The sequence below is a fragment of the Anas platyrhynchos genome, chromosome 34, assembly GCF_047663525.1.
Source record: "Anas platyrhynchos isolate ZD024472 breed Pekin duck chromosome 34, IASCAAS_PekinDuck_T2T, whole genome shotgun sequence".
Taxonomy (NCBI): domain Eukaryota; kingdom Metazoa; phylum Chordata; class Aves; order Anseriformes; family Anatidae; genus Anas; species Anas platyrhynchos.
The window spans coordinates 2,319,032-2,798,390 of NC_092622.1; the positions used below are offsets into that span (position 1 = coordinate 2,319,032).

The window sequence follows — 479,359 nt, forward strand, 5'->3', positions numbered from 1 at the left end:
CATATAGATGTAAAAATTGCAAGCCCTAACTGCCAAAACAGGAAACTAAGGCACAGATGGGTAAAGCCATTCTTGGCCAAAGGACCTGAGCTGGCATCCTGCTCTTCCCTGCTCATGGGTCCCTGCCATATCTGCAGGTTACACCCAGCCCTGCCTTGCCAGCGGGTCCACACCCTGCCTGCAGGTCAAAACCCTGCCCTGTCCCACCCACGTATCCCACCCCTGCCTACAGGGCTCAGCCCAGCCCACTATTGCATCCCTGCTTGTGGGTCTCCCTGCCTGGTGCCCAGGTCTCATTTCCACCTGCCTCCCCGCCTGGCCCTGCCGGCAGTCAGACCTCCACCCATGGCCTCGGCCTCTACACCCTGATCCCAGCCCAAAGCTCCATCCCTAACCATGGTCCCCGTCCTGCCCCAAGACCCCCGTGGGCTTGCATGAAGGACAGAAGCTCTGGAAGGAAGAGGCACTCGTGGGTGGCACCGGGAACAAGGCTTCCTGCATCCTCAGCCTCCCCCTTTGAGAGACCAAGGGAATTGCCCCAAACAAGGGGTCTGGGGGAGTGGGAGCCCCTCACCCTGCTGGGAAAGTGCTGGGTTGCATTTGGAGCATGCGGGGGGTGAGGGGGGCAGCAATTCTTCCGCATGAGTTGCCCCTTTGAAAGCTTGTCTCGGGGCTTTGTGAGAGTGTCAGCCAGGAAGAATGGAGGGGGGGGGGAGCAGCGGGGCAGGCATAGAGGGCGGGAGTACCCAGGAAGGTGGTGGTGGTGCTGGGGGCAGGAAAGGGAAAGAGATGAGTAGGAAAGGAAGGTGAGGTGGAAAGAGGGAGGGCCTCTCACCTGCCTGCTGGACCCAGGCCTTGCAGCAAAGACTGGGGGATTAGCTCTAGGGGACACCCCCCATGCTGCCCCTACCCCAGCCACAGCATTAAACAAAGGGAGGGCTCACAGGTCCCTCATTAAAATTTGACTCCCAGATGCCCCCAGCACTTTGTGCATGCACGCAGATAGTCACAGGTGCACAAACACACGTTTACATGTATCCGTGTATAAGCATACATACTATGTATGCTTACACACATGATACCTGCACACATGAGTGTGTTCACACATAACTGCAAACACATATGCATATAAGTATATACACATACATACACATGCAGACCTGTGCTACCTTTGTCTCTGGACTTCTGCCTGCATGGAAGAACACTCGGGTCTCATATGGGATACAACTGTCCTGGATCCCTCCTGGCACCTCTGGGAGCTCCTGAGGCTGGGGAGACAAGCTGAAGTGCTGGGGACCACTTTGCCTCCTTCTGGTACAATTTAGAGCAGTGGGGACTCAAGAGACCTCCTCAAGCCAGCCCCTGTGTGGAGCTGGGAGCTGATGTGGGTCTGGTGCCAATATTTCCTGCCTCCACCTCCCAAGAACCATCACCTGGGCTACCCCAGGTTGCCCCAGATCCATAGTCTTACCCCACCAGCTCCTTGCTCTGGATGAGAACAGGCAGGTTGCCACCGTATAGCACAGTAACTCCAGCCCAAAGGGGAGAAGGGCGATGGCTGTCCAGATGGGCACAGCCACCTGCTGCAGCAGCAATGGAATGGTGGGCTCTGCCCTGGGCCATGAGCCTACAGCCCCCTCCCCACTCACCTGGGCTGGGGATGCAGCCTGACGTGACCTATAGTGCTCCTCCCTTCCTGAGGCCCGGCAGGATGGGGCACTATCTGTGGAGCATCTTCCAGGAAAGCAGTTTAATTCACCCATAGCCTCTGTGATATGGTATCTACCTTGTGCACTGTCAGCCTCGTCCAGCCTGCTGTACCCTGCTGCGCCAGCCCCTGCCAGGCTCAGCACCCGCATGCACACACGTGCACACACACACACACGTATGTACGCACATGTGCAGAGTGACTGCAACACACACAAACTTCATGCGCACAGCATCTGAGCAATACACAGCGCGCACGTACTTATGCACACACAGAGCTAGAGAACACGTGTCCAATGGAACACACACAAAGCTGCATGTGCACACATACAGCACACACAGACAACACGCGTGTGTGCACAGGTTTGCATAAGCATGCGCAGAACGTGTGGGCACACAGAGCACATGCATACAAAGCATACTGCCACACATGGGGAACATGCAGGCGAGCAGCACAAGCCACATTGCTCCCACCCTCTCTGCTCCATCCTCTCTGCTCCCCTGCAGCACCCACCATGCAGAACTAGGAGCGGCTCGGTGGGGTTCTGGTCCCTATCACCCCCGTTCCCTAAGTACAGAAGGAGGCTGATGGTCCTGCCATGCCAGGACAGCCTCTCCTTCCTGAGCCTGGACAACAGGGAGGGCTTTGGAGAGCAGACCCTGCCTGGCAAGGGCTGGGGTCTCCCCACTGGGGGCAACCTAAGGCAGGCGGGTGCCAGGCGGGCACAACGGCAGCGGCACAGCTCTCTCCAATCCCCCCCGTTCACCCTGCTAAGCACCAGCATGGGACAGGGGGAGGTACGCAAGGAAGAAAGTGCTCGGGGCCCGTGGGTCCCAGCTGCAGGATGCTCCCCACAGCCCGTCTGCAGGGGCTCCCTGCGTCCTGGTGGCCCCCAAGCTGGGGAAGCTGGAGGGGGCCGGGGGCGCGGGGAGCCAATAGGCGCCGGTCTGCGGCTCCCCCACCACCGCGCTCGCCTCCCCCGCCTGCCGCACACCGCCACGGCCCACCCAAGTTGCAGCCTATGGGCATAAATTTGAGAGCCAGGCGCAGCCGGGATTGAGGGGAATCTTCCCTCGGTCTCCTCCTGCCAAGAAACTCAAACTGAAACACATTCCTCCTCCTCTCTGCCAAGAAAACAAGGAGCACAGCCAGCAGCAGGAGCAGTTGAAGCAAGGCTGGCTCCAGATGCAGAAACGCCGCGCAGGAGGGGGTCGGACTGGCCACCACCACCCACCCCCCCTCTTTATTTCCTGCAAACACGTCTGATATCTGTCATCTGGCTCCAGTTTGCTGAGGACACTGGGGAATGGGGGTGGGAAGGAGACAGAGAAGGGGGGAAAAAAGCAAAGAGGGAGGGGAGACGTGGTGAGCTTGCACCGCAGGATGACAGTCGGGATGCCTGCACCGATGGGTGGTGGAGCAGACGCAGACCCGGGGGAAGGAGGGAGAGACACAGGCAGGGCAACCACACACCCTTAGGAAACCTGGCGGCAAGAGGAGGGGAGGAAGAGGAGGAGGAGGAGGGTTGTGTGTCCCACCGTAGCCCCACAGCAGGGCAGACCCCCCCTAGCTCTCACCTCGCAGGGCGCCAAGGCTCAGAAGGCGCCCAGCCTGCACCGCTCGCCACAGCGGGGGGCTCCCACCCGACCCGGCACACGAGGGTGGTGGGCATCCCTCTGCGCCCCAGCACCGACCCCAGCATCTCCTGTCCCAGGCCCAGCCCTGGCAGGGTTAACAGCCCCGGAGTCCCACTGTGGAGGAATGTGATGTCAGGGCTGGATTAGCCCATGCAGCCGAGATCCCAGCCGATAGACCAGCAGCAGCGCAGCGCTGAGCTGTGTGTGGCACAATCCATCAACCCTCCCAGCACAGCCCCCAGCGTGGGGGGCCTGGGGGAGGGCTCTGTGTGTGTATGAGTGGGGGCATCTGTGCTCCTGGAAGTGTGGCTGCCTGTGTGAACGCACAGGTTCGGCCATCTGCATTTGCACATGTGGGGAGGGATTTTTGGTTTCTGTGTATGGTTGAGGGAGGTGCTTGTGTGCAAGCACTCGCACACGGATGTGTTTGCACGCACATTTGCACACGTGCTTGTGCATGTCTGTCCACGCGTGTTGGGAGCCACAATGCTACTGAGCTGAGCTACCACTCAGCTGCTGAAGGGGAGCCGCCACGTGTTTGCAGGCCCAGTCACCCCAAACTTTCACTGGGTGAGAGAACAAGGGAGGGCCGGAGCAGAGAGAGGCAGACAGAGGGTTCCAGCAGAGCAGCAGGGCCTCAGGCACGGAGATGCCCCAGGAGAGGGGGGAGACGTCCCACCCCGCCGAGGTTGGCTCCAGCCCTGGGACAGGGTGGGCACAGAGCCTTTGCCTGCACGCTGCAGCCCTCCTCTCCGCTGTCTTGTGACCCCAAGGTCAGCCACATGCCCAATTGGTTTAACCCTAGAGGGTTTTATGAAAAACATTGATCTGCCCTAAGATCTGCCCTCCCACGCTGGGGCAGCAGTTCAGACGGAGCCACCACCAGAGCAGTTCTGCAGACACAGAAGGGGAACGCGGCAGAGGGCCAGGCCGAGCTGCGGCACACACAAGCCAGCAGCAAGGCTGGGAGAGAGAGGGCTGCCAGGGAACCAACGCTCCCTCATGCCAGTGGCAGTCCAGGACCAAGGGGACGTCCCAGATGCCTCCCAGGGCAGCATCTGGCAGGGTTAACACACTCCTCCCCAGCTACTGCATCTCCTCCATGCCACACAGCCTTTTCATGTGCCACTGCGCTGCTGGGAATGGGCAAATGCCATCGACAGTGGGGCAAAAGGGGCGAAATTCCCTTCTGGAAGAAGCCCCCTTTCCCTGCTCTGGGACTGAACTGGGGCCAGGCTTGTCTGCACTGGGGGAGCTGCATCCCCTGGCCCCACATGCTTTCTCATCTCTGTCTCCAGCAAAACTGACGTGCGGACCTCCCGCTCAGCTGCCTTGCTCTGCATCCGACCCCGCGGTTAGGCCAGGCCTTTAGGGAGAGCCCAGACACCCCTGCAAGGGGCAGCTAATCTGCCCAGGACCGCAGCTGCCACAAAGCACATTGCTTCAGGTTCAGGGGGTCTGAAAGGGGACGATGCAGGGTCGCGATCCCATGCTGGTGTGGGCTGCCAAGCTCATTCCAAGGTGGTCCTTTGCCTGGAGAAGATGAGGCAGAGAAGGAACCAGCTCTGGGGAAAGGCCACGCATGTGTGGAGGGAAAGGGGCAGAGACATCTGTGCCAGGACAGACGTGGGACATCCTCGGCTCATTTCTCCCTCTTTCCCTCTCTAGCCTTCAGAAAACGTAACACATCCCCACTCCCCAGCCCATGCCAAAATTCTTCTCTGCCCTTTGCACCACTTCCAGAAAGGGCCAGAGGTCCCTCCCCAGCCCACCCATCCCTCCAGCAGCACAGCCTTATGCAAGCCTCAGTACACCACCACCCCTACGCCACGTCTCAGCGGGGGGTGCAGGGGGCAAGGGGGGGGGGTGGGGGCAAAAAATCCAGCCCCTCACTCCTACATGCATCCACACCCATTCCTGATCATGCTCCGACGTGCCTCCAGACACATTAACACATGCTAACACATGTGTGCTCTGGGAGGAGAGGCCAGCTGGGGTACAGCCCTGGCTGCCCAGTCTCTGGGTACAGGCAGGCAGCAGAGGAAGGCTGCAGGTGGGAGCTCTGAGCTCTGCATTCCCCTATAACACAGGGGCTACCGGCCCTCAACCACAAGCCGAGCAAGTCAGGAAGCCACAGCAAGCTGGGCAGGAGCAGTGACGCTTGATAGGTGGTCCTGGGGCAGGCAGGCAATTGTCATGGGCTCGTATGTTGTTTGCTTTGGCCCCCAGTGCACACTACCCCTGCAAATTGCTCCCATAAAGCCACTTCCCTGGCCCCTGCCTTCATTGGGCTGGGGTCTGGGTGGGGCCAAGGTTTTGGGGTGAGGGTGAGGAGGGTGCAGACATGGCAGCAGCTGCTGTAAGGAATTTTTATACTTCCCCCTTCCCTTCCCAGTGCTGGAGGGAAACAGCAAAATTGAACATGTGGGACCCATAAAAGCCCAGCTCTGAGTCATAGCTGTAAGAGACCCTGCCAGGCACAACTCCTTCCCATAGCATCAGGGCATCACCCCACAGCCCACAACGCTTGTCCGTTGCACTAAGGGACACACCTAGAAGAGGGGCAGCAGCACAGGAAACCTTGCCTTCCCAAGGTGAGGTAGGACAGGGCAGATACTCAGACACGCTGTCATCTGTCCTCCTGCTGCAGCCAGTGAAGTTCACATCGAGCTTGTTCCCATCCCAACAATTCCATCCTGCAGGATTCCTCAGAATGGGGCAGGAGGATGTCCAGGACATCTTCAGCAGTCATTAAAGCATTAAATACACAACAGTAGTGCCCTTTAAGCTGTAAGCTGCTTGCTGAGCGGTGGAGTAAAGTAAGCTCAGCACTTGGGCATTTAAGAAGCAGAAGTTACTCCTTCTTTGGAGCAGGAGACCCCCCCAGGATCAGGGGCAGGAATTCGAGAAGGGGTGGGAAATGGATGTGTGCTTGCACTACATCTGGAAGCACACACACACACACACCAGCCTCAGACCCGGATGCAGCAAAGCTGAAACCTGACTCTGTGTTTTTGCTGCTTGTTCCCAATCTGTGGCAGCTATTTTATCAGCTGTTCGCCTTGTTATTCTGCAGCTTCTGAAGGGTTCTGATGTGCCATAAGGACAGGGGACAGGAGGGGTACAGTTGCCGTGCTCCTGTAAGGATTTCTGTAGGATGGGGTTTTTCTCAGTCCTTACCAAGAACCCACCCAGTGCATCCTTGGTAGTTACCACATCACTGGGATTGATATCAAGAGAAACTGAGGCATACAGACAAAGAGACTCCAGTCCCAGGGATACAAGAGCCTGACCAGGCAGATAAATGTGCACACACGTACAGGTATATACATACACAAATAGGCCCCTTGATACATGCACCCGTAGGTGTGCGTGCAGACACAGATTCACACATGCTGCAGGGAATGCTCTGGGTGCAGGAACCCTCATTCTCACCAGCTACTGGGCATTAGAGGATTCCCTCTTCCAGTATGGATGTGCAAGGCTGTACACGCTTGTACAGCACACTGAAGTAGTGGGGAGAATCGCATTGGCCAGGGAACACGAGCTGGCCAGCCACCCCAGCCCTGCGGCTGGTGTCCCGAGACGTAGTGTGTCCCTGACAGCATCCCTCCTTTGCACGGGAAGGGTCCTCGTGGCTCCCGCCCACCCACCCACCCACCCACTCTCCGCACGCTCCAGAAGTGAACTGCAAATCCCCTCCGAGCCTGAGCTCAACACCCACCTCCCAGGCTGCAGCGACGCGACAACGCACGTCACAAGGTGTCCACGCTGACTCACACCCCCAGACAAAAACTTCCCTGCTCCGGGGAGATTTCAGCCAGCTCCAGCACCGCCAAACACAGCTCACTGCCCCCCCTCCAACTATACCATCCACGGGGATCTGGTGGCCTTCTACTCCAAACCTGCTCCCGATTTTCTGCTCACCTTTTTGACAGAAAAGACCCTGGTACGGGGAGGGGAGACACAACCCTCCCCGCAGAGCAACCAGGGAGATGGAGACAAGCAAATGCCCCGAGGGCCTCCGGAGCCCACTTGTGAGCATTGCTGGGAGCTCAAGAGCACGGTGCACACAGCGGGAGCTGGGCTGGCACACGCACGAGGGTGTGCAAGGGGTCCTGCTAGGGATGTGCCACCTCTTCAGAGGTGCTAGGATCCTCAGGAGCTCCAGAGCTGGTGGGTCCTGCCAGGCACAGGGAGATCTGGAGTGGATCCTTCCCTGGGTCTGAACCTCCAGCTGACCCCCTCGCCTTGATGAGTGACATCGATGCTATGTGCACTGGAAAAGGCTCAAGGGAGGGCATGGGCCAACCCAGCTAGCGTAACGCAGGGACACACGCATCAATAAACCAGCTTCAGACACCCACAACAGCACAGAAAGGACAGTAGGTGCCTTTGCCATCATCCCCTGTCCACCACAGAAGCAGCTCCTGCCTCGGCTGGAGACAGCAGACTGAGCCGTACAGGGAAAAGTTTTCCCAGGTCTGAGTTTCCAAAGGAGAAACTTCCATCTGCTCCCTTCTCCCTTTCCCCCCCCAGTCTGCCCCTGCACCAAAACCCTGTGCTCTCCTCCCTCAGGAAGCTGCATCCATCAGCTCAGGTTTGGGCACACATCCTACAAAGCGGGGCGGGGGATAACTCCGGTGTCTGGGCGTCCAGCTGCTTCTGCGGGGCCCCCACAACTGGGCACAGGATCCTGGCTGTGGCTGGAATATCTTCTAGTTTTCCAGACTCCAAACATGGCATTGCAAACGCCCCAGACATCCAGTCCCACTCAGGCCCAGCCGCCTGCCTCTCCATCCTCGTAGGAGAGGTGCCACCCTCAGACTGTCGCTGTGGCGCTGAGTCCCCCCCATTCTGCTTAGGGACCATCTGTGTGTGCAGGGCCTGACCCAGGGCACCACAACACAGTTCTCTGGAGAAACATTTCCTCTGCCTTCAGCATCCCTGAACCCTCGGCTCACCGAGGGCTTGGAGAAACGTGGGCAGCCTTGCAGGGAATTCTGTTTAAACCCCAGAAAGGTGGCCCTATGCCCAAACACGTTCAGTTTGCTCACACTCAGCTGCAGGCTGGGCTGATCAAGTCTCACGATGTCCTGCTCAGGTGCCTCTCACGCAGGCGAGGAGGTTGGTTCCCTCCCACCCCTCTGCACCATGCCCAGCCCTGGGCAGCTTCCTCTGCCAGCCCTGGACTCCTGATCCCAGCCAGGGGTTGGCACGGAGCCGACGCCTGAACCCAGTGGTCCCGGAGCCTTTAGCAGGGGGGCGAAAGGGCTGGCAACCAGTGAGGCACCAGAGATGCCTGGAGCCACCCGCCGGAGCTCAGGCCTGTCCTTAGCTGCAGGGGGACTTGGGGCTGAGGTCCCCCACCCAAGACACCTGCCCCCAGTCCCATCTCTCTGGGTACCGAAGCCACCAGTGGTCCATGCTCAGGAGGACTGACGGACATTACGAACGTGCACAGACAAGGACCCCAGGTGCTCCACAAGTGATGTGAAAAAGCAGCTCTGCCCTCCCCGCAGAACCAGAGGGGCTTCCCTGGGCACAGGACACTTCTTTGGCCACTTCTGTGGGCCACACAGGGAGGGCAAAAGCGATGCTCCAGGGTCTGCGGGACAAGGGCTCCGAAGGCCAAGTGTGCCGGGGCCTGGGTGTTCTGCTGCAAGTTCTGGGAGGCTCCTTCGGTGTCCCCAGGCCTCACCCCAGCAAGATGCTGCCCACACAGCCCGGCAGGCTGCCAGGGGAGCCCCTGCGCCCCCTTGGCTCAGCACCAGACAATTCTCCCCTTGGAGCCTTGCCCGAGGCGCCCAGAACACCCCGCGCTGCGTGGGCCAGGCCAGCCAACTCCTTCCTTGCCATGCCGGGGCTGCAGAGGCCCAAAAGGTGTCCGGAGGAACCCCCCGCTTACACCACCACACCCGGGGCAAGAAGGCTGTGTCTGGCCGGGAGCTCTCGGCAGCGATGCGGGTGGCCCCGCTCGTGGTTCCTGCGCGTCCTGGAACCTTCCCGCAGCTGCTGCGTCACTCGGGCTGGGGCAGAAACTTCCACCCGGCCGCTGCTCCCAGCCCAAAACCCTCGACCGGGCAGCAGCGGAGCACCCACAGCCAGGGCTGCGGGAACCCCGCGTCCCCTCCTCGGGCCACCCAGAGCTTGGGTGGCCGGGCAGAGCGGGCCCTCCCAGCCGGTGCACGAAGCCTGGCGGGGCCGTGAGGGCGTGGGAGCGGGCGCAAGCTCCCCTGGACGTGTTGGGGAGCACGGCGAGCCCGGGGAGCTCCGCTGGCCGCACGGTACCGCCCGGCCCGGCTCGGCCCCGGCCGCTTCCCAGCACGGTGCGACCCCCCCGGCTCGCCCCCGGTGTACCCCGTGCGGGGAGCCCGGCGGGGGTCCCCCCGGGGGATCTCCGGCGCCGTCCGGTCCCGCGGCACCTCCAGCGAACCGAGCCCACGGCCCCAGCACCCCCGACGGCCCCGGCGGCTCCTACCTCCGAGCGGCCCCCGCCGGTCCACGCTCCCCCTTCTCCCGGCTGCGGCTCGGGGCCGGCGAGCAGCGGCACATCCAGGGGGGGTCCCGGGCTCGGGACGGGACGGGGCGGCCCCCCCTTACCCCCTTCCTTCCCCAGCACTTCCCCGGCCGCGCTCCCGCTCCTCCCGGGGCTGGCCGGAGCAAGTTGCCGGAGCCCCGCGGGGGCGGCGCGTCCCGGTAAAAGTCGCGGGGCTCCGGGGAGCCGCTCCGCCAAGTCGGGCGGCGGCGGCGCCGAGCCCGCTCGGGACGGAGACCCCGGCCGGGAGTGCCGCCGGTCCCAGCCACTCCGAAAACCCGGGCTGGATCGTGCACACGCGCGCACGCGGGGCACGCGCGCCCGCCACGGGGCTTGCACACGCGCGGGGCCCCGGCGCGCCCCGCAGGAGCACAGCCTCGCGGGGCGGCCCTGCGCGTGCACGGCCGTGCACCCCGGGAAGCCGGGACCCTGCATGCACACGAGTGCGTGCACACGAGTCCGTGCACACACGAATCTGTGCACGAACAAGTCCGTGCTCACACAAATCCATGCACGCACAAGTTGGTGCACACGCAAATTTGTGCACACGCAAGTTGGTGTGCACATGAGTCTGCGCACGCAAGTTGGTGCAGACACACACACACGCACCAGTGCAAACACACAGTTGCAGGCGTGTACACGCGGCGGCGTGCACGCGCAGCAATGCACACGAGTCCATGCACACGCGAGTTCATGCACACACACGTGCGCCAGTGCAAACGCACAGTTGCAGGTGTGCGTGTGTGGCTGAGCACACGCATGGCTCACACGCACAGGGCATGTGCACCCACGTGCCTTCATGTGCGCCTCAAGTTGCACCAGGGGAGGTCCAGGTTGGGAATTAGGAGACATTTCTTCTCAGAAAGAGCAGTCAGGCGTTGGGATGGGTTGCCCGGGGAGGCGGTGGAGTCACTGTCTCTGGGGGTGTTCACGGAGAAGTTGGAGGTGGTGCTTAGGGACATGGTTTAGTGGGTAACGTTGGTGGTAGGGGGATGGTTGGACCAGATGACCTTGGAGGGCTTTTCCAACCTTAATTATTCAATGATTCTACACAAGTTCAACCTGCACGCATCTGTGCAGGCACTTTGCGATGTGCACACTGGGGACAAGCAGAGGGTCACGTGCATGGACACCATTGTGCACAGAAGCACACCCCCATGCTTTTGCATGTATAAACACACGCTTGCACGCGCAGCACACACCTGCACACAGAGCACATGCACATGCAGGACGTGGCACCAGCAGCCAACACGCCTAACGCCCAACCTGGCCCTGGTGAGGCGGCGTGTCGGGGTGCCAACACCTATCAGCCCGGCCAGGAGAGGTCAACCCTCCAAGGAAGGGAGCAGACAGAAGGGTGACACCTCAAAGCGACACCTTCCAGCGGGACAGCGAGGGCTCAGCATTGCACCTCGCCCAGGCACTGCTGGGTGCATGGGTGCAGCAGCAGCCACGCGGACGCTGCCACCCCCAGCACCGGAGCTGCAGCCCCACAGGAGCAGCCCCATTCACCCCAGGGGAGCCTCAGCAGGCCAAAAGGCAGCTGTGACTGCAGCAAGCTCCTCTGCTGCCGGGGACACCCCGAATTGCGTGGTTTTGGGGGGACTGCGCTTGGCAGTCTCCGTGTCCTCTGCAGTCTGGGGGGGCTGCAGTGGTGTGGCAGGGACACCGCAGGGCATGAGGCTGAGCAGGGAAGCAGCACTTGTGGCCCTGCGTCCTCTGGGGTCACCGCTGTGGCCGGGGGGGTGGCACGGCTGGGCACCCCCCCGGGCATGCCGAGCACCTGGGGCCGGGGGGGGGGCGCGGGGCAGCGACCCCTGGTGGCATTTCCAGAGGTGGCCCTCTGGAGGGAAAGGGGCTGCGTGCCCGGACCATCACGGGGCTGCGGAGGACGGGGGGGCTGGGGGCTCCTCTGACCCCTACCTGGAGGTGCAGGGAGTCCAACGAGGGGGGCTCTTTTTCCAGCCGAGGAGCCTCGTCCGCCTTTGCCCAGTGACCCCACTACACTCCTGGGCACGTGCCTTGGAGGGCTGCTGGCTCCAGCAGAGCCCAGAGACTTTGTAATCCCCCCCCCTTTATTTTATTTTTTTTTTTAATCCGTATCCAAATTTCCCCACTCTTCCCCTTTTTTTGCAGCCTCACATAATATGTGAGGCTGCAGCTGGGGCGCTCCTGGCCTGCAGAGCCCCCCCGCGTTACCCTCCCCACCAGGGTCCCACTGTGGAGGAGCAGCTGGGCAGAGCTGGAAACCCAGCCTTTCTCCCCAGGGGTTGCAGTGCCCGGTGTCTCTGCCCAAAGACCCAGAGATGCTGGGTGCAGGCTGCGTCCTGGCATCACCTCACCTCCAGCAACGATGCTCCGTGACCTCTTTCATCCCTCCAAGCCATTGCAGTGGGCATTGTTCAGCTGCTTCAGAGAATACACCCCTCATTCCCACCTGGAAATCTGCCTGCCTCCCCATCCTGGGAGCTGCCAAGGTGGCCAGCAATCCCCCCCAGGGCTGCCGTGATGTCTCCCCCCCCTCATCTGGCCACAACGTCTGTGGCTCACCCCCCAGCCTTCTCCCAGCCCAGAAGCTTCCCTGGCCACCTGGTTGCATGGCCCGTAGCCTGGCTGCCCCATCGCAGCAGTTCAGGCAGCACCAGTGCCTGCAGGTGAGCCTCCCGTTCATCACCCAGAAGTTTTCCCACTGCATTGACTGTTCCTGGGGTAGCGGTGGTGGAGGGGTGAGGGTGACATACACCGGTGGGGGCAGAGATCACCTTGATGGTGCCCAGTTGGTGATTTTCATTTGCAGACACCCCCCAGTCACCATCACGGCTGCACATCCTTGCAGGGGCAAAGTCAAGTCTCACGCCACGGAGCAAAAGATGCAAGCAGAGAGTCAGGGCTGTTGCAGCTCGGGGGGCTGCGAAGCATTCTGCCCCCTACCTCAGATGGCTCCCATGTCCCAAAAGAGGTCTGTGCAGCTGGCCCTTTCCCCAGCACGGCGCAGCCCAGCTCAGCCTCATCCAGCACACGGGGTCTGCACGTAGCCAGGTCCGGATGCACACCAGGGAAGCGTTGCACAGCGGTGGTGCCTGCACTGAGGAGGGGATGAGGGTGCTTGAGCGAGAGCTAGAAACAGGACCCAGGGGCTGCTGGGGTTGCAGAGGGGTGGGGGCAATGAGACGGAAGTGAATTTCTCACCTGGCAGCTCTGCTTTCCCTTGCTATTTGTTTTTACACCGAAGGTCAGTCCCCACCGTGCCGGCGGGTTGCCACAGTGATTCAACGCTGACCCTAGGTGCAAGAGGCTATTTCAGGGAAAGTGGCCTTTGCCCACCTGCTCCCAGCCAGAACGTGACAGCGTGTGTAAATGCCAGCAGGGCACAGGGGGGGACACAGGTTGATCCCTCCCACCCCCCAGCCATGCTTGTGCCTGGGGTCCCTGCTCCCTCCTGCAGCTCTGCCCCTGTCCCGTTTCCCCTAGTCCTGCTGGGAAGGTGCAAAGCTGTGGAGCCCCTGCCTGGAGAGCCCATTCAGGAGCTCCAGACCCAAGGCATCCTGCAGGGAGGACGGCATGCTCAGAGCACCCACGTGTACTCATTTTCCTGAAATGAGACCTAGGCATGTCGTCGGGTGGGCACATCCTCACTCCTACTCTGCGCTGGGTCTCAGCTGTCCCCAGCTGCAGCCAGCTCTGTCCCACTCTCCAGGACAATGCTGCCCATGTCCAGTGCAAGCCTCGAAGGTGACGGGAGCTCTGCCATGCTCCCAGCCTGACCTCAGAGCCTCTTAGCAGGATTACCCCAACTGTGGGCACTCTGTGTTCCTTGGCATTAGCCCGTCCTCCCAGTGCCCCCGCATGTCATCACGCACTGGTATCCAGCATGTCACAGGAGCAGCTTTCCGGCACAACATGTGGCCACAGCTCTGGAAGATGCTCTCCGCACTGACTGCATGGGACCCCCAGAGCAGAGGAACAACGTGGGGAGGACAGCACGAAAGAGAGACTTCAAGAGACACATCAGTTCCCAGCCATGCTCATAAAAGGACCACTCCTTGCATCAGTTTCCCTCTCCACTGCCCACGCATGGCCCCAAACCTTTTCCTGCCCACTGCCCCCAGCCCAGTGAGGGGGGAGCGGTGGTGGCACTGCTGCCCAGGGAGGTCCCAGCATGAAGGGAAGGTGGCAGTGCCTGGACACCGCTCTTGCCCCCCAGCCCCCTTGCCACCATCTGGGTCTTCGGGTGCCCTTGGACTGCTGTGGAGCGTTGAGTCCCAGAGCAGCAGCCCTGAGATAGGGCCAAGGTGGTGGGTGCAGGTGAGAGGCGCTGCCTGCCTGCCAGTTTTGTAATATGCGTAAGCCGCTCAGCAGCTTTGCTTCTGAGCTGAGTGACCCTGGCTAAGCTGTCAGGAAAGACCTACCCTGGCCTGGGCACTGCGTGGGGCCAGCCCTGCCCGCCCACACTTCCATGGCCCTACACATCCTTCCTCCTCAGGACTTGCCCAAAGCCACCCACCCCTTCCCCAGGGGTGACTCGTGTGGCCACGCAAGCCCTGGTCGGTTTTGCCACCAGCGCTGAGCCCCCTTGGTGAAAGGGACGGGTACCTGGGTGCCCCCTGCAGCTCTCGGCCACCAGATCTCAACCCTGCCGTGTCCCCCACCCCACAGTTAATCTTGGCCTCCTGCTTAGGAAAGTTAAAGCGGCTCAGAGCAGGGCCAGATGATCAGCAGGATTAAAGCCTTAATGGTACCCCTGCAGCCAGCTCAGCACCTTGCCTCTGGGCTGGCGGGTCAGCGTGTCAGTGTGTCAGTGAGTCAGCATCCACACCCCCCCCCAAGGGATGCATGCGTTCAGGGCTGCGAGGAGGGCACCGTGCTGCTGGCAAAGCAAAACCGGACACCTGGCATCCCTGAGGGACAGCGTCCCCCATCAACTGTGCTAGCTAAAGCCACAGCACTGGTACAAGGAGGGAGCAGGGAGACCTCAAAATCTTCACGTGTGTCCCCGTGCGCTTACCTGGAGCCCACATCTGCTTCTCCTGGCATCTGTATGGCAGCATGTGCTCCTGGGGAAGCACAGACACTACTGGGGGGCACCCCCTTGTGAGCAGCAAGCCCATTGGGGCTGGTGGAGAGCCTGCAGGGTTGAAGCATCCCGCAGGGGTTGTCGGCTCTTTCCCACGGGTGAGGATATTTTGAGGAGCGTTGGCCATGGCCATGCTGCCCCACAGCCTGGGGGGCTGCCCACTGCGGCTGGCTGATGAAAGCTGCCCTTTGTCCACTTGCAGGGCACAGCACAGGGCCAACCTGGGAGATCAAGTGGGTTTGTTCCCAGATAAAACAGCCCCAAACTGAGCTTTGAGCAGGTGCTTGCACAACAAGGACCCAGGCTAGCCATGTGAGATCCTGGGGGGATGAGCAGGGGGCGCTGCCTTCCACTCCAGGAGCCCCCCCATCCCGAATTGCACAGGAGACCTCCCATCAGCCACCAACTTGTGCATCACCAGCCCCTGTGAGTGGGTGCTATGGGTTGAGAGCAGGGTCACTGGCTAGCATTTAGGGTGGCTACGAGAGGGGAACTGGGCTGGGTGCAATTGCAGGGGGGCAGTGAGAGGTGATTATGGTGGGGGTTTCTGGTATTTGCAGTGGGGGTCACAGGATTTTTGGGGGGAGGCTGTGGCTTGCCATCTGAGGTCATCCTCCAGAGCAGAGCTCCCAGAGCTGTGCTATGCTGAGCTCCTCTCAGGTTTGATCTGTGTGGAAAACAGCATCTTTGGGGGGGTATGGCCCCTCAACTCTACCTACTCTGCTGGGAAATTGTTCCTCTGATGCTCACGCTACAGGCCACCCTCCTTTAGTCCCCACAGTGAGATGCTAAATGGTTCCCAGCCCCTGCCCTGCTCCTGGGTCCCCCTGCCACAGGCACTCGTGGGGGAAGAGCCCCCTGCACAGCCCTGCTCACAGTCTGTGTCCAACACCCCATAGCACTCCGGGAGCCCCAGAAGCAACAAAGGCCCCCTTGCCTCCCAAAACATTGATGCTGCCCCCAGTTGCAGCATTTTACAGCCCATGCACTGCTCCAGCACCCCCAGCACCCAACACGCTCCCAGCCAGAGCCAGAGCAGGGCTGAGCAAGCCCAGGGCCAGGGGTTGGACCTTCTGGCCAAATAGGACCGTTTCCCTCACCCTGGTGGTGCCAGGAGAAAGCAGTCAGAGCCTGGACATTGTGTTTCCACCCATTTATTTGGGAAAGCTGCACCAAAGTATTGAAATAAATTAAAAGCACAGAGCACGTGGGTGCATTGCATACATGAGCACCAGGAAGACAAAGGCAGAGTAGGATCTTCAATAGAGATGTGGGTAGACAGGACAGAGCACCAGGGAGTCCCAATTGCTGCAGAACCCTCTATGATAAAGTAGTATTAGCTGCAAAACTAGAGGTACAAAAAAAAAAAAAATCTGCACCTTTAATACAGCCTTAAAGGCAAAGTCTGACTCAGACCTCCCTGTAAGGAGGCACAGGGCTGGAAGAAACCTGAGTGGTGGGGTGGGCAGCAGGGAAGAAAAGTTCAAAGCCCAGAGGAATGAGGGGGGAAGTGCATGGGACCTGGCCAGGAAGCAAGGCCATCCTTCACAGCTTCACATCCTCCTGGGAGCAGAGGACTGCATCTTTCCGTTGTGGTTTCGGGGTCCTTCGCAAAGCCATACCCTTCATCCTCCGCTTTCCGGCCTCTTAATTGTGCCTCACTCCCCTGTCCCCAACAATAGCACAGATTTGATGCATGATTTGCTATAGTGGGGGAAAAAAAGCAGGACTGCCTCCTGTCCCCCCAAGTTTCTCTGCTTTGAGGGAACAGACCCATTCCCCATCCCACACCATGCTCCCCACTGCGCGGCAGTCAGCCCGCAGCCCGAGGGAGCTTCTCCCCACGCAGTCCCCACCAGAAAGACAGTCCTGGAGGAGGGGGAACCCAGAAGTGCTCCCCTAGCCCTAGCTACAGCCACAGGCATCAACAATCATGTCAGGAATGTCAGTCTTGACAATGTTGCTGTTGCGATCAAAGTAGAGGACAGAGAGAGGCCGGCGTCGCGTGGGCACGCAGCAGGAGTGCCCCGATGCCTGGATGTTGTTGGCTTTGACGAGGTTGAAGACGGCTGTATGGAAGGAAGATGCCATCCCGGGGCTGCCTGCCACGTGCAGAGGGCACTGACCCACACAGTAGTTTATCTGGTAGCCCTCAGGCTTAATGATCCAGTCGTTCCAACCAATGTCGCGGAAATCCACGTAGTAGTCTTTGCGGCAGCAGAGGTTGGAATTCTGGCTGCAGCGGAGGCTGCGCTTGGCCACCCGGTGTCCCGGCTCCCGCACCTTTGCCTCGGCCACCAAGAAGGGCTGGTGGGAATGGGTGGCATTGACTACGGCCACCACATCACCCCTGTCCCCACGGCTTTCCACTTCCAGCCGCAGGGTCCTGCGTTCTCCCCTAAAGAAACTCCGCAGGGCAGGCATGAGGGAGAAGGTGCGCCAGCCGCTGCCTTTGGCGCTCAGTCGACGCTCACTCAGCAACACGCGATCTCCCCCCACCGTGTCACCATCCCCACCAGCCAGGAAGATGCTCAGGGTAAGGTTGGCTACCAAGTCTCGGGGAACTTGCAGATAGAGCCAAAGCTGAGCTTGCAGGATGTGAATGTCCTGGTCTTGCGTGTGAGTGAACTGGAACTGCAGCCCCATGCCAGAGGGAGACGTGGGCTCTGAAGGGAGAGAGGAGAGAGAAGGTGAATGCTGAAGGAGGATGCTGGGGCAGGTGAGGCTGCAGCAGCATCATCAGGGCTGATCTTCTGGCTTCTTTTGGGGGAAGACCTATAAAACTCCTTCCCTCCACACAGGGGCTGTCCCTCCCTTCCCTGGGGATGCTGCGTGGTAAGGCTGCATGTGTGTGTGTGCAATGAGGGACTGTCCCACCCTGCCTGGCAGAAAGGACACAGAAGGAGGCAACAGGGACCTGCTCTCACCTGGCCCTTCGTTTGCCACGCAGGGCCAGGCTGGAGGGTCCCTGCAGCCCCCCCAGTCCCCCTACCTGGGCACCCTGGGCTGCCCCTGGTCGTCAGGAAGGGACCTGAGCAGCCAACGCATCACCAGCAGCTCCAGGAGCCCTCCTGCACACAGCAGGTGCCCGAAGGAACAATCCCGTTCCCATTGCCTCTGGGACCCCCATCTCGCCGCAAGTGGGTGGCCAGCAGCGGCTCCGCAGCCCCCCCGAGGGTCGCAGGCTGCGCACCCTCCCGGGGCTCCCCCGGACAGGGACCAGCCCCAGGGCTGGGGACTCCGTGCCCCGGGGGGGTTGCGCCGAGCCGGGGACCTCCCGCGGGCCGCCACCGGGTGCAGCCCAGCCGGGATGCCTGCTCCTCGGTGGCCGGGCTGAACCCCCCGGGGATCGCTACGGTTCCCCGGAAAGCTCTGGCACCCACCTGGCTCGGCGAAGCTGATGATCTCGTAGCCCCGCTCCTCGGCGTCGGGGCCCCGGCGAGCACCGGCCGCTTGCAGGCGCCGCACGGCGCGGGCAACGGCGGCTCGGGGCACGGCGTGGGAGAGCCTCGGCCGTTCCCGGAGCCGCAGCTTCTCCAGGAGCTGCCGCTTGGCCGCCTCCTCCAGCAGCCGCCGCTCCGCACCGGCACCGCACGACGGGCACCGGGGCTCCGCCGCCGCGCACAGCACCGCCGCCAGCAGCAGCCACGGACCCGCGCCCCGCGTCGCCATCGGCACCGATGGGACCGGGACCGGGACCGGGACCGGGATGGGACGGGACGGGACCACGAGTGGTGCGGAGCCGCCCGCCCGCTTTGGGCACCTGCAGCCGGGGGCGGGCCCGGTGTCCCCCCGCCATTGGCCGGCTCACCTGCCCGTCCCGTCGGGCTGTGGCCGGGGCGGGGGATTACCGGGATTAGCCCCCCCCCGCGGAAGGGGTAAGGGGGGGGGACGATGCCTTGTGGTGCAAGGGAAGGGGCTTCGAGAGCACCGGGACGCCCCCGTCCCGTCCCGTCCCGTCCCGTCGAGAGGGGTCCCCGGGTCGGCCTCGGGGCTCCCGGGGGGGGCGGCTCCAGCCCCCGACCCACGGAGGGCACCGCGGGGGCCAGACACGAGCGGCTGCATGCAGGGGGGGGGTGTGCACGGGGGTCTTGAGTGTGCACATGGGGGTTGCACACCCTGTAGGAACTTGGGATCTGCACATCTGCAGCTCACCCTACTGTCTGCCCGGGGTGCCAAGGGATCCGGCCAGCCCCCCCCCCCCCCCACCACCACCACCAGGGGTCCAGGGTGCTGAGCTCCTCTGCATGGCCCAAAATCTGCAAGTGAGGGCTGGGGTGAATCCTGCCCAGGTGGAGGAGTGGTGTTTCTGCAGGACAGATCCCAGCGCCACCTGCCTGCTCCCAGAGCCCACAGACCTGTCCCCACGCCCTGGGCATTGTTCCCCACACACCCTGCAGCCCCCCCAGCAGGGCCAGGGTGGTTCATTGCTGACCGAGCACCCTGCAGGGTGCCCAGAACAACTCCTGCAGCTCCTGGGCACTGCTCACATCTCTGGGCTTTTGCATCCTCACCATGTGATGAGCTGGGGTCGGGGGGGGGGGTCTCAGCCTTTTCACAGAATGCCTGAGGTTGGAAGGGACCTCTGAAGATCATCTAGTCTACTGCAAGACACAACCCCTTCTTTTCTTCAGACTCACCCCAGGACAGAGTGGGCAGAGCCAGCCTCAGGGCAGGGCAGGTGCATGATGTGCACCCCCCTCCACAAAAATCTAAATGAATGTTTGTATGTACTGCAGCTAAACGAGGTGGCAGAGAGTGTCACAGCAACTTGACAATGGTCTTCAGATTCCCAGCCCCAGGTGCTGTGCTCAGAGCAGGGCGCACAGCCTGAGTGCAGGGCACAGTCTTGTAGAAACCACTCAAAACTGGTTCAAGGTGAGATGTTGCGGGGGCAGCAAGAGAGCTCAGCACCCTTCTGCCAGAGCAGGGAACCCACAGGGTGCACTGGGAACCTGAAACCCAGCCAGGCCTTCAGCCATGTCCTGCACCCACTGTGCCATGCAGCACTGACTCCAAGGTCTTGACCACACAGAGCCCCTGCCTCTGGCCAAGCACAGAGGTGACGTGTAAACAGAGTGGGCTGTCTGGGAAAAAGCACCCACCGGAGATGATGCAACCACAGTGCAAGGGGCAAAGTTCTCAGCTGGCTGAGCCTGCTGGCAGCTCCCAGAATAGCCCAGGAATGTCAACAAGGAGGAAAGAGTGGGCACAGCGTGGCCTGGGAGCACGGCTCCCACAGGGGCTGTGAGCCACGGCCACAGGCAGCAGGCAGCCAGCACTGCCTGGGTACCAGCAGGGCTGTGTGTGTGCTGCTTCCATCCAGGCTCTGACACAGGGGCACTGGTGAAGCACAGGCTCTCATACATGTGATGCTGTCACTCCTGCTTGCACACAAAGCACACGCCAGCAAGTTCCCCTGTCTGCACACATGCATATGCCCACAACCATGCCTGCTTTGTTGCACGCGCTCGCTTACACAGATTGCTCTGCAGTACACAACCAGCTGCATGCTGCCTTGCACACATGCGCTCAGTCTGCCTCCCACATGCTAGGGCGCACGCTCAGTTCATGGACATGCTCTCACGTGCTCCTCGTGTACCTTGCTGGAAGTGGAGCAGTTCCTTTGGGGCTTAATTCCCTGCAGGGTCGGGCTGCTGCTGCCTTCAGCTCATGTTGGGAACCGGGTCCCTGTGGCTGACAGTCCCCACATGCAGACATCCCCACTGTCCCACTGGCAGACGCTGGCTCAGGTACTAGGCAGGTGGCCACAGACCAGGGGATCATTGAAGCCTCTGTGCCACCACCACCTTCCAGCCACCACACCACTTCTTCACACACACAGGAAAGGGAAACTGAGGCACAATGCCTTCCTGAATTCCTCCTTCCCTGCCAGATCCACAGAGCCACAGTCAGGGCTGTGGCACAGCATGGAACAGGGGAGGCAAAGAGTTGGGCAAAGAGAGTGAATTGCTTTCTAACCCACCTTCCTTTCCATGCTGAGGAGCAAGATGTCCCCAAAGGGATGAACCCCTTCGAACCTACTAGGATCTTTCAGGACTAGCCAACACCATGCAGCTGCCCCCATAAGCACCCATTTCCCTCTAGTTTAGCAAGAGCATCCGATCTGCCCAGATCCCTCGCACTGCAGCCACGTGCCCCCTCCCACACTCTGCACGGCCAGATCTAGGCCAGGGGTCAGCACAGAGCTGTGAGCGGTTCTTGCACCCATTGCGTAAGTGTCTTGTTGATTAAGCAGTTCCCAGAAAGCAAAGACAAGGGACCAGCCTGACCAAAATACCTGCCCAGGTCCCCCCGGGCCCAGCACTCGCTGCACACATGGCTTCTGGGCCTCTGACCTCGTGTCCGGTGGGGCAAGGGTGGCACCTGCCAACCTGACCTACAGGTGCCAAATGGCTGCGGTGAGCAGGGACACCCCAGGAGCTCACGCACAGGTGCCTGATCATGGCTCCTGCGGTTGTGCCTGTTTCTGCACGGCTCTGCCCACTGATCCCAGCCGAGGAATTGCCAAATCGAGCCAGGACCGTGGGTCTGGGACCGTGGCTCCATCACAGAGAAGCTTTCTCCCCACAGGCTGCAAGTCAGCGCCCAGGCTGGGGGCTCGGGGCAGCACCAGCAGGGCTGGTGGCTCAAGGCATTGCAGCGAGTCCTGAAAGGGGTTCCCAAGGCATCTGCTGTAACAGGGCGAGGGGACAGCCTCAACTTGCACCAAGGGAGGTTTAGGTTAGGAATTAGGAGACATTTCTTCTCAGAAACAGCAGTCGCGCTGTGGAACAGGCTGCCCAGGGAGGTGGTGGCGTCACCATCCCTGGGAGTGTTTAAGGAAAGGTTGGAGCCGGTGCTTGGGGACATGGTTAGTGGGTGATATCGGTGGTAGGGGGACGGCTGGACCAGATGATCTGGGAGGCCTTTTCCAACCTTAATGACCTTAATGATTGTATGGCAGTGCCCCGGGCTTGAGGGCCTGCACCAGACTGGCACCCCGGGGCTGCGGCCCTGCCAGCGGGGCCGGGAAGAGCCGGGCCCAGCAACACCAGGGCCCGGGGCCGGGGCTCGGCGGCCCCCGTTCCCTCACTGCCGGGTCCCCCCTGGGCCGAGGGGCGAGCGGGCGGACCGGACCCGGACCCCCGGTAACGGCTTCGCCTCTCGCGGCCCGCGGGCGCCTCCCGGCGGCGGCCGGGGTCCGATCGCTGGGGAAGGGGCTCCCGGGGGCTCCCGGGGGCTCGGCGCGGGCCCCAACAGCACCCGAGAGGCCCCGGCGAGGCTCGAGGCTCCCCCGATGCCTCCGAGCCAGCGCCGCGGGCTGGCAAGTGCCCGTGTGAGACGGCAAATTAAAGATTAAACCTTTTCAAGGCAACGCCGGAGGCTTTCAGGAATTCCCACCCCTCCCCTGCCAGCCGGGCGCTGCCAAGAGCCACCCAGCTGGCGTGGCGCGCCCGGCCCTTTGCTTCAGGGTCTGTTGATAGTGGCAAAGGCTCCTTGCAGGAGCCACCGGCCGCAGCCACGCATCCCCTCAGCAGAGCGGAGACCCCAGGGGACAGCACCTCTGCACAGGGCTTGGCACAGCCCAAGGGCACAGCGCCCGTGCTGGGTTGAGGCCGGCTGCACGGCCTTTGTGGTGCTGGGCCAGCTTTGGGGGGGCTGCAGGGAAGGGGCTCCTGCTGGGTTTGTGCCCCCAGGAAGCAGCAGGACGGGCACAGCAGTGCCTCGAGGCACCTGGGCTTTGCCTGTTGAAGATACCTCCTCCAGAGACCCACCTGTGGACGGGGAGCCCCGGCAGGAGCTCAGTGTCAGAGCATGGGGCGAGGGGCCCCAGCAGTGTGAGCGTCCCCCTCGTGCCCCTCGTCTCTCCTAGCAGCCTGGGAAGCTGCACCCTGCTGCCCTTGGGGTTTCTGTTCTGCTCCCTGGCTGGACACTACTCTGCGACCATGCTCACACCAAGGTTTCTTTCGCAGAGGAGGAATAGACTTGCAAAATGTCGGGGCTGTGGTGAGGCCCAGTCAGTGCTGCCAGGACCACCGGCCTCAGGGGTGGGTGGGGGGATCCTCGTGTGCTGGGATCCCTGGGGCCTGGCTGCAGAGAGAGACAGGGATGGGGATTTCTGTCCTCTGCCACCCCCCAGCTGCTGGGAGAGCTCACCCCATGGTGCTGCCACCGGGGGATCCCCCAGCCTTGGTCACCCTCAAATCGGGACAGGGCTGTGGGCTGCACCCGGGCATCCTGTGTGCCCAGAGAGGGGGGCAGCCTGCATGCGTGGAAAGGAGAGCATGGGGTGCGGGCCCCAAGCCCTGCTCAGCCGGGGAATCTCTGACTAGAAGAGGTTGGGGAAAATGCGGTCAGGTGGCTGGCAAACCCCTAGAACAATGCATTCTGCCCTGGGCTCAAACTGTCAGGGGCAGGGAAGGGCTTCGGGGGCCAGGGACCCTCTCGGGGGAGCTGCCAGGGGTTACCCAGGCCCCCCCCAACCAGCAGGACCCCACTGTCACCATGGGGCACCACTCCCCAGCAGCAGGAGTTGGCACGGGGACAACTTTTGGACCCAGGGGGTAGGCAGCAGTCCCACAGGGCTGGCAGGCAGACCCCACCGCGGGTCCTGCCATGTCCAAAGCACACGTGCAGCCCAGCAAAGGGCAGAGCTGGGGAACAGGAGCTGAGCTGGAGAGGGGGCTACTGCATGGCAATGCATGCCAGCCCTCTCTGCTCTGAGCCCCATGGGGAGCATGTTGCTGGGTCAAGGAGGGGAACCAAGGGCACCCCAATCCCACAAGAGGCTCGTGGTACCTCAGAGCTTGGCCGAGGGTCTTTGGCTCACGCATCTCTGAGCCCAGGCAGCTGCAGGGCCACAGGGCTGCAGCCAACATCTCCTCTTGCCCTGCAGCTCAGCCCCTTTCTGCCCCAGCCTGCTGCAGCCTAGAGAGCTCAGCACTGGCCCCAGGAAAGCTGTTTGTTAAATAAATACAGGCAGTGAAAAGAGGCATTGAAAAAGGAGGGAAAAAAAAATCAGAAAACAAAAAAACAAACATCAAATCCTCTTTGGGTTTGCGCAACTGGCCTTGGGTCCCAGACAGTATTGATCCCCGAGTCTTCCACCCTGCCCGTGCGGCAGCTGGGTCAGCAAGAACCCTTCAGGGCTGAACCCCAGAGACTCTGGGGCCTGAGAACCTTGCCCTCAGCACCGTGCTCCTGCGACCTGATGGGGAGATGCGGGTCCCTGCCCCAGCAGCTCAGTGAGAGGACGTGAGTCCCACAGGCAAGCACCGTTTCCTGCTCGTTTCTGTTCCATCTCTGCTTGCAGCACCACAGGTGCTCTCCAACAGCCTGCAGCCCAACTCTGGCTCCAGACAGGGCCACTCACAGCCCTGACCACCTCAGCCTGGTCTCCCCTCCCTCCACTGCTCCTCTTCCCCCTTGGTTCGGTTGTCTCCAGCCGCTGGGGTGGTGGGGTCCGTGCCTGCGTGGCTGATCACAGGGCTGCGGTGGCTCTGCTCTGTCCCAGCTGGCTGCGCACACCTCCCCGGGGTCTGCCCCCACGAGCTGCCCTCTCCCACCACAGCACCTTCTCCCTGTCCTCTCGGCCCTCGCACATGGGGGACACGTGTGGAGCAGTGGAGAAACCCGAACGCAAGATTACGTAACGGGGCCAATGTGTCAAAGCCGCCCTTTGCCCCCGGCTCTCACGGCACCAACGTGTCCCACGGCGCTGCCAGCCAGGTTGGCACGGGGCAGGGCGGGCAGCCACGAGGCCAGAGGCCAGAGATGTGCCAAGAGGCTGCTCCCAGGAAGGGAACTGTTGTGGGGCTGCAGGCAAGGCTGGGCTTCGTGGGCATCATGGCTCTGGCCATCTCCATGCACTTTAAGAGAGAAGTGTTGCTCCGTTTCATCCTGAATTGGGACAATAATGGCCAAATGCAGATGGTTTTGGTGGAATGGGACGTTCAGCCAAATGGTGCCTTCCCTGGTGGGAATCACAAACACCCCATAGGTGGGGTCCCACCCCATGCTCTGGATCTGGTTGAGATAGGACAGGGATTCTGCACCCCCCAGGAAAGGCAGCCAAGGGAGCCTGAGAGCTGTGGGGGCTGGCATGATTACAGCCTCTGGGCATGGCGAGTCCCAGCAGCAGGTGCCCAGCCCCACTGCCTGGTTTTTATGGCCAGGCAGGTGTTCAGAAGGGGACTGTGCATGGCAGCATGGGTCGGTTTTGTGCCATCGTGGGTCTGTCTGCACTAGGGCATATCCATCACCTTGCGGCCTGGGGGCAGAGGGAAGATGAGCTGGCTGATGGCAGGGCACAGGGACGTGCACCCATGGACATGCACACGCTATGGCTGGGAGTCATTTATTGACACTTTCCTCCCAATAGCACCAGTTCCCCCTCCCTCACCCCTAACAACCTCACGTCCAGCTGCTGCATGGGGCTCTGCAGCATCTCTCTCCTCTCTCTCCTTGCCAGCTCCCAGCTTATTCTCAGCTCCTCAGCTCCCCCAGTAGCAGGAGGTGGCCTGGCTGATGCCCATGACCAGAGGACCGCACGTTCAAGTTGCAGCACCACAACATGGCCTGGGTTGGGGGAGCAGCGGTGGGGAGGCTGGGCTGCCCTGAGCCACCCCAGATCAGGGTGCTCAGCAAGGGAGTTGGGCAGGAAGGTCTGGATTCCAGCAGGAGCAGGGCTGAGAGGCCATGGCACAGGGGTTGAGAGGAATCCATGGGCAGATCTGAAAGGGGAAAGAGGTGTGCAGGAGGCCAGGGCAGAGAGGACTTGCGGATTCAGCACCGCCCTGATGCTTCAGCCTCGGGAGGAGAAAATGCCTTGGCAGGGCTCACGCCTGGCAGCAGCTCTCCAGCTCTTGCGCTGCCAAGGAGGAGCTGGGAGGAGGAGGAGTCCCGCACAGCACCCATCTTGCCCCCAGGCCTCCTCCAGTGGCAGGTTAGGTACAGCCACAGGCATCAACGATCATGTCGGGGATGTCGGTCTTGACGATGTTGCTGTCCCGGTCATAATAGAGCAGAGAGAGGGGGCGACGCTGTGTGGGCACGCAGCAGGAGTCCACGGCTGCATCTGCGTTGTTGGCTTTGATGAGGTTGAGGACGGCTGTGTGGAAGGAGGCAGCAAGGCCAGGGATCCCAGCCATGTGCAAGGGGCAGAGCCCTGCGCAGTAGTTCATGTGGTATCCCTCTGGCTGGATGATCCAGTCCTCCCAGCCGATCTCCTTGAAGTCCACGAAGAATTCCTTGCGGCAGCACATCCGCGAGTCCCCGCTGCAGTCAATGCCGCGCCGCTGGACCCGATGGGGCGTCCTGTCCCGGGCCTGGGCTGCCACAAACGGCCAGTGGGAATCGCTGTGGCCAGCCAGAAGGGGAGGCCCGGAGTCCTCAACCATTTCTAGCTCCACCGTCAGCCTCCTGCTCCCTTGGCTGAAGAGGCTCTGGACAGCTTGGCCCACATCCAGCGTGGCCCAGCCAGCCCTCTGCACCTCCAGCAACGTCTTGCTGACCACGGTCATGTTCAGCCCCGTCAGGTCTGGCTGCAAAAGCTTCACCGTGACCTGGTGCGTCCCAGGGCCAGGGGATGCCCAGAACAGGTAGAGGTTGGCTTGCAGGATCTCGGTGCCCTCACCCAGCTCCTGGGCGAAGTGGAAATGCAGGAGGGTTCTGAGGGAAGTGGAGGACCCTGCGCACAGGACCAAAAGCAGAGTCAGGAGGTGGCGGGGAGGAGGGACCCCCAGCCTGGGAGCACCAAAGCAGAGCAGATGGGAGGCACGTCTAAACCAGGGAGCGGGAAGCAGGACACGGGGGGTGTCAAGGGGCCCCCACTTTCCAGCACTGCTCTGCTTCTCCTTCTGCCGCTGCTCTGAAGCAGCAGCACCTGGGCCTGGTGCTTAATGCAGCAACCTGGCCTGGCTCCACCTTCTCTGCCCCGAAATCCCCCTTGTCAGGGAAGCTGCTGAGAATTTTGGAGGTTATCTGGCTGTGTAAACCAGCCCCGGATTTAAGGCGGTCACACCAACTCGCACCGCCGGCACCACCTCTACTTTCCATGGCTGGAACCCACCGCCTGCTCCTGCACGTCCCACTCAGCAGCAGCAGCATTTTGGGGTTGCCAGGCTTCCTCACCAAGGAGGGGGAGCGACGAATGCCCTCCTCTGCGGTCTGGCACAGCACAGCAGGGCAAGAGGTTGGACCCGTGGCTCACGCCTGCTCCTTCGTTTCCAGGAGCTGGGAGACATCTCCACTTTGCCCTCATGTGCAGGAACACCATGTGCCATGGAGGAGCGTTGTTCCCAGAGGTATTCAAGGACAAAGCAAGCCCCCGATATCCCACAGCAGCCATGCAAAACACACAAAGGCCTGCAAGGGGTGCACGTTCCCCCCAGCACCTCGCTGAGCAGCAGCTTGGTCTGGGCAGTGACAGCTCGGGAGGATGGTCTGCAGTGTGCGGGGCCTATTCTGCCTCTTTCCAAAGGCTGCGTTTGCCTGGGAGTGGGGGCACGGGACCCTGCTTTTCCAGGGATGCCTGTAAAGGACCCCTGAGCACGTTTTGTGGAGCTCTCTCTACCCAGGAAGGCCGATTCCGGAGCGCCACGTGGCAGCCCACCACTTCGGTTAGGAAAAACACTGCGGGGAGCAGATGGGCTTTGGAATCAACTCCACGGATGATGAACTTCTGGGGAACCGGGGCCTGAAATCACACTTGGATTAACCTGCCCACCTGACCCACCCACCTCTAGCACAAGCGGGGAAGGTCCAAGAGAAACGGACAACTTAACGAGACCCCGCAGCCTGTCCTTGCTCCCACCCATCCTCTCACCCCCACAAATCACTGAGAGGGGCCCCGGGGTCTCCACGGTGCTTCCCCTCCCCGTGATGAGGGGTGGCTGCTCAAGGCAAGCTCGGGACATGGGTGCAAAGGTTCTGGCCATGGAGCGTCCCGGTGCCAGCCCCTTCGTGCAGGCGCTCTCGAGGTACCTGTGCCCAGGAGGAAACCTCTCAGCACCTTCCCCGCACCCCACCATGCCCCCCACCCTTGGGGTCCCGTCCCACCACACCCACAGGGTCCGGGGGTTCTGCACACACCTGACTCGGCAAAGCTCAGGATCTCGTAGTGCTGCACGCCCGGCACAGGGGGTGGCTGAGGGACGCCGCCAGCACGGAGCACCCCCGGGGCGCCAGGCACATCGGTGCTCTGCACCCGCATCCTTCGCAGGGCGGTCAGCAGAGCCCCCCGGGACGTGGGCTGGGTGATGTTGGGCCTGTCCGGCAAGCGGAGCTTGGAGAGGATGCTCTGCTTCGCCAGCGCGATGAGGACGTCCCGCTGCGTGGCGGGGGCCAGGGCCGCCAGCCCGCAGGCCGGGCACCACAGTCCCTTGGCGGCTGCCACCCTCAGAAGGCTCAGGAGCAGGAAAGCCACCGCGGCCGTCATCCCCGGTGCCCACAGCTGACAATTCGGGGGTCCCGGCACAGCAGGTTCCTCGAACCGTCCCGATAAACCCGAGTCAAAGCGGGACAGCAGAGCTGGTGCCGGGAGAGCGGCGGTAAGGGCAGTGGTGCTGGAGCCGGCAGGAAGGGTTTGTTTTCCCGATGTGACCACAAATATTGGCTGATCCCGGGCGAGATAAACGCCCCTCTGATCCCACAGGAGCCTTTCCTGGGCACGGGGCAGCCGCGGGTGCTGCTGATCCCCGGGGTTAAGGTGGACCCGAGCAGTGGGGGCTCGCCCACGCACCCGGGGCGCCAGCGCCCGCTCGGAGCTGGGGTTTGGGGCTGGGAATGGGGGGCACCATTCACACCCTGGGGGACTGCTGGGGGGGTCCCCAAGTGAGTGGGGGTCTCCACGTGTGCTGAGGGCAGATAGGGGGTCCCTGTGGTGTGGGGCTGCTGGGCAGCTGGGGGGTGGGGGGCGTCTCTGGGCAGACAGGGGGGCCCTCGTTAGGCAGCGGGGGGGTGCTCATGGAATGTGGGGGAGATCCTGGGCAGCCAGGGGGCATCCGTGGATGGGGGGGGGGCTCAGGGCAGATGTGGGGGGGGCTCTTGGGCAGCTGGGGGGGGTCGTGGGCAGCCAGGGGGGGGTCGTGGGCAGCCGGGGGGACCCTGAGCAATGGGGGGGGCTCCTGGGAAGCCGCGGGGAGCCCTCGCTGGGCAGCCAGGGGGGGCTGTGGGCAGAGGAGGGGGACTCCTGGGCAGCTGAAGGGGGGGTCCTGGGCAGCCAGGGGGGGCTCTGGGCAACGCGGAGACCCCCGGGTACACCGTGGGGGGGGGGGGGCGGGGGGGTCTGCCCTCGCGTGGGGCCCGCCCCCAGCCCGGAGTGGGGCGGGGCCTCCGGGCGCGAGGGGGCGGAGCCCGGTAGAGCAGCCCCGCCCCCCCCGCTCCGAGCCCCGCCCCCTCCTCATCTGGGGCCCCGCCCCCTCCGGGCCTCCCCCGCACCAGGGGGCGCCTCCAGCCCCCGGTTGCCATGACAACGGCGGGCGCGCCGCGGTGACGCAATACGCACGGAGCGGTGACGCAGCACGCCGGGGGCCCGCCCCCTTTCCCTTCCCTTCCCTGCCCTGCCCTGCCCCTCCCCTCCCCTCCCCTCCCTCCTCCCCTCCCCTCCTCCCGCCCCTCCCCCTCCCTTCCCGTTCCGGTCCCTCCCCGCCTCCCCCGCGCCGCTCTCCCCGCGCCCCCCCTCCCGCTCCGCCGCCCCGCCCGGGCGGCCCGCGCTGGCCCAGGCCCGGCCCCGGGGTGGCGGCGGCGGCGGCGGCGGCAGCAGCCCCGGCCCCGGCCCCGGCCCCGGCCTCGGCCCCGGCCTCGGCCCGGCGGCGCAGGGCCCGGCCCGGCCCGGTGAGTGCGGAGGGGACGAGGGGGGGGAGGCGGGAGGCCGGAGGCCGGGAACGGAACCGGGAGCGAGACCGGGGCAGGGGCTGGGAGCGGAGCGAGGCAGGGAGCGGGGCCGGGACCGACAGCGGCACCGCCACCGGGCTGGGAGCCGTTGGGGCAGCCGGGCCGCTTCCCCGCACGCTGCTCCCCCCCCCCGGGACCGGCCCGGCCGCGGGTCTCCGGCCTCCAGGGCGAGCCCCGGCCTCGCCCTCCCGGTCCCCGCCACCGGGAGCAGCCGGCGGAGCACCCGGCCCGGTGCCCCGGTGAGGCGGAGCAGCAACAGGTGAGCGGGGCCCGGCGCCGCCATGGGAGCCCCGGGAGCTCGGGGAGGGGACCCGGGCCCTCAGCGGCGGAGCCTTCGCCTCCACACGCGGCCCTGGAACCCCCGCCCCCCCCCTTCCACCGCTGCCAGGGCCGGGCCACGGGGAGCTGGGGGGGCTCCGGGGGTGCTCGGGGGGGGGGGGGTTCTGTGGCCCCCTGTTCTCCGTCAGTCCTCGCCGTGCTTTTGACTGGGAAGCGTTGGAGCTCGGTGCTTGGGGCCGGGCGCTGCTCTGGCACCGAGGCTCCCAGGTAAGTTGCTGTTGTTCCCGGGGGGGCCCCTTCAGCTATTTGGAGCTGGCTCTCGGTGGGGTCCCCCCGAGCTCCTCGTGTGCTGTGGAAATGGATGTGACGGGGGCTGGGGGGTTGCTACCTCTCTTCTGTCCCCCATTTTGTGAACGGCTTTTTCATCCCTTTCCTCCCATCCTTTAGTTCCTCACATTCTGTGTTATATCTTCAGCTGATGGCAACCTTTTTCCAGTTATTGTTCTTTCCGGCCTCTCTCTTCTTGTTTTAAGAAGCTGAGCCTGGGTCTACGCTGCTGCACTGGTCTCTGGTTTTATAAGGGGCTTGATAACGTCTCTTTCAGAAGCCCCAGGAGGGGTGCGTGCCTTTCAGAAGAGAATCCAACCCGTGCCAACACCTTGTCGATAGGCAAGGCTCTAGCCAGTTGATGACTGGTTTATTGAGGGAGGTCTGCAAGCCCTAATGGGTTTCTGCTTCACTTTTATTATGGATCGCTCTGTTACTGACCAGCTGTTAGGCTGCGGAGAGTCTGAACTGGCCTGAGCTCAACTGCTTCTGCCCTGCCTGCTCTCTGTATACTTTTCTGTCTTTTATGAGGCTTCAGTGCTGTCAAAAGAGGTCTGGGGGGAAAAAAAACAAGGAAAAAAAAAACATTTCTAATCATTTATGCTGATATCTTAAATAGATGTGCCTTAGTACTAGGGTTTGTAAGGGAATGAGCTCCAGTGTCAGGAACACGGAGCCAGCCTCTGGCAGAAGCTGCTCAAGTGCAGAGCCTCCAACTGTCCAGGATAAGGCTTTATTTTCCCTAGAGCTCAAGGATGCGGCTGGAATTGTGAATAGAAAGAAACCTTGAGTTTATTATTGCTTCTGCTGCTTTTGCAGCCTCTGTTTGTTCAAAGTGATCCATTAGAATCTGAACCACAGCTGAAGAGGATTCAGATGTGACGGGAGCTGGAAACACAAAGCTAGCCTTAATCCTGCACGTGTTGCTGAGTAGATGCAGATTCCTGTCTGTCTTCAGTTTTGGAGTAAAGTCAAAGTTTAAAAAGCGGGAGAAGAGTACCGAAAAGAAGTGTTGGTAAAGGAAGATAACGTGCTTGGGGAGCTGGAAACATTGCCAAACTTTGGTGTCTGTTTATCACCAAACAAAGGATAGGCTGAAGAATTATATCCTAACGGTAGCAAAAGGGAGGGAAACCCTTTGGCAGAGTTCTGTGGCCGCTGCTTCAATACCTGGGGAATACCAGCAGCAGAGCTGCCCTTACCTGCCAGCTGTGCTGGGGACACTGGCTGGTGTTACAAAGAAAATACTTGAGAGGAGAGCAGGACATAGTCCACAGATATCCCGTGCCATTGCCCTGTACAAGAATTATTTTCTTCCATCTGCATGAGGAGCAATGGGAGTGTGTTGTAGGACCTCATCTGCTCGTCAAAAGCAAACGCCTGCCCGTGTACAGATCAAAATGCTCTGTGCCCTTGCTGATTCCAAGTCTCTGTCTCGGTGTTCCTTTTCCCGCTGACAGCATGCAAAGAAATTCCATGTGTGGCTGGTCTCGGTTTGGTTTTCTCTCACTGGTACTTGCTGAGAATCTCACCTTATCTCTTGCTTCGACCTGTTCTCCATCTCCCTTTGAGACCTGGGGGTCTGGTTCCCTGTAGTAGCTTCAGGTAGTTCCGATTCCTTACGCTCCATTCTTCTGTCCTGTTTGATTCCTGTAGGCTGTTAAGGCTGACTGGCATAACCTCTGTGTCCTTCTCCTTGAATTCAAGCTAGAAATTCTCCATTAAATCGTACCAAGGATACCTGTAGTAATCTTCCTGCCTTACTGAATGACAATTCAGTAGCTTGCAGTTGGCTTGCTGAATTTTTTTCCCCAGCAGATGTTCTCTTAGGGTCTGGCTTCTCCCATCCACAGCTCTTTGTATTTTCAGTGCGCTATTAAACATTTATTTCTCAAGACTTCCCCCTGTTCATTCCTGTTTCTTTGGAATATAAGGATGGATTCTATGTACACAGAAACTTCAGAAGCTTATTCCAGTGTGTGTGTATGTGTATATTTACAAATATGAGGGTATTTTTGACAGTCTGGATGATGAGGAAAGACATCAGACTGATTATTTTTTTCTCTGTCCACCAAGCTGGCACAGTGTGATGTTTGATGGCAGCTTCACTGGATAGTAAACCATTACTTCAGACTCCAGGGATTGCACAAGTGAGGATGGATCTCAACAGGTTGCTTGCAGTGATGATGCTTTGCTGGAGACAGCCACCTGGCTTTTGAGGAGCTGGATTAAGACTCCCAACTCAACTCATGCCAGTTGTGAAGGAGAAACATCACTTGGATATGGTCCGTTCTCTGATCTCTCCCCCTGCTCAGGAGTGGGGACTGACTGGGGACTGGTGCCCTAGAGGTGAGTAGGATCTGGAGCCACCTGACCCCCTAGCCATCAGGCTTTGTAGTTTTGCCCCAGTGGTTCCTGAGGGCCAGTTCGAGCATGAGCGTGATGAAACCTGGAGTGATTTAACGATATCAGACTTTGGTTTGTGGCACCATCTTCCTCTTTGGTGGATCTTAATGGCCTTGATTGCTCACACCTTCCTCAGACCAAAACTGAGAAGCTGTATTCTGTGGTGTAGCTGTAGCTGGGCTTCTCTCCATCCAGAGATGGAGTTAGTCGAGTGCTGCATTGAGATTCGGCTGCCTGACCTGTGAGCGTCAGGTCTCTAGGTTGGTAGGATGTTCGGTGGAGTGGAATTAAAGGAACTAATTTCCTTTGATTTCTCACTAGGCATCTTCATCGTGGCTTGCTGTTTTGGGACGAGATCTGCAGTCCCCAAGGGTACTAGATGTTGAGCTAGAAGAAGCAGGTGCTGCTTGCCAGGACATAATGCATCTTGCAGCACCCTGTGTCCTCTCACATCTGTGAGCTGCAGCTGTAGAATTACATACCTGTGGATTGTCTCTTGATGAGGTGGTAAAGGAAGCCAGTCTGTCCATGCCCTCATTTGGAGGGGTCTCTTGGGGTCTCAGCCACAATCTGACTTACCCAGGCATGGTGCTTGCATTAAGTGAGCTCAGATTTTCTGGGCCCAGCATTACCTAGGGGCTTTTTCAGCAGCCTGCTCTGTGGCGTGCGGGGCTATATGCTATGCTGACGATTAAAGTTAATCCATTCTTGGTGCAAATACTGCATTTCTCGAACAGTTGCTCCAGGCTTCCTGCAGACTCACTGCTAGGTGAGTGCTTTACAGTTGTTTACATTGGGCTTAAGTTTTCGAGGTCGTCTTGTGGCCAAGAGCAGTCCCAGGGTATTTTGACTGCACTGTGCCACACCGAACTAGAAACGTGATGCAGCTGGTTTGAACAGCACAGTGTTTTGTGTGGTTTTGGGGCTTGTGTGACGAGGAGGGGCTAAACCCAGCAAACGAGGCTTGGAGGGGGCCACTGCACGTGTCCGAAACTGCGCTGATGTGGCTAACATCAGGTGTTATGTCACCTGTTGAGTTAAACTCGCGTGACTTTGCATGTCTTTGTTTTAGTTGAGTAAAAGCTGAGGGCTGTGAGTAAAGGAACACTTCCTAATGTGGATTTGTACAGAAAGCGAGCGAAGTCCCAGAGAACTTACAAAATGACGTGCAGTCACTTCCTCTGTGGCTGGGAAACGCTTGCATAAGGACCTGGGATTCTGCCACTGCTTGGAGGAGGCAGTGCCAGGAGAAGGGGCAGCAGCATCGCTCGGTCTCATGGCAGCTGAAGGAGTACTCATCGCTTCTGCCTGTCCCAGTTGTAGTTGTCTCAGGTTGTCTGCAACAAGCCTGGAAAAAAGCCTGGAGAGAATAGAGGGGTCAGCTGAATTAGAGGGGAAGGAGAACTGCCAGGAGTTGGTCAGGGGACGGGCAGGCTCACTTGTTGAGGGATGCCTGAGGAGCAGAGCAGGGCGGCGTGCCCACACCAGAGCCCTAAACCCCTTCCTCCAGGCATTCTGCAGCGCCTCTTGTTCTGCCCCTGATATCCTATCCTCTTGTCGGAGTGCAGATGCATCAAGTTCCCCTTATAGTAGTGATGCCATTTGTGTTGCTAAATTTAAGATTGTGTCAGTGTTTCTATTCTAAAGCTCTGTTTTCAGGGGGAAGGTGTATAAATCACCCACTTAATGAAATAATAATAATAAGCTGAAGGATTGGTTCCAGACTTACCTTCCGTTCAGTGCTTAAACATTTTTCTGTTGTCTTCAGCTACACTACCCTGCTCTCCAGTTATTTGTAAAGGCGATGTATGAGCCAAAGCTTTCTCTGATTAAAGTGGAGTTCGGATTTCACCTGCTGTGTTCCAGCATTCCCATCTATCTACTTTAAATTTTATTTCTTGTCTTTCTTTCTGTGGTAGATGGTGACAGATAAAGAAAGGAATTAGTGTGCTGGAGAAATGTTAACTCCAAGTCATCTTGTCATGGCGTAATTCCCGTGTAGAATCAGGTGGGGGAACAGAGAATGCTTTCATGCCTAAACGGGTTGTTTGAGAAGTGTGAATCTGTCATGCAAAGAGTTGTGTGAAAAGTGTGAAGAATGCATCAAGGTAATCCCAGCACAGATATTTGCTGGTATCTATATGCACATACACAGTGTATTTCACCTCATTATGTATCACTTAATGGTAAGCTTCAACTATATCAATGCTAATTGAAGAACTTGATTTATTTTTTTTCTTTTTTGAGAAGAGGCAGCTGCAGGGTCAGAACTTACAACTTGTTTTTCAGCCCCTAAACCTAATAAAAGGCAGAAGGCATCTGTGTCTCTTTGCTGTTGACATAGCCCTGGCAGGGAAGTGTAATCCTGGGAGGAAGTAAGTGCTGTAACCCAAATGACTCTTACCTTTGGTCTGGATCTTTTTCGTTTTCGTTTTTTTTCTTTAATTACGTGTTTTGGTAGTATATCTTAAAGACTTGGAGAGGTCAGAGAAATAAGTGGCAGTGATGATTGATGCTCCTGGGTCCATGGCGAGTGAGAGGGGTGCTTCAGCTGACGCTGTGCTTGAGGCTTGCTAACTGAGGCTGAAGTTTCGATTAGGTTCGAATGGTTAGTTTGGGGTTTGGATTCTGTTTCCAGCTTGTGTCGATACCAATCTAATAATAACATGCTGTCCTTCTCCTGGTTTCTTTCGCCTGAGGATTCCAGTTCCTTAGGAACAGCAGTTGCCCTGGGAGATGAGGTGAGTGAGTGGTGCAGCCGTACTGTTCAGGAGCTCGTAGCGTGGCACTGAAGCGACTGTACTTGAGAAGAGCCCAGAGTCCTGCTCTTCAATCACCACCTGTGCCTGAGTGAGCTGTTATCACGGCTTCCTCTTCCTGGGGCCAGATATGACCCAACGGCTGCATTTGCTGGTAGCTTTTCCACATGCCCCATGCAGTTTTTTTGAAGTATACATTTCTGGAAGTTCATGTGAGTGAAATAGGTTCTTTTAGGGCGATACGCTTATTTTGACGCTCTGTATTTTTGGTAGCATACCATAGTTTCTTTCTTGCAGAGGCGCTGACAGCCCTGGATATCTGGGTGCCCTGTGTTGGGTGCCACTGGTTTCGATGGACCTCACGGGTGGGTGCAGCACCTCCGCACCTCCAGCTGGCAGAGCCATGTCTGCACTGTTGCTGGAGGTCGGGCTGTAGGAGGACATTTAGAGCTGCTGTAATTTGTAGGTTCCCTTCCTCTCTGCAATGGAGTACAAAGAGTTGGTGTTTGGATAGTCTCTGTCCCCAGCAAGCAGCTGGTTTTGCCTGGTTTACAACAGCGTAGATGTTCATTTGAGCTGATCCTTTCTAGTACTTCAGATAAGGTAGAAAGGGTGTTTGCAATGCTTTTTTTTTTTTTTTTTTTTCCCCAACAACTGAAGGCTAGCTCTCTGGCTTACCTGTGGGTTGTGAATTAGAGGTAACTAATGCCACTCTGTACCTTCTGGTAGCAAAGAAGTTTTGCTTTGTATCTCTGTTGAGGTACTCCAGCTCTGAGGACCAAGCACGGTGACTATGGACAACAAGCAGCAGAGACTTCCTACCACTCTTACGTTCAGCAGTCGTAAGGCATTCAAAATACTTTTTGACTTGTTTAACAAGCAAAAGTGCTGGCAAAAGAGATGTTGCTGCTCAGCGTTGTTCCATAACATAGCAATGGATTATTACAACATCCAAACACTGTTGTGTTCCACGCCTGCTTTGGCACCATTGTAGAGACTTGGCCAATTCAAGCTCCTGGCGGTCTTGTAATGTGGATCATCAGCTCCTAGATCCACTGATAGCCCAGTGCGTGTCCTGATGTTTACTGGGATGTCCTTTCTTTCCGGATACTTTGGGGTCATGCAGGGACAAGCTGCCTGGCAGCATTAAAGTGCAGATACCTAAATCAATTGCGTACCTCCCGACGACTTCCATTATTCCGCTAAATTTAGCCCAAGTAGAGCTGTGGCAAAACAGATCTCTGGGGACTTCAGCGAGTATCCAGGTAGACAATATGCAGTCTCCCCAAGCAGTAGAGGAGGGAGGTAACCTCATAGAAGCTCTAGTCTGCTGCCCAACTGGTTTTATTAAATCGAAATTCAACACACAAGCAGAACAATGTACATGCCTGTTCCCAGTGCCAGCTGCCCAACAGCTTGGCTTCAGGCGAGAGGTTGTACTGATGACTCGGACTCGATGTCATGTCTTCCTTCTGAATCATATCAAGGAATTTTGCAGCTCGGACCCTCCTGTCCGAAAAGCAGCTGTGGAGCCATGCTGCTGTCAGACCTGGGCGATCTCGATGGGCTGCCAGTGTGCAAGGCTCTCCGTGTGTTTTGACTTGGGCACTTCAGCTTTTTGTCTGTCTTCTTACTGTCTGGATTATTATTGTCCCTTTGTAAAAAGGGGAACTATGGCTGCTGTTTAGAAAGGAAGCAGGAGGCAGAGTATCAGGGCTTGTTGGCTGTGTGGGTACAGCTGCGCATGGCCTCCTGGTGGAATGAGCAGTGGCTGCAACACAACACTTCTCTAGGGGAAATCTAGGGGCAATCCTGGACACGTGGATAGACTGGGTGAAGAACTCAGTAAGAGCAGCCCTGCAGAGAAGGACTTGGGGGTTCTGATGGATGAAAAGCTCCATATGAGCTGGCCGTGCATGCTTGCAGCCCAGAAGGCCAACTGCATCCTGGGCTGCATCAAGAGAGGGGTGGCCAGCAGGGGAAGGAGTTCATTGTCCCCCTCTACCCTGCTCTTGGAGGCCTCATTTGGAGTGCTGTACCCAGGTCTGGAGCCCCCAGCACAAGAAGGATGTGGGGCTATTAGAGTGGGTCCAGAGGAGGGCCACAAAGATGATCTGGGGGTGGAGCACCTCTCCTGTAAAGAAAGGCTGAGAGAGCTGGGGATGTTCAGCTTCCAGAAGAGGCTCTGGGGGACCTCATTGCAACCTTTCAGTACCTAAAGGAGGCTCATCAAAGCGATGGAGAGCAACTCTTTGCTCAGTTAGATACTGACAGGACAAGGGGGAATGGCTTTGAACTAAATGAGGGGAGATTTAGATCAGAGGTACCGAGGAAATTCTTCACTCAGAGGTGGTGAGGTGCTGGAACAGGTTGCCCAGAGAGATTGTGGGTGCCCCATCCCTGGAGGTGTTTAAGGACAGCTTAGATGAGGCCCTGGGCAACCTGATCTAGAGGATGGCATCTCTGCCCATGGCAGGGGGGCTGGAATAAGATAATCTTTGAGGTCCTTTCTAACACAAGCCATTTTGTGATTCTATGAAATCCATCTCCTAGTGTGGGAGGAGGTGGAGGAAAGCTTTGAGATCATCTATTAGGATAGCAGCAAGAGGAAGGGCTGATAATTCCAAGCCCATGTCTGTCAGTGCTGGGATTCCCTTGCATGTGTGTTGTCAATGGGGCGCATGCAGATTTATGGTCGTCTATAAAGCCCAGTTTCATTATGTATTGCGAGCACAAGCTGTCTTTGTGTAGTGCAGACTGAGTCACTGCTGCCTCCCAGTGAATTTCTGTGATGATTATTGAGTGTGGGCAGATGCAGCCTACTCTTTATGCCAGCTCTCTTAGATTTTTTTTTAATGAAGTTATAAAATTCTTATATTGCTTTGACATCCTTTTCTTTGAGAAACTAATTTCTTCTGAGCTGAGTTTAGACACAAGAGCTGCTTTATTATGGAAGGTGTTCCCTGTATCTCAGAGACTGACCTCTTTGGGGAAGCTTCAGGTATGCTGCCTATTAGAAAATAGGATCCTGCCCTGTCTCTTTCCCCATGGCCAAACCAAGACAAGCAGGTGCTTCGGAGCCCACTCCTCCTGTCGTGGCTTCTCACTAGGAAAGAAAAGAAGGAAGCAGAATGAAGATCTAGAACATGGGGAAAATGCAGAGGGGTGGTCTAGATCCTGTGCCTGCAGCTGGGTGAGGTTGTTCAAACCTTAAAGCTTCTTTCCACCTTTAAAGTTACAGAAGCCCAAAAGCTGAGCGTCTGCTCTGTGCTGTGTTGTTCCCCCGTGTCAGGTTTGGACCTGGGACTGAGATGGTTTGGGCTCCTTTGAGCAGCACATAGCTCCCTGAATTTGGGAAAGTGGCAGATATTTCAGCTTTCAGCCGCAATGTTTGTGCGGGCTTTTAGCAGCCTGAGCAGTCTGGCTTTGCTCTGCTGGTAGAGTGAAAGCAACTCTGCTCTGATGCTGTGCTCATCTTGGTACAAATGGGCTTCATCTGATACAGCTGCTGCTTGTGGTAGGAGCTCTTCTTAGAGCTGCTCCGAAAATGAAACCTCTGACCTATCGCTGACTCTGTGTTCGGGGTTGTGCCAACATAATTGTAAGAACAAATGAACTGTTTGGTCGGCAGCAGAACTGGTCAGCCTGGCTCCTTAGCGATCAGTGTTCTGCGGAGGGATTCTGTGCTGGGGATTGATCTCATGAGTCTGTCTGGCCACTAGTGGGAGCATTAATAGGCTCTCTCTGGCTGGTCAACTATCAGAAGGCTTTTTTTTTTTTTGAGGTTTTAACTGTTCTGTCAGAGTACCTTCACTGGATCCAGTGTGTTCAAACGTGAGTTGGACAAATAAGATACGAACGCAAATACTGTTGGCGTAATTGTGTAAGCTTTAACTACCCTCCCTCCCTCAAAAGCATTCTGATAACAGCAAGTTATGATCGAGTTGATCTTGGCAAGCCTTATGGCTCGTGGCTGGGAGGTGTTGCAAAGCCTTTTGGCTTGGCCCAGCAAAGAACAACATCTCCCAACCCTGCTAGTTGTGGACAGAGAGCTTCAACCTGGGAATCTTTACGATTCATCCTGCTGGAACTGCAGGGCACCGTGAGCAGGGTACCTGGCTCTGCTGAAGGTGAAAATGCTGTTCTGCTGTTTTGCTGTTTTTTTTGGTGCTTTTGTGTGTGTGTGTGGTTTTTTTTTTTTTTTAATTGACTGAGCTTATTTTTCTTGGCTCCAGTTTCATGTGCTTTTGAGGACATGGCTTTTGAGTTTTGTGGCTGCCTGGGAAATGCCCATTGCTGCTATTGATGTGATACAATACTTGCTTCATTACTTGTGTAGAAAAATAGGATAACATGAGGCTTCTTCTGAACTCATTTTGAAGAATGATTACTGCCTGCTTTTATTTTCTTTTCTCCATCAAACACATCCTTAATTTAAAATATAACCTCAAAGTTACATGTGAGATTCACACTTTAACGACAGGCACAAAGCTGTAGACTGGACAGTTACCAAATTCTAAATATATTTTTGGGGAGCGGTTCGGGAGGAGAAGCTCTGCTAGAAAAGCATCTCCTCCGTCTGCCTGCTTTAGGAAGCCGTGGTCATCCTCACGGGGAAGGGCGATGAGAAGGGATTTGCAGCTTCCACTCTCGAGTTGCGTGCTTGTGTCCCCTCAGGTTGGTTTCCTGCTTAGAAGAGGAGCCTTTGCTCTGGGCCTGGCATCTGCCAGAGTTACAAACTTCCCAGAATTTAAACCTATTTAAGCTCCCATGCCCTTGGTAGGCCATGGTCTGTTGCTTCCTCCTCGAGGAATTGTGTGGTGGTATGCTGCAGAAAGAAACCCCACAGCAGTGTTGGTGGCTAAAAAGAACCCAGGAAAATGATGGAAATAGGGTTATGAAAGCCTCCTCTCTGACTGAGGTGGGGCAGGGAGTTTGGTTTGATGTCAGACCCCACGTGCCAGCGGTGAATGCGGGTCCCTGGTGCCCAGCCTTGGCTGGGGCCTGCTGGAAGTGGCGGCGCGTGGTTTTGTCAAGTGTGGGGGAGCTTCAGTGGCCTGCTGAAGGATATCCCAGCTCTTCGGGGTCTTATAAAAAGGATTAAGAAGGACTCTACTCATGTAGATCCTGATGGGATAAGGGGGAAGGGTTTTGGGTTAAAAGAGGGGAGTTTAGATTAGGGGTTAGGAGGAAATTTGTCATTCAGAGGTGGTGAGGTGCTGGAAGAAATGGCGGGTGCCCCATCCCTGGAGGTATTCAAGGCCAGGTTAGATGAGGCCTTGGGCAACCTGATGTCACCTGTGGGTGACATCCCTGTCTGTAGCAGGGGGGGGTGGAACCGTGTGGTGCATGAGGCCCCTTCCAACCCGAGCCATTCTGTGAGGGCACTGGGGTTGTTTAGTCTGGAGAAGAGTAGGCTCAGGGGAGACCTCGTTGCTCTCTACCACTACCCAAAGGGAAGGTGTGGGGAGCTGGGGTCCAGCCTCTTCTCGCAGGTAAACATCAATAGGACGTGAGGGAATGGCCTCGAGTTGTGCCAGGGGAGGTTTAGGTTAGAAATCAGGAGATGTTTCTGCTCGGAAAGAGCAGTCAGGAGTTGGAACAGGCTGCCCGGGGAGGCGGTGGTGTCACCGTCCCTGGGGGTGTTCACGGAAAAGTCGGAGGTGGTGCCTGGGGACGTGGTTTAGTGGGTGATGTTGGTAGCAGCAGGGTTATGGTTGGACCAGATGATCTTAAAGATGATCTTGATTTCCAGCCTTAATGATTCAATAATTCTTCAGCTGCGATGAGCTCGTGGCTGTTTCCCTCCCCTTAAAGCCCCTTTCCAGCTTTATGGCTCAAGCAAAACGCGATTGTGGAACTTGTGGTAAGGTGAAGGGGCCAGGAAGGCAGCGTGCTTAGTTTTAGGCAGGATTTCCATGAATATTGCATTCCAGAGAAGCAGGTGAACTCTGCTTTGCAGTGCTCCATTGATTAAGGCTGAGCAATATGGCTTTGTTCACTTCAGCTCAAATTCAGGGCAAAATACATTTTGGGAGATCTTTGCTTGAACCTAAGGGGCCGTTTGTTTATGACTTCCTGTTTAAGACTGAGGTTTTTTACAAGTAGTCTTCTGGATCTGTCTTTTGAACTTCCTCTCAGTGGCCTTTTAACTTTTTTTTTCACTCATTTTTTATGCTTTCAGTTTTTTGGATATTCGGGGGGGGGGGAAGAACTGAAATATTTACAGTAAGGCTGCTTCTGCCTACAGATTTATTAGGTTTTGAATTAGCTGTACATGATAGCATATTATTTTTTCCCTATAAAAATCTGCTTTTTCTTGTTAATGGCAGCTTCCTGCTTTATAAATACTTGGGAAACCGATGATGTTCGCCTTCGCGAGGAGGCAGGGAGAGATGGGTGTCTTTTTGGTGTTATTTTTTGAAACTCTGAGGAGAGAAAAAAGCAGCCATCTGTCAGAGTATTTCACAGGTTCTGCAGAGCCTGGAGTGGCCCCTCTTTTCTGGAGAGCCGCCTGTGGCAAAGCGGGATAAAGGGACCCTGTCTGTGACCAAGGCTTCTTCATAGCTGACAGTAAATGGGAAACGTGTTTGGGTCTGCAGCTGGAAGGGGAAATTCTTTAATCTGATAATGATGTTTCTGGTATGACTTAAATCGCTTCTGTTGTGAAAAAAGGAAAACGCAGGTGGCACCTAAATTACAGATGTGCTGGGACAGGTGAATGCGCTAAGTCAGAGCAAAGGGGCGTTTTACTGTGCAGTTATCAGTGCGGGAAGGACGGTGGAGTTTGGGGGCAAGGTAGGGGCTTCTTGAGCTCTTTCACCCAAAAAAAAGGGTGAAAAAGGGTGGCGGTGGTGGTGGTGATGCTGCGCAGTGTGTCACAAAAAAGTGCGTCAAACACGGGACAGTTGGCTCGTGATGGATGGTACGTAGGATGAGTGGAAGCATCTGAACGCAAGGCGGCTGAATTTAGGAGACTGGCTGCTTGGAGAAAAGCCTCCAGCATCTGCCTGCACCCCGCAGAGAGCGCCGGACCCCATAAAGCTGAGCATCGCTGGTGTCCGCCAGGCACGCCTCAGCCCTGTCCTCGCCGCGGGCTTTCCAGCGTGAAGGCTTTTTTCTCTTTTTCTTGGGTACGTGCATCGCTGCAGGGCTGCGATCCAGAAGGGGTAGCCCTGCTTGCTGTTGCCATGTGAATAATAGTTTGGGATTCCTAATTGAAAGGGTGAGCAAATAAACATCTGCTGGGATCAGCGTATTGAGCTAGGGGGCTGCGGCGCCCGCCAGCCCCCGGCTTGTTGCCACGCAGGCTTTAGTTCATGCCACCTCTCTGCTTTTCTCTCCCTCCGTTCCTCTGGCATCAGCACATGTTCTATTTTTAAACCGTGCTCTGCTCTGTATTGCGGCATTTCTCTTCCTGAATTATTTATCAGTGTTTGGAGCTGAATGGAGTGCGCTACGTCTTTTCCACTGCTCATGATTGCCCACGTGTCTGTCTTTGGGCCATTGACAGATCTGGTTCATGTCAAATCACGCTGGCCTCGGCTTGGAGGGGCTGCGCGGGGTATTTGGGCTTGGCTGCAGTCCGTGTGCTAGCGCAGGATCGTTCAGAGCTGTGTGCTTAATGCTCTCCTCGCTGGGGTAGACAGGGAGGGGATGGTTGCCATGATAACACATCCTCAGCTGAGCCGGATTTGAATGGAAGGTCCTTTTTTTAAAAACATAAAAAAATAAAATCATATAACAATTTTCCTTTTTAATGCCTGGAGACTGGCTTCAGCCTGGGAAGAAAACTCCTCTGGGCACACAAGGGCAGAGGAGAAAACAGCATCAGAGACTGGGCATGGCTGAGGCCGGCTTAAAGCTGCTTGGTGGTAGGGTGGTTTTTTTATTATTTTTCTTTCTTAGGGAAAATCGTGGTTTTTGTTTTTTAATTTAAGACTTCTGTTTTCTCTGCCATGCATGGTACAGGGACCGTTTTCCAGCAGAGATGGCAGTACTGGCTTTAAGAGGAGCTGGAGGGCAGGATGTTTCATCTCAGAAGGATTTTTCCAGCTACTCACTAAACTGAACTCTTCCTCTGACTTTCCTTGAGGGTCTCTCAGCATTGGTATTTTCTCCTGCTATCATTTTTCTCCCCCTTCCTCCATCTCTGATACCCCTTTGACTTTTTGTCCATCAGAGCCAATGGGTTTAGCTGCTTTCCATACCTGCTGCTTCTGAACTTTCTTCCAAAAGGAGCTGGGGAGGAGGAGGATGCCCTCCTTGAAGTCAGGCACCTGGAGGGAAGTGGATTTCCAGCAGTGGGGTGAGCTGAGGATAGGGGAGGCCTTGCCTCTTGCATCCTTATTCTTTGGCCCTAATTTGGATTTGTTTCCCATTCGAATACATACAGAAGCCATTCGAAGTTTCTAAAAGCCTGGGTTTCCCTGCCCCTCTCAGAAGTGTCAACTGCTCATGATTCTGACTTGAGGGGAATTTGGAGGGTGGCCTCTCCTCTGCTCTGCAGGGACTTCTTTATTTTTTTTCCACTCTACCACTCGCTCCCTTATTGTGGTCTCTTCTGCAGAAACCTTGGGCCCTATAAGAAATATGTGCCGGTTGTCGGACTTCAGTTAGGAATTCTGGCTGTTCTCTTTCCCTTCTGTTCATGAGCCCCCTGAAAAAGGCTAAGAGCATCCTTCAGTCCCAGCTGCAGGGATTCTGCTGGCCTCCACTTCCAATTTTTCTGTGACTCTGCTTCTGGCTGCCCATGGAGCTATTTTCTTGGGGCGTGTTAGAGGAGGTGACTGCTATCAGCAGTGCGCTGCAGTTCTCATCCTTCCCACTTCCTGGCTCCAAACACCAAGAAATCTTTTTTTGCTGCATGCACGCTCCTGCACTAAAAAAAAAAAAAAGGAAAAAGGCAAGCCCGTGGCCTGGAGGACTCATGGAAGATTTTTTTCCTTGTCACGCGTAGTTGTTGGTGTTGTCTGCCTGCTCGAGCTGGTCCCCTAGCTCAGATGCTTGGTGTGTACCTGGCAGCACTTGGTTCATGTTAGGCACCCAGGTGTGGAAACCTCTCCTCTTGCAGCCTGCTGCAGCAACCGAGCTGGGTTCCGACCCGAAGAGCAGTCGGTGATGCAGCCCTGCAGCCTCCCAAGCACTGCCTTCCTCCCCCACCACCACGCAGCGCTGCTCCCCCTCTCCGGGAAGGTTCTGCTCCAGGTGGGTACAGGATGAGCCCAGGCCATCGGCGATGCTCTTCTCCCCTTGCAGCTGCTGTCAGTTCCCGATGCTGCCTGGAGCATCTCTGTCACAGGGGGGAGCCCTGTCCAGGGCCGCCGCTGTGGGTTTGCAGCGATGCCATCCCACCGGTTCCGTGTCACAAGTCTGGAGGTGTTTTTTTCCCCCCCTCCCTACCTCGTGATGAGATGATATCCGCTACCTAATCGACGAGTCTTCTCTCAGCAGAAGCTGGCCTGGGAAAAGTGGAGCGTAGGCTCACTTGGTACATGTCTGCCAGAGAGGGAGGTAACGTGTCGAGCCGTTGTTCTGCGCTCGTGTTGCTGCCGTTTGCTCCGCGACGTTACCGCGTTCGGCATCAGCAGCTTCCCTGCAAGCTGCGAGCGCAGGCAACACCCAGAGCTGCGGCATCTTTTCTGTGCCCCGCTTTCCCTGACCTACTTTCGCTGCATGCAAACGCGGTACCTGAGCAAACGACTCTCAGGTGCGGAAGGCAGAAGGCAGCAAAGTCTCAGTAGGGCTTTATCCAGTCTGCGGCAGCCGAGGCTGCTGGTGGGGCTGACTCACACTTCCTTCTCCTCATCCTCCCACCCAGGATATGCTGTCTCCCCATCTGAGGAGAAAAGATACAGCTTAGGAAATCCTCTCACATGCTTGCTTCTTGAAGGCAAAATGCTGCCAACCCACATTAATAACGGGCTGTGATTTCTGGAAGGGCTGGCTGAGCCCCCAGGAGGCTGTGTCTGCTGTCTGGGGCAGGTGCTTGTGTCCTAGAGCTGGAAGGCTTTTCTTTTTTCTTGCTCTGGAATCTGTTCTTGCTTAGCCATCTGCCAGGCCTCTAAGTGCTAGAGACCAGGTTTTCAGACTCAGATTATAGAGCTTCTTTTCATGCTGCTTTAACAGCGCTGTTAAGAGCTGACAACAGGGTTGAAGCAGGAGGCTGGGGTATTTGGAAAATAGGAAGAGCTGATAGGGAAGAACAGCATCGGGAGACCTGATAGGGAAGAACAGCATCTAAAGCTGCCTCCTTTTACAGTGCTGATCTTGCGACTGCAGACTTCCAGAGCAGAGGGCATCTGCCTGTCCTTAACAACCCTGAGTCAGTATGCATCAGACCAGAGACACGCCTTAGCAAAAATAGAGCTTTTGGTTTGCTTTCACGAGGTTCAGTGGAGATTTTAAGGTTCTCTCTGTGGAGCCAAGACCCTTGGCCTGAGCAAGGCATGCTGGAGCACTGCTTGCAGACCTGAGCTCCTCTGTTGCTTCTTCATTTGCAGAGTAGCTGCTGGAGCTTTTTTAGGGCTATGGACTTCAGGTCTGAAACTGCAGGGGACTGGTTGAGTGCTGGGAGACAGGAAGAAACAACCCCAAAATAGACAAGTTAAACGTGGGGAAAATCCCCTGATGTCAAGTTGCTCATCTGATCTCCAAGTCTTACAGCTTTGCTGGGTTCAGGTGCTGCAGAGTCCCTCCAAGCACAGGCTTTCTGCCAGGGAGATGGGAACATCCAGCCTGGCTTCTGCTGAGCAGTCGTGGAGCGGGTGCAGAGACGGCCACGCGCTACCTCTCGGTGCTGGCTGTGCAGGAGTTGCACTCCTAGCAGAGCCCATGAGCTCAGTTGAAGGCCCTCCTGTAAGCTTGCACAGCTCAGACAGCAGTGGGTATTTCCCAAAGAGCTTGGGAGATCAAGGTTCAGTTTCCTTGGATGGATGCCTTCATTTTAAAAGATCAGAGCTGGGAGAAAAGAAATCTTGAAGTGGCCAGGAACAGAAGGCATCAACTTCAGTTCTTTGTTTCACACCTGATGGGGAGATCTCATAATATCCGGGAAGCCTTTGTGTTTCCCCAGTGCAGGGACAGGGTAATTGTGGCTGTTCTCTTGAAAACAGAGCATCACAAGTGACTGTTGTCTCATTACCTCCTCTTTGTCTTGCCTCTCTGTCATTGCGCAGGCAGCATCACAGTAACTTCAGCACGAAGAAGGCGTCTGCTCTGTGCCCAGGCATGGCAGGCTTGGCTCAAGAGGCTTTGAAACGGCGAAGACAATCTCATGTATACACTGAAATTTAGGTGCTGTGCAGGCTAGAAACTTAGTTTACCATGGAGCTGCAATGTGTTGGGTTTCTGCTGTCTGTTACTGTTCTTTTTTAAAAAGCATTGGACTGTTTTGAGTTTTTTTGCCTGTGGCGGGGCATCATTTAGAAGAAACTGTATGAACTTAGGAAAAAGCGGTAGAGACAAGTCCTCTTCAGGACTTGTCAGGACTCACACATGCTCATCATTCAAGTCCTCTTCAGGACTTGTCTCTACCACTGAGGACACCACTGATGTGAAGGAGGAGAGCTTGAGGCGGGCGGCTGCTGCTAGACCGGTGTTCAGAGCTGTAGTCAGGTCTCCATAACCCAAGAGGTGACTCGGCAGCCTGGTGAGGGTCAGGGTGTTGCAGGGACTGTCCCCGTCCCCGCTGGGCTGCCCCAGGTGCTTGAGAGCAAGCTGTGAGCTGTGGCGAGGGGACCTGACTGCAGCCTGCGTGTCTGCGCGGTCTTCGGGTCTGGGATGGAAAACCCCTTTCTGGGGAAAGTTTAAGCGAGTCGTTTACAACCTCTCTCGGGTCATTTGCATTTCCCATTTCCTGTCTTATTAGCGATTAAATACTGACTAAACGAGCAAGAGAGAATAACTGCGTTGAAATGGAAGCATTAAAAAAGCTGACCCCTTGGAAATGTTCCTGGCACCAACGGTAGCAGTGAAGCAAGGCCGCCTGTAACCTACCTGGGTATGTGTCAGGGGATCCCCAAAGTGTCCTCGGTGCACTTGAATCCTGCTGGAAGATGGTTAGGCTTCCTGTGCTATCCCCTCTCTGCTCCTGCACGTACATTTGTGTTGCTCCGGTGCCTGGCAGAACAAGGCTGCTGTGTCTTTAAAGCCTTCTCAGGGCTTTGCGGAGGCAGTTCCATTGAAGTATTTGAATGAGAGCAGGAGGGGGGTGTGCATGTGGCTATTGGCAGAGCTCTCTATGACATCCCTCTGAACAGCTGGGCTCTGCTTTGCTTCAGAGCTGCTTGTCAGAGCAATTAGCTTGCTGTAGCAGCAGCAAAGATTGCTAGCATTTCATTCAGGGGTGAGAGCTGGCGGGGTCTTCTAAGAAGCAAAATTACCTTGGCAAAATTCCTCTCAAATGGGTTGTGGCAATGAAGTCTCCATCGAGATTAGGAAATAGATGACCTGCTGAGAGTACAAAACCACCAGGGTGAGTTTATTTTTGGAATTAAGGTCTCCAATGATTTTGGGCTTGAGAAAGATTGACCAGAGACTTTTCTTTTCCTCCCCCCCTCACCCCCACCGTGCAAAATACAGCATAGGTATAAATGCAAGCGTTTCAGGGATGGGGACCTGACATCATTCATCTCTGGTAAGTGACTGCATTTCTGCTGCTTGATGGGGTTAATTTAAAAAGATGCAGTACTAAAATGAGTATGTGGCTCTCTGAGCCGTTCAGGACTTGCTAACGTATGCTGAACTTTCTCCTTCCTCTTTTTGTGATGCTGAGAAGGCACCTCCAGGAGCTGGGGGAATCCCTGATAAGCACACTGTGCTCTTCCATGTCATTAAGGAGTTCCCCGTGACGGTCTCATGGGTACTCCCTGAGTCTCGGCTTGGTGGTTATGCAGCTTGCTCCTGGGTAGTTTCTGGTCATTTTACACAGACAAAATATTCCCTGCTCTTCTGCCAGGTTATATTTTAAAGGCTTTACTTGCTTGAAGCTGGCTAGTTGATAACACAAGTGGACTACTTGTTAATTGGCTATGTGCCACGTGAAATTTTTAGCTTAGTTCATGCAATTTAGTGTTCTGTGGGACTACATATGCTGTATCTATATTCATGTGTAGATATTAACCCCATCTTTTATTTGAAAACCTCTCAATAAATTGGATTTGGCTTTAGTGGAATCAGGAATTTGGATTCCCTTTCCCTCCTTCTCACACATGCTCATCATGCAGTCTTGCTTAAAAAACAAAAGACTAGAAATAACGTGTCCTTTGTCTGATATTTAGTGCTAGGAACTGGTTTTCTTGGTTGTGGTGTGTTAGCCAGTTACAGCACTGCAAGATCTTTATTTTGGTGCATTGGACCTGTTTCATTTCCCTTCGTCTCTTGAAAATGCTTTTTTTTTTTTTAATAATTGGAAGCATCACCTGTAGCTTGAGGACCTGCAAGCAGCAGCAACACTTGAGTTCCTTTTGCTGAAGGCTTGGGCTGTAGGTAAGTGGGAAGGTGAATACCTCACCTGCCCTTCAGACTCCTGCTTCGCTGTCAAGTCCAACTCTCACAGCTGGCAGCCAAAACACGGTGTCGACTTGTAACATCATTCCCCGCCCTTGACTGATGATCATATCAATTTGGATCTAACATGGAAAGCAGCCACAGCGTCTGTATTTGCTCCATACCTGTTGGCTGTTTAGTGTCTCAGGTGCCTCAGGATCTGCATGCTAATAACCAGGAGCATCAGCCTTGAAAACAGAGAGAGAAACCCTCCTTCCAGGGAGGTTTGCGAGGAGCTGGAATGATTGAGGTCTGGTTGGAAAGTTCCAGGATCTGCTTTTTCAGCCCAGGTCAGCTCGAGGATGGCAAGCTGCACGGGGGAATACCTTGCTCTCAGCCAGCTTCCTAATGTTTAGGCTTCTGCTTCTGATTGGCACGGGCAAGGCACGTGAGGAGTGTGCAGGCAAGAGGGTGAGGGGTTTCTTTCTCACGTCACACATCTCTCCTGAGCCTGGGTGCCACCTCCTGCAGCTGCAGCTGATAGCTCACCGCGAGCGTGTGTTTGGCAGGAATTCCATCAGGGGCTCTCCAAAAGATTTGTGACGTGTGGCAGTGGGAACTGAGCCAGAGTCCTGCTTCTGTGCCCCGGCAGGGTTAACAGAAATTCCTGTTCTCTGCTGTCCTGTTGCATCTTGATGCTGTAGAAAGTAGGTGGATAATTCCTTGCTAGCTTTTCAGGAAACCCCTGTGGTGGACAGCCCTCATTAATTGTTGCTGGGAAACTGCTTTGACGTCATGGGAGCAGTTCCCTGGTCTTTGGATGAATACAGGAATAGCTCGTGATGGGGAAGGGAAGACCGGTGTGAAATGGAGAAGGGAACTCTCTGACAGGGGATTCTTGTCTCAGATTTCCTGTCTTTTTCTCACCATCCTACCTAGGGACCCTCAGCGAGCCCACAAACATTTCCAGCACTGTAAATGTACATTTGGATTGAATTTGATCCCTGCCTTCTCAAGAAATGTTTATACTGATGGCTTCTGTGATCCTTTCACTCTTATAACTATCAGCTTTTTTTTTTTCTCCCCCAGATTTTATAAACAAAGGGGTGAGAGGGTTCTCACATGGCTTCACTGCAGCTCCCAAAATAAACTGAAAAGGAAAAGAAGAACAGCATCACTGTTGTTTTCTTTTTTTGTTTGTTTCTTTTTTACTCATTAAATAAACAGTATTTCCTTAGACTAACAGAGGGGAGAGCAGAAAGATTGAAGATGGCTGCCATTGCTATCAACTTTGGGCTAAGACAACTTTTAAGCCTCTGAGACTGTTTAAACCCCCCACTTTCTTCAGTATCATTTGAATTCATTTCTTTGCAAACTCTCCCAAGGTGTTTGTGCAATAGGTTCCTTTCTCCTCTGTCCAACCTGTCATGGGATGATGCCCCCTAGGGATACGGGCAGCTAAGAACTGCAGCAGGAATTCTCTGCGTCGCCTCTTCCACACCTGTAAATTAGGCGTAAGCAAATTTTACCCATTGAGTTCAAGTGCTTAAGAAATTTTTGCACCCCAAAGTGCTGTAGAGCAGCCGGGAATGTACCGGTTTGGTGATGGATGGAGTCTGGCATTTCCATCTAGGGCTCTTGAGGGTCTGAAAACTTGTCTCGATTGCCTGGTTGCATCTTCATGAGATCCCTCCCCAACACCACCATTTTTTGGTGCATGTTTCCTTTTTAAAGCAAAAAAGTTGAGCAGTAAGCACAGGGTAGGGGGAGGCTTTGGGAGTGATCTGGGGATCTTTACAGCCTCTGGCTTCAGCTCTGAACTGAATTATCTTCCCCAGGATGTCTGCAGAGTGCATGAATCCATTGATTGCCATCTTTGTGTCATCAGCTTTTTACAGCAGAAATTAGAGGGGAGCTCTGATCTTGTGTAGCAGATAGGCTGCTTTGGGAGTGAAAAGAAAGGGCCTGAATATTGCTGAATATTGCAGGTAATCGAGCTGGATTCTCTGAATGCATCCCTCAGCTCGACGTTGGAGTTACCCATCAAGCGCGTGACAACTCTTCCTGCTGCTCCTGCACCCCGTCAGCAGTTTTTGTGTTTGGGGGAGGTTGGGGGGTGGAGGAGAATCCTTCCCTGCTGCTTTTCTTTGGCTGTGAGCCCCCTCATCCCTCAGCTGGCTGGGTGGGGCAGTAGGCATTGCCACCTTCGTATTCCTGGCAAACGAAGCGAATCTGTTAATGAACTGATATTTTTCTCCCCTCCGTGCTGGTTCATGTGGTCTGGGTGTTTCCAAGCCTTGCACCTGGTGTGGCCGGACACGCTGGGTCCCTCTTCTCCCCTCCTGAAGGAGCTCAAAGCTACAAATGGTATTTACCATTTACCAAAAGCAGATTGTTCTGCCTTTAATTCTTCTTTCCTGAGACAAGCGCAAAGTGTTCAACCGTGAGTTTTCCGTTCCACGAGGAGCCGGATCTCAACGTGGCAGGTGCCAGATGAAAAACCGCAGAGTCCCCTGTGGAGTGCGGGGAGGCACTGGGTAGGTGGCTGGGCTTATTCATGTTTCAGAACACAGCTCAATAGCATCTTCTGTTTCCTTCCCTCACGGGGAAGAGAAAACCTCTCTTCCGCTCCCAGGGCTCTGCCTTCCTTCCGTGTGCTGCCTGCCCAGGGCACTGCGCTGCTCCCCTTAAATGATCCGATGAACTTTCAGTCTCAGCCCCTGGTGCTGTTCTTCCTGTGGAGGTTGTGAGATGAGAAGCAGCCGGGCCTTCAGTCAAACTGGCTTTTTTTTTTTCCCCTCATTGTTGGTAGCGGCAGAAGTTGCGTGGTGGAGCCCTCTTCCTGCCTGGAGCTCAGCTGCATGGCAGGCAATTGCCTTCGCTGCTGCTGGCCTGCCTTGTGCTTTCATTTGAGTGGTGGGTTTTGTTCAATCTTTTGCAAAGGAGTATTTTTGAAATACTCCTTTTCAGTGAAAACTATTCCATTGCATCTTTAGGAAGGAAGCATTTCAGTAGCAGCTCCTGAGTGCAGTGGGGTAGGTGTCCGCCCTGCCCAGGGTGGCGCAGTCCCAAGGGCTGCAGCACTCAGGTGCCAGAGGGGCTTAAGTGGACTCTGGGGTCTTCCCAGGGCTCTGGTCCATGGGACAGCCTCGACCACCACGGACCTGCAGAGGTGCGGGCACAGGTCCCCACGGGACAATTCTCCTCTGGCAGCCGGGTTCTCCTGCCACCAGAAGAGCCAGGAGGGTCCCACGGTACGTTAAGCTGCTGCTGGCGTTTGCTCAGCAGCCAAGTTTTCTCCTGGTCTGGGGTTGAAAGCCCCTCAGCTGGCATCTTCTAACCCACCTTGGAGTTAGTTGGGATGTGCTGATATCCTGCAGAATAACCCCGAGGGTTTTGTCTCACCTGCATTTCCTGCCTCCTGGTTCACATGAGGCTATTTCCCCCCCCCCCCTACTTTCCACCTGAAGTCCAAACCTTCCATCTGCATCACAGTTTCACCTCTTTGATGTAATGTGGGGGTGGAGATTAAGACTTGAAGCGGTGACTAAGCACAGGGAGCCTGTGCGCTGTGCAGCCAAATACAGCTGGCCCTCCTGCATTTCGGTGTGCGCGTCTTGCTTTGTTTTAGGGGGAGCTGTAAGGGGGTGAAGACCAAAGCCCCACACTGCAGCTGGTGGAGAAAGCTCTGGAGCGGCTGCTCCCTCGGCTGAGGCGGTCGCAGCTTCTGCTTGTTCCTGGTTAAGGCTTCGGGACCTTCTCCCGAAGCAAGTCTCCTCCTGGGGGGAGTGGGGGGTGGAAGCCCCTTCACCATTTTGCTTTTGAACTGAGACTCCTGCCTCTTGGGGGGCTGCTGGGCATCCCCCTTCACCGATAAAAAGAAAAAGCTGGGGGGCTTTGGTTTGGCCAAGCAGCCCTGGCAGGTGATGTTTCAGCAGCTGCACAGCCTTTGCAGGTCCTGCTTTTTTTTTTTTCTTTTTTTTTCCTTTTTTTCTTTTTCCTAACAGCCTCCTGCCGCAGCTAGGGGCACACCTCGATACTACGGAAACTTCCCTGGCTGCCTAGGGAAGGAGGAGGAGGACGGAGACCTCCCTGCAGAGGCTTGGGGGGGGGGGAATATTCAACGCCCTGAAGGCGCAGCCCCCTCCTAGGGCAGCCGCTGCGCTGGGGGGCCCCGGCTCCCCCCCCCCGGTGCTGGCTGGTTGCTCTTGGTGACAGCGCTGGTTGCCACGGAGCCGCGCTTCTCATCGGGTTACCTGGAGCCAATGAACGAACCCAGCAGGAGAGCGGCCTCAGTTTACCCTGCGGGAGGTTCTTGGTGCTCAGCGGCAGCCCGGGGTGGGTGCTGGGGAGGGTCCTTGCTCCCCCCCCCCCCCCTTCCCCCAGGTTCTCTGCCTTCGGTTTCCAGCAGCACCTTGGCCAGCCCTTCCTGCCCAGCTCCCCGGGGCTGAGAATGACTCGGGCCATCCATCCGCGCTGGCGGGGACTGTCATGCCCACCAGTGAGTCACCAGCCTCGGGGTGTTTATTTCGGAGTCCTCGGAGTGCTTCAGCTCCGCTCAGCATTGCTGATTGGATCCGGTTTGTTTCTAAGCGTGCCGCCTTCGTGTTTAGAACCAGCACAAGGATGCGGAGAGCTGAGCCTCTGGGGGCTGCGGCGGGGTTTCTTGCCGGCAGCGAGCAACCTTCCTTCCCCAGCGTGGGAGCTCCGTGTCGCCTTCATATGGCCCGTGGAGATGGCTTGGGCTGGACCTATTCCCTAAGGCTCCCTATTCCCTATGGGATGAGCCTCAGAAAACAAAGATGAACCCCCCCCAGGGAAGAGGTGGGGGGATATGAGTCAAACCTCTCATCTCTGAAGCACATGGCGAAGCCTGTAAGCGTGCAGGCTTGACCCTGCGCCCGTGGGTTGGGCAAGAACTGAGAGAATGGGGCTCACTTTTGCTTATTTTCCTTTTTTCCAAGACCAGAGGTAGCTTAACCCTCTCGTGGGGCGGGAGAAGCTCCCTTGGGTGCCTCTGTCCTGCAGTGCCGGCCTGCAGTCAAGCACCCGTGTGCCGCCTTTACGCTCCCATTTAGCTTGCAGCAACGTCTGTGCTCAGAGAAGCAAGGCCAGGAAGAGGGTTAGCTGGCCGTAGGCTTTCTGCCCTTCACAGCTCTGCTTCTGGACCCATTCCACCATCAATGCCGAAGTCTCTTGCTTCCATTCCTGCCTAACCAGGACCAGCTGCTGCTTTTGTTGTCGTGGCTTGGCAGCTGCAGCCTGCGCGTAGCCAGGAGGCAGTGGAGGTAGAGTTCAGCGTTTCCCCTTTCGGGGTGGAGGTGAGGATGGAAATCCCTCGTGGCTGCCCTCGGGTTGGCCTTGGCACGTGGTGCTCGGCACCGCAACTCACCTGCTGGCTCTGCCAGCAGCCAGACCCCAAGCAAAACCCAGCGGCAGCTCCCTCGCTTTCTGTGGCTCTGTTGGTCTCTGCTCTGACCCAGATTTTGTGGCTTCCCTGATGCTGCATCTACGTCATCTTTTCATCTCCCTGGCGAAGCTCGGCTCCGTCCCGCCCACCCCACCGAGCCCTCTGAACTTCCCCTTCCCCTGCAAGCTGCTGTCTGTCACTGCAGCTCGTGTCTGCCGCCCCCTCGCTGCATCCCACGGCTGTCCTGGGGGAGCAGGGCTGATTCATTCACACAGAAAGGAAACCTCTTCTTGCAGGCATTGCAATTGAGAAGCACTAGCAGCACACAACACCCCTTCCTTGAATTTTTGGAGCGCTGCTGTCAGGGACAGAAGGTTTCTCGGGAGGGGGCAGTGTACAAATATCTATTCAGTGTCTCCGAGTCTTCTTTTGGGGTGAGGAAAAATGATGATTTTTTTTCCCTTGTGATGCTGAAGTTGCATTGCAGTATGATGAGAAAAGATCCCATTGCCCTGCTTGAATTCTGAGCGCCTTCTGAGGTGCCTGATGTGGGGGTAGAAATTACGGAAGCACAGAATTGTAGGGATTGGAAGGGACTTCAAGAAGTCATCGGAACCAACCCCCCTGCCAAAGCAGGTTCCCTACAGCAGGCTGCCCAGGTGGGCATCCAGATTGAGGGGAACTCCAGGATCCAGGAGTCCTGGGAGGAAGTCTTTGAAGCAAAGACCGAAGGAAAGAAGGCATTCAGTATCTCCACCTTTTCAGCGTCCCCCATTACCTGGACACCCCCCTCATTCAGCAGGGGACTCACATTATCCCTAGTCTTCCTTTTACTGTTTACATACTTTAAAAAAAAATCTTTGTATCATCCTTTCTCTCTTTTGCAAGCTTCATCTCTAGGTGGGCTTTAGCCTTCCTTGTCGCATCCCTGCAGGTCCTGACAACGTTCCTACACTCCTCCCAAGAGGACAGGCCCTTTTTCCACATTTAATAGACTTTCCTTTTCCTTTTGATCTTGTCGATGAGCTCCTTGTTCATCCACGCAGGTTTCCTGCCCCCCTTCCCCGATTTCCTACTCTTAGGGATGCACCGATCCTGAGCATGGAAGAAGTGCCCATGAGATACCCCCAAGTAGGTCCTGGAAGAGGTCAAAGTTGGCTCTCTGAAAGTCCAGGGTAGCAATTCTCCTTTTTGCCCTGCACGAGGAGCCTGACGTGCCCGTCAAGCAAGCACTCCTTTTCCTCTTCTGCCCCAATTTTTTGTCAGAGGCATGGCAGCAGAGAGCAGTGCCCTCAGGCACAGGGTGACTCCAGAGGGAAGCCTCTTCCTGAAGGGTTGCTCCAGGAACATCTGCTAACGGGATCGGCGGTGGTGCCATACCGTGTGCCACGGGGCCGTGCCAGGAAGGAGCAGGGAGCAACAAACGATCCATGCAGCACAAGAACCTACAGCGGGGTGGCCATGCCAGGCTAAAATCAGCAGCCTGTCCCTATGGTTTCTTCTCTGCACCAGCCATGGGTGGCTGCTGGTTTCCGTCAGGAGGCTTCAGCTTGAATTGGGCACTCCAGGCAGCGATGCGACACGGGGCTGAAGCAGCCGGGCTCAGCGCCGCAGCGGGCACGTGGGGGTCTCGCCCAGTTATTTGTGCTTCCTCGTGTCACGCAGGTGAAGAGGGAGCTGTCTGGCCGCTGGTGTCCTCAGCACTTTCAGATGTTCGACACGGAAAGGTGTTTGTGGAATTAACGGTGCGCTTCTCGTCAGCTTTCTGCTCTGAAATGGGTGCACGTGAATTTCCATGCTAGTGAGAAATAGCTCGTTTTATTAGAGTGTTCATTTTATTACAGGGTGGGGATGTGTCCCCTTGCTGTAATCGTGCTCGTGGTCTCCCCAATCAGCCTCCTGCAGTTCGGTGTCTGCCTTGAAATGCACGAGCCCTGTCCATAAAGCAGACAGTGCGACCTCGTCAGCTTCAGCCCTGCGGCATTCCTTGCTTTCTCTGCACCCTTTTCCATCCATCTTTTGGGGTCACCAGGGTTTCCTCCCACACACCCTGAAGGTGCTGCCGACTCATCACAGCCTTGGGTTAAGTAACTTTTTCCTTTCCCCGTTCTCCCACCTGCCACTCTGAGCTGACAGCAGCGAGTCTTGCTGCTGGAGCAGCTCTGAGCCTTTAGCTCATCGTAAGCCTGACGTCAGAGATGGTAGATGTGAAAGAAGGCTCAGGCACCTACAGCTTCCTCCATTTCTCCGTGTCCTGTCCCATCTCCTCGCTTAGATCGAGCACGGGATCCAGGGCCGAGGATTCCCAGGCGCTCTCACTGGATGATGCTGTGGTTTCTGCTTGCACTCCAGCTTTCAGGGGCTGGAACTGGAAATTATTCCAGTAGCTGCACTAAAAGTAAAACACATTTTATGTTCAGCGTTCCCGCAAATTAAAAGGGAGTGAGGTTGAATTAGTTAATGAATATTAGCAGTTCCCGTGCGGAGCCAGGAGTTAATAAATCTTTGTGAAATCTGATGCTCTTTCAGCCTTGTTCTGCCAAAGCAATTAATAAAACAAGTTGATAAACATCAGCCGTGTTCTCCAGTGCTCAGGCCTTTTGTTCGAGCCTCTCTGAAATTCAGGCTTCTACTTTCCTTTCTGGAGTCCTGTCTCGGGGGGCCTGCCTTCATCTTTCCCTTTCCCAGCCCCTTCATCTGTCACCCCACGGTGTCACCATCTCCACAAGCGTGGTTCTCGGTGCTGGAGTTGATGTGAGCAGCGGGGATGTGTCGTGTCCGTTCCTCCTGATAACGCTGCCATCAGGCAGGGGCACCTGCTTCATCTGCTTCTGCTCACTCCTTGCAGGGGCTGGCTGTGTTCCTGCTAATCAAAGGGATGCAATTAACCATAACTTCGTAAGGAAGCATTGTGTTTTCCTCTTAACGTTGGCTCCCACTTTGACTGAAGTAGCTAACCGTAGGCAGAAGACATCAGGTGGCACTTTGTTCCCCAGGAAGAACCAGAGTTATGTCTTTGGTACAAGGCTGTTTTCTCGCTGAAGATGGGACCAATTGCAAGATGGACTGGGCTGGGATTTGGAAAAAAAATGCCGATTTGTTGTTGGTGTTGTTTGTCCCGGGACAGAGCACCCATCCTCCTGTTGCTTGAGTTTATTTCACCTTCTGGATTCTCTGCTTCTGTGTGTTTGTTAGCAGGAGCTCTACCCTTAGCCTCTCCCTCACATCAAAGAACTTAAAGGGCAGGGTAGTGACCTCTGCATATCTCAGGGTCTTTGCTCAGCCCTGCTGATGTCTTCAGAGTCTTGGGAAATAGAGTGGAGCTCCTGCAAGGTCTCCTCGAAGCAGGGGCTGCCTCCCAGGGGATGAGGGGGGGGGCTGTCATTAGGATGCTCGGTTTGGAGTACACCAGATGAGTTACAAGAAAGTCACAAGCTCTATGTGCAAGAGTTTGTGCTCTGATGGAAACCTCTCCACCGCCTGACCCCCTTCTACCCCTTCTGTCACCTCTTCTGGCAGGTGCCCACTGCTCCGTTGTAGGGCTCTGAAGATGTCAAATAGCAACACAACGCAGGAGTCTCTGGAAATAATGAAGGAGTCTGAAAAAAAAGTGGTCGAGGAATCTGTGAACAAAACCAAATGTGTATCCAGGTCACTGAGCAAGGAGGAGGTGGAAAAGGATGGGGAGGAGATCAGCGTGCGTCAGGAATCTCAGGTAAGCATGCAGACCGGGGGCGATCTCTGACAGCTTGTGGAGCTGCGACCCCTTTAGTGGCAAACACGAGCCAGTTTCCATGGAATGGAATAATCTAAATATTCATGGAGCCAGGGAGAAAATGAGACCGGTCTGCTCCTGAGGGCACTGTACTCAGTCCCCAGATTCCAGCCCCTTGTCTATAACCTCCTTTCTTTGACCTAAAGATGATTTAATGACTTAACGTGAAGTGGAGGCATCCCAGTGAGAGCTCAGTTTCAGGAATGCTGCTTGGCCATTGCTTTGCTGCTGCTAAAAAATGCCCAAAAAGGAAATGAATGTTTTGGGGTTTCATTTCAGCAAGGGGGAAAAAAAAAATGTGCAAGCATTATTTGGAGAGTGCTGGCACTCTTCCCTGCTGCTTTGCTGTCCTGTCACGTGTTCTTTCAGCTTAGTGTGGAGCTTGAAGAAATGCCCAACCTGCTGAATGCTTCTGCATTTAAAGGTGGTGGCTGCTGCCGGGTTTGGTGCACCAGTGAGGCTCAGAAAGAGCCGACTTTGGTCGCTTTGTGGTAGCGGGGAAAGGTTCCTAAGAAGGCAGCAATAACCAATGACTCCATCTGAATCAGAGCAGCAGCATCTCCATCATGATCCATCATGCTAAAGTCTCCTTCCCGTCTCAGGACTGGTAGAAGACTCCTAATTTTTCCACTTAGAATTGCGTTGTGCACCTTCACACGCCTGTCCTGTGATCGTTCTGCTGTGCTGGTTCTTCCAGAAACAGATCCACGTGGGGCTGATCCACGTGAAGTTTCTAAGGCAGGTTTAGCTCACCTGGAGGCTGACGGGACAGCTCAGCTCTCCAGGTCTTCCCGTTTGCACAACCTTTCGCTGCTGCCGGGTCGAGATTTCCTTCAGTCATTTTACACGCTCAGCGTTGTGCTGCCTCAAACAACAAATACCTTTTCTGTCTACATTCATATTAAGCTTCTTGCCTTCTCTGTTCTTTCTCTACAGAGGCGGACATCAAGTCATGGACATGCCAGAAAAAGAGCCAAGGTATGGGATATGCTGCCATCCCTTTCTTGCTCTGTCCATTCTGAGCCAAGCCACGATCCCAGCCCTAAAACAGTTCCCTCAAGTCTTCTCTGTTTCCGTAATCAACACACAGCATGTCTATTTTAATCAGCATGGTTCAGGATGGTGCCTTTCCACCCACTGGAGCATGAATGTTCCTATTTAACACACACTTGCCCGTGGAGGAACTATTTGCTGCTCCTAACGACCACACTGGTGCCCTCCTCAGACTCTGAAATGCCAGAAAGGAAATCCGGAGATTTCATCGGAGGGACAGGGCAGCAAGCTTTCCTGTTACACCCTCCTGTTAAAAAAAGAGTTAAAGTGTAACTGTCTGGTTTCACCTAGAGCCCTGTTTCTTCAGGGAATGCTGCATTTGCTCTTACAGTGATGCCATATGCAAGTTAGCATATCTGAAACTTTTGCTAGTAACAAGCACCAGGACACCATTGTTCTAGAATGTTTTTTAAGGCAAAATCTGAGGGTAAAATGCAGCCATTGGGTTCTTTATATTCTTTAACTTTCCTAGTGTTAACCTCAGTTTTTATTTGCAAAATTTGAATTCAACAATAACTACTGAGCCAGGTTACCAAAAGTGGCTGTGAATTTTCCAGAACTGGCAATTATAAAACACATAATTCAGGCATCCATCTAGTCCAGCTAGGATTCATTTAGAGCAACCTCCAAGACAAAACAGGGTCAGCTATGAGGTTGTTCAGGGCTTGATTTTAAAACTGTGATTGGGAGGGTGAAGGTCTCTCTTTTTCCTCTTTCTCCTTTTTTTCCCCCTCTTTCCCAAAATTCAAACCCAAATGAAGACATGTTATGCACTGAGGCACGGGAGAGAGGGGAGACCGGTTAAATTTGTAGTAATGGGTATGTCTGGTTTTAATTAAGGTAATGTATGAAAACAATGTGCTGCTTTTATGACCTACAGGGTGTGCAGAAAAAGTATTCTAGTGGTTCTGTTTGCTCTTAGAAGCCAGGACTCTGTGCAGCACACAAACAGGCTGCGATTCCAATTCCTGCCCTTTCCATGCAGAAGGCAGAATGTGTCTGTGCACCTCAGGCACCCCATATTGCCAATCCTGCCTGGGTTCCCATGTGACTGAACGATAATGTTTTTTCCCGTTTGTCACCCAAGTGAGTCAGCTTGCCAACAGTCCAGCAAGTGCAGGTTTAATTTTAAACTTTTTCTCAAAGCACTACTATATCACCCAAAATAACCGAAGGCAGCAGGTCAGACAGGCAAGATGTAAATGGGATGACAGCCTTGTAATTAAGAACAGTAACAATTCTCACTTCACATCTTAGAAAAGAAGATAGTTGGTTTCAGCTGTATCCTTTCTGAATGGTTTTGATTCTTATCTGGCAAGGAGGGGAGGAGCTAGGATTGCCCTGGCTGAAGAGGCCAATGAATGCATGAATTAAGGCTTTCCCACCTATAAGTTGCTTGGTTCAAATCCTAATCACAGACCAAAGGAACAAAATAACTGGTTCACTCTAGGGCTCCAAGCATGTGCACGTTCCTGTTTGTTGCAAGGACCTGGTTTAGTACTCCTCCTTTTCAGCAGTTTAATCAACACTGACTGCAGGAGTGGCTTTGTAATGCAGCAGCATGAACTTTTAAGTGTGCTTTCTGACTTAGATGTCTTAACTGCACTCTTTCTTTTCCTTTTCCAGTCTAATTCAAAGCTTAAGCTGGTCAGAAGTTTGGCTGTATGTGAAGAATCATCTAGCCCCTTTGTAGATGGCCTGCTGGAGTCCCAGGTAGGCCCAAAATCAGACAAACTGGATTGTAGAAGACGAGAAAATCCCCTTCATGCTGGAGGTGATGTCTTACACTGTGCTTGTACCTCTGAGAGCCAATAAGTTCCCAGGTTTTGAAGGAAGCGGTCGTGCTCATGAGCACTGCTTGTATGCATACAGTCACAATCCTTGTCTGACAAGGAATCACTTGTAATGGTGCAAGACCTAACTCACCTCGGGTAATCAAAGTGTAATGGAGTTTTATCAGCCTCGAGCAGAGAAGCATGTGACTTAGATCCTGAGCTGATCCAGGCAAGTCAGGTTTTCAGCAGTGGGAAATGCTGTTGAGTCCCATCAGATCCTGCTGAAAGCTTCTCGTTGGGAGGAGGATGGGGAGAGAGAGACTACTTTGTCTGCTCTCAGAACTGGGATAATTATGAAATACCTTGGATCTGCTACCTGAAACTCCTGCCTTTCCCTAATGCCTTTCTCAGCTGCCAACATCTCTAACCATGGCAGTGATTCTGGGGAGGGTCCAAGTGACTCAGACCAGCCTGGTTTGTTTTGTTCCAGGACATCATTCAGTTGCACGTTAGCTGCCCTTCTGACAAGGAAGAGGAAAAGTCCACGAAAGATGGGGCTGAGAAAGAAGAAAAAGACAAGAATAAAGACAAGGCACCAAGGAAAATGCTGTCTCGAGGTCAGGTGCTCTTATGGACAGAGCGAGTCTGGTCTTAACCCACTTTGGGGATTCTGCTGGCCAGGGGTGCAGTTGCTGGAAGCAGAGGGGTTATCTCTGCTGATGACTGTACAGGAATGTGTTATCTTTATCACATCCTTTCTGGAGCAAAGCATGGTGAGGGAGGGCAAGGGTTTCTCTAGATTGTCATGTGCCCCAACAGACTTGCAGGCTTCCTGTGCCTTTAGAGTGGTGTTGGTGGCTTTTTAGATGTGCAGGTGCAAAACTAGGAAGAGCCACTGCATAGGCTCCTGGTTTCAGTTTAGTTTTGATTCTCTGAAAACCTGCCACTGGTGCCAAGATGTGAGGTTGCAAGGAGGTGAGCTCAGTTCGTGCTGTATGATCCCGTGTGTTTGATTTTGGGGCACAGAAATGGCTAAAAGATGCACATTTGATCTGTTGAGCAAATTGCACCTTAAATCTTTACACAGAGGGCGTGCCTGCACCAGTGCAGATACAGTTACTGATTTACTGTTTTTTTCTGCAGTTACTTCTAAAATTAAAAAGGGTGTGAGGAAAGGGGAAGAACCGAGCCAGCGGGGCTCTCCAGTTAAGTAGCTTGCAGAATCAAAGGTGCGGAAGTTGCTTATTTCTACAAAAGCACGATACATTACACTTGCAGGGGCCTCCTGTAACTGTCTGGACTATCCCTCAATGTGCTCTGAGTGGTTGGAATGTGCTCTGAACAGGCTTCAGGGGCAAGGTTTCCCTTTGTGAACTGTGTTCTCCATCTCTTTGGCATCCTCCTTATGGGGTCTTGTGCTCATAGTGCCCTGTACATAGCTTTCTGGTCCTCCTGCTGCCCGCAGAGGCAAGGAATGCAGTCCCCATTTCTCAGATCAAGAGACTTGACCTCAAGGTCGCGTTCAGATTCTGTGCTAGAAGCTGGACTTTAGCCAAGGTGATGCAGGTCCCAACCCAATCAGTGCGGTAACAGGATGGGCCTTTCTTCCTCACTGCCTGCTGTGAATGGTCAGTGCTGGTAATGAGGCTGAATTTCCTGCAGCAGCTGTGTGGGGACATCATCCTCATGCATGTAGTGAGTCATTGCTGAGACACGTACCTCTTCCCTTCAACCTATTCTTCTATTGCAGTGTTTTGTTAATTTGTTCTGCTGCTATTGTTGTTTCAGATTCCAGCCAGGAATATACAGACTCCACTGGAATAGATTTACATGAATTTTTAGTAAATACACTGAAAAAAAACCCGAGGTAGGTCCCTAGTCAGTAAAAGAACTTGCTGATGGAATGAAGGGAGGGAGTACCTGGTGACCAGTGCTTCTCTAATTGACCCTAAACTCATGGTGTTTGTGTGTATGTCTGCATGTATCTTGGGAGGAGAGGGAAGCAGCGACTATGGAAAGTACCTGAAAGTGTGTTTTACTTTTTGGAATTCAGAGAGTCTTGCTGGAGCAGTGTGGAAACAAAAAACACAACTGCAACTTCATGTACTGCAGTCAATCAAAACGTGCCCATATATTATGGAGACAGAGAAAGAGGAAGAGGAATTTGTTTGAATGCAAGCAGGAAGTAATCTGGATTGCCTTAAAACCCTTTACAAAAATGACTGCCAAATATTAGCCTGCAAAGGAACTGCTCCCATGTCAGTAATAAACATCATGAAGCTGAATGCTGGCATAAGAATAGCAAAGCTGGAGTCTCTACCACTGGAGCTTCCAGCAGAGCAGAGATTCGGTATTACCAAAAGCCAAGCACAAAAAAATTATTATGAAAACAAGAACTCTAAACTGGAAAAAAAAAATCTGGCAATTAATTTACTATATAGGCAAAAATACAGAGCTTTTTAGTTCATTGCTGTGGAGGATGTGTGAAGCTCAGTTAATACTGTTGATTGCTCCTGGCGGGTACCACGCAGAGGAAGCTGTGCTTCACTATCTCTAAAGGTGACTTTTTGCTTTTTCTTTTTTTGACAGGGATAGAATGATGCTGCTAAAGTTAGAACAGGAGATTCTGGAATTTATTAGTGATAACAAGTAAGTGATCTTCAAGTTTGTGTTAAGCAAAAGAGGTTTGTAACTTGCAGTTTAGGAGCTTGGTCACCCAGGAGAGAAGAGTCTGTCTTTTGGACACGCTGTTCTCTCAGACATCTTCCACCTTCCCTTGCCCATGAAAGTGGAATAGAATAGAATTATGGAGTCATCTAAGTTGCAAAAGATCTTTGAGATAACAAGTCCAACCATCAGACAGACCTGTCGAGTCCCATCACTAATCATGTCCCTTACTGCCCTATCCACACACCTCTTAAATGCCCCCAAGAATGAAGTCTCCACCACTTCCCTGGACAGCCCATTCCAATGCTTGATGACCCTCTCCATGAAGAAATTCTTCTTAATATCCAATCTGAACCTTCCCTGGTGCAACTCAAGACTGTTTCCTCTCATCCTATCACTTGTCACCTTAGAAAAGAGACCAATACCCTCCTCGCTGCAACCTCCTTTCAGGTGGTTGTAGAGAGCAATAAGGTCTTCTCTCAGCCTCCTCTTCTCCAGACTAAACACCTTCAGTTCCCTCAGTCAGTCCTTGTAAATCTTATTTTCTAGTCCCTGCACCAGCTTCATTGTTGTTCTGTGCACATACTTGAGTAACTCAGTATTTTTCTTTTGCTGAGGGGTCCAAAACTGAACATAATATTCAAGCTACAATAGAATAGGTGTCTGCAGCAGGGCTTGCAGAATTCTTTGTCTAATAGGATCAGAAAAGTCACTGTACATACTAATTCTGGCTCCTGTTTCTGCTTAGAAATAAGCATGTGCATTTTTGCAAAAGTTGATCTGGTTTCAGAAACGGCCTGTTCAGCTTGAGACCTTGAATCAGCCCAGTTCTGTCTGGCAGAGAGCTGTAAGCCCACGTTGATGCTCAGTGTAAGAAGCAGTGCTCGAGTGCTGACTGCTTCAAATGGGTGGTGTGATCTGATCTGGGATCTGCTCAAGGCCTCCGTGGCCTCTCCTTTGCCTCTCTGTTTTGGTGTCTGATTATCATTGTCTGTTTCGAAGCCTTCTAAATTGCAATGCTTTCTTCCCTGTTCTCAGCAATCAGTTTAAGAAGTTTCCTCAGATGACCTCGTACCACAGGATGCTGCTGCACCGGGTAGCTGCCTACTTCGGCATGGACCATAACGTTGACCAAACCGGGAAGGCGGTCATTATCAACAAGACGAGTAACACACGCATGTAAGGGGGAGGGAGAGAGGACAAGTGGGCTAGCACTCCTTGCCCTTGCCCTTGCCCTTCCATTCGCTACAAGAGCCCTGGCATGGTCCAGAGCAGAATGAATTTTGCACCACATTTAATGCCTCCATAAGAAGGGCTTTTTCCTTCTCTGGAAGGGCCCAAAGAATCCTGCACTTCCAGTCCCCAGTGTTTGTATCTGCAAGCCCTTTCCAGCTCTCTTTAGTTCCCAGAGAAGGGATAGGGGCTCTCATTGCTGTTAGACAGAGGAGATTTAACACAACAAACATCTGTTCCCCGCTCCCTACAAGGCAGTGGTTTTATGGAGACAGTTCTACACCCATTTTCACCCTTCTAATAAGAGCTGGTTCTTCCTGCAGCCCTGAGCAGAGGTTCTCTGAGCACATCAAAGATGAGAAGAATGCAGAGTTCCCGCAGAGGTTTATCCTAAAACGAGATGATACCAGCATGGACCGAGATGATAATCAGGTAAGAGATGGCAATGAGTTACCCGCACACTTGTGAAAGTCAGATTAGACTTTTCTAAGATGAGGATGACTGTAAACTCCTCTTGGGTGTCCTGCAGAAACCTTTGATAGAAGCTTCCCTACCCAAACAGCAGCAGAACCCTACACAAACAACAGCATCTAGATATATTCTGAAAACTTGACAAAATACTGTAGAAAACCAGAAAGAATTTGTGGGGATTCTATGCGGGGTACCTTTCTATATCCTGAATATTGACTGGTGGCTGGGCCAGACTTTAAGGTGAAAGCCTTTACTAAGGTTTCCTTGGAAAAGTCCCAGAGCTGAGCATTGCCAAGTGTCTTTCCCATCTCTCACTGGGGCTTGCAGCAAGTCAAGCTGTGAAGTCATCAGGACCTCGCAGTGCTGCTGGAAGGAAACCATCAGCAAAGTGAAACGTTCTAGTTTTTGCGCTCAGCAGCACTGCCAGTCCTCTGCATCAGGAGGAAGGTTGTGATACAGGAGGTGGAGTGCACTGAGTCTTCCAGGACGTTCATCCCTAGACGTAGGTGTCCAGGTGGTATGTTCAAAGGCTAGGGCTGTGTCATTGCATCCAGGCGTCATGCACGTACTCCACAATCCACATCCACTTACACTGTTATGTAGAAATATCAGCAGCTGACTACACCCTCTGCTGCCATTGGCAACTGCTGACCCGCTGAGCTGTGTTTGTCCCTTCAGATCAGACTCCCCTTGCAGGATGGGAGAAGGAGCAAATCTATAGAAGAACGAGAGGAAGAGTATCAGCGGGTCAGGGAGCGGATATTTGCACGAGAGGTAAGCATGGGTGACTCACTTGCCAGGTACCTTCCTGGAACTTTGTATCAGAAGGTGTCCTTGAATATTCTAAGAGGTCAGATCTCAGCGTTGCCTTTTCTACAAATTTCACACTGTTCTGGTACCTACCAGTGAATTCCAGCTCCTAACAAAGATACCTAGGACACTCAATTTTCTCCTTACAAAATGTCCAGCTTGGTTATTGTTTGCTTGAGAAGTCTGGTCCCTATGTCGAATTCCTCTAAGGCAGAGCTGTGTTCCTCACTCACATCTGGCTCAGAGAAGCTGCTGTGCTCCACCTGCTATGCTGAGTGCTGTCTGCCAGCTGGAGGCAGCTCTCTGTGCTGTGCCAAGTGGCAAATGCATGGACGTGGGACAATTCCAAGTACTGATCTGCCGTGGGTCAAGTTTAAAGTCCAGCTCCTTGCCTGCTGCTCTGAGTTTCTGGGGGACAATTCTTTCCTTTGTCCTAAAGGGAATTGCCATGTGCCAGGCCAAGGAGGATGTTCAAGCAGCCACTGTGCTGAGTTCCTCCTCAAGTCATCAGGTTTCAGCTATACTCTCTAGCCGATGGTAGTCACAGAGTTGTCTTGCAGATGGACTCAAAGCCATCCAGACACGCCAGTAAGCAGCTCTGCTGATAGTCCTGGAGTAGAGCAGGTGCTGTCCCATATTGACACAACACTGGGTGGGTATATACCTACCTTTTCTCCATGTTCATGGGCAGAGCCAGAGTTTTGCATCTGACTCGCAGAGGCAGGGCTGGCTCTCACCTTGTGGACTGGGCTGAGTCCTCTGACTGTTTTTCATGGCTCTGATAACTGCCTGCAAGTAAGCACCCTTGTATGTCTGGCCTTCCTTGATTGTTCCACTGACAAAGCAACCATCGGCACTGCCTTTGAGCAGTGAGGTAGAGATTTGAGGACTCAGATTTGGATATTCCTGAGAGATCTCGGGGTCAGATATTGGGAAAGGCTCCTAGTGGGCCTGGATGGAGAGCCAGATGGGGTCTGAAGTGCAGAAGGCTCAGCAAGACTCCTGGGTGACCATGCAACTAGTGCCCAACCCCAATTGTGTCTGAGTCCCATACCATTAGTGCTTTGCTCCTCTTTGCTTTGAAATTGCCTGGGTTTGTTGCTTTCAAAGTTATTAAGTCTCCCTTTTCTTTCCTTCCCATCTCCATGTCTTTTCCGTGCTTCCAGACTGGCCAGAATGGATATCTCACTGACAGCAGGTTAGTACTATTTAACAGATGCCTTCTGTATCTCTGGCTTTCTCTGTGGAGGACTGCATGACTCTATAATGATGCTTTTTTCTGATGTTAACCGACAGAATCTCCAAAGAAGGCTTTTCTTCTAGTTCTCACAAACAGAGGCAGATTTTTAGGTATCTCTGTGATTTATTTTGTACATTGTCCTGCTGAGTAAGTTTGCCCCATGCACGGCTGCTTGTGAAGTTACTGAAGTTGTATTTTTTGCAACATCAATTTCCAAGTCCTTTTTTGCCAACTGATCAATTAAAATGGAGCAGTGCAAGGTGGGAATGGCAGGCAGGAAGGGAAAGCCACAGGATTTCAATAGTTTTCAAACCATTCAGCCTCTTCTTTCCCAGAGGTGTAGGAGAGCTCCTGCCCTTATAGTGACAGGGTCAGCAACCAGATATGGTGGAGCTGTCCCCAGTCCCCTGATCATAACAGCTGGATGACTTAATGGTGGCAGTGAAGCATCTCAGGCATCCATTTCAACTAGAGTATGTTGCAGAGGGCAATGGGAACACGTTTGAGCAGCATTTCCCTATTAAGTAGTTTTTCTGTGGCTGAGAAGGCTGGAAGGATGGAATTAGCCTGAAGAGCCACCTTGCACAGCCCTCTGCTTGGCAGTGGAGGCTGTCAATGCTACATGGATAAAAGAATGGAATGAAAATGGAGAGATCCTTGTGCCCACTGCCCTCTTGTTTAATAGTCAGAGCTCTGGAGATGAAGCATCTCCACGAACAGGACAGAAGGATATAAGCAAGGAGCAGCTTTGCTTCTCTCAGCCTTCCTGTGGCTCCGGCTGCCTTTGGAGGAATGCTGCAGTGGAAAATGAAGTGTCCTCAGCACAGTTACAGGGATGCTGTGCTGGAGCCTGCTGGTGGCAGTAGTGCTGAAGGCAGGACACCGTTTTCAGGTCAGACATGGGGCTGTAGAAAAAGGCACCCAGCAAGTGGCAGGATGACAATTGCTGATGTGATTGCAGCTGGAGGAGAAGCCAAGGTGCAGTCAGGGCTCTGCTAAGAACTGGGTTTCAAAAGTCAGCCCTGACATGCCCCTTCTCCCCCCAAACCTCTCTGAACATCCTCAGAAGCAGCCTTCAGGGTTTAAGTTGAAGAGAGTCCAAGCTCAAGTGTGATGCTTGTTAGGTCACCTGTGATTTGGGCTGTGAAGCTGCATGGTCCAATTCCTTCACCTGTTTAGTGATAATAAACATTGCACTGGTTGCTTTTCCAGGCCAGGTGTTCCCTTTTGTTCTCACACATTCCCAGCAGCCTTACAAGGACTGGTGCAGAAATGCAGAAAGTGGTCTTGCAAGATCATCCTTGTCTCTAAAGCTCTGTGTTCTGAGACAAGGAGGGCTTTAGCAAGGGATCATGCTCTGACCCTTGCTGGCATCTCTTCCAGGCTGGCATCTGGTTAGGAAAAAGAGGCAGCAGCCAGCTCTCAGCACACACCAAGGAAGATCAGCAGTGTCTGGGTCCTCACGGTGCATGCCCAAGACGGGCTGTTTGTTTGCTGTCAGATTTCTGTGCGCGGTGCCCGTGTGCTGTCTCACAGAGCCAGCTGCTGGCTGGGGTCACCGCCCTGGTGTGAGAGCTCAGATGCAGCACCGGTGGGTCCTGCTCCTGCCCCTTTCCCCTGGAGGTGTTGTCTAACTCTGCTGGTCTCTGCAGGGGCAACCGGGACAGTTTGAACCGGGCCTCGGGCAGCCGCCAGAGCAGCACAGAGAGCGAGATAAAGTCGCTGGAGCCTCGGCCGTGGAGCAGCACAGACTCAGATGGTTCCATCCGCAACCTGCGACCGCCCGTCACCAAAGCCAGCAGCTTCAGTGGCATCTCCATCCTGACGCGGGGGGACAGCATCGGGAGTACCAAAGGCAGCACTGCCAGCAGAACATCCCGGGCAGGTACTGGGTTGGTTTCCCCGTCTGCCTGCTGCCAAAGGGCACCTAGCAGACATGGGTTGGATGGATGGGGCTCATGATGCTATTGTGGTCAGTGACTGGTTCAAATGGGACATGGTTGACATCATCTGAACATGTTTGGTACCCAGGATATGCCAATTGGCTCACCGTCTGCTTTTTCAATACTCACCGTTAGATTACTTACTTCCCTTTAGCAGAGTTATCCAAGGCAAAAGTTGTGCAGTCCCACACCCTGGGACTCAAGCTACCAATCTTCTGTTATTTTCTCTCCCCTGCTGAGCTGCAAGTTATGTTCCCATTTCTTTCTCCTCCCCACAATCCCTCACAGCCCTAAGACTTACTCAGGATGAACCATCTGGCACTTTTCCTTGCTTTCCAGCAAAGGAGGTCCAGGGAATGGCATTACCAATTAGCTTGTCTCATCAGACATACAGTCTCATCACGTAAAGGCTGTGTTCAGTGGTATCTGCCTACAATGTTCCCCCCAAATGATTCACCCTGCTCCTGAGAGCAAACATAACAGCAGGGTGCTGGGTCTGCAGCTCTTGAAGAGCTCTTGAATACAGCTCAAGGTTTCAGGAACACCAAAGGGAGTTAGGGTCAGACATCTCTTTGCCTGCTTCAGATCAGTTCTTTTCCATCCAGATAGCACAAAGCACAGCCCGTGTAGAGAAAGGTGTGGTGGGACTTCACCAGTAACCTGTAACTGGCAACAGCTCTTTGAGAGGACGTGCGGTGCTCTTGGCACTGACAGCGGGGAGCAGAGTCCTTTATTTACAACCAACTGCTTGTGAAGGTCACTTGTGGCAGAGGCCTCGCAGGTCTTTGCTCTCATTTGGATGATCTGGTGATAAGCAAGGTAGCTGGTTGCACTTGCTGTGCAGTATCAGTGAGCAGAACCCAGTTCTCACTGGTAGGCAACGGGTCCCCAAACGCTCGAGAACTGTCCAGCATTTTCTGGGGAGAGGAAGCAAATTGGTGCTTGTGGGTGATGAGACTGTTTCATAAGGATCTGCCCAAATAAAGGGGTGGATCTAAAAGGCAGCCAGGCTGCTCTTCTAGCACCCAGGCTGGCTTTGAAAACCAGACATTCATCTTGCAGTTTGAAGGTAGCTGCATCATCTCCTGGGACTCTGTTTCCATTGTGCTCAGGGCTGCGCTTACTCTGATTATTGCAACCACCTCCAAGACTGATTCATCAGCTGACGGGAGCAGTTATTTGAAGATTTGTCCCAGCCACGTGCAAAGCAAAGCAGAAAAAGATCTGGGTTTTCACTCTTTCTATATTTTTCTTCCAGGTCTCCCTTGAGAACAGAAGCCAATTGCTCTTCAGGCTTAATATAATGGCGAGTGATTAGAAATGCCTGGGGAGGGGGGAGCTGAATTTTCACTAGAAAGAAAAAAAACAACACCATATCCTCTGTGTTTGTTCTGTGCAGGAGGAAGCGCCTCAGGCTCTGGGGCTCTTTTCCCATGTCAGCATTCAGCCCCTGGGCAACTGTGAGCAAAATGTTTCCTTCTTCGCCCCATGTGGCTGATGATACCGGCTTCCTTAGCAGAATGCCTGAAGATTAGCTGTTGCAATGCAGTAGATCAGAGGCAGAATTAGTTAAATAACAGCTACGGGGCTTCGAGCAGTAGTTTCAAAGACCTTTTATTTCTGGAAGTAACACTGAAACAGTGAGGAGAGCACTTCCCAGCTGGGTGCCTTGCAGCGTGTGTCACGATCCTTCCTAACAATTTTTCCTACCAAGGGAAGGAATTGCTTTCAAACACCGCCGCCACCCCCCTTTCCTTTGCTCAAAGGGTGTGCACGTGCTAGGTCTGTATCGCCATTTAATGGATTCCTTCAATCCCCTCTGCACTGGGTGAACACTTGGACAAATCTCAACAGGGGCCTTGCCTGGCTGCAGAACTGAGCTGTGACTGAGAACAGCTCTCCAGCTTCTTTCCACAGACTGGTCTATGCCACTGAGTTGAAATGAGTATTGTCCAGCAGCTCCCTCATTTAGTAACCTCTCATCTCTACCAGCCAGGTTTCTCTTCCCAGCAGAAGTCCCATGGCATTTCTAGAGTCTGTCTTCTTTACAGACAAAACAGGACATCCTTCTGGACAAAGTGTCCAGCATACAACTAGATAAATATATAATAATAATATATATATAAATATATTATATAAATATATTATATAAACTATACAATAATTAAATATATTATACAAATATAATATAATACGATGGGTGTGCAGTTGGCTGACGGATCAGGCTCAAAGAGTATCAGCAAATGGAATTATGTCAGGCTGGCAGAAAGTCACTAGTGGGGTTCCCCAGGGCTCCATTTTAGGGCCAGTTCTCTTTAATGTTTTCTAAAATTAATTGAATGCAGGACTTGAAGGTATACAAAGTAAGTATGCATACGACACTAAATTGGGAGGAGCTGTTGACTTCCTCAGGGGTAGAGAGAGGTCTTGCAGAGAGATCTTGACAAATTAGAGGACTGGACAGTTACCAACCGCATGAGTTTTAACAAGAACCAGTGCCAGAGTCTGCACCTGGGACAGGGCAACCCTGGCTGTGTGTACAGACTGGGGGACAAGAGGCTGGAGGGCAGCCCTGCAGAAAGGGATCTGGGGGTTCTGGTAGACATCCAGTTGAATACAAGTCAACAGTGTGCCCAGGCAGCCAAAAGGGCAAACCATACCCTGGGGTGCCTCAAGCTCAGCACTGCAAGGTGCCCAAAGGAGGGGATTGTCCCACTCTGCTCTGCACTGATGCGGCCTTATCTTGAGTACTGTGTGCAGTTTCATATAAAAAAGACTGAAAACTCTTAGAGAGTGTCCAAAGGAGGGTTATGAAGATAGCGAAGGGTCTAGAGCGGAAGATCTGTGAGGAGTGGGATCACAGGCTGTTCCTGTGCAGTGAGGGTGCTAGGTTGGGGTCAGGGAAGAGGACACCTGAGGATCCCCCAAGGTTCAAAACACCTTGGTTTGCTGTGAGGCAAACTAGTGACTTAGACTGCAGCCCGTTTACCCCGTTCTTTTTGGAAGGAAGCTCCCTTTTGCACAGCAGCCAACACAATCTGGATGCAGTACAGGAGGGAGTGCCAGGATCCATCCCCCCCGCCACTTCCTACCCCTACCCCAGGCAATGAATCGTGACTTCTCTCTCACAGGTACCAACCCTGCTTTGCCTTTCTCTCTTCAAGGTCTGGTACTAGGTGCCCCTGAAGCATGCAGCCAACCCCCTTCTTCACAGCCCAGCCGTGGCCTCCTTCCCTGCACATCCCAGCAGTCTCAACCGCCACCACCCCAACAGCCACCACCGCAGCCACAAGGACTACCACCAGCACCCCAGCAGCAGCCAGCCATGAGCAACCACATGATATCGCAGGTGAGTTGCTGCACCATACCCAGGGCTCAGTGGACTCCTTAGGCACGCCAGCACCAGCAGAGCCGATACATATCCAGGATGCTCTGGACTCATATTTGCCCAGCGGGGTTTTTGGGAGCACTCACACTTGCTCCCTGTTAGGGAGCGACAGCCCCCCTGAGCTGGAGGCAGAGTAGGGGAAGTTCAGGGAGCCTTGCTGAGTCTGAAAATGATGCATGACATCTCAACTTGACAACAGCGCTCCTAGCAAGGCATCTGTAGCCCTTTGGTGAGCGGCCCTTTGCACTCCGGGACTGGCTGCTCTCCTAGTAGGGAATGGCACAAACTGCAGCTGGGTTTGAGCTCCCCAGTGCTGAGACCCCATGGCTAGCCACCTGATGTCCTGCAGAGAGTCAGACCTGGGCCTGGGCCTGGGTGTATTCTCCAGACCCTCCCCAGGTCAAACCCAAGTGATGTTCCAGTGCCTTTTGGGGCTATTTATGAAGATGGAGCCCTAGAGAAAGCAGTTGTGGCTGTCGTCCTTACACACTCAGTTCCAAAGGCTGTAAGAAACCACAGCACAAGAGCTGGCACATTGGGATAGCAAAGCTGCCTTGTGCTGAATAGGTGCAGAGCTGGGTAATATGTGTGGGAAGTGTCCTCAGTGCCCTCAGCTGAGGTGCTGGACCTCAACCTGCCTGTGAGTTTTATAAATGATGCCCCAGAAAGGATCCCTCATGCTTAGAGTGGTGCGTACAGTAAAGTACAAATGTTTTCAGTGGGATTTGGTGTGAGGAAGCAAGCCTCTTCAGGTACCTTTAACTGCAGATGATGCTAACAGATCTGTTTTTCTCCATGTCCTTTGCTGTCATTTGCCAACTGAGTGAGGATGGAGGGAGGCTGTAGTTCTTCGGATACTGAGACTCAAAGGCAACATCTCTGTTCTGTAGATAAGGTGACTCCCTGAGGTGTAGCCAGAGTCCAGTGCTAAAGCTAGCAGAGCACAGTGCCCTGAGAGGGTGATTTGAACATACAGTGGTTTTCTGGAACTTGTGCAGGACCACTCCATCTTGCTGGGGCATTATTTTCTGTCTTCTGCTGTTTGGCTGTTCTCCTAATTGTTTAGCTCCTGGAAACACAGTTTTTTTGTGTATTTGACTGTTGGTGAAAAGCGTGCAGATGCACTGTTCCCCATGTGCACGCACCTTCTGTTTCACCATGCTCAAAAAGCAGCCCAGTGCTGGCCATCACAGGTCCATTGCCCAAAGCACATCGTGAACAGGCATCAGCAGGTCCTCCCAGCAATAAGGTGAGAGGGGCCCCTGCAGAAGGCAAGAGTGAAGCACAGGGGTCCTGGTAGGGGAGGCCAAGAAGCACGGCAGAGAAAGCTGGCAGGCAGTGCCATACATAAGTGGGCAGTGGAGTGGGAGAGGCACAAAGGTTGTGCTGGGGGGAAATGACTCTCCTGCTGCTGTTGGCCGTAGCTGACCTTTGTAAACTCGTGTCATGTTCATGCCAGGCAAGACCTGCTTTGTGAACACAGTCGGCTGTCACGGCTTCCACAAAGCAACTGGCCAGGCTGTGTGTCTTCACAGAGAGATGAATGCTCTCCCATTCTGCTCTCCGTGCTTTCCAACCCTCTGCAATGCCCACTTCTGTGCATTGGCAATTGGCTCAGTTGACTAACCTTGTTGTTCCTTCTTTCTCTCCTTCCTCCTATCCTTCCTCCCCCCCCCCCACCTTCTCCAACCCAAATCTCTCTCCTCTGCTCCCTTCTCTGCTGGTCTCAGCCGGTCCCAGCGCTGCAGCCTGTTCAGTATTCTCCAAGCTCCTGCCCCCAAGTCCTCTTGCCAGTCTCTCCACCCCAGCAGTACAACCTGGTATAAATCCCATTTCCTCTTCTGCACTGCCTCTGTTGTACTCGTGTGCTGTGTTTGTGTTGTATGAGCTTTTGCTAATCAGGTATGTCACAGACACTGCACCCAGTGGGTTTGGGATTCAGGGAGGCCCTGCGCTGCAGTGGGATGCCTGAGGCTGTGGGACCCACCAGTGCCGGGCACTGCTGGAGTGTCTGGTCTTAGAAAGAGGCTGGGGAAGAGCAAGTGCCAAGCCCAGAGTTCCACTGGGAAGAGCTGCTTGTGCCCAGCACTGGGGTCCAGGGGCCGCAGCTGCCCTGCAGTTCATGGTCAGCCCCTGTGTTGTCTTGTTGGGAATGACGCGTTCTGTGTGGCATGGTGTGCCCTGCAGGACACAGCATCCTGCCTGTGTGGGGCCATGTATGGCACCAGTGTCTGCTGAGCTTCTGGGCTCCCCAGCAGCCCACATAACCCTGTCCCCGTCCTGCCATACGCTCGTGGTCTGTGGCTCAGTTCTGGGGATTTTTTCTGGGAGAGTCCCTGCACACAGAGTTGGGAGAAGGCGTCTGCCACCTACTTGGTAGAGCCATGTCCTACTTGCTGTCGTCCTACATGCTGTCCTCCTCCATCCTTCCCGCTTATCCCCAATGCAGGCTGACGAACTCAGCAACCCCTTCGGGCAGATCAGCCTCAGCCGGCAGGGCTCTACAGAAGCACCGGATCCTTCCTCTGCTATGTTCCAGTCATCCCTCATCTCCCAGCACCCGCAGCAGACTGGGTTCATCATGGCAACTCCTGGGCAGCCCATTCCCACCTCCAACTACTCCGCCTCAGGGCACACGGCCCCCACGCAGCAGGTGCTGCAGCCCCAGGGCTACATGCAGCCTCCCCAGCAAGTAAGGAGACGTGCGAACCCGGAGGGGACGTGCCCCTCAGCCCAAATCCGTCAGACAAGGGGCTGCTGGGGAGCAGGCAAGAGAATAAATAGTTTCTTGGGAGCAGGCCCCCTCTTTTTCTGCTGCTTCTTTGTGTTGGATCAATACAGAGAGGTCAGAGCACTTGGCCACATGCTCCCTTGCTAGGCACAGTATGATTTCTGCCCCCTTGTCACTCTGAGCTCACAAGGCACTTGCCTGGGGAGCCCTCTGTCCGTTCCTGCCTCAGACTGGGGGAGGGACAGTGACCAGATTCAGGACTGACACCTCTAAGCTCTCTTTGGGGTCTCGCAGGGCATTATGGCTCTAGGATTGTTCCCCTGAGCTATGGTGAGAATTGTGCCTACTGTGCTCTTGCACTGCTGGGAAAAGCTTGGAAGTGCAGGCTTGGGAGGAGGGGCAGGGGCTGCAGTTCCCTGAGGAGCCATCATCTGGCCAGAGCCAAAGCCCTGGTTGGTATTTTTTTCAGCAGAAGTCAGGCCAGGTGAGAGGGAAAACTGGTCCTGAGGGTCCAGCTTTCTTGATCCCACTTCTTATGTTCTCATCACCATGTTTTTTTTTTTGTTTGTTTTTGTTTGTTTGTTGGTGGTTTTTTTTATATAGATTCAGGTTTCTTACTACCCTCCTGGGCAGTACCCAAACTCCAGCCAGCAATACCGATCTCTCAGTCACCCAGTGGCCTACAGCTCCCAGCGCACGCAGCAGCTCCCCCAGCAAACCCAGCAACCTGGTAAGGAATGGGGGTGGAAGGGGGGAGGGAGCAGCACGTTTCCCTTCCCTGGCACTCCCTTGGCTCTTAAGGATCTCCCTTGCACTGTCTGGGTTCTGGTACTCTTCCTTGTCCTAAGGTGCTCTTCTGCCACTCTTTGCTGGATTTGCTGGCTAGAGAGTGCCTCTTGACAGTGCAAAGCAAAGCTGAAACTTGGCCTGGCTGCAGGGGCTTTCTTTTCTCTCCCTCTCAGCACGTAGCCTACACTGAGGTGCTGCAGGGTGCTGCCAGGAGCTTCCTTCAGCTCTTTTAACATCTTCCAGGAGGGAAGCCCTTTTCTCACTGTTTAGTAAGAGAAGGGGCCGAAGCAGGATTTCACCTCTCATACGCCAAGTCACAGGCTGCCTACCTTGGCCAGCTGCAAAACTGCTCCATTTAAATGTTCTTCTGACAGGTTTACAGCCAATGATGTCCAACCAGCAGCAAACGTACCAAGGTGTAATGGGAGTGCAGCAGGCACAGCCCCCCGGGGGGCTCCTCAACAGCCAGAGGAACAGTATGGGGGGCCAGATGCAGAATATGATGGGAGTGCAGCAGGCACAGCCCCCGAGCCTCCTCAGCAGCCAGAGGAACAGTATGGGGAGCCAGATGCAAGGTCTGATGGTCCAGTACACTCCACTGCCTTCGTACCAGGTAGGCATCGTTTTTTTTTCAGTGAGGGGCTGCTGGGGAGGGGACCTCAGCTCTGCAGGCCTTGCAGCACCCTGTTCCTGTGCATGAGGGACGGAGCCAAAGTCAGGCATTGAGAAGATCATGTATGTTTGCCAGCTAGGGTGGGGGACACGTTCACATTTGAACCAGTGTAGGGCAGCTCTTGAGAAGGACTGCGTGCCGCTGCTCCCTTAGCCACTGTGTTCCACGAAGAGCTGAGAGGGGCTGCCCTTTCCTGGGCAAGATTGCTCCGGACAGCAGTAGACAACTGCCTGGTATCTCTTGTACCTTGTATGGACCTCACTGGCGTCTCTTTGGGGTCAATTCTCCCTGCTACATTCCAGACAGCTGCTTCTCTCCTCCCTGCACAGGTTCCCGTGGCCAACGAGTCCCAGAGTGTGGTCCAGCAGCCCTTCCAGCAGCCAGTGCTCGTACCGGCCAGCCAGTCCGTTCAGGGGGGGCTTCAGGCTGGGGGTGTACCCATCTACTACAGCGTCATCCCGACCGCCCAGCAGAATGGCACCAGGTAGAGCTTCTGTATCTCTGGCCTGCCGTGGGGAGGGAGACCCTGCAGCCAAAAGGGTCTCACGTCCTACTCCTGCAGCTAGGGGAGGTGGTAGGGCACCATAAATGTCTCTTCAGCTTGCCCTGTCCTAAATCCCCTAGCCAGTGGTTCCTGGGCACAGCTGCCCTGCAGGATGCAGTGCTGCTCCCCCAGAGGCAGCTGTCTTTCCATGTACCGAGGGGGCTGCTTCCACATACAGTCCTGCTGGCTCTTCCCCATCCCCTGCAGTTTCTCAGAGCACTTTCTGCTTCACAGCCCTTCGGTGGGGTTCCTTCAGCCGCCCGGCTCTGAACAGTACCAGATGCCACAGTCCCCCTCGCCCTGCAGCCCCCCACAGATGCAGCAGCAGTATTCAGGTAAGAGGGGTCCCCAGTCAGGGCTGGCATCAATTCTGCCTGGGTTGGATCAGGTTTCAGGGGCAAAAGGGGTATAGGGTATAGGGGCTGCCGATTCATAGACCGGTCTCTCTTACTGCTCCCCATCCCATGGCTCACTGTGAGTCCTCAGGATGTGGCAAAGTGATTTGGCTTCACAGGCTGATGCTGGCCTGTGCCTGGTGTCCCCAAACCTTGGCAGGTGGGGTAGGAGCCACAGCGAGTTGCTGTGGGCTGCAGACTCCCTCTGCTGGCAGCAGGGCTTAGTGTGTCACCGGGGCAGCTCCTGGGGTGAGAGAGCTGGATCCCTGCGTCCTGTCCCAGCTGCAGGGGTGTGAGGTGGGGACCTGGTGAATTACTGCAAGAGCTGGAGCTGGAACCAGAACACTTGGGCTCTGTGCCCAGCTCTGGGGTCAGATCCTTTGCCTGGGGTTGTGTTGTGATGCTCAGAGAGGTCACACAAGTTGTCTTCGGCTTGTCCCCTCTTCTTGCATTTTTCCTGGATAAAAAGTCATCACTCTGATGTAAGGCATGATATCAGAGATCTTGGCAGGGTTTTAGTAGGGCCCCTCTTCACCCACCTGGACAGGCAGGAACGGTGAAGGACAGAGTAAGGTGGAGGTGTTCTTGGGAAGAGTGCAAGGCTGCAGTTGCTGCCTCTTCTTCCACAGCGAGCAGCAGCAGTGTGCAGAGCCTGGGCAATACTGCTGCTGTCCTCTCTCCCCAGGGGTGTCTCCATCAGGCCCTGGCGTGGTTGTGATGCAGCTGAATGTACCCAATGGCCCCCAGCCCCCCCAGAACGCCCCTGTGGTGCAGTGGAGCCACTGTAAGTACTACAGCCTGGACCAGCGGGGGCAGAAGCCAGGAGACCTGTACAACCCAGACACCAGTGCTCAGGTATTGAGAGGACTGGGAGGAAGGCAGCTCATCTTTTGGGAGCAGCCTGGTGGGAGAAAAAAGGACGCCGGCATCCATGCTGTGTGCGTGGGCTGGGAGAAGGGGGTGGGCTCATCCCACGGTGGTGAGACAGGATCGGGACTGGTCCCAAGCACTGGGAGTGTCTGACCCTCTGCCTCCCGCAGGCCAGCACCCAGCTGAACAGCCCCATCACGTCGCCCACGCAGTCCCCGACGCCGTCTCCTGTCACCAACCTCAACAGCGTCTGCACGGGGCTGAGCTCCCTCCCGGTCCTCACACAGTTCCCCCGCCCCATGGGCCCAGCACAAGGTAAGGGAAAAGAGTGGGAACAGCACAGGGGTGGGTCCTTCCTGTGATTTCTTTAGACACCTACCAATATTTGCTTCAAATTTTGTAGGTGATGGGCGTTACTCGTTGCTGGGCCAGCCGCTGCAGTATAATTTGTCTATCTGTCCCCCACCACTGCTCCACAACCAGCCCAACTACAACACACACCAGGTAAAACGGGGGCTGACCCCCATCCATCCTTTTCACTGCTGTGGGAGCAGAGCAAGACCCCCCCCACACAGACCACACTGGGCTTAGAATTTCACCTTGTCCCTGGCTTTGCCTAGAAGCATTGTCAGCACCAGGTCCTTGGGAGTGTCCTGGAACCAAGGCTGTGTCCTGGGCTCCTCCAACCTCAGAAGCACGGTGCCACTAAAAGGTGCCAGGGGTGCAGGTTTCACCCAGGTGTCTCCATTCCCCCTTGTCACATTTGGTCTTGCCCACCCGCTGCCCCGGGACGCACTGTGAGGCCACCATTTCTCCTCGGGTGACGTGCTGCTGTTTTTATTCTTTAAGGGACAGACTGGAATGAAACACGGAAACCGGAGCAAGAGGCATGCCCTCAAGTCAGCATCCACTGACCTTGGGACAAGTGATGTAGGCAAGTGACCTTCCTCGAGCAATTCCCCCTTTGCCCCCTGCCTGGGTCCCTCCTGCATGGGTGTAGGTGGCATTGGCAGCGATCCCAGATGCTCCCTCTGCCCACACAAGCATCCCACAGACCAGTTCCTGCCCCCACCACCTCCCCACACACACCCCACAGCCCATGTGAGGCCTGACTGGGGCGTGTGGGGATGCTCAGTCCCTCTCAGCTGTGTCCAGAGGGAGGTGAGGGGACAGGGGTTGCTCAGGTTGCAGTGAACGCTGCCTACACCAATCAAAGCTTTTGCAGAAGAGAGGTGAAAAACTATTTGAAAGGCAGGGATGGGCACCAGGTCACCTGGGCCCTGTTGATGTCCCCCATGAGGGTTGAAATGATGGAGCAGGTGGGGCTGGCAGGCAGAACTCAGGGTTTTTTCCTCTGTCAGCAGACAGTGACTGCCCAGACCTCCGATACCTTGTTCCCACCGTTATCCTCCCAAGCACCCCTTCCCTCTAATGTGCCAGTTTCCCAGTGGGGCCAGGAGCTGCAAAGCCCTCATCTCTGTGAAGATCTTTGGGATCTTCCAGGAGCGGCTGCCAAGGACCGTTTCCCTCCTGTTTCCCTCCCGGGAGTCCCCAATTGCTTGTGTCAGGCCAGAAGGAGTCTGGTTTCTCCCCCCAGTTGTGCAAGCCTTGCTGGCTGGGCAGTTTGCATGGGCTCTCTGGAGGCTCCGGATGTGTCCCCCACATCCCCTCCTCGTCACCAGCAAGCACAGCCGGTCACAGGGGGCCCTTTAAGAGCAGCTTGCCTGGGGAGCTGTCCCCCCTCCCTGCAGCTGGCATGGTCATTACATGCCATGTTAATATTAGCAAAGAATCCATTCAGCCAGCCCTCCGCTAAGCCCAAAAGCCAGGGCTGGAGCCAGGAGGCAGCAGAAGTGTTTGGGTACCACAGGACAGAGGCAGAGAGTTTGGCACGACGCTGGCCTGGGCACACGAGGGGATCCTGCTCCCTGTGGGGGGAGCACAGCGGGCAAAGGCACATTCAGGGTCTGTGTATGTCAAGGTGCAACAGTCGTCTGTCTGTGGGTCCTCCCTGCCACGGCAGAGGGTGGGAAGGTGGGGCAGGACACCTGGGAAAGCCCAAACTGAAAAGCCAAGCCCAGACAAAGGAAGCGAGGAGGACTCGGTGTTGCTGGAGCCCTTGGGACCAGCAAGGGTCAGGATGGGGCAGTGCAGGGACCAGGCTGGTAGGGGCGGCTTGAGGGGGGAGAAGTGTCCGGCTTCAAAAAATACATTCCTATTGTGGGGGCAGCTTAGCAAAGCTCTGCTTTCATGGGAGAGGTAGAGACTGACCACTCCAACCCCAGAGCTGGTGAGGCAGCAGACCCCTCCAAGCTGTCGCCACCCCAGAACCGCAGCTGCTGACATGTGCTTGTCTTTCCATCGCAGTGCTGGGCCGAGTGCTGGAGGTGACGGACCTGCCTGAGGGCATCACACGGACAGAGGCTGACAAGCTCTTTACCCAGCTTGCGATGGCTGGTGCCAAAATCCAGTGGCTCAAAGAGACTCAGGGGCGTCGCGGAGATGGGGTTGGCGGGGACAGCAACGGGACTCCAGAGAACAGCAGACACACTGACCTTGCTGCCTTATACACCATCGTGGCCGTGTTCCCCAGCCCGCTGGCTGCCCAGAATGCCTCCCTCCGCCTCAACAACTCCCTCAGCCGCTTCAAGCTGCGTGTGGCCAAAAAGAACTACGACTTGCGAGTGCTGGAACGTGCCAGCTCACAGTAGGGCTCATGCATGGGCACAGAGCACACTGGACTGCAGGCACTTCCCTCTGCCTTCTCTCCTCCTTTCTGCCCTCCCTTCTTCTCGCCCTCCTTCCTGGATATATTTATATGGACTTAATTAAGAGACAAGAAATTGATTTTTTTTTTTTTTTTGGAGTGACGCCCATGCCCACCCACCTTACCCTGTGTATATTGTTTTGTTAAGCACTGTGTTGAACTGCACATACAGGTGTTGATTGGTATGTTCACTGCACATTTTATTTAATCTGGTTATTATTTTGGGGGGGTATTTTTGTTTTTGTTTGGGGGGAGGTTGTTTTTAAATATAAAAAGAAAACTTGTCCATCACTTTAATGCTGCTTTACCATTCTCTGTCAGTACCAGAGCTAGGGGTTTTCTGTTTGCTTCTTTGAGGTAAGATGACAGCCAGAGAGCTGAATGAGCTCCCTGGCTTTCAGGAGGGTGTGCTCCTGCCCCGGTCCTGCCCCATGCTTGATGTGTGCAAGGGCTCGTGGCCTTGCCAAGGCTGGGAGCTGAGACTGGGAGAGGAGCGCTGCACCCTTTGACCTGGGTCTGGGTCCCCCTTTCAGATGTTCATAGCCTCTTTTCCCAGCAGCTGGGCCCCACGCAGCTGTGTGGGATGGGATTTGGGGTGTCCCCGGCTGTATTCCCTGCCAGGGGGCACCAGGATTAAATGGGAGCAGCCCTTGAGCTGCTAGATGCAACCCTCCTGCCCTGCAGGTACAGGAGTTGGGCTGGTTCCAACCTCACCGTGGCACTGCACGCAGCAGCTGGAGCCTCTTGCCACACTTGGACGCTACCTTCACGAGCAGGTGGAGAGGTAAAAGCTACCTGGAAGGGCTGGGCTCTAACCCCTGCTCCAGGGCCACCTACAGCCTCTCCGGGACAGAGGTCCAGGACCTCTGGCACTGGGGTTCAGCTCCAGGACCACAGCACCCAGCACAGGCAGCACTGGGTTCCCTGTGCACGTTTCTGTCCCAGCGGAGAGCAGACCAGCAGGGTTTTCTGCCCGGGACAGCCACCAGAGCCTGGTACCCGCTGCTGCCCCGCATTTCCTTTCCCTCTCCCAGCTGCAGGGGCATTGAATGCAGCAACAAATGAGGCAGTGGGGCTGGTGGAGTACTTGACGTGCCCTGGCTCTGTGGCTGCCCCGTGCCAGGGGGTGGGTGGGCCGCTGTGACGCCCAGCAACCCACCAACGCAAATAGCCAACGGCTCCTCCACCCCGCTCCCCTCCCGGCTCGCGCATGGGCTCCAATTTCTCGGCGTCAGCCTCCGCCAGCGCTCAGCTGTCGGCTCCCCTCTGGCCTGTCACTCCCGCTCTCCACGGGACTGGGGCGGCTGCCCCCCTCCCTGCACACCCAGCGCATTGGGCTGGGGGCTCCGCAGCCAGCAAAGGCTCTGACACCGGCCACCCACCCCTTGCAGGGTTTTTCGTCGCGGGACGTGAGCTCCAGACACGGCGTAAGTGCACAGCTCCCCTTCCTCATGGCCACTGACCCCCCCCGAGCCCTCCCCCGCCCCACACACGTCGCTGCAAGGCCCCGGGGCCCCTTGGCTCCTGCAGCACCCCTTGCCCCAGGACTCCCCAGCTCCCATCGCTGTCTCCTGGGGCAAGGAGTCATCCTGGGGGGTTTCCATGGGGGTATGTGGGAGCCTGGGGTTAGGTAGCACCAAACATGGTGATGTCTGGGTGGAGGGGCTGTGCAGATGGTGGGCTGGCTGGCAGAGGGGGAATTGGGAATGTTTTGGGGGATGCAGGAGAGATCCCATCCCCTTGGTAGCGCTGGGCTTCTGGGGAGGAGAAAGCGGGGCTGTGCCGTGATGTCGGACAGTGAAACATGCACGCCTGTCACAGGGGGCCAAGAGTGGCACCGTTTGCAGTTTAATTGTGAGATGGAGATGTCTGGGCAGAGGTGACGCATGCAGGTAGCCCAGGGTCTGGCTCACAGCACTTGGCACCGTGTGTCTGAGCCTGCGAGCAGCAGTGCTGCGTGCGCTGGGCTGGGAGCAGCGCCTGCTGCTCTCCAGTCTCTGCAGCAGGGCCCCCAGAGGTGCTGGGCCCTGGGACTTGTCCCCAGCAAAGGTGGCCCCTTCCTGGGGCAGGAGACGACACTGCCTCGGGGGATGCTCCCCATCCAGCAAGGTCTGGGTGTTCCTGCACCCTCCAGGGACCTGCAGTGGGGCCAGCCCTAGCCAACACCGTGTCTCTGTTTTCCCCTGGTAGTATGACAGAGAAGGAAGTGCCAGAGCCGCCAGCTTCACCCGCTTCAGGTGGGAAACCCAAGAGCCGGGTAAGTGGGTGCCTGCAGGACAGCTTGGGCAGGTGGGGGAAGCACAGTCCCTGCAGCAGCTGCAGGAGCCTTTGTGGGATCGGGAAGGCCTACCAGGCCCCAAGGCAAGTGGGGCTCTAGATGGCCGTTTGCCAGCTTGCAGCGCTGCATCCCCACGGACTCACAGCTGCTCCTTTTGTGGGGACCTCACTGGGCTGGGAGAAGGACCCCATCCTCCCAGCATTTCTGCCCCAGGGTGCCTGGGATCTACCCCCACCTAGGGGGGAAGAAGGGGTCTCTAGGTCAGAGCGTGGAGCAGAGAGCTGGGCACCAGGTTTTCTGCCTGCCTTCCTCGCCGCTGCACCCGCAGTGCACGATGCATCCTCTCCTGTCCCAGCAGCTACAGAAGCTGAAGCAACTTTTCCAGCGAAAACCCAAGGAGGAGGTGGCGCCGGAGCCGCAGCCCAACGGGGAGCTTGTCAGCCCCTCAGGGGGACCCATCTACTACATCTACGAGGAGGAGGAAGAGGAGGAAGAGGAGGAGGAGCCTGAGCCCCCTCCTGAGCCCCAGAAACTTGTCAATGACAAACCCCACAAGTTCAAGGATCATTACTTCAAAAAGCCCAAGTTCTGTGACGTTTGTGCCCGCATGATCGTCCGTGAGTCCCGCGGGTGCTCGGGCTGGGGGCCGCGGGCAGGGCGAGGGCTGGGGGCCAAGGCTGGCGAGGGCCCGAGCCCAGCCGTTCCCACAGCTGCAGTGTCACGTTGCCTCTCCTTTCCCCCCCACCACCCCCCCCACGGCCAGTCAACAACAAGTTCGGCCTGAGGTGCAAGAACTGCAAAACCAACATCCACCACCACTGCCAGTCCTACGTGGAGATGCAACGCTGCTTCGGTAAAATCGTGAGTGCTCCCCCCCAGCCCCGGGCTCACGGCGCCTCCCCGCAGGGAAAACCCCGGCACCGCAGCGGGGAGAGCGAGCGGCTGGGTCCCCGCGGCCGTAGCCCGGGTGCCGTCACCCCGTCACCCCCCCCTGCCCTCCTGGTTCTGAGGGGTTGCCCAGCACCCTGAGCTATCTCCAGGCACCACGTCCACCACCGAGCCCCCATGGGTCTGGGTCTGGGTGGTGGCGATGCTCTGACCCCCCCATCCACTCCTAGCCCCCAGGGTTTCGCCGGGCGTACAGCTCGCCCCTGTACAGTGACCAGCAGTACGCCTGCGTCAAGGAGCTGCTCTGTAAGTAGCGTCCCCGTGCCGGGGCTGCCCCCCTTCTCCTCACATCCTGTGGCCAAACCCCTCTCACAGTGTCCGTGCCCCAGCAGCAGCCAACAGGAGCGACCCCGTGTTCGAGACCCTCCGGACAGGCGTCATTATGGCCAACAAGGAGCGCAAGAAAGGGCAGGATGACAAGAAAAATGTGAGTGCGGGGCTGAGCTGTCACCCCAAAGGCACGAGGGGCCTGTGCCCCAGTGCCACCCGGAGCTCCCTGCCCGCTGACTGCTCTCTGCTTTGCAGCCTTTGGCTGCGATGATGGATGAGGAACCCGAGGCCACAAAGCCAGAAGGGGGCAAAACGGAGGGCGGTGAGTTCATGGGATAGGGAAGGAGCTGCGGGGAGGACTGTACAGAAGGCCCCCCCCCCCCCCAGGGTGGGATCTGCCCTGCAGACAGGGGGTCTCCAGTTCAGGTCTTGGATCTCCTGAGCGTAAGAGGTCCCGGAGATGAGGCTGGTGCCATGGGTGGGGTGGCAGCAGCAGGAGAGATGTCACCACCACCACTCCCCTCCCATTTCCAGGCACTTCTGAAGGGGACAAGAAGGCTGAGAAGAGCACGACAGATGATAAGGTATGCATCATCCTCACCCTACACCCCAAAGGCTCTGAGCCCTCCCTGCTGAGCTCCCTGGGGCTGTGCCCAGTCTCCCTGTAGCCGTGAACCCCCCTTTCTTGCTCTCCAAGAACAAGAAGCCCCAGCCGGGGATGCGTGGTGGCTATCTGCAGTCTCACTATTTCGTGGCGCTTTATCGCTTCAAAGCCTTGGAGAAAGACGACCTGGATTTCCCGTGAGTTTGCAGCCACACAGTGGGCACGGGGGTGATGGGGGGAAGGAATTGGGGTGTCCAGCAGGGATGGGGAGATGTCGTCACCTCAACAGTGAGGTTCTTGGAGCCCGGAGGGTTCAGCCACTTAATGAGGGCAGAATTTAGAGCCATGCTGGCTCTGGGGTAGGTTTTGTGGATTTTCTGCCCCTATGGGTAAAGCATCGAGGGGGAGCCCTGGCTCTCACTGAGCCAGCTCTCCCAGCTCCCAGGTTTTGAGCACAAGCCTCATTTCTAAGGTTGCTGGTGTTTGTCTTTTATGGTTCCGCTGATTTATTGCACCCCAGACTTGAGGCTGAGCTGCTCACGTACAGGACCTGTCCATGAGTCCGTGAGCTGTATGCATCCTCCACATGGAGCCCTAAGAGTCTGTGCCATGGGAAGAGCAATTTTCCTTTTCTCCCATAGCAGGGTGGTCCCAGCCCCCCTCACACCAAGCCCTTCCTTCCCTTTGCAGGCCAGGGGAGAAGATCACGGTGGTTGATGACTCCAATGAGGAGTGGTGGCGGGTAAGGCTGATATCCTGCAGACACAGAGGGAAGACATGCAGGGCTTAAAGAAAAGGGAGAGCTCGACTGGAGGTGCAAATTGCACTCCAAGGGAGGCACAGCCCCCTAAATTTGCTGTGTTTTAATCAACGCACAATCTGCAGGCTGAGGGTATCTGGGGGTCTTATAGATTGACTCCAACCCCTGCCTGACATCCATCCATGGACTTATTTCAGGGGAAGATTGGTGAAAAAATTGGCTACTTCCCCCCGAACTTCATCATCCGGGTGCGGGCTGGGGAGCGGGTGCACAAGGTGACTCGCTCCTTCGTGGGCAACCGGGAAATTGGGCAGATAACGCTCAAGAAGGATCAGGTGAGGCAGGACCATGTGGTCACAACCAGTGCTTTTTGAGCCCCCCCCCATCTCTGCCCCAGCCCCCTTTCATTAACTGCCCCCCTCCCCCTATGTCTATCTCCCCCAGCCCCCTGTACTGGACCCTCTCTGTTGTCCCCCTCTTCCTGGGGGTCACCCCCTTCCCCTGCTGACCGGGGCCCACGCACCTCACCCACACCCCTTTCCCCCCCCCAGATCGTGGTGCAGAAAGGTGAGGAGGTGAACGGTTACGTGAAAGTCTACACCGGCCGCAAAGTGGGGCTCTTCCCCGTGGACTTCCTGCAGGAGATCTGAGCAGGGCAGCATCCCGGGGCCCCCCAGCAGGGGGGACGGATGGACCCTGGCTGCAGGGAGCTGCGGAGCCAGGCAGGGATGGCTGGCACCCTGTCCCTGATGCCTGTGGTGATGGGGCCTTCAGTGGGGACCGTCTCCACCAGGACCGGGCAGGCCAGGGGCACGGGAGGTGCCTCTCTGGGGCTGTTCCCATCTGGGGCTTTTGGTGCCCGCAGAGACCCTGGGTGTGAGGAGGGGGCTGCTTGGATGCCACCCAGCTCCTGCGCCTTGGGTGGTGGATGACTCGGGGGTGTCAGTGGGGTCCTGTCCCAGTGCTCTGGGCTGTGTAATTCTGTGTTTTGGCAATACATGTCTGCTCCGGAGCCCTCCCCGCTTTGAACGTCCTTGAGAGGGGGGGGGGGTCACCACAGTGCTGCTGTGGAAGGGGCTGCAGTGATGCTTTCCTGCGTGGCCCACGTGTGACACCCTGTGCGGCACGTTCCTGCCTCGCGTGTGTGCCTGGAGCTTCGGCCCAGCCTCCCCCAGGCCTCGCCCACACAGGCCCCCTCTGCCCCCAGCTCCTCTGGTGGAGCCCTGGCACCCAAGGGTGCTCCACGCGTGCACCGAGCTGGCCCAGTCTCGGCAGGGGCCCCATTTTCCCCCGGCCTGTACAGGGCTGGGGCCGAGTGCTGGCAGTGGGCCCAGCAGGGCCCGAATAGGGGCCGTGGGTGACAGGTGACAGTGCCAGGGACGGGTCAAGTCCTTGGAACCATGGGGCGAGCACCGAGCCAGGAACAGGTGCCCGCCCAGGACGGCAGACAGGGGGGCTCCGTCCAGGCCCCCGCAGCCTCGGCCCCTCGCGGGGGCAGCACTCGGGGGTCCACTGCGAGGACTGGGGCAGGGCCCACCAAGGTCACAGTACCCATGGGGACAGGGATGGGGACAGGGCCACTGGGGCCCCTTGGCAGGGCTCCCAGCACCAGCCTCAGCAGGCCCCATGCAGCTGCCCCGGCCTTGCCTCTGGGCTGGGGGGGGGGGGCGCTGCTGCTGCACGACGTTCCTCCATGCATATGAATGCAAATTTATGCAAATCTATGCAAAAAAAGCTCAGCTGCAGTGGTGCCGCCTCGTGGTGTCTCGTGAGGTAGCCCCAGCCCAGTGCTGCAGGGAGCATTCATGCAAGGGTCCAAGGGCAAAGCAGCCCCCGTGCTGCCCCCCAAGGGGCTCCCCAAGACCCCACCGCTGCCCCCCACTCCTATGTCTGCAGGGGTCCCGGGTCACACAACAAGGCCCTCGCTGCCTTCAGCTGCACCACCACTGCTGGAAGCAGCCCCAAAGCAAGGCACCACCATCCCTCAATTCCTGCACCTTAGTACTCAGTGTCAGACCCCCAGGAGGGGGTGACAGCCCCCAGCCCCAGGGGATTTGTTCCTTGTTACTCAGCAGGCTGGGGCCAGGTTGGTATCGGGTACAGACACCCTGTCCCCCAGTACAAGTGTCTCAGGAGCCAGCTGGGAGGTGTACTGGGTATACTGGAGGCCCATAGGCAGAAGGGAACGATGAAAAGGGAGGGGGGGGGGTGCGGGGTGCCACACACCACAGCATGCCTGGGGGCAGCACATAGCCTCCAGGACTGCTTCCTCCCTGCTCATCTCGTCTCTGCCAGGCAGCTTTTAAATGCGGAACCATTAAAATTTTCCACCTCATTTGCAGCTTCTCATATGGTTAATTTTACTGGGACTGTCTATTTATTTATTTGCAGGGCCCCGCAGGGGGGTGCTGAGGAGGGCTGGAAGCTGATTTGCTGCATCTGGGAAGTAGGGAGGAGAAGGGGGGAACCACCCAGGGAAGGGGTAGGGCTCCAGCTAATTTAACAGCTGAAGAGAACAACTTAATTAGAGTCATCTGGAAAATTGGGTAAAACCCTTTCATCGCCCCCCCAACCTACCCCCAGGCCCCTTCCCTGCCAGCAGCCATGGACTTCCCGGGAGGCTGCGCACGTTTTGGGGTGGGGAGGCAGAGCTGGGGCCCCACCTCCCAAGCAGATGGCCTTCATTACATGCAGGCTCTAATTGGATTGATCAGCAGTTAATATGAAATTAAAAGGTGATTCCCCCCCCCAGCACCACATGTGCATCCTGGCTGTCCAGGTGCTCCCTGCAGCCACTCCGGGCTCAGGGGTGTGGGTCCCTGGCAAGAGTGATGCAGGCAGAGGAGGGGAGGGCTGGGGGGCTGCTGGCACCTAACGGGGCAAGGGGCTGAGTGCCACGGCCATCCCGCGTAGGAGGGAAGGATGCTGCCAGGTGGCCATGCTCACCCACTGGCTGCACGCACCAGTCTGCGTGCTCGTGACACGCTGTGGCTGCAAGGCACAAGGTCAGGGTGTGCTCGTGCTCCCCATTAGCTTGCAGCCTGGTCATGACCCAGCTGTGACACACAGGGGCAGTGACTCTGCTGGTGGGGGGACAGCCAGTGTCCCACTGCTAAACCCTCTGCAGCTGGGTTATAGGAAGGGGTCTGCTCCCCACCCCACCCCATGCATCACGTGGGGAATGTCAGAGTGGAGGAGCCACCCTGACCTGCTAGATTAATCACCTCAATTTCTCTGTACGTCTCACAAAAGGTCAGGAGTCCTTGCGAGGCTCAAAATTAATTGAGGTACCGCTGCTCTCGTGCTGGATCCATACATCATCCCAGGAGAGCACCCCCGGCAGGGAGGGGATGGGGCCCCAACGCACCATCCTGCAGGCAGCGAGCCCCAGGCAGCACAGCTGGAAGCGGGGGTCCCAGGGCTGCGTGGGCACCCCACAGCCTGTCCACTGCTTGTCCCCAACCAGGAGGCCTGGCCCCCAGTGCCCCTCACCTGTGTGGCTCTGCCTGAACCTTCTCCTCCAGCTGGGCTGATGCGATGATCAGAGGATTGTTCTCAATCCTAAGGCAGAAAAAAAAAAAAAAAGCATTAAACTAAACCAAACTGTCTCATCTCCCCTCCCCAACTGCCCTCCCCCCCCCCCCCACCTGCCACACACGCACCCTGCCATAAATCAGCATAAATGCAATTTACATATTTATGGTATTTATCCAGTAACTGTCCTGTCCCAGATTAAATGTGCCCCAGGGATCACCCCGGGCTCCTTATCTGTGCCAGGGTGCTCCCAGGAAGGAGCAGCTCCGCTGTGGGATTCGAGCGGGGCTCAGCAGCTGCCTGCATCTCCCCCACTCCCAGTGAGTCCAGGGAGAGGAGGATGGAGAGGAAAATCCAGTGGCGAGCAGCAGCCCTGCCCCACAGCCTTGCTCTCCTGCCCAAAACCCCTTTCTGCTTGGGGTCGGAGCCCAGACCCTGCTGTCTCCCACCCAGCCCAACACCTCTCCTTGGGGTTTTCTCCTGTCCCTGCTTTCCTGGTGTCTGTCCCCCAAGCCCAACTGTGCTGTTGGGGCTGAACCAGCCACCTCCCCCCCCACAGGCCCTCTGCTACCTGAGTGCCCCGACCCACGCAGGACCTGTGTCATTGAGGGCTGTGGGGACCCTCCAAAGGGAGGGGTGTCTCTGGCTCCGGGGTGCTCCCTGCCCTGGGGTGTCCCCTGGCTGTGCTCCTGTGCAGGGGGGAGGCTGGGGGCCGCAGCTCCACTCTGACAGCTCCTTGTCAGCAGTAATGACCGGCTCTGAGTCCAGCCAGGCCCCAGGGCTTGGTGCTGAGCTCGTTAGGGGGGATTTAATGAGGGCAGGAGGCAGGCGCTGCCTCTGGCTGTTTGTCGCAGCCGCTCTGGCCTCAGCCTGCCTAGACTGCTCGGGTGTTTGCACGGGGCCCCTGGCAGGGCTCATTCTGCTGCCCCCCTCACCCCCACCTCTGCCCCATGCTGTGCCCCCCAGCTCAGCCCCCAGTCACCCACCACAGGTTCCTACTCTGCCACCCATGTCCACCATGCCGGAGCTGATAGGACTGGGGCATCCTGATGCTGTTTTCCCCCAGCCCAGGGGGTGAGGTTGCACCCCCTGGAGACAGGAAACCACGGAGGGGCCACTTGCGCTGCTTTTCCTCACCTGGGGTCTGGCAAAAAGGCTGCTAGGGCTGAGAACGCCCCGCTGAGGGGCAGATGGAGTAAAGCCGGGGCTGCGGGATGCAGCCGGGAGGTGCCTCCCCCCTGCCCTGTGCGCAGGGTGCCGGCGGGGGCTGCTCCAGGCAGTGCGGGGGCTCTCCAAGGTGGGGAGAGCCCAGGTGAGAGGGCTGGAGGCTGAGCCTCACGCCCGTGGTCCTGGCTGCAGTTTGCACCCTCCGTGCTCTGAGGCATCCGGGAGTCCTCCTCGGCTCAACAACAAGCTGCGTAAACAGGAGCCTGCAGGCAGTGTTAATTAGTTAAATATTTGGCAAGGCAGAAGGCACAGGAAGAATCTGAACAAGCTGGAGGGGACAACGCGCTGCCCCCTGCCCCACTGCCTGCAGCAGAGCAGACCCCAGGCATCCAGGGACGATCTGGTCCTGCTGGGAGCAGCTCACGCCTGCTGCAGGCCCCGCAGCCCACCAAGGAGCCCTGGGTCTGCATGGGAAAGGATGCTGGTGAGGAGGGGTCCCCAGAGACCCCCAGCCACCCCACTTTGCTGCCTAACTCAGAGTCATGCAAGCTGGCGGCTCCTTGTTCACAGCCCCTGGTGGGCCCAATCCAGAGGTCCCAAACTCGTGTTTGCCCCATCAGTTTTGTTCATGACCTCAGTGGCGCAGTAAAATCCACCTGGGCGTTAACCAAGGGCAGCGCTGAGTTGCAGGGGGGCACAGATTTGCCTCCAGCTGGGGGATGTCCCTGACAAGGGCTGTCAGAAGGATTCTGGCTGGTGTGGGGGTGCTGAGCACCATCAGTGGGACCTGGCATTTCAGAGCAGCCCCTGCCCCCCCCCGGCTGCCCCCAGCCCTGACCTCCAGACCGTGGGGTCTGTCCTCCCCAGTCCTCAGATGAGGCTGAAACACCCCAAAGCCCAGCTGGGGAGCGACGACCGTATGCAGCTTCCGTCCCCACAGCCCCTGTGATGTGAACTAAATCCATCCTAATTAGCACTGATTTGCATGGGGAAATTAAAATTAATCTAGCCTGGGTTCATCGGAATTAGTGATTCTAGTTGGGCACATCAGAAAGTGGCAGACAGACAGGCAGGGCAGGGCTTGGTATGGTAGAAAGCCGTCTGCCCCCCCCCCCCCCGACCTCGTGCCCTCCCTGGGGCTCTGCCCCACGCCCCTGTCCTGGCCCCGCAAGACCCCAGCACAGGGCTCAGATGCCTGGGGTCAGTCCCGCACCCTTCCTGGGTGCAGGGGGGGGTTGGTGCATTCCCCCCCCCACCCCACCCCGATCCCATGGCTGTTCCTGGCTGCAGGACAGGGAGAGCAGCGCTCGGCTGACCCCACTGCCCCATCCCACGCCTGGTTTCTGGCAACGAGGGCGAAGGGCACGAAGGGGTCGGTTCCTGCATCTCCAGGGTGGGAGATGCTGCAAGACCCCCGGGGGGGGGGGGAGGTGGGGGACGACAGACAGGTGTGTGATGTACACACACATGCACTCACATCGACATGCTCCCGTGCACACATGGCCGTGCATGGCTCCGTGTGAGTCCTCGCACACCTCCTTCTGTGCATGGTTCCTTACACAGCTGCGTGCGTGTGGCCCCTGTGCTTGCCGTGCAGGAGTGAATTCTCGTGGAGCCCCCCCGGCCTGGCAGGGAGTGGGCACAGCGGGGGGAGCCCAGGCCATGCCCCCGTCAGCAAATTCCTGTCCCAGCCGTCCCCAATTCTGGCACTGCTAAGCCTGGGGGAGCACCGCGGCTCATTGGTATGGGGTCCGTGGCAGCGCAATGAGCAGAATGATCAGCACGCTCATGAAAAATTAACCAGGCAAAAACAGCTGGGCAGGAGCTTTGTCTGCTGGGGCTGGGGGGGGCGGCACGGCGTGGGCAGGCTGGCGTCGTCCAGGCAGCTGCAGGATGGGAGCTGGTGTCTGCCTGTGCTCCACAGGTCATCCCCGCCTGCCGCACGCCTTCCAGCCCAAAAAGCAGGGCCGTCAATCTGGGATTGTCCCAGCCCCGTGGCAGCTGCGTCCCCTGCCCCGTCCCTGTCTGCTGGGGCACGTCTGGTCGTGGTGACCCCATTGCTGGCCCACGGGATTTCAGTCTGGCTGACAGGAGCGAGACCTCCATCTCCTGCGGCCGCATTTGCAAGTCAACCACGAGCTCTGCAGCAGTGGTGGGGGCTACCGGGGGACAGGGACGGGGGCACCCTGGGGAGGGGAGCAGGAACAGAGCAGCCTTTCGTCGCTGCCCCCCCCCCCCCCCCTCCCTGGACATCTATGGCTGGTTTGGGGAGGGGGTGCAGCTTTTCTATAGAGCTGTTATTGCCACCACCACCACCCCCCCGCCCATCCACAGGGCTGTAAACACTCAATTAAGCACGAGCGCCTGGTCCTGCCTTCCCTGTCGCTGCTGGTAATTATGTAGGTTTTTCGGTGTCAGGCACCGCGGGGAAGCGCGATTACAGCTAATTGGAGCGGCTCTCCCCAGCCCAGGCCCTTCTGCAGCTGCTGGAGCTGCCATGTGACAGCAGCTCTGCACCCCCCCACCCTCAGTCTCCCCCCCCCCAGTTCTGCACCACCACCACCCCCAATTTACACCCACAGGGTGCTTCCCACCTGCCTGGCTGGAGATGTGGGGATGGGTGAGGATCCCGGTGGGTGTCTGTGTGCCAGGCAGACCCTGAAGGTGGGGGGTTTGCCCCCCCCCTCCCCCCAAGATATTTCAGGGACCCAGAGGCGCCCTAAAGGCTGCAGCAGGATGGGGTGCACCTGCCCGAAGCACTGCCCAGGGCTCTGCTCTGCTGGCAGGAGCTGGCTCAGCCCCGTGTATTGCTCGCAGCACCGAATGCACCCAGGGCGCATGGGTGCAAGGAGCCCTGAGGCAGCCAGGGGAAGGGTGGGGGGGTCCTGGAAAGGACGGGGCGCCTGCTCTGTGCCCCGCCAGATCTTGGGGTTGGCGGGGGGACCTGAGAACTGGGGGGGGAGGGTGGAGAAGGACCCAACGCCACCCGTCCCGGCGGAGACGCATCAGGAGCACAGCGTCTGCCATTGATTTCTTATTATGGAGTTCAACAAGAAAAATGAGGTGCTGGGGCTGCGGAGCAGCAGCCGTGATTTGTCGCCTTCGTGCCGTGTCCTGGCGGGGATGGGAATTGATTTGGGCGTCGCTGGCATCGCTCAGTGGGGCTGGGGGGGGACCAAAGGGGGGACCGGGGGGGGTCGGGTCCTTGGAGCTGTGCGCCACGAGAGGGCGCCGCAGGACTCCCGACGGGCCCGGGACGCCCCACGGTGGGCAGGGGGGGGCGCGGACATGCGTGGGCTGCTCGTGCAAGAACACGAGGCCCCGGGGCGCACGCCTGGGGGGTGCAGGGGTTGGGGTCGTGGCACGGTCCCGCATCTCGGGTTGGGCACACGCGTGTCCCCGTGCATCGGCCGGGCACGCTCAGCACCGTCGTGCACACCTCGGCCACGTGCTCCACTGCTGGGCACAGCTCTGTCCCCACCAGTGTCTTTGTCACGATGAAGGAAGAGGCTGCGATGCTTATTAAATCGCATCAAGGCGGCGTTACAGCAATCGGCAGCTGGCGACCCCGGTTATTTATAAAAACAGGCTTTGGAAATCGCAGCTCTGGGCTTGGGCTTTTCTTCAGAGAATTACGGAAAAAAAAAAAAAAAAAAAAGAATAAAAAAATAAATAAATAAAAAGAAAATAAAAATCGATGTTGCAGGACAAGGCCAAGGCGGTGGTTAATTGCAGGGTCGGTTCTAGGAAACGCCTCCAGCAGCCACGGAAGCGGCAACCTCCCCGCTGCCATCCTGGAGCCCCCGCCTGCGGTGCTGGATGCCCCTCAGCGCCCCAGCTGCACCCTGCAGGCCCATGGCTGGGTCTCTGGGGACAAGGAGGGGGGTTCGTCTCAGCTGTCGCTTGCAGTATCTTGGGGGATTTGGGGTCCCAAGTTATGAGGGTGGTGCCCCCAATCCTGCAGCAGTTGTGGGTCAGGAATCGGCTTTCCTGGTGCTCATCACGCAGTGCCCTGTGATTAATGGGGGGAATTAGGATGATAATAGCCCTGTAAATGAAGGTGCCAGCTATAAATGATGTGTGCCTGTGTTGGGTGATGGATGGCACCGGGGCCAGCCCTGGGTGCTGGCAGACAAGCGTGCTCAGAGGCATGCTGCAGCCAGGGCAAGCACGTGGGGGAGCAAGAAAGGGGGGGGGGGGGGGGGGCATGATGTCATAGCGATCAGTGACATCACGGCATGGCCATGACATCACACTCAACAGGAGGAGACGTGGGACAATCCCAGCATGGCAGGGAGGAAGGGGTGAGGTTGCCCCACCGTTATCTGGCTGTGCAATCCATCGTGACATGTCTCAGCAGTGCTGGTGGTGATGCCCTTTGTGGAGCTGCTCCTTCAGCCACTGCCCCCCCCCCCCCAAAAAAAAAAAACCACCCCCTTGCCAATCCCCTCAACCTGTCCCTGTCCCTGTCCCCCTGGCTACCTCCTCTCCCTGCGAAGGTCTGGAAGACCCCCAGCACCCAGCCCCTTCTGCCTGTGCTGAGGCTTGTCCTACAGCACGCCTCTGTGGGGCTATGAAATATATCCCGTTAATTCACCATTTAATTATTGGCTGTTTGTTTATTGTTTGTTTGCTTTAGATGATATGAATTTTTTATGATGGTTTCCATTGCGCCCCGGCCAAAAGCCAGGGAGATTTACAGCTTTGGCACGAGCAGCACCGTGTGGCTCCATCCAGCCCCCTAAAAAGGGGACAGGCCTAATTATCAGAGGGGTACGACTCTATTCTTGGAGGGGGTGCAACTCTGTGTCACCCCCACAGGAGGTCTGGGGTCTGCTCCTTGCAGGGTCTGGGGGTCTGCCTGGGGAGCAACAAATGGGGGCCAGGTGTGGGGCCAGGGGGGCAGTGAGGAGGCTGTGGGGTGGGGAGGGGGGGTGTGGAGCCGGCTGGGTGCTGGGGGAGGCATGCGGGGACAGGGGGGGGCTGAGTGCCAAGGCTGGGAGCTGGAGGAAACAGCACGCTCAGGTGCAGGCACGTTCAGCCCCGAGCTGCAGCATCTCCCATTAATGAAGCACTTCATCACCGCGGCGTTGCAGGGGGGGCACCCAATTCGGGATGATAAATTCCCCGCGACGGCCCTGCGCTCGCTCGCAGCAGCCGTGATTCTCCTTCATCTTGAATAATATTTTTGGAGTGGCTGTAAAATACCCGCCGCAGCAGCTGCGAGCAGCAGCACCAAGGCCTGGCAGCTCCCCCCGTTCCCCCCACTGTGTTTGTCTCTCAGCTGCTTACCCTGACCGGGGGGGCCCTTATATAGGGTCTGGGACTGCACTGGCACACGTGGGATTGTGTGTTGAGTGTGCAAGCCTACGTCTTGCCCATAAAGGTGTGTAAGTGTCCCTGTGGCCATGCACATCTGTTGGGATCGGAGCAGGGGTTGTGCATGTGTCTGTGCACAAACTTGTGCACACAGACGGGTGCAGCAGCACAGGCTGGGGGGGGGATCTGTGCGCAGGCCAGAAGCAGCCATGAAGAGCTCGAAAGGTTTCTATCTGCTTGGATTGATGGTGTCTCCCTCCTGGGGGGGGCAGGGGGGTTGTGCTGGCATCCTCCCAGCACTCGGCAGGGCTGAGCCCCTTGAGATGGCCGCTGTCACAGGGGTGGGCTCGCGGTGCCCAGGAGAGCGCCTGAGCAGCAGGGCACGAGCTCTAATCACCATAGAAGAGGGAAGTGCGGCACAGAATTAAATGCTCTCTTAATTATAATCATTAATGAGCATGGAGGCAGCTGGGCTTTGCAGGCAGGGAATCCCACTGCTTCTCCAGGGGAAGTCCTGGGCTTGTCTGCAGGGAGCTTGGAGCTTGCGGGGTGCTCCAGAGCAGTCCTGGCTCTGATGGGGCCGAGTGCCTCCCCCCCTGCCAAGGGGATCCTGGCGGTGCCTGTGGGGTCACCCTTGCACCATGTGGGCACTTGCCCCATCACAAACCCTCCTGCACAGCTCTGCCCCGACCCTGCCCACGCACGCACCCCACGCCACCGTCCCTGCACCGCGGCAGTCGCTGGCAGAGGGAGGCAGCGAAGGACGCGAGCCGAGGGCAGGATGCACTCTGTCTTGGGGAGTGGCACTTAATCAATCCCATTTCAAAACTCTAATTATATCAACAAAGGCCTCAACACGGCGCTGCTGGCTGCGATTCAGGTCTTGTTTATTTATTTCCACACGCTCCAGAGAAGTTTCTCCCCTTTGTCCTCTTAGACTTTGCTGAGAGAAAGGAGGTGAGGATGAAGTGGCCGCAGCGGAGCTGGGCTGTGTGGAGGGGTGGCAGCAGAGCTCTGTGCGTGTGCCAGCCAAGGCTGGGCTGGGGCGATATGGGGGTGCTGGCCCCCCGCAGAAGGGGGTGCATTTCGGGTATCAGCCCATACCCATCACATGCAGAAGGGGCACTGCCACGTGCTCTGTGCCCCGAGGAGCCGTGGGGCTCGGCTGCTGCAGGGCAGGATGCGGCCAGCGGCCGTGGGGATGGATGCCACGTCCCTGCCTGCTGCGCCGGGCTGCCGGCTCCGCCAATCTCCCCAGTCTTTTGTTAAGAGCCAATGGGTACAAATAGCTGGTTTCCATATGCACGGCAGCATCTGTTACTGCCAGGGAGATTTGCATTGCTAAATGTAAATTGGGTGTTATGTCATTTATCATAAAGGGGAGGGTGGCGGGGGGTGCTGAGGGGAGGCCGCAAACATCGGAGAAGTTGTCATAACAAATCACACAACTCATCTTTCGCCCTAGCAGGAAGGTGCCGAGCAACCTGGGAGGGCTTCGCGTGTGGAGGAGAGGGGCTGGCCCCTCATCCAGACAGGGAAACTGAGGCACGAGTGCTGGGGGAGGGCATCCAGGGGGTGTCGTGGAGAACCCAGCCCCACAGCTGGTCGCCAACCCAGTGGTGGCAGCTCGGGACAGGAGTTGTTGGAAGGGGCAGAGCGTGGCTGGGGCTCCGCGGTGGATGCTCAGCTGCCCGCTTCCAGCTTGCTGCCCCTGGGCCGGGATCCCCGTCCCGCCCCGTCCCTCCCAGCCCTGCTGCAGACGCCTCCCCGTGTGTCCTGCCCTCCTCCAGCCTCGGCCAGCGCTCGGAGCCTCGCACCACAGCCAGACCTCCGGCCCCGCTCCCTTGCCATGAAGGGCCCCCTGCTCGGAGCAATGTTCTCCCGGCACGTCAAGCGGCACCCCGGAGTGAGTCCCCCATCGCCCCTCTGGCCGGATTCCCTGCATCCTTCTGCCCCTCGCCCCCTCCCAGACCCTTTGGCCCTTACCCCTCCATCTCCCTTCCCTCCCCTGGGACGTGTGCCCTGTGCCCACCCTCACCCTTCTCCCCTTATCCCTTATTCCTCCTCCACCCACTGCTCCCTCCTCCAGCTCCGCTTCCACCCCAAGCCTCTTCTCAGCCCCCTCTGCCCTCCCCGTGCCATCCCAGGGCTGCCCCCCCCTGCTCGCTTGCTGTCCCCTTGCACTTGGCCCGCCTGGCTCCTGCAGCACCCCACAGGTGCTGGGGGGTCCTGCCCGTGCCCCCAAGGTGAGCCACCCGCGTCCAGCGCTGTTGGGGTGCAGCAGGGCTGGGCTTTGTGTGCATGGAGGGGTTTGTACCCAGCCTCACTCACAGGCAGTTGCATGGGTGGATGGAGGGCACTGCTCCCTGCTCGGGGGGGGTCTTTGGAAGAGGGTGGGAATGGAAGCTCAGCGTGCTGCTGGCCAGCCCCCACACAGCCACTTTGATCCCGGTTTGATGTGCCAGCTCCTGTCCTTCCAGCCTTCCCCATTCCCTGCCACCGAAACCTTCCAGACCCTCCAAGAGGACCACAGTTGTGTGTCCCCACCCTGCCAGGAAGGTTCCCCCCCCATGGCAGGGCTCTTGCCCCTACCAGAGGGTCCCCGGTGTCCTCCCTGCATCCTGCCAGGGGCTGGTGACCCGCGCAGGGTTGATGAGCTGCCGGTGCCGGGCTGAAAGTCACGTAAGCGCTTGGCAGCTGGGTTTGTGGGGAGGCAGAGCTGCCAGGCTGGAAAGGATGATGAGCCGTGGCCGAGCACCAGGCCGGCTCCGGTGCTGGGAGGCAGGAGGCCAGGCAGGAGGCGCGGGAGGCTGGGGCCTCTCCCGTGCTGGAGGACGCCCGGCTGATTCTGCAACTGCCGGGAGAGCACGGGTGTGCAGCAAGGGCCGGGGCTCTCGTGCCGACTTCGCAGCGCAGCTGCAGGACAGGGATTTGGGGCTTTTCTGCTCATGCCCCGCTGCGGTGCCTGCAGCTGTCGGGCAGAGATTTGTGCATGGTTTGAGGGTCCCCGAGCAGCGTGTGTGAGGGGCGCTTGGCCTGGATGCCCGTGCCTGAAGCGCCTGCAGCCGTCCCGCAGGGCTGGTGCCAGCAGAAGTTGCTGTGGCGGTTTCTGAGACGTCGTTCTTCACACGCGACCACCCGGGCAGGGATATCGGGGCTCCCACCTTGCAGCAGAGCCCCCCCACTGCCCACCTGCCTGGCGGTGACCCACGGCCGTGCCGAGCCCAAGGAGCCTGGTGCCGGTGAGGTGCAGGAGCCCTGGCAGGACGGTGCCCTCGCCTCACCTGGCACCCGCACACATTTTCTTTCTCCTTCCCGCTGCTTTTGCAGCCAGTGCGGTGGGATGAGGGCCAGGTCCCTGCTATGTCAGTGCTGGCTCTGGCTCTCCACAAGCTCACGGCGAGGTGCGGGTGGTGGCTGTGGCACAGCTGAGGGGTGCCCGAGGCCCTGGGGCACACGTGCCTCACTCTGGACATGGCCATCTGCAGCTGCCACCATTAGGGTTAAGGGGCAAACATTCCTGGGCAGCTCAGCCCCACAAATAAATGCCCACAAGCAGCACTTTAATGCTCTGTATTAAGGTCAGACTCGTAACGTCTTATTTATTTCTGGAGGAGGCTGTTCCCAGAACTCTGTAGCCCCCTTGCCTGCTGCATGCCTGGTCCCGCTGCTCCCCCTACCTTTAATTCTTCCCAGGCATTAATTACCCAGAAGGTGTCAGCAGCAGATGGTGAGACGGATCCGTCGCCCCGAATCTCCTCCAACAGACACTGCAATTCCCGGCGCTGTGGAGTTCTTCTTGATTAGCCGGCGCGGCTGGGTAGTGGCTACTGCCAGATCCTCTTGGCACCTGGCCGCACACAGCGCAAAAGATCATTATCTGCTGATGCCTCTAACCTCCCGAATCGGCACTGGCATCTGCCGGGCGAGAGCACGGCGTGCTGCTTGGCTTGGGTTTTGGCGCTGCAGAGCAGGGTGTGGGCCATGCAGGGGCACTGGGAAGGATGCGGGGTGGCCAGCGAGGACTGAGGGGCAGCGAGGGAGCCCGTGGGGAGCGGGAGATATTTTATGTCAAGGTGCCTTCCCCACAAGACACCTTCCCTGTGGGGGTGCTTGGTGGAGAACAGCTCAGCGAGGTTCAGCTGGATCCTGTTTTTTGTGTTTTGGAATCCCCCCCCTGCTACCCACCAACCCCCCAGCCTCATCCAGGTGGGGAAACTGAGTCACCGCACAGCGGGTGGGCGGGTGGGGGGTTCGGAGACACTTGCTGAGAGCTCGAGCTGCCAAACAGCACTGCGGATATAACCCAAGAGCTCAGGTGCTGGCAATGCAAACCGCGCTGAGCGCGAGGCGCTCGCTGTGCACCACCGGCCCCCGCTCCCGCGCTGCCACTAATGGGCACGGCGAGGCGCCGGCCGTGTTTGCCTTCCCAGGGGCACAGGTTGGCGGGAGGTTCATTACACTCCGACCGTCTTCCCTGGCGCGGGGGCCACAGCAATTTGGGGGAGGTCAGAGCTGCTGCGTCTCAGCTCCGATTGAGGCCGCGTCCCCCTGGGCACCGGGGATTGGCAGCGCGAGGAGGGGGGAGTGGAGATGAGGAGATGGAGCTGCTCACCCTGCAGTGGTGAGATGAAAGCCCTGCCTTGAGGGGGGGGGACTGCTCGCAGGGACCCCCACCATGGTGGCCAAGGCAGCACCAAGGGGGTAGCTGAGTGCCCCCCCCGTGCTGTTACCGCTTCTCGGAGCCCTGCCTTGCACCCAGCAGCACAGCGCAGTGAATGCAGCACCTCAGCAGCAGCAGGGGATGCAGCCCCAGCTGTCCTGTGCTTGGCAGGGACGTGGGACAGGAGGACAGCGAGTGCTGGACCTGCAGGGGGGGGGTAGCTTGCTGGGGTGGGGGTCCATGCTCTGCCTGCAGACCAAAGGGACCCCATGTCCTGGGGGGCACCACCAGCTAGGTGCGGGTACCCTCAGCTATGCCGGTGAGCACGGGGCCGGGCCGGCAGTGGGGAAGTGATTTCTCATTCTAAACCCAATTCCTCTCCAACATGAGCCGATTTTTCTCTCCCTCTTTTAATTCAGTCACTCAAGCTGACAGCTACACTGTGTACTGCAGCCCAGCTACAGGATTGCTCTGCCATATTTCCCCTGTAAATCTCCCAGTGTGTCAGCTCTCCCTTTCACTCTCCAGTCGGCCTGATAAATATTCATTTTATTGGGGTATTTTTCATTTTTCTCTCTCTCTCTGCAGCTCGTTCCCCTCATTGGCTTCATCAGCGTTGGACTGGGCAGCGCTGTGCTGTACTTGCTCAGGCTGGCCCTATACAGCCCGGACGTCAGGTATGGGGGTGCCGGCACGCAGCCCACACGCACCATGCACCCAGCACAGCGCTGGGGGCTGCAAGGTGCTCCCCCCTGCTCAAAAACCTCTGTGGGGGGCTCCGAGGGGTGGGCACGGACCAGCAGCACTGGGGAACGAGGGAAGCTGATGCCCTGCCTGCCCTGCCCCTGCTTTGGGGTGCCTCAAGGCCCCCTCCAGCCCTGCGGCTCCAGGAACAGCTGGGGGGTGCAGGGAGGGGAGTGGGAGATGGGCACGCTCCGAGGAAGGGCAGAGGAAGAGCAGGGTGGGCGCAGGAGTGACGAGGCAGATAACAGCAGCGTGCGACTGATGGATGGACAGACGGACAGCCAGACAGCCGGCGTGGGGCTGGCTGGATTGACAGAGGGCCAGAGAGGGCTGCGAAAACAGCGGGACAGCTGGCTGCTGAAGGGCTGGGGCGCGAGGTTGGAGGGGTGGCTAGGCAGATAAAAAACCGCGCAAGGACGAATGGCGAAGGGGAGGAAGACGAGGTGTAAGGATAGATTGATGAGGAACAGAGGCTGGATGGATTGGCACAGGGAAAGGCAGGCACGCCGCAGCGTGCGAGGCATTTTTTTTTTTTTTTTTCCCCTTATAACTGAGTGGCCCACGGTCCCTGCAGCCCCACGCTGTCTAATGCCTATCTAATATTTGTTTGCTCCGGGTAAAACGCTCATTGATTTAATTTGATGCCAGCTGCCCAGGGTACTTAGCTCAGCAATTAGCAGATCCAGGCACCTTGTCTTTGATGGTGGAAGCGCAGGGGTGTGCGCCTGTTTGTCAAGGGGGGGGGGGATAAAACAACAGCAGCCCGCCTAGCACATTAATGCCACTAAACAGCTCCAGGGGTCTGCAATCACAGCGCAGCTCCCCCCTCCCTGCCCCAGCACACGCATCTTCCGAGATGGAAAATTCTGCTCTTGGCCAACACCAGCGGATTGCAGGGGGAGGGAGGGAGGGAGAGGACAGGAGCTGCTTTCTCCAGGGTCTCATCCCACGGCTCTGCTGGCCTTCTGCAACCCCCCCGGGACAGGACAGAACGTTTCCTCCTTGGTCAGAAGCCAGCCGGAGCCCCCGACCCGCCGGCACAGCGGATGCAACGATGGTGTCCAGGATTAGCCCTGCACGGAGATAGGGCTGGGGGCACCTATGGGGGTAAAATGGGGAGGGGGTGTCTGTGGGGCCCTACCCCTCCCCTTACAGGTGCTGACAGCCCCATCGCTTCTTGCAGCTGGGACCGAAAAAATAACCCCGAACCCTGGAATAAGCTGGGCCCTACGGACCAGTATAAAGTGAGCACTGGGGTGAACTGGGGGGGCCTGGCTCTCTGGGGAGGGGGCACGGGCACCTTTCAGGGACCAGCACCACGCTGTGCTTGGGGAAGAGGGGGGAACAGCATCAACCCTGGGACGGAGGCAGGGGGGCACAAGCCCTTGAATGCCCCCACCCCTGCTCATACCCCTCCCCTTTCCAGTTCATGGCAGTTTCCACCGACTACAAGAGCCTCAAGAAGGACCGGCCCAGCTTCTGAGCTGCTGCCCTGTGCCAGCCCCCCCAGCACCTCCTGCAGCCCCCCCCCCAGCACCGCTGCCCTGCTCCACAACAGCCCCAGCACCAGGCTGGACCCCCCGCACCAAGCCCCCTCACTCCAGGCCTTCCCCCCCTGTCCTGCCCTGCAGCAGCTGCTGCTTGTACCACCTCTCCCACCAGCCCCATCTGCATCAAACACGGAGACCGGTAATAAAACAAATGGCTGAGGGGAGCGAGGAGGATGGCTCGTGGCTTCCCAGGCCCACCAAACACAGGAGCAGCCCCAACACCCCCCGCCCTGCGAGGGCCGGGGGCTTGCGGCCTGCTTGAAGCCGCGGTTCCCAGCCCTGACCCCGCAGCGCCGCGCTTCCTCTCTCCCACGCTCCAGGGGTGCCCCCGGAGCTCCCCCGCGAGGGTCCTGGCCCAGGGGAGGCCACAGGAAGCCAGATCTGGGGAGGAAAAAAGAGGAGGGCTGGAGGGGGGAGTCGAACACAACCAGATGCACTGCATGCACGCGCCTGTTCCCCGCCCCGCGGCCTACGTGCCACATGGCACGGCCTGGCCTTTGCCACGGGCAGGGGGGGGCTGCCTGGTGCTGTTTGGTTTGGCCAAGAAGGAGAATGAAAGGCCAGGATTTTAGGAAGCGACGAGCGGGACGTGCCTAGGGCTGGCAGCAGGGGGGCTGTCGAGGCTCCGCCACCTCCAGCCAGGCCGGGACCGCGGATGCTGCCACTGTCCTCATGCCCCGTGGCAGGACAGGCACAGGGAGGGGTACTGGGGGGGCACTGGGGTAGGGGAGAGGGACACAGGGGACAACTGGGGGCACTGGGACCATGTCTGGTGCTGATGGGGGCCTGGGGATGCCATCGGCCGCGTCCTCCCCCCATCTTCAGCCCCAGCTCAGCGCAGCCCACACACCTCCAGGCAGGCAGGCTCTGCCCCCACTTTTATTAGCGTACCCCCCAAGGAAAATTGCAAGACTTCCTCGGGCAGAAGGGAGGAGGCTGGAGCCAGGATTGGTCCCGTCCCACCCCACGGGGGTTGGTTGGTCTCTATACCCTAATACTGAGCAAGATTGGGGGGGCACCCAGGGAGAGGAGGTGCCCAGCCCCAGAGGTGCTGGTGGGGACGAAGGAGAGCAGGGAATGCATGGGATGGGTTCAGCTCCCCCTCGCCCCAGAGTCCAGGCCTGGCAGGAGAGGCAAGAGCCCTCCCTCAGCGGTCACTGAAGCCAGGCATGGGGAAGGCACGAGCAAAGGTCTCCACGCGCTGGCGCAGCTCTGCCAAGCGCCGCTGCGTCTCCGCATCCTGCAGCAAGAAGGTCTTGAACTCCTGGAGCTTGCCTGGGTGCAGAAGGGAGAGGGAGAAGCAGGTGAGAGGGGCATGGGGGGGCACGGCAGCCCCATCCTGCCCCAAACAGAGGTGCCCACTCGCAGCCACAGCCCAGGGCCCTGCTAACTCACTGGTTTTGCTCTTGACATCCAGGGCCAGCGCTATGCCTTCATCGATGAATCCCACCACTTTCTGGAAATCCTCCTCGCGGAAGTGGCGGGAGGTCAGCGCGGGGGCCCCTAGGGACACGGACACGTCAGGGCTGTGAGCTGCACCGGGGGGGTACACCCAGCAGGAGCCAAACCCACCAAGCTGCTCCTAAGGTCCCTGAAGTGCTCCCAGACCCCTTCCCATAAGGGGTCCTCAAAGAGGGGTGAAGGGGAAGGGAGACGTCCTGGAGAGACAACAACCTGGGGACCCCTCCCCAGGGAAGGGGCTGGGTGGGGGCAGGAACCTCCTTCCCAGAACAAGACCTGTCCCTCACCCAGGCGCAGCCCTCCCGGCGTGAGCGCGCTCTTGTCCCCCGGGCACGTGTTCTTGTTGGCCGTGATGGAAACGAGCTCCAGGACCCGCTCAGCCCGGGCACCATCGATGCCCTTGGGCCGCAGGTCCACCAGCACCAGGTGGTTGTCGGTGCCACCTGGGGAGCAAGGGACACAAGGTGAGTGGTGACAGCCCCTGTCCCCTGCAGCCCCCCTGCAGCCCCGCTCCCTCTGTGCCACCTCCAGAGCCCTGCCCCACACCCTCAGCCCCCTTCCCCTTGTCCCCTGCGGCCAGGACGGAGGCACTACCTGACACCAGGGTGTACCCGCGCTGCAGCAGCGCCTGTGCCATGGCTTTGGCGTTCTTCAGCACCTGCTGGCAGTACTGGCGGAATGCAGGAGAGCTGGCCTGGGGGGGGACACACCACATCCATCAGCATGGGGCCTGGCACAGCCCAGCCCAGCCCTGGATCCTCCCCCCGCACACCTGCTTGAGGGCCACAGCTACAGCAGCGATGGCGTGGTTGTGAGGCCCCCCTTGCAGGGAGGGGAAGACGGCGAAGTTGATCCTGTCCTCCAGATCATAGAGCGTCTCCTTGCCCGTCTTCTTATCCACCGAGCGCACGCCCTTGCGATAGAAGATGAGGCCTGACCTGTGGGCAAGAAAGCACGGCGCTGCTCCTCCCAGCACAGCCTGGCCCCTCTGCACCAGTGCAGCACCAGTACCATCACCACGCTGCTCTGGGCCTGCCGGGTGTCCTCCCTCCTGCCCCAGGTCTGGGGGCTGCCCCCAGACAGAGCATGAAAATCCAACTGCTTTGCACCCCCACGGGGCGCTGGAGCCTTCCCCAGGGGTGGCAGCGGGATGCGGCCTCACCTGGCGCCACGCAGGGTCTTGTGCGTGGTGCTGGTCACCAGGTCCGCGTGCTCGAAGGGCGACGGGATGGCCTTGGCAGCCACCAGCCCGCTGATGTGTGCCATGTCCGCCAGCAGGTACGCCTTCACCTCCTCGCACACCTGGGGACGTGGCAGTCAGGGGCTGGCCCCGTCCCCGCGGTGCGCCCGCACCCAGGCGGCGAGGGCTCCTGTCCCCGTGGCACCGCGTCGCCTCCCCGCACCTTCTTCATGCGAGCGTAGTCGATGAGGCGGGCGTAGGCGCTGGTGCCAGCGATGACAAGGCGAGGACGGAAGAGCCGCGCCGTCACCTCCAGCTGGTCGTAGTCGATCAGCCCCGTGGCTGGCTGCAAGGGATGGACAGACAGCGAGATGACAGACGCACACCTCCCCTTGCAGCTCGGAGCCCGCAGAGCATCGCGCAGCACGAGGACGCAGCACACGGGGGCAGTGGGACAGGGGACGGCAGGGTGCTAGGGCACCCCAGGGGCACTGCTGGGGCTCAGCCAGCCACCCCCTGACTCACATCGAGCTTGTAGGGCATCGACTCAAAGAAGATGGACGTGGCTGAGATCCTCTTGACATCTGACATGTACCCGTGTGTGAGGCTGTGGGGGAAAGCAGAGGTGCAGGATGAGGCTGGGACCCCCCCCCCAAGGGGTGCAGACTCCCAGCTGCCTCACCCCGGCACCTACTGGCCCCCGTCAGGCAGGTCCAGCCCCATCAGGCGGTCGTGGGGCTGCAGCAGGGCTGTGTAGGCTGCAAAGTTGGCCGGAGACCCTGAGTAGGGTTGAACATTCACGCCCCAGCGGGCAGGGTCCAGGTCAAACGCCTCCAGAGCCCGCTGCTCGCACAGCAGCTCGATTTGGTCCACCACCTCAGCTCCCCCGTAGTACCTGGGGGGGGGGGGAAAAGGAGGTGGTTATAGGGTATCCCCCTCTGCGAACCCCACTGGGGACCTTGGGGGAGAGGAGAGCTTCCCTTCTGTACACCCCTGCTGGCCCTGGGGTCCCTGCGACCCTTCCTGCAGCTGAAGACCGACTGCAGGAGGACCCCTGAAGCTGCCAGCACCCCCCGGCCAAGCCCAGAGCCCGTGACCCCCCCTTTACCTCTTGCCTGGGTACCCCTCCGAGTACTTGTTGTTGAGGCAGGAGCCCAGGGCCTCCAGAGCCGCCCGGCTGCAGAAATTCTGGGGACGAAGAGGCTCAGAGTTGGGGTGCCACAGCTTGTGGGAGACGGACCACTGCCGTCCCCGCTCCCAGCGCCCCCTATTCCCACCTCGGACCCCCCTACTCCACCTCAGAGGCGATGAGCTCCAGCCCTCGGCACTGCCGATCCTTCTCCTTCTGGACCAGGGACCACATCTCGGGGTCGCTCTCGGCAAGGCTCTCCTGCCCCGTCCAGCCAGGCAGGTGCCCGACGGCTGCTGCCGCGGCCGTGCCATGCTGCGCTCGCCAGCTGCCAGCACCCAGCTGGGCGCATCGCTGCAGAGCCTGGGTGGGACGGGGGGGGGCTCAGAGGTTGCCACCCCTCACGGGCAGCTGATACCCTGATACCCCCGAAGCACCCCTGGAGCTGTGAGCAGCAGCACGAGGAGCAGGACCCCGGTGCTTTGGCTCCCGCTGGCACCCCACAGGGTGGGTGTGGGCAAGTGGGACCCCCCCCCCGGGGCTACCCCAGCCCATAGCCAGAGCTTGAGCAGGGTACACCAGGGCGTGTGCAGGGGAGCCGCACGTGGGCACCTGGTGGGATGGGGGGGCCACCAGGACAGACAGCCCCCCGGACAGATGGATGCTAGGACAGATGGACCCCCACCCCTGGGGCTGGGGGGGGCCGGGACCCCAGCACCCCTCAGTGCACAACGCCAACCGGCAGAGCCACGGGGTCAGCCGGGGGGGGGGACCCCACGGATCCTGGGGGAGCCCGGCACGTGTGCTGGAGGGGGGGGACCCCGAGCACCCCCAGCCCCATTCCCCACCGCCGGCTTCATGCCCGGGGGGGTCCCCACGCACGTGTGCGGCCCCGTCCCGGTGCCGGGTGATGTAACCGCTGCCGCCCCATTGCATCACCCGCCGGGCCGCTGCCCCCCCCCCGGCACGGGCTACAGCGCGGAGCCGCCCCCGGCCCGCCCCGTCGGGCAGGGGGCCAAGGCCGGCGGCTGCCCCCGGGGTCGGCACCGAGACCGGGGACTTTGGGACGGACGCGAAGGTCGCGGGGGGGGGGGGGGGGGCACGGGGCAGGGGGGTGGAGTAGGGGGAGTGTGGGGGGGGGGGTAAAGGGCACGGCTGAGAGGGACGAGAGGAAAATGGGGGGCGGAGAGGGGGGGGGGCGGGGCGTACCGGGACCCCCTGCGGGCAGCGGGACCCCCACAAGCAGCGGGACCCCCAACGAGCACCGGGAGCCCCCCCACCCCCCCCCTCCGTGGGCACCGCAACTCCCCTGCAGGCATCGGGACCCCCCCCGAGCACCGGGACCTCCACGTGCACCGGGACCCCCCCCCGAGCACCGGGACCCCCCCGAGCACCGGGAGCCCCCGCAGGCACCGGGAGCCCCGTGAACATCCCCCCCCCACCCCCACCTCACCGCCCCCCCACCGACATCGCCCCCTCATCCCCCCCCAGACACCGGGACCCCCCCCACCGACACCTGCACCCCCCCCCCCCCAACCTGTACCGGGCCCGGCCATCAGGACCCCCCGCACCCCCCCCCCGAGCACCGGGACCTCCCGTCTCACCGGGACCCCCGAGGGCACCGTGCCCCCCCCCCGGTCTCACCGTGCCCAGGCGCAGAGGCCACATCGCGGCCGGCTGCAGGCGGGTCCCGGCCGGGTCCCGGTGCCGTCCCCGGTCCCTGCCCCGCCTCCCGGGGGGGCGGGGCGCGGGGCTGCCGGTACCGCGGGGCACGCCGGGACCCGGGGGCTGGGGGCCCCCTCCCACCGTAGAGGGAGGGGGGGGTGGTCCCGGGACCGGAGCCCCCCCCCCTGTTCCCCCCCATCGGCCGCTCGGCACGCCGCACGGAGCCTTTTCCATTTTTTTTTTCCTTTTTATTTTTGTCATTTTACTTTTATATATATATTTTTTTAACTTTTTTTTTTTTTTTCTCCGTTTTCATTTTTCTTTAAAAAAAAAAAAAAAAATTCCCAAGAAGCCCCCTCCGGAGCCGGGACGGGGGCACGGGGACCCCCCCCCCCTACCCCCCTCGAACCCTCTCCCCCCCGTGGCCCCCGGGGGACTGCGGGTGCGGGCAGGGCGCTCCCGGCGGGTGGGGTCCCGGGGGGGTGTCTCGGGGTGCTGCCCACCCCCCCTCCACAGCTCGGGGACCCCCCCGGGGGTGTCACCGTGTACGCACAGCCCGGCTGCCCCCAGACGTGGGCACCGAGCCCGGGACCTGCCGGGACAGAGCCCACGCGTGGGGGCTGAGCCCGGCCACAATGGGGTGGCAGGGGGGAGGCAGCCCCCAGATTCCCTTGGGGGGGGGAGGAGGGGTGCAGGAGCCCCCTCCCCACCCGCCTCGGTGCTCCCCGGCCGTCAGCCGAAGTAGGGCTTCTCGTGCTGGAAGTTGGAGTCGGGGCAGACCTTCTGCACCAGCTTGTAGTCGATGCTGAGGAAGGAGATGAAGATGCAGATGACCTTGAAGGGCTTGGCGCACAGCCAGGCGGCGTGGCTCTGCGTGTGCTCGGTGAAGCACACCTTGGAGGGGTCGTAGAGGCAGGGTTTGTTCTTCCGTGCCCTGTTGGTCTTCTCGTACTCCACGTGGCAATTGAGGGCCTTGGCCGGGCGCCCCTCGGGTAGGGTGCTTTGCTGGGGGGGTAGGCGAGGGGGCGGCGGGGGCGCCGGCACCAGTACCTCGAAGCCCACCGCCTTGGAGGGGGGCACGATGCTGACCGAGACGTTGCCCAGGCTGGAGGAGTTGTGGCGAAAATAGACGCTGAAGGTGCCGTTGATGTGGTCCACGATCTTCCCCGTCACCAGCAGGCTGAACTTGAGCGTCTTGATGTTGAAGTAGAAGTCGCCCCAGCCGAAAATCTTCTTGGTGCGGCTGGACTTGAGCGAGGGCTTGCGCCGGGCACGGGGGCTCAGCAGCTCCCCGGCCGTCCCGTTCTTCTGCCAGTCCCAGGGGCTCTGCGCTGCACCGAGGGGCTGCCCGGCGCCCCGGGGGAGCTCAGCCGGCATCAGCCGCCCGGGGTCGAGCATCGGGGGCTTTAGGGTGCCATAGGGGACATCCTTGAGGAGGCCAGAGGTGCCCAGCTCCAGGTACCCGAGGGTCTTGGCGATGTGGCCCTCAGCGCACACAGTCTGGGGAAAGAGGGCAGAGGCTGCACGACTGCGTGCTGCCACCCCTCCAAAATCCTCCTGCCTGGCCCCACGCGTGCATCCCTCCTGCACCGTGCATCCCTCCTCTGCACCATGCATCACTCCTGCACTGTGCTCTCCTCGTGCACCCTGCATCCCTCCTGCGCGATGCCCTCCTGAACCGTGCATCCCTCCTGGGCTGTGTCCTCGTGCATCCTTCCTGCACCATGTCCTCCTGCACCGTGCATCCCTCCTGCACCGTGCATCTCTCCTGCACCATGCTCTCCTCCTGCACCCTGCATCCCTCCTGCACCCATCCTGCTCCCAGGGCCCCTCCTGTCCACCATGCCCCAGCCAAGCCCAGGTCCAAGCAGGGCTTCACGCTGCCCGCATCCCCCTGCACCAGCCTTCACCAGACACACAGCAGCAGCCAGGACCGATTCCCCAGCATCACCCATGTCCCCGTGATGGGAAGAAGCAGGGCGCTGGGCAATTTGTTATTGCCTGCCCCGCTTTATCTGAGCCTATTAAAACAGGGGGATGAGGGGCAGCAGCATGCACAGAGAGGGGGAGGCAGCGGAGCCCCGCACCGCCTGCCAGGGAAGCCTAATTGCATTACCCAGCGCCTCTGATCTGCAGCTGAAATTACAGAGACTCCCGCCAGGCTGCTCAGTGGCTGCTCCGCCCTCCAGGATAATTGCACCGGGGCGGACGCAGATGAAGAGTGGGGTGCATTGTTTGCAGAGGGGCACACGTAAGGAACAAGCAGGTCCCCCTCGCCCTGCTGGGAGGGCACTTTCTGTATTCTGCCAGGGGAGGGAACCTGCATCTAAAGCAGAAAAGATGGGCAGTGGAGGAGGGGGGGGAGCAAAAGCTAGAGCTAAAACATCCCTGCACCAGCACCACCACGGGACCAGGGCCCCAGGCACAGGCTCCCAGCAGGGTGAGGAGGGGCAGCACCTCTCCTGTCATGGCAAAGCAAGGCAGCAACCCGGCAACTCCTTACCCTGGGCCCCCATCTCCAATGTCCCATGTCTGAGCATTTCCCATGTCCGAGCATCTCCCGTGTCCAAACATCCCCCCTGTCTGAGCCCACCTGCCTCCTCCCCGTCCCTCTTTCTGGCTGCTCCTGGCTTGGCACCTGGCGTGCCCCTCGCGCCCTGCCAGCTGCTCCCGGTGCGCACAACGCTGCTCCTGCCGCCCCGGCCTCGTCAATCACTGTCGCTGCGAGCTGGCAGGTGCTGGGCTGTGCTGGCAGGTTTTGATCTGGACACTGACCTGTTTCCCGAAGGGGATGTGGGGAGGAGGAGGAGGAGGACAGCGAGTGGAAGTGCCAGCTGGAAGGGCTAAGGTGTGTGTGGGGGAGGCTGCTGGGGTCTCATCCTGGCACCGCAGTCCTGCAACACCACCAGCACGGCTCAGCACTGCTGCACGCCTTGTGGGCACCTCCCGTGGGCCCCCACCAGGGAGGGACAAACCCCAGTGTCCCCACACTCCCTGCAGCCACCTGGGGCTGTGCATGCGGTCATGTCTCTGCTGGCCACCGTGAAGGATGGCACAGGCTGGGCGCTGCCACCTCTTGGCTCCGCTGCCTGATCCCCTTCCTGCTGCTTGTGCTGGGCTGAGCCCATAAATCTGCCCTGACGTGCCGGGTCTCGCCTGCGCCACGCTGCCAGGAGTGCACAGGACCGGCTGATGGACGAGCCCCTGCGTGGGGAGCCGGGTGAGGGGAGCCCCGGGCGGGGGGCGCTGAGCCCTGGGTCCGTGGGCAGGGCAGGAGATGAGTCTGCGAGGTCTGAGCCCGGGCGGACAGGGGTTGCGCTGTGGTGTGAGGCTGCGCCGAGCATCCCCGTAGGCCCCCGCTTGGCCCGGCCATCCCCCTGGCTCCCTCTCCAATCTCTCTTTGAGCACGGCTGCCGCGTTCGCCCTTATCTATATTTCAACGCAGCTTCAAAGCCGGGTGCCGTTACCAGCCAGGGAGAGAGGGAGGGAGCGCGGCAGGACCGTGAGATGGAGAGGGAACTGGGGGAGGGGGGAGAAGGGCAGCCCCCAGCCCCCTCCAGCTGGCAGAGAGCCATTTCGGGGTGGGCACGGCCTCCCCAGCAGGACCCCGCTTCCCCTCCACCCCAGCTGCCCTCCCACCATTAATCCCCTGCTAGCACATATCCAACAGCCCTGGGAGCCCCCGTGTCACCCCGTGGGGACAGTGGCCTCCTCCTTGTGCCATGCAGAAAATCAGTCACCATGGAATGAGCACGGGGGGAGGGGGGGTGGCAGCACCTGATCTATGGCCCCAAACCCACCTGAACCATCAGAGAGGGGCCAGGGACAGTGCAGGGGCTGCACCTGTGGGGGTCTGCACGTAGCCACGCATCATCCACGCCCCACAAACCTTTCTGGAGGTTTCTCAGCTCTGCACTCCCCTTCCATTTAGAGCTGAGAGGCAGGATGCCTGGGTTCTCTCCACCAAGACCTCCTCCCCCTGCCTCAGTTTCCCTTTCCAATTCACCTCCTCAATGAGAGGGGTCAGATGGGGCTGGCATAATGAGGATGGGGGCGTGATGGCGATGCGCTGGGGACGGGGAAGTGATGGGATGCAGTGGGGAAATTCTGGGCCCCCCAGCTCATCCCACAGCCTCTCTAGGTGGGGACCAGGCTGCCACACACCCCCCCCCCCCACCCCCAAGCCCCCATTCCCTCCCCAGGAACTTGGGATGTTGGGGGAGCCAGGGATGAAAGGGAATAGCAGAGCAGGGCTGCCACTGCCGACGCAGCCAGGGCTATCGATTGCGGCACAAGCGCGGCGCAGACCCCTTCTGCCCGCAGTCCCTCTGGTGCAGCTCCCCTGGCCGGGGGGGCAAAGTGGGCTGGGGGGGGGGCTCGGAGCCTGGCCATAGCGAGCATCTTCCACAGCAGCGGCCGAGGGGAGCCAAGGTCACCCCTCTGCACCCTGCCGGTGCTGTCAGCATTCAGGGCAGGTCCCACGCACACCTCGCTTTAAATATTAATGTTTCTGCTTGTTAGTGGTGGGGTGCAGCATGCGCACACGTGCACATGAGCCTTTGGGATGGATGTAGGCGGTGGGGGGGGGGGGGAAGGGGAAAGGTCCTCGTCCCGCCGCGGTCGCCCCAGCTGCGGCACGCCACGCGTGCACGTGGCTCGGGGTCGCTTGGGTTTCGCTGTTATTCACGCGTGTGCTCCTGCGTCTGCTCGTTACCCTCCGACGGCGTTACACGCTGCTGCTGCTCCCGAGCTCCCCGTGCACTTTTCTGTGCATTCGCCACGTGTCTGCAGGCCCCCGTGTTAGGTTCTACATGTGCAAAAGCAACCGGGCAAGGATGCGGGAAGGGCTGGGGGCGGCTGCGGAGGGACTGGGAAGGCTCCCGGTGCCGGCATCAATTTGGCTTGTCAGGGCCGGCCGTGATGGCCGCTCACATCCCATTTGCTGGCAAAGCCAAGCGCCGTCAGCAGCTCCCCTGAGACACGCGGTCACCTTGGCGGAGGGGAGCAGAGCAATGCAGGGGGGACTGCTGGGGACAGGGGGGGAATTAGCTCCAGTGCCCATGCAGCAGCATCCCAAGATTGGGGCCCTGTCTAATGGGGTACAGCCTCGAGGCACAAGCTCCCACCCCAGTGGTCCTGGACCCCTCTGCCATCCCTGCGGCCATCCTGACCCCAGTCTCGGAGGGACGTCAGCTGAGCAGGCACTGCTCCGTGGGTCGGGCTCCCCAGCTCTCCCTGTGGGCCCGGGGTCAAGCCGGTCTCCCCCCCTGTCACCCTACTGCCTTCGTTAGTGCAAAGAGATTAATTGGAGGTGGTGAGCGACAATCCCTGCGGGCCCGCTCCCCCCCGCGCGGCGCAGCCTGGGGCGGTGTGGCATTTCCAAAGGTTAGCAGCAAACAAGGTGCTTCTGACAGCTCCCATTTATCTCGCGGGCGCTGCGCGGGTGCTAATGCGGTGGCAGGGTGCCGCGGTGCCGCGGCAGGCTCTGCCGGGCTGCGGAGAGGCACCCGAGCATGCACCTGTGCGTGCCAGGGCGTGCAACGCACACCCAGCGGCTGCGGGTGGGGAGGGAGCAGAGGAGGCGTGCGGGTGCCCGTGTCTGTGCGCGCTGCGCACGTCTGCGGGTGCCAACAGGTGTGCGTCAAAGACGTCTCCCAGCGCCAGCACATCCCAGCACACACCTGCACCGAGGGTGTAGACGAGCGCAACAAATGCCTGCGGCTGCTGGCGTGCACGCATCCTGCTGAGTGTGCACGAATGGCTTCACGTGCCCTGCACACCCTTAGGTGCAGCTCCGTGCGCACGCGTGCACGGTTACACGCGCACACACGAAGCGAGGCTCTGCGGCGGTGCTTTGCCGGTGAGCCACCGCCCCTCGGTGCGTGTGTTCGTGTGCCCCCCCCCAGGGTGAGGACGGTCACGTTGCTGCACGCTGAGTGCCCCAGAGCGTGGCCGTGGCTCACCCCAAGCCTCGTGGGTGCGCAGAAGGCAGCCAACGAGCACCCACGCGCAGCAGCAGCTCCTCGGTGTGAGCGCAAGGAGTCAGCCTGCTGCTGGCACCCCCGGGCTAGGGCCAGGGGTGTGGGCAGGAGCTGGGGGGCTGCCCCCGCAAGCTGAGCCCCAGCCCAGCTCTGTGTCCCTGCTGGTGAGGAAGAAGGAGCCTGTGCTGGAGGCTGCTGCTCTGCCAGCGGTGAGAGCTCAAGGGCACAGGGACAGCGCGAGGGGAGCCAGGGGGCTGCAGGGGTGTGCAGCCGAGCAGGGTGTGCATGGGGAGGGGACAGCGGTGAGGGCTGCAGGGCACTGGGCAGGTTGGGGGGGGGACATCTCAGCACACGCCTGCAAAGAAAAGCAATGGTAGACGAGCTGTCCTGGACATGAGCTCGGCGCATGCAGCTGATGGCCACACCGATCCCCCGGCCTCTGCCTCATTTCTGGCTGGGAGGGGCGCAGGGCGCAGGACCCGCAGGCAGCAGGAAGGCCGGTGGGCTCGGCGATGGGCTCACCGCCAGGGAAAGAGCCCAGAGCAGCTCCCAGAGCCAAAACCACCGCTGACACCCCCCGCCCTGGCTGCAGCTGCAGGTACCCGCGAGGCAGCGCCCAGCTCCCGCTACGTGGCCCGCGGTGGCCTCACCCCTGCAGCCGGTGACGAAGGTGCCCGACGCCCCGCGGGGCCGGCAGCGTGCCCGATGCCTCGCGGGGCCGGGAGAGGGCTGCCACCCACCACCACCTCTCCACTCACCCCCAAGCAGACACCTCTCTGCTCACAGACGGAACACATATGCAAATGCTGCGGCTTTATTAACGCGCTCGGCACGCGCTGGCTAATAAATATTTCATAGCCCGAGTAGGACTTTTTTTTTTTTTTTTTTTTTTCTCCCTCTTCTTCTTCTTTCTTTCGTTTTGGTTCCTTTTCCCTGTCATTCGTTTCCTGCCTTTTCTTTTCTCAGCTGCTGTTTTATTTATTTATTATTTTTAAGGGCTTCTTGGTGAGACAGGAGCTGGTATGTGGCTGGGGGGGGGGAAGAAGGGAAAAATGTACACCCCCATCCTCCCCCCCCCACCCCCCCCCGGGTGGAAAAGAAAAGTGCTGTTAAGAGCAAAGGAAAATATATAATAGAAGGGAGGAGACAGCACAAGGCAAAGGATTCAGGGCTTGTGTGACTCATTGGACTCAAGGAAGAAAAGAGAATGAATGAGAAAATGAGGAGATAAACGGAGCAGGAAGGGGGAGAGGGGGGCGCAGGCGGCCGCGCACCAAGGAGCTGGCGAGAGGGTGGCGGGGAGGGACAGAGCTGCAGTGCCGAGGGGCTCAGAGGCGATGGAGATGGCACCCAGCAGGGGTTCAGTGCTGGGGGGGGGGGATGGCATCACTGGGGGGCACAAGGAGAGGGGGGGCCACACAGCACTGGGGGCTCAGGACAAGCTTCCAAGGCTCAGGAGGGGGGAACAAGGCGCCGGGGCATGTTACAGGGGCGCGGTCAGCCGGTCAGGATGGCACGCAGGGAAACTGAGGCAGGCATCTGAGCATCCCCGGTGAGCCAGCGAGGCCCGGCCAGGATGCCCAAGTGCCCCCTCGTGGCTCTCCCTCATTTTCCCTGGCTCCTGCCCTGCCTGACCCCTCCGGAGCTGCCCTGGCTCTTCAGCGGGAGAGGATTTTCAGGGGGCTGCAAAGAGGGGGCGGCTCCCCCCATGTCCCCCCAAAGCAGAGGGCTCCCAGGCCCACAGGGACTCAGCCCCCCGGTTCTGCCCAGCTGCCTCCCCCCCTGGCCTGTTTCCCCCCCCCCCCTTGCCTCACCATTTCACTTTATTATTGCAATAAATGTAGCCATAAAAGTGGCAGGTATCGGCGTGCGAGGAGATCGCTTCTCCTGAGCTATGGAAATGTAATTTCGAGTGTGCCCGGGAAATTTTATAAGATCTTATCAGGCGGGATCATAAATTGCATTTCCAGCCCCTTCCCCCCGCTGCTCCGCACCCCCCTCCCCACGAGACGGGTCCTGCGCGAAGGTCAGCGTGGAGGGGGGGGCAAACTCCAGGTCCCCTCGGTGGGGATGCAGACACGGCAGGGGGCTCGGTGCCCCCCTGTCCACCACCCACTGCTTTCCCAGGGCCACCCAGGATTTATTCTCCTTGGGAGGAGCAGCAGCAGGGCACGGCCGCCCACCCCTCCACACCCTCCTCGGTATCAGTGCTCGATGCCAACCCGCTGGGAGACCCTCGGGCAGTCCCACCCAAAGCAGCGGGGCAGCCCCCTGTCCTCCGAGAGCCCCTCTGCGCCCCTTGGGGCTGGATTCAGATTGATTTCCACCCCCCGACCTGCCCAGGCTGCCGGCCTCAAGCAGGTGTAAGGCGAAGGGATGCGGAGCATCGCTGCGCCCCACGAGGAGCCGAGGCTGGAGGTGCCTCCGCTGGTGCCAGAATTGGCGGAGGAGAATTCGGAGGCTCCTTGCCCCCGTGCTGCCAGCCACGGCAAAAGCAGCGAGCGGGGGCTGCTGCACGCCGGGCTGCAGCAGCAGGCAGCCCCCGTCCAAGGAACAAGGGCTGGGGAGGGAGGGGGGGGGGGGGATTAATTTGGGGAGGGGAAAATTAATCCCACTCCAAGTGCAGGTCCCCGCAGGCTCTTTGCAGCCGATCATTTCTGCAGGCTGGGCGCTCATTTCCACAATGACTTTCCTTTTGCAACAGTGATCAGGAAAAAAAAAAAAAAAAAAAAAAGAAAGAAAGAAAGAAAAAAAAAAAAAAGCAGGGAGGGCGGGGGGAACACGGGCACAGGGACGTGATTATTTCTTCAGTAGCAATCCAAGCGGCTGGAGAGGAAGCTTCATCTTTCCTGGGCCATTTACCTTCAGCGCCCGAGCACGAAGGCTGAGCCAGGCAGCTCTTCAAAGATGCTGGAGCTCGGCCAGGGCAGGCGGGGGGGCAGGAGGATGGCGCTGCCAGGGTCTCGGCACACCGGGGTCTTGGCACACCATTGCCCCCCCACCCCGGGTTGTGCCAGCGCCCGTGAGGGCTTCGGTGCCCTGGGATGAGCTCCCAGGGAGGTGTTGATGCTGGAGGGTGGGGGTATAAATCATTAATCTGGGAGTGTTAATTGGTCCGGGTGTGATTAGTGGCAGGCCAGCGGTGTTCGGGGAGGGATGCTGTGGCAGGAAGCGCCCGTGGGTGCCTCGGTTTGGGTCCCCTGCTCCCGCGCCAGCACCCTGCAGACAAGTGGCAATTAGAAACAAGGCGGGGAGGGGGGGGGGGGGGAAGCAATAAAGCAGACCCCTCAACCAAAACAAGGCAGCTGAACAGGAATGGGTCTGGCTGGGGGGCACCCAAGGGTGCTGCCCCCCCCCACAACTCCTACCAGCCCCCCCTCAGCAGGAGGCTGAGCAGCGCCACGCTCCAGGCTCCAGCCTTATTGAATCTCCCAGCTCAGGGTGCAAAGGGCACCACTGGGAAGAGTTATTAAAAAAAGGGAAATGAGTCGCTTGGAAACCTTCTTTCGGAATAACAGCGCGTGTTTGTTTGGCGATAGATTAGCTCAGCCATGCTGAGCACACAACACCCGCTGCAAAGCCAGGCGGCTCGGGGGAGCCGCGGGAGCTGCACGGAGCCGTGCGGCACCGACCCCTGCAGCTCTCAGGGCCCCCCCCCCCGGCACCGTCCCCCTGCCCCGTCCCCATTTCTGTCCTCCAGCCTCACCCGGGGCTGCGGAGGCTGCAGGGAGAGGGGGAGGCAGCAGCAGGGCAGGAGGCTCCTGGACCTGACCCCGGGGAAAGGGGGGGGGGGGCGCAAAGGGGGTGTCCCAGTGCTGGCTGTCCCCAAGCAGCCATGGTGAGGGGCTCTCAAAGCCTTGGAGCTGGGGGTGAGTTGAGTTTGCTGGGTCTCAGCCAAGCCCCTGACCCAGTCCTAAGCCAAGACACACGGGACGGCACTTTGGGTGGGAAAATGCCCCTGCCGGGTGCAAACAGGACCTTGCCAGCCAAAAGCACTCGTGGCCGATACTCCTGGCACGGGGGGGACTACGGCACCTTCCCCCCCTTTGCCAGCACCTGATGGGAACGGTGCCATCCCACCCCCCACCCCCCCACCCCCAGCTGCTGGCAGCCCCATGCCCGGCCCCATTGGGACAGGAGGGTCCCGCATCCCACTCCCCACAATTTGCAGCCACCTCTCCAGCAAAGCGCCCTGGGGGGCTCAGGTTCACGTCCCCAGAGCTGTCTCACGCCCTCCCCAAAATTCCCTCTTCCCTCCCCTTGATGCTGCGGCTGCTGGGGACGGGGTGAGTCACCCAGCAAGCGAGGGGACCGCGAGCACAGGCTGCTCGACGCCAACGGCAACACCTGCATCAGCTCTTCCCTACACAGCCCCAAAATTAAAGGGGGGGGGGGGGGGGAATGCCTCACGCTTACCCCACTTGGAAAGGTGCTCTCTGAAGCCTGCTATCCGGCTGGTTTTGGCTTAAGAAACAAACTGGAGGGAGGAAATTGGGGGGGGGGGGGGGAGGAGTGAGCCACAGAAGGGTGAAATTCTCCCCGTTAATAAGAGCTGGGGGAAGGGGTTTGGGGGGGGGGGGGAGTTGGGGGTGTCCTTGCACCAAAAGGGCTGTCAGCAGCTGCTTATTGCCAAGGCCATCTGTCAGCCCGCAGCCCCGCGGCCGTGTGACAGCTCTCGGGTGACAGCAAAGGGGAAGGGACCGCAACGGGGTGAGTTTCCCAGAGCACCCCCTGCACCGGCCTTGCTGCCAGCACGGCCACAAGGCAGGATTTTCGTGGGAAGGGTTAATTCGGGAAGGAAAAACCTGGTGGCAGCGCTCCAGGTGCCTCGCGGGGTGCACGCAGCCGGGCAGGGACATGGGGACCCCACAGCCAGAGCGGGGACCCGGGCGTCCCAACTGTCCCCAACATTCCCGTTCCTGCCCACGGCTCGGTTTGGAGCTGGGGTTGGCACCCCAAAAAGCTGCCGGACGGGCACTTTTCCTCTGCAAAATGACGGCCGCTCCTTTCCGGAGCCCAAGGACGGCCGCAGGAAGCACCCGAGAGCTCTGCCCAGCCCATCCCGCACGCTTTCTCCCACTGCCAAGGGCCCCCCCAAATTTAACACCCGATGCCCAGAAAAAAAAATCAATGCACGGACATGAAGGAGCTTCCCACAAAAGGTGGAAGGAGGATGATGACCGGGGGGGGGGTTTGGGGTGGCAGCGCTCCCACCTGCCCCGTCCTGCACCCGGGCAGGGGGAAGGAGAAGGCGAATCCCGGAGGGAAGCAGCCCCAAAGGGCCATGGCTTGGGGGGGGGACGACACAGGGACAACCCACAGAGACAGGCCCACACCTGGCTGGGCGAGCACGGCCACCACCCCAGTGGGTAGATGCAGACAGACAGACCCCTGGCAGGGACACACAGGCACATTGGGGGGGGGGGGGGACACACAGGGGGGCACCCCAGGGGTCCGGCTCCGTCCTTTCTGCACCAGGAGTGCCCACGAAGACCCAAAGTGGGGCTGGGGTGCCCCAGGTATGCAGTGAGCACACCCCACCACACGCCACGTGCCCCCCCCATGGGGGGCTGCAGCTGCTTTTGCCCCCCCCCCAGTGCAGATGTCCAGGGTGGCAGCCAGGGGGGGGCCACAAGCAGGGCCCCCACTCCCCAGGCTGCTGGCTGCGCCCAGCGAGGGCTGAAAACTTTCTCCCCAGTGGGCCCAGAGGGCAGCAGGGGTGTGTGGGGGGGGCACCTCCTTGCCTTGTGCCCCTCGGGGTGGGGACGCACCCCGCAGCCCCCAGCCCCTTTTTGCAACCCACCCCATGCAACACTGAGGGTCCGGGGGCTCGTGCGCCTCCCAGGTTATTCCGCATGCAGCGAGAGGCTCCCACACCTGCGCACCCACCCCATAAGACGGGCCCCACACCTCATCCCCCCCCCACCTAAATCCTCCCCCTCAGCCCCATTCTGGTGTTTGCAGGCAGGGAGGGGGGGGGACAGGGGCAGCGCCCTGCTCCTGATTTCATCAAAACAAAACCATTTGTCTTGAAGCAGCTCCAGCACCGACAGATGCTCTGCGTTAGATGGACACGGGGAGGGGGGGGGTCACACAGAGCCACCCCCACACGCAGACACACACACGGCTCTCTCTATACATTTATATATATGGACGTGCAGGGAAAGAGCACACCAGCGAGAGACAAGTTGCGGGAGCCTTTGCCTGGGGGGGGGGTAGGGTTATGCGTGTGTGTGGGGGGGGGGGGTCCCTGATGTGCATCCAATTCCCGGGAGGGAATTGACTCGTTTGATTTTATTCATGAAACACGGAAAGTAAAAATGGAGTGTCAGGAAATCAGAGCCGCTGGGCACTCAGCCTGCACCCCCCCCCTCCTCACGGCAGGGCTGGGGGGGGCACAAATCACCCTCCCCTCTTCATGACCACCGGATCCAGAGGTGGCTTCGAGCCCCAAGCCCTGCGGTGGGGGGAGAGCACGGCCGGGTGCAGAGGGGGGGTGCCGGGGGGGGGGCACCCAGGGGTGAGCAGCTTTGGGGGGGGGGGAGCTCCCAGTTCTCAGGACAGGGGATATTGCTGCAAGCATCACAGTGCTGGGGGGGGGGGCGCTGAATTTGCAGCCCCTCCTCAGGCAGGAAAAGGGGCAGAGTCTGAGGTAGATGCCCCAGCTGGGGGGGGTAGGAGGAATAGGCCCCCCCCCCTCCCCCCCAGTACAGGTGGGGGCTGAGATGCAGCTGGAGCTGGACAGGACCGAGGTGTCCCCGCTGCGGGTGCTGTCACCGCTCGCCCCCCCCTACACCCCCTATGCCTGCTGGGGGGGGGACCCCTGCACCCCCTGTCCCCGGGGGGGGGGGGTCTTCATCCCTCCCCCTGCTCCAAGATCGTGCCCCACTGCCCCCATGAGCACCCCACGGCGTGCTGGTGGGGAGGGGGGTGCGGACACGACCCCCCCCCACGCGTGGCCGCCCCCACGCTTACACCCGGCTCCGTCTCGCGTGTCTCGCTGCCCCCCCCCGCACCTGCCAGACGGCGCCTTCCGCGTTTTGCAGCGGGGTGGGGGGGGCCCGGGGGGGTGAATTCACGGCGGCGGGACCGACCGCTGCCCCCCCCCGGCCCCAACTCCGCCCGGGGTCCGAGCGCGGAGCCCGGGACAGCCCCGAGCCCTCTCCAACTTGGGGCGAGCCGGACCCCCCCGATGTGCAATCCCTGCCCGGTGCCCCCCCCGCCGCACAACTCTCTTATTCCCCTCCTTGCAACACCCCCCCGCCGTGATCGCCCCCCCCCAACCCCCCCGTAACTATCCCAAATCCCGGTGACCGCCCGACCCCTCCCGTGACCGCACGGCCCCCCCGGGGCCCGAATTGCACCCCGGGCGCCAGGATTCCCCCTCCCCAAAATTTCAATTTCACCCCCCCCTCCCCAGAATTCCTCACCCCCCCCCCTCCCCAAAATTCCCTTCCTGCCCAGAATTTTCTCCCTCTCCCCCAAATTTCCCCCCCCCTCCCGAGCATCACGCGTCACCCTCCCCGGTTAAAGCCCCCCCACCCCGCTCCCCACCGGCAATATCTCCCCCCCCCCCCCACCTTACCCCCACCCCCCCGGGTGGAGGCAGCAACTTTACCGCCCGGTACCTGCAGCAGCAGCCAGGGCCCGAGCAGGGGCAGGCGGCACCGGAGCATCGCGGGGCTCGCCGGGGCTCCGGGGCTCCGGGAGGGCGGCGGCGGCGGCGAGGGGCGGCGGGAAGAAAGTTGGAGACTTGCTGGGGCCGGGCGGCGCCTCCGCGGCGCAGCGCCAATCCCGGCCCCCCCCCCCACCCCCCCTCCCCAAGCCCCCCCCTCCCCTCCCGCCCCGGGAGAGGGGGGGGGGGGCACCGGCACCGGCACCGGCACCGGCACCGGGGAGCGGCAGCAGCAGCCCCAGGGAGGGGGGAGCAGCTCCGGTGCCCCCCAACCCACCCAAGAGGCTCTCCCGGGGGGGGTCACCGCATGGGGTGGTGCGGGGGGGGGTCGTGCGTACCCCCCCTCTCCACCTCTCCCCTGCTCACCTTCCTTCTGCCTACCTCCCCCCTGCCCTTCTCGCCCCCCCCCCACAGCTCCCAGCGGGGATGGGGACCCCCCTACGGGAGGGAGTGTTTTGGGGGGGGGGGGGGACAGCCCCCAGGTGCCCCCCTGCACCCCCAGGGTGCCGTGCACACCCTGGAGCGTGCAAAGCCCCCCTCCCAGCCTTTGCAACCCCCCCCCCCAGCGTTGCAGGCTGGCCACAGGCCCCGTGTTGCACGCGTGTGCGTGCAGCTGGGCACACGCAGATTTGCACACACGTGCACGCAGGTGCACACGCATGCACACGCGTGTCCGTACAGATGTGCATGCGTGTGCACGCACGCACGCAGACGCACACGCATGTGCTCGTGGTTCTGGGGGGCTCGAGGCTCACAGAGGGTCCCCCAGTCCCCCAGGTGTTCTCGCCCCCCCCCCACCAGCTCTGCAGGGACCCCCCCCCAGCACTCCCCGTTATTGCTGCGCTCACTGCGAGCACCGTTATTATCTCCTTGTCTTCCCCGGGAAGCCACCGGCAGGGGTTTTGGTACCAGCAGGGCTGGGGGGCAAGTGCAGGCTGTAAGGGGGGGGGACACGGAGGGGGACATTGCAGGAACGCGTGTACGTGTGGAGACAAAATGAATAAAAGGTAAAGGGGAAACGAGGAACAGGGAGAGGGAGCGGAATGAAGGCGAGCGCCGGAGAAAGGCGAGGGCAGCGCTGGTGCATGCCCCATGCAGCCCCCCCCCGCCCAATGCAGCCCCCCCGCCAGCCCCATACGTTCCCTTTAGCAGCCCCCCAGCCTTGCCAGCCCCCCCCCCCCAGCAGCCCTGGGCAGGGGGCACCCAGCACCCTACTGGGGCTCCCAGGCCCTCGCCCTGCCTCGGGTCCATCCTCAGACCCCCCCAGCACCATCTCCTGCTATGACCCCACAGCAGACCCCCCCCCGCCGGGCACCCCCTGTGCTGTCCCCTGGATGCTGCCTTCGCCCCCTGCCTCACCCCCCTGGCCAAGGGGGGGTTTGGGGTGGCTGGGGGCTGCGTGGGGCCGACCCCAGCCCCTGCCCTGCTCCTGGGAGCCTCGCCTGGGCCCCCCCCGGGAGTCTCACCAGGGGTCTCAGGCAGGGCTCTAGCCCCCCCCCCGCCCCCCCACCCCCAGTCCCTCTCCCACCCAAGTAACAGCCCTAAGAGCTGTGGAAGGGCAGGGGCAAGGCGAGGGGAGACGAGCGAAGGGCTAAAAAATATATATATGCATTGAATTGGAAGAAAAAGAAGAAAAAAAAAAAGGGGGGGGGGAACGGGGGAGGAAAAAAAAAAAAAAAAAAAAAAAAAAAAAAAAAACCTCTGGAGGAGATACAAGAAACCGATAAGTGAACAAAGAGCCGGGATGGAAATAGATCTGAGGGTCGGGCCGCGCCGGATCCTGTAGCGGGGCTCGGGGCCTTCAAAGGCAGCTGCGGAGCCGGGGGGGGGGCCGGGGGGGGCCGCGGCCGCCTCTGTCCTGCTCCGCTCCCCACGCGTGGGGGGGTGAAAGATCCGCGAGGATAGGGGTGGGAGGGGGGGGGGATAAGGTGGGGTAGGGGGGAAGGTCTGCACAGGGGTCTGCAAACGCTGGGGGGGGGGGGGGGGCACGCAGCCCCCCCCAATTTCTCCCCCCCCCCCCCAGCTTCGTTCCCGAGGGCGGCGGCGCCACCTGGCGGTAGGAGGGGGGCGCAGCGCCCCGCCGGGGGGCTCGGGGAGCTGGGACCCCCCCTGCAGCGGGGACCCCCCCCCCCAAAGCAGCGGGGGGCACACACGAGCCCCCTTCCCTCTCCCTCCCTCCCCCCCCCCAGCAGCCACAGCCCCGGCAGGATGTGCCCGCAGCCCCCCCGAACCCCCCCCCCCCCCCATTGCCACCAAGCAGGAGCCTGCGCGTCAGTTTTTACAAATTTTATTTATAACAATATCTGTTTTGTTTAGTTGTAAAGTAATCCAGCAAAAATTATTAAAACATTTCCCCCCAATAAAAGGATGGGGTCGCCCCCTGCCCTCCCCCCACATGCGTTTATTTATTTCTACTATAAAAGCTAGGTCATTTCCATGGTTTGTTTGTGTTTTTTTTTTTTATGTTTTTGTTTTTTTTTTTTTTTTCTTTTTCCTGTTAAAAAATGTGCATGTCGGAGAGCAGGCGAGGTGGGGGGTGGTGCCAGAGCGAGGTGGGGGACCCTGCGCCGCAGCGGGGCTGGGGGGGCTTCGTCCCCGTCCCCCTGTAACAGTCGGGCAGAGCCAGAAGGGGCCGAGATGCTGGGGAGCAGCGGAGAGAAAGGGGGGAAAGGGGAGCAGCGTGGTGGGGGGGGGGGTGGGCAAAAGAGGGGGTCTCAGGGGGGGCTGCGGGTGGGGGGGGGACTGGAGCCGAGAGCCGGGGTGGGCGCGGGCCCCGCTCTGCCCTCGCCGCCTGCGGCGGTTGCCCCATCCGCCGGTGGCCCCGCGAGCTCGTCCTCGGCCGTCCTCGTCCCGGCACCTTCGTGCCAAGCCCGTGCGGGGAAGGGGTGGGGGGGGGACACAGGGGGGTAGCGGGGGAAGGGAGGGGGGGGGCCCCCGATGTCGAGAAATTTCAACTAAACCAAAGCCGGATCTGGCAACGAAGAGGCGCTGAGGCCAGGTGCTGGGGAATATACAGGTAATAATACTGCTCACATAGAAAAGTAATAATCCTTCATTTGTACATTTATACAGTGGCTCTCGGCTCCCCCCCGCCCCCTGCCCGCCCCCCCCCCCCCCCACCCCATCCCCTCCGCCATGGGTGTCTGTGCCAGGCCAGCAGCGGCCCCTCGCCCCCGCGCCGTCCCTACGCCAGGGGGTCCGCCAGGTCATCGTCTGCGCCCCGCGACAGCAGCTCCCGCTTCTCGTCCGTGCTGGCCAGCGAGTTGCGGCTGTTGTGGGCACCCATGTACAGCGTGGCGTAGACGGGGTTGGTGAAGTTGGTGGGCTGCGGAGAGGAGGGGGGCGCAGGTCAGGAGGGGGCACAGACACCCCCTCCCCAGCACAGCTGGTCCCGGAGGGGACCCTCGCCCCAGGGTGCCAGGCACAACGGCCTCGGTGCAAGCCTGAACTGGCAGCAGTGCTGTCAAGGCTGTGGCTGTCACCATCCGTCCCCAAACTGTCCCTGAGCCCCCCAACCTCCTCTGCACAGAGGGCAGCCCCCTCTCAGGCTGGTCTCGCACACCCAAGGGCCCTCCTGAGCCACGCAGACCCTGCTCCGCACCTTGTCAGGGTCCAGGGCAAAGTCAGCGTCCAGCAGCTCCCCCACGTCGTCGTCGGGCTCCCCCTCGTACATCTTGTAGGTGGGGTTCCCGATCTCCACGTTCATGGCACCGTTCGTCATCCGCTGGTGCTGGAAGCCCTTGGCGCTGGGGAGGGCACAAAACACGGGGTCAGGGCGCAAGGTGCAGCAAAGGGGCCTAGATCCCCCCAGCAGCCCCTCCTGCTTGTTTGAACCACGCAGCCAAGGCGTTTTCAAGCCCGTCTCGGCTCAGTAACAATCCATCAGGACCCCTGGAGTGCCCCCACTCACCCCTTAATCCTCCACTTGTACCAGACAAAAGCCACCACGGTGAGGAGGATCAGCAGCAGCAGGATGGGGATGATGATGGAGGCCGTTCCTGCAGGACAAGGGAATTTGTGCAGGTGCTGGTCAAGGTGTGTGGCAGCTGACACCGTCCCCATGGGTCAGAGCTGGAGCAGGAGCACCCCATCCCCACCCGGAGAATGGGGCTCAGGAGCACCCCCCAAGCTGGGAGGGGGGTACAGGCTTCTCGTCCCGACCCCCACCCTGGGGCTGAGCCTCCCAGGGCAGGGCGTGCTGTACGTACGGTTGCTCTGCTGCTCGCTGACGATGAAATCCTCGCAACGCGTCCCAGTCATCCCCACCGGGCACCTGAGAGCACGGGGAGAGCAGCGGGGTTAGCGGGGGGCAGGACATCATGCGGGGGGGTGGGGGCGAGAGGTGGGGCACAGACCTGTGGGTCAGGGGGTGGTTGGATGGAAAGGGGGGGGGGGGGGGGGGCACAGATTGGGGTCTGTCAGTCATGTGCTCCCTGTGCTTAGGGGGCAAGAAAATAATCCTTCACCCTCCCTGGAGACCTTGGGGCCCACCCATAGCCCCCCATAAGCACTGTGGCCAGCCCCCAGCTCTGCTTACAGGCACTCGGGCAGCTGCGTTTTGTCGCTGATGGAGCAGGTCCCGCCGTGCATGCAGTAGTCATCACAGGTCAGGCAGCTGGGAGCTATCTTGCCATCGGGGCAGCTGTGGGGCAGAGCGGATCAGGACGCAGGCACCCACGAGCTCCCCTCTGCCCTGCACCTGCCCCACAGTGCCCCAGACTCTGCTGGCACCGCACAGGGCCGTGCTGTGCCATGCCCGTGGCTGCTGGGTCACCAGGATGGGCCCGGGCAGACCCCTCCACCACTGCGCCCCATCACCCTGAGGGCTCCCACCGATCTGAGCTGCCCTTCAACAGCCAGACCCCAATTACTGAACCAGCACCTCGCAGCCGTGGCCGTGCCCGGATGATCCGGCCACAGGATACAAGTTCCTTCTTGGGTCTCCGTGCCCACCCAACCCCTCTCCCTCCTTTTGAGTTCACCAGCCCTGGCACGTACATGCAGGACACTTCTCCGTTCTGCTTGTTGATGCTGCACTTGCCCTCCTGGCACCGGGAGCATTTGTTCTCCTGGCACTGGGCGCCCTCGAACTGCGGGGGGCAGCGGCACTGCTTGACGCCGCTGGCCGTCATCTGGCACACCCCCTCGTTCTCACAGTAGTCGAAGCACTGCCCTGCAGGGGATAGCAGAGCCAGGGTGGGTGGGGGGCAGCCCCACGCTGGCCCCCTTGAGACCGACCGCAAGGCTGCTCACCACCCTGCTCACCCACAGAGCACCCCACCGCCCCGCAACCCCTGGAGAGCATCCCCCAGGAGAGCGGTGCCGCCCAGCGGTCCCCAATTCCCGGGTGCTGTCCCCAGCCGCCCTCGCGAGCAGCACTCACGGTACTGGCAGCGGTCCCCGATGAAGGAGGGCAGGCAGCGGCAGTTGGGCTGGTTGCCCTGGTTGACCGTGCAGCTGCCGTTGTTGAGGCAGTAGTCGGTGCACACTTGCTGGTTGCACCGGGGCCCCGTGAAGCCGGTGGGGCAGCGACAGGTTGGCATGCCTGAGAAAAGAGCTGTCAGGGCGCCGCTCCGCTGGCCCGTCCACCCAGGACCAGCCCGGCCCCCGCAGCAGCCCTCACCTGATGGGGAGGCAGCGCACATGCCCCCGTTCTGGCAGTAGTCCCAGCACTGGTTGATCTGGCACTTCTCGCCGTTGTAGCGCGGCTGGCACCGGCACTTGGCCTGCTTGCGGGCGTTGAGGAAGCAGCTGCCCCCGTTCAGGCACACCAGGTCGCAGGTGTCGGTGGTGGGCACTGGGGGCGAGGGGGGGAGGTGAGTGGGGCCATGCCGTGCCGCCCTGGGGCAGCCCCCAGCCTCCTCCTGGCCCCTGGGACCACTCACCGACGGCAGAGGCGGTGGGCGAGGGGATGACCACGCAGGTGCCGTTGTCCAGGCGCTTGCCGTTGGGGCAGGTGCAGACGGGGCCGCTGGGGCTCAGCAGGCAGAGCCACTCGCACTTCTTACGGTCGCAAGGGTTGGTCACTGTGGGGGGGACAGAAGGGATGACGTGGGGTGAGGCACGGCAAGCTGTCCTGGCACCCTCCTGGCAAACAGCCCCCAAACAACCCCATCTCCCAGTGCCTTCAGGCCACCAACCGATAGCTTTCCAGTGCGCCTGGGTAGGCCCTGTCCCACGTGAACCCCCTGCTTTGCCAACCAAGGGGCCCCCACTCTCCCACCCTGGCCATATAAACTGCTCAAGAAATGCTGAGTCCTCTGCCAGCGCTCCCCTCGTCCTTTCTGTGCCTGAAAGGACGCATCCTGCCCCAGACCAAGGGCCTGAGGCCCGACACGCACCCTCCGGCTGCTTGTACTGGTGGTAGAGCACAACGTCGGTGGCGTGATTGAGGCCCGACGTCAGGTTGGTGACAGACTTGTGCCCGAACTTGTGGATCTTGAAGATGCGGTTGTTGATGTAGGTGACACCATAGATGTAGTCCTCAAAGATGTCAATGCTGAAGGGATGGCTCAGCCCTGGGGAAGTGAAGAGAGGACACGAGCAGTCAGAGGTGGCTCAGGAGCTGACAGCACAGCTGGCCAGTCGCTGCCTTGGACAGGGATGATGGATTTTGGATGGATTTTGGGCTAGGGCCTCCCACCCTGTACAAGGCAGGCAGCAGGGAGGACAGCAGTGTCAGCAGGCTCTGGTCCTGCTGTGGAACATTTAACGAGTAAGATCTGTGCTCACTACTGTTTGCTGAGCATCCCTGATCAGTGCTAGGGGATTGTCCTGCTCCCAAGCCAGGTCACAAGCCAGGTCATGGGCCCCCAGGGAGCCTCGTGGGACTCCCAACCCAGGGACATCGACCTTGGCCAGATCAGCCTCTTCCCTGCTGCTCCAGGGGCTCTCGGGGTGCTGCTCACCTTTCTTGTTGTCAATGGCCACAACGGGGTCAGTGCCGTTGAGCCGGATGCTGCCGATGACGGAGAGCTTGGCGTCAGCCCAGTACAGCCGCTCGTTGTGGTAGTCCACGGCCAGGCCTGGTGCAAACACACCCCAGTGAGGGACAAGCCCGTAGCCCACCCAAAGCCCCTGCTGGCCAGCAGAGCCATCCGCCACCCTGCCATGCCTTCATGCCCTGTCCACGCCGGTCACAGGGCTCAGCTGTGTCCCCCTGCTGTATGCCAAGGCCTTTACCACCCCTTTTGCCCCTCCTGGCACCCATTTTTATTCACCTGTTGGCCACTGGATGTTGTCTTGCACCAGGGTCTCGCGCAGTGTCCCATCCATAGCGGCCGTCTCAATCTTGGGGTGATTGCCCCAGTCTGACCAGTACATGGTCCTGTGAAGGACACAGGCCGGTCATTCTCATTGGGGGAGTAAGGAGGGAAAGAGTAAAACAGTCCAACAGCCCATCAGAGAAACCCTCAGCCTTCTCTCAATGCCATCCTTGAGGGGCTAGCTGACTCCAGATACAACTCACGCTCCCAATGGGGCACAGGAAGCTTCTACCACGGAGGGCTTATTGGTAAGGGACTGGGGTGAGGACAGAGTAGAGAGGAAGTGAGAAAGGGCTGGAGTCTCACCCCCTAAGCGGGTCAACTACGATGGCGTGCGGCTCATCGATCATGCCTGAAATCAGCGTCTTGCGATTCTCGCCTTTCATCTGTGCCACTTCAATGACATCCCGCCCGGAGTCCGTCCAGTAGATGTTCCCAGCAACCCAGTCGATGGCGATACCCCGCGGCATCTTCAGCCCAGAGATCTGGGAAGGGCAGAAAGGAGGGAAGGGGTCAGGGCCGGACCCCAGCAGCCTGGCCACGTGCCTCCTGCCACGCGGGGACAGAGCTCACATTCAGGTGGGTGACGCCACCGTCGATCTGGCGCCGGTTGCGGTTGGAAGCGGTGGAGGCGGCAGAGGAGGCCGGCAGCTCGCAGTACGAGATCCTGCCCGTGTGCCAGTTGGTCCAGTAGATTTTGTTGCCCTTGACGTAGATGTCCATGGCATCGATGCGCACGTTCTCGTCACCCTGGAAGGCCGGCTCGTAGGCAGAGTTGGGGTTGAAGGGGTACATGCTCCGGATCTTGTTGTCATCCGCGATGTAGAGGATTTGGTGCTCTGAGCCTGCGGAGGAGGAGCTGTTAGTGCAGGACCGGGAGCCTGGGGCCAGCCCAGCTCTATGGTGGGGCATGGGACTGGGTCTCTCAGCACCCCTTTGGGCAAAAACAGACGGATAGGAGACCCCTGACAGGGCCAGGCTGAGCATCCCAGGAGGAAGGATGGGATGGATTCTCCCCAAGAGGCAGAGAATACAGGGGGAGGAGGAGAAGGAACGGGGGCTGGAAGACATAAAGACATGCTCAGGATTTGTGCAAGCCCCAACCTTCTGCCTTGCACATGTTGTCCGTCTTCATGAAGTTCTTGGCGCAGCTGCAGACATGGGAGCCTTTGGTGTTGTTGCAGAGCTGGGAGCAGGTCCCGAAGTGCAGGCACTCGTTGACATCTGGGCAGAGGGAAGATAGGGGTCACGGGGGGACCAGGAGGGTGTTTCCAAGCAAGGCCAGGTTCAGGCCCTCTCTGGGGGCTGTGCTGTGCTAGCAGGGCTCAGAGACCCCATCTCTGAGACCCCAGTGCCCCAAGGACACCGTTGGTGACACCCCCGCCACTCCAGGGATAGAAAGGGGCATCTTAGGGGTGAAAGCCAGCCGTAAACCCAACGGCCAGACCTCAAGTGCTCCCCAGCCGTGGTGGAAGTACCTTGACAGGAATTCTTGTCTGGCACCTTCTGAAAGCCTCTGCGGCACGTGCAGTACGAGGTGGGCTGCGACTGGATGCACTGGGCCTCATCTCCACACATGGTGGTGTTGGTCATGCAGTCGTACGACTTGTGGTCTGCGGTGGGAGACGCTGTCAGCACCCACCACCCCACAGCTCCCCACACATTCCCCCTCGGCACCCCCCCAGCTACCCACGCACCGTGGGAGCAGGACTTCTCATCAGAGCCATCTCCGCAGTCATCAAAGAAGTTGCAGCGGAGGTTGGCGCTGATGCACTTTTTGTTCTCACACAGGAACTCGTTCTTGTCCTGGCTGCAGCTCTTGGGCTTGGCCGTGGGGGACTCTGTGGGAGCACGGGCAGCAGCTGTGACGCTCTGCGGCCCTGGGCACCCGGCCCCACGGGTGCGACAGGGTGAGAGTGGCCAGGGCAGGGTCCCAGGATACTAGCGCTCGCCTCCCGATTTTTGGAAGAAGGAGGGGGGTGAAGCAAACACTATCGCCTGGGTTGAAGCCAGGGCCCTGCGAGGCCCAGCCCGAGGACAGCAGCCAACCCAGTCCGCACTCACCACAGTCCTTCTCATCCGTGTTGTCTCCACAGTTGTCGATGCCGTCGCACTGTCGACCGATCCACAGACATACCCGGTCGTTCTTGCAGCGGAACGGTCTGTTGGGGGGACACTGGAATTTCACTGCACCAGCAAACAGAAACAAACGGTGACGGTGAAAGGAGACGCCATAGCCAGGCTGTCACACTTGTCACAAGCTGCCGCTCGGCCTCTGCCCGATCCCAGAGTGGCCTGTCCCACAGGTGCGAGCAGGCTCCGGAGACTAAAGCAAAGAGACTGAAGCAAAGACAACCATCCGTCGCCGGCCCGCGCCGCGGGAAGGCTCAGCCTCTCTGCCCTGTCCTCCCCCAGCCCCAGCTCTCTGCAAGGCAGCTCTGGAGCAGAGCCTCCCCCCAACCCTGTCCTCCTGGCACAGCTGGAGGTGCCAAGGAGAGGTGCCCAAGCCCCTCGGGGTGCCAGCTCCGGCAATGCCTCCCTTCACTGGCTGGCGGGTGCCAGGGCGACTGCACACCAGGAGCGGGGAAAGGCAAGGCAACGTCACTCACAGCACTCCTCGGGGTTTTCGTCTGAGTTATCCCCACAGTCGTCCTCCCCATCACACTTCCAGGCCAGGGGCTTGCACAGCGTGTTGTTGCACTGGAACTCGTCCAGGGGGCAGGTGCGAACTGCAGGACAGCACGGGGCAGGAAGGAAGCCACACATGAGCCGGCAGTGTCCGGGTGCTGCCCCTCCTGCTTCCAGCACAGCTGGGGACCCTGAGGGGGCTGCGTACATGTCTGACCCCCCCACCCCACTGGAACTGGGCTTAGTGGTGCTGGCACCAGCACTGAGGGGAGATCTGGTGTTTGACAGGACCCTGCTGCGATGGCCAACCTGCACTGCTGCTGCCAACCCCACAGCCACAGCACGGGCAGACAGCAGCCCCATCACAAGCCTTGCGACCACCCCACAGGGATATGGGGCACAGGGCGGGGGGCACGACCAGCAAAGGGGGCAGGAGGAGCGGCACAGCACCACCCTTACCTCCAGTGCCGCAGTCTTCCTCGTCAGTGCCGTCCATGCAGTCGGCGTCAGCATCACAGCGCCAGCGCATGGGGATGCAGTGCCCGTTCTTGCACTGGAACTGGTCGAACTCGCAGCGGGGCGTGCAGTCTTTCTGCAGCGGAAAGGTTGGGGACAGAGGTCAGCAGGGACAGCCCCCACCGTGGCAGGCTCCTGCCCCGTGGCTGCAGCCAGGAGCAGGCCCTCAGACCCCGGCTCTCCAGGTACTGGGGCTGCCTCGCAACGTGAGGGGGACCAGTGGCAGATCCGGGGGATGTGGCCCCGCTCCCACATGCAGGCAGGGAGGTGGGGGTGCTGGCAGAGACCCCCCCCCCCCCAGCACCGTACCTCATCGGAGCCATCCGCGCAGTCGTGGTCCCCGTCGCACTTCCACCTGCCTGCGATGCAGCGGCCATTGGCACACGAGAACTCGCTCTCCGAGCAGGGCCGAGGTGCTGGGGACAGACAGGAGGGGGGAGACCCCTGAGCACAGGCTGCGGGGGTGGCAGGGCACCCTGGCTGACTGTCGGAGGGGGAACAGGACGATAGGGAAACTCTTTGGTGCTGTGGCACTGGGGAGAGGGTGGGTGCGCAGTCGGCGGGCAGAGCCAAGACCCCTGCCCAGCTCCAGCCCAGGACTCCCTGCAGGGAATGGGGTCCACGGGGGGAACGCCACAGCCACACAGACCCGGTTGTGGCAGCTCCCTGCCGTGCCTGGTCCTCACACCATTCCCCCCAGGGCGCTGCTGCAGGAGGGGACACAGCGGAGCCCTGGCCAGGCCTGGCAGAGCCCCCATGCCTGCGCAGCCACTTTGCAGGGCGGTGGGGACAGAGCCCCCCGCTGGGCCAGCAGCTGGCACCGAGCTGATCTGCAGGACCACGGCACAGCGTGGTGTCCTGCCAGGGATGGCTCTTGGGACCTGTCCCCTCCCCAGTGGTGCAGGACGTGTCAGGGCAAACATCCCAGCTGGCTGGGAGAGCAGAAGCCGATAGGAGTGGATTTAGGGGCAGGGGGTGTACAGGCAGAGTAGAGGGGGCAGATGGGCACAGGTTTTGGGGCCAAGAACAAGCCATGCGTGGGTCCCAGTGGTGCCAGGGAGCAGGACTGGACCCATTCTGCCCACAGAACCAGTGGAGGGATGTGCTGGTGCTGCTGCTCTGTAAATCCACCTGGATTGGTCCAGTCCCAACCCCTCTGCCCTCACCTGGAACTTACTGTCTTCATTTTATTTGAAAGAGGCTGCACATGGAATTAAAAGATTTTGGCAGGAACCTACCTCTGAGCGCCCCATAACGACAGTGTGAAAATGGAGAAAAACATAAGATGAAGTGAAATGGCACAAACTCAAAAACACGACGTGAAAGCAACAAAAAAGAAAAAAAAAATTTACACCCTAGAGGCTTCAGGGAGACAGGGGCATGTGGGTGGCCTGGGGTGGCAGAAGAGGGGGCTGGGTCTGCCAGGACCCCCGGGGCCATCTGCAGACCCCAGTGCTGTCCCGCTGGGCTCTGGAGGGAAGGGATGGGGTTCCTGGCTGCCCGCAGCACCCCAAGGACTGTGTCACCCCCACAGACAGTCATGGTCCCCTGCTGCTCAACAGGACAGCGCTGGCACAGCTCTGCTAACAAGTGGCTGCTCATTAAGGGGCAGCCACAGCTTCTCCAAACCAGCTGTCTTCCTGCACCCCTAGACCAGGTTTGTGGTTTGGGTCCAGCTCATTCCAGACAGATCACATCTCCCCTCCAGAGGGCTGGGTGTTCGCACACCCGTGGGCAAACCACCTCAATGGGCACTGCCTGCCAAGCTGGAGCCAAGGCACAAGGTGATGGCATAAAGCTGAGCTGCTCCACGGCCAGCCCTGCTCCACCACGGGGATGTCCAGCAGGTGAGCGTGACCACACGATGGGCAGGACACTGCCACCCAAGAGGGTGCTGAGCTTCACCCCATGCCTTTCACCTGCTGCCACTTCTGGCCTCTCCCCAGTGCGGCCAGGAGCACCCGGGACCAAATTATCCAGACCTGTGGGGCCAGGAGGCTTCTACCCAAGGGCAGAAGGCTGCTCCCAGGGCTCCCCAGGTACCAGCCCCCAGCCAGGCCATGGCTCCCTCCCCATGTGGCAGCTGGGTCACTAGCAGATAGAGGGGCTGGGGGGACCTGCACTGCCCCCTCTGCACCGCGCTCCAGGGCTAGCGAAAGCTGGTGAGTGGCACGTACTGCAGCTCTCCTCATCCGAGTTGTCCCCGCAGTCGTTGTCATAGTCGCACTGCCAGCGCCCCGGCACGCAGCGGTTGTTCTTGCAGCGGAACTGGTAGGGCTCACAGGTGCGTTCATCTGGGGGGGGACAGGGACAGGCATCAGCATCACCCACGTGCACAAACGGGAGCAGGCGTGCCTGTTAGCAGGGCAGGCAGCGCTGCTCGCTGCTGGGCAGCTGCACCAGAAGCCTCCCTCCGACCCAGCCTCGCCCACACAATTTAGGAAAACGAATAGATCAAATGTCCCCAACACCCAGGGCAATCAGGAATCAGGACACGAGGCACCCTAAGGGTTGGTCTCCCCGGCCCTTGCTCACCGCATTCCTCCTTAGGCTCATCGGACCCATCCCCGCAGTCATCCTCTCCGTCACACTTCCAGCGCGCTGGGATGCACCTGCCCGAGTCCTTGCACCGGAATTCATCCACACCACAAGTCATTTGTGCTGGGGGCAGAAACAAGATGACACGCATATGGGGAGGGGAGATGGCATCGGCACTGCCCAGTCACATCTCCTTCCCGAACGCCTCGTCCCCGCAGCCCGGAGCTGCGCGCAGCACCCCTGCATGGTACAGACGGGGCAGGATGCCACCCGTTCGTGCAGTCCTCCGAGAGGAACATCTCGATGGGACAGATCCAGGCAGAGCCACATCACCCGCTGCCCACAGCACCTGCAGCTCTGCTGGGACTGAGCAGGGACCCAGCTCCCGCAGGCAGATGCACGCAGGCAACTGGCCACAGCGGAGCTCCTGGTGCCTGGAGCCACCCAGCCCTCTGCCCGCAGGCTGCTTACTGCAGTTGGCGGGTTCATCGGAGCCATCCACACAGTCGTTGTCCCGGTCACACACCCAGACGCGGGGGATGCAGCGCTTGGTGATGGCACACTGGAACTGGTTGGGGGCACAGGTCACCTCCGCTGCAGGGGGAGAGGCAGAATCAGGAGAGGCAGCGAGCAGGCAGGGCTCTGCCAGCCACTACCCCACAAAAACCACCCCGCAGTGCAGAGAGGCACACAGATGCTCTAGGAATCAAAGCAAAGCACCCAGACCTCCTTGGTGACCACGTGCACAGGAGGGATGGGGAAAAATGCCTTCTGATGGCCCCAAAGGGCTCCACTGCTCCTCGGGACAGAGCAGCTGCACGGAGATAAGGCAGGGAAGCAACAAGATCCCTCGGCCGTGCAGAAGGCTCGGTGCAAAGACATTGCAAATACTGAACTTGACACTCTGAGGGAGGTAAGGATTTGGTTTCTACTAGTAAATAGCAGCATCAGTAGGGGCTGCAGGGTGACAGTGGTCAGAAACTCTAAGCAGAGCAGGGTAAGGACAAAGCTCCATGCCCAGGGGTAGGATCACCCAGAAAGCCACTCTGCTGGTAAGGACAATACCCCAAGACACAGATCTGATGCAGCACTCCTCCCCCATGTAGGTTCCCCATCCTAAAGGCTAAACAGCTCCCCACTCACGGCAGTCCTTCTCGTCCTCGCCGTCACCACAGTTATCCTGACCGTTGCAGCGGAAAATGCCGGGGATGCAGCGGTTGGTGTTGGTGCATTTGAACTGGCTGGGCAGACACACGTGGATATCTGGGAAGAGAGGTCGCACCATCAGAAGCCGAGACAGCATCTCTGCTCTAATGGGGTGCCGCAGCCCTGCTGGGGTTTGAGGACCACGAGGTGGGGTGGGGAAACCTACCACAGTTGGCCTCGTCCGAGTTGTCCTGGCAGTCGTTGTCTCCATCACAGATGAAGGCTGGGTTGGTGCAGATCCCAGTAGAGCACTGGAACTGCCCTGGTCTGCACTTGAACTCAGCTGTGGGGAGAGGAGGATGGGGTGAAACATCTCTGGGGAACATTTTCAAGGCAAACCTTAACCTCCCCCTCTTCCCCCTTTGGGGCCCTTTGCAGGAACTCAGCAACCAGCATGCGGAACACTGGGCCCTGACGGCTGCAGAGCGAGCAGCAGCTGGCTGCTGCCTCCCATCGGGCTACACCTTGGGCAGGGAAAGTGAATTATTATGCTCCAGGCTCCATGAACAGGGTAACTTTCCCCTTTGCCAGCGCTGTCCCTCAGCCAGGACAGCAGCAGGGTTTTCAAGGACCAGTTGTGGGAGCAGAGCCCGGCTGCTCTGGCTGGCACGGAGGTGCTGTGGGGCTGTTGGTGCCCTCAAAGGGGCAGGTGGCACAGCCAGGGAGCTGGGACGTGGTGGGCTGCCTGCAGTCCCCTCAGCACTCACGGCAGTCCTCAGGCTCATCCGAACGGTCCCCGCAGTCGTCCTCGGTGTCGCATTTCCACCAGAAAGGGATGCATTTGTCATTCTTGCAGACAAACTGTGAAAGAGGGACAAGTTTGTGAAAGCAGCCCAGATGGTGACCCCAGATGGGAATGGAGGCCCCAGGTGGCATTGTCCCCAGGGCACCCCCTCTGCCAAGTGCCCTGACCTCTGTGCCATCCCTTCCCAGACACTCCTGTACCTCGGTGCCCCAACCTGTCCTAAGCCCTCCACCCCGAGTCCACCCTCCACAGCCTCTGGGGTTTGGGGAGGACAGCGGATGGGCAGCGTCCTTCCAGAGCTGCCTCCCTCCCTCGGACACCCCAGGAGCTGCAGTCTGTATGTGCTGGGAAGTGCCACAGGAGGGAGGTGTTGCCCACGCCAGGAGAAGACATGTGCAATGCCACCACCCGATGCACGGAGCCTGCACCAGTGCTCGCACAGAGCCGCAGCAGCTGCCACTGCTGGAGCAGGATTGAACCTCGCAAGAGCAATGTGTGTGCAAGCCCAGGCACACGCTTGCCATGGAGACGTCTCCACAGGCAGGCTGGTTGTTACCTGGCTGGCTGTGCAGTTGGAGACGCAGGTCTTGCCATCGCTGCCCAAGTAGAAGTTGGTGGGACAAGCACATTTGTGCCCCCCGCCCGGCGAGAGGAGGCAGAGGTTGCTGCAGCCTGCATTGTTGGTCTTGCAGGGGTGGTTGGGAACTGGGGAGACGGCAGGGAAAGAACTGCAGGTCAGACCAAGGGGGAGGACCCGAATGGTGCACAACACCCCAGCTCTGAGCCCCTCCCCACCATGCACATCCCTTTTTTGCACCCCGTCTCCTAGCTTGACAGCCCCTGGTCTCCATTTGCACCCTGTGCCCTGCCCTGGCCCTCCTGCGCTGCTGCCCTGGGCTCCTCTGCAGAGCCAGGGCCCCCCCGCACCCCCTCATGCCTGCGGCTCACCGTCGGGCTGGCGGTACGGGTGGTAGATGTGGATGTCCATGGGGCGGTGCAGCGTGCTGATCAGCAGGGTCTTGTTGGCACCCGTAGTCTTGTGGGCTCGGTTGATGGACTTGGTCTCCCAATCAGTCCAGTAAATGAAATCCTCAAAGAGGGTGAGGGCGAAGATGTGCGGGATGTCCTGGCTCAGCACTGTAAGGGGGAGAGGGGGGGCTCAGCGAGGGGCTGCCCCCAGCCCTCCCACCGTGCCCGCAGCCCCACACAGCACAGCCTCTCCTGCTAGGGAGCAAACGCTTTCACTTGCTCAAATGCACGGAGGAGCTGCTGGAAGTGGGGACCCCAGCCCAAAATCCTGGCTCCACACCCCCAGGACCAATCCTAAGATCCCCCGAGGGACCGGCGGAGCCCCAGCTCTCACCCGTGTGCCTGTTGGAGCCGTCGAGGCTGGCAAACTCGATGTAGTCCTCCCGAGCATCAGCCCAATAGATCCGACTGTTGATGTAGTCGAGGGTGAGGCCGTTGGGCCATGTTATCTTGGTGTCAACAATGACGCTGCGGTTGGTGCCGTCCATGCCAATCTTCCCGATCAGGGAGTGGTCACCCCAGTCTGTCCAGTATAGGTAACTGGGAGGGAAAGAGAAGAGCAGAGCGAGGTTGAGTCCTGCACAAGCCAGAGCAGTGGTCACGCTCTGCCTGTCGCATGGGCACGGGGGTGCTGGGGAGGGAGAAGCCGCCAGGTGTCCCAGAGGACAGGAGAGAAGGCCCTGGCCCCAGCAACAAGGTGGCAGAGAGGCCCCCAGCCCCAGCCCTAGGTAGAGGGGAAGGTCCTGGAGGCTCTCACCCGTTCTGCACGTCCACCACCAGCGCCCGGGGCTCGCGCAGGCCCGAGTTCACCAGCACCGTGCGGTAGGCGCCGTTGAGCTTGGACACTTCGATGGTGTCCCGACCTTTGTCACACCAGTACAGGTTGCCTCCCACCCAGTCCACTGCCAGCCCATCGGGGTTACTGAGGCCAGTGCGGTGAAGAACCTGTCGAGAGAAAATGGAGAAGTAGGGCCTGGACAGGCAGAACCAGGTCCTTCCCTGGGCCAGGAATGGCCACAACATCCCCATTCCCCCCAGCGCACGGCTCCTGCTCAGTTCCCTTTCCTCGTTCCTTTCTTCCCCAAACCCCTCCCTGCTCACTGCTTTGGGGCAGCACGGAGCCCATCTGATTGGGATGGTGCTGCAAAACATCCTGTGGAGGTCTTGTAAGAACATGTGTGAACCTTGTAGGAACCCGTGGTGACCCTATGACAGGGCTTGTGTCCCCTTCCCTGGTGACACTGCGGCCAACCTGGGCCCCTGCAAGGAGCAGGGAGGGAGCTGCAGCCTGGGGGCTGCCTCTGTCCCCCACCTGAACGTTGCTGCCATTGATGTGCATGCGGCGGATCATGCTGCCCTGCGTGGTGACGTCTGTCCAGTAGATCATCTGCTCCCGATAGTCAAAATCCAGAGCCACGGCATTGTTCAGGCCCTGGGAGGGAGGGAGAAGCACTGAAACCATTCCGCCTGCTAGCACAGGGTGGCAGGGGCTTTAGGAAGACTAGCGAGCCCCCAGCCACAGCTCCCAGCCCCTGAGCAAAGTTAAAAGCACCCACAGACTTGTGGAGACCCTGCCTTATAAAGGTCTGCTGCTGAAGAGCTGCTGTTTACACAGGACCCCGTGTATATTCACAGCAAGAGCCGTTGTTTATACAGGGCCCGTTATCAGTGCAGGAAGGCAAGAGCCCAGACTCGCGGGCTGCGAGGTTTTGTGTGTGCTGGACCCCCTCCAAGCCCCAGCTGCAGACCCCAGCCCCGCAGGCTGGTGCCCCCCTCCTGCTCCGCACCTGCTTGAGCAGCGTGTAGTTGGAGCCGTCCAGGTTGAGCTTCCGAAGGTAGTAGCGGTTGGCAAAGATGAGGAAGGGCTCTTCATCTGCACGGGGGATCAGGAGATGCATCAGGGGTGAGCCAGTGGCACAAGGGCAGGCACACGGAGCCGCTTCCCCCTGTGCCCTGTGTGTCCTGGCTCTCCTCCACGAGCCAGGTGCAGCTGCTTCACCTCCAGAGCACCGCGACCAACTCCAGCGCTCGCAGCATCCCGCTGCTGCCACAACAGCATCCCTGCCTCTAAACCCCGCTCACCTGTGACAGCTTTACAGCTGGTGGGGTTGTCAGGTTTGAGCTTGTAGCCCTCTATGCATAGGCACTTGAAGCTGCCCAGAGTGTTGATGCACTTCTGGCTGCAGGGGTAGGTGGTGGAGCACTCGTCGATGTCAATGCACGTCTTCCCGTCATCCTTCAGCCGGAACCCAGGACGGCATCTGCACTGCAGGAGGCAACCAGGAGCTGTTAGCCACAGCCAGGGCCTGCACGCTGGGAGGCGAGGAGCACCCCACGGGACAAATGGGCACAGGCACGGGCAGAACAGCACGCACAGACGCAGGCTGGAAGTGCCCACGTGCGCACGGGCAGAAGCAACGCTCATGCTACAAGGGCCATGGAGGAGGCAGGGAGCATGGGAGCATCACTCCAGCTCCAGCTGCCCAATCCAACTGCGGGCCCCTACCTTGTACCCGATCTTGAGGTCCTCACACTCCTGGGAACAGCCGCTCATCTTCTTGTTGAGGCACTCGTTGATGAAGCAGTTGAGCTCATCCGAGCCGTCCGCGCAGTCATTGTTGTTGTCGCAAAGCAGCGCCTCTGGGATGCATTTTCCGTTCTTGCACAGGAAGAAGGAGTCGTTGCACTTGTTCTCTGCAGCGGGCAGAGAGGCAAAAGCAGTCGTAAGCACAAGAAGCTGGGCAGCCCCACTCCCCCAGCCCCGGCCCCTGCAGGTACCTGGGCTGCTGCAGCGTGGGTTCTTGGGTGCCTCATCCGAGTGGTCGTGGCAGTCGAACTCGCCATCGCACTCCCACTGGCTGTTGCTGAGGCAGCGGCCGTTGGCACAGCGAAACTCATGGGGGCCACAGGTCGGGTACTCTGCGGGTGACAGTGGGCTCAGGAGGTGCCCCCCCCCACACTGAGCCAGCTGGCAGCGAGCAGGGCACTGCACAGCCGCAGCATGGGTGCCCAAACCCTCCTCAGCCTGCCTGGGGACAGGGGAGCAGCACTGGGACAAGGAGGAGGCCAAGAGGGTGGCTTTGGACACCTCCAAAAAACATGCAGCACCAGGACGGGTGCATTGCAGGGCAGCTGGGGAGAAGGCAGCTCTCGTGCAGCTGTCTGGCACTGCATCTGCCCGCTCCCTCTGCTCACATCCCCCCACCCCACTCTGTGACACCTACCACACTCTGGAGACTCATCCGAGCCATCGCCGCAGTCGTCATCGTGGTCGCAGACAAAATGCTTGGGAATGCACTGGCGGTTCCCGCACATGAACTCCCGCTCGTCACACGTGTTGTTGTACACTGCAACGAGGCACCGCTGTCAGCCCCTGCTCCCCACACCCCTTGCAGCCCTAGGGGCAGGCCATGCTGCTCCCTGAGCCCCAGGCGGTGGGGTTGAGCCCCCAAGGCAGCTGTGCTCCTCCCCAGCTCCATCCCTGGCCCCACCACGCACGCAGCCCTCTGAGGACTCACAGCAGCCAGCAGCGAGGGTCTCGTCAGCTCCATCTGCACAGTCCTTGTCTCCATCACAGAGCCAGCGCTCTGGCACGCAGACATAGCTGCCTGGGCACTGGAAGGATCCTGTGCTGCAGGTTGTCAGCCCTGGAGAAGGGACAAGTGGGAAGAAAGCTGCTGGAGGGCCCGCGCTCTTGGGCTATGTGTCCTCGTGTTCCAGGGTGCCCCAAATCAGGGAATCCAGGAGAGCAGCGAGGATCATGGAGCGGGAGGGCAGGTGTGGGAGAAGAAACGGCAGAGGTGGGAGTGCTCAGGGATGGGGCAGCATCGTGGGCAGGGACGGGGAGGTCAGAGCAGGGGTTGGAGAGACTCACGGCAGCGGCTGTCCTCATCAGAGCCATCCCCACAGTCGTCTGCCCCATCACACACCCAGAGCTTGGAGATGCAGCGGTGGTTGTTGCACTCGAACTGCACGGGGTAGCAGAACTTGTCTGGGAGAGGAGAGGAGAGGCTCAGAGCTGGGGCAATGCAGCAGGATGGACACAGCAGCAGCACGTGGCCAGGCTGAGCCAGCTGGGTGCTAGAGCTGGTGCTGGCAATCCTGCTGCCCAGACCTGTCAGTGCCCCCACACCACGCTGGGGCAGGACTTTTGTGGGATTCCCTGCTCTGGAGCTGGAGGTGGGGGGGGTTCCCAGTTCCTGGGTATTGTTGGAGGTTTGTTTAGGGAGGTTGGAACAAAAAACATCACTCAAATGAGCTGTAAGTGGGCACCCTTAAAGTCACTACGGATACATGCATCTGCTGAGCAAAGAAACATGCAAGGACATTTGTTTTGGTCACGGTTAAGTCTGTGCTTGTGGAATAAGACCACAAAGAGGAAGAATCTGGAATCTGGCTCTTGGCCAAGGGATCTTGGAGAGAGGAGAGGTTCCTGCTTCCCCCTCTGCTGTGCCTGCTCTTGCCACCCCATGCAACAGCCCCCGAGACCCTTGCTCTCCCCACCCTGCCGCTCACTGCAGTGAGTCTCGTCTTCTCCATTCTCGCAGTCGTCCTCTTTGTCACAGGTCCAAGTCATGGGGATGCACCTCCCGCTTGGGCAGGCAAAGTAATTGGCTGGACATTTGGGTTCCCTCCCACCTGGTTTGGGAAGAAAACGTCCATAAGCATGGTGGCACAGGCCCCTGCTGCCTGGTGAGACCCCAAAGAGAGCACCTAGCCCACATCTGGGGCCAGAGCCCATCCTGCACTCCCCACTCCTTGCCCCACTGCTCTCACCGGGGCAGTTGCGCTCGTCTGAGTAGTCTCCGCAGTCGTTTGCTCCGTCACACACCCAGCTCGGTGCATAGCACAGGGAGGTGTGTTCGCACTTCTGGAACGTGGTCCCCTTCACCCCCAGCTTGAAGTAGCCACTGCAGTCAGTGGCGGCTGCAAGAAAGCACAGCACAAGCTCCGCTGACGGCCCTCAGCTCCGGCTCCTGCTGCCAGCACAAGCCCTGTGCACCCCACATTGGCACTGGGTATCCTCTGACCCACGGGTCAGAGCCCCGAGCTGCTGGAACAATGCTGGCTCTTGGCACCTCGCAAGGCTCTTCTGATGGCTGTGGGGTGGTGAGAGGCTGAGCAGCATGCAGGTGGGCTGAAGTGATGGACTAGGGTGGCTAGGGGATAGCCTCTGCTGGTGGGTGGGAATCAGGAGCTCGCTCCTGTCCTGAATCAGCACCTTTCCCGTAGACCACAAAGCAATACAGAGCCTACAGGGCCCTGGCACCCCAGCCCACAGACCCAGAGAGTGGAAGCATCTCCAAAGAAGCGACAGCAGGTCAGAGCTGAAGAGGCAGCAGGAAGAACAGGGTACAGTCACGGCACTCACTGCAGTTCATTTCATCCGAAGCGTCCTCACAGTCGATGAACTGGTTGCAGCGGCTTGAATTCCCAATGCAGGTCCCATCCCGGCAGCGGAACTCGGTAGCAGCACAGCTGGTTTCTGCAATGAGGGGGAAGCCCCCACAGAGGATGAGGCTGGGCTGAGGACCCAGCGTGCACAGCCACCCCACCCCACGCTCACTGCAGGCGTGCATGCGCACACACTGCCCAGCACAGCCAGAACATTGATCCTGCACTCCCGGGTCTATGTCCCCTCTGGATGGAGACCTGGCTCCCTTCTGGCTCACAAACTCCACCTGCCACATCTGAACTCGTCTGCTGAGCTGGCCTTTCGCTAGCAGGCCTGGGCAGGCTCAGAGATGAGCAGAACCTCTGCAGGCAGTTCTAAAGCAAGCATAGGCTCCTACAAAGCTGCAGCTCCAAACGGATGTTGCCCTTGGGGTGCTTGTGTGCCCTTTTCTCAGGAGTGCAGAAGTGGTGAGCAGTGGTGCTGCACCTTGCCTCTGCCTCGTGTTCTCCGCAGATCTCAAACCACTATTTTCACATAGCTCTGGGCGTTGCGCTGCCGTTTATGGGAGTTCTTCCTCCCAGCTATCAGGGACTGAATCTGACAAAGCGGTGCAGTGGAAGTATGTCTTAGACCTTGACTCTCCATCAAGCCCCAGCTCTGCTCTGATCCTGTCAAGCTGAAGGTAACCCTTTCCCCACGCCTCTGTCCCTGTCCCAGACAGCTGACGGAGCCCTGGCAGGGAGCCAGGCAGCCTGCTTACTGTTGCAGGGCACTTCGTCCGAGTTGTCCCCGCAGTCATCCACGCCGTTGCACCAGTAGCGGCTGGCGATGCAGCGCCCGTTCATGCAGTGCAGGTAGCCCTTCTTGCATTTGCGGCTGCCTGTGAGAGAGAAAGGATGGTGAGCACCAAGGGAGAGCCAGAGCCGGGCTTGTCAGTGACTTGGGACCTTCAGCAGAGGAGAAACTGCACAAGCATGATTAGGAAACAGATTCCCTTGCGCTGTCCTGGCAGCATCACTGGGTTAAGCTTGGCCTTTGCCCAGCAGAGATCCTCCGGCTGCAGCGCAAGGGTTGCTGTCAGAATAAGGGTGCTGTAAACCCCACCAGGATGGCTCCAGGTGTCCCCCTCTCCACCTGTCCCCCCTGCCCCCAGAAGAAAGTTCTGGAGCCCTTAAAGCCTGGCTGGTCCCAGCCTTGGGAGGGCAAAAGGGATGAAGAGCACCAAGAGGGACACGAGAGGACGCCCATCCACGGCACCCAGGAGCCCCAGCACCCTTTGCCTGGTGGAGCTGACAGCTCGAGCAGGGTGCCTGTGCGCATGCGTGTGTACGAGCAAAGCAGCAAGAGGAGGAACCTTACTGCAGTAGGACTGCTTCTCGTCTGACTTGTCCTTGCAGTGGACCACGCCATCGCAGGTCCGGCTGAAGTCGATGCAGTCGCCGTTGCCACACTCGAACTCATCGTGCATGTTGCAGGTGGAGTTCAGAGCTGAGGAGAGTGCGAGGAGAATCAGCTCCGCCAGGAGGAGCAGGGCCCCTCTTCCTCTACCCCTTCCCATCCCACCAGCTGCTGGCTTCCACCTCCCCTCCACCTTTGCAGGTGAAATCCTCCTGCAGGACGCGCTCGCCACGGCAGGAGCAGTTGACGTGTCCTTTGGGCGTCAGCAGGCAGAGGTCCTGACAGCCACTGTTGTTCACCCTGCACGGGGACAGCTCACCTAGGAGAGACAGAGCAGTCACACCGGGGACAGCCCCAGCAGTCCCTTCCCTTTGTCCTTCCTGCTGGGGGATAGGAAAGGTGCGGGCTCCTCCCTGGGCCCTTCAAATGGGGCTACGGGGGGGATGCACGTGTTTGGGGGCAGCCAGTCTCCCCGGAGCTTGCAAGGAGGATGTTCTGGGAAGGGCACACGTGGGGAAAATTCCCTCTCCAGCCTGCATTGGGCTTGGAGACAGATGTGCCTCGGGCTTGAGGGTCAACAAGTGACAGTAATGGGACAGAAGGGGTGGAGATGCAGAGCTGTTTGGCAGGGGGATGAGAAACGCAGGGGAGGGGGACAGAGGCCTGAGGCTTCCAGGGGCAGAGGCAGCAAACAGGGGCACACAGTGGCGAGGCCAGGGGGTGGCGGGTGGGGTGTGGGGTGTCCTTACAGCTGTCGGTGTCGTTGGCCACGGCGATGATGCCCATGGGCTGCTGGGGGATGTCGACGCGCAGAAGTTTCATGTCAGTGCCCACGTACTTGTTAGCTCGCTGCACAGCCCTGCGCACCCAGTCTGTCCAGAAGATGTAATCGCCATAGACAGCCAAGCCAAAGGGGTGCACGGGCTCCGATTTCAGGATCACCTGCCAGACATCAGCAAAATATGAGCACGAAGGAACCTGGCTACAGGACTGCCCTGACTGCAGCCTGTCCCCGACTGTTTGCACTGGGGGAAGCCCAATGCCCCTGTGCCATGGGAACAGCCCTGCTCCGGCACCCTTCACCCTCATCCCTGATCCCTGGCAGGTCTGGACTCACGTGGCGATGGGAGCCATCATATTCACAGCGCTCGATTTTATCCAGAGTGGCGTCAGAGAAGTAAATCTTCTCAGCCCTGTGGTCAATGGCCAGCCCATTGGGTGTCCGTATGTCCTGGTCAATGATTATGAGGACGTTGGAACCAGACAGGGTGGCACGCATGATGCTGGGGTGCTGCTCGTTCCAGTTGGTCCAGAACATCAGGCTGGAAGGGAAGGGACACAGAACACCTTTGCAAACCTCAGCTCTCTGCCACACGTTCGGCTCAACCCGCCCCTCTGCTGCCCAGGGGTTTCCAGAGGCTTTGGGATAGATGGGGACATTGTCCCCACATAGAGGGGGTAGGAGGGGGGTGAACAAGAACACGATTGCCAGCTGGACAGTGTGGTACTCCCTATACTGGGATGTGCAGGGAGGGACAGGACCCTTCCTTCCTGGGGTCTGATGTGCCCTGCTGGGAGCCAGCGCCTGTCCTGCAGGAGGGGTCTGGGTCCCTGGACCTGCAGGGGGGTCCTCGGGGCCACACGGACCCTGGGGGCTGACAGACCCAGCTGGGGTGATGCCACCACTCACTTCTGGCACTCATCCAGCACGAAGGCACGGGGGTGATCGTCTCCTGACATGGTGATCACCGTCTCCCTCTCAAAAGCCCCCAGGCGGCTCTGATCCACGGTGTGGCGGGTGATGGTGGAGGTGGTGTAGCTCGTCCAGTACAGGGTGTCCCAGCCGCGGTGGTACGCCAGCCCCTCCACCGAGCCCACATCTGCAGGGGGAGAGGATGGGCAAGGGTGAGCCTCTGGCCCAGGACTGCCTCCAGCCCCTTGCTCCTGCAAGGCTCCTTCCACGCAGCCAGTGCCAACCACGATGCTCAGATGTGGCAGCCTGGGCTTACTGCTTTTAATTACACCCCAAAAATCCCTGAAGCACTGGCTGCTGGTTAGCACTGCACCAGTGCAACAGCGCAGGGCAATAAAGAGGGAAATCAGCAGGACTGGGCTGGTGGTTGGACATGCAAGTGAACCAAGGTCCCAGAAGGCTTCAGGAGACTCCTGAGCAGAGTTTTGCTACATCTCCTTGTCAGAAGGCTGAGGAACATTCACCTATGTTGAAACAAAGACTTCAGCCTGGCTTTCAAGCCAGGGCTCTACTCATCTTGCCCACAGGGGCTGGCCTTGCTTCTGGTCTCCTTCTCCTTGCAATCCGATGCTGTGGTGCTCAGAAACTCACTCACAGTGTCTGCTCCCACTGCTAGGGACGGGAGAACCGAGGCCCAGAGGTGATGAGATAAACTTGAACTGCACACCCATCCTTCCTCCCCATTAATGATCAACAAAAGGCTTAATGAACCGGCTACAAAAGACGGGACCTGCTCTCCTGATCTCAGTAATAAAAGCTATCTCGAGTGCCAAATGTAAATACAGTCATTAGTGAGCACATTTATAACCCTTGCTGGAGGTTTTCCCTAGCGATGCAGAGCAACAGACACGGTCTTTTCAACAGCTGTAGGAGCCAATAAAACTAATCAAGTGCAAACCAAGGGCTTTGAGGTGAAGACAGGGCCAGGCTGTGGCAAGGTTTGCTCAGCCTTGATGGGTCTGTCTTGGAAGTGAAGTGCAAACATAGAGCAGATCCCAGATTTGCTGCAGTGTCTTGTTTCTAGAGCAAAGCACACCCACATGCACGCCTAAGCCTCGTGATATGCTTTCCTTGCCAGAACAAGCTCTGCAACTGCTCCTTGCATCCACGTCCTCTACCACAGAAGAGGCTGCTGCCGCTTCTAGAGGCTCCGGTAGAAAATTTCCCATCTGAACTCTTAACAACCGTCACTCAAAATGCCTCTCAAAAGCACCAAGGAACATTAACAGGAAAACAAACGCTTGGGTGAAGTAAGAGGGTGTTCAGGAGAAAGCAGAAAAGGGGTCTGAGGGCAGATCAGATGCCCTGGGACACTCACTCTCCACAATGGTCTTGCGTCCCGTGCCGTCATCATTGATCTGCTGGATGTTGCCGAAGTGGATGTCGCTGTAGAAGATGCGGTTGCTGCCCTTGGAGCCGTAACGGTAGTCGAAGGCCAGGGCGATGACGTTCTTCATGTGCTCTGCATCCTCGAAGGGCTTGATGGGCGCGTTGAGGTTGTTCTCATCCGACAGGTGGATGCTCTTGAGGATGGTGCGCTCCGAGTACAGCAGGTAGCCGTCATAGTCCCGGCAGCTCACGCCGTCCTCAGACAGCATGCCATGGGCGCAGGCACACGTCCGCTGCCCCCCGCCCCGGAAAAGGCAGAGCTGCTGGCAGCCCCCGTTGTTCTGGGCACAGATGTTGGTGCCTGGGTAGAAGAGAGGGGAGCTCAGAGGACTGTGAGGGAGATCCCAGAATCACAGAATGGCCTGGGTTGAAAAGGACCTTCAAGACCATCTAGTTTCAACCCCGCTGCTCTGGACAGGGTTGCCAACCACTAGAGCAGGCTGCCCAGAGCCACATCCAGCCTGGTCTTGAATGCCTCCAGGGATGGGGCATCCACAAGCTCCCTGGACAACCTGTTCCAGTGCCTCACCACCCTCTGAGCAAAAAACTTCCTCCTGATATCTAAACTCAATTTCCCCTGTCTCAGTTTAAAACCATTCCCCCGTGTCCTATCACTATTAACACATACAGACAGGTGTTCCTTGTCCTGTTTAAATGTTCCCTTCAAGTCCTGGAAGGCCGCAATGAGGTCTCCCTGGAGCCTTCTCTTCTCCAAGCTAAACAAGCCCAGTTCCCTCAACCTTTCTGCAGAGGAGAGGTGCTCCAGCCCTCTGATCATCTTAGTGGCCCTCCTCTGGACCTGTTCCAGGAGCTCCACATCCTTTTTGTGCTGGGGGCCCCAGGCCTGCACGCAGTGCTCCAGGTGGGGTCTCACAAGAGCAGAGTAAAGGGGAACAATCACTTCCCTCTCCCTGCTGCCCTTCCCTCTGTTGATGCAGCCTTCCGGGCTGCAAGCGCACGCTGCCAGCTCATGTCCAGCTTCTCGTCCATCAGGACCCCCAAGTCCTTCTCCGCAGGACTTCCCACTCCACCCAAGTACCCACTCGGCAGCTTTGCACCTCTGCCCCTGCTCCCAGAGGAAGCAGGTGAAGAGGGCTCAGCCCACTGCATTTTTCTTCCACATGCTCCTTCTCCAGGACACAGCAGCCTGTTTGTTTCCTTCCCCCACCTCGCATCCGCCTGCTGCACCCAGCCGAGCCAGCAGCGGGTGCTGAGCGGTGCCGCAGCAGGGTGCTCAGCTCCCCGACCTACCCTTCTGCCTGGCCCGGTTGAAGACTTTGATGTCCTTGAGCTGCACGCCGATCCCCGTCCGCAGGGACACCGATTCAGTAGCATTGTCCTTGCTGCCTCTTTTAATGGAGCCGTTTGCATGAGTCCTAAAAAAGGAGAGAGTCGCTGAGCAAGTGATATTGGGGCTCTGCTCCGAACCTGCCCCCCAGCACCCCCAGCTCCCCTTTTCTGCCTCGTGAAGCCAGCACCCAGAGCACCCCCAGCACCACAGGGCCTGCCGGGAGCCATACCTGTCACTCCAGTAAATGTAGTCCTCAAAGACAGACACCGAGAACATGTCCATGTTGTTGCTGGACAGGACGACCTCACGGTTTTCTCCCGTCTCCAGGTCAATTCGCTCAATCTTGTCGGTCCGGGCATCGCACCAGTACAGCTTCCCGTCCTGAGGAACCAGCCCAGTCAGCAACACAAGAGCACAGACCCTAAGACACGCTCCACACCTCCCACCGCACCCGGCAGAAGGCCCTAGGGTTTGGAAGACCACCCTGGACCATTTCCCTTATGCTAGAGAGGAGCCTCCAGCACCCTGGGGAGGGCAGCCAGGTCCCCCAGAGGCCCAGCTGCTGAGACCCTTCCTGCAGGCCCTCGCCAGGCCCTGGGTAGGCCCTGGATGGCTGCTGTACCTCATAGTCGACGGATATCCCATTGGGCCAGCTGATGCTGACGTTGACCAGCACCATGCGCTCAGTCCCGTCCAGGCGGGACCGCTCGATGCGGGGGTACTGCCCCCACTCTGTCCAGAACAGGTACCTGTGGGAGGGCGACAGAGACATGACCATAGGGCCGGCCAGCAGCGGCAGCCTTGGACAAACACCTCTCTCCCTCCCTCCTCCATGCCAGGGCCTAAATGCAGTCCCCTGGTGACCAGCCAGCCTCCTGGACACCAAGGACTCACCGCCCGCACTGTGCCAGGGAAGGATCCAGCATTATGGGCTGGATGCAGCCCAGGAACCAGCCCCACGTACCAGGCGCTTAAGACACCGTTCTCTGTCCTTCCCCTTCCCTCTCCTCTCTCAGTGACACTGCCCAAAGCCAGAGCCATCCCGGGGAGGCTCCACTCAGGTTTTCTGAGGTGCCTGGCACCCACGAGGTCAAGGGGTGCTGCTGGGAAGCAAGCTCAGCATGTTGCTGAAGGGGCAGGGAGACCTGAAGGATTTGTATCTCCTTGGTGCGGCGCAAGGCAGGAGACCCATGAGTCCCGCTTCTCTGCTGCATGTAAACCCCCAAGGTGTCTCAGGAGGGGTGGCAGGGGTCCCAGCACATGCCCAACCCTCCCCAGCAGCCCCCTCCAGGCGGCTTTGTGCGGTCCCTCACCCCTTCTCTGGGTGGACCGTGATGGCCCGCGGCTTGTCCAGCCCCTGGGAGATCACCACGTAGCGGAAGGACCCGTTCAGCCTGGCCACCTCAATGACATCGAAACCCTGGTCTGTCCAGTAGATGTTTCCTGCAGAGAGGGTCAGTGAGCACCTCGTGCCTCCCGCTCCCCCGCCGCTCCCCCCCTGCCTGCCCACCCCCCTCACCTGCGATCCAGTCCACGGCGATGCCCTCGACGCGGCCGATGCCGTTGGTGACTACGTCCTCCCGCCACGTCTGGTCCCTCTTGGCTCGGCTGATGGTGCTCAGCCCCATGTCCACCCAGTATATGGTGTCGTTTTCTGAGGGGGGCCAGGTGGGAGGGCTCCTATCAGCGACCGCCTTGGGACTGCCCAAGGACAGCACAGACCTGGGCTGAGCTGCACCCCACAGCCCCAGCATGGGGACCTGAGCCCCCCCCAGGACATGCTCTGGGGCAGGTGCTGCCATACTGGTGCCTGGCGACCCCCCTCCTGCCCTGTTCTCCCCTGCCCCAACCTCTCCAGCCCTTGGTTGGCCCCCACAGCAGAGGCAAGCCCCGGTGTCCCACTTTCAGATCGCACGTCACCTGCGTGGAAGTCAATCCCCACAGCCAGCGAGGTCCCCGACACAGGCACGAGGGCATCCGACTTGTCGTTGGGGTCCAGGGGAATGCCACGGATCCCCTCATGGACCGAATACAGGAGGAAGGAGCCAACACCTGTGACAGAGACAGGGACAGTGAACGTCCCACCAACAGACACAGCCCTTCAAGGGGCAGCCACAGCTCATGGAAAACCACACGACTGCAGCACCACGGAGGAACAAACACCCAGCAGGGCCGGTGCAAGAGCTCCACCCCGGTGCTACGGCAGCGCCCGGCATCCCCATCCCGGGCAGATGGCCCAGGACAGCAGACGGACCAGCGGAGCAGCACTCCCGGACACCAAGCACCTGCCCACGTTGCTGCAGCTCGGGCGTGCTACAAGAGCTTTGCAGCGCCCTGGTTACGCGTGATGGAGGGATGCTTGGGTCTCTGCCTGAGAGGGGACTAAGCAGGATGAACTTATGGAGGAAAAGCCTATCCTCCCCTGACCGGGATGGGATGGTTTTCACCAACACAACAGGCAGGGGAAGGGATGGAAAATACCGCAGGAAAGAACCGAGAATTGATGTAGCCAGAAATGAGGCTCAGGACTGCTGGGCAGGAGAAGGGAAACAGCAGCAAAGCCCTTCCCGGCTTCACTCTGAGCAGGGCTCTGACCCAGCGAGGTCCTGCCTAGCAGCTACTTGGAGGCTGCGAGTTCAGGAGGGGCCTGTTTAAGGGTTGCTGATCCCCACCAAAGCCTCTTTATGGGGTGCTGACCCGTTGAGGGACAGGGTTGGCACAAGTGCAGCCAGGACTCCTCCCAGAGCCGCCTCCAGCTGAGCGCTGGCAAAGGCTCTGTGCCGCATTTGGGTCAGGGCAGCGTTTGTTATGCAGTCCCTGCCCTGACCCAGATGGTGCGGCAACTTCGCCAGCCCCGTTCAAAAAGACCAAGAACATTTTGCACACAAACAGCCTTTGAGAGGCCCTGGCAGCAAACAGGGCGCAGGGGGGGCTCTTTCCTCCTGAAAGTGACAGTGGCAAATTGGGCAGAGATTCGGGAACTGCGGGGCAAACGCTGCAGGAAGCAACTGGGAGAAGCTGTTTGCTCCCATCGGGGCAGGGGGACTGCACCGGGGGGGGACTGCAGTGGGGCCGAGGATTGGGACTGGGCAGCCCCGTGACTTCAGTGACCCAACCCCAGCACCAACAGCAAGCATTTCATCTCCCCTTTGAGAGCTTCTGCTTCAGCTCCCACCTCGCAGCTGGTGCTGGATGAGGTGTTTATCACCCCTCATGCAGCACACGAGCCTCAGTGCCTGTCCTGTGAGCAGCTCGGCCCCATGGTGTGCTGGTACAGCCACGGGGGCTCTGCTCCAAGGAGGGGCACATGGACACGGGGATGGGACGGGTGTGCTCACCTTCGCAGGACTGCTGTCCACTTTTCAGACTATAGCCAGCAGTGCACATGCAGGACCGGGAGGTCTCCGAAGTGGGGAGGCAAAGCTGCGAGCAGTCGCCGTTATTCATGCTGCAGGGGTTGGTCCCAGCTGGCACGGAGAGAAGGAAGGGTAAGGGCTGGTGTGGGGCTGGGTGCAGTGGCCAGTGCTGAGACACGGGGGCTCTGAGCCTATCCCCAGCACTGTGGGCTCTCCACCAGGAACATGCACTCACCCTGCTGGATGCTCTCGTCGTACACCTTCATGTGCATCACCAACGTGGTGCTGTTGCGCAGCACGGTCACCTCCGTCCCATCCTTCTTGTTGCAGGTGCCCATCCTCTCCGAGGCCTGGTCAGCCCACCACAGCTTGTCCCCTGGGAGGAAGGGAGGCAGGAAGATGCAGCAGCTGTCCTCGTCCCCTCCTTCCCCAGCAGAAGAGCTCTTCCCCTAGCAGGGCAGAGCCGTGACTCTACGCAGATTTACATGTGATGGCATGGAAGGAGGGGGCTGAGCCCAGCCTTTAATGGAGCTGCAGCCCCTCCGCAGCTGCTGGAGGTGGCAGCACGCAGCCTGTGCTCGGGCAGGGCCAGGAGAAAGGGCAAGGGCTTCGTGAACCACCCCATCATGCTGCCAGCTCTCACCCATGATGGCCAGCGCGGTCGCCTTGCTCAGCTGACTCTTCACAGACTCGATCACCTCCAGGTTGCTGCCATCCAGGTTGCATCTGTTGATGGTGCCGTTGCCAGAGCTGATCCAATACAGCTTGCTCTCTGGGTAGTCAATGGCCAGACCTGGAAAGCAAGGGAGCCTCGGCGTCAAAAAGACACGAAGGGACTGTGGGGGTCTGGGAGGACGATGCAGAGCAGAGGGGGTGCCTGCAGGGCAGTGAGACATCCGTACCAACAGGCCCCTTCTGGTTGGTGAAGAGCAGCGTGCGGTTGCTGCCATCCATGTTGGCCACGCTGATGTTGTCCCCATCTGTCCAGTAGAGTTTCCTACAGCAGGGAGGGAACAGTGAGCGTGCTGGGTCAAGCCCAAAGAGATGGCCCACACCTCTGTCCACTAGGAACTCCGCTCTCCCAGCCTCTCCAACCCAGCCCCACCGGCACCCACCACCCCAGCGTGCTCGCCGGGCTCCCAGGAGCTTGGGCAGGCTGATGGCCTCGTCCCTGGTGCCGTGCCTGGGACGGAGCTGGGTCACGCACACTGCCCAGCCCTGCAAAGCCTGGCACGGAGCACAGTGCTGCAACCTGTGCTCTCCCTTGCACACCCAGCCTAGCACACACACACACAGGTGCACGCGTATCCACTGCCTGTTCCTCACGTCGGCTCTCCTACACACGCTTGTGTGTACTGGAGTGCAGCCCGCTCCTTCCCACATGCCGGCAGACGCACACCTCCTAAGCTGCAGCCCCATCTCCTCCTCTCACACCTCCTACACGCGCTGACACACACGAAGCACAACCTGTTCTCTCCTCCGCACCATGCACGTGCGCTGTCAGGCGCGCTCACACGTGTGCCTGCACGCACACCTTGTCCTTTGACGTTCTCAGCTCAAACCCCGGGCTGCTGACGCCGCGTGCCACCACCCAGTGCTCCCCACCACCGCTGTGCGATGAGACCTACCCTCTGAGGGGGTGAACCACCAGGCAGTGGGGCTTGTCCAGCCCCTGGATCACTGCGTTCTTGAAGGAGCCATCCAGGCGGGCGACGTTGATTTGCTTTTTGTTGGCATCGTAGCTGGTCCAGAAGAGGTTTCTGGAAACCCAATCCACAGAGAGGCCATGAGCGTTGGGCAGGTCTGAAAGGCAACAGGAAGGGAGACAGGTTAGTTGTGAGAATGGGGATGGGACAGTGCTCAGGCCAAAGAGGAAGGCCAGTTTCATGGACCCGAAACCTCCAGAGCAGCCGCGCAGGGCAGCGATCTCCAGTGCCCACCTGCCGAGACAACAGTCTCCACGCCAGTGCCGTTGATGAAGGCTCTCTTGATGGTCTGGGTGCGCACATCAGACCAGTAAATGCGCTGCTCCAGGGCATCATAGTCCACCACCGTGACGTTATCGATGTCGGGCACCGTGAAGGAGATGATGTAGTTGTAGTAGGGGTTATCAATGTCCACACCCCGGATCTCCATCTGCCGCGCGTACAGCAGGAACTTCTTAAACTCTGGGGAAAGGAGCGAGATGGGGCTGTGGTGGGACCTCAGCCTGCTCTGCACAGCTGGTCCAAAGCACTGGCATGTCCTGCTCCCACCCGGACCCCGCTGGGAGCCCCGGGCACATCCCTACCGTAGCAGGTCACGTTGTCCTTGTCCAGCTTCATGAGGTGAGGGCAGGCACAGGACAGCGTACGGTTGTAGTTGATGAGGCAGAGGTGGGAGCAGGGCCCTTTGCCCCCGTTGGCTTCACAGGGGTTAGGAGCTGCGAAAGGGACAAAAAATCAGCGGTGTCCGTGCCACCGGGGCTGCTGCCCGCGAGGGTCTCCCCGCAGAGCTCCTTGGCCATAGAACCGCTGCCGTTCCCCTGCCAGGCCTCACCCAGGGGCTGCCGGGAGGGGTGGTACACCTGCAGGTCGAACGGCTGCGTGTTGGTCCTCTGCACCACCGTGACGTTGTGCCCCGTCCATTTGTTGGCCTTGGCCAGCGTGTTGGTGCGCCAGTCGGTCCAGTAGACCTCGCCCCCGTAGAGGGTGACGGCAAAGGGGTGCGACAGGTACTCGTGTCCCCGCAGCACCTCGATGTGCCCTGTCCCATCGTACAGGGCTGAGTAGATGGCGTCTGACCTGTGCCCAGCAGAGACAGGGAGAGGGGGACAAGGCGTGAGACCTGGCAGACAGCTGGGCGAGGGCCACCAGGCCCAGGTTTTTAAGGGAACAGCCACAATCCACAGAATCTAAGCAGCCTCCTCCTCTGCTCTGCATAATGCTAAAAAGGAGGACGACCACGGAGTTACACCAGGGACTGCAGCCCATGCAGTGCAGGAAACACAGAGCAAAGGCTGGAAAATGTCACAGCCATGAGCAGACCCCACAGAGCAAAGGCTTTTGCTCCGAGCCCAGAAGCCAAATGGCAGAACAACACAGAAGCCATTGGGAAGCTGCCAGAGCCGGGAGGGACGTGAAGGGGACAGGGACACGGAGGGGACAGAGGCAGAGAAGCCTTTGGGAGCCAGGGCAGAGCTGTGGCGGCTGGACACGAGTGTCCTGGTCTGACCTGGCATCTATCCAGAGGATGCGCTTCTCCAGGTAGTCCACGGTGAGCCCGTTGGGCCAGCCCCCCGAGCCCGTCTCCTTGTGGATGGTGCGCCGGCCCGCACCGCTCATGGAGGCAGCCTCGATGCGGGGCAGGCTGGCGTCCCAGTCTGTCCAGAAGAGGATCCTGGGGGGACACCGAGTGGGGACGGTCAGCGTGGGGATGTGGGAGCACCGAGCTCTGCCTCCCCAGCGAGAGGTTGGGTGAACTGCCCAATGTCCCCTCCTGCCTTACCCATAGCGGGGGTCCAGAGCGATGGCACGAGGATGCTCGATGTCCCCAGCCAGCAGCGTGGTCCGCATGGTGCCGTCCAGCTTGGCCACCTCAATCTGGTCCAGGTTGCTCTCCACCCAGTAGATATTGCCAGCGATCCAGTCCACAGCCAGGCCCTCGGGGGTGGCCAGCCCGTACTGGATCACCACCTCGAAGCTGGTCAGCGCTGCAGGGCACAGCACCAGGAGGGCTGAGGCTGGGGGCCTCCTCCCCAGCCCTCTCTCGTCCTGAGCAGGTCCCTCTCAGCTCGACTGGGGCTGATAGTGGGGGACACAGCTGACATCTACATCTTCACCCAGCTGGCCCTGAAGCCCCGGGGCTCAGCTCCACACCCATGGTCCATAGGCTGGGCTCTGGCTGCCCCCCCACCAGGAATCCTCACAGCACCATCAGAAAGCACGAACAGGGTGGGGGCCTGGGCTTTGTGCTGGGCTGTAATTACTGCTAGGGAAGCGTTGGGAATGCTAATTGACTCCTACATAATGAGTGGCTTTGGAGAGCAGAAAGGGATTGTTACAAGGGCTGGGGGCTCCCACAGCTGCACCACTGGGAGCCTACCCCAGAAACACACGCCTGCTTCTCCTTCCACCCACCCGGCCCATGCAACCATGCTGTACGCCCCCCCCAAGGGCTACACACCCCCATTCTCGAGCAGCTTTCCCCTGTAGATCTTGTCCTCCACCACATCAGTCCAGTACAGTGAGCTCTGGTTGAGGTGGAAGTCCAGGGCGATGGTGTTGCGCAGCCCAGGGACCAGCACGCTGTAGTCACCCCGGTGCAGGTCAATGCGGCGGATCTCGTGGCGGTTGGAGAATATAATGAATGGCTTGAAGGGGTCTGGGGAGAACAGGGCAGGCTCAGAACGGGACGTGGACAAGTCAGGAACCGAGTGGGACCAACGGCCCCCACACCTGCAGGCAGAAGCTGTCCCCAGCCCCGGTGCCTGCTGTGGGACCACCCGCAGCCCCTGGCTGACCCAGCCAAAGGTGCCCCCACGCACTCCTCCCCACAGCCCTGTTCAGCCCACCACAAACCAGAGCCACCATGTGCTGACCCCAGCCTCACACAGGCTCTCACCCCCCTTTTCCCTCGCTTCCTCGAGCTTGGGATGATCTCCCCACGCCCCCCCCTTGCTGTGCTGACCTCCCCAGGCACCACAACAGAGCTGCTTCCATGTGCCACTAACCCCTCCTATCCCCCCAGCTCCTGGGTGAGCGCTGCACGAACAAGGCCAGCAAGGGCACACATAAATTCCCTACTTAAAATCCCCTGGGCACACAGCCAGAGCTGCGCAGATCCCCCAGGACCAGCCCCGCGTGAGCAGGGCTGGGGGGGACAAGGCTGTGAGCCCCTGCAGCCCACCTCTCCCTGATCCCACCAACACCCACCGAGGCTGCGGCAGCTCTCGCCGTCAGGCTCCAGCATCCAGCCCTCGTAGCAGGAGCACTTGACATTGTACTTGTCCTGCTCGCACTTCTGGCTGCACTTGAGGTGCTTGGCGCAGTAACTCTGGATCTGGCAGGTCTTGTTGTCTGCGCCCAGCTCCATCCCCAGGGGACAGGAGCACACAATGCCCTCGCCAGGGGCCACGGTGCAGTTGTGGCTGCAGCCACCGTTGTTCAAGGAGCACTGGTCTGTGGGGAGAGGACACGCTTGTCAGGTCCTTGTCCCCACTCCCAGCTGGGGAAGCCCCCACATCCCGGCCCCAGCTCACCGCAGAGCTCGCCCTCGTCGGAGCCATCTCCGCAGTCGTCGGACCCGTCGCAGAGCTTCTCGGGGGGCAGGCAGATGGAGGTGTTGTTGGCACAGGTGTGCGAGGGAGGTTTGCACACCAGCGACTCGCAGTTTTCCTCGTCGGAGTTGTCCTCACAGTCGCTGTCCCCATCACACACCCAGGCCTTGCTGATGCAGCGGGCTGGCAAAGCAAGAAAAGAAATGATCAGACATGGGGCAGGCAGCATTTCAAAGTGCCCACGGTCCCTACGGTTGGCACCACTCCGTCTCCCCTGTCCTCAGTGTCACCAAGCCCAGAGGTAGCCCCAGCCCCTGCTGCGGTCAGCAGAAGCTCCGCAGTTGCCCTCTCACCTGAATCCTTGCAGCCAAATTTTACGTTGGGGTCGCAGACGTGGGTGACCCCCTCGCAGTTCTTCTCGTCGCTGGAGTCCATGCAGTCCGTGTCGCCGTCGCAGCGCCAGCGCATGGGGATGCAGAGCCCGTCCAGCCGGCACTGGAACTCGTCGGTGTGGCAGCCCCCGGGCGGGCGCGTGGCTGGTGGGAGGCGATGCCCCAATCACTGCCTTCGCCCAGAGGAATTGGGAACCAGGAGGGCTTGGGGGGCAGGAGCGGGGCCAACCACTCGGCAGCAATGGGGGCACCCAGGGGTGCGGGAGGGGTATGTGGGCACCCAGCGGGGGGCAGAAGCTGCAGGGTTCCCTACTGGGGAGCAGGGGGCTGTGCCCAGGGCTCTCCAGGCACAAAGCCAGCAGAGCCGGTGCCGTGGGACATCTTTCCCCACCTCCCCTTTCCCCAGGTACAGCCTGGAAAGGGGCAGCCCTGCCTGCATCCACCAAAGCAGGGACACGGGGCCGCAGCAGGCCAACAGCAAAGGTGCAGCCCAGCCCCATCGTGGCCCGGGGGAGGCTCACCCTGGTTGGTGCAGTTGGCATGAGTTTCATCACTGTAGTCCCCACAATCATTGTCCCCGTCGCACGTCCAGTGCACGGGGATGCAGCGCCCGCTGTTGCACTTGAACTGGTTGCTGGAGCAGGAGTGGCTGCAGCCTGCCTCGTCGCTGTTGTCCCCGCAGTCGTTGTCTGCAGAGAGAAGGGAGGGGAAGGGGGCTCAGCGAGCACCCGGACCCCCGGGGGAGGGCTGGCGGAGGCACAGCGAGGGGAGAAAGGCAGAGACCCCCGCTAGAGGAGGCGGTTGGGGGAAGCGGGGAACAGCAGGGCTCAGACAGAGCACACCGACAGACAGACAGACAGACAGACAGACAGACGCAGGGCGATGGGCAGAACCTTCCGGCACTGGTTGCAGGATCTGAATGGAGAGCCCCCGGCGCCCACCCGTCCTCCAGCCACCCCCTGGCCCCCCCCCAACATGCTCACCAGGCGCAGCCACAGCACCAGCAGCTCACAAAGAAAATGAAACACAGAAACTGCATAGATCAGCCATGTACCTGGGGAGGCTGGGAGGGAACCCAGCGCCAACGGGGGCCGCTCCGCTCCGGAGTGGGGAGCGGAGCTTGGGGGCAATGTGGGGAGTGGAGCACCCCCATACGGGGTGCACCCGTGGGGAAACGGGGCTGGTATGGCCAATTGTGGGGTGTCAGCTTGCCTGCAAGGAATCCCAGCTGAGGATGGGAGATTTATCCTGACACTGCTGTCACACTGGTAATGTGGCCCCGATGCCCTGCCCTGCACCCCCTGGGCTGCCAGGGCCACCAGCGCTGACCCAGCTTGTTGGAAGTACTGGGGGGCTCTGGAAGTACCAGGGGGCTCTGCTTTGCGGCAGATGCCCACCTGAGCTCAGCGGAGGGTCTTTGCCTCCCCCTGGACAGGGTGCTCAGCCCGTGCTGCCCCACGTGGGGACGATGGCCCTGGGGGCTGCGTTGTGGCCTTGCCAGGCAGCCCAGCTCCTGCAGCTCCAGACCCTGACCTCTCCGGGCTCCCTCTAGCAGGAGTTCCCAACCCACTGAGCGGGGTGAGCCGGGAGGCACCCTGCCCACCATCCACTTTCCCTCTCCTGCTGCTGGAGTGCAAGGGCCGCTGCCACCGTCTGCAGAAGCAGCCCCAGGGGGCTGGCAGCACTCCGGAGGGGGCAGGTTTGGGGGGCTGCATGGGACCAGGTTGGGGTCTGGTGCATGTTGATCTATGCACTAACCGGTAGGCTTTGGACAGTTCTTTTCGTCAGAGCCATCCCCACAATCTTTTTCTGAAACACAGAACCAACCAAGACAGGAGAGTGGGCACAATGACAAACAAAACAACACGACACAGCACACGCACAGAGAGCAGCACAGAGACGCCGGACGGGAACACCGACACGGAAAGGGACACACAGACGCTGCGCAGGCACGCCGGGCTGCTGGGGAGGGCAGATCAGAAGCAGCAGAGGATGCAGGGGGCCTGTGGGCAGCCCCCTTGTCACTGCAGCTCCTGCCCTGTGGGTGCATGGCACCTGGCCGAGGCCGGCTCTCAGCTCTGCTGCCCAGCGGTGCTCCGTGCCAAGGCCGTCGCTTTTGCAAGCTGCTGACTGCAAGCACTTGTGGATTCCGGGAAACCTGTGGCCCCTTCGTGGGGGTGGCTGACCCGGGGGACGAGGCCACCTGCTCATGAGGACCCAGGGAGAGGCTTGCTCGCATCCTGCAGCTCCCCGCTAACCCCCTGCACACCAGTAGTGCACTCCGCAGTTCTAAACATGCCTCTCTGAAGCCACTAATTAAACCTAACAATGCAGAGCTGTTAGGAAGATCAAACTAAACCTGTGGGGAAGGAGGGCGGCCTTGGGGCAAACCCTTTCTCCTAGCCCTGGCCCCAGAAGCAAGGGCAGACCTGAGCTTCCTGGGAGACCTCTTGTGCCTTCCTGGGGCTGTGGGACCCGGCTCAGCCCTGCCGCCAGCACAGGCCTGGAGCAGCGGGGCACAGAGTTTAGGGCACCCCACAAAGAGTGCCAAGGCCTGCTGAAGTGATCCCTGCCAGGCTGCTCCTGCAACACCCGTTCCCCCAGTAGCAGCCAAGGAGACGCGGGTGCTGGTGCTGTGGGACACCCTTACAGCTGCAGCTAACACCTCCTCCCTCCGCAGCCAGGGCTCTGGTGGGTAGCAGCAGGCTGGGGAGCAGCCCCTGCAGTCAGAGGCTAGCCGAACAGAGCCACAGCCAGGTTGGCACCCCTGCGTCTGATCTCGCCCCTTTCCCAGCTCGGGTGCCCGGTCCTTACCATTGTCACAGCGCCAGTTGATGTTTATGCAGCGCCCGTTGTTGCAGGTGAACTGCGTCAAGGGGAAGCAGGTCGGGTAGGCTGCGGAGGAGGGAGAGGCATGATGAGCATGATCAGACGCCCTTGCTCGCACCCAGCCCTGTGGCCTTCTCAGAGGGACCTGTGCTTCCTCCCCCAGCTCACCACACGAAGCAGACTCATCGGAGCGGTCCCCACAGTCATCGTCCAGGTCACAGGTCCAGGAGATGGGAATGCAGCGCCCGCTGGCACAGGAGAACTGGTTGGGAGAGCAGGTCCGAGCTGGTGCAGGGCGAGATGGACAGAGCTATAACAGCTGGCAGTGCCTTGGGGTGCTGGGCGAAAGGTGGGGAACAAACTCCAGAGGGTCTCCCGCAAGGCACAGCCGCCAAACCCTCTGCAAGGTGGGCAGCAGAGACCCCCGCATGTGGCCCTAAAACCTCAGCCCCACTGTGCAAGGGGAACAGCAAAGGCTTGTCTCTCCCCCTGCTCCTTGAGGATCTGCCAGGCTCCTCACCCGAGCAGGTGGAGTTGGACTCGTCCTCATTGTTCCCACAGTCGTTGTCACCGTCGCAGAGCCAGCGGTTGGGGATGCAGCGGTTGTTCTTGCACTTGAAGCGGTCCGAGGGGCACGTGTGCTGATCTGCAAGGGAGACACGTGCTCAGGACCTGCCCTGCTCCCTCCCAGCCCCGCTCCTCCTCCACGTCTTGCGGAGGAAAAAATCTGGGACAGACTGCGCTCTCCCAGCACGCAGGAGGCAGCTACGCACGGCAGAGCTCGGGGGCTTCATCGCTGTTGTCCAGGCAGTCGTTGTCCCCATCGCATTTCCAGCGCTCCTGGATGCAGCGGTTGTTCTTGCAGGCAAATTCCCCGGGCTGGCACTGCGGAGGGGGGATGTAGGATGGGTTGGCTGGAAGGGAAAAGCAAAGGGGGAGAGGATTTTAATCAAGTGACTGGCTGAAGTGTAGGGGGACGGGGCAGTGGGGACAGTCCTGCATCCCCATGCTGCCTACGTGACTGCCCCACAGCCCCAGGAGCTTCCAGAAACACTTGTGCCCACGAGCACTGGCCCCGGAGCACACAACAACAGGACGCAGCCCCCACCGCACGGAGCTGCAGACCCCGCATTCCCGTCCACCCCTCCGGGAAGGGGGTGCCCCAGCAGGAGCCAGGCCCTCGGGCAGCCCTACCCTGGCAGGTGACAGAGTCCACTCCCAGGATCTGGTCCTCGGCACAGGCACACTGACGGCCCCGGGGGGTGGCCAGGCACAAGCTGCTGCAGCCTCCGTTGTTGACGCGGCACTTGTTGGAGCCCACTGCGGAGGCAAGGCTGGGGTGAGCCGCAGCCTGGGCCAGCAGAAAGGGACTTCATTCAGGTGACTCTGCTGACCCAGATCCCCAGGACCCACCCCCCACGGCTGGAACCCAGCTGGACACCCCAATTCATCCGGCCACACAAGGCACTGGGGACCCTCACGGGATGCAAAGCCTGGCTGAGCCAGACAGGAGGCCTGGGAGGGAGGGAGGGAGGGAGGGAAGAGAGGAAAGGAGGGAAAGGCATGAGAAGAGCAATCACTGTGTTTAAAGAAAGGCAGGGTGCCAGGGACATGACCATGAGGAAGCAAAAGGAGGTGGGAGGCAATTTGGATGGGGCACTTGCTCAGGCCCTGTTCCAGTCCCATTTCTCTTCCAGACCCCTCGTTCACCGCAGGGCCCCCCGGAGCCAGGCAGAGGCGGCTCCAGCACCTTGCTGCTGCTGCGCATCGTACATCCGGATCTCAAAGATGGGTGGGCGCTCGTTCCGGAGCAGGCTGACCACTTTGGAGGCCTGGTCCAGCCGGTAGATGCTGCCGCTGCGGTACTCGGTCCAGAAGAGGAAGCTGCTGTAGTGGCACAGCCCGAAGGCATGGTTCAGCTCAGGTCCCTCATACACGATCTGCAGTGCAGGGAGGCAGAGGCTTGTCGTCAGCTGGGAGGGTGCTCGGGGCAGCCCCGCAGGGTGGGACAGAAGGGACAGGGTAGAGAAAGGGCAGAGGATGGGACAGACAGCAGGCGAACACGGCTGAATGCAGCCAGCCTCCTGCTGAGCAGACCTGCAGCAAACACAGCCAGACGCAGCAGGACTGCCCACATCCCCTGACCCGAGGAAATTAGCGACCAAGAGCCTGTGGGGCCTCCACTTGCCTTCCGCTCCGTGCCATTGAGGTAGACCATCTCGATGCGGTCGTAGAAAGCATCCACCCAGTAGAGGATCTTGGCTGGGATGTCCAGGCTGAGCCCGTTGGGCCACAGGACGGTCTTGGAGGTGATGAAGATGTTGCGGTTAGAACCGTCCATCCAGGCTCGCTCGATCTTGCCCCTCTTGCTGTCCTTGGGATCCTCCTCCCAGTCTGTCCAGTACATCCACCTGCAACAGATGCTAAGCTGTCACCGATGCCAAAGACCTTCCCCATGCTTACAGCCACACAGACCCCAGCCCAACGCAGCAGCTCAGTGGCCTCCCACCCACAGCAATGCTGCTGCTACTGCCAGCGCACCAGAGGAGACCCAGTTGTGAAAGAGATGGCAGGAGAAGGGATGGGAGATGGGGAAGAAGGAATGGGGCAGCTGGGAGAGGTGGGTGAGCAGGAAAGTTCCTGGTCCCCTGTGGCCAGAGGAGCCTCTGGGCTGGAGGAGCTGTTGCCATCGCTGCTCCAGGAGCTCCTGCCCTGCGTGGCCCCATTGGCACAGCTTGGGAGCAACCACAAGCGCCCGTGGGCTCAGGGACACACCGCGAGTGTGCAGAGCTGCAGATCCAGGGGGGTCCTCCCCGCCGTGGCCATGTGCCCCCCTCGAGCCCTGCCTGCCCACGCACCCATTCAGGGGGTCCACCACGATCGCTCGGGGGTGCGTCATCTTCCCCTCTATCAGCGTCTTCCGCGTCTGGGCGGCTTTCTCCAGCCGAGCCACGCTGATGGTCTTCTTGGGGCCATCATCAGTCCAGTACAGGTTGTTCCCCATCCAGTCCACAGCGATCCCTTCCACATTGTGGATACCTTTGGGGAAAAGCAGGAGCATGAATTAGGCAACAGCAGGAAGACGAGGAGTGGAAGCGATGGCCCCATAAAATGAACGGTGCACTCATCACCGCCCAACTCCAGCTCAGACCAACAGGGGACAACACAGCCCCCTGCCCAGGGCACGCAGCTCCTCCAGAGGTGCTGGAGCCAAGGGAACCGGGCTGAGGAAAGATGAATTCAGGAGCATCCTTGGTCTGTTTGCCAAAAAAGGAATTCATTGGGCAAAGTGGGAGGGATCAGCCACCTTGTATCCCCAGGAGCCTGGGCTGAGGATCCCCGACCCCTTCCTCATCTTTGCCTTGGAAGGGGTGAGGGTGGGTCTGGGGGCAGGGGATGTCTGTGCCTGGCACGAGCCACAGCCCAGGAGTCCCTCACACGCTGCTGCTGGAGCCCATGCTCTCAATATCAGCCTGCGGACAAACCCAAACAGCTCCAAACCTTAGTTTTAAGGCTCAAATACGCAAGGGAGCAGACAAAAGCACTGCCATTGTGTGAGAAGATGCTGCTGCCAGCTCCCAGAGCCTGGCCACACACCGGTGAGGGCGCAGGCTTGTGCCCCTCGGCCACGCACCGTCCTTCAGGATGGTTTCTCGCTCCGTGCCATCGATCTTCTGGCGCCCGATGAGGTAGCTGGTGGTGTCAGCGAAATAGATGAAACCGGTCTCAGCGTGGAAGTCCAGTGCTCGGGGGTTCATGAGGTTCTCGATGGGGATCATGTGCTCATCCGGCACCTTGGCCCCCATGTCCATCCCGCGGATGATGCCTGGACGCCCCTTCCCGTACACCAGGAACAACTCGTGCTCGGGCTCTGCAGAGAGAAGGGGGCAGCACCATCACCACCAGCCCGATCTGGCAGGGCAGGGGCGAGCAGCCAGGGGGGAAGGAATCAAAAACCTCTGCTCGCTCTGGGCCCTGCGTGCCCCCTGCCCAGCCCCCTGTCTTCCCCCAAGCAGCACAGGGCAGCCGCTTGCCCTCCTCTCCCCCTTCCTTCGCGGCTCTCCGGCGCAGGGCAGGACTCACTTTTGCAGGACTTCCCGTCACTTCCCAGGCTGAACCCAGAGCGGCACCGGCAGGTGCGAGTCTTGTGGCTGTTCCCCAGCAGGCAGATATCCGAGCAGCCCCCCGGCTTGCCGAACTGGTCCGGCTCACAGGCATGGCTCCTCACTACACGGAGAGAGAGCAGTGGATGGGGTCAGGGGTGCATTTACCATCTCTGGAGACCATCGAAGGAACACAAGGACAGCCTTGTCCTTGTCTGGTGGCTCTGGGCTTGGGGAGCCCCCTTGCAGCCAGGAGCCGAGCATGGCACAGGGCAGAGATGGAAAGGGGCCTGCCCCAGAATCTGGATCAGGGAGGAGCAGAAAGCAGCACCCCGTGTCCCAGCACACTGCTGTAACTGTTGGACCACACTGCCTCTGTGCTGCCCCTGCAAGCAGCGAGCCCTCCAGCTGCATGGGCTGCTGGTGGGACACGTCCCCGTGGGGCCCCAGGGCCAGGGACAGCATGCGCCTGGCCCAGAACCTCCCAAAGCACGCCCATTCCCCGTGCAGAAATCTCCTGATTAGTTTTATATTCTGGAAAATGCCAAGCAGGCTGCAGACACTAAGAGGGTTTTAAACATGTAAATTGATTTAACTACAGGAAGGTGCTGGGGGTGGAGCAGACAAATGGGGAAGGATGTGAGCAGGGGAGGGGGTGATGTCTGCGGCACCAAAGCCTTTTAACTCTCCTGCAGTCTCCTGGTGTCCAGGAGCACAGTGCCCCGTCAAAGGGTGAATGCACCCGCGGGGACAGAAAGCACGCAGCACTGGAGAAGGCAGCCATTAATATTTCAAGATGCTGCATCTGCTCTCATTTCCCTTTGCTCTCTAGCGCGACATGATCGATCAATCACACCGCGCCGCCCGGCCGGCCCTTGGGGACAGCTCTCATTTCTAGCTCGGGGAGGAAACGATGGTGGCGGGGGACACCCCAGGGCGGGAGGCAGCCCAGAGGCACTCGGCCCAGCGCTGCTGCCTGCAGAGCAGGAGCCCCAGGCTCTGCCCTCGCCCAGGAGGTTGCTGCAGGCGGCAGCTTCGCACATCTCCGCAGACCACGGCCGTGCCCGGCAGCCGCTGCCTCCGCCCCTGCGGAGCTGCTGACTGTGAGCTCCCTGTCCCCATCCTGGTGCGCCGCAGCCTGCCCAGTGCTCTGCCCATGCAGGCAGCTCCAGCAGCCTCCCCAGCAGTGCCGGAGCCCAGCCCAGCCTGCAGGGCTGATGCAGCCCCTGAGCCCGGGTTCCCAGGAAGGTGCAAGCCTGGAGGAAGAGCCGCCCCGCCAACCTGTGCGGCAAGGAAATGCGGTCAAGTGAACGAGGCACAAGTGGGAGCGCAGCTCCCGGGCTCCCCTCAGATGTGGGAAGGGGACGGGCTTACAGCGGGTTGCGAGCCAGGACACCTGCTCTGTGGCAAGGCTTTGCTCCTGGAGAGGGCAGCAGGAAGAGCGGGGGCTGCTCCGAGCCAGCCCCTCTCCACCCTGCTGTCTCCCCTAGGCAGCGAGGCGTGGGCTGCTCACAGAGCAGCAGCACCCATAAGGGCCAGGCGTGTCCAGGGTTCACAGCAGGGGATTTTGATCCAGCATGGGCATGGGAGCTGGGCATCAAGCTAACCGGGCGCAGCAGAAGTGAGTCTCTAGCTTGGGGAAGTGAATCTGTCCCATCGGAAATTCAGGAGGTGCAGCTTGTCCCCAGAACCCCAGAACACCCCCACAGCCTCACACCAGCCCCCAGCACAGCAGCTACACACAGAGGCAGCGCTGTGCCATGGGAAACTGCCCCAACGCAGCCACCGCTGACACCTGAACACCCCTTCTGCCCAGGGAGAGGGATGGTGACCCCGCTTGTTGTACCAGACAGGCCACGGCTCAACCAGGGGCCTCTGCATCCCATTCCTCCCCCTTTGGTGCCTTTCAGGGTCCAAGAAGCTGCTTTTCCCAGGTCGGGGCTCTCACCTGTGGGCTGCCGCCGCTGGTGGTAGATGTGCAGTGCTCCTCCCTTGTCCACCCTCGTCACCACCTGGTACTCGGTGCTGTTGAAGCGGTTGACCCGGATGACGCTGGTTTTCTGCTGGGCGTTGGCGTTGTCCGAGTTGGTGGCATAGAGGTAGTTCTCAAAGACCGTCAGCCCGTAGAGGTGTTCAATCTGGAAGGCACCATTCAGACACCCATGAGGAATTTAGGAGATGCAAGAACCTGGCTCTGAGGTATTTGAAGCCCCTGAATTCCTGCCCTATGGCTCTCACTCCCCGCCGCCTTTAGGGCAGGGGATGGGGCTTGGCAGTCAGGTAGTGCAGGACCTGCTGCTCACGGCTTTTATTTGCTGAAACCAGCAGGCAAAGCTCACGAACCACTGCTCCCCGCAGGCTAAGCTCAGGTGTCCCTCCAGCACACTCTGCAGTGAAGCCCCCAGTCCCGACCTGCCTCTGGCCCCACTCACCAGGATGCCCTGGATGATGGTATGTCTGTTCTTGCCTTCGTAGTCCACCACCTCGATGTAGTCCAGGTAGGCGTCAGCCCAGTACACGAGCCGGTTCACCAAGTCCAAGGTGATGCCGTGGGGGAAGACAATCTTGCTGTCCACCAGCTTGGTGCGGTTCTGCCCGTCCATGTCGCAGCGCTCCACCTTGGGGATCTGCCCGTAGTCCGTGAAGAACACCTTGCTGCGTGAGGAAGGCAGAGAGGGGAGCTCAGAGCCTGGATGCCACCTCCAGTCCAGAAAAAGAGAGGCTGCAGACATGCAGACAGCACACGTCCACACTTGCAGACATGGGCTTGCATTTGAACACAGGTTTGCACGCTCACAGGACCATGCACACAGGCTCCCAGCCATCCACACGTGCAAGCTCGCCTCCCCAAGCACGCGTGCTATCCACAGCTGCACCTTTGTGTTCATGCAGGCAACATTCGGGCACAGGCAAGCACTGGGGCAATGTGGGCGAGCCTGTGCCTGGCTCAGCAAACACCGAGCACCCCTCACATGGCTGCTGCCAACAGCTCCCAGGCGTGGCAGCCCTGGGAGCTCCGAGGAGCTGCAGCAACCCGGGCAGAGATGCTGAGACAGGCAGCCAGCACTTGAACTGAGACCTGCTGGTGTCACCAGGATGAAGTCCAGGGCCCTCCACCAGCTGACGTGTTAAAACACAACCCAGCTCATCTACTTGGGCGTCGTGCACCCGAGAGCTGCATTTCAGCAGCTGCCATGCACACCCTGAGCCTCTCCAGTGATTCGGCATCGCAGCCTCCCCACGCAGATTTTGCAAAGGCAGCTGTGAGTGATGCTCCCTGACTGCAGCACCCCGCATAAAGAGACCCAAGGGAGCCGCTCAGTCCAGGCAAGCATCTGACACAGCTCGGTTCCCGAAAGCCAGGAACAGCTGGGATCACTCAGCCACGAGCTGGAAGTGGTGGCTCGTCCTGAGCGTGGCCAGCAGGCACATCCCTACCGGGGACGTCCTGTTGGAGGGATCACTGCCAAGCCCACGGCCCTGGGCAGGTGGAGCAGAGGTGCCCTGCAGAGGGGCTTCCAGACGCAGGCATGGTGACAGGAGATGCCAGCAGCCCCAGAGGCAAGGACAACACACTTGCTCACCAAGGACAGTTAATTACAAGACTCAGGTTAGATGCTGACATCCCCCAGCGCTGCACCGGTCCAGCACTGTCCCCTGTGCAGTGTCAGCCGAGCAGACAGGCTTGGGCTGCTCTGAGCCCTTCTAAGGACTAAACCCTCTCCAAATCTAGCTGCTACTAGCGGGCTGCTTAAAGCTGCTGTCACAGCCATCCTACAGCACACGGCCCTGATCTCAGCCAAGGGAGAGAAAATGCTGAATTCAGGCAGAGCTAAAGCCCAGAGGGACCCTCATGGGGGTGAGCTGCTTCTTCAGCGGCATCCCTGCTGCCCACTGGACGGCTTGGGAGCTCGTCCCCCCCAGCTTGCTCCACCTCTGCAGGGCTGCAGCAACACAGACCCTCCCAGCCGGCAAGCAGCTCTTACCCCATGGCTGGGTCTAGCGCTATCCCTTTGGGGTTGTACAGCTCCAGGTCCAGCAGCGTGACGCAAGTGACTCCGTTCTTGTTGCAGACAAAGATCCTGTCGTCGATGTCATCCACAAAGTAGAAGTTGCCCGTGAGCCAGTCGATAGCCATCTGCTCCACATCTGGGCCATGGGAGAAGAGAGGCAAAGAGAGGTTAGGGAGACAGGGAGGGAGAAGAAGCCCAGGGAAGAGCCCTGGCAGGCTCCCTGGTCACCTCCCAGCCCAGCAGGCATCTCAAGCATGGATATAGCTGAAGAGTGAGCACACCAGGGTCCTGGCTCTGCTCCCCCTGCATGGCAGCAGCAGAGCCGAGAGCAGCCCCCTCGGGCTCGCTGTTGCCCAGGCTGTGCCCACTGGCCCAGGCTGCACCTGGTAGGGGAAGGGTCTGCTCCACCGTGAAGTCTTGGATCAGTGCAGCAATCTGTCCCCTCCTCTGCACCCGCTGTCCCTCCTGGGGACCTGCCACCACGGGGCAGCACTGCTGCTGCCAGCGTCCACACCAGCAGCGATGCAGCACGCGGCTGCACGGGGATCCCTGCAGGGATGCTGGCCAGGCAGCAGGGAAAGGGACTCTCGAGGATGAAGGCAGCAGAAGCAACAAGCACAGCAGGAAGAAGAGCACAAACTGCAGCATCAAGACCAAGAGCAGCAGTAGGCAAAGCACTGCTCAGGTGAGGAGCAGGCAGCGGTAATCCAGCATTGCAAAGTCGCCCCGAGCCCTGGAGCAGGTGAGCGATGGCATTTGGCACGCCGAGTTTAAGTATTTAATGAAACCAGCAAAAGCCTGTTAAATCGGATAAACCTGATGCACCCAAATTCTTTGCCTGTAAGCAGGGTGCTGCTGCGCGCTGCTCGGCTCCCCTTCCCTGCTGGCCCTGGCCCACAGACAGAGCGAGAGCCGCAGCTCCCAGGTACTCTGGGGAAAGTGGGGGCTTTGTCCCCCAGTGCTTTTGGCTGGAGAGGACCCCAGGGCCACTCTCCCCGACCAGCGACACCGTGCTGCTGTCCCTGGCCACCTGCAAGGCAGAGCAGGGCCAGGGCTGAGGTGTCCGCAGCCCCGCGCCGCGACTGCCCCGCGGCGCTGGGACCCAGACAGCCCCAGAGGAGCAGGGCCAGACACTGCTGAATTATTAACTAGTGCAGAAGCTCCAGAGCGCAGAGGGAGGGAAAACATGAATCAAGCCAGGACGTTTTGCAATGCCCCCAACTCCCCCTGCTTGCACGATTCAGCCTGATTACATCAAGCCCTTCCCTGCTTTAGCACCACGAGGCGCTGCCCAGCTGCTGACGAGCGCCGAGCTCATCAACACCCAGTGGTTTTGTGGGTGCCCTGTCAACCCCAACCCCAAGCCCTGAGCTACCCGGGCCAGCTCCCACTGCTGCACACCCCATTCAGCTCTTCAGGCCGAGCCCTGGCCCTGGGGACAGGGATGTCTCTCTGGCAATCACGCACCCCGGGGCCAGGGCTGTGCACTGATGACCGAGCGGAAAGGCGGAGGCTCGCCATGTCCCGCCGCTATCACCCAGCCTGATTTATCTCATAAAAATAAGTGGAAACAGTCAGAGCTCAGGAATTAGCACCGAAGCAGCTACGCCAAAGGCACGCGGAGAGCCCAATGTGCAGCGAGTGATGAGTGGGGCCGGGGTGGAGGTGATGCCCCCCGGGGCCACAGGGAGCCCAGGGCAGCAGGAGCCGCTGCCCCAAGGGCTGGAGCTGGGCTGGGGACATGGTGCAGGGTGGGCAAGGGCTGCATTCTGCCCTCCCGGGTGCCAGGGCCCCCCTCGTCTTCCCCACACCAACCGGCCCCCTCCTCCTCCACCCCCGGCCCTGATTCACCGGCCTCTGATGAGAGGAGGGGGCGGCAGCAACACGCACGCAGCGCTGCCAGGGCCAGGAACGTTTCACCGACGGGACTCGCAAAAATTCCCCAAAAATCAGCTGCTGGCTGGAGCTCGCGCAGAGCTGAGTCAGAGTCACAGGACAGCCGGGGGGGGGGGGCGGTGAGGACCCCGTGGGACGGCGCAGTCCTGGCCCCAGTCCCGGCACCTGCGGGCGCCCGGCCCGGCCCACCAGAAGCCCTCCTCCCTCAGGTTCTGCCATGGGCTGGCTTCATGGCCCGTTCGATGGCAAATCCTTCCAAAATGGGGATTTGGCCTCTCCTCGCCACCCTCCTCGCCCCCCCCGGCCAGGAGCTGCCGTCTGGCAGAACCCAGCGCACTCAGACCCCGTTTTTGTTCTCCCTCCAGAACGGGGCCGCTGCCACCTCACCGAGCGCTCCCAGCCGAGCTCGAGCTCGTCTCCAGCTCCTCCAGCTGGGAGGAAGCTCACGAGCATGGCATCCAAAGGCTGAACACAACTCGGGAACACGTCCAGAACCAGCTGCAGACTGCAAACCGCTCGTTCCTCAGGGCCCGCAGCCCCTTTCACGTTCCCGGGACGCTCTGGCAATGCCCGTCCCCAGCACGGCTGCCACCCTGGGGACCAAGGGGACACCGGGAGCAGCAATGCCTGGCTCCAGCACAGCGCTGCCAGCCTGGCTGGGGGGGTGTGGGGGGGTTCTTGCTCAGCTCCCAGCCTGGCCCCTGCTTGGAGCTGGGCATCGCCGGGGCAGGCAGCGGGGCCGGGCCGTGGGCTCGGAGCTGGAGGTGACGCAAGCACTTGCTCTTCTCCCAGGCTGTATTTTTGCAGCTGGAAAGCATTACGCTCCTCAAAGGCTTTTGTTTTTCAAATTGCTCCCTCTCCCTGCTCTCTATCCCTCCCTCCCCCCCCCCCCCTTTTGCAGGAATCAGTTGTTGCTATTATTATTATTATTATTATTATCCTCATCATCATTTCTTTCTTGTAGCCTCAGATAAACCTGGTTTTCCTCTTGAACTTTCAGTGGAAGTGAATTTAACAAATGTCAATTTTTACCCCCCAGCGTTAATGTGCAGAGAGCTCTCCCCAGTTCACTACAGCTTGGGGGGGGGGGGGGGCTGAGAAGGTCGGGGCTTTCTCCTCACCCCCGCCACCCCCTGCCAGACAGGGGGGTCCAGGAGCTGCCCCAGCCAAAGCCCTCTCAGTGACCCAGCTCAGGGACCACAGGAGGAACAAGGTGGGGGCAGCCCCCCCGTCCCCTCCTGCCTGCAGCTCCCAGTGGCAGAGGGATGCTGCCTACGAGGGCATCTCCCGGCCCCCGGCCGAGCCTCCAGTCTCCCTCCTTGCTCAATCGGCGCTGGGTGTTGCAAACAATTGCAACATGCAAAAATCATTTGCTAAGATTTATTTATTTGCTAGCGTTTGAAAAGGAGCTTGGGGGACAGAGAAGAAGGGACGTGAACTTTAAAGGCTTTTCCTGGAAGAAGCTAACTAACCTCATTAGGGCCGGATCGCTGCGGCCCATGCCAGCTGGCCCCACTCAGAAGCGCTGGCCACAAACGCGGCTGGTGCGGGGCCGGATGCCGGAGGGGACTCTGCCCGCTGGGCTCCTTTTAGGGAGGGGGCACGGAGAGGGAGGACAGAGGGAAGGCAGCCCCAAGAAGTTCGTCAGCGGCACATTGCTCAACGATGGTGGGCTGGCAACTTCAGCAAGCTCCAAAACCAACCCTGCGCAGATGTTTCCTGGTTTCACGCTGACCCTGACCAAGCACTTGCTGAAGTCCCTGCCACAAAATAATCTGCGTGGCACTGGGCTCAGATTTGACTTCTTTTCCTTCCCATGGTCAGTGGAAGAAGAAAGCTGAAGCAACCTCTGCAGCCATCACGGCACGGGGGTACGTGAGGCTGAAGGGCAACGCTGCTCCCAGCCAGGGAAGGGACATGCTGAAGAGGAGTTTTTAGGACTTCTGTCCTTGGCCCCACCAACCCTTACAAGTCTTCCCAGCAAAACCCTTCTCCTGCCCCCAATCCCAACCTCATCCTGTGCTCAGTGGGGCTGGGAGCATCCTGTCCTGCACAAAGAGCTCCTTGGCACACGCGGTTCACTGCCAGAGCAGCCATCCCAGGAGCTCCTGCCGGAGGCTCTCCCTTCCTTAACCCAAGCCCTGGAATATCTGAATTACCCCACAGCAAGTCAAGCACTGTAAGACTGTGGGTTTTTTGGGGAACTAGCTTTGCTGACCCAGCACATAACTTTCCTCTGCATGAATCAGTTGTTGTGCACTCTGCAAATACATCAATTATGGTCTGACACAAGGAGGAAGGAAACATGCAATCTTGTCTCAGACTAAAACATGGATTTCGACACAATTCTGGAACAGCTGCAATTAAGATGCGTGCAAGTCAAGCTCACCCTAACTCTTGCACTTTTAAGCGTGTAAGAGGCAAAGTGCTGCAGCGCTCTGGAAGAAATCCTGCTTCTTGACTACTGCTGGAGCAGGACACGGCAGGAATTGCTCAGGAAAGGTCCCAGTTCTGCTGGGGAGCTCTCCCTTGCCAGTCTCCCCCTTTGGGGCAGCTGAAAGCATCGCCACCCTCCAACAAAAGTTAAATCAAACAAGCCCCTCGCTCCCCTGTCTGATGAGGTCCATTTCTGCTTTACTCCAGCACACATCGAGGAGCTCAACCGAGCTCTGCTGCTGCTACTCGCATGTTGTTTTTAGGTCCAAATTCATCTCCTGAAAACAACCTACATATTTTGCTTTCAATGCTTTGGTGGTGGTGGTGCCCCAGGAGATGGGACGGGGCTGCCTCCAGCACCCAGCCGTGCCGGCGCGGCTGCCACCGCACACAGGGAGCCCCCGGCACACTGCTGCCGAGGAAAAAGCTTGGAAAAGTCGCCAAATGTTTCAGTTCAAAAACGCCTCCAGAAGAGGAACGAAGGCTCGTCAGGAATGCAGTCCCCAGGGCTGCTCAAATACGTTGGTTTCCTACTTTCTTTTTTATAGGGAATGATCCGTTTGATACATTTACATAATACCATAATCTGAAGGAATTTCTGTCTCTTCCCTCCACACACATCCTCTGCCCCGGAGAACAAGACGCTCTCTGTAATGGCAAACTGCTCTGTGGATAAACACTGCTCCTGGGGACAATTTTCCTTAATTAAAGTGTGCTAACAGGACAGGCACAAAGACAAACTCCGGCCCCTCAGGGCATCCGCCTCCCCCGGCCAGCAGGGATGGGGACGGCTGGGTCCCACCACACATCCCCAGGGGGCTGGGGTCCCTCCGTGCCCCTGTACCAATGCCGGGCAGCTGGTTTTTGGCCTGGGGTCAGCTAAACACCCCCCCCCCCCTCGGGCTGCAGGGTCTGGCTCAGCCCCTGCAGCAGAAGCTGCCATCGGCTGCCAGCCTGTGAGCGAGGAGGAGGCGCTGCGGACAGGACAGACACCGGCGGGTACAGCCAGCACCATCACGTCAGCCTGGTCTCCTTAGAAAACCAAGCTAAAAAAATAAATATATTAAAAAAAAAGAAAAAAAAAGAACTCCGTTAAGCTGTTTAGCTCAGAGGAGAAACTGCTGGGTGGGAGCCTGTGGCCCACGGCCAGGATGTCTGACTCGGCGTGCAGAGGGATGCTCGCGGCCTCCATGCATGCGCCGTGTGCCTGCGTGAGCCTCTCGCGCCCCACGAGCTGCACTGTCCCCCCCCAGGGGTGGCGGCCCCCTCCTGCCTCCTCCGTTGCCTTCCCCAGCTCCAGGGCTCTTCCCCAGACCCCAGCCTGCTCCCCCCTTTCCCAGCTGCAGCGCTGGAAGTTGGGAAGAGCGAGAACAGAGCTGGGGCAAGCTCTGTCTCAGCTGCAGAGGACAGCCAAGGGACTTTAATTACTGTTCCTTAATGAGGCGGTTCCACCACCAGCAGCATTCAGCAGAGGCCGGCCGAGGGACAGGCTGCTCGGCCTGCTTCTGGCTGCAAGGAGAGGGCAGCGAGAACCCGTGGGTGCTTTATTTGGGGTGCTTTGGGGAGGGCAAGGGGACAAGGGACGAGAAAGCTGAGACGGGGCCGGCTGCAGGCGGGGCGGCCCCAGCAGAGCGCAGCAGCGGCAGCACAGGACAGACAGACAGAGGTTTGCAGGAGGAAACATGCCCCCCGCCACTTCGACTCAAACACGTCTCCGTGCACAAGAGGATCCCAATTACCGGGGGAATTAATTTCGCCCTTTAATCTTCAGTAACGTGGAAACAGGGCTCGGCCCGTGCTGAGCGGCACCTCGCCGCTGCCGGAGGGGGGGACAGGAGGGCAGCGGCTGCCGCGTGGGGAGCGGAGAGGGATGGGAGCGGGGTGGGCAGCTGCTGCCCCCAGCATGGTCAGACCCCGGCTCTTCTCCAGCAGCAGCAGCCGTGCACGATGCACGCAGGAGGTGGCACAGGCTGGAGCCTTCCTCCCGCAGCTGCCCCGCACGAGGCTTTGACAGCCGCCTAACAAGGCAGTGCCCCTCGAGACCAGGCTCTTGCGTAACCTGAAGCACTTTTGCTTCCTCTTCCTCCTCCCCTTTTTTTTTTTTTCTTTCTCTTTTTTTCTTTTTTTTCCTTTGCATAATGAAAACTTAATGCGGCCCGTTTAACCAGAACTCACAGCAGGCTCCCCGCCAGGAAAAGGACCTCACTTGGCAGAGCACACGGCCGCTGCCCGAGGATGGGGGGAGCGCAGGGAGCCCCTCTCCACAGCTCTGCGAGGCAGGGAGCCAGCAGCAGAGCCCAACCCCCCCGAACTGCCCCCTGCACCCCCCCCGTGGTGCCACCGTGGCACGGGGCTGCTGCCTGCAGCCCTCGGGGACCCAGCACAGCCAAAGATCTGCCCCTTCCCCAGAGTGGGGGCACACTGAGCCCCTCTGCTGGGGGCTCTGCCGGCAGCCCCGTACTGCCCCCAGCCCCACGCTGCTTTTGGGCATCGCTGAGGCCCTGCTCAGCCCTCTCCAAGCCTCAGTTCCCGTCTCTCATGCAGGAAGCACAAAGAGGAATTGAACTGCAAAGAGCAGAGTCCTGCTCGGCCCCAGGGAGCTGTCGGTGCCTCTGCAGCAACCCCATGGCGGGGGACCCGTCTCCCCCAGCTCCTGCACCCTGCCCACCCCACATCTGCATCCACGCTGAACAAATCCGGGCAGGCACCAAGCGAAGGGGCTGCCTGAAACCACCGCAGCCTTCATCCCCCCCCAGCACAACGAGCCGACGGGTGGGCGCAAGCACCCTGGCCCAAGAACCCACATCAGGTAAAGCAGGAGAAGGTGATCACGTCCCTGGCTCTCGTGAGTTGCTGCTATGAGAGCAGTCATCAACAGTTAAAAAGCAAGCAAGCAAGGAATCAGCAGATGAAATTACCAATCATCCCTCTTTCTTGCCAAAGAAGTTCACATCAGAGCCTCTTTCTTGGCTAGAACGAGGCAGCAAGGAAGAAAAATAGCTTTCCATGCAAAGCGGGGAAAGAAACGTACTTGGACTTCTCTGTAGACCAACATCTCCCTGAAATCAATTTGTCCCAAACCCTACAGCTTTTCTGCTTATTGGCAACAGAACAGGTCATTACGAGTAACAGGGCTGAAATGGAGTCAATGAAAACAACCTCCTAGACATGCTTGTTTAGATAGATGCTGCCCAGGAAGGTATTTTAATAATGGCCAGATTGTTATCATTTAAGGTTTATAATGCACTCGGGATCAAATGTCCCACTATTTCAAACCCCTTCCTGGGGGCTTGTTTTATAAAAGACAAAGAAAACAACAAACTTTAAAACGAGAAATAATAAATCAAGAAAAGGCTCCGCAGCCTTTTCCCAGCAACCCTGGCCGCGTCCCGCCAGGCAGCCGACATTCCTGGACGCCAGCCCGCAGACCCCAGCGGCGCAGCCGCGGGCACGGCTGGCCCGGACCCATCCTGGCTTCTGCGGGGACGCCGGCAAAGCCACCGCCACCTCCCCTGCACTCCGAGGGGAGCAAGGCTCAGGCACCTCCAGCTCCAGAGCCACAAATTGAGCTGTACTGGCACCAGGGATCTCGCAGCACAATAAATGCATTCAGGGCAAGGAGCCCTGGCACTGCGGAGCTACCGGTACCATGCAAAAAGTCAGGAGTTGTTTGAGAAGCGGGGAAAAAAAAGAAAGGGAGAGAACAAGGAAGGGAGGAACCACCAGGAGATCCATTGAGAAACTCTGCTTTCGGTCTCCTGACACGTGTTTGCTAGTATTTTTCCATAGTAGAAGCAACGAACTCTTTCCTTTCTTGAAAGCCGAGTATCACTTGATCGCACCACTCCGGGAACTGAGGCTTTAACGCGGCAATCGCAGCGCTCACAATAAAAGCCTGGGATGCTGAAAGGCTGGGTCAAGCTGCTGCCAATTAACGGTGTCCTTTACACACCCTGAAGGACTGCTCCTTGCAGGACCACGCGCCTCGACCCCCAGCTCTCTGCGGGGACAGATTTTGCCTTTCTCATTCACCTACAAAGAACCGAGGCACGGATCTGATTTAAGGGCACCCCAACCCGACCTCAAGCCCGAGCACACCGCTTCCCTCACCCCTTTGGTGACCCCGCAGCGAGCCCCCAGGAGGTCTGAAGGACTCAGGGACTGGTGCAAGCAGCTGCGAACGCACCGGGCACTTTCCAAAAAGCAGCCCCAGGATGGGAGCACAGGTGGCAGGACCAGCAGCAAGGGGGGGGGGCGGTGGGAGAGGTCCCACAGCAAACCTCCACGGGCCTCTGCAACAGCCGAGGATGGAGCGAGAAGCGGCTGGGGAAGGGGAAGAGGGCGGCTGGAGCGCAGCGCGGCTCCCTGTGGCCAGCCTGCCGCTCACCCAGCGGGGGTTTAGCAACGTGAAAGCCTGAAAGCAGATTTTGTTTTGTTTTGTTTTGCTTTGAAATTCCTTGGAAGGCCAACTCCAAACAAATGAGAACATTGTCTCAGGAAACACGTGGAGGCTGAAATCTGGTTGAGAAAACGCACGGGACCAGCGGGTCCCCGGAGGGTCGGGGATTAGCTGCCAACCGAGGTGGGTCTGCAGGAGACCCGCGGCACCCGAGCCTCCTCAGCAGGGCAGCCGGGGAGGACAGGGCCTAACTGGGGTCAAGTCTTGCTCTGAAATGAACCCTACAAGCCTGCAGCCGCAGAGGGAACCGAGCCCCATGTGGCCGGCAGGAGCTGGGGACGAAGCCTGGGAGCGCTGCAGAGCCCGGTGCCAGCGGCCAGACAGGCGCAGCACCGGGGGCACGGGTGGTGGCAGGGGATGGCCAGGAGCAGACCCGTGCCCCAGCAAGGGGAACCCCAAAGCATAACAGGGCCAGGACAGGGCTGGAAGTACCGGTGGAGGGAACTGCCCCCAGGGCTCCCTGGGGACTGAGGGGGCTCCGCTGGGGAGCAGCCCCCTCAAGGGGTCCCAGCTCCCCGCAGCTCCGCTCCCAGCAGCCGGCTCGGCTCGGGGAAGGCCAGCAGAGCAGACACTGGGCTGACTGTCTGAGCAGCAGGGGAAAACCTCTGCAAGCTGCAGAGAGGAGCTCTTCCCCTGCACACACCAACACACACTCCTTTTTGTCCTTGAATGTGAGCATATATTCGGTGCCTGCCAGGATTTTCCCTGATTAGAAACAGGACTGGAATTTTCACACAGAGCGGAGGAGAGAGAGAAAGAGAGAAAGCGGAAAGGGAGGAAAGAAGAAACAAGTTCCCCTTTTTGCGATTCAGCATTGGCAGGAAGGACGAGGCCCTTCTCGCGCAGCTCAGAGGAGAGCTCATTCCCCATTCTCAGCCCCGCGGTCCTACAGACCCAAGGGCTAAGGAGGACCAAGGGCAGGGGCTGCACGTGCCCAGGGGTGCTGACTGCAGACCCCAGACCCCGGCAGTCCCACGGTGTCTGGATGCGAAGGTGCTGCCTCTGAGCTCCCTGCAGAGAGGGGGGGCAGGGAACAGAGCCAACCAAATTCCTGCCGCGATAAGGGAGCTTGAGTCCCCCACCCCTTCCCCACCGTGGGTTTTGCGGCTTTGCAACACAAGCCAGGGATCGCCTCCCACTTGCAGCGCTGCCTCCGGTGCCGGCACTGCCACCGAGCCCACTGCATCCTGCAGCTCGTGCACACAGAGGTGCCCGGGGCTCTGCATCACGGACTGATGCAAAGAGAAATAACTCAGTTCCAAAATGAGTTTTTTTTTGTTACTTTTTTTTTTTTTTATTATTTCTCTTAGAGAAAGGGGTGGAAGACTTCACCAGCCTCTGATTTTTAGCATGCTCCTGCAAGAGATGTGGGGGCAGGGAACAGGACGCCTCAAATCAACTGAGAAAATCACTGCCTGTGAGAAACGTCCCTGGGCTGCACGTCTTTGGGAACCAAGGGACAGCCACCATGAAAAAGTGCATCAATACTCAAGGTTTGTGACAGAAGAAAGGGTTTAGCAGTGCAAGGAACTGGGGAAAAGCAAAGCTTCAGCATTCAGTGGGTCTTGCCAAGCCCTGTTAATAGTACTCATTTAACACATCTCCCACAACACAAGTGACACTAATCTCTCCGCAGGAATGGAGAGGGGACAAAAAGGCATGGAAGCACAGCTCCTATCAGAACTGGGCTGTGACATTTCACCATCCCAGACTTACCGGTGACAGCTGGGGGCTGCTCATTTTCAGCCCTTTAGCATCAGTCTTTCCCCATCAGATGCCAACTCAAGCCACATAAGCAGCAGGCACCAGGGAAGTCTGGCTCCCGCTGTTAGTAGATAAATGTCATAAAGCAGCAAATAAAGAGAGAATCCACTAATTGGATTGATAGATCTCTTCAGTGTCCCAACAGGGAGAAGCAGGAGAGTGACGTTATCTCCTCATCAGAACCCCCCAAAATCCAACCCAGGCTTGGGACCCGGGGCAGGGAGGATGGCCAACAGTTGTCTGAAAATCAGTACCAACAAAATCGGAGCCAAACGGTTCAGCAACCCAAACCCGAGGTGGTTTCACACCTGCACGCTGGAGGAGTGACCCTATTGCCGTGTAACCCCACAGAGAGCCTCCGCAGCTCATGTGCAGGCACCCACCACGCACCAGCAGTGGGGACAGCGTGCAGGAGCTGCTGCCGCCCTCCTTCCTGCAAAGGGGACTCTTCCCTTCAATCCAGGGCAAAAGCAGGAGTTTTCTCATCCAGGCGAGCTGAATTCCCCTCTTCCTACTCTAAACAGTAACAACATCAGGAGGACAAGCAAAGCAAAGCACCTTTTCTTGTTTGGACTTGAACACGGTCTTATTATGAGCTACCTTCCCCTCTTGTCCACAATTAAAAGGCTGTCTGCAGAAGGTTAATAACCTCCTGGAGCCACAGCAGCCAGGACAACTGCCCCCAAAGCCCCCACTCAGGCACGGCAGAGGGGCAGCAGAGCAGGCGTCGGGGCTCCGGTCCTGCCCCGCTGCCTGCCTCTTGGTCTAGAAGTTCTCTCTCCACCCTCGGCTCCCTCGATTTGAGCCCAATCCCAGCCCTCTTCTGCTGCCCACACCGTTAATCTCCTGCAGTCCAAAGCCAAGCGAGAGCACCTCAGGGGCTTCAGGATGAGCCAGGGAGGCTGCTCGCTGTCGGGGATGGTGAGCCTGCCTTCCAGACACAGCCTCTGCCCCAGCAGCATGGCTGGGGCACCCGGCTCCCCCTTGCCAGATCATTCGATCAAGGCTGCGGGCCATGGCAAGCCTTCATGCTGGTGATGTGCACTCCTCCAAGGGACCCGACCCGGATCACGCAGGGAGACTGCAGCAACCCAGACCGAGGCAATAAACTGGAGGACAGGGCCACAGTCGCTGTCCCCTGCACCCGTGGTTCCTGGCCACCAGCCACAGCTGCGGGAAATGAAAACCCTAACGCCCTGGAAGAAACCCCACAGGACCCTCCTGGGAACCAAGGGGAGAGACCAATCTCATCTTGAGGACGCCTTAAGAGAAGCAGGAGGAGCACACGAAAGCAGACCTCAAACCACTGGGGGGGGGAACAGAAAGCAAAGCCCAGCCCTGTCCTGCCTAATTTCAGGCTATCGCCTGTAAGAGCAAAGGGTGAGGCCGCTCCCTAAAAATACACACTGCCCTAAAAATACACAGCACAAGCCTAAATGCACCGTGCCACGCACACCCTCCGTGCGGCACAGCGGCCGGAGCACGCTGAGCCCCAGCTCAGCCGGGGCTCAAGGGTGGCACGGGCCGGTCCCCAGCAGCCCCGTGCACCCCAAGCACAGCCAGGATTTGGCCCCTTCTCCCCGTCCTGGCTGGGCCACCGTGACGCTGCCGGGGGCAGAGCAACGCCCTCGCCCATGGACCCGCCGGAGACTTCTGTTGGTTTGCAGAGACCCGTCCATACATGTTCATCTAATTTGCTACGCTCGCTATTGCTCATCAGGTGAAAGCGCCCTCGTTTCGAAGGATGGGGATCCTTATTGCATCAGGCAGCCGCCGTCTGAAAGCACTCCTGGTTTCAAGAGGTAAAATACAATGGGAGGATTACACCAGGGAAGCCAAGGGCTGCAGAACCAGATGGTGATGCCCTGAAAACACCAAAATCCCACCCTAGCTGCCTCAGTCTGTGGTTTCAGAGGATGAAATCGGTGACAGGAAAACAGCAAGGGGCCGTTTCCACATCCTGGCTGCACAGCTACGACACTCAGCCACCTCCACAGCTTCTGTTCCGATCCCACCTGCCCTGCACCAGGCGCACACGAGGGCACACAAAGGAAGGGCCTGGGAAGCCCGCAGCTTTCTGCCACGATGCCCACAGGGCTCTCGGGAGAGCAGACGGGGGCACGCACCCACATAGTCCTCTCCCCTCCATTTTCTAGAGGGCCTGAGTCAAAGAGCACCGAAATCCCCTGTCTGACTGCTGAACTGGGACCAGCAAGCCCAAACAGGAGGCTGTGCTGTGACCGCACTCATCACGACTCACCCGGCTGCGTGACTGGTCTGGATTTGGCACTTCTGGGTCAGGATTTTGGTCTCAATCCCTGCTGAGGGACAGGAGACCAGAGCCCACTTTGGCAAGAACAACACAGGGACAAAACCAAAAGAGGAAGCAGGGAGAACTGCTGGCCCCATCCCCCCTATGCAGGTATCACCTCCACTCCTCACCACGTCATTTTTTGTTATATACTTGCACAAAGAAGCCCTGAGACTTGCTAGGAATAATAAGAGGGAAGGAAAAGGAAAGCGGAAGGTAAAAGGAGAATAAAGAGGAAAAGTCTGTGCCAAAGCCTAAGTGCCTGGCCCTGCAGGAGGCTACCTCCCACTGAAACACCCCCTTTGGGACTCTCAGGTCACAAGGAGCAGGAGCAAGCTTTGGAGGGGATCGGGCACTCACGGTGCAGGCTGAGGGAGATGTTGATGGAGCGCTCTTCCACAAAGCCTTTCAGGTTGGGGATCTTGGCACACTTGAGGATGGTCTGGGAGGCACTGTCGCCCACGTGCACCCAGCACACCGTGTCTTCCACGTAGTTGAAGTCCATGGCCGTGGTCTGCTTGGCACTGGTGGGGGTGATGTTGGGCACGGGGGCCCCGCTCAGGTAGGTGGCCAGGATGTTCTGGGAGTTGGCGATGAGCAGCACAGGAGGGCGGTCGACAGGCTCTGGAGAGGAGAAAGGGGGTCATGGCCAGGCACCACAGCTTATGGCTGCAGCACCACATCAAGCCACACCTTAAGTACTGTGTTCAGTTTTGGGCCCCTCGCTACAAGAAGGACATCGAGGTGCTTGAGCAGGTCCAGAGAAGGGCAATGAAGCTGGTGAGGGGTCTGGAGAACAAGGCCTACGGGGAGCGGCTGAGCTGGGAGCTGGGATTGTTCAGCCTGGAGAAGAGGAGGCTCAGGGGCGACCTTATCGCTCTCTACAGATACCTTAAAGGAGGCTGTAGAGAGGTGGGGGTTGGCCTGTTCTCCCACGTGCCTGGTGACAGGACGAGGGGGAATGGGCTAAAGTTGCGCCAGGGGAGGTTTAGGTTGGATGTTAGGAAAAACTTCTTTACCAAAAGGGTTGTGAGGTATTGGAATGGGCTGCCCAGGGAAGTGGTGGAGTCACCATCCCTGGAGGTCTTTAAAAGACGTTTAGATGGAGAGCTCAGTGATATGGTTTAGTGGAGGACTGGTTACTGTTAGGTCAGAGGTTGGACTGGGTGATCTTGGAGGTCTCCTTCAACCGAAATGATTCTGTGATGGTGTGATCAGCACACAGCCCGGCCCTTCTGCTCCCGCAGAAGCAGGGCTGTGGCACACAGCCCAACATGTGCAAGAGGGAAGGTGGCAGCACCGGTTGTACTCAGGGAAGAGCGGCTTAAAGCAAAGAAGGGCGGCAGGGGCACACCTACAGCAGGAGGCAATGCTTTTCAGAGCTGTCCAAAGACAACACACTTCTCTCGTCCAGGATCTTACCATTCTTGGCTTTGCAGGATCTGTTATCAGGCTGCAAGAGGTATCCTTCAACACAGCTGCACGTGTAGGAACCCTCTGTGTTGGTGCAGGTCTGGCTGCAGGTCCCATAGACGGTGCACTCATCGAAGTCTGGAAAAGAAGACAAAAAAACAAGGTTTGGACCAGCATCTTTCCTTAGCTGCCATGCAAGGGAAAGATACGTTCTGCAAGGAAGTCCAGCAACATGCAGAAAGCAGAAGGACCGTCACAGCGAATTTCTAGTCTGAATTTCTCTCATCTTCAGCTTCCAAACCCCCAGCTCGCACGCTGCTCTTTCTTCTGCTAGATGAAAGAGCTCTCTCCACCAGAAAGCTCTTACCCCTAGAGGTGCATGCAGGAGCTGTTAAAAGTCCCCTTTTCACCCCTGCTCAGATAAACGAACGATGGAACAGCAGAAACCTCTCATTTCAAGACTTGTTTCTAGGCATTGCGTGGATCTGATCACTCCCTTTGACCTCCTGCTATTTTCCAGCATCCTTCCCGAGGCACGGACAGCAGCGTGCATCAGTGCAGCGACGGCCTCTCTGACCACACAAAGCCACGTCCTCACTCCCTTCCAATATTTCTCAGGATTCACTGAACAGCCCCGCAGCTGAAGGGAGACGATCAGAGCCCTGTCCTATTGACCTCTACAGATCAGAGCCTGCTGAACCCCCCGGCGAACCCCAGATCCCTTTGGCCACTTTGCCAAGCCCCCTGCTGCTGAGACAGCAACCGCAGCCCCAGGAGCGCGGCACCGGCACCCACCTTTGCAGCTCCTCCTGTCCTCAGCCAGCTGGAAGGAGTTGTTGCAGTAGCAGGCCGGACCGCTCAGCGTCGGCACGCAGTGGTGCTGGCAGGCCAGGGCCGTGCAATTTGCTAATTGCTCTGAGGAGAGAGGGGATGGAGAGGAGAGAGGAGGGTCAGAGGTGCAAGCGGCCACGCGTGCCAGAGCCCTGCACCCGGCCCAGCCTCGCCGCAGGCGGTGACACCTTGGAGTGCCCAGAGGCCTGCAGAGGCTGGAGGACAGACACGGCTGCCCGGCTCGCTGCTCCCCGTGGCGTAATTTCTGTTTAAAAGCACCCACGAAGCCTTCACATCTCCCAGTGCTCCCAACACACGAAGCAGGCCAGGGCTGCTGGGCGGCCTTGGCAGCTTCTGCCTTGCTCCACCAACACACGGCAGCCTCCAATGTCTCAAGGTTATTTAGCGCCAGGCCTCGTTAGCCTGCTGGGGGTCTCTGGGGAGGGGATGTGCAGTGCTAGCTGGCTCCTTTGCCACCAGGCCTGAGGGGGGACAAGCAGGGTGCCCAGCCCTTCTGTGTCACAGTGGGGCAAGAGCACAGCCGCCCCAGCTCGCCCCTTAATGCCAGCAGCAGTGCGAGGCTACCGCAGCCCAACCAACACAGGGCCAGGGCAAGCTTTCCCAGCAGAAGGGATGCTCGCCGTGCCAGACAAGAGTGCATCAGCCCACAAAGGCCTCTTTGTCTGGGGGGACGGCTTGCACTGGGTTTTATTTTCTCCGCTCACCCTGCCTAACCCAGTCATTTTGGTGCTCAGAGGGCGCTGAACTTGGGTCCCAGCAAATCTGCTCGCAGAGGGGAAAAAACAGAGTGCGCCTGCAGCCGCCCAACCACGCGCCTCTGCAGACCGGGACAATTCGGCCCTTTCCACGTCCCCATTAGCAGGAGGAGCAGAGCTCGGGTGCTGCGCTCGCAGGCCAAGGGACGTCCCGTGGCTTCTCCACATTCAGCAACTCTGCTCTGCCTTTCCGTGGCCCCCATCACCTCCCAGCCTGCCCAAACGCTGCTGTCCGGAGGCTGTCCCGAGGTGCAGGAATTCAGATCCCAAGCCCCGCTCCTCCCCAGCCCTTGCGGTATTTGCAGACAAGGTCCCACAGCTGGGTGACCGTACCTGTCCTGCCCCGGCCCCTTCAGCTGTGAAGCTTCCACACCCGGACCCCTGCCCAGCCTTGCCAGGACCAGCTCCCCACCGAGCCCTCCGAATCCCAGCAGCCTGCCCCTGCAGATCCCCCTCCTTTCTTCTCTCTCACCCCCCTGCATCTCCTCCTCCTCCCGGGGCCACATCCAGATGGGAAGTTTCACGAGCAGCCACCCTCAGCCAGAGTCCCCGACACGCAGCGCTGGGAGCCCTCAGGCTGCTGGGGTTGAAGTGGCCGTGCTGCGGGGGGCTTGGCGGGGCGGGGGGGACACACAACCCTACAAGGCTACAGCCGCAGAGGCTCCTCTCTGTGCTTGGGGCCGGGGGGGGCTTTGCTGGCTGCAGGAGAGATCTTCCTCCTCTGCTAGCACCGAGGGCCAAAATGACTGACTGGAAATGTTGCCCCTTGCATGTGTAATAGTTTAATAGGGCAGGCAGGGCCCAGCTGACTTGTTTACAAGGTTTATCAGCTTTGGCAAGCCCGGCTATTCATTTCAGATTCTTATCTCCTCACTAAAGCACCACACGCATCCAACAAAAAAAAGAAAAAAAAGACTCAAGAATGCAGGGTCTTAAGCGGAGAGGGCAGGGAAGACAATGGAGGGAGTTTCAGCACAAAGGCTCTAATTGCATTTCCATCTCCTACGGGTTTTTGCAAGGGCAGCAGAGGCTCCCCAGTTCTGCAGATGGGGCTCCGCGGGACAAACCTCCTGAGCGCAGAGGAAGCTCACGTTTATCAGCAAAAGACCTCAGGGCAGAGAGGCCAGGTGCAAAGGGCAGTGAAGGGAGCAGGATGAGCCGTGATTATCCAGCAGGCCGGAGCATGAACCAGCAGCAGCAGGGCCTGGGGCTCCTCGTTCAGGCCTGACAAGCTCCACGCCCTGCTATCGGATGCAGGATGAACGCATTTGCCAGGGCCCAGCCAGCCTCGGCTCCACCCCGACCTCTGGAGAGGCTCCGCAGCCTCCTTCCCGCAGAGACTGCTCCCCGTGCGCCCGGCTGGGCAGCACTCGTTGGCAGGCAGCATTGCAGCAGAGGCATCACGGGTTCAGCAGCTGCCCCCCCGAGTGCCCCATGTCCCGTGGGTACACGGGGCCCCCAGCCCACAGCGAGGAGCGGGGCTGGAGGGTCTGCAGCACGGCCACCGGAGCAGCAGGACACGGGTGACGCCTTGGGACGTGCTCCGAGGCCTTGCGCAGCAGCAAGGCTGAGCTCTTCACTGCCCCCTCGGGTGCCAGCCCCGGCTGCCTCCAGCCCCTTCCCCACACATTTGCCCTTCCAGACCCTTCCAGGAATGGCCTTGGCTGGACACAGGCGGCATTTGGGGCCGTGCCTCGCACCGCAGCAGCACTCGCTTCTCACTTCACGCCTGCTCCAATTGCTGCCTTCATCTCCTGGATAATCATCCTCGGGGCCAGATTAGCAGCACCTCTCCCTAAACCTGGAGCAAAGGCTGCGGGGGCTGGTACGGGGTTTGGGATCAGCGGCAAAGAAATGCCTCCCTGCCAGCCGCGGGCACTGCCAGTATCAGGCTGGGAGTGATGGAAGCTCAGCCCAGCCAAAGCCCTCTGCCTGGGGAAGGGACGAGGCTGGGCAGAAGGCACGCTGCTCGCCCAGAGACCCAGCTCTGGGGTCAGCCCGGGACACGTGTTTCTGTGCGGCTAAGCTGTGCACCAGGCAGCCAACGCACATTGATTTTGGGAGAGTTTCCCAACAGGATTAGCAACCAGGGACTGGCCAGGAGGTAGAACAAAGCTCCTGGAAAGAAGGAAAAAAACATACCAGTATCTTTTATCTGAACCAGAATCCGAACTCTCCAAGCTTTTAAACCCAGGAGACAATGCAGCTATTTAATGGCCTGCAGGCTCAGGAATGATGGGCATTTACTTGCAAGCGGCTCTGGATAATCTCCGACCCTGCTAGCTGCCAGCAAGCGCTCAGCTACCCCTACACTGGCTGCCTGGAGCTGGGAGAGGGGAGCACGCGAGTGCGTTGGCACCGGAGCAAAGCAGTTACACAAAGCACCAAGGCAACACACCTGAGGCTCACCCCAAACAAAAAAACGCAGACCCTGTGACTCTCACCACGGTGGAGAAGGAAAGGAGGCCAGGGAGGTGTCTCGTGACACAGCCCACCTTCCAGCAAGTCCTGTGTGTCCACAGAGGGTAGCTGGGGAGCGGACCCTCGCCATCCCCCAGACACCTACCCCGACAGTGCGGCCCCTCGTCCGAGCCATCGAAGCAGTCGTGGAGTCCGTTGCACAGTTTGCTCATGTGTATGCACAGCTCCGTGCCCAGGCAGTTGTGTTCGTTGGGCTGGCATCGCGACACCTTGCTCTGAGGACCTGCAAGACAGCAAAACGCGCAACTGTCACCACGCAGAGCAAAAGCAGCACCCAAAGTTGCCAACCGGCCCCAAATCATTCCAGCTCCCATGACTGTCCGGGACAAAAACAGCCCCATTTGCCCACGCCAGGCTCTGCTCTGCTCCGACACCCCCAGCTCTTGCCTAGAGGAAGCTCGTGGACAAGCACTGCGTTTCCCTTTCAAAGCAAGCAGTACTGCTGCAGGCACAGCTGTTCAGGAGGAAAAGCACGACCCCTCTGGGGTAAGCCTTCCCTTGTCCATCACAGCACGCAGCCTGCCAAAGAGCAGAGCCCCAAGCAGCCAGAGTGGAAGGGGAGCCCTCACCCAGCCCCAGCGAGCCCAGCCAAGGAGATGAGCACCCTGCAAGCTCCCACAGCCAGTCCTTGGGCACCCACAGGTGCTGGGACGTGCCGGGCCAGCGAGGCACCCCCGAGGCACTCGCGAGCTCCCCGTTTTGAACCCTGGGAGGTCACCCCCACCTCCCCAGGGTCCCACTCCCTGCCGGAGCACCGGGAGCACCTGGGGCCAGGTGGTGCCCAGACAACACCGAGCACAGCGGGTCCCCGTCCCCCGGGTGCCCAAAGCACGCCCACGGATGCCAACAGACTTTGTCTCAAAAGGCGACTGTGCCGGCAAGCACGCAGGGGGCCATTAAGAACCGGGGTTACACGATACAAGGAGACTTAATCTCCGTTATTAACTAGAAAAATTACAAAGGAAGCAAGGCTTTATTTTTAAGCTTCTCAGAAAAGAAGCACGGCATTAAGACAAACAACAAAACACACCATAAAACAAGTAATATCCCAAAGCCCTGCTAAAAGCTCCCCCAGTGTCTCGGTTCCAGCCCCACTTCACCCCAGGCAGGGAGGCAGCTGCCTCAGGGAGCAGCGCGTGGCTGTGCCCCAAAACACCGTGGGCTTGTGACACGTGGACTGGAGAGCTCTGAAAGCCTGACCCCTTGCAAGGGCTCTCCTAGCGTCCCTGTCCCCAAACCTCTCTGGGTTTTAGGGCTGAACAAGGAAATCTTCAACAGCTCTTACCAGAGCCAAGAGCACAGCTCGACTGGGTCAACAGCAGCACGCAAGAAAAATAGTGAAATCCCATTTTACAGGGAGACAGCAGCTATTTCTGCCGTGCCTTCCCAGCAGCAGGACTCACAGCACTCCAGCCTCACAGGCAGCAGGGACAGTGCCGTGAGCGGCTCCCCACGGGGCACCACGTCCTCCCGCAGCAGGCGAGGAGCCAGGCTGACCCAGCAAGGGCACCTGAGCACGTGCTGAGCTTCCCGTCCAAGCCTGGTCCCGTTTTAGACAACTATTTAGACCAGCAGCCACCTTCATCTGAGCCTCAGGTAGCCCTGCTGGTGCAGCGTGTCCTAAATAACGCTGGAGCTCTCCCTCGCCAGGAACAGTGCCGGGGTCCGGCCGTGCAGCTGCGGATCCCCACCACGCGCTGCCAGCCGCTCGGTTTTACTTCCTGCAAGCTGCTGGGTGATGCCGAGTGTGCTTTTAACCCCAGCCCTGGGGTTACCAACACATGCTGGAAAGCGAGGACCACACGCGCTCTCCTGTGCTTGTGGAGAGCCCACAGGGCACCGCCAGCCCCTGGCACCAGGAGCGACCCTGCCCCTTCCCCTCTGCCCCGCCAACTACAGGGGCTGTGGCCGAGCTTCTCCTCCGAGCCCCGTTTCTACCATCTCTGCCACCACAAGCTGTGTTTTCAGCACTGCCTAACTGGAGACCAAAGTGCAGAACACGGCAGAGGGCCCCAGCCTCCCCGTGCTGCAGAGCGCGAGGAAGCCTCTGCACAGCCCTCCAGCCTCCCCAGCGAAGAATCAGCAAGTGGTTCCTTGCCAAGCAGACAGAGCGGGCTGGGTTTTTCCCCCCCCCCTCTGCCTTCCCAAATGAACCGAATTCTTTGCAGAAATAAAGTCCAGCAGGAAAAGCACCGCGGCTTCTGCTCCCGTGGAGGCAGGCAGGGCACTGCTCCCACACCGGGAGGAGCCCACGAAAGCCTCTCGCCGTGAGCACACCGCCACGGCTCCTCATGGAAAGTTCCCAACTCGCCGTGCTGAAAAACTTCATCCTGCTTTTGTCCATTTCGTGCAAAGTGACTAACTCTGGGCGTATTGAATAACATGCCCTTTTTTTTATTGAATAACATGCCTTTTCTTGCACAAGAGGTGCCCAAAGAATGGAAACACGGAGAGCTCCAGCTGCCAGATGGCTCCCCACGCACGTGGACTGCTTTCCCGACACAGCGCGGTACGATTCCTGTTAGCCGACTCACTCTGCACCGGGGAGGTGGGCTCCTCGGGATGGGGATCCGAGGTGCTTGAGATGGGAAAAGGGGTCTGAGGCTCACCGCAGCCACCGGCACAGCGCTTCTCCCTGTCCCAGGGCACAGCAGCACCCAGCAGACCCCTTCCAGGAAGAACCCTCCCGAGATGCTGCTGCGGGGCTTTCACTTCTCCAACGGGGCTGAACCGCAGCGCTATCTAGGCACCAAGTAATTGCAAATTAAGGGTTAATTGAGTAGTGTCAATAAGCGGGCCAAAAGAATGAAGGCACTGAAATAAAGTGCACAGTTCATCAGTCAAAACTGATCTGCCGTGTCCATTATTCGCCAGCAAAGAGCCTGAATCAAACTACTTATCACAAACAGGGCAGGATTAATCTACAAGCCACTTTGTTTGCTTTTGACTGTGTTGGCTCACTAATAAATGAGCCAATTTATTACATGTGACAAGCTTGTGGTACACCCCAAGGAGCTGAATTAGACAGGAATTTTTAACCTCTAAAAGCCACTTGGAAAGAAAAAAAAAAAAAAAGGAAGAAAAAAAAAAAAAAGAAAGAAAAGAAAAGCAATTCTTTCCCCTGTAAATACAAGCTGTAATTGACTTGGCAATGGCCCAAAGAAACGTGAAGTGGGGAAAGCTGCAAGGGAGCAGATGGGAGCATGACCCAGTGCGGGCAGGTCCTGCTCGTGCCACCTGGATGGAGGGCAGCTCCCTTGGGTCCTCTCCCTTGGTTTTATTTCAGAAGACCATGCCAGAAGCACCTAGATAAAGCGCTGCTGCATCCTCATCGCTCGGTATTTCCTCCCTGCTGCAAGTTCTCTTGCCCGATGTCCTTGCAGCCACACAAACCATTGTGGACCAGCATGAAATCGCGCAGCTCAGCACCAACCCCGCTGCCTCAGGACCTCATCACAGCGGGGCAGGTGGGAAATGAGCCCTCTGACTGGGGATTACACTTTCACAGTGATAGGATGGGGTTCTCAAGACATCCACACCGACCACTCCCTGGACCCAGGCAGGAAAGGAGGAGGTGAGAGCATCTCCAAGGGCCGGCAGCCACCGGGCAGCGACCGCAAAGGGCTCCCAGCAAGGGCTCCACATGGGGCATCTGCGCCAGCACCACACCGAGCACCGGGCAAGAGCGGGGAGCCGAGTGCCTTAAAGACCTCCTCGATACCCAAACTGATGAGCCGTGAGATGCCGGATCCTCGTGAACATCCAGGTGGCTTTGAAGACTGTGGGTCCTGATGTGTCTGCAGGAAGAGCGCTGCTGCCAAGCCGGAGAGGAGAAGCACGCCTGCAGCTCGGTGGTGGCAGCGCGCGGGCAAACGCAGCCAGGCTGCCCCAGGACATCCCGCGGGGGCTGAGAGAGGCCCAGGCACGAGGCCAAGTGGGGATGAAGCAGCCAGATGACAGTCATAGCTCAGCCACCACAAATTCATTTCTCAAAGCTCTTCATCTCCTTTGATTTTCAACTGGACGGAGGCTCTTGTCCGAGTTTTTTTCCCAAGAAAGCATCGTGGAATAAAAAAACAACGGGGTAAGCGTCAGCTCAAGCCACTTGCATGGACACAAGCGCAGCCACTGAGCTTAGAAAGGGAACTCTTCCTATGCTCAGCTAGCACGTGAGCAAAGCCAGCAAATACTTGAAAGGATTCCCCAGAGAGGAAAACCTTTCACATAATAGACAGCATTTCAAGAGACTCTGACATGAGTACATTACTGCAATGTAAATAACCCTGCCTCACTGCCAGGGTACGAAAGGGTATGCCAAGCAGTGTGTAAAAGCAGTGTTTGCAGCCTGGGTTAAAAAAAAAAAGAGGGAGATTAAATAATAGTAATAAAAGTCATTCTCTCCCTGCCAAAAAGATAAGGAGGATGAGAGCCTTCTGGAAGCCCTGGTGCCAAAGCAGCGTGAGAAAAGCTTGCCTGGCAATCCCAGAGATACCGGGCCCTCCGCCCTGCATGTGCCGGCAGGTCGGGCTGCGCTTGCACGAGCCCAGGCAGGAGCCTCCCTTCATGCCCCTGCCCATGGGAAAGGGGCAGACGGGCACAGGCTCCGGGCCAGACGTGGAAGCTCAGCGCCAAGCAGTACCCAGCCAGCACCAAACAGCAGCCCGGGACTGCCCCAACCTCCCCGAGTCCTGCCGGGTGCAGGGAGAAGCCAACGCACCTCGCCGAGCCTCAGCAGCGTGTCGCACAGTCAGTGCAGAGGCAGCAGGGCATGGCTACGGATTCAGTTTCTGAACTGAATTTTCTGCTGCAAAATCAGGTTTTGCAGCCTAGTGTGCTAAGACAGACACGGAGGAGACTCCTGGACCATCCCGAGAGGAGAGGACACGTTGGTCCTTGATGTGCTCCTGGCACGATGCCCCCACCCATGCGGCGTGGAGCCAGCAGGCAGCAACATCCCGTGCTCCGTCCCTGCAAGCAGCCGCTGCAGTGCTCCTGCCGAGGGGTCTGCACAGCCCGGAGAGCCCAGGAGTGGGGGTCCCACGGGGCACCAGCACCTGGGGCTTCAAAGCCTGGTGGTGGAGGAGGACAGCAAACAGGGAGGAGGCTCCACCAGCACTCACCGGTGCCGCTCTTGCGGTAAAGAAAGAGGGAAAAAAGGTAAGAGCTGGAAAAAAGCATCCAGGCTGTCCATCTACCTATCCAGATGGATAAAGAGAGCACGGTTAAACAGGGCACAGGGCATGCACAGCTAGCGGAATACATCAACCAGGACGGATTTCTTCCAGCGCTGGGAAAGGCCTCCAAGTCTTCCTGCAGTAATTTTCCAGGGCTGCTGATTGACTGGAGCCAGACAGCCCATCCCAGCCCCCTCATCCCTCCCACGGAGGGGACGGTTGCATCATTTCGCCTTAAGAAACAAATAACTCCAGCGCCGAACCAGAGCCTGCTTCGGAAGAAACCTTTACACCAAGCGCAGCGGCAGCCGGGGGAGGACAAGGCGCCTTCACTCGCCATCGAGAGGCAGCTCCTGGCTTCCTCCAACGCCGGACGCCAGCACCTGGGCTTCGGCCTCAGCTGGAGCGAGCGGCAGCATCTGCTGAAGCCACCGCTGCCCAGCGGGCACAGACAGGTCCCGCTCCCCCATCCTGGGGTCCCAAGCCCCCTCCCCGTGCTCACCACCACCACCACAAGGCAAGGGGAAACACAGGGCGCCGCCGCCACCTCGCCCCTCACAGCGAAGTGCTCGCAGCACCCCTGCCTTCGGGGCTTTCCTCACTCAAACCCATTTGGATGGAAACCGAACCCAGCGGTGCCCAGGTCCCAGGAAACCATTGCAATGCGATGGGTTGCAGCCCCCAGAGCAAGAGGCACCAGGGAGCAGCGGCTAGGGAGATGAATGGCAGACAGACAGACAGATGGACGGATTGAATTCCAGCGGTAAGCAGCACCCGCTGTCCCACCCCCAGGGCACTGGGAACTCGTGCGCTACTGGAAAGCGTGAGCGGAGGTAGAGCAGCGGTGCGATGACGCCTGTTCAGGACCCTCCAACGACCGTGCAGTGAAAGAGCGAATGGAGCAAAACGCAAAGAAAATTATTAGGAAGGAAAGTCATACATACATATATCAGGTGATTCATCCGAGCCATCGGGACAATCCTTTTCCCCGTCACAGCGCCAGCCCTTAGATATGCACGTAATCTGATCTTTGCATGCAAACTGTTTAGGGCTACATGTCTTCGGTGCTGGATGAGAAAAGAAATAACGATAATAAACATGATCAGTTTCTTCCCAAAGACAAGTTATTTAAAAAAAATAAAAATTTAAATTAAGGACTAGATTGCTTTTAGTTTGATTTCTTTCTAATGGCTCAGTGAAAGTTTTAGCCTGGCATCAGATCCATCAACCTCGCCCCTAAGGAAAGGAGAAAATTTAAACTGAAACATTAATTACACTGCGAGAAAACAGGAACTGAGATCCATGATGCGCTAACAGATTTTAAAGATCATTTAACTTGGATGAATTAGCTCCTGGGAGCCAAAGGCGCTTTATTTTCTATGCTAGACAGTAAAAAAAAGAAAGGGAAAAAAATGAGAAAACCCAAACGAGAGCAAATTAAAAAGGAATGTTTTCAAATCGAGCAGCAGCAGCACAGGTGCTGCCTGTTCGTGCGGGTGCAAGGGCCGCAGGCACCCATCGCCTCCTCGCCTGCACCCCAGCCACCAGCCACACACCGGGACAGGGACGACGACTGCCCCAACCCACCCCTGCCTGCAGAGACCCGTTCCTCTGCGCGCAGACCACGATCAGAAGAGAAAGAAACCAGAGGGGATCTTCCTTCCCCCCAGCCCTGCCGGGCTTCGTTTCTCTGGGCAGCAGAGGCTGAAAGTTCTTTCTTGGCTAATCCACAGCTGGCTGTGACAGCACCAAACTTTAAGAAGAAAAACGCGTATGTATTTGTACAAATAAAACACACGCACGCAGCACGAGCGGAGCCAGGCAGCTTGGAAAGCATTACAAGGCAAGGCGGGCAGCAAAAGTTCAGGTGGTTGCTGCAGGCGAGAAGGTCAAAGCGCAAAGCCCCAGCTCCATCCCCGAGCCCCCCGCAGAGCCGCACCGTGGCAGGGACGTGCGCCCGCAGCGCCAGCCCTCCCCGCCTCCTCGCCAGTCTCTTGGCATGTGGTGTTCTCCCGAGAGACTCAGCTCTTTGCAGCAAACACCTCCACGCTGATTGCAGCTTTTGTTATAAAACAGCAAGCCCGAGCCCCTCGGGGAGGGAGGAAATCTTGAAAACCCGACCAAACGCAACCCTGGATGTTTGTTAAAGGAGAAGGCAGCACCGCAGGCGTAATTCCCACAACAGGTATCTGGTGTCGTCCCCTGTCTTCTGCTCAGCTCCCCTCTCCGTGGACCCCTGTCACTTCACGCATGGTGAGGGGGGGTCTCCGCATGCTTCCAGGCGGCTGCAGCAGGCAGCAGCACGGCCACGCACCCAGCAGTGCTACTGCTCATTTCATGCATTTCATGACCCAGCTCGCTCTCAGGCTCCTGATGGACCAGAGGAGGTGCAGAGATTCCTCGCCGACCTGTGTTAGGAGCAGGAGATGCCTCCCTCCTTCCTGCTCAGCAGCTTTTTGCTCCATCTGTGCTGCTGGGGAGGAAGAAGGGCCGGGGAGGGATGGGGAGGATGAGCCCCATCCCCTGCCCAAACCCCGGTTCCTAAAGGAGAGGAAACTCTCCCACCTGCCCTTCCACCCTGTGATTACTCCGGTTATTGCCTAGACCCACAAAGGGGGCTCTGTTTGCCCCAAAACTTGTCTGCTTTCTCCAGAAATGCCTGATGGGTTTGATTGAGAGGTATTGCCTCCTGCAAACCTGCCTTCGCTCAGGTCTCAACAGCATCAGAAGCGTTGAAGCTGCTGTTAGACGGAGACGCTCGATACCATGACACAGAGTTCAGTGCAATCAAGATGGAGACTGGATATATCAAAATGGATGAAACACCCACAGCTCTGAGCCGATGCCAAGCCCTCCGATCCCAACACCATTCCGAAGAGGACCAGCTTAAAGCCAAGTCCCTCCTGTTCCTCCTGCAGGACCCAGCAGTGTGGGACAGGACAGCAGGACATCCCATGGAGCCGTTTGTCCCAGGTGCTCGGGCTGACAGATATGAAACACGGAACCGCTGGCTGCAGGAGCCACCCCTCCTGCCGGGCACAGCCAGTGCCAGCCCCACTGCGGAGCCCATGGTCACCAAGGGGCCATTTCCTCTCGGCCCCAGGGACAGGTCAGACCCAAAGCAGAAGGGGCTGCACCCTGCCGGGCACCCACTGCTCGCTCAGGGTCCCCACGAGCACCCCGAGCCTGGCACCCGCACCTCAGCCCCGGGGGCTGCGTCCCCACCAGGGCCAGCTCTGCCACCCCCTCTTCCTGGAGGAGCTGAGCTTCCTCCCCCATCTCCAAGCCACAAGTTTACCCAATGCAAGATTCATTAAGAAAACCACAGCAAAGAACCGACACTCCCTTGGATTTCCTGCTCTCCCTCATCCCCCGAGGTTTCCAGCAGCCACAACGTGACCTACCGCCGCACGCACGCACCGCGACGGCCCTCGGCCGAGCCCAGCTCCAGCTCTCGTCTTCCTCCTCCCTCCGAGGAGAGCAGGAGCTGGTTTACGAGGGCAGGCCCCTGGCAAGCGGCTCCAAGCCTCCTGCCCAGCACCCACACTCCTGCTGCCCCCCAAAGTCCCCCAGGTTTGTGTCTACACAGGAGATGAAGCCAGGCCCAGGGCAGGATCTTGACGCAGCTGGTTTATTTTGCACTAGAGACACCCGTCCTGGAACAGAGATGCTCACCAGCAGCACGGAACATGAGCCCCTCTTCCGAAGACGTCATCCCTAGCTACCAGCACCTAAATCTTCCAGACCAGCTCCGTCTCACGGACTGGCTGTGGTTAGACAGACTGAAGGAGAGCAAGTTCTCCTGCTGCTTGCAACAGCTCCCCTACGCAGGAGCAGAACATGTGGGATTTCTTCCAAGCACTAAAACAGTGCTCATACGCTTTTTTTTTTTTTTTTGTCAGGCTTCACATGTGTCATGGTTTGCCGTCAGGAATGCCACCCCTGTAGACACGTACTTGGCTCGCACCTGCCTCTTCCCTGCACGTGCAGGTCTCCAGCTAAGTCAGCTACAGGGGAAAAAAAAGGTGCTTCCCCAGCACAGGCGAGCCCCAGGGAACGGTCTCACTGCACCTTGCCGCCACGGGTGGCGTTAACCTGCCACAAAGATGTGCCTGAACTGGGCTCGGAGCTCAGACTGTCCCCGCCGTCACTCACAGAAGCAAGGATCGCCTTGGCAGCACAAGACTGCACCACTGCTGGTGGCTCTACACAAGGAGAAGAAAGAAGATTGCTTCCCTTTTCAGCCGCTAGCCCTCCAAGCTTCTTGGTAACAAAACGCACTTTCTGTTCTTGCACAGCATGTTCCTAGTGAGTTAAATAGCCTCCAAAATGAGTGTCAAGATGCCTAAATGCCAGGTGGACAATTAGAGAAGGTGTCTGTTAATGCAGCGTTCACAATGAGCCAAGTTTCTTTTTGAAAGCCAGGCGGCTGCATCAGCAGAAGCGGCAATCTCAGCGGAGAGAGGAGCTCCAACTTTGGGGAGGAGAATAAAGAAGCCTTCATGCAGTGTACAATGGCCAGCTCAGACTGCAGGGCCAGGACAGCTGCAAAAGCCTTCCACGGAAAACATTTGCCTCTTTAGCAGTCAGAGGAGAGATTCTCGCTTAAAAATAATTCAAAAGGGACAGAAGGGGAAAAAAAAAATTGTACTCAAAACAGCAAATGGTTATTTTGGTACAAAAAAGGGCTCCCTTCTTCTCTAGGGAGGGCTGGGGGCGGCCGTCCCAGCAGGGAAGCGGAGCGGCAGCAGGGTCTGTTGGGGCAGGTGAGGACCTGGACCCCAGCGGCACCTCTCACTGCCTCAATGATGAGGGCAGATGAAGTCAGCACCACAACGTAGGCAGACAGAGGACTTCATGTAGACGTGCAGTGGGTTTAGAAAAAAAATTTTTTTTAAGTGTTAGCAAAAAAACGCACAGCAAAACACGTCTCATCTTTGCCTAAAGCAAGAAATCAACACTTCTGCTTTAAATGGACTATTCTGAGAGGCTGGTGAACAGAAGGTCCTCACCTTGAGTAGAAGCCAAATTACCTTCAGCGCACAGATGACTATGGCATAAAAACCTAGATAAACTGGAAGTAAACCACAAAAAAAAGTTAAAGAACTTCCTCCTTAAGCAAGCCATACTTTTCTACTCAACCCAATTCCTGCTCCTCTCCTTGGAGGAGGTGGCTGGCTGTTACTTCGCAAAGGAAACAGCACTGGCAATAAATATGGAGTGGAATGAGCATGATTTGCAAAACAGATGTTCTTGGGGGGGGGAGAATAAATCCACTCCACATTCCTCATAGGTCTCTGTTCCCCAGCTACTCCCCTCCCCTCCACGCTAGCATATACGGTCTCGCGCAATGTCCAAGCCTGCCAAAACACACATCTCCTGCGCTGCGCACGCAGAGCTGCGCTCGCTCTGAACCCTGCTCCAGGACGCACGTCAGGCTTGCAAACTCCATCCGGGTACCGAGCCCCAGCAGCTCGGGACCAAAAAGCGGTGACATAAACCAGCTGAGCCTTCAAATCTCCCTGCCAGACCCCCTGCTCACTCAGGGCTGGCTACAGCTGCCACCAAAACTACCACTGGGATGCTTCAAGATCCCCGAACGTCGCCCTTGGGAGTTTTGTCACAGCGACACAAAAACCTGCAAGGTTGTTCTGGAGGGCAGAAGTCTGGCACAAAATTATTGAACCTCTGGAGAAGGGAGGGATGGAAAAGCCCCAGCATCCTGGTGCATGTGGGATGAAAGGTGGCATCGTTTGTGCTTCAGTCCAGCCCCGGTCCTCACCAGCACCAGCACTGAGGCTTTGCCGAGGGGGCACTGGAGCACAGTTTACAATCCCATCTCCATCCCCGCAGAGTCCCTCCCTCTCAGTTTAACTCTCCAGATGTCGCTTGGCCAGAGGACAGCGCAGTTTAGAGGCTGCTTTCCCAAAACAATGATTGGGCGCATGCACCTCGCATGACTCCTCCAGGGCCCCAGCACGCAAAGCCACGATGCCAAACTGAAAGCCTTTCCAAGTTGTCCTATTAACTGAACATAAAAATCAGTTATTCTATGCTTTCATTTTTCTCTACAATCTCCCCCACGTCATCCATTCTTGTTCTCAAGTTTCGGGGTGAGGGGAGAGTGATTTATTCATTTTTTGTGTTGTCAGGACTCTTACAGAATTTCTCTGTAGCCTGAAGACAGACAGGCACGGAGAGAAAAGGTAAAACACTGAGGCACGCGCACACCTTGATCCCTTCACAATGCCTTGAATGCAGGGACCGAAGCTTTGTTACAAAGCCATAAGGCCAATGACAAAAAAAATATAAAATAAAATAAAATAAAATAAAATAAAATCACAAACAGGGAGAGCAGAGCCCAGAAGGGCTGTGATATTCCCCAGCCACTTGGGCATTTCTGCACACAGCATGCAGAATTTGCAAGCTCATGGCTAAAGTAAATTTGTCAGGTCCTTTGGCTCTGAAAAACTAGACAGGATAATAGAGACATTTAAAATAACAAAACTTAGATCTTGCAGTCACATTTTTTCAAGGGGGGGGGAGGCTTATTTGTTTGGTTTGCATTTAAATACAAGATCTCTAAACAGTTCAAATGCATTTTTGCAATTCTTCCATCTGGCCCCCTCGTATGAGAAGATTCAAACCAGACCCGCTGCTCCATCAGAGCTGCTATTTCCATGAATGACGTTGCTGTTCGCACTCCGAGCTATTCCCATTTGGAGAAGCCGCAGGTATGCGCTGTTTGGAACTTATTTGGGTTGGAGGGGGAGGGGCTGGTTCAATTGCTAAGTAAATATTGACTTTAAAATACGCATTTTTTCCCTTTTCCTTTCAAGTCTGCCTATTGCGTCTAAATCACAAGGCATTAACTCTGTTTTTTTTTTTGTTTTTTTTTTTTGGGGGGGTGCTTTTTTTTGTTGTTGCTTTTTATAAAAGGACAATTTTGAAAAGAAAAGCCTGCCTCAGCTTTGCAAGAGAGGTTTGAACGGAAGCAAAACACCATTCATAAGAAACACGCGCATCTGTCGCTGGGAAAGAGCTGGCTGAGGGCGAAGAACGTCGGAAGGCATCTTTGAGCCAGCCTCCTCAGACCCGGCCAGCTTTTAGATACAGCAAGGAGCTGAAAACCACCCCGAAAATCCCATCCAAGCAGAGCACTGGTGGACCATCATCTTCAGGCACGTGCCTTGAGCATCCCCCGAAGCGTGCTGCGAGCTTTTTGTGGATTTTTTGCCTCTGGCTTGTGCCTGCTGACTGCCTCGAGGCAACACGGGGGATGCTCATGTACCGAGGGTGCTTCAAGGCCTCGCAGCAGCCCTCGGACACAGAGCGCCAGGCCCATGTCCCGGCTGCTCCCAGAGGCTGGCCTGGACCCTTCGCACAGAGACCATGCTCTGTGCACGCTCCCATCACCCACAGGAGGGCACAGAGGGAGCAGCCCAAGGGTGCCGGGACCCCAGCTGCCCCCACCACCCACCTCCAGGCCCCAGCTCCCAGCCAGGCCTCGGCCCCATCGCCATCGCTGGGGCAAGAGGCCGAGGAGCGGCCAAGGGATGAGCCAGAGTGGGCCCATGGCAGCCACCACCCCATCCCCTGCCCGTTATTCCTTTATCGATTCAGACAAAGGATGAGAGGGGAATGTGGAGCAGGAGAAGGAACAATGAGGGGTGGCAGCAGGGGCCGGGCTGGCTCCCCGTTAGGGAGGACAGAAACGGAGATGGCCAAAAGCGGCCATCCCCAGCAGGGAGAGGGGGAAGGGGAATAAAATCATATTGCGACTTCCAAGGGCTCCTTTCATCTCTGCGCACCACGGTCACCTGACTTCAAACAGATCCAGGGGGAGACGATTTAAATGCTAACACGCATCAGGAAATCTGGACGCGCTGGGAGGAATGCGCTCCCCCCGCCAGCCCAGCCCCTTCCCCTCCTGCTCCTGCTCCCCAGGCTCCGGGCAGCTCAGCTGCCTTCAGACAAAATGCATTAAAAAAAAAGGGGGGGGGGGTGGAATTTGCATTTTAAACCAAATTCAGAAGCAGAGAGATCTGTGCTGGAGTGAGACTCCCCCCCCCGCCCCCCCCCCTTCTGCCTCCAGACCCACAGATTGATCCTTAGAAGAATGAGCTAAAAAATGGCAGGAGATGAAACCAGATGAAATGAATCCATGGCATTTTCAGAATTGGAGGGAAAAAAAAAAAAAAAGCTTGATCATACAAAATGTGGTGGGGAGGGGCAGAAGGGGCAGGCTCCAGCCACGCAGCAGAGGGTGTTTCAAGAAAGAATCATGCTTTTTTTTTTTTCCTCCTTTTTTCCTCTTTTTGCAGCTTATCTGCAATTTAAATGAAAACAAGAAAAAGAAAAAAGGAAAAAAAAAAAAAAAGCATTTGCAGCCAAGAGAAAGGGGCTTAATTCCTCTTGGTTCGGTTGGAGGGGCTGCAGCCGTGCCTGGCTGGCAGCCACCCCTTCTGGGGGGGAGGGCTGCCCCTTCCCCTCCCCACACGAGGCAGAGGGGTGAGGGAGGGGCATTGATCTGGGGCAGAAGACCCAGCCAGATACTATGGATGCCGTGCACGATGTCCGTCCCCCCCAGATCCAGAACATCCCCTGCCTCCTCTACCTGCTCGGAAGGTTTTATTCCCTTTATTTATTCTAGCAATAAGAAGTAGGATGTTTATACCATTGGCAGTTTGGAACCCAAACAGAATATAGTGTTCTGCACCGGAGGCAGTTATTTATGGCTTGTGGCTAAAGCTGATAACGCTTCCCCCAGAGACCTGCCTGCATTGTGCAATAAAGCAATTGCACATTATAGATTAATAGGCATTTCATCTGGATAGCTGAATCACAGGGCAGGACTCTGCAAGGAGCTAACTGACAGAGCCCAGGGCTGTGTGAGGCAAAGGGGCCGGCAGCAGGCGGGGGGCTGCGCTGGGCAGCAGGGTGCTCAACTGCATTCGGCCTGGGACGGGCATCAGCCAGCCAAGGCTCTAAAAGCGCTGGAGCCAGGCCAAAACCATTGGCCTTAATTCATTAGTCAACTCAATTTCGCTGGCTTTGCAAATAAGGACTTTGTCTAAAATGGGGAAACGGACCAGAATAGCTATTGTGAACCGGGAGCGGGCAGAAAGGGCCCTTTGAGAGGACACTCTGCCGGAATAAAAGTCACTTTTATCCCAGAATAATTAGCGTGCTCTGAGTACACTAATTATTCCAGCATAAAGGGACTTTTATTCCCAAGAGGAGAGTGCCGCTCAGGGAGCTACTCTGAATTCAGGTCCACCTGTCCATGTGAACGCCGTCTCCCGGTCCTGCTGCTCCGGGGGCGACTCAGCCCGCCCAGACTTGTGACACCCACGGGTCCGGGGATGGACGGACCCGCAAGCACCCCCGGGGTGGTCACCAGTACAAGTCCAGACCAGGCTGTGCCATGCAAACAGGGACTCCCACCCCAGCCAGCGCTGGGAAACGCCAGCCCCCTGCCCCACGCATGTCCCCTGCACTAGGAGGAATAGGGTGAACAGACCCAGCTCCATCATCTGCACAAGCTGCCGGGTGGCTTCCATGAGCCCCGTTGTTTTGGGGAGCAAATACCTCCTGCAGCTCAGGGGGACAAGGTCATGAAGCCACCGTGGCACCAGCTGCTATTTCAAGGTCTCCCCAGGAAAACCTCAGGCTCCTGCTGAAGGAAACAGCATAGGGAAGCACAGCAATACTGTAACCCCTCCTGCTCCACGCGGACAGCATCTCCAGCTGCTCTGCCCAAGCTGGGATTTGGCTGTGACCTGCTCAAAACGTGGCCGTACCTACAGGGAGGCTGGGAAAAACTCCCCCGACCCATCCCCTCCTTGCCTCACGGGAGCTGGAGCCTGTCTAGGAGGAACACACCCCAAAAGCAAACCCGACCTGCTTGCCCAGTGATAGCAGACTTGGAACAAAAACGCGGCCTCCGAAGCGGGGTGGGGAAGCATCCCCTGGCTCAGACCTCCCCGGAGCAGCACCTTTCGGGCACGGGGTGCTGAACGGGCCACAAGGGCACACCTCAGAGGCGGTGGTGCAGGATCAGGGAACACTTGGGGTTTCCTCAAGAGCATGCTAACAGGATGCCACATCGCACCGTGGCTTTGCTGAGCGCTGCCTCATCCCCCTCCGCACCACCAAGTGCCCACGGCCCTGTGCCGCACACAGCCAGCAGCCTCCACGGGCCGATGCCACTTCCCTGCGTGCCTGGAGAAGGATTTCCCCGGGCCAGGCCCCAGAGGAGCCGAGTCAGCCGTGCCAACCAAGTGCTTCGCACATCCAAACGCCAGCAAGGCGAGGGCAGGCAGCACCTCTACCTGAGACGGAGGGGACACGGCCAGCAGCAGGGCTCCAGGCCCGTCGCCTCCCCACAGCGCAGCCCCCGCCTGCACAGGAGCTGGCCCCGCTCCCGCTCCTCGCCACCGCCGTGCCGGCCGGGCGCCGCCGTTCCCCCACCGCAGCGCTGCAGCCCAGACACCCGGGCCGGGCCACGGCCGAGCCACCGTGCCAAGAGCGCTGCACGGCCCCACGAGCCGCAGCTACCACCCAAACAGCGAGCTCCGAGCTCGAGCAGGGAGGGGAGGGGAAAAAAAAAATAAAATCCAACAACAACAAAGAACCCCGACGCTGTGTCCCAGGGTCGCCGCACAATAGCCGGGCTTGTTGCTTCTGCTGGCAAAAGGCAGCTCCGATCAGCTGTGCAAATTGCAGAGTAACCCGGCCGCGTCCCCGCACGCAGCTCGGGCCAAGGACAAGGGCAGCGTGGGGCGGGCAGAGTCCCCGTGCCCCCCCCCAGGGGCACCCCCGGGGATGCAGCCACTGGGCTGGGTCTTGAGAGGTGGAGGGAAAAAACAAAATCTTTGGCATGGTGGAGTGTCCCATCTGTTTATAACTGGCAAAAATGATTAAAGAGGAATCTGGTACAGTTATGTCTGGTCTGATTTTGTGTCCCAGACATTACCCTGCCCCCTTGGCATCTCTACCAGCGCAGCTATGACCAACTAACTGCTTGCCTGCAGCAGCCTGGACACTCCACGGTGCTTGGACCTGGTGTGCCCGTTCCTACCTTCTGCAAGCTGCAGAAAAAGGAGCTTTGAAATTTCAGAGAAGCTGAAAGAACACGGGGCAGGGCAGGTTTGGGAGGGATGCTGGCATCAGGCAGCCGCAGAAGAGAAAACCAAACTCACGAGCGCAGTGCTGGGCTCCAAATTCCGCAGGGAAAACCCGCTCCAGGCCACAAGAGGAGACACTTGAGTGAACCCATCTGGACAGGCTCCGGCAGGAAGCGGAACCTTGCTGCGGCCACGCGGGGTGACACGGAGCGGAGCAGGATCTCGCCCACCTCCCGGCCAGCCCCACAGCCGCAACCGGGGCCGCGTGTCCCCACGGCACAGATGAAGGCAGCACCACGGATCCCTCCATTCTTGCTTTCGGGAGGCAGGGAAGAAACTCCCCTGCTTGGAAATAACCTCAGACGCCCCGGTGCCCTGCTCTGGGGAAAAAGCCGGAGCTGGCCCCAAGGACGGGCAGACAGACACAGCTCAGCCCCCCCGCTGCTGCCCTGGGAGGTCATGGATGGCGCCTGCCCTCCGCTGCCTGGGCAGGAAGGTGTCTGAGCCCCTACGCCCCGCAGCTTCCGTGCAGGCCTTTGGAAGCGCTGTCGCTGTAGGAAGTATTAAAGCCAACTGCTTCCTTTTCCAAACAATAAAAAAAGCACTACAACAGAAGGCAGCAGGCCGGGGGAGGAAGCCATTCACAGCCCGGCTCCTTCCCCAGCCTGCTCCTGGAGCCGGAGCTGCTCGGCTGCTGTACACGAGGGCTCCGGCTCCCTCCTGGCCGCACACCCAGGATCCAGGCCCGGTGCTCGGCCCCCGGTGCGGCTGCTCCGAGCAGCCCCACGTGCCGGGTGCCCAGCGGCAACCCCACAACAAGCAGGCCAGGTCCAGGCTCTGCAGAGCAGCGTTACAGGACAGGAGCAAGGTGCGTGGTCACTATTCCTTCCCAGCGTCACAGCTTTACCCTCACAGCAAAAGCCTTTGAACCTTCTTCCATTTTTATTTATTTATTTGTTAAGGTCAAGATACTCAAAGCCTTCACCAAATCCTGAGCACGGCACGAACAGAAACTCGCAGAACCCCGTGGGCCCCAACCAAGATGCCAAAAGGGTCCCGACCTGGGTGCAGAAAAGCAGAGACGAAGGAAACCAAGTCACAATTAGCCCCAAGGAGACTGATTAACCGCTATAGCACCATGACTACTCCAGCGTGGCCTGTCGTGCCAGCAAACTGAGGGAGGCAGAGGTACACTTGACTGTTCATCAGATACAATGAGCTGCTGTGATCCAATGAGCGCCGGGTCCCTGCGCGCAGACGTCTGTAGCGGCGCCTGCAAACAAAGAGCTGCACCATATTAAGTAAATGGACTAGATTGATGCGTTTCAAAGCTCCAGGCAGATTAAAATAACAATTTGCCTGGCAGCCCGCAGAAAACAAAACCTAGCCACATCTCAGCAAGGCTGAGGCAGAGGAGCAGCAATGCGAGGGCTCGGAAGGCACTTGATTCACCCTTGGTAAAAAACCTCGGTTCATTCACTAAGGGATGGAAATCACGGCCCTGAATCCAGCAGCAGCTCCAAAAGGAAAGCAAGCAGTCCGTCTCCCTCCGCAGCCCACGTTACTGAAGCTAATTGTCTGCCGCGGATTTCTTTGCCCTTCACCTGCCAGTCACGGCCCCATGTGCCCAGCCACGACCCAGAAACGCGCGCTCACCCTCGCCGCTTGCAGTGCTGCCTTTTCATTTAGAGAAACGGCATCTTGCAGGAGGCTAATTAGTCCAGACAATTAAATGAAACTTCCAACTCAATTAGACACTTCCCTAGTCACCTGCAACTCACATTCAGATGCCTCAGTCCACAATTCAGAAGAAATCACAGACCTGCTCTCCCCCTCCCACAGCAGATGAGGCCACCCATCACCCCCAGGGCAAGGTTCCCCCAGGATCCCTCACCACCAGGGTCCTGCCCAGCCCCACAGTGCCCACCCCGTGAGCCTGAGCTTCAGGCTTGCTGGGACTGTCTCTAACCCTGCAAAGCATCCGCGTGATTGTAGCTTTCGTCTGCTCGGCTTCCTTGGCTAAGAAAGGACACAGTAAGCCTATATTTAGCACCAGAGATGGATGGACTGCACTGGGGAAAGCAACCTCACACAACGGAATAAGATCCAGCAAAACAGTCCTCGCAACCCACCCAGCATTTTTCCTTCTTAAAATAAGAGGCGCGGAGCGAAGAAAACAAGAAGTTCGAGCTGAATTAGAAAAGGCTGAAAATATTTGCTGCTGCTGCTTGCCGCTGGCAGGACGGGCTGCCAAGGTACATTAAATGTAAGTGACTGAAAAGTTAAGTCAACAGCAAAAACTGGTCTGTAAATAACTGCAAGTTGGTCTCGCACTGGCTTGCGAAATATGAAGGAGAGGAAAGCGCATCTCTGTGCAGACAGCGTTGACGCTCGCTTGGGAATGCCACCAAAGATGGCACAGACATGAGACCTCCGCAGGCGCCAGGCACGGTCCTGGCCCCCAACCCAGCATCTCCTGCAGCCCTGGGACCCCACCAAGGAGAGGAGAAGACGGTGGCCACGCGCACAGCACTGCCAGTGGGCAACCGGCACAGCATCGCCAGGCTGGCACTGGACGTGCCCCCAGAACACAATGCCGCTCGCTGACCTTCACTGGCTTTGGGCACGTGGCTTTGATGCCAATGGGGTTCAGAAACACACATCTCCTCCCCCTCGGGGATAGCGGCTTCTTAATTTACAGCGCCCAGCAGGACTCCGGGCACACAGCGTGCGCAGCGGCAGCAGAGGGGAACGGGCCATGAAGCGGGGACCTACGCCCCATCTCCTGGCAGCCACGCGCGGAGAGGACATCAACAGGGATGGAGCCAGAATGCCCAATCCAGAAGGCAGCGGAGATAAAAATTCAATCCCAGCACAACGAGAGCCTTGTCTGCTTGGCAAATCGTAGAGCCCACAGGAAGGAAACGGGTTAGATGCGTTCACCGCTCGCAGGCTGAGTCAGCCGCGCACCGCCGCGACGAGGAGCAGGCGCAATCTCCGAGGAGCCCATTTCCCAATCCTGGGATTGCTGGATTCTTCCTGACTTCTCCGTGGGGCTTCAGACAGCTCTCCTACACACCCAGGCATTTCAGCCAAGCTCTGCGACTTGCTGGGGAAAACCGGGAGCACGATGACTTTGCACTGTGCCGAGGCTCACGGCACAGACAGAGCAGTGGGCTCTGGGAGCGCAGCCAGGACTCGCCTGTGCGTTAGCGGTTAAACGAGGTGCTCGACACGCATCAAGGAATCGAAATCTTTTCAGCACGTGGAAGAGGAACCTCCTGCCCCATGACAAGGCCACGGTCTTGCCCGCTGGTTGCTGTCACATCGATAGTGCCGACTCAGCCCAGCTCACAGTGACCACAGCGTTCTGGGCTGTGCCGCCCTCCCCGGAGCTGTTGTTACGGGAAGCATCCCCTTGCACCCTCTTCCCAGGGCCAAGGGGGCGTGTGGATGCGCATGTGCCCTGCACGGGATGGCAGCGGGCAGCCCGACCTGGCCAAAGCCCTGCTGAACGATCACCAGGCTCAGGAACTTACCCCAAAGGTGCAACCAAAATCCCCGCGAGTCAGTTGCAGACCCGGGTCCAGCACCTGCACAAGGGGCCACAGCATCGTGCACGCTGGCGTTCATCTCCCGGAGGAAGGCACCAGGCAGGGTCCTCGCTCAGGATCCCCCCAGCAGCACCACACGAGGAAGCCAACATCAAAGGCTGCTTTGCAGATGTCCCGCGTGCCCAGCACCCCTCTGAGGCTGGCACATTCACCTCCAAAACTCACAGGGATGTTCCCTCTTTCTCCAAGAGCCAGGATCCCTTCTGTCCAAGGGCTCTGCCCCTCGTTCCCTCCCAGCCCTGTCTCTCCCTGCTCAGCTCAGCCACAGGAAACACCAGGAGCTAACTGGGATGTTATTGCAGCCCTCCGGTGGCTGGGGTCTCCTCCGTCCTCCCCAACAAGGAGGCAGCCGAGCACAGCCCCCAAACAGCCCCACAGGAAAGTGAGCAGCCTCACTTGGACCACACCACCACCAGCACCACATCCCGGTGTCCTCCTGCCCTCCAAGGGCCCCACGGTGGAACGGCTCCATCCGTGGGCACCTCCTGACCCCTGGGCAAGCTGCCAGCTCCTGCCTCCACCCTGTCCCCCAGCCCTGAGCTCCAGAGAAGGACCGTGGTTCTGGGGACACCATGGAGCAGCTGCTTTGCACTGTTTTGTTTTGTTTTTTTTTCCCCTTGGCTTGCCCCTGCTTATCAGCCATTGTTTCTGCGAGGGGAAGTCCCCACATCCCAGGACGGGTGCTGCGCTGCTGCCACTGCTTGCTGGCTCTGCCAAGGAGCACGGTGCCCACAGCTGGCCAGTGACGGACCCGTGCCAAACGCTGGCACCCTCTGGGCACATCAAGGAGCACGGTGCCCACAGCTGGCTGGTGACAGACCCGTGCCGGACCCCAGCACCCCCCATGCACATTGTGGCCATAGGCACGGGCGGCTCCAGGCTCGTAAGGAGCCTGCTCCTACCAGGGTGGTGCCAGGCAGGCAGGACGAGGACAGCGCTGGGGTGGAGGCATCGCCCCACCCTGCCTTGCAGCCAGCCCCAAAACCAGCGCTGGGTCGCTAAGACCACCCCCCCCCCCCCAGACGAGCCTCCCTCGCTAAGTGAGAAAGCATCTGTGCTTCTCTCCCCAGCCCTTCTCTCTGCCAGGTTCCTGGGGAGTGAGTCACTCCTGCAAAGCTATATCGAGACAGTTTGGCTTCTCCCCACATCCACACCTTGCCAATCACACAGGACTGCAAGGCTCATCCTACTCCGGCTGCAAGAGCCAGAGACACAAAAGCTGTCCCAGCTCGAAGCCGTCCCTTCACCAGCAGTCCCGTGCCCCCGCCACCCACAGCCACGCCACCCGCACCTCCCTCCTGCCCCAGGGATGCCGAAAAGATGAGGCTGTGCCCATCCTGTGCCAGGCAGGAGGCAGCCAGCAGCTGCGGATCAAGTACGGGCTGGTGGCAAAGAGGAACCAATTAACTCGAAAGCCTCGCCAGCTCTCCTCCAGGAAGAGGCGGCCCTGGGTGCCAAAGCCTTTGAGGAACGGGGAAGACTTGGGTGGTTTGCCCTCCGTTGGCCCAACCCGTTCTTGATGCAGGAGGAAGTGCACCAAGAGCCGACAGGAGCAGCCCCGGCACCTTCCCGCACCGCACTCAGAAGCGGAGCACAAACCGGGGCCGGGATGCCGAGGATGCAACGAGGAGGCAGCGCCTTGGTTTTACCCCAAAAACGCCCAGAGCTGCCGAGGATGCTCTGCACCCCCTCAGCACCAGCACACGGCAGCGGAGAAGGAGAAGGCAGGACAGGAGCCACGGTTGTGCTGCTCCCACAGGGACTGCAGCGATACGTGGGCACACAGTTTGCAGGAACACGGAGATGACACAAGAGCCCGTATTGCGCCTGGGCACAATACGGGCAGCACCCTGCCCTCTGCACCCCACAGACACCCCCTGCCCACATCTGCGTGGAGCTGAGCAGGCTCCCCTTGTTAGCACCATTCCCTTGCGTGGCAAAGGCAGCGCCAGCCCCGACAGCCACCCCCCAACAGTCCCCAGACCCAGCCTGGCTCCTGGAAAACCCGTCCCTGCCCGGGGAGATGGCACCTGCGTGCACAAAACCCGGACCCCTGAGGGGGAAGGGCTGCACCGAAACACCTCGGCCGCCCCCAACCACAGGTATGCCCAAAGCAGCATCGGGACCCGGGGAGCGCACCGCCGCCCCGCCAGATGGGAAGAGCGCTCCGGCAGATCAGAGCCGTGCGCCGCTGCCCTTTGTCCCGCTGGAAGAGCTCCTCCACCATCCCCGCCGGCTGGACTTTGTCTCCCCTCTCTTCTGCAGCCAAAGACAGGAACAAATTAACATTTTCAGCGTCACAACCCGAGGCGGTGGCTTTGGGGGTCGCAAGCCAAGGCAGCCCCCGCCGCTGCACTGCCAAGGGGGAGGGGGACCGGGGTTTTGAAGCCTCCTCCCCAAGCCCCATCCCCGGACCGGGGCAGCTCCTGCCCACAGAGCTCCGAAAGACGCCGTGCCAGCTGCATGTGGCTTTGTGGGGTCGGCAAGGCACAGCATCCCCCCCACAGCAGGAGCCCACCGCCAGCCACCCGGTGAGGGGGCGTTCCCGTGCTGGCTTTCGCCCCGTTCCAAGTCATCGGGGTGGAGGAGAGGATGGAGGAACTTCCCTCGAGCTCATCATCGCTGCTGCAGCCTCGTTTCCAAAGGCAACGCAGCTTATGCAATGACTGATGCCTGTCCCTCCCGCCCCCACCAACTTCGGGATCCGCCGGCTGCTTCGAACCCCAACCCAGGGGGGACGATGCCTCCACGGTGCCGGGTGCCCCCAAAAAGGGGAGATGCTGAGCAGCAAACCCCGGTGCACTCCCTGCCTACGGGGAGAGGGCAGCTCAGTGCCAGTGGCTGCAGCAACCCCGCACGGGTGTCAGCAGAGCCAGGGACACAAGCGGCATCGCTGCCTCCCTCCCAGGGACGTGATTTGGGTGCCTGGAGCTCCAGCAGGGCGGGGGGAGGTCAGGGGCTCCAGCCCCCCCCCCCCTGCAGCACTGGCCATGGGTTGGACGCTGCTGTCTCCGCCACGGCACCGAGCGCCAGCAGCTTGGTGCCGAGGTGGGTGCTAAAAGGGGACAGCGAAACCTTCCCCCAGATCCCCCCCCCAATCGATAAAACGCTCCAGGCTGCCGCCTTCGCCAGGCCCTTCCCATCTGGGCTAGAGGGAACCCGTCAGCGGAAAGCTGCGCAAGCCAACTCAAAACCCCAAATCTCCAGGCTTTTAAGGGAAAAAAAAAATAATAATAAAAAAAAATCAGCCTCCCACCACCCCAAACATTAAAACATCTCCAGGAACTTCTCCACCGGTGGCTCCCCGCTGGCCGAGCTGCCGGCCCCAAGCCCCCGGTACGGGGAGGCTGCAGAGGAATGGGGCGAGCAGATGGAGCCCGGTAGGGGCGAGACGTGCGCAGCTTGAAAAGGAGCCGCTCGGTGCGGGGCTGGACGGCCCCGGGGCCAGCGGCCGGCCCCGTTACCGGCCCCGTTACGCAAGGGCCGGGGGGGGGCCGCGCTGTCACCGCAGGGCAGCCCCTGCCGCTCGCAGAGGGAAAATGGGGGGGGGGGGTGGGGGGGTGGAGGGGGCGTCAGGGGAATAGAAGCGGGGGGAGCTGAGGGAAGTTCCCGGGGGGGGGGATCGGGAAGGGGAGGAGGACGCCTGCTGTAGGATGGGGGGGTTGGGGGGGGATGGGGGGGGGTCCCTTTATTTTCTCCGCAGAAGCGGGGACCCGCGGGGCCGCTCCGCTTTGTCGCAGCGGGGCCGCCGGGGGAAGCGCCGCGACTGCAGCGGCCGGGACCGGCCCCAGCCCCGCTTCGACCCCGGTCCCGGTCCCGGTCCCGGTCCCGACCCCAGCCCCAGCCCCGGCCCCGCTCTGGTCCCGGCCCCCCGCGCCCCCCGCCCCGAGCCCCCCTGGTCCTGAGGGCGCCGTCAGCGGCCCGGGCCCGAGCGCAGCCCCCACGGCGGAGCCCCCCCGGCCCCGGCCCCAGCCCCAGCCCCGGTCCCGGTCCCGGTCCCGGTGCCGGCCCCAGCCCCGCGCCCCCAATCCCTGCGGGCGGCCCCGCTCCGCAGCGCGGCGGCGGCGAGGGCCGGGGCCCGCGGTGGGAGCGCTCCGCAGCCCCCGGGGGGAGCCGTGGCGGGGCCGAACCGAGCCCCACCGGGCCGAACCGAGCCCCACCGGAGCACACCGGGCCGTGCCGCCCCCCCGGCGGCCCCGCACTCACCTTCGAGGGCGCGGGCGGCGGGGGGGGGGGCCAGCAGGGCCAGCAGGCACCCAGCGAGGGGCAGCAGCAGCGGCCCCATGCCGGCGGCTCCCGGCGGCTCCCGGTTCCTCACGCCGTGCTGCCCGCGGGGCGGCGCGTCCCGGGCCCGCGCACCGACATCCGCGGAGGGCGGGGGCGGGCAGGGGAGGGGAGGGCCGGGCCGGGCGGGGCGGGGGGGGGGGGGCCGGGCCGGGACCAGGAGGGGAGGGGGCTGGGGTTTGGGGGGGGGGGGGGGGGGAACCGGGACCCTCCGGTCCTGGGCGGCGGCGGCGGCGCCGGGGGCTGCGGGGCGGGGGCGGGGGTGGGGGGGGGGCTGCGCGCGCCGCCGCCGCCGCCGGGGGATGGAGCGCGCGCCGCCGCCCGCCTGACGTCACCGGGCTCGAGCCGCCGCGGGGGGGGGGGGAATTGGGGGGAAGGGGGGAGGGAGGGGGGAGGGGGGACACGGGGGGGGGGGGGGGGGGGGGTCCGACGCGGCGGGCACGCATGCGCGGGAGGTGCCCGGGCTGCGCCCCCCCGGGGGGGGGCGGGGATGGAGGGGGGCAGGTACCGGGTGGGGATGGGGGGGGGATGGGGATGGGATGGGGGGGGGGATGGGGATGGGCTCGGGGGGGGGGGGGGGGATGGGGATGGGCTCGGGGGGGGGAATAGGGATGGGTATAGTATGGGAATGGGAATGGGAATGGGGATGGGCATCGTACGGGTGCGGGTATGGCGTGGTGTGGGATGGGAATAGGAATGGGCATGGTACGGGTACGGGTACGGGTACGGGTACGGGTATGGGTACGGGTATGGGTATGGGTATGGCTGTGGGTATGGCTGTGGGTATGGGTATGGGTATGGGTATGGGTATGGGTATGGGTATGGCTGTGGGTATGGGTATGGGTATGGGTATGGATATGGGTATGGGTATGGGTATGGCTGTGGTATGGCATGGGAATAGGTATGGGCTTAGGTATGGGTATGGTATCAGTATAGGTAGGGGCATGGTGTAGGTATGGGAATGGGTATGGGCATGGTACAGGTATGGGTATGGTATGGTGTACATGTAGTATGGTATGGTATGGGAATAGGTATGGGTGTACTATGGGAATAGGTATGGGCATGGTACGGGTGTGGGTATGGTATGGTATGGGAATGGGTATGGATAGAGGTACGGTCATGGTGTGGGGATGGGTACGGACATGGTGTAGGTATGGTATAGGAACGGTATGGGTGCGGTGTAGGTATGGACATGGGTATGGGATCAGCAGGGCCATGGGTATGGGGGACAGGGATGTGGCGTAGGGATGGACATGGTATGGACACGGCACAAGTGCTGCCCGCCACCCCCACCCCACAGCATGAGGCCGTGCCCCCCAGCCCAGGGTCCTGGCAGCGGGGTCCCAGCAGCAGGGTCCCGCTGGGGCCAGGCCATATTTTGCTCATCCAGTGTTGGGTCCTGTGCGTGTGGCTCATGCTTGGAGCCGTGCTTGGGCTCAACGCACTGCCAAGATCTGCAACGCTGCCGGGGCCCCGGGGACCCACCCAGGCTGGGGGGCTGGGGGGCAGCGTGGACCCCCCCAACCCCAATGAGAGCGGGGCTGCCCCAACCCCGTCCCTCCTTCCCCGGCTGCAGGTGTTTGGGAGGAAGATGTTCTCCCTCCCCAAAATGTTCCTGGGACCCCGTCCCCACAGAGGGGCCAGCGGTGCCCGGGGTGGGGGGGGGCACGGCACAAAGCAGCCAAACCCCTACAAGCGGAGGTGGCCGGGACAGCGAGGCCACGGCCATGCTCTTACCGGGATTCCTCCCACGCACCCAGCCCCGGGTCCCATGTGCTCAGCACCGGTGGGTTCGTTCAGGGCCCCCCCCCCGGCCCCCAGCCAGGTAAGGGAAGCCCGGTGCCCCCCCGACACCCCCAGAGCCCTGCGGGTGCTGCCACCGGTGCCCGGGGCACGGCCGGGCCTTAGGGGTCCCCCGGGGGGACCCGAAGCACGGCGTGTCCCGGGGGGTCCCGTCCCAGCAGTGGGGGGGCAGCCCCCCAGGTCCCCCCCCCCACCCCGGCCACCCCGGGGCCGGTACCGGGGCCCTGCGGCGGGACCCCGGTGCGGCAGCGCCCCCTGGCGGCCCCGGGGCGGCTCCGCACCCACCGGGGGGGGGGGAGGAACCGAGCGGCCCCCGGGGCACAAACAGCCCCCGGTGCACCGGGACCCCCCCGGGCGGGGACAGCCCCCGGGCCTCGCTCACGGCTCCGGGCAGCTCCCGGGCCCGGCCGCGGGCCTCAAGCCCCGGGACGCGGCTGCAAACCGGGGCCGGGCCCCGGGCGCGTTCAGCCACCGAACGGGTGCGCGGCTCGGGGGGGGGGGGGGGGCAGGTTCCCGGTTCCCGGTTTGGGAGGGGGGGTGCGGGGGGGCTGCACGGTGGCGGAGCCCCGGTATGGGGCAGGCTGGGGGGGGCAGCGCGATGTGGGGCAGGTGCGGGGCGGCCCTTTGGGGGGGGGGGGGCACAGAAACGGCTCCGCAACGGGACCGGGAAGGGTGGGGGGGAACGGCGGGGACCGGGGGGGGGACCGTAGGGACCCAGGGGGGGGAGGACGGCGGGGACCCGGGGGGGAGCGGGGCCGGGGCCGGGGCCGGCGGGGCCCCCCCCGCGCACCCCCGCGCGTCTCCTCCCTCTTCCTGGCGCTCGGCGCTTTCCGCCGGAGCGGGGCCAGCCCCGGGAGCCCGGCCCGGCCGCGCCCGCAGCCGCAGCGCCATGGACTGAGGGCCCCGCGGCCCGGCCCGGCCCGGCCCGGAGCGGCGGCTCCGCGAGGTAACGGCACCGGGACGGGACGGGACTTGGGGGGGGGGGGGGAGGCACCGGGGAGACCCCCGGGGGAGGGCGCGGGGGCCGCCGGCTCCGCGGGCCCGGGGGCACCGGGCGGGGCCGGGCCCGAACGGGAAGGGGCGAGCGCGGCTCGGGGCCTCCCCCCCCCCGGGGCTGGCGGCGGGAGCGGGGCCGTGGAAGCCCCGGGCCGGAAGGAGGCGGCGGGGGCCGGGCCCGGGGAAGGGGGAAGTCGGCGGCTGCCGGCGGGGCCTGCGCCCGGTAACGGGGCCTTCCCCGGGCCGGTAACGGGGGCAGGGAGGCAGCGCCCTCCGGTAAGTCCCCGTTCCTTGAGGGGGGGGGGGGGGGTCTGGGGGGGTAACGGGGCTGTCGGGGGTTGCCCCGGTGCCCGCACGCCGTGCAGCCCCGCGGGCTCCCGGTGCACACCCCGGGGCCTGCGGGACGGCACCGTCCGGAGCGGGGCCTGGCTCCCGGAGCGGGGCTCCCCGCAGGAAAACCCGGCGGATTTTCAGCCCCCGGTGCCAGCAGAGGCGGCCGGGGCGGCTGCTGGGCGCTGCAGGGGGCTGCCTGCTCCGGGGGGGTGCAGGACGGGGAACCGGGAGCCTGCAGAGCCCCCCCACACACCCGGGGTGAGCCCCACCGGAGCCCAGCCCGCTGCTCCTGCAGGTGGGGCCGGGGCCGGGCAGCGGCACCGGGGTCCCTGCGGGTGTTTGGCAGCCCCAAGGCAGCGGGAGGCCCGGCCCGTGCTTGGCGGGGCTGCCAGGCCCAAAGTCCAACGTGGGAGGCTGCCAACAGCGCGTACGGACCGGGCCGCTGGCACCCCGTCTGGGGGCGAAGGGTGCGTGAGGCAAAGCGAAAGCGCCCAAACACGGCCCCAGGGCGCCTGGCAGGGACCTCCGGGGGCACGGGCTGTGGCTTGTCCCCAGGGGTGGGAGCTGAGGGCCTGATCCTGCCCGGATTCCCCACGCCGTGAGTCACACCGGGGCCGGGTCAGCTGGGGAAAGCCCTGCTCTTCTCTCTCTGAACCAGGAGGGCTTTCGCTGGGGGAGGGCAGAAGGCTCCGGCCGGGCCGTGCCACCCCATTGCCTCCTCAGCATCCTCTGCGCTGCGTCCCGTCCGTGCTGCGAGGTTCTGCATCCTCACCTTGGACAGCGAACGCCGGCAGCGTTTGCCTCCCCGGCAGCACGGGGAAACTGAGGCGTGACAAAGGCGGTGACAGCAGCAGGCTGCGTCCCCGTGGGGACGTGGGAGGGAGGCTGGTGGCAGAGCCAGGTGTCCCGAGCTTCAAGCACTGGAAAATCTGAGCGTCTGTCCCTGAGAAAGTCCCAGGGAAATCTCTGCTGCACCTTGCGGAGGGCAGGGGACTGCGTGTGTCCGCCGGCCACCAGCTCTGTCCCCACTTGGCCCCTGGCAGGGCCTGGCCCCATGGGGGACGTGTGCTGAGGGATCGGGGGGTCCCTTGCAGAGTCCCTCCCAGCCCCGTTTCCCCTCACACAGCAAAGAGGTTGCTGCAAGAGGTGGGTGCTGCTCTCGTGAGGTGCCAGTGGTGGACGGGTGACAGTGGTGGGACACTGGCTGCTCTCCCTTCTGGGACGTGGACGTGGCTTCCCACTGCCCACAGAGCGAGCAGAAAGCCCATGCTGGCGAGCGGGGAGGTCAGCGATCCCCCCCTTGGGTGCCACGGTCCGTCCTGCCTGACCTGGCACCGCGTCCCTGCCGCCACCGAGGACGAAGCCCGGCGGGGTGGGGAGGTAGGAAGAGGGGGCTCGGGGCGGAGCTGCCCCCCTGCGCCATATCCTGCCCCGCCATTGAGCCGGAGGCGCCTCGCGGCCGTGGGGTTTTCCCAGGCAGCAGCTCCCAGCCCCGCACGCAAACGGCGCAGCCCCACGGGAGGGGGCCCTGTCCGGGGCTGCCTCCACCCGCTGCCTTTTTGGGGGCACGGAGCCCCGCTAGAGAGGGATTTGTGCATCTGCGGCGGCGTGGGCACGTTGCCCGCGGAGCTGGGAGCTGCGCCTGCCGTCCGGGCAAGTTGCAGGGCTGCTGGCTCGGTGCTAGGAGCTGCGGCGGTGGCTGCTTTGCGCAGGGGACAAGGCAGCGTCCCCGACCCGCAGGAGGGGTGGCCTCGTCCTGAGGCCTGGGTCTGCGTCCTGGGGCCTGCCGCAGTGCTTCCTCTTCTCGGCGCTGCAGATCTGTTGATAGGGCAAACACCACGTGGCCCACCAAGCGCCAGCTGGTACCGTGAAGTGCAGGAAACCGGGGCGCTGGGCACGCCGGCCCCTCTCAAGGAAACCTCAGCCCCAGCCAGGGTATTGTTCCAGGAGCACGGGCTTGGCAGGGAAAGGCTGTTGTGCAGGAGGAGCTGAGGAGGAAAACACGGAGTTATGGAAACTGCAGCGAGGACGGGAAGGAAGCGCGGCGCGGCTGGGCTTGAGGAGCCGCAGCGATTGACGCCAGGAGGGGACGGGGCCGTCCCCTGCCGCGAGCTCCTCCAAGCCGGCCCTGGGCTGGTGGGGACGAGGAGGAGCACGGTGCCTCCTGCAGCCTGGCAGCAAATTCAGGCATGCCCAGCTCACGCTCCAGGTTGCTGCGTACAAGCCAGCAGCTGCCTCCCGGCGCTAAGCAGAAATACAGGTTTTAACGAGGGAGGGGGACGGGGACGGGGCCTCCGAGGATCACAGGGACTGCTCTTTCCTCCTGCCTCCATTCCCTGCGCACCAACAGCTCCGACCTCTCCTGGTCTCTGCCTTGCAGGGTCTGTGGGGGGTGGTGAGGGGAAGCAGCAGCCGCTGGTGGGTTTCCCCGGCAGAACAAGCGGTGGAAAGGCCCCGGCCCCAGCTGCAGCAGGTGCCCTGAGCGGGGCTGAGCTGCCTGGTGAGCGCTGGGTAGGTTTCCCCGGCCGTTGATCCCTGCAGGATCCATCAATCCCCGCAGTAAATCATCGGGGTGGGTTTGTGCCAGCAGAGTCAGGAGCAAATTCACTGCTGGGAGACCCAGGCACGGCACGCAACAGGGTTGCTTCTCCGATTAGTGTGGGATCCTGGGGGCTTGAGCACCTCGGGGGCTCCCCTTGCCCGGCCCCAGTGCGTCGCGGCCCTGGGATCGAAGGCGGGGGCGAGCGGCCTCGCTTGGCGGCCGGCAGCAGGCCACGGTTGTTTTGCACTCTGCAATGTTGCCCTAGTGACGTTGGCTCCCTTCCCTCCGCATGGTTTCTCAGAGGCTCCGGCGGCTCCACCTCCTCCCTGCGCCTTGGCTCTTGCCGCGCGGAAAGGACCCGCTGGGGAGAGCAGCCGGCCGCGGGCGCACGTGACGCCTCCCCCTCGCTCGGCTGTTTGCTCTCGGCCCCGGCAAGACGCGCTGGCCCGCGGCCCGCAGGCTCCCGGTCCTCCGAGGGCCGCAGCCTCGCGTCCTGCTGCAGGATCCGGCCTCCACCCCGGCCGGGTGAGGGGCAGCCAAGGAGTGAGGTGCGTCTGGGCCGGGTGACGCAGCGGCTCCTCAGCCCGGCGAGGGGAGCGGGCTCTGCGGCGGGGCCGTGGGATGGAGGCCGCGAGGGTGGCGGGGAGGACGGGAGCAGGATCTTGGGAAGCAGCCCGGGAGGCTGGGCTACGGAGGCGGGGTGAAGTCCGCAGGCTTCAGGCGCTGCTGGAGGGCGCAGGGCGCGTCCGTGCCAAGGAGGCGCCGTTGGGGTTGCGAAGCCCAGCTTGGGGGCGGTGGGAGCCCCCAGGTCTTCCCCGTTTTGTTTCCTGTCCCCAGTCATCGAGCCCTCTCCTTGCTTTCCATGGAATCTGGAGACCGGTTTGTGGGGTGGCTGAGGCATGCCCTGGGAAGGTGTTTTCCTTGGCGGGGTGGCTGGGGAGGTTTTGGGGAGCAGCTTGGCCACCTCGCTTCTGCAGGGCTGGGGGTCAGGGCTGCGTCTTGTTCCTGAAAGCACCGCGGCAGAGCCATTTCAGCAGGCACTGGGGCTTCGCGCTCTTCTTGCTCCTGGCAGCTTTGCCATCTCTCCTGCGCCGAGCTCGGTAGCTCTGCATGCCACCCCGTGCGTCCCTGTGCCCATGGAGGAGGAGCAGGGATTCCCCAGAATTGCAGGAAACTGAGGCACGAGTGGGCTGCCAGCCTGCCAGGATTGCCCAAGAGGGATGATCAGGGATGGGTGCTTCCTGCTCCTCCTCTCCGCAGAGCCCTGGCCGTGCCAAGCAGCAGGTTCAGACGGCGGAGGGACGGGGCAGCGGTGCTCAAAGGAGCCTTCGGGACTGGGGGATAGCCCAGCCCTGCCGTGCGGAGGACAGGGTTGTGGGGTGCCCACAGTGCCCCCCTTCTCCCCATTCACCTCCCATTTCCCTGCAGGTAACAGTTCCCAAGATGTCCCTCTGGAACATCGTCTCCCACATGCCGCCGGAGGAGTTCAGCAGCCTCTTCGCAGAGTTTCCCCGCAGCCTGCGCTGCCTTCTGGCCGACTGGCTGGAGAACCAGCCCTGGTGAGTCCCCGGCTGCCCTGTGGGGCCCTGCCCTACCCCTCACCGCTCCCACGTGCCCGGGATATGGCAGGGGAGCATCCAGCTGCCCGCAGGGAGGGCTGAGCCCCCAGCCAAGGGGGTCCCGGCCTGGCCAGTGCCTGAACGTGTGGGTGCTGGTGCCGGGCTCCGTCCACGGCCCCAGGTGAGGTAAGTGAGGGCACCCTGTGCATCCGTGCGGGAGCAAGAGGAGATGGGGCCGGAGATGGATGCGCTGGTGGCGCAGCTCGTGGTGGGGCTGAGCACCCCAATCTGGGTGGGAGGGGAGCTCCTGGGCCTGGGCAGAGGGTGCAATGCCAGGTGAGGCTGGTCGGGGTCTGTTGGTGCCCTCAGCGCCCTAGCAGGGTCTGGACTGACTCAGTGCTGCATTTGCAGTGGCAATAACGGGCACAGCCTGGCCAGCACCCCTGCTTTGTGCCTAGAACATGGAAATAGCAGTGGGTTAATTAGCAGTGTCATGGTCTCACCCAGGCGTCCCCAGGAGTGGCCTCAGGAACTGTTTCTCCTCTGCACAGCACCATGACCGGGTTGCAAAAGGGCAGGAAATTTGACACAAGGGGGCTTGGCCACATGGGACTGCGCCACAGGAGCGGGTGAGGGGCTGCTCCAGGCCCCATGGTGGGGGAGCACAGCAGAGGGTGGGTGGCAGCTGGGTGTGTGTGTGGGAGAGGTTTCAGGAGGTGACGTCCTCTCTGATGAACCTCGTGATCTCTCTGAGTGCCGTTCAGCCTCGCTCACAGCTGTAAGGTGGCAAATTTCCCCCAGAAGTCCAGCCGGCGCTGGGTGACGTGCCAGGACAGCGGAAGCACCGGTGTCCCCTTCCTCCCCGGTGCGTGCTCGCAGGGAGGGCAGAAGCTTCGTGCCCACCCGACCTTCTCCCCCTTCTCCCCAGGGAGTTCATCAATGGCTCCGACGCCTTCTGCACCAGCGTGGCCAGCGGGATGCTCTCGGCCATGCTGGAGAAGCTCCGCAGCGCCGCCAGCAGCGATGGGCAGCAGTGCCAGATCCTCCAGCAAGTCAGCAACATTGAGGTGCGTGGGGGGCCGGGCGCGGGGCCCCGAGGGCCGTGTCCCGCCGGGATGGCAGCCACGGGAGGCAGGGTTGTTGTCATGCCTTGGGTTTTCTGCATCAAACACCACCGAAGGGGCTGATGGTCCGAGCCAGTCCCCTCTCGAGGCCGGAGCCGTCCGTGACTCGTGCGGACTTGGTGCCGGCGGTGGGGTTTTGCGGGCGCTTTGGCAGGACGGGGGAGCTCATCCGTGTGCCGGGGCCAGCCCCCAGCTCGTCACAGCACTCAGGCCCTTCATGGCCACGGTTCCCCCCTGCCCGCCAGCCGCCGCAGCTTCCCCTCGCGGGGTGCATCCCTGCAAGCCCCTTGGTGCCCAGGAGCTGCCCCTGCGGGGACCCCCCGAGCACGTTGGCACTCGTGCAGCCTCCTCGCCACATGTTCCCCATTTTCTGCTCGAGCGTTTGATTTCTCCTTCCTCCATGCGGTGTTTTGTGCCGTGTTTCCTCCTGCCGCATGTGCATGTGTACACTGGGTTTCTTTTTCTGGGCTCTTTCTCTGTTTACTGAGACCTCTGTGAATTGCTTTCTGTCTCTCTTCCTCCCTCTGTGATTGCAGATTAACCCTTCCACTCTCTCTCCTGCCAGTGGAGCTCTTAGAGTAAGGGCTGAACGGTGCTCGTGCCCAGAGCCCGGTTGAAAACCCTGCTTTTTTGGTAATATACAACATTTGGGAAGGGGTCAGTTTTAGTCATAACTTCTGGGGAACTGGGTGACTTTCATGAACAATGTTGCTGCTGGCTTTTGAAAATATGCAGATGTTTCAGCTCTTTTTTTTTTTTTTCCCCAATTTAAGTTACTCAAGAAGAGCCTCCCTCCTCCCATTGTTCCTCATCCCGTAACAGCGAACCCTTTTCCCTTCCGAGCCCTTTGTTGTGGGAGCATGGGCTGCGGGCGGTGGGAGCTGGGTGCTCTTGCTCAAGACGAACGTGGCCGAGGAAGCAGCCGGGGCAGGCACGGCCCCTCTCCGGGGGGGTGCTTCGGGATGGGGCTGTGACGCAGCGAGGGTACAGCTCCGGGCTGCCACAGCGTCTCGGGACACCAAACCCAGGGCTTTGGTCCCCTAAACCCCGGTGCCGGCAGAGCTGGCGCTGCTGCGGGGCCGCCGGGTGGGCGCAGGGGGCCAGGGGCGTGCCGCGGAGCTGCCGCCCGGCCCGCGGGGGAAGCCGCCCAGCGCGCCGTCCAGCGGTTCGCCGTTGCTGTTTAGGGAAGTAGCTAATTTGGGAAATGTGCGAAGGCCAGAGGAGCTGGCGCAGGGTGCGGGGAGCTGGAGCCAGCCGGGAAATTCCTCTCCCTGGGCTTGGTGGAAAGCGCTGATTCACCCGGGCCAGGGGTGGCTGGGAACGTCTTCGCCAGGTGTAGGGCTGGTGCCTCTTGAGGGGATGCTCGCAGAAATAAGGAGTGGGGGTTTGGGTTTCATTTAAAGTTGCTTCGTATTTTTCATGCACGGTTTAAAACTGGAAAAGTTTTAAAACTGGAAAAGTTTTTGAAGGTTTCAAATTTTCAAGTTTTTAAAGTTGTAAAGCTGGAAATTGGTTATGTCACAAAAGAGTGCCAGCCACAGCCTCTTCCACGTGGCTGGCCATGAAACCACAGAGACTGGCTCAGCGCCCGTCGTGTTGGGCTGGGGGCCCGAAACACGTGAACGGGACGGGCTGGGGGCGGCGGGGCGCGCGTCCTGCCCTGCTAACACCCAGGGCCTTGCTCCCTGCAGAGCACGTACCGGCGGGACCCGCTGCGGCTGGTGGCTGTCCTGAAGGCGATCCTGGAGGGCGAGAAGGCCGCCGTGCTCAAGAGGGTGCGTGGCTCCTGCCCCCCCAGCGGGGCAACCCATGGCCGGGCCGTCCCCACACCCCGCTCACCCCACTCTCCTCACCCCAGGACCGCCACCTGCCCCTCAGCTTCCACCGGCGGCAGGAGGAGCTCAAGTTCAGCCTGGGCCTGCAGCGGCTGCAGCACCGCATCCACGAGATCCAGGCGCTGCGGGAGCGCAGCTCGCAGCTGCGGGACGGCTCCGCAGGTGAGGGGCCGGGGCGGGATGGATCTGACCGTGGGGCGCGGCGGAGAACGGCAGCGCCGTGCGGGTGCAGTCCCGTGCTAATGGGGCCGCCCCGCTCCGTCCTCCCCAGCCTCTCTGCCGCTGAACCCACAGCTGAAGACAGAACCGAAAGCTCCGGAGAGCGTGAGTGGGGCTGGGGCAGCGGGGCAAGGCGGCAACCCTGCCGGGGGGGGACAGGGCTGAGGAGCACGAAGCAGCTCGGGGGGGCACGGGGCCAGTGCAGGGCCACGGGCTCTGCCAGGGGCATGGTGCCATGCAGAGCCCCGTGGCTGGTGCTGCCCCCCAGGAGCTGCCCACCCTGATCCTGGAGGCCACGAAAGAGCTGGAGGTGGCCAAGCAGCAGGTCCTGAAGAGGATCCAGATTTGGAAGAGGCAGCAGCAGCTGGCTGGAAACGGGGCGGTCTTCGAGGAGAACCTAGCACCGCTGCAGAAGAGGTGGGGTGGCAATGGGGGACCCGCAGCAACCCTCCTGCCCCGTCTTCTCCCCAGGGAACGGAGACCCTGCTGGCCTGAGGGGCTCCAGGATTGCTGTGGCCCTGTTTTGGCTCAGGGCGCCCTTTTCCTGCAATTTCCTTGCAGGTGTGAGAGCCTGGTCGAGGTTTATTTCCAGCTGCACCAGCAGGTGATGGCAGCGAGCACAGAGCTGGGGCCCGAGCTGCTGCCCCGGCTCCTGGAGCGCTTCAACGAGGTTTTATCCAGCCTGGTCAAGAGGTAACGGACAGGGCAGGCGCTGCGGGGGCAGAAGGTGGATCTGCAGAGGCCGGTGGCAGAGGTAGCTGCCCTCGTCACCATTGTCACCCCTTGTTCCCCCAGCTCCTTCTTGGTGGAGAAACAGCCCCCGCAGGTGCTGAAGACCCAGACCAAGTTCCAGGCGAGCGTCCGGTTCCTGCTGGGCCCCCAGCTGCTGAAGGCATCCACCAAGCCCTACATGGTGCGGGCCGACATGGTGACGGAGAAGCAGGCGCGGGAGTTGGCGCTCAGCGCCTACGGCAACACCCTGAGGTGAGCGGCTGGCCAGCGCGGGGGGCGAGGGGGCTGCGCCCCCACTGCGCTGCCCTGACCCCCGCCTCTGCCCAGCGAGAGCACGGGGGAGATCATGCACAACGTGGTGGCCCTGGAGACCAACCCCACCAGCGGCACCTGCTGCGCCAACTTCAAGAACGTGGTGAGTGCTGCTGCCAGGGGCTGTACAGCGGCCCTGGGACAGGTTCGGGGCTGCGCTGGGATGTTGGGAGGACCCCAGGAGGGCTTTGTGGGGGGGGTCTCAGGGCTGTTGGTTGCCTGGGAGTGATGCTTGGCTCTCCCCTCCCTAGCTGCTGAAGAAGATAAAGCGCTGCGAGCGGAAGGGGTCCGAGTCGGTGACGGAGGAGAAATGCGCCGTCCTGTTCAGCACCACCGTGGCCCTGAGCCCCAGCAACCTCACTGTGCACCTCCAGGTACCGGCCCCTCTCCTTGGCAGCACCGAGCCTCCCTCAGGCACCCGGGTCCTGCCACCCCTCGCAGCCCTGGTCCAGGCTGGGATGGCCCTGGGGCGGCCTTGGGGCTGTGGGAGGCTGAGCCCGGGCTGAGAGGAGGGCGCCCCGTGCCCAGGTCCTGTCTCTGCCCATCGTGGTCATCGTCCACGGGAACCAGGACAACAACGCCAAAGCCACCGTGCTGTGGGACAACGCCTTCTCGGAGATCGTGAGTGCCGCGAGGGAGGGCTGTGGGGAGGGGGTGGGGTGAGGGAGGACCTGCTGGGGTGCCAGGGCTGGGTCCGGCTCCAGAACGAGGAGACTCCAGGGCTGGGCCGGGGCAGTCCCAAAAGCTGTCCCAAAGCGATGTCCCAAAGCTGTCCCGATGCTGTCCTGATGCTGTCTGGCCCCGCCGTAGGACCGTGTGCCCTTCGTGGTGGCCGAGCGGGTGCCGTGGGAGAAGATGTGCGATACCCTGAACCTGAAGTTCATGGCAGAGGTGCAGACCACCAAGGGGCTTCTCAAGGAGCACTACTTCTTCCTGGCCCAGAAGATCTTCAATGACCACAGTGCCAGCCTAGAGGACTTCCAGAGCCGCAGTGTCTCCTGGGCCCAGTTCAACAAGGTTACTGGGAGGGCTGGCCAGGGTGGGCAGGGGCCAGCATGGCCCTGGGGAGCCTCACACCCATCTCGTTCCCCAGGAGATCCTGCCCGGCCGGGGATTCACCTTCTGGCAGTGGTTTGACGGAGTCCTCGACCTCACCAAGAGATGCCTCAAAAGTTACTGGTCGGACAGGTGGGTGCCGGAGAGGCCGAGCGGGGTGTTCACAGCTCCTCCAGGACCAGTCAGGGAGTGCTGGGTCCCGTCCTGGCACTGGCACGCTGTCCGTCTGCCCTTTCCTCCAGGCTCATCATCGGCTTCATCAGCAAGCAGTACGTCTGCAAGCTCCTGAGCACGGAGCCCGACGGGACCTTCCTGCTCCGCTTCAGCGACTCGGAGATCGGGGGCGTCACCATCGCTCACGTCATTCGGGGCAAGGACGGTGAGACGGGGGCACGGGGGCTGCTGCCAGCACCACCGAGGGGAGAGCGAGGTCACCGCGGCGCGGGGACGCTGGGCGTTACGGGGGGGGCAGGCAGTGCAGCCCCGTGCCGTGTCACCCCCAGGCTCCAGCCAGGTGGAGAACATCCAGCCCTTCTCCGCCAAGGACCTGTCCATCCGATCCCTTGGCGACCGCATCCGGGACCTGGGGCAGCTCCGCAACCTCTACCCCAACACCCCCAAGGACCAGGCGTTTGGCAGCCACTACAACAGTGAGTTGGGGGGAGCAGAGGGGGCTGCGAGGGGGGCAGAGGGATTTGGGTCCAGGGTCCTGCTGCCAAGGCTGGCGCTGAATCGTCCCACGCGGGGCGGTGGCTCACGGCTGCTTCTCCTCTCCCCGCAGAAGAGCAGACGGGCAAGGACGGCCGCGGCTACGTCTCCACCGCCATCAAGATGACAGTGGAAAGCGAGAGGTGGGTGGGGGCAGGAGGCTGTCGGCGAGCCCCCATGGAGGTGTGTGCACGGGCAGGTGATAGCGGCCAGCCTGAGCATCGCTGCTGGGCCAGGGGGGCTTCTGTCTGGGGGAAATGGGGAAACGGGGAGATGGGGAGGTGCTCGTGAGTGAGGAATCCCCCCCCCGGGGAGCCCGAGCCGCAGCGGAGCCCAGCTCCACGTGAATCCCACCCTGATGGCAGCGCCCCCGGCAAGGGCTGGCTTGCACACACGCCTCCTTCTAGACTGGACCCTGCAGTGCAGGAGTCCTGCCTGTGCTGAGGGGGTCGGTGTGCCTCTACAGGGACCAGCAGCCCCAGAGCACTGCAGGGGGGGGCCCCGAGCCCCCCCAGGCTCAGATGTTCAGCCTGCCCGTGCTGCAGCAAGAGCTGCGCCCCGAGAACCTGCAGTCGGTGCTCAGCCCCATCTGGTGAGTGCCCGCCCAGGGGCAGGGGCAGCTCTCTGGGTGCGTGCTGGGAGGGGAGGGGGCTGCCCTGGAGGATGCCCTCACCTGCTGCCCCCCCCCATCTGCACTCGCAGCCCCCCTGCTCCCTTCTGCTCCCAGCCCATGCCCAGCTACCCCGCGGGTGAGAGCAACATGAACATGATGGTCCCCGAGGGCATGGGGTCCTCCTTCCCCAGGTAGGAGCAGTGCCACGATGGGGGTGGGGACACGTTGGACCCCCCCACTTCCCCCCAGCATGGCTGGGCCATGTTTCCTCCTCCTCCCCCCCCAAAAAATGCTCCTGCTCCTCCCCACAGCACCTCACCGATGCTCTCATCGTCCATGGTCATGGACCCTGCGCTGCCGCCCCGCTGCCAAGACCTTGCCTTCAGGAACCCTATGTAAGAGCGTGGCTGGAGGGGGGCACCCTGCCCTGCCCCCCCTTCCCCTGGTCCCAGGGCATGCACATGGGGGGTGGGGGGGACCAGTGCTGACCAGTGCTCCCAGTGCTCTGCCCAACTGGTGCTGCCCACGAGGAGATGCGCTCCAGCCTCCAAACCAAGCGCTTCTCTCCTGCGTCCTGGGGCTGCCAAGCACCCCAGGGGAGGGAGGTGCCCCCTCCATCGGCCCCCTTTCCCCCTTTTGCCCCCCCCAGGAGCTTTATGACCAACCAGTACATGCCCGGGGAGGCCTCCCAGCTGCTGCCCGGAGGCCCCTCGCCAGAGCCGCGGGATGAGGAGATGCCCGAGCTGGCCCCGTTCACGCCGATGGACGCGCCGCTGCAGAGCTCCCCAAGGTGGTAAGCACCGGGGGGCTGGGGGGGGGCCTGGGGGGGCTGCCCTGGGTCACGCTGCTCCCGCTCTCCCCCAGGATGGCGCCCAGCATGGACCTGCCGCCCAGCTCGGAGTTCGACCAGTTCCTCCAGGAGATGTCCCTGGAGAGCCCCGCGCTCTGCCCCCCCTTCACGCCCCCCCTGCAGCGCAGCGGATACCCCAGCCCCAACGCTTCGTGCTGGGGGCTGGGGGAGTCCCGGTGGGATGACAGCGTGCGGCCGGGGCACGCGTGAGGGGGCCGCGGGGGCCGTGGGACTTTGAGCCCGGACGCAGCCTCGTCTGGGCTCCTGGACTTGACACGATTTGCGCCGGGGTTGCAAACTCTGGCAGGGGAGGGGAGGGAATTTTCCGGGGGGAGGCAGCACTTCGGGTGACACCCTGCCCCCCCCCAACCTGTGTATACGCTGCACTTTGGAGCACGGAGCCGCTGCCTGCCCTTGCCGCTGCCAGCGGGGGGGCCCCGACCCGCGTGGGGGTGCCCCCGGCCTCGCCGCCAAGCTCGGTGCCCCCAGCCCACGCTGCCGGGCTCAGCCCCCCTGCGGGGGCCGGGATGAGTCAGCTGCGGGGGCGAGAGGCGGCAGCGGGAACCGGGGGGGCTGAACGCGCCTGCCCAGCACTCCGCGGGGCCTCCAGCTCCCCGAGGGATGGGGGGGGGGGCAAAGGGACCCCCCCCCTGCACCAGCCTGGCTGGGGGCACGAGTCCCTCGTCCACCCGGGCCTGGCACCTGCTGTGGGGTTTGTGAGCTGCCCTGCGACCCCCCCCCCAGCCTGGAGGAGGGTCAAGGCAGGGAGAGGGGAGCCTGGGGGAGTGGGGGCAGGAAGATAAGCCATAAAATAAAGTTTTATTCCAAAATAACAAAATAAATAATCTACTGTACACGTTACAAAGGAAGAGTCGCTAATGCTCTAAAAAGACACCACACAGTCCTAACGGGGGGGGGGGGGGACCCGGGGGCTGGGCATGGCTCGCAGAAAAGGAGGGGGGGGGGGTGGCAGCAAGACCCCAGCACCCATCAAACACCTTCTGCTTGGTGCTGGAGGGGGGGGGGGCTCCTGTGTGACCCCCCCGGCACTCAGACCACGCACAGACAAATGTTGGGGAGGGGGGAGCATACGGGGGGGGCGCGCGTGTGCTTGGGCATGTGCAGGGAGGGGGGCACCATCGGGGGGGGGGGGCTGTGGGGAGTGTATTTACAGCAGAGATGCGTGCATGCAGGGGGGGCAAGGGGGGGGTTTGCAGTGCGTGCACACAGAGCGCTCGCACGTGCTTGCTGCGGGGGCGCCGGCGGCTGGAGCGTGGGGGCGTTGCGGGGGCGCTGCGGGGGTGCTGCGGGGGTGCTGCGGGGGCGCGTGGAGCTGCGCGCGCCGGCACCGCCGTGGGCGGCCGGGCTGACGTGGGCGCACGCGGCGGCGGTGGCACAGCGCCTGTCCCCACGCAGTGCCGGGGACAGGGGGGGGGAACGCGATGTGGCTGCCCCCGGGTCAGGGTGGGGGGGGAGCCGGCGGCAGGCGGGTGCTGGGGGGGCCCTGTGTGGGGTCTGTACAGCGGGCTCGAGTCCATCGCGGGCTGCCCCAGCCCCTGGGGGGGGGCGGCGGGGGGCGAGGGTATTGCTGCTGCGGGGAGCGTCCCGCTGCGGCTGAGGTAACCAGAGCGTCCGTGCGGGAGGGGATGGGAAATGAGGGGGGGGGGGCTGCGGCCGAGCCCCCTCCGGCACCTTGCGCTCACAGCACTGCTGGCACCCAGCCCCCTGCCCGTTATTGCTTCGTTAGTGGTGGCGGGGGGGCTGCGGGGCTCCCGCCGGGCGCCTCACTGCCGGCTGGTCTCCTGCTCCACCTTGATGGTGCCACGGGGGGGCTCGGGGGGAGGCGGGGGGCCCCGCTCTGCCAGCCCGTCCTCGAACTCTGCAGGGAGAGGGCGAGAGTCAGGGTACCATAAAAAAGGGGGGGACAGCTCCCTCCACCCCACACCGGCCGCCCCCCTCCCCTGAGCCCCCCAAGACCCCCTTCCCACAGCCCCCAGGGGCTCACCTGGTCCCGGGGGCTTCCCGGGGAGGCAGGGGCTGAGCCGCCCCACGCGCTCGTGCGAGACCAAGCGGGCCAAGCGCAGCCCCTCGTCCATCAGCGTCTGCTGGAGGATGTGGCGGCTCCAGAGCCCGTGCGGGGGGAGGCCGAGGGGCACGTCAGGGGCCACGCTGGGCGGGGGCGTCAGCCGGGGACAAGCCCCCGCTGCTGCAAGGAGAGGGACGAGGGTCAGCACCGGGGGCTGGGGGGGTTCCGCCCGCCAGCTGCCCCCCGGGGTGTGCCAGTTGGAGCCCCCACTCACCCTGCAAGTGGCTGTCGAGGCTCTCCCCGGAGAGGCTGGCCGCGTCCTCCTCCAGGCTGGCACGGTACGGGGCCGTGTGGGGCTCCACGGGCAGCTGTAGGGGCTCCGGGCGGCTCTGCTCGCCCACCTGCCGGGAAGGTGCAGCTGAGCACAGGGCACCGCAGCCAGGCCCCGTCCCTCTTGGGGGGGGGTTAAGGGAGGGGGGGGGGCTCCACAGCACCACCAGCCCTTGCCCCTCGGCGCCTGCCCGAGCTGGCGCAGGCAGCCCCGAGCACGCCGCGCGGTCACACCCACGTGTGGGCGATCTCCAACCCACGCTCGCAGGTGTGCACGCACGCACATGCACAAACACCCCCGTGCATGCGCGTGCACCCCCCCCACCCCCCTTCCCCATTGCCTGCACCCCACCCCATGCACGAGGGCGTTCGCCCCGGGCACGCACCCACCTCCTGCTTGAGCCGCTTGGCCACGGAGGCTCCGCTCTCCTCGGGCTGCGTCCTGCGTGGGAGGGAGCAGAAAGGGCTGCGTCAGGCGCGGGGGCGGCCGCGCAGGGGCCCCGCGCTGTGCATGCCCGCCCGGCCCCCTGCCACGCTCTGTGGGCAGCGCCAGCCGTGACGGCGGGCGTAGGAGGCTGCCCGGGCAGGGCGGTGCCGCGGGACGGCGCAGAGCAGAGCGGGGCCTCGGAGCAGATGGAGCCGGGGGGGGGCGGAAAATGCGAGGAGTGACCCGAGAGCGAAGGGAAAGCGGCAGCGCGGCCACAGCAGCCAGCACGGCACCGGCAGCAGCCTCTTGGGGGAAGGGTGCAAGGGATGAGGTGCCCCCCCCTTAACCCCCAGCTGTATCCCCATCCCCACCCCAAGTGCTGTGCTTTCTGCTTTCTGTCCCCCCCGTCCACCCCCAGCACCTCCGAGGTCAGGCAGAACCAGCCTGAGCAAGGGAAAGGGGAACTCGCGGCCACGTGGCTGCGGGGGCTGCAGGCTCCCACCCCCGTCCGGAAGCACCGGTGGTGGTGCAGCTCCCACGAGGGCACTCGGGGGCTCGGGATGAAACCCCATGTGTGGGCAGGGGGGGTGACAGCTGCCCCCCCCCCCCCCCCCAAGCTCCCCTGAGGACACTGGGCTCACCTGGCCACCTTGAGCGAGGACAGGTAGGTGCTCTCCCGCGCGACCTGCCGCGAGAGCGAGAAGAGCTCGACGCGCCGCAGCAGCAGCGAGTTGTCCCGCAGGCAGAACTGGGCGGCCGCCTCGTTGATGATCAGCTGTGGGCAGAGGCCCGGGTGTCAGCAGGAACGGAGCCAGTGGCACCAGCAGGACCCCCAGCAAATGGCACCGCGGGCTCCGGGCAGGCAGAGACCGCCCGGACAGGAGCCGACCTCGGCTTCCTGCACCCCTGCGTGGTGGAGCCCCCACCCCAGCCTCCTACAGGGACACCGCCAGCCCCAGAGCCACCCCAGCCCCCTCCCCATGCACCGGGGCCGGTGTTCTCCCGGTGCATTTGAGCCCGGACCCTCACCTCATGCAGGGTGAGCTGCTTGCCTTCACGGCGCCGGGCCTCGCCACGACCGTAGATCGCGCTGTGCCGACGGATCTCCTCCTCCTTGTGCCGGTCGCCATCCTCCAGCTGGAAGATGTGCCCCACGGCTTTGGCCAGCTTCTTGTTGAGCTTCATGAGCGCCCGCAGCTCGGCGTCGCCGCCCCGGGGGCAGCTCTGCAGGAGCCTCTCCACGCTCTCCGCCACCGTCTGCACCAGCTCCGGCTCCAACGCCTCGGCGCCCACCGGCTGCTCGCCGCTGCTCCCGCCTGGGGAGAAGGGGGGGCCCCCCGGCTCTTCATCCCCGCCACCCTCCGACTCCGGGGTGCTCCTCCCCGGCCATGGTGGTGCCGCCGAGGGTGACAGCTTCTCCCCCGGATCCGTGGGGCTGCGGGCCGGGGGCGTCCCTGTGCTGCTGCCCCCCTTGCCCGTGGCCTCGCTGGGGCTGGCGTGCCCGTTGCTGAGCGATTTGCGCCCGCCGGCCTCGGAGAGCTTGAAGAGGGGGATGCTGCTGACGGGCACGGCCGAGACGGGCTGGCTGAAGAGCCCCGGGTTGGAGGCCCACTCCCGCAGGGCCTTCTGGAGGCGGCGGACGTGCAGGGGCTTGGTGGCCATGCCCACCAGCGCCATGATCTCCAGGAACTCCTCCTCGCCCGCCTCGCAGAGCTGCTGCACGTCGTCCCCCCCTTGCTGGATGAAGGTCTCGTAGTAGCCCAGCAGGTTGGCGCGTTGCAGCACCCGGTACAGCTGCAGCTCCCCCAGCGTGCGGGGCACGGCCATGGCGAGCCTGCGGGACGGACAGCGTCACGCCGGGGCCAGGAGGGACAGACGGACACCCACAGCCCCCAGGTCAAGCTCGCAGGAGAAGCGCACCCCACACCCTTTGACCTGGGTGCCTGGGGGTCCCCGGGCTGGGGGCACACCCCAGAGGGAGGGGGCGCAGTGGGGCACTCCACAGACCCCACCAGGCCCCCCCTGCCCCTTGGGCCAGGTCAGACCCCGTGGCCACAGCTCCCCAGACACGACACGGACACAAGTGGGGCAGGGGCCAGGCCGGGGGGCACCCTCCCACCCCCATTTTCCCTCCCGGGGCCCTGCCCCGCACCCCACGGACCCCCCCTCCTGCCGCCAGCAGCCCCCCCCAGGACCCCCGCGTGGGGCAGGACACGTACCCGGGGCTGTCCCAGCCCTCCCCATCCCCAGACCCCAGCGACCCCTCCCTCCTCTACCGCTCCCCAACCCCCCCACTCGCTCCGACCCTCCCGGTGCCCCGAGCCCCCCCCGGTGCCCTGAGCCCCCCCCGCCGCCCCCACCTCCCCCCCACCGCCCCCCGGTCGCTCACCGCGGGCTGGAGCCGGTTCCAGCCGCTACGCCCGTGCGTCCCGGGGAGAACCGCAGGGCATGGGCAGGGGGCCGCGCTCCGCTACGGGCCGGGGATACCGGGGGTGCTGGGAGCTCGGGGACCCGGGAGGGGGGGGCTCGGGGGTCCCGCGGCCGGGCCGTGCGCGCTCACTCCGCCGCGCCGCGCCGCTTCTGCGCGCCGCCCACACGGGCGGTACCGTGAAATAGCAGCGGCCCCGGCTGCGCCGCGGCGTGGGAGGCCCCGGGGGCGGATCCCGCGGCTGCCGCCCCCGCTGAGCGCTGCGAGGGCGGCCGCGGCGGGGGGGCCGCGGGAGGGAGCCGCGGAACCGGCACCGGCACCCCCCAGGGACCGGGGGGACCGAGGGGACCGGCTGCGCCCAGGGCGCACGGTGGCACCGAGGGGGACCGGGGGACGAGGCTGCGCCCAGGGCGCACGGTGGCACCGAGGGGGACCGGGGATCGGCTGCGCCCAGGGCGCACGGCTGGTCCGGGGGTCCCGCACCCCACGGAGAGCAGCGCGGGGACCCCCGGTAGCTCCTCGCCGGGGCCGGGGAGAGCCGGTGGCGGCGGAGCAGCGGGGAACCGGGGCCGGTTTCCCGAGCGGGCGCTGCTCGAGGCAGCCGGTGCTCGCGGGGCGCACCCCGCACCCGGTGCCTGCCGCGCCCGGGGGACCCCCGCTGTGCCCGGAGGATGCGGGGGGTCCCCCCCTTCAGTCCCCCGGCCATGGGGTCCCGCAGGGCCGGCAGCAAGGGGGGGCTGCGCTCGCAGCATCTCCGGTTCCTGCGGCAACCGGGCGCGCCCCGGGGATGCTCCGGGGCGCTGCTGCCCCGTCCCGGCAGCCCCGCACCCACCCGGCGCGGGGGGGGACTCGGCCCCCGGGGCAGCGGGAGGCCCCCGGTGCCGTCGGTGGGCTCCGGGGTGAACCCCCCCGCGGGTCCCCTCCCGGGGGGGGTTGGGGAGATGGGGAGCAGAGGGACAGGATTTTGGGGACGGGGGGGGGGGAAATCCAGCAGCCCCCCGCCGCCTGCACCCCGAGGGAGGGTCGCGGCCCCCCCGGCCCCCCCCACCTCGCCGCTATTTATTTACAGCGCGGCTGGCGCCAGCCGCCCCCGCTGCCTCCTTCCCCGGGGGGGGGGGGGTACCGGGACCGGCGGGGGGCAGCGGGGGGGCTCAGCGCCCCTCCCGGGGGGTCCCGCTCCGGACCCTCAGGGCCCCCCCAAAGCTCCCCCACCCCCGGGCCCGGGCGTCCGGAGCGGGGGGGCCGTTCCCAGGCCCGCCGCTGCCCCCGGCTGACGCACATCCTCCGCCCACGGCCCCGCCGCTTCCCGGCTCCGCCGCCCACGGCCCGGGGGGGGCCCCCGGAGCCCGCTCCCCGCCCCCGGCCCCCGCCGCCCCCTCCCCTGCCTGGGGGGGGGCGGGGGGGAGGGGAACGGAGCCGAGCACCGGGCGCCCCCTCGGGGAATGGGGGGGGGGGGGGGGGGGGGGGGTCCCGGCACCCCCGTAGGGGCCCGGTACCGACGCCCTCCGGTCCTGGGGGGGCACCGCGGGGGGGTCCCGGGGATGGGGGGGGTGGGAAGGTTCCCCCCCCCCCACCCCCACTCGGAGGCAGCCACTGGGGGAGGGGGAGGGAACCGGGGGGCGGCGGGGGCCGGGCACGGGGGGACCGGGGGGGTCCCGGGGGTCTCGGGGGGGGGGATGGGGGTGGGGGGGTCCCCGGGGGGGCGGCTCCGGGGAAGCTCCGGGACCCCCGACCCAGCCAACGCGGTGTCGCCCCCTGATAGGCGGAGCCGGTTGTCAATCAAAAGAGAGGGGCGGGAGCACGCCGCCGGGCCGTTCTGCGCGCTGATTGGCTGCAGCGAGTGTCTGTCAGCGCCGTTGCTAAGGCGGGGCTCGCCTCTAGGCTGGACCCCGCCCACCCGCTCTGGCTGCTGGTGGCGGCCTTAGCAACGGGAAGGCGGGGCTAAACCCACGCTGCGCTGATAGGCTGAGAGCCCCGTCAGTCATCCCCGCGGGAGGCAGGGGGCAGGGCGAGGCCGGAGCGGCCTTCCTATAGGCCCGGACAGCTGTCAGTATGCTGTGACGTCAGGGCAGGGGGGCGGGACGTGGGGGCGGAAGCGGAAGTCGGTGGCGCGGCCGGGCCATGGCGGGACGGACGAACGCGGCCTGGGCCCGGCGGCGGCTCCTGGCGGCGCTGCTGCTGCTGGGGGCGGCGGCACCGGGCGGGGGGCGGGGTCAGCGCCAGGACCAGGGGGCCGCGACCGGTGAGGGGGGGGTCACGGGGGTGGGGGGCGGCCTTCGGAGGGCCCCGGGGCCTGGCGGGGCGGGGGGGGGGCTGGGGGTGTCTGGGAGGGGGTCCCGGGGGGGTCCCGGGGGCCTGGGGGAGTCCCCGGGGGTGTTGAGGGGCCCGGGGGGGGGGCTCGGGGAGCTGGGGGAGGTTTGTGGGGGGTTCCTTGGGGAATGGGGGATCCCTGGGGTCGGGGGGGGTCTCCAGGTGGCTCTCAGGGGGTCGGGGGGGGTCTTGGAGGGACTCGGGGGGGTCCTGCTGCGGGCGGGGGTCGATGCCCGGCGCCGTGTCCGTGCTGCTGAGCGCCCGTTGCTCTGCCCCTCGTCCTGAAGGCGCGGTGGAGAGCGTGATCGAGCTGCACGATGCCCACGCCTGCTACTGGTCTGCCTCCCACCGCTTCTGCTACGCCAACACGCGCGCCCCGCAGTGGCACGACATCTGGACACGGGTGCAGGTGAGAGGGGAGGGGGGGGGCAGGGGGGCAGGTCCTCGCCCCCACCTGGCAGAGCCTGGCCCAGCCCCAGCGGTGCCCACATGTGCTTCCCCCCCTCCCCGTGTGCAGATCCGCATCAACAGCAGCCGGGGCGTCCGAGTCACCCAGGTGGACAGCGAGGAGGAGCTGAGGGAGCTGGAGAAGTTCAGGGTGTGGAATTTCCTCTTCTCCTTCCTGAAGGAGAAGCTGAACGACACCAGCATCGACGTGGATCTCTACGGCAACAAAACCTGCCTGAAGGTCGAGGTGCTGGAGGCCGGCACCACGTACTGCGTCGTGCTGTCCCGGCGTACGTTTGCTCTGCTGCAGGGCAGCACAGGGCCGGTCCCCGCAGCAAAGGGAAGGGGGCCCGCAGGGGAGGGGGCAGAATGGGGGGGCACAGAGTCACAGACACAGGGCGCTTGTTGGAGGCTTGCCTCAGGCACCGCCTCTCCCCACTCGTTGTTGGTGTGTTGGGATGGAGCTCACGCCAAGGGTGCCCTGCCAGGGTTTCTCCCAGCCTGTTCTTTTTCTCTTCCCAGGATTTGACCCTAAACTGTTCCTGGTTTTCTTCCTGGGCCTGTTGTTGTTCTTCTGTGGGGATGTGCTGAGCCGGTGAGTCCCCTCCTCTGCCCTGCGAGCTGGGGGCTGAGATGTGCTGGATTCGCGGAGCAGCTCTTGTCTGTGTGCTGTGGAAGGCAGAGGATCCCCGTCTGCCTCCCTCCGCTTGCCCAGGGGATGCCAGGCCTGCCCCAGGGGCTCTGTGGGGCTGTGTACCATTCCCCTCACCCTTCCCAGGATGTGCGGTGCCTTTCTCTTGGCACCAGGCGCTGGGGTGTGCGGTGCCTGGCTGGCCTCGCAGCCTGCAGGTTCCTGGGGGTCGCTCCTGGCGGGTGTTTGCGCACGGGCATCCCAAAAGCTGTTAAACACTTTGTGCACGTGTGATCTCCGCAGGAGCCAGCTCTTCTACTACTCAGCCGGGATAAGCGTTGGCTTGCTGGCCTCGCTGCTCATCGTCTTCTACGTCATGTCCAAGGCCATGCCCAAGGTGAGAGCATGAGGCTGGCTGGGGGCGAGGTTGCTCGCAGCAGCCCTTTCTACACCTGCACGCCCCTTCTGGTGAGCGTGTGGGGTTTTTGTGGTCTCGGGGTGTTGGGCTGTGGGTCTGGCTCTGCCTGGAGCAAGGCTCGGTAGTCAGGGGGAGGTAGGCATGGGTATCCTCTGCCAACAGCTCCTCTTGATTCTCCCGTCTCCTTTCCTAGAGAAGTCCTGTGTACTTCCTTCTGGTAGGAGGCTGGTCCTTTTCCCTGTACCTGCTTCAGCTCGTCTTCAAGAACCTACAGGAGATCTGCAAGTCCTACTGGCAGTACCTGCTCTGTAAGCGTGGGCCCCTCAGACCTGCCAGCTCTCCAGTTCTTGCGGCTCCTACCAGAGCCTCGGCTCGTTGCTGGGGAGCGCTGGGGCTTCCTGCCCCCCGTGTTGCTGCAGACGTTGTGCTTCTGCTCCTGAGAGGCAAATCCCAGCGCCGGGGCAGTGCCCCAGCTCCCCATCCCTCTGCTCCCCTGCAGGTTACATGCTGCTGGTGGGCTTGGTGAGCTTCGGTGTGTGCTACCGGTACGGCCCGCTGGAGAACGAGCGCAGCATCAACCTGCTCTCCTGGACCCTGCAGCTCCTGGGCCTGCTGCTGATGTACTCGGGCATCCAGATCCGCCCCGTGGCCTTGGCCTTGGTGCTCATAGCCATCTGCACCAAGCACCTCGACCACCCCCTTCAGTGGGCCTACGCTGCCTACAGGTGAGCGCTTGCACCCCAGCCCTTGCTTGGGCCAGGTGAGCTGCTGGCTGGAGCCCGTGCTGCAGAACTGGGGCATTTTTGGTGGTTTTTGGGGCTGGGGTGGGTACGCTGGGGGGCTGTGACCCTCCTCCCCGGGTTGGTGTGGGGCAGCGCCGTGCTCCTCGTGTGTGGGAGCCTCCCTTGGGAGTGGGGAGCCACGAGCTCTGCTCCAGCCCAACGCTGCCTCTTGGCCCAGCTCCCTGGGGTCTGGATTGCACTGGGTGCCCTGTGCAGGCTGGGAGGGCAGTGACTGGTGCTGTGCTGCTGGCAGGAGAGCGCAGAGCGCCCGGCTGGGGCCCAGCCCCCCCCGCCTGCTGACCGAGGAGGAGTACCACATCCAGGGCGAGGTGGAGACACGCAAGGCCCTTGAGGAGCTTCGAAACTATTGCAGAAGCCCGGATTTCTCTGCCTGGACAGCAGTCTCCCGCATCCAGTCTCCTAAGAGGTAACGTCCCGCGACCCTGCGGTCAGGAGACCTCATCTGGGTGCTTCCGAAAGCCCTGAGCCGCTCTGTGCTGCCACCTCTGGCTGCGGAGGCGCAGAAGATCCCCGCTGCGTGTAAGCGGGGCACTGTGTGGAAGCAGGGCGTGCGGCTCCAGCCCTGGCCCAGCCTCTGTGCTGTGGCTCTGCCCGTGGTGTGGCGTCCCAGAGCACTGAAACCCCGCACCCCCAGCTCCCTGCATGCCAGGGCCTCGCAGGCCACTCGTGATGGCACAGCCGTGTCTCGGTGGCTTCTTCCCAGGTTTGCTGACTTCGTGGGCGGCGCCTCTCACCTCACCTCCAGAGAGATTTCTTTCCACGAGCAGGAGTATGGCCTGGGTGGCAGCTTATTTGAGGAGCAGCTGTTTGAGGAGGAGGAGGAGGAGGAGGAAGATGACTCCTTTGATGCGGACTACAGGAATTGCTCCCTGTCCTACAGCCGCCTGGATGCTGATTGAGGTCAGCTGCCCCGGACCCAGGAGGGCCAGGGGCAGAACTGCTGGAGTCACCCTGCTTCCCTGACACCTGTGGTGCCCAAAGCTGTGTTTACAGGGGACAGCCGGTGTTGTCTGTGCCCAGCACCTCTGATCCCACCCCAAGCGGGGCTCCTGTGAGCCCTGCAGCAGAGCCAGGCTGGTAGGAGGATACGGGGAGCTGGCACTTTTCGTTTTCCCCAGGCAGTTCCAGCACCAAAGCTCTTGTCATCGCAGCTCTCATTGGCAGAGGGTTGCAGGGGGCCTGTCCTTGACCATGGGGTCTGTGCTGCTGCCGAGGTGTAGGACACTGGGCTGGAGTTGAGCTGGACTGGAGCCACCCTGGCTTTTGGGGTGTGTGCTTGCGTGCCTCCTGGTGCGCACCTCGGAGGGGCAGGGACCTTCCCAGGCCTTGGTACTGAGCTGCCTCCCGTGTGCGCTGAGCCCCCGCGCTGTGGCTGGCAGGGGGGAGCCCCTCTCCCCCCCCCTCTGCCAGGGCGTCTCCACCTTTCAGGGTGGGGATGGAACAAAAGGTCCAGCTCGCGTGCGGATGCCTGCAGGAGACACGTTCATAAAAGAACTTTGGACCCATCCTGCCTCTACCTGCGTGCTCAGCACCTGCCCGCTGCAAGGCTGCGGTGTGGGGCGAGCACACCCGGGGGCAGCTGCTCCTCCTCCTCGTGCTTACCAAAGGTGCCCGAGGGCTGCAGCTGCTCAGCCTGTGCCTCTAACTTGTCATAATCCCCTGCAGCTACCAAAAATCCCCCAGTGCTTCCCGGGCAGAGCCCCAGCTCCATGGGCAGGGGGCTCCACGTGCGTGTCGTAGAGCTGGGTGTGAGACCCGGTGCCCTGCGGGTCGCCCCCAGCACCTCGCGGGTGCTGGCTCAGCCTCCCCTTCTCCCGGTGTGGCCGTGCCTCCTGCACCCTGCCCAGTGGGGTGCCAGTGTTCCTGTGCCCTTCCCTCCTGGTGCCAGGCAGCACCGGGCACCTGCGTGCTCCTGCAGCAGCACCTGGGAATGCACCCACAAGGGGCCTGTACTGGGGGCTGCTTTCAGCCCCGTCCCCTCCACGCTTCTCTCACGGCCAGCGCAGGGCAGGAGGGCTGGTAAAGAAGCCTGGATGAAGCAGAGATCTGGGGGGGGAGGGGGGGTGCCCAAATCTATGCAACTTCTTGTGGGAGTGTGGCCATGGGGGTCGACGAGCTCCACAGTTGGTGATAACGTTGGACTCAACGATGAGGCCAGGAGGAATGTAAAGAGTCTAGAAGGAACTTCTAGAAGGGTGGTTCAGGAGATGCCTTGCTGTTACATGGACGTTGCTGGGTGTTTGCTGCTTCCAGGCAAAGTTTTTGACCAAAGAATAGTGAAAAAGTACTGCTGCAGAGCAAAGGGTGCAAGAAGGGAGCCTCTCAACAAGGGGACGTTGAAGTTATGTCATCAATAATGTCATCAGTTATTGATCCTAAGAAAGCCCCGGTGTCTGCGTGGTCTTTATGCCAAAATTTCTTTGCAATAAGCCTGCCCTCCCGTAGCCTTGCTGCCCAGGGCTGCTGCCCCCGCTGATGCTGTTGATTTATTTCTGGTTCGCTCTGCTTCAGCACTGAGCTCTACCCCTGTGTGAGCAGCCTCTGCTGCTGCCTCCCTCTGTCCCCTTGGCGTGCTTAATGCAGGTTGACGACTGACTATATTTTTTAATAAAGGTATGTTTTCTAAATAACGGGCCTCTATTTATCCCCCAGCACCCCTCCTGCACCCATGGGAGCTGGCTTGGCCCCAGGACATTGCCCAGTGCCTGGGGACGAGGAGTGGGGACCGGAGGCAGCACCCCCTGCACTGCTGGCTCCGTTCGGGTGCCTTCACCCCAGGAGAAGCCGGGTTCCTGCCAGCTCCGTACCTTGCCCCCGTTTCCCGGAGCCCCGGGAGGAAGCTCCTTTTGTTTCCCTGACCACAATTAAATTTCTCTCCCTGTTCTGCCGCGAGCACAGCAGCGGGCTGGGACCCTGAGAGAGGGGCCCGGTGGTTTTGGGGTGCTGCGTGCCTCAGTTTCCCTGCCCTCGGCCGGACTCCGTGCCCGGGGGAGGGCCCTGGGCCCCCGCCCCCCCGTGGGCCGGCCGGTGCCAAGCCCCAGCACCGGGATCTGGAGCAGCCCCGGCTCGGCAGCTCCAGCAGCCGGTGCTCTGCCCGCGGGAGGTGAGTCCCCGGCCCCTGCGCATCCCCCGGGGATGGGGCTGGGGGGGCAGCACCCCGGCCCCCCACCCCACATCTCGGGGGGGCTTCGCGTCCCTAGGGGCCACCGGCGTGGGGGGGAGCCCCGGGAACCGGCACCGCGGGGCTGCCCCGGGGCTGCGGGAGGGGGTTGGTGGGGTGGGGTGGGGGCTTTGCTCTGTGTCCCCCCCCTGCAAGCCCGGTTCTCGCCCCGGGGGTCCCGCAGCCAGCAGCGCTGGGGGGGGTCCGTGCCCGGCGCCCGGTCTGGGGGGAAGCTGCGGAGCCTCGTCCCGGCCGCTCCCGTCCCCCCGGGAGGCTGCTCCCGGTTTGGGGGGGCTCCATCGCCCCCTTCGCCCCTTCCCCACCTCGCCGCCCGTGAACTTTCCCCGGGCCCCGGCAGCGGGGCTGGGTTTACAGCCCTGGAAAGGGAAAGGTAAAGCGGGGCTGAAGGTCGCCGGGGTGCGGAGCCTGGGGCTGGGTGGAGCGGGGTCGGAACAGCCCCGGGGTGCGGAGCGCCCCCAGCCCCCGGCCCGGCTCCTGCCCGCCCCCGGCTCCCCCCTGCCAGGAAGAAGGGAGGAAGCGGAGGCTGAATTCATCCCTGCCACAAGAATAGGACCCAGGTGTCCCAGTTTCCTGGCCGGGCTCCTCGCTTCCCCAGCACCAGCGGGCAGGAGCCGGGCGTCCAGCGACCCCCCCCCCCCCAGAAACCCTCCCAGACCCCACAAAGGAGCACCTGGGGCTGGGGCTGCTGAGATCCGGAGGCGTTTTTGGGGAAGGGTCCGCAGCCCCCACCTGCTCTGCCCCAGGTGCCCCGGAGCCACCCGGCCATGGAAGCCGCCACCACGCTGCTGGACGCCGAGGCCGTCGGGGACCTGGTGCTGTTGGACCCCCTGACCGAGGAGTCCCTGCTCCGCACCCTGCAGGAGCGCTTCCGCCGCAGCGAAATCTACGTGGGCATCGGGACGGGGCCGCGGGGGCTGGGTTGTGGGCCGGGGGGCTGCGGGGGGCTGTAATGGGGTGGGAGGGGGAGCGCCGGGGTCCGCGGCTGGGTGAGTGCTCACGCGCCGTCCCGCTTGCCCGCAGACCTACATCGGGGATGTGGTGATCTCGGTCAACCCCTACCGGCCCCTGCCCATCTACACCCCCGAGAAGGTGCAGGAGTACAACAACTGCAACTTCTTCGCCGTGAAGCCCCACATGTGAGCACCGGGCACCCTCCTCGGTCCCGCTAAGGGCTTCGCCCGTACGGTGGTCCCAAGGCTTCGGGGGCTGGGGGAGTCAACTCAGGGCGGCCCCACAGCCACAGCCCGGGTTCTCAGCACCCCTTGAAGGCCCCTGGGTCCCCTCCAGCCCCCTTTTGACCCCTGCTCACCCCCAGCTATGCCATCGCGGACGATGCCTACCGCTCCCTGCGGGACCGGGACCGGGACCAGTGCATCCTCATCACCGGTGAAAGCGGGGCTGGCAAGACAGGTAGGGGCTGGGCGCCCAGCGGGGCCTTTGGGGGCTGTGAGGGGGCAGCGGGACGGGCGAGCACGGTCCTGGTGCCAACGACCCCTCGCCTGCAGAGGCCAGCAAGCTGGTGATGTCCTACGTGGCGGCCGTCTGCAGCAAAGGGGAGGAGGTGGACAAGGTGAAGGAGCAGCTCCTGCAGTCCAACCCCGTGCTGGAGGGTAAGCGCCTCACACCCTGCGCCCACCCCGGGGGCTCGGCTCAGCCTCCCCGACCCCCCCCGGCCACTGCTGCATTTCCCTGTCCTCCTTCCGCAGCCTTCGGAAATGCCAAAACCATCCGCAACGACAACTCCTCCCGCTTCGTGAGTGACCTGGCAAGGGGGTGGCGGGGAGCGGGGTCTGGGGGCGCATGAGTAGGGCTGCCGCTCTCTGCGGGGTCCCCAGCCCTGACCCCAGCCCCATCCCTCAGGGCAAGTACATGGACGTGGAGTTCGACTTCAAGGGCGAGCCCCTGGGAGGGGTCATCAGCAACTGTGAGTACTGACTGACTGTCCCCCCCCCCCCAACCTGGGGTCCCGGCCCCGTGCCCTGGTGACGCTCCCCCCTCCCTGCAGACCTGCTGGAGAAATCCCGCATCGTCCGGCACACCAAGGGCGAGAGGAACTTCCACATCTTCTACCAGCTCCTGGCCGGCGGCTCACCGCAGCTGCTCCGTAGGTCTGAGCCCCCAGCATGGGGGGCTCGGGGGAAGGGGGGGTGGTCAGGGGCTTGGGGGGGGGGACTGTGGCTGAGCCCCCTCTGCCCGCCCCCCCAGAGCAGCTGAAGCTCCGCCAGGGCTCCCAGCACTACGGCTACCTGAACCGGGAGAAATCCAACCTGCCTGGCATGGACGACGCAGCCAACTTCCGTGCCATGCAGGTACTGCTGGGGAAGCACGGGGGCTGGGAAACCGTGACACCCCCCCCCCTAAATGCCCTGGGGCCGCCCCCATCATCCCCTGAGCTGCCCCTGCCCGTGCCCAGGATGCCATGGCGGTCATCGGCTTCTCGCCCGCCGAGGTGACGGCGCTGCTGGAGGTGACGGCCGTGGTGCTCAAGCTGGGCAACGTGGAGCTGAGCAGCTGCTACCAGGCCAGCGGGATGGAGGCCTGCAGCATCGCCGAGCCGCGGGGTAGGGCCTGGGGTGGGACGGGATGGGATGGGACGGGATGGGATAGGATGGGCCCCCCCCCACTCAGCCCCAGCCCCGCACAGAGCTGCACGAGATCTGCGAGCTGATCAAGCTGGACCCCGGCACGCTGGAGCAGGCGCTGTGCTCCCGCACCGTGAAGGCACGGGATGAGACCGTGCTCACCGCCCTCAGCGTCGCCCAGGTGAGCGGCACCTCTCCCCCTGCCCCGGCACCCCCCCCCTGCTGTGGGCTCACGCCCCGGGAGCCCCCCCCCGGGGATCTGTTGCGAGCCCTGCTCCCCTCGCCCCAGGGCTACCACTGCCGGGACGCGCTGGCCAAGAACATCTACAGCCGCCTCTTCGACTGGCTGGTGAACCGCATCAACACCAGCATCCAGGTGAGCACTGGGCACTGCCCCCCCCTCGGGTCCCCTCCCCTGCCCAGCCGGGGCTGGGACGTGGCTCAGCACCCCGCCGCCGTCTCCCAGGTGAAGCCGGGCAAGCAGAGGAAGGTGATGGGCGTCCTGGACATCTATGGATTCGAGATCTTCCAGGTGAGCAGCAGGACCCACCTGGGCCCCTCCTGCTGCTGGGGGGAGCGTGGGAGGGCTGAGCAGGGCTGGGGGCTCCAGCATGGACCTGCCACTCGGGGCCCTTCTCTCGCAGGACAACGGCTTCGAGCAGTTCATCATCAACTACTGCAATGAGAAGCTGCAGCAGATCTTCATCCTGATGACCCTGAAGGAGGAGCAGGAGGAATACGTCCGAGAGGTAACCCCTGGCTCATGGCACTCAGGCTGGATGTGGCCCTGAGGAGCCTCGGTGGGACGGGGATGGGGAAGTGTCGTAGACGGCTCCGCAGCACGTCCCTTCCTCACCCCGCTCCCTGCCGGGAGAGGATTCAATAGCAGGAAGGCAGGGAGGGATTCGGGATCCCTGTCCCCACAATTGGACATCCGCTTCCTGCCCCACATCAGCTGGGGGGTGTCTGTGGGGCGGGATCCATGCAGCGCGTGTCCGGGGGTCCACGTGTCTGACCCCCATCTGCTCCCAGGGCATCCAGTGGACACCGGTGGAGTTTTTTGATAACGGCATCATCTGCGACCTGATCGAGAACGTGAGTTGCTTCCCACCAACATGTGGGGGGGCCGGGTCGGGGTCCCAGCTCCCCTCCCTTGTACCTTATGCAAGCTGGGGCTGAGCCTGGTGTGGACCCCGGTTGGGGTGGTTCGATGGAGCCCCCGGTCTGTGCTGGCGGCGTTTTTTGGGGCTGGGCACAGCGTGGGCTGGGGCTGACACCGTCCACCAATGCGCAGAGCAAGTGCGGGATCCTGGCCATGCTGGACGAGGAGTGCCTGCGGCCCGGCGTGGTGAACGAGGACACCTTCGTCACCAAGCTGAACCAGCTCTTCGCCACCCACAAGCACTACGAGAGCAAGGAGACGCAGAACGCCAAGCACGTCACGGACCTCAGCCTGCCTCAGCGCTGCTTCCGCATCCACCACTACGCCGGCAAGGTCTGCGGCACCCACAGGCACCCACAGCCCCGTCCCTGGGTGCAGCCGGGGCACCCCGGTCTTCTTCCCAGTTTTGCACGGGAGCTGCCTGCGGGGCCAGGCTGGGGCAGGGGCTGCGGTGCCTTCCTCTGTTGCCCGCTCTCTCCTCCCTGAGCGCCCCCCTGCCCACAGGGGTGGCAGGATCCCTGGCGCTGACCCTGCTCCTGCACCCAGGTGACCTACAACGTGACGGGCTTCATCGAGAAGAACAACGACCTGCTGTTCCGCGACCTGTCGCAGGCCATGTGGGCCGCCCGGCACACGCTGCTGCGCTCCCTCTTCCCCGAGGGCGACCCCCAGAAAGCCTCCCTCAAGCTGCCCCCCACCGCCGGCTTCCAGTTCAAGAACTCGGTGGCGACACTGATGAAGAACCTCTACTCCAAGAACCCCAACTACATCAGGTACCGACCCTGGGGGGACCCCATGCACCAGGCACGTGGCGGGAGCCCCCCCTGTGCCCACCACCACCCTCCTGCAGGTGCATCAAGCCCAACGACACCAAAACGGCGATGCTCTTCACGCCGGAGCTGGTGCTGGCGCAGATCCGCTACCTGGGGCTGATGGAGAACGTGCGGGTGCGGCGGGCGGGCTACGCCTTCCGCCAGCTCTACAACCCCTTCCTGCAACGCTACAAGATGCTGGGCACCAAGACCTGGCCCCGCTGGTCGGGCGGCGACAGGTATCGGGGGCATCGGACTGGGGGCGCATCCCACAGCCCCACAGCTGCGGGGTGGAGAGGTCTGAGCAGCCTCGTGCCCCCGTTGTGCAGGGAGGGGACTGAGGTGCTGCTGTCGGAGCTGAAGTTCCCCCCGGAGGAGCTGGCTTTTGGCTACACCAAGATCTTCATCCGCTCGCCACGCACTGTGAGTCCAGACAGAGGGGGACCCAGTGCAGGGCAGGGTCTGATGCAGGGTGGGGACCTGCCCCACAGACCCCTCGCCCTGCTGGGAGCCCCGAGCGCATTGAGGGGGCTCCTGGGTGATGTTGCAGCCCCCAGAGGCTCCCTGCAGCTCGCCCTCACTCTCTGCAGCTCTTCGACCTGGAGAAGCGGCGCCAGGAGCGCATGAACGAGCTCGCCACCCTCATCCAGAAGATGTTTCGGGGCTGGCGGTGCCGGACCCAGTACCAGCTGATGCGCAAGAGCCAGATCATCATCTCCGCCTGGTTCCGGGGCCATGCGGTGAGGAGGGGGCAGGCAGGGGTCCTGGCTGCACTGCACCCTCCCCATCTTCATCCCGAGAAGGGGCGATATGGCAGGGGGGAGCAGTCAGCACCCCCAGGAGCCAGCCTGGAAAGCGAAGCCCAGGCTGGGCATGGGGGTACGGTCCCCAGGTGAGAGCCCCCCTGCTCACCCTGCCGCCCCCACACTCCCCCCTGCAGCAAAAGAACAGGTACAAGCAGATGAAGCGGTCGGTGCTGCTCCTCCAGGCGTACGCCCGGGGCTGGAAGGTGAGGGCTGGGCACCCTGCGGGCTCTTGGGGCCGTGCTCCGGGGCCGGCGGCTCTCCCAGCACGGGCAGGGGCAGGGGGCACGCGGTGGGGGCGTGGGGGGGCTCCGCGGCTCTGCCATGCCCTGGGGGACCAGGCTCATCCCATCTCTCTCCGTCTCTCCTTCCTCCTCTCCTGCCTTTCTCTCCCTCTCGCTCCCTATGTGTGTTGGTGTTTCTCCCTCCGCCTCTGGGCTCCTTTGGGCTCTGACTGTCCCGCTGCAGTCTCGCAGGCTCCTCCGGGAGCTGAAGGTCCAGCGCCACCGCCACCTGGCCGCCAGCACCATTTCTGCTTACTGGAAAGGGTACAAGGTAACGGGGCCAGCCCCCCCCGCGGGGCCGCGTGCCCGTGAGCTGCTCTGTCCTGCTGTCCGTCCGCTGCGCCCAGGGCTGTCTGTCTGTCTGCCCTGGCCCACCCTGTCGGGCTGGGGCGGCTGTCCTGTCCGTGCGGGGCCAAAATGGGGGTGGGGGGGGGGGCGAGGTTGGGGAGGGGGGAATGCAGGCTCATCCCAATGGGACCCGTGGGATGGGGGGGATGCGGTGGCGAGGTCCCGGTGCCCGCGCTGACGGCCGCCCCCCCGCAGGTCCGCAGGATGTACCGCCGATATTTCCGCTCCGGCGCCGGCACGCGCCTGGCCAACTTCATCTACCGGCGGCTGGTGAGCGGGGCAGGGGGAGAGGGGGCTCGGTGCCTTCCTGCCCCCCAGCAGTGGGGCTGGGCCCGGGGACCTCGCCACCCACCACCTTTTTTCCCCCCCCCCAGGTGCAGAAGTTCCTCGTGGGGCTGCAGAAGAACCTCCCACCGATGGCGGTGCAGGACCGGACCTGGCCCCCGGCGCCCTACAAATTCCTGGCGGGCGCGAACCAGGAGCTGAAGAACATCTTCTACCACTGGAAGGTGGGTGCACTGGGAACAGGGGGTGGGGGGGGCTGCGTGCTCCCCGTGTCCCTCTGCACCAGCGGCGCTGCATCGTCCCCGTCCCTTTGCAGTGCAAGAAGTACCGGGACCAGCTGACACCGCAGCGGAAAGCCCTGCTGCAGGCCAAGCTCTGCGCCAGCGAGCTCTTCAAGGACAAGAAGACGCTCTACAGCAAGAGGTGCCGCCTCGCCGGGGGGGCTCGGGGCTGGGGAAGGGGGCGCGGGGGTGGCACCGGCTGATGGCCCCTGTCCCCAGCCTGCAGCAGCCCTTCCAGGGCGAGTATTTGGGGCTGACGCAGAACCCCAAGTACCAGAAGCTCCACGCCGTGGCCAAGGACAAGCTGGTGATGGCTGAAAGCGTGCTGAAGGTGAACAGAGCCAACGGCAAGGTGAGCCCCGTCCCTGTCCCTGTCATGCTGGGGGGGCTGCAGGGCCACGCTCACCCCCGATGCCCACAGACGGTGCCGCGCCTGCTGCTGCTGACCACCGAGCACCTGGTCCTGGCCGACCCCAAGGCCGCGCAGCCCAAAACCGTGCTCAGCCTGAGCGACATCCGCGGCGTCTCCGTCACCCGCTTCTCCGACGGCCTGCTGGCCCTGCACCTCAAGGAGGTACCGTGCTGCCTGGGGGGGCCGGGTGGGGTCAGAGGGGGGGGTCCCGGCGGCACTGACACCCCCCTCCTCGCCCCGCAGACCTCCACGGCGGGGAACAAGGGCGACCTCCTGCTGGTCAGCAGCCACCTCATCGAGCTCATCACGCGCCTGCACCAGACCCTGATGGCCGCCACCTCCCAGGCCCTGGCCCTGCACATCACAGACCAGTATGGGCGGGGGTGGGGGGGGTCTGGGGGGGGGGGCTTGGGTGGGTGGGGTGGGGTGGGTGGGGTGCATGGGGTGGGGCTCTGGGTGGGGTGGATGGGAGGCAGCTGAATGGGCAAGATGGGAGGGGTGGGGCAGGGTGTGTCCCCCCCCCCCCGAGTCCCACCCCCTCGCCCCCCCCCCAGGTTCTCCACCCGCTTCCAGAAGGGCGACGTGGCCATCACCGTGGTGGAGTCGGCCAAGGGCAGCAACGACGACGTCCCCATCTGCAAGAAGCGGGGCAGCCACAAGATGGAGGTCCTGGTCCACTGAGAGCCCCCCCTGCCCACTGGGCACCTCCCCCCCCCCACATCACCCCCACCCCACTGGCCCCAGCAGCAGAACTACCACAACCCCATTAAACGCGTTTCCTGGTGTCTGCACGCGGGTGGTGTCGTGGGGACGTGGCCCTGTTTGCGGCACGGGGGGGACCCAGGCGTGGGATGGGAGCCCCCAGGATGCGGCAGCACGGTGCTGGGTGGGAGGGGGGGGGCACAGCCCAGCCCGGGGATGGAGCCCCCCCAGCCCCTCGCCTTTCCTGCTGCCTGATTGCGGCGAGCGCTCGGCTCAGCGGTGATTGGAAAGGCCCCAAATTGCGGCCACTTTTCCCATTAAGTGGGAAGGGAACTCGCTCGGCTGCAGCCGCAATTTCTGGCCGGCCGCAGGCAGCTGGCACGTGAGGTCCCTGGCGCCTTCCCGCCTGCGCTTACCACCCCCGTCTCCCACCCCCCCCCCCGTCTCCCACCCCTCCTGCGGTCAGCCTGCCCCTCTGCAGGACCCCCCACGGCACCCCCCCGTCAGTGCAGAGCCCCCGTTGCGCCCACGCTGGAGCCACCTTTGGGGACCGAGACCACGAGAGCCGTGCGGGGGGGACACCAAGGAGCCACCGCACGTCCCTGCTGCAGCCCTGCTCCCGCAGGTCCCTGTGCAGCTCCATGCCCCCCCTTTTCCCCTCACTGCCTTTTCTCTCCTGCACGCGTCAAAGCTCCGGGAGAGGGATTTTTTTCCTGTCCCCACACGTCACCCGCGTTAACTTCGAGAGCTGACAACTCCCCGTCACGGCGGCAGCAGCAGCAGCTCCCAGGTGGGCCTGGAGCTGCGCACGGGCTGCATGTGCGGGCACGCGTGCCGGGGCACTTGGGCAGTGCGTGCACATGCAGGGGGCACGTGTGTGCACGGGGGGTGCCTCTGAGGGCTCGCCACGCTCCCCATGCCCCGCAGGGGCTGTGCCACCTCCCAGCGCAGGGACCCCCCCCCCCCAAAGTGCATGGAGAGGGGCCAGAGCCGTAAACAAGCCCGGGGCACCGCTGCTTTTCGCGGCTGCTTGGCACCACACAAGTAGGTGTTATTAATTAATTAGGCTGTCTCTGGCCAGGCTCCGATTTAATTAACGTCCCCGGCACTGCAGATGCTGCCCTGCCCCGGGCTGTGGTGCCACGTGAGCCACCGCGCTCCCGCTGCCGCCTCCCCTCCCGTGGGGCTGCCACAGCCGCCTGTTGAGGGCTGGCATCCGTGGCTCGTGCTGGTTGCCAGAGCTGGGCTCCCTCCGGTCCTTCCCATCCCCTCGGCTTCCCCCCATCGCCCTCTCCATCTCGGCTCGGCTGTGGGGGGTTTGGTTTTGGGGGTTTGGTTGTGGGAGGTTGCTCCCTCCAGTGCTGGGGGGAGCAGGATGGAGCCTGGAGGCAGAGCTGGGCCATGCTTGGAGGGGCCAAGCCCCCATCATCCTGGCCACAGAGGGGCTTGGGGGAACGCGGCCACACATGGGGCTGGATCTAGGGCTGCTGGGACCCCTGGAGGTGGGCGTGCTGCTCACGGACAGCATGGGACCAGGACCGGGCAGGTGGGAGAGCCCCAGGACAGGACAGGAGGCACTGGAGGGCTGTGCAGGGAGAGAGTGCGTGCGCACCTCTGTGCATGCCATGCAGCCCGTGTCCTTGTGCACGGGTGTGCGTGCACGCACCTACGTGTGCATCCCAGGAGCTCAACCACGACCCATTGCACCGTGAGCCCTCCCGGAGCCTGCCTGCACAGCCGAAGCACTCACCGGTGGCTCTGCCAGCGTGGCAGCACTCTGGAGACAGGGGCCGGTGCGCACACACGTGCCAAGAGGCTGTGGCGTTTTTGGAAGCGTGTCCCACCGCATGCATGACGTGTGCAGGGCCGGGGGCTGCGTGGGCACGGCGCTGGCTGCGTGCTGGCCCCGTACCCCGCGGCGGCACGACGTGGCGGGGAGCCGGCGAGCCCACGTGGGCGCGCTTGGGCCGCGGTGTGACTGCGCGTGCAACGGGTGTCACGGTGCCTGCGTGGGCGTTGAGCTGCAGGGTGGGGGTGCCACCCCCCGCGGCCCCCATTGGCGGCTCTCCTCTCGCCCACCCACGCCGTGCCACGGGCAGGGCCCCTTATTTAGCTCCGCGCGGCTGACAGCGCTGGGGTGCTTCACCTCCAGGCTGAGCGTGCCCGAGAGCCATCAGCACAGCCTGCGGCCGCTGCCCGCTGCCTCTCGCCGCTCCGCAGCCACCGGAGGTGAGGGACGCGCTGCAGCTGAGGGCTGAGCAGGTCCCCGAAACCCGTGCCAGGTACTGTGGGGTCCCCCGGGGAGGCCGCTGCCTCCGCTCCTCGCCCAGCGTGGGCTGGGGGAAGGTGAAAGGGAGCTGGAAGCTGCAGCAAGAGCTGGGCTGGGAGGAGAGGGAAGAAGGAAGGTGGGGAGGGCTTGGGGGGTGGCTGGAAGCCTGGGGCTGGGACCTTCCCGGGGGGCTGTGGCTGTTGGAGGGGGTGTGCGTGTGGTGCGTGTGGGTGTCTGTGAACGTCTGCAAGGCTGAGTGGGTGTCTGTGATCCCTGCGTGTCCGTGCTCCATCCTGCGTGTTTCCACCACCCCAGCTGGCGTGTGGCGGCACAAACCCGGCACAACGGGCACGAGTCCTGGCACAGGACCCCCAGCTCCACACTGCAGCCATTCTCTCTCCTCCCCAGCCCCCCCAGCACCTCTGCAGTACATCTCTTGCACTGCAGCCCCCCACCGCGTCCCCCTTGCCCCCCTCCCGTTTTTCTTCATGCCCCCACCGTGCCGTAGCCCCCCCAGCTGGAAAGGGCTGGGGGGCGTTTGCTGCCCCCGGGCCCCCATCCCTCGTTCCGCTGCTTTCCCCTCCCAAAACCTTGCCCCGGTCCGCGCCGTCCAGGGGGTGAGGGGCGACCCCGGCCGCTGCTGACCCCTCCCGCAGGTCGCCCGCCCCGGCGAGGATGCGGAGCCGCGCGGTGCTCGCCCTGCTCGCCCTGGCTCTGCCGCTCGCCCTCGCCCGCTTCGCCGCCGCCCCGCCGCCGGGCCCCGCGCTCCGTTCCCAGGTAGGGCCGAGCCGTCGGGGCGGCCGTCGGGGAGGCACCGGGCGGTCCCCGCCCGCGCTCACCCCTCCGCATCCCCGCAGAGCGGCCCCGGCCCCGAGCCGCTGCTCCCGGTGCTGCCCTGGAGAGCCCGCGGCGGCCCCCCCGGAGCCGCCTTCGCCGCCCTGCTGCAGCTGCTGCGGGAGGAGGACGCCGGTGAGAGCCGGGGGGGCGCTCCCGGTCCCGGCCCCGGTCCCGAACCCCGCCCCGACGGCAGCGCTCAGCCTCCCGCTTCTCTTCCAGGTCCCCCGGCGCTGGCGTCTCCCCAGAAGCGTAAGTCCGCTCCGCTCCGCTCTGCTCCCGGACGGTGCCAGCCCCGCAGCGGTGGCCGAGGGGGGGCCCCGACGTGGGCACGGAGCGGGGCCGGGCCCGGTGGGAGCTGACACCGGGCTCTCTCCGCAGGGGACATGCACGACTTCTTCGTGGGGCTCATGGGGAAGCGGATGGCGGAGCCCGGTAGGGCGGCGGGGGAGGCCCGGGGGGCTGCGGAGCCGCAGCGGAGGGGCTGAGCGCAGCCCCCCTGCTCCCCAGGGCCCCCCCCGGACGCCCCCAGGGCCGCCGGGTCCCAGCGCCGGGCAGCGTGAGGAGGGACCGGGGGGCGGCAGCGCCGGGACCCCCCCCTCCGGGCTCCGTCCCGGGCATCGCGGGGGGGCTCCGGGGGCCGTGTCCTGGTGCCTCGGAGCGGGCGGCGGCTGCGGGGCCAGCAGGGGCCGGAGGCGAGCAGCGACTGCGGAGCCGTCGTGGGAGCCCGTCGGGGCCGGGACCGGGACCGGGACCGGGAGTGGGGCCGGGGCTGGGGGCGGGAGCGGGGCTGGGGGCGGGATCGGGGCCGCGCTGCCGTCCGCGCTGTACGGGCACCAGATCCCAAACATCGCCCCCAGCCCTGGCTCGCTCCGTGCCTCCGCTGCGCCTCGACGGGACCCGACGGGCCCGGGAGGGACACGGGGAGGACACGGGGCGGGGAGGAGACACGGGGGGGGGGCTGCCCATGGGCTACAACGACCCCCCCACACACCTCCCCCCCCCACATCCCCACATCTCCACCTGCCCCAGCTCCCCTCGACGTCGCCCCCCGGTTCCCTCGTCCTCCCCCCCCTCCCATCCCCGCGCCGTTCCAGCCCCGTTAACCCCCCCCCGCCCCGTGTCCCCCCCCCCTCCACTCCAGGTGCCTCCCCCCCGTCCGTGCCACCCCCCCCCCTCCCTCGCAGTTCCCCTCCGGGCCGTGGCGGCGCTGTGGCCCCGACGGGGGGGCCGGGCGGCGGAAGGCGGCTCCGGTGGCGGCCGGCGCGGGCGCTCGTCGCGGCGGCGGCCGGCGGAGGGCGGGGCGGCGCCTTTGTGTGAGCGAGCGGCGATGGTGCGGGGCGCCGGGCGGGTAAGGAGCCCCCCCCCGGGGCCGCCCCCCCCCCACCTCCCGGGGCCGCCCCCCCGGGGCCACCCCCCACTCCAACCCCCCCACTCCCCGGGGCCGCGCCGCCCCCCTCGGTCCCCGGCTCCCCTCGCCCCCCCCCCCCTTCTCGTTGCCCCCCCTCGCTTTCTACCCCCCCTCACTTTTCTGACCCCCCCCTTTCCTCCCTTTCTGACCCCCCCCTCGGTGCCCCCCCCCCACGTGGTCTCCCCCAACCTCCCCTCGCCGAAATCGTGGCCAATTCGGGGCTGCTTTGTGCCCCCCCCCGGTGTCCCCCCCCTCCCGTGTCCCCCCCCCGGTATCCCCCCCCGGTTCCCATTCCCTCGGTGGCAGATCCGTGCCCCCCTCCCCTCTCCCCCCTCCTCCTCCCCCCATTGCCCGGTCTCTTCCCCCCCCCCCCCCCCCCCAGCACCCCGGATTGTGGGGGACCCATCCTCGGCTCCCCCTGCACCCACAGCCCCCCCCCCCAGCACCCCAGGGTGGGGGGCACACTTCCCCGGCTCCTCCTGCACCCGCAGACCCCCCACCTGCCCCAGAGTGGGCAGGGGGCTCCGGGCAGGGCTCTGGGTGCACCCCAGCCGAGCACCCCCCAGCCTGCCCCCCCCCCCTTTTCCTTGCTATCGAAGCTGGCACCAGGGCTCTGGTGTGGGACCCCCCCAGCAAACCGGGCTTTTGAGACGCGTTTCGGCCGGTTCCCCTTCGTGTCCCCACATGTCGGGGGCTTTCGGTGCCCTGGGTGCTGAGGGTGGGCTGGGGGCTGCAGGATGGGCTGGGAGGTGGCCCCCAGGGGGCCCAGCGCTGCGGTGGGGGGGGGGGGCGAGACCCCACCAAAACGCCCACATGGGTGCGGGGGAGACCTGGAGCGAGGGTGGGCGGCGGGCAGGGGGCTGCGAGGCAGCAGTGTTGGAGAGGCCTGGAGGGGAGCCCCCCCCCCCCCCCAGCACTCTGTGAGCGGCGGAGCCGAGCGCGGTGCCCAGGACGCAGCGGGAGCTTTGGGGCATCGCTGGCAGAGCCGGCGGCTTTTTAATTTTATTTCCTGATACGAGAGGGGCTCTGTTCGCCCCCATCTCAGGAGCTGGTTCCCAGTTGCTTGTCAGGAGGGGGGGGGTTTGAGGTCTGCCACGACACCTCCCTGGCTGTGAAGGTGTTCAAGTTTTCACGTTTTCCTCCCCGCAGAGCCCCTTGCCCTGCCACTTTCTGGATGCCAAGCACCTCCTGCGGCTGATGAGGGCGTGAAGAAGCAGCTGAGCAGGACAGGGAGACCCCCAAGCAGCTGCTAAGATGGGCATGAGGATCAAGCTGCACAGCACCAACCACCCCAACAACCTGCTGAAGGAACTCAACAAGTGCAGGCTCTCGGAGACCATGTGCGACGTCACCATCTTGGTGGGCACCCGCTCCTTCGCCGCGCACAAAGCCGTCCTGGCCTGCGCCGCGGGCTACTTCCAGAACCTCTTTCTGAACACGGGGCTGGACGCCGCTCGCACCTACGTCGTGGACTTCATCACCCCGGCCAACTTTGAGAAGATCCTCAGCTTCGTGTACACCTCCGAGCTCTTCACAGACCTGATCAACGTGGGCGTCATTTACGAGGTGGCGGAGCGGCTGGGCATGGAGGACCTGCTGCAGGCCTGCCACTCCACCTTCCCCGACTTGGAGAGCTCGGCCATCCCCAAGCAACCCTCCCTGGCCGTGGGCGAGGGCCGGTCGGGTCCTCTGAGCAGCGCCTCCTCGGAGCAGAACCATTCGCTGGGGGAAATCCGGAGCGGCGGGGAGCATTTCGGCCCCGAGCGCGGTTACCTCCTGCACGGGGAGGCAGTGGGCGGCTACAAGGAGGACGACAGGAATAACGCGAGCGAAGGCGGCCAGGCCCTCGCCCTGATGCAGCAGCAGCAGCAGCCTCCCAAGACGGAGCAGGAACCAGATGTGGAGCAATTCGCTCCTGCCGCGAGCATGGCAGCCCAGCCCAGCCTGGGCAGCGTGAACGTCGTCGTTCAAACCACCACGAGCTCCTGCCAGCAGTATAAAGTCCAGAGCAATGGTGACTACAGCAAGGGCGGCTTCTTCACCACCGACGCTTCCCTGGACATCTCCACGGGAAGCAACTCCTGTCCCAGCAACAGCAACCACTCCAAAGAGCAGGGCTTCGTGCAGATGGATGAGCTTCAGCTGGAAGATTTGGGCGAGGACGAACTGCACTTCGAAGATGCCAGCGAGGAGCTGGGCCCGTCGGAAGAAGTCATCGAGCTGAGCGACGACAGCGAGGAAGAGCTGGCCTTTGAGAACGACAGCCGGGATAGCAAGGCCATGCCCTGCCAGGTGTGCAAGAAGGTGCTGGAGCCCAACATCCAGCTGATCCGCCAGCACGCCAGGGATCACGTTGACCTGCTGACCGGGAACTGCAAGGTCTGCGAAACCCACTTCCAGGACCGGAACTCCAGGGTCACTCACGTTTTGTCCCACATCGGCATCTTCCTCTTCTCCTGCGACATGTGTGAGACCAAGTTCTTCACCCAGTGGCAGCTCACCCTGCACCGCAGGGAAGGGGTGTTCGACAACAACGTCATCGTCCACCCCAGCGACCCGCTGCCGGGGAAGGTCGGCGCCTTTGGCGGGGGGTCCGGCTCGGAGCTGGCGTGCACCGCCTGTGGGAAGCCTTTGGCCAAAGACTTCCACACCGTCCGCAACCACATCCTGGACCACGTGAACCTGAAAAGCCAGACGTGCGGCGTGTGCGATCAGAGGCACCTGAGCCTCTGCAGCCTGATGTGGCACGCCCTGTCTCACTTGGGGATCTCGGTCTTCTCCTGCTCCGTTTGCGCCAACAGCTTTGTGGACCGGCACCTCCTGGAGAAGCACCTGGCCGTCCACCAGAACGTGGAGGAGGCTCTTTTCCGCTGCCACTTCTGCGGGCAGAGCTTCAAGCTGGAGGCGGCGTACCGCTACCACGTCAGCCAGCACAAATGCGGCGGCGGCCTGGACATCCGACCCAGCTTCGGTGACCGGCTCCAGCCGCAGGGGCTGCAGAAGAGGAAGCTGCCCGAGGAGTTCCTGAGCGAAGACCTGGCACTGCAGAGCCAGCCGGGCAACAGTAAGTACAGCTGCAAGGTCTGCGGGAAGAGGTTCGCCCACACCAGCGAGTTCAACTACCACCGGAGGATTCACACCGGGGAGAAGCCCTACCAGTGCAAGGTGTGCCACAAGTTCTTCCGCGGCCGCTCCACCATCAAGTGCCACCTGCGGACGCACTCAGGGGCCCTGATGTACCGCTGCACCGTGTGCGGCCACTACAGCTCCACGCTCAACCTCATGAGCAAGCACATAGGCGTGCACAAAGGCAGCCTCCCCCCGGACTTCACCATCGAGCAGACTTTCATGTACATTATCCATTCCAAAGATGCGGAGAAAAATGCGGACAGCTGATGGGGTGAGGCAGGGCAGGGCCAGCAAAGGAGCGAACGCTCGCGACAGAAGCTGTGGAGAAACGTCGCTTATTTTATTTAATGGTCAGGCGTCATGGATGGAATCCTCCTTTTCTGTTTTTATTATTATTATTTTTTTTTTTTTAAATTTTTGGCCTTGCTAGGGCTTTTTAGATTGGCATTGTACAAATCAACAGCACGTAAGCTACATCACTGTTTCTGAGAAGTCCGTTGTGTTTACTTACCTCTGATCCTGTTAGAGGCCAATGAGTTTTGTGTTTTTAGCATTTCTCACTAGGTTTTGAATCTAGATTATTTTTTTTTTAAACCTTTTAGCCCACTTGACTAGGCTAACCCTCAGTTTGAGCTTACCCACAAACTGATGCTGCTAAGATATTTTGACACCTGACCTCAGTAGAGAGGGACAGAGCTAGAGCAGGATGATGCTGGACTTGAAGAAAAAGAAAAAAGACAGGAAAAAAAAGACTCGTTCTAGGCATCACTGGGGTTCTGCTGCTATTGTGAGGAGAGTCTGTGTCACAGGATCGGCCTTGCCACCATGGCTCCGCTGCAGGGGAGACGAGCAGGCAGTGAGGCGGGATGCCAGGGGCAGGCGATGGAGGGTGGCCGGGGGCTCTGGGCACGTTGCTGCCGTGCCCACGATGCTGCTGCCGTCTTCAAAGACCCCGTTTTTGGACAAAGGGAAAGGAAGGAGCCGGCCACCTCGTGGCAGGGAGCAGCCCGAACAGAGGGGTGCTGCGAGCAGGGAGGTCCCGTGGAGGAATGGCCGAGCGAGGCAGGGCAGAGGCTCCGTGCTGAGGGATCGGCCGCTTCCTAGGAGGTGTTTTGCAGCCCTTCCTGGGACGATGCTTTGCTGCGTCCCAGGGCGTCGTGTTGGAAGCTGCCTGAGAGCAGCGTTGCTGAGGCTGCGTGGCCCCGGCGCACGAGCACAAGCCAAAACCGTGGCCTTATCTCCCCACCGGTGTTGTTGGGAAGGATGGAGCTCTGCCGGAGGCATGGCCCCTGCTGCTGCCACCACTGCATCCCGGACGCGTCTCCTCTCTGACGAGTGCTGCAGGACGGTGTCGGTGCCCATGTGAGTCCGTTCGCCTTCTGTCGCGACGCCGTGACCGTGGCGCGGTGCTGGGGTGGCCGCTGGGAGCCGCGTGTGCTGCAGCGTGGGCTCCCGGGGCCGGCCCGGCCCTGCCGGCAGTGTTTACACCAGGAAGGGTGGGACCGGCTGGTTCCCATGCTATCCTGCTGTGGGGCAGAGGTGGAGAGGAACAGATTTTTCCAAATACCACAGCGTGAGTTATAACTGCCCTTAGGTAACTCCTACTACCTCACAAACAGGAAGCGCTTTCAAGCTACGGTCGTCGTAAATTGGGCTCCTGTGCTTCTGCAAAGATAATGCTGTTACAAAACAAAACTAGTGATCTGCAAACCCTGCGAGATCACCCCGCTAACCCCCTCCGCTCCAAGGGGCAACCCGCAGCCCAGCGTGGTCCGGACGCGTGGTTCGTGAGCTAGGAATTCCTGGGGATTGCTCCCCCCGCTCCACTGTGGCCTTGGGCAAGTCACTTCACCTCTTTGCCTCAGTTTCCTCATCTGTAAAATGAGGGTGGTAACACTTGTGGTACCGACCTACCTCCCTGGAGTGTGCTGAAGATTACTGGCTCACATCTGCAAAGCGCGTGGAAGATGCAAAGCACCTCGTGAGTATTAACGTGTAGCATCCGAGGAGATGACGGCCTCCATCCCCTCCTGTCCTGTACCAGTTTCCTGAGGTACGGTGGCCACCCGGCTGGGTCATTTGACTTCTGTCACAGCCTTCCCCATCGAAGCAACTCTTCCTTTAGTCCCATCCAAGTGCTGTGGAAGGAGCTCTGTAGCAATAGAAGGTGAGGGGAGACTGAAACTTGTGGGTTGAGGTAAGGACAGGGAGATCTCCCCCCACTTCCCGTCATGGGCACAACAGCCTTGGCTTGGGGAAGACTAATTTCTTGCCAGTTAAGAACAATAGAACAGAGAGAACTAAACGCAGACTAAAACCACCTTCCTCCCATCCACCCTCTTCTACCTCCTCCCCCAGGCAGTGCGGTCAGCCTGCGATGCCTCCTCTCCACCTCTCCTTCATCATCACGCTCTTTCCCTGCTCCACGCGGGGTCCCTCCCTTGGGATGCCCCAAATCGATCCCGGCTCTCTGGGCTGCAGCAGCCTCCTTTGGGCCACGTTGCCTGTTCCCCCCTGGTCCCCTCCAGGGGATCTCTGCTCCCACACCTGGAGCACCGACGCGCCCTCCTTTTCCCACCTCGGTGTCTGCACAGGGCAGGGGCAGAGGAGCCGACCTCACCTGGGAGGAAAAAAGGGAAGCGGAGGCTGCTGAGGGGTTCGCGTCCTTTCCCCCGTTTGTGTTATTTTGGCCAGGTTTGGGCCAGCTGCCTGCCTGCTGGGGGTGCCTAACGGGACTTGTCCGCTTGGCATTTAGGTTCCTGCAGGATGTTTACAGAGGAGGAGAGGTACTGAGACGGTAGGTGGCTGGTGCGGGAGATGGGGAAGGTGTCTGTGAGCTGGAGCTGCTTCCCGAGTGCTGGTTGTGGGGGGCTGCCCGTGGCCTTGGTGCGGGACCCCCGGCAGCAAGGAGCCGTGCCCACCCTGCTGGCTCCAAGGGAAGGGCTCAGGAGCTGTGCTGGGGGCCGGCAGCGTGTTGCCGGGGGGGCTCGCTGGGGCACAGGGTCGCCTCCGCCTCCGTTGTCCTGATGGTGGCGAGGTGTGCTGGTGGAGGGGGCCCTGGCGTGTGGGGAACGGCCGTGGTCTGCTCTGGAGGTTGTTATGAAGGATGTGAGGGAGGCTTGGGACCACCGAGTCTTCAAAGCCTCGAGACGCTCCTGAAATGCCCCAGGAGCTGCAATGAGCTTCGGGATGCCTCGGGGCACTGGTGCATGGTAACAGCCTGCGGCCCCGTGTCTAGCTAAGCTGTGAAGCAAAAGCCTTTTGTGCACATAAACCAAAAAAGAGAAGCTTTTACACTGAAACAGTAGCGGGCAAAGCAAGCCCACCCTTCTGAGCACAGAGACAGGAAAGCAAAAGCCCACCCCATTTTCTGCCGGTTGCTTTTGGTGTGTGGGTGGGGAGAGAGCGCTCAGGTCCCTGATGTTTCTGTCTTGGGTTCTTCCCTGTGTGGTCATGAATTATTCCCACGAGAAGCTGCCTGCGATGGGCAGCGAGCTCTCGTTTATGGAGGCAGCGTGGGGACGGGGCCGTGGCTGAGAGGGGCTGAGGGAGCTCTCCTCCCCTGTGGTTGGGAGGCTGCATGGCGTGCCCCACATCGGGTTCAGCCCCACACGGCCCCTCTGCCAGCCCCCCCAGGCCTGGGATGGGGCCTCAGCAGCCCCCCCGGCGCTGTGAAGGGTGCTTGGAGCTGCCTTGCTCTGACCCCTGCAACGCATTGCGCCGTTCTGGTTTGTCCTCCCCTTTCTTGAAGGATCCGGGTCTCTTAACAAAATAATTAAACAGAAAAAATAAAAAAAAAAAAAGTTGAATTGCTGTCTAACCTTTTTGTTAAGTTAATAGTAGGTACTGACCTCCTGATATTTAAGTGTTTACTATCTATTTGCTGTAAAGTTTTGTATATTTTGTAAACTTTCCCCCCAAATAGTAGATGTTTAAAATCGTTGTACATCGGGTTCTTTTATACTCCATTGTTCAGCACAAATTGTGGTTTTTATTTAGAATAATAAAATGAAAAACGTTGATCTCTTGTGCCTTGTTTCTCTGTTAAAAAGAAAATAATAACAATTCTTTTTATAAAGTTAGCCAGTGCCAGGAGCAGGTGCTGGACAAATTCAAGCTGGGGAGGAGGCCCAGGAGCAGCGGGTATTTGGGAATGCTAAAGGAACGCGCTGCTGGGACAGCTTCCCATGAGAGGGGACAAGGGAAGGCTGGGAGGGAGTCGAGGGGAGCTGCAGGACCTGCAGGGTTTTGGAGCCAGGTCTCTGGGTGAAGCCGTGGGTGAAATAATTCTGCCTCGTGCTGTCCGGGGGGAGGTTGTGAGGCTGCTCTGGCACAAAGTTGCAGATGCATTAGGAGAGTTTTCTTTAAAACAAAACAAAAGTTTAATAGGTCGAATGCCAAGTTGTACATGTTTAGGTAACTGGAATATAGTGCTGTCCGGGTTATGTCATGCATCAGATGTCTTGCTATTGTGTGCTTATCTTCAGTTTCTTCAGTGAGAAGGAGAGGGCACGAGCAAAAGGAAGCCCCAAGAGGGGTCAGGCGCAGAGCCACGCTCAGCTGGCGGCTGCCTCCACATCCCCTAGCAAAGGGGCTGCCCTCGTGTCGGGGGGCTGACTTCTGCCCTGGCTGCTCAGCAAATATTTCTGTGACAGAGAAGGATTTGTCTTTTCCTGCCTGGGCCGGTCCCTTTCTGGAGGCGAGCAGGGACATCTCTGCGCAGCAGCCCTGGGGCGTGCAGCGGGGGAGCGGAGCGGCCCCCGGCCAGCCCCACGGTGACCGTGGGTCCGTGTCAGCCCGGCACATCCTGCCCTCCGCTGCTGGAGGCGAGCATCCTGTCCAATTTGCTTATGCCTTGCTTTTTTAAAAATGGGTTCCTTAAGCAGCTCAAGGCCTCCAGATTTATTAATTCCCTTCCAGCGGCTGCTGCTCCTTCACCTTCCCCTACCCAGGGCTTGACCCGCAGCATGTGACTGAGCAGAAGCCAGACGAGGAGGAACTTTCTCCAGATGCTCCAGTTTCTTGCAGCCTGTACTCTGAGGATGTGTGCACATGGAAGTGCCGCGGTGCACACCTTCCATGCGACTTTGATTGAGAGGGAGCGCATGTCAAGGACTGCCAGAGCCCGCCGGTACTTAGAAAGGTGCCCAGTGGCTGAGGAACCCGACACGAGATGCTTTAAAGGAGACCAGTGTTAATGAGCTGGGTGCAGTACACAAACCGGGAACCCTAACTCGATTCTCCCCAGTCATGTTTGAAGGCAGACTTGCGCGGTGAAACCCAGTTCTACTTGTCCCTAATTTACTGCTGGGTTTGAACAATCGCCCTCAATGAGTTGCCGATGTTGAGTGGTTCCTCCCCTCGTTAAAGCTCAGCTCTGTGTCATGCTCAGCACCTCTGGGTTTTGTTGCCTTCATTTCTGTAAAATCAGGCTTTCAGCTCCCTGCCAGGTGCTGCGAGGGAAGGTTTGTCTTTCAAAGGCATGAATTTCATCTCGTTCCTGCTCGGGAAAGCATCAGAGCAGAAGGGCAGCGTTCATCCCATACCTTTGCAGCAGGCTATGCCCAGAGCACACGGGTAAGTGGAAGTAGGGGCTGCAGAAAACCCTGGGCTAAAGGAAGAGGGCAGCATGTCCCCCACCCTGCGTGGCTGTGGGGAAGGCTGGGGGCTGCTGGAGTCAGGTCCCAGCACTGGGTTTGTGAGCAGGTTTCAGAGCAGACAGAGTACAAGTGTTTGGAAAACAGGAAATAATCTCTTTCTCTTATTCTTTCGTTAGCTAAACAGATCCGATAGGGCAGCACATCAGAGGCGATGTGTCTGCAGCTCCCTGCACCATCTCATTTCATGCCTGGCACTCTGCCCTTGCCTTCAGATCACAGCAGGTGGCCAGCCAAGAAGTGTTGTTTAAAAGCAAAGTGTCTGCTTAGCACCAGGGAAAATAACCTTACTGACCGCAGTGAGCCCAGGGAGCTGGCCACCCCCCTGGGGCCAGCCATGAGCGGGCAGTCCAACACCCCGCTTAATTGGGGGGGTTGTTGTCCTTCGTGATGACGATGGAGTGCTGCGTGGTGGAGGAGGAGTTGTCTGCACCTTTCTGGCCGGCGAGGTCTTTGGGGATGTATTTCACCACGGCAGAGATGAGCTTGCTGCGGAAGTTTTTGCTTAGGAAATTGTAGAGGATTGGGTTGATCACGCAGTGGAGCAGGGTGAAGCAGTCTATGATGTCGTAGAAGAAGTAGAGGAAGTGAGCGAACGTGCAGTGGAGGATGATGTGGTTGCCGTCCAGGGTGAGCAGCGTGAGCGTGACGTGGAAGGGCAGCCAGCTGACGAGGAACACGATGATGTAGGCGTAGATGAGCAGGCAGTGCTTCCTGCTCTCCGGCTTGGTGCGCTTCAGGAACCTGGCCGTCAGGACATTGAACACGGCGATGATGGGGAAGGGGATGAGGAACCCAATGGTGGTGGTGGCCAAGCTGACCGCCAGCGCCCACTCGTCGTAGGTCTCGAAGGGGGCCATGAAGATGCAGATGGGCTCTCCGGTGTTGACCAGCTGCATGTGAGCCACCTCCAGGAAGGGGATGGCTGCTGCCAGGACCCAGCTGCAGGCGCAGATGATGCGGCGTGCCCGGTGCTGGTGCTTACGCCAGAAGAGGGAGGAGCTCGTCAGGGACACGTAGCGATCCACGCTCAGGCAGGTGAGAAACAAGATGCTGGCGTACATGTTGGCGAAGTAGAAGTAGTGCGTGAAGCGGCAGAGGAAGCTGCCCCAGAGCCAGGTGTAATCCAGCATCACCTCCAGCATCCAGATGGGCAGCGAGAGCAGCACGCCGAGGTCGGCGATGGCCATGTTGATGATGTAGAGGTTCACCAAGCTCTTGTTGCCCCGTGTCTGCCAGTTGACCCAGATGACGAGGAGGTTCTCCACCAAGCCCACCACGAAGATGACCAGGTAAAGGATGAAGAGGACGACGCGCTTGACGTTCTCATCCAGGCTGAACTCGCAGAAGGTGTAGGTGTAGTTGAAGAGGTGGAACAGCTCCGACCAGTTGTGGTAGTCCCCATACTCATTTGGGAGAGTGGGCGCCTCACTGGGGGCAGCGGTCGTCTCAGCCATTCTGGTAGCTGCAAAGAAAGGGAGAGCAATGAACTGCGGAGCCCTTCGGCAGGGGCAGAGAGCTGCAGCCACGCTGGGAGCCCTGCCGGGCACTAGAGCTGGGAAGCATCCGCACGCTCAGCTTCTTGATAACTTCAATTTCTGCTCTTGGCCATCCCAAATGACGACTGAATTGCAGCACCGGGGTATGGGACACAGGGGTCTCACAAAGACCCAGCTGTGGGTGTCACACTGTGAGACTTGCTTGAATTAGGCTTGTCTGGAGACTTGCTCACCAGGTCTTGCTTTATATCCCTCTGCCTCTTTGCACTGAGGGATGCTAGAGATCCCTCCCCCCCCCCAAAATATAAATAAATAAAATAAAATAAAATAAAATAAAATAAAATAAAATAAAAATCCTATTTATAAGGAGCAGGAGTTTTCATTTAGACATAAGAAAAGATCAAAAGGGAAACTCAGATAGAAAATCTAAGTGGCTGCACAGAGTGGGGCAGCTGCAAAATAGAGAAAAATAAGCTGATCTCTCCTGGCAAAGTTCGGTCACTGGGGGAGGTTCTGGAAGTACATATGTATTTTTTTTTTAATCCTAGGGGATTTTATTCCGATGGGTAAATTCCTACATCTTCCCTCCAAAGATGCTGCATCAGCATTGAACGTTAACCTCACATTGCCAGCCGCAAGCAGCAGCCTCCCAGTCCCCCAGCTCTGTTCCCGCTTCCATCCCTGTTGGACCACAGCCAGCCGTGGCCGTACCCTGGGGACACACGGTGCTGGGGACTGGCAGGTGGCAGAGACAAGGACCCAGTCAGGGCACCTGCAAGCCCCGAGGCTCAGCAACGTCAGCGTGGGCATGGGGGCTGCAAGCCTGGGAGCCTCCCTTGCAGCTCCCTGCAGCTGCCTCCACGCCTCCCGCACTCAGGTTCCCCCGGCACAGAGCTGGTGGGATCCCCACTGCCGCTGCCCTGCCCTTACATGCAGAGGTGCACCCCGGTGCCGTGGTCAGGACCATGAAGCATGCAGGAGACCGCAGCAGCAGCCGTGCCCCCACTGTGGTGTGCAGGTGCCGTGCAGCCCAGCTCCCTCGCTCCTCCCTGCCGCGCACCGCACTGGATCCCCTCAGGGCTCCGAGTAGGTACCAAAACTACAAACTTAAGGGAAACGTAACAGCATCCTTTTATTGCCACAAGCATGAAAGCCTGTGGATCCCAGCACGGCTGCAGCCACACGGCAAAGGTGCCGTGGACCCTGTTGCAAAACTCCCAAGAGGACCCATCCCTGGGAATGCCAAGTGCATCGCTGCACTGGGGTACCCCACGGCACCACGCGGAGCTCCACGCACCACAACCAGCGCCCCCAGAGCACCAGCCCCAGCCCTGCCCGGGCACTGTCACCCTCCTGAAAGCTTTGGCAAGAAGCCCATGGGACTGGAGCCTAGCTGTGCCCGGGGCTTTTGAATCCCAAGGCAGTGGTGGGAGAGGGGCGCGAGGCGCACTGGCTCACCGGCGGGCGTGCGGAGCAGCTGCACGGGGCGATCCTCGCGGCACGGCGGCTGGCGTTTGTCTGGGAATGCAGGGATGCAGCTGCTGTAGGGCTCGGGGTGGGCTCCGGGATCCTCCCCAGCAGGAAATGACCATGGCAGCCCGATATCCTGAGAACAGCCCAGCGCGAGGGGATGTCAGATGTGGCTTCCAGCCCCCCGGCTTGGCGTGCACCTGAGGTCACGGTGTGCTGGGGAAGGGGAGCCTCAGGAAGGTGCCAGCATCAGCACCAGAGAGGCTCCGTGGGTGCTTCAGAGCCACCTCACCTGCTGCCTGCTCCATGAAGGACCTGGCGGCCACCAAGCTATGGGCCTGATCCTGCCCAGGGCTCGCTGGTGCTGTGGGCAGGGGGAAAATGAATCAGCTGGGAGCCCCAGGGGTTAGGGTGGGTTAGGGGGAATGTGCGTGCCTGTCCCTGAGGCATTGCTCAGGGGCCCTCAGGCTTTCCTTTGGGGAAAGAGCCCAAAATCAGCACACTGGGGACACAGCACACTGCTGAGGGGGCAGAGCAGCCACATCCCCCAGGGCACTGCCTCTGAGCCAGGATTTTAGGCTTGGGGGCAGCCGGAGTCGCGATTCCTCCTCAGCTGTCGGAATTCGCTGCAGATGGCTATCTCCACAGCAACACCTCTGGCCAGGCAGCAATTAATCAACCCAACATGATTGCCTGGCAGTTTTGCAGGGGAAGGGAGGGGGGCTTTAGCCTTGCCCCTATGCTGGGGAGGGGGCTGATAGGCAGAACGTTTTGCATCGAGCTGCAAGTCCTGCAAAACAATTGCAGGAAATCTCCTTTTCAAGTGCAGACAAGACATTGTGATCAACAATCGGCTCGGAAGGAAGGCACGGCTGGAACAGGGAAGCATACGGCACTGATAAGTCGGCCCTTGCACAACAACAGGCCAGTCGCCAGCGACCCCAGCGAGCAGGTACCCCGGCCCCGCAGGGTCCCAGCCTCTGTTTGCAAAGGGGAATTTGGGGTTTTGGTCTCCCCCCCAGCACTGTGGGGTTCGCTTTGCCCCACAGCTGGCACAGGGATGCCGTGCTGTGCCGTGGGCCGGGAGGCTCATCCTTCGCTGTGGCTGCACCTTCCCAGCAGGGCAGGGATGCGGTTTTGTTTCCATGAAACACATCATGAACCTGAGGCGGGAGGAGGGGAGCTGAGGGGAGTTTCTGCCCTCTGCAAACCCATGGGAAAGGCAGGAATTGGATGTAGGCCGCGCACTGCAGCCATGGCCAGCAGGGGCTGATTGTAAGAGGGGGTGAGGGGGTCCAGCCCCAACAGCCCCTGGACTCTGTCCTGCCCGGCAGGGCCAGCCACCAGCATGAAGGCCTCGGGCGCATTTATTTGTTTTCGTCTCCCTCACCTTCTAAGACTGGTGCATGTGATCCAGCTTTGATGGCACAAACACTACGCACCGTGGGCTGGCAAGCTCCTTGTCTTGGCATTTTATTTCCCAAGGGCTTAGGGAAGGACTTGTCCTCGGAACAGGACTTGTATCCCTGTACTCGGCTCTGGTGAGGCTGCACCTCGAGTACTGTGTTCAGTTTTGGGCCCCTCGCTACAAGAAGGCCATGGAGGTGCTCGAGAGGGTCCAGAGAAGGGCGACGAAGCTGGTGAGGGGCCTGGAGAACAAGTCCTACGAGGAGCGGCTGAGGGAGCTGGGATTGTTCAGCCTGGAGAAAAGGAGGCTCAGGGGCGACCTTATTGCTCTCTACAGATACCTTAAAGGAGGCTGTAGCGAGGTGGGGGTTGGCCTGTTCTCCCACATGCCTGGTGACAGGACGAGGGGGAATGGGCTAAAGTTGCACCAGGGGAGGTTTAGGTTGGATGTTAGGAAGATGTAGAGCTCAGTGATATGGTTTAGTGGGGACTGTTAGTGTTAGGTCAGAGGTTGGACTGGCTGATCTTGAGATCTCTTCCAACCTAGACAATTCTGTGTGATTCTGTGTAAGGACCAGACCTGTCTGTGAAGAACAAAAGCATTGGTACACGCAGCAGGAAGGACTGAGTGACACAGGTGACCCTGCAGCGGCTGGATCAAGAGCAACCCGAGGGACGTAAGGCTTTCCTGGGGCATTTTGGGGCTGCCCGATCCCAGCCAGGCCTTCCAGCTGCAGGAGCTGGTGGCATTTCCAAGCCAGCTGTGCTGCCAGGAGCAGGACAGGAGCTGGGGCAGGCAGCTCGGCTCCTTCTCCCGATCTCTGCTGGGATGCTCCAAGGCCACCGGCACCCAAACGTGACCGTCTGCAGCGAGCCCAAGGGGCCCCCACCCTCTCCAGGGGCCTGCTTCTCCCATTTGTTTGGAGATAAATGGGATAAGAGGCCGCTTCCTCTCCGGAAAGGCACCGCTCCAGGGCTCAGGGCAGGGCGGGAGGGGCAGCTGAGGGAGCTCAGCTTGGGGGGGGGGGGGGGGTGTCCCTGGGGCACCGGCACTCGAGAGACTTGAAGCCCCGCTGGAGCTTTTACCCCACGGAGCTGAATCTGGGCCCAAAATTCCCGTGGGATTTGTACTTCATGGTTGCCGGCTGCAGGCAGGGCTGCTCTGGGACCAGCCGTTCTCCCAGTGCTGCCCAGCATCGTCGCTGCGCTCTGCAGCCCCTGGGGATGTGCAGGGACGTGGTGCTGTGCAGGGACGTGGTGCCGTGCAGGGACGTGGTGCTCCCTGTGCAGGCTGCTCCCTGTCCGGCTTCTCGCCCCGGCGCTGTCCTGCTCTTGCACCTGAGGGAGAAGCACCGTGGGACTCGGGTGGGTGGGAGCCAGGCTGCTGGTAACTCTGCTCTTACCCCGCAGGCAAGTGCACAACCTAAGGGGCTTGTCTCCCAGCTGATCATCGCTAATCAGCCCTTAATTAGGGTTGTAAAGGATGCGAGTTGCCGCCCACGCAGCTGATGTGCCGAAACCCAGCAACAGCCACTTGGTGCCAGGGGAGCCTGCAGACGGTGGGGCTGTGCCTCTGGGGGCTTTGCATGGGGCCGGTCCCTGACTGCTCGGATGAAGCCGGGAGCTGGCGGCTGGGGATTTCTCCCCCTGTGCTAAAGGCACAGCAAAAAGGCTGCCTGGGTGCTCCCAGCCAGCTCTCAGCAGCTGAGGGAGGTAGTGAGCTAAGGATAAAGGCATCCAGAGCACTACAGAACCATGCGGCAGCTCTGGAGCCTGTGGATCTGGCATGCGGGTAAGCGTTTGGCCCTAAATACCCCCCAAAACCAAATAAAAGCCTGGAGGAAGGCTGCACGGGGGTTGTCCTCCCTGCAGGCCATGGCTGGTGGCCGGGGGACCGGTGTCTGCACCCCACACGCCAAACTGTGCGAGGTGTCCTTGGGGTCTGGGGAGGTGGGAGAGCCGAGGAAGGCTGCTGCTGCCCAAGAGAACGCTGTGGGACCCCCACAGGGCTGTCGGGGCAGAGCTGTCCCCACAGCCCTGATGCTCACAGCTGCTCTGGCCAAGGCTTGGGTGCGCCTCAAGCAGAGCGGGTGGCCCAGGACCGCGTCCCCAGCTCTGAGGATGGAGCTCGCCATGGGAAGCCCCCTTCCCACCAGCTTTATTGAGCAGCGTAACACGGAGAGAGACGCACGTCTCAGGGGCGTGCGGGTGTCCCCCCGGCTGGGATGGGCAGGAAAAAAGCGCTGATGGTGTCGGAGAGCCAGGTCGGGCAGTAGCTGAGCGGCAGGAAGATGAGCTGGGCGTCCCAGCCGGCCGTGTAGCGGCTGCGGGGGCAGCGGGCGAGCAGCGCGTGCTCCATGCAGCCGGTGACGATGCACAGGCGGGAGCTGCTCAGGCGGTGCAGCAGGGCCGTTTGCCGGGCATCTGGGGGGGACAAATGGGGGTCAGCAGCACAGCCCTGGGGGTGTGAGGGCTGGGGAGAGGGGGTACTCACAGGACTCCAGGTAGCGGGGGCCGTAGGCTGCCTGGATCTCCGCTGGGAGCCTCTCCCAGAGGTGCTGCAAGGCCTTCACCAGCCCCCCGGGGTTGGTCATCCCCGTCTGGAAGCCACCGGGTTCGATGATGGAGATCTGCACCCCGAAGGGGCGCATCTCACGCCTGGCTGGGGAGGGGGCCATCAGCACCCCAGGGACCAGGCATTGCAAGGCGATGGGGACCCCACTGACACCCCTCTGTCCCCCAGGTGGCAGCTGGGGAGCCCTCGCCTCTCCCTGGGGCTCCTCAAAACCCTTCTCTGCTTGCACAACCCCTGGCTCCAGCCTTGCCCTAGTTTCCCAACCCGCAGGGACATCTTTCACAAACCCTCCCGGTGGCTCAATGCTCATCTCAGCTGTGGGGATGGGAGGCAGCCGGGCACAACTCAAAGCCCCACATGGGGAAAGCAGGGCACAGCTGCCCAGCACACGGGAGCCCCTAGTGGGATGAGGCTGGCCTCCCCCATACCTGAGGGTGTCGGAGAAGGCCTCCACGCCGTACTTGGAGGGGCAGTACCCCCCGCCGAAGAAGGCGACCCGGCCCATCACGCTCGCCACGTTGACCACCCGGCCCCGGGCTCTGCGCACCAGGGGCAGGAAGCTCAGCGTCACCTCGATGAGGCCGACCAGGTTGACATCCAGCACCTTGACGAAGTCGTCCTTGCTCAGCCACTCGTTGGGGGCAGCGGGGATAGCGACTCCAGCGTTGTTGACCAGCCCCCAGAGCCCTGGGGAGGGGATGGGGGTGACACAGGCTCTCTGCCCCCTTGCCGTGCCCCCAGCCCCAGCCATGTCCCCCCGTCCTACCTTGGTCACCCACGCGCTCCCGCACCCAGGCAGTGGCGGCGGCGATGCTGGCGCTGGAGGTGACGTCCAGGAGGACGGTCTGCAGGCGCTGCGAGGTGGCCGCCCGCAGCTTGGCGGCCCCCGGCTCCGTCAGGCAGCCCGCCAGCACCTGCAGCCCCCGTGCGTCCAGCTGCCGTGCCAGCAGGCTGCCGAAGCCCGAGTCGCAGCCCGTGATCAGCACGAACTTCTCCGAGAGGCCGGGCACCGTCTGCCGCTCCCGGTGCCAGCGCCGCAGCCACAACAGCCCCGCCAGCACCGCCACCAGCCACAGCCACATCCTCACTGGAGCTCGGCTCTGGGGGAAGGAAGAGGCAGTGTCCCGTGCGCTGCCCTGGGGTGAAGGCTGGGTCCTGGGGAGCGCTCAGGCACTGGTGGCGTCGGGGTTGGAGCAGCTGCTGCTGCGCCCCGGGAGCTGTTAGTCTCAGCCATGGGACGGCTCTCCTGAGCACGTAGCCTTAGGGGCTTTTCCCTGGTGCTGGGTGGTCTTTGGATCTCAGCTGTGAGGCCCTGCACTTCCCGGCTGGCTGCTGCCCGTGGGAGCCCGTTGCAGCCAGGGCTCCTCGGGTGGGCACGCTCGCAGCAGGTACGGGTTCAAGGCTCTCTCTCCTACACGGCCCCTGTATTTCCCTCAGACCCCAACCACCCGTTCTGCTCAGCACTCGGTGGCTGTTTCCTTCTGGCCCTCTTACACACGAGCTTTTGTCCTCAGTGTGACTAAGAAGCACCAAGGACATGTTTTTGGTGGAGCCGTGCTGCGCTCCCCCTGAGCATGACGCCGCTCTGCCGTTGTCCCTGCAGCAGCGCGATGGGCTGGGGACCTTCAGAGCAGAGCCCACCTCCCCCTCAGAGCAAGCTCCTGCCATAGCAGCGTTTGGATGCCCCTGAGCCAGCTGTGTCCGACCCTTCCTGAACCTCCCTCCAGATGTGCCTGACCCAGCCGGAGGAGCTGCACCTTGTGAACGCTGCGGCCCCAACCCCGGGGTTACCTGGGCAGGTCCTGTGCTGCTCTGGTCCCACTCAGTGAAGGTCTGTCGCAGCCCATCCCGGTGTGGGGGCTGTATAAATAGAGGCTGGTGTGCACCAGCCCCAGCCCAGGTATTGAGCAGCAGCTGGGGGAAGAGCCAGAAACCTGAATTGCAGAAGAGGCTGGATTGCACCAGCCCCCATGATAAAACTCCATTTCTTCATTGCAATTCACTGCCTCATCTTGCACAGATCCACGTGCTGGGAGCTCTGCTTTGGCCTCTGGTTGCTGCCTGTGCTGGCAGAGCTGGTTCAGACCCTTCAGGACACGGCGCTGGGCTGAGTTTGCCCAGCTCAGAAGCCCTGGGACGGCTGCTTTGTCCCCTTTACCTGGGGCAGGCAATGGAGGGGCTGGGGTGAGCTCAGAGCAGCAAAGCGGGGCTGGGGGCTCCCCTGGCCGCCCGCTGCAGTGCTCAGTCCCCTTCCCAGCCCCTCTGCCCGTGGGGCACGGAGCCGACTGCTGCATCTCGTGGCCCCTGGGTGTCCCCAGCACCAGGGCACAGTGAGGTGAGCAGGGGCTGGTGCATGCGGAGAGGCTCACACGGCCGTGCCGACACCTCTGTCCTGTCTCTCCTGGTGCAGGCAGGGGCACGGCCTCGGTGCGCTGTCTGAGGGAGGGGGCACAGCTAAAAAGAAAAGCCCTGCCGTGAAGGGAAGAGAATATTGTCTTTATTCAGCAGCAAACCTGTTTGCTAGCAGGTGACAGCGAGTTGCAGGATGTATGCCGAGCTAGGAATTTAGGAACTTCTCCGCACGGCTTCAGCTGCGGGGCGATGCCAGATCTCAGCCCCTGGCTGCTGCTGCCTGCAGCGACCTCAGGCTTTCTGGTCAGGTTTGGGGTAGGACCAGGTCAGGATCACGTCGGCGATGGCGGAGGGCAGGTAGCTGAGGGGGATGTAGAGCAGCTTGGCATCCCAGCCGGCCGAGTAGCGGGCGCGCGGGTAGCGGCTGGTCAGCGCGTGCTCCATGCAGTCCGTGACCAGCGAGAGGTTGGAGTTGCACCTCTTGTGCATCTTCTTGGCTCCTTCCAGAACTGCAGAGGCAGAAGGGGCCAGGTGGGTGCTGAGCCTCGTGCCAAAGGCAAGTGAACGGCTCCACTGGCTCTCAGGGCGGCTGGACACCCTGCGGCCCCGGGGTGGGCTTTGGCTTCGGGGAGGGAGGACCGTGGCTTTAGCTTGGAGGTGGTGTACTTACAGCCCTTCAGGTAATTCTCCCCATAGCCTGCTTTCGTTTCATCCGAGACCTTCTCCCAGGTGCTAAGAAAACACTTCTCCAGGCTCTCGGCGCTGGTGATTGCTGTCTTGAAGTAGCCTGGCTCGATGATGCTGACCTTCACCCCGAAGTGGCGCATCTCAAGCCTGGAAGGGTCCGAGCGCCGTGGGACCAGATTCCGGCAGCCAGCACGGGGCCGCGCAGGATGCACGGCAGCCTCGTGACAGGGGACTGTGGGGGGATCCTGACCACACCAGCACACCCCGTGCCAGCCCCAGCACGCATCCGAGGCGGTTCGTGAGCAAATGTTTGCAGAGCCTGGATGGGATGGGGTCAGCACAGACCTCGGGGACGTTCCCCCGGGATCTGGAGCGGGGGCAAGGTCCAAGCAGGAGGTTTCCTGCCCAGGCAGGTGGTGTCAGCCTGCGGCCAGCAGCCTCCCCTGCAGCCAAGCAAATCCAGCATGCGGGGGACCGAAATCAAAGCCCTGCCACATCCTTCACCGTCCCCTCCCTTGGGCTGCCTCCGCATGTTCTGGGCTGAAGCCAGAGCGGAGGCTGCCAGCGGTGGGCAGCGCACCGTGTGGGTGGGCGCTGCGTCCCCAAAGGCCCTCCTCGTGCATCTGGTGGCAGCAGCTCCAACAAGCCCAGGTGTGCTCGCTGGGGGTGGCAGAGGAAAGGGACTGAGCAGATGAAGGCTCTGCCAGAGAAGCGAAGCAGCCTGAAGAACCAGCAGCGGGCTCTGCACGTGGACTTACCGGAGGCTGTCGGAGAAGGCCTCCACGCCGTACTTGGAGGGGCAGTACCCCCCGCCGAAGAAGGCGACCCGGCCCATCACGCTCGCCACGTTGACCACCCGGCCCCGGGCTCTGCGCACCAGGGGCAGGAAGCTCAGCGTCACCTCGATGAGGCCGACCAGGTTGACATCCAGCACCTTGACGAAGTCGTCCTTGCGCAGCCACTCGTTGGGGGCAGTGGGGACAGCGATCCCGGCGTTGTTCACCAGCCCCCAGAGCCCTGGGGAGGGGATGGGGTGACACCGGCTCTCTGCCCCCTTGCCGTGCCCCCAGCCCCAGCCGTGTCCCCCCTGTCCTACCTCGGTCACCCACGCGCTCCCGCACCCAGGAGGTGGCGGCGGCGATGCTGGCGCTGGAGGTGACGTCCAGGAGGACGGTCTGCAGGCGCTGCGAGGTGGCCGCCCGCAGCCTGGCAGCCCCCGGCTCCGTCAGGCAGCCCGCCAGCACCCGCAGCCCCCGCGCGTCCAGCTGCCGTGCCAGCAGGCTGCCGAAGCCCGAGTCGCAGCCCGTGATCAGCACGAACTTCTCCGAGAGGCCGGGCACCGTCTGACGCTCCCGGTGCCAGCGCCGCAGCCACAACAGCCCCGCCAGCACCGCCACCAGCCACAGCCACGGCCCCATCCCGGGCAGGAGTTCAGGGCTCAGCGAGCGGAGCGGAGACGCTCGGGGGATGAGCGGGAGTAGGCACTGCTGCAGCTGCAAGCACTGGGTCAGGCCCACACCGACCTTGGACCTGCCCAGCCCTGCAGGGCTCGGTAAATCAGTGCTGGTGGTGGGGCCGGATCTGGGGCTCACGGCGCTGTGCCAGTGGCTGAGGCTGCAGCCAAGCCTGGGGAGGCACGGGCGGGGGACTCAGCCCCACGGTGCGTCCCTTTCCAGGCTGGGTCCTGGGCAGGAGTGTGGTGGTTGCCTGCCCCGGTCCCGTGTCTCCAGCTCTGTCGGCAGCTGGGGCGTGCTGGAGGCGTCTCACTGCAGGCACTGCCCTGGGCCGCGTCTTACGGCAGCGTTACGGAAGGAGCCTGAAGGAGCAGGCGCTGCGTGTCCAAACGCTGCTCACTTCTGCTTTTATCACGGGCATCTGGTGGCTCTGGGAGGAACCAGAGCTGGAGAGCAGCAAGGAGCTGCGCTGAGCTTGTAGGCACACGCCTGCACAAACAGTGCCCACAAATCATTCCTGCGCTCCCCGCGGCACCACTGAGCCTCTCCCCTGCCCCCTTGCAAACCAGCCCAGGGACAGCCTGTTGTTGGCACGGGGCTGCAGCGCGTCCTGCCGCAGCTTTTGTCTTCGGTCCTTGGGGTTTTGGCTGGGTCTGCGCCCACACGGGCACCCCGCGGACCTGTCCTCCCCCCTGCCTGATGCAGCCCCCTGGCTGCTCCCCCTGCACACAGAGGGCATCAGAGGGGAGCGTGGGACAGCCCCTGTGGAGCCTGGGGCCAGTGAACTGAGCTGTGTTGTCCCAAGAGGGGGGCAAGCACCACACTGGGGCCTTCTGGAGCCAGGAAGGAGCTTCAGTCCCTCCCAGCCCCCGTGGTGGTTCCTCTGCCCGGCAGTGTTTGATGCCTCACCCCATCCCCAGGGACGCCCATGTCCTCCCCTTCCCTCCTGGGGAACCAGGCTGCCCCCGTTCCTTTCTGCTTTGTGCAGCGCAAAACCCCCGAGAGCAAAGAGCAGTGGGCGGGGGTGAGGCAGCGACAGTGGCTACGCAACACACGAAGACACTCGGGGCAGTGTTGCTTTCTATGAAATGGGTGCAACCGTCAACAACCGACTGGAGCCAGCGGGGCCCGGGGCACACGCCTGATACCGGGGGGGGCCACGAGCAGCACCGTGCCGGGCACTGGCTGTTCCCTTAGCGCACTGCTAGGTGCTCCTGGTGGCGAGCAGGCGGTCAGCCCAGGTGCTGGGCAGGTAGGACAGGGGGATGTAGAAGAGCCTGGCGTCCAGCCCGCACCCGTAGCGAGTGCGCGGGTACTCGGCCGTCAGCGCGTGCTCCATGGCGTTGGTGACGAGGGAGAGCTTGGGGTTGGCTGTGGTGATGAAACGCTGAAAATTGCTGTTGTCTGCAGAGGGGAAGAGAGAAGCAGGAGCTGGCTGGGTGCCCCGTGCCACGCTGAGATTTCACCCAGTGAGGGCAGCACGTTTTGTTTTCCTCCCCCCGCTGCAGGATCCCAGCCACAGCCCCCTGGGACCCCTGGCACCCGCACTCACAGGCCTGGAAGTACTGCTGCCCGTACTCCTGCTTGACCTCGCTGGGCGCGCGGTCCCACGCCCGCACGATGCTCTGCTTCGCCTCGGCAGAATCCAGGATGTTGGTCCCGAAGCAGCCAGGCTCAATGATGGACACCTTCACCCCGAAATCCAGGAGCTCGCGCCTGGAAGGCAGCAGTGAGCACAGTGCAGCGGGGATTGGGGCTGGGAGAGGGACAGGGGGCTGGGACTGGGGGTACCTGAGGCTGTCGGAGAAGGCCTCCACGCCGTACTTGGAGGGGCAGTACCCCCCTCCCACCAGGGCGATGCGCCCCACCATGCTGGCCACGTTGACCACCCGGCCCCGGGCTCTGCGCACCAGGGGCAGGAAGCTCAGCGTCACCTCGATGAGGCCGACCAGGTTGACATCCAGCACCTTGACGAAGTCGTCCTTGCTCAGCCACTCGTTGGGGCCAACCGGGTGGAAGATCCCGGCGTTGTTCACCAGCCCCCAGAGCCCTGGGGAGGGGATGGGGGTGACACAGGCTCTCTGCCCCCTTGCCGTGCCCCCAGCCCCAGCCATGTCCCCCCGTCCTACCTCGGTCACCCACGCGCTCCCGCACCCAGGCGGTGGCGGCGGCGATGCTGGCGCTGGAGGTGACGTCCAGGAGGACGGTCTGCAGGCGCTGCGAGGTGGCTGCCCGCAGCCTGGCAGCCCCCGGCTCCGTCAGGCAGCCCGCCAGCACCCGCAGCCCCCGCGCGTCCAGCTGCCGTGCCAGCAGGCTGCCGAAGCCCGAGTCGCAGCCCGTGATCAGCACGAACTTCTCCGAGAGGCCGGGCACCGTCTGACGCTCCCGGTGCCAGCGCCGCAGCCACAACAGCCCCGCCAGCACCGCCACCAGCCACAGCCACGGCCCCATCCCGGGCAGGAGTTCAGGGCCCAGCGAGCACAGCGGGGCCGCTCGGGGGGCGAGCGGGGAAGGCGCTGCTGCAGCCGCAAGCACTGGGTCAGGCCCACACCGACCTTGGACCCCCGGGACCGGGCAATGACCGCGGGCGGAGCCAGGGGCTGAGCTCCCCGGGGCGCCCCGAGCCCCCCCCGACCCTCCCCGGCCTCCGGGGCTCGCTGCAGCCCCGTGCCCTGCCCGTGCCCGTCTGGGAGGTGCCGAGCCGGGCCGGGCCGAGCCGTGCAGGACTGGGGTGGGCTTCGCAGTGCCCGGCCGTGCCGTTCCGTGCCCTTTTGGGCCATGTCAGGCTCTGCAGTGCCCGGTCCCGAACCGAGCCGAGCCGAGCCCGGCGGCAGTGCCCGGTCTGTGCCCGGTGCCGTGCCCCCCCCGAGCCCCCCCGAGCCCCCCGAGCCCCCCGAGCCGTTCCGTGCCCCCCCGCCCCATTCCGTCCCGTTCCGTCCCGTCCCGTTCCGTGCCCCCCCCCCCGCCCTGGCGGTGCCGCCCCCCAGCTCCCGGCGGCCCCCGGGCCCAGGCGGTGCCGCCGCTTCCCGCCCGCAGCCATGGCGGGCTTTGAACCGGCGGCGCTGCCCGAGCTGCTCCCGGTGTTTTACCGCCGCCTCTTCCCGCACGGCGCCTACGGCCGCTGGCTCGGTTACGGCGGCGGTGAGCGGCGGGGGGGGCGCGGGGGGAACGGGGCCGGCGGGGCTGGGCTGGGCCCGGGGGGGGGGCGGGGGGAACGGGGCGGGGGTCGCTCCGTGCCGGTCCCCCCCCCCCCGCTAACCCCATCCGTGCCCCCCCCCCCCCCCATCCTCTTCCAGCGGCCAAGAATTACTTCCAGCTGCGGGAGTTCTCCTTCACGCTGCGGGACGATGTCTACGTGCGCTTCCAGTCCTTCGGCAGCCCCCAGGAGCTGGAGCGGGAGCTGCAGAAGATGAACCCCTACAAGATCGACATCGGGGCCGTCTACTCGCACCGGGTGAGTCGCACAACCCCAAAACCCCCCCAAAACAGGGTCATTAGGGGGGGAGAAGCCCCCCCAGCATCACCCGGTCCGACCGTCCCCAGCCGCCACCGCCACCCCATAAACCACATCCCCCAGCACCGCGTCCAACCTCCCCTTCAGCACCCCAAACCCCGCTCCCACCGGGCTCCCCGACCGGCCGGGGGCACCCCCCCGTGCCCCCCGCCGGGGCTGAGCCGGTCGTGCCCCGCAGCCCAGCCAGCACAACACGGTGCACCTGGGGGCCTTCCAGCCCGTGGAGAAGGAGCTGGTCTTCGACATCGACATGACGGACTACGACGACGTCCGGACGTGCTGCAGGTTACCGGGGGCGCTGGCAGCGTGGCCCCAGCCCCAATAACGTGGAATAGTTGGGGAGGGGCACAGCACGCCTGCGGCGCCCGCCTGACCCCGCTGCGCTCTGCCCCCAGCTCGGCCGAGATCTGCTCCAAGTGCTGGACCCTGATGACCATCGCCGTTCGCATCATTGACCGCGCGCTCGTGGGTGAGGGATCCCAGGAACCCCGCAGCCCTTGGCGTGCATCGGGGACGCATCCAGACCCTGCTGCCCCTCGCGGCGATGCCCTGAAGAGGGGGCTGGGGGAGCTGCTGCGGGGCTGGAGCAGGAGTAGGCGACGTGCTGACACCCAGGGGGCTCTCCCGGTGGGTCCGTAGTGCCACCCGTGCCAGCACGCTCCCGCAGCCCGGCTGTTCCTCCCCGCAGAGGACCTGGGCATGAAGCACCGCCTGTGGGTGTACTCGGGCCGGAGAGGCGTCCACTGCTGGGTGTGCGACGACGCGGTGCGGAAATGGTCCCCGGCGCTGCGCGCGGCCGCCGTGGAGTACCTGACGCTGGTGAAGGTGGGTGCGTGGGGACCGGGCAGCCCTGCCCGCACCCACCCGGGCTGAGCACCGCTGTCCCCTCAGGGTGGAGCAGAGACCGTGAAGAAAGTGAACCTCTCGGAGCCCGTCCACCCCTTCATCAGGTCGGTGGGGACGCGCCTGCCCGGCCCCCGCAGCCGCTGGCCACGGGGCGCTGAGCCTCTCCCCGCTCCTCCTCCTCTGCAGGCGGTCGGTGAACGTGGTGGAGAAATACTTCGAGGAGTACGCGCTGGTGGGCCAGGACATCCTGGGCAGCCTGGAGCGCTGGGACAAGGTGCTGGCCCTCGTCCCGGAGGATATCCTTCCCGCAGCGGCTCGGGGGCCAGGGGAGGGTCCGCGCAGGGGAAGGGGGCTGGCGGTGGCCGTGATCAGCCTTAACCGCCGGGCACAGCACCGCGAGCAGCTGCAGGGCGACTTCCCCAAGAAGCGAGACTCGGTTCAGCGCTGGGAGCTGCTGAAGGGCAGGATGGAGCGGACGCGGGTGAGCTCCCAAGGGGCTGTAATAGGGTGAGGGGTGGGTGCTGCAGCCCCCGCGGCTGCCCCCCTGACCCCCCCCCCGTCCCCGCAGCGGGCAGCGAGCGCCGGGAAGGGCGCAGCGTGCTATGCAGACTGGGAGATCATGCTGCAGTACTGCTTCCCACGCCTCGATATCAACGTCAGCAAAGGCGTCGGGCACTTGCTGAAGAGCCCCTTCAGCGTCCACCCCAAAACAGGTCAGTGTGGCCGCCTGCGGGGCCGGGACGTGGGGCCGGCCACCTCCGGCAGCGACTCCCCTTTCTTGCAGGCCGCATCTCGGTGCCGCTGGATCTGCAGAGGCTGGACCAGTTCGACCCATTTGCCGTCCCCACCATCAGGTGGGCCAGCAGAGGGGGGGTCCCCAGGGGGGTCCCGGCTCTGCCGGCAGCCCCTGCCACGTCCCAATATCGCCCACAGCTCCCTGTGCCGTGAGCTGGACGCGGCCGGCGATGACGGGGAGCAGGAGGACGGCGCAGAGACAGAGCCAAAGCGGCGCGTGCGGGGTGAGGGGGGCCGCAGCCGGGACGTGAGGGGGGGTCCCCACCCCAGCGGGGGGCTCCTGCTCAGCCCCCTCTGCTCCTGCAGACTACAAGAGGACGAGCCTGGCGCCCTACGTGAGGGTCTTCGAGCAGTTCCTGGAGGAGATGGAGCGAGCCCGGAGGGGGGAGCGGCTCCAGCGAAGCGGTAAGCGCCGGGAGGAGAAGCAGCCAGCCTGGGGAGCTGGAGGGGCCCCGTGGCTCTGCTCTTTTCCTGTAAAACTCCCTCGTTTCTGCCCTTCCCAGACCTGCAAGGCGATTTCTGACGCTGCTGGGGAGCGCGGCGGCAGCCCCCGTCCTTGCCGTGGGGGCCAGCGAGGGACCTGCCTGCCACCCCTGGGGGCCCGGTGCCGTGGGGCAGGGCCCTGACCCCCCCCGGCTCCCTTCCGACCGCCGCTGTTTGTGCGTTTTGTACTTTTTGTACCTTTTTTTTTTTTACCCTATTTTCACCTTTTGTATTTTTTGAACCTTTTCTACCCTGGTTTCCATTAAAAAAATTCTGGTCAACCGCCTGCCTGCCTCCCTGGGCCGCCCTAACACCGCGGTGCTGGGACCCCCCCGGGACCCTCCGGGACCCCCCCCCCCGAGGCCCCGTTCCCGCTCCCCCCCCCCCCGGACCGTCCGTGCCCCGGAACCTTTGTGCGCGGCCCCGGGGCCGGGCGGGGGTGGGGGCGCTGCCCCGCGTCCCGGAAGCGCTCGGCCCTTCCGGAAGTCGCGCCGCCAGCCGCTCGGTCTCTTTCCGCCGCCATCTTGGGCCCCGCTCCCCGCACGGTGAGCGCCGCCGCCGCCATCCGCCGCCATCCGCCCCCGCGGGGCACCGGGGCCCGGGGGGAGGGCGCGGGAGGGCGATGGCGGCGGGGCTGAGGCCGCCGGGGGCACCCGGGAGGCGGTGGGGAGGGGGGCGACGGGACCGGGGGGTGACCGGGGGGGAACCGGGGGAGACCGGAGGGGGCCGGGAGGGGCCTGGGGGGGGCGGCGGAGCGGAGCGGAGCCGTCGGGACCGGGAGGCCTCAGGGGGCTGCCGGGGGGGCCGAGCGCCGGTGGTGCGGGCAGGGGGAGCTCCCGGCGGCCCACCCCCCCCGGGCAGGTCCCGGTGCCGCCGCGAGCCCGGTGCCGTTTTGCTTTCCCCGGTGGGCGCAGCGATGCCTGGAGAAGCCACAGAAACCGTCCCGGCCACGGAGCAGGAGCTGCCGCAGCCGCAGGCTGAGACAGGTGAGCGCGGCGGGGGGGCCGGGAACGGGGACCGAGGGGGGCCGGGGCCGAACCGGGACGAACGGGGGGGGGGCCGGCAGCGCTGCGGGGCCGTGCTCGGGGCCGTGCCGGTGGCTGCGGGCGCTGCCTGAACCCAGCCGGGGCCTCTCGGGGTGTTTTGGGGTCGGGAGCCCGGTGAGCACCACAGCACCGGGAGTCCCCGGCCGTGGCTACGGGAGGCTCTCGCCGCCGAGGTGGGAAACGGGAGGGGGCTGCGAGGCACCGGGGCCGGTGATGGTGACCGGGGCCCATCCCGGCAGCACGGCGTGGGGCCGTCTCGGGGATGTGCTGCGTGACACCGTGCCCCGGCCCCGGTAACCGAGGGGCAGAGGGGGCCCTGCCGCGGGGGGGGGGGAGATCTGGGGGCTGTGGGAGAAGCTGCGGGGCCCGGGGGTGCGCGCGGGGAGCCCCCGTCACCGCCTCCTGCCGCCACGAACGGGCTTGGGGGGTGGCAGTGGTCACGGGGGGGCACCGAGCTCCCCGGGGGCTCGGTGAGGCTGGGGGAAGGTGGCCGCGAGCACGGCTCAGCCGGTGGCACCGTCACCGGGGGCCCAACCCCATGCAGTGACATGGGACAGGGGCAGCGGCCTCTGTCCTGCCGCGGGGGGGTGGCGGTCACCGGGAGACCCCCGGGGGTCCGGCTGCCTTGTGGGGACCGCGCGTGGTGCCCCCGGGGGGGGACAGCAAAGGAGCAGAGCTGGGGGTGGCGTTGCCCTGCTTGTCCCCCCCCCCCGACGTGTTGCTCCCTGCAGGAGCACCCAGCCCCATGCCTGGGGGCAGAAGCGTCTGGGCCGTGTTTTGGGGGCACGGGGGGGTCCCCGCGCACGGAGGGGGCTCCCCGGAGCCTTCTCTGGGAGGGGGCAGTGGGGGGGTGAGGATTGGGACCCCCAAGTGGCCCTGGGGTAACTGGGGAAGCGTTGGCACAGCCCCAGCGCGGCTCCTTCCTGAGAGGCACCCCTGGGAGGGTGCGGGGGGGGGGGGAAATTTGGGGCTGTGTGAGCCGGGCTGGGACACCAAGTGCCAAATCCTCCTCCTGGTGGGGCCCCCCCCCCTGCGGGGCTGGTTCTGCTCCCCTGACCGGTGCTGCTGGTCCCACCGGGCCCGCCCAGCGCCGCCCGGCTCTGCCCTGCCTGCGGGGCGCGGGGTGGGGGCTGTCTGTGAGCTGGGGGGGGGGCCCTGCCCCCATTCCCCGTCCTCCCTGCTCAGCTCCCGGTGCCCGAGGCCGCCCCGTGTGAGCCACGCACGGAGCCGGGGCGTCCCCCAACCCCCCCAAGGAGCCCCAAGCCCTCAGACGTTCCTGGGCTGCCCCTGGCCCCGCAGCTCCCGGGGGGCTGGGGCTGGCGGGGGGGCCCTGTCCCCGTCCCTGCCCCATGGGGTCCCCCCCGGCCCCGTGCGGCCGCCCCACTCTGACGGCCGCGCTCTGTTTCTCTCCCTCAGCTCTTCTCCTCGCTCCTCTGCCCGCAGCCCCCGGCCCCGCTGCCCCCGGGGAGCCGGTCCCACCCCCCCTGTCCCCCCCCGTGGTCCCCGCCGCGGCGTTTCCCGTCTCCTCCGTGCCCCCCCAGCTCCCCCCCCCAGCCTTGCCCCTTCCCCTTAATTCCCCCCCTCCGGCTCCGGGCTCCCCAGGCCCTGCCGCCGCTGTCCCGCTCGGCCCCGTGGCCCCAGGACTCCCCCCCCCGGTGTCCCCCCCCGCTGTGGGGCCGTCCCCACTGAGCCCCATCCGTCCCCCGGCGGCTCTCAGCCCCCCTGCTGCCCCCCCCAGCCCCATAGGAGCCTCCATGGCCTCGGCCCCTCGCCCCTCTCTTGCCCCTACCCCTCCCCTCAGCCCTGGGGCAGCCCCGGCTGCTCTTGCCCCCACCCCCCCGTGTCCCGTGGGGGCCCCCCCGGTCTGTACCCAGAGCCCGGGCGCTCCCCCCATCTGCCCCTTCCCGGCCCCGGCGGTGCCACTGCCTCCTGCCACCCCCCAGCCCCCCCTGGCCACCCCTCCGTCCCCCCCCGTCTTCCTGGCAGCCCCCATGGCGCTGGCCCCGCTGCTACCACCTGGGGGGGCCCCTGGGAGCCCCTCTGCGGCCCCCCAGGGCCCGCTGCCCGCTGCCCCCATCCCTCTGCTGCCCCCGGCAGCTCCGGGGGCCAGCACCCAGCCTGGGGGCCCGGCCCTGGCAGCCCCCGCAGCCCCGGCACCCCCCGGGAGCCCCGACCCCGGTGCCGCCGCCCAGCCCCAAACCCCCCCAGCCACCGCCGTGCCCCCCCCAGCACCGCCGGCAGCTCCAGGGGTCGCTGCGCCCACTGCTCCTGCCGGCTTCCCACCGGCCGTGCCCGTGTCAGCAGCTCCAGCCACCCCTCCTGCGCCCCCCCCTGCTCCTCTCAGCCCTCTCGGTGCCCCCCCGGCCCCTGCTGCCCCCCCAGCTCCTTCGAGCCCACTCCCAGCCCCTGCAGCCCCCCCAGCCCCTGCCACCCCCAAATCTCCTCCCTCGAGCCCCCCTACTGCTGCACCGCCTCCTGTGCCCCCCCCTGCTCCTCTGAGCCCTATCAGTGCCCCCCCAGCCCCTGCAGCCCCCCCGGCTCCTGTGAGCCCACTCCCTGCCCCCCCAGCCCCTGCTGCCCCCAAATCTCCCTCAAGCCCCCCTCCTGCCGCCCCACCTCCTGCTGCCCCGCCAGCTCCAGCTGCCCCCCCTGCAGCCAAAGCAGCTCCCAAGGGCGCAGCCGATGCCCCCCCTGCCATGCCCCCTCCTGTCACACCACCGGGGGCTGCTCCAGCCGCCCCCCCTGCAGCCAAAAAGCCCCCAAAGGGCCCTGCTGCCACCCCCCCTGCCCCAGCTCCTGCAGCTCCCCCGGCTGCGGCTGCCCCCCCTGTGGCCGAAGCAGCTCCCAAGAGCCCGCTCCCTGCCCCTGCCCCCCCGGCAGCCAAAAATCCCCCCAAGAGCGCTGCTCCTGCCCCCCCTGCCCCTGCTGCCCCAGCTCCGGCTGCCCCCCCTGCAGCCAAAAAGCCCCCCAAGAGCCCGGCTGCTGCCCCAGCTGCCCCCAGTGCCCCAGCTCCTGCAGCTGCCCCAGCTCCGGCCGCCCCCCCTGCAGGCAAGAAGCCCCCCAAGAGCCCAGCCGCTTCCTCCTCTGCCCCTGCTGCCCCAGCTCCTGCAGCCAAAGCGCCTCCCAAGAGCCCCACGGCCCCCCCTGCCCCCCCGGCAGCCAAAGCAGCCCCTGCCAGCCCAGCTCCCAGCACTCAGCCTCCTGCTTCTGGTGCCCCCTCAAAGCCTCCGGCCGATCGCACCGCCCCCGCGCCCCCAAAACCAGAAGCCAACCCCCCTGCTGCCGCACCGGGGGGCAACCTGGCCCCCCCCGCCTCCGCTGTGCCGACTGCTGCCCCCGCCAAGAAGCAGCCCCCCCCGGCTAAGGCCAGCAAGCCGGCCCCGCGCCCCCCCCCGGCCAAAACTCCCGCAAAAGCCACCGTGGAGGACGACGACGACGACCTGCCCCCCCTGCTCCCCCCCGAGGCGCCCGCTGCCGAGCCGCCGCTGCAGCCCATCCTGGTGGACCTCTCCCCCCGAGCCCCCGCGGCCCCCGCTGCGGCCCCCCCGGCCCCCGCAGCCAAGCCGCCCGTGCTGAGGAACGACAAGGGTATCGGCCGGCCCCGGTTGTGTGTGCATGGAGTGTCACTGGCTGCCCACCAGATACTAACCCCCCCCCCTCACCCCCCCACGGGACCCCCGTGGCGCGGCGGAGGCAGGATTGAGCCCCGTGCGGCGGCACTAACGGCGTGTTGTGGGGCACGGAGCACGGTGTGGCCTGCGTGCGGGCGTGGCGGCTGCTGCCTGAGCTGGCTTCACACTCAAACCCCGTGGGGAACCGCGTGCTTGTGTGTGCTGTGTGCTGGGGGGGGTCCCGGACCGCTGGTGTCCCCCCCCCCGCAGCCTGCACAGGCCTTTGCTGCGGGCTCAGTGCAGCCCGGGATGCAGAGACTCCTCCCCAAAAAGGAAACGGGACGGAATTCAGGTAACAGCTGCATGAGAGCGTGGTGCTCAGCCTGCCCCGCGGGCTGGAGGTGCCCGGTTCTGCTCTGGGCGCTGCCACGTTGCAGACCAAAAAAATCCACGCCGTGGTGTGCGAGGGGATCGCGCGCTGCGGGAGCTGACGGCCCCCGGGGCTTCCCGGGCACTCAGCAGCTTTCAGGCCGGGCGGAGACCCCAAAAAGCTTCCGTGGTGGGGAAACTCCGGGGTCACCCCAAATCAGGAAGGGTCTCAAAGGTGCGGCAGCCCCGAGCACGTGGCGAGCTGGGGCTCGTTTGCTCTCCGCATCGTCAGCTCCCGCAGTGCCCGGAGCCCTGAGGGGTGCTGCTGCTGGGTGCTCATCCTTGAACCCAGGGCCTCGGGATCGCAGTGAGCCCCCAGGCACCCGGGAGCCCTGCGGGGCACGGCCCTGGTGCAGGTTTTTTGGCCGCTCTCGGGGAGTTTCCGTGCAGTGAGTGCCGGGAGGAGGCAGCTCGTGCCCGCTGCTGTCCTGCTGCGTTTGCAGGGAGGACGCCTCCCGCCAGGTCTTGCTCAACCCCGCTGGATGAAACGCGGCTGGGGTGGAACTTGTGGCTGTGCCAGCACCTCTCCACAGAGCTCACGCCGAGGCAGCGCGGTTCCGTGTGTCCCCAGGCCCTCCTGCTGCCCCGTGCAGGGTTCTGAGCAGGGAAGCTGACACATTTCTTTCGGTAGGGTCCGGAACAGAGTCTGACAGCGATGAATCCGTCCCAGAGCTCGAAGAGCAAGACTCCACACAGGCCACGACACAGCAGGCGCAGGTAGGGAGGAGGAGGGACACGTGCCCGGCCGGGGCAGAGCCCCCAGCACCACCACAGGGTTGTCACCGCTCTCTCTCGTTTGCTCTCCTCGCAGCTTGCAGCAGCGGCTGAAATAGATGAAGAACCCGTCAGCAAAGCAAAACAGAGCCGGAGTGAAAAGAAAGCACGGAAGGTGAGGTGGGAGGCGGACGGGCCAGAGCTGTCTGCAGCAAACAGCCCGGGCTCGGCTCGGGGTTGGGCTTGGCTCAGGTCCCTGGGTGTTGGGGTGCTCACCTCTTGAACCTGCTGGGGACAGCAGCCCCTCTCCTCCTGCCCTGGCACCACAGCAGGAGAGGTTTGTGTGATTTATCCAACCTCGTTGTGCCCCGAGGCTGGGGGATGCCCCTGGTCACAGCCACAGTCCTTGCGGCTGGAGTGGCTCCGGGTCGTGGTGTGGACCTGCGCCGGTCCTGGGGGGAGAGCGCTCCCCCCCAGGCTCCCAGCGCCGCTTCAGTCGAGAATAACGCCCGTGGGCAGTGCCAAAACGCACACTGCCTGGTGCGTGAGGGCTGCGGTTGCTGGACGGGGCCCCTGGGCAGCAGATGAGCGGGCTGAGCTGCCTCAGGAACTCCTCGCCTCATTCCCTTCCTCGCTTGTTTTTCCAGGCAATGTCGAAGCTGGGCCTTCGCCAGGTCACAGGAGTCACCAGGGTCACCATCCGGAAATCCAAGAACATCCTCTTCGTCATCACAAAGCCAGACGTGTACAAGAGCCCGGCCTCAGACACCTACATAGTCTTCGGCGAAGCGAAGGTGAGCTGGCCGCGTGGCCGGCTGCTGAGCTGCGAGGGCTGGCTCCTCCCCGCCGCGCAGGGCTGGCCTCGCTCATGCTCCTTCCCTCCTGCAGATCGAAGACCTGTCCCAGCAGGCCCAGCTGGCAGCCGCCGAGAAGTTCAAAGTGCAGGGAGAAGCTGTCTCAAACATCCAGGAGAACACACAGACCCCCACTGTGCAGGAGGAGAGCGAGGAAGAAGAGGTGAGCCCTCCCCGTGTAGCCCTGCGGGGCCGGGCACAGGCCCAGAGGTGCCCCGGGGAGCTCCGGAGGCACGGGCTGGATTTGCAGGCTCGTGGTGTTACCTGCTGCTGTTAAGACACGAGGTTTTCTTTCCTTTCCCTTGCCTCGGGGGCAAAAGGAGGTGCGGGGGCTTACCCTGGAGGGTCTGGTCCCAGTCCCTGCCAGAGGAGTGTCCGCAAGGCTGGGGCCTGCCCAAAAGCTTCTTGGGCCTGAGCGGGAGTGACCCCAGTCCACGCGATTCCATTTTCCTCCGCCAAGCACGGAGCAAACTGCGTTCAGCTCAGTCAGCCCCGGGCTCTGTCTCCTCAGGTTGACGAAACCGGTGTCGAGGTGAAAGACATTGAGCTGGTCATGTCTCAGGCGAACGTGTCCCGAGCGAAGGCAGTCCGTGCCCTGAAGAACAACAGTAATGATATTGTAAATGCTATAATGGTGAGTGTCGGCGGCCCGGAAATCTGGGGGGCTGGGGAGGGAGCGGGGTTGGAAGCGGGACTCCTTGGGTGGGAGATGCTCGTGTGCCACCAGGGCACGGCGTTCCTGTGGGGACGAGCAGAGCGAGAGGTTGGGGTTGTGCGGGGCAGGGCAGGGGGTGTGGGGGGGGGGCTGGGACCTGTCTCCTGACCCCTCTTTCTCTCCGCAGGAGTTGACGATGTAGCCATCAGCAGGGAGGAGCCTTTTTTGGTGTTTCAGAGAAAAGTAAAATGCAACTAAATTTAAAATTTGTACTATTTCTATCCATTAATAAAAGTTGTGGCTTATTGTTGGTGAAACCCTTTCCCCCTCGCTTTTGGCCTTGCTGCCGGCCCTTCCCTGCTAGCCGAGGCCCCAGGGTGGAGCCTTCCTCTCGGGGAGATCCCGGCCCCGATACCCCCGGCGTGTCCTGCCGGGGCGGAAGAGCACCTGCCCGCGCCCCGTTTCCGTTCTCACGCCTGGTCCAGAGTTTTGGGGGGAGGCCCCGGGGGTCCGGTCTTGGCCTCTCGGTGGGGACCCACGGCCTGTGTGAGGGGAGCAGGTTGGAAGCACGGGGCCGTGGCTCCGCAGGGCGCTGCCTGGGGGCCTCCCACGGCCCCGCTGACCCCTGGGCCTCCGCCGGAGGCACGGGGCCGGGCGGGGGAGCAGAACCGGCGGCTGCGGGGGGAGCCCGGCCCCGGGGGAGGCAGCGGGGCCCCGCCGGGCCTAGAGCCAGGCCTAAAGCCTAGGCCCAGGCCGCCCCCGTCGCCATGGCAACCGCCGACCTCCCCGTCTCCACGGCAACCAGGCCCCGCCCCCCTCCGTCGCCTTGGCAACCGCCGGCCCCGCCCCCTCTCGTTGCGGGGTGCAGCGCGCAATGCGCATGCGCGCCGAGAAGCTGCTAGAAGGGAGGAGGGAGCGGGAGCCCGCGCGCGCGGCGAGGGGCGGGGCGCGGGGGGGGGCCGGCGGCGGGCGGGCCGCGCGCATGCGCAGTGGCGGGAGGCGGCGCGGCGGGGTTTTTGCTGCGTCACCAGCGCTGGGCGCCGCCGCCGCCGGAGCGCGCGGGGCATTGTGGGAGCGAGGCCGCGCCGAGCCCCGACCCGCAGCGGAGCCCCCGAGCCCCGACCGGCCCCGGCCCGACCCCGGCCCCGCCCCCGCCCCCCCTCCGCCGCCGCCGCCAGCACCGGAGCCGCCCCGCTCGTCCGCCCGCCGGGCTCCCCCCGTCCCTCCGAGGAGCGCCAGCCGCCGCCGCCGCCATTCGCCATGTGAGGCCCGCGGGAGGGCGCCGGGAGGAGGCCGCGGCCTCGCCGGTGGCGGCGGGAGGGGAAGGGAGGGGACGGGAGGGGAAGGGGGGGGGGGCGGCGCCGCCGCGCAGTGACCTTGGCCGGGCCCCGCCGCGTGGCCCCGGGCTGGGCCCCACCGGAGGCGCCGTGGGGCGGGCGGGAGCTGCTCGCAGCGCTCCTCGGGGCACCGGCACCGGCGGCGGGCAATGAATGGGGCCGGGGCGGAGCCGCCCGGGGGGGGCCGTGGGGCAGGGTGGAGCCGGGGCCGGCACCGGGGGGGCCGAGCGGGGCCGGGGGAACGCGCGGGGCTCGCGGTGAGCGGCAGGGGGGCGGCGGAGGGGAGCCGCCCGCGCGGTTTCCCCGTTCCGATGTTAAAGCGGGCACCGAGGGACAGGCCCCCGGGGGTAGCGGGGCACCGGCCCGGGGCGGGATCCGCCGCTCCGGTGGCTCCGGGCAGCACCGGGGAGCGGCGGAGGAGCCGAGCAGCGCGGCGTGGCCGTGGCTCGGAGCGAAACGAAAGCAGCGAGGAGGAGGCGCGCTGCCCGCCCGGCTCCCGGCAGCTTTCCCCGCTGAATTTCCCCAAAACTCCGCCTGAATTTCCCAAGAACTCCGCGGTGATTTAAGCCACGAGAACGGCGGCGCGCTCCTGAGCTGGTTTCGCTCTGCCCGAAGCACCGAGGGAAGCGTTTGCCGCCCCGGGGAGCAGCACACGTGAGCTTTTTGCCGCCTTGTCGCTGGGGAGGCTTTTACCTCTCCGCAGCCCTTCCGAAACTCCGAGTCCGGGGCTGCTCCCCGTTAACGTGACTGAAAGCGAGAGGAAAGTAACGAAGCCGGAGCTCTTCGCGTAGCGTTTGCAGAATACATCATCCTGAAACCGTTGCTTTTTTTAGAAAAAAAAAGAGAAAAAAAAAAAGCAGCACATTTGCTGGGGTACGAAAACGAAAGCAAAACTAGTTATGTAAACCAAAATTCTTGCTGCCACCTGTAGAGCTAAATGGCTTTTCTCCTAATCCTGTCTGAGGGTGAAAATCTCGTTGGGCAGCCGAGTGCTGTAGGAGCTGTCTGGATGCTTTCCGGGATAGAAGGCTGAGCTCTGGCGGGTCGCAGCCCGCAGAACGGACGAGGAAAAGCACGTGGGCAGGTCTGGAAACTTCTCGAACGGCCTCGAGCAGCAAGCAGCAAGACTTGGGGGTCAGCCCGTGGGTACAGGACGTGAGGACCTCTGCTGCTGGGGATGGTGCGTCCAGAGCTTCTCGGCCCCAGGGAAGAGAGCGCCGGTCTGTGGTGTCGTCGTGGTGTCCCCTGGAAGTGCCAGCCGCTGGAGGTGTTAAATTCAGGCGCACGGTGGCTGCGGCTGTTTAGGAAGTGCCCCAAACCTGCGGGTAGCAGCAGGAGTAGTCGGGACAAGCCCTTACGGGGTGCGGGGCCTCGTTCTGTGGCCCTGCGCTGCGCGGTCGGGCTGCGTGCTGGAGCTGAGGCTGCTGGCACAGGGCGGAGGGAATGGGAAATTAATTTATTCCGGTCCCATGCGAGCAGCGCAGCTGAGCGGGAAGGAGGAAGTGTGGGGCTCCCCGCCTAACAAACGGCTCTGTCTGGAAGCCCGGCTGGCGTCTCTCCGTGCCGGTGAGAGAACAGAGCAGGGTTTTGTGTGGGAGTGGGGGAAGCACCTCTCCGAAGGGCGCTGAGCACGTGTGCTCCTCGCCGGTGGCCTCCCAGGAATCTCGGTGTGGGCAGCGAGGTGATCAGCTGGGTGAGACTCGTCCCATCCACCCCTCGTGGTGGCAGCTCTCACGTGGCCTGCGCCGCTCTGGATGCGAAGTCGCAATTAAAAGCACCTCGTCAGGCGGCTGGAGGCAGCGTCCGTCCTCCGTTTGGGGGGAGGGGATGGGAGGTGTGGTGGTTTTACTGGGGTGGGCAGCCAAAATCCACCAGGGTCGCTCTCTCACTCCCCCTCAAAGAGAAAGGGGCAGAAAATAAGATGCAGAGGGCTCGAGAGCTGAGGTAAGGATGGGGAGATCCATCAACAGTTATCATGACGGGCAAAACAGACTCAGAGTAGGGAGCTAGGAACTGCTCCAGGTTTGGCTCTGTACCACGGGGGCCATCCCTCAGGAGCTCTCAGCTCCAGCACGGGTCCCCCACAGGCGGCAGCTCCTGCCGGGTCACCTCGTCCTGCGTGGGCTCCTTCACGGGCTGCAGCGTGGAGATCTGCTCCATGCGGGACCCGTGGGTGCAGGGGGACAGGAGGCTGCACCAGGGGCCTCACCACAGGCTGCGGGGCACCTCTCCCCCTCCTTCTTCGCTGACCTTGGCACCTGCAAGGCTGTTTCTCATTCCTTTCACTCTCCCAGCAGTTTTTTTTTTCCCTTTCTTCACTCTACTCTCACAGAGGCACAAACAACATCGCTTATTGGCTTGGCTCTGGCCAGCAGCAGGGCCCTTCTCCATCCTGTGGCCCTTCTCCATCCACCCCTGTGGCCCCCTGCTACCAAAACCTTCCCAGTAAACCCACTGCAGGAAGGGAGAAGGACTGGATGGAAGGACTGGGCTGACTGGTTCTGTGCGTGATGCAGTCACCGCCTGCAGGGTGGGAGGCACTGCGTGCCTGGGAGGCAACCAAAGTTTGCTGTTAGAAGCACGGTTTCTGTTCAGCTAAACTCTCTGGTTTCATCCCTCTTTGTGTGGCTTCGATGCCCGCGAGCTTCCTTCAGCTCTAGGGTAACTCATAAAGGGTTTGGAAGTCGTGTGAGCGCTGCCTCGGCACGCCTGATCCTGGCAAGAAATCAAGGTCACGGCCACACCGGAGCAACACGGCTGAGGAATGCCTGCAGCTCCCCCCGGGAAGGCCGGGGACGTCTCCATTGACGCTGGGAAACACTCGACAAGTGTTGATGCCGTGCACAAAAGCCCCCGGCACCATCGCTAGCAGGGACACTGCAATTTCTGTTCTGCTAGCAGCGCGTCTGAGCAACGTACCGCGTTGTGAGCAGCGGGATTCGTCCTCCGCTGGTGCCCAGGCGCAGCAGTTTGGGTCTGGGGGGCATGAGGAGGCACAGAGCAGCCGGGGGGCTGGGCAAGTTGGACATGGCCTTGCCCTTCCTCGAAGAGCCCTGCATTCCCCAGGAGAAGAGGAAACTTGTCTCCAGTAAGGACTCAATGCCCTAGTGAGGAAACTGCTGCTGCCGTTGACCTTTATCTGAATAAATCGGTGGCTCCCGCAGTATTTCTTAAAAGTGCTGCTAAAGGGGAGAGAGGATTTCGCCCCTAGGGGCAGTGGCTTGCTGGGAGGCGAGGGCTGTGCTCAACTGCCCGCTCTGAGGGCTGGCTTCCTGGCTGGGATCAGGCGCTCATAGCTGCAGGCAGGAGCATTTCCCCGTGAGGAGGAAACCAGCGGAGTCTTACAAGTGGTGCGAGGACCGCCAGGTGGGGGGGTTTCCTCTGGTGCCGTCGTTTGATGGCCGAGGGGACTTCAGCATCTGCTTTTCTCTCTGAAAGCCCTTCCTCCTGGCGCTCCTTCTGCAGCTAAACCACAGCAGCTGTGACCCCGTCGTCTTTGTGCCCTGCTGAGGACAAGCTGCAGCTTTCAGCTGGTGTCCGTGCGGGCTGCGAGCAGCGGAGCTGCCGCTGGTCCCGGGCATCCCCGGGGAGGCGTGAGCTTAACCCAACCTGTCCCAGCGTGGCTGAGCCCCGTATCTGAGGGCTGAATCTGCTGACAGCAGGTGCGTCCAGAGCTGTTCTGGAGGCTTAGCGCTGTCACCTGGAATGTTCTGGAAAGGTAATTCTGCTCTCGGGCTGCACCGCCCCGCAGCAGGGCCGGGAGCGCTCCCAGCGTCCCGGTGCTCGGCTCCTCCAGCTCCGTGCGGCTGCGCTGAGCTCCCAGGTGAGCGCAGTCGGTCCTGGCTTGGCAACGCCTTGGCTGTGAAATTCCAGCCCGGGTCGCACAGCGCTGGAACGCAGCCGGGGTGTGAGAGCGTCCGCGATCGCTCGTGGCTTAGCAACAGCAGCTCCCGCTGGGCGCTGCTCGCTCGGCCCTGGAATGCGGACGCTGAGCTCGGGGCTGGGCTCCAGCAGCCGGGGAAGGAGGGGAAGCGGCCGGAGCCTGTGGCTGGGGCCGGGATGGCCGCGCTCGAGCGTCACCGTTTGTCTGGCGGGTGAGTGGTTGCTGCTGAGCGGTGAATGCAGCTGCTCAGGGGCGTTTCTCGTGCCGTGGATGGGCTGCGGCTCCTTCTGATGCCTGGGGGAAGCCAGGAGTGGGAGCCTCGGGTGGCAGCCAGCTCGGCGTTGGAGTCTGTGTCTGTAGGACGCAGGAGCGAGGGTCAGAGCAGCGATTCCTCCTGCTTCACAGCAGTGATCTCAGCTGGGTTTTGTTCTTGGTGAAGTTCCTGAATGTTCCATCTCCTCTCCAGCCCTTGTCCCTTAATCAAATTTTAAAAGATCGTTAATTGTAAGCTTGTGGTACTTCCAAGAACAGGTGGAAGTCCTTTAGTTAACGTTCTCTACACACGCTAAAACTCAAACTGCTCCATAGCTGTGTATCAGGAGAAACGTAAGGTAAAGTGAAGCTTACCTGGCGGCAGAAGGCTGATGCTTTAATCTCTTAAATACTGGGAAAAGATACAAATCCTAATCTGAATTTCTTCTGACTGGTCTGTTTGCAGGCAGCCCGCTTCTGCGAAGTGGTACGACCGAAGGGACTACGTCTTTATTGAATTTTGCGTTGAAGACAGTAAAGACGTTAATGTAAATTTTGAAAAATCCAAACTTACGTTCAGGTGAGTGTAACTTGGGCCCCACGAAGCTGAAAGGCACAAGGGTGCCCAAAAGCTGTGCTGATGCTGATTAGATTTTATTCTTAAAGATTCTATATTTATTCTATATTATTGAAGTATATTTGTGCTGTAAGACATTTCCTGCTAAAGATGTGTTTGTTTTCTCTTAACAGTTGTCTTGGAGGAAGTGATAACTTTAAACATTTAAATGAAATCGACCTTTTTAATAATATTGATCCAAATGTGAGTATCCTCTGCATTCTTCTCTTACTGCTGTGTCCAGAATGCTCAGCTCCTTCTGCTGCACACCACCCACCCTTCTGCAGCAAACTGTGCTGCTCAGGAGGGGTTCGTTGGTTGTTGCTTGACAGGGGGCATCTGAACGGCTTCCAGTTCTGATGATGCTCGCTGTCACCCCTTGTCTGTGTGTGCAGGCAGTAAAGGGTGCTACAAAACTGCCCGAGTTACGTTCAGGCAGTCCCAAACAGAACTGGTGCCGCTCCGCCTGGCTCCATTTTGTGATGGTTTGATGTGCAGCGGTGTTCTGACTAAAAGCATACCATTGGGTTTTGAATTTGTATAGATCTGTTCATAACGGGAGTTACTGTGACAAATACTGCATCACCTTACAGCCATCCAAAGGTGCTTCCGTGTATCTGAGTTTAAGCATGTCCTTACAGACTGAGGAACAACTTGTTTGCAGTACTGGTCATAGCTTAAAGAGCAGGCAGTATTTTTGAGTCAAAGAATAAGATGATAGCTTAAAAGAAATGAATCTAATAACAGTGTGTCACCGCAATGTGATTGTTAATACTAACAGATGCTTGCTTTTTTTCCCCCTCTCTTCTTCCAGGAATCAAAGCATAAAAGAACAGACAGATCTATCTTGTGTTGTTTACGAAAAGGAGAATCTGGTCAGGCATGGCCAAGGCTAACGAAAGAGAGGGCGAAGGTGGGTTTAGGCTCTTTGATGGCCAGAGCAGTGGCTGATGTCTCCCCTATTTTATTTTTATTTTGGGTCGTGTTTAAATTACGTAGCAGTTAACGGCTCACTTGCCATGCTCCTGATCAGATCTAAGTGACTTTGAGTAGTAACAGTTCATTTCTTGCTTCTCTTTCAATAACTTCTTGTGTTGATGTACAGCTCAACTGGCTCAGCGTGGATTTCAACAACTGGAAAGACTGGGAAGATGATTCAGATGAAGACATGTCCAATTTTGATCGCTTTTCCGAGGTATAGGAAGATGAATACCTGGAGGATTGGGTTTCCTTTTGGGTGGCATGTGGGCAAAGGGTGACAGCTACAGGGAGTCACGCTCCTTGGCCTGCTCTTCCTCCTGCTTTCTTGGCCGTTGCTCTCAGGGCAAGTTCTGCCAGTTAGCTGAGGCACGGCTCTTGGTTTCCCACTTGGTGCCACCTAGACGATGTTGCTTGGAGCAAAATTAACTTAATTTATAAAAATAATTGATGGTGTCATGGAACATAGCTGGCTGTGTGTGAGTAGCAGCCGTGCTGCACTGGCTTGCTCCAATTTTTTTAATAAGTGGAGTGTGAAGGCTGACTGTACAGGTGTAGAGAGCGCAGTGCTCGCAAACAAGAGCCCAGGACAGGAAAAAACACCTCAGCTCTGGAGCAGACTCCAGCTGCTTGAGCCCATGCTGTGTGAGCTGTTGGCACTGCACTGAGATGGTTGGTGTGTGCTCGTTACCAAATCTGAAATAAATGCTGGTCCCATTGCACGTCTCGGCACTAAATCAGTATAAAGTTTTTTGCCTCTTCACCTGGTAATTTTTGCTTAGGTGCAGCAAGATTTGTCAAAGCAGCAGGTGTCTGTTTACAGCAATTTCAAGCTATTTATAGATTGTTAGCGTTCCCCTAATGATTGGAGTTGGCTCCCCTCCTTATAACGTGGCTATTATCTTTCTTGAACAGATGATGAACAACATGGGTGGAGATGACGACGTAGACCTACCAGAAGTAGATGGGGCAGATGATGTAAGTGCTTTGCAGTAAATGTGTGTAGGGCTGGCTGAGGGCGCTGCATGCTCACTGCTACTTGCTGAGGTTGAAGTTGCATTCCCCACTTCAGCACTGTTAATAGCACAGACTGCCAAACTTTGGATAAGTGACGTAGTCTGGCAAAATCCCCTTGAGTAGCTGGATCGAGGCTTGCAGTGTCCTGGGCAGCTCGGCGTCATACTTTTCTGCAGAGATTATTGGTTATTACAAGTCTGTTTTTTTACTGGAAAAGCTTAACCAAAGCATGTCCTGTAGCCCCTTGAAATACGCTTACTGACAGCCTGCTTGCTACACCGAGCTTTGAAAGTGCCTCCGAGCTCAGTAGGCTCCACTTAACGTTGTTTTTTCTTTCCAGGACTCACCAGACAGTGATGATGAAAGTAAGTTGGCGTTCGTGTTTTTCTGCACCTGTGCAACAGTCTGGGGGCTGGGAGTTGAGGGAGCTGTGCAGAGCCAGCAGATGTGCTGTCCTGTCAGTCTTGCTAAATCCAGGCTGCCAGCTAATGCCAGTGCCTTGCTCCAGCAGCATGAGACGATATAATCTAGTGAAAGCCTTAGCGCTCCGGCACGAAATATTAGTTTGACCTTCCCAGGCTGCTGCAGTCCTGGTGAGGTGTTGGCTGTAACAGCAGCTGTCACCAACACGGAGCTTCAGCGCTCACGGCCTGGTTTGTGCAAGTTCTGCACTCGCACAGCAGGGGCTGCACAGAGATCGGATGTGCAAGGAACCAGCTCCACGCTGAGTGCCAGCAGCAGGGAGGTCAGAGACCCTAAACTGCCTGATGCCTGTCTTGTTCAAGGGCTGTATCTTCTCCTTTGTGTTCCATGTGCTATAATAGGGCTCCTGGGAGCTTTTTTTTTAAAGAAAAAACAAACAAACAAACAAAAAAAAACACCACAAACTAATCTCTTACTTTTTTTTTCTTCCCCTCTAGAAATGCCAGATCTGGAGTAAGAAAAACTGTTGTCTTCAGGGTTTGGGGAAAGAACTTCATCACATTTCATAATTGAGATAAGAATTCCTGAGTTGATAGCCCTAAAGGGAGATATTGCATCCTTTAACCCATTTTCAGTCCATTTTAAATGGCTTCACTGATGGTAGGTGTGTACCATTGTGCGGGGCAGTCTTAAGCCACGAGAGGCAATAATGTTATGCATGAACCGTTTTCCAGACTTCCAAAAACCAATTGAGGTGTAGGCAATCGATACCGAGCAGTTGCAATAAAGTTTACAGAGCCTCCTTGCCTCGTAGCAGATGTAATTCCAACGGGAGAATCCTGAATTTACGTCGAGCGGTAAATTGGCGTTTTCCCCCCCTCTGTGGCCTGCAGGTAGATCCAAAATTTAAGCTTGTACCTGGAACAAAAAACTGGCTGAACCCACCGTTAGCTAATTGGGTCACAAAATGTAACAGGTGATGCGCAATACCTCTGTGGTGTCTTCAGGTGTGTTCCACTAATGTTTTTATTAAAAAGGAAACAAAATTGGCTTTGTTGGGTATTTAATCGCTAGTTGCGTGTTCTGAGGCAGTTCCCAGCCCCCTGCTCTGAGCGCGGGGACCAAGCGGCGCCCGCTGAGGGGAAGGTGGCGGCCGCCAGTGGTTGGCGTGAGCGGCTCGTGGCAGAACGGGACAAAAACAACCTCGGTTTGTGTTCAGAGCAGCGGGGATTTTTTTATTGTCTGCATTCTTTCTAATAAACTGTTGAAGACTCCACGCCTGGCCTGGCCTCCTGCCTCACGGGGCGCTCCAAGATGGCGCCGGGGAGGGGGGGGGGTGGAGGGGGGGGTTGGGGGCGCGAGGCCGCGGTCACCGCGCCCGCCCAAGGACACGGGCGGGGCACGTGCGCTCCGCGCCCGCCTCTTCCGCCCTTCTAGCAACGCCCAATCAGCGCCGCGCCTCTGCAGAGCGATCGCCGCGCGGCCCAATGGCGAGGAAGCGGAGAGCGGGAGCGACGGCGAACTCGGCCAATAGGAGCGCGGGCACGGCCTCCGCGGTTTTGCCTCCGCCCAATGAGCGCGCGCGGCGGGCGGTGCCGCGTGGCAGACGCCCCGCCCCTCGGAGGCCTGCGCCGTGCGGGCGGGCGAAGGGGCTCAGTCGGCGCCGCCATGTTGGGGCTCGCGGGTCGCTGCGCCGCCGCCGCCGCCGCCGCCGCCCGGCCGGGGCTGAGCCGCGGGGCCGGGCCGGCCAACGGCCTCCTGCCGCTGCTCCTCAGCCGCGGGGCCGGCCCGGCCGCCGCCACCGGCAGCCGTGAGTGGGGAACCGCCGCGGGGTCACCTTGCGGCCTGCGGGGCCTGTGGGGCCTGCGGGGCGCGGGGCCGTTACCGGGGCGGGGCGGGGGGCGCGTGGGGGCTGCACTGGGCCTCGTGGCGCCGAGCGGGGCTCCGGGGCGCTGCCCCCCCGCCCCCCGGTGCGGCCCCCGCCGACCCGCGCCCCTCTCCCCGCAGGCCGCCGCTATGCGGCCCAGCCCGCCCCCGCCGCCAAGGCCGGCGCCAGCACCGGGCGCATCGTGGCCGTTATCGGTGCTGTGGTGGACGTGCAGTTCGACGAGGGGCTGCCGCCCATCCTGAACGCCCTGGAGGTGCAGGGCAGGGAGACCCGGCTGGTGCTGGAGGTGGCGCAGCACCTGGGTGAGTGGCCGCCCGTTCTGCCCCGGGGGGGGGGGGTGCGGTGTTGGGGGGGCCTCCCGTGATGATGAATTTCGGTGACTTTCGTTCTTCTGAGCTCGCTGAAGCCACGCATTGCAGTCTGAGGAGGAGGAAAATGGCTGCGGGGGGGCTGCGGCCCGCTGCAGCTGAGGGGTGGGTCCGTCCTGGGCTTTTTTTTCGGTGTTTCTTTTGCTCGTTTTGTTCCTTGGCCCCGCTCTTTGCAGTCCTCCCCCCTGCTGACCGCCGCCTTGGCAGGGCTGCGAGGAGATGGCAGCAGCTGTCCTGCAGGGTCAGCTCGAGGGCACTGCGGTAACGCTGTCCTTGGGCCTTGGCAGGGGAGAACACCGTGCGCACGATTGCCATGGACGGGACAGAAGGCCTGGTGAGGGGACAGAAGGTGCTGGACTCCGGCGCGCCCATCCGGATCCCCGTGGGCCCTGAGACCTTGGGCAGGATCATGAATGTCATCGGGGAGCCCATCGACGAGAGGGGGCCCATCACAACGAAACAGTGAGTGGTGCTGCGGGACTGCAGATCAGCGCCACGCAGGGTTTGGAGGTGGGGGGCTCTGGTCCTGGCAGCAGCCAGGCTCGTGCAGTTTTCAAGCGCTCGGAGATGCCCAGGCTGCACGCGGCTGGATCATGCACGTCCCTGCTGCGTTTGTGTTTCAGCTTCTCTCCCTTCTCGCTGCAGGTTTGCTGCTATCCACGCCGAAGCCCCCGAGTTCGTGGAGATGAGCGTCGAGCAGGAGATCCTGGTGACGGGGATCAAGGTGGTGGACCTGCTGGCCCCCTACGCCAAGGGTGGCAAAATCGGTAGGTGGCACCTGGTGGAAAGGGAGTGCCCAGAGAGGGGGGGCCCCGTGCCCACCCCAGGGCTGGGGAGCGGTCCCCGTGCAGCAGCTTCCTTCGCTGATGAGGAACAATTTGACTTTCGTTCTACTGAGCTTGCTGAAGCAACGCTTAATTATCTGAGGAGGAAAAGGGGGGAAGGGAGACCCCCGGGGTGGTTGGATGGGCTCTGGGTTGAGGAGGACCCCCTTTCCCCCCAGGTTTATTCGGAGGTGCTGGCGTCGGCAAGACTGTGCTGATCATGGAGCTGATCAACAACGTGGCCAAAGCTCACGGCGGTTACTCGGTGTTCGCCGGAGTCGGGGAGCGAACCCGGGAGGGCAACGACTTGTACCACGAGATGATCGAGTCCGGGGTCATCAACCTGAAAGACGCCACTTCCAAGGTGCGGGGGGTCTGCAGGGGGCGACGGGGGGTCCCAACGGCACGGTGCCCGTGCTGACGCTGGGTTCTGCCACCCCCCCAGGTCGCCCTGGTCTATGGGCAGATGAACGAGCCCCCGGGTGCCCGCGCCAGAGTGGCTCTGACTGGACTGACGGTGGCCGAGTACTTCAGGGACCAGGAGGGTCAGGACGTGCTGCTCTTCATCGACAACATCTTCCGCTTCACCCAGGCTGGCTCAGAGGTTGGTGCTGGAGCCCAGGCAGCCAGGGGTGGGGGGGGCCAGGCCCAGCCCTGCAGCGGGGCCGAACCCCTCGTTGTGGGCACCACCAGGGCTCTCAGCAGCTCCTTTCCCCCCCCAGGTGTCAGCCCTGCTGGGGAGAATCCCCTCCGCTGTGGGCTACCAGCCCACGCTGGCCACCGACATGGGCACCATGCAGGAGCGGATCACCACCACGCGCAAGGGCTCCATCACCTCGGTGCAGGTAGTGCTGGAGCAGCGTACACTGGGTGGGGGTCACCTCCCCCTGCCCCCAACTCCCTCCCACCGCCCCCTCTGCCCCCCCAGGCCATCTACGTGCCCGCCGATGACTTGACCGACCCCGCCCCTGCCACCACCTTCGCCCACTTGGACGCCACCACCGTACTGTCCCGCGCCATCGCCGAGCTGGGCATCTACCCAGCCGTGGACCCGCTGGATTCCACCTCCCGTATCATGGACCCCAACATCGTGGGGCCCGAGCACTACGACGTGGCCCGGGGCGTGCAGAAGATACTGCAGGTGAGGGGGACGACGGGGCAGCCCCCGCAGGGAGAGGGGGGCTGGGAGGGGGGCTGGGGGGGGGCAGGAAGCCCTGCCCTGGTCGCTCACCACCCCGCTTTGCCTCGCCCCCCAGGACTACAAGTCCCTGCAGGACATCATCGCCATCCTGGGCATGGACGAGCTGTCGGAGGAGGACAAGCTGACGGTGGCGCGGGCGCGCAAGATCCAGCGCTTCTTGTCGCAGCCCTTCCAGGTGGCCGAGGTCTTCACCGGCCACATGGGCAAGCTGGTGCCGCTGAAGGAGACCATCAAGGGCTTCAAGCAGATCCTGGCAGGTGAGGCAACCTCCCCCAGAAGCTCCTGGGGGGGGAGGAGCTGGGCTCTCTGCCTGTTCCCCCCCCCGCTAACGGCTGTGTCCCCCCCCCAGGTGAATACGACCACCTCCCCGAGCAGGCCTTCTACATGGTGGGGCCCATCGAGGAGGCGGTGGCCAAGGCGGAGAAGCTGGCCGAAGAGCACGCGTGAGCAGGGCCGCCCCCCCCCTCCGCCCCCTTCCCCGGCTCCGTGCGGGGCTGGATTCCCCCCCCCAAAAAAAAAGTATTTAAAATTTCCAATAAAACGTTGGTGAAAACAGCCCCGGGGGCCCTGCGTGCCAGGGGGCGTGGGCAGCAGCCCTGTGAGCCCCCTGCCCGGGGTGGCGGCGGGACCGGGCTGCCCTTACCACCTCCCCCCAAACCTGTGGGGGCTTTGTGCCCCCCCCCACCTCATCCTAGTGCCTGGCAGAGCCAAGCTGGGTGCAGGGGGGGCTGGATCCATTGCCCCCAGCCCCACGGGGCCTTTCTGTACCAGGGGGCCCGCAGCAGCTGGGGGTGACCCCCCCGCACCTGGGGCCTTGGAGGGGAGGGGGGGGGAGGCTGGCAGCTGCCTGCAGCGGGGGGGGCCGCCCCCTCCCCACCCCCCCTCCGGCTCCTGCAGCACAAAGAGCTCCCGGCCGGCCCTGCCAGATGGGGCTTTGTCTGTGTGGTCCCGGGGGGGCTGCCCGGGCCCTCCCCGCCGCCGCGGTCACACCCTGCTTGGGGGGGGGGGGGGGGCACCGGGACCTGGCCCGGGGAGCGCAGCTGGGTGCTGGGGGGGGGATCCCTGCGGGGAGGGGCTTACTCAGAGGGGGGGGATGCAGGCGCTGCTTGGAGGTGCTCCCAGCAGCGCCCCCCCCCCCAAGCAAAGCGCTGCGGCCCCTTTAAATGGCGGCGCGTCCCGGGGGGGCGGGGGCGGCCGCTGCCATCACGAGGGGCCGCGGGCACCGGCACCGGGAGCTGGCACCGGCACCGGGCTGGCACCGCCGGGCCCCCTTCACCCCCCCCCCCAGGTACGTGCTGGGCCCCCCCTCGGGCCGGGGCTGCGCTGGGCAGGGCCCCCCGGTGCCCCCCGGTTCCCCTCGGTGCCCCCCCGGTGCCCCCCCGGTGCCGCGTGACGTCAGCGGGAATCCCGGGGGGGGGGGGGATCCCGAGCTTGGGGGGGGCCGGGGGCTGGGGGCCCGGCTGCGGATGGGGGGGGGCGGGGGGGGAGGAGCGGGGGCGGCCCCACGTGGGGGGATTCCCCCCGCCGGGGGCGGGGATCCCCCCCCCCTCCCCACGTGGGTCCTGGCCCCGCCCCCTCCCCCCGGCTGACGCTCGGCGCCGCTCCCCGGTGACGCCACCGCGGCGGCGGTGACGTGGGCGCGGAGGGGGCGGGGCCAGGACCGCCCGGCGGCGCGCGGCGCTTCCTGCCCTGCGCCGCTCGGCTCCGCTCGGCTCGGCTCGGGGCGGCCCCGGCCCGGTCCGGCCCGCGCCATGCGGAGCCGCCTCCCCCCGCCCCGCGCAGCCTGAGCCGGGCCCGGGGCGCCCGCCGGGCCCGCACCGCCGCCTGCCAGGTCCGGGGAGGGGGGGGGGTGGAAACGGGGCCGGTTGGGAACGGGGGGACGGGGGGGGGGTGTTGGGGGGGGGAGCGCTCCGCGGCGGCCGGTAACGGCCGGTAACGGGAGGGGGGAGGGGGGAGGGGGGGGAGACGGGACCCGGCCCCGGAGCCGTTGGAGCCCCGGGGAGCCCCCGCCCGCATCCCGGCTCTGCCCAGGCCGCCGGTGCCCGGTGAGCCCCCCCCCGCCGCCCCCTCTCCCCTCTCGGTCCCCCCCTCCCGGTCCTCCGCCCCCCGAGGTGCCGGTGCCCGGTGCGGGTCCCCCCGGTGCGGGGCTCAGCAGAGAGCCCGGTACCGGTCGCGGTGCCCGGTGCGCGTCCCCGGGTGTCCCCCCCCGCGTCCCCTCCTCCCCAGAGCCCGGCCCGGTTTCCCCCCCCCCCCCAGCACTGGTTGGCAGCGGGGCCGCCCCGGGGGGCGCGGCGGGGGCAGCTCGGGGCCGGGGGTCCCGGCTCAGCGCCCGGTGCCGGCCGTTCCCCCCCCGCCCTCCCCCCCGCTGCAGGAAGCGGCCGGGAAATGGCAGCCGGGGGTTGCGTCGCCTTGTTTTTGAAACGTCCTCCCCGGCCCGGCCGCTTCGCTCCCGGTTCCTCTCCTGGGGCCTCCCGGGGCTACCGAGGATCCTCCCGGGGCGCCCCCGCTGGCAACGCCGCCTGCTCGCAGCCCTCGCTCGGGGGGGCTTCGGTCCCCCGGTGGGTTCACGGCCCCAGGCCCGGTTTGCTCGCAGCTCCACTGACCGGTGCCCACTGCGCCAGCCCCGGGGGAGAACCGGGCACGGCCCGGGCCTGGCTCTGCCCCCGGTGCCAGCGCATCCCCGCGGCCAGCCCTTCGCCCTCCTCGCCCGCACGGCTCCGGTTACGGCCTGGCCCAGTTTGCGGCAGGGCCGTGACGGGTGGCCTCTGCCCGCCGCACCCAGGGCTGGCAGCGGGCGGCCGGGTGCTGGCACCGCTCCCGGAGGTGCCGAGGGCGGCTCCGGTCGGGACAGGCCCCGGTGTCCCCGTGCCAGCTCCGGGCACGCCGTTGGTCCCCAGCGCCAGGCTCCCCTCCTGGGGACGGCGTCGCCGCTCAGCACCGCTCCCTTCCCTGCCCTTCAGCCTCCTGGTGCCCGCTGCCATCGCTTCCCCGTCCTCCCTGCTTTTATTCCGCCCTCCTGGCTCCGCTCCCCCCTCGTTGCCTCCACTCGGCCCCCTCCCGGCGCTGGCGCTGGCCCCAGCCCGCAGCAGCCACCTGTCCGGTTCTGGCACCTCCGGCCGCCTCCTCTGACCTCTCGCGGCCCCGCAGCGCCTTTCCCGGCCGGCCGGCGCATCAGATGCTGGGAGGTGCCGGAAAGGTTTTTTTTCTTCCTTCTCATCGGCCTCTGGCCGGGCTTCCCCAGGGAAGGGTCTCGCGGGCAGAGGCAGAGCTGAGCCGGGGGTGGTGGGGCTGGGATCTGATCCCGGCTGGCTTGGGGGGGGGACACCCGGGACACCCGGGAGCGCCATGCGCACGGCAGCTGCGTCACCGCCCATACGGGTTTCTCGGGCGGATGAATCAGCCCGGTCGGTGTCCCCGGCAGCCAGGGGGGCTCCATCTCCGCTGGAGCCCCGGGCGGCTCAGGCTGAGCCGTGATGAAATCCCCGGCCAGGTTTCGACACGGCTGCGCTGCGAGGCCGCGTGCTTGTGGCAGCGACGGCCCTTCCGGAGGGGATGGCGGAGCCAGCGCCGCCTCTGCCCTCGGCTGCTCTCGGGTTTGGTGTCTGTGGGGTGGGCGACCGTGGCCCCCGAGGGGTCCCGGGGGTCCCATCTCATCAGCTGGGCCCACAGAGCCACCGCGGCTCCTTGGCTTGGGGCAAGGAGCTGGGGGCAGCAGGGCACGGAGCCCCCAGCTCCCGGCTGTGAAACGAGGCCAGCCCAGATCCTGCCTGGAGCAGCTGATGCGCAGACGTCCCCGGAGCCGCGTTTCGGGAGGGGACGGGCTCCGTGCGGCGTGGCCGTGCCCCCTGCGGCATCGCGGGGCCGTGCCGCGGGCAGGGGGGACACGGGGTGCGAGGGGACACGCCGTCCCTGCGGCGCCGTCTGCTGGGAAGCGCGGCGTTCCCAGGGGAATCCCAGCCCCCCCCCCGTGTCCCCACAAGGTCACGGACCCCCCTGGGGGGGCCGGTGCCTCGTGCCATGCTCCTGCCCCGGGTCGGGAGCCCAGGGGAGGTGGGGGCTCGGCGCAGAGCTGAGTTCAGCTCGGAATGAAGCCCGTGCAGGGAGCAGGCGAGCCTGCTCGGTGACAGCCTTCCCTGGGGACACGGGAGCGCGGTGACGAGCTGCGCTCACGCAGGTGGCAGTTGGTGGCAGCTCGGCGCACGCAGCGCTGCTGGGCCTGGGGCCGGCTCGCCGCGGAGGCGGCACCGTGGGCTCGGTGAGGGGGCAGCGGGGGGGGGCTTTGGCAGCTGCCAGATGGCAGCCGGGGGCTCTCCCTGCCCCAGCCCCGTCCTGCGGGGCACGGCGCCGCTGCCGGCTCTGGGGAGCGGCTGTGCCCGGGCACGAGCGCAGGGCGTGGGGCAGAGCCTCCCGCGTGGGTGGGGGCCCCCACCCTGCCCCGCTGGGTGGCCTGGGCAGCCTGTAACCCCGTGCCTCTTGTCCCCTCCCAGACATGGACACAAACAACCATTTCAACTTCCCGGGCCTTTCCTCCGTACCTACTGCCTCAGGACTGAAACCCACGCCTTCCTCAGGGGACAGCCTGTACACCAACGGGGCTGCACTCAGCTTCCCCCCGCAAGGGAAAAGTAAGTGTCACAGCACCCCCGGGCACCCCGCGTCCCCCCGCCAGGCTGTGTCTGCCCTCGTTACGGGGCACTTGGCTCAGCGGTGAGCGTGTCCTCGGCGGGGCAGCGCCGCCCCGATGTCCCCTCGTGGTTTCGTGTCCTTGGCACGAGGAGGGAGCCTCGGCCTCGGAGCCTTCGGAGCATCCCCACCATGCTGGGGGGTCCCAGGGCAGCAGGGGTGGGGGTGAACCTCGGGGGGTTACTCCGGCCACGTGGGGGCTGGGGGCTGGAGGGGGTCTCTGCACACCCTCGGTCGCTTTGGCCTAGAAAAGAGCGGCCAGGCCGGACCGGGGGCTGTGCGTGGATTTGGCCGGCCGGCTGATCCCTGCGCAGCCCTGCCAGGCACCCGGCTAATCCCCCGCCTCCTGCTGCTCACAGCACCACGGGGCCGCTTCCTCCATGCCAGGTGGGAGCAGCCCGCTCCGTGCAGCGATGCTGCTGCTGGGGCAGAGCGGGGGACATCGTCCGGCTGTCCCCAAGCCCTCTCGTCAGGCCTGGATGTTGGGAAGTCCCTGCCGTGCTGCTATAACGCGTTCATCTCTTCCCCTCTCGCTCTCCGCAGGTCTGAACGGGGGCATGAATGTCAACGGCTTCTCTACTGTATCTCACACCAGTACTTCAGGGACCTTCACCTCCAGCACGCATTCCTCGGGCACGCCTCACCTCCGCTCCTACGACTGCCTCTGGGACTACGCTCAGTTCCAGCCGGCCGGCGCGGGCGGCCTCAAGGACGGCAGCCCCAGCGCCGCCCCGTTCCCCAGCCTCGCGCCGTTCCCGCTCAACGGCGTGGCGGGGGGGTCCCGGCCGGCCTCCCCGGGGCACGGCGCCAACCTGCGGGGCAGCGGGCAGGAGCTCTGGGGCAACGGCACCCCCGGCTCCATGGGGCTGAACTTTGACTCTCAGGAGCTCTACGACTCCTTCCACGACCAGAACTTTGAGCTGATGCCCAACGGGCCGGCCAGCTTCTACACGGCCTCGCAGCCGTCCCCCATGCTGGGCTCTGGCGAGCCTCCCTTCCCGCTGCCACCAGAGGAGCCAGGCGCCAGCGAGGGCGATGCCGAGGCCACCAAGGAGCTGTCCCCGGCCATCGCGGAGAACGGGGGCGGGCTGGTGGGCAGCATGGAGCTGGAGGACACGCAGCCAGGTAGGAGCCCTGGCTCGGGATCCGCCGCGTTGGGCGTTCTGCTCCCTGGGGAGGGCCGGCCTCACCCCCCCCACCATGCGTCTCATCGGGGTTTGGCCTCTCTCGGTGTGGAGTAGCTTTTGGGATCTTGTTAGGCTGGGCTGAGCGTCGCCTGTGGTGTCACTGCCAGCAGAGCAGCGTTCCCAGCCGCCTGCAGAGCCATGCAGCAGCCGGGGTCCTGCAGCCGCCCACCCGCCACGGGACTCCCTGGGGGCTGGCATCCCACAGAGACCCCGGGATGGGCGCTGGGAGGGACCGGGGGCAGCGTGGCCCCAGGAGGCAGTGGGGAGGGCCGGGAGGAGGCTGGGCAGCAAACAGCCGTGACGTGGGGCTGAGGGCAGGAGCAGCGGGTCGGGCAGGAGCAGCGGGTCGCGCCGCACGACGCCTTCGGGGCAGGGCTGGCTGGGCCCCGGGCTCCGTTCCTCAGAGCCTCCTGCCCCAGGGTTTGTTTTCGGACTCTTCCTCCCTTTAGACTTGAAGCTCTGCAGCTACAACGGGTCGGCCCCCGCCGTGGTGCCGCTGAGCCAGGAGGACTCGGTCCTGGCCCCCGACGTGGGCAGCGGCTGCCTGGGGGACGCGTCGCCCATCAGCGCCCCGCTGGAGGACGCGCACATCCTGAGCGAAGACCCCCTGGAGCCCTTCGAGGCCCTGGACAGAGGTAGGGAGGCCGCGGTGGCACTGGGGTCAAAGGGCTGGGCGCGTCGCTCCCAGCCAGCAGCGTGGGGCGGCCGCCTCCGCTCCCGTCCCACCTCCTCCGGACCCTCTCCCACGGGTGACGGTGACGGCGGAGGCCGATGGCGATGGTGGAGGCCGAAGCCTCCGGCGCTGCCTCCTCCAGCAGCGCCAGCCCTGGGCAGGCGAGGGGCGGGCCCGCGCCCGCGTCCCTCCCGCGCCAGCCCTCCTCCGCGCTCCCTTCCTTCCCTTCCCAGCTCCGTGACGAAGCTGTTACTCAGCGCCTGAACTTCCGCGCTGGTGAACATCCCCGCCACCGCCACCACGGCCATTTTGGGCTCCGCTTCCCAAAGGAGGGGGCGTGGCTGGGGGCTGCCGAAATCCCTTAACCCCTCTTCTGCCGGCGCCTTCTTGGCCCCGGGGGGGGGAGTGGAGAGGGGGGGGGTTTGTTTGTCCCCGAGGCCATCTCCACCCGGCGGGTCCGGCCGCCCCCCTCCCGGGAGCGGAGATGTGGGTTTGCGTGCCCCCAACGTGCTCGGACACGGGGGGCCCCCTGCGCGTGGCCCTGCCGAGGTCCTGGTGCTGATCCCCCCCCCAGACCCAGGCACTGGGGACCTCTACGCGATGGACGACTCGCAGCTGGTGAGCGACAAGTCCCCCCTGGAGGAGCCCCCCGACGTGCCCAGCCTGCGCTGCTCCGCCAGCCCCCCCCTGCACGCCGCCGGCCCCTTCAGCCTGCTGGAGGCCAGCCGGCCGGCCCCCCCGCTGCTCGCCAGCCCCGGCTCGCCACCCGCCCTGCACGGTACGTGGACGGCCCCACGAGCCCCCCCGGCTGCCACCGCCACGGGGGGAGCACGGCCACCCATCTGCCGTGCGGCACCTCTTTGTGCGGGGCCGGTGGCAGAGGGTGTGCGGGGACACCGCAGCTCCTGGTGCTGAGCCCGAGGAGCCCCAGCTCGGAGCGTGCTGGGGGGAGCTGGGGAGGGGGACGCGCAGCCCTGTCCTCGTGCTCGCCGGGTGGGGGCTGTCCGCTGCCATGGGCGGAGCAGGAAGGGAGCAGAGCTCGCGGTGACGTCCCTGACCTTGGCTCTGCAGACAGCAGCCTAGACCTGAACAGCAGCAGCCACGCGGGGCCGGAGGAGTCGGGGTCCCTGGAGCTCGACGACGCTCCGCTGGAGCCAGAATCCGCATCCCCCTCCGCAGAGGAGGAGGAAGAGGAGGAGGAGGAGGAGGAGGAGGAGGCTGCTGACAGCTGCACGGAGGCTTCAGCTGCGCCAGAAGGCGAGAGCGAGGAGGCCGCCCCGCTCAGCGTGTCGGCGGGAGGTGAGGACGGAGCCCCCCCCTTGGCTGGGCACCCAGCACACCCCCAGCGCTCGCCGAGCTCAGGTCCCCTCTGTCCCGCAGGGGATGCCCCCCGCAGGCGCATCGCCACCCCGGAGGAGGTGCGCTTCCCGCTGCAGCACGGGTACGTGGCCCCGTCCCTCCGTCCCATTGTCACAGGGCCCCCATGGCCCTGAGGCCGTGCCGGGCCCCGACTGAGGCGCTGCTGTGCCCAGGTGGAGGAGGGAGGTGCGGATCAAGAAGGGAAACCACCGCTGGCAGGGCGAGACCTGGTACTACGGGCCCTGCGGGAAGAGGATGAAGCAGTTCCCGGAGGTGATCAAGGTATGGTGAGCGGGGGAGGGCAGGCGCTGTGTGCCAGGGGGCTGCGAGCGCCGAGCCCCCTCCTCTCGTGCACCCTCACGGCCTTCATCCTCCTCTTCCTCCTCCTGCCCCCAGTACCTGAGCAGGAACGTGGTGCAGGACGTCCGCCGCGAGCACTTCAGCTTCAGCCCCCGCATGCCGGTTGGAGACTTCTACGAGGAGCGGGACACGCCGGAGGTGCGCCGGGCACCCAGGCCAGGCCGTGGGACCCCCCAGGCTGCTCCACGGGATGCGGCACCGGCAGTGGGGCCGTGGGGGTGTCCCCTCCGGGGGTGACCACCTTGTGTCCCGCAGGGCCTGCAGTGGGTGAAACTGAGCCCCGAGGAGATCCCGTCCCGCATCCAGGCCATCACGGGCAAGCGCGGGCGTCCCCGCAACGCGGAGAAAGCCAAGACCAAGGAGACGCCCGCCGTGAAGCGCGGCCGGGGCCGGCCCCCCAAGGTGAAGATGGTCGATTTGCTGAGCAAGACGGACGCTCGGCTGCTGAAGAGGCTGGAAGCCCAAGGTACCCCCTCCCCGGCCCCTCCAGCTCAGGTGCTGCCCCTCGCAGCCCACCCTGCAGGGGGGCTGCAGCCCTGGCACCTGCTCCCTGGTGCCAGCCTCCTTCTGTGCCCTCGCAGAGGTGCTCAGCGATGAGGACAAGCTGAAAATGAGCAAGATCAAGAAGAAAATGAGGAGAAAGGTACGGGTGGCTGTGGGGGGAGGGCAGGGCGAGGGCTGAGGGCGATCCTGGGTTTCCTCCACATCCCACAGCCCCGTTGGGGCAGGGGGCTGCTGCTGTGCCCCCCCCCGTCAGCTGCCATCTCCCTGAGCTGGGTCTTGTCCCTCCCAGGCCAAGAACAAGCAGAAGCAGGAAGCGAAAGCTCCCAAAGCGAAGGAAGCCAAGAAGAAGTCCAAGGTGAGTCTGCGGTGGCTGTGGGGGCCGTGGAGGGGGCGGAGGTGGAGCCCCCGTCCCCACAGATCCCGGGGCTTTGTTCTCAGGCCAAGGAGAAGAAGGGCAAACCCGAGAAGGGCAAGGAAAAAGTGCGGCCCAAGGAGAAGAAGGGCAAAGGGGCTCGCAAGGTGGACAAGGGCCTGTTGGCCCAGCGGCGCCTGGAGGAGCGGCGGCGGCAGCAGCTCATCCTGGAGGAGATGAAGAAGCCTACGGAGGACATGTGCCTGGGGGACCACCAGGTGGGCTGGGCCTTGCAGCGAGACCTGGGGGCAGCCGGCCGGGCCAAGCCCACGGGCAGAGAGCCCGGCTGGTGCCTCGCGTGCCCTGACTGCCCCCTCTCCTGCCCTGCAGCCGCTGCCGGCCTTCTCCCGCATCCCGGGCCTCGTCCTGCCCAGCCACGCTTTCTCCAACTGCCTGACCGTCGTGGAGTTCCTGCAGAGCTACGGCAAGGTCCTGGGCTTCGACCCGGCCAAGGACGTGCCCAGCCTGTGCACGCTGCAGGAGGGGCTGCTGGGGGTGGGGGACAGCGCGGGCGAGGTGCAGGACCTGCTGGTGAGGCTGCTGCAGGCTGCGCTCTACGACCCCGGGCTGCCCCCCTACTGCCAGGTGAGCGGCTGCGTCCCCGTCCCTGTCCCCGCATCCCCTGTCACACGCAGGCAGCAGGGCTCTTGGTGCCCACGAGGCTCCTGTGCTGTGCTCCGGGAGGTGCTGTCCTTGCTGCAGCCTCCCCTGCCTCTCCCCGTGCCCCTCCAGTTCCCAACCTCATCCTGGGGCACCCCTGGGCTCGCCCCCTCTCAAGCTTGGGTTTTCCCAGCTCAGCTGTTGGTGTCCCTGTTTTTTTGTTTGTTTTTTTTTCCCTTCCTGCTGACTCCCCCACGCTCCCTAACGCCCCTTCTTGCTCCCCAGTCCCTGAAGATCCTGGGGGAGAAGGTGTCAGAGATCAGCCTGAACCGTGACACCGTCTCCGAGGTGCTGCGCTGCTTCCTCACGGCGTACGGGGCGGAGGACGAGCTGTGCGAGGGGCTGCGCACGAAACCCTTCCAGGCGCTGCCCCCCGACAAGAAGGCCGCCATCCTGGCCTTCCTGGTGAACGAGCTCAACAGCAGCACCCTCATCATCAAGTGAGTGCGGGCTGGGGGCGAACGCGGGCTCTGCTGCTGTCCTCCTCGAGGAGCTGCGTGGAGCTGAGCCCCTCGTCCCCTTGCAGCGAGATCGACAAGACCCTGGAGAGCATGGCCAACTACAGGAAGAGCAAGTGGATCATCGAGGGCCGGCTGCGCAGGTGGGTGCTGCGCCTTGGGACGTGGCTGCCTCCTGCCCGCGGTCTCCAAAACCTTCCCCATCCGCGCCCCTGGGGCTCGAGCAGGGTTGGGGCGTTCTTGCAGTGCCGCCGGGTGCCTGCACGCCTCAGCTTGCCGGGGAGCGAGGCAGGGAGCAGGCGGGTGCTGGACGCTGCGCCGCGTCTCGGCAGGTTGAAGGTGGCCCTGGCCAAGAAGACGGGGCGCCCCGAGTCCGAGATCACCGGCCTGGACGACGGGCGGCGCAGGCGCAGCTCCCGCCTGACGGAGGAGCCCAGCCTGGAGCTGGAGGAGGAGGAGGAGAGCCGAGGACGCAGATCCCGCCGGGACGAGGAGGTGAGGATGTGGCCACTGGGGACGGGGAGCAGTTTGGGGTGGCCTTTGGGGATCTCTTCCCGGTCCTGCCGATGCCTCCCTGACAGATCCCTTGCCTCCCCCAGGCCGAAACGTCCGCCTCCAGCGTCCCCGAGCTCGAGCGGCAGATCGAGAAGCTGGCCAAGGTGCGCGGGTGGCGGAGGGGCTGCGGGTCCCCCAGTGCTGCAGGTCCCCCGGTGCCCGTCCCTGCCGCCCCTCACCCCGTACTCTCCCCACAGCGGCAGATGTTTTTCCGCAAGAAGCTGCTCCACTCCTCGCAGACGCTGCGGGCGGCCTCGCTGGGCCAGGACCGGTACCGGCGCCGGTACTGGGTGCTGCCCCACCTGGGAGGGATCTTCGTGGAGGGTGCAGAAGGTGAGCTGGGGCTGGGCTCCGGGGTCACGTTGCAGACCCCCCCTCACTGCTGCACACCCCCCCCTTCACCTCCCGCTGTCCTCCCAGCAGCTGATCCGGCTCCCGAGGAGCACCCCGAGGAGAAGCCGTCCTCCCACGTGGCACCGGTGAAGGAGGAGCCGATGGACGTGGAGGTGCCCGTCCCCGTCCCCGTGCCTGTCCCTGTGCCCGTGCCCAGCCGGGTGAACTGCACGGCCTCGCGTGCCCGGGGGCGGCCGCGGAAGAGCAAGGAGTTGCCGCGGAAGAGCAAGGAGGAGCCGCCCCCACCCTGCAGGCCCAAATCCCCCCCCATCAACGGGGTCCTGGAGGAGCCGATGACCCTGGGGCAGAGCCAGCACGACCTCAGCCAGTCCGCCTTCCTCTCCTGGCTGAGCCAAACTCAGTCATCCCTGCTCGAGGACTCGGTCCTCACCCCGGACAGCAGCCCCGGCAACGGGGAAGGGGGGCTCCAGCCGCTCGAGACCCTGGCCGACCCCACGGCGGAGGAGGAGAGCACCACAGAGGCCGTGGAAAAGCAGGGGCCCTGGTTCAACCTGCTGCCCCGGACCCCCTGCGACAACCGACCCCCCCTCACTACCTCCTCAGCTGAGCCCTCTCCACGCGCCACCTCGCAGCCCCGCGGCCAGCCCCGGGGCGAGCAGCCCAAGGCCTCGGCCAGGCAGGTGGGTGCCCGGGGCCGACCGCAATGGCTGGGGCACGGGGAGGGGGCCGAGGGGTGCTGGGGTAGGGGGGCGAGGAGCAGGTGCGGGGCTGTCCCGTGTCCAACGGGCTCTGTCCCCTGCAGCTGAACGGGCTCCCCGCTGATGACCCCACGTCTCCCCTGCTCGCTTCCACCCCGGTCCACGCCGGCGCCAAGGCCCACGGTGCCTGCCCCAGGAGCCGGAGCAGCCTGGAGAAGCTCCAGGATGTGCCGGGGCAGCCCAAGCGCCGAGGGCGGCCTCCGACCAAGTTCTTCAAGCAGATCGAGCAGAAGTACTTGACCCAGCTGACGGAGCAGCCCGTGCCCACTGGTGAGAGCCATGCCAGAGGTCCCGGCTCCCAGGCCGAGCCGTGGCCTTGCTTCTCCCCAGGGAAAGCCCTTGGGTTTTGGGGCCGGCTCTGCCACGCGAGGCCGTGGGGAGGGGGTGCCGGTGCCCCCACCCTGAGCTGCGTGGTGCTGCCTTGCAGAGATGCAGAGCGGCTGGTGGTGGCTGCAGGACCCCGAGCAGCTGGAGGCAGTGGCTCGAGCGCTGCACCCGCGGGGCATCCGGGAGAAGGCTCTCCACAAGCACCTCACCAAGCACAAGGAGTACCTGCGGGAGGTCTGCCTGCGCGCCACCACGGGTAAAAGCTGCCCCCTTGGGCCAGGGCGTGGGCCTGGCTCCGCGTCCCCCCCCCACCAACCTCCCCATCTGTCCCCAGACCCCATCTTCCACCTGCGCCCCGAGGCGGCCGGCGCCGCCGTGTCTCAGGAAGCCCTGGCCCAGTGGTCGGTGATGGAGAGGGCCTACGAGACCGACCTCTCCATCCTGCAGTGGGTGGAGGAGCTGGAGCAGCGCGTGCTGATGGCCGACCTGCAGATCCGGGTAGGCGCTGGGCCGGGGGGGCTGCCCACGCAGCGACCTCAAGCCGGGCGCCCTCCCTGAGCCCCTCTCTCCCACAGGGTTGGACGTGCCCCAGCCCCGACTCGACGCGGGACGACCTGCGGTACTGCGAGCACAAGGTGGAGCCCCTGGAGGACATCACGGTCCGGAGCCGGCGGGACGGGCTGCCGCTGTGCCGCGAGCGCAACAACCCCCTGGACCTGGCGGTCCTGCGGCTGGCGGCGCTGGAGCAGAACGTGGAGCGGCGCTACCTGAAGGAGCCCCTCTGGCCCCTGCACGAGGTGGTGGTGGAGAAAGCCGTGCTGAGCGGCCCCGAGGAGCTGAGCCTGGGCACCACCGAGATGTGAGCCCCTCGTCTTGTTTTTGGGGTGGGGGCTGGTAGTGGGACCCCCAAGCCTCGGCTGAGCCCCCCCCGTCCCCATCCCTCCTCCCGCAGCGCCTACGAGATCACGCCCCGGGTCCGGACGTGGCGGCAGACGCTGGAGCGGTGCCGCAGCGCGGCTCAGGTCTCCCTCTGCATCTACCAGCTGGAGAAATCCATCGCCTGGGAGAAGTCGGTCAACAAAGTGGTGAGAGCCCGCGCCCTGCCAGGGGGGGTGGTATTTGGGGGGGGAGGGGGTCCCGCACCGTGGCACCCCTGACGCCCCCGCCGGCCCCCCCAGACCTGCCTGGTGTGCCGGCGCGGGGACGACGACGAGCACCTGCTGCTGTGCGACGGCTGCGACCGCGGCTGCCACCTCTACTGCCACCGGCCCAAGATGACCGAGGTGCCCGAGGGCGACTGGTTCTGCTCTGTCTGCGTCTCCCAGGTGGGCACCGGGACCCCCTCCAGCTCACGCGGTGCCCCCCCAGCTCTGCCCCCACGGTGACCCCCCCTTCCCGGTCCCCCCACACAGGCGGAGGCGTACCGGGACCCCAGCTCTCCCCGGCGAGGCAAGAAGCGGAAGCGGGGACGCCTCCTGGGGGGGGGCTCGGCGGAGGAGGAGGAGAGCCCCCGGCGCCGGGCACCCCCCCGCCGCCGCGAGGGGCAGCCGCTGCCCCGCCATGTCACCGAGGGGCTGTCCCCGGCCAAGCGGCGCGGAGCCACGCTGCGGAGCCAGCCCAGCGACCTGACCTTCTGCGAGTGAGTGCCGGGGGGGACACGGGGTTGGGAATGGGGGGGGGACACCGCCCCCCAGGCCCCCTCCCCAGCGCCTCCTTCCCTCCCCAGGATCATCCTGATGGAGATGGAGTCGCACGAGGATGCGTGGCCCTTCCTGGAGCCGGTCAACCCGCGCCTGGTGCCCGGCTACCGCAAGATCATCAAGAACCCCATGGACTTCGCCACCATGCGCACGCGGCTGCTGCGGGGCGGGTGAGCGCGGGGGTGCCCCCTCCCCGGCCCCTATTCCTCACCCCACATCCCTGACCCCCCCTCCGTGCCCCCCTCCCGCAGGTACTCGAGCTCGGAGGAGTTTGCGGCCGACGCGCTGCTGGTGTTCGACAACTGCCAGACCTTCAACGAGGACGATTCGGACGTGGGCAAGGCCGGGCACGTCATGCGCAAGTTCTTCGAGAGCCGGTGGGAGGAATTTTATCAGGGAAAGCACGCGGCCCGGCCGTGAGCGACCCCCCCCCGGCCCGGGGAACCCCCCCCCTCGCCGCCCGGAGCCCATCTCGCTGCCTGCTGAACCCCGCGGGGGCTGGGGGGTCGCTGCCCAGGGCCCCCCCCCCCCCCCCATCACCGGTGTGCTGGGGGTTTGGGGTGGGGGCCCAGCCCAGACCCCCCCCCCTCGACCACCACCACCACCAAAATCCTTCCCTTGCCCCCCCCCCTTATCCCCCCCCCCCCCCAGCACCATCACTCACAGACTGTGTAAGCCAAAAAGAAAAAACAAAGAGGTGTTTTTTTTTCTTTCTTTCTTTTCAATTTTGAGTTCCCGATTTAAAAAAAAACAGAAGCGAAGCCCAACCTCCGCCCCCCCCACCCCACCCCGTATCCTTTCCCAACCTCACCCCCTTACACCCCGAAACAAAAAAAAAAAACACAAAAAAAAAAAGAAAAAAAAAGAAAAAAACGAGGAAAAGCGAATAATCCCCGCTGGGAATATTTAATAATAGCAATAGTTCGTAGTGAATGTGTCCGAGCGCTCCTGTGCAGCGTCTACATGCATTAACGGCCAGTAAAGTGGACTTAGCCCCCCCCCCGCGGCCCCCCCCCCTGCTCGCCGGCCCGGCCAGGACCCCCCCCCCACCTCCCCCCCCCGCGCAGACACTTTACGGGAGGGCCCCCCCAATCCCCCCCCCCACCCCGGTGCACCCCTTCTGCTGTAGGACCCCCGCCCGCTGCGCCGGGGTGGGCGCTGCCCCCCCCCCTCATCCCCCCCCCCCCACCTGGCTCCAGGGACCAAACGGGGGGGGGAGGGGGGGCGGGGGGGGCCCCTTGGCCCTTTCCCTGCCTCCACTTCTCAGGAAGACCCCGGCCCCCTGCACCCCCAACCCCTCTGCGAGGCCCCCCCCCCCCCAAAAAATTGGGACCCCTCAGGGATGCTACCGCAGCTCCAGGTGGGGAGGGGGCGCGGCCCCCCCATCCCCCCCCCCCACCCCATAAGCAGGGACTTGAAGCCTCAGGCGGGCGTTTGCTGCCCCCCCCCACCAGGAATTAGGATTTTTTTTGGGGGGGGGGGTTACAGCCACGCCGGGTGGTGACACGGGGGGGGGGCCGGGGTCCTGCGGCCACGGTGGGGGCCCCCCAGCCCCGCCGGCCAGGATTATTACGGGTACTCGCTCGGGGTTCGGCGGCCGGCGGGGCTGGGGGGCCCCGGCGCGTTCCCCCCCCCCTCCCCAATTTTTCCCCCCAACCCCACAGAGCACTGAACACAACTCACCTACCTGGGCGGAGAGGGGGGGGCCCCGGCCGCGCCCCCCACCCCCGCCTTTCCCCCCCCTCACCCCCGCGTCTTTCAAAGTAGCCTTTTTTCTATGGGAGAAACCTCAGAATCTTTTTATTTGATTTTTTTTAATTTTTTTTTTTTGCCTGGAGATCCGAGGTGGATTCGAAGTCTCTTGGAACTGACTTTCTACGCCGCAGAAATATTTATATTTTTCTCTAAAAAAAAACTGCGCTGTAACAAAAACTTGTCTTGGGGTTTGCTTTTCGGGCATGGTTCGGAGCCCTCAGCTTTTGGGTTTTTTTTTTGTCGTTGTTGGGTTTTTTTGTTGTTGTTGTTTTTTTGTTGTTTTTTGTTTTTTTCGTTTTTTTTTCGTTTTTTTTCCGTCGTGGGAAAGTTCTCGGGAGTCTCCGCAGCGTTCTCGTGTTCCTTCAGTTCAAGTTCACCCCCCCCTTTCCCCCCCCCCCTCACCTTTACCCCCCCCCTTCTGCATCGCCCCACCCCTTTGCCCCCCCCCCCCCCGGGGCAGCTCGGGGCTGGGGGGGGGGGCGTTTTTCCCTCCCCCCCCCCCCCCCGGCCGCCTTTTCTATAACCAGCCGTGTCGTTTTAGTGACTTTTTTAATTTACAGGTTTTTGGTGAATTTAAATTGATTTCTTTCTATATTTTTAGGACCAATCTCGTTTTTAGTAAGGGTTTAAAGGAGAAAAAAAGAAAAAAATTAAAAAAACACAAAAAAAATATAGAGCCCCCCCCCCACAGCCCCCCCCCCCCCCCCACCCGCTCGCCCTCCTGTCGGTTGCCTGTCGGCGTCCCCACGAGCTGTAGGACCGTGTCGCGTTACGAGAATAAAAACTCACGTTCGGGACACATCCCCTGGCGAGCTGTCTCTGGGGGGGCCCTGGTGGCGGTGACCCCCCCCCCCGCAACACATACAGAGGCAGTCGCTTTTCTCGCCTTTTTTTTTTATTATTTAAAAAGAAAAGAAAACAAAAAAAACTCCAAAAAGGGGTTGGGGGGGGGGAAGGGGCAGCTGAGGGGGGGTGCGGGGTGGTGGTGGGGGAGGGGTCCTGGGAGGGGGGGTTGGGTGTTGGGCGGGGGGCAAGGCGGCCGGAGGGAGCGGCGGAAGGGAGGAGGAAGAAATACAAAACTAGAAACCTCTCGAGATTCTTAAAAAAAGCAACTTAAAAACCTGTACAAAATGCGCTACGTATAAATTAAAGGGGGGGGGCGGGGGGGGGGGGCGCGAGGGGCTTTGGGGTGGGGGGGGGGGGCCAACAGCATCTCGGCCCCCCCAACCCCCCCCCCCTCCACCCCCCCCCCAGCAGGCGGGACCCCAGCGCCCACCCCCTCCTCCCCTGCCCCCCCCCCCCTTTCCCCAGCCCTCTTTCAGCCCCCCCCCCGTAGATTTGGGGGGGGGGGGGCTGAGCGCCAGGGCCCCCCCCGGGGGAGGTGTGGGGGGGCATCTGCAGGGCTCCCTCTTTTGGGCCCTCTTTTTCCTTGGGGGGGTCCCACCGAGGGGGCAGCGCTAGCAGCAACGAGAGCGGCGGGTGACGGCTGGAAACCGGGGGCGCTGCCAGCCTGGGCAAAGGGCCATGACCCCCCCGCCCCCCCCCCCCCGGGAAACCTGGGCTGGGCACGCGCCGAGCTGTGGGGTGAGGTAGATGTGTGCGGGGGTAAGGGGGGCCCTGCTGGCCGGGGGGGGCCCCCTCGGTCCCATGGGGGACTGGGAAGCCCACTGCCCCGGGGGGCGGGCAGGGAGCGGGTCTCGGCCCCCCCCCTGCGCTGGGTGGGGGGGGGGGGCGGCTGGAAGAACCTGGGCAGCCGGCAGAGCTGGGCACTGGGGGGCACGGCCGGCCCCAGAGCTGGAGCTAAGGGGGGCGGGGGCCTCCCCCCCCCCACGGACAGACGGACGGACCCGGGGGGGGGGGTGAATAACGTTGGGGGGGGCCCGGGGCAGCTCAGCACCCCCAATCTTTGGTTAAAAGAGACCGCCTCCCCCCCCCCCCCATAGGCCTCCCCTTCATTGTCGCTGCGCAAGCGGGGGGGGCACGGCAAGGGGGGGGGGGCTGGGGTGGCCCCCAAAGAGGCTGGGGGGGGGGGGAAATTTTGGGGGGGGGCAGGGTGAGTCTAAAGTGCCTGGCTGGCCCTTGGGGCGCCCGTCGCCAGTAGAAGCGGTGCTGGGGGGGGGGGGGGGGGGGGGTTATTGCAATCTGTTCTGCCCCCCCCCCGGGCTGGGGGCAAGGGGCGGGGGACATGCACAGCCCCCAGCCCCCGGGGACAGAAATGGCTGCGGGGGGCAGAGGAGGGGCAGCACCCCCGGCCTGCTGGGGGGCTGGGGCCCAGGGAGCCGGACCCTAGTGTGGGGGGCATTCGGGGGGGCTGTCACTGTTTTCCAGCCCCCCCTCCACCTCCCAGAGCCAAGGGCACTGAACCGGGCAGCAGAAGGCACGGGGGAAAACTTCGCAGCTCGGGGGGGGGGGGGGTGGCGGGGGCTGCGGGCCGTGGAAGCACAAGGTTGGGGGGGGGGGGGGGGGGGCCAGGGCTGCTGCAGCTGGGGAGCCCCAGCCCCCCCCCGGGGGGGGGGGATTTGTTTTTCCTTTTTTTTTTTTTTTTTTCCTTTTTTTTTTTGTGTTTTCGTTTTTTATAAAATGCAGGAGGAAAAAAAGCCCTCCGAGGGGGGGCTGCCCGGGTTACGGGGGGGGGGGCAGCAAAGACACTGCGGGAGCTGTGGGGCTGCCCCCCCCCCGAAGCACAGATCCCCTCATTTCAGGCCCCCCCTTGCAGAGGAAGAGGAGCAGAGAAGGGGCGACGTCGCCCGCAGTTGGCAGCCGGGGGGGGGGGGCTCCATCCCCGGGGGGGGGGGGCGGCAGCAGCGTGGGGGGGTCCCCTCGATGCCGCCCCCCCCCCCCCCCCTCACCCCACTGCTACTTGGGGTAGGGGTAGGGAAAGGCGCTGGGCTCGGAGGGCGACTCCACGGGGCCGTGGCCGTGGCTCGGGGCGGCGCTGCCGTCCTGCGGGGAGGCGGCGGTGGGGAGGGGCCGGGACCCCCCCCCGGCCAAAAAAAATGCCCCCCCCCGTGCCCAGCGCTTACCTCCAGGGGGATGGCGGGCGGCACCGGGGGGTATGGCGGCAGGAAGGCTCCGGGCAGGGCGGTGGCAGGCACGTACTGGGGGGGGGCGGGATGAAATGGGGGGGTCAGGGGGGTGCTGGGGGGCTGGGGGGGGGGGGCACAATGTGGGGGGGGTAGGGGAGGAGGGGGGGTCCTTACCGTGCCCGTGCTGCCCAGCGAGAGGTGGCCGAGCTGCTGGGCCAGGGGGGCCACCACGGAGGGCTGGAGGGGGACGGCGTGGTCCACGGCGGGGGCCAGCACCGCGCCCTGCACGGCTCCGTCAGGGGGGGGCACGGGGGGGGCACGGGGAGAACCGGGGGGGGGCATTTGGGGGGGGGGGGGGAGGGGGGAGGAGGGGACCCAGGGTCCTGCAGGGGGCACAGGGAGGGGCAGGGCAGGGGGAGGGGGCGTGGCCAATGATGGGGGCGTGGCCATGGGTGGGCGGGGCTGGAGTGGGGGCGTGGCCTTGTGGTATAGTGGGCGGGGCTAAGGCCACAGTGGGCGGGGCATGGGCAAAGTGGGCATGGCTTTGGAGGCAAGTGGGCGGGGCCAGCAGAGGGGCGTGGCCTGGGGCAGGTGTGGGGGCAGGGGCCCCAGTTCCCCCCCCCCCCGTCTTTCCCCCCCCCCCCGGGGGCTCACCGTGGCTGCACGAGGTAGGAGGGGGGCATCCAGGCCGGGCTGTGCACCTGAGGAGCAGCCAGTGAGGGGGGGGCCAGGGGGCACGACCCCGGGGGGGTCCGGCCCCACAGGACCCCCCCCCACACACAGACCCGTTGGGGACACCCCCATCCCGTAGGGCCCCCCCCACGCCGCCCCCACGTACCTGGTAGGAGGAGACGGGCGAGGGCAGGTAGGGGGCCAGGGCGGTGGGCGCGATCATCCTGGTGGGGGCCAGGCCGTAGGGGCGGGGTAGAAGCTGGGGGGCACGGGGAGGGTTTATTGGGGGTGTCGGGGGGTGGGGGGCGTGCAGCCCCCCCCTCCCACCGGCCCCTCCGAGCACCCACCCGTTCTGCAGCGCCGTCGTGGGGTCGTAGGCCAAGGTCACGGTGCCCTGGGGGGACACAGAAGGGTTGGGGCTGCCCCCACAGCCCCTCCGCTCCCAATATGGTGGGGGGGTCCCTGCCGGGAGGCAGACCCTACTGCGCCCCCCCCTTTAATCCCAAATTGCCCCCACTCACCGCATCGCCGTCCCGGGCCCAGGCTCTCCCGTTGGGCACGAACTTGCCCTGGCTCTGCCGCTTCTTCTGCCCCCCATCCGCGAACTTGCAGAGCAGGGGTCCGGGGGGGCTGCGGGGGGGGCAGCGTCAGTGTCACGGTGCCACCACCCACCCCCCCCAACCTCCTCTCTGCCCCCCCCTCGGCCTACTGGCACCCCCGGGGGGGTTTTGATGTACTTCCCGTTGAAGTGGGTGATGACGGCCTCGCACTTCTCCGTCGACTCCATCCTGGTGGGGGGAAGCGTGGCTGGGGCGTGGGGACAACACCCAGGACCCGCACAGCCCCCCCCCTCATTATTCTGGGTCCCCCCCACCCCTGCACCAGGCCCTGTACCGTGCGAAGCCGACCCCACGGCTGGCCCCGTGGGGGTCCCGCAGGATGCGGGTGGAGACCACCTGCCCGAAGGGCTTCAGCAGCGCCTCCAGCTCCTGCTCGTCCACCCCCAGCGGCAGGTTGGAGATGTAGAGGTTGGTGGGGTCCTGCTCCTGTTGCTGCGGTGGGGAACACGGGGGGGGGGTCAGGGGGTCGCACGGGATCGGGATGACCCAAAATGGGGTGGGCAGTGGGGAGGGGGGGCTCCGGGCCCCCGTACCTTGGCCATCTGCGCTGCACCCCGCTGGCCTTGAGCGCTGTCACCGCCTTCTGGGCCGCCGTGGGGCTGTCAAAGTCGACGAAGCCGTAGCCTGGAGGGGTTTTTTTTTGGGGGGGGGGGAAAAGCAGAGACAGGCAGTTAGGGGGGGACCCAAAAATGAGAGGGGGGACCCCAAATGAGGGGAGTGACCCCAAAACCCCCCCCAAAAACCAACCTTTGCACTTATTGGTCGTCTTATCCAGGATGGCTTTGGTGGAGACGATCTTCCCGTACCTGCGGGGGGCACACACACAAACCGGGGGGGGGGGTGGGGGGGGGTCATCCCCTGCACCTCCCCCCTCCCGGTAACCCCCCCCCCCCGCCCCCGGAGGCACGCACCCGCGGCCTGCCCGGCCCCACTCACGGCTGGCAGAGCTTCACCAGGTCCTGGTCGGTGGTGCCGGGGTGCAGCCCGCGGATGTACAGGTTGGTTTTGCTCAGCTGCTCGCCCGCCCCCCCGGGGGGGGGGCAGGGGCCGGGGCTGGGGGGGCCCATGGCTGGCGGCGGCGGCACATAGGGCTGCTGGGAACCGGGGGGGGGGGGGGGCACGGAGCCGGTTTAACCCCCCCGGTTCCTTCCCCACCGGGGGGAGGCGGGGCAGGGTTAGGCCCCTCCCGCCCCCCCCCGTCCCGGTTTTGGGGGTTTTTGGGGTTATTTTGTTGGTTTTTTTTTTTACCTTTTTGCCCCCCTTGCTGCAGGCGAACGCGGCCAGGCCGGGGCGCGGCGGCACCGAGAGCAGCATCGCCGAGCGCGCGGCGGGGCGGGGCGGGGCGGCTCCGCGTGACGTCACGCCGCTTCCGGGGCGGGCCCCGCCGCCTCACGGGTCCTAGCGCCCGCCGCGAGGCCTCCCCCCGCCGCCACCGGGGCTGGACTCGGGGCTCCGGGGGGGGGACGGAAGGGGTCGGTGCCCCCCCGTCAGGCCCGTACGGGGCCCCCCCGGTGCGGAGGGTTCGGGTTTGAGCCCGTTTGGGGGTCGCGGCCCCTTTAAGGCGGCCCGGCCCCGCCCGCCGCCATTAGGCCTCAGCGGGGCGGGCGCTCGGAGCCGTGGGCGCGGCCATTTTGGAGGGGGCGGTCACGTGCTTCCCCCCCTCAACCCCCTCCCTCCCTTCCCGCACGCCCGCCATCTTGGCGCCGCCCTCCCCCGGCACGTGACGCGGGACAGGCCCCGCCCCGCGCCTGAAGCCGCGCTGGGCGCCGCCATTTTGGCCCCGCTCTGTGCCCTGCCCCCCCCCCCTTCACCCCTCAAGGGGGCTCCTGTTGAGGGGGGGGGCAGGGAGCATGGGGGGGCCTGGGAGGCTTTTGGGGGATCCTGAGGGGTCTGGGGGGGGCAGGGCAGGCGGCGGGACCCTTCCCCACAGGCCCTGTGCCCTATGGAGGGGCTGAGGGGGGCAATGGGGGCGATGGGGCTGCCCCCCCCAGGACCCCCCCATCCCCCCCAGGCCCCCATCCGCACGGTGCCCACCGCACGTCCGCCCCCGCTGCCCCGTGTCCGTCCCCGTGTCCCCGTCCCCCCCTTTGTGCGGGGATTGTTCTGGCTCTTTCAGGCCGGGCCGTGCTGAGCCAGGCCCTCGGGCACCCACCCCGCTGACTCACGCCACGTGCGGGGCCGCGCTCTGCTGAGCTGGCAGGGACGTGGGGCCTGGCCCCCCCCGTCCCCCCCCCAGCCACCAGCACTGAGCTTTTCTGGCTGCCCCCCCAGCACAGGGGTCCCCAGCACCCCCCTGGTGCTGCTGCATGAGCGGGGCTGGCCCCATTTGCTGCTGGGGCTGCCCCCCCCCCATAAGCACCCCTCCCACCCCCCCCCCATCTCCTTTCATCCCTGCCTTTCATCTCTCCCTTGGGGACGGAGCGCCGGTCACCGTGGCAACCCCCCAAAGTGCCCCCGCTTGTTGCCATGGCACCCACAGCACCTTGGGGTGCCCCAGCCCCAGCCCAGACCCCTGCAGCCCCCCCCCCCCCCATGGCTGTGCCCCACGGGCAGCCCCCTCCTGTGCTGAGCGTGGGGTCTCCCCCCCCCTCCTAAATCAGGGGGGTGGTGGGAAGGGGGGGGTGGGAGGTGCCCCCGCCTTGGGCATCCTCTGCGCTCACCCCGCAGCTGCGCCATGGCCATCAGGGAGGTAAGGCCCCGGTGCCCCTCAGCCCCCCAGCTGCCCCCCAGCCCTGACTGTGGGGTCCTGGGGTGGGGGTGGGCAGCCCCTGCCATGCCCCACAACCCCTGCTCTGAGGTCTCAGCCCCTAACCCCATCCTGGGGGTCCCCGTGTGCCCCCAGCCGTGGCCCTGACCCTGACCCTGACCCTAGCTCAGCACCCCCACAGCTGCCAGGGCCCCCCCCTCCTGCTGGGGATGGGGGGGGGGGGGGTGTCTCCGGTTGCCATGGCAACCCAGTTGCCATATCGCCAAGGCCCCCCCATCACCACAGCTCAGGCATCCCGTTGCCATAGCGCCCTGTCACCATGGCACCCCGTCACCATGCCACCCTGTCCCCAAGGTCCCCTGTCACCGTGACACACCGTCACCATGGCAACCAGTCCCCAAAATCCCCCGTCACCAAGGCACCCTATTGCCATGGCGCCCCGTCACCGGGATCCCCCATCACCATGGCACCCCAGCACCAAGGTCCCCTGTCACCATGACACGCGGTTGCCATGGCAACCAGTCCCCAATGTCCCCTGTCACCAAGGTGCCCTATTGCCATGGTGCCCCACCACCAACATCCCCCCCGTCACCATGGCACGCCATAACTGTGTCACCCTGTCACCATGTCACCCTGTCACCCCGTCACCCCGCCACCTCCCACCCCTCTCCGTGACACCCCCAGGAGCTGCGCAGTGCCCGTTTCTGGCGGGCCGTGCTGGCGGAGGCGCTGGCGACGCTGATCTTCGTGGGGGTGGTGCTGGGCGCCTCGGTGACCCCCAGCCCCTTGGCACCGGCGCTGGCGGGGGGCTTGGTGGCCGCGGCGCTGCCCCACACCCTCGGGACCCCCCAGGCCAACCCGGCGCTGACGCTGGCGCTGCTCTGCACCCGCAAGCTGAGCGCCCTGCGCGGCGCCGCCGGGCTCCTGGCCCAGTGCACCGGGGCCGTGCTGGCCTCCGCCGCCGCGCGCTCGGCGCTGCCGGACGATGCCAGCCTGGTCACCAGGGTGAGCGTCCCCCCCCCTGACCCCGTGCACGTCCCCGTCCCCGTCCCGGTGCTGGCGGGCGCTGAGGCTGGGCCGTGGCCGCAGGTGAGCGCGGCGGGGACGGCGGGGCAGGCGTGGGGCTGGGAGACCTTCGCCACCTTCCAGCTGGCGCTCGCCGCCTTTGCCACCGCCGAGCGGGCGGCCGGCCCCGCCGGGCTGGCCCTGGGCAGCGCTGTGGCTGCCGGAGCCCTGGCTGCGGTAAGGACCCCCCCCCGTGTGCCCCCACCTCAACTGTGGGGTCCCCAGCCCCCTGCCCAGCCCTGACCCCCTGCCCCCAGGGGCCGTTCTCGGGGGGCAGCATGAACCCAGCCCGCTCACTGGGGCCCGCCATCGTCACCGGCATCTGGGACGACCACTGGGTGAGTCGGTGGCACCCCCAGGTGCTGTGTCCCGTCCCCCCCCCATTCCTCAAGACACTGCTGTGGGGTTGGGTGCCCCTGGCTGCAGCATGGAACTCCCCCACCCCGTCCTCCCCCCAGGACAAGGAGCTCTTCTCTCACCCTCTGCTGCACCCCCAGATTTGGTCCCCTTGGTCCCCCCCCGCAAAGGACAGGTCCCCCCCGTCCCCAACCTTGGTGCAGGGCCCCCTGGTGTCCCCATCCCAAACGTGGGACCCCCCCCGGGCCCTCACCCTTAGAGCAGGTCCCTCCAGTCAGCCTCCATCCCTGGTGTGCCCCCCCCGCCCCATTACCCCAGCATCCCCTGGCACCCTTAGGGCACCCCCAGACCCCCACATCCCCCCGGCAGCCCCTGAGCACGTCCCCCTGACGCGGCCCCCCCCAGGTGTACTGGCTGGGGCCGGTGGCGGGCGCGGTGCTGGCTGCCTTCTCCTACGAGTTCGTCTTCGCCCCCGGTGCCTCGCGGGAGAAGCTGGGCGCCTGCCTCGCCTGCCGGGACGTGGCGCCGGTGGAGGCCACCAGCCCGACCCCCTCCTCGCCCTCCACTGCCCCCCCCAGGGGTCCCCCTCCAGCCCAGCAGGGCCAGGACGCAGCCTGAGCCCCCGCAGCAGGGGGACGAGGTGCCCCCAGCAGAAAGAGGGGGACCGGGGGGGGGGGGGGGGGGCTCCTTGCACCCCCCCCCCCCCAAAACCTCCTTCCCCATGGGGATTAAAGGCGGCTTGGGGCCAGAGCTGGGCGCAGAGTGGTGCTGTGGGGCTAGGGGGGTCTGGAGGGTCAAGGGGTGCTGGGGGGGGGCTCCCTTCATCCCTTCACCCCCCCAGCTGTGCCCCACGGTGGGGGCCGGGGGCTGCTCCCGTCCCGTGCCGGGCGCTGAGCGCAGCAAAGTTTTTTGTCGCAGCCTCTGCAGCCCCGGCAGATTCCTGCGGGCGCCAATGGCCGGGCCCGGCCCTAATCCCCCCGCCCGGGGGCTTAGCGCCCGCTAAGCCGGGCTGAATAACCAGCGCCGGGGCGGGGGGGCCACCATGGCCCCCAGGAGGGGGGGGTGGCAGCTGCAGCCCCCGGGATGTGGGGCTGAACGGGAGGCACCCCCAGCCCCCAAGATGTGGGGTTGGGGTGGGCTGGCTCCCAGCGCTGCCCCCCTGCAGTGTCACCCAAAACCTGGCTGGGGGGGGGGGTCTCGGTGCTGCCCCCCACCCCTCAAGCCTGTTTGTGACCCCAGGACCCACAGAGGGCAGCTGTGGGTCAGAGCCAGCCCCCCAGGACAGCGGCCCCAGGGTGGGGGGCGTGCGGCTCCGGGGGGGTCCCTGCTCTCCTGGGGGCGTGGGGTTGCCCCAGGGGGGGGGGGCACTGGGGTCCCACACAGCCCCTCACCCACCCCCTATCCCGGGCAGCGAACTGGTTAAGGGGGGGTGGCGGCGGTGGGGTCCCACCCCCCGGGGCCGGCTGGGGGGGGCGTATAAAGGTGGGTGCGGGCGGCCCCCGGGAGGGGAGCGGGGCCGCGGCGGGCAGCGGGGCCAGGCCATGCGGGAGCTGCGCTCGTCCTCCTTCTGGAGGGCCGTCCTGGCCGAGTTCCTGGGCAGCTTCCTCTATGCCCTGCTGGGGCTGGGGGCTTCGCTGCGCTGGGCCCCGGGCCCCCACAGTGTCCTGGGGGCCGCCCTGGCCTTCGGGCTGGCCCAGGCCACCCTGGTGCAGGCGCTGGGGCACGTCAGCGGGGGGCACATCAACCCCGCCATCACGCTGGCCTTCCTGCTGGCCTCGCAGCTCTCCCTGCCCCGCGCCCTGGGCTACCTCCTGGCCCAGCTGCTGGGCGCCCTGGCCGGGGCCGGCGTCCTCTATGGGGTGACACCGGCCCCCGTGCGCGGCACCCTCGGCCTCAGCGCGGTGAGAGGGGTGGGAGAGGGTGGGGAGGTCCGGGGGGTGCTGGGGGTTTGGGGATAGGGGGTGAGGGAATGGGGATCCCGGGGGTGTTTGGGGTAGTGTGGGGGTAACGGGAGACCGGAGAGGTTTGGGGTGCTGCGGGGTTTGGGATGGCGTTGGGGGGGTGATGGGCATCGGGCACCGGGAGGGGGCACAGGGTTGTGGGAACAGCTCCGGGTGCCGGTGGGTGCTGAGCCCCCTCTCCCCCGCAGCTGCACCCCAGCGTGGGCCCGGGCCAGGGCACGGTGGTGGAGCTGCTGCTGACCGCCCAGTTCATCCTCTGCGTCTTCGCCAGCTTCGACGACCGCCACGACGGGCGCCCGGGCTCGGCCGCGCTGCCCGTCGGCTTCTCCCTCGCCCTCGGCCACCTCTTCGGGGTAAGGGCGGGGACCTCCCCGTTATCCCCCCCTCACACCCAGGGACCCCGGCGGTGTCACCGCGGGGCAGGGGGCAGCCAGCCGGCCCCCCACCGCCCCCTTCTTCCCCCCCCCCCCCCAGATCCACTACACGGGCGCCGGCATGAACCCCGCGCGGTCCTTTGCCCCCGCCGTCATCACCCGCAACTTCACCAACCACTGGGTAAGTGCAGGGGGGGCCCTGCCCCGGCCCGGCCCCGTGACCCCCCTCTGAGCAGGGGGGGCTGCCGGAGACCCCCTAGGGGACAGGTCCCACCCCCCCCCCCCTTGCTTAGGACACGGGGACAGCACACGGGGAGCCTCCGGGGCCATGGCTGCCCCTTGGCCACCCCACCCCAACGGGTGGGCGCCCCGGGGCCGGCACCGGAGCCCAGGGGGGGGGAACCTCGGGGCCGGGAGGGGGGCACGGGGGGGGGGGGGGGGAGGCCGGACCCGCTCCCACGCCGCCCCCCCGCAGGTGTACTGGGCCGGCCCGCTGCTGGGTGCCGTGCTGGCCGCGCTGCTCTACGAGTTCGCGCTGTGCCCGCGGCCGCGCAGCCTGGCCGAGCGCCTGGCCGTCCTCAAGGGAGAGCCGCCCGCCGCCGAGCCGCCGCCCGAGCCGCCCGCCGAGCCGCTGGAGCTGAAGACGCAGGGGCTGTAGGCCGGGCCCCGGGGGGGGCTCCGGTACCAGACCCGGTACCGGACCCCCGCGCCCACCCGCGCCTTTGCAGTGACGGGGCCGCCGCGGTGCGTGTGGTGCGTGCGTGTGTGTGCGGCGCAGCGGGCGGGCGGCGGCGGCCACCGGCACCGGGATCGGCACCAGGACCGGGACCGAACCGCCCGGTACAGCCGGGGTTGCCGGTACCGAGCCGGGGCTGCCCCGCTCTGCCCCGCCGCGGCGGGAGTTCTGTGTTCGGTGAATTAAACCTGCGCTTTATTTTGGTAACCGATCTCGGCCGGCGAGGGTGGGGGGTGGGGGGGGGAACGGGGAACCGGGGGGCACCGGGGGGCACGGAGGGAACCAAGGTGCGACGGAACCAATGCGCAGGGGAATGGGGCGCGGGGGGACTGCGGCAGCGGCGGGACCGGGCCGGGCCCGCGTCGCCACGGCAACCGCGCGGGGGCTGACGGGAGGCGGCCGTTCCCGCGCCTCGGGGGATGCCCCGCCCCTGGAGGCGGGGCCGCTTTGGGGGCGGGGCCTCTGTTAAAGGGGCAACGCCGCGCCCGTGCTGCACCCGTAGAACGCGTGGAACCCTGCGGGACCGGGGTGCCAATAGGGGCGCTGGGCCCCGCACCGCCCCGCAGCGCTCCGAAGCGCCCCGCAGCGCCCAGCACCCCCCGGGTGCTGCCACCGAGGGAGGGGCTGCCGGGGAGCCCACTCGTGGCGGGGGCAGGCAGGGCCCCACCTGTCGGCTCGGGGAGGCGTTGCCCTTTGAAGCCCGTGGGCGGGGCGGGGCTCGCACCGCGGGAACTGGGGCGGTTGTGTAACGGAGCCGCGGGGGCGGCGGGACCGGGACCGGCACCGGCACCGGGACCGGGATTGGGATTGGGATCGGGATCGGAATCGGGATTGAGATCGGGTTCGGCACCGGGACCAGCACCGGCACCGGGATCGCGATTGGGATCGGCACCGGGTTCAGCACCGGGACCGGGACCGGCACCGGGATCAGGAACAGCACCGGGATCGGGATTCAGATCGGGTTCGGCACCGGGACCGGGTCCGGCACCGGCACCGGGGGAGCCCCGAGCCCACCCGGAGGCCCGGGACCGGGACCGGGATTGGGATCGGGACCTGGATCGGGACCGGGATCAGCACCGGGACCGGCACCGGGACTGAGATCGGGTTCGGCACCAGGACCGGGACCGGCACCGGGACCGGGATCGGGACCGGGACTGGGATCGGGACCGGCACCGGGGGAGCCCCGAGCCTGCCCGGAGCCCCATTACCGGGGACGGCCACACCGGGGGTGTCCCCCGGGGCTCTCCTTCGGGGTCCCACCGAAGGCTCCCACCGCCCGGTGCCGCCCCGCGCTGCATGGACTGGTACATGATGAACTGCGAGCTGCTGGCCACATGCAGCGCCCTGGGCTACCTGGAGGGCGACGTCTACCACCGGGAGCCCGACTGCCTGGGTACGGCGGGCGGCGGGGGACGGGCGGCGGGGCCGGGGGGGGCGGCAGGGGTCTCACGGCCCCGTCCCCCGGCAGAGAGCGTCAAGGACCTGATCCGGTACCTGCGGCACGAGGACGAGACCCGCGATGTCCGGCAGCAGCTGGGGGCGGCGCAGATCCTGCAGAACGACCTCCTGCCCCTCCTGGTGCAGTACCCACAGGACAAGGCGCTCTTCGACGCCGTCGTCAGGTACCGGCAGCCCCCCCTTACCCCCCCCACGGGGGGCTCCATCCCGCGGTGCCCCCTCCCCTGGGAGCAGCGGGACCCCCACGCGCCCCCCCTGTCCTCTCGCAGGCTGATGGTGAACCTGACGCAGCCGGCTCTGCTCTGCTTCGGCAAGGTGCCGGCGGACGCCACCGCCCGGCACCACTTCCTGCAGGTGCTGTCCTACCTCCAGGCCTACAAGGAGGTGAGCACGCCGGGCACGGGGTCCCCGGGGGGTCCCCGGGGCAGCCCCAGGGCAGGGGGGCTCTGCCCAGACCCCCCCCCCTGCACTCACGCAGGGTTTTCTGCAGGCGTTCGCCAGTGAGAAAGTTTTCGGGGTGCTCAGCGAGAAGCTCTACGACGTGCTGCAGCTGGTGAGTCCCGGGCACGGTGGGGTTGGGGGGGTCCCGGGGGGGCTCCAGGAGCCCTCACGGCTGTGCCCCCGCAGGAGTGGGAGCAGCGGCAGGAGGAGGACACGCTGCTGATCGAGCGCATCCTGCTGCTGCTGCGCAACGTGCTGCACGTGCCCCCGGACCCCACGGAGGAGCAGGTACCGGGGTTGGGGGCTGCGGGGGCTCCCCCCTCAGGGCCTGGAATTCCACGTCCTGACCCCCCCTCCATATTTCGGCCACCCCCCCCCCCCAGGGTGTGGACGGCGATGCCAGCGTGCACGACCGGGTGCTGTGGGCGCTGCACATCAGCGGGATGGACGACCTGCTCAAATTCCTGGCCAGCGCCCAGTCCGAGCAGCAATGGGCCCTGCACGTCCTCGAGATCATTTCCCTCATGTTCCGTGACCAGGTGAGCTGGGCTGAACCCGGGACCCCCCCCCCAAGAGCCCCCCCGGGGCAGCACTGACGGCTCTGCCGCAGAGCCCGGAGCAGCTGGCAGCGCTGGGGCAGGGGCAGGCGGCCGCCGAGCGCGGGGAGGACACGCGGGAGCTGGAGACCCTGCGGCAGAGGGAGCTGGCGGAGAAGAGGGCCCGAGTGCTGCAGCGCCCGTCCAGGTGAGGAGGGGGCTTGGGGGGGGCTGGGACCCCATCTGTGGGGTGGCACCGCTCATCCCGTGCCCCCCAGGCACTCCCGGTTCCGCGGCTCCTACGTCATCCAGGGCCTGAAGTCCATTGGGGACAACGACGTCGTCTTCCACAAGGGGCTGCACAACGTGAGCACGGGGCGGGGGACATGGCGGGAGGTGTGGGGGGGGGGGGACACGAGTCAGGCTGTCCCCTCTTGTCCCTGCAGCTCCAGAGCTACAGCCACGACCTGGGCAAGGAGCCGCGCCGGGTGCCGCGGCGGCGCCAGGCCCCCCCCGATCTCGGCCCCTCGCGGCGCTCTGCCCGCAACGTGCGGCTCTTCCTCTGCCACTTCTGCCAGGACTTTCTGGAGGGCTGCTACAACCGCCTGATGCTGCTGGTCAAGGTGAGGGCAAGGGGGGGGGGGGCCCGGCTCCTGCCTGGGGCAGCCCCACGCTGAGCCCCCCCCTCTGTGCCCCCAGGACCAGCTGCTGCGGGAGAAGGCTCAGCAGCACGACGAGACCTACTACCTGTGGGCCACCGCCTTCTTCATGGCCTTCAACCGCAGCCGGGGCTTTCGGCCCGAGCTGGTTTCGGAGACGGTGGGAGTCCGCGCCTTCCACTTCATCGAGCAGAACCTCACCACCTACTACGAGATGGCGCTGATGGACAAGAAGGAGGCGGTGACCTGGGCCCGCAGGTGGGGGCCGTGTCCCCTCCCCGCTTCCAGGGCTCCCCCCCGGGCTGTGCCCTGACGCTGCCCGTCCTCAGGATGCACCTGGCCCTGAAGGCTTACCAGGAGCTGCTGCGGACGGTGCAGGAGATGGATCGCTCCCCCCAGCCGGCGGTGCGGGACAGCAGCCAGGTCATCAAGAGTGAGTCCGTCTGTCCGGCCGGCCCCGCAGCAGCCGCGTCCCCTCCCCGGCACCCGCTGATCCCCCTCCTCTGGAATTTTCCAGACAACATCTTCTACCTGACGGAATACCGCGAGCTCCTCCTCGCTCTTTTCCGCAAGTTTGACGAGACCAAGCAGCCGCGCGCCTTCCTGCGGGACCTGGTGGAGACGGCGCACCTCTTCCTGCGCATGCTGGAGCGCTTCTGCCGCGGCCGCACGGGGCTCGTGGTGCAGGTGGGCTGAGGCTGCACCCGGGGGGGCCAGGGGAGGGGTAGGGGCCCCTCCTGACTTCTCTCTCTCACCCCAATCCCAGAGCAAACGCGTGCGGAGGAAGAAGAAGCCGCGGACGCCCGCAGCCCTCGCCCCGCAGCCGCCCAGCGCGGCCGAGCTGGAGGAGCTGTGGGCAGGGCTGGCCCCGCAGCTCCAGGCCTGCCTGCAGGTAGGGGAAGGATCCGGGCCCTCTGCCACCCCCGGGGTGTCCGTGGGGGCACGGGGTGACTCCGAGTCCCGTCCCCAGGGCGAGGTGCCCCTCCCCGAGGACGTGGTGCCCTTCGACGCTGCCTCGGAGACGCCGGTGGAGGAGCAGCGCGCGGAGGCTCTGCTGCGGATCCAGGGCTGCCTGCGGGATGCCCAGGCCCCCGAGGCCCTGAGGCTGCTCCGCTGCGCCAGGTACCGGCCCCCACCAGACCCCCCCCTGCCCGGGCAGGGCGCAGGGCCCTGGTGCCAGCTCTGTGCCCCTCTCCCCCAGGGAGGTATGGCCCGAAGGGGACGTGTTTGGCCCCTCCGGCGCGGGGCCGTCCGAGGAGACCCAGCTGCTGCAGGAGATCTTCTTCGCTGCCCTTCCCCGTGAGTCCCGTGGCCAGATCCTGCCCCCATGGCAGCGGGGTCCTGGGCTGGAGACGCTCTGCGCCCCTTAACGCCGCTCCCCCCCTGCAGGGCAAACACCCCCTGAGGCCGAGGAGCTGGAGGAGCTCGAGGAAGAGGAGGTGGAGGAGGACGAGGAGGAGCAGGCGGTGCAGGTGGCGGAGAAGGAGTTCAACTTCATGGACTACCTCAAGCGGTGAGGGGGGCCCGGCCCCAGGGGGGTGCTGGGGGGCAGAGGGGGAGCCGCCACGGCCCCGCTCACCACCAGCTCTGGGGGGGGGGGTCCAGGTTCGCCTGCGCCCCCGTGGTCCGCGCCTGCGCCCTGCTGCTGCGGGGCTATGCCCAGAACAGCGCCCGCACCAACCACTGCGCCGTGCGCCTGCTGCACCGCCTGGCCCGCGACCTGCGCATGGAGGCCCTGCTCTTCCAGCTCTCCCTCTTCACCCTCTTCCACCGCCTCCTCAACGACCCCGGCGCTGCTGCCCACCAGGTCAGGGCCCTGCCCTCCCGACCCCGCTCCCTGCAGCCCCCCTCCCGGGACCCCCCCAACCCTTCCCTTCTTTCCCCTTCCCACCCCAGGAGCTGGTGGCCCTGGCCAAGTTCATCCTGGGCAAGTTCTTCGCGCTGGCGGCCACCAACAAGAAGGCCTTCGTGGAGCTGCTCTTCTGGAAGAACCCCACGGCCATCCGCGAGATGACCGAGGGCTACAGCTCCCTGCGGGAGGGAGAGGGGTGAGTGGGGCCGGCATGGGGGGGGTTGGGGAGGGGGTCACAGCCCTCCCTCACCTCCCCTCCCCTCCCTTTCACTCCGTCTCTGCCCAGGGCTGCCGCGCACAGGGCTCCTGCCTGGACCCCGCAGGAGGAGCAGGCGCTGCGGGAGCTGTACTGGAAGTACAAGGAGGTGGAAGGTACGGGGGGCGTCAGGGGGGCAACGGGACCCTCCCCGGGGGGGGGCTCCGTCCCTGCAGCTTCTCCCCTCCCGCAGGCCAGGACGTCATCGCTGCCATCCTGGCCGAGCTGCCGGCGCCCGGGCGGACGCGGAGGCAGGTGGTGAAGCATTTGGTGAGGCTGGGGCTGGCCAACAGCGCCAAGGACTTCCCGCAGCAGAGGTGAGCCGGGCCCCCCAGGGACGGGGGCAGCACCCCACCCGCGGGGCGAGCACCCAGGGCTGTGCCCCCCCTCCACCCCCCCCAGGAAGGGCACCCGCATCGTGCTGTGGACGGAGGAGCAGGAGCAGGAGCTGGAGCGGCTCTTTGAGGAGTTCAGGGGCTCGGACGGTGAGCGAGGAGGGGGATTCTGGGGTGGGATGGGGGGGTCCGGTCCGGTTCGGTCCCTGCTGACCCCTCCCCGCAGACGTCCTGGGGAACATCATGAAGAACCTGACGGCGCGGCGGTCGCGGGCCCGCGTGGTGGAGAAGCTGCTGGGGCTGGGGCTGGTGGCAGAGCGCAAGGAGCTGCACAAAAAGCGCCGGAGGAAGGGCCACGGCCCCGAGCTGGTACAGGGGGGGGCTGGGGAGGGCATCCCAGGGGTGCTGCCCCACCACAGGCACCCCCAAAACCTCCCCCTGGTCCCCGCAGGGTGAGGCGGACGCCCTGGCGGTGTCAGCCCAGGACAGCTCAGCTGAGGAGGGGGACAGCGAGGAGGAAGAGGAGGAGGAGGAAGAAGAGGAGGAAGCGGCGAGCGACCCCATGGAGGAGCACTGGGTGCCCGAGGAAGGGGCCGGGCAGGGCCTGGTGAATCTTCTGCATCAGGAAGGTGGGTGGGGGTGAGGGGTTTTGGGCCCCCCCCTCAGGTTTAAGCCCCCCCAGTTGGGCTTGGCTGCAGGGGCCGGATCCTGTCTGAGCCCCCCCTGTCCCCAGGCCTGGCCGGGCCCCTGCGGTGGCTGGAGAACTGCCTGAGGAGGACGGCCGGGGACCGCGAGCAGGAGGGTGAGCGGGGTCAGTGCTTGGGGTTGGGGGCTGGGGCACGGGGCCGGGCTGACAGCGCTCCCCCCACCCCGTTCCCCCAGGCCTGTCCTTCCCCGTGCCCCTGGTGCCTCTCTCGGAGGAGAACGAGGATGCCATGGAGGACCGGCGCTTCCGAGCCCTGCTACGGGAGCTGGGGCTCCGTCCCCCTGCCAGCGAGCAGGTGAGGGCCCTGTCCCTGATCCTGTCCCCCCCAGGCCTGGCCTGGCCCTGCAGCGTCTCCCTTCTCCCCCCAGGAATCCTTCTGGCGCATCCCCGCCGCCCTCACCCCGCAGCAGCTGCGCCGCGCCGCCGCCTCCCTGGCCCACCACAGCCCCAACCCCGAGGGGCTCCCCCAGCACCCCGAGGAGCTGCCGGCGCCACCAAGGCACCCCCAGGCTCCTGCTCCAGGTGAGGATTTGGGCTGGGGGCTCCGGGATCAGGCTGGGGGTGCAGGAGCTGCCTCGGAGCCCCTCTCCGTGTGCCCAGCAGCGGAGCAGCCGCCGGCCCCGCTCGGATCGGACTCAGAGAGGTGAGGCTGGGGGCTCGCGTGCTGGGCTGGGGGCACCGGGCACCTGGGTTCTCCCAGTGCCCCCCCCCCCCCAGGGCTGGGGGCCATCGGGCTCCCCTGACCCCTGTCCCCACTGCTGCAGCGAGGAGCCCGTCCCCGTCCCCCTGCAGTCGGGCAGCAAGAGGCGGCGGCAGCTCGACAGCGAGGATGAGGATGGTGGAAGCCCAGGTGGGCTCAGCCCCTCTGTCCCCATCTCCTCGGGGCTCCCCTCATGGGGTTTCTTCCCCCATCACCCCCCCTGGAGCTGGACCCGTGTCCCTGCCCCTATCTGTGCCCTGTCCCAGGGCTCAGCCCCATCCCTGACCCCTTTTCCCCCCACAGGGGCCGAGCCAGCCCCCCCAGCGTCCCCCTCAGAGGCCGACGACGCCCCCCAGCCTGCAGGGAGGCGGAAGCGTGCCCGGCGCCTGGAGGAGGAGGAGGAGGAGGAGGAGGAAGACTGAGGGCCCTGACCTTCCCCTGGTGTGGCTGGGCACCTTGCTGCGGGATTTGAAGCTGTTTTGGGTGCCGTGACAGCGGGCTGTGGATCTCCGTGTCCCACCTCTGTCCCCGTCTCCTTTCCCCCCCCCCCCAGTTCCTTTTTTCCCGTATTTTGTTCCATTTCTTTCCCCCCCTCCCTTTTATATCTGGAAAGAGACCCAATAAAGGACTGCAGCTCTGGGCCGGGCCTGGTGCGGGGCTGGGGGCCGGGCGTGCGAGCGGCCCCGTCCCCGCGGCGGCGGTGACCTGTGCCCCACTCCTGGCCCTGCGTGTTGCAACCGGCTCCTGATAACGGCGCCTATAAACGGGCCCCGGGGGGGGCTCGGCCGCAGCAGCGCCAGCAGCAGAGGGGCGAGGGGACACCGGCGGCCGCGAGGGGGTGAGCTGGGGGGGCTGGGGGGGTGTTGGGGGGCTCCAGCCGCAGGGGGCTGACGGCTCTGCCCCCTCTCCTGCCTCCACAGCCCGTCCTGGAGCTGCCGCCATGCCCCAGGCTCTGCCCTTCCTCCTCCTCCTCTTCCTCCTCCTCCTCCTGGGCCTGGGGGGCGGCAGCACCCCTGCGCCCACCCCGCTGGAGGCCGATGATGCGCGGGGGCTGCTGGCAGAGCTCGCCCCCCCCCAGGCGCTGCGGGGGCGCGGGGTCTCCTGCCGGGCCCTGCACCCCCAGGCCCTGCCCGGCTTCCAGCGGCTCCCCCCGCAGCCCCGCGCCCTGGCCCGCGCCGCCCTGGCCCTGGCGCTGAGCGGAGCCTCCTGCGGGCCCGAGGCCGAGGCCGCGGCGCTGGGGCTGCAGCGGGAGCTGGGAACGCCCGCGGCCACCGCCCTGCTGCGGGGGCTGGCGAGGCTCCGCGACACCCCCAGCCCCCGCGCCCTGCCCCTGCTCTTCAGCCTGGTGCATTTGGGGCACCCGGACGGGCCCTGCGGCCCCAGGGCTGGCACCCCCCCCCACACACCACCACCGCACAGGGTGCCAGCCCCGGGGCGCCGCGGGGTCCATCCCTGGCCCCTTCGGTGCCGCCGAGCAGCCTGGGCCCGGCGGGATGGCGAGGACGATGCCTGCAGCCCCCCGGGGGAACGGGAGGCCCACAGGGTGCTGGAGTGGGTGCCGGGCGTCAGCGTCTTCTACAACCTGGGCACCAGCATCTACTTCGCCTTCCAGGGCTGCGAGGTCCTGGCCTCCGAGCGGGCCCTGGAGATGGCCCAGGACCTGGGCTATGCCGGCCTGGCCGCCCTCACCACTGGTGCCGGCGGCCCCGTGGTCATGGGGCTGGGGCTGGGGCTGCAGCCAGGGCTCAAGGCCGGGGTGCGGGCGCTCTTCGGATACTTCATGGCGGAAGGGGAGCCCCCGACGGTCCCCGCTACCCACAGCGGCCCCGTCCTCATCGTCTGAATAAAGGCCCCGCGGGGCGCATGGCTCTGTGTCCCTGTTCCTATCCCTGTCCCCATCCCTGTCCCCATTCCCATCTCCTGTCCCCATCCCCACCCATTTCCGTGTCCCTGTCCCTATCCCTGCCCCACCCCTGTCCCTATCCCCCATCCCCTGCCCCTGTCCCCATTGCCATCCCCTGTCCCAATCCCTATCCCCACCCCTGTCCCTATCCCCATCCCTGTCCCCATTCCCATCTCCTGTCCCCATCCCCACCCATTTCCGTGTCCCTGTCCCTATCCCTGCCCCATCCCTGTCCCTATCCCCCATCCCCTGTCCTCATTGCCATCCCCTGTCCTTGTCTCTATTCCCATCCCTGCCCCTGTCCCTATCCCCATCCCTGTCCCCATCCCCATCCACTTCCGTGTCCCCGTCCCTATCCCTGCCCTATCCCTGTCCTCTGCCCTCATCTCCCATTCCCATCCCTGCCCCTGTCCCTACCCCCTTCTCTGTCCCTACCCCTGTCCCCATCCGTTTCCCCATCCCTATCCCCATCCCTGTCCCCATTCCCACCTCCTGTCCCCATCCCCACCCATTTCCATGTCCCCGGCCCTACCCCTGCCCCATCCCTGTCCCCATTCCTGACCCTGTCCCCTGTCCCCTGCCCCTGTCCCCATTGCCATCCCCTGTCCCCATCCCCACTCATGTCCATGTCCCTGTCCCCATTCCTATCCCCATTCCTGTCCCTATCCCCCGTTCCCATCCCCATTCCTATCCCCATCCCCATCCCATCCCCATCCCTACCCCATTCCCTGTCCCCTGTCCCCGTCCCGTGTCCCTGTCCCCAGCCCCGGGTCACAGCGGGGCCGCCCTGCCCTGGGGCACGGGGACTTTGGCCCCGCGGGGCGGCCCTGCCCTGGGTCACCCCGGCCCGGCCCGACCCGGCCCCGTGGGCAGCGGGACCCCGGCCCCCCCCGGGCGGCCCCACGGCGCTGCCCCCCCCCCAGGCCCCCCCTCCGGTCCCCCCCGGCCCCCCCCGGTCCCGCCATTTCCTCCCGCGCCCCGCTGGCCACGCCCACATCGTGGCCACGCCCCCCTCGCCCCCGCCCATTCACCCCCGTCCCGCCTGGCCCCGCCCCCTCGCGGCCCCGCCCTCTGACGTCATTTCGGGGAAGCCGCCCGCCCCCCAGGAACCCGCGCTGAGTTGCCGGCCGGGGGCGTGGCCTCGCCGCGGCGCTCCGCCAATCAGGGCGCGGAGCGGGGAAGGGGCGTGGCCTCGGCGCCTTCCTGCCCCGGGGGAGCCGCGGAGAGCGCCCAGGTGGGGCTGGGGGGGGGGGTCCCAATGGGAGGGGGGGTGACCCCATGGAGGGGGTCCCCTTCCGTGGGGGGGGATCCTGAAGGGCTGGGGGCTCCGATCCGGGGGTGTCCCTGTCGGGTGGGGGTCCCGGGCGGTGGTGACCCCATTGGGGGGGGTCCTTGCGGGGGGGGGGTCGCGGTCTGGGGGTGTCACCTGCGGGGGGGGCCCGATCCGGGGGTGTCCCCTGCGGGGGGGGTGGTCCCGATCGGGGGGTGACCCCACTGGGGGGTGTCTCCTGCAGGGGGGGTCCCGATCGGGGGTGTTCCCTGCCGGTTGTCCCCTGCGGGGGGGCTCTGGGCGTGCCCGGGGGGCTCCTTTGCACAGGAGAGGGTCCGGGGTGGGGGTCACTGGCACGTGCCCCATTTTAGGGAGCGGGTCCCTGCGGGGCTGCTGCTGGGGGGGGCAGCAAGGAGCCTGGGGAAGGGGCCTGGGGGGGTCTGCTGGGGGGGGGAGCAACCCAAGAGGAGGGGGACCGGGAGGGGTCGGGCAGGAGGGGGTGGGGGGAGCGGGTGATGAGTTCCCCAATCCATCCCCCATCCGGCCCTGCTGCCGTCGGGGGGTCCGTGGGGCTGCCCTGACACCCTCCCGTGTCCCCCCCCCCCCGACACCCCGGTGCCCCCCCACCCCCTGTCGCCCCCTCCCCGCAGCATGGCGCAGTGGCAGGAGGTGCAGAACCTGGCCAACACCCACCTGGAGCAGGTGCACCAGCTCTACGCCGCCGCCGCGCTGCCCATGGCGGTGCGGCAGTGCCTGGCAGCCTGGATCGAGGACCAGGACTGGTAACGGGGGGGGGGGGGCGGGGGGGGTGGAGGGGGGGGGGAGGGCGAATTGGGGCTGGGGGCGCGGGCGCTGAGCTGCGGTGCCCGCAGGCAGCAGGCGACGGAGCCGCTCTCGTCCCACGCCCGGATGCTGTTCCACTCCTTGCTGGCGCTGCTGGACGAGCGCCTGGGCAGCCTGGGGCTGGGCGACGAGGACTTCATGCTGAAGCACAACCTGCGCAAGGCGCGCCGGGACCTCCAGGTGGGCAGCAGGGTCGTGGGGGGGGGGCGGGGGGGTCAGGGTTGGGGCTCCGTGCCCGCTGACCCGCCCCATTCCCCGCAGGCTGCTTTTGAGGAGTGCCCCGAGAGCTTCGCCAACCTGGTGGCCAACCTGCTGCAGGAGGAGCGGCGGATCCTGCGCCTGGGGCAGGCGGCGGGGCAGGTAGGATGAGCCCCCCCCCCTGGGTGGCAGGGACCCCCCCCCGGGTGACAGGTTTGAGCCAAACGGTGCCCAACACCCCCTGGACCTCCGCAGGGGGAGGCCGCCCCGGTGCCCAGCACACCCCCGAAGAGTGACCGGGAGCAGGAGATCCAGCGGCGCCTGGCTGAGTTCCACACAGCCCTGCAGGTAACTGCCCCCCCCCACAGCCCCCCCACAGCCCCCCCCCCAGCCCCACGGGGGCTGCCCGGACCCTCACACCCTCTGTCCCCAGGAATTCGAGCGCGCCTTCCGGCACCTGGAGGACCTGCAGGACGCCTTCGACTTCTGCTACAAGGTGCACTACCTGCCAGGTAGGGCCCGATCCTGCCCGCCCTGGGGGGGGGGGGGGATGTTGTTGGCACCCCCCCAACCCTCCCACCCCACTGCCCGCAGGCCAGGACCAGACGAATGAAGCCGAGTACAAGCGGCAGGTCCAATCCCTCCAGGCCAAGCTGCAGAACTTGGACCGGCAGCGGCGGGTGAGAGGGGGCTGGGGCTGGACCCAGGGCTTGGGGTGGGGGGGGGGTCTGCAGCCGCTCCGTGCCCCCCCCAGCTCAGGACGTGTGTCCCCGTGTCCCCGCAGGAGGTGGTGGCGCAGATGCAGCAGCTCCTGGGGCGCAGCGAGACCCTGCGGGACTTCCTGCAGCAGGAGCTGAAGGCCTGGCAGGAGCGGCAGCAGCGCAGCTGCCTGGGGGCCCCCGTGGACACCCGCCTGCAGCAGCTGGAGGCCTGGTACCGACGGGTTTGGGGGGGTGGGGGGTAAAGCGGGGGGTGGCCGGACCCCGCTGACACCCGGGGGGCACCCTCAGGTTCACGGCGCTGGGCGAGGGGCTCTTCCAGCTGCTGCAGCTGCTGCGGGCGCTGGGGGAGCTGCAGAAGAAGGTGACCTACGAGCGGGACCCGCTGCAGGCCGAGACCCCCCTCCTGGAGACGCGGCTGCGGGAGCAGCTCACCTGCCTGCTGCAGAGGTGGGGATAGTGGGGAGGGGGGGGGAGATGGAAGCGGGGCTGGGGGCTGCTCTGACCGCCTCCTGCCCGTGCCCCCCAGCGCCTTCGTGGTGGAGCAGCAGCCCAGCATGCCCAACACGCCCAAGCGGCCGCTGGTGCTGCGCACGGCCAGCAAGTTCTGCACCCGCGCCCGCCTGCTGGTCCGCCTGCACGACCGCAACCACCGCATGGAGGCCACGATCCACATCGATAGGTGGGCACCCGCCAAGCTGGGGGGGCTCCCGTGTGGCCCGGGGGGGAGTCCCCAGTGCCCCCTGCCCCGCTGGGTGGGCTGGGGTCCCAACCCCGCTGATTCTGCGTTGTCTCTTGCAGGGACCCTCCGAAGACGCGAGGGTGAGAGCCGAGCGCCAGCTGTGGTGGGCAGGGCCGGTGCCCACCCAGGGGTCCCAGCTTCCCCGGGGGTCTCGGCGGCCTCCCCCCCCATGGCTTCTTTCCCCCCCCACCCCCAGGTTTCGCAAGTTCAACATCCTGACTTCGAGCAGCAAAACCCTCCTGGCTGGGGACAGCCCCCGGGAGGGGCTGATCTGCGACTTCCAGTACCTGGTACGGGCCCCCCACCTGGGTCCCCGTGGGGCTGGGCAGCGGGAGAGGACCCCAGCCCGAGCCCCTGCCCCAGGCCCCCGCGCTGACCCTCTCCTGCCCCACAGACGCTGAAGGAGCAGAAGATCAGCGGGTCGGGCAAGGGTGGCAAAGGCTGCAATGAGGTGGGTTATGGGGTCACGGGGCAGTGGGGGCGCGGGGTGGCCGCTGGCTCACGGTGCCCCGGCTGCGCAGGGTCCCCTAGCCGTGACGGAGGAGCTGCACCTCATCACCTTCACGCTGGCGTACGCCTACTGCGGGCTGGAGATGCAGCTGGAGGTGAGGGCAGGGGGCTGGGGGGAGGGTTGGGTGGTCAAGAACCGCCCGGCCTGACCTCCTGCTGCCCCCCCCCAGACCTCCACCCTGCCCTTCGTCATCATCTCCAACAGCAACAACCAGCTCTCCAGCGCCTGGGCCTCCATCCTGTGGTTCAACATGCTCAGCCCCAACCCCAAGGCAAGCGGGACCCGTGCGGCCCCACGCTGTCCCCCCACCGTCTCCATCCCCGGGTCTCCCTCCCAGCCCCATCTCCCTGGGGTCCTGGTGTCCTGTCTCTGCTCCAGGCCCGCTCTCTGTCCCCATGTCCCATCCTGAGCTCCTGTTCCCAGTCCCTACCCAACCCATCCTTGTCCCTGGTTCTGGTCCCGGTCCCACCCCATGCCCTGTTCCTTTATCTGTCCCCTGTCCCTGCCCCGTGCCTTGTCCCCAGCCTGGTCCCTGCCCCGTGTCCCTCATCCCCCATCCCTGCAGGACCAGCAGTTCTTTGCCACGCCGCCCCCAGCGCCCTGGCCCTTGCTGGCCGAGGTGCTGAGCTGGCAGTTCGAGAGCGTGGCCGAGCGGGGGCTGAGCCGGGAGCATCTCCAGATGCTGGCCGAGAAACTGCTCGGTAAGGTCGGGGTGTCAGCCCCCCCAGCCCCGCTGAGCACCCAGGCTGGAGCTGTGCCCCCCGCCTCATCCCATTCTCACCTCCCCAAGGCTCGAAGCCATCTCCGGAGAGCGTCCTGACCTGGTCCAAGTTCTCCAAGGTGAGCAGCTCCCGGTCCTGCACATCCCCCAGGTCCTGCACCCCCGGGTCCTGTGCCCCCCGGTTCTGTGCGCCCCCACTCACACACCCGCTCCCACAGGATGGCGCCGCCGGCTTCTCCTTCTGGGCCTGGCTGGACGGGATCCTGGGCCTGCTCCAGGAGCACCTCAAGAAGCTCTGGAAGGACGGGTAGGGCTGGGGCTGGGGGGCCGGGGGGGGCTGGGGGCCACAGGGGCTGACGCCACCTCCCCCAGCCTCATCCTGGGCTTCGTGAGCCGCAAGCAAGAGAAGAAGCTGCTGAAGGGGAAGCGGACGGGGACGTTCCTGATTCGCTTCAGCGAGAGCGTCCTGGGGGGGGTCACCTTCACCTGGGTGGAGCATCCTGAGAGCGGTGAGCGTGTCCCCCCCCGGGGTAACCCCCTCAGGCCTCCCCTCCGCTGACCCCCGGTGCCCCATCCCGCAGGGCGCCCTGCCTTCCGTGCCGTGGTTCCCTACACCACGGTGGAGCTGGCTTCCCTGGCGCTGCCCGACATCATCCGCGACTACCAGCTGCTGGCCGAGGAGAACATCCCCGAGAACCCGCTCCTGTTCCTGTACCCCGACACCCCCCGGGACGAAGCCTTCGGTCCCCACTACAGCCAGCGGCAGGAGGGTGCGGCACGGCGCGGCACGGCTCGGCGCGGTGCGGACAGAGCCCCCGCCGCCCCCTCCAAACTCTCCTCTCTGCCCCCAGGGATCCTGACAGAGAAGAAGGAATACCTGAACCAGCGCCTCATCCGCGTGTCCTCCAGGTGAGGCAGGGGGACAGCTCGGTCCCGGGGGGAGGAAGCCCCTCTCATCCCTCAATCCCAACCCTGACCTCGACCCGGACCTGCCCCGTGTCCCTGCAGGCAGGCCAACGAGGCATGGCAGACAGAAGAGGAGCTGGTGGTTGCCACAGAAAACCTGGAGACGCTGCAGCTGCAGCCCAGCAGGCTGGGATCTGTGCAGCCCACCAGCCCGGGGACGGTGCCGGTGGTGGCCGCGAGCCCAGGAACCCTGCAGCCCGTGAGCCCCGGGACGCTGCAGGTGGTGGCCGCGAGCCCAGGGGTGCAGCAGCCCCTGGGACCAGGAACCCTGCAGCCCGTGAGCCCCGGGATGCTGCAGGTGGTGGCCGCGAGCCCGGGGACGCAGCACCCCAGGGGACCAGGGACGCTGCAGCCAGGGGTCCGGGGTCCAGAGGCACCACCACAAGTGGGCCCAGGGGGCTTGGAGATGCTGCAGGCAGGGACCGGGGCGCAGGAGCCGCAGCTGGTGCTGCAGCTCATCCCCGAGGGCCAGGGGACGCTGCAGATGGGAGCAGGGAGCTTGGGGACGCTGCAGGTGGTGCCCGGGGGTACGGGGATGCTGCAGCAAGGGGGGGCTGGGGACCGAGGGATGCAGCAAGTGGCAGCCGGGGCCGTGGAGCCGCAGATGCTGTTGCAGCTCATCCCCGAGGGCCGGGGGATGCTGCAGATGGGAGCAGGGAACTTGGGGACGCTGCAGGTGGTGCCCGGGATGCTGGGGATGCTGCAATCAGCGCCCGGGGCCACGGGGGTGCTGCAACAAGTGGGAGCTGGGGACCAGGGGCTGCCGCAGCCAGGTCCTGGCGCTGCGGGGCCACTGCCAGTCGCAGACGATCAGGGGCTGCTGCCAGCGGGGCTGGAGGACCTGGGGCCGGTGCTGCAGGGCCAGGGCATGCAGGAGCTGCTGCAGCTCCTGGAGCATGACCTGGAGCCGGGCACGGGGACGCTGGAGACGCTGGAGGCAGCGGAGCTGATGCCCAACATGGACAGCGGGCTGGGGCTGATGGACGCCAGGCTGGGGGGTGAGTGCCTGGGGCTGGGGGAGCTGGGGGCCACGGGGGTCCCGCAGCACTGACCCCCCTGCGTCCCGCAGGCAACGCCGCGCTCCTGGACCCCCGCGACCCCTTCCTGCCACAGCCCGAGGACACAGCCCTGCCTGCCGCCAGCTCCCTCTTCGCCGTGGACACCGACTTTCCCCCGCTCCACATTGATGCCAGTGATTTCCAGTGACTTCCCCCCCCCCCCCATATCCCCCTGTAAATAAACCCTTTTCCCCCCCCAGCTGCCCCTGGTGCTTTGTGGGGCCGCCGTGGGTTCAGCCCCGCAGCAGACAGCAGCTCCTCATCGTTCAGCCCTTTATTAGAAACCCATAAATACCCCAGATAAATAGGGAGCACGGCACATAAATAGCCCCTCAGGGAGGAGGGGGGAATAAATAAGGGGGAGCCCAGGGCGGGCGGCGTCAGTGGGTTCTGGCGCTGTAGGTGAAGACGCGGCTCATGACGGTGGTGAAGGACTGCAGCCGCTCGAGCGCTTGGTGCCGCAGATGTGGCAGCAGCGGCTCGGCCCAGGTTGGGGTGGTGGGAGCCTGGCAGGGGCGGCCGGGTGCCTGCTAGGGGGGAGAAGGGGGTCAGCGGGCACAGGGTCCGGGGGTGCCGCTGTCCCGGGCGCAGGGCAGGGGCAGTGCCACGTCGCTCACCTGCACGACCCCCAGCAGCCGGTCCAGCGTGGCCACGAGCTGCGGCAGGCGGTTGTCTTTGAAGATTTCGGAGCCCAGCAGGTCCCGGTAGTGCTGCAGCCCCTGCAGGATCCGGCGCAGGCAGCGCTGCGGGAGCAGGAGTGGGGGTGAGGCCAGAGCTCCGGGACCCCCAGGGACCATCCTGGGCACCCTGAGACCTCCCCCCACATCCCCTGGGAACCCTCCGGATCCCCAGCGACCCCAAGACCCTCCAGGCACATTTATTCCCCGCAAGACCCCCAGGCACGCTTGTGACCCCTGGGCACATCTCTGGTGCCCCAAATATCCCCAGGCACATCCCCAGCACCCCTGGGTCCCCTGGGCACATCCCCCGGCCACCTCGGGGACCCCCCAGCATCCCTGCGTCCCCGGGTATCTCCCCACCACCCCTAGGATCCACAGGCACCTCCCCACCATCCTAGGACCCCCAGGCCCCTCTGCAAAACCCCAGGACCCCCAGACACCTCCACATCACCCCTAGGACCCCCCAAGGACCTCCCCACCACCCCAGGACCCCCAGGCACCACCCCACCACCCCTAGGACCCCCAGGCATTTCCGCATCACCCCTAGGACCCCCAGACACCTCCCCACTCCCCCAGGACCCCCAGGCACCCTGAGGCACATCCTCAGAGCATCCCCGTGTCCCATTGGGGATGAGCCCTTGTGTCCCGGCTACCCCCAGGGACACCCCGTGAGCCCCCTCAGGGTCCCCCACCGCCCTCCCAGCCCACCCCCGAGCCCCCTGCCCCCCCCCCCCATCCCGGTACCGTGTTGTTCGTGTCCAGCGTGGGGGGGTCGCAGGCGTCGCTGCAGCGGATGCGGGTGGCACAATCCCCCTCGGGGTCCTCCACAGCGATCTGCACCCGGTTCTGGCAGAGGGGCGTTAGCAGTGGCTCCGTGCCCCCCGACCCCTCCCGGGGCAGCCTGCCCTCCCCCTTCCCCGGTTGTCCTCCAGGCCCCCCGTTCCTCGAGCATCCCCCGGGACCCCCCCCCCCCCGCTTCCTCCGGTCCCCCGCGCCCCGGCCGAGCTCCGCCGCTCACCGGCTCCGAGTGCGGCTCCTTGAGCGTCCCCAGCAGCCGCGACAGCTCCCGGGAGAGGTCCTTACAGGCGGCCCAGTCGGTGCCCGGGGCCGGGACCGGGGCCGGAGCCGCAGAGACCGGCGGCGCCGGCAGCAGCAGCAGCAGCAGAGCCGGGAGGCAGAGGCAGAGGAGACGGAGCGGGGCCATGGCGAGACGGTGCCGCCACCGGAGCCGCCACCGGGCTCTTTATGGGGCGGCGGCGGCAGGTGGGGAATCCCCGGGGCAGGTGGCACCCGCCCCCCGTTACTGCGAAATCGCCGCCTCCCCCGAAAGCAGAACCGATACCGGGCCGGGGTCCCCGAGTTGCGCCCCGCCGCGCCCGGCCCCGGCCCCGCGCTGGGACGGGACGGGCAGGAAAACCCGGGGCAGTTCCTGGTGGCTCCGCGCCCGGCGGCACCGGGCACCCCGGGGCCCCGCTCCGCTCCCGCCCCGGGCTCACCTGCGGCCCCCGCCCGGGACGGGACGGGACGGGAGGGGCGCGGTGCAGCGCGGAGCGGGGTCCCGGTGTCCCCCCGGTGCTCACCCGCTGTCTCCCGGTGGCTCACTGTGTCCTCCGGTGTCCCCCGGTATCCCCCCGGTGTTCACCCGCTGTCTCCCGGTGTCCCCTGATGTCCCCACAGTGTTCACCCGGTGTCCCCCGGTATCCCCGCGGTGTTCACCCGGTGTCTCCCGGGGGCCAACGGTGTCCTCCGATGTCCCCATGGTGTCCCCTGATGTCCCCACGGTGCCCCCCGGTGTTCACCCGGTGCCCCCCAGCTCCCCCCTCCCCGTTCCTTGGCACCACCGGCCCCGCCCGGTGCCCTCCGATCGCCCGGGGAATCTGCAGGGACGGTCCCGGCGCTGCTGTGCCCCGGCGGGGCTGTCCCGGTCCCCGGTGGCCCCCGGTGACCCCCGCCCTGGCCCCCCCGCACCCCCGGTAGCCCCGGTCCCGGCGGGCGGGGCCGTGCTGCCCGCGGCTCCGCAATCGCGGCGGCCCCGACGGGGCGGCTCCGGCGCTTCCCGGTCCTTGCCCGGCGGGGCTGCCCCCGGCCTTCCCCGGGAGCGGCGCCCCCGGCCCTCGCCCCCACCGCGGACCGGCCCCGGGGCTCGGCGGGTGCCCGACCCCTCCGCGCCCCCCACCCCGGAGCCCCGAGCCCGGCCGCGGGGCTCTGGGACGGGACGGGAGGGGGTGGGAGAACAGCGGCTGTGGCACGGGCTGGGGGCAGTGGGGGGGGTGATGCTGGGGTGGGGGGCGTGGGTCCCCCGTGGGGTGGCAGGGGTCGGTGTGTGACACCGGGGGACCCTGCGGGACACTGCGGGACACCGTGTGTGGCACTGCGTGGGACCCGGTGGGACCCCATGGGACACTGCGTGGGACCCCGTGGGACCCCGTGGGGCGGTGTGGGACACGGTGGGGCCACACGAGACCCTGTAGGACCCCGTGGGACACTTGCAGGACCGTGTGGGACACTGCGGGACACTGCGTGGGACCCCGTGGGACACCGTGGGACACTGTGGGGCACCGTGGGGTGTCAGGGGTCGCTGTGTGACACCAGGGGACCCCGTGGGACCCTACAGGACCCCGTGGGACACCGCGGGACACCGCGTGGGTCCCCGTGGGACACGGAGGGGCCACGCGAGACCCTGCGGGACCCCGTGGGACTCCACGGGAGGCCGTCGGACGGGCCAGGGCTGCGACTCCTGCGGCACCCGGGGGTCCGGGGGGGTTCCGCAGGGCCCCGTGGGGACCCCGAGCCCCCCGCCCGGCGCCGTCGGGGGCCGCGTCCGCCCGCGGCTTTGTGTCCCCTCCGCCGCGCCGTCCGGCGGGCCGCCCGCCTCGTCCCGCCTCCCCCTGGCGCTGATTGGTCACCGCGCGCCTCTCCGCGCTGCCATTGGCTCGTCGGCCTCACGGGGGGGGCGGGGCGGCTTCCGGGCGGGAGAGCGGGGGGCGCGGTTGCCATAGCGACGGCGGGAGGAGGGGCGGCGGCGGCGGCCCGGTGGAGCTCCGCCGGGGGCTGCTCGGTAACGGCGGGCGGCGGCCCCCGGGCTGCGGGGGCGGGGGGGGCGTGGGGAGCGGCTCCCGGTGCGGACAGCCCCGGGAGGCCGGGCCCGGGCCCGCCGCGCCGCACCGGAGCCGCCCGGGGCCGGGGCCCGGCTCCCCGCGGGGGGCTCCCGGGGCACCGGGGCTGCTGTCGGCGGGCCCGGGGCGCCGCGGCCTCGCCCCCAGGCGGTTGCCGGCCGTGACGGGGCGCTGAGTGTGTCCCGGGAGGGGACTTCACGGGGGCGGCTGCGTGCGTGGGCTCGGTGCCGCCCGTGTCCGCGGCCGGCGGAGGCGCACCTTGCGCTCACCGGGGATTCCGGCCGCCTTTTCCACCGGCCGGAGTCACCGTGCCTGTGCGGCCGCTTCTAGGAAGCGGGCCCTCGGTGTTTCTGGCCGAGCCGCTCAGTTCCTTTTCTGCTTCGCAGGGAGCCGCCGGTTTTCACCATGAATTTTGAAGGGCTCGACCCCTCCCTCGCCGAGTATGCTCCCGCTCTCCACCCCGCGCTCGACCCCGTCCTGGACCCGCACCTGAACCCCAGCTTGCTGCAGAACGTGGAGCTGGACGCCGAGGGGGTGCCCTTGGAGGGCATCGCGGTGCCGGACTCGGTGCACATCGTGGAGGGCATGTACAGCGAGCTGCACACCGCCGTCTCCGAAGTGGGCGTCCCCGTCTCCGTCTCCCATTTTGACCTGCACGAAGAAATGCTGTGGGTTGGGAACCACGGGGTAGGTGCCTCGGGGCTGCTGTGAGGAGCGAGGCGTGCAAGGGGGCTGCCAGCAGCGCGGGTGCCTCTGTGGGTGTCGCAGCCCGAGACCCGAGCGCTGCAACAAGGTGGTTGCGAGCGGAGAGCGGCGTGGTGCTGGGTTGAGTCATAGCTGGAAAGGTCGGCTTGGAAACTGGGAGGTGTGCTGCGCAGATGCAGGGGGTTTGTGGCTGGAAGTGGCTGATGCGTCCTGGAACACGGGAAACGCTCGGGCTTATTTGTCTACCAAATTGCCTGCAGGTGTTTCCCAAGTAGCTTTACTGCCCTGACGTCTTGGGACAGTGGAGCTTTTTGGTTCTTTACTCGTGTCTGCCTACGAGGGAAAAGTCTGAACAATTTTCCGTAGTTCTGGGGACACAGAGAGGCAGGGAGTCCTCTGTGCATGTCCTGTGTCACGTCCAGCCAAAGCCAGGGCAGGTATTGATGAGCCTGTCACGGGCTGCTTTTAGGGCCATGCCACCTCGTTCTTTGGCCCCACGCTGGAGCGCTACTCCTCCTTCCAAGTGAACAGCAGTGATGACATCCGGCAGATCCAGAGCCTGGAGAACGGCATCCTCTTCCTGACCAAAACCAACCTGAAGTACATGTCACGGGGGGGCCTCATCATTTTTGACTACCTGTGAGTGCTTTGCCCTGGCGGCTGGGAACGAGGGGACAGTCCCAGCTCGGTAGAGAAGGTCCCAGCTTCTGTCCTCTCTCCTCCTCTGCAGCATGGATGACTCCGAGGACATGCACAGCCTCCTGCTCACGGACAGCAGCACTCTGCTCGTTGGTGGGCTGCAGAACCACGTGGTAGAGATAGACCTCAACACCGTCCAGGAGACGCAGAAGGTGTGGCCTGGGGCACCGCGTCCTGCGGGTGCTCTGTCCTGGTGCTCAGCCCCGCTCACCCCCTGTTCTGTGTCCCTCCCAGTACACCGTGGAGGTACCCGGCATCACCATCATGAGGCAATCAAACCGCTTCTTTTTCTGTGGGCACACCTCGGGGAAGGTAACGCCATCCCCATCCTGCCTGGCAGCCCCGCTGGTGCTCGGGTTCCCCGTGGGGTGCCCTGGTTTCGGTCTCTGGCTTTTCGCAGAGCTCAGAGGGCTCCCAGGTGGCCGGCAGCTGTGCGCCCAGCACCCCTCTCTTACCCTCCCAGGTCTCCTTGCGGGATCTACGCACGTTTGTGGTGGAACACGAATTTGATGCCTACTCAGGCAGCTTGTCTGACTTTGATGTCCACGGGAACCTGCTGGTGACCTGCGGCTTCTCCAGCCGAATGAACGGCCTGGCCTGCGACCGCTTCCTGAAGGTGTACGACCTGCGCATGATGCGGGCCACCACCCCGCTGCAGGTCCACATCGACCCCTTCTTCCTCCGCTTTATCCCCACCTACACCTCCCGCCTGGCCATCATCTCCCAGACAGGTGGGCGAAGCCGCGTCCCTCACCTCCTCTCTGCCCCTTCTCAGCATCAAACCCCCGCGGGACGGAGCTGGCGGAGTGATCTGAGCCCAGCCAGGCGCTCCCCTAAGGGAGAGCTGTGCTGGGGTCACAGCGTCCTGCTCCCTGATGCTGGCTTGCTCCTCGCAGGTCAGTGCCAGTTCTGCGAGCCCACCGGCCTCGCCAACCCGGCCGACATCTTCCACGTGAACACCGTGGGGCCTCTCATCATGACCTTCGACGTCTCGGCCAGCAAGCAGGCCCTGGCGTTCGGCGACTCGGAGGGATGCGTCCACCTCTGGGCCGACTCCCCGGAGGTCACCTTCAACGCCTACTCCCGGGAGACCGACTTCGCCCTGCCCTGCATGGTGGACACGCTGCCCCACTTGGACTGGAACCAGGACCTCGTGCCGCTCTCGCTCATCCCCGTGCCGCTCACCAGCGAGACGCTGCTCTCGGACTGGCCTGCTGCCAACTCGGCTCCCGCACCCCGGTAATCTGCCGGTCTCTCCCAGTAAAAAGTGGAGTGGGAAAGCTGGTCCCAGCAGGGATCCTCTCCTGCCTGGGGCTGGGGGCAGCTGGGCGCCCCCCGGGGGCAGAAGCTGGGCTCTGCTTCCGGTCTCGTGGCTGGCAAAACACGAGATGAACGATGAGTTCCCCCTCGCACAGCAAAGCCGATGGGCAGGGCTGAAGGGAGCAGGGAATGGTGAAACCTTCACAGTCCTGGGGGGAGATCCTGGTTCGGCCCTGGCTTCCTTCTGCACGTGTGGAAGCGCTTTTCTTTTCTTTCTGCCTGAGCCCTGTCCTAAACGCTTGTGCTCGGCACTTCTCTGCTGGAGCCCAAGCACTTTGTAGTGGCAGAAAATGAACCCTGAGGTTCTGGGGCAGTGAGCGAGGGGGAGGAACCGTTGTGTCCCACCGGTGGGTCCCTGAGTGCGTCCAGCAAGGTTCTTGTGAAGCGACGCTGCCAAACGGAGCAGCTGCTGAGTGCTGGCATGTTTTGTAGGCGAGCTCCACCAGTAGATCCTGAGATTCTGCGTACCATGAAGAAGGTGGGGTTCATTGGCTACGCCCCAAATCCGAGGACCAAGCTCCGCAACCAGGTACCTGCTCTCAGGAGGGGGCTGAGCGTCCCAGGGCCCAGCTGTGCAGGACTCGGGGGGGTTCTGCCCTGAGGTCGGGGCAGGGGTTTGCTGCCTCTGGGATTGCACCCTTTTGGTGCAGTCTGTGGAAGGACGGAGCTCCTGCTCGTGCTAAATGACCTCGGAGCTTTCTGCAGGGCTTGGGACAGGGCTGGGAGGGGCAGTTCTCTGGCTGGGGATGTGCCAGGAGGCAGAGGCGTGGTCTGGGCTCAGCAGCTCTCCTGCCGCAGTGTCAGAGGGTGAACCAGTGCTCGGCATTGGAGTCCCCCTGTCGGGCCAGAGGCCCGGTCCCTCGCTAACTCGCCCTGCGGTAGGAAGGGTTTGAGCTGTCCGGTCCGGAGGTTTAGGGCACGTCCCTCGTCCTTGGGAAAACACTGCTGTGTTTTGTCCTTGCCCGCAGCGCTGCTGTAGTTTCCCACAGTGATAAGTCCCTAGTAACAAGGAAGGTGTGGAGGCCTCGTGCAGGTTAAGGGAGGGCCCCACTCCCTTCTGGTTTATTCCTTTGCTCATTCGGGGAGGCAGGAAAGCCCAGGAGTCGCTCGTGTCAGTGCGTGGCGTGGTGCTTCACCTCAGGATTCAGCTGCTCTTCCTTCTCTTCCCCCTCGCAGATCCCCTACCGGTTAAAAGAGGCAGACAATGAGTTTGACAGCTTCAACCAAGTGCCCGAGTCCCCGATTGGGCGAGAAGAGGAGCCACACCTCTACATGGTGGCCAAGAAGTACAGGAAGGTAGCCTCCCAGGGCTCCCAGTAGCCTCCCTGGGGTCCCAGTAGCCTCCCAGGGCCACGGCGGGGAGGGGGCTGGCAAAGAACCCGTGGTGGGCCCAAGCACCAGCTTACCAGTGTGGGGAGACACAGACATTTTGCAGGTGTCCTGTGCCACGGGAGGGCGTTTGTTTGGCACGTTGCGTCTCTCCTCAGGTCACAATCAAATACTCCAAGCTGGGGCTGGAAGATTTCGATTTCAAGCATTACAACAAGACGCTGTTTGCAGGCCTGGAGCCCCACATCCCCAATGCCTACTGCAACTGCATGATCCAGGTGGGAGATGCCCGGCCCTGCCCAGGCTGCCGCAGCCCCGGGACCGCTCCTGACAGCCCCGTCTCTGCCAGGTGCTGTATTTCTTGGAGCCGGTCCGCTGCCTGGTCCAGAACCACCTGTGCCAGAAGGAGTTCTGCCTGGGCTGCGAGCTGGGCTTGCTCTTCCACATGCTGGACCTGTCCCGAGGAGACCCCTGCCAGGTCAGTGGCTGGCCCAGGCGTGCTGTGAAGCAGCAGGGAGAGAGCACGGGGGAGCAGGGTGGTGCTGGGTTCTCAGGAGATGGCATCAGCCAGCATGGAAACTCCTGTCATTTGATCTCTGTGACATGCCGCTCTTGCCCCATCCCCAGGGAAGCAACTTCCTGCGGGCTTTCCGCACAATCCCAGAGGCTTCAGCGCTGGGGCTGATCCTGGCTGACTCGGATGAAGCCACAGGGAAGGTGAACCTGGGGCGGCTGATTCAGAGCTGGAACCGTTTCATCCTCACTCAGCTGCACCAGGAAACCCAGGAGCAGGAGGGACCGCAGGCCTATCGGGGGGCTGGCAGCAGGTAACTCCCTGACCTGGGGGCGGGGAGGGGGTCTGGCTCTCAGTGTCCCTCAGGAAGGAGCTTTTTTGCCACCTACATCTGCTCCGGGTGCCGCAGGAGAGCGCACAGATCTGTGGGCTACAGCAGGATCTGAGCCCTGTCCCTCCCAGGCCCTGTGCAGGCAGGGCTGTGTGGATCCCCAGTGGTCAGCCCCCAGTACCACCCAGCCCTGCTCTGCAGGGATCACTGGGATCCTGCTAACCCAGATTTTATTTTGTTTTATTTTCCAGCAGCTTTGGGTCTTCGAGGGACTCGGTTATTGGGCAGCTGTTCAGCTGCGAGATGGAGAACTGCAGCATGTGTCGCTGCGGCAAGGAAACTGTCCGCGTGTCCTCCACGCTGCTCTTCACCCTCTCCTACCCTGAGAGCACCGGTAACGGGCAGGGCAGGGCAGGGCAGGGCTTGGCAGCTGCCACGCTGCTGCTTTTCCCCTGGGGCAGGGCAGCTGAGCAGGGCTCGTTATCTGCGTGGGTGAGATGTGATTTTTCCAGGTGAGGGACACCTGCAGTGATGACCTCCTGCAGTTGTCTGGCTGTGGGAGGCCCGGCAGCCGAGGTCGAGCGGTGGGTCTCCAACCAGCTGAGCTTTTGGCTACCGAAAGGCAGATTTGGGGGTTGACCTTCTCCCTGGTGGTTATGAGGAAAACCCCAGAGGTTTGGCTGAGCTGTATTGGTAAAGATTTGTGTGTTGGAAGGTGACGTTATTCTCCTTTCTCCCTTCAGAAAAGCCAGTCAAAGATTACGAGTTTGCCCAAATTTTAAAGCGAAGCATCTGCTTGGAGCAGAACACGCAGGCCTGGTGTGAGAACTGTGAGAAGTACCAGCCCACGGTGAGCCTGGGAGCGGAGCAGGAGCGCGGGGCGTTCCGTGAGCTGCGAGGGGGTGTGGGAGAGGGGTGTGAGTGCCCCATGCCTCGGGCGGAGCGGGGGCAGTTTCTCCATTAGTCAGTGGGGAACCTCCTGAGCGGATGCAGGAGATTCCGCTCCTAGCCTGGCCCGCAAGCCGGCGTGGCGCGGGGTATTCCCTGGGCTGCTGGGGCTGCGCGGTGCTGGAACATGGCTTGTGGGTCATGCAGATCCCAGCTGAAACCCCCGGGGCAGGGGGAAGCCCCCAGGAGCCAAGCACACCTGTTCTGAGACAGCCTCTGGGGATGCGGGAGCCTGCTCCCTGCCTCGGTTTCCCTTATTTGACCGCCAGCAGCCAGGAGCCTGTGGGGAGGCGGTGCTGTAGGCAAAGGCGAGGGGGAGGGAAGAGGATTGGGCTATCCCAAATCCTGCTGTGAGCCTCCCCAGGGCTCTCAGCGCTGCCCTGCTTCCATCTCCCGCTCTCTCTGCAGGTTCAGACCCGGAATATCCGCTGCCTGCCAGACGTCCTGGTCATTAACTGTGAGGTGAACAGCTCCAAGGAAGCAGATTTCTGGAAGACGCAGGCTGAGGTGGGGGAGACACTTTGGGGCAGAAGCAGGCTTGTTCTCCCTGGCGCACAGGGTTTGCTGCGTGTCCAGTTCTGCGGAGGTGTTTTCCCTGTGATCTCGCTGTCTCTAACAGTCTCTTGCTCTCCACCCAAGCAGCACCGTACTTTATCTGCAGAGGACATGCTGGTATTTGGTCATGCTTGTAGCACGAGCTGTGCGTTTGGAGTCGGAAAAGACGAGCTCTCCTGCCGTGGCAAAGCTGACAGGACTGCAGTAGAATCACACTTTCATTCCCCCAGCCCCCTAGGACCTAGGAGCAACGAGGCGGTGCCTGCTTCCCAGAGCATGGGCCCAGCAGAGCCGGTGGACAGTTGGGTTTCCCTTGCTGTCTTTTTCCCTGTCGCTGACTTTACAGCCCCTGTCTTTTCCCTGCTGCTGGTCTGGCTGTCACCCACGTGTTCCCGAGCCCGGCCTGTCACTCCATGCTGACACTTCCCTGTGTTTCGTTGCCAGTATGCGTTTCAGAGAGCCATGATGAGGAGAGGAGGCTTTGAGATCACCAAAGGCAAAGAAATCTCTCTCGGAGAGTGGTAGGTGACTGTTCTGGGGTGGCGGCTCTAGCTGAGCATTGCTCCTCCCAGCCTTGGGGAATTCAGGGCTGTTTCTCATTTCATAATGAGAATTTTGATGATCTACCTATCTGTAGTTCTTGTGGGCCCTAAACTGGAACAGTCTCACTGCTGCTCTGAGACCGATCCTGCAGGGGTGCTCTGCACAGCACGGCATTGAGATACCCCCGTGATCCCTCGGCCCTTGTTCCCCATCCCTTTTCGGACTGACAAAAGCCCCAGCACCACTCATAGGGCCTTTTCAGCTGACGTAGCCAGCTGCCTTTCCCAAGGCCCTGCTCTAGGCAGCTGGGAGCTGTGGTGCAGCTCTGGCTCTCCCCGTCTGTCCCGTGGAAGGTTTAGGAACAGGCTGGCTGACGGGTGGCTTGGGTGGTGTGGATCCTGCCCCCAGAGAATCTGGCCTAGGAGGCATCTCGTGACTCCCTCCCGCTCTGCCTTCCGTGATTCTCCTTGCAGGAAGGAACTGGGGAACCCCGACACGGGGCATTCGTATCCTTCTGTGGAGGAACTGAAGAACGTTTGGATCCCCCACGCCATCAAGATGAGCCTGACCAAGAACAAGGAGCTAGACGTCTGCAACTGGAGTGAAAGCGATGAGGTAAAGGCTGACAAGATCCTTCTGGGGCTGCGTGGTCACGTGCACGTGGGGCTGCGGGAGCAGAACTGCTTCACAACCGCTTTCTGCTGAGTGTCTGTGGGCGAGAGATAAAGGGGTTGACTTGGAGACACCTCGGGTGAGCTGTCAGTGGCTCACGCATGGCCAGCCTGGAAAATTCTGCACGTCTGAGCGCGGGGGTTTGGGTTGGAGGTTTGGGAGCTGCCTGGAGGACAGATCGGGCATTTCCCTCGGGGCTGGTTCCTCCTGCAGCTCAGCCCGTCCGATGACCCCGACTCAGTGTACGTCTATGACCTCATGGCCACCGTTGTCCACATCCTGGACTCCCGCACAGGGGGCAGCCTGGTGGGGCACATCAAGGTGGGAGAGACCTACCACCAGCGGAAGGAGGTGAGGAGCTGCGGGACCTGTGGGAGCAGCCCTGCACCCTGGGCACCCTGCCTTGCCCAGGAGTTCTTGCCCAGAGCTCGCTTAGGGAGTGGGTAGTTTAACTGACCCGCTCCTAGGTCTCTTAGTAAGGCTTTGAGTGCAATTTATTGAGGATATCAGGCAGTTTTCAACAGGCAAGTGCTTCTCAGACACCTTATGGGGATGAGAGGGCTGAAGAAGTGCTCTTCCACCCTTGCTTGGGCTAGTTCCTCCTCCCTCACAGGCACGTTGCCAGCCTGCCCTTGTGGTTCCAGGTAAAAGGGCTGTGACATCATCTTCCAGAGGAAAGGGGGTTGGTCGGGGCAGTTCTTTAATTTAGTGGAGATGCTCAAACCAGGAGTTCCCAGAGTATGTCAAGACTTCATCCCTCTCTGTTATCTGTTGCATCTCCATGGAGTGCCCGTCCAAGCCCGAGAGCTTCGCGTACGCTCGTCACCACCCAGGCCAGTGGGGGTTTCCCCACAGTGTCTCAGGAAGGGCGGGAGTTCCCACATGGCATTGTCACACCCCTCTTTCCCCAGTAAAGAGGTAGAGGAGTCATTGCCTTCGCCTGTGGGGGAGGGTCCCTGATGCAGTGTCTCTTGCCAGGGGGTCACGCACCAGCAGTGGTATCTCTTCAACGACTTCCTCATCGAGCCCGTGGATAAGGTGAGTGCCTGGGGCACAGCGGGGTCTGCCCTGGCCTCGAGTCGAGCTGGGGTGCGGGGGGTTTCCTGCTGGATGTAGGAGCAGGTCCCTGCACGGCCCCCCCCTCCCCACAGTGCGAGGCGGTGCAGTTCGACATGAGCTGGAAGGTGCCGGCGATCCTCTACTACGCCCGGAGGAACCTCAACGCCAAGTACAACCTCGTCAGTGAGTGTCTGGGTGGAAGTGGCCGTGCGGCCAGTGACACGGGCTCCCAGCTGATCGCCCTTCCCCTTTTCCTGCAGTCAAGAACCCCATCGAAGCCAGCGTGCTGCTGGCAGAGGCCTCGCTGGCTCGCAAGCAGCGCAAGTGTCACGCCACCTTCATCCCCCTGATGCTGAGCGAGATGCCGCAGGCGGGTGACCTGGTGGGGCTGGATGCCGAATTCGTCACGCTGAACGAGGTTGGGTCCCTCCCGGGGGCAGGGAACGGGGCGGGGGCAGCTCCTTGGGGTGCCCCTGGTCCCACGGGCACTGCAGGAGCTGCCGGTCTCTGAGCTCTCCTCCTGTCCGTCGCAGGAGGAGGCTGAGCTGCGCAGTGATGGCACCAAGTCCACCATCAAGCCCAGCCAGATGTCGGTGGCCAGGATCACGTGCGTGCGCGGCCAGGGCCCTAACGAGGGCGTCCCCTTCATTGATGACTATATCTCCACGCAGGAGCAGGTAGGGGGCTGCTGCCTGGCTTTGCACAGCTCCCCAGCCCTACAGGGCCATCGCAGCCTGGCTGCTTTGCCACTCGGTGGAGGGGCACCCAGAATGATGGCAGCATCCTCCCTGGGATGCTCTCAGGGGAAATGGGGAGGGGGCGAAGCCCTCAGTCCCCCAGCACGGGCCCTGTCTCTGCAGGTGGTGGATTACCTGACTCAGTACTCCGGGATCAAGCCCGGAGACCTGGACGCCAAGATCTCCTCCAAGCACCTCACCACGCTCAAATCCACCTACCTGAAGCTGCGCTTCCTCATCGACGTGGGCGTCAAGTTCGTGGGCCACGGGCTGCAGAAGGATTTCCGTGTCATCAACCTCATGGTGACAGCGCTCAGGCCCCCTCCCCGACCACGGGCTGGGGGAGGCTCTAGGGGCCCACGGTCACCCTGGGGGTCGCCCCCCGTGGGTGAAGCCCTTAGCAGCCCCCTCTGTGCTCCGCAGGTGCCCAAGGACCAGGTGATCGACACCGTCTACCTGTTCCACATCCCGAGGAAGAGGATGATTTCCCTGCGCTTCCTCGCCTGGTACTTCCTGGGTTAGTGGCGGCGTCCTCAGCGCGAGGAGGGGGTTGGTGGCGGTGTGGGGGGGGCTCTGCTCCCCCTGACCGAGCCGGAGCGGGCGGGTCTCTGTTCCCCCAGACCTGAAGATCCAGGGCGAGACCCACGACAGCATCGAGGACGCGCGCACGGCGCTGCAGCTCTACCGCAAGTACCTGGAGCTGAGCCAGGGCGGCAGCGAGCCCGACGACTTCCGCAAGGTGCTGAAGGCGCTGTACGAGAAGGGCCGCAAGCTGGACTGGAAGGTGCCCGAGCCCGACAGCCAGAGCAGCCCCAAGCGTAAGGCGCCCCGGGAGCCCCCGTCGCCCCCCGGCCCCCTCCCCGCGCCCCCTCACCCCGCTTTGTCTCTGGCAGACGGTGCCGTGTTCCCCCCCGTGCTGCCGCTGTGACCGGGACGCCCCCAGCGCCGCCACCGCCTCGGGACTGGGACTGGAACCAGCAGCGGGGCTGCCCCGGTGGGCCCGGGAGGGGGCAGCCCCGGGAAGCGGCCCCGCTCCCCCTCTGCCCGCTGGCCCGGGCACCCCCATAAAGCAGCCTCGGGCCCTGCCGCGCCGCCTCCTCCTTGCTGCGGGGATGGGACCGGGACCGGGACCGGGAGGGGGCGGGGCCTCCAACGCGGAGGGGGCGGGGCTAAGAGTGGAGGGGCGGGGCCAGCACGGGGAGAGGGCGGGGCTGGCAAGGAAGGGGCGTGGCCATCTAAAGGAGGGGTGTGGCCAACAGCGGGGCCGGCCAATGGAGGGGCGTGGCCAAGCAGCAGGGGGCGTGGTCATGGGGTGGGGGTGTGGCCAACAGCGTAATGGGCGTGGCCAGCACCTGGATGGGCGGGCGGCTGGAAGGGGCGGGGTCTGCACCAGAAGGGGGCGTGTCCTCCACAAGCCCCGCCCCCGGGGCCGATCGCCACGCGGGCCGGGACCTGTCCCCGCCAGGGCCCTCGGAGCTCTCCGCGGGCTGCCCCGGGCGCTGCCTGCGCGCCGAGCGGCCCCGCCGCGGCCCCACCAACCGGGCCCCGCGCCCCCAACCGGCCCCGCCGCCCCTCCCGGCTTCGCCGCTCCCCTCCCCGAGCGTCTTCCCGCTGCAGCGGCCGGGCCGAGGGGGCGCACCGGGACAGGCACCGCCGCGGGCAGCCCCGGGGGGGCAGCGCCGAACGGGCTCGGCCGGGCCCCGGCGGTGCGGGGCGGTTGGGGGGGACCGGGGGCAGCGAGGATGAGCGGCCGGGGCCCAGCCGCGCTCTGCCTCGCCGCGGCCTTGGCTGCGCTGCTGCCGGCGGTGTGTGCCCGGCGGGGACAGGACCTGCACTGCGGAGGTGGGACGGGGACCGGGACCGGGACCGGGACGGGGGGGGGGGAAGGGAGGGGAAGGAACGGGAACGGAATGGGACGGGAGGGAGGAAACGGGACGGGATGGGAGAGGAGGAACGGGAGAGAATGGAACGGGATGGGAGTAAACGGAGCAGGAGGGAACGGGACAAGAGGGATGGGACCGGAGGAACAGGAGAGAGTGGAACGGGATGGGAGGAAATGGAACGGGACGGGATGAGAGACACGGGACAGGAGGAGAGGGGGTGGGAAGGGAGAGACAGGACAGGAGGGGACGGGATGGGAAAGGAGGAACGGGAGAGAATGGAACGGGGGAGAGTGGAACGGGATGGGAGTAAACGGAACAGGAGGAAACGGGGCGGGATGGGAGGGAATGGGATGGGAGATAAAGAAAAGGAGGAGGTGGGATGGGAGAGACAGGACAGGAGGAACAGGACGGGATGGGAGAGATGGGACAGGAGGAACGGGAGAGAATAGAAAGGGATGGGAGTAAATGGAACAGGAGGGAACGGGACGGGATGGGAGGGAACAGGACAGGAGGAAACGGGATGGGAGAGATGGGACAGGAGGAACGGGAGAGAATGGGATGGGAGTGAACGGAACAGGAGGAAAGAGCACGGGATGGGAGGGAACGGGATGGGATGGGAGAGACGGGACAGGAGGGAGGGGGACAGCCCAGCAGCGTCTGGGACCTGCTCAGCGCCCAGCACGGCTGCTGCTTCCCCTCCATCACCCTGACTGGGGGCAGCTGAGTGTCCCCAGAAGGTCCCGCTCCCCGCATGGCTGCTGTCCTGCGTGGGCTGCACCGGGCCCTCCCCGACACCGGTCTGACGGGGCCGGGGCTCAGCCGGTGCTGTCGGTTCTGGGCCGTTGATGTCCGCGTTCCCGCAGCGTGCCGGGCGCTGGTGGATGAGCTGGAGTGGGAGATTGCTCAGGTGGACCCCAGGAAAACCATCCAGATGGGCTCGTTCCGGATCAACCCCGATGGCAGCCAGTCGGTTGTGGAGGTGGGAAGCGTCCCGGCGGGCAGCTGCCTCGCTGCCGGGGGGCTCTGGGTTGGGGCCACGGGGGGAGCGGAGCTGGCTGGGGTGGCAGCTGCACAGCGGGGGAGATGAGGGAAGGATTGGGGCCACGCTGAGGGCTCTGCGTGGCTTTGAGCCGTGTTTCTTGCAGGACATCCGAGCCCTTCCCAGAGCTCCCTGGCTCGCAGGGGAGGCGCTGGCCCAGCGCTCTGGCTCTGCTGTCGTGCTCAGAGGCCTGACCCCGCTGCTCTCATGCTCGTCCCGCAGGTGCCCTACGCCCGCTCCGAGGCACACCTGACCGAGCTGCTGGAGCGGGTGTGCGAGAAGATGAAGGAATACGGAGAGAAGGTGGATCCGTCTACACACCGGAAAAGTTACGTCCGCGTCATCTCCCACGATGGGACCAAGATGGACCTCTCGGGGGTCAAAATTGATGGAGATGTGGCTTCGAGTCTGAAGTTTGCGGTGCGTGTGGGAATTGGGTCCTCGGGGTGGCTGTCGCAGCTTGGTGGATGTCCCCACACGTGGTGGCTGCAGCCCTTCTAGGGATGGAGCTGGTCCCACCAGCTGCTCCCGGCTGCTTCCTTTGGCTCCTCCTGGGGCTGGGGGAGCGGAGGCTGCCCCCGGGTGGGCGCTGTCGGTGTTGTCTGACCCCCACGGTTACCATTGCAGTGTGAGAGCATTGCCGAGGAGTACGAGGACGAGCTGATTGAGTTCCTGTCCCACGAGGCTGACAACGTCAAGGACCGGCTCTGCAGCAAGCGGACGGGTAAGCTGGGCTGGGCCGTCCTGGTGCTGGGGCTCTCTGGCCGTCAGAGCGTTCTTCGGGGTGCTCAGAGCCCTCTCCAAGCTCCCCTCTCCCTGGGCAGGTTTCAGGCCTGTCCCTCTCCAAGTCCCATGCTTGGAGCCTTCTGCTCCAGCCAGGCTTCTGCAGGCTTCTTCTGGAGCAAAGCTCTGGAGGCCGAGGGTTTCCCCCATGGCTCTGATGCCTCGAGCAGCCGCTGCTGCCCCGTGAGCTCTGGGCACGCAGATTCTCCCTGAAATCCTGCCGTCCCCCAGCCCCGCGGAGCAGCGTGCCTGTCGGTCCCCGTGCTGCCGGCCCCACGCCTCAGGGAGCTGCCTGCGGCTTTTTTTGGGAGCTGTGCCTGGGCTGGCGCGCTGCCTGGGGCAGAACCAGGGCAGCTTCACCACCAGCTCCATTGGCTGCCCCGGCTCTGGGCTCCCCCCGCAGCCAATGGCCGGGCGCCCGTCCCACAGCGTCTCCCTTCCCGCAGTGCTATTTCTGGCCTGCAAACAGCGGGGTCAGGGCACGCTGCGACCTTTGTGCTTCCTTTATTAATGAACGTGGCGCGGTACCTGCCCCGTGGCACCAGGGTGGGGCCCTGCTGTGCCCCAAACACGTGGCGGTGGCAGCACCCGGTCCCGCGGGGCCACGCAGCGCTGCCGGCTGCTCCCGGGGCGCCCAGGTCACGGGGGAAGCGCCGGCGCAGCGCCTCCGTTTCTCATTAACCACAGAACCGAGGGGGAAGCGCAGGTGTCCCCGGCGTGGGTCACGGCCCAGGCGCTGGGCGCATGGCTCGCCCGGGCTAACGGCAGCAACCGGCGCCGGCGGGGGCTGCGCACGGGGCTCTGCCGTGTCCTGAGCACGCTCACCTTTGTCCCCACAGACCTGTGCGACCACGCGCTGCACATCCCGCACGACGAGCTGTGACGTGGACGGCCCCGGGCTGTGCCGACCCCTCCGCCGGTGCCGGGCTCCCTCCGGACGCCCCCGACCTCTCGGTTCACCTCGTCCCCGCTGCCCCGGGGGCCGGGCGGCCCTGCCCCGGGTGCAGCCGTCGCCTCTCCCGGTCTGGTGCTCTCTCATCCTATTTATTCGCTGCCCGTCCGCTGCGGCACGGTGGGATGGGACCCGTCCTCCTTCGTCTGGGAACATTTCGGCGGCTGAAGCGTGGCTCTGGGCAGGCCGCAGGCAGAGGCTCCTCCGCTGCTGCCGGGGGCCGCGGGGCACCACGGGGGCTTCTGGGGGTCTCAGGCATCCAGGGCCGGATCCTGGGAGCCCCCCTCCCGGTGGCAGGGCAATAAACGGGGCCGTGCGGCGGCCGAGCCACGGGGCCCAGCACGGGCAGGTCTCGCTCCCTCTGTGCCTTCGGGGGGTGGGCACGGGGTGTCCCCAGGGTGTCCCCAGGGTGTCCCCAGGGTGTCCCCGTTCACCAAGGGTGGCACTGGGGTGGCCGCCGTGTCCCTGTGGTGCCTCCCATGCCTCAGGCTCCTCTTCCTCGTGGTTCCCGCCTGCTTGGCTGTGGTGCCAGCAGCCCCTGGCCCCGTGTCACCCGGCCCGGGGTGGCTGCGGGGTCCCAGCACCCTTGGGTGCTGCCCAGGGGCTCAGCCCAGGTGGCGTCACCTCGGCCCAGGGCCGTGTCCCCTGGTGCCACCGCCCGGGGGCAATGCCCTGGGGTCACCCCCGGGGCCCAGCCCCGCCCCCTCCTTCCCCCCCCCTGATCTGTGACGTCATCGTGGAGCCTGGCACCCATTGCCTGCTGGGCGCCTCCCACTGTGATGACGTCACGGCCCCGGTGACGTCACGGCTGGCTGCCTGCTGACGTCAGAGGGCTGAGCGCTGCCGGGCCACCCGAACGGCTGTGGTGGGGGGTGTGACGTCACGCGGCGCTCGGTGACGTCACTGGGCGGGGCCCACCACCTCGCCACCCCCCCCTCCCCCCGCCCAGATCAGGCGAACGCCGCAGCCACCTATAGCCCGGCCCCCCGCCGCCTCATTTGCATGGCCCCGCCCCTCGCGGCGCGTCCCCACCAATAGCGAGCGGCCCTGCCCCGCGAGGGGGCGGGAAGGGGCGGGGCTATGCTAATAACCTGCGCCGCGCCGCGCCCCGCCCCGCCCGCGGCTCTGAGGACCCCCCGGCCGCCGCCGCCGCCGCCTTCAGCGCTCGCTCCCGGCCCCGCTCCCGGCTCCGGCCCCGCTCCCGGCCCCGCCATGACGCTCCTCGCCGCCGGCAGCCGGGCGGCCGCGCGCCTCCGCGGGCCCAAGGTGAGGGCGCCCGGCCCCGGCCCCGCCGCGCCTTAAAGGGGCGACGCCGCCTCGGGGTGGAAGCGGGGGGGGGTGGGGGGGGGAATGAGACCGTTGGGGGGGGCCCGTTCTTAAAAGGGCGATGCTGGGGGGGGGGCGCCTTAAAGAGGCCGCGGCGGCGGCGGCACGTGGCGCTGAGCGGCACCGGGAGGGGTGGGGGGGGGGCACGGGGAGGGGGCGGCTCCGTGCTCCCGGGGGGGCTCCGCAGGTAGCCGGGAGGGGAGGGGGAGGGGGGGGGGGGGGGGGCTCTGCCCGGTGCCCCCCCCCCGTGACCCCCCCGGTGCCCCCCCCCCGGCCTTGGCCTTGGCCGCGGCCCCGCCGTTTCGTAACGGGCGCCGTTATCGACCGGGCGTTATTTTGGGCCCGCCGCCGCCGTGTTGTGGTGCCCGACTTGGCCCCGGCCCCGCCCGGGGTGGTGGTGGTTGGGAGGGGGGGTTCTCAGCTCCCCGGCCTTTCCTCGGCGCTCCCTAATTAGCGCTCCCTAATTAATCAGCGGTGCCCAACGGGGGAGGCCTCCGGTGGCTTTGCACGCTAATCCCGGCCCGGCTCCTCCCGGCCTGAGCCGAGGCATCGCGGCCTTCCTCCCCCCCCCCCCCCCCCCCTCCTCCTCCTCCTCCTCCTCCTCCTCCTCCTCCTCCTCCCCCCCCCCCCGGTGTTCTCCAACCCCCCCCAACCCCCGGTGGATCCCAGCTCACCCCCCCCGGACACCCCTCAGCGCCCCGGTGCTACCGGAGAACCCCCCCCCGGTTCCCCCCCCACCCCCCCCACCCCACCCCGGGGCTGGTGTTGGGGTCCCCACGGCCGCCCCCTCCCCAGCCGGGGGGGGGCGGGGGGGGGCGATGCCGGGAGCCGCGGGCCCGTGGCCGTCAGCCCGGCCGCCCGCACGTGTGACCTTGAGCTTGTGACAGCTCGGCCCGGGCGGGGCCGGGGACGCGGCCGCAAGGGTGCCCCCACCCCTGTGCTGGGGGGGGGCAGGGGGTGCAGCGGGACCCCCCCGGAGGCACAGAGGTGGGGGGCACCGCGGCCCCCGCGCTGTGACACCGCCTGGTGACGGTGCTGGTGCTGACACCCCGATGGGGGGGCATGGAAAGGGTCTGGGGGGGGGGCAAGGAGAGTTTTGGGGGGCCCTACCCCCTGCTGCTGCAGGACACGGCCCTGCGGATTCAGCCCTAAAAGCCTGCGGGGGGGCTTCGTGGCCCATGGAGGTGCCCGGGGCTGTCCCGTGGGTCCCCCAGGCTGGGGGGGGGCTGAGGGCCGGGGGCGTTCCTCGTGGGGGGGCCGAGCGAGAGCCCCGCAGCAGCCGCCCTGACCTTGGGCTTGGTTCTGCCTCTATTGTTCCCGGCGGCATTTTCCCTTCTCGGGTGCCGCCTGTTCCTGCAGCTGCCTCGCGCAGCCGTGCTGGGGGGGCTGGCCCCCCCCCCCCCCCGTGCTGGGCTGGGGGGCTTCGGAGGGGTGTGGGGCTGCGGGACGTGGGGTTTGATGCGGTCCCGAGCCCCACCGGGTCCCCCCCAGGAGCCAGTGGAAAAAGCGAGTCATGATCTGCCTCTGCTGCAGCGGCCCCGCACCGGGGGGGGGGGCTGGCCCTGTGCCGGGGGGGGCCTGGCCCAGGCCCAGAGCTGCAAAACCTGCCCGGCCCCGCACTGCTGGGGCTGGGCCCTGGGGTTATGCAGGGCGCAGAGCCCCCCCCTCAGCCCCCGCACCCGGCCCCCCGCTCTGTACGGGGGTCCCAGCCCCGGAGCCTGGGGGCTGCGCTGGGCACCACAGCGGGTCCGAACGCCCCATCCCATCGGGAAACCCGGGGGGGGTCCTTGGGGACTCCCCAGGGCAGGGGCACCCCTGCTTGGAGGGCTGCTGCGGGCAGGGTGCCCGGGGGGACCCGGGGGCAGCCGTGGGTTGGGTGCAGTGTCCCCGGTGTCCCCAGGGTGCGGCGAGGGCGGCGCGGGGCTGCCGGGGCTGCGTCAGGGCGTCCTGCCCGGCCGGAGTCCCCGCGGTTGGGAGCGCGCGGGCAAGGAACAAAGCTTGGCTTTCCCTGGATGCCTGCCCAGCTGGCGGGGGGGGTGGGTGTGGAGAAGGGGGGGACACACCAGGACACACCATGCCGAGCCCCCGCACAGGAAACCTGCGGTAATGTCGGCCTGGCTGGGCTCTGCCGGCAGCACCGGCTCCCACGTGCCGCCGCTTCCTCTGTGCCGGGAGGAGGAAGCGAGAGGCGGCCGGTGGCGGGGCGCAGAGGGGCACGGGGGGGCGCGGAGCTCGCTCTGCAGCAGGGCCGTACGTGACGAGCATGAGCGAGGCCCCGCTCCGGCCTCCCCCCGGTGCCTGGCTGAACCTGCTGGGTCTGATCTCGGCGCGGGTGGGCGGGGAAGGCGCCGGCTGCAGGGCGCAGCGTCCTTGCGAGAGCGGAGATCTCCATCTCCCGGAGTCACGGGGCTGCTCCTGCCGCAGGAGCTGCGCCCTGGTGCCGACAGCCGGGGCCGGGGCTGTGCTCGCCTGGCTGAAACCCTGCCCGGGATGGGGCAGCCGGGGGGCGCTGGGGACCCGGGGTAACTCAGCCCCTGTGTCTGCTCTCCCGCAGAATGCGCCGTGCGTCCTCTTCGCCGCCCGTCACGCCAGCGCTGCCACGGTAAGAGCGGCCCCCGCGGCTGTCGGCCCTTCCCGGAGCTGGTTGAGGGGTGCGTGGTCGCCCCCCCCTACAGGCACCGGGGCTCACGGTTCCCTCCCCTTTCCCAGAACCTGAAAGACGTCCTTGCAAACATGATCCCCAAGGAGCAAGCGAAAATCAAGAACTTCAGGCAGCAGCACGGCAGCACGGCCATCGGGCAGATCACGGTGGACATGGTGAGCGGGGGGGGGGCCGCGTCCTGCCGCAGGGGGGCTGCGCCACCGGGGTAACCCCCTCCCTCCGCCCTTCCCCAGGTGTACGGCGGGATGAGGGGCATGAAGGGGCTGATCTACGAGACCTCGGTGCTGGATCCCGATGAGGTAGGGTTCTGCCCGGCTCAGGTGTCCGCCTCGCGTGGGTTTTGCTGCAGCGGCCGACGCTTGCTCTGGGTTCTTTCAGGGCATCCGCTTCCGCGGGTACAGCATCCCCGAGTGCCAGAAGCTGCTGCCCAAAGCAGCGGGGGGCGAGGAGCCGCTGCCCGAGGGGCTCTTCTGGCTGCTGGTGACGGGAGAGGTGCCCACCCAGGAGCAGGTAACGTGCTGGGGTCCTGGGGAGGGGGGGGGTGGGCTGGCAGCCCCCCCAGCCCGCAGGCTCAGCCTCGTTTCCCCGCAGGTGAACTGGGTGTCCCGCGAGTGGGCCAAGCGTGCCGCGCTGCCCTCCCACGTGGTGACCATGCTGGACAACTTCCCCACCAACCTGCACCCCATGTCCCAGCTCAGCGCCGCCATCACCGCCCTCAACAGCGAGAGCAAATTCGCCCGCGCCTACGCTGAGGGCATCAACCGGGTCAAGTACTGGGAGGTACGGGGGGGGGGCCGGGTGCCTCGGTGCGGGGCTGGGGGCGGGGGCTCACGGTCCCCCAGCTCCATCTCACCGCCGTCTGTCCCAGTTTGTCTACGAGGACGCCATGGACCTGATCGCCAAGCTGCCTTGCGTCGCCGCGAAGATTTACCGCAACCTGTACCGCGAGGGCAGCAGCATCGGGGCCATCGACCCCAACCTGGACTGGTCCCACAACTTCACCAACATGCTGGGCTACACCGACCCCCAGTTCATCGAGCTGATGCGGCTCTACCTCACCATCCACAGGTACCGGGGAGCGGCAGGGGAAGGGAGCAGGCGGGGACTTGGCCCTGCCCCGGGGCAAGGGATGGGGCAAGGTCCTGGGATGTGCCCGGGCTGCTCCAGGGTGGCACCGGGTGCATGGTGCAGAGCCCTGGGGCAGGGCCGTGCTGGGCTGGGAGCGTGGTGGGGAGGGGTTTTTGCCCCCCCCCCCCCCAAAAATGCTGCGGGGGCTTTCCTCTGGCTGTGGGGACCCTCGGTGGGGGGCGTGGGAGACCTAATGCAGCCCCTCGCCCCCTGCAGCGACCACGAAGGGGGAAACGTGAGCGCCCACACCAGCCACCTGGTGGGCAGCGCGCTCTCGGACCCGTACCTCGCCTTCGCCGCCGCCATGAACGGGCTGGCCGGGCCCCTGCACGGCCTCGCCAACCAGGTAGGCAGCTCTGCCTGCATCTGTCTGTCTGTCCGTCCGTCTGTCCCACCGTTCTCACCCCCTGCCCGCTGTCCGTGCCCGCAGGAGGTGCTGCTGTGGCTCACCGACCTGCAGAAGGAGCTGGGCCAGGAGGTGTCGGACGAGAAGCTGCGGGATTTCATCTGGAACACGCTCAACTCGGGCAGGGTGAGTGCGGCCCGGCCGGGGGCGAGGGGCGAGGGGCCGGGGCCGTGCCGGGCTCTGACCCCCTCCTTGCAGGTGGTGCCGGGTTACGGCCACGCCGTGCTGCGCAAGACGGATCCCCGCTACACCTGCCAGCGGGAGTTCGCCCTCAAGCACCTGCCCAAGGACCCCATGTTCAAGCTGGTGGCCCAGCTCTATAAGATCGTCCCCAACGTGCTGCTGGAGCAGGGCAAGGCCAAGAACCCCTGGCCCAACGTGGACGCCCACAGCGGGGTCCTGCTGCAGGTGAGCCTCGGGCCGGGCCTGCCCCGAAAGTTCCCCTCTCACCCCCCCGGGCCGGGCCCTAACGCCACTCTCCCCCCCGCAGTACTACGGCATGAAGGAGATGAAGTACTACACGGTGCTCTTCGGGGTGTCCCGCGCCCTGGGCGTCCTCTCGCAGCTCATCTGGAGCCGGGCTCTGGGCTTCCCCCTGGAGCGGCCCAAATCCATGAGCACCAAGGGGCTGATGCAGCTCGTGGGCTACAAATCTGGGTAAAAAAGGGACGGGAACGGGGCCGCGCTCGCTGCTCCCCCCACGACGCCTCCGGGCCCCGGGACGGACTCGGCACTGAACCCCGCTCCGGCTGCGGGGCGGCAGAGGCAGCCCCGGGGGTCCCACCCGCCCTGTGCCCCCTCCCTGCCCTGGCACAGGGCCCCCCCCCCTCCGGGCCTGGACCCCCCCCCAGCCTCCCGGCTGTCGCCCCTTTGTTGGCTCTGCCCTGGGCCAGCGCCACGCACACGGAGCCCCCGGGCTCCCCGCTGCTGGGGGGCTGGCACTGCAGGGCTGTGGGGCTGCCCCACCGCAGCCATTTAACCCCCCCCCTCCGTGCCCCCCCCCCCGAGAGGGGTTCAGTCCAGACTCCTGTCCACAACCCCCAGTGTGGGGCTCAAGCCCTCGGGGCAGCTGGTGAAGAACGAATGTCTCAGCCCCCCCCTTTCTCCCTGGAAAGGCCTCGATACACTCCTCCCCGGCCCGTGCCCCCCCCCAGTGTTTGTGTGAATCCCCGCACCCGATGCCCCCGGAGCCGGAGCTGGGCCCCCCCCCTCCCCGTGCCGGCCCAGCCCCGGCCCATCGCAGGCTTTGGGCGGTTCTGTACAAACAACAAAAAAATGCAAAATAAATGTTTTTATTAACAAAGCCCCAGCTGCTGCCCGCCAGCCGTCCTGCTGGGTGCAGGACCCTGACCCTGGGGCTGTTCTTGTAGGGCTGGGGGGGGCGTCAGGGCTGGTTCTCCCCCCACTTTGTGGATTCCTGGCCCCCATTTGTCCCTGCTGGGGCCGGGTGGTGCTTGGCCCCCCAGGAGCGCTACAAACCAGCAGCAGGGGGCTTGTGGTGCCTGCGGGTGCCAGGCAGGAGCCTGGTTCAGGGCCTGGGGGGCTCAGTGCATGCCCCCCCCCCACCCCACTGCCCCCCTCCCAGCCCTGCAGCCCCTAAATGAAGACCAGGAGGCCGGGCTCACCCTTGGAAAATGCTCTTTATTGGCATGTAGAAGTCCTTCCTCGGGCAGCAAGGCCACGATCCCCTCGGTGCTGGGGATGGAACTGGGGGGGGGGGCAAGGGGGAAGAGCCTGGGGTTGGGGGGGGCTCAGGGGGCCCCCGGTGGGCCCCCCCTCAGCGGGTGTTCGGGCCTGCTGGAGCTGGATCCTCCACACTGAAGGTAAGGGGAAGCTCGGGGGGGGGGGGGGCAGGGGGTGCCTCGGGCCGGGGCCATCCTGGTCCCTGGGGCAAGTGCTGGGGGGGCTGCGAGGGGCTGGGGGAGGAGGGGGAGGGGGGGGGCAAGTTCTGAGCAAGCCCCCCCGTCCCCCCCCGCTGTGCGTGCGACTTGTGCAAATGTGCGACGTCGGGTCTGGCGGTGGCGCGGGCGCTGCCGGGGGCTCGGCTCCGCTCCCTGCGGACCCAGGGGGGGGGCCGTGCTGGGGGCCCCCCCTGCGGCGGCTGCAGGCGAGGGGCCGGCAGCAGCTCTGCTCCAGCTGCCGCCTCCTCTCTCTGTACCCTTCTCCTTCCCTTTCGTTCCTGAAGAGTCAGGGGATGGGGCGGGGGGGCCCTGGCAGTCAGGCCCCCCCCCGGCAAGCCCTGGCCCCTGGCGTTCCCCAGCAGCATCCAGCCGGGCTCCCCCCGCCGCCAGCACCAACCTTCCTCCTCCGCAGGGCCCGGGCAGAGCTGCCCCAGGAGCATTTCCACCCCTGCAGAGGGGTTGGGACCCTCTGGCCTTGCAGAGGAGTTATGAGGAACAAAAAGAGTTTTCTTTTTTTCTTTTTAAAAAAAAAAAAAAAAAAAAAAAAAGAGCTCCCAAGAACTAAAACAAAACAAAACTTAAAACCAAAATCAGCTACACAACCAGGGGGAGGCTGGCCCTGGGCCGCAGCTCCCCTGGTGTTGAGATGGGACCGGGGGGCTCACAGCAGCCCCCGCGCTTGCAGGAGCATCACCTCTCGCCCCCGAGGCTGGGAGGGAAGTCGAGGCAACGGCAGCAAAGATGCACTCAAATAAATATTTAAGAGGGTGGGCAGGGCGAGCGGCCCCGGGGCCCTGGCGCAGTCCGCAGCAGCCGGGCTGCCCTCACGTCTGCTGGTGGACCTCGTGGAACATGAGCTCGCGGGGGATGCGGGTCTCGGGACCGAAGTTCTTGGCCGCCCGGCGCTCGAAGGCTGCCACCATCTGCTTGACCACCTCGTCGAAGAAGACGGTGGCCAGCTGGGAGTGCAGCAGGGAGCGGAACTCGAAGGAGATCTGGCGAGCAGAGAGAGCAGGCAGCGTGAGCGCCCGGTGCGGGGTGGGGGCACGGGGCCGGGGCCCCACCGCAGCGGGGTCTTACCGAGAAATCCACGGTGCTGGTGCGGGGGTAGCCGGGGATGCCAGGGCTGAAGCGCCAGTTGGTCTCCAGGTGGTTGAAGAGGCGCCCGTCCGTGCAGACGGCCTGGGGAGGGGGGGAGCAGCCGGTCAGGGGGGGCAGGGGGCCGGGCTGAGGGGAGGGGGCACCGCGGCCACGCTCACCTTGACGAGGTGGGGGCGGACGAGGGTGACGATGGAGGTGTAGCGCTCCAGCACGGGCGGGAAGCCCACCTCCAGCTGCGCCTTGACGTGGCCGGACCGCTTGGAGACCACCACCGACTTCTTGCACCAGGGCACGAAGTTCTTGTAGTCCTCCACGTTGGACACCACGTCGTACATCTCCTGCATGGAGTACCTGCGGGGGGAGCGGGGGCGCTGCAGCGGGTTTGGGGGGAGGCTTGGGTGGGTGCCCCGTGGTTTGGGGGGGGGTCCCGCAGCCACCTACCCGATGATGCGCCGCTCCGAGTACTCCTTGCGCTTGTTGGTGAAGGACCCGGCCAGGTTGAGGAAGGAGCGGCTGGGCTGGCGCCGCGGCTCCCCCTCGGTGCCGCTCACCGGCCGGCCGAGCCGGAGGCCGCACAGCGCCGCGTGCCTGGGCAGGAGGGGGGAGTCAGGGGGGGGCGCAGCACCGGGCAGGGCAGCCCCTCCTGGGGGGCCGGGCACCGTCCAGAGCTGCCCCTGCCCCTCCTGGAGTCCCCAGGTGCGCGAGGGGAGTCGGGGGCTCAGGGCCAGCCCCATCCCTGCCACCCCGGGGCAGTGGGGACAGGCCGGGGAAGTCCAAGTGCGGAGTCCGGGGCTGCTGCCAGAGCCGCTCTTGCGTAAGAGAAGGAAGGCAGGGGAAACCTGACCTCGGGGACACCTAATCCGGACCAGCGGAGCGGGGACAACTGCCCGTTACCCCCCGCTGCCCCTCCCGAGCCCTGCGCCACGGCACCGGAGGCGGCGAGGAGCCCGGCTCAGCCCGGAGCTTCTCCGTGTCCCCCCCCCTTGGCCCCGCTGCATCCCTCGGGGCGCCGCAGCCGGTGCCCGGTGCGAGGGGAGGCCACGCTCCCGGCTTCCCGGGGCGATGCCCAGCCCTAAAGCAGCGGGGTCCCGTGCCCGGCGTCTCGCTGCCGGTACGGCCGCAGGGTCCTCCCGTGGTGCCGCCCTGGGCTCCCAGCAGCCGGCCCCAGCCCCTCCGAGCACCGGGTGGGCACCGAGGCCCCGGGCACAGTGGAGCTGCGGGGTCAGCGCCGGCCACAGCTGGAAGCGCTCCAGCGGGCGCGGGGCAGCGCAGGTATTTTTAGCCAGCTCTCCCCCAGGAGCGGCGGCCCAGGGAGAGGAAAGGTCCCGGCTGCCCCCAGGAGCCGCGGGACATTCCTGCGCCAAGGAGAAGTCACCCGGGGCTCCTGGCAGCCCCCGAGCTCCCAGAATAGCCGCCAGCCCGGGGCCGTGCCCGCTGCTCGCTCTGCCCGGTGCCGCACGGGCCCAGGGCTCACCTGCACGGTGCCCCCCCACCGGGGTTGGGGCACGGGCACGGCCGGCGGTGGGGCCACCGGTGCTGCACCCGGCCGGGCTCGCAGGAGCCGCCGGTTCCTCCGGGTGCCCGGTGCCGGCGGGCCGGGTGTGGAGGTCAGCGGGGCCGGTGCGGGGTGTCCTGAGGTCAGGGCACCGGGAGCGGCCACCGGGGCGGCCCCAGGCGCTGGCACCGGCCCGGGGCTGGCACCCGCCGCCGGGACGCGGCCCCGAGGGCGGCGCTGCCCCAAGGTCGGGCCCGGCGGGGGGCTCCTGGCCCCGCCCCGGCCCCGGGAGCACCGGGGGCGGCTCCCGGTGGGCTCGGCCGAGCGGCGCCCACGGCCCCCGGTGCCCTCCCCCGCCCGGAGCGGGGCCCTCCCCCGGTGCCGATCGCCCCGTGCCGGTGGGGCCCGGTCCCTCTCCCGGTCCCGGTTCCCCCCCCGGTGCCCCCGCTCCCCCCCGGTGCCCCCCCGGCCCGCGGCTCCCGCTGCCTCCCCCCCACCCCCCTCCCGGGTCCCTCCGCGCCGCGATCGTTCCCCGCCCGCCCCCGAGGTCACCGCCGGGGCTCCCGCGGCTCCGGTGCCCGGCGCTCACCTCCCGGGCGGGGCCGCCGCGGCCCGTAGCCGGTGCCGGGCCCCGAGCTGGAGGGCGCCGCGGAGCCGCCGGGCCGCCATGACCGGGGCCGGGGCCGGGACGCGGCTCCGCTGCCCTCGCACCGGCGCCGCCGCCGCCTCCGTGACCTCTCACCCCCGCCCGTGACGTCACCGCGTCGCCATAGAGCCCGCGCGCGTCACGGCCCGGCGGGGCGGGGCGGCGGCAACGCCTCCCGCGCGGGGCACGACGGGAGTTGTAGTCCTGGAGCCGCGCGGGGGGGTGCCGGGAGATGTAGTCCAGGCCGGGACCCTTCCCCCTCCCCCCCCCACACACATCTCCCCCGAGGCCTCCCCGCGGGGCCCGGGGGCAGCGGGGGTCGGGGGCTGCGGGCACCGGGCGCCTCCCCGGCCGCTCTCAGCCCCGCCGCTGCCCGGGCTCGGTTTGGGCGGTGGGAAATGTCAGCAGCTGCTGCCCGCGGCCATTTCACCTTGCTGGGGGGCACCTGGGCGCAGCGCACACCAAAATAGCCCGGGCACCGTCAGCAGCCCCCGCGCCGCCTCCTCCTCCTCCTCCTCCTCCTCCGAGCTCGGCTCCCCAGGCCCTTGCCGAGCTGCCGCAGCTGTCACAAGACCGGGTCCCCGTGGCCGGCCACCTGATTCCGTCCCGGGGTTATTTGCAGCGCCCCGAGGTGCCCCCGCTGCTGGCACGGGCACAGCGAAAGCAGCGCCCAACAGCTGCAGAACCGCAGGGTCCGGCTCAGGGAGCAGCTCCCACATCCCCGTCCCTTAAAGCTGTGTTCGGGGTGGGTGCAGGCCACCGGCACGGCTCCGTGCTGCTCCCGGGACTGGGAGCAGGAGCTGTGCTGCCTCTGCCTGCTCCCAGGAGCTGTTCTCCTCCTGGAAGCTTCAGGGAGAGGCCCCGGGCACTCCCAGCAGAGCACCAGGGCAGGCAGGATGGAGCCCGGCCAGCACCGCAGAGCTGCGTCCCCGTGCGATGGCACAGAGCCGCCGGCTGTGCTGCACCAGGTGTGGTGCGAAAGGGGGATGTTGGACACAATCCTCACTTTAGGGTTGAGCCTTAGGCAGATCACCAAGCCCGCAGTGGGATGCGCTTTGCTTTGGCCCGGTGTTTGCAGGCACGGGGCACAAGGAGCAGCGGTGAAAATGGCAGCAGGGGAGCGGTGCCACAGCGCTGCAGGGACAGGGATGGGGAGAGCAGGCCCTGTGCGTGGCTGCTCTCCAGACACCGTGTTTTGGGAGCAAGGGCTGCACCTCAGGGTGCTCACCTGCTGCTGCAGGCAATGAGATCCCAGCGGGGTTTTAGCACTTTGTGATGGAAGAAGCAGAGCTGCCTTTGTAATGGACCGCTGTCAGTTCAGAGCATGGGGCACAGCCCAGTGATTAATGCAGCAGCAGAAAGGGTTTGCAGAGCACCTGTTGACACAATCAGCCCCTAATTGGTAATTAGGGCCCTTGCAGGCAGTGATCAAGTGGATTTGGGGGCTGCTGCCAAGGAGAGGCTGCTCCAGGTGGTTTTACCCTGGGAACTGGAGACAGAGAGAGCACAGCTCCTACCAGCAACCTGCGAGCCTTCAGTCCATTGCAGCTCACTCCAAAGGCTTTGCAACAGTGCGCTGCTTGCCTGCTGCCTGCACATCCAGCCCTCCTGATGTGGAAGCCCCAGACCAGATCTCGACCCCAGGGAAGCAGCAGTGTTTGCAGGGCAAGTCAACGTGGGAAGCCACCGTCCCGTGTGCAGGAGCCACCGGCACCTGGCTCCCCATAGCAAACCCCCCCGAGCCACCGAACTGGAGGCAGGCGGGGACCGGGGGTGTCTGCGGGCTGGCTCGGGGCCACCGGGCCTGGGAAGACGACGCTAAGACAAACCCCCCCGGCGTCCCCCGTCCTCCTCACACCGGGTCCCCTCCGTGCTGCTCACCCCCAACCCCGGGGGGCCACCGGGCTGAGCCCGTTTGCTCCGGAGGGACCCCCCCAGCCCCTTGAGGACGCACCGGGGCGGGACGCGACCCCCGGCCCGGCCTCGCCGCGGGGGGGGGCTCCGGTCCCCGTCGCCCCTCAGCCTGCCGCGGGGCCCCGTCCCGCCGCCCCCCCGGCCCCGCTGTCGGTGCTGGCGGCCGGCGGCGGCGCTGCGGCCCGGTGGCGGCCGCTCCCTGTGCTGTGGGCGGGCTCAGGCGCTCCCCGCCCCGCCAGCCGCCCGAGCGGAGCCGCCGCGGCCGGAGCCCGATGCCGGGAGCTGGGCGCTGAGGGCGGCCCCGAGATGGGGATTCTCAGCATCACGGACCAGGTACCGCCACCGCCGCCGCCCCCCGCCCGCCCTGCCCCGCGCCGCGCCCGGCAGCGCCGCTACGCGAGCCCGGGGATGCGCGGCCTAGCGCGCGCCGCACCGGGCCCGGCCGCCGCCCCAGGCCGCGGCTCCCGGTTCCCGGGGCCCGGCCCCACCGCGGAGCTCCCCCCCCCCCGAGCCCGCTCCCACCCTGCGGGGCCCGGCCCGGCCCGGTTCGGGGCCCCGCCGCGTTCCTCCCGCACCGCCGGGCCCCGCGCTCGGCAGCCCGCCCTGCGGCGCGGGGCCCCGGGAAGGAGCGGGCCGCCCGGGCTCCTGCAGCCGGGACCCGGCTCCGAGAGGCCCGGCCCGGGGTCTCGGGGCACGGAGCCGGTACCGGGGGCGCCCCCCGGGGCGCTCAGCGCCCGCACGTGGCCCTCGCCCGCGGCCCGGCCCCGGGCCCCGAGCCCCCCGCAGCCGGGTCTCGGCCCCGCTTCCCCGGGCCCGGCCGCCGGAGCCCGCCGCTCCCGCACGGTTTTGCCTCCAAGCGGCTCCGTTCGGGCTCCGGGGGGCCCCCGGTGCCTGCCCCTCGCCCCGGTGGCGGCGTTGATCCGGCGGCGCTGAGCCCGCGCCTGGCGGGTGCAGGGGGGAACGGGGCCGGGGCCCTGAGCGCGATTTGAACGGAACTGTATTTTATTTTATTATATTTGATTTTATTTTTTGTCATTTACCCAAACACTGAGCTCGCTGTACGGGGGGTGGGTGTGTCAGAGCCAGCGCTGCTGCAAACCGCGCGCTGCTGAAGTGCTCAGGGCGTAATTACCATCTGCGAATCTTTCCTCCTTTTTTTTTAAAAAAAATATATATATATTATTATTTTTGTAATGTCTAACGAGTGATGCTGAGTCTGCTGCATTCCAGGGGAATGACGCACGCGTTGCCTCTGACCCGGGATGTGTTCCCCGTGTTTAATGCTGTCGCTGTGCTGTGTGCGGCGGGCGGCGTGGGGCTGGCCGGGGCGAGCGGTGGTGGCGGTGGCGTTCCCCCGGTGGGCTGCGACCTGCGGGGCTCCTCGGTTTGGTGCTGGGGCTGCAGACAAGGGGCCAGCAGCAGCCACCGGCTGCGTGTCGCGGTGTGAGGGGCTGTGGGGAGGCGTCTGGGTGGTGCTGGTGGGTCTGGAGCGGCCGCAGCCTCTGCCCGGAGAGTTTGGGGTGTCACGATGTTGTTCTTAGGGCTGGGGAATGAGAACCAGGTGATGCTCGGGGCGCAGGCAGCACCCCTTGTGCCCGGGGATGTGGCAGGAGGCGCTGGCTGCTCGGGACGCCGGTTCTGCAGCCCACGGCGCTGCTTGGTAGGAGTTTGGCTGGAGCTTTGCCTGCCCTTTTTGCCAGGGCCTGCCAGGTGACTTCTCGGAGATGTGAGCAGCAGCAAACGGGATGAGCTTCAGGCTTGGCTCTGCCAGGCTCTTTGTGGCGTCGGAGCCAGCGTAGCATTGCAGGTGTTTCTCAAAAGATAGGAGGGAGGCAATAAATACGAGGTCTTCTGCAGGAGAGCGTGAGGCATCACGTAGCTGCATCTTGGGAAGCCTGAGTGCGGTCTGCAAAGAGCTGGCTGGCACCAGGAGGCTTCAGGCTGCTCGGAGGAAAGGTTCCCTGGCTGTGGCTGAGGCCGTGAGCGGGACTGGGGTCCCAGTGCCCGGGCGCTGCTGTGTGGTGGGTTCTGCAGCACGGGCACCGAGCTGTGCCATGGGCACGCTGCTGGGGGCTGTGGCTGGGACGCTGGCTCTGAGATCGGTGCCGCTCTTTGGGCTGTGGTAGTGGGGAGGCTTTCCTAGCAATCCCTGGGCCTGTTTCCCCAACCAACAGCCATCCGTGTCATGAAAACTACCTGTACTGGCTTGAAAACCGGTCCCTGGTGCTGGCTGAGCTGCTAAGGACTTAATCCCGCTCCTCACGTAGCCCGTGGTGTGTTTTCAGTGACCTCTGTGGTGCAGGAGCAAGCCAAGGGGCCGTGGGCCCGTGCGTGCAGGGTTCCCGGTGCTGGTGGTGCCGGTGCCGTCCTGGCTCTGGCTGCAGCCTCCCAACCCTCCGCGTTCCCCATCGACGTTAAATCCCCTTCAGTTTGTCCGAGTCATTTTTGAAGTAGCGACTTCTCGTTTGCTTAAAATGAAAGGCAGGAGGCGAGCTGTGCCCGTCGGAGCTGCCGGAGGGGTGCTGGATGCGGCCGCCGGGCCCGTCCTGGGCAGCAGCAGGCGGAGGAGCTCGTTGGCATGGCAGAGCCCGGCCAGCTCCCGGCCCGGCCGCATCCTCCAGGTGCTGCCACCTTCACCACCTGCTCGTCTTTCTCTTTGCAGCCTCCTCTGGTCCAAGCCATCTTCAACCGCGATGTAGAGGAGGTGCGGTCGCTGCTGAATCAGAAGGAGAATATCAACGTACTGGTGAGTGCCGCCCGGCCGTGCTGTCTGTGCTCCACGGCCCTCCTGCACCCCGCTGCCTCTCCCCGTCCTTCCCCCGGCGATTCGGTTCTTCAGCCAGAGGGGAGGGCGCAGGCTGCGTGAGGGAGGCTTGCGCCCCGTCGGGGTGGGCTCTTTATGCAAGGATGGGCAGAGCCGGGGCTTTGAAGCCAAGACTTCACATTTTGCTGCTCGCTCAGCTGCTGTTTGCTTTGCAGCTTCGTCCCCTTGCCTCGATCTTGCCATCTGTAAAATGGGTTGTGTGGAAGAAGGGCGCTCCCGTACCTCCCCAGGAGCTTCCTAAAGCCTTCTGCAGCGCAGAGCATTGCTGGGAAGCGGCGTGGGGCGTGTGGGAGGGCTCCGTGGAGGCTCAGCCCTGTCACGCTGCGAATTCACCTTTCTCTCCTTTGGGACAGCAGCCCCAAATTGTTTGGTGTGGATGGAGGAGGTCTGCCCCGTGATAAGGTCGCCCAGAGGGGAAAGGAGGATTTGAGCTGGTCAGCAAAGCGGACCGAGCCTCACGGGTGTGGGGAGGCGTTGTTTGTCTCGAGCCTGGTGGCTGGGGGTGGTTTCCACGCTCGTTCCCGTGGGCACAGCGCGTCCTGGGGGGGCCGGTGGCAGGACCCCATGCCCGGTGCTGCCCCTCACCATGCACCCTGCTGATTCCCCACGTGGTGGCCACCGGGACGAGTCCCACCAGGTCCTGGCCAGCGGCCGGGCTGGTACCAACCCGTGGCAGCCCCAGGCTGGTGACGATGAGCGTGGTTTATCGGAACAAGGCCAGGCTCCGGAGCAGGGAGGCCGTTCCCATCTGCCTCGTTAGCGCGCGTTCCCTCGACCTGCTTTGCAGCTCCCCGCTAACAAACAGCAGCAGAAGCAGATGAGGAGCGTGGCCGCAAGGTGGGTTCATCGGCCCCGGCCGCGCCAGGCCCCCGGTGTCTCGGTGACACGGTGGCACAGTTGGATCACTGCCGGTCAGCAGGCGCCACGCTCAGCCCAAACGCCGCGCCGAGCCGTGAGCTCCGCGTGGGAGCCATCTGTGCCGGCTCACCGGGTCCGTCCCGGTTCAGCGCCTCGCTCCTGGCCGGGCTGCTGCCTGGGTCGGTGCTCCCCGATCCGCGTGGCTCTGCCGGTGAGGTCCAGGGCTGGTGTCACGAGGAGGTAAGGGCAGCTCCGTGCTGCTGCCGCCGTGCCAGGCTGGCGATCAGATCCCTTCTGAGCTCAACACGAGATAGCGCGAGGGTTTTTTTCCGTGACTGCTCGGGTTAGGGACCGGGCAGCTCTCCATCCTCTCCTGGGAGGAGAGAGTGTGGGGATTGTTTTGCTGGGCTCTCTGCAGCTGCTGGAGGAATAAAACCGCGATTGTTAACGCGTAATTTCCTTCTTGTGTGCAGGTTTAGAGATGTTGTTGCTTGTTCGCTGACCTGCCAGCTGGGTTTCACTTTCACATCCTCCTGCCTGGCTGTGCCAGCACGACTCGCTGCAAAAAAAATATGAAACCACCACCATGTTCCAAACAGTTCGTAACTCGATGTCAAATGATTATTTTTTTTCTCCCAGCTCAAAATCTGGGACTCCAAATGAGTTGAGCTCTTCCAGCTTTCTACTTGTTTGCTTCCCGGCTTTAGGACGTGGCATGTTCCCCGAGGAAAGCCTGAACCGAATGCCTCGAGGCAGAGGTTACCCAGGGCCCAGCCCTGAGTAAACAGAAGTGAAAGGTGTTTTTTGTTCAGCTAATCCAATCTAGGATCTGAGAGGGGCTTTGGCACCTTCCTGCCCTTCAGCAGGAGCTGAAGGAGCTGTCTGTAACTCTAAGTGTTTTTTTGTTGTTGGCCTGAGGATAAAAGTGCAGGGACGGTCTGTGCGCTGTCGGAGCGCAGCCGGGCTTTCACCTCTGGTTGTGAGCGAGGACCCTTGGAGTCCTGCAGGGCAGCAGGTCCGGAGGAGGCTGCCAATTTTAAGCTGTTTTCCCCATTTTCCATGCCCCACGGTGTCTGCGTGTGCTCCCAGGGTTTGCTGGGGCAGGCTGGAGCAGGGGAGGGACTGCGCCATGAAAGCTCCCGGGCCCTCAGAGCTGATCGCAGCTTTTGTTCCTTGCTCAGGACCAAGAAAGACGAACGCCGCTGCATGCTGCTGCCTACCTAGGAGATGTTGCAATCCTCGAGCTCCTCATACTGTCAGGTAAGGGCCAGGGCTCAGGGCACTCGTCTCGAGTGCTGGGGCACCTTTGCAGCATCTTTCTGATCCCCTCCGCGTCTCGGGGTGCAGAGCCATTGTTTTTGGTCACCATCCAAGCAGCCGTGTGCTCCTCGTTAAGCCAATGGGGTTGCAGCCAGGGGAAGATTAGGAAATGTTGTTATAATCCGAGGAGGTTTGTTCAGACAGAGAAGCATCGTGGAGCTGAAATAGCAGAGGTGGGAACCCAGCCAGGAGGGAGATGTGTGCGAGGTGCCCGGTGTCAGAAGGTGCTGGAGGAGGTTGCAGCGGGGACGTGCACCCCAGAGGTGCCTGGAGCAGCAGGGTGCTCAGGGGAGACCGGGGTTTCAGTGCTCACGATGAGGGGCCAGCTCAAAACCCAGGGGCTGGGCTGAGTTTTTGCCTGTGTGAAGCTGCCCCTCGTTTCCCTCCAGCCTCGTGCTTGGGCACAGCCAGGAGCCTCCTCGTCTGCTGCCCTGCAGCGCCTCTGGGCACCGCAGCCTTCCCTGGCACGATCCTGTCTGCCCCTGAGCAGGGGAGATCTGGGGAAATGCTCTGCTGAGGTCTCCTTAAAGAGGACCGGGGATGTGGAGCTCCTCCTGCGGAGCACAGGATGCCATTCTGTGTCCTGTGCTGATTTTTGCATGCATCTGCGTTGAGCTCTCACCAGCAGGAAAAGGCAGTGGCTCCTGGGGTCACTGGACCTAAGTGCTGGGCACAAATCTGGAGCGGGGGTGGCAGTGAGCTGTCAGCTTTCCTTTCTAATACGGAGCCCACAGTGCCCACAGCTCCCAGCCTGAAATACTCTGGTTTGGGTTGTTGTTTTTGTGTGTCTCAAGTGTCTTTCATTAAAGCAACGAGCAGAACTGCGTGCCAGGTCTCTGCCAGGGTTATTTGGCTCGGTGGGAAGCGGCAGCCTGGGAGATGCAGCCTCTTTCCTCTGCCTTGCATCCCTGACCCTCTCCTTTTGTTCCTCCTCAGGTGCTAACGTTAACGCAAAGGACACTGTCTGGCTCACCCCATTACACCGCGCTGCGGCTTCTCGTAACGAGGTAGGTTCCCTCTGCTGTGCCTCTGGCTTCATCAGATCCTTGCGTGGAGGCGCTGGGCGCTGACAGGAGGAGGGGGCCGTGCTTCTCCCCTTTCCATCTTGCCTGGTTTCAGCTGGGCTGGGCGTTCTCATTGAAGCGGAGAGATGAACTCGTAATTCAGAAGCTGAAAATGAGAACTGGAGAGGACCCTCTTGGTTCCCTTCCCTCCATCTTTCAGGAGCTATGTGTGGATTTTCCGCACAGCATCCTCCTCCCTGCCTTGCCCCCTTTCCCAAGGGCTTTGTCTAATCCAGCTTTACTTTTCTTTGAGGGATGATGGGGCTCTCGCCCCGTCTCTTGGGAGCTGATTCCAACAGATCTCGTTTGAAAGATTTCCCGACGTTTAGTTTTTGTGGGCTTAACTTCATCCCACTTAACTTTGTCCTGTTTTGAGCTACTTGGGAGCGAGCAACTCTGCGGTCACGTTGGAGCCAGGCAATCAGAAACCCTGAATCTTACGAGCAGGGCAAGTCCCCACACATCGACTGCTTTCATGAATTCTCTTAATTGGCAGCAGACACGAGATGAAATACATTCGCGTAAAGCTCTGCTGAGGGCGTTTGCTGTGGGCTCTGAACGTGTGTGGACAGTTCCTGTGGGTCGCTGGAGCTCGGGAGCTCAGCAAGCTGGGACTGCTCGGCCGTCAGGCTGGAGCGGTGCCTGCCTGGGAGCTCCAGCACGCTCCTTTCTGCTCAGCCCCAGCTCAGAGGCGCTGCAGCCGCCTCTTGCTCTGTTCTTGGTGCTTGGTGGGGGTTTGGGCCCAGGGGAGGCTTTTTCAGGAGTGTCCGTGTGCTTCAGGGCTTCTCCTCCTCGCAGCCTGCTCCCTGGCTCTGCGTGCTGCTCCCAGCGGGCAGGGGAGTGGTGTGCCCTTGGGGAAGAGCCGAGCTGGGAGCCTGGGTCGCTGGAATTGGGCAGCCTGCGACCCCTCGGGAGGGAAATGGCATTAGAGCAAGCAGCCTCTGCCAGCAAAAGGGGGAAATAATTCCAAAATACAGGTCACTGGGTTATGTTGTTGTCCCCCTGGGTGCGTTACATTGCTGGACTCATGGGTGAGCACTCATTTATGGTTAAATCAAACTTCTTTTTCCTGTGCCGCTGCCCCTGTGCAGCCACGTTTCGCTGCTGTGCTGGGGTGGGACGAGTCTGGTTCGTTCGAGTCCCTCGCGCTGATCTCCAGCCTGGGGGGAGCACTGGGAGCAGCCAGAAGGGGCTGCAGCAGCCCGGGTGAGGGCTGGAGGGTTCACGCAGGAGCTGTTTGAGCTGTGCTGTTTTCCCTTCTCCCTGCTCATTGGAGTCTTTCTGCTGTCTTTTCCCCTCTCCCCCTTTCTCCGTGATAACGTGCTGAACCACAGCCGTACACGGGCTCCCCAATGTCACTGGGGACACAAAAGCAAAACCAGTCCTTTCCTTCAGGGAGAAGCCTGGTGAGCGTGCAGAGCAGTTTCAGTGCTGGCTCTCAGGGCTGGTGTGGACCCGGGCAGCTCGGCGTGTGCTGGAAGCAGGAGATGGGCCGAGCTGCAGCTCCCCCTCACCTTGCTGGGGGGCTCCTGCAGGTCCCAGGGGGCCAGGTGAGAGCTGTGCTTTCCTCTCGTCCTGCCAGAAAGCACTTCACCTCCTCCTGAAGCACTCGGCAGACGTCAATGCCCGCGACAAGTATTGGCAAACGCCTCTGCACGTCGCCGCTGCCAACCGGGCCACCAAGTGCGTGGAGGCCATCATCCCCCTGCTGAGCACTGTCAACGTCGCGGACCGCACGGGCCGCACGGCGCTGCACCACGCCGTGCACAGCGGCCACCTCGAGGTCGGTGACGTGGGCTCGGGCACCGGGGCCCCGCGTGGGTCCCCTCCTGGGTCCCCTCCTGGGTCCGGCCTTTGCCGTAGCCAGCGGGGGGGAGCGGCAGCCTTGCCCCCCTCACTGCTTTTCCTCATCCAGATGGTGAACCTGCTGTTAAACAAAGGGGCCAGCCTGAGTACTTGCGACAAGAAGGATCGCCAGCCCATCCACTGGGCAGCTTTTCTGGGTAGGTTTTCCCTGCGGGCATCGCTCCATTTTTTTTCCTCCCTTGTTGTCTGTGGCCTCGCTTCTGAGGCTGGCGGTGCTCCCCACGCCGCTGTGCCCACACCCCGGGGACCCCGGCTCTCACCCCCATCCCTCAAACAGGGCATTTGGAAGTTCTGAAGCTGCTGGTGGCCCGGGGAGCCGACGTGATGTGTAAGGACAAGAAGGGCTACACCCTGCTGCACACCGCGGCAGCCAGCGGCCAGATCGAGGTCGTGCGTCACCTGCTGAGGCTGGGCGTGGAGGTGAGACCCCGTGTGTGGGGGCTTGGGGGGCTCGGGGCAGGCTGGCCCAGAGATGGGAGAGGGTGCTGGGGGCGTTGGGAGCACGGGCTGCTTCTTGGCTGCCTTTTATTTCCCTCCTGAATCCCCAAATCCTCTGGGTTTGCTGCTCCCGCAGATCGACGAACCGAACTCCTTCGGTAACACTGCACTTCACATCGCCTGTTACATGGGCCAAGATGCCGTGGCCAACGAGCTGGTCAATTACGGCGCCAACGTCAATCAGCCTAATGAGAAGGGCTTCACCCCTCTGCACTTTGCTGCCGTCTCCACCAACGGGGCCCTGTGCCTGGAGCTCCTCGTGAACAACGGGGCCGACGTCAACTTTCAGGTCCGGTGCTGAGGGGCTGAGCCCTGGGCTGGGGGCGCGGGGCCCTGCTGCCCCAGGGCCAAGCTTGGGGTGGTGGCAGGAGCCCGATGCGACCTCGCTTCTGCTCTCTGCAGAGTAAGGAAGGGAAGAGCCCCTTGCACATGGCTGCCATCCACGGGCGGTTCACGCGTTCGCAGATCCTCATTCAGAATGGTGAGTGGCTTCTTCTTCAGCCTCGGGCTACCCCCCCCCTTATCCTGTGGTGCTCAGCACCTGCCTCCACCTGGGTGTTTGCTCAGAGGGTCTCAGAGCTCTGTAATTACCTCTCAAATTCACTTCTGTGCTCTTGGGGCTGCTGCAAAGGGCCCTGTGCTTGGTGAGGGTGGTGGAGGACGCAGGAGCTCCCAAGGGCAGTGCGGTGCAAACCAGGGCACTGAAATTCCAGCCAGGTCAGAGCTGCTGGGGCCGAAGAACGTGCCTGCTCTGCGTCCAGCCTGAAAGACAATATTCCTGTGAGAGGGCTGCGGACTTGGCAGGCACCCCAGGGGTTCCGCCAGGGACCTGGGGGGGCTACCACATCCTCTCCTTGGGGACGGGGGGAGATCTAATGCCCGTGCCGGCAGGATACACGCGGGCTCCAAGCACAGACAGCAGTTTGCAGTTCTGCACAGTGCAGAATGGCCTCAAGTTACCAGCCATGTCCCTGAGATGGGACACAGCCATCGGAGCAGGGCTGCTTGTTCATCCCTCCCTGCCGCAGCTCGAGCCCCCTTTGGAGCCGGGTCGCTGCCTGGGGCTGGAATTCAGAATCCACTCACCAGCGTTTGGCTTTCCCTTCCCAGGCAGTGAGATTGACTGTGCTGACAAATACGGCAATACCCCCCTCCACGTTGCTGCTAGATATGGCCACGAGCTGCTAATTAGTACTTTGATGACGAATGGTGCTGACACTGCAAGGTAAGAAAACAATTCCACCCTGTCCCCCCACCCCGGGCTGGAGGATGCGGAATCGATCCATGCTGACCCCGTCTCGTCCCCCGGCAGGCGTGGGATCCACGACATGTTCCCTCTGCACTTAGCTGTTCTCTTTGGATTTTCAGACTGTTGTCGTAAGCTACTTTCCTCAGGTGAGTGGCTCGGCTGCCCCCCTGTTGGGGTTGGGGGCACTGGGGAGAGCCCCCGCAGCCCCCTGACCCCCTGCCCCTCCCGCAGGTCAGTTGTACAGTATCGTCTCCTCGCTGAGCAACGAGCACGTGCTGTCCGCAGGCTTCGATATCAACACACCTGACAACCTTGGGAGGACTTGCCTCCATGCTGCTGCTTCTGGAGGGTGAGCCGTGCCCCGGGCTTCGGTCCCGCGTTGGGGCAGGAGCGTCGCTGCCTGCCCCCAGCCCAGACCCTGCTCTCTGTCCGTGTGCTGCAGCGCGTGGCACGAGCAGCCCAGCGCAGTGCTCGGCCAGGGCTGGCAGACCCCTGGGTGCTGTGTGTGGATGTGGGAGGCAGCGGAGACACGGGTGCCTAGCCAGGAACGGAGAGGAAAACCGTTTGGCCCTGTTCTGCTGCTGTGACTTGTCCCGGCCACTCCCTTCTGTGGCTGTTTACCCTTCTTTAAGACGGGGCTAAAACACTTCCTGGGCTGGCTGTTTGTGAAGGGGTCACAAGCCGTCGCCTGAAAAGCAGCGGGGATTGAGCTGGCTGTGTAAACGCCTCGTGTTGTGTGCCAGGGAGTTTGATTTCACACAGCACGTTGCAAACGAGCGCTGCCGCAGCGGCACGGCAGAGGGGCAGCGTCCTGCCAGGGACCTCGCTCCTGCTCGGCTGCGTGGAGCTGGTGACAGACCCAGCCCTCACCGTGCAGTGCTCTCACCCGGCCTTAGCAGCAGGAACAAAGCAGTGACGCAGAAGCCAGAAATCCTAGATTTTTTTATTATTTTTTTTTTTTGTAGCATAAAATCCAGTGCGTCAGCTGCGCTAATGCCACAGCAAATGTCTCTTTGTAATTGCCTGGTTGTCGGAGAGCTCCGTGCAGTGCGGGGTAGCGCTGGCGAGGCAGGAAGCCTGGAAGGGTTATTTCACTAGAGAGCAGGGAAGAGCTTTGTACGAGCAGCATCCAGCCATGGCTGTGGCTGTTTTGCTGCCTGGAGATGACAGACTGAATTGAGCTTTGGCACATCCAGGCTGCGTGCCCGAGAAGTGTAGCTTGTCTTGTCTGCAACTAGGAGGAGTCTGTGTTCTGCTGCGCTCCCTTCTCCTCCGTGTCTAACTCCCCTCCCTAACTCCTGCAGGAACGTTGAATGTCTTAATTTGCTGTTGAGCAGCGGTGCTGACTTGAGGAGGAGAGATAAATTTGGAAGGTAAGCGTGCTGGGAGCCTTGCCAAGGTGATTCCTCCAGCCTCAGAAACAGCTGGCTTTGGGCTGGGACCTTCCCAAGACCTTTGCTGCACTTGGTGTTTGAAGCCTTACAGCAAGGTGTGAGGGAGTGAGGATGCCAGCTCTGACTCTGGGCAGGCTGGTTGATTGGGCTTGTTAGCAGGCAGCACGACACCACCTCCAGGGAGCTTTTTGGATTTGGTCCCCTGCGTACGCTGCTTTCTGAACTCCCCTCACGCCCCAAGGGCTCTGGCTCTTCAGAAGGAGCAGCCGACCCAAAGCCTGGAGCCAGCACAGGGTGCAGCTCAGCAGCTGGGTGGGGGCTGGTTCCCCAGCTCCTGCCGTGGTGCCTGTAGGGTTTCTCCCCCCGTGCCAAGCAGTGCCCCTAAGCCCCGTTCTCCTTTCCCCTTCGCAGGACTCCACTGCACTACGCAGCTGCCAACGGCAGCTACCAGTGTACGGTGACACTGGTCACTGCGGGAGCCAGTATTAACGAGGCTGACTGTAAAGGCTGTACCCCCTTACACTATGCTGCTGCTTCGGACACGTACAGGAGGTGAGTGCGTCCTGGCGCTGCGCTGGATGTGCTGGTGCGAGGCGGGAGGGGATGTTCTGATGGGTAGGAGGGGATGCTCAGCAAACTGATGGCTCCTGACCTTCCAGAGCAGAGACTCATTCAGGAAACAGCCATGACACTGACGAGGAGCCGCTGAAGGAGTCCAGGCTGAAGGAGGCGTTCTTGTGAGTCGCTGCCAGCCCTGCCTGGTCCTTGTTTGTTGTTTACCCTGTCCCCAGGCCCTGCATGCGGCTGCTAGAAGTAACCTCGCTTCTCCCTGCTCTGAGCTGAGCAGTGACGTGTTGGAGGAAGCATCCGCTGGTTTCTGGAGCAAACCTGGCCATCGCTCTGGTCCTGCTGCCAGGTCCCCCGGGGGGTCTGCACGTGTTCCATGCCTTGAAGGCATTCGTACAGCATCTGCTCCTGGATCAAAGCGGGGGGGCTGCACAGCTCTCCCTCTCTGATTTCTCCCCGTTTTCTTATTCTCCCGTTCTCTTGCTTGTTGCAGTTGTTTAGAGTTCTTGCTGGATAATGGTGCTGACCCATCCCTCCGGGACAAGCAGGGCTATACTGCTGTCCACTATGCAGCTGCTTACGGCAACAGGCAGAACCTTGAGCTGGTGAGTGAGTGAGAAAACCCTCTGGGCTGGCAGGAGATGGGGGAAAGTCTCTCAGAAGGGACTCGTCCAGCCCTGCAGTGTCACTGTGTGCGTTGCAGGCAGTGCAGTGGCAGTGTTTGTCCAGGCAGAAGGGAAATGGGTTTAAAGAAAAACCTCAGGGACTCACGGGGAGCCTTTGTGCTGGGAATAGCACAGAGGAAAGACGCGGACCTGAGAGAAAGGAGCCTTGTTACCTGGCAAGGGATGTCTTGCTTAAAACCCTGGCAACACAGCAAGGCTGGGATTTTAAAAGAAAACCTGGAGGCTTGTGCCAAGGAAGAGCTCTCGCAGTACAGAAAAAGCCTTGTAGCTCTGTTTACAGCCGTGTGGGTATAGGAAATCATACGAGGAGGGGAGAGGCCTCTGGGTAGCAGGGACGTGGCTGTCTGTAAAGGGCCCAAAGCCAGGCTAAGGCAGGTGCTGACCCGAAATTCCAATCGTTCTGGAGCAGGTGAGCTGCTCCTTAATGCCTCTGCAGCCCGCTGGTGGACAGGGCGTGCGTGAAAGCCTCCAAGATTGTTTGCAGGGATCACCTGTGACCTCATGGTTTTGCCATTGCAGCTCCTGGAAATGTCTTTTAACTGCCTGGAGGATGTGGAAAGCACCATTCCAGTCAGCCCTTTGCACTTAGCTGTAAGTACAGCTGGCCCGGCCCCAGGGTAGCAGAGGGCACTTGGCTCTGGGTTGGGGTTCACGCAGTGTCCTGGAGAGGTGCCTGCTCCCTGGCAGCGTGGGCTGGGTCTGGGCATCTGTCAGAGCTGCACAGGGCGAAGGAGGAAAGGAGGCAGCAGCCTGGGACTGGGTTTCCCCACAGGCCAGCGGGCAAAATCCCTTTGATCCATATTTTAAACTCCTTGTTCTCTCCAGGACTTTCTGGTTGCTGCTGTTTGGAGCCATCTCCCTTGTCTATGTCTGGGCAAGGGCTTTGCGTGGGGTGGGAGTGCAAGCGGGGGGCATGGGCTGCAGGGACCTGGAGATCAGGATCTCATCCCGGGGGCGTGGGGGGCTCCTGTCTGCAGCCTCTCTGGGCGCTGCTTTGACGTCGCCTGCTTTGTCCTCAGGCCTATAATGGTCACTGTGAAGCCCTAAAGACACTTGCCGAAACCCTCGTGAACCTCGACGTGCGGGACCACAAGGGGCGGACGGCGCTGTACCTCGCCACGGAGAGAGGCTCCACGGAGTGCGTGGAGGTGCTCACCAGCCACGGCGCGTCCGCCCTGGTGAAGGAGAGGAAGAGGAAGTGGACCCCTCTCCACGCCGCAGGTAACGGAGGGCAGACGGGGCCGGGGGTAGTGAGGGAGCGTGGCCAGAGCCCAGGGGTGCCGGGGGTGCCCCTTCACCTGGCTGCTGTGCAGGGATGAGGCTGAGGGTGATGCTCGGGGCCGGAGCAGCCAAGGGTCCTAGCGGCCCGGCAGTGGGTAGCGAGGATGCTGGCGGCTCCTGCACGCACGTGTTTGCAGCTCAGCCGGTGCACGGTGCACGTGCTGCTCAGCGCTGTAGCTTAGCAACCCCATAACGAGCTCGCTCAGCCACGTGTGCCTGGGAGCTGAGCACGAGCCCGTTCCTTTGGTTTGCGGCGGCGGCTGGAAAGAAGGAACCCAGCCGTGTGTGTGTGTGTGTGTGTGTGTGTGTGTGTGTCTGACTCCTCTCCTCGCCTGTCTTCCCCAGCTGCCAACGGGAACACCGATTCCCTGCACCTCCTGATAGACAGCGGGGAGCGGGCGGACATCACCGACGTCATGGACATCCACGGCCAGTGAGTGCGGCCGGGGTTTCTCCGGGGATGTGCTGCGGGGTGGCAGGGGCAGCGCTGGAGCCCAGCTGATTGCCCCAGCCCACTCTCCCCCCTGTGCAGAACCCCACTGATGCTGGCGATCATGAACGGCCACGTTGACTGTGTCCACCTCCTGCTGGAGAAGGGCTCCACAGCCGACGCAGCGGACAAGAGGGGGAGAACCGCGCTGCATCGAGGGGTGAGTGCACCTCTGGGTGCCCAGAGCCCCACAGCTCCTGCTCGGGGGCCTCCTGTGCGGGGTCTGCTTGGAGGACAAGGAGGTGGTTTCTGTTTGCCGTGAGGGTCCTGAGTGAAAGAGCCCCTTTTCCCTTCCTGAAGTGCAATACTTGAGGAGGAAGCTGTGGAAGAAAGGGCTGGTTGTGTCGGTAACTGGTCGGAGGAGGAGGTCTGACCTCCTGCTCCTCTCTCCTGGCCACAGGCTGTGACAGGCTGTGAGGACTGCCTGGCTGCCCTGCTGGACCACGATGCCTTCGTTCTGTGTCGGGATTTCAAAGGCCGCACCCCGATCCACTTTGCTTCGGCGTGCGGACACTTAGAAATCCTGAGGACCCTGCTGCAGGCAGCCCTCTCTACTGACCCTCTGGACTCTGTGGTGGACTATAGCGGTTACTCACCGATGCACTGGGCTTCGTACAGCGGTAAGGACCCAGGCTGGGCCCCTTCCCAGCTCTGCTCCGCTTTGGCTACCGATGGGGAGGAGGAAATTCTCCCAAAAAGCTCTAGTGGTGTTTTGGGACACGCGCTGTAAAGAAGGATGCAGTAAAACTGTCTTTGGGTGTGGTTGGGGCAGCGTGTGGGGGTTGTTCTCTCTCCGTGGTGGCTGTGCCCTGAGCAATCCGGTGACGCTGCCAAGCTGGTAAGATGGTGGTGGCTCAGCCTTCGTGTCTGTTAACGACTGCCAGGAAGAGCCAGGGTGTCCCTCTGTCCCCCGCTGCTCTGGGGGCCATCAGCCCAGCGCTGAGTTCAGCCTGGTGAATTCAGACAGCACAAACCAGGGAGGGGCGCGGGGAGTTTTGCTCCCTCTGCCAAGCTCCTTAAAGGAATGAAGTATGCAAACAGCCATGGAATAGCTGCTGCTGCTTCCTCCAGGACCGACAGATTTATAGGATTACTGGGCCCTCGCCCTGGGGGGACTGACGCAGCAGCGTGAGGGGGTGTCGCAGCGCTTCAAGGGGAAGCCAGCCCCCTGGCCTCAGGAGAAGGCGTGGGGTTAGAAACCTCCCAAGGAGCAGCAGCTTTGCTGCTGCTTTCAGCTTTTCAGCCCCCTGTTCAGTGACCGTGTTTGGGCAGTTTCACCCCATGAACCTGGGGCCTCCCTCTGGTCATGGGGAGAGCTGGAGAGGCCTTTGGTGCCTTCTTGTTCCATCGCAGGCTGGGCACTGATGTGTTTATGTCCCTCTCTTCTCACAGGGCATGAAGATTGTCTTGAATTGTTACTTGAACACAATCCATTTGCGTACCTAGAAGGAAATCCCTTTACTCCATTGCACTGTGCAGTGTAAGTGGTGCCGGGGGCCTGCCCTGGGCTCTTCCCACCCAGGTGACGTGGGAGAGGGGTTACGGGGTCCGAGTGGGCAGGAGCCTGCAGAAGGAGGAGCTCCAAACCCTGCCCTGTGTACCAGGGGCCCTTCTCTGGGTTCCACGATGTGCTTGTCCCAGCTCCCCTGTGGCAGGGAGGTGGTCGCTGCACTGCTGGAGGGCCCCCGGGAGCTGTAAAGCAGCCATCTCATTGTCTGTGTGCGGCACGGCCGGGGCTGTCGAGTACCAGGCTCCCATGCCCGCAGGCTTTCAGCTGGAGGGAGCTGCCAGGGGCGGGAGGCTGACAGAGGGATGGGTGAGGCTGCTGCAACACGGTGCTGTTTCCTTGACCAGCACCGAGAAGGATGGAGGGTGTTTTACCCAAACAGCTCCAGACTAGCTCCTGTTTGCACTGGTGTGCCGCAGGAGCTCACTGCTCGCTCCCGCTGCAGACACGCTGGTGCTCCTCAGCCCTGATCTAACTTTCCTTCTCGTCCCCGCTGCAGAATTAACAACCAGGACGGCACTGCTGAAATGCTGGTGGAAGCATTAGGTGCCAAGATTGTTAATAGCAGAGATGCCAAAGGAAGGTGAGCACAGACTCGGCCCTCTCTTGCCCCTGTCCCTCTCCTTGGGGTTCCCACTGTGTGCGTGGCCGGCCAGGGGAGCGGCACCCCCGCTTCCCGACCTGCCTCGGGGTCTGCCTCGGGTTTGAGCCCCCGTGGGGTGGCTGCAGGAGGGAATGGCCACGTCCAGGGGAAGAAAGCAATCCCTGCTGGTCCTGCTCTTCCCGTGGCACAGGAGGACTCTGGTGTCTGTAGGCCTGGGCAGTGTTGCTGGGGTGGGTGCTGGGCCCTCTTCTTTACGCTCTCTCTTGTCTTCCCAGGACACCCCTTCACGCTGCTGCCTTTGCAGACAACATCCATGGTTTACAGCTGCTTCTGCGCCACCAAGCCGAGGTGGACACGACTGACAAGCTGGGGAGGACTCCCCTCATGATGGCTTCAGAGAACGGGCACACCGCAGCAGTCGGTACGTGGCCGGCGGGCGCTTCCCCGGGCACTTGGGGAAGCGTGCTTCTGCAGCGCAGCACCGTGCTCTGTGTCCTGCATCAGTGCCTGGCACCTCTCTGGGGAGAGGGGAGGATTTATTGTGTGGGGAATGTGGTGTTTTGGGCTGTTCCTAGGGCTGCCAGCCACCCCGATGGAGCAGCAGCTTTCCCCGGGGTGTGGTGTGAGCCCCCCGGGCCTCTTCTGTCACTGGGTCCTTTGGGAGCTGGGCACCTTCTCCATGGCAGCTGTCCATCCTTGTTTCAGAGTTCCTGCTGTATCAAGCAAAAGCAAATATAACTGTGCTGGATGTCAACAAGAACACAGCTCTTCACCTGGCCTGCAGCAAGGTAGGGAGCCGTCCGCTTACAGCCGCGATTGCCGTCACCATCACCTGCAGCTTTGAAACCACGATGGGGGGAGCCTCCTGCCCTGCTGGTGTGGAGGCGAGGGTCCTGAGCTTGCTCTGCCTGCCTGTCTTGGCCTGTACAGATGCTCCTGATGCAATTTTAAGCAGTTTAGTCTGTAGCACTGGTCTGTACTTTCTCTGCGGACCCTTCTCTGTGCTTGGTGTCATCCGTGGGGGAAGCAGGAGGTTTGTGATCAGGGTGCCCAGTGTGAAAAAGGAGGAGGTGGAGGGGACAGCAGCTCTCTTTTCAGGCCCTCAGAAGTGGTAAACTGTTCCAGAAGGACACGTTCAGGGAATGCTTCTGAATCCCAGGGGGTCGAACGTTCTGCTCAGACAGCACCTGGGTCCCATCTGCGACCCCTGCCTTCCTGATCATGCGCTGTAAACAGTTCGCTCTCCTTTCCAGGGTCATGAAAAGTGTGCCTTGTTGATCCTGGGGGAAACCCAAGACCTTGGCCTTATCAATGCAAGTAACAGTGCTCTGCAGATGTGAGTATTTGGACAGCTGGCACCAGCGAGGGAAAAACACAGGGCTGGCTGGTGGGGGTGAGGCATGGGCGAGAGGGGAAAGAGGAGAGGGGACAGTGCAAGGAGGGGTGTTATGGCTTTGTGGTGTGGTGAGAGCTGAGAGCACTCGTGCCTGGAGTTCCTGCCCTTCAGGCCCACCGTGTGTGGTGCTGGGGGTGGCCCTGCTGCTGCTCTGGCTGCTCATGTGGAGCCGGAGCCCGGCTGCTGCCCCTGCTGGGTGCCCTGACCGCTGCCTCCCCTCTCCCAGGCCGCTCCACATCGCAGCGCGGAACGGGCTGGCTGCCGTCGTCCAGGCCCTGCTCAGCAGAGGTGCCACCGTGCTGGCTGTGGATGAAGAAGGTGCGTGCCCCCCGTGGGCGGCCGGGTCTCGCGAGGTGTCTCGGGGCGCGGGGGCTGCCAGGCGAGGCGCTCGGCTGGCACGGGGAGGATTTCCCATCCCTTCTGCAGCCGAGCTCCACGTTCCCAGCCTGGAAACCTGGTTCCCGTGCCATCATCCCCGGGAAAAGTGTTTCCATGTCCCACAGGGGTTTCAGATACCACTTTTACCCCCGTGCATTCTGGTTGCTGTCGGTCTCGCCCGTCAGGTGTGGGCAGGCACAAAACCAGCCCTGGCTGAGCCGCTGATAAGCGATTGACTCACTTTGCGAGTTGGCAGGAGCTGCTTGTTGCAGCCAGAAGCTTTTTCTCCCAGCAGAGTTTTTGCTCTGCTGGAATAGCTTGAAGTTGTGAGCAATATCATTATGTCTGCCCTGCTGCCAGGGCTTCTGAGGCTTTTTTAATTCGTCTCCTGCTGATCCTGGCACGCTTCAAAGCGGCCGCTGAAATGGCGAGGATTGGCGGTGCCCAGAAGCAGCTCCTCAGAGCTAGAGGCAGACGGAAGCTGCAGCCCCTCCACGCAGGGGATAAAACCCACCCCAGCCAAAGCAAGCCAATTTGGGGTCCAGACTTTGGAAATCAGCACGGCCTAGAGCTGTCGAAGGCCCAAGCAGCGTGGGTCCATCCACACGCGGGGCAAGAGCAGGGCCGTGGGCTGGGGGTCCTGGGGGGCTCGCTCCGGCACCGCCTTCACCGCTGGCTCTGTCCTAGGTCATACCCCAGCCTTGGCATGCGCTCCCAACAAGGACGTAGCCGACTGCCTGGCACTTATCCTCTCCACCATGAAGCCTTTCCCACCTAAAGACGCCATCAGCTCTTTCAGCTTCAACCTCCTCAAGAACTGCGGCATTGCGGCCAAAACCGCGGCCTGCGGGGCCCTGCCCAACGGCAGCACCTGCCCCTACAGCAAGGACCGGCACAATGCCATCGGCTTAGACGGCTGTTACTCGGAGTAGCTTAAACTATGGGTGACCTAATATCTTATTATATTTATTTAGAAATTCTATAAATATAGGGCACTTTAAAGGAGAACAAGACTGGGCAGGCCTTCTAGCGTGGCCGGGTAGACCAAGAGTTCAGCGCTTCTTCCTCTTCTTGCCGGGGTGCCGGTGCGGTGCCGGAGCTGCTAATTGGCATAACGAGCAGTTGGTGGTGCTGCTCCGTGAGTCCCCCCCCCCTCCAAATGCACGCTCCCATCTCTGCGTGGCCTCCAGGCTGCTTCTGGCTCCTTGGCCGGAGAGAGCCGAAATGCGAAAAAAAATCAAAAATTTGAGAAAAAAAAAAAAAAAAGCAGCCGGTTGGGACCATCCGGTGGCCTGGGAAAAGGGGATTTGGCTCCCGGCTTTTGGGGTGGATCAAAATCTTCCCAGTCCCCTGCCCTCGAGGGTGGCGGTGTCCCCGCGCCGCTGCCGGCCGGGAGGGGGAAGCCTGAACTCTTGGTGGGGTCTGGGGGGGGGGATTTGGGAACTGGACGGCCTCGCAGCCGCTGGGGTGGGCGCTGGCTCCTGGCCAAGTGCCACTGTAACTGCTCCTCTCTCTGAGTCACTTTTCTCACGCTCATCCTTCGATTCCAATACAAACACTTGAATCAAGATCTACTGTACCTGGGACACTAAAATATCCTTTTGGCAGCTGTCATTTTTATGCAAAAACGGGTGCTGCTGCCCAACCCCGCGGGCTGCTCGCCGCGGATGCGCTGCTGGAACCTCCCTCCCTCCACCAGGCACTTTAGGGATTCTGTTGGTTTTTTGTTCTTTTTTTTTTTTTTTCCTCGGCAAAATGTTGAATCCTAAGAAACGATTCTTTTTTGGATTTTCGTTCTCTGTGCTGGAGTTGGGCTGACGATCCGTAGGGGTCCCTTCCAGCTCCTGATGTTCTGTTCTATGATTCTGTTGCATGGCTGTTTCCATGCGAAAGTCAGTGTTGCTTTTTTTTTTTTTTTTTTTTTTTTTAAAAAAAAGAGTTATTTATAAAGAAATGAGCATTTACCTTTAAAAATGAGCATTTACCTTTAAAAAAAAAAAACAACAAAAATCACTAAAAAAATCTGAAAGTTCTAGTTCCTTTAGTTCCTTTAAATAGGGAAAAAAATGCACTTCGAAGTCCTTATTCACAACCCTAAGTAAGTCTGTGTTTGTTTTTCTAATGCAGCATCCTGGCAGGTTTTACTAGCGTGCGTGTATGTGGGATCATTGTTTTTTTGTTTTGGGTTTTCTTTTTTAATTTTAGAAATCATATTTATAATGCAGGTTTGAAGCATTTGAGAATGTTGCACTGTTTTGGATTATTATTTTTTTTTTTCAATTTATTTTATTTTTTTTTTTCCTTCCGAATTACTGTAACAGTACCACGTGCAAAACCAATGCTCTTTCTCCATACCACGAGTCCGTTCGAAGCCAAAGACCGGGGTGCAGAGATGGAGAACGGGGCCCACAGGGCAAAAAGCCTCCCCCGGGCAGGAGGGGAGCAGGGAGGAGGCTCGGGGCGGGGGGGCTCCAGCCTCCTCTCTCCATCCCCCCGGCCCGGGGACGCGCGAGGAGAAGCGTTTTGGTCGCTGCCCCGGCTCGTGGCTCCGTCCATCCTCGGTTGTTGTGGCCCCGAGCAGGGCGTTGTGGTGCCGTTATTTTGGCAGGCCTTGGGGCCGGCGTCGCACCGCGGCTCGCTTGTACCAAAGCCAAACCCTCGGAACCAAATACGAGGCGCCGGTCTCGGCCTGGGGGGGGTGATGAGCGCGTTTTTGGTTGCGTTTTGTTCTTTGGGACTCGTGGACGGGCTGCTCCCCCCCCCTGGGGCCGGTTTGCTGGCGGCGCCTCGGGGTGCTGCCGGTGCTCCTTCACCCCCACCCAGTGCCGGGCTCGGCGGCCAACCCCTCCCCGCTCACCCCCGATCCTCCGGCTTGAAAGAAAGTGTTAACCTTTCTGCACCGAATACCTCAGTTCGGAACCAGAGCTCACGAAACTTGAATCAAAAGGTCCTTCTGGGAGACCCTTTTCAGTATTCTACAGAGGAGAACTGGAAAAAAGAGACTTGTTGTTTACATGGCCCTCGAGCCCGCGCTTGCCTCTTGCAGCTCGTTCCCGTGCCGGGAGGGATTTCGGCATCGCTTTGTCTCTCTGGCTCCTTGCTGCCGGCCCTCGCCCTCCCGCCACGGGCTGGGAAAATGGGTCCAAAGTCCTGAGCCGTCGTCTTCAAGGGCTAACGCGCTCCCCCGGGCGCACGGCGCGGCCGAGCCGCCCGCCCATGGCCGATGGTGCCGGTGGCACCGAGCCGGGCCGGGCACGGCGGCGGCAGAGCTCGGGCTGCTGCGGGCCGGGTGCCGACGTCCCCTCCGCTCGCAGCTTTTTTCCTGGAGCCAGGGTGAGAGAATTCCTCAGAGCACACGGAGTTTGCTGCTTTTCCTTCTCCCCCCTCTTCTTCTTTTTTTTCTTCTGAGCGTTATGGTGGTTTTCATTTTTTTTTTTTTTTTTACAAAACCCAACCTTTTTTTTTTTTTTTTTTCCTTTTTGCCTTCTTTCCGTGCTACAAGGCGTTACCTTTCACTCAACGCGACGACTAAAACTATGACGAGACAATCAATGTGATCTCCGTAAGGGCTTCTCCATTTCTTCTCGGCAGCACCGTGCTTTCCGTACGCGTCTTCTTTGCTCGTGGCGAGGACTTTTTTCTCCCCTCCCCTTGTGTCTTATTAATAATAATAATAATGATGATGAGGAGGGAGCGAAATGAGGTTTCAGCAGCGCATCCGGGGTCTGGGAACACACGGGAGGGACACGGGGGGGCGGGGGGGAAGTGCGGCCAGTTTCCTTGCAGGTACCAGTCTTGTTCTCCTTTAACGCTGTATTGTATACATTTGACAGCACAGCTTGACAATTTAAGTAATAATCAAAGTGTTTGGTAATAATGCATTATTTTGCTAAACGAGATTTGTGATGGTTTCCCTAGTGCATTGTAAAGAGGGATGGAGGGAAACTTCCGCTGCCCTGCCCGCCTCCCTCCCCAGCCTCGGCACTTGGTGCCCCCGTGCCCGGCGCGGCAGCGGGGGCTCCCCCAGCCCCCCCACGGACCTTTATGCCAAAGTTGGACCATTCCCGCTTCGCGTTCTTTTCGGCGCCCGGCATCCGTTTGGTGTAGCTCTCACCAAGCAGCGACTTTTTTCGGCTCCCCCCCCCCTTAAAGCTGTTCATCTTGGTTTGGAATAAGCAGGTCCCGGACCACCCGTCCCTCTGCTCCCCCCCCCCAGAAGGAAGTTTCTCTCCGCCCCCTTGGTCCAAAGCACTTGCTTCAAGTAATAAGCACTTTTGTTAAAGCATGAGTCTGGATTCCCTTTAGCATCCCACGGGATAGAGAGCAGCAAGAGCGGAAGGGATAAGAGAGTGTCTTTGGTTTTATCTTTTAATTTTTAATTTAAAAAAAAAAAAAAAAAAAGAAGTTTGTTTCTAGGGAATGAATGAACAAAGGGAAGTTGTGTTTTGAGAGAGAAAAAAAAAAAACAAACAGCACAAATACATTTCAACTCAAAAGGTGTATTTGCACTGCCATTGCTAGACAAACGGGCTGCGAGAGCTGCGGTCCGACTGAGCCATATAAACTGCTGACAAACACTGAATGTAACCTCCTCGACGAGGGCAGTCCAGGGAAGCTACGATTGGCTTTATTCTTTGACGGGCACTTCAATGAGTTCAAAAAGAACCTAACGATGGTGAGGAGAAGGTTGGTGTTTTTGTTGTTGTTGCTGTTCCCGAGCTGCAGGCGAGTTGGATTTATTTTCTTTAGGAAGATGTCACGGCCCCGTCCCTCCTGCCCCGACCCGGTCCCCGACGAAGTCAGAGCCCTTGACCAAAAGCGAGATGCAGATGCGCAGTCCCTGGCCCCACCACCCACATCCCGGGGCTGGAATCTGGCAGATCTGAAAGTAGCACTAAAAACAAAGATAAATCTCCTAAAAGAAAAAAAAAAAAAAGGAAAAAAAAAAAAGAAAAAAAAAAGGAACAAGTTCTGTTTGCTTTTTGAACACTCTGAGTGTCGTAGCGACTCCTGTGCGCACCGCGGGCCCCTCGTGGTTCCCCCGAGCACGCGAGACAAAGTATTAGAACCGAGAAACCAAAACCAAGAACAAACCGCAAAGACCCAAGAAACAACCTTTTTGTTTTATTTTGTGTTGTGTGGCGGGGCTGGGGGGCTCCCCCCGCGCCCCCCGCAGCCTGAAAACCATTCGAGTTCCACGGCGAGGGCCCCCGGGGCTGCTCCTCTCCCCCCCCCGCCACAGGGACCACAGGGAGGGGACCCCCGGGGTCCCCCCCCAGCCGTGAATGTCGGGTTCGACCCGTGCAGACTGCAAGCCCGCTCTCACCTTTGCCTTCAGTAAGAAACCAAAGGAAAAAAAAAAAACCAACCCCTTCCATTCGAAATACTGGCATGAGCACGTGGATTGTTCGGTTTGGGGTTTTTTCTTTTTTCTTTTTTTTTTTTTTTTCTCCTTTCCTCTTTTGTTCTGTTTCGTTTCGTTTGTTTCTTTGTTTCTCTCCAAGGATGCAAGGAGCTGTTCAAACCTCTTCTCCCGGCTGACTTTTTCTGGGCTCAGCAGCACCGGGCGCGTCTCGAAAGGAGCAAAAAAAAAACCCCCAGCAAGGATGAGCCCCCCCCCCCCCGGGGCGACCCGTCGGCAGGAGCAGCCGCGCAGCGCGGGGTAACGTACGCCGCTGCTGGCGCGTGAGGCTGGGGGCACGGGGGGGGCTTCGAGTCGCGCCGCTCAGCCCAAAGCCCTCGTGGTGCCGGAGCGGGGTCAGAGCCGACCCCAAATGGGGCGGGTGGGGAAGGGGGGACGTGTCCCTGAGGACTTGAAGGCATCTGTAGCAAGCTCTGTGTCTTTACAATATCCTATGTGTAAATGCTGCACCTCTGTATATTATGCACATAAACATTTCTTTGAATACGATAGGACAGACCTCATCACCAGTCAGGTATAAACGACTCTTCCTCTTCTGTGTCTTGGTGTTCTCGCGTGCGTGTGCGTGCCGGTGGGGCGCGTGCGGACCCGTGTGTCTGGGCGATGTCTGAGCTCCCTTCCGATGCAAAGGAGAAGGAGGAAAAAAAAAAAAAAAGAGGAAAATAGCCTTACTTGATCCAGTCTTATCGGTATTGTTCGTCAACTTGAAAACAATAAAGTGAACGCATGGAAACCTCTGGCCCAGCTGGCGGTGCGTGACGGTGGATTTCCCTGATGCCGGTGTGCCGCGTCCCGGGGTGGGTTCGGCTCTGCCCCGTGCTGCCGGGCTCCTTCCCTCTTCTCTTTATCTTCATTTTTTTTCCCCGAGGCCGTAAGGAGCGAGCTCCCGGTGGCCAGACCCAACCTGCGCTTTCTCTGGTGCTCCGTGCTCGGTTCCCGGGGGTCCTTGGAGCCCCGCGGTGAGGGGGGCGCAGGCTGTGCCGCGCGGGGCTGGCTGTCCGTCCGTCTGTCCGTCCGTCTGGTCCTTGCCCCAGGAGCCTGGCCCAGGACGTGGAGGCAGGCACGGACTGGGTCGGGGAGAGCCCGGTTGGTGCCTGGCTGGGGAGTGGGGCTGGGGGCACAGGGGGGCCCCCCCCGATCCCTCCCTGCTCCCCTTCTTTAGGCAGCGGGGAAGGGGCACCCGGGGGTCTCGCTGCTGATGGCCTTGTTCTGTTCCTGAATTTTGCACTATGTGAGAAGTGGCCAGTTTGGGAAGGGGGGGTGGGGGGGTGCAGAGGCACCCCAACAGCAAAGGAGAGCGGTGTCGGGGAGGGGGCTGGGGGGGGGGCTGCAGAGTTTGGAGGGCATTAAAGGAAACGGCCCTGACTGCTGGGCCTGAGAACCCTTTTTCCTACTTGAAGGTACTCACCAAAACGGCTGCTTTCGTTGGATTTACGGACCCGCACGCGCTGGGATGTGACCGGGGGCAGGCGGGGAGGTGTTTTGGAGGGGGCTGGTGCTTGGGGCCAGCTCTTGTCCTTCTTGGCCCCAAAAGGCTCTCGTGGCCCTGGTACATGCTCCTTACAGCACTTGGCTCCAGCAATGGGGCTGGAGGTGAAGCTTCGCTGCAGGGCTCGGCCGTCCCGTGAGGGTTCCTGGTTCCTTCCCTGGAGCCTGTGCTCCCCTCCCCGGATCCCCAGAGCAGCAGGGCAGCGGCTTTCCCACTTCTTCCCAAATTCTTGATGCCTGGGACTGTTCAGTGGGTGCCACTGGCACCAGGCTGGGCTCTGCCCAGGGCTGGGACCAAGCACGTGCTTGGAGCGGCGAGTGGCAAGCTGGATTTGGGGCTGGATGCTGAGAAATGGTGGTGGTGAGCAGGGAGGATCCGGTGCTGCTGCTGAGAGGGCTCCTGGCCCCGGCGCTGCCCAGCCTGGCCGGGGGATGTTGGGTGCGTGGATCCGCGGGTCTCACCGGGGGCTCTCGTAGCGTTATGGATTTGTGAGTCCTCCGAGACCCCTTTCAGAATCCTTTTAAAGGCATCCGGTCAGTTTTCCCCTTTAGTTTTTCTCCTCGACGTACGTGGAAGGGAGTTCAGAAAGATTTGCTTCATTTCTCATCTGTCCTGCGTAAGGGAAGAGCTGGAGCCCTCGCTCCCCGCTGCAGCCAGCAGAGCCTCGCGGCCCCCCCGGGCTGTGCCATGCGGCCATCGCTCCGGGCACATTTTGGGGACCTGCTGCTGCAGCACCTCGGCTCCTGCAGCACCCTGCTGTGGCTCCTCTGCCCTTGGCTCGTCCAGGGTGACCACGGTGGCATGGGGAGGTCTTGGGCGAGCTGGGCTCGCTCAGCATCTCCCTGCCAGGCTGTGGCTGTGCCAAACAGGGGGAGCGGGCGCTCGGCGGTGCCGCTCCCCAGACGTCTCCAAAGCAATAGAGCCCTGGGCAGGGGCTGAATTCTGCCTGCGGGGTGAGCAGGGCCGGGGCTGGGCGCGTGCTGTGGCACCGGTGTGACCGCACGGTTTGGTCGGCCGGGGGCTGCCCCCCACGCACAGCCCCTGGCGCTGGTTTTGGGGCTGCTTCGGAGACCTTCAGGTGTTGTTCCCGGGGAAGGGGCCTGGCTGCTCTGCGTGCCCGGGGGCACCCGCACTTTACAGATGCCCCAGAGCGAGACGAGCCTGGTGGGGGGCGCTCCCGTGTCCCCCCCGCTGGCTCCTGGCCGTGTCCCAGCACCGGCACAGTGCGCCCGGCTTGGGCTGCAGCGGGAAGAGGCAGCGCGGGGCGGGCAAAGTCTCTCCAGGCACGTTTGCGAGGTGGTTTTAGGGAACGCCGAGCTGTTTGAATTTGTGTCTTTCTGCACTGTTCACACCTACCTCTTGCAATAAGCGGGCTGGGGCGCACACCTGCAGAATCCCTTTCTTGCTCCGGGCCCCGCAGCCGGGAAGGCGCCGAGCGAGGGCGGGCGCTGCCCGCGTCCACACCGGGCAAATCGCCTGCCCCAGCCCGGCGCTGCGTGCGCCTCGCTTGTAGCAGCTGCTCCATCTCCTCGGAAGGTACTTTTTACTTTAACTCCCCGGCTTTTTTTTTCCCCTCCAGTGCACTGAAATGTGGAACCTGCTGAGCAAAAACCAGCGTGCAGCCGTGCTGCTGTTCGTCAGCAGCAGGGCCTCCGTTGGCAGTCATTCTTGCTGGGAACCCATAACGTGGATGCCTTTGTGACTTGGGCAGGGAGGGAGAGGCGAGGCCGGCAGCTCGAGGCGCCGCTGCCCTCGCTGGAGGGACGCTCCCGGTGCCCTCCAGGGTCCAGGCTTCTCCCCTCCCTCTGTAGGTGCTTCTTCCTTCAACCACTGGTTTAAAGCACAAACGCGTTGCCTGGCGGGGCCGGGCGGGCGGTGGGACCGGCTCTGCTCCCAGATGTGGCCCCGCGCGCCCGCCCCGCAGAGACCCGCCGCAAGTAGGGTAGAGTTTTGATGTGCAATTTAAAAGTAGACAAAAATAATAATAATAATAATAATAAAAAAAGTATGAAATCCCCCCGGGGCTGTCACGGTGGCCTCGAGGTGCCGGGTGCCTTGGTGGGCAAACTCTGAGCCATGTCCCCTGGAGCTTGCTGGCTGCTCGCCCTTGTCCTGAGAGCAGGCGCCCCAGAGAGCCCCGAAATCAGTCCTGAGAAACGAAGCACTTGCCTCTGGGCAGAGGAAATCAGAGCGAGCAAGCAAAATCCCTTCTACTCGTGCAAGGGAAACACGAAGCCGTTCAACCCCCCCCCCCCTCCCCGCCCCGTGGTTCTAGGGATCATTAGAGGATAGGTGGGAGATCGAGGAAATCAGCCCAAGCCATCCGTCCCCGCAGCGCAGACGCTATCCTGTCGGCCTCGTCCTTACCCACGCGTGAGCCTAGTGAGCGGTTACTTTTGTCTCGGATGTTCCATACTTGTATTTTCAGAAATCCTGCATCACCTTTGGGGAGGGAGGGAGTGGGGGGGGGGGGGAGAAAGAACTAAAAAGAAATTAAAAAAAAAATAAAAAAAAGGAAAAAAAATAAAAGAAAAAGAAAAAAGCATTCAGACTTGATCTATTTTATACAATGTAAGCTGCGACCAAGTCCTGTTATTCATATTGTGGCTTTGAATCAATTATGTTTATTAAAATGCTATTGCTTCTATTCCCCCGCTCCTGTCTTCCTTCCTCCGGTACGGGCTGGGCCAGGGAGCTCGGGGTGGGGGAACGCGCTCGGCCTCGGCCCCACAGCCGGGGGCCAAGCACTTCGGGGCTGCCCCGCACTGGGCACCCCAGTCCCCAGGAGGGGCTGTGGGGCAGGGCTGAGCCCCCCCATCTCCTCCCGGTGGGTCCGAGGGGCTGGGGGCCGGCAGCACCGTGCCTGGAGACCCCCCCAGGTCAGCTTCCAGGCGTTTCGGCTTTGCAAACTTCCAGGCTGGGGGACGCCACCGTCGGTCTCATGTGGAGGGGAGAAAGTCCAGTCCCGGGGGTGCGTTTCAGGGTCCCACCAGCTTGGCCGCGCTTCTCCAGTTGGCGGGGTGGGGGCGAGCGGGGCCAAACCCCCCCCCCCGGTCAGGGCTGTAACCAGGCACTGACGTGGCCCTCGGCCAGGGCGATGCCCAGCATGATGCCGCTGCCCAGCAGGAACCCCGCGTTCTGCAGGACGAAGTGGCCCCAGGTGCCCTCGCCAGGACCCCGCAGCACCTCGGGGAGCTGGGGGCAGAGCGGGGGGGGCTCAGCGGGGCTGGGACATGGCCTGGCCCCGCTGCCCCCCTCCCCGGCTGCCCCCTCACCATGTCGGCCAGGGCCACGTAGAGGAAGGTGCCGGCGGTGCCGGTGAGGATCCATGGGGTGAGGTGCGCCGCGCTCTGCCCCACGGCCGCCCCCGCCGCCGCCCCCAGGCAGGAGAGCAGAGCCGAGAGCAGGTTGAGGAGCAGGAGGGTGCGCGGTGCCATCCCCGCCCGCAGCAGCACCGCCAGGTCACCTGCGGCACGAGGAGGGTGGGTGGCAGGGCTGGGGAGCCGGGGAGGGGGTGCTGGGGGCCGGGGGGCAGGCACTTACCCAGCTCGTGGGGCAGCTCGTGGCAGAGCACGGCCAGCGCCGTGCTGAGGCCGCTGGAGAGGCTGTGGGAGAAGGAAGCACCTGCGGGAAGAGAGCACGTCCCCACGCGTCCTGTGTCCCTGTGCACCCCGTCACCATGCATCCCTGTCCCTATGTACCCCATGTCCCTGTGCACCCCCTGTCCTCCTTTTCCTGTGCATTCCTGGCCCCATGCACGCCATGCCCTTGTGCACCTCTGTCCCCATGCACCTGTCCCCAAGCATCTGTCCCCATGCACCCCATGTCCCTATGCACCCTGTCCCTGTGCACCCATCCCCGTGCACCCCATGTTCCTGTGTACCCCATGTCCTCCTGTCCCTGTGCACCCCATATCCCTGTGTATCCCCGTCCCTGTGCAGCCCCATGTCCCCGTGCACCTGTCCCCACGCATCCCTGTCCCCATGCATCCGTCCCCATGCACCCCATCCCCGTGCACCCCATGTCCTCATTTTCCTGTGCACCCCTGTCCCCGTGGACCCGATGTCCCTATGCATCCCTGCCTCTCCTGTGCCGGTGTACCCCATGTCCCCATGCACCTTTGTCCCTGTACACTGCTTTTGTCTCTGTGCAGTGCTTTCCCCATGCACCCCATGCCCCTGTGCACCTCTGTCCCTGTGCACCTCATCTCCATGCACCCCTGTCCCTGTGCACCCCATGTCCCCATCCCCATGCATCCCTGTCCCCATGCATCCGTCCCCATGCACCCCATGTCCCTGTGCATCCCTGTCCCTATGTACCCTGTCCCTGTGCACCCATCCCCGTGCACCCCATGTCCCTGTGTACCCCATGTCCTCCTTTCCCCGTGCACCCCATGTCCCTGTGCACCCTGTCACCGTGCATCCCTGTCCCTGTGTACCCCCGTCCCTGTGCACCCCATGTCCCCATCCCCATGCATCCCTGTCCCCATGCATCCGTCCCCAAGCACCCCCATCCCCGTGCGCCCACGCCCTGGTGCTCCAGCAGCCCCATTTATCCCCGTGCCGCTCACCGATGGCCAGCCCATCCGTCAGGTTGTGGATGCCGTCCCCCAGCACCACCATCCACACCAGGTCAGTGGCCCTGGGGCTGGGGGGCAGCGCGGGGCCGTGGGAGTGTCCGTGGGAGTGTCCGTGGGGGGGGCCGTGGGGTTTGGGCTCCAGCTCGGGGTCGGGGGCCGTGAGGCATCGCAGCTCAGCCCCTGCGGTGGGAGAAGCACGGGGTGGGTGCGGGGACCGGGTCCCTGGGTGCTGCAGAGGGTGAGGGGGGGTCCTTACCGCCGCGAGACGGGGCCAGGACCCCAGTGGCCGCGTCGGGGGTCTCTCCGGGGGGGCGTCGCTGGGGGAAGAGCGGAGGTGTCGGGAGCGAAGCCGGGACGTGGCTGCAGCCCCGTGCCCTTCTCGGCCCCCGTGGCTCTCACCGTGGCCTCGCGGCCGCGCCGCAGCATCCCCAGGAGGAGCTCCACCACGAAGAGCAGGTAGATGCCCCCCAGCACCGCCAGCCCCTGCAGCACCGCCGCGGCCCACGGCTCCCCTGGCGTCTCCTGGTGCCGCCCCTGGGCCTGGACACGGGGAGGGGGGGGGGACACCGGGCTCAGGGTACCCGCACGCCCCGGCCCGTGGCCCCGTGCCACCCCGGGGGGGTACCTACGTGGGGCCAGAGGTGGAGCAGGGCGTCCCCGCAGAGCGTGCCCACGGCCAGCGCCACCAGGAAGGCCAGCAGCGAGCGGAAGAAGCCGCGGCTCAGGAGTGGGACGAAGCCGACGGCCAGGGCGGACGGCAGGCTGACGAAGGTGACGGCCAGGAGCCCCCAGCCCAGCGCTGTGTGGGGGGGGGGGAGACGGGCACGGCCACGGCGTGGGCGTGGGGACGTGGGGACAGGGGGATGCAGGGTGGGGGGGGACCCTGGGGGGTGCAGGGTGGGGAGCCCAGGACTGGGAATGTGTAATGGGAAAATGGGGGGGTGGGGGTAGGATGGGGGGCGGCTGGGGATGCAGGGAGGGGGCTGCAGGGAATGGGGACGGGGACCAGGGGATGGGATGGGGATAGGGACTGGGACGAGGATGGGGACCAGGGGATGGGGACCAGGGGATGGGGGGAGCAGAGGTCAGGGGGAGCCAGGGCTGGGGATGCAGGAGGGGGGAACCAGGGGATGGACAACGCAGGGCTGGGGGGGGGGGGGGCAGGGAGGGGTTGGGGTTACCTGGCCACAGGCCCCCCCCCGGGGGAGGCAGCGTCACCTCGTCGCGGTGCTGGATGCAGACGCGGCTGTCGATCTGGTAGAGCAGGGCCGGGCAGAGCAGCGTGAACTGCTCGGGCGTCAGCTGCGACACCGAGGCCAGCCCAAAATTCACCAGCAGCTGGGTCACGTTGAGGCACTGCGGGGTTGGGGGGGGGGGGGGGGGGGGGGGGATGCAGAACCCAGCGGTGAGCGGCTTATGGGGGGGGGGGGGGGAAAAGAAGCATCTCGGGGAGCAGCCCCCAGCCCCACTCACGTCATCGTGCGGGTGGTCGTAGCCGGAGTGGTCCAAGCCCAGCACCCTCCCCAGCAGGCTGAGGCCGGGCTGCTCCCACCGGGGTGGGCCGGGGCCCCCGCCACCCCCAGGGACACCCCCGGGGCTGGGGGGGGGCTCGGCGGCAGGCGGCGGCTCCGTGCGGGGGGGCTCGGGGCTGCGGGGAGCGGGCAGGGGGTGAGCCCCGGGTGCGAAGAGGAGCGACGGGGATGGGGATGAAGGGGGCAAATGGGGGGGGTGTGTGGCTACCTGGGGGGGTGCCCCCCGGTCGCAGCCCCCCCGCCGTGCTCCCAGGCGGGGTGGCGGTGCCGATGCTTCTCCTCCTGCACCTCCAGCAGGTCGAGGTGGCTGACGTGGCCGTGGCCCAGCTCCTCGTGCTGGATCTGCACCACCTGCACGCGGCCCAGCCCCAGGCTGCCCAGCAGCCGCGCCAACCCGCTGGAGGGCAGGGTGCCGTTGGTGCCGTAGAGCCGGAACAGCTGCTGCAGGTAGTACCCGGCCTCCTGCGCCGTGTCCGTGTCTGCGCCCACCTCGGGCAGCGCCGACGGCCACGGCTCCCCCCGGCCCCCCCGGAGCGCCAGCAGCCACAGGCAGCCCAGCAGCACCCGGCCGGGGCCCATTGGGGACGGGGGGACGGGGATGGGGGGGGGGCAGGAGGCGGCGGGGCTGGGTCCTGGGGGGGTCCTGGAAGGTCCTGGGGGGTCCTGGGGGGGTCCTGGGGGGTCCTGGGGGGGGACAGGGCTGGAATGGGGGCGCTGCGCCACGGGGATGCGGTGCCCGCGATGCTCCGGGGAGATGCGCCCCCAAATCCCCCCCCACACACGATGCTGCCACCAGCCCTGGGACAGGCAGCACCCAGCCCTGCAGCCCCCCTGGGGGGCTCCCCCCGTGTTCTCAGGGCTCAGTTTGGTGACCCCCCCCCCTCCCGGACCCCACCTCCGCGCCCTCTGCCCGCCCGGGGGGGCGGCTGGGAAGCAACAGGAGGCACCGGGGGCACGGCTCGGGGCCACGTGTCCCCACATGGGACCCAGAGCCATGGGATGGGGAATGGGGATTTTGGGGGGGGGCAGCGAGCTGCCAGCCCTGTGCACACCCCCCCCCCACATGGGGTCAGGCACCCCGGGATGGGGGTGACGGCGCTGGGGGGGGGCCACCCGGTGCCACTTGTCCTTGAGGGAGGTTTTGCAACGGGGCAGGTTTGTGCCGGGGGTTAATGTTTCACCGCGCGGGGCGATAACGGCGGGGGGAGCACGGCCGCCCCCCAGCAGGGCACGTGCCCCCCCCCCAAAAAAAAACAACCCACCCGTGTCCCCACCAGCGCCCCCCACATGGCTCTGCCCCCTGCCCAGCTCCCACCCTGCTGCCAGGGAGGACAACCCCCCCCCCAGCCCCCCGAGGGACAATTTGGGAAGGGGGGAACCACGGCGCAGGGATGGGGACACCGGGGGGGGGGGGCACGGGGTGGGGGGGCCATGGGGCTCATCCGCCCCTTCCAGCCAGGACTCACGGATGCCATGGGGGCAGGAAACCCCCCCAAATCTGGGACCTGACACCCACCAGTCCCCCCCCCCACAGCACAGGGTCCCATGGGTGCCCCCCCCTCCCCACCACCATGGGGCGCGTGGTCCCCAACCTTCCCCCCCCCCCCTTGGCGAGGCCTCACCCCACCGGGTGCTGCATGGGCTCAGCCCGGCCCCCCCCCAGCTGCCTTGGGGGGGTCTCGTCCCCCACCCCTGGGGCTCACCTGGTGTCGTGGAGTGTTATTTTTTTGGGGGGGGGGCCGCGCTGTGCTGACTGCGGGGGCCGGGGACACGCCGCTGCCCGGCCCCCGTCCCCGTCCCCGTCCCCGTGCCGCGGTTGCGCCGTGTGCTGCACCCAAACCGGGGGGGGGGCAACGGTCACCGGGCGCCGCACAGAACCAGCCCCGGGAGGGGCCGCGGGGGGGGGGGGAGGGCCCAAACGGGCGCGGGGCCCCCCCCACACAGGGTGGGCGTCGCGGGCAGGGAGCAGGCGAGGCGCGGGCGTGAGCTCCACCTTTATTAACGCCCCCAGCAGAGCCCCCAGCCGGGTGGCAGCCGGGTGTGGGGGGGCACAGGGCCGTGCCCCCCCCCGGGGGCTGCAGGCGGGAGCCGAGCGGCTCAGCCCCTCGTGCCCGGGACCCTGCACGTGGCCAGCCCGGGGCAGGGGTCCCCCAGTGAGCGGGGGCGGCCGCGTCCTCGCCCCCGGCGGCTGCTGGGGGGGGGCAGGAGCCGGGGGGGCCGGGACCCCCGTCAGGGCCCGCGGGTGGGGGTCCGGGGGGGTCCGTGCCCGTTATCTCTTGCCGCTCCTGCGCGTCTCTTTGCCGTTGCTGACGGGGCCGCTGGCGGTGCCGGGGTGTCCGGGCTGGCTGCGGGTGATGCGGCCGCTGGGGGGGTGCGCGGGGGCGCTGGGGGGGTGCGCGGGGCCCCCCGGGCTCAGCCCGTTCCCGTTCTGGCTGTCGGGGGCTGGAAGCAGAGCACGGAGGTTGGGAGGGGGGGGACATCGGGGGGGTGGGGAGGGAATCGGGGAGGTGGGGAGGGAATTGGGGGGGTGCTGATGGCCGGGGGGGTGCACCCCCGGGGGGGTTTCGCTGCCCTACCTGGGGGGGCGGCGGGGGGGCCCTGGCTGCTCTGCGCGGCGGCCGGACTGGAGCTCTCGTTCTGGGCCTGCGGGGATGGAGATGGGGCTGTGCTGGAGCGTGGGGGGCGGCCGGGCCGGGGGGGGGGGCGGCCCCCCCAAAAACACCCCTGCCCCCCCCCCCCCAAAATCCCCAAATCCAACTCACGCCTTTGCTCTGCGACTGCTGCGCCACGTACTCGGGGTTGGGCTCACTGAAGTTGGGCACCTCGGAGTACACCATGCAGAACCTGCGGGCACGGGGGGGGGCGGTGGGACCCCCGCAACCCCCCCCATGACCCCCCCCCACCCCCCAAACCCCCTCCTTACTCTCCGATCTTCTGCAGGTCGCCGCCGCGCCCCGTGTACAGCGTCAGGCAGCCCTTGAACACCGAGGCGTAGCTGCGGGGGACGGGGCCGTGAGGGGGGTGTTTATGGGGGTGGGGGGGGGGCACAGACAGGACCCCCCCCCCCACGTCCCCCCCCAGCCCAGTCCCGTACCCCTTGGTGAGGCGGATGATGTCCCCGGGCTGGATGAGGTTCCCGACGTCGTCCCACACCGAGATGTTGATGCTGCCGGTCTTGTCGGCCACCTTACACGTCCGCACCTCGTGCCCGTCCTTCGTCTTCGTCACCCGGCCTGGGGGGGGGGGGGGGGGCACCGTCAGGCTCTGGGGGGGGGTCCCCGAGGTGGGGGTGTCCCCGTAACCCACGCCCCCCTTCCCCCCAAACCTGTCTCCAGCACGATGAAGATGAGGTTGAGGTTCTTCAGCCCCGGTTTGATGTCCTTCACAAACGTCTCGGCGCTCATGGTGCCGGCGGGGGCCCTGCGGGGATGGGGGGGGGGTCACCGGGGGGGGACACCGGGGGGGGGGGGACACAGGGAGGGGGGGGCATGGAGCGGGAGGGGGTAAATGGGGGGGGCACCGGGGGGATGGGGACGGGAGGGGGGGAGGCACCGGGGGGCACCGGGTTGGGAACACCGGGGGTGGGGGGGGGGGCACCGGGGGTGGGGGGGGGTCTGGGAGGTTGGGGGGGCACCGAGGGGGGGGCGCAGTGGGGTGAGGGGGGGCACCGGGGAGGTGGCACCGGGGATGGGGCCGTGGGGATGGCACCGGGGGGCTGGGGGGGTACCGGGAGGGCGGGGGGGGTACCGGGGATGGGCCCGGGGGGGGTACCGGGAGGACGGGGGGGGCACCGGGGATGGGCACGGGGCACCGGGGGGGCGGCAGCGGGGTGAGGGGGGGCACCGGGGGGTACCGGGGATGGGGATGGGGCCGGGGGGGTACCGGGGGGGTACCGGGGCTGGGGCCGTGGGGCCGGTCCCGCGGCCACGGGGGGGGCACCGGGAGCAGCAGCGGGACCCCGGGGCCCCTCGGGAGCCGTAACCGGGGCCGGGCCCCCCCCGGGGCGGCGCTGCCGGGATGGGACCCGGCCCCGCCCCCCCCCTCCCGCCCCCTCCTCCCCCCTCCCGCCCCGCCACCGGGGGGCGCTCGCGCCCCGCCCCCGCCCCCGCCCCCCCCGCCGGCCGCCGACCTGCCCGAGCGCCGCCGCCGCGGGCATTCCCGGAAGTGAGCGGCCGCCACCGGCGTCAGCCAATCAGCGCGCGGGAGGCGGGGGACGTCCCGCGAGGACAGCGAATGGCGAGGCGCAGGGGGCGGGACTAAGGGCGGGGCTACGCCTCAAGCCCCGCCCCCTCCCCCCCCCTCCCACCCGCGGGGTCCGCCCCGACCACCGAGTTCCGGGCCCCGGGCTCCCAGAGCGTCGCTTCCGGCGGGGCGGCCGCTTCCGGCGGGGCGGGGGCCGCGGCGCAGCGCGGCGGGGCCGGGCGGGGGCAGGAGGCGGCGGCCGCGGCCGGGCCCGAGCCCGCGGCGTCCCGGAGCCGGCCCGGTGCGGGCGGTACGTGGGGGGTGCGGGGGGTGCGGGGGGGGGGGGTGAGGCCCCGGTACCGGCACCGGGCGGGCTCCGGGGCCCGGTTGTGCCGCGGGGGGAGGGGGGGGCCGGGAGCGAGGCCGGGGCCTACCCGGGGGCTGCGATCGCTTCGCGGCCTCCTCCCGGTGCGGGGGCCCCGCGGCTCCTCGGGGGGGGGGTTCCGGGGCTCGGGGCGGACAAAGGGCGGCGGGGAGCGGCCGGGGGGCTCCGCGGAACGGGGGGGGGGGGGAGGGGAACGGCCGGGGAACGGGGGCGGCGGTGGATGGGGGGTGGGGAGTGGGGGGGGGTGAGGGGGGTGCCGGTAACGGGATGGACCGAGGCAAACGGGAACCGGCACCGGGCTGCGGGGTGCGGGGGTGCCGGGACCGGGTGCCGGTGGGGGGATGGGAGGGGGGAATGGATGCAGGGACGGGGACGGGGGGGGAGGAACGGGGGTGTCGGCACCGGGCTGAGGGCCGGGGGGCACCGGCGGCTTTGGGGCCGGCAGCCCCGTGAGCCCCGGGGCCTCCCCGTTCGTGGCCGGGTTCCCTCCGAGCACAGCCCGCGGAGAGGCCCGGCACCGGGCACCGGCACCGTGCTCCCTACGGCACCGGGAGCTGCTGGGGGGGGGCTGCTCGGCCCCCACCGGCCCCGAGGCTACGGCTCCCCCAGCCCCAGCCCCGCCGCCAGCCCTCGCACCGCTGGCAGCAGCGAATTGTGTGAAAAAAAAATAAAAAACACCAAAAAAAAAAACAAAAAAAAAAACAAAAAAAACCGTTGGATTTGTGTCAGGAGATGCGAAGGTGGCATTTGGGGAGCTATTTTTAGCAGCATTGCGTAAGGGCAGAGCAGAGCCTCTACCTCCCGGGCAGCCGTTCCCCTCCCTGCCCGGGAACGGGGGAACGGGGCGGCCCCCGGGCTGCCTCCCCCCCCCCAGCCCCATCCCCGTCCCCCCCTTCCAGCCGGGGCCGAGGCGAGCGGCGTTTTGGCCCAGGGTTGGAATTTCGGCGGCGCGGTGCCACGGGGAGGCGGTGGCGGCGCTCAGCTCGCAGCCACGAGCGAGGGCTCCCGGCCCCGTCAGGGCTCCCGGGCTTCCCCCGTGACACAGAGGGGGGAGAAATCCCTCGGGGCGCCCTCCCCGACCATCTCGGGGGGGATCCATGACTCGGCCCCCCGAGGCGCACGGGGCTCGTGGTGCAGCTTTGCATCGTTTCTGCAGAGCTTTAGGGTTATTTTAGGAGTGTTGCAGGGGTGTTTTGGGAACGCAGGTTTCCCATCGTGGGAACGGTCCCTTTGTGGGGCCAAACCTCCGACCCTCGCAGGGAGAGGGCCTCAGGGGGAGCTGGGAGGCCGGGCGCAGCCTTCCCGTTGTTCTCACCCTGCTCATTTCTCCTTTTTCTCTCTTTTTTTTTTTTCTCCCCGTCACCAGATCAGTCCCGCGTGGCCTCGCGACTCAGCGGCAGCGGCTCGTGGCCCTTGAAGGATGCCGGCTTAAGCTGTACGAGGAGGAAGGGGAAAAGATGGGCCACTGGGAGCAGCTCCCTGCAACGAGTAACCCAGCCCCGGCCCTGCCTCTGTACTGCTTAGGGAGGAATTCTGCCGCGGAAGGTAAAAATCGGGCGCTTTTCACCCATTTTTCTGCTCCCCCCGCGCGGGCGCTGAGTTTCTCCCCGGGCACGTGAGCGGTCGGTGTCCTGTCGGTGCTTTTATGGCACAGCGCCTCCTGGGCAGGGCTTCGGGCTGCCCTCCGAGGGTCTTGATCGTTGGAAAGCTTCGGCTCTGGTATCGAGAGAGGTCTCGCTGGGTCTGGAGGCTGCTCGGCCGCTGCTCGGCGCCTTCACCCAGTCACCGCTTCGAGGTCCCGGCCGTGCGAGGGTTTGAGCGGGCTCAAAGGGCGCGCCTCGAGCTCTGAGGCCGTTAAGGAGCCTTTGTTACCATCTGCGGGGAAACGGCGAAATCTTCCTTAAATTCCAGAGGGTAACAGGTTGCCGAGAGTCCTGCCAAACTGGATTAAAGAACTGCCCCTGCCTGATCTCCGCAGCCCCGCTTTCACGCGCTGCTCCCCAAGGAGCGGGGCAGACACTGGAATTTCCAGCGCGCCCTCCGCAGAGGCAGCTTCCCCGGGACTCGCAGGGAAGGCGCTTGGTTAACAAAACCTCCCGGAGCGCGCGGAGGCATCGCGAAGGCTGGCAGGGAGCTGGAGGCGATGCAAAGCGGCCTCCAAAAGGAGCTCAGCTCCAGGTGGAAGCGAGCCCCGCACCGCTCGGTGCTCCCGGCCTCCTCTGGGCTCGGTGTGGGGCCAGCTCATGGGGCACCGCGGCTCCTGGGGGGGGGCAGCAGGAGTCCTCGCTGTTCTGCTGCGAGGTGAGGTTGTTCCCAGCTGTGAGGAGACCTCTCGCATCCAAACGCTTCAGAGCGAAGCGTCAGGTCCCCGCTGTTAGCACGTGGCTGCTTCCACCCCTCCGGTGAAGGGAACCCCGCTGTGGCTGCCCCACATCTGGGGGTCTGGGGGTCCTGCTGGCAGTGGCGGCAGGCGCGGGGCCTCGCAGTGCACGTCGGGCTCCTGCCTGCGGGATTTCGGAGGTGACTTCTTCCTCTGGCCTGGAGACACGCCGTGGGCTGCAGCAGCGAGCCGCGCCGCATTCCTCGGTGACCTGTGGGGTTTGCAGGATGTGTCAGAGCTCCAGCGACAGCGGGGGAGAGCCGGCTGTGCCAGGGCGGCCGGTGGCGCGAGCAGCCTCCGGTGGGAGCCGTACCCCGAGCCTCGGGACCTGGCGCGGCTCCTGCCCCGGCTGCTGGCAGGGAGGAGCTGCTGTCGCAGGCAGCTCGGGCCGGGGGACGCGTGGGGAAGTGGGGAGGGCGTTCAGAGGGGGGTTTCTTTTCAAAGCCGTGGCCGTGGCTCAGCCAGCTGCCTGCTCTGAGGCACGGGCTCGCTGATTCCCGGTGTGTTTTATGGGGCTGGCAGGATCGGCCGGGTCGCTGGCACCTCGGTGCTGCGTCTGGCCCCATAAAACCAGCGGGGTGCTGGGCGCTGGTTTTATGGGTGTGGATGATGCCTCCCCGACAGAGCGCCCCTGGCTGCTGCTTCCCAAAGGTTTTCCTCCTGCTTTCCTTCTCTCTGGATGTGGCTTTTTGGGTTTGCAGGGTCCCGGCTCGCAGGCGCTGCCGGCTGGCTTTGCTTTTTGGGTCGTTTCATGTTATTTTTTTTTTTTTGTGGGTGCTCCAGCACCGTGCTGCTGGCCACGATCGGGAGATTCTGCAGGGTATGCGTGGCCCCAGTTCGGTGGGGACTGAGCATCAGGAGCCCCTCAGCACCTCTCCATCCTTCCACCAGCTACAAAACAAGACCCCAAGATGGGATTTTGGGGCAGGGCCTGGCGGCCGAGGCGCTTTTCTGCTATCAGACAGCCAAGGAGGACGGTCGGACCCGCTCTCTTCTGATCTCATTTGCCTGTGTGTATTTGGGCAAAAGCTTCCTTTATTTTGGGGAAAAGGGATATTTTCCTCAGATTTTTTTTGCTTTGGGATGTTTTTCTCTTTGGACACAAACCAGTGTCAGAGAAGAGCCACGCAGGAGGAGAAATCTTTATGGAAAGAGCTCTGAGATTGGTGCTCTCGACGCTTTTGGCTTTTAATTAAAAACGTTAGTCATTCCTCGCTGTGTGCTTCGCCTGTGGCCTCTCGAATCAAAACAGCAGGCGCTGAACCCGCGTGGATCGCAGCCAGCCCTCGCTGAAACCTCTGCTGAGCGGATAAAACGCTCTGAAGGAACGCCTGCACGGACAAAGGGAACACCTCCACGGATGAGAAGCTCCAGGGACGTGGACTGCTCCAGGTGTGGGTGCTGCAGCGAGCACGCCGAGCCCAGCGGGTTCTGGTCCTGCTGAAGGCCGGGGAAGCGCTGAGCTTCTGCACGAGCCCGGGGATTCCCTGGAAGCGTGGGGATAATCCTCGGAAGGATTAGGAAGCGAGAATCGGGGCGCTCGTTAGCGTTGTGTAAATCAATCACACCCAACTCCTGCTCTGTCCGTGGCCGTTCCCTCATCCCCCACATGGAGATTTTGGGGACTGGAGGATTCCTGCGTGCGGGGTGTGAGTTGCCCCAAGCTGCACGTGCCCCGGCAGCAATTAGGGGCCCCGCGTGGCAGCGAGCGCGTCACGTCACAGCTTCATCTCCGGGCAGCCGGTGGCTTTCCTGGAGCAGAGGGAGCGCGGCTGCTCCGTGCTGTCATTAGCGGGAGGTTAATTACACACGTGGCGTGCAGGCAGAGCGGGTGGCTCCTGGTGGGGGTCTCAGGTTGGGCAGGTGCTGCCCTGGCCGCAGAGCCGTGCGCTCTCCTCTCTGCCAGCTTTTATTTTATTTTATCTTATTTTATTTTGTAAGTTTGTGGCTCGTAGATGGCAGAAATTCCTGGGATAGCCACGAAGCCGCGCGGGCTCGTTCCGCACGTGCAGGCAAACCAAACGCAAACAAAAGGGGGAGCTGCGGAGATGTGGAGGCGCAGTTGGGGCAGTGCCACAAACACGGCCCCGCGCCCGCAGAGTTCCCTCCCCGGGATCCCCGGTGCTGAGCACGGGACGGTGCCTCTGCCACCGGGCTCTGCGCCCTGTTTTGGTGCCAGGACAGTCCCAGCCATAAAGCGGGTGATGAGGGAGCTGCTGGGGCCGGGAGCCCCCTGCCAGGAGCAGACGGGGCAGCCCCCGCGCTGCCACCACCTCCCAGGTCTTCCCCCGTGCCACCAGCAGCGTCCCAGCCTCGCTCCGTGCTGCGAGCAGGGGGCAGGAGCCGCCTTCACCAGCCGCAGCCGCGGGGGCTGGCAGCCAGCTGCTGCTTTCGGTGCCTCCCTGAAGCTTTCCGGAGCCTTCCCAGCCCACCTCGGAGACCCCCCAGCAGCAGCAAGGCCTCCTCGGGACCCCCACAGCCCCCGGGGGATGCGCGGCGCTTCCTCGCGGCAGGGAGACCGGGAGGACCCCGGGTGGTCCCCGGGACACCCACGGCGCCGGGACGATCGCCGGAGTGGTGGCTCCACAGAGCTGCCCCCCCACATCCTTGGGCTCTTTTCTCCCCCTCCCTGCCCCTCCCCTTCTCTCTCTGGTTCTCATTTTATTTCTTTTGCCTCCCGAAGCCGATGGGATTGGGAAGGGCGATGGAAACGCTGCTCACGGAGCAGGTTTCTCGCGAGCAATCCCGGCTGTGGAGCTGCCGTGGTGCCCGGTGGCCGTGATGTGTTGGGGGGGGGCGCTGAGAAAAGGGGCGCCGGGGACCTCCAGCACGGGCAAATCGAGGCCCATGCCCTTTGTTTGCTTTTCCTTTCTTGAGGGATTCTGGCCAACCTTTCCCAGGAAGGGCCCCCCGCAGGGAGCTGGCTGAAGCCCGGGGTGGTCTCCGGCTGTGCCCCCCCTGCGTTTTGCCCCCCAGGCGTGTTTTCCCTGCAGTGTGGTGGGAAGGGGCTGGCTCTGCTGGTGCAGCCTCGGAACACCGTTGTGGTGCAGCGGGCATGTAGGAACGGGTGCCCTGTAACCACAGCAGGGGAGTGGTGACGCCTGCCTTGCCCTGCAGCCCCCCCATTTCCCTGTGTCGGGGGGGACAGAGCAGCACGGGTCCTTCCAGCTGCCTTCTTCATCTCCTCTTCCTCCCTCAAGGGAAGGAGCGGGCCCTGAAGGACCTCCGAGGAACATCAGAGTCCTTCTGACTTGGTGATCTCCTCTCTGATCCGTTGATCTCTGGGCTGGGCAGCGTGCGGAACGGGAAGCCCCCCGGGCAGGGGGTGACGAGCTGAGAAGGCAGACTGCCAGCGGGGGAGGTGGGGAAGGTCCCTGCATTTCGCTGTAATTCGGGCCAAAGCCCTGTCCTGTCCCCAGCCTCTGCTCCCTGCCCAGCCCCGGGGAGGCCGCAGGTGCCGGGGTCGAGGAGCCGCGCGTTTGGCGAGGGCAGGAGCTCGTTCTGGAGCCAGGCGTGATCACCACCCTGTCACCGCCTTACTCTCAGGGTGGGCTCGTCTGGCTTCCCACCCAGCTTCTCTGCCGTGTCTGGTTTTGGCCGTGCTGCAGAAGCTCTGGCTCCATGGCCTGGCGCTGGCCCTTTCCGGAGAGGTGCCGAAGCTCCTTGTGCTGGTCCCTGCAGCCCGTGAATCACCCTTCGTGCTGAGCAGCTCCGCGCAAGCCGGGCTTGCTCATGGTGGTAGCCACCCGCTGCCTTCTCCGGGGCCCTCCTGCAGGTTGCTGAGCCCAGGAAGGATGAGGCCATGGCCCGGGGGGGTCAGGTCCCTGCCTCACCTCTGGGTCTAGCAGGAGCCCGGGCTTCCAGCTCCTTGCTCGAGCCTTCCCGATGCTTCCAGCTCTCCTGCGCTCCTCGCCGAGCCCACAGGAGGGGGAGCACTGGGGCAAGGCACGAGAAGAATTCGGAGGCTCCCAGGCTCGTGCAGGTGCCGCCGTCGTGCTGGAGGAAGGGTTGCTGGGGCTTCTGTCTGGCAGGTGGCAGGGCTGGATCTCAGGAGGCCGCGTTTCGCCCTCTGCTCCTCTTCCCGAGTGGATGTGAAGGCGGCCGCGTCCTGCCCAGCTGCTCAGGCTGGGCATCAGAGGCCTGGAGGCCGGAGCTGAAACAGGCTGAAAGAAGAAGGCACGGCCCTGAGGATGCTTGGGGCTGGCGGTGGCCGTGCTGGTGACCCCATGGGCACCTGGACCCTGCACGGCCCCTCGTGGAGCTCCAGGGGGTTCAGAGCCGCGGTGACCCCAGAGCGAGGAGCCTGAGCTGCAGGGGCTGGAGGCTCTCCATCGGGGGGGTTGGCTGCTTCTCCTCCCCCTCTGCTGTGCCCTGCTCAGACCACAGCTGGGATGTCCCCTCCGGCTGGGGGCCCCCGAGTTCCAGAAGGACGGGGAGCTGCTGGGAGAGCCCAGCGCAGAGCCAGGAGGACAAAACTTGTTCAGGGTGGGGGTGGCAGAGCAGGGAACGGGCTGCCCGGGGGTTCTGCAGGCATCCCAAACCCCCCTGGACGTGTTCCTGTGTGACCTGATCCCGGTGTTCCTGCTCCAGCAAGGGGATTGGGCTGGGTTCTCCAAGGTCCTTTCCAATCCCTAAAATTTGGGGTTCTGTGGAGCGACCCCAGCTGCACTGTGTGGCCCCCCCATGGGTGGTGGTGGGGTGGGGGGCAGCAGGTTGTGGGGTGCCGTGGCTCAGCGGGGAGCTGTGCTGGGCCCTCCACATCCACCTGCCCTTCCACTTGGTTTTGACCCCACGTGGATGTGTCGGAGGCACTGGGACAAGCAGTGCGAGCGGCTCGCCAAGAGAGGGGAGAAATTTGGGTCCCCCCCCGCTGGGGAGAGCAGCATCCACCCGCCCAGGGGCGTGGGAAGGTTGGGGAGCAGCCGATCCTTGATCCTCGGGGATCCGCTCTCCCTCCCGCCCGCAGCCGTTGATCCTGTTATCTGCAAACTGCCCCGGGGCTTCCCCACCCCAGCTTCTCAAAGGAGCCTTTTGTCTGTGCTCCTCTGGGGAAGGGCAAAATCCCGCACACGTGGGGCTGACTTCCCTGGGGGGGGTGATTCACCTGCCTCCCCAACTCCCTGTGAGGTGATTAAAGCCCCCGCTTTGTCACCTTATGTCTGGGGGGGGTCCCAAGGGCTGCCCATTACCTGTGGCCCCCCCTTTTTCGTGTCCCCCCTCTTCCAGTCCCCCAGCAGCTCCCCAGGGCCGTGGCATCGCCCGAGCCCCTCGGCTGGGGTCTGGAGGGAGCCCCAAAGCACCGAACTCCTGCCAGCGGCGCTGCCGTGGTGGCTGCAGAGCCTCGGAGCCTCCTCGGTCCCCTCCTCGGTCCCCTCCGTGCACCTGGCTGGCGGCTCCTTTGTGTTGGGGTGGGGACGTGGAGCTGTGGCTCTGCGCCGCCGCGACCGTTTTCTGCCGCCTTTGATGTCGGTGGGACGGGAGGGGAGCTGTGGGGCCCTGGGGACGAGCTGCAGGGGAGCTGAAACTGCCGCTGTGCGGGGCAGAGCTCAAGGTCGCTCCGTGGCAGCGCGAGGTGGCAAAGAGCAGGGCTGGGATGGGGCTGGGATGGGGCTGTGGGGCTGGGATGGGGCTGTGGGGCTGGGATGGGGCTGTGGGGCTGGTCCCATTGCTGGTCCCACTGCTGCGTGCTCCCAACAGCTCTGTGGTGGGTTGGGGGGCTCCCAGCCGAGGTCACCAGGCAGCCGGGTGCCAGCAGTGTCCCCGTCCCCACGGTTCCTCTGCCACCCGGGACAGCCCAGCGCTGTGCCCAGCCTGCAGGGCTGTCCCCGTGCTGCCTTGGTGCTGCCTTCCCCTCTACGTGCCAAGCAGGGCTGTGCAAAACGAAGCAGAAGCAGCAGGAAAAGCTGTAGCGGGCTCAGAAATAAGGGGTGGGGGGGAGACGGAGCCCCAGCAGCGTGTCGGGACGGGCGTTCAGCACAGCACAACGGGGCTGCGGGCTCCTGCCATGCCCAGGTCTGCGGTGCTGGGTGCAGAAGGCAGGGATTTGGGAACCAGCACGTTGTGAACTCCATCCAGGGGCTGTGGGACACCCGCCTGCTCCTAACCTGCTGTGTTCTCCCCCCCGCAGGTTTCTGGCGTCGGTGATGAGCAATGGGGTATGATGTAGCACGGTTCCAGGGGGATGTTGATGAAGACCTTATATGCCCCATCTGCAGCGGGGTCCTGGAGGAGCCAGTTCAGGTAGGTTCCCATCTCAGCACTGACAGTGGCTGCTTAAAAGCCTCTGGTTGCAGCCGCAGGCTTCTGGAAGTCTCGATCCACACACACACACTGACGGCACCACGCGCAGCCTCCGCTGAGCTCCGTGGGTCCTGCGCTGTCCTGGTAGCGGCACGGGTAAGGAAGCAGCAGCGGGGCCAAAAGCCTGAGGTTGTGTGAGTGCTGGGGAAACGCACCCAGTGCTGTGTTCAGGGGATGCTGAGAAGGGGAAGGAAGAGATAGCTCAGAGCCTGCACAGCCCTGGTGCTGCTGGCCGAGCGGAGCTTCTGCATGGACTCAGTGCCCCGGCCCCTGCCCTGCCCTTCAGGCTCTGTTTTCTGCCAGAGGCGTTCCTGCACCAGCAGAGCCGTGGCCGTGTCGAGCAGCTTGGCACCCTCTGCGTAAATCCAGCCTCATTTGAAATAAAAAGGATTCAAACAGGACTAATCTGATCTGAAACTCGGGCTTGCTGCAGCTTCGTGACTCACTAATGACCCCAATCGCAGAAGCTGTGACTCGTGCAGGGCTGCCCCGCGGGGATCCCGGCGAGGCCGAGGGCTGCGTGGCGAGGCTCGAGCTGTGCCCATGGGCTGGAGCGCGCAGAGCCGCGACCTGGCGGAGCTGAAGTGGTGCTGGCACCTTCCAGCCGTGGGGATCTGTGGTGTCAGAACAAGCTTGGATTTAAATAAAAATTAAAAAAAAAAAAAAAAGTGTCAGCATGTGAACACGATCACAGGCCGGCGCGCAGGAGGGAAAGTCCTGGCTCAACCAGATTTATTTAAATCTGCTTTTGAGAACGTGCTGCCTAAATCTCCCTGTTCCCAGGCTTTTCTCACACGCGCCGAGCAGCCTCTCGGTTGGGCACCGGCCTCCTGGAGCTGTGCTGGGGCTGCCTCTGTAGCTGGGCTCAGGACTCGCTCCTGAGCAGCCTTGAAGGCAGCAAATTCCTGGGCTCTGCCCCCCGTTTCTCCAGCTCTGAGTAACGCGGGGCTCTCCTCTGCTCCTCTCCCGGCAGGCTCCTCACTGCGAGCACGCCTTCTGCAATGCCTGCATCACCCAGTGGTTCTCCCAGCAGCAGACGTGCCCCGTGGACCGCAGCGTGGTGACGGTCGCCCACCTCCGCCCCGTCCCGCGGATCATGCGGAACATGCTCTCGAAGCTGCAGATCACTTGTGACAACGCTGTTTTTGGCTGCACGGCCGTGGTGCGGCTCGACAACCTGATGTCTCACCTCAACGACTGCGAGCACAATCCAAAGCGCCCGGTGACTTGCGAGCAGGGATGCGGGTGAGGATGGCCTCGAGGTGCTGGTGCGGCGCGGTGCCGCGGTCTCTTCCCTCCCTATGGCCCGTGCAGGAGGACAGGGGGAGGGCAGAGCGAAGGCGACAGCCTTGGGAAAAGGAAAGGAAAAGGAAAAAGGGGTACGGAGCCTGGGTCTGCTCTTGGCACCCCTTTGCCCTGTGCTCACTGAGCCCTGGGGGCAGCAGGGCTGCGAAGGCCGAGGCACTGCAGAAGGATTTTCAGCCAAACCCGTTTCCTTTTAAATCTGGTTCAAAGTCCTCAGCTCTTCGGCTTGTCGCCGGGGCTCGGGTGTTGGTTGGCTTCTGGAAACCGGGTGCTGGAGCCTTTGTAAACCTGCCCAGGGCCGTTCCAGCCCGGGACAAGCTCCAGCATCAGCTCTGCTCCCTCCTACGTGTCGCGGAGAGCTGGGAGCAGTGGGTGGCTGCTCTGGCCTTGCCCCTGTGCTCGGCTTGGAGACGATTGGATCTCCTAGGATGGAGTTGGACAGGGTCAGGCCCGTGGCTGCCAAACCCCAGTCACCTGGCAGAGCAGTCCCGCTGCCTGATGGGCTGGTGGAGCTTTGTTCTCGGGGTCCTCCCCTCCTAAACCTGCCTGCCCGGGCTTCCTGGGCCTCCTGACGAGTCTGCAGAGACGGATTCGTTCTGGAAGTTGGTGACGTGCTTGTGCCAAGTGCTCTGGTGCGTAACGTTCCCTAACGTGGGGCCTCCACCTTTCTGTAACGCTCTGCAGCTTGGAAATGCCCAAAGATGAGCTGCCGAACCACAACTGCATCAAGCATTTGAGGTCCGTGGTGCAGCAGCAGCAGACGAGGATCGCTGAGCTGGAGAAGACCTCAGCAGAGCACAAGCACCAGCTGGCGGAGCAGGTGGGTCCGAGGGGGCCGGGGACGACCCCGTGGTGGGACCCAAGTGCTTGCACCCCCCCGGAAGGGTCAGGCTCAGCCACGTGGGCAGCAGTTTGGGCACCACAAGCAATTTTGTGCCACCACAAGCAGTTTGTGCACTGCGTGCCCGAGCTGAGAGCCTCCAGCTGCGGGGAGGGAGCTGAGCCGAGGGGCAGGGGCGAGTTTACCCCCCTGCAGTGCTGGGCTCTGCTCTCCTGACTCCAGCTGCTGCGCTGATGCCTGCCCCAAACCCCGCCGTGTTCTTCCCCTCACAGAAGCGGGACATCCAGCTGCTCAAGGCCTACATGCGAGCCATCCGCAGCGTCAACCCCAACCTGCAGAACCTGGAGGAGACCATTGAATACAACGAAATCCTGGAGTAAGTGCTGCTTCCTGCGGCTCGGGTGGGAGCTGGCTGTGACTCGGCCAGGGGAGGGGAGGCTGTGAGAGAAGAAAACGCTTCGTGTGCCTTCCCATCGCGGAGGCGAGGGGCGGTTTTGGGGTGTTTGTGCCGGGGAGCGGCGCAGGAGCTGTTTGCACAATCGGGTCCTGACCTTTTTTATTCTGCCACCTGCATCCTGCCCAGGAGCAGGAAGCTGCCAGATTCCTTCCTCCTTCTGAGAAAGGCAGGAGGAAGCAACTCCTTATCTGAGCCGTCCTTCCCCTCCCTCCTGGGAGGGAGAAAGGGCTCTGCTCCACAAAGCTGAATGCCGCAGCCGGCCCCAGTTTTGGGGTGAGAACGGAGGGAATTGGAGCTGGCATCCCCCCTCCACCCGGCTCCTGAGCACGGAGCAGAGCGGGGGCAGAGCAGCTCCTCGGTTTCGGCGGTGCTGACGCTTTGTCCCCGCGTCTGTCCCCAGGTGGGTGAACTCCCTGCAGCCCGCCCGGGTGACGCGGTGGGGCGGCATGATCTCCACGCCGGACGCCGTGCTGCAGGCTGTCATCAAGCGCTCGCTGGTGGAGAGCGGCTGCCCCACGTCCATCATCAACGAGCTGATCGAGAACGCCCACGAGCGGAACTGGCCGCAGGGCCTGGCCACGCTGGAGACGCGCCAGATGAACCGGCGCTACTACGAGAACTATGTGGCCAAACGCATCCCCGGCAAGCAGGCCGTGGTGGTGATGGCCTGCGAGAACCAGCACATGGGCGAGGACATGGTGCTGGAGCCGGGACTGGTGATGATCTTCGCACACGGAGTGGAGGAAATCTGAAGGACTCGGGAAGAGAAACGCTCCGTGCTGCCGAGGGAGAGGAGGGGGAAGGTGGCGAGGCAGAGACTGGGGGGCAGCGGGTCCCAGCCGCTGGGGTTCCCCCCCTCAGACACGGTTTGTTAGGGCACTGCTCCCTCCACCCTCTTGCTTCCCAGCCAAAATGATTAAACGCCCCTGGTAAATGCTACTCAAACACTTGGCCCGGCAGCGACCGCACCGTGCGGCCCACCCGTCTTTGCCCCTTGCAGCTCAGCATTCCCCATTTCGTGGCTCTCGGGGGGGGAAGAAAGAAGGAGCAACCTCCCCCAAATAACTGCTGCCCCCCCCCGGGGTGGGAACACTGCCCCCCCGGCTCCGTGTGCCGTGGCTGTGGTGCTGTGGACGGTGGCAGCTCTCACGTAGCCGCTGCCTCGATCCTCCTCGGGCTTCATCTCCGCATTTTTCGCCTCCGTGCTCAGAAGTGTCCCTGCTGCTGTGCTGCTGGCCTGGCCTCCTGCCCCCCCCCCCCGACCAGACCATACCTGGGGGGCAGATCTGGCGGGGAGAGGGGCAGAGGGGGGAGAACCTGCCCCGGGCATGGACTGAGCTGCCCCCATGCCCCCCCAACAGCCCCCCCAGCCCTGCCCTTCCAGCTCTCCTCCAGCCTGGCCCCCCCGTGATCCTGCAGCCCCCTGGCACCCCGGGGGGGGGCTCCCACCCTCCCGCTGCGCCCACCCATGGGTGCTCAGCTCGGCTTCCTCCGCTGTTGCTGGTGTTTGTCTGCGGACACTCGTGATTGTGGTTCTGTATTTTTTTTTTGTACTTCTCGCCCTTTTCTTGTTTGTATTCCCTCCCCCCCCCCCAACCCCCTCCTATTTCATTTTTGAAGTACCGCGGCCGGGCCCCTCAGCCCCTGGTTACGTTTCCTTGTTGGGAATTTAATTTATTTGCATCCGTTTCGTTGTTTTTTACACTCCTTTCTCCTCCCGTGCCTGCAGTGCCCCCGTGCCGGGGGGGGCAGGGCCGGGCCCCATCCCCAATAAACGCCGTTCTGGTTGCTTTACCCATGGGCTCAGGGTCTGCGTCCGCTCCCGGGGGTCCCAAGCTCCGCACCCAGCCCCCTACCGGGGGGGGCCCCCCCTGTCCCGACCCCGGCACCCCCGGGGGTCTGGGGGCTGCCCCCCCCCCGGTGCTGGGCTCCGGTAACCCCCCAGCCCCCAGTCCCCCCCCCAGGGCCTGATCTCGGCGCCGTTGCCCCCTCCGTTAAAAAAAAAGGGGGTGCGGGGGGTGGGAGCCCCCTCCCGGGGTGTCCCCGAGCCCCCCCCGGTGCCGTTGAGCGCGGGGCTCGCGGCCCCCCCGCAAAAGCAGCGCTCGCGTCACGGACAGGATTCGAACCTGTGCGGGGAAACCCCATTGGATTTCGAGTCCAACGCCTTAACCACTCGGCCACCGTGACTCCCGCGCCTTCCTCCGCCTCCCTCCGCCTAGACCCGGCCCGGAGCCGCCACCCGGCCCCGCCCGGCCCCGGCACCGGCCCCGGGACCCCCCGATCCCGCCCCCCCCCCGCCCCACGCCGCCCCGGGGCTCTCCTCCCCCCTCCCCCGCTCGTTCTCCCCCGTGGGCCCGCAGAGGGCGCAGCCGGGACCCGGCCCGGCAGGGGGCGCCGCGGCCGCGCCGGTACCGAGCGGGCAGCGGGGGGGGGGGGAGCGGGGAGGGGGGGGGAGCGGGGCGGCCCCGCGCCGGCAGGGGGCGGGGCAAGGCTGCGCACTTTGCGTCCGGTAGGGCTCCGGGCGGCCACTACGCACTTTGCGTCCAGCAAGGGACAGCGCAGACTCTACGCACTTTGCGTCCGGTAGGGGGCGGTGCAGTCACTACGCACTTTACGTCCAGCAGGGGGCAGTACGTCCCCTGCGCATTTTACGTCCAGTAGGCTGTGGTACGTCTCTACGCACTTTACGCCCAGCAGCGCTACGCACTTTACGTCCAGCAGGCGGCGGTACAGCTACGCACTTTGTGCCCAGCAGCGCTACGCACTTTGCGTCCGGCAGGCAGCAGCACAACGCTACGCACTTTGCGCCCAGTAGCGCTACGCACTTTACGTCCAACAGGCGGCGGTACAGCTACGCACTTTACGTCCGGCAGGCGGCAGCACAGCTACGCACTTTACGTCCAACAGGCGGCAGTGCAGCTACGCACTTTGCGCCCAGCAGACGGCAGTACAGCTACGCACTTTGCGCCCAGCAGCGCTACGCACTTTACGCCCGGCAGGCGGCAGTGCAGCTACGCACTTTACGCCCAGCAGCGCTACGCAGTTTGCGCCCGGCAGGCGGCGCTACCGGCGCGGCGCGGCCGTTGTGGCGGCGGGGAGCGGCGCGGCGGGGAGCGGCCCGGCCCGCTGGAAGATGGCGGTGCGGAAGAAGGACGGCGGCCCCAACGTCAAGTACTACGAGGCCTCGGACACCGTCAGCCAGTTCGACAACGTGCGCCTGTGGCTCGGCAAGAACTACAAGAAGGTAGCGCGGGGGCGGCCGCCTCGGGCCCGGCCTGTCACGGCCCCGCCGCCCCCCCCGGGCCCGGCTCGGCGGGAGAGGCCCCGGCTGCGGCCCGCGGCGGGGCCGTGACCCCCCCCCCGCCTCCCCCTTTCCCCCCCCCCCAGTACATCCAGGCCGAGCCCCCCACCAACAAGTCGCTGTCGAGCCTGGTGGTGCAGCTGCTGCAGTTCCAGGAGGAGGTGTTCGGGAAGCACGTCAGCAACGCGCCCCTCACCAAGCTGCCGGTGAGCCCCCGCCGCACAAAGGCGGCCCCCCCCCGACCGGGACCCCCCCCTCACCTCCCCGCCCCTTCCCCCAGCCCCCGGGCACGGCCCCCCCCCGGCAGCGGGGACGGGGACGGCGCCTCCGTGACCGTGGGCTGCGGCCCGGGGACACGGGGAGGGCGGCTGGGGACGAGGGGACACGGGGATGTGGGGACACGGGGATGTGGGGACGGTGCCCCCCTGCCCCCGGGAGCACCACGGCCGGGGGACGACACCGGGAGCAGGGGCAGCGCCTCGGGGGCCTGGGGACAGAAACCCAGGGACAATGGCCTTGGTACGGCCAGTGCCTGGCGCAGGGACCCTGGCCCCATACAGGGACCCTGGCCCCACACAGGGACCGTGGCCCCACACGGGGACGATGCCCCGGTGAGGGTCTGTGCCCCAGCAGCCCGGGGACAGCCCCCCGCTGACCCCAGGGCCGTGCCCTGCTTGGCAGCTGCCCCCCACCTGGGACAGCGCCAGACCACAGACAGCGCCCCACTGACCTGGGGCCAGCCCCCCAGCACGGGGGCTTTTTGGCAGCCCCCCCTGCCCAGCCCCCAACCCAGCGTCTGCATCGCAGCCCCACTGACCCGGGTCCGGCACCCCCGATGTGCTGGTGACAGCTCCCGGTGCCCCGGGCTGTCCCGTGCACCCCCCCTGACCCCTCTCCTCCCGTTACAGATCAAATGCTTCTTGGATTTCAAGGCGGGGGGAGCCCTGTGCCACATCCTGGCAGCCGCCTATAAGTTCAAGAGCGACCAAGGATGGTGAGCACCCACCGCACCCCATTGGGGGGGGCTGGGAGTGGGAGGGGGCTGGGGTGGGAGCTGTGGGGTCTGGGCGGGGGGGGGACAGAGCTTTTATCCCCTCTTTGGGAGCACTGGGGGTTGCCCCAGCTCGGTGGCTGCCTGGGCTGGGCTGTGCGTAGGTGGCTGCCTGGGCTGGGCTGTGAGCTGGGGGATGTCCCCCCCCGGCCACGGAGCCCTGGGGGGGGTTCAGGCTCCCCCCCCCCGCCAGGCAGGCTGCGGCTGGCTGACGAGGAGACCGGAGCTGTGGCTTTCATGAGAGTCGCTCTTTTCTTCCAATAAGGCGGCGTTTCGATTTCCAGAATCCCTCGCGGATGGATCGCAACGTGGAGATGTTCATGACCATCGAGAAATCCCTGGTGCAGGTAAGGGGGTGCTTCCCCTTCCAGCCCCTCCCCTGGAGATCCCCCCCCCCCGAGTCTGCCCCCATCCCGCTCAACGCTTTGCTCTTCATCCCCAGAACAACTGCCTGGCCCGGCCCAACATCTTCCTGCACCAGGAGATTGAGCCCAAGCTGCTGAGCAAGCTGAAGGACATCGTCAAGAGGCACCAGGTTGGTGGCAGCGCTGGGGTGGGGGGGGCCCATCCGAGGCTGCGTCGCGGTGCTCAGCCCCGCGCTCCCCCCTCCTTGCAGGGCACCGTGACCGAGGACAAGAGCAACGCGTCCCACGTCGTCTGCCCCGTCCCCGGGAACCTGGAGGAAGGTGGGTGTGAGCCTGGGGGGCTCAGAAACGATGGGGAAACATTGGGGGGGCAGTGCTGGGGGCTGGGCTGTGCGTGGCCACCGGGGCAGCTCCCCCGGGGGCAGTCGGAGCCGTGGTGGGGGCCATGCCCAGCACCGTGCCCTCTGCCTGTGCCTTGTAGAGGAGTGGGTCCGGCCGGTGATGAAGCGAGACAAGCAGGTGCTGCTGCACTGGGGCTACTACCCCGACAGGTGAGGGGGTCCCGGGGGGTCCCGGGGAGCCACCGCTCCGTGCTGGGGCTGGGGGACGTGGCTGCAGCCTAATGGGACGCCCCCACTCCCCCCCTGCCCCTGCACCCGCAGCTACGACACCTGGATCCCGGCCAACGAGATCGAGGCCTCCGTGGAGGACGCCCCGACACCGGAGAAACCCCGGAAGGTGATGGGGACCCCCAGGCCCAGCTGGTGGCTGTGGATGGACCCCCCCCCCGTTCCCTGCCCACCCTGGGGGTCACCGATCCGTCCGGGCCCCGCCCGCAGGTCCATGCCAAGTGGATCCTGGACACGGACACCTTCAACGAGTGGATGAACGAGGAGGACTACGAGGTGACCGACGAGAAGAGCCCCGTCGCCCGCAGGAAGAAGATTTCGGCCAAGACACTGACGGATGAGGTCAGAGCGGGGTGGCTGCCCCCGGGGGACGCACGGGGAGGGGGCTCTGCCCTGGGGGGGTCCCAGTCCCATGCCTCATGATCCCTGCGTCCTCCACAGGTGAACAGCCCCGACTCGGACCGGCGGGACAAGAAGGGAGGCAACTACAAGAAGAGGAAGCGCTCGCCCTCGCCCTCGCCCACCCCAGAGGCCAAAAAGAAGAACGCTAAGAAGGGGTGAGCCTAGGGGGGGCAGCGGGGCCGGATTCAGCCCCAGGGCAGGGGCTGTGGGAGCCCGGCTGTCCCCCCGGCTGTGGTGCTGATGGGGCCGGGGGGGCTCCGGCTTTCACAGACCCTCCACCCCCTACAACAAGTCCAAGCGCGGGCACCGCGAGGAGGAGCAGGAGGACCTGACGAAGGACATGGACGAGCCCTCCCCCGTCCCCAACGTGGAGGAGGTCACCCTGCCCAAAACAGGTCAGGGCCGGGGCCGGCAGTGTCCCCACGGGGCCGTGCCTGTCCTAGCGCCCCGGCGCTCAGCGCCTCCTCCCTCTGCTGCAGTCAACACCAAGAAGGACTCGGAGTCTGCGCCCGTCAAGGGGGGCACCATGACTGACCTGGGTGAGTCCGAGCCCCGTGGGCTGGGCACTGCGGCCAGTCCCTGGTGCTGCCACGCCAGCGGTGCCCAAAACTGCCCCCGTGTCCTCTCTTCCAGATGAGCAGGAGGACGAGAGCATGGAGACAGCCGGCAAGGTGAGGCCACAGGGCTGTGCCAGCCCTCGGTGACAGCAGCCCCGTGAGGTCTTTTCCCTGCCCAAGGGACCCTTTTCCCTTCTCCAAGGACCGTGCTCCCCACTCCAGAAACAGGGTCAGCGCTGTAGGACGGTCACCTCTTTTGTCCCTCTTCTGGGGACAAAAAGGCCTCGTTTGCTGGCATATTAGAGGGTGTCCAGAGCAAGGCCACAAAACTGATCCTGGGGCTGGAGCAGCTGCCCTCTGACGAGGGGCTGGGGTTGTGCAGCCTGGAGAAGAGAAAGCTCTGGGGGGGCCCTGTACAGGGGGCTTATGGGGAAGGTGGTAAAAGGCTTTTCCCTGAGGTCTGTAGTGATAGGATGAGGGGAAATGGCTTCAAAAGGAAAGGGTAGATGGGAGTTAGGTGTGAGGAACGGGTCTGTTACTGGAGCCGGTTGTGGCTGCCCCCTCCTGGCCAGGCTGGCCGGGGCTGTGGGCAGCTGGGGCTGGTGGGAGGGGGCGCTGTGCATGGAGGGGGGGGGGCTTCAAACCAGGTCCTTAAGGTCCCATCCACCCCAAACCATGCTGTGGACCCCATCCCCATCCCGTGCTCGGTGAGGGTGCGAAGGAGGGGTCGGGGCCCTTTGCCCACGTGGTGCCCGTGTCCCGCAGGACGAGGAGGAGAACGGCACCGGGAGCAAGGGGGAGCAGGCCAAGAACCCCGACCTGCACGAGGACAACGTGACGGAGCAGACCCACCACATCATCATCCCCAGCTACGCCGCCTGGTTCGACTACAACAGGTACGGGGGCGCCCCCGAGGCCACGGCCGGTGCCCCGCTGCCAGCCCGGCGCGGTGCCAGCCCCCCCCGTGCCTCCCCCTTGCAGCGTCCACGCCATCGAGCGCCGAGCCCTGCCCGAGTTCTTCAACGGCAAGAACAAGTCCAAGACCCCCGAAATGTGAGGCCGAGCCCCCCCGCCCCGTCCCTCGGTGCCCCCCCAGCCCCACGCCGTGCTGACGGCCCCCTCCCTGCCGCAGATACCTGGCCTACCGCAACTTCATGATCGACACGTACCGCCTGAACCCGCAGGAGTACCTCACCTCCACCGCCTGCCGCCGCAACCTGGCGGGCGACGTCTGTGCCATCATGCGGTGCGTTTGGCCCTGCCGCACGCGGCTCGGCCCCTGGCAGCCGCCCCCCCCTCTCTGAGCCCCCCCCTTTTTTCCTCCTCTGAGCCCCCCCCCACTCCCCTTTTTTTTTTTCCTCCTCCGCAGGGTCCACGCCTTCCTGGAGCAGTGGGGCCTCATCAACTACCAGGTGGACGCCGAGAGCCGGCCCACCCCCATGGGCCCCCCACCCACCTCTCATTTCCATGTCCTGGCCGACACCCCCTCGGGGCTGGTGCCTCTGCAGCCCAAGACGCCCCAGGTGGGTGCGCAACGAGGGTCCCCCGCCGCCTCCGCGTCCCGTCCGCCTTCCCCGGTCCCCGTGGGGGGGGGGTGTTGGGGGGGGGTTAGCGTTGGGATTTTGAGGGGGCTGGGGGGGGGGGGGGGCCTGAGCACAGCTTTGTCTGTGCCTCAGGGCCGGCAGAGCGACGGCGACGCCAAGACGGGCCGCAAGAGCAAAGAGATCGAAGACCTCGTCACCGAGACGGTGAAAGGGAAGCCGGAGCTGGTAGGCGGCTGCATGGGGCCCGTCCCCCCGCCGCTGGCCGAGGAAGGCTCCTTCCCTCCTCCCCCTCGCGCCCCGCATGCCGCCCTGCCCTGGGGAGCAGGGACGCGGGGGGGACACCGTGACGAGACGGGGCACTGCGGCGTCTCCAGGGAGGGACGGGGATGGGGAGGGGGGGGGGGGAGCTGCGTCTTTTCGGGCCTGCCGCCCCCCAGGCTGTGCCCCCAACGTCCCCTCTCCTCCCCAGCAGCAGACCTCGGCCTCGCAGCAGATGCTGAACTTCCCCGACAAGAGCAAGGAGAAGCCGGCCGACATGCAGAACTTCGGCCTCCGCACTGACATGTACACCAAGAAGAACGTCCCCTCCAAGGTGGGGGCCCCGGCCCCTTCTTTGCTCCCTCTCCGTGCCCCCACCCCGCTGCTCACCCCCTGTTTCACCCCCACAGAGCAAAGCTGCCGCCAGCGCCACGCGGGAGTGGACGGAGCAGGAGACGCTGCTGCTGCTGGAGGTGAGCCAGGGATCTGGGAGGGGGTCCCGGGGAGGAGGGAGCGTTGGTAACGGGGCCACCCAGCCCCGCTGAGCCCCCACACCCCACCCCGTAGGCCCTGGAGATGTACAAGGACGACTGGAACAAGGTGTCGGAGCACGTGGGCAGCCGGACGCAGGACGAGTGCATCCTGCACTTCCTGCGGCTGCCCATCGAGGACCCCTACCTGGAGGACTCGGAGGCGTCCCTGGGGCCCCTGGCCTACCAGCCCATCCCCTTCAGCCAGTCCGGCAACCCCGTCATGAGCACCGTCGCCTTCCTGGCCTCCGTTGTCGACCCCCGTGTCGCCTCCGCCGCCGCCAAATCGGCGCTGGGTAATGCGGCCGCGTCCCCGCAGGGGTCGGAGCCCGGGGGTGCCGTCGGCCGTGGTGTTAGGGGCACGAGACCCCCCCCCAGGGCGGTGGAGGCAAGAGGGGGCCGAGCAGTGCCAGAGAACGGGCGGCACGGCACGGGGCCGCGGGCGGTGATGGGGAGCTGGGACATGGGACACGGGATGAGCCCCCCCACACCTCCAGGGGGGCTGTGCGGTGCCAAGGAGCGGGGCTGGCTCTGGGGGGGGGACTCAGCCCCCTGCTGACGGGCGGCATCGCGCTGCTCTGGCAGAGGAGTTCTCCAAGATGAAGGAGGAGGTGCCCACGGCGCTGGTGGAGGCGCACGTCCGCAAGGTGGAGGAGGCAGCCAAGGTGACGGGCAAAGCCGACCCCGCGTTCGGGCTGGAGAGCAGCGGCATCGCCGGCACCACCTCCGACGAGCCCGAGCGGATAGGTACCGCCTGGGGGGGCTGGGGGAGGCTCTGTGCAATGGGTTTTTGGCACGGGGGGGGGCTCACCCTGTGCCTGTGTCCCCAGAGGAGAGCGGCACGGAGGAGGCGCGGGCAGAGGCGCAGCCGGTGGAGGAGAAGAAGGAGGCGAAGGTAGCGGGGCTGGGGGCGCAGGGTGGGGCCCTGCTGGAGGTTGGAAATTGGGGGGGCAAACAGCCGGGTCTGGTCCCTTCCCCAGGAGCCCCGGGATGGCACCGCCGAGGAGGAGGTGAAGGAGAAACTGGGGGACATGGCCAAGAAGGAGGAGGAGAAGGGCAAGGAGCCGGAGGGTGAGAAGGAGTCGGACAAGGGCGACAGCGATGGCACAGGTGAGAGGAGGCCTGGCCGGGCAGGGGGTGCGGAGCCCCCCCCAGCCACCCCTCACTGACCACCCCTGCCCCCTGCAGGGGACCTGGAGAAGGAGAAGGAGGCGAAGGAGGCGCAGGACGAGGTGCCCAAGGAGCCACCGGAGCCCGAGGCCGAGCGCAAGGCGAAGGTGGAACGGGACATCGGCGAGGGGAACCTCTCCACCGCCGCCGCCGCCGCGCTGGCCGCAGCTGCTGTGAAGGCCAAGGTGCGGGTTGGGGGGCTTCAGGGGGGCTCTGTGTGTCTATGTGGGGGGGTTTCCTGCAGGTGTTGACCCCCCCACCCCATCCCCTCAGCACCTGGCGGCCGTGGAGGAGCGTAAGATCAAGTCTCTGGTGGCGCTGCTGGTGGAGACGCAGATGAAGAAGCTGGAGATCAAACTGCGGCACTTCGAGGAGCTCGAGACCATCATGGACCGGGAGCGCGAGGCGGTGAGCAGGGCGCAGACCTTGAGCATCCCCCCCCACACACCCTGGCAGCCTCTACTGACCCCCCTGTGCCTCCCCGTAGCTGGAATACCAGCGGCAGCAGCTGCTGGCGGACCGCCAGGCCTTCCACATGGAGCAGCTGAAGTACGCGGAGATGCGCGCCCGCCAGCAGCACTTCCAGCACCTGCAGCAGCAGCAGCAGCAGCCGCCCCCCCTGCCGCCGGGGGCTCAGCCCCTGCCCGCCACCGGCACCCCCCTGGCCCCCGCCGCCCACCCTCTGGGCGCGCCGCCCGCCCCCGCCATGGTGGCCCCCGCTGAGCCCGGGGGGCAGCCGCTGCCCGGGGCCCCCCCGCCGCAGCCACCCCCGCCGCCGGGCGCCCCGCAGCCTGGCCCGGCCATCCCGCACGGTGAGCGGGGTGCTGAGGGGGTGGGTGGGTGGCTGGGGGGGGGGTCTCAGCCCTGATGGTTCCCCCCCTCCCACAATTTCATGCTCTCGCCATCTACCTGAAGGTGGGGGGAGCTGGGCGGGGGGGGGCTGCGGATGGTAGGGATGGGAGGAGAGGGAATGGCCTCGGGTGGTGCCGGGGGAGGTTTGGGATGGGAATGGGGAGGCAGTTTTTGGGAGGGTGGGGGGGTGTTGGAGCGGGCTGTCCAGGGAGGGGGTGTCCCTGCCCCTGCCCCTGTCCTTGTCCCTGTCCCTGTTCAAGGAAAGCTTGGCCGTGCTGCCTGGGTCCAAGGCAGGGACCTTGTTGGTGGCAGGGGGATGTCCCCCTGTTGGTGGCAGAGGGAGGGTTGGCCCAGGTGCTCCTCAAGGCCTTCCCGTAACGTTTCCCTCCTCTCCCGCAGCCCCGGCGCCGTTCCCCGGGCAGCAGCCGCCGTCCCAGAGCCTGGCTGGGAGCCTCGGTGGCAGCGGCCACCCCGCCGTGCCCGGTAATGCGCCCGCGGCCCTGCCCTTCGGATTGCCTCCATCCGCCATCCCATTTAGCATGGCTAACCCCCTAGCCGAGTCCATCGGGGCCACCTTCCCCGCTAACCCGCCCGCCCTCCCGCTGCATGGGGCCCTGGCCAGCAGCATGCCGCCCGGGGGGCTGCCCCCCCCGCCTAACCCACCCGGCCTGGCCCTGCCGCACCTCGCGGGGGGCTCGGCCGCCGCGCACAGCCCCGCCATCGTGGCCGCCGTGCAGGGAAGCCTCCTTCCCAACCCCGGCCTCCTCGCAGGTGAGACATTGGGGGGTGGGGGGCTTCGGGGGGGACTGGGGGGGTCACTCACGGCGGGGAGGGATCCCCTCACCCATGCGCATCGGGCTGGAGCAGGGCTGGGGGGGGCCTCGCTCAAACCTTCTCATGGGCGGTGGGCTACGCGGTGCGCTCGCACCCCTCCCTGTGTCACCCCCCAGGTGTGACCCCCCCCCCCCCCCTTTTTTCCTTTCCTTTTCTCTCCGTGCAGATCAAGGCCCCCCCCTGCAGACGGACCCCATCGCGCCCAGCCCCAGCACGGCCACCCCCGTCCCCCCACGCAGTGAGCGCCCCCCGGGGCCGAGGACGCTGCACCCCGCGCCCCCCGCCGCAGGCCCGGGGAGACCGGCCCCTCCCGCCCCCGCAAGACCCCAGAGGAAGCCCCCCCACCCCCACCCCCCCGCTTTGGTATTTTTTTATGATGATTGTCCCGGATTTTATTTAAGTGTTGGTCTCCCCGGGCGGGCCGGGGACCCTGCTGCACCCCGGCTATTTATGAGACAGCTCCAATCCCACCTGGCAACTGGGCATTCCCCCCCCCCTCCCCAACAACCCCCCCAGCTCCTTTCTGTTTTTGTCCCCCCTCCCCAACCCCTCCCTACACCCCAATCTCCCTCTCTCCCCTTCCCTTTTTTTTTTTAAAATAACAAAAATAAAATTCCAAGTCCCCGGGGCGGGAAGAAACGTATTCGAGTGGCAGGGTCTGTGGGGGGGCAGGGGGCTGCATGGGGGGGGTCACACACAGGCTGAAGGACGCAGCATCTCTCCGCCACCTCTTTATTCGCGGAGCAATAACTTAGCCGGTGGGGCTGGAGCGGTGGGGGGGGGGGGCGTGGGGGGAGCTCAGCAGTGCTGGGGGGGGGGGGGGGACAATGGGGAAGGAAAAAAAAAAAAAAAAAGGGGGAAAGGCACAAAACCCAGACCGGGGGGTGGGGTGGGGGGAATGGGGGGGGTACGGAGGTCTTCAGCCGCTCAGCACCATCCGGACCAGCTCTGTGGAGAGAGAAGAAAACGTGGGGTGAGGGGGGGGGCTCCGCGCCCCCAGCCCTCGTCCCGGAGAGAGGCAGGAGCCCGCAGCAGACCCCAGGCAGACGGAGGAGGAGAGGCGGCGGCACCGGGCGCTGCGGCTCCCGCGGGCACGGCTGCGGCTCCATGCAGAGGGGCATGCGGGGGGGGCAGGGGCTGCACCGAGGGAGAAAGGGGGCGAGAGCGCAAACCAGGAGGCTTTGGAGGCTTTTTTTTTTTTTTTTCTTTGCTTAAAAAGAAAAAAAATTCCACCCAAAAAGTAAAAAAAAAAAAAGAAGAAAAAATTAAATGAGGGAAAAAAAGGGAGGAAAAAAATGTTAAGTAAGTAACTGAAGGAGGATGGGAAGAGGCGTACCCCTGCGGCTTCACCCTGACAAGATGTGTCTCACAAACGCTGGGAGGAAGGAAGGAGATGATGGTCAGGGAGGGCTTGGGAACGGGGCTGAGCCCCCCTGGGACCCCCCCCCTGGGGACCCCCCGGCCACCAGCCCGGCGCTCACCTTCGTAGTTGATGCAGCCGTTGCTGTCCTCGTGCCCGGCCACCAGCTGCTCCACCTCCTCCTCCGTCATCTTCTCACCTGCGGGACGGCGACGGGGTCACCTCGGGGTGGCCCTGGGGGAAATTGGGGAGGGGGTCCGGGAACCAGGGGGGGTGGGTGCTCACCCAGGGTGACGAGGACGTGGCGGATCTCGGCCCCCATGACGGTGCCGTTGCCCTCCTTGTCAAAGACCCGCAGCCCCTCGACGTAGTCCTCGAAGCAGCCCTGGTCCTTGTTCTTGGCGATGGTTTGCATCATGGGCAGGAACTGCTCAAAGTTCAGCGTCTTCAGGTTCATCTCTGCGGGGGGGACACGGAGCAACGTGGGTGGGGGCCGGGGGCAGCGGTCCCGGGGTGTGGGGGGTGTATGGGGAGGGTTGGGGGGGGGGCACTCACCATCGCTCTTGGGGTTGCCCAGCACCTTCATGACCTCGGCGTTGGTGGGGTTCTGGCCCAGCGCCCGCATCACGTCCCCGCACTGGCTGTACAGGATCTTCCCGTCCCCGGTGCGGTCGAAGAGCTGGAACGCCTCCTTGAACTCTGCAGGGTGCCCGCGTCAGGGGGGGGGCCGGGCACCCCCATGGGACCGCGCACCCCGTGGGAGCCGGTGCTGCAGCGCCCTGCACCTCTGGGACCCCGTAACCTGCACCTACAGGACCCCATAAGCTACTCCTATGGATGCTGCATGTACAGGACCCCAAAACCTGTTCCTACAGACCCTGCACCTGCAGGACCCCGTAACCTGCTCCTAGGGACCCGGCACCTCTGGGACCCCACAACCTGCACCTACAGGACCCCATAACTTGCTCGTATGGATGCTGCATGTACAGGACCCCAAAACCTGCTCCTATGGACTCTGCATCTATGGGACCCCATAACCTGCTCCTAGGGACCCTGCACCTCTGGGACCCCATAACGTGCACCTACAGGACCCTATAACCTGCTCTTAGTGACCCTGCACCTATGGGACACCATGACCTGCACCTACAGGACCCCATAACTTGTTCTTATGGATGCTGCACCTACAGGACCCCATAACCTGCTGCTATGGACCCTGCATCTATGGGACCCCATAACCTACTCTTAGGGACCCGGCACCTCTGGGACCCCACAACCTGCACGTACAGGACCCTATAACCTGCTTCTAGGGACCCTGCATCTATGGGACCCCATATCTTTCTCTTATGAATGCTGCATGCACAGGACCCCATAACCTCTTCCTACAGACCCTGCTCCTATGGCCCATGCACCTCCAGGACCCCATACCACACACTGCTGCGATGCTGCAGCTGGAGGATGCTGTAAGCGGCACCAATGGGGCCAGGCACCACAGGACCCCCCCCGGGACCCCCACACCCCGGGACCCCATCACCTGCACCAGCACCCCCCCGGCCCAGCTCCCGTTTCCCATCGGGGTCGGTTTCCCATCGGGACCCGACGCCAGCGGACGGGGGGGGGGGCTCCGGGAGCGCGGGGGGGGGCCCCTCCCGTGCAGGAAGGGCCGGGACCGCTTCCCGCCCCCCCCCCCCCCGCACCGGGGCGGCCCCGCCCCGCAGGAATGCGCGGCCCGGCCCGCGCCGTGCCCATATAAGGGCAAATGGCGCAAGAGGCCCCGGAACCCCCCCGGCCCCCGGTGTCCCCCCCCCCGAGCCCGGAGCCCCCCCCAGGGTCCCGAGCGCCCCCCCCCCCCGCCCCAGCCCCGGGTGCAGCCCCGGCCCCCGCCCCGGTCCCCGGAGCGACTTTGCCCCGGGACCCGCCCGGGCGGCGGCGGGCAGGAAGCGCGGGGAGCGGCGGGGCCGGGCCTCGAGGGGGGGGATCCGGGGGGGGTCCCGGGTGGGCCCGGTGGTCCCGGGCACTCACCGGCGGTTTGCTCCTCCGAGAAGTCGCACTGCGGGGGGGGGAGAGCGCGGCCGTCAGCGGGCACCGGCACCGGCACCGCCCGCGCCGTCGGGGCCCCCCGCCCGGTGCCAGCCCCGAGCCCGCTCCCGGTCCCGGTGCACCCCCCCCGTCCCCCCCCCACCCCCCCCCATCACCCCCATCCCCCCCCCGCCCGGTGCCCGCCGCCCCCGCCCATCCCGGTCCCAACCCCCCCCCCAATCCCCCGTTACCCCCCCCGGTGCCGCCCCGCTCCCCACCATGTTGGCTCCGCTCCCGGTGCTGGTCCCGGTGCTGGTCCCGCTCCCCCCGCCCGGTGCCGGTCCCGGTCCCGCTCTGGGCCGCGGCCTCCGGGAGGCGCCTTTGTACGGCCCCGACGTCACCGCGCGCCCATTGGCTGAGAGCCGCTGACGTCACGGCGCGGTAATGAGCTCATGAATTATGCATGAGGGGGGCGGGGCGCGGGGAGGCCACGCCCCTTATCCCGGGGGGGATTTTTTGCCTATAGATGGGCAACGAACGGGGCCGGGGGGGGCACCCGGGGGGGCACCCGGGGGGGGGGACCCCAATGGGGGATGGTCTGGGGCCACCTCCCCATGGGGGGGGGGTCAGGGTGGGGGGTGGGGGGGGGACACCCCTGGGAGGGGCACCCCGATGGCCAGAGGGGGTGGGGGCAGCCCTAGGGGGACACCCCCGGGGGACACCCTGATAAGGACCCCCCCACCAGTGCCCCCCCCCAAGGGCAGCACCCCACAGGGGGCACCCCCACGGGGAGCATCCCCACGCCCCCATCCCCTAAGGGACACCCCAATAGGGAACATCCCGGTGGTGGCCCCCCCCCCAGGGACACCCCCATGGGGACAGGGAGCTGGGGACACCCCCTCCCCCCCCCCCCCCAAGAACCATCCCGGTGATGGCATCCCCTAAAGGACACCCCCACGGAGAACACCCCGATACTTCACCCCCTAAGGGACACCCCACTGGGGAATATCCCGGTGGTGGCCCCCACCAGGGACACCCCCATGGGGACAGGGAGCTGGGGACCCCCCCCAGGAACCATCCCCTAAAGGACACCCCCACGGAGAACACCCCGATACCGGCACCCCCTGAGGGACACCCCCATGGGGACACCCCAAAGACACCCCCCAAAGCTGGCACCCCCCCAAGTGGCACCAAGGTAGGGAGCCCCCCCCCCCAGCAGGGGACACCCCTGGGGCAGAGCCCCCCCCCCCGTGCCCCCCCCCATACCCCAGGACCCCCATTAAGACACCGCCGTCTCCTCCCTCCTTTATTTGCTGGGCAGCGTGGGGGGGTCGCAGCCCCCCAAAGGCAGCGCGGGGGGGGCGCGGCGGTGGCACAGCGGCGGTGAGGGCGGCTCTGACAAAAGCAGCTCCCAGCAGTTTGGGGGGGGGGTGAGGGGGGGGCACACACAACCCCTGTGTGTCCCCCCCCCGGCGCTGGGGGAGGTTTCTCGGTGGGTGAAGGCACGACATAAATAACAGTCTGCGCAGGCGGGGGGCGGGGGGGCCGCGGGGCCCCCACCCCGGCTTCTTTGGTCAGTGGTGAGGCGGGGGGGATGTGATGGGGGGGGGGCAGCCCCCCCCAGTGCCCCCCACCCCTCGCACGGCCCCAGGCACAGTGGGGAGCAGGGGGTGGGGGGGGCGCGTTAGGGGCTGCTCCGCTCATCCCGCAGCTCATACCTGGGGGGGGAGATGGAGGGGATGAAATTGGGGTGGGGGGGCGGGAGATAAAGGCACTGCCCCCCCCCATTCCCCCCCCCAGCCCCCCCCCACTCACCAGTGGGTTCCTCCCTCCGACAAATCCACCTGCGCCAGGTCCAGATGGAGCTGGGGGAGAGCGGGGGCTCAGGGGGGGCTCTGTGCCCCCCCACACCCCCCTGAGCCCACCCGACCCCCCCTCCCCGACCCCCCCAGCCCCCCCCCCGACCCCCCCCTACCTTTCCCCAGCACCTCCTTCTCGCGGGCCATGAAGGAGCCGCTGGCTTTGACCTGCGCCTCCAGCTTGCGCCGCGCAGCTTCCTCGGGGGGCACGTCCCACTCAAACCTGGGGGGCCATGGATTTTGGGGGGGGTGAGGAGCACCGGGACGGGCTGGGCAGCCCCCCCCCCGACCCAGGGAGGCCCCCCCTACCTCTCGTTGAATTCGGGGTTCAGGGTCCTCCTCTGCACGCCCGTCTTCCTCTTGGTGCCGCGGCTGCGGTCGGGCAGCAGCACCAGGGACACGTAGGGGTCGGGCAGCTCCTTGGACAGCGCCTTCAGACTGCCTGGGGGGGGCATTTCGGTATGGGGGGGGGGTCACGGTGCTGGGGGGGGGTCCCTGCTCTGAGCAGCCCCCCCTCCGTGCTTACCTGCAGCCGTGCACGATGGCCACCAGCTTGCGCTCGTCAGCGTGGTACCAGAGCGTCAGCTGCAGGCGCGGCCCCCCCCGGCTCCTGCTCCGTGCGGCTTTGGGGGGGGGGCACAAAAGGGGTGGGGGGGGGAAGCTGAGGCTCTGAGCGGCCCCATCGCCATCCCAGGGGTGCCCCCCCCTCCCCCCAGCCTTACCTCTCAGTCGGGGGCAGGCGCTGCCGCAGGGCCCCCCCCCGGCCCCGCTCTCCTCCTCCTGCCCCCCCGCCGCCGCCTCCAGGGGCTCGGGGTCCCCCCCCGGCACGGGGGCACCTCCGGCCCCCACCCCCGAGTGCTGCGACACCAGGACCTGGGGAGGCCGAGAGGGGACGGGGGGGGGTGAGGAAGGTGCTGTCTGTGCCCCCCCCCACCCCCCCCACCCCCAAAATGCCCCCACTCACCCCCAGCTGTGCCCGCAGCAGGACCTGGCTGCGGGGCCCCCCCCCGGAGAGAGGGAGCCACCCGTCCAGGGTCAGCGCCTCGGCCCCCAGCAGCCGGGACAGGGGGAGGCTGAGCGAGCCCAGGGGCTGCCCCCCCTCGTCCTTCACCTGTGGGCGACAGCGGCTCAGAGCCCCCCCGCCTCAGGACCCCCCCCCCCACCAAGGACCCCCCCCCCCAGGGAGGGGGGCACCCACCTGCAGCTCCAGCACCTCCACGTGGGGCCGCTTGATGAGGAAGGAGAAGCCTTCATCCCACACCGGCTCGGCACTGGGGGCGCAGGTCTGGGGCGGGGGGGGCAGAAGCAGTCAGCAACCCCCCCCCACGGAACCCCCAGACCCCCCCAGACCCCCCCGAACCCCCCCGGACCCCTCGTCCCACCTTGGTTTTGAAGGAGACGTCGCGCACGGCCAGGCTGGCAAAGGCGGCGGGCGGCTTGGAGCCCTTGCGGAGCTGGGGGGGGGACACAGCGGTTGGGGGGGGGCACACCGAGGGAGGGGGGCCCGGGGGGGGCCGGGGGGGGGGGCAGAGACCCCCAGCAGGACGCACCGGGAGGTCGGCGGCGCGGTCGAGGAAGACGGAGAGGAGCGCGGCCGAGAGCTCCTCGCCCCGGGAGGGCTGCAGGAGGCTGTTGGCGTGCAGCACCTGGGGGGGGCACCACGGGGGGGGGCAGGCACCCAAGGGGGGGCACAGGGAGGGAGGGGGGGGGGGCAGTGAAGGATGGGGGGGGGGGGAAATGAGGGTGGGGATGGGGACAGGTGGGGGTGTGCAGAAGGGGGATGGGGGAAATGGGGAGGGGGGGGTGAGGATGAGGGGGGTGAGGATGGGGGGGGGGGGTGAGGGGCCCGGCCCAGGGCCCCCCCCCGGTGCCCCCCCGCCCCCCCCAGCCCCGTACCTGCTCCAGGAGGGCAGCGCTGGGGCTCGGCTCCAGGCGCTCCAGCCGCACGTGCAGGCGCCCCGACTTCACCTCCTCCAGGGGCAGCCACTGCAGGGGGGGGTGGGGGAGGCCGGGTGAGACCCCCCCCCCGTGTGCCCCCCCCTCCCAGGTGCCCCCCCCCCAGCCCCTCTCCTACCTCATCCACAAAGCGGCTGCTCAGCACCCGGCGCAGCGGCACCTTGCACCTGGGGAGGGTGGGGGGGGAGGAATTGGGGGGCGTGAGGGGGGGTCCCACTGCTGATAACCCCCCCCCCCCCAGCCCTCCCTGAGCCCCCCCCCAGCACCCACCTGCCCAGGAAATCATCCTTATCAATATCCTTATCAAAGAGGTCGAACTCCACGTCCTGCCCCGGGACGTTGTTCACCACCACCTGGGGACGGGGAGGGGGTCACCGAGGGGGCCCCCCCCCCACAGCACAGCCACGCTCTGGGGGGGGTCACAGCCCTCCCCCCCCCCCCCCAAACCTCGTAGATCTCGTTCCAGCGGGGGTTGAGCTCCTCCTTCACCACGCGGCTGCGGAACGCCCGCCCGGCCACGCGCACCTTGGCGTAGGGGTCGGAGCGGCCCCGAACCATCCCCCCCAAAAAATTGTCCTTGGCCACCAGGTCCTCGGCCTCCAGCAGGTGGATCCGCAGCACGGCCTGGGGGGGGGACATGGGGACGAGGGGGGGACACGAGGACGGGGACACGGGGACATGGGGAGGGGGACACGGGGACATGGTGTTTTGGGGTACCGGGCACAAGGGGGGTCCTGCCCCGCACACCCTGTCCCCAATCCCCCAGCCCTACGCCCCCCCCCCCCAGGACACCCCCCCAGCCCCTCAGCTCCATCCTGCCCCCCCCCCCAGCCCCCCCCCATTCCCACCTCGGTGCCAAACTGGGGGTCCGGACTGGCCTTACTGGGCCGCCGTGCGCTCTCGGTGCCGGCACCGGCACCCACGGGGAGCTCCAAGGTGCCCGGGGGGGCACCGCCTTCGGGGGCGTCCAGATAAAGAACCTGTGGGCGTACGGGGGGGGGGTCAGCGGGGTGAGGAGGGCCCCCCCTTCCCCTAGCCCCCCCCCAACCCCCGAGCCCCTCACCCTGAGGACCAGCTTCATGTAGAGGCGGCTGCAGGGCCCCGAGTGCTGCAGGGGGAACGGCTGCGCCAGGGTCAGCTCCGGAGCCTGCAGCAGGCGAGAGAGGGGCACGGACACGGAGCCCAGGGAGCCCTGCCGGGGGTCGTCCTTCACCTGGGGGGGGGCACGGGGGGGCGCGGGGGGGGCACGGGGAGAAAGGGGAGAAAAGGGGGTGAGAGGGAGAAAAAGGGGAGGAGGGGGAAAAGGGGGGAACGGGGAGAAAAAGGGGGTGGGGGGGTAGGGGGTGGGGGGAGAGGGGAAGGATGGGGGGGGGCACGGGGGGTAAGGTGGGATTTGGGGGAGGGATTTTGGGGAGCATTGGGGGGATAGGGATAGGATTTTGGGGGGGTATGGGGTGTAAGGGAAGGATTTTTGGGGAGTGGGAGGATTTTGGGGGGAGTGTGGGGGGATGAGGACAGGATTTTGGGGGGGGGGCACGGGGATGGGGGCAGGATTTGGGGGCAGTGTGGGGGGAATGGAGACAGGATTTTGGGGCGGGGCACAGGAGGAATGGGGGCAGGATTTAGGGGTAAGGATTTTGGGGGGAGCATGGGAGGGAATAGAGACAGGATTTTGGGGGGGGCACACGGGGAATAGGGGCAGGATTTGGGGAAGCACGGGGGAATGGGGGCAGGATTTGGGGGGGGAGCATGGGGGGAATGGGGGCAGATTTTTTTTTTGGGGGGGGGGGGGGGCTGGGATCCACCTGGATGTCCACGTCCTGGTTGGCGGGGTCGTGCAGGAAGAAGCGGAAGGCGTCCTCCCAGACGGGGGAGCACGTGTTGTACACCACCTGGGGGGGGGGGCGATGTAAGAGACCCCCCCCAGCCCCCCCCCCAGCCCCCTTCCCCTCCCCGGGGGCCTCATTGTGCCCCCCCCCACCTTGCTCTCCCTCGTCACGTCCTGCACCGACACCTGCACCACGGGGTTGGGCTCCTTGCCCGGCTTCTTCATCTACATGGAATTTTTTTGGGGGGGTGGGGGGGGTCAGGGGGCACCTCGTAGCCCCCCCCCGATCCCCTCCCCCCCCAGAGCCCCCCCCACACTCACGGGCAGCTCCTGCGCCCGGTCCAGGTACACCACCAGGATGGCTGCTGAGGGGGGGTCGGGCTTGGCGGCGATCGTGCGGTTCCTCTGCAAAACCTGGGGGGGGGACAGCGGGAAGGGGGGGGGGCATTAAGTGTGGCAGAGCCCCCCCCCGGCCCCCCCACCCCCAGCCCCTCACCTCCGGCAGCTTGGAGGCGTCAGACAGCAGCGTCAGCCACTCCAGGCGCAGGTGGAGCCGGCCCTGGCCCCCCTCCTGCAGCGGGAACCACTTGGGGGGGGGCACAGTGGGGTCAGCACGGCCCCCCCCCTGTGCCCCCCCCCTCCCCAAATCCCACCCGCAGCCCCCTCCTCACCTCGTCCAGCACCCGCGCCTTCAGCACCTCCCCGAAATCCAACTTCATCCTGGGGGGAGCGGCCGTGAGCTCAGGGTTTTGTGTTGTTTTTTTTTTGGGGGGGGGTTGTTTTTTTTTTTTTGGGGGGGGGGGGCTGCAGCCCCGGGGGTCCCCAGCCCCTCACCGGCCCAAGAGGTCGTCCTGGTCGGGGTCCTTGTCAAACAGCTCCACCTCCATCTCCTGCCCCGGCACCTCGTGCACGATGAACTGGGGGGAGAGGGGGGGTGAATTGAGGGGGGGGGGCACAGGGGGGGAGTCCTTAGTCCCGGGGGGGTCCCCTCGGGGTGCTCCCACCCCCCAAACCCACCGGGGGCCACCCAAAACCCCCCCCACACACCGCAACCCCCTGGGGGTTGGGACAGAGGGATCCCCGCAGCCCCCCACCTTTTGTTGGGGGGGGTCACACACCAACACGGCGGGGGGGGGGGCACACTTGGGGGGGGGGGTCCTCACCTCGTAGACCTCGTCCCAGGTGGGGTTGAGCTCGTTGGGGGACCACGCGGCTGGTGACGAGCTGGGTGCCCACGCGCAGCACGGCGTAGGGGTCCGACTTGCCCTCCACCAGCCCCCCCATGAAACGATCCTTGCTCCGCAGCTCCCGGGCACCCAGGAGGTGCACGCGCACCACGCCCTGCAAGGGGGGGGTCAGATGGGGGCCAGGACCCCCCCCCAACCCCATACACCCCCCCCACAGCCCGTACCCGGGGCAGGGGGCAGCGGAGCTGCGCAGCCTCGTGCAGGTCGGGCACCAGCGGCACCAGCAGGCGGTTGGGCAGCACCAGGTAGGAGGCGATGGTGTCCATGATCATCGTGTCCGACACCGAGCTGGGGGGGGGACAAGATTTGGGAGGGGGGGGGCCATGATTTAGCACGGCCCTGGGGGCTGGGAACCCCCCCCGTTAGCGCTGGGGCTCACCTGAGCCCCGGGATGTCCAGCAGGTTGGTCATCCCCGTCCAGTTGATGTCCAAAGTCTGGGGTTTTGGGGGGGGGCAGAAGGGGTTTGGGGGGGTCAGAGGGGTTGGGGGACCCCAGCCCCATCCTGCCTGGGGGAGCTGGGGGCTGTCGGTCCCCCGGGGGGGGCACTCACCGGGCGCCGGATGAAGAACATGGTGAGGCCCCCACGATGGGCACGTCCCCCAGGAGGGGCTCCAGGATGATCCGCAGCGTCCCGTGGAGCTGGGGGGGGGCAGCGCTGAGATGCAGACCCCCCCCCATCACCTCACAGCCCCCAAAACAGCCCCCCCCTCACCTGCATGCCCTTCACCCCCGCCTTGCAGAAGAATTTCTTCACCTCCACGTCGATCTGGACGTCACCCACGTAGCTGGGGAGAGGGGACGTGGCGAGGGGGGGGCCGTAGCAGGACCCCCCCCTCATCCCGCTGCCCCCCCCCCAAAACAACGAGGGGAAGCCCCAGCAGCTCTGGGGGGGGGTCTCTGCCCGCTCACCTGATGTTGAGGTCCAGCAGGATCTGCCTCTTGTGGGTGCCAGGGTGTGCCCGGACCCCCAGCACCCGGAGGGGCTGCGGAGACAGCGGTGAGGGAGGGGGGGCAATGGGGTGGGGAGGGGCTGATTTGAGGGGGGGGGGAGGTGACAAGGTGACAGGGGGACGGGGGGGGGGGACGGGGGGAGCCCCCTCCTACCTTCTCGCCCATGTCCACCTTGGTGAAGGTGAAGGTCTGCAGGTGGTTGTTGGAGGCGCGGATGGCCGGGGCGATGCTCTCCGTCAGCAGCTTCTCCATGTACTGCCCGAAAAACGGCCAGGCCTGCGCCAGGACCTGCGGGACGGACGGACGGAGGGAGGGACAGAGGGACAGACGGACAGACAGAGGGATGGACGGACAGACGGACACACAGCGGGGATGAGCGCCCAGCCATACAGCGGTCCCCATGGTTTTGTAGGGCCGTGCTCCTCACCTTGTTCAGCCATTCCGCCCTCTCCACGTCCGGGAAGCTCACCTGGGGGGTGGGGGGGGGGGGACAGATGGGGGGGCACCTTATGAGCCCCCCGGTGCCGCGGGGGGGTCGGTAACTGCCAGCCCCGTGCCTCAGTTTCCCCCCCCCCCCCCCTCCCCGGGCTGTGCCCAACTCTTGGCCGCAGCCTGGCTCCTTCTGGGGGTCCTGGGGTGGGGGGAACCATGGGGGGGGGGGTCCCGGCCCCCCCCAGCCTCCCCGGGGGGGGGATGTGGTCTCTGCGGTCGCCCCAGGCTGCAGGCAGGCAGGAAGCGGCCCCCCCCCGAGCCCCGTGAGTCACGGCACGGCGGAAGCCGCGGGAGATAACGGATTGCGGGCACGGGCACCCCGGGGGGGGCACAGGGTGGGGCTGGGGGGGGGGGAGGCAGCGGGGTCCTGGGGGGAGCGGAACCGGGGGGGGACCTCGGGGCCGGAGCGGGGGTGGTGCAATGCGGCGGGGGGCTCCGGGGGGGGGGGGGGGGGGGGGGGGGGCGAAAGGGACAGAGCTGCGCAGCGGGGGCTGGGCGGGGAAACGGGACCGGGAAGGGGAACGGGGACGGGACCGGGACCGGGACCAGGAAGGGGATGGGGACGGGAAGGGGATGGGGAACGGGGACGGGACCGGGGGGGGAACGGGAAAGGGATGGGGATGAGGATCGGGACCGGGACCGGGAAGGGGATGAGGAATGGGGACAGGAAGGGGATGGGGACCGGGACCAGGAAGGGGATGGGGAACGGGGACGGGACCGGGACGGGACCGGGACCGTAACGGGAGCGGGAACGGGACCGGCCCCCCCGCCCCGGGCCGCAGCCGCCGCCCTCCCGCTGCAGGCGGCGTCTCCGGGCGGTCCCCGCGGGCGGTCCCCGCTTACCCAGGCCGGCAGCTCCCCGCGGGCCGCTCCCAGCCCGGCGGCGGCGGCTCTCACGGCCGCTTCCTCGTCGCTCTGCAGGCGGGCGGCCAGGCTCAGCCCCCGCTGCCGGGCTCGCCGCCGCCGCCTCCAGCCGGCGTACAGAGCCAGCGCCAGCAGCACCGCGCCGCGCCCAGCCCCAGCAGCCCCGCGGCGTAGGCGGGCAGCGCCCACAGCAGCCGCCGGCCCAGCGCCGCCAGCGCCGCCGCGCCCAGCCCGGGGCCGGGAGCGGAGCCGGGACCGGGACCCGAACCCGCGCCCCGCGGCTCCATCGCGCCAACACTGGCCACGCCCTCCCGCTGGCCACGCCCACACCGCTCGGTGACCACGCCCCCAACAGACCACGCCCACTCCCCCCCCTCAGACCACGCCCCCCGCTCCCTATTGGCGCCCAGGACCGGAGTGCCGCGCGCTGATTGGCGCTGCGCGGAAGGGGCGGGGCTCTCGGGGCGCGCTGCTCCCCCCCCCTCCCCTCCTCTCCCCTCCTGGGACCCCGCCCGTGCCCCCCCCCGGCCATAATTATTAAATTCCTGCCCATATCGCCATTTGCCCTTTTTTGGAGCGGCCGCGGGGCCACGGCTTCAGGGCCTGTGGGGAGGGGGCAGCCCCGGGTCCTGAGCGCCCCCCCCAAGATCCTGAACCCCCCCCAGGCCCTGAGCCCCTCCCCAAGGTCCTGAACCCTCCCCAAAAGGTCCTGCCCCCCCCCCTCCCCCAACAAAGTCCTGCCCCCCCCTTTCGGTTCTTTGCCCCCCCCCACTGACTCCCACGTTGGTGCAGAGCGCACGCAGGTCGCGTCCTTTAATAGCTGAAAACATTACACGGGCTGGGGGGGGGGCACAACACCGGGACAGGGAGCGGCCGGTGCTGCCCCCCCCCGGCCCCCCCATGGCCGTGCCACAAGCCCTGGCACTGAGGCTCACAGCCCCCGGAGCTGGGGGCTTAGTCCAGAGCAAGGCTCCCCCCTCGCGGCTGTCCCTCTGTCCTGGGGGGGGGGGCAGCGGAGGGGCTGGGGTCACCACGAGGCCCCCACACGCCGCGCCCCCCCCCCCCCCGTTAACCCCCATTTCCCTGAATTCGCCGTCACGCCAAAGCCCACGCACGGCTGCTCGGGGTTAACGGTGGCCACAGCCACCCACTGGGGGGGCGCCCCATTTCCTGCGCCCCCCCACCCCGAAGCCTGGAGCCCCCACAGTTTCTCCATCCCACGCTGGGACTCGGCTCCCGCTCGCCTCCTGTCCTCGCCCCCCCTCCCGAGGCGGGATGCGCTGCGGGGGGGTCAGTGCGGCATGGCCGTTATCCGCATGCTCTGCGAGGCGATGGGGTACGTCACCATGGGGGTGGTGGCGTGGCTCATGGTGATCCCCCCCAGCGGCTGCGCCATCGACACGGCCACCGGAGCCACCGAAACGGCCACCGGGGCCATGGAGACCGGGGGGGCCATGCCCTGGGCGATGGTCTGCGCCAGGGCGGCCGAGAGCGGTGTGATTTCGGGGTTCATGGGGGGGGCGGCGTTGGCCGGGGGCGCCGCCTGGGCGCCGGCGGGGGCGACCAAATCCTGTTGGGAAACGGGCCGGGGCTGCAGGGCCTGGCTGCTGAGCGTGGTGTGCGTCTGCGCGATGCTGTGGTTGTAGTTGGTGACGGTGCCCACGGTGGGGGCCAGAGTCTGCTCGGTGGCCGTGGCGGTGGAGCTGAGCGTCATCACCTTGGCCTGGTTGCGGAACTGCGCGTTCTGCTCCAGCAGCACCTCGTTGGTGGCCAGCAGGTTGTTCACCTGCTTCTTCAGGTCCTCCACCCGCTTGCGCAGCATGATGTTCTCCTCCTCCAGCAGCCGGTACTCCACCGTCCGCGGGCTGGTGAAGCTGTACTCGTAGGTGTCGAAGTGCAGCCCGTCCACCCGCCGCCGCTTCAGCACGGGCTCGTGGTCGTCGTAGCGGTCGGGGTCGTAGATGGCGTCGTAGCGGCGCACGGCGGTGCCCAGGCCCTGCTCGCGGGCGGCCATCCCCCGCGCCTCGTACTCGTAGTCCCGCTGCAGGTGCTGGAACTTGCACTTGGCGCCCCGCTGGCAGTCGCCCTTCAAGAAGTCCCTGCAGATGGGCACCTCCTCCTTGCTGTTGGGCAGGTCGGCGGGGGAGAGGCCGAGGCCGGCGGCCACCTTCTGCCGCAGGCGCGGGGGCAGCTCGCCCGTCTTCTTGTAGCAGTCCTCGTCCTCCTTGGTGCCGTGGATGAAGCGGCAGTTGAGGCGCACGCACTCCTTGTTCTGGAAGTCGTGGCAGAAGATGAACTCGTTCTTGCGCACGCCCAGGTTGGTCACCTCGCTGATGTCGGGGTGCCGGAAGCGGCAGCGTTTGCCCCGCTTGCAGACGTTGCGCAGGAAGTCGCGGCAGATGTCGTCTGCGTTGGCGCCCACCTCATCGCCGCCGCCGCCACCGTTGTTGTAGCCGTCCCGGTCGGGCATCTTCACCGCCGCCGCCGCCGCTGCGGGGGCCGCCGGCCTCGGGGCACTGCGGGAAGGAGGAAGGGAGGGAGGGGGGCGGGCAGGGTGAGCGCGGGGCAGCAGCACCGGGGGGCACCGGGCGGCCCCCACCCCCCGGCAGCCCCGGGCACCGCGGGCAGGGGACGGCGCGGCCCGGCCCGGTGCGGCCCCGGGAGGCTCCGGGAGTCACCGGTAGAGCCCGGGCAGCCCCGCGCGGCCGCCGCCCGGTGCCGGTGCCCTCATGAGGGCGGCCTATACGGGACCCAGGAGCCGCCGGGGCACCGGGGCCGCCGTCCCGTGACGCCCCGCAGGGCCCGGGTCCGGTCGCACCGGGAGGGGCGGTGGGGGCGCGGTTCCCCCCCCCCCGGGTCGCCATGGCAACCGCCCGCAGGCCCGGGGCAGGCCCGGAGCGGGGCCTGGCGGGGCCCGGTTCGCAATGGAGCGGCCGCGGCCGCCTCGAGGCCCCGGGGGGCGGCGCGGGGGCGGCCCCCGGTGTGGGAGCGGCCCCGCCCGGTGCGGCGCGGCCCGGCCCGGCCCCGCACTCACCCGCTCGCGGCCTCCTCGCGGGTCCTCCAGCGCCAACAATGAGCGGCCCCTTCCGGCTGCCGCTCTGCGCCGGGCCGGAAGTGCTCTATGGTGCTTCCGGGGCGACCCGGAACAAGCCTCGGGGCATTTCCCGGCGTGCCGTGCGGGGCTCCCGCTCCTCTTCCCGCTCCGTGACGTCACAGCCGCGCGCCGCCGGCCCGGTGCCACCCCCCTCGGCCCCGGCTCCGCCGCCCCCCGGCCCCGAACCCAGCCCCGGCCCGGGCACGGAGCGCTCCGGGCCCCGCCCGCCGCCCCCCCCCCCCCCGGCTCCTCCACGTGGCCCCAGCACCCGGGATCCGGTGCCCGGTCCCTGCCCCCGGTGCCCCCCGGTCCCTACCGGCGCCCCCCCCGCCCCGGCCCCCCCCAGCAGCAGCAGCAGCCTGCATCCAACGAACACATCCAAGCTTTATTGGCGGCCCCGGGGCCGTTACACAGCGCAGCCCCGGTCCCCACGCGGCCCCGCCGCCAGCTCCCCGTGCTGCTCCCCCGCGGCTCCTCCGCTCCGGGGCTCCGGGGCCGGGCGCGGCGCCTACTTGGACCTCTGCCGCATCTTCCTCCTCTTGCGCTTCAGCCTAGGGGACAGACGCGGAGCGGCGCTCGCACACCGGGCACGGGGCCGGTGCCGCCGCCGGGTTTCCCCCCCCCCCGCCCCCGGGCCTCGGCCCCATGGAAGGGGCAGCGCCAGGCCCGGGGATCCCGCGGGGAGCCCCCCACCCCGGGAGCCCCCTCCCCCCCCCCACCTACCTGCGCATTCGCTTCTTGCGCCACTGCGGAGAGAGGAGAGCAGCCGGTGAGTGAGCGCGGCCGGGACCCGGCACCCCGGGGCTCCCCTGCACGGCCTCGCAGAGCCCCCGGACCCCTCCGACCCCCCAAGCAGCCCCCGGGCCCTGCACCTGCTCCCGCTGCAAGAGGGCACCGGAACACCCCCCACACACAGCCCCGGTTCCCTGGGACCCTCCCCACCCCGACACCCCCCGAGCACCCAAAGACCCCCCCGGCACTGCGGGACCCCCCAGCGATCCCCCAGCACCACGGGGACCCCCCTCAGGGCCTGCCCAGCACCCAGGGACCCCCTCAGGGCCCGTCCCCTCCTGGCACCCCCTCAGGACACCCCCAGCACCCAGCGACCCCCTCGGGGACCATCCTCCCCGGCACCCCCCAGCACTGAGGGGCCCCCCCGAGAACCCCCCACCCAGAGACCCCCTCCTTCTCCGGCACCCCAGGCACCTGGACACCCACCCCCCTCAGGGACCCCCCAGCACCCGGAGGACCCCCCTCAGGGTCTGCCCAGCACCCAGGGACCCCCTCGGGCACCGTCCCCTCCTGTTACCCCCCAACACTGAGGAACCCCCCCCCGGGACCCGCCACCCAGGGACTCCCCGAGACCCTCCAGCACCCAGGGTCCCCCCGAGACCTCCCCCTCAGGGACCCCCTTCTCTCCCGGTACCTGGGGACCCCCCTCAGGGCCCCCCCCCAGTCCCTCAACACCCAGAGCCCCCCCAAACCCCAGCACCCCCCCCAGGCCTCATCCAAGGCCGCATCACGCTCCGAGGCGCCATCGGCCGCCCCCCGCCGCTCACCTTGGCCCTCATGGCGGCGCGGGGCCGCCCCGCTCAGTCCCGGCGGGCGGCGGCGGCGTTAACGGCGGCTCCAACGGCGGATGGCGGCGGATGGAGGCGGGCGGCGGCAGCGGCCGACAAAATGGCGGCGGCCGAGAGAGGCCGCGAGCGCCCGCCGGGGCCTATTTATAGGCGGGCGCCGAGTCCCCGCCCCCTGCGCGGGGCACGACGGGAGGCGCGGGCGCCCCGTGGGGCATGACGGGAGATGTAGTCCGCGCGCCGGCCGCCATTTTGCACGGCGGGAGAGAGCCACCGCCCCCCCCACACCCCTCAGGGGGTTATTGGGGAACAAAGGTGGCGCGGGGGGGGCTTCTCGGGAGATTTCCCACGTTTTAAATAATTGGGTGGGTTCTTGTCTTGTTCAGCGTTATTTTTTTTAAAGTAGAACATTAAATAAACCTGCAGCCAGCCCCAGAGGCGCACAGACCTGGGGCGGGGGCTGAGGTGAAAGGTTGGGCCCGCCGCCCCCCCACAGCAGGCAATGGAGAGAAAATTGTTTAAAAACCCCAAAAGAAACCCTAAAACATTCCTGCTGGGGAACGAGGTTGGGGTTCCTCCCCCCCACACACCCCAACCTGCCCCCGGGCCCCCAGGGAGCTGAAGGGGGGAGAAGAGGAGCAGAGAGGTGGAAAAATCAGGAAAAAAAAAGTTATCGCATCGTTTATTCTTTTATTGGCTTTGGTTGTATCTGCACGTGTGGCGCTGAGGCAGGCCCCAGCTGGCGTCGGGAAGAGCGGTGTCTGTGGAGGAACAGCCACCGGCCGGGGCTGGGGAATTTTCCCCAAATCACCTCCAGGAGAGGGAGCAGAGACCCGATGCGCAGGTATCGGTACAGAAAAACACCTCACACGTTCAAATTCATGAAATTCAATCAGCTTTTTTTTTTTTTTTTCTTTTTAAAAAAAGAACAGAAGACCCACTAGAAAAGAGCGGTACCCCCGGCTGGACTCTAGCCCGAGTCTGCTGCAGCGTTTCCCTCGCCTCCTGCCCCCACGAGCGCGTGCAGGCAGGACGTCCTTCCAGGAGCCAACACACATTGAAGAGTGGAACGCACTCACGGGCCATGGAAACCAGCCACGAGGAAGAAGAAAACACCCCAGGGCATCAGGGAATTTAAACAAAGTGGAGAGCAGCAGGCACGGCCCCGGGGCCACCAGCTCGCCTGCCTCCTGCCCCTCTGCAGAGCCGTCAGGTGGGGAATGCCGATTTGCTTCCTTTCAGGTTGGGCAGTCAATTTAAAAACAAGCTCACCACAGCGGTGTATTAAAAAATAGAGCGTTTATACGTAAACCAAGGCAGAGACAGAGCGCGGTAGACAGGACAGCCTACAGTCTCACAGGGGACACAAAATTTGGTGGGTTTCCAATGAGAAACGTACAATCTAGAGGCTAAAAGAAAGTGAGAAATCCTCTGCCCCAAGGTAACAGACAGAAATGCCTACGCGGCTGGGGAGGAGCTGAGATAGCGCTGCGAGGCAGGTCACCTTACACCGTACGCGCGTACCATATCACTAAACACAGGTCACTTTTTCTCGGGCGTAATCTGTTTGTTTTTTTTTTTTTTTCCTCCAATAAAATCTGTAAAGGGAGAAATTAAAAAAAAGGGAGAAGGCAGAAGGAGAAAGCAAGCAGCTCTCTGCACTCCCTCTCCCTGGGAACGGCTTAGTTGTTCACCTCTTTAAGTATGAGTAGTATAAAAGGTTAGAAAGAGTGGATATAGACTAGCTTTTACTCCTCATTTTGTTTTCCTGCTTTATTTTTAAGTAGTCTGAAGTGGCTGAGAGAATCCTCCCTCATTGGCAAAGTCAATAGGAGCTGGTTGTTGTCAGTGGGAAGTCCAGACTGTTTGTCATTTGGTCGTAAGAGACAAACAGTGCTAGATTTTCTTTCTTTTTTTCTTTTTTTTTTTGGGGGGGGGGAAAAGGGGCGAGTGTGTGTGAAGTGGGTGCTACATGGAGGGAGCGGGAGCCCCTCAGTCGCCAGCCTCGTTCTCCTCCGCCGTCTCTCCCGTGGTGGCATTCTCTGCGTTCTTGGAGGCCTGCGGAAACAAACCCAGGGCAGCTGTCAGGACGGGGACATGTTTGGGGACACCGGCGAGGGGCAGAGCGACCACAAAGCGGTGAGGGCGCCCACCCGAGGAGCCTCACTGGGAGGAAAAGAGGGTGTGGGTGCCTCGAGGGTGCCTCTTCCTGCAGCAGGGGAACACCAGCCTCTGCTCTCTCAGCGCTGCACTGAGGTGAGCCCGAAACACAACCACACGGGAACTTGGTGAAGTTTGGGTGCTGCTGATTGGGTGCCAGCAATCCCACAAAACGTGACCAAATTACCTTCTTTTTCTTCTTTTTCTGGGTCTTCCGGCTTGCAGAACTTTGTAGAAGGGCCTGGAGACAGGAAGGAAACGTAAGAAACTAGAAAGCCAAACTATTTTTTTTTTTCTTTGACAGGAGATAAAGGGCTTTAAATGCCTTTACAGCAGGAGGAGCGCCGCCAGCCCCCGAAGGAATGGTGGTAAGTCCTAACGGGCATAGCAGCAGCAGGGAATGCCGCGGCCCCGCGCTCCCCTGAGGCACGAGGCCTTGGAGGCAGCTGTCGGGGCTGCTCAGCAGCTCCTAGGAAGGGGCTGGCACCGCTGCCACGAGCTGAAGCTTGCGTTTGATACAGGAAATAAGAGCCCAAACTGGGCTAAAACACGTTTCTGCTGGTGCTGCGGGGCTGCAACGAGCCACTGATCTGCACCACGACTTACTGCTGCCCTCGGACGTGCCGGCAGCCTGGCTGCAGGGGCTGAGCTTTTCCTTTTTTAAGCTCCTGCTCACCCCCTCTCCATCCAGTCTCCTGGACTTCCCACCTTCATCCCGAGGGGCAGAAACACAGGGCAACCCACGAGTTTAAAAGAAAACTTAAGGTTTTTTTTAAACTAACCTTCAGTTCTCCATCTTGCACCTCAAACTCCGACTTGTAGAGCTCAGGCTCGAAGGGGCCACTTGTTATCCTCATGGGGCCGTTGGGCATTAAAAGCACTGTGAATTTGAACTGTGCAACAAACTCTCCTGCAAAGCAGAAATGGGCGTCACTACCAGCCCCCGGGCACCTGACCCGCTGGCTATCCGGGCACATGTCGGTGCTGTTTCAGTTCCTGTCCCGTTTTCCATTCCCAAACCATCACAGCTACAAAACCACCCCGCGGGACCTCCTCAGACCAACCCTGACCAGGGCAAAACCTCAGCAGCACCCCGCGGCCCCTCCAGCTCCCTACACGAACTGGAGGGCTTCAGCTGGCAACCTCTCCTCCTGCCCAGGAAATCACTCCATGAAAAACTTCATCTCCTCGCTGGAACGATTCCAAACCAAGGCCCAGAAGCCAGCAGGGAGTGAGTTTTTTTTGGGAGGACGGATGCCAGGGCCCTTAAAGTGCACCCCTGGCATTTGTGCCACCACATGGCCAGCCCCGGTGTCACCGGCCTCGGGAAATGACCCCCAGCTGTCGGCTCCACGGGCACCCCCAGCCCTCCCACCGGCAGCACTCACCTTCCTTTTCGTAGAGGACATTGAAAGGCTGGAGCAGCTCGTGTTTGGCGCATTCCACCACCCCCATCCTGGCCTTCTTCTCATCCTCAAATGCCCTGCAGAGGAAAAGGAGCCACAGCTGAGCCAGATCCCACCCCCCAGGCTTCAGAATTGCCCCCGGGGTCAGGCTGGGGACTTCCTTCACTTGCGTCTCCCCTGGTGGTGCTGCGTGTGCTGCAGTGACAGAACAGTTGGTGAGAGCAGGCACCTGCTGGGTGTCTACGGCCCTCTGAGAGTGGAAAAGGATTTAAGGACAAAGACAGCCTGTCAGGTGGACGTTGCTTCCTTATTTTGAGAGTAAATCATGTGCAAAAATTGCTTGGAGCTGCCTCCCCTCCTCCCGCTGCACCCTGGCACTGCTTTCACTCCTCTTTATTTTAGCCACAACTCCGGGCTCCCCGCCTGCCACGCAGGGCACAGGAGATTCTCGATCCTCAGACTGAGCCTGGGATTCCTGCTTAAGCCCCTAACATCCTTCCTCCACCCACTGCTTGGCTCAAGTACAGCAAACCCCAACGTAAAGCAGCAGAAGCTGCCCCCCCCGTGACGGACACCGAGAGCACGGGGCTGTAAGAGCACACAGAATCCAACTCTGCACACGTGGGGAGGTCACGAATAAAAGCAAATACCTGAGAGTAAATGGCATAGTATCAAAGCGCCTCTCCACCTCGCTGAAAAAGGCACGGGAGGTTTTCATCTTCAAGCCATACTGCTTGGAGGGGTCCCTTTTGTAAATCGTAGTTCTCTGCCCAGCGTCCTTCGCCTGAAAATGCGAACAGAGCCGAGTGGGAAGGGGGCAGAGCAGCAGCTCCTCCGCCAGAGAACTGCCTGGGCCAGGACGCTGACGGTAAAAGTCTGCCCTGACTTTTTTTTTGATGGAAAAAGCTACATGCAAAGAGAAGCAGCAAGACCCCACACGGATCAGGCTGTCAGCACCGCTGCCTGTGCTCAAATCCAGCCACGTGCACGGAGAACGCCGGGCAGGGAGCACCCGACTCACCTTTCCCTCTCCACTGCTGACAAGAACATCGACAGCATAAACTTCGTGGACCTCAAATTCTGCTTTTTCGTGGTCCTTCCTGGATGAAAAAAAGGTTTGGTGAGTCAAAAAGTGGCAAATAGAGAGGAGAACACCTCCCACACAGCCACAGCACCTCCGACAAGCCCACGCTGGGCTTAGCCAGCGAGGGTCTGCAAGCACGAGGCAGCGCCAGGTGCTGCGAAGCGAACGGGTCCCCGACCAGAAGAGCAAAAGCTGGCACAGAAATCAAAGATTTATGTCCAGGTAGTAGAGCTGATCAGCAACAGGCTGGCAGGGAAAAACAACAGCAAGCCAGTGCTCTTCCTGCCCAGGACAAGGAGCTCCATCCCCAGAGAGGGGGAGGTGACCCCACATTCAGCACCAGCTCCTTGAGCTCGTGGTCACGTCCCAGCAGGCCAAGAGCCCCCCGGTACATCCCTACACCCTCGTGAGCCAAGTGCTGGATTTAAAGCCCCTAAACTCTAAATATTCAGCCTGAGAACCAGCCCTGACTGCACCCCCGAGGGACAGAAGCTGCTGGAGCAGAAGGACGCATCCAGCTCGTCGGTCCAAAGCCACCCTGAGATGCTCCTGACAGCCCCCACCACGCGGTGGGCTCCTGGCAGCCTCTGCGAGACGAGCGACAGCCCTGGCATGTTTCCTGCTGGACGAGCACCCACGGCCACCACGAGCAACAGTCGGCTACTTCGCTGGCAGCCTCTAAGGCCACAGGCTGCGAGCTGCTGGGGATTCCTTCAAGAAACTGGACTGAAACCAAGAACGCTTGCAGGTGCCAGCGAGGAGCGTCAGGTCGGTGCCTGGCAGCCTTTCCTTCTCAGGACAAGCCCCAGGCCTGGAGACGCGCTGCACGTTCACGTAGAACAGAAGCCAGGGGGGTAACAACCCCCGAGTCTGCCTCCCTGGGTCAGACTTCAAGCCAGGCTTCGTGCAGGGAGCGCTCTTCCTGCTGCTTAAACCCCGTCGCAGCGGCAGGCAGCCAGCACGAGCAAACACACCCGCTCCCCCCTGCCTGACCCCACAGCCAAAAAGCGAGAAATGGGAGCCCCAGCCCGAGCCACGCCACTCCCAGGTACCGTGGAGCAGCAAGCCCCGAGGTGATGCTCACTTTTGCTGGTCTGTAGGGTTCTGGATGATTGTTTTCTCTCCATCGATCACGTGCTGCTTCAGCTGGTGCGACAGCATCCCTGCCACGATAAGAGAACCCATTAACACCTCCGAGCTACGCTGCAGCCTGGCGTTATCAACGCTCTGGGGTGCAGCAAATAGCCACACAAACCGCCTGGGGTGGTGAAACCTCCTCAGCTTCACCTGGTCAGGGGCTGTCCCCGCATGTCAGTGGATGCAGAGCTCCCCAAAACCCCCCGTGACCCCCGCAGGAGCTGGGGACCCCTCCTGGCACCGCTGCTCCTCGGTGAAGCGCCCAACTCAGCGGCCACTCGTAACGGGCTGGAGCTGAGCCCGTGAGCACACATTTTTAACACCCCTGGGTGTTTTTAAACACATCAAATGAATGGAGACGTTTGGGGCTGGCCGTACCACACTCAGGGCACATTTGGGGGCTCAACTCCCTCTCCCTTTCTGCTCATCCCAGGACACGTCTCGTCCAGGGAGGACGGCTCCATCGGTGAGAGGGGAGAGGAAAAGGAGAGCCCAGCCACCAGCAGCTCCGTTTGTTTTCATCAGCTGGGGCCTTCTGCTGCTGCCAGTGCCTAGATAATTACGGCGCTTGACTGTTTCCAAAACAGTGGCTGCTTCAACTCCCTCGACAGCGCGAGCAGCCGCCTCCTCGCTGCGGCTCCTGCCACAGTTTTTCAGAGCAAGGAGCAGGGCACTGAGGGGACCCACAAAGCCATCCCACACAGGGAACGGGGCAGCGACCTTCCGAGGCCGGGCCAAGGCGAGCAGAGAGAGCGCACCAGCTTTCTGGCATTTCAGGAAATTTAACTAATAATGGGCCAATTTAATCGCGGCTGGAAACCGCTTGTTGGTGATGTCACTAACTAGCAGAAAAGCATCTGCACGTGCCAAGTGTCGAGCTCAGCTCTTGCCACCTTTCAAACAAGAGCCCAGCGTTCTCCTTTCATCAAGGAGCCACCCCAGCGCCTTCCCCCCGCTCGTTATCAAGGCTGTGAAGAAAACATGAATCAGTTCAGAGCTGCAAGGGAGGAAATTACATACCCTGCGCTTCTATGAGCATCTTTTGCAACGGATCCCGCCTTACAAACGAGCTCTTTTGTGCATTTACTAAAGGGGATTGAACTGTGAGCGGCCAAGTCTGAAGCCGAGGGCCAAGCGATTTGCCCAAGGTCAGCGGGAAGTCCCCCAGCCAGGACAGCACCTACCAGCCCGGGAAGCCCACGGCTGTTCCTAGATTAACGCATCTTTCACAACAGAGCAAAACCAAAAACAAAGGACAGAGGAAGGAAAAAAAAAAAAATCCAGATCGTTTTGAAGGTGGATAGTTTTGAAGTTTTGAAATTGATTTTTAAGCAAAGGCTGCTGCATTTGGAGGTGGCGTGCCTAGGACCTGCAGTCAGCGTGGGCTTCCCAGGATCCGAACGGGGCAGCTCGGGATCTCGGTCCGTGTGTGATTAATTACAACACCCCTACCCCTGCCTCGGCCACCCCCCAGGCCTCACCTTCGATCGGCGTGCAGTGAAACGAGTGGGCGATTTTGTTCCACGTGTCTGTCACTTGTGTATTCTGGATGAGGAACACACGAAAACACACATTAAGGGAATAAAATCCAAGGCACGGGCACGACAGGTTTCTCACTTGACAGCGCTCTGTGATAAACCGAGCGGTGCCCTGACACCTCCGAAAACAGGAGAAGTGGAGCCAGGCTTCCATTTTTAACCCCGTATCAACAAAAACAGCACGAACACGAGGTCAGCTCAGCCTCCTGCTTGCACCCGGTGCCTTTTCACAAACCATCCCTTTAGGAGGTGACACCGGCAGCTACGAGAAACCCAGGCACGTCTGGAATAGCAACAGGGCGACAAGAGGAGAACGCCCACGGCTGCTGAGGCGTCTGAGCGGCACAGTGGGAGGTTTAAGGGAGCCCCGTTCGGGGGATCTGCTGCGGGCCCAGCTAAAACCTTTATTTTTCCACCCAAAGTGGCTCCTTGCGCCATCCGAGCTGTTCCCACAGCCCCCCCGCCACTCACCTGGTTTCCAGGCTTCACCAGGCGCAGAGCGGCCTCAGCACAGAGGTGAGCTGCCTTGATGACATCAGCTTTACGGCCTGACACGGGGTTTTCCTGCAAGAAGGGGAAAATAAAGGCTCCTGGGGCTAAGTTCTTTTACCTCTTATTGGCAAAAACGCGCTGCTGACTGGTGGAGAGCCTCCATCTAACCAAACACCCCCCCGAGCAGAGCGGGGGATCTCAGTCAGAGTTGGGGGAGCTCCTGGCTTCCAGCTCTGTTGTCCTTCCCCTGCTCAAAAAGCAGGTGAGCAGCAGCCACAACCACGCTGGCTCTCCCCTATTTCATGCTGAATTTCTCCATTATTTCTTGTTGCATTTCAACAAGAACACCCTCGTACAAGCTCATCGCTGTCAAAGACTGAACAAGTCTTTTGTGTAGCCGGGGACACGGACTGCAAAGGCTTCCAATTCATCTCTGGAAATTTTTCTGTCCTCTCCACAGGAGAAAAACCACTCCGAAGACCCACACTGCTGTTCTCCTCCCCAGACTCCAGCTAAAAGCCTGCTCCAAGCCTACGTGACGGCTCCACGCACGTGACTCCCACAGCCGGCTGCAGGAGCGTGGCTTGGCCTCACCTCCAGAACACCCAACCAAAGGCCTGGGCCAAAAACCACCCGTGCCAGCAGGTGCCTTCAGCCCCAGGTGAGAAAATCTGCCCCAGGTGTGCCCAGGCACGCTCGGACAGGAAAAGCAGGCGGCAGGGACGGGTGTTTGGGGCCGGGGAACACGTCCCCCCCCCGTGCTTGGGTTTGGGAAGGCGACAGCAGCAGCGCGGCCAGCAGAGGGGGCAGAGAAACCTGCCCAGCGCACAGCAGCACCTCCATTTGCAGGGCAGACACTTCGAGCACCTCGCTGCAGCGCCGCCCACGTTTGGTCTGTCCCCAACTCTTTGTCACCTTGCTGAGGCCGCGCGCCTGCCCTCGCCTTCCAGGGGACCGAGGGGTTTAACAAAAGGCTCCGTTTTCACACCAGATCCTTTGGGAACCCAAGCAGCCACCTCCTCCCCGAGGCTCTGCTGTAGAAGCAGGTGCCCCCAACGTCTGCTGTTTGCTCTCCCCTTTAGGCTGCACACCAGGCAGCAGCTGCAGGAGTGACAGCACCGCGCCACAAACCCACCTTGGAGGCGTCTATGACAAAACTGTGTGCTACATTCGCTATGAAGCCATCCACGTGGACTCCCAAGTCGCTGCAACACAAAGAGAGTTAATTACAGGTGGGGCCTAATGGCTGGGGAAACTTGTGTGACTCCTCCAAGTATTCCCCGACGCAGGCATGTTTCAAAAGCTTGGCTAGCTATTAGATTCTGCAATTAGTCACGTCGGGGAAGTACTTAACGCACCGTGCAGGATTAAAAAGCAAAGCCCTGATGCCAGCAGTCAACTCACGAGAAACCTGAGCGAGACGCTTACATTTTGACCAAGTCTCCGTCTTTGAGGATGTAGTCTTGGTCGCTCTTCAAGGGGGAGAAGTGACAGACGCAGTTATTTACTGATATACTCGTCGGGAAGGCAATACCTGTGAAGAGAAAACACAGAAACACCCCATGAAGTCCTGCGGCCTCATGCAGCGCAGGCAGTGTGAACATCACTTAGGTTTTAGGGTTTTTTCAAGCTGTGTAAAATGCCCCGCTGCATCCTCCTCCAGCCCCAAAGCAGCAGGACTGCAGCGCGTGGCGTGCTCCTGCGCCAGCTCTTCCTTTTGCCCAGACACCCGCCGAATAAAACTGATCCCCAGCAACAAGACACTTGCAGAAGGGACTCCAAATCTCCAGAGCACAAGGCAGGGAGCTGGGTGGCACGTTCAGGTGGCACCACGTCACCGTTCCCAGGGCAGCGCTGCCCCCAGTGCCTCTCATTTTGGGGAGTGAGGAAACACGAAGCTCCAGCTCACTGGTGATGGTGTGAGCAGGGCTGAGAGGGGCTCTCTGGGAGCAGCGGGCCAGTTCTAACAACGGGCAGCCCTTCCTGCCCCGCTGCCCCCTCGCAGCGGGCACCCACCGGGCCCAAAGCAACGCGCCCGCGTTGGAGCAGGCCTCACCTTTTTTCATTTCTTTCTCCTTCTTGAAAATCTTGCCGGTCTCCTCCATGATCATGGCGTCTCCCTTCTCACACAAGCACAGAACCGATGCCCCCGAGCTGGCCGCTTCCACCACGGCACGCAGGACCCCTGCGGAGAAACACAGACACGGAGCCCTCAGAGCGGTACCGGCGAGCGGCGCGGGGGCAAGAGACGGAGCCGTTTTTTGTAGGGAGCGCCATTCTCCACTCAGCTTTTCACCAAGAGGGCTGCGGACACACAGAAAACCCGTCTGAATGTTTATTTGGTGTTTTTGAGAGCTGCCTTTCCCCAGCCCTCTCCCTGAAGAGCGCGAGCAAACAGAGCTGGGTCGGGATTTGCACGGGTGAAGCGCCGCGGCCTCACGCACCGAGCCCGGCTGAAAGCAGCCGAGCAGGAACAGCGCTCTGCCACATTCCTTCCAGCCCAGTCAGAGCTCCAGAAACAGGTTTGGAAACGACTCGGGGAAGTGAGACGCGCAGCACATCAAAGGGGCAGGGGCCAGCGCTGCGGGCGCGTGGGACCGGAGGGCCGGGAGCTGGCGAAGCGGAGCCCATCCCGCGGGGCCCCGACGCTGCAGGACCGCGGCTCTGAGGCAGGGCGCGTGCTCTGCGCCCCGACACGGCGCCCGGCTGACGCGGGGGACGCCTCGCTGGGGCTCAGGGCGAGTTTCGCTGCCTTCTTCGCACGTCTTCTGCTGCCTCCGAGTCCCGGCAGCCTCTCGGCTCCGGCGTGCCCGGAGCTTTGCGGGACGGCCCCGTGGGCTCCCCGCGGCCCCCAGCTGCTCCCCCTCTTCCTCCTCGTGAAGCCGGGGCGCTCCACCAGGACTCGAGGCTTACACTAACGTTTATTTTCAGGTCCTGGTGTCCTCGCAGCCTCCCCGTGCACTTTTTTTGCTCCGGGAAGCGCTTCCCCTCCGTGGGAGCTTCTGTCAGCGACAGGGCACGTGCTGCACAAGTGCCCGAGGAGGGGTTTACGGGGCCGGGCTCTAATCGGTTCCTTGACACCAAAACCCGAAGTTTTCCCCTGCATGATACCTTCCAGGTGCTTTCGGCCACCTCTCCACACGTCGCAAACCTTTTGGGAACGCTCCCAAGCACACTGCTCCCGCACGGGAGGCGTTTAGGGGAAGGCAGGACACAGGGAGGGGAAAAACGACAGCGTTAAGGCAAACACCGGGGGGAGAGGAGCGGAGAGCCGGGCTCCTCACAGCACCAGGACAAAACCGTGCTCCGTAACCGTGCTCCGTCCTTCCCCGGTGCCTCGTGTCGGGCCGTGAGCCCCTCGCAGCCCCGGGGGCACACCAAGAGCCTGGGGGTGCTGCCAGGCAGGGAACGTTTTTGCCCCGGTTCCCTCTGCCCTTCCCCAGCTCCGCTAAAACAAACACCGGGGCCGGGCTGCCAGCCGGGGGGGCTGCTCCACGTGCCAAACCGGTGGCCGGTGTTAAAGGCCGCGTGTGCCACGGCACCGGGGAGCGGCTCCGGTCCCACGGGGGGGGCTCTGCCCCCCGGTACCGACACTTGGGGCAGCAAAATGGGGCCAACGGGAGGGCTCCAAGCCCTGAGCCATGTCCCTAAACCCGATCCCAGGGCACCCCGAGGAGCCCGGGGGGGGGGGCACGGTGCCCCCGGAGCCCCCCAGCGCCGCCGGTCCCGGGGGCACGGGCAGCAGCTGGAAGCTCCCCGGGGGGGGCAGCGAGCAACGGGGGTGATGCAGCAAAAATAAACCTTGAAAACCGAGCGGGGGGGGGGGGGGGGACGGGGACCGGGATCGGGGGGCTGACCCCGGGGGGTCCCGGTCCGGGGGGGGGGAGGGGAGCAGCGGCAGGGCCCGGCCCGGTGCTGCCCAGCCCCGGGAGTGCGCCCGGCCCGGCCCCGCTGCCCCCCCCCCGCCGGTAAGAGGGGTCCGGGGGGGGGGTGAGGGGAGGGTCGATCCCTTAACAAAAGACCGGAGGCACCGGGGGGAGCCCGGTTCAGGGGGGGTCCGCACGGCCGTGCCCCCGCCCGCCCCTCCCGGGGGGAGCCCGCCGGGCCCTGCCCCCCCCCCCCCCCCGGTGCACGTGGGGCGCGGAGGCCACGTGCGGGCAGCGCCCGCCGAGCGCGGCCGGGCCGGGGGCACCGGGAACACCGGGAGCGGCCCCCCCGAACCCCCGCAGCCCCCCCACAACGGCCGGGGGGCTCCGTGCTCCCCCCTCACCCCCCCCACCGGGGTCAGACGGGCCGGGGGGGGGCACTAGGCCGCGCCGCCCGCCCCAGGCCCTCCCCCCCCGCTCCCCGTTCCCCTTCCCCGTCCCCCCCCTCCCCTCCCGGTACCCCCGGTGCTGCCCCCTCCCCTCCCCCACTCCCCGTTTTTTCCCCCCCCCTCCCGTTCCCCCCCCCAGCCGCCCGCGGCCCAGCACTCACGGTTGGCGATGTCCCCCCCCATCTTGTACTTGGTCACCACCAGGTCCTCGGCGATCGTCAGCTCGGCCGCCTCCTCCTCGCCCGACATGGTCGGAGCCGCCCCCGGCCGCCGCCGCCGCCGCCCCCGGTCCCGGCCCCGTCCCCGTCCCCCCCCCGCCGCCGCCGAGACCCCGGGGAGCGCGAGCGCGAGCGCGCGAGCAGGGCAGGAGCGCGGGCTCCGCGCGAGGCACGCTGGGAAGCCGAGTCCCCGCCCCCCGGACTACAACTCCCGGCACCGCCCGCGGCGCGCACGGCTCCGGCCCGCAGCCGGCCGCGGGGACTCCAATTCCCAGGGGGCACCGCGGTTCTCGCGAGAGAAGAGAGGAGACGGGGAGTGAGCGGCGCGCAGGGGGTGATGGGAAATGTAGTTCGGAGCGGTGGAGGCGGGGGGGAGGCAGGGGCGGGGGCAGCGCGGGCGGGGGGCGCTGCCGGGGGGGGTCCCCGGGTGCCCCCTCCCCCCGGCCCCGGTCACAGCTCCGTGGGGTCAGCCCCAGCCCCTGCCTTGACCCCGATCCCGGTCCCCCCCCCCAACCCTTGCCCCAAGACCCCCCCCTTCAGCCCCAGCCCCTGACCCAGGACCCCCAACCCCTTCCCCACGCCCCCCCCCCAGCCTTTACCCCAGGACCCCCCCCAGCCCCAAGACCCCCCCAGCTCCTGCCCCACGCTCCCCCCCAGCCCCATGGTTCTGCCCCATACCCCAGCCCCACGCCCCCCCCCAGCCCCAGGACCCCCCCAACCCCATCCCCACGTCCCCCCCCCCCCCCCCCAGCCTTTACCCCAGGACCCCCTCCAGCCCCAGCCCCAAGACCCCCCCACCCCCATAGCTCTGCCCCACGCCCCCCCCCCCCAGCCCCAGGACCCCCCCAGTCCCTGCCCCATACCCCAGCCCCTTCCCCACGCCCCCCCCCCAGCCCCACGCCCCCCCCCAGCCCCACACCCCAGCACGCCCTCTCCGTGTCCCTTTGCCTTTATTGTGCATTTTCAAACCAGAACCGGCTCCAAACGGGGGGAGGTCGTGGGGGTCCCGCTCGCACCCCGACCCCTGCCCGAAAGCAGCCCGCGGAGTGCACGGAGCAGGGGGGGGGGGGGCGACACCCCCGGCCTGGCCACCAGCGGGGGCCCTGAGGACGGGCACCCCAGCCCAGCCCGCCGGGCCGGGGTGTGCTGCAGGGGGGCACCCCAAAAATGTGCCCCCCCCCCCCCCCACCCAGCTCCAGCAGGGAATGGGGCAAACTGGGGCCGTCCTGCCCACGCGTCCCGCCTGCGGCAGCTGAGGGGGCCCCGGCCCCACAGGGGGACCCCAGACCCAAAGGGGGATCCCAGTCCCTAAGGGGGACCTCAGACCTAAAGGGGGGGGGGACACAGCCCCAAAGGGGGATCCCAGTCACTAAGGGGGACCCCAAATCTAGAGGGGGGGTCACAGTCCCAAAGGGGGACCCCAGACCTAAAGGGGGGGGTCATGGCCCCAAATGGGGACCCCAAACCCAAAGGGGGACCCCAGCCCCTAAGGGGGATCATGGCCTAAAAGGGGGACCCCAGCCCTAAAGGGGGGGGTCAAGGCCCCAAAGCTGAGCCCCCTGCCCCCAGACGGGGCGGACGCCGTGGGTCCTGCACCTGGGAGCACCCTGGAACGGGGTGGGGGGGGGAGTGCTTGGGGGGGGCCCTTGGGCAGAGCAGAGGAAGGGGGGGGGACACAGACCCAACCCCCCCCAACCCCATTCCCACCTTTTGGGACCCCCGGGGAGCTTCAGCTGCCGCCCCAAACCCAGCAGGGGCTGGGGGGGCTCCTTCATATCCAGTGTAAACAGCTGGGAGGAGGGGTCCGGGGGGGCCCGGGGGGGTCCCCTACGTCCTCTGGGCGTCCGCCTTGGCGAAGAGGCGGCTGTGCCAGTAGTCGGGGTTGTCGAAGGCACAGTCCGAGGCCTCCAGGCTGCGCAGGGGCTTCATGCAGCCGGGGGGGGGCCCGGGGGGGCCGCGGCAGCCGGGGCAGGGGGGGCCGGGAGGGGCCAGCACGGCCTCCATCTCCTCGTAGCCCTGCTCCTCGGCGGGGGCCGGGGTGGGGGTCTCCCCCGGCCGCATGTCGGTGTAGCCATCGTGCCGGGGGGTGGGGGGGGGTCCAGCCTCGTGTCGGGGTCCCGGCCCCCCCCCGACGCTACCCAGCGAGCGGCTGAGCCGCGGCTGCTTGTTCATGTACTCGTAGTCCTCCTCCTCCTCCCCGCGGCCCTGGGAGGGGGGTCCGGGGGGGGCACCCGGCTCCGAGCCCACCTCCATGTACTCGTAGCCCAGCTCCTCCAGTGAGGCCGGCCGTGGTGGGGGGGGGGCTCCCGGGGGGGCCCCGGGGCGCCGGTTCATGTACTCGTATTCCTCCTCCGCGTCTGGCACCAAGACCCCGGCGGGCTCTGGATCTGCGGGGGCAGGAGGTGGGGGTCAGAAAGTAGCCATCCCCCCCCCCAAATCCCACCCTCGGTGCCCCTGCTTTGATCCCGGGGCTGGTGCCGAGCATGGGACCCCCACATAGCACTGGGGCCCCCCCAGCCCCAGCCCTACAGGGATGGGTCCCCATAACCTAAACGTATTGCTGAGACCCCCACCCCTGGGTCAGGAGACCCCCCCCCAATCCCAGCCCTGCAAGGACAGGTCCCTATAACCCATAAGTGTTGCTGAGACCCCCACCCAAGGGGATGGGAGGCCCCCCAGCCCTACAAGGATGGGTCCCATTAACCTAAGACTGTTGACAAGACCCCCACCCATGGGGTCAGGAGACCCCCACCCATAGCACTGGGGCCCCCCCAGCCCCAGCCCTACAAGGATGGGTCCCCTTAACCTAAAGCTGTTGGCAAGACCCCCACCTCTGGGTCAGGAGTCCCCCACCCATGGGGTCAGGAGACCCCCCAGCCCCAGCCCTACAAGAATGGGTCCCCATAACCTAATACCATTGCTGAGCCCCCCACCCACGAGGTCAGGACACCCCCACCCTCCAAGCACACCCCCTCCCCACTCCCCCGCTTATACCAAGACCCCCCCCCCGGGGGTCTGTGCCCCTCACCCCTCCCGGCGCAGCTGGGGGTGACGTAGCCGTTGGCGTCCTCCTCGCTGCCCTCGGAGCTGGGGGGCGGGGGGGGGAAGCTCTCCCTGTGGGACAGGTAGGCGCTGTCCCCCCGCGAGCGCAGGCTGCGGCACAGGCTGCCCGCCAGCGACAGCCCCTCCGCCAGGTCCAGCTCCGACGCCGTCCCCCGGCCCTCCGACGACTCGGACACCGTGCGCCCCACCGACTCCTGGCGGCTGCGCCGGGGCAGCCGGGTCACCGTGCCCTGGGGGGGGGACATGGGGGTGGTGGGGGGGCTGCCACAGCCACCCCACGGCCACCCCACGGTGACCCCACGGCCCCCACTCTGACCCCAGAGCTCCGGCTCCTCCACCCGCCGGGGTCACCCCTTTTATCCCATCCCTTTGTCCCCCCCCACCATCATCATCCCGTTGCCCCCCCCCGTTTTCATCCCTTTTAGCCCCCGCTGTCATCCTTTCACCCCCCCCATTGTCATCTATTTGCCCCCTCTATGTTCACCTCTCCCCCCCCATTGTCATTCTTTCGCCCCCCCACCATGCTCACCCATTTGCCCCCCCCTTGTCATCCCTGTGCCCCCCCCATGGCCACCCCTTTCCCCCCACAGTCATCCCTTTGCCCCCCCATTTTCACCCCTTTTCCCCCCTATTTTCATCCTTTCGCCCCCCCTTGTCATCTATTTGCCCCCCATGGTCAGCTCTTCCCCCCCCCCTCCATTGTCATCCCCTCACCCCCCCCATGGTCACCCCTTTGCCCCCCCCCTCCCCCCCCAGTACCTGGCGGCTGCTGCCCAGGCTGGGCTGGTTCATGGGGATGTACCCGGCGGGGGGGCTCAGCAGGCTGGGGCTCTGCGAGGGGACACGGGGGGGGGCTGGCACCAAGCTAGGGGTGGGGGGATGGGGCAGAGGGTTGGGCCCCCCCACACATTGCGTAAATGGGGCTGGGGTCCCAGGGGGGTGAGGAAGAGGATGGGGGATGAGGGGGGGCCATGGGGCAGCGCCCCAGGACCCAGCCCCAGCGCAGCCGGACCCCACTGGGGGCATTTGGGGTGGGGGGCGCCGGGGGGGGCTCACCCGGGTGCAGCTGCCCCGTGGCCGGGGGGGGTAGAGGCCGGCGGTGAGGCCGAAGGACGCGTCCAGCTCCTCCTCCTCCAGCTCCAGCGTCTCCATCTCGTCCAGCTCCTTGTCGCTGAGGGTGGGGGGCTCGGCGGGCGGCGCGGCCCCGCTCTCCTGCTGCGGGACGGGGGCGTGAGGGGCCGCGGGAAGAGAGCTGGGGGGGGTCCGGGGGGGGGTCCGCGCTCACCTTGATCACCAGGTAGCGGGGGGGGTCGCGGGCCATGCGGGTGAACTCGTTGGCCAGCTCCTTGAAGGTGGGGCGGATGTTCTCGTCGATCATCCAGCCTGGGGGGGGGCACAGCGGGGGCTCAGAGCAGGGCAAGGGGGTGGGCAGCCATCCAGGACCCCCCCCAGCAGCCGGCTGAGCCCCCCCTACTCACACTTGACCATCACCATGTAGACGTCGATAGTGCAGATCTGGGGCTGCGAGAGGCGCTCGCCCTTCTCCAGCAGGTCGGGCACCTCGGCCAGCCGGATCCCGGCGTAGGGCTCGGCCCCGAAGGTCATCATCTCCCACAGCGTCACGCCTGCGGAGACGGCCCCCCCCCCATGAGCCCCTTGGGGTGGCGGGGGGCCGGGGAGGGGGGCGGCGGGGCGCCCGTGCTCACCGTAGCTCCAGACGTCGCTCTGGTGCGTGTACTTCCCGAAGTGGATGCTCTCCAGCGCCATCCACTTGATGGGCGTCTGCAGGGACAGTGGGGTCGGGGGGGGCACGGGTGGGTGAGGGGCTGGGGGGACACGGGGGGGACACGGGGACAAGGAGGGGACAGCCCACAGTGCAGGGGAACAGAGGGGATGGGGTGTTCTGTCCTGCTGGGGACATGTGGAGGGGGGTGCCCCATGGCACAGGGGATTTGGGGACACAGAAAGGGGGTGCCCTGTGGCACAGGGAATTTGCGGACCCATGGAGTGGGGGTGTATTGTGGCACAGGGGTTTTGGGGACACAGAAGGGTGGATGTTCCGTTGCACAGGAGATTTGGGGACATGCAGAGTGGGGGTGCCACATGGCACAGGGGTTTTGGGAACACAGAAAGGGGGTGCCCTGTGGCACAGGGGATTTGGGGTCCCATGGAGTAGGGGTGCCCCATGGCACAGGGTTTTGGGGACGCACACAAAGGGGGTGCCCCACGGCACAGCAGACACAGGGGCCACGGAGTCCCCGCCCGGCGCCCACCTTGACCTCGTTGTAGAAATACTTCTTGTCGTCGGGGTAGAGGAGGTCGGCGATCCCAAAGTCGGCCACCTGGGCCTGGCTGGGCGACTTGAGCAGCACGTTGCGGGCGGCCAGGTTGCGGTGCACCATGCGGTGCTCCTCCAGGTAGTACATCCCCTGCGGGGCGGCATCAGCGGGGCTGGGGGCTCAAGGGGAGGGCACACACCAAGGGGGGGAGGCACCCCCGGCCCCGGGGCACTCACCTTGGCCACCTGCACGCACCAGTTGAGCAGCAGCTGGGGGCTGATCCCGTCGCGGTTCTTGCGGACGTAGTCGAGGAGGGAGCCCAGCGGCAGGAGCTGGGTCACCAGCTGCAGCTGGGGGCCGGGGCAGATGCCCAGCAGCCGCACGATGTAGGCATGGTCCAGGCTGCCGATGGCCAGCATGTGCTGGAGGGGGGGTGGAAAGTGAGGGGGGGGCTCCGTGAGATGCGCCCGGGGCAGGATCCGGCCCGCGGTGGGGATCAGCTGCAGCCCCCCCCCCACTTACGTCGGTGACGGCGTGGAAGGACTGCTGCCCGCTCCAGTCCTGGATCACCTTGATGCTCACCGGGATCTTGATGGAGTCCCCGTCCGGGATCCAGATGCCCTGCGGGAACAGGGACGCCCCGGTGAGCGCTGTGCCTGGCCCCCGCTGCCCTCCCCAGGGCCAAGCCCCCCCCTCACCTTGTGCACGGTCCCGAACACGCCGGAGCCCAGCACCTTCAGGCGCTTCAGCTCCGTCTCCTTGAAGATGCGGGCCAGCACCTTGTTGGCCTTCTCACTGGGGTCCAGCGGCTCCAGGCTCTGCCCCGGGCAGGACGGAGACGGGGATGGAGACGGAGAGGAGGGGACCGAGAGGCAGGGACGGGGCCGGGGGGATGGAAGCAGACAGGGGTGAGGACGGGTCTCAGGGATGGACACCGTGGATGGGGGTGGACGGAGGCAGAAAAGGACCGGGATGGAAAAGGGCAAAGCCCCCACACCCATCGTCCCCCCCCACCCCACAGCCCCGAGCCCCCGCCCTCCCGCTCACCTCTCCCCTCTCCAGGTAGCGCCGCATCGCCCGCTTCTTCTGGATCTTCTTGCCGCGCCAGTAGAGCAGGGAGAGGAGGAAGCAGGAGCAGGAGAGGAAGAGCCCGCTGACCACCAGCACCGCGATCACCGTGGGGGCTTTCCTGGGCACGGGGGGACGGGGCTCAGCTCTGGCTGCTGCCGTGCCCCACGCGCTTCCCACGGTCATCCCCAGTGTGGGGGCGATGCCCCAGCCCCACGGGGGGAGCACCGGGGTGGGATCAACCCTACAGGAGTGCACCGGGGGGTTGCCCCGAGCACCCACATGGGCAGGGAAAGTCCCTGAGCAGCGCGGCGCAGCATGGAGCAGCACGGCACAGGGCAGCTTGGTGTGATGTGGCACGGTGCAGCATGGCACGGCACGGCATGGCACAGCACAGCATGGCACAGCTCGGTGTGACATGGCATGGAGCAGCACGGCACAGGGCAGCATGGCACGGCACAGCGTGATGTAACGGGGCACAGAGGTTTGGGGAACACAGAAGGGGGGATGTCCCATGGCACAGGGGATTCGGGGACACAGAAGAAGGGTGCCCCATGGCACAGGGTTTTGGAGACACACACAAAGGGGGTGCCCCACGGCACAGCAGACACAGGGCACAGCACAGGGCAGCACAGCATGGCATGGCGCAGTGCAGCAGGGCTCGGCACAGCAGGGCACGGCTCAGCACAGCGTGGCACAGCTCAGTGTGATGTGGCACAGTGCAGCATGGCACGGCTTGGCACAGCACAGCGTGGCACAGCCCAGCATGGCACAGCTTGGTGTGACACAGCACGGCGCAGCATGGCACAGCACAGCAGAGCTCAGTTTGACATGGCACGGTGCAGCATGGCACGGCACGGCACAGCACAGCTCAGTGTGCCATGGCACAGCACGGCATGGTGTGGCACAAAACAGCCCCAGGATGCACAGCTCTGCGCTTGGTGTGGCACAGCACAGCACAGCACCGCGATCCCAGGGCCCCCCAGTCCCCCCCAGTCCCCCCTGTACCTGGAGCTGGGCAGGGCGTCCCCCAGGCAGTCCCGCAGCAGCGGCCCCAGGCACCTGCGGGGGCAGAGCGGGGATGAGACCCTTGCACCCCCACGGCACCCCCCCACCAGCCCCCCCAGGCCCCCACGCACCCCCGGGTGCAGTTCTCGTGGCAGGGCCGGCACTCGCGGCTGGCGTCCGGGTACTTGTAGATGGGGCCGCGCTCGCCCAGGATGCCCTCGGGGCAGCTCTCCACGCAGTGGGGCCCGTCCCGGTAGTGGGCACAGCGGGTGCAGGTGTCAGCACCCTGTGGGGTGGGTGGGTGGGGGGTGAGAAAGTGTTGGGGACCCTCGGGGACACCCCCACCGCAGGTCCCCGGGTGCAGCCGTACCGAGCCGTTGCAGGTGATGCCGCCCTCGATCAGCTCGCACTCGGGGTGGCACTCGAAGCACTCGGTCCCATGGGCGAATTCCCGCGTCTCCCTGCGAGGGGACAGGGTGAGGGTCACCAGCGAGCCCACCCCAGCACCCCGGGGGCGGTGCCACCAGCCCACCCTGGTGTCCTGCCAGCCCCGGTGCCCTCCGTGGGGTCTGTCCCACCCCAGTGCCCACCCCGGTGCCCTCCTGTAGGGTTGATCTCACCCCAGTGCCCACCCTGGGGTCTGTCCCCTGGGGTTGATCCCACTCCAGTGCCCACCCCCATGCCCACCTCAGGCTTGATCCCACCCTGGTGCCCACCCTGGTGCCCTCCTGTAGGATTGATCTCACCCCAGTGCCCACGCTGGGGGCTGTCCCCTGGGATTGATCCCACCCTGGTGCCCACCCCAGGGTCCATCCCCTGGGATTGATCCCATCCCAGTGCCCACCCCGGCACCCTCCTGTAGGGTTGATCCCATCCCAGTGCCCACCCTGGTGTCCCACCCCTGGGGTTGATCCCCCCCCCAATTGCCCACCCTGGTGCCCACCCCCGGCTGCTCCTCACCCCTCGGTGAAGTGGCAGGAGGCCACGCAGACCCCGCGGCGGCTGTAGTGCTGGCAGGACAGGCACTGCTCGGGGCCGGGACCCCAGCACCCATCGGCGGAGCACAGCGGGTCGCACACCTTCCCCTCTTGCTCTGCGGGGAACAGGGCTCAGCGCAGCGCCCCCCGGCCCCCCAATTCCCCCCAATCACCCCCAATTCCCCATCCCAGGGGGCAGGGGACGCGGGCGGCCCCCGACTCACGGCACTTGCTGCGGGGTTTGTTGTTCTTGATGTCGAGGTCGGCGCGGCGGCGGCTGAGCGCTGCCCACTGCACGGTGTGCAGGTAGCAGAGGCGCCGGTTCTCGGTGATGTACACCCGGCCAGCGCTCACCTCCCGCAGCGAGCGCAGCCCCAGGGACGTCACGTTCTCGTTCTTCATGATGAGCAGCGAGAAGCCCCGGCTGCGGGGCGGGGGGTCAGGGGGAAATGAGGGGATGGGGGCACGGGGGGAAATAATTAGGGGATGGGGGAGCAGGGGAAAGTAATGGGATGGGGGAATGGGGGAAAATGAGGGGATGGGGGAATGGGGAAAAAAAATGGATGGGGGAATGGGGATGTGCAGGTGAGGGATGTAGGCGCAGGAATGATGGGGGGTGTGGGGATGCAGGAAAATAATGGGATGGGGGAATTGGAGGAAAATAATGGGATGGGGAACAGATGGGGGGTGATGGAGGAGGTGCAGATGAGGGATGTAGGGACGGGGAATGATGGGGGGGCACAGGGATGAGGGAAAATAATGGGATGGGGGAATGGGGAACAGCCAGGGGGTGACAGAGGGCGTGCAGATGAGGGATTCAGGGACAGGGAACGATGTGGGGATGGGGGACACAGGGATGGAGGGCACAGGGATGGGGGGCGCAGGGATGGGGGGCGCAGGGATGGGGGGCGCAGGGGCCGGGGGACGTGTCGGGGCCATGGGGCCGGGCACTCACTTGTAGAGGCTCCGTCCCCCGATGGTGACCAGGTTGGAGAAGACGCTGAAGTTGTGCATGTGCTTGGGCCAGGACTGGATGTTGAGGTACCCTGGGGGAGGCCGGGCCGGGCTCAAGGAGGGGGTCCCGCACCCCCCCCCCCCCCAGCAGCCCCGCGCCCCCCGGCAGCCCCGCGCCTCACCCGTGATCTCCCGCACCGTCCGGAAGACGTTCAGCTTCTCAGGGTCCAGCGCCGAGATGTTGCGCCAGGGGTCCCTGCGGGGCCGCAGCCGTCAGCCCGAGCAGGGGCCGAGCCCCCCAAACCCCCTGCCCCCCCCCTAAATCCCCCCCCCCCGCTCACCCCTCCAGGCCGGTGATGAGGAAATCCAGGTTGCCCAGGATCTTGGTGCAGTTCACGAAGGTGTCGATGTTGCTGGAGTCCACGGTCTGGTACTTGCTGCCAGCCCCCGTGCCCTCGCAGGCTGCGGGATGGGGAGGGTCAGAGCCCGTCCTGCCCCCCCCTGCCCCCCCACAGCCCCCTCCCCGTACCCTTGGGGCACAGCCCCGAGCAGGGCTCGCACATCTTCAGCCCGTTCTTCTCCACTTCCATCTTGTCGTTGGGGCAGGCGCGCACGCAGGAGCTCTGATCCACCACGAAATTATCTGTGGGGACGGGGGGGGGGGGCTCGTGGTTAGACCCCGGCCCCCCCTAGAGCCCTTCCCCCCCCCCCCCGGCACCCTCCCCGGCGCCCTGCTCACGCGGGCAGCTCCGGACGCAGATGCCCCCGTACTGGTACTTGGTGTCGGGGTTGGGCTCCAGCTGGAAGGTCAGCTTGTTGTAGATGAGGGGCTGGGGGCACAGGGGCACGCACGCCCCGCTGTCGTTGAAGTGCCGGCACGCCTGCGGGGACAGCAACGGGGCTGTCAGGGTGCGGACAGACGGACGGACACCGGGGCGCATGGACAGATGGACGGACACTGGGGATGGACACCGGGGTGCACGGGCAGACAGATGGACACTGGGGACAGACATCGGGGCATACAGACAGACAGAAGGACACCGGGGTGCACAGGTGGACAGAAGGACACTGGGGAGCACGGACAGACGGACAGACACCAGGGACAGACACCGGGGTGCACGGACAGACGGACACTGGGGACAGACACCAGGGCGCGTGGATCAGCTCCCTCCCCGCAGACAGACAGAAGGATGGGGAACACCGACGGACACACGGACAGACAGGCGCAGGCAGACTGACGGACAGACAGAGCAGCAGACACACGGACAGACGGACAAACGGACAGACGGACACACGGACAGAGCTCCCCCACCCCCCATGGGAAGCTTTGCCCCATGCGCACCCCAGGGGCACGCAGGCGAGGCCCCTCCCCATCCACGCGCAGACGGACGGACACGCGGGTGGATGGACGGACACGCAGGGGGACAGACGGACAGACAGACATGCGGGGGGGGGACAGACGGACGGACGGACAGCCACGCAGCCCCCACGTACGAAGCAGTGTGTCTGCCGGGGGCCGGTGCAGCCCCCCGCGCACTCCTCGTGGCAGCACTCGTTGGGCGCCCGCCCGAAGCAGCGCCCGTTGCACTGGGGGGCGCAGATGGTCTTGGTCACTGCGGGGAGGGAGGGGGTGAGCGGGACCCGGGCCGGGACCCCTCCCAAGCCCCCCCAGCCTCCCCGGTACCCACATTTCTGGCAGTCCTCGGGGCCGGGTCCCCAGCAGTGCCCGCCGCAGCTCTCGTGGCATGGGGCGCCTGTGGAAGCGCGGGGGGATCAGTCTGGGGTGCGGGACCCCCCCCCAGCCCTCCATGCCCCCCCCCCACGCACATGCCCTGCCATTGTCCCCCACCACGGGCTCCAGCCGGGTGTCCCGCATGATGTCCTTCCACTCCACCGTGTCCACGTGGCAGAGCTGCTCGTTCTTCTCGATGTAGACGCCGCCAGCCAGGATTTCTGCGGGGAGCGGCCATGGGTGCTGGGGCTGTGCCCCCCCAGCTCTGTCCGGCACCGGGGGGCTACTGGGGGGGGGGGGGAAACCAGGAGAGGAGGGTACAGCCCCGGGGGGCTCAGAGCGGGATTGGGGTGCGCAGTGTGGGGAGCGAGAGGGGATGGCACCGCAATGGGATGGGAATTGGGGGACACCAGGGGACGGCACTGTAATGGGAGGGGGACCAGGGGCACTGGGGGACAGCACCACAATGGGATTGGGACTGGGGACCGTGGGGGGACAGTACTGTAATGGGATGGGGACTGGGGGCACTGGGGGGACAGCACTGTAATGGGATGGGAATCGGGGAACACCAGGGGACGGCACTGCAATGGGATGGGGACCAGGGGGCACCACCGCAAGGGGACGGGGACAACGGGGACCCGGTGCAGCTCCAGGACGGGGACCGCGGGGGCACGGCGCGGCTCTGGGACGGGGGACCGCGGGTCCCACCTGTGAGCTGGTTGAGGCCGAGCTGGCGCAGGGCGTGCGTGGTGTTGGGGTTGTAGTTGAGCAGCACGAAGAGCGCGTACTTCTCCTCGTAGAACTGGGTGCCGCGGATCACGCGCAGGTTCTGCAGCGGCAGCGAGGCGAAGACGTTCATGGCGATCAGGATGTAGCCCGTCACCTCCCGGATGGTCTGCGGGGACAGGACGGGGACGGGGACGGGTGAGCCCCCGCGGCCGGCGGGTGGGAGGGGGCCCGCGCCCGCGCCCCCCCCTCACCTGCAGGAAGGAGAGGTCCTGCGTGTGGTCGATGAGGACGATCTCCAGGTTGCCCATCACGATCTCGCAGTTGTTGTACATCTTGTGCAGCGTCTGGTACTGGTGCTGTGCGTCCCCCGTCACGCTCAGCCCGTTCAGCGTCCCCGCGCACACTGCGGGTGGGGACATTTGGGTGCCCCATGGGGACGGGCAGGCACCACCGGGCACCCCCCTGTGCCCCCAACTGCTGGCCACATCGACCCTAGTGCTGGCCACGACCCCCCCGGTGCTGGCCACGTTCCCCACCTGATGGCCACATCCATGTCTCCCCTGGACATGTCCCCCATAGGGTCCCTCTCCCACCCCCAGTGGCTGTGCCCCCCCAATTGCCATGTTCCCCCCCCAGTGTCCTGTCGCATTACCCCCGTCCCTCCCACCCTACCACGACCCCTTCACTCCCCCCACGGTGCCCCCCCCCATGCAGGTCATGGAGATGCCTCAAGCTGCTCCCGTCCCCTCCATGGTGGTGCCCCCCCCCTCGGTGTCCCCGTCCCCCGTCCCACCCCCCCCCCGGCGTCCCCGCCCTCCCCTGCGCAGCGCCCGAACCGGCCGGGCAAGGGTTGCGCAAGGCGGGTGCCGCGGGCAGGGCCCCCCCCTCCCGGCGCTCCCGCGACGCCCGGACTTCGGACTCCCGGCCCGGCCCCCCCGAAATCCCTGCGGGCACCGAGGGGCCCTGGCCCCGGCCCCCCCCCCCCCCCAAAACCCCGGCCCTGGGGTTAATGATTCCCCCGGCCCCCCCCCGCGCCGGGGCAGACAGGGCCCCTTTGTGCGCGGGGCAGGATGCGGCCCCCTCCCCGCAGCCACACAAAGGGGCGATTGTGGAGAGCGGGACGGGGGGAGCCGAGCCCCCCGAAACGCGGCGGGAGGGGGGGGCCCCGCACCCCCGGGGGCTCAGCCCGGGCCCAGACGTGACTCAGGCCCCGCGGGGGGGGCGCGGGGCGGTCAATGGCAGCTTTGTCTGGGCCGGCGCGGGGGCCGATAAGGGCCCGCGCCCCCCCGGGGGGGGGGGGTGCAGAGAACGGGCAGCTCGGTGCAGGCGCAGGAAGGGGCGCGGGGCCCCCCTCCGCAGCAGCCCCGCGCCTCCCCCCAGCCAGCAGAGCTATTTCCATAGGGAAGGGGCTATAAAAAGGTCCCAGCTGCGTGGGGGCACGGCCCGGGGAGGGGCAGGGCCAAGGCAGGGGCTGGGACCCCCAACCCAAAGCTGGGGGGGGCTGAGATGGGTGCCCAGGCGCAGAGCCGGCCCCGGGGGGCAGCGGGGGTCCGGGGACGTGCGGTGCTGAGGGGGTGGGGGGGGGTGACCCAGGACGGGCCCCCCCCGGGCCGGGACCCCTGCGTGCACCTGCCCGCGGCGGGGAGGGGGCTGGCGCCGGCCCCGCCGGGCGTTATCAGCGCGGCCCCCGCCGGCAGCTCCGGCACGCCGCTGCTATCTGCCCGCGTGCCTCCGCGGCCCCCCCGGCCCCCCGCCAGGAATAGCACCGGGGCCCGGCCCCGCCGGTGGGGGCTGGGGGAGGCGGGGAAGGGACCGGGGACCCCGACCTCCTGCCCCCGGTCCCGCGGGCGGCACAAAGGGGGCTGTGTGCGCGGGGGCGGCCGCTGCCGGGGGGCCGGATCCCGGCTCCGAACAAAGCCGGGCTCTGAGACGGGACCGGGGGGCTGCGGGTGGGGTCGGAGGGGGGCGCGGAGCCGGTGCTGCTCATCCCGGGACCGGCACCGGGGGGTCCCCGAGCGGGAGCCGCCCGCGGCACCACGGGGAGCCGGCACCCGGTGCTGGTGCGCGCCCGGTCCTGGAGTGCCCCCCGGTCCCGCAGTGCCCCCCGGCCGTCGTGCAGGAGCAGCCCGGGGCAGGGCCGGTGGCACATGGCCGGTGCCGGTGCCGCCACGGGGCCGCGGGCGCCGCGCACACCTCGCACGTTCGCCACCGCCGCGCCCGGCCCCACCTTCGCGTCCTGCCCTCGGTGTTTTCCTTTTGGGGTTGAAAAACAACTCCCGGGCGGCCCGATCCTTCCGGGAGCTGCGCCCCAACCCTCCCGCAGCGGCGGGGCCGGGGGTCCTGGGGGGCTCCGGCTGTGCCGCCCCCACCCCGGGCCGGATCCCGGCACGGCCCGAAATAGCCCCGGCAGCTGCGGGGGGCGCAGGTGCCTGCACCGCGGGGGGGGCTCGGTGCCGGGAGGGACGGGACGGGGGCACGGGGAGAGCCCCGCGCGTTGTGCCGGGACCGGAGCCCCCCTGGGCGCACACAGCGGGGCCGAGGCTGCCCCCGGGTCGGGGCACCGGGCACGGGGCGGGGGTCCCGGGGAAGGGGGCGCGGGGGGCTGCCGGCACCGGCCGCACCCCCGGGTCCGCTTTCCCCCCCGTTTGCTCCGGGACCCCCCCAGCACCCGGTAGCGCGAACCAGCCCCGTCCCCGCCGCTGCCGGGACCCTCCCGGGCGCTCCCGGTTCCACCGCACCCCGGTGCCCCCGAGCGCTCCCGGTGCCCTCCCCGGCCCCGGCTCCCCGAGCTCCCGCTCCCTCCGCACGCCCCGGTCCCCCCCAGCTCCCCGCTCCTCGCGTGCGCCCCGGTGTCCCCGAGCTGCCCGGTGCCCCCGAGCGCTCCCGGTGCCCGGTGCCCACCTGCTTGCCCGGTGCCCGGTGCCGGGGCGCGGAGCAGCAGCAGCAGCAGCAGCAGCGGCGGCGGCGGCGCCCGGGGCCGGGGCCGGGCCATCCTCGGCGCCTCTCGGCGGAGCGGCGGAGCGGGGCCCGGCGGGCTGCGGCGTGCCCGGGCGCGGCGGGGGGAATGCACCTGGCGCGGGGCCGCCGGGGCGGGCCGGGGCCGGGGCAGGGACCGGGACCGGGCGGGGCGGAGCCGGGGCGGGGCGGGGGCGGCGGGGCACCCACCCCCGGGACAGCCCGGCCCGGAGCGGCGGAGACACCCCCAGGACCCGTGGGGGGGGGCGGAGGGGAGCAGGGGCTGCTCGGCTCTGCCGTAGCCCCCAGACCCCGCTCGGTCCCCCCGGGTCCCCTCCGGCAGGGGCTGGTCCGGCTGCAGCCCCCCCACGGCAAAGCCCGGCCCTGCTGGGGGTCGGGGCGCTGCCACCCCCCCCGGGCTGGACCCAGGGAGAAGACCCTGGGGAGGACGCGGCCCCCTCCCTCCCCGAGCAGCCCCACACGGGCAGGGGCTACCGGGGACGTTCCCCCCCCACCCAACACACACCCCAACACCTCCCCAGCCACCTGCAGGACTGGGGGGGGGACCCAGCACCGCCCCCCCGGACTCACTACCAGGGGCGCTCTGCAGCCCCCCACCCTCTGCACATCTCTGGAGCAAAACCAAGACCCCCCCCTCATAACGAAGGGGGTGGGAGCCCCCCCAGAACACCCCGTGGATCTCCCCCAAACACCCGTGCTGACCCCAGAGCGACTCGCGGCCCCCCCCCCGCCCCCCCCCCGCCCGACAGGCACAGAGCCAGGTTTGGAGTCAAGTCCTTTATTCAGGCTGCACTCGGGGACATTTTCAGCCTGGGGACGTTTCCAGCTGCAGTCTCCTTACATGGGCTTGGGGGGAGGTCGCGGGGCTGCGCCCTGCAAGAGAAAAGGGAGCGTCAGCGAGATGCAGGGGGGGCATTCCCCAACCCCCCCCCCCGTTTGGGGCCACCCTCCCGACGCCCCCCAATACGCCCCCCCGATACGTACCGCCGGCCTGAAGCGGGGCGGGGGGGTCCGGTCCTTGCGCGCCTCCCGCGAGCGGTTCCTCACCACCTTGCTGTGGATGGCGCAGCTGACGCAGTAATGCAGCTTCACGTACAGCTTGGGCAGGACGTAGGCTGGGGGGGGGACAGGGGGTCAGCCCCAGCTCCGCTCCCCCCCAGAAAATGCCCAAGGGGGGCTGAGGGACTTATAAAAAGCTGGGGGGTGACTCTGTGCTCAGTTGGATGTTGACAGGGCGAAGGGGAATGGCTTTAAACCAAAGGAGGGGAGAATTAGATCAGGACAGGAGGAAATTCTCCCCTCAGAGGGCAGTGGGGCGCTGGAAGGGGTTGCCCAGATAGGCCGGGGATGCCCCAACCCCGGAGGGGCTCAGGACCAGGCTGGGTGAGGCCCTGAGCACCCTGACCTCGCGGGTGGCATCGCTGCCTGTGGCAGGGGGCTGCAGCTGGGTGTTTTGAGGCTCTTTCCAATCCAGGCCGTTCTGTTCTATTTTATGACCCCATCCCAGCCCCGTGCAGAAGACGAGAGGCAGTTGTGGGGCTGAGATGAGGGGGGGGACACAGAACCTGCAGGTGCTGACAGTGCCTGGATGCTGGCACCGCAGCCGCCCGCTGGGACCGGGGTCGGGCCCGTTACTGGGGGGGGGGAACCACGGCACAGGGACACCCCCCCAGCGCCCGTCCCGCTGCCCTTACAGTCGAAGACGCTGGCCTCCGAGATGTCCCTGACCGCCGCGGCCTCGACGATGTTCCTGATGACAAACTTCTTGATGGCCTTGTCCTTGGGGACGCAGCGGGCGCAGTTGGTGCACCGGATGGGCTGGACATGGCCGCGGCCCTTCTTGGCCCGGCCGTTGTTCCTCCTCTTCTTGGTCTGCGAGGGCAGGGGAGGGGATGGAGCTCGGAGCCCGCAACCCCCTGAGTCCCCCCCACACCCCAATGGTGCCCCCACAGCCCCGTTCTGCCCCCCAACCCCGTATTTCCCCCGGCCCCACAGGGACCCCTAACCCCACATCCCCCCTAACCCTTACGGCCCCCCCCACCCCACCAGGAGCCCCCCAATCCCAGAACCCTTCCTACCCCACAGCCCCCCCCACCCCACAGGGACCCCCCCCAGCCCCACACGAAGCCCCCCAACCCCTCCTGCCCCGTAAGACCACCCCCCCACATCCCCCCCACCCTTCATGGACCCCCCCCACCCCATAACCCCTCCTGCCCCATAGGGATCCCCCCCCCCATCGACCCCTGCCCCAGACCCCCCCCGCCCCTCATGGACCCCCCCCGCCCCCAAACACCCCCAAACACCCCCGCCCCCCCGCCGCACCCCTCGCCCTATGGAGCCCCCCCAACCCCCGTGTTGCCCCCCATCACCCCACGACCCCCCCGCCCCCCCCAACCTCCCCCTTACCCCCCAGGACCCCCCCACAGCCCCCCCGCGGCCTCCTGTGCCCCACACGCGGCCCTCAGGGCCTCCCCCCCTCGGCCCACTCCGGCTCCCCCCGGCCCCCCCAGGCCCTCTTCGCCCCCCCGGCCGCCCCCTGCCCCTCCCGATGCCCCCCCCGGTGCCCCCAGAGCCCCCCGGAGCCCCCCGGCCCCCCCCGGCCGCGCCGCCCTCACCATCTCGCTGCCGGGGCGGCGAAAGAGGGCCCGGCCGCCGCGCCGCCGCGCTTATATACGGATCCCTCCGCCCGGAAGAAGCCCCGTCACGGCCCCGCGCCCATCCCGGACCCTCCGAGCCCCTCTAGGCCCCTCGGCTCGGCCCTGTGGGCAGGGCTGGGAGGGTTCCGGGGGGTTCCGGGGGGTTCCGAGGCTCCGGTGCGGCGGGGAGGCGGGGGAGGGGCCGGGACTACTTTTTGTCCTGGGCGCGGCGGAAGGGTTCGCGCGGTGCGTGGGGAGTGCGGAGGCTCCGCGCGCGCCGCGTGCTGAGAGCGCGGCCGCGGCGCGGGGCACGCTGGGAAATGTAGTCCTGGGGCAGCGGAAGGCGGGGGGGAGGTTCCGGGGGGGGGGTCACGTGTCCTGCGCCTACCCCAGCCCCCGGGGGGGGCCCAGGAGCCCCCAACCCCCCCCCGAGGTGGGCAGGGGGAGCCCCGAGTCCCCCCCCAACCCCCCAAAACCTGAGGGTCCCCCACATTCCTGAGCCCCCCCCCCAAAACCTGGGGTCCCCCCCCTGACCCCGAGCCCCCACGCCGGGGGGGGGGGCACCCCCCTGAGCCCCAATTCGGGGGGGGGAACCCCAAGGGTCCTGCACCCCCCTCCCCAGGGACCCCTCAATCCCCAGCCCCCTGCACTGAGACCCCCGACCCCCCCCCCCACCCAGGGAGCCCCCATTCCTGCGGGGGGGGGCACAGGACCCTCGGGGCTCCCCCCCCCATGGAGCCCTGCGCCCCCCACAGAGCCCTGCACTGAGCCCCCCAACCCCCAAACCTGGGGGTCCCTCGACCCTCTAAGCCCCCAGCCTGGTGGGTCCCTTGACCCCCTAAAAGCCCCCACCCCCCTGCAAGCCCCCAGCCTGGGGGGAGCCACCCCCCTAAGCCCCCCCTTTGTGGGGGAGAAGCCCCAAGGGTCCTGCCCCCTCCCCCAGACCCCTGAGGGACCCCAGAGGGACCCCCTGGTCCTGCCCCCCAGCCCCAGCACCCCCCCCAGCCCCCAGGAGCGATGTGGCTGGGGGGGGGGCGTTAAATTACTCCGGTTTATTTATAACAGACCTTCAGCCAGTACAGTACAAAACTTACAGTAGTAGATCTCCATTACACAAATAGGTATTACAATATCTTACAGATACAAAAAGCTGCTGCGGTAAGAGCTCGGGGGGGTGGGGGGCTGGGGGGGTGGGGGGGTGTTTTTTGTCCAAAAGCGAGTCTAACCTCACAAAAAAGGGGAAAACCGAGACGACAGCAAATCCATCATGAACGCTCTACAACTGAAAACTCGTCGGGAAGGGAAGGAGCGGCCGGAGCCGGGGGGGGGGGGGGCGGGGGGGGTATTGCACATCATCGTTTTGTTCTTCATACATCTGATTAAAAAATATAGATATTTACACGAGGAAAGCGACCTGCAGGTTTACAAAAAAGTCCCACATTTGTCTTAGACTCTCTGACGGGTAAAAGAAAAAAGAGACGGAAAGAAAAAGGCCGAGCTCAGGGGGGGCCGAGCTCCCGGCTCTGCTTCTGAAGCCCCTTTTGGGGGACGGGGGGGCACGGCGGGGAGGGGGTGGCGACACCGAGTGCCCCCCCCCCCGAGCCCCCCGAAGCCCCCCCAAAGGCGGCTGCCCCCCGAAGCTGGGGAAGCTTCGTCCCGGGGGGGCTCCGCGGAGCTGTCCCCGTGGTGCCGCCGTCGCCGTCCCGGACACGAACACCGCCGACGGAAAAGCAAGAAAGGAGAAGGAAAAAAAAGAAAAATTAAGAAAAAAAAAGTGAAAAAAAAAAAAGAACAAATCGGGGCAACAGGCGTTGCCGACTCGTGAGGTGGTTTTGTTTGTTTTCGTAGAAAAAAGAACAGCCTTTGGTTTCGACCTCAGGAGAGCAGTCTGGCGAGCTGCTGCTGAGCGACCTCGGTGCCTGGGGGGGGCCTCAGCACCCCCCTTGCTCGCCGTTTTTGGTTATCGCCCCCAAAAACGCAGCTCCCCCCCCCCCCCCCCCCCCAGGGCCCCTCGAGCTGGGACACCGGGGCAGCGAGGAAGAGGAGGGAACCGCAGGGAGAGCGGAGCCTTCGCCCCGGCCCCACCGGGCTCTGGTTTTCCTTCATTTCTCGGAGCGACCCCGAGCCCCCCGGGACGGGGGTGGGCTCGGGGTGGGGGGCCGAAAAAGCCCCCGCCGGGAGGAGGGGGTCCTGGTTTTGCCCCCGCCCCGGTGTTAAACCCATGATGAGCCCCCCCCGGCACCCCCAGGGCAGGAGCGGCCGGAGGGGGGCAGCCCGGGGGGGGTTTTAGCACCTAGTGTGAGGTTGGGTCCGGCCGCGGGGCCGGGATGGGGGT

General features: G+C 63.7%; 46 protein-coding genes, 2 long non-coding RNA genes and 3 other non-coding genes across 89 annotated transcripts in view; 27 read left to right on the forward strand and 24 right to left on the reverse strand.

The window, feature by feature from the left end:
- The window catches only part of GLI1 (GLI family zinc finger 1), a 23,829-nt gene extending 8,749 nt beyond the window's left edge, over positions 1 to 15,080 (reverse strand). Inside the window, exon 1 of one of the 4 annotated variants that reach the window (XM_038171557.2) lies at positions 14,889 to 15,080. The gene's annotated coding sequence lies outside the window, so the exon portion shown is untranslated. Of the gene's footprint in view, positions 1 to 9,826; positions 10,225 to 14,888 lie in introns of those variants that run through there. The other 3 variants (XM_072031919.1, XM_027445418.3, XM_038171554.2) reach the window with 3 other exon arrangements.
- Positions 15,081 to 16,095: 1,015 nt separating this feature from the next.
- On the reverse strand, positions 16,096 to 18,719 carry LOC113839982 (inhibin beta C chain). The gene is made up of 2 exons (XM_027445542.3): positions 18,341 to 18,719; positions 16,096 to 17,623 (listed from the first exon to the last, which is right to left on the reverse strand). The coding sequence occupies exons 1-2, from the start codon at positions 18,627 to 18,629 to the stop codon at positions 16,863 to 16,865; spliced, it is 1,050 nt and encodes a 349-aa protein (XP_027301343.2). The 5' UTR covers positions 18,630 to 18,719; the 3' UTR covers positions 16,096 to 16,862.
- A 6,582-nt stretch (positions 18,720 to 25,301) lies between these two features.
- On the reverse strand, positions 25,302 to 28,689 carry LOC101803850 (inhibin beta C chain). Its single transcript, XM_027445539.3, has 2 exons — positions 28,053 to 28,689; positions 25,302 to 26,649 (listed from the first exon to the last, which is right to left on the reverse strand). Exons 1-2 carry the CDS (start codon positions 28,396 to 28,398, stop codon positions 25,907 to 25,909), a joined length of 1,089 nt encoding a protein of 362 aa, XP_027301340.2. The 5' UTR covers positions 28,399 to 28,689; the 3' UTR covers positions 25,302 to 25,906.
- Positions 28,690 to 29,616: 927 nt separating this feature from the next.
- On the forward strand, positions 29,617 to 81,844 carry R3HDM2 (R3H domain containing 2). 3 transcript variants are annotated; one of them, XM_027445421.3, is made up of 25 exons: positions 29,618 to 29,795; positions 32,538 to 32,810; positions 58,044 to 58,239; positions 59,236 to 59,277; positions 60,979 to 61,065; positions 61,618 to 61,744; positions 62,916 to 62,994; positions 63,717 to 63,776; positions 64,833 to 64,973; positions 65,351 to 65,459; positions 66,177 to 66,272; positions 67,475 to 67,506; positions 69,201 to 69,433; positions 72,656 to 72,840; positions 74,610 to 74,699; positions 75,329 to 75,571; positions 76,214 to 76,340; positions 76,774 to 77,012; positions 77,402 to 77,556; positions 77,851 to 77,951; positions 78,697 to 78,866; positions 79,052 to 79,196; positions 79,285 to 79,385; positions 79,731 to 79,815; positions 81,249 to 81,844. In XM_027445421.3, exons 3-25 carry the CDS (start codon positions 58,075 to 58,077, stop codon positions 81,590 to 81,592), a joined length of 3,156 nt encoding a protein of 1,051 aa, XP_027301222.1. In that variant the 5' UTR covers positions 29,618 to 29,795; positions 32,538 to 32,810; positions 58,044 to 58,074; the 3' UTR covers positions 81,593 to 81,844. The 3 variants fall into 3 exon arrangements, with proteins under 3 accessions (XP_027301224.1, XP_027301222.1, XP_071888030.1); XM_027445423.3 differs by lacking the exon at positions 32,538 to 32,810 and having other exon boundaries at positions 29,617 to 29,795; XM_072031929.1 differs by lacking the exon at positions 74,610 to 74,699 and having other exon boundaries at positions 29,620 to 29,795.
- A 1,014-nt stretch (positions 81,845 to 82,858) lies between these two features.
- STAC3 (SH3 and cysteine rich domain 3) lies at positions 82,859 to 87,520 on the forward strand. 4 transcript variants are annotated; one of them, XM_072031963.1, is made up of 12 exons: positions 82,859 to 83,075; positions 83,839 to 83,905; positions 84,282 to 84,543; positions 84,690 to 84,787; positions 85,045 to 85,120; positions 85,204 to 85,301; positions 85,400 to 85,466; positions 85,679 to 85,728; positions 85,842 to 85,945; positions 86,439 to 86,490; positions 86,706 to 86,843; positions 87,060 to 87,520. In XM_072031963.1, exons 2-12 carry the CDS (start codon positions 83,840 to 83,842, stop codon positions 87,156 to 87,158), a joined length of 1,110 nt encoding a protein of 369 aa, XP_071888064.1. In that variant the 5' UTR covers positions 82,859 to 83,075; position 83,839; the 3' UTR covers positions 87,159 to 87,520. The 4 variants fall into 4 exon arrangements, with proteins under 4 accessions (XP_071888064.1, XP_071888065.1, XP_027301335.1 ...); XM_072031964.1 differs by having other exon boundaries at positions 82,861 to 83,075; positions 84,285 to 84,543; XM_027445534.3 differs by having other exon boundaries at positions 82,862 to 83,075; positions 85,207 to 85,301.
- Positions 87,521 to 98,265: 10,745 nt separating this feature from the next.
- On the forward strand, positions 98,266 to 103,649 carry NDUFA4L2 (NDUFA4 mitochondrial complex associated like 2). The gene is made up of 4 exons (XM_027445627.3): positions 98,266 to 98,434; positions 101,780 to 101,868; positions 103,119 to 103,179; positions 103,362 to 103,649. Exons 1-4 carry the CDS (start codon positions 98,378 to 98,380, stop codon positions 103,416 to 103,418), a joined length of 264 nt encoding a protein of 87 aa, XP_027301428.1. The 5' UTR covers positions 98,266 to 98,377; the 3' UTR covers positions 103,419 to 103,649.
- Positions 103,650 to 104,336: 687 nt separating this feature from the next.
- On the reverse strand, positions 104,337 to 109,051 carry SHMT2 (serine hydroxymethyltransferase 2). Its single transcript, XM_027445490.3, has 12 exons — positions 108,900 to 109,051; positions 107,424 to 107,618; positions 107,235 to 107,314; positions 106,821 to 107,021; positions 106,652 to 106,733; positions 106,350 to 106,472; positions 106,109 to 106,248; positions 105,719 to 105,884; positions 105,541 to 105,640; positions 105,234 to 105,389; positions 104,881 to 104,988; positions 104,337 to 104,760 (listed from the first exon to the last, which is right to left on the reverse strand). The coding sequence occupies exons 1-12, from the start codon at positions 108,921 to 108,923 to the stop codon at positions 104,633 to 104,635; spliced, it is 1,503 nt and encodes a 500-aa protein (XP_027301291.1). The 5' UTR covers positions 108,924 to 109,051; the 3' UTR covers positions 104,337 to 104,632.
- Positions 109,052 to 109,252: 201 nt separating this feature from the next.
- NXPH4 (neurexophilin 4) lies at positions 109,253 to 122,708 on the reverse strand. The gene is made up of 2 exons (XM_027445561.3): positions 122,530 to 122,708; positions 109,253 to 110,420 (listed from the first exon to the last, which is right to left on the reverse strand). The coding sequence occupies exons 1-2, from the start codon at positions 122,575 to 122,577 to the stop codon at positions 109,653 to 109,655; spliced, it is 816 nt and encodes a 271-aa protein (XP_027301362.3). The 5' UTR covers positions 122,578 to 122,708; the 3' UTR covers positions 109,253 to 109,652.
- A 2,139-nt stretch (positions 122,709 to 124,847) lies between these two features.
- Positions 124,848 to 212,333, reverse strand: LRP1 (LDL receptor related protein 1). Of its 8 annotated transcripts, none has more exons than XM_038171503.2 (89): positions 212,170 to 212,333; positions 194,165 to 194,287; positions 188,132 to 188,269; positions 184,754 to 184,873; positions 183,968 to 184,096; positions 182,906 to 183,169; positions 169,653 to 169,815; positions 168,099 to 168,321; positions 167,615 to 167,804; positions 165,647 to 165,790; positions 165,198 to 165,434; positions 164,422 to 164,602; positions 163,752 to 163,974; positions 163,314 to 163,503; positions 162,758 to 162,883; positions 162,337 to 162,477; positions 162,084 to 162,209; positions 161,732 to 161,848; positions 161,549 to 161,629; positions 159,256 to 159,423; positions 158,696 to 158,878; positions 158,325 to 158,525; positions 157,999 to 158,244; positions 157,250 to 157,447; positions 156,572 to 156,776; positions 156,299 to 156,463; positions 155,624 to 155,868; positions 155,376 to 155,507; positions 155,026 to 155,253; positions 154,714 to 154,888; positions 153,988 to 154,082; positions 153,729 to 153,878; positions 153,321 to 153,461; positions 153,068 to 153,196; positions 151,650 to 151,781; positions 151,249 to 151,383; positions 151,043 to 151,172; positions 150,352 to 150,478; positions 149,959 to 150,110; positions 149,690 to 149,814; positions 148,368 to 148,739; positions 146,987 to 147,176; positions 146,414 to 146,618; positions 146,046 to 146,238; positions 145,490 to 145,615; positions 145,258 to 145,386; positions 144,659 to 144,778; positions 143,875 to 143,988; positions 143,280 to 143,429; positions 143,007 to 143,141; positions 142,378 to 142,494; positions 142,022 to 142,150; positions 141,728 to 141,850; positions 141,282 to 141,422; positions 141,010 to 141,197; positions 140,586 to 140,769; positions 140,291 to 140,376; positions 139,816 to 139,935; positions 139,261 to 139,448; positions 138,838 to 139,043; positions 138,423 to 138,611; positions 138,031 to 138,179; positions 137,437 to 137,530; positions 136,896 to 137,012; positions 136,667 to 136,786; positions 135,995 to 136,117; positions 135,521 to 135,646; positions 135,163 to 135,279; positions 133,295 to 133,401; positions 132,929 to 133,061; positions 132,451 to 132,570; positions 131,906 to 132,028; positions 131,539 to 131,682; positions 131,320 to 131,454; positions 130,946 to 131,065; positions 130,415 to 130,686; positions 130,148 to 130,326; positions 129,797 to 129,903; positions 129,485 to 129,601; positions 128,918 to 129,094; positions 128,462 to 128,602; positions 128,200 to 128,373; positions 127,960 to 128,121; positions 127,575 to 127,749; positions 127,114 to 127,218; positions 126,785 to 126,849; positions 126,487 to 126,574; positions 126,178 to 126,322; positions 124,848 to 125,901 (listed from the first exon to the last, which is right to left on the reverse strand). In XM_038171503.2, the coding sequence occupies exons 1-89, from the start codon at positions 212,246 to 212,248 to the stop codon at positions 125,761 to 125,763; spliced, it is 13,638 nt and encodes a 4,545-aa protein (XP_038027431.2). In that variant the 5' UTR covers positions 212,249 to 212,333; the 3' UTR covers positions 124,848 to 125,760. The 8 variants fall into 8 exon arrangements, with proteins under 8 accessions (XP_038027431.2, XP_071888011.1, XP_071888013.1 ...); XM_072031910.1 differs by lacking the exon at positions 212,170 to 212,333 and adding an exon at positions 207,889 to 207,997; XM_072031912.1 differs by lacking the exon at positions 212,170 to 212,333 and adding an exon at positions 206,958 to 207,027.
- A 2,080-nt stretch (positions 212,334 to 214,413) lies between these two features.
- On the forward strand, positions 214,414 to 227,794 carry STAT6 (signal transducer and activator of transcription 6). 6 transcript variants are annotated; one of them, XM_038171525.2, is made up of 23 exons: positions 214,812 to 214,996; positions 218,223 to 218,469; positions 219,350 to 219,480; positions 220,409 to 220,547; positions 222,296 to 222,379; positions 222,463 to 222,601; positions 222,711 to 222,763; positions 222,927 to 223,075; positions 223,220 to 223,351; positions 223,454 to 223,642; positions 223,718 to 223,805; positions 223,954 to 224,076; positions 224,231 to 224,323; positions 224,513 to 224,719; positions 224,796 to 224,890; positions 225,001 to 225,137; positions 225,262 to 225,408; positions 225,540 to 225,609; positions 225,933 to 226,058; positions 226,169 to 226,270; positions 226,391 to 226,474; positions 226,729 to 226,872; positions 226,944 to 227,794. In XM_038171525.2, exons 3-23 carry the CDS (start codon positions 219,365 to 219,367, stop codon positions 227,137 to 227,139), a joined length of 2,613 nt encoding a protein of 870 aa, XP_038027453.2. In that variant the 5' UTR covers positions 214,812 to 214,996; positions 218,223 to 218,469; positions 219,350 to 219,364; the 3' UTR covers positions 227,140 to 227,794. The 6 variants fall into 6 exon arrangements, with proteins under 6 accessions (XP_038027451.2, XP_038027453.2, XP_038027454.2 ...); XM_038171527.2 differs by lacking the exon at positions 214,812 to 214,996 and adding an exon at positions 215,208 to 215,322; XM_038171523.2 differs by lacking the exons at positions 214,812 to 214,996; positions 218,223 to 218,469 and adding an exon at positions 214,414 to 214,529.
- A 152-nt stretch (positions 227,795 to 227,946) lies between these two features.
- On the reverse strand, positions 227,947 to 232,354 carry NAB2 (NGFI-A binding protein 2). Of its 2 annotated transcripts, none has more exons than XM_072031961.1 (7): positions 232,102 to 232,354; positions 230,742 to 231,546; positions 230,354 to 230,487; positions 229,676 to 229,727; positions 229,230 to 229,356; positions 228,935 to 229,132; positions 227,947 to 228,808 (listed from the first exon to the last, which is right to left on the reverse strand). In XM_072031961.1, the coding sequence occupies exons 2-7, from the start codon at positions 231,537 to 231,539 to the stop codon at positions 228,714 to 228,716; spliced, it is 1,404 nt and encodes a 467-aa protein (XP_071888062.1). In that variant the 5' UTR covers positions 231,540 to 231,546; positions 232,102 to 232,354; the 3' UTR covers positions 227,947 to 228,713. The 2 variants fall into 2 exon arrangements, with proteins under 2 accessions (XP_071888062.1, XP_027301645.2); XM_027445844.3 differs by having other exon boundaries at positions 227,962 to 228,808; positions 228,935 to 229,135; positions 232,102 to 232,344.
- Positions 232,355 to 233,851: 1,497 nt separating this feature from the next.
- NEMP1 (nuclear envelope integral membrane protein 1) lies at positions 233,852 to 239,379 on the forward strand. 2 transcript variants are annotated; one of them, XM_038171531.2, is made up of 9 exons: positions 233,852 to 234,352; positions 234,738 to 234,859; positions 234,968 to 235,187; positions 235,420 to 235,492; positions 235,832 to 235,925; positions 236,140 to 236,254; positions 236,446 to 236,671; positions 236,982 to 237,155; positions 237,453 to 239,379. In XM_038171531.2, the coding sequence occupies exons 1-9, from the start codon at positions 234,262 to 234,264 to the stop codon at positions 237,646 to 237,648; spliced, it is 1,311 nt and encodes a 436-aa protein (XP_038027459.2). In that variant the 5' UTR covers positions 233,852 to 234,261; the 3' UTR covers positions 237,649 to 239,379. The 2 variants fall into 2 exon arrangements, with proteins under 2 accessions (XP_038027459.2, XP_038027458.2); XM_038171530.2 differs by having other exon boundaries at positions 233,911 to 234,382.
- A 276-nt stretch (positions 239,380 to 239,655) lies between these two features.
- On the forward strand, positions 239,656 to 247,690 carry MYO1A (myosin IA). 2 transcript variants are annotated; one of them, XM_038171528.2, is made up of 29 exons: positions 239,656 to 239,852; positions 240,674 to 240,817; positions 240,951 to 241,066; positions 241,246 to 241,340; positions 241,436 to 241,540; positions 241,637 to 241,683; positions 241,791 to 241,854; positions 241,936 to 242,034; positions 242,136 to 242,239; positions 242,344 to 242,491; positions 242,575 to 242,693; positions 242,802 to 242,888; positions 242,979 to 243,044; positions 243,157 to 243,261; positions 243,545 to 243,607; positions 243,807 to 244,007; positions 244,221 to 244,447; positions 244,525 to 244,725; positions 244,816 to 244,909; positions 245,077 to 245,226; positions 245,427 to 245,495; positions 245,758 to 245,844; positions 246,117 to 246,191; positions 246,296 to 246,430; positions 246,523 to 246,629; positions 246,707 to 246,839; positions 246,909 to 247,061; positions 247,143 to 247,270; positions 247,454 to 247,690. In XM_038171528.2, the coding sequence occupies exons 2-29, from the start codon at positions 240,695 to 240,697 to the stop codon at positions 247,578 to 247,580; spliced, it is 3,228 nt and encodes a 1,075-aa protein (XP_038027456.2). In that variant the 5' UTR covers positions 239,656 to 239,852; positions 240,674 to 240,694; the 3' UTR covers positions 247,581 to 247,690. The 2 variants fall into 2 exon arrangements, with proteins under 2 accessions (XP_038027456.2, XP_071888029.1); XM_072031928.1 differs by lacking the exon at positions 245,758 to 245,844 and having other exon boundaries at positions 239,657 to 239,852.
- Positions 247,691 to 249,309: 1,619 nt separating this feature from the next.
- TAC3 (tachykinin precursor 3) lies at positions 249,310 to 251,860 on the forward strand. Its single transcript, XM_072031987.1, has 6 exons — positions 249,310 to 249,883; positions 250,527 to 250,647; positions 250,728 to 250,839; positions 250,927 to 250,956; positions 251,086 to 251,139; positions 251,215 to 251,860. Exons 2-6 carry the CDS (start codon positions 250,546 to 250,548, stop codon positions 251,265 to 251,267), a joined length of 351 nt encoding a protein of 116 aa, XP_071888088.1. The 5' UTR covers positions 249,310 to 249,883; positions 250,527 to 250,545; the 3' UTR covers positions 251,268 to 251,860.
- Positions 251,861 to 251,918: 58 nt separating this feature from the next.
- On the forward strand, positions 251,919 to 259,264 carry ZBTB39 (zinc finger and BTB domain containing 39). Its single transcript, XM_038171529.2, has 2 exons — positions 251,919 to 252,055; positions 253,265 to 259,264. Exon 2 carries the CDS (start codon positions 253,370 to 253,372, stop codon positions 255,509 to 255,511), a length of 2,142 nt encoding a protein of 713 aa, XP_038027457.2. The 5' UTR covers positions 251,919 to 252,055; positions 253,265 to 253,369; the 3' UTR covers positions 255,512 to 259,264.
- A 9-nt stretch (positions 259,265 to 259,273) lies between these two features.
- On the reverse strand, positions 259,274 to 264,362 carry GPR182 (G protein-coupled receptor 182). Its single transcript, XM_005025786.6, has 3 exons — positions 264,163 to 264,362; positions 263,859 to 264,006; positions 259,274 to 262,366 (listed from the first exon to the last, which is right to left on the reverse strand). Exon 3 carries the CDS (start codon positions 262,356 to 262,358, stop codon positions 261,264 to 261,266), a length of 1,095 nt encoding a protein of 364 aa, XP_005025843.2. The 5' UTR covers positions 262,359 to 262,366; positions 263,859 to 264,006; positions 264,163 to 264,362; the 3' UTR covers positions 259,274 to 261,263.
- A 3,072-nt stretch (positions 264,363 to 267,434) lies between these two features.
- Positions 267,435 to 269,768, reverse strand: LOC101794088 (retinol dehydrogenase 16). The gene is made up of 5 exons (XM_038171534.2): positions 269,644 to 269,768; positions 268,619 to 268,952; positions 268,281 to 268,539; positions 267,772 to 267,935; positions 267,435 to 267,701 (listed from the first exon to the last, which is right to left on the reverse strand). Exons 2-5 carry the CDS (start codon positions 268,932 to 268,934, stop codon positions 267,472 to 267,474), a joined length of 969 nt encoding a protein of 322 aa, XP_038027462.2. The 5' UTR covers positions 268,935 to 268,952; positions 269,644 to 269,768; the 3' UTR covers positions 267,435 to 267,471.
- A 559-nt stretch (positions 269,769 to 270,327) lies between these two features.
- On the reverse strand, positions 270,328 to 273,266 carry LOC101793912 (retinol dehydrogenase 16). Its single transcript, XM_027445560.3, has 4 exons — positions 271,988 to 273,266; positions 271,650 to 271,908; positions 270,875 to 271,038; positions 270,328 to 270,713 (listed from the first exon to the last, which is right to left on the reverse strand). The coding sequence occupies exons 1-4, from the start codon at positions 272,307 to 272,309 to the stop codon at positions 270,496 to 270,498; spliced, it is 963 nt and encodes a 320-aa protein (XP_027301361.3). The 5' UTR covers positions 272,310 to 273,266; the 3' UTR covers positions 270,328 to 270,495.
- Positions 273,267 to 273,407: 141 nt separating this feature from the next.
- On the reverse strand, positions 273,408 to 274,930 carry LOC113839986 (retinol dehydrogenase 7-like). The gene is made up of 4 exons (XM_027445562.3): positions 274,475 to 274,930; positions 274,137 to 274,395; positions 273,898 to 274,061; positions 273,408 to 273,749 (listed from the first exon to the last, which is right to left on the reverse strand). Exons 1-4 carry the CDS (start codon positions 274,794 to 274,796, stop codon positions 273,550 to 273,552), a joined length of 945 nt encoding a protein of 314 aa, XP_027301363.3. The 5' UTR covers positions 274,797 to 274,930; the 3' UTR covers positions 273,408 to 273,549.
- Positions 274,931 to 276,528: 1,598 nt separating this feature from the next.
- Positions 276,529 to 278,264, forward strand: PRIM1 (DNA primase subunit 1). Its single transcript, XM_072031975.1, has 8 exons — positions 276,529 to 276,684; positions 276,751 to 276,809; positions 276,892 to 277,186; positions 277,274 to 277,418; positions 277,490 to 277,559; positions 277,639 to 277,724; positions 277,807 to 277,905; positions 278,004 to 278,264. The coding sequence occupies exons 1-8, from the start codon at positions 276,559 to 276,561 to the stop codon at positions 278,021 to 278,023; spliced, it is 900 nt and encodes a 299-aa protein (XP_071888076.1). The 5' UTR covers positions 276,529 to 276,558; the 3' UTR covers positions 278,024 to 278,264.
- A 139-nt stretch (positions 278,265 to 278,403) lies between these two features.
- On the forward strand, positions 278,404 to 285,609 carry NACA (nascent polypeptide associated complex subunit alpha). 2 transcript variants are annotated; one of them, XM_072031932.1, is made up of 9 exons: positions 278,404 to 278,528; positions 278,898 to 278,969; positions 280,446 to 282,617; positions 283,701 to 283,786; positions 283,881 to 283,958; positions 284,431 to 284,577; positions 284,672 to 284,800; positions 285,149 to 285,271; positions 285,480 to 285,609. In XM_072031932.1, exons 2-9 carry the CDS (start codon positions 278,900 to 278,902, stop codon positions 285,492 to 285,494), a joined length of 2,820 nt encoding a protein of 939 aa, XP_071888033.1. In that variant the 5' UTR covers positions 278,404 to 278,528; positions 278,898 to 278,899; the 3' UTR covers positions 285,495 to 285,609. The 2 variants fall into 2 exon arrangements, with proteins under 2 accessions (XP_071888033.1, XP_038027463.1); XM_038171535.2 differs by lacking the exon at positions 280,446 to 282,617.
- A 542-nt stretch (positions 285,610 to 286,151) lies between these two features.
- Positions 286,152 to 295,074, forward strand: PTGES3 (prostaglandin E synthase 3). The gene is given in 9 exon segments (XM_027445569.3): positions 286,152 to 286,337; positions 286,340 to 286,554; positions 291,231 to 291,344; positions 291,515 to 291,584; positions 292,195 to 292,293; positions 292,486 to 292,575; positions 293,274 to 293,336; positions 293,716 to 293,740; positions 294,296 to 295,074. Coding segments are annotated over 9 exon segments (867 nt in total). The 5' UTR covers positions 286,152 to 286,166; the 3' UTR covers positions 294,316 to 295,074.
- Positions 295,075 to 295,355: 281 nt separating this feature from the next.
- On the forward strand, positions 295,356 to 298,634 carry ATP5F1B (ATP synthase F1 subunit beta). The gene is made up of 10 exons (XM_027445470.3): positions 295,356 to 295,608; positions 295,806 to 295,988; positions 296,342 to 296,516; positions 296,700 to 296,821; positions 297,058 to 297,242; positions 297,324 to 297,482; positions 297,601 to 297,723; positions 297,807 to 298,019; positions 298,135 to 298,336; positions 298,429 to 298,634. The coding sequence occupies exons 1-10, from the start codon at positions 295,371 to 295,373 to the stop codon at positions 298,524 to 298,526; spliced, it is 1,698 nt and encodes a 565-aa protein (XP_027301271.3). The 5' UTR covers positions 295,356 to 295,370; the 3' UTR covers positions 298,527 to 298,634.
- LOC113840050 (small nucleolar RNA SNORD59) lies at positions 296,041 to 296,115 on the forward strand. The gene has a single exon (XR_003492732.1). It is a non-coding gene; the product is annotated as a small nucleolar RNA SNORD59 (small nucleolar RNA).
- Positions 296,912 to 296,985, forward strand: LOC113840048 (small nucleolar RNA SNORD59). Its single transcript, XR_003492730.1, has one exon. It is a non-coding gene; the product is annotated as a small nucleolar RNA SNORD59 (small nucleolar RNA).
- Positions 298,635 to 299,716: 1,082 nt separating the features above from the next.
- BAZ2A (bromodomain adjacent to zinc finger domain 2A) lies at positions 299,717 to 312,783 on the forward strand. Of its 3 annotated transcripts, none has more exons than XM_072031915.1 (29): positions 299,717 to 299,910; positions 302,567 to 302,704; positions 303,306 to 303,887; positions 304,399 to 304,584; positions 305,197 to 305,400; positions 305,694 to 305,921; positions 306,003 to 306,063; positions 306,155 to 306,263; positions 306,378 to 306,479; positions 306,597 to 306,807; positions 306,923 to 306,984; positions 307,135 to 307,200; positions 307,263 to 307,475; positions 307,588 to 307,842; positions 308,143 to 308,357; positions 308,444 to 308,518; positions 308,708 to 308,870; positions 308,975 to 309,034; positions 309,128 to 309,263; positions 309,354 to 309,964; positions 310,087 to 310,312; positions 310,470 to 310,625; positions 310,704 to 310,867; positions 310,945 to 311,228; positions 311,322 to 311,454; positions 311,548 to 311,694; positions 311,782 to 312,008; positions 312,096 to 312,239; positions 312,321 to 312,783. In XM_072031915.1, the coding sequence occupies exons 2-29, from the start codon at positions 302,569 to 302,571 to the stop codon at positions 312,487 to 312,489; spliced, it is 5,325 nt and encodes a 1,774-aa protein (XP_071888016.1). In that variant the 5' UTR covers positions 299,717 to 299,910; positions 302,567 to 302,568; the 3' UTR covers positions 312,490 to 312,783. The 3 variants fall into 3 exon arrangements, with proteins under 3 accessions (XP_071888016.1, XP_071888017.1, XP_071888018.1); XM_072031916.1 differs by having other exon boundaries at positions 299,718 to 299,910; positions 307,284 to 307,475; positions 309,351 to 309,964; XM_072031917.1 differs by having other exon boundaries at positions 299,727 to 299,910; positions 309,351 to 309,964.
- Positions 312,784 to 316,342: 3,559 nt separating this feature from the next.
- RBMS2 (RNA binding motif single stranded interacting protein 2) lies at positions 316,343 to 319,593 on the reverse strand. Its single transcript, XM_072031989.1, is given in 12 exon segments — positions 316,343 to 316,767; positions 316,848 to 316,922; positions 317,025 to 317,132; positions 317,501 to 317,551; positions 317,689 to 317,916; positions 318,044 to 318,155; positions 318,233 to 318,310; positions 318,417 to 318,582; positions 318,647 to 318,766; positions 318,890 to 318,948; positions 319,079 to 319,236; positions 319,391 to 319,593. Coding segments are annotated over 12 exon segments (1,308 nt in total). The 5' UTR covers positions 319,457 to 319,593; the 3' UTR covers positions 316,343 to 316,680.
- Positions 319,594 to 320,008: 415 nt separating this feature from the next.
- On the forward strand, positions 320,009 to 322,947 carry LOC119714612 (aquaporin-2-like). 2 transcript variants are annotated; one of them, XM_072031977.1, is made up of 5 exons: positions 320,009 to 320,831; positions 321,534 to 321,854; positions 321,939 to 322,091; positions 322,172 to 322,252; positions 322,677 to 322,947. In XM_072031977.1, the coding sequence occupies exons 1-5, from the start codon at positions 320,817 to 320,819 to the stop codon at positions 322,887 to 322,889; spliced, it is 783 nt and encodes a 260-aa protein (XP_071888078.1). In that variant the 5' UTR covers positions 320,009 to 320,816; the 3' UTR covers positions 322,890 to 322,947. The 2 variants fall into 2 exon arrangements, with proteins under 2 accessions (XP_071888078.1, XP_071888077.1); XM_072031976.1 differs by having other exon boundaries at positions 321,534 to 322,091.
- An 89-nt stretch (positions 322,948 to 323,036) lies between these two features.
- Positions 323,037 to 325,545, forward strand: MIP (lens fiber major intrinsic protein). The gene is made up of 4 exons (XM_072031979.1): positions 323,037 to 324,172; positions 324,421 to 324,585; positions 324,707 to 324,787; positions 325,082 to 325,545. The coding sequence occupies exons 1-4, from the start codon at positions 323,813 to 323,815 to the stop codon at positions 325,262 to 325,264; spliced, it is 789 nt and encodes a 262-aa protein (XP_071888080.1). The 5' UTR covers positions 323,037 to 323,812; the 3' UTR covers positions 325,265 to 325,545.
- A 413-nt stretch (positions 325,546 to 325,958) lies between these two features.
- TIMELESS (timeless circadian regulator) lies at positions 325,959 to 332,924 on the forward strand. The gene is made up of 28 exons (XM_072031920.1): positions 325,959 to 326,735; positions 326,811 to 326,964; positions 327,070 to 327,184; positions 327,291 to 327,353; positions 327,428 to 327,529; positions 327,625 to 327,780; positions 327,852 to 327,985; positions 328,056 to 328,143; positions 328,224 to 328,400; positions 328,477 to 328,694; positions 328,766 to 328,869; positions 328,954 to 329,123; positions 329,203 to 329,328; positions 329,407 to 329,558; positions 329,638 to 329,735; positions 329,826 to 329,949; positions 330,042 to 330,243; positions 330,333 to 330,484; positions 330,575 to 330,660; positions 330,738 to 330,861; positions 330,947 to 331,029; positions 331,106 to 331,248; positions 331,331 to 331,508; positions 331,613 to 331,681; positions 331,762 to 331,880; positions 331,954 to 332,228; positions 332,350 to 332,435; positions 332,589 to 332,924. Exons 1-28 carry the CDS (start codon positions 326,639 to 326,641, stop codon positions 332,705 to 332,707), a joined length of 3,714 nt encoding a protein of 1,237 aa, XP_071888021.1. The 5' UTR covers positions 325,959 to 326,638; the 3' UTR covers positions 332,708 to 332,924.
- Positions 332,925 to 332,967: 43 nt separating this feature from the next.
- Positions 332,968 to 334,153, forward strand: APOF (apolipoprotein F). The gene is made up of 2 exons (XM_072031974.1): positions 332,968 to 333,123; positions 333,206 to 334,153. The coding sequence occupies exon 2, from the start codon at positions 333,226 to 333,228 to the stop codon at positions 334,126 to 334,128; it is 903 nt and encodes a 300-aa protein (XP_071888075.1). The 5' UTR covers positions 332,968 to 333,123; positions 333,206 to 333,225; the 3' UTR covers positions 334,129 to 334,153.
- A 1,113-nt stretch (positions 334,154 to 335,266) lies between these two features.
- On the forward strand, positions 335,267 to 341,415 carry STAT2 (signal transducer and activator of transcription 2). The gene is made up of 23 exons (XM_072031918.1): positions 335,267 to 335,422; positions 336,109 to 336,240; positions 336,331 to 336,481; positions 336,563 to 336,661; positions 336,755 to 336,847; positions 336,933 to 337,011; positions 337,094 to 337,179; positions 337,284 to 337,432; positions 337,510 to 337,668; positions 337,748 to 337,900; positions 338,020 to 338,040; positions 338,157 to 338,250; positions 338,355 to 338,411; positions 338,482 to 338,565; positions 338,641 to 338,742; positions 339,037 to 339,172; positions 339,262 to 339,311; positions 339,411 to 339,499; positions 339,565 to 339,701; positions 339,774 to 339,962; positions 340,044 to 340,101; positions 340,201 to 341,156; positions 341,228 to 341,415. The coding sequence occupies exons 2-23, from the start codon at positions 336,110 to 336,112 to the stop codon at positions 341,362 to 341,364; spliced, it is 3,210 nt and encodes a 1,069-aa protein (XP_071888019.1). The 5' UTR covers positions 335,267 to 335,422; position 336,109; the 3' UTR covers positions 341,365 to 341,415.
- A 27-nt stretch (positions 341,416 to 341,442) lies between these two features.
- On the reverse strand, positions 341,443 to 344,008 carry IL23A (interleukin 23 subunit alpha). Of its 2 annotated transcripts, none has more exons than XM_072031981.1 (4): positions 342,915 to 344,008; positions 342,641 to 342,742; positions 341,834 to 341,959; positions 341,443 to 341,743 (listed from the first exon to the last, which is right to left on the reverse strand). In XM_072031981.1, exons 1-4 carry the CDS (start codon positions 343,098 to 343,100, stop codon positions 341,597 to 341,599), a joined length of 561 nt encoding a protein of 186 aa, XP_071888082.1. In that variant the 5' UTR covers positions 343,101 to 344,008; the 3' UTR covers positions 341,443 to 341,596. The 2 variants fall into 2 exon arrangements, with proteins under 2 accessions (XP_071888082.1, XP_038027437.1); XM_038171509.2 differs by having other exon boundaries at positions 341,458 to 341,746; positions 342,915 to 344,004.
- An 802-nt stretch (positions 344,009 to 344,810) lies between these two features.
- Positions 344,811 to 355,510, forward strand: PAN2 (poly(A) specific ribonuclease subunit PAN2). 2 transcript variants are annotated; one of them, XM_038171545.2, is made up of 26 exons: positions 344,811 to 344,954; positions 345,399 to 345,699; positions 346,187 to 346,356; positions 346,448 to 346,568; positions 346,651 to 346,728; positions 346,880 to 347,147; positions 347,313 to 347,655; positions 348,169 to 348,265; positions 348,913 to 349,032; positions 349,224 to 349,343; positions 349,415 to 349,543; positions 349,693 to 349,892; positions 350,162 to 350,304; positions 350,654 to 350,760; positions 351,267 to 351,365; positions 351,858 to 351,934; positions 352,430 to 352,571; positions 352,842 to 352,979; positions 353,607 to 353,666; positions 353,780 to 353,870; positions 353,948 to 354,105; positions 354,221 to 354,364; positions 354,548 to 354,727; positions 354,848 to 354,941; positions 355,045 to 355,242; positions 355,318 to 355,510. In XM_038171545.2, the coding sequence occupies exons 2-26, from the start codon at positions 345,418 to 345,420 to the stop codon at positions 355,350 to 355,352; spliced, it is 3,594 nt and encodes a 1,197-aa protein (XP_038027473.1). In that variant the 5' UTR covers positions 344,811 to 344,954; positions 345,399 to 345,417; the 3' UTR covers positions 355,353 to 355,510. The 2 variants fall into 2 exon arrangements, with proteins under 2 accessions (XP_038027473.1, XP_071888022.1); XM_072031921.1 differs by having other exon boundaries at positions 350,165 to 350,304.
- A 549-nt stretch (positions 355,511 to 356,059) lies between these two features.
- CNPY2 (canopy FGF signaling regulator 2) lies at positions 356,060 to 359,429 on the forward strand. The gene is made up of 5 exons (XM_038171548.2): positions 356,060 to 356,266; positions 357,171 to 357,286; positions 357,569 to 357,766; positions 357,974 to 358,070; positions 358,969 to 359,429. The coding sequence occupies exons 1-5, from the start codon at positions 356,167 to 356,169 to the stop codon at positions 359,010 to 359,012; spliced, it is 555 nt and encodes a 184-aa protein (XP_038027476.1). The 5' UTR covers positions 356,060 to 356,166; the 3' UTR covers positions 359,013 to 359,429.
- A 756-nt stretch (positions 359,430 to 360,185) lies between these two features.
- CS (citrate synthase) lies at positions 360,186 to 365,907 on the forward strand. Its single transcript, XM_038171547.2, has 11 exons — positions 360,186 to 360,347; positions 362,962 to 363,009; positions 363,117 to 363,224; positions 363,303 to 363,368; positions 363,448 to 363,579; positions 363,661 to 363,849; positions 363,938 to 364,137; positions 364,414 to 364,543; positions 364,628 to 364,729; positions 364,802 to 365,011; positions 365,094 to 365,907. Exons 1-11 carry the CDS (start codon positions 360,294 to 360,296, stop codon positions 365,262 to 365,264), a joined length of 1,410 nt encoding a protein of 469 aa, XP_038027475.1. The 5' UTR covers positions 360,186 to 360,293; the 3' UTR covers positions 365,265 to 365,907.
- A 1,123-nt stretch (positions 365,908 to 367,030) lies between these two features.
- Positions 367,031 to 369,857, reverse strand: COQ10A (coenzyme Q10A). The gene is made up of 5 exons (XM_072031980.1): positions 369,690 to 369,857; positions 368,047 to 368,193; positions 367,764 to 367,956; positions 367,585 to 367,686; positions 367,031 to 367,499 (listed from the first exon to the last, which is right to left on the reverse strand). The coding sequence occupies exons 1-5, from the start codon at positions 369,767 to 369,769 to the stop codon at positions 367,329 to 367,331; spliced, it is 693 nt and encodes a 230-aa protein (XP_071888081.1). The 5' UTR covers positions 369,770 to 369,857; the 3' UTR covers positions 367,031 to 367,328.
- A 1,994-nt stretch (positions 369,858 to 371,851) lies between these two features.
- ANKRD52 (ankyrin repeat domain 52) lies at positions 371,852 to 394,112 on the forward strand. Its single transcript, XM_038171546.2, has 28 exons — positions 371,852 to 371,993; positions 374,323 to 374,406; positions 376,524 to 376,602; positions 377,599 to 377,669; positions 379,309 to 379,509; positions 379,642 to 379,729; positions 379,870 to 380,012; positions 380,167 to 380,379; positions 380,493 to 380,571; positions 381,201 to 381,315; positions 381,403 to 381,485; positions 381,571 to 381,688; positions 382,644 to 382,712; positions 383,145 to 383,285; positions 383,393 to 383,470; positions 383,794 to 383,905; positions 384,506 to 384,577; positions 385,006 to 385,207; positions 385,613 to 385,700; positions 385,800 to 385,917; positions 386,158 to 386,377; positions 387,150 to 387,237; positions 387,764 to 387,847; positions 388,144 to 388,289; positions 388,574 to 388,656; positions 389,122 to 389,204; positions 389,491 to 389,582; positions 390,330 to 394,112. The coding sequence occupies exons 1-28, from the start codon at positions 371,967 to 371,969 to the stop codon at positions 390,572 to 390,574; spliced, it is 3,222 nt and encodes a 1,073-aa protein (XP_038027474.1). The 5' UTR covers positions 371,852 to 371,966; the 3' UTR covers positions 390,575 to 394,112.
- A 4,986-nt stretch (positions 394,113 to 399,098) lies between these two features.
- On the reverse strand, positions 399,099 to 403,348 carry SLC39A5 (solute carrier family 39 member 5). The gene is made up of 10 exons (XM_072031940.1): positions 402,873 to 403,348; positions 402,606 to 402,780; positions 402,314 to 402,488; positions 401,762 to 401,931; positions 401,532 to 401,672; positions 401,389 to 401,449; positions 401,124 to 401,312; positions 400,097 to 400,177; positions 399,829 to 400,019; positions 399,099 to 399,748 (listed from the first exon to the last, which is right to left on the reverse strand). The coding sequence occupies exons 1-10, from the start codon at positions 403,241 to 403,243 to the stop codon at positions 399,608 to 399,610; spliced, it is 1,695 nt and encodes a 564-aa protein (XP_071888041.1). The 5' UTR covers positions 403,244 to 403,348; the 3' UTR covers positions 399,099 to 399,607.
- A 1,457-nt stretch (positions 403,349 to 404,805) lies between these two features.
- NABP2 (nucleic acid binding protein 2) lies at positions 404,806 to 406,912 on the reverse strand. 2 transcript variants are annotated; one of them, XM_038171551.2, is made up of 7 exons: positions 406,794 to 406,912; positions 405,990 to 406,084; positions 405,759 to 405,897; positions 405,588 to 405,659; positions 405,427 to 405,508; positions 405,241 to 405,307; positions 404,806 to 405,106 (listed from the first exon to the last, which is right to left on the reverse strand). In XM_038171551.2, exons 2-7 carry the CDS (start codon positions 406,066 to 406,068, stop codon positions 404,934 to 404,936), a joined length of 612 nt encoding a protein of 203 aa, XP_038027479.1. In that variant the 5' UTR covers positions 406,069 to 406,084; positions 406,794 to 406,912; the 3' UTR covers positions 404,806 to 404,933. The 2 variants fall into 2 exon arrangements, with proteins under 2 accessions (XP_038027479.1, XP_038027480.1); XM_038171552.2 differs by lacking the exon at positions 406,794 to 406,912 and adding an exon at positions 406,558 to 406,689.
- Positions 406,913 to 407,008: 96 nt separating this feature from the next.
- On the forward strand, positions 407,009 to 419,453 carry RNF41 (ring finger protein 41). Its single transcript, XM_038171549.2, has 7 exons — positions 407,009 to 407,156; positions 408,598 to 408,776; positions 415,739 to 415,851; positions 416,885 to 417,156; positions 417,901 to 418,036; positions 418,330 to 418,433; positions 418,915 to 419,453. Exons 3-7 carry the CDS (start codon positions 415,762 to 415,764, stop codon positions 419,264 to 419,266), a joined length of 954 nt encoding a protein of 317 aa, XP_038027477.1. The 5' UTR covers positions 407,009 to 407,156; positions 408,598 to 408,776; positions 415,739 to 415,761; the 3' UTR covers positions 419,267 to 419,453.
- Positions 419,454 to 420,619: 1,166 nt separating this feature from the next.
- TRNAS-CGA (transfer RNA serine (anticodon CGA)) lies at positions 420,620 to 420,701 on the reverse strand. Its single transcript has one exon. It is a non-coding gene; the product is annotated as a tRNA-Ser (tRNA).
- Positions 420,702 to 421,562: 861 nt separating this feature from the next.
- On the forward strand, positions 421,563 to 430,648 carry SMARCC2 (SWI/SNF related BAF chromatin remodeling complex subunit C2). 6 transcript variants are annotated; one of them, XM_038171542.2, is made up of 29 exons: positions 421,563 to 421,758; positions 421,902 to 422,021; positions 422,724 to 422,809; positions 423,132 to 423,213; positions 423,309 to 423,401; positions 423,483 to 423,552; positions 423,713 to 423,782; positions 423,894 to 423,969; positions 424,071 to 424,202; positions 424,302 to 424,417; positions 424,533 to 424,657; positions 424,742 to 424,801; positions 424,896 to 424,933; positions 425,585 to 425,715; positions 425,801 to 425,872; positions 425,952 to 426,065; positions 426,189 to 426,342; positions 426,496 to 426,588; positions 426,833 to 426,955; positions 427,032 to 427,094; positions 427,189 to 427,447; positions 427,737 to 427,898; positions 427,982 to 428,046; positions 428,132 to 428,261; positions 428,340 to 428,506; positions 428,595 to 428,729; positions 428,809 to 429,133; positions 429,573 to 429,944; positions 430,174 to 430,648. In XM_038171542.2, exons 1-29 carry the CDS (start codon positions 421,648 to 421,650, stop codon positions 430,602 to 430,604), a joined length of 3,975 nt encoding a protein of 1,324 aa, XP_038027470.2. In that variant the 5' UTR covers positions 421,563 to 421,647; the 3' UTR covers positions 430,605 to 430,648. The 6 variants fall into 6 exon arrangements, with proteins under 6 accessions (XP_038027470.2, XP_038027467.2, XP_038027468.2 ...); XM_038171539.2 differs by having other exon boundaries at positions 421,564 to 421,758; positions 426,836 to 426,955; XM_038171543.2 differs by having other exon boundaries at positions 421,565 to 421,758; positions 429,573 to 429,656.
- A 77-nt stretch (positions 430,649 to 430,725) lies between these two features.
- Positions 430,726 to 433,793, reverse strand: MYL6 (myosin light chain 6). Of its 2 annotated transcripts, XM_072031871.1 has the most exons (7): positions 433,662 to 433,793; positions 433,387 to 433,414; positions 431,923 to 432,066; positions 431,653 to 431,826; positions 431,489 to 431,566; positions 431,344 to 431,382; positions 430,726 to 430,955 (listed from the first exon to the last, which is right to left on the reverse strand). In XM_072031871.1, exons 1-6 carry the CDS (start codon positions 433,662 to 433,664, stop codon positions 431,354 to 431,356), a joined length of 456 nt encoding a protein of 151 aa, XP_071887972.1. In that variant the 5' UTR covers positions 433,665 to 433,793; the 3' UTR covers positions 430,726 to 430,955; positions 431,344 to 431,353. The 2 variants fall into 2 exon arrangements, with proteins under 2 accessions (XP_071887972.1, XP_038027481.1); XM_038171553.2 differs by lacking the exon at positions 431,344 to 431,382.
- Positions 433,794 to 434,676: 883 nt separating this feature from the next.
- On the reverse strand, positions 434,677 to 442,902 carry ESYT1 (extended synaptotagmin 1). Its single transcript, XM_072031885.1, is given in 33 exon segments — positions 434,677 to 435,101; positions 435,199 to 435,249; positions 435,361 to 435,465; positions 435,552 to 435,680; positions 435,769 to 435,865; positions 435,965 to 436,115; positions 436,207 to 436,353; positions 436,441 to 436,527; positions 436,625 to 436,696; positions 436,793 to 436,888; positions 437,139 to 437,228; positions 437,317 to 437,365; positions 437,469 to 437,551; positions 437,646 to 437,822; positions 438,047 to 438,178; positions 438,262 to 438,411; positions 439,004 to 439,090; positions 439,180 to 439,440; positions 439,523 to 439,612; positions 439,698 to 439,746; positions 439,861 to 439,943; positions 440,190 to 440,222; positions 440,224 to 440,367; positions 440,438 to 440,561; positions 440,653 to 440,708; positions 440,825 to 440,850; positions 440,853 to 440,913; positions 440,987 to 441,059; positions 441,184 to 441,257; positions 441,379 to 441,513; positions 441,653 to 441,694; positions 442,561 to 442,727; positions 442,730 to 442,902. Coding segments are annotated over 33 exon segments (3,294 nt in total). The 5' UTR covers positions 442,869 to 442,902; the 3' UTR covers positions 434,677 to 435,067.
- Positions 442,903 to 443,368: 466 nt separating this feature from the next.
- Positions 443,369 to 445,770, reverse strand: ZC3H10 (zinc finger CCCH-type containing 10). Its single transcript, XM_038171511.2, has 2 exons — positions 445,616 to 445,770; positions 443,369 to 445,097 (listed from the first exon to the last, which is right to left on the reverse strand). The coding sequence occupies exon 2, from the start codon at positions 445,049 to 445,051 to the stop codon at positions 443,873 to 443,875; it is 1,179 nt and encodes a 392-aa protein (XP_038027439.2). The 5' UTR covers positions 445,052 to 445,097; positions 445,616 to 445,770; the 3' UTR covers positions 443,369 to 443,872.
- A 269-nt stretch (positions 445,771 to 446,039) lies between these two features.
- On the reverse strand, positions 446,040 to 447,402 carry LOC119714622 (uncharacterized). Its single transcript, XR_005261978.2, has 3 exons — positions 447,235 to 447,402; positions 446,399 to 446,421; positions 446,040 to 446,226 (listed from the first exon to the last, which is right to left on the reverse strand). It is a non-coding gene; the product is annotated as an uncharacterized lncRNA (long non-coding RNA).
- A 1,130-nt stretch (positions 447,403 to 448,532) lies between these two features.
- On the reverse strand, positions 448,533 to 459,741 carry PA2G4 (proliferation-associated 2G4). The gene is made up of 13 exons (XM_038171510.2): positions 459,546 to 459,741; positions 457,126 to 457,254; positions 456,498 to 456,603; positions 456,205 to 456,274; positions 455,049 to 455,141; positions 454,521 to 454,584; positions 452,987 to 453,065; positions 451,840 to 451,918; positions 451,469 to 451,602; positions 450,801 to 450,895; positions 450,195 to 450,322; positions 449,600 to 449,653; positions 448,533 to 449,310 (listed from the first exon to the last, which is right to left on the reverse strand). Exons 1-13 carry the CDS (start codon positions 459,631 to 459,633, stop codon positions 449,245 to 449,247), a joined length of 1,185 nt encoding a protein of 394 aa, XP_038027438.1. The 5' UTR covers positions 459,634 to 459,741; the 3' UTR covers positions 448,533 to 449,244.
- Positions 449,625 to 456,504, forward strand: LOC119714623 (uncharacterized). The gene is made up of 3 exons (XR_005261979.2): positions 449,625 to 449,780; positions 455,530 to 455,730; positions 456,152 to 456,504. It is a non-coding gene; the product is annotated as an uncharacterized lncRNA (long non-coding RNA).
- A 794-nt stretch (positions 459,742 to 460,535) lies between the features above and the next one.
- ERBB3 (erb-b2 receptor tyrosine kinase 3) lies at positions 460,536 to 474,498 on the reverse strand. 3 transcript variants are annotated; one of them, XR_011806081.1, is made up of 29 exons: positions 474,314 to 474,498; positions 471,664 to 471,815; positions 471,392 to 471,578; positions 470,779 to 470,904; positions 470,640 to 470,705; positions 470,446 to 470,564; positions 469,691 to 469,832; positions 469,481 to 469,594; positions 469,293 to 469,413; positions 469,134 to 469,207; positions 468,953 to 469,043; positions 468,222 to 468,421; positions 467,981 to 468,113; positions 467,391 to 467,481; positions 467,152 to 467,306; positions 467,021 to 467,074; positions 465,992 to 466,133; positions 465,643 to 465,762; positions 465,467 to 465,565; positions 465,181 to 465,366; positions 464,939 to 465,094; positions 464,372 to 464,447; positions 464,144 to 464,290; positions 463,951 to 464,048; positions 463,722 to 463,880; positions 463,425 to 463,496; positions 462,631 to 462,895; positions 461,069 to 461,989; positions 460,536 to 461,028 (listed from the first exon to the last, which is right to left on the reverse strand). XR_011806081.1 is itself a non-coding variant. In XM_038171559.2 (28 exons), exons 1-28 carry the CDS (start codon positions 474,402 to 474,404, stop codon positions 461,430 to 461,432), a joined length of 3,996 nt encoding a protein of 1,331 aa, XP_038027487.2. In that variant the 5' UTR covers positions 474,405 to 474,498; the 3' UTR covers positions 460,536 to 461,429. The 3 variants fall into 3 exon arrangements, 2 of the variants coding, with proteins under 2 accessions (XP_038027487.2, XP_071887896.1); XM_038171559.2 differs by having other exon boundaries at positions 460,536 to 461,989; XM_072031795.1 differs by having other exon boundaries at positions 460,536 to 461,989; positions 463,722 to 463,877; positions 474,314 to 474,497.
- Positions 474,499 to 475,150: 652 nt separating this feature from the next.
- RPS26 (ribosomal protein S26) lies at positions 475,151 to 477,160 on the reverse strand. Its single transcript, XM_027445623.3, has 4 exons — positions 477,004 to 477,160; positions 476,083 to 476,260; positions 475,373 to 475,503; positions 475,151 to 475,261 (listed from the first exon to the last, which is right to left on the reverse strand). The coding sequence occupies exons 1-4, from the start codon at positions 477,004 to 477,006 to the stop codon at positions 475,226 to 475,228; spliced, it is 348 nt and encodes a 115-aa protein (XP_027301424.1). The 5' UTR covers positions 477,007 to 477,160; the 3' UTR covers positions 475,151 to 475,225.
- Positions 477,161 to 479,359: the final 2,199 nt, after the last annotated feature.

Bases quoted from the DNA above. Each gene is read 5' to 3' on its own strand.
- LOC113839982 (XM_027445542.3), bottom strand. From the start codon at position 18,629: ATGGCGACGCGGGGCGCGGGTCCGTGGCTGCTGCTGGCGGCGGTGCTG. The intron at 17,624-18,340 runs GTGGGTGCCAGA...CTCTCCCTTCAG, and splicing joins CATCAGCTTCGCCGAGCCAG to AGCCCACGTCTCCCTCTGGC.
- LOC101803850 (XM_027445539.3), bottom strand. From the start codon at position 28,398: ATGACGGCCGCGGTGGCTTTCCTGCTCCTGAGCCTTCTGAGGGTGGCA. The intron at 26,650-28,052 runs GTGTGTGCAGAA...TCCTGTGCGCAG, and splicing joins CCTGAGCTTTGCCGAGTCAG to GGTCCTCCACTTCCCTCAGA.
- R3HDM2 (XM_027445423.3), top strand. From the start codon at position 58,075: ATGTCAAATAGCAACACAACGCAGGAGTCTCTGGAAATAATGAAGGAG. The intron at 65,460-66,176 runs GTAAGAGATGGC...TTGTCCCTTCAG, and splicing joins TGGACCGAGATGATAATCAG to ATCAGACTCCCCTTGCAGGA. The intron at 79,816-81,248 runs GCAAGTGACCTT...TTTCCATCGCAG, and splicing joins CCTTGGGACAAGTGATGTAG to TGCTGGGCCGAGTGCTGGAG.
- STAC3 (XM_072031963.1), top strand. From the start codon at position 83,840: ATGACAGAGAAGGAAGTGCCAGAGCCGCCAGCTTCACCCGCTTCAGGT. The intron at 85,121-85,203 runs GTAAGTAGCGTC...TCCGTGCCCCAG, and splicing joins CTGCGTCAAGGAGCTGCTCT to CAGCAGCCAACAGGAGCGAC. The intron at 85,467-85,678 runs GTGAGTTCATGG...TCCCATTTCCAG, and splicing joins AGGGGGCAAAACGGAGGGCG to GCACTTCTGAAGGGGACAAG.
- NDUFA4L2 (XM_027445627.3), top strand. From the start codon at position 98,378: ATGAAGGGCCCCCTGCTCGGAGCAATGTTCTCCCGGCACGTCAAGCGG. The intron at 101,869-103,118 runs GTATGGGGGTGC...CGCTTCTTGCAG, and splicing joins CTATACAGCCCGGACGTCAG to CTGGGACCGAAAAAATAACC. The intron at 103,180-103,361 runs GTGAGCACTGGG...TCCCCTTTCCAG, and splicing joins GCCCTACGGACCAGTATAAA to TTCATGGCAGTTTCCACCGA.
- SHMT2 (XM_027445490.3), bottom strand. From the start codon at position 108,923: ATGTGGCCTCTGCGCCTGGGCACG. The intron at 107,315-107,423 runs GTGGAGTAGGGG...CTTCGTCCCCAG, and splicing joins TGGAGCTCATCGCCTCTGAG to AATTTCTGCAGCCGGGCGGC. The intron at 107,022-107,234 runs GTAAAGGGGGGG...CCCCCCCCCCAG, and splicing joins GAGGGGTACCCAGGCAAGAG to GTACTACGGGGGAGCTGAGG.
- NXPH4 (XM_027445561.3), bottom strand. From the start codon at position 122,577: ATGCTCCGGTGCCGCCTGCCCCTGCTCGGGCCCTGGCTGCTGCTGCAG. The intron at 110,421-122,529 runs GTACCGGGCGGT...CTCTTTCCCCAG, and splicing joins GGCCCTGGCTGCTGCTGCAG to ACTGTGTGCGCTGAGGGCCA.
- LRP1 (XM_072031908.1), bottom strand. From the start codon at position 198,347: ATGGCTTGCTTAAGGAGGAAGTTCTTTAACTTTTTTTTGTGGTTTACT. The intron at 168,322-169,652 runs GTAAGAGCTGCT...TTCCTCACGCAG, and splicing joins GCGCTAGACCCAGCCATGGG to CAAGGTGTTCTTCACGGACT. The intron at 142,495-143,006 runs GTGGGGAGAGCA...CTCCTCTCCCAG, and splicing joins TCACTGCAGTGAGCGGCAGG to ACAAGTTCTGCTACCCCGTG.
- STAT6 (XM_038171523.2), top strand. From the start codon at position 219,365: ATGTCCCTCTGGAACATCGTCTCCCACATGCCGCCGGAGGAGTTCAGC. The intron at 222,602-222,710 runs GTGAGGGGCCGG...CGTCCTCCCCAG, and splicing joins GCTGCGGGACGGCTCCGCAG to CCTCTCTGCCGCTGAACCCA. The intron at 224,324-224,512 runs GTGAGTGCCGCG...GCCCCGCCGTAG, and splicing joins ACAACGCCTTCTCGGAGATC to GACCGTGTGCCCTTCGTGGT.
- NAB2 (XM_027445844.3), bottom strand. From the start codon at position 231,539: ATGGCCGTGCCCCGCACGCTGGGGGAGCTGCAGCTGTACCGGGTGCTG. The intron at 230,488-230,741 runs GTGAGGGTCCGG...CTCTGCCCACAG, and splicing joins AGCAGCTCACCCTGCATGAG to CTGATCATCAACGAGGCGGC. The intron at 229,728-230,353 runs GTGAGCCCAGTG...CCTCCCACGCAG, and splicing joins TCCTCGCTCAAGGTGGCCAG to GACGCAGCCCGAGGAGAGCG.
- NEMP1 (XM_038171530.2), top strand. From the start codon at position 234,262: ATGGCGGGACGGACGAACGCGGCCTGGGCCCGGCGGCGGCTCCTGGCG. The intron at 235,493-235,831 runs GTGAGTCCCCTC...TGATCTCCGCAG, and splicing joins TGTGGGGATGTGCTGAGCCG to GAGCCAGCTCTTCTACTACT. The intron at 235,926-236,139 runs GTGAGAGCATGA...CTCCTTTCCTAG, and splicing joins TGTCCAAGGCCATGCCCAAG to AGAAGTCCTGTGTACTTCCT.
- MYO1A (XM_038171528.2), top strand. From the start codon at position 240,695: ATGGAAGCCGCCACCACGCTGCTGGACGCCGAGGCCGTCGGGGACCTG. The intron at 243,608-243,806 runs GTGAGTTGCTTC...ACCAATGCGCAG, and splicing joins TCTGCGACCTGATCGAGAAC to AGCAAGTGCGGGATCCTGGC. The intron at 247,062-247,142 runs GTACCGTGCTGC...CTCGCCCCGCAG, and splicing joins TGGCCCTGCACCTCAAGGAG to ACCTCCACGGCGGGGAACAA.
- TAC3 (XM_072031987.1), top strand. From the start codon at position 250,546: ATGCGGAGCCGCGCGGTGCTCGCCCTGCTCGCCCTGGCTCTGCCGCTC. The intron at 250,840-250,926 runs GTGAGAGCCGGG...CTTCTCTTCCAG, and splicing joins GCTGCGGGAGGAGGACGCCG to GTCCCCCGGCGCTGGCGTCT. The intron at 250,957-251,085 runs GTAAGTCCGCTC...CTCTCTCCGCAG, and splicing joins GCTGGCGTCTCCCCAGAAGC to GGGACATGCACGACTTCTTC.
- ZBTB39 (XM_038171529.2), top strand. From the start codon at position 253,370: ATGGGCATGAGGATCAAGCTGCACAGCACCAACCACCCCAACAACCTG.
- GPR182 (XM_005025786.6), bottom strand. From the start codon at position 262,358: ATGGCTGAGACGACCGCTGCCCCCAGTGAGGCGCCCACTCTCCCAAAT.
- LOC101794088 (XM_038171534.2), bottom strand. From the start codon at position 268,934: ATGTGGCTGTGGCTGGTGGCGGTGCTGGCGGGGCTGTTGTGGCTGCGG. The intron at 268,540-268,618 runs GTAGGACGGGGG...TCCCCTCCCCAG, and splicing joins GGAGCGCGTGGGTGACCAAG to GGCTCTGGGGGCTGGTCAAC. The intron at 267,936-268,280 runs GTATGGGGGAGG...CTCCCCAGCCAG, and splicing joins GCCTTCTCCGACACCCTCAG to GCGTGAGATGCGCCCCTTCG.
- LOC101793912 (XM_027445560.3), bottom strand. From the start codon at position 272,309: ATGGGGCCGTGGCTGTGGCTGGTGGCGGTGCTGGCGGGGCTGTTGTGG. The intron at 271,909-271,987 runs GTAGGACAGGGG...TCCCCTCCCCAG, and splicing joins GGAGCGCGTGGGTGACCGAG to GGCTCTGGGGGCTGGTGAAC. The intron at 271,039-271,649 runs GTAAGTCCACGT...GGACCCTTCCAG, and splicing joins GCCTTCTCCGACAGCCTCCG to GCTTGAGATGCGCCACTTCG.
- LOC113839986 (XM_027445562.3), bottom strand. From the start codon at position 274,796: ATGGGGCCGTGGCTGTGGCTGGTGGCGGTGCTGGCGGGGCTGTTGTGG. The intron at 274,396-274,474 runs GTAGGACGGGGG...TCCCCTCCCCAG, and splicing joins GGAGCGCGTGGGTGACCGAG to GGCTCTGGGGGCTGGTGAAC. The intron at 273,750-273,897 runs GTGAGTGCGGGT...TCCCCTCTGCAG, and splicing joins GCAGCAGTACTTCCAGGCCT to ACAACAGCAATTTTCAGCGT.
- PRIM1 (XM_072031975.1), top strand. From the start codon at position 276,559: ATGAAGCACCGCCTGTGGGTGTACTCGGGCCGGAGAGGCGTCCACTGC. The intron at 276,810-276,891 runs GTCGGTGGGGAC...CCTCCTCTGCAG, and splicing joins CCCGTCCACCCCTTCATCAG to GCGGTCGGTGAACGTGGTGG. The intron at 277,419-277,489 runs GTCAGTGTGGCC...CCTTTCTTGCAG, and splicing joins CAGCGTCCACCCCAAAACAG to GCCGCATCTCGGTGCCGCTG.
- NACA (XM_072031932.1), top strand. From the start codon at position 278,900: ATGCCTGGAGAAGCCACAGAAACCGTCCCGGCCACGGAGCAGGAGCTG. The intron at 278,970-280,445 runs GTGAGCGCGGCG...TCTCTCCCTCAG, and splicing joins GCAGCCGCAGGCTGAGACAG to CTCTTCTCCTCGCTCCTCTG. The intron at 283,959-284,430 runs GTGAGGTGGGAG...TTGTTTTTCCAG, and splicing joins GTGAAAAGAAAGCACGGAAG to GCAATGTCGAAGCTGGGCCT.
- ATP5F1B (XM_027445470.3), top strand. From the start codon at position 295,371: ATGAGCGCGCGCGGCGGGCGGTGCCGCGTGGCAGACGCCCCGCCCCTC. The intron at 296,517-296,699 runs GTGAGTGGTGCT...TTCTCGCTGCAG, and splicing joins GGGCCCATCACAACGAAACA to GTTTGCTGCTATCCACGCCG. The intron at 297,724-297,806 runs GTAGTGCTGGAG...CTGCCCCCCCAG, and splicing joins GCTCCATCACCTCGGTGCAG to GCCATCTACGTGCCCGCCGA.
- BAZ2A (XM_072031917.1), top strand. From the start codon at position 302,569: ATGGACACAAACAACCATTTCAACTTCCCGGGCCTTTCCTCCGTACCT. The intron at 307,201-307,262 runs GTGAGTCTGCGG...CCGTCCCCACAG, and splicing joins AAGCCAAGAAGAAGTCCAAG to ATCCCGGGGCTTTGTTCTCA. The intron at 311,695-311,781 runs GTGGGCACCGGG...CCCCCCACACAG, and splicing joins GCTCTGTCTGCGTCTCCCAG to GCGGAGGCGTACCGGGACCC.
- LOC119714612 (XM_072031976.1), top strand. The intron at 322,092-322,171 runs GTAAGGACCCCC...CCCTGCCCCCAG, and splicing joins CTGCCGGAGCCCTGGCTGCG to GGGCCGTTCTCGGGGGGCAG. The intron at 322,253-322,676 runs GTGAGTCGGTGG...GGCCCCCCCCAG, and splicing joins GCATCTGGGACGACCACTGG to GTGTACTGGCTGGGGCCGGT.
- MIP (XM_072031979.1), top strand. From the start codon at position 323,813: ATGCGGGAGCTGCGCTCGTCCTCCTTCTGGAGGGCCGTCCTGGCCGAG. The intron at 324,173-324,420 runs GTGAGAGGGGTG...TCTCCCCCGCAG, and splicing joins GCACCCTCGGCCTCAGCGCG to CTGCACCCCAGCGTGGGCCC. The intron at 324,788-325,081 runs GTAAGTGCAGGG...GCCCCCCCGCAG, and splicing joins GCAACTTCACCAACCACTGG to GTGTACTGGGCCGGCCCGCT.
- TIMELESS (XM_072031920.1), top strand. From the start codon at position 326,639: ATGGACTGGTACATGATGAACTGCGAGCTGCTGGCCACATGCAGCGCC. The intron at 328,695-328,765 runs GTGGGGGCCGTG...GCCCGTCCTCAG, and splicing joins GCGGTGACCTGGGCCCGCAG to GATGCACCTGGCCCTGAAGG. The intron at 330,862-330,946 runs GTGAGCCGGGCC...CACCCCCCCCAG, and splicing joins AAGGACTTCCCGCAGCAGAG to GAAGGGCACCCGCATCGTGC.
- APOF (XM_072031974.1), top strand. From the start codon at position 333,226: ATGCCCCAGGCTCTGCCCTTCCTCCTCCTCCTCTTCCTCCTCCTCCTC.
- STAT2 (XM_072031918.1), top strand. From the start codon at position 336,110: ATGGCGCAGTGGCAGGAGGTGCAGAACCTGGCCAACACCCACCTGGAG. The intron at 336,482-336,562 runs GTGGGCAGCAGG...CATTCCCCGCAG, and splicing joins AGGCGCGCCGGGACCTCCAG to GCTGCTTTTGAGGAGTGCCC. The intron at 336,662-336,754 runs GTAGGATGAGCC...GGACCTCCGCAG, and splicing joins TGGGGCAGGCGGCGGGGCAG to GGGGAGGCCGCCCCGGTGCC.
- IL23A (XM_038171509.2), bottom strand. From the start codon at position 343,100: ATGGCCCCGCTCCGTCTCCTCTGCCTCTGCCTCCCGGCTCTGCTGCTG. The intron at 341,960-342,640 runs GTACCGGGATGG...CTGCTCCCGCAG, and splicing joins CGCTGGACACGAACAACACG to CGCTGCCTGCGCCGGATCCT. The intron at 341,747-341,833 runs GTGAGCGACGTG...TCTCCCCCCTAG, and splicing joins GGCTGCTGGGGGTCGTGCAG to CAGGCACCCGGCCGCCCCTG.
- PAN2 (XM_038171545.2), top strand. From the start codon at position 345,418: ATGAATTTTGAAGGGCTCGACCCCTCCCTCGCCGAGTATGCTCCCGCT. The intron at 352,980-353,606 runs GTGAGGAGCTGC...GTCTCTTGCCAG, and splicing joins CCTACCACCAGCGGAAGGAG to GGGGTCACGCACCAGCAGTG. The intron at 353,667-353,779 runs GTGAGTGCCTGG...CCCTCCCCACAG, and splicing joins TCATCGAGCCCGTGGATAAG to TGCGAGGCGGTGCAGTTCGA.
- CNPY2 (XM_038171548.2), top strand. From the start codon at position 356,167: ATGAGCGGCCGGGGCCCAGCCGCGCTCTGCCTCGCCGCGGCCTTGGCT. The intron at 357,287-357,568 runs GTGGGAAGCGTC...CTCGTCCCGCAG, and splicing joins GCAGCCAGTCGGTTGTGGAG to GTGCCCTACGCCCGCTCCGA. The intron at 357,767-357,973 runs GTGCGTGTGGGA...TTACCATTGCAG, and splicing joins CTTCGAGTCTGAAGTTTGCG to TGTGAGAGCATTGCCGAGGA.
- CS (XM_038171547.2), top strand. From the start codon at position 360,294: ATGACGCTCCTCGCCGCCGGCAGCCGGGCGGCCGCGCGCCTCCGCGGG. The intron at 363,369-363,447 runs GTAGGGTTCTGC...GGGTTCTTTCAG, and splicing joins CGGTGCTGGATCCCGATGAG to GGCATCCGCTTCCGCGGGTA. The intron at 363,580-363,660 runs GTAACGTGCTGG...GTTTCCCCGCAG, and splicing joins AGGTGCCCACCCAGGAGCAG to GTGAACTGGGTGTCCCGCGA.
- COQ10A (XM_072031980.1), bottom strand. From the start codon at position 369,769: ATGGCGGCCCGGCGGCTCCGCGGCGCCCTCCAGCTCGGGGCCCGGCAC. The intron at 367,957-368,046 runs GTAGGTGGCTGC...CTCCCCCCGCAG, and splicing joins TCGGAGCGGCGCATCATCGG to GTACTCCATGCAGGAGATGT. The intron at 367,687-367,763 runs GTGAGCGTGGCC...CCCCCTCCCCAG, and splicing joins TCCGCCCCCACCTCGTCAAG to GCCGTCTGCACGGACGGGCG.
- ANKRD52 (XM_038171546.2), top strand. From the start codon at position 371,967: ATGGGGATTCTCAGCATCACGGACCAG. The intron at 388,290-388,573 runs GTACGTGGCCGG...TCCTTGTTTCAG, and splicing joins CGGGCACACCGCAGCAGTCG to AGTTCCTGCTGTATCAAGCA. The intron at 389,583-390,329 runs GTGCGTGCCCCC...GCTCTGTCCTAG, and splicing joins GCTGGCTGTGGATGAAGAAG to GTCATACCCCAGCCTTGGCA.
- SLC39A5 (XM_072031940.1), bottom strand. From the start codon at position 403,243: ATGGGCCCCGGCCGGGTGCTGCTGGGCTGCCTGTGGCTGCTGGCGCTC. The intron at 402,489-402,605 runs GTGAGTGGGGCT...CCAACCCCGCAG, and splicing joins ACGACCACCCGCACGATGAC to TGCCTCAACGTGACCCAGCT. The intron at 401,932-402,313 runs GTAACCCCAACC...CCCCCCACACAG, and splicing joins GGGGGGGGGCCTGTGGCCAG to CGCTGGGCTGGGGGCTCCTG.
- NABP2 (XM_038171551.2), bottom strand. From the start codon at position 406,068: ATGAGCGCCGAGACGTTTGTGAAGGACATCAAACCGGGGCTGAAGAAC. The intron at 405,509-405,587 runs GTAAGGAGGGGG...CCGTGCCCGCAG, and splicing joins GACCTGCAGAAGATCGGAGA to GTTCTGCATGGTGTACTCCG. The intron at 405,308-405,426 runs GTGAGTTGGATT...CCATCCCCGCAG, and splicing joins AGCAGTCGCAGAGCAAAGGC to GCCCAGAACGAGAGCTCCAG.
- RNF41 (XM_038171549.2), top strand. From the start codon at position 415,762: ATGGGGTATGATGTAGCACGGTTCCAGGGGGATGTTGATGAAGACCTT. The intron at 417,157-417,900 runs GTGAGGATGGCC...AACGCTCTGCAG, and splicing joins ACTTGCGAGCAGGGATGCGG to CTTGGAAATGCCCAAAGATG. The intron at 418,037-418,329 runs GTGGGTCCGAGG...TTCCCCTCACAG, and splicing joins AGCACCAGCTGGCGGAGCAG to AAGCGGGACATCCAGCTGCT.
- SMARCC2 (XM_038171542.2), top strand. From the start codon at position 421,648: ATGGCGGTGCGGAAGAAGGACGGCGGCCCCAACGTCAAGTACTACGAG. The intron at 424,418-424,532 runs GTGAGCCTAGGG...CGGCTTTCACAG, and splicing joins AAGAAGAACGCTAAGAAGGG to ACCCTCCACCCCCTACAACA. The intron at 426,066-426,188 runs GTGCGTTTGGCC...CCTCCTCCGCAG, and splicing joins GACGTCTGTGCCATCATGCG to GGTCCACGCCTTCCTGGAGC.
- MYL6 (XM_038171553.2), bottom strand. The intron at 431,567-431,652 runs GTGAGCACCCAC...GCCGTCCCGCAG, and splicing joins CCACGTCCTCGTCACCCTGG to GTGAGAAGATGACGGAGGAG. The intron at 430,956-431,488 runs GTGAGCGCCGGG...CTCTCTCCACAG, and splicing joins CGGCTGCATCAACTACGAAG to AGCTGGTCCGGATGGTGCTG.
- ZC3H10 (XM_038171511.2), bottom strand. From the start codon at position 445,051: ATGCCCGACCGGGACGGCTACAACAACGGTGGCGGCGGCGGCGATGAG.
- PA2G4 (XM_038171510.2), bottom strand. From the start codon at position 459,633: ATGTCGGGCGAGGAGGAGGCGGCCGAGCTGACGATCGCCGAGGACCTG. The intron at 457,255-459,545 runs GTGAGTGCTGGG...GTTTCTCCGCAG, and splicing joins GGGGGGGGACATCGCCAACC to GGGTCCTGCGTGCCGTGGTG. The intron at 451,919-452,986 runs GTGAGCATCACC...TTTTTCATCCAG, and splicing joins AACCCTACAGACCAGCAAAA to GAAGGACCACGAAAAAGCAG.
- ERBB3 (XM_038171559.2), bottom strand. From the start codon at position 474,404: ATGGCCCGGCCCCGGCCCCGGGCGCCGCCGCCGCCGCTGCTGCTGCTG. The intron at 463,497-463,721 runs GTGAGCCCCCCC...GTCCCCTCGCAG, and splicing joins CACGGGGCAGCTGCACCCGG to AGCCCCAGCCTGCTGAGCCC. The intron at 461,990-462,630 runs GTGAGGGGCACA...CTGCCCCCGCAG, and splicing joins CCCCAGCTGCGCCGGGAGGG to ATCCAGAGCCCGCCGGGGTC.
- RPS26 (XM_027445623.3), bottom strand. The intron at 475,504-476,082 runs GTAAGGGCAGCG...TCCCCCCCCCAG, and splicing joins GGAGGCCAGCGTCTTCGACT to CCTACGTCCTGCCCAAGCTG. The intron at 475,262-475,372 runs GTACGTATCGGG...TTTCTCTTGCAG, and splicing joins CGCCCCGCTTCAGGCCGGCG to GGCGCAGCCCCGCGACCTCC.